This window comes from Motacilla alba, chromosome 3, assembly GCF_015832195.1.
Source record: "Motacilla alba alba isolate MOTALB_02 chromosome 3, Motacilla_alba_V1.0_pri, whole genome shotgun sequence".
NCBI classification, from domain to species: domain Eukaryota; kingdom Metazoa; phylum Chordata; class Aves; order Passeriformes; family Motacillidae; genus Motacilla; species Motacilla alba.
The window spans coordinates 2,786,741-3,363,456 of NC_052018.1; the positions used below are offsets into that span (position 1 = coordinate 2,786,741).

Consider the following 576,716-nt stretch of genomic DNA (forward strand, 5'->3'; position numbering starts at 1 on the left):
ACTCCAGCTCCATCGTGGTGCAGCCCCTGCTTCCCAGTGCTCATCAGCTTTTTTCAAACTCATTGTGTCATTACCAGCAAGTTTTAGGTGGTTTTGTCAAAATTTTGCTCTTACTTTATCTGAGTTTTCTCACTCAAGTAGCTCTTGCACTCCTTGAAGTTATTTAACTTGATAATATTATTTCGATCAAAGTCTTAAGCTTATAGGCAATAATCTTTGGTTTGGTGCAGCTTTTGGCATTGGGCAGGAATCTTTGTTGGCAGGATTTGTCTTAAAATTGTGTTACATGTCAGAGACCTTAATACATGTTCCTTACATGGGTTTTGTGTGTTTGTAGCAGCAGTCAGGGGTTGGATCCTGATCCCAGCTACTTCAGTGGAGTTCTGTGGAGTTTTCACTGTGATTCCTTGGAAGGGAAGGTTGATGGCCTGACCAAAAACATACCTTGCAGTTCCCAAGAAGAGTTACAGAGGTATTTCAACCTAAAACATTCCCCCTTGGGCTTTTGAGCAGCTGGGATATTTACTCAGGATATTGGATTAGTTGTTGGCCAAAAGGGATTTGGTACAGCCCTAAAAACTTCATTTCAGCCTCTCTTTCTGCTGTCAAATTTCTAAGGTTTAAATTGTCTGACTAAAGACGTTGCACATTCATGAAAACCAGAGGCATTCTGGAGATGGCAGCTACGAATCCAAATTTAAAATAACACTGAAATTATCTTTTTTTCCCTTTGTGAGAAATGTGTTACAACTAGAGGAGCGTGGTTGAGTGTTTTGAGGACTGTCAGTAAGGTGACAGTGATTTGATGTTGGTTTTTGTCCAACAAACAAATCAGATCAGACCAATGGAAGTTTAATCTCAGTGGCAGCAGTGAGGCAGAGGGAGAAAAATTTTAACTCTTTTACTAAAAGAGTTTGTTGCTTTCCTTGGCCTTAGGTTTTGTCACTTAAAAAATAGCCTGGAATTGTTTGTTCTATAGTTTATATCAGAGAATTGTGGAATGGGTTGAGTGGGAAGGGATTTTAAAGAGCATCCAGTCCCACCCATGCCATTGACAGGGACACCTTCCACTATCCCAGGTTGCTCCAAGCCCCAGTGTCCATCCTGGCCTTGGACACTTCCAGGGATGGAGCAGCCACAGCTGCCAAGGAGTTAGAAAAGAATTTGCCGTTTGAAACACCAGGAGAAATTCACAAAACCTTTCGAATGTCCCTTTTAATCAGGCTGATGCAGCAAAAGAACCGATGGGCTTGATGGCTGCAGTGTGGAGCTCTTTCCCATTCTTTCAGGGAGGTCTGGAGTGCTCCAGCCAAGAGCTCAAGCAGGAATGAACTGAAGCCATTGAGCTGGAGCGGGCTGGTGATGGGCCTTTGATGTTTCTGTATGTGCAGAGCATCTCTCCCTCAGCTGCCTTGGCAGAAGCCTCCCTCTGCCATTTATTCCCTCTCTGCTCAATGGCAGCGGGTGTGTTCTGCTGATCAAAACACCCGGCACACTTGTGCTGAATCCTTTCAGGCTGCAGCCAGGGTAATTGGGATGGGCAGGATAAATGCATGGGAGTATGGCAGTCACAGTGATGGCAGCTCTTTTCAATGGCTGGGTGTCCCTGACGGGTAATTAGCAGCTTTAGAACTGTGGGGATTGGCATGGCCGTGATTAAAAGGATTTCTGTCTTTTCTGTGATTGAAAACAGAAGATCTCCCGCCCCCTAATTCTCTTTTAATACCAGTGTTATTAGTGACACTTGGAACACAGCTCCTCTGTAAACTTAAATAATGACCTTAGTGAATGGTGACTTACAACAGCGGGGACTGAACCGAGCTCAGTTTTCTATGCAAAGCTGCTCCTCCTGATTCTGTGTTCCTGCTCCACGTGCGTGTCACTCCCAGTGAGTTTGGGAGACAAAGAGGACATTTGGTTGTGTGACAGCCTGGGGACAGATTGCCCAGGGCCTGCTTTAGCTCTTCTGGCTCATTTTGGATTTAAGGAGATGAAGAGATGAGCCATGAACTCCACTGGACTCATCCCGAGTTTTCACCTCTCTGCAAATGGAGGGTTCCTTGGAGCAGGGAATGTCCCTGGCTCTTGGGTGCCATTCCAAATTCCCATTCCCTCTTTGGAAGCCTTATCAGCACTTGCTGCCATGTTCTTCTGTAACTAACACAGTGTAGTGATGGGAGCTAATTCCCCTTTTTCCTTAAAAAAAAATCTCAAAATACCCCCACAGCAGAGCTGGCTGGGCACCGTCCTTTCCATTCAGCCAGGATATCTGGTGGTGACCCAAAATATCCTCATTTTCCCTTGATCTGTTGCTAGAGTCTCCAAAAGCATCTGCCATAGGGTGTTCTGTGCCTTTTAAATCTGTTTTTGTATCTGTTGCCCACTGAGCACTGCAGAGCCTGTGCTCCATTTTTGCCCTTAAATTACTTGACCAGATTTTTTCCATAGTGCTGTTCTCCACTTACCAGGCAGGTTTCCACATTTTCTTGGCATGTAAAGATGCTTAGAGGGACTCTTGAGTCAAATTTAGTAAAACTAACAGCTTCCTATCACCAAAAAACCCTCAAGAGAATTTAGGGACTTCCTTAGGCTTTTATTTAAATCTTCCAGTTACTTTTCAGTGTCTTTGCCCTGAAATCCGTGTGAATCCCAGTTCAGAGCAGACCTGTGGCCGTGGGTACTTCAGTTCTTCGAGCACAGTTCCCACCACTGCACTCACAGTACCAATGGGAACAACTTCTGTTTTAGAAAATATATTTTTAGATATTCACTTGCTGCTGTCGCTGGCCTCAATTCAGCTTCCCGTCCTCCTCTCCCTTCTCCTTAACTAATTAAAGTCTTCCATGTTATGGCAAGATGGCACATGTAGCTTAAATAACCCACCTCTTTAATTAAGAGGTTGGATTCAGCCTTCTGAGATATATTTGACATCATTTGAGATTTAAAAATACATTTTACTTACACAGTTTATCTGTCAGATCGCTCAAGGAGGGCAAAGAGATAATGAAAGTAAATTATTAATTAATATTTCTCACCCAGTATATTCCATTAAGAATATTAAGAATTTATTCCATTCCTCAAAACATGTTTGACTTTGGATAGAATTTTTTTTTTTAAATCTTCCTGCTGATGAAGTTGCTGCTGTCTCTCTTTGACAGAGCTGTTGGGACAGGGTGGAAAATACCCTTCAGGAGCTAACCAGAGCCAGGAATTCCAAATATCAACTCACTGGGACCAGGTTTCCCATTTCCTTTATGCATTGTGGACAGATCTTTTCAAGCCCAACGTGCCACAGACTGTCCCTGACACATCCAAGCTGCTTGAAAACAATTGGTAAAATTATGGAGTGAAAACAGCAGCAGGAGCATCTCCACCTCCAGGGTGTGGGATGGAGTGGGATGAATTTGGGCTTGGAATGGTGAAGGAATTGAAGACGTTGCTGGGGTATTGCACAGCATCTGGAACTGCTCCCTGTAAAGGGAAAACACCTTGGGATCTTTGTTGGTGAGAGAATTGAAGTGGTTTAGGAGCTGTCACTGGAATTTGAGCTGTTCATTTTCTCACAGAGGTAGTTCAGAGAATCCTGAAAGGATTGGGAAGGGCCATTAAATCCATCCCATCCCACCCCCTGCCATGGGCAGGGACGCCTTCCACTATCCCAGGCTGCTCCAAGCCCTGTCCAACTTGTCCTTGGTCACTTCCAGGGATCCAGGGCAGCCACAGCTTCTCTGGGAATTTCATCCCAGCCACACCCTCACAGCCAAGAATTCCTTCCCAGTATCCCACCCAGCCCTGCCCTCTGGAAGGGGGAAGCCATTCCCTGTGTCCAGTGCCTCCATCCCCTGTCCCAAGTCCCTCTCCAGCTCTCCTGGAGTCCTTTTAGGCCCTGGAAGGTGCTGGAAGGTTTCCCTGCACAGTTCCTTCTCAGTTTAACCAAACATTCCCACCCTGGCACACAGGAACAATTCAAACAGTTCAATTCAGCACTTCCTCCCTTCAGAGCTCTTTACTTACACAAATCCTTCTGTAGAGCTTTGTAAGTCTCAGTCCCTTTTATCCAGGGCCTTGGAGAAAAGAAATGCTGTTGAGATGTGGGAATGCTTATAAATCCATTGGATATATGTGATAAATTGTAAAAAGTGATGCAGAATAGAGAGACACTTTCAATTAGGGTTGGGTTTGATTTGTTTAATTTTTTTTTTTTAATAAAGTAGATGGAATAGGGAGTTTGCATCAGGATTGTGGGAGGGAGGCCACCTGACCTTCAGGGTCTCCTTGTAGGTGACACACTGGTCCCTTCTGGCCTTAATTGTAAATCTGTGACTCCAAAGAGATGTCTTTTACCTTTAGAACTTGTTCAGAATATTGAATAGTTTGTAGAGATTTGAGTTCTGGAGGGGTTCTCTGCAGCAAGAAGTTTCCATCAGAGAACACGTTGTGCCTTATGTCTCTAACCCCAGTTCCAGTTCCATACAATAAAAATCTTGTACCATCACCCCAAAAATTCAGCATAAATAGAATTTGATCAACCACCACCATTTCTTTGGGCTGCGGTGCCTCAGCAGCTGATTTTCACAAATGCCATTTTCGGAGGGCTTCGAAAAATCCCACAGCCAGCACAGGCCCTCTTGCTAAACTGAAGTCTCCTTATTTCCTCCATGGAGCCTGCATTCCTTGAAGGAATTCCTGTGGAGTCTGAGCTCAGCCCTCCTCAACTGCTCTGAGCCATTTGCTTCCCTCTGAAGTTGATTCTCAGTACGGAATTTGGCACATTGTTTTCCCTGATTTCACTGCTTCTCATAGAAATAATTTCTTTTCTCTTTCGTGCAAGTTCCTTCACACCCTGATAATCCCTGGTTTATTATTTAATTTTACCTGGTTTGCCTCTTCTGAAGTGCTCTGACCTGAAGCTGTTGTCCTGGCAGCCTCCAAGTAAGGGATTTATGTTGTTTCCATCCTGTAAAAAGCAATCCAGTGTAGGGCAGAAGCTTCCAGACTTTCTACTCTGGGGTTTCCCAGCTCTCAGACCCTTCTCCCTTCCCCCCTTGCAGTTTGGATGATTAGAAAATCACAGAAATAGCAATTTTAAAGTATAATTTTATTATTATTATTACTTGGTCTGTCTTCTATTTTTATTGGGAAGATTGTTTACTGGGAGACATTCCCCTTTCTTTTGGCCTTTTAGATGGTGCTGTATCCATTACTTACTTGAAGTATATATGAAATAAATAATAACAATTTTATCTACTTTGGCCGGTTAAAGAAAAAAAAATCAGCTCATAAATTCAGCCAGTTTACAGCAGGTTCTTCACTTACACAACCCTGTGTGAAATCAGGTGGTTGGACCATGGCAGAGGGACAAGGTGGAAATGTTTTTTTTTTTCATAGAATCATGGAATGGTTTGGGTTGGAAAGGACCTTAAAGCTCATCCAGTTCCTCCCCCTGCCGTGTGCAGGGACACCTTCCCCTGTCCCGGGTTGCTCCAAGCCCTGTCCAGCCTGGCCTTCTTTGTTCCAGTTTATTTTGCCTTGCTTGCCCTTTGTGTTGGAACCTTAATTGGAGCAATGGATTTTCCTGGTTTGGGTGCCTGCTTTTGATGTGGGTGTTTGGGACAGGATGCCTGGATTTGCACAGCTTTCCCAGGAGTCTGCTGCTTCCCTTTGACACTTCATGTATCCAGGGTTAGGGATCCCTCACTGCAGCCAGAGTAGCTTAATATTATTATTATTATTATTATTATTATTGTTATTATTCATAAGTTGGTTTAGGCTTGAAAAATCATTGGAAAATCTTGAAGTCATTTTTCCAAAGGAAAAATTACAGTGAAAACAGAGTTTGGAGTTTGAGCTTCTCATCTCCCAGTGTTATCCACTGAATTTTCTGTTCTTTTTTTTTTTGGCTTCTGTGTGAATTTGGGTGTCATCCTGAGCCTTACGCTGACCTGAAGCTGGTTTTTGGTTGCTGTGGGATCAGAGCCCTGCTTGGTCTTTCGGGAGGGACAGATTCCCCATTCTGTCACCCAGTAAAAACCCAAAAGCAGAAGCTCTTTTTCCTTGCTGTTGGCTCCTGGAATGTCTTTCTGAATCTCATCAAAGCCTCCCTGATTGTGCTGCTGGAGTTCTGGATGGTTCTGGGCAGCACCTCTCCCACCAGTGCTGCTGGCTGAGGCCGGGAGAGCCCGGTGTCCCGTTGGAAGTCAGGTCCTGTGGGATGACGCGATGTCACCGTGCCACCATGGGACAGGCTGTGCCCTTGAGGAAAACCCAGGAGCACCAGATTTAAACTCAGTTTAGTTTCACAGCAGTTCTGTCCAAGGGTGACGAGTCAAAGTTGGTTGTGGCCATGGGGAGCGCCATTTTCCTGACCATTGCCTTAGCTGTCTTCCTCTTGGTCTCCATGATCCTCCCCAAGCCTGGGAAGCGGGAGATTCGTGCAGTACTTCTTTCATTTTAGGTTTTGTTTCTTAGTGTCTATTTAAAAAGTGCCTAAGTGAGGAACAGGACTCCAGAGTGAGCTGGAGGAATAGGATTAGACCTCATTTCCCTCTTAAGAAAAGAGCCCTCCCTGCATCCCTCCACACATCCCTCCAATGAGCCCAGCAGAATCCAGCTGGGAAAACTCCCCATTCTCTCCTCGTGCTGCCCCCCTTGGTTCTCAGCCTCTTGGGGGGGATCTCATTCTTCAGCCAAACGTTTGCAATCTCTGATCTGGGGTGGATGGCAAAGAGGATGGAATTCAGTAGGAAACTGCCTCTTGGATTGCAGATGCAAAGAGCTCTGTGTGATAAACATTCCTCCCCCTGAAAACCAGGTGTGGGTGGAAAAAGCTGATGTGCTTCTTTAATCACCTCCTTTAGAATCACAGAATGGTTTGGGTTGGAAAGAACCTTTAAAATCATCCAGCCATGGGCAGGGACACCTCCCACTAGCCCAGGTTGCTCCAAGCCCCAGTGTCCAACCTGGCCTGGAGCATTTCCAGGGATGGGGCAGCCAGAAGCCCTCTGGAATCCCAAAGGCAGTTTCTTCCTATATTCTTAATTATTTCTAGGTTTATCATAGTGGCACCTGCTGAACATTTTGTCCAAATAACCCTAACTACTGGCAGGTGGTTATAATTTTGTAAAGGTGAGAATTTTATGTCGGTTTAAAGAATAAAGGTATCAGTGATAGTTTAAAATATTTCATTAAAGGAGGATTTCTTCTGACCACAGTGAGAGGAGGTAACAGAACACTATGAAGTAGTTTTAGTACCACTTAAGGGTTCAGCAAATGAAAGCAATCCATGTGTAGATGTTTTATTTTTTCATGAGCAACAAAATGTTTCACTCTGACAACATCTGAGGTGGGAAGGCCTGGGAAAGGGCTGTTGGCAAGGAAGGCTGTGAGGGCATCTCTGCAGAGGGCAGAAACTCAGCCTCTGGGGAGTGGGTGGGTGTCGATAGAAGCAGTGATCCTGTGGGAATCCATTGCTGGGGGCCTGATGGAAATCAGGACATTTCCTGATGGAAGTGCGCTGTTTGTGGAGCCTGTGGCACACGGGGACCTTGGCCCTGCTCCGAGATGCCTTTTGGAAGTGATATTTTCCCTGAGCAGTGATTGTGGCTGGCAGTGGATGTTGGTGACAGCAGATGGATGCCGCAGTTGAGCGTTGCAAGCCCTCGAGTGAGGGCACGGTGGAGCAACCTCAGAGCCACACAAAGACAGCAAAACCCCAGCGAAGGCTGGGGGGGTTCCTCACATCCACATTCTGTGTGTCTCTACTTTGTCCCACCGTCACCTCGACCCGGGGACGGCTGCCAGCCTCGCATCTCCTGTCTGGGCTGTGCCGGGATGGCTCCAGCTGCCTCCTGTCACTTCACTGTCCCCAGATACATCAGTGACACCCAAGACCAGCCGTGTCCCATCCCCGCCCTGTCCGTTCCTCCGCCGGCCTCTCCCACCCAGCTGCTGGTTTGGCCCAGCTGGGCCCTGTGTCTCATCTGCTGTAGGTGTCCTGCCTACCTCAAGAGGTAACCATGGGATCCTGGAGTGGTGTGGTCACCCTCTGGTCAGTTTTCCATGAGCACTAGCGCACACTCACACACACACACTCACTCACACACACACTGGAATGTATATTCTCCTCCCCCCCAGCCCCCAAATAACCTCTTGACCTGATCCTTGCTGTAGCCACCACCAACTCCTCTTGCAAATTGGATGCTGCTTTAAATGTGAAAACAAATGTTCAAGAAGCTATAAAACCTGAATGAAAGCTAAAGCTGAATTTATAAAGCCTTGTTGCATATGAGCCAAAAGTGCAAAAAGCTCTATATAATGAACTAACCTGCCACTCATATAAATATAAATATATATAAATATATTAAAATCAGACTGTTCTACAAAATTGTGTATTTGTATTTTTGTGTACGTACAATTTTCTGCTAAGCAGAAGGAGGATGTAGTATAGGATGATGTGAGAAGAGATTTTGTTTAATCATATTTCTTTGTTACTTATTTTTGTTAACATCCAGATGCCTGTCTTTGTCTTATGTGTATGACACTGTTCCAAAGGTGCAGTATCCCTCTCCTGCCGCGCGTCCAGCCTCCTTCCTCCACAGGGAATGAGTCAGGTGATGCCCCTCATCCTCATCATCATCATCATCATCATCATCCCCTTCAGATCCACCCTGGTCTTGATCTTAAGGGCTGCTCGTTCAGCTGAAAGACGAGATGTTTCATTTCCCGAGCTGTTTCATTTCCCGGCTCCTCGTGGTGAAGTTGAATATTCATGTTCTGGTTGACTCCTCTGCACCTAGTTGTTCCCTAAACACATTTCCATGGTCTGCTGCTGCTCCTCAGCCTGATATTTTGGGGGCAGAAGTTGGATTGGATAGGCTGGGAGGGAGGATGAGCAGATCCTCACGCTGGGAAGTTGCTTGTGGAGAAGAAAGTGCCGGGGTGGTTCCAGGGGTGAACCTCAGTCACACCCCGTGGGGGTGGAGGAAGCACCTCGTGTTCCCCACTCTGGCTGCTCGTGGGGCTGTCAGGAAGGAAGGCTGGGGAGGTGATGGCTTGTAATTCTCCCCGTGCCCCCTCAGGGACATCCACCCCAGCACCCCTGGTGGCTTCGGGGCACATTGGCTCTTGGCTTTGGGTGAGTTGGAGCAGCCTTGAGAGGGGTCCAAGGTTGGTGCCAGATGCCCTTGCAGTGAAGGGAGGCACTGAGTGTTGAGAAGAACATTCCAAACTCTTCTCCCACTCACTGCCTTTACCCGCAAGGTGCTGATGGCTCCCTGTGAGGAGAAAAGGAGCAGTGTAGGAAACCTGAGAACCTTTGGTGTGCTTGGGAATCGTGACTTACCCATCACAGAGAGCTATCCAGGGAAACAAAGGGCCAAAGGAGACTGGATAGAACAGGAGGTAATGGAGTAACTGAGGGGAAGCTTGGGGCAGGAGATGATGGAAGTTCACCTTCAGTCCCACCACAGCCCCGGGAGGAAACTGGTGCAGCCTCCATCCCAAATGCAGGTGAGGGTCAGTATCCATCACACCTCCCCCTGGCAGCAGCTGCTGTGAAAATGAACCGTCGGCCTCTCCCCTTGTGCCCTTTTGGGTTTTTTTTTTTCAGTTTAATCCCTGTCTTTGTCAGAGCTGACCCGCGGCCGGGGGAGAGCGATACTGCACCTTTCTACGTAGGGCTCATATTTATAACAATGTGTAATGACTGTAGCAAAAGTCCTTGTTTCTGTATGTGAATGGACAGAGAAACAAGTGCTCTATTGTATTGATTAAAATAGTTCAAATGAGTCCTGTATCATTGTATCTCCTATTCTGGATTAGTGCCTTTTGGACAGTAGACTGTTCTGTAATTAAAATGTAGTATAACTGCTTTTTTGTACAGTTTTGTTTTAATAAAACTTTTTTTTAATTTGTGTTTATTTTAGTATTGTACCTATTAGAAAATAAAAACGTATAACTCAACACTGACCCTTTTCTTCTGTCATCCTTTTTGTGCAGGGCTTGTCTGAGACCTAAAATGTATCCTGAGAAGAAAGCGAATGTAGAAAATTTGGATTTGTTTGGGGAAAAATTAATTATTTGTGCACTCCCCCTCTGGAAGGGATGAAGGTGGTGGGTTGGTGGATTTGGAGCACTTGGAATCACTTGGAATGTGAGCCATGGGCTGACTCCAGAAACCTTTTGGGGCTCTTTGCACTCCAAGGAGATGTCAAGGGTGGAGTTTTCCCTCCTTTGAGCGGGGTTGGGTTTGTCCCAGGTACAAGTGCTGGTCATACAAAGCTGTTGTGTCCTTGGGGATGGTGCCCGTCCCTCTGGGAGCCTCCCCCGCCAGGCCCCTGGAGCCTCAGCAAGGGCCCTGTGAGCCCCATCCCAACCATAAAGTCTCCTGCTCAAGCAGCTGAAGGTCTGGAGGGAGCAGACCTTGGGGCCACTGGGTGACAAAACCCTGTATTGTGTACAGGGGTTGAGCTGAGCAGCTTGGAGGGGTCTCAGAGAGGGTTTATGGGGTGGGTGGGTGGGGAAAAGCTTCCTCAGAGCGGGAAGAAATTCCTGCTGGTGCTGTGGAAGGTGAGCCAGGTGGCAGGGAAGACACAAAGTCACAGGAATTGATTTACTCAGTGAAATGGTGCCCAGGTCCTGCCATCCTGGTTAAAATCAGGATGTGCTGGGGGGTTTGCTCAGGATGGACACCCCAAAACGGGGAGGAAGGCAACTCTGGAGGGGTGCAGGTGATGAATAAGGGACTTCAGGGGTAGAAACACCTTTCAGGCTGCTCCTTGTGCCTCTCAGACATCAAAGAGGGGGAGAAAATTTATCTTAACCCTCCCCATCGTCAGCTGCCAGAGCTGCTGTGTTTGCAGAGGGAATTTTCTGGAGGGAGGAGGTTTGGGATCATGGAATCCCAGAATGGTTTGGGATGGAAGGGACCTCAAAGCTCATCCAAGCCCCACCCCTTGCCATGGGCAGGGACACCTTCCACTATCCCAGGCTGCTCCAAGATCCAATCTGGCCTTGGACACTTCCAGGGATGGGAAAAAAACACTTCTAGGGGTGTCTGTTGCAACACCTGGGATACTGAACCCCACTCCCCCCTTCACAGCTGAAAACCAGAAAACAGAAAAGCTCCCTTTGGAGATGTTTTAAAAAACACAGGAGAAATCCACATTGGAGGTCTGTGCTTTGCAAAGAAGCTGCACTTCCGGCCCTTTGTGCCTGCTTTGCTGGGAAACCAGACTGATCAGGGAAAAACCAATCATTTCTCACAGGTTGGCATCCAAAGGTGAGCAAAACCCCCTTGGAAATGTGCCCAGCTCGTGGCAGGGCAGCTCCTCTGTCCACTCAGGGTGAAGCCCAGGAGCTGCTGCCTCCCATGGCAAAGTGTTTGAAGCCAAGCGAGGCCAATGGAAGCGGCGTTAATTTGAAGGAAAACGGGGGGGAAAAAAGGTGTTCTTTGTTAGTTTTGGAGGGTTTTAAAAAATTATTTTCCTGCTCTTTTTGATGGGAGCCTTTTCAAGCCAGCTTTGGCTGCAGAACAGAACGTGGCAGCGTGGGGAAGGTGCCACAGCCACCTTCCGGGAAGAACGAGGTTTGAACAAAGTGATGCCGCTTCAAACAGCTCCTGTGTTTCAGCCAAAGAGGGTTTTTTTTTCCTTTCAGAAGGTAAAACATAAAAGGGAAGTGGCTTTAAAGAAAAAAAAAAGCTGTTTTCGTGTGCTGATTGCAAGACAGTGCTGATAAAAATATCCTTTGCTCGCCGAGTTTCAGTGGGGATGGGGGGGGATCAGCGCAGTGTTTGTTGCTTTAGAAAAAAGCCAAGATAAACTGAAAAGCTACACAAGATAATCCCAGTCAAACCCTGCCTGTTGTTTCCAGCATTAAAACTGCATTTGGGAGAGAAATGGTGCCAGAGAGAATGGAAATGATGTGGCCCAGGCAGGGGGTCTCAAGGACATCATGAAATGTTGAGGAGGGGCCTTGGCAAGGTTGGTTGTGGCCCTGAGGCACCGACCTCCTTACAGACCAACCTGGAGCAAGGCAGAAAAGTCCTTGGGATCCTCATCCCATTGTGAATGTTAGGAAAAAATTCTTCCCCAAAAGGGTGATGAGGCACTGCCACAGCTGCCCAGGGAATGCTGGAATCACCATCCCTGGAGGGATTTAAAAACCATGTGGATGTGGCACTTGGGGACATTGGTCAGTGGTGGCCTTGGCACTGCTGGGGAACCACTGGAATCAATTCTGGAAGCTTTTCCAGCCTAAACTATTCAGATTCCAAACATTTTGGTGCCACTAACTGGAACAACAAAGCACAGACATCCTGGCTCTAAAGAAGATGTTTATTCAGGTCCTGCAGGCGGCATCGCACGTATGATACAATATTACAGTAATTTAGTATGGTACAGAAATAATTAAAAACTTTACAGCTCATTACAAAGTCTCTTTGGATTTCAGCTCATTTAAAGTACACTGAGCCCCTGCAGAGTCTGACCCTGGCAGGGCCACACGAGCTGGGACCAGCTCCTGGGGAACCCAACGGGATCGCGGAACGGTGGAAAAGGGCAGAAACCAAAGATGGATACGGGAGATGGAGGAACAAGACACTTGATCGTGACCCCACTCGAGGTGTTGTCAAGTGTGACCAGCCCACACCGTTCCTCACCACCTCATTCCCTAAAATCCAGGCACCCTGAGGCCGCCCAGCCCTGGCCCCGGGATAAGGCACTGGGGAAACGAAACGTTGTGCAAAGAACCAGAGGAACCGGCGGTGGGACAACGGGAGCATCACCATGGACAGGGCTGGACAACACCCAGGCCCCGCTCGGGTGGGGCTCCACCACTGTGGAGAGGAACGAGGGGGTTCTGCCTTTGGAGGAGATGGTGTTGAACATTCCACCCAAACCACGGACAAACCCCTCTGTTCAAGGACCCGGGCGGTGTCACCACACAGGATTTGCTTCTGTTCCTTTTCCTCAACTCAGCAACACCGTGGAACAGCAAAGGGCCAAAACCTCGAGGTGAACGGGCTTGATTTTGGACACGGAGATCAAAACAACTCAAGAGCTGAACCTAACACAGGAAAAAGGTGTGGCTTGGCTTGAGAAAACCCCAAAAAGTCCCTCCGAGCAGCCTCCTCTTGGCTGGCTTGGTGCCACAGACGCCCCGTGGGGAGGAGGGACCCTCAGCCCTGCAAACACAGGGGGGGATGGAGCCTTTCCAACCCACCAACACCATCTTCCAAGAATCTGAGACCCACCCACAATTCAGGAACACAGCCAGCAGGACTGAACCCCCGAGAGACACCAGAGGAGATGAGACACTCGATACAAATGACACTCTCCTGCATTAAATATTCTTCTTCCCTGTATAAAGTGCATGAAAATCTTGGAAAAATCTGCATAGCTATTCACACACCAGCCTCAGTGCTGGGCGGTTCCAGTTAAGAGCACCTCCTCCTTCAGGCTGAGAGTAGAGCTTTTCTAATATTAGCAGTAAAAAATAGATATAGTCCTACCTCCATGATGATTTTTACCTCTTTTCTGGTCAGTTTGCTTAACTGGGGAGAAGGAACAGATGGCTTTGTGTAGAGGAATGTGCACTCACTGTGCCAAAAATCGGAAAAACACCTTTAGAAAAGACCTCACGTGCCCAGGAAAGCTGTGAGGGAGCAGGAGAGAGTCAGGGAATCCTCCAGGAACACCCTCATGGCCAAATTTGTTGGCTTTCTGGGGCTTGTGCTGCATCAGGGTGATTTTAGGGTGCAATCTGAGGAGAGGTTTTGTTTCCAAAGTCAGAGGAAATGGTGAAAAGCAGGAGAGCTGTGAGCAAGGTCCTCCCTGCACAAAGGCACCGCGGGCTCCTCGTGCTCTTCCCAGAATCACCCCAGCCCTACTGAACAGATTTGCTTCCAGGACCAGCTGTCCCAGAGGAGGGATATCCCACAGTTATCCCAGCAGGTGTGGGCTGCTCAAAGCACCTTCACACCCCTCTCCGTGGTTCTGCAACACAACTGAGGGTGGGAGGAGAGGGAATCCAGCCCGGATCAGCCTCTGACCATGTGTCCCAGGTGTGCAAACACCAAACCACGGCCAGGGCTGGAGCCCAAACAGGCCAGAGGAGTTTATAACCAGCAGCAGAAACAGGGAACCACCAACCCAGCCCCTTCTGCTCTTCCCCTTCTCTCCTGCAGCCTGGACACCTTTCCCTGGGGAAATCCTGGATCCCCAGACAGCAGCACAAGAAAAGAGGTTTCAAAAGGACTTGGAGGTTCCTCCCTTTGTGTGTCCCCCAAAGGGGCCACAGAGGAAACACGGAGGAGTTTTAAAGTCATCCCTAAATCCAAGAATCTGAAATGCTGAGACTAAAAACTCTGGGGAGGGGCTGCTTCACATCAGCTTTTTCCAGCAGCACACCAGAACAAAGTGCAATTAAAAACACGGTCAGGGTGGAGTTCAGGGAACCAACAAGGCAGTGTAAGAGGCATCAAATCAATTAGTGGGTGGTCTTTCATTGGCAAGACTCCTCAGACCCCAAAACGAAGAGTTTCACTGTACGGGTTGTGTTCGTAAAACCGGTTTTAATTTTAAAACCCAGGATTTCAGCATCAGAATTCTTTCCTACCAAATTCCTCCCCCACCGTGGCTTGGATGGACAGGAGCTTCGTGCAAAGGGAAAAAGAGGGAAAACTGTACACTAAAAAATATCTTTAAAAAGCTGCTCTGTACATTTTATATTAAGATTTTTGAGGAAAATTTAGGAAACACTGAAACTACTTACACCAAGCTGGAAGGATACACAACCCCTGGCAGTTCTACGCAGGCTGCATCGGAACCCAGCCCGCTTATTTCTGCTACAGATTAGTTTCTATTTTAATTTTATTCCTTCTGCATAAATGATATTAATTACAGTAAATCAGCATAATTATCTCCTTCACTAAGCATCCCTATCTCCTCTGACACCAATGGAGCTTTCCCTTGGACCTCGGAACCAGATGTTTAAGGCACTTGGATACCCACGGGCAACGACTGGAGAGATATTAAAGTTTAATCATTAATTTAGCATCCTAAATAGTCCCCACGTAGCTAAAACATCTATTGCTCAGGCTGTCCAATCCCCCCGTGATGACTAAACAAGATATAAACAGCTCAGGATAGAAAAATCTGTGGCTTTTCAGGATTTGACAGGAAAACAAGCGTTGGCCGATCCGTGCGTGGACACACGGACAGGGATGCGTCCCCTGTGCCACAGGCAGCTAAAAACCAGCCACAAATAAAATCAAGTTTTATAAAAGCCAGCCCAAACCTCCCCCTTGCCAAGAGAGAGGCTGGTTCTGGGGACGACAGAGGCCCCTCCTCCTCTTTGGATCGGCTCTCAGGATGGTGCCGGGAGAGCTCCTCTGTGCAGCGCCGGGCGGGGGATGATTGTAAAGCGCAAACATCTCATGTTTTAAAAGAATAAATAAAAATAAATAAACTGGATTGATCCTGTTACGAGGACAGAGACACCCTGCTTGGCAAAATTCCGAGCGTCTCCAAAGGCTGGGTGGGAACAGGGAAGCACTTCAGTGCTGACACCTCTGCAAAAATCCTCTGGGCAACAGGGAGGAACCAAGGAGAAGGTCCTGCCTCTCTGGGGCAAGTGAGAGAGGGGATCCTGTCATGGTGAAAGCAAACATTAAACGGATCAAAAATCAAAAGTAGGACACAGCTGGCCATGGGCTTTTCTCCTATTCCCAACAAACCAGCGGGGAGGACCACACTGCTTTCCACAGGAGAGTGGGATAATGGGGCAGTGATCCAAACTGGCACTGGTCCCAGCCATGTAACCCAAGGGCTGCTGCTTCTTTAAATAAAGGGACTTTGGGGGTTCTTTATCTCCAAACAAAGTTCTACTTTCGCTTTCCTGCCCGTCTGGAATCGTTCCCACCTCGCCCTTTCATGGCGGATTACACGATACTGACACAGCTCTTACGGAACTACAACAGAGCTGTTACTGTGGGGAGGTTCTTCAGGAGCTGCCCTGCACTTCCAGGGAAGCACTGGTGCCTGGGGACGATTTTGTGGCTGTTGGGAATCTGTGGTTTGACCAGTTTTCCTCTGAAAGGAGGAAGAGAAGGAGCTCATTACACCCACCCAGCGCCATGCGCCGGCCCTGGCTGCCGTCGGTTGCCCCCGGAGGCGTCAGGATTTGGGGACAGGAAACGAAGGATCCAGCACCACGACGAGGCAAAGAATTATCATGTCAATCACCCAGAGCAGAGAGAACAAACCCTTCATTAGTGTTTGCCACCAACTGGAAGTTGGGACGGTCGGTTCTGCTTCCCGAAGCCACCGGCTCCCCCGGCCGCGTCCCAGGGCGTTTGCTGGGCTGGGATCTCTCAGTTTGCCCAGGATTTCCTGTTCTCCGCGTTTTTCTGACTCTTCTCCAGTCTCAGCGTGGATCCTCCTTCTGCCTTGGCCAGGGCTGTGAGGGAGGCCAGGTTGGAGGCTGACCCGGAGAAGTTCCCGCTCCTCCTGTTCTCCGCGCCGGCCGCTCCCTGCAGCCTCAGGCCGGTGCTGCGGCGCCGCGCCGGGCCCGTGGCCCTCCTGACCCTGCCCGGCTTCACCAGCAATCCATAGCCCGGGTTACACCTGAAATACTGCTTCCCCCCGATGGAGCCGTCGTTCTTGCCTGGGACAAGAGAAGCAGGGAGTCACAGACTGGTTTGGGATGGGTTAAAGGCCATCCTGTTCCAACCCCGCACCTTCCGCTGTCCCAGGTTGCTCCAAGACCCGTCTAACATGGCCTTGGACACTTCCAGGGATGTGGAAGCCACAGCTTCTCTGGGCACCCTGTGCCACCCTCACAGGGAAGGATATTTTCCTACAAAAATGGGTTTTATTCTGTACAAATTGGTGCTTCTGCACCCAGAGAAGGAGGCAAGGAGAAAGTGCTGGGAGGGAGAAGAACTGGTCCCTAAAAATACACCATGGAGGTAAAACTTCCCTGCTGAACCCCAGCAAGTGACTCTGAATGGGACACTCTGCCTTGTCCTTCCTTCCCACTTGCTCTATAATTTCTCCAAAAGTAGTAAATAATCACTTCATTCCCAAAGTACCAGGAAGGAAGGAAAAACAGACATTTACAAGAGCTTTTGGCTTTCTGAGCTGGTGTTTGGAGTTGAGGATTGTCACTCCTGCCATGTCGTAAACCCTCCACAGAACAGGAAGGATAATTTCTCTATGCGGGTGCTGTTGAGATATTTCTATTTCTCATTTTAGATCATTTAAAATTCGCAGGAGAACTGTTCAGGGATTGCTCCCATCCATAAAGGGAAGGTGGAAAGATCCAACAGGTGGAAAGATCCAACAAAGATCCAACTTTAAATGACATAAAGTCAACGACTTTGGCTTTTGGGGTGTTTCCTTCCTCCTTCCACCATGAGCAGGTTGGGTCCAATGTACCCTCCTGTGGCCAGGACTTGGGATTTCCTTGTCCTTGGAGTTCTATCCCTGTTTGCAGTGCGACAAAGACACCACTCTGTGACCACCTTTCCCAGCTGAAGCCCCAGATGTGCCAGAAACTAGATATGCTCGAACAAATCGGGGTCTTACTCCTTGTGGAAACAGAAGGGGGTGAAAAAAAAATTCCGGCAACATCAGCAGCTGAGTCCTCAGCAGGCCAAAAATCTCCTGACTTTTCCATGGAAGCTGCTGCTTACTGGGATGTTACAGAATCAGCACTGGAGCAGCCTGACAGAAGGAAGATGACCTTCCAAAATTGAAATGCATCTGTAAATTTATATATATATATATTTTAAATGAGGCACAAACAGGACTGAGGAACTACTACAGCTTGCAAAAGGATCAAGAGCTCCAGTTTGGTTTCCAGGATGGAAAACTCCAGAGAGTTTTCTGAAAGCAGCTGGGATGTCACTGCCCAGTTCAGCTCTGATGAGCACATGGGGAGGCACAGAGAGATCTGGGAGCTCTGGATCCTGGACAGTGTTCTGCTGGATGAACTGCTCCAACCCCAAATGAGCAGCAGGGAGGAGTGTGGGCTCCCTGGGATGTGCTGATTCACCACCCAGCCTGGGAATGCTGCATCTGGCTGAAAGGATTGGAAAAAGGAGTTTTTCATGCCCTGGGTAACCCAAATTCTCTCACTGTCACTGCACCTCTTCCAGATTCTCCACTGGCACCCCCTGATTTTCCCCAATCCTGTCTGCTCCTGGAGAGGAAAGGGGTTGGGAAGCCTGGACTCCAGCAGGGATCAATCCCAGCCATCATTTTCCTCTCCTCTTGTGCTGGAGACACCCCATTGCCATATCAACAGCACAGCAACAGCAGCAGCCTCCCCAGGAACTGCACCCTGGTTTCCAAAAAATCCTGGAAACCCTAAATTCTGGGAGCTCCACAGGTGTACAGGTAAGAGTCAGGCAGGGATCACAAATGTGATGGTGAAAGAAACCTCAAATTATCCCCTGACCACCAGGGGATGATTATTTCCTATTGCTTTTCACATATTTAGGGGTGTGTATGAGTATATATATATATATATATATATATATATATATATATATATATATATATATATATACACACACATATATATATACAAACACACATATATATATATATATATATACACATAGAGAAATAGTCTTTTCCAGTTTTAAAGCTTGCTTTATAATAAAATCCTATTACCTCTTAATACCTATTAAGAGACTTTGCAACTCATTTAGCCTAAATGTCCCTTTGAGCTAAATCCCACGGCTCCTGTTGAGCTTCGAACACCCTTATCCTCACAGCAGAGGCCCAGAAGAGAATCCTAGGGACACAAGGCCTGCCTCCTGCAGCTACTGCTTACCAAACTGCAGGGAAAAGGAATCTTGATTCCTACCTCCAGTGTAAGAAGCCAAAGAAATGACTGAAAAGGGTCAGGGATCACAGAGTGGTTTGGGCTGCGATCTCAAAAGGGTTGGAAGTGAGAGAAAATTTGGAAAAAGATGACCTTTTACATTTCCCTTTTCAAAACGCCTCCTGCACTGAGCAATAAACCCCCCAGTGGGTAATAAACCCACCAAAAAAAGCAGCTTTAAGATGAGCTCTGCCAGCTGGGACATGCCAGCTGCTTCCCACCTGATCCAGGGGATGTTTTACCTGAAGGCAAATCCAGCTCCACACCAACCCATGTTCCTTCCTGGAAGTCTGTGGGCCCGATGTACCTAACGGTGCCCGTCTTATTGGTGCCAACTGTGACATATTCTCCCTCTTTCAGCCACTCGGGAATTTCGTTGGCATCTTCAGAGTCAGAAATCACCTCCAGTTTTTCCTCTGCTGTGTCTGACCCGTTGTGGTTCAGTCCACGGGCACTGGAGGTGCTCTTTTCTCCTTCCTGCTGCTCTTCTGTGCCCAGGGAACTCGTGGGGTCTGATCCCAGCATGCTGGTGAAGGATCTCAGCTCCGATGTTTTCACCTTCTGGATTTTGAAGGGGGAGGCTGAAGCACTGGGCTGCTCGGGGTGAGCTTTGGGAAACCCCAGTTCCGAAGCCCCAGTGGGAGTTTCCTTTTTCCTGGCTGGTCCTGCTGACTCCACTGATTGTTTGGATATTGACTCCTTTGGAGTGGAGGTAGAGAGAAGAGGTTTTGCATCAGTGGCTGCAGAGGCATCGTTCCCCTGCTCGCTGGGACAAGGAGAAGTGCAAGACTTTCCGTTCACCTCAGGGCTGTCCCTCGGCCTGGGGGGAGCACTTGGAAGGCTGAAGGTGGGGGGATTCTCCCTCTTTGTGGCCAGAGAGCTCTCAGGAGCCCTGTCCTGCACATCAGAAGGGACCTGAGCCACTGCAGGAGCAGGGGAGTCACTCCCTGCAAGCGCTGGACCTCCCGGCTGGGCCACGGCGTCGCTTCCCGCTGCCAGGGCCTCGGAGAGAGTGGCTGTGGAGACACTGTGGGAAAAATACCCACTGGAGGCTTCACTCAGGGGGCTTGGAGGTCCCTCCTGGCAGTCCTGGGTCTGGGTGTCCCCCGTGGGCTGCTGCAAAGGCACTTTGGGTGTCTTCTCCAGACTCTTGTCCGCCTCGGGTGTCTTGTCCACCACGGTTTCCAGCGGCTGCTTTGCTGCTTCCTCTTGGTTCATCTGAAACACAGGGGGAGAGGGGCTGCGTTATCCAAAATATCTGGGCTAAAAGCACAGATCCCAGACCTCTGGCAAGCACCGAGGCTTTGAGCTTATCTAAATCCCCGTGTAGCTGCCATCTCCAGAAGATGGAAGCTGATCCCGAGTCAGCCCCGGCAGCGTGGGAGGATTGTCAGCTCACTCCTCCCATTAATAAGGGAAGTGTCAACCCCAAGAAATACACTCCCCAATATTTACTGAAGAATTATTTATATTACAGGAGTGGTCATTCGCTGTTTGAACAGCAGGATTTATGTGGAATGGGAACCAGCTGTGATCCATAAGTCTCTCACAGTTATTTGGCTTAAGTCTCTGGGGGGATAAATCATCCCCCTGCACCTAAACTGTCATTTCTGTCCCCATTTCCAAATGCCATTCCCACCTCAGAGCCACCAGCACCTCGCACTTCCAGAGGATGAAATTAACTGCACCTCATGAGATTAACAGCCCATTTCAGTGATGTATTTCTTGGCTGTAAAGTTTACTAAATCTGATAGATCAATATCTTTTGCCAGCACATGTACTCTAAAAGATTAGGATGTCTCTAAATCTCTTTGGGAAGGAGGGAGGGGGGAGAGTGCTAATAGGAAGGGTGGGGTGGAAAAAGAGGTTGGAAGAGGGCAGATTTGAACAAATCCTGTCTCAGATGAACATTTTTGTTTATTGTTCACAATTTTGTGATTTCTCCTATCTAGTGGTTGAGTGTTCCAAACGACAGGATTTTCAGCTTATTCCCAAAATACCCTTTCCACTGGAAACTTAAGCAGCATTTGAAGAAAGAGGGATTTGAATGGATTACTAGAATTTCAGAACCAAAGGTTTGCTATTGCAAAGTAAAATGTAATTTTAAAAAAGAAATTTTTTTAAAAAAATATTCCAGCAGATTAAAAACACATTGTTCACTTTTCCTCTGGCAAGGGTGGTGTCCATGTGGACTCAGGAGCTTTGCTCTTTCTCTGGATTTTCCCTTTGGATTACACCGAGTTTTCCAAGACAATAAAAGCACAGTGGGAGGAAGCTGATGTGCTGCTCAGGAGACTGAAGTTCTGCTGAAAAGTGGGAGATCACAGGCTCTATTTTCTCTCCAGCTTAGCAAGAGTTTTTCCATGGTATCGTGGCAAAATGGGGAATTATGCTCCACACTTAGAACAGCCACATCCTGCTTACAGACACTATCACAGCCCAGACATTTTCCTTTTAAAGCAGCAAACCAGCTAAACTTCAGCTAATTATCTGCTAATGCTTTCAAATATCAAAGTGTAACCAGGAATAGGAGAGGAGGTTTTACCACGACCTAAAACTCCCAGCAGAATTTCACTGTCTCCCAGCGAGGCAGCAGCACAAGATCAACAGGTTTTAAGCAGCTGAGGCTTTGGCCACCTCTGGCAGGTGAAATTAAAAACTGTATCCTCACATCCTGGGATGTGGCTCACCTGTTTTATCCTTGCAGCACTGGCCTCCAGACTGGCTGACTGAACCATAATTCGTGGGACAGCCTGGGGGGGGAGGGAAATGAAGAGAATCATTCAATGAAAGGATTAAGAACTGGCAAACTGGTAAATGTTAAGGCTTGTATTTGAAATTTTGGGATCCTGAGCAAACCTTTGTCATGAAAGGATGGAAAACTAAACTTTCAGTACTTGAAATGGAGCTTGTCCAAAAAAACAGAGAGAGGCTTTTTACACAAGCAGAGGGGAATAGTTTTAAGCTAAAAAAATATTTAGGTTAGATATTAGGATAGAATTTCTTCCCTGTGAGGGTGGGGAGGTGCTGGCACAGGGTGCCCAGAGAAGATGTGGCTGCCCCTGTATCCCTGGAAGTGTTCCAAAACCACCTGGATGTGGCACTTGAGGACACGGACTGGTCCTGATCATGGGGGTGATGCTGGACTTGAAGATCTTCGAGGCCTTTTCCAATTTAAGGATCTATGGTTTGATCTCCAGAACTCTTTCTCCTTTTCCAGTCTCTACAGTCAGTTTGGCTCTGAGCATTATTGGCTTTAACACAAAAAGGAAGGCAGAATCCAGGTCTGTGCATCCCCTTTTCCAGGAGGACATTCCCACTGCCTGCTGCACGGGGCTGGACGCGCAGGCACTGACAATAAACGGCCCTCACTTGCTCCATATTCAGGTTTTTATGTTGCAGATTTGAAATAATCCCTCTCCTGAGAGCAGAGCAGCACACTGTGACACCTGATATAAATCTGAGGTTATGCTCCTGGCTTGGGCTGCCACACAGCAGGGGAAGGAGCCACCGGCTCAGTGGAGAATCTCAGGAAAGGGAAGCATGAAGAGAAGGGCAGAGGAGAAAAAGGCAGAAAAATCTCTTCAGCACTGTTAAATAATGCACTGCGAGGGCAGGTTCAGACTTTGAGGGGCAGAGCTCCTTAAGGGAGACACATTACACAATTTGGGAGCTGCCTGCTTTCATTCTTTTTTTTTTTTTCCCCCCAAGGATTACTTCTGTACAAACACACAGGCACTGCTCAGCTCCCAGACAAGTGATTCCCAGAACTCAGCCCTGAAATCTTCCAGCTGAAGAGTGAGGAATCTTCTCTTGCATCCCTTCTAAGCCAAGTAAAGCAGGAACATGACTGATCTTACCCTCACGAGGAATAAACATGGGAGAGAAGAACAGTTTTTATTTATACAGAGATTGTGCCAGGCATTAAAAACCCAGGTGCTTCAAAGTAGAAAATAAAAAGACAAAAAATGGACAAAACCCCAACAGGGTCACCAAATAATTTTTTTTAAAGACATTAAAGCTCCAGTTCAATAAAAGGAAGCAAGAGAGGAGGGGTTTTGGCTTGTTCCTAAACCTGCTAAGTGAAAATTCACCATGGGAATGGGGTTCAGAGCAAACTGGCTCTGTTTTGGGTGCACAGGTTTGTGCATTTTGAGATCCTCACTGAGATCCTGGACCTGGGGCTCCAGGAAGGAGATGGATCAGAATACACCAATGAAGAAACCATGCAAAGTTTAGGTTTTATGAAATTTGGCCAGCCTTATTATCCAGAAATAAGAACTCGGAATTGGAATAAGGAGAAGTATTTAAAGCAGTTAAATCAGTTTTCTTTGATTCCCTTTTTGCCCTTTCAAACGAATAAATAAAATGTTTGTTTGGGTTTTCTATCTCTCCAAAGCCTCCAGTCTTACAGCCTGCAAATCCACAAAAATCTAAAAATCCAGTTGGCATCACACAGCAAAAGAAAGAAAACCATTAAGCTTTAATCACTCCTCATCAAGTTCTCCTCCTGAAAGGATGACAGATCTCTAAACTACAGAAACTTTGCCAAGCAAAGTTGAGAAAAACAGGGAGAAAAAAGCAATTCTGAGGGGGGGCACTTCCCAGCTTTGGTGCTGACAAGAAGCAGCTGGGCAGGAACCCCCTCAGAGGGCACCACACCAGACCTGTGGGATGAAATTCCTTGGGGAGGGGGCACCCTGAAAACAAAGTGTTGGGTCTATCTAGGAAGACATTGCTGGATGAAAAATATTCCTGGATCCAGAGCCAAATTCTATCATTAAATGTTTGTAGGCAGTGGCTGCTAAACTTGACGTATCTATTTATCCATGACCCTTTTACAGTGATGGATTCTGGCAGAATTTCTTCAGCCAAGCTGACAAAACACGGAGTGAGGGAGAACATGAAAGCTTTTCATTTTAAAGCATCTTTGATTGTCTTCTCCTAAGAGCTGCTGCTCTGTGCAGGGAGGTGATGAGGATGTAAAAAGCTGGACATGCCCCAGGTGGGTGCACTCACATCCCAGCAATCTCCCAAGTGCTGGGATGATCCCACAGTTTGGGCAGCAGTGGGAGGGGGAGGTTCTGCCCTTCTCAGGTGAGACCCCACCTGCAGAGCTGCCCCAGCCCAACAGCAGGAGGATGTGGAGCTGCTGGAGAGAGACCAGAGGAGGCCATGGAGATGCTCCAAGGGCTGGAGCCCCTCTGCTCTGGAGCCAGGCTGGGAGAGCTGGGGGTGTTCACCTGGGGAAGAGAAGGATCCAGGGAGAGCCCAGAGCCCCTTCCAGAGTCTAAAGGGGCTCCAGGAGAGCTGGAGAGGGACTTGGGACAAGGGGAAATGGTTTCAAACTAAAAAAGTGGAGATCTGGGTGGGATTTTGTGCTCCCTGTGAGGGTGGTGAGGCCCTGGCACAGGTTGCCCCGAGAAGCTGTGGCTGCCCCTGGATCCCTGGAAGTGTCCAAGGCCAGGTTGGTGATGGGGCTTGGAGCAGCCTGGGATGGTGGAAGAAGTCCCTGCCCATGGCAGAGGGGTGGAACTGGGTGAGCTTTAGGGTCCCTTCCCATCCAAACCATTCCAGGATTCCACGGGGATTCTATCTATCTTAGATTTTTTTTACATTTTCTGCTCACTGAGAGGTCGCTCTGCACAATCTCTGAGGTGACCAAAGGAGAGCCCAACCTGCCACACTGGTGAGCTCAAAGAGCAAAAGCATTTGTGTGTCTCTTCTCACCAACATTAATCCTGAATGAACATTTTTTATCCCATAGATTCCACATCTGTATAATGGCCACCTCTTCAAAGAGCTCAGCAAAACACATTTGGTATTTCTGTGTCATTAACCACTTTGTGAAATGCCCCTGGCAGCAGTGACTGATGCCTTCAGTGCAAAGCCTTTGATTTCGTGTCACTTGGCTGAAAATCCCTCAGCATTAACACCCAATATGCAGAAAGTTCAGTGGCATTTAAGAGAACAAATCAGGCCAATGCAGCCAAGAATTGCCCTGTGAATGCCAGGAACGGCTTAGCCAAGGTTGATACAATCCTAAAGGGATTTTATCCCAAACTTCCACGCTCTTCCCTTTGCTTTCCCATCCCCAGACAGGAGTGGCTGAGCCCAAGGACTGTTATGGTCCCATCACTATTTAACAGCAGCTACTGGGAACTTCTGCAGCAGAACACAGATTTAAATTCATTAAAGAGAGATTTAAACCAGTTTGGAGCACTCAGGATAAAATATTTCCACAAGGTGTGCAAGGGAATGCAGGGAGGATTCCAAATTTCCTAGTGCATAGCCTAAAAGAAAAGATTCCATTTTTAAAAGGTACCCCCCACTGCCCCAACAATACTCCTCCTGAAAATGATTTTAAAACTGATTGCAAAGGCATTAATCACTCAAATACAGAATCTCCCACCTTCCACAAGGAGATCTGAAATCCAGTGCAAGTTAATTTGCTGTTTTGTTTTTTTTTTTTGTGTTTGCTCATTTTCTTCTCTAAACACATTCTGTATTTAAATATTAACCCAAACAACTCCCTCTTATTCCACAGCCCCTATGTGAAATGTTTCAGCCTGTAATAAGACATCAGAATTCCCCACTTCTAGTACAATTTATACAAAATTAACCTCACCATTTCCTGCGCAGCTCAATTACTTCCTTTCTAGGTCCTGGCAGATTAAAAGAGTAATTCATACCCATTTTGAAATTCATTTACAAAGAAATTCGAATGGTTTGAAACTTCCAAAGCCAGTTTTCCGCACTCATTCTCATCAAAAACTATTGGTATTTGAGGATGACAGGGAAAACTGAGCTCAGAAAGAAATCAAAACACCAACAACTGAGTCACAAGGAGACACAGCTCCTCTGCCCCACAGCTCCTCTGCTGACTGTACCATCCAAATGATTTTGCACTTGAAACTCTGAAGAAAAAAAAAAGCCTTCAAAATGTTAAAGAAGGTTCTCTGAGGCCACATTATTTACATTTGATTAAGGAATGTCACTTCTAGCAATTATACTGTGCATCAGGGCCCATCCATGAAACTGTTATTTTTTTAATGGACTGCCAGAAAAGGGTTTTGTCTATTTAGAAAGCCTTTCATTAACTGCATTTCATTCGTTTTTAAGATTAATTTCCATGTCTGCATCAGAAGGTGGAAGGGAAAGAAGGGACAGCTGCCCTCTCCATGTGGCTACACCATAAAACAAAACTGAATTAGAAGGAAATTCAAAAAGAGTATTTTTTAAAATTTTTTTACACAAATCTCTGACTCGAGATCTCTCTCTCAAGCCATGTGCTAACAAAAAGACATCTGAGCATCCAAAAAGATTCTTGGGTAGGAAGGTGACCAAAATCCACTCACCAAACTGGCCAAGGGAATTTCCTCCTGCCACAGCAATGACAAAAGCCCAGAAAGTGGAATTTAAAACGTCCATTTTTGATGTCAGCACCCAGTGATGCCCTGAAATGTGATTACACAGGCAGCTCCTGCAGAGCCACGGGGTCACAAGGGAAAAGAACAGGAATTCTGCTTGGTGCACACTGGGAAAACCTCAGCATGTGAATAAAAAAGAGGAGTTTCAATTCCTACATAACATAATTAAGCACAGACAGATGAAACTCTGCCTCTCCCTCCACCTGCATATTTTACACAAGGGTTTCAAGCTTCTCCCCATCAGCAGGGAGGGTCAGAAGGCTCCAAATCTTGCACTCTGTGGTTCTCAGCTTTTTCAAGAACAGGCTGGGAAAATAAAAAGCAATTCCAGCCATCGAGAAAGGTTTAAATTGTTGGGTTGTTTTGTTTGGTTTTTTTTTTTTATTTACAGACTACTAGCAATTAATTTAAAGGCACCAGATAAAGGAGAAAAATAGGCATTTTCTAACTTTAAAGTATATAAACAGCTTCATCAGAACCCAATCTTTTAGGGACATAAACAGCTTCATCGGAAGCCGCTCCGCGAGTTACATAAAGAATCCTATTATGCCAAATTAATTCAATCTAACTAATTAGAGAGCAGGAAGTTCTTTCAATTATTTTATGTGCTGTCTGAGAAACACACTTGAATACGAGAGCAGATTTCATTAATTGCGGTTCATTATTCTCCAGATTAGTTACTAAACTTGCAGCAGAAGGTCAAAGACAGCAATTTTGTTCACTGCCACCACCTTGACTGGGATGTCTCTGCCTTTTTTTTTCTTTTTTTCTGGTGGTTGTTTTTGGAAGCACAAGCAACCACTCTAAACAAGGGGAGATCACTTTCTAAAGGTAATTTTGTGTGGGCTCGTCCACTTTAAGGTTGATGCCGCTCCAAGCAATGGGCAGGACTGAAATAAAAAGCTGCTAAAATAATTTTAAAAGTGTATTTTTACAATTACTGATCAGAACTGATCTCCTTTTTTTACCAGCACAGGAGATTTGGTACCACACCCACTTGGAAGAGTCATGGTGAACTCAACTTCAGCTCCAAACCTGGGAAAAGGTTCAGTCCTGCTCCTTTGAAATTTGCTTTTTATGGAATCGTGGAATATCCTGAGCTGCCAGGGACCCACAAGGATCACCCAGTGCAACCCCTGACCCTGCACAGAGACCCCAACAATCCCACCCTGTGCACCCCCCTGAGAGAGTTGTCCAAACCCTCCTGGAGCTCTGGCAGCCTTGGGAATGTCACCATTCCCTGGGGAGCTGTTCCAGTGCCCAAACACCCTCTGGGGGAAGAACCATTTCCCAAAATCCAACCTGAATGTCCCCGTATCTCAGCTCCCATCCCAGGAAAGGATGATTCAGATCCTTCCATCCCCTCTGTCATTTCTATTCCTGAACTCTGCTCTCTCCAAATCAACAAAACTCCAGCAGTTCCCGTTAAGGGTCAGATTCCTTTGCAATTAAAGCCAAATAAAGTCCTTTAGGCTTTGCCTCTCCCTTACAGGTTTTTCTCCCACCTTGCATGTTCATTTATGTCCCCTGCCAGTGTGCACTGAAATTTCCTTCTCCCACAGCCCTAGAGGTGCTGTTCTGTATTCCCTGAGGCTCAGAAAGATCTCAGAAAAATTATCAAGAGATAAATTTTGGTGTCCCCTCCGTGGCACAGTTTCTCCAGCTCCACTGCCAGGAGTGGACCCCCTGAGCCCCCCATGTGCCTCAGCCACCCATCATCACCCCCAGCTCGACTCCTCTGCCCATATTTGCATCCTCAGACCATTAGAAAGAAGCAGCACTGGAGATTATGGGATGGGATATGGATGATCTTCAAAAGCCAGACTCATTGCAAAGGCACCTCTTTATTTTTGTGCTGCACAGAAGAAGCTGGAGCTGATTCTGGGGCAATTCCTTCTGTTTTTTTTTCTCTCTTCTGTGCATCTTTCCTTAGGGTGGGATTAGGAAAAGGTTTTCTCCCCAGAGGGTGCTGGGGCACTGGAAGAGCTCCCCAGGGAATGGTGACATCCCCAAGGCTGCCAAAGCTCCAGGAATGTTTGGACAACGCTCTCAGGGACAGGGTGGGATTGCTGGGATCTCTGTGCAGGGCCAGGGGTTGGATCAATGACCCCTGTGGATCTTTCCACCTCAGGATATTCCAGAATCCCCTGGGATTGCTGACAGCAGGGAAGAAGCCCCGTTTCTCTATGGATAGAACTGCAAGGAATTTGGAAAACCCCTCAAAGCAGGGAGGTTTGCATTTGCAATACAGCTGATTTGTTCCACTGCAAAACTTGAACACAGAGAATAATTCTAACATTTCATTACATTACAGAGATCCACTGGTCATGGAAACCCTGGGCTGCTCTCCAGTGCAAGCACTGAAAAATCACCTACTCCTCTTATTTAAAAAAAAAAAACAAACAACAAAGCATTAATGGCATTTCCCCGTCCATTAAAAATCACTGACATCACCACCTGGTTGACTTTCCATAGTAATCCATAACATAAACTAAAATCTCATTTTAAGAGATGTCTCTGTAGTTGAAAACTTGATTTCTAGACAAATCATCCAGGACTGATCTTGAACAGGAAAGGAGTGGGAACAGGTGGTTAGACTAGAGGCAGGAAATTAGGCCTCGTTCCTCCTCTCAGCTCTCACTGATTCACTGAGGATTCAAGAAGGTGTGAAAGGCTCTCACTGCAATTGTAAGAGCACCTATTTGCATCTTTCCATACCCAAATACCTTTAAAGAAAGTCACCACCTTCATTTTAATTCTCTACAGTTCATAGATGAGGGGGTTTGTACAATTCCAGCCTCAGCACCAAGCAAAAGCCAAGATTAAAATGTAAAATGAATCCCCAATCAAGCTAAGAATATTTTAGAACTGCCTCATTCTTATTTGTGCTACGTGTGCCAGAAGTTTCTTTTAAAAATATTTAAGTGTTAGTAGATTTATTTTTGCTCTATCTATTTAATATTTTACTGTATTTTCTAAAACAACCTCCTGCACTCCTGGGATGTTCTTGTAACAGCAAGTTTAGTTGTAGCAAACAAAAGACCTGAATTCATCCACCAAAAAAAAAAAAAAAGAGTTGTTCAGGGATTTTTAGGGTTTGTTTGGAGGAAGATATTCTTTAAAATGTTTGCCTGCATGGCAAGAGGTGAAGAAAAGCCTGAGTTAGTAAGTGATGAGCTTCCAGAACTCCAGGCAAAGGAAGAGGGTGAGAGCAGAGCCAGCATGGACAGAAGGGAATCCCAAAAACTTTCACACGAGATCTGGCTCCAGATTCATCTTCAAAACAGTTTGTTAAACCTTCAAAATTTACTCTAGAGGGAAATATTCCTTTAGAAATAAATATTCCTCACAAATAAAGCAGGTTCCATGATTTCTAATGGGATTCTCTATTTCATCTGGTGTTTTTTGAAAGCACAGAAGTGTTCTTCCAGTCAGCTGGACTGTGCCATCAACTTCTGCTCAAAGCACAGGAGCCACATGTGGAGCAGGTGGGAGCTTTGCAGCACAACATCCAGAAGGAAAAAGAGGAAACCAAATGCCTCCCTGACACGTGGAGTGGGTAAGAATGAACAAAAGCCACTGCCCCAAGTCCACGGGGAAAGATGGTAAAAGGTGACATGAGCTGGGGCGAGGGGTGGGGATATGAAATAAGGAATTAAAAATAGAATTACATTTCCCTCCTGGCAATACACAAACAACACTAAGTGCCCTTCATAAATTTTACCACTGTTGCTGCGAGTGGGAGGCCCATAAATCACCCTGCGAGTGGAGCTGGCCCTTGTAAAAAGCCAAGTGGGCTGAGTGTGTGTCAATAAGTTCCAGCAGCTCCACTATCCCTGGACAGGATGGAGGGGAAATGGATCACGAGGCTTTGCTGCGCCTAAAAGCTTGGTTTTGCTCTGCAACAACTTTTATAAAACAGCTCTCTGCCAGCAAGCCCAGCAGCACTCACCAATATTGGATTTCGTGGGTGATTTAATGCCTTACCTGCTGTGCAAGGGGAGAGCTCTGCCTGCCCTTCTTCTCATCTCTAACAGGGAACAGGGACTTCAGCAGCTTTGGCATCTGAGGCACCAAGGACTTGACAGGATTCAGGTAGGAAGCAGCCAGGCTACCAATACCTGTTGGAAAAAACAAAATATTCATACATGAAAAGAATTATTCTTTGGAGAAAAGAATTATTCTTTGGAGAAAGGGGGAAAAAAAACCCCAAAGTTGACCCAAAACCCTCTATAAAAAAATTTGAAATCTTCTTTTTAGTCTAAGATGATTTCTGTGGTCAAAGAATTAGTCAAGGGAAAGCACTCCCTGACTTTTAGTGACACTCAGGAGCTGCAGTGACTTTATCCCACATTTAGGAAGTTCCCTGAGCTGTACCTGGATACGGGGAGTTTTGTGAGCTGAGGAAGAGCCCTACCTGGATCAGGAGAGTTTTGTGAGCTGAGGAAGAGCCCTACCTGGATCCGGGGAGTTTTGTGAGCTGAAAAAGAGCCTTACCTGGATCAGGGGAGTTTTGTGAGCTGAAAAAGAGCCTTACCTGGATCAGGGGAGTTTTGTGAGCTGAGGAAGAGCCTTACCTGGATCAGGGGAGTTTTGTGAGCTGAAGAAGAGCCCTACCTGGATCAGGGGAGTTTTGTGAGCTAAAGAAGAGCCCTACCTGGATCAGGGGAGTTTTGTGAGCTAAAGAAGAGCCTTACCTGGATCAGGGGAATGGTTCTGCTGCCCAGAGCCTGGCAGGGAGGTACGAGATGGACTAATGCCTCTACTGGAGTTTGTGGCACCTTGGGACACATCTTGCTGACTCTCCCATCGACCCTAGAGGGGGGGAAAAAAAAAGGGTTTTTCCAAGTTAGCACAACAGCAGGAGCACAGCAATCCTGACCCACCCTGCACAGCCCCTCTGCAAGCTCAGAGTGCCAGAGCTGAGGAAAGACCCTTCCCCAGAGGTGCTTTTAGTTGGCAGACCCAGCCCTGCAAAGATGAGCACCCTCAGCATAAAGGCACAGAAAAGGTTTATTTCTGGACCTCACAGCTCTGGTATTTCACTCACTTGTGCTGCTGTGTTGTGGAAGCTGAGTATGTTACAACCAGGTGAAAGTAATATGGCACTGTCTGCCCAAAATTCCTGGATATTTTGTGTAACGACTCAGGAGTAGTGGAAGCAGTGGCAGGAAAAAGGGGGAGGACAGAGCTTTAAATAAGACACGAAATACAAGACCTAAAGGCTGGATGTTTGTGCTGGAGTCAGAGAAAGGAGGAGTTAAACAGATCAAGAGGAAGCAACTGTGGCACTGCAAAGTTTTCTGGGAAAGAAAGTTGAAATATCCAAACTGTGGATAGCAGGACAAAAAATATTAGGACAGGGTAGGGTTTTGAAGATCAAACAAGATTATTTTCAGCCCTACAAGAGCCTGATGCAGATGAGGACGAAACAGTGACAGAGAAAAGAGTAGCTCCTTTGCCTTCCCAAGATCCCAGGGTTCCCTGGTTGGGTTTTCCCATGGATTCCACACACCATTCTGCACACCAGGGGTGATTTCTCTTGCTTTTACAAAGGTCCACTGTGGTTTTGGAACTTTCCTCTCAAACTCACGGCCAGAAACTGGCTCAGAGACAAAGCCTCTTCGCCAACAGAGAGAAACCCCAGGCCACTGTTTCACATCAGCATGTGAGTGTCAAGAATCTGTGGGTCCAAATCCATTTCTCATTAATTCTCTCATCTTCCTAGACAAAATAATTTATAGATTTGTCTGCAATGATTACTCCAAGTGACTGGTCAGGGTGTGGCTCTGCTGGAAGTTTCATGTGGATGCAGGACAGGGCTCAGCTTTGCTTCAACAAACTTGAGTGTGCAGTGCTGGAAGGGAAACCAAAATTCCGTGGGGTTGTCCTGAAAACACCTGAGGGAGGCACACATGCAAAATCAAACTGCTAAAGCAGCTCCTTCTCATTTACCTAACTTACAGGAGACCTGAAGGCAACTCAATACCCGTTTATGAGCCTATGGGTCAAAAAAGCCCAGGCTCAGACTCTTCAAGAAGTGTCAGGGTCTTGTGGGAAAGTGCTGCCCTGTTCAGGTGGCAAAATGTTCTCAGGATGAGCTTGCGAAGCCTCACCTTTCCAAAAACAGGGGTTGCAAGGACAGGATGGTGCAGCCAAAAAACCCTGAAGTATAATTCCTGATAAAAACTGAAGTCTAATCCCATTAATTTCTTGGTAAAGGGTTTTGCTATGGTTGGTGCAAAATCTGGATTTTACTGTACACCTGAATTTTGCTTGTGTTTTGAAAGACATACCAGGAAGAGAAATACTTTCACAGTAAAAAGGTGCAGGAGTTACAAGGGATGGAAGGATCTGCTGCATCCTAGACCATAAGTTTAGTGTATTTTTTCCTGGAGGAAGAGGGGGAAATTGTGGTTTTTTAAGAACCTCCCCACCGTTGGATGGAAGGAATTAATCTGACCTTGAACATAAAAATAATGACAGGCAGCCAAACTAATCTTAACTGGAACTTGAAGTCATGAATGTTTCACAAATAATAAATAAGCCAGGATAGGAGGAATAGATTTCTCCACTGGGTTGAAGGTCAGAGGGAGCAGCCCAGGGCAAGAATCATTTCCATTTGGATCTATAAGTCAGTCCCAGGGAAGCTGCTCCTGCTTTGAATAGCAAGTAACCTCACTTGGGCAGAGCAGGACCTGTCCTCAGCCCTCCTCCTCCAGGTACAGCCAGTGCTGCAGCTGGGATGACAAATTTGGGATAACTGATGGGTGTCTGAGGTCACTGAGGCGTCCTGAGAGTGAAGCTGCTGGAGGCCAGGCTGGGAGCAGCAGGGGTTTGTTAATCTGCTGGTTTTGAGGACTTTGGTGTTTAAACCCTTCTTGGAAGCTTCCTGCTCTGCCCATGCCTCAAGCCTCCAATTCCAGCATCATCTTTGACCTGCAACTCATTTTTGTCTTACACACATCCAAGAGTCATGCCTGAGGCTGGAAAACTCCATAAAATGCTTTTTTCCTATTCCTCACCCCGAAACTCTATTTTTTTTTTGGCTTTCGTATTCCTGTTAGTGCAGATTTCTCTCAGGTTGCCTTATCATGTGCAGAGATTAATAAAAAACAGAAGACTCAAACCAAATAGCACAAGAATCATAATAATCTTGAAATACTGGTTTCCTGGCGTAGTCTGCTATAAGTCTGGTAGATGTTAGCAGTGAATTAGGAAAAAGAGCTATGGAAGAGTGAAAAAAAATCTGAAAGCTTCATTTTTGGAGAAAATTACAAAGCTTGATTAGTGACCCTTTTGGATCTTGAGACAGTGATCCACTTAAAGACAAATGGATCAAGGTGCCACATCTTGAGCCAAGCCCAAGTGCTTCCAGAGGCCACAGAAAAAGAAGAAACAGAAAGAATATTACAAATACTCAAGAGTATTTGCTAGAGCAAGGACTCAGGGCAGGTAAAGAGCAACTATATAATTTTCTGAGTCATGATCTGTTGAGTCAGAAGTGCCCTCCACTGACTGTTCCAAGAGTAAAATGGTTTCGAGCAATGTTTTGACTTTCTAGCCCTGTTTGGGGAATGCTGAACAAATGGAGTAGGTAAGGACCAGCAGAACCTTTCAGAATACTCATCCTGCACATAAAGAATGGCAGCATTTGGTGACTTTTTCTGTAGGAAAAGGCTTTTTTTGTAGGACTTTTTAGAAATTTTGCTTCAGCCTTGATACTATAGATGATCACACTTTCTAAGTAATTTTAAGTCTTTTGCCAGGAGAAATAAAATGAAGATCCTGAGAACAGGAATTAGAAAAGGATTTGTGTGGATGTTTACTTAAGGCATGTTGGGTTTTTGAATTGCATTTGCTTTGGAGATCCAGAGTGCAGAGATCAGAGTTTTAGCCTGAAGGTCAGATTTGGGAACCTCAACTCTGAGACAACAACAAACCATCAAAATTAGGTTAGTCAGGTCAATGGGTGGAGAAACACATGGAAAAGAAAATCCTGAAGACAACTGAAGAGTCAACTACTCTGCAGAGGGAAAAGGTAATTCATGAATGATTTTACTGAGCTGGATTGAAAGATAAGCCATGTCAATCTCATTAAAATAAAAATAAAAATAATTATTAACTATGTTAACTTGATGAAGTTCCCAAGTTTCCCATCTGGATGTCATCCAGCACTCTCCTGTGCTGCTTTGTGTATGCACCACTACAAGTTTTAAGTCTATTCTTATTATTATTTAAGCGCTGTGAATCTTTTCTCTCTCAAGAAGGGTGGTGAGAGAAAGAGAGGAAGCTTATAAATCATTTGCCCAGAGGAGTCATCATTTCATTAATATATTTGCTCTCTGCCAAGTGACCAAGGAGAGGTCAAGTGATTTAATTTAACAAATCCAAGTAGCCACCAGAAGAATGCACGTCCCTTGATGTGTTTTAATGCAGAGCTGTTTATAAAGTGGTTTTGTTTTTTTTTATAAAACCTTCTCCTTCTTCTCCTCTGCCTTCCCTTCTTTCACACATCCTCCATGAAAAATCCCAGGGGATTTATTTCATGCACAAAACTTTTAGGGCAGGTAGGGACGATCACTACCTAAGTCATCTGAGGCTTTACCTGACAAATCTTTCCTTGAAGTTGACAGACCATTAAAATGCAGCCACTGGGTAAGAGAAATGAATAATTCTTGTGTTTTATTATTTCAGCAGTTCAGAAAAGGCTTAGGAAAAGGTGACCATGGAGCACTGGAACACAAGCAAACAGCTGGGACACACAGCTGGGACAAAAGGCACTTGTTCTCATAAACAGCAGGATTATTCAAGTTCAATCTACACAGTATCAATTTGATGAAAAAAAAACTCTGGTTCCCAGAAAAACCTGAAGGTTGAATGGCACGATCTTGTCTTACCTGGATTTTGAGCTACAAATACTGGGCCTTTGGGAAAGGAAGGACAACAGTCCAAGACAAAATGGTTCTTCTCAGAGGTGTTTTAAGAGCAACTCGTGATATTTTTCACTGATATGTGATTTAGTCTGATCTGTAAAACATCTCAGAGGTGCCTTCCACTCATTGTGCCTCTGATTCATCCAGTTTAGTCAACTCAGTTTTTAAATTCGGCGTCCAACTAAAATAAATTAAATTAAACTTCCAACAAAAGCCCCCTTGAACATGAAAATTCACCCCCTGCATTTGATATCAAGACTAAGACACTCAATACCCCTGCATCACTTGATGTGCAAGGAGAAACTGAACTCATCTCACTCCCCCTCAACCACATCTGCAGCGACAACAGGAGTAAAAATTGCCTTTTTCTCATTTAAGCACGCAGACAGAACCTAGAGGTGAGGCCACGTGCAGTCCTGCTGACAATATGAAAGTCCACAAAACTCTTCTGAAATAAAATCAGGAATTAAAAATTCCTAGTGGTGACTTAAATATTTCCCAGGAAAATTGGGAAATGCACAGGAATGCACAGCTCAGTGTGAGTCACCCTGCTCCCTGGAATCTCTCTGTGCTCTCAGCACACTGGGATACTCTTTTAAGGCGTTTTTTTCCCCAAAATGTGCCAATCCCACACCTCTGCTCCAGTCCTGGAGAAGGACTTTTCCAGCTCTTCAGGAGGATGTGACCACCCATCCATGTTTTTACTGCCGAAGTCTGCAAAATGAATCCATGCCTTAATTCCTGAAATTCCTGAGCTGCCTGCTGTAGTTGCATTGACACCATCTTTAATTCTTATTTCAACTCATACAATATTCTTGTTTAATTTTTTTTTTTAACAGGGGAATGAGCCCTGGCTCTTCTAAATGATGGAGAATGGAGCAAATCCCAAATTTTGCCAGCATGGATGGTGCTTGACATAGAGGAATGAGACTCAGGAGCCCTTTCCACAAAGCTAAAAATCCATGGTAAAGGCAGCAGGGATGCAAGGAACAACAATCAGAGAGAGAAATAAAGAAATGGAATGAAAGTTAAGGAAAGGAATATCCTGGAATGTGCAAAGGGCTCCCATCAATATTCTGCACCCAGTTCAGGGGTTGTTAGTGTCCTGTGACTGCTTTCTCCTGTGATACATTAAATCACTTGTTTGAGACTGGCTTATTATAATAAACAAAACCCAATTCCTGGTAGTATGACAATAAAATAACAATCCATGACTGCTGGAGAAGACTTCTTTGCCACCAAATTTCTCACCAGGGGACAAAGACATCCAGCTTAACCAAAACTCTGCCTGTCAAGCTCTTCTCAGGTCCTCTATGCTAAACTGGATGGATCACAGAGCTCACTGATCTCACCAGTGAGCTCTGTGGTGTCCATGTGCTACAGGGACATTTAAGGATTTGTGAAATATTTCACTGGGATTACAAAAGCTTTTGCTCATCTTCTGGATCATTGCGTGACAGACCAGTTTGGGTTGGGAGTGTTTAAAGATCACCTAATTCCAGCTCTCTGCCCTGGGCAGGGACACTTCCACTTAAGCCAGGCTGTGCCAAGCCCTGTCCAGCATGGCCTGGAACCAGAAATCCCTTCAAAACCAGGAATTGCCAGCTGGGGAGGTCCCACCTCCATGTCCTGAGGAACAAGTGCCTTGGATTGAAGCTCACTGCAAGCAAGGGGAGCAGCTCCACCACCTCAGCTCCACATTCCTGCAGCACAGAGTTTCAGTCAGCAACTACAGCCAAGGCCAAGAGCTGCAAAAAACCTCATGCAAACCGCTGCCAAAAATTCCAGTTAACCAAAGCTTGGGAAAAGGGGTCATTCCTCTGAGAGCACTAACACAAAACTAAGGAAAAGCATGTTTTCCATTGGCCCAGTTATTATTTTAAAGCCATTTGTTCACAGAAATCAAGAGTTGCTTACACTGAACTATAAAAGCCATAAAGGCTGAGCAAGATTTGAGGGAAAGTCTCAATGTTTATCTCATCTCCAGGCTAATATTCACTGGCAGATATTTAGATATTTGCTTGCTTTCATGTCTATTTTTTTTCAGCTGAGAGGGAGTTATTTCTGAAACGACTTCACCCTGTCCAAAAAAATCTGTGAGAAATGGCACTGAAGAGCTCCAGCTCTGTAAGAACCCATCAGATGCACCCAAGGAGAAAAGTCCTCTGCTTTGTACCAGTTCACACTGCATTAATGACAGCATTTCAATGGAAAAACGCGTTTGCTCTGTGCTATGCAAATGAGGCACCACCAGCAGCATCTTCAAAGCAGGAAATAAAAGCGTGTGAGTGAGCAAAACCAACTTTATAGTGAGATAAAATTATTATCCCACTCATTAGGTGGACCTAATGCATTACCTCTGCTGGGACCTTTGGACTCTGAAACATGCAAGGAGAGAAATCATTGAGGGGAAGGGAGGAGAAAAACAGAAATCATTAAGGATCCTAATCTTTAATTTTTGCTTTAAAAACCTTACAATATTGAAACACCCCACAGTTCTCTCCAAACAGAAGTTGCCACAAACGCTTTATCACCTGCACATATTTTAGCATTCTCTCCATGGATCAGATGTAGCAGATTTAGCAACCAATGCTGGAGGAGCACTACATCAAAATTCTATTATTCTGTGCAACTGCATTATGCATTAAAATGCCTTGTCACCACCAGATTCTCCCCCTCAAAATGACTCCACGCTTGCTGGGCAGAATATCTATCAGGAGGAGATCCTTCAGTTGATCTAGGATTTGGAAAATAAGCTTAAATTTAATTTTTCACCTTTTCAAGGAATGCTTTGGGTCTCTAGTGGGGTTTTTAAGGAGTGAAATGGGCTGAATTATCACCCACCACAAGTTTAGGACCACTGGGAGGTCAGCGACTTTCTTCACAGCCTTTATTCTGTCTAGAGGTGGACTCGAACTGACATATGGACCCAAACCTCTTCCTTTCTCCCAGAATTTTTCCTTCCAGCCAGGTGAAAGCTCTGGAAGAGTTTTAAACTGGACAATGCTCCTACAGGGGCTGGAACAGGAGCTGGGAACTTCCCCAGAGAAGTCCAGAGCAGCACATCCAAACCTATTTCTGTCCCAAGGGTCCAGGAGCACATGGGGGTGGCTCATTTTTGACAGATATTTCCCTTTTATGCCCCTAATCACTGGTAGAGTGGAGTAATTTCCTTTTTTCCCCCACTTTTCCCAGGAGATCTGCAGATACTCACCCTGTTACTGCTCAGGTTATAAGGGGGGGCTAAATCCTGGCGGCTTGCAGAAAGCTGGAAGAGTTAAAAGAAGCAGAATTATTTCTTAACAAGAACTTAAAAAAATCCATAACTATGCCTCTTGACTAGTAAGGGCTGAAAAGAAACAGTTTTGTGGTTAAAGAAGAATCCAAATCCAAGAAATTAAAGGTGAAAATTTAATTCTTGACCTGGGAGGAGCCAGAATTTGACATTAGTTGGATTACCAGTTCTATCAAATGATTTCTTTCCAAATTTTGGGTAGAAGTAGTCTTATTTTTCTTATGCACAACACTGGTACAAAGCTTAATTTCAGCATATACTTGTAACTTGTTTTCAAATCTTCTAAAGAAAAAGAGAAAAAAAAACCCTTCAACTTGGAAAGGAAATGAAAAATCTCCATTGTTCAGGGGAAAAAAAAAAAAACAAACCAGCACAGAGGGGTCAAAAAGAAGGAAATTCATTGCTCTATTCCATGACTCCAGGACCTGAGAATGAAGAGTGGAGCTGCTGGAGATGCCAGCAGGGAAAACTCACCCGATTCACGTTGGGGGAGCTCAGGCTCCTGCGGTAGAGTTTTCCTTTTCCCATCAGCTGCTCCTTTACAGCAACTTCCTGGCAGTCACAGAGAGCAAAACGAAGAAAATAAGTGTGTTTGGCAAGAAATAAAGCTCTGATCATCCCAGGATAGCTTTGTCTATACAAGCAAAATGCTTCTGAGCTGTCTTGTGGCACAGGCTGCTGTCTGTAAAGTTTACACGGCTAAAATTATGAATGGATAAGTTTTAACATCTGGTATTTTGCTGATTGGCACGTGTAGGATTTTGCAGTCTTGATTCTAGGAGATGACAGAGATGCAAAGACTTTCTTTCCTAGCTGTGCTCCTATTTTAATCCTTTAAACTAATTATAAATGACAGGGAACTTGCTTTCAATATTTAAAGTGCATCACACTTCCCTGTGAATTTATAGTGGGCAGGCACAAGCTCCAGCTTGTTTTGCATAACTTTTCTCTTTGTGCTTGCATAATTTATATCCAGGAGAACCATTTTCAACAAATGTTTTTCTCTCCTGTATTTTTCCTGGTAAACAGATCAAGTTATAGTACTTAAAATTAACCCAATCAATGTCTTCTTTTATTGGCAGGATGGCTTTGGTGAATTCAAAGTAGAATGTGGGCAAAATGACAAAAATTCTACTGGCAGTTGCAGAAACTATTGGTAGAGCTTCAGAAAGCAAAAGTTAAGGCCGCACAACTCCTTTTCCTGAACCTGAATTAGGAATGGACAGCCTTAAAACCAAACCAAGCCCTCCAGAACTGTGCCCTGAGCAGGGAACTTCCAGCGCCATCCGTGCTGGAGCTGAGCCAGGACATCTCTGCTCCCCTGGATCTTTGCCCAGGCCCACTTTGGGAGGCTGAGGTGTGCACTGGGGTGTTTTTTGGGGTTGTTGGGTAGTTTGTGTGCACTCAGGAGGGTGTTTGGATGGCACACGCTGTTCTCAGCACCCCCTGCTGCAGCCAGACCTGGCGCAGCCGGTCCAGGGTGAGGATGTTCTCCACGGCCAGGACGCTCCGCAGGTACTTCTCAATGTAGGCTTCAGAGTCAGCTGAAGCTGCATCTTCCACGTTTGCTGCCATCCTGGCCAGTGCCTCCCGCTCCTCAGCCCCTTGAGCATCCTGGGGAGGCAAAAAGAGAGGGCGGCATTTTAAAATAAAACCAAAAATCTCCCACCTCACTCCCAGAGAAAATGCATTTTTAAACCACACGGCACCAGCTCAGCACTGTTTGTCCTTAAGCTCAGAGGCAGGTGAGAATCATGGAATAGTTTGGGTTAGAAGAAACCTTAAACCTCATGCCATTCCACCCCCTGCCATGGGCAGGGACACTTTCCACCATCCCAAGTTGCTCCAAGCAAAGTGCACAACCTGGCCTTTGACACTTCCATAGATGGGGAGTCCAGAACCTCTCTGGGCAATCACTGCCTCATCACCCTTGGAGAAAAGGATTTATTCCTAATATCTAGTCTAGATTTCTTCCTAATATATATTCTTAATTTCTTCCTAATACCCAATCTAAGATTCTGATCCAAAAAAACCACCTTGTGCCACGTAACCTGCACAGGTGCTCCTGCCACTGCCACAGACATCTCAAGCTGTACGTGGTTATTGTTTTGAGGCTTTTTGGGTTCTTTCTGAGAGTCTCACAGCAAGACATTGCCATTAATTAGCAAAAGGGCTGCATTCAGATATTTCATAATTAAAAAGTGCTTGAGCACATTTGGGGCGTTATCTAACCTGAGAGGAAAACAAAATTTCAAGTGAGCCGCAGGAAGAAAAAAAAAAATAGAACATTGCTTGAGAAGCATTTCAACACAGAGTGCAAAATGCAGCAGAACATGAAAGAGCCAGGCAGCAATCAGAGTTTTGGCTCTTCATGTGTTAATGCTTTCACAAGTGCCCTGATAGAGCATCTCTTTGGAAAGAAAGGATTAGCATCTAACTGGGAATATGCTCAGGAATCAAGAGCTGCATAAAGACATTACTGAGAAAAAGCCACTTTGTTATTTTTTAACACAGATTCTCGTGCTCCCCGCAGCAGGCACTTCACCTGCCCATTTTTCCTCCCTCTTTTTCCCCCCCATCTCTCTCCAAACTGCCTCTTCAAGGACCTGAGCAAATAGATGCTCACTCAACAAAATACACAGTGACACTGACGAGACAGAGGTTGCTGCTAAGTCACAGCATGTAAAAGAACAGGCCCCATCTTTTACAAAGCACAGTTTATGCTGGCAGCAGCAAGAGCCAGCATGCTCAAAACGAGGGGGGAAAGCACAAAATTAGAGGCTCTTGGCCAAGTTGAGACACTCTGGTTTCTTGCTCACCTCTGGAATGTTTGAGACTATCTCAAAAGTGACGCCACAGCCAGGGATGGAACTTCGGGGGGACATTCTTCGGAGGAAACTCTGCGCAAAACCCTGCGGGGAGGAAACACGAGGAAAACGTGGATTAACAGGTTCCGGCTGAAATAAACATGAGGAAAATGTGAATTAAGACATTCTAGTTGTGGATTAACAGATTTCAGCGGAAATAAATACAGTTCGCAACGAAAGAAGCCCAAACTACAAAGTCTAACCAATGAACATGTAAGAGCCAAAGATTTCAACTTGGGAAAAATAATTTGCCTGCTTATTATGGATACAGAGAAGGAGTCACTTCCTTCCTTGCAAGGTGACTGTTTCACCAAGCATCAGCTGCTTTTAGAGGTGCTTTTTTTTTCCTGACAGAGCCCTAGGTGACTTGTCTTGAATATTGACAAGTACAGACATTAAATTCTTGACCAAAGAGATCGTTATGAAGAATGATTTAAGGGGCATGGTCATTGTTTATGCTGACTTGGCGCCTTGCAGGGTTAAGAACTGGACTGTTGAATTAATGCAGAGATGAGTCATTCAAAGATGCTGCTGAGACAAACTCCCAGGAAAGGTTATTGACGGGGGTTTTTAGAAAAACAGGAAGAAAGCCAAAGATTCTGTGCCGGATGAAAGTAAAAAACGGCACTGACTAAATCTGTAGAAAACAGAATTGATGAAGACTTCACCCGATTGTGATTATTGGCACATTCCATTGATCTGTTCAAGACAGTCTCCCATTCCGTATGGCAAAAAATTCAACGTTCTTCCCTTGCTGAGAAAAAGCTTCTGCCTGATGGAAGCACCAAGAACTGGGGTTCTACCTCCAGCACTGGGAGTTGCCTACAGGGTTTCTGGGTGTGACCACACCTCTTCTCTTTGCTCTCGCTTCAGATTTTAACTACAGATGTGCAACCAGAATAACAATCCAGGCTTTCTGCTTTGTCATTATCACTGCCAGGGGAGGCTGGATTCTCAGACAGTGCTGAACAAACTCCTTCCTCCCCCATCGTTCTCAGGATTTATATTATTTTCAGGGCATGATGCTGCAAATGGAATGACAACTTCACTGCCTGCCATTTATCAAACACCCTGCTCTCACCTACACATTATTGTAAGAGCACCAGCTGGAAAATATAAAGGACCAAGAGCAATTAACTCTGGTGAATTAACACAAGGGATCTCTCTTCCAACTATTCCTAGCCGATTTCTGAATACCTGGAAGTGTAAATACAAATGGTTAGCAGCAATGTGTGGACTTAATACAGGGCTAGGGAAACACAGAAGTTCCTTTTGTGCAAAATACAAACTCCGAGCTCACGAGAAACTAACTCTTCTTCTTTTTCCAGGGAGAAAGCACTTAGTGGTTAAGAGAAAAATTAATTTCTCATACTTAGAGGCCCTAAAAAACAAGCTGTGTCATCATCCACAACACAAGGGATACCAGGAAAACGACTCGGCAGCTCAGAGCCTCGCTGGACGCCGCTGATCCGGCGCTTCCACCCAGGCTGAGATGGGGGCAGAGAGGAGGGAATGTGAGTCCTGGGAAGTGGGAAGAGCTGCAGGATCTGTACCTGTCTGCCATAGACGTTGACACAGATGCGCTTGCGCAGCACCAGCTGCATCTCTGCAGGGTGGCTGAGCTGGACAGTGGCTCTGACAATCAGGTAAACCCTCTCCTCCGCCGCCGTCCCCTTGCTGAGCTGGATGCAGTCGTGGACCGTGGAGTCCCACGAGGCTTCTGCTTTCACCTGCAAAAAGAGGGGGGGGAGAAAAAAATCTATCCTCTAATAAGCATAATTAGGTGTATAATTAACTGTAATTAATTAGGCATAATTAGCAAAAATACATAATACATAAATTTTGAGAGTCGGCTTCTCCGTTTCGCTCCCTGTGAAGAAAAAATCCGTGCACTTAAGAAGAGGCCATTTAAAAAATCAAGATCAGTTTGCCAAATGAAGACGTTGGGATTAAAAATGCCAACTTGCTCAAACTCTGGAACATTTCCTCTTGAAAAAACATCTTTGAATACCCAGGATCATTGCAAATAAGTTATAAAATATGCAGAAGTGCAGGACACCATTTGGCCTAATTTATTAAGATAAACCAGAGAGCAACAGAGATTGCAGTGGAAATCTTCCATCACACCACAAAAATTCTCCTCTCTGTATTTGAGAAATAACTTTGCTGAAGCCTTTCCAGCAATACAGCGAAAGCTGGAATTTGTCTTCTTGCATGTTAAAATATAAGTATTACTGAAGATTTAAATGGTTTTTTTTCAAGCCATGAGAAAAATGGCCTGGTAGCCAAATTTCCAGTCAGGACACAAAAAAAGTCCTTAACGGAACTACCAGGAATAAAGCTCCTCTAAATACCAAAAAAGTTTCAGAAGAAGAAGCCAAATTCTAAGAAATAAGTCAAAAGATTCTAAACCTAATAGTAGAAATTATAAACCAACAACTGCAAAGTTGTGAAACAACAAGTTATGTGACAAAATGGAGGATAATGAGTGTAACAATGCAGAGGTAAAAATGTTAACAATTAAGATTGATTGTTTATTCAGCTGGGGCTTTTGTACTCTAATTTGGTCAGGGGTTTTGCTTTGTTAAACACAAACTGAATCTCAAGCTTTTAGAAAGTTCAGATGAAGGAAGATCCTTGAGTTTTACTATTTTCCAAATCATGGTTATACGCCCAGTGAACAGTCCTAGGAAACAGAGAAGCTCACAGGAGAAAGAAGTGCCTTATCACTTTTATGACCTATTTGATGTGTTATTTTCACATCTGGACATACAAAAAGAACAATTAAAGGATTGAAATTCCCTGGTCTGCAGCTTCCCTTACCTCACTGTCGTGATGCTTCACAATCTGCAGCTCAAAGAATTCCTCCTCCTCCTCTGCCACCAGAGTAGCATCCCAGCCTCCTGCCTCTGGGTCATCCAGGTTATCCTGGGAGCTGAAGTCATCAGCTGCAAACAGGAGGGGATGTGGAAGGTGAGGAAACACAAAGAGATCTTTTTAAAAAACATCAGCAAGCCATGAATTCACATTTTCATCCCCAGCCCCCCACCTTGGCTACTTAGACTTCACCTACAAAATTAAAGCTGAATTGTTCCATTTTGAAAAAAGAAATCCCATTTCTATATAGAGAGCGTGCACAAAGATTTGGGGACACAGACTCCAATGTGCCTACTAAAGGGCAGGAATCTCCCCCTGTGGCAAACACCCCTTCCTTGCCCACAGGTGCCTTTTCAGCACTGAGCTCATTTGGCATTCAATATGTGGGGCTGTTAAGATAAACTGCTGGCTGAACAGGAGAAAACAAAGTACTTTTAGATCACGATTAAACAAACCCTTAATCTGGGTTTTGAGAAAGCTCAACCTGTCCTGGTTGGAGTCCCTCCCAGGAATTATTAACCAGCTCCTCTCTGAAGCCATTGGATCCATGGATGGGCTGTCCCAGGTGGACAAACCACCAATGCCAGAGGATTGCAGCCAAGGTCTCCTCCCAACAGGCTGAGTGTCACCTCCCCTTCTCACCTGCCCTTCTCATCCAAATGTTAACTCTCTTTTAAACATCCTATCAAGGATTTATTTAACTGATTGCTCCCTGGATTTTTTTGGGGCTTCTTGGTTCCAACTTCCCATCTTTGGTAGGAGCACGTGACAAATGCATCGCTCAAACTGCATCTTGCATTGGGATGCACTGAAACATGGGATTATTAAAACCCTATGGTTCCTTCCATACATGATATTGTTCATTTCGAAACATTAAGCAAGATATTTCAGGAAAAATGGACACTTCTCCAATTAATCCACCTGCCATTCCAGGCTTTTGTTAATTTTAAGAGCTTGCTTCAACGTTGAAACCTCACTGGCTGGACAAAGTTTGTTTCCAAATTTCTCTGCCATCTTAAGGACCACTTACCATTCAAGTCAAGGAATATAACAGGAATGTGAGTTTCCATACCAGCCACAGGAGTCCTAAAATACAAGACAGGGACAATGGTGGCATTTAAAGCAAAAGAGATTTACCCAGCACACGTCCCTCATGGTTCAAACCCCCAGGACATTGCATTCAGTCTGCAATTTTTAGCCAGACCATTGATAACCTTGGCAAACCTCTTTATTTTAATTTACTGCTGCAGATTCCAAGAGCCTCAAAGAAATTAGTATTTCTTTTATATCAGCTCTCTTAGAATTATTATCTTCTTTGACCTCTGCTTTCTGAATTGTTTTCTCTCTCCTAAATGCTAACAGCAAAATTAAGTTTATTTACTCTGACACACGCATTCAGGAAATGCAAACCCCTCTACTTTAGTGATGGCAGGGAAAATGAGGAATCAGAAAAGCCAGTCTCAAAGTTTTTAAACTAACACTGATGCTGCCATTCCACACAGCTATTACCCTTTCTTACAAAACACATATGGAAGAGCCAAAACTGATAAATAGTAAACAAGAGCAGGCTGGAGTCTTGTAAAATATAAAGTGCTTGAATTATACTGAACATTTCCTCTGGTGCAAACCAGATTCTTCCTGGAGCAAGCTTCCTTCACCTGCCCTGTTTTCAAACCTAATGAAACACACTGATGTGAAAGTTGTGCGTTTCCAACAAGAACTTGATATTTTTTTATGTTTTAGAAGCTCTGACAAACTTCAGCTTCAAAGTCTGTGACACTCAATTCCACCAATAAATACTGTTAGAGGTTTGCTCAGAAAAGATATTCAGGAAGTTTCAAGCAACTGAGGATGAGTTTGAGGTGAAACAACCCCAATTCCTTATCTGCAGTTGTTGCTCACAGCTGATCCAGCACAGCAGTCTCAGTATAGTGCTTTCTACTATTTTTAATGTTCAGAAAATTACATGGAACACTTGCTGACTAAACAGAGTTTGTTCTCAAACCAGAAGTGCAACAAAATGCTCCTGGAGATGCAATTTTATGATGAGAGGGCAGCCTTTTAAGTGAATGAACTAGGTAGTTAACATATTACCTAATTTTTTTAAATGGCAAGTGCAGTGGTAATAAATATTGATTCCTTTTTTCAGGAGGTTATAATTACACCCTGATCAATAACAGTATCGTTTACCAAACAGCATTTCTGGATTTCAGAGACACAACCTGATCAAATAATTTAAGCAAGAGGCCTAATTTTAACAACTTTGCTCATGCAGGGTACAGAGGCCAGATCGAGGAGAGAAAAAAAATGGCCACAACTCAAAGCTAGGAATGGTCTGTGCATCATTTTTATATCCCTCCTCTGGGAATGGATGTTCCTACCACTCTGCTGGAGCTCCAGGGATCCCACTGCCAGCAGAAGGAACCATCACAGCATTCCTTTCCTCTGTGAGGGTCAGCCTCATCTCCAACAGCTGAGCCTCCCGATCCGCGTCGTCCTCTGTTTTATCTGCAAGATGTCAGGAGGGCAGTCAGGACAGCAGAGCAGCTCTGGCACGTGGCAGGGACTTTGTACCCCCCATGACAGAATAAACCCTGCTCTGCTCACAACCCAGCACACAAAGAAACACCCCAAAACAACAAACTATTTCACAGCAGCTTCTCCAACTTTAACTTCACCCCCAAAGAAGCAAATTACTGCTGAGTTCAGAGATTCAACTCTCCATGAACATCTTTTCTAAATTTGACAACATGTTGAGATAAAAAGTGTGCGTCCATCTCTCAGCCTTTTGCCTTGAACAGCATTTTCCTTACCAGGCTTCCCCACGAGTTTCTGCAGCTGCTGATCAAGGTACTCCTGGCGCTTCGTTAAGGCACAGAGCCACTTCCGACGGAGCCTCTCCAAATCCCTGTCCTAAAAAGGGGGGAAAAAACACATTAAATATTGCCCCAGGAAAGCCAAGGGAAGGAAAGCCAAGGTTTCCTGATTGTGGTTTGCACATTTTCTACAAACCCTTCTGCTCATCCTACACCCAAGCAGAAGATGAAGACACATCCAAACGCTTCCGCTTTCCAGATCTTATTTGAAGTATTTTTGCTTGCCAACTCTTTAGCTTTTTTTCTGTACTACCCAACTGAAAAAAAGGCTTAATTTTATACAATTCTTTGCCCCCAAACTACTCCAAAACTCACTAACCACTGGAGCTGGAAACACCCGTCCTCACCACTCCTCTCAGTGTTTAGCAGCCTCATGTCAGGAATCTATCCCTACCCCACACCATCCCACTCTTATGGTATCTGCAAATGTGCCCTTAAAATTATTTTTCTCAAGCGCTCATGTCCTTTAAAAAACCCCCAAAACACCTGAACATCCCTAAGAACATTCAGTTCCTCCTCTAATATGCTTAAATCTGAAAACTTCTGCATTTGTAGGAGAGAATTTTAAATTTTTACCTGATAACTGTCCATTTCATCCTCCTCTTCCTAGGCCAAAACACAAAAAAACCACGCCATTAATTTTATTTTTTTTTGATAGCAGGAAACATAGTGAATGCAAAATGTGTAACTATTTTAAGCAATATTAACAGTCTTACATAAAAATAAAAGTCTGAGCTTAGCAATGGTCACAGAATTAAAACACACTGACATCCCAAAGATTTGCTGATATCGTCTCATCTAAACACCAACCAGAACAATCCAATAATTATAATGGAAAAATTCACAGTAATGTTAACTATCAGAAGTTTTAATAATTGAAAGAAAGTGGACTGCAAGAAAGAAACAGGAGAAACACCTTAAAACCTGGTGATCCTGGACAGCAAAGAAAAATGCTGCTTTACCTCTAAGACTCAAGTGTTTCAGCAAGTGCTGAAAAATCAAAGTCTGGTATAGAATCCCAGAACTGTTAAGGCTGAAAAAGAATTTTAAGACCCATTGTGTCCAACCACCACCATGGTCAGCACTGAACCTCAAGTGCCAAATTCACAGGTTTTTTGAACACTTCCAGGGATGGGGACTCAACAACTGCCTTGGGCAGCTGTGCCAGGGCTGGACAACCCTTTCCAGGAAAGAATTGCTCCAAATATCCAACTTGAACCTCCCCTGGCATAATTTAAGGCCGTTCCCTCTCATCCTGTCCCTGTTTTCTGAGAGAAATCCCGATCCCACCTGGCTGTCCCCTCCTGTCAGAGAGGAAAAGATCCCCCTGGAGCCTCCTTTTCTCCAGGCTGAGCCCCTTTCCCAGCTCCCTCAGCCCCTCCTGGTGCTCCAGCCCCTTCCCCAGCTCCATTCCCTTCCCTGGACATGCTCCAGCCCCTCGGTGTCTCTCCTGTCACGAGGGGCCCAGAACTGCCCCCAAAACTGAGATGTGTCCAAATAATTGGAGGCAACTTGGCTGCAAAGGAGAAGAGCTGTAAAAAAATCTACTGCAGTTATTAGGGAATTAGAACAGCAGCCACACCAGGGGTGACAATGCAGACTTTCAACCTTTTATTCCCATTATTTTCTCATGGCAGACACCACCTTAAATTCTCGACCTTCATCCCAAGCAGAGCCACTTGCAATGAGCACAACTGGCCCTCCTCACAGGGGATGGAAAAGGAATGAGGGCTCGAATCCACAAGGAGTTATTACTTATCCAGTTAAGCAATAACGAGCCACCAGAGCCTACTTTTCAACCTTTATCATGAAAGCAAAAACTTAGCTAAGCTAAAATTAAAAAGCCACAGAGAAGAGGTGTTTCCTTGGCCCAAGGTCTTTAGGAAATATTTCACATTCCAGAGATAACTGATTTACCTGAGATAAGAGAAATGATAATAAGGGGACTAAAAATCCAGGTGCTGATGTCCAAAGCCTATTGTAAGCAACAGGTCTCATAAAATCTGATTTTCAATGGCCCTTTCCCATGGGGGTTATCAGTGTCAGGCACAACTCACTGGTTTCTCTCTCTCAAGTTGAGCTGAAGTCTTTCTCCTTGATAGAATGTACTATTTTGGGGACTGCCAGCTCTGTGGGATAGATCTGGAACTGGTCAGTGCATCAGGAATTCACAGGGGAATAAATAAGGTGAGGCACACAGGATGCTCCCCTGGGACTTGGCCCTACAAAACTGAAAGGTGCACCTGTAGGTTGTGAGTCAAGGAAAACCTGCAAGAATCAATCATGCTGTCCTAGGAGAGAAATTTGCTCATTCAGGAGTTGCCTGGCTTTATAGGAAGGAAATGTGGGTATCAGGGACTGCTGTGATGGAAAAGCTGCAGGGAGAGCCAGCAGGAGCATAATGGGGAATAACAGGAACAATCTGCCCAGGATGCTGCTGGAAAGGTGAAAAAAATTCCCTTTTTTGTACCCCAGACACACAATGGGAATGCCCTGGTTAGGAGACAACAGAAATTCCAAGCACTTCAGAGCTCAAAGGAAAAGCCATCCTGATTAAGCAAAAAAAGGGGAGCAGACATAGATTGGATCATACACTGGCAATAGGGTAAATATTTTGGGACATCTCCTACTTTTCCATTTAGCTGGCCTTGTCTCAAGCAGGGCAGCAAATCAAACATCAAACAAGTTCAGAGACCTGTTCTGCTGCACCAGATTTTGGCTTTGCCAGCTCCAGGGAGTCACTGGATTCTCATTTATCTGTTGCAGGGTGGGGGGGGAAGTCAAAGTTCACCAGAAACTCACAGGAGCACTGCAAGAAGACAATCCCTAAAAAGAGAGGGATGCACATGAGGTGCAGTGTGTATGAGACTGTCCAACAACTGCCCAACACCTACTGTGGGCCACAAGTGCTTCCTGGAATTCTAACATTTGGAATTTCAAACTATTCAAATAGATGTTGCACTGGTTAATTTTAGTTTGAATTTTTAATTTGAATCCTTTAAGTTAATTTTTGTTTTGAATACTTGCTTAATATTGCTTTCCATGTCTAATATTTGAAGTAAAATCTACACAAAAAACTCCTAATGGATTTTAGGAATATTTGCATTTTCTTTTCTTCTTTGAGTGTGTTGAGGCTGTGCTGCTTTCAAAGATAGGAAAAAAATCCCAACCAAAACCAGAAGAGACACAAAACATTTTACAAGTGTTATTTGTGCCATGAGAAATGATTCCCTTGATGCTTTCCAGCTCTTGGAAATAGCTGACAGTAAATATTCAGAGTTTTACCTGATAATTTTGTGACTTGACATGTTTTATTTGAACACAGCCAACGCCAACAGATAATATGGATTCCTCCATCAGTGGCAAGGTCCCAGATTCCTGCACAGATTTCACTTCAACCTGGATTCGTCGAGATTGCCCCTGTCCAAAAAAGAACAATTTGAAATGCTTGTTTTTAAAAAAAAATGAATATAAAGTGTTGAAAGTTTAATTCCAGAGAGACCTCTACTGGCAGCCTGGCAAGGAGAATTATATTTATCAATTGGGAAGAACAAAGCGCTGCAATCCCAATGACCCAGTGTTCACGAGATCCCCCTCCTGTTGCAAGGACTGACATTTACAGGACTTATGAATTTACAGAGAGAAAAATTAAAGTTCAGCTTTCGGCAGCCCCCCACTTTATTTTTCTGGACACAGAAAATTTATTTTCTGCTTTATTTTCAAACACAGCCTTATAGGATTTTATTTTTAATACTTTTGAAGGCAGAAAATGGGATCTTCTTCCCGCCTATAAAAGAGGAGAGCAAACAGTCTAATTTAGTGAGCTACTGGAATTTCAGTGAACTTTTTCTGACTCTGCTCTCCTTGGCTGAAAATTCTGACCCACTGATGGTATCAGTGCAGCAAAGCAACTACTCTTTACTAAAACTTTAAGGGGGGAAAAAAGTAAATTAAAAAAAAAGAAAATTAAAATAAAAATCAAAAGAGTAGGTGAGGTCAGAGGAGCAGCCTGTCTCTAACTTTTACTGATTCCTCCTGTTCTTTGGGCAGCAGCTTGTCAATAGCTCATCATTTTAAAAACGTGAGCTGCTCAGTTAAGCATTAACAATTTAAAGCAGGTAGAATGCAAAGAACAAAGGAGTGCTTGGCTGGAAGGATCAAATAAAAGAGAACCCTTGGACCTCCTTAAAAAATAATGAAGTTCGGTGGAGACTGATGTCCCTTCTGCCACCTGCTGGCACAGGACAGAGCAGAAAGGTTCCAGGGAGGGCTTTGATCACCTTTAAGCTGAGTTTTGCTCTGTCTCCTGCTTGACATCTGTTTTCCACAACATCACATTTTGCACCTAAGCTTGACACTTCCTTGGACACCTTGGCCCCCCAAAGCAAAGCTCCCCAGGTGTTTTTTGCACAGCTGGAACCTTGCTTGTGCCCATCTCACCTGTCTGAGCTGGAAGATGCCTCCCGTGCTGACGTCCTTGGCAGGGGTCACCTCAACTGGGCAGTACTCCCCGTTCTCGTTCAGCTCCAGGATCTGAACCCACAGCTCCACTTTGCGGGTCACCTCACTCCACCTGCAGAACAAGTCATGTACTGGGTTGTTTCTTCTCTTTGGATGTTTTTTTTCCCCAAAGAAAAAGGAATTAAAGCATGAAAACAGTGAGCTCACAGTGCAGACTGAAGCAGCAATAGCAGCTGCAATAAATGCACCATTTGTGAGCACACAGGTACCAGCTGTGCAGAGCTTCTAAATTTTCCTGACAGCTATTTTAGTCAAACATCAGAAATAAACCTTTTCCTGATTCCAATACAAACCCCAATTTCGTATTTAAGCTCTGGTCTCAACTCCTGCCACAGAAGCCCAGTGTTGTCAGGGCAATCAGACTGAGATGGAAGACAGAAGAAAGAAATACGACAGTGTCTCACAAGCTCTCAAGACTCAGAGCACTTTCCTGACCTTCTTCATGTCACTGCCTTCTTCCAACTCTTCCCAGAGCTTAATAAGAAACAGCCATTTTTGTAGAACTTCAAAATTAAAAAGGAAAGAGGTGCTCACTACTTAGCTACCAAACATAACCCACTATTTTAGAGCATCCTTTTCCTCTCTGCCATATTTCCCTGACTTTTACTTTAAATTTCCTTATATGCAGCTTAACAATGAACATAAGCTTAAGCTGCAAGTAAAAAGAGAAGTAACTGCCAAGAAATTAAGATGCAGAGCTGCCTTCTAATTGAAGAGGCAAAACAACTCACATTTAAGAGAATGCTTCTACAAGATTACTTTGGGGACAACAATTGGTGCCAGCAAACAAAAAACACCTCCCTGCAGTCTGAATTACCATAATATTGCATATTTATCCAAACTGAAGTAAAAAAGAATAAAACTTTTCCAGTGGAAGCATTACAGGGATGGCATTTCATGGCCAGGAATGAATAGGAGTCATCCAGTGGCCTTCAGTTCAAAATCTGACTTCCTACCCCAAACCCACTTCAAAACTGGGCACCTCAGATGGTGATTCTTCCCAAATTCCAAACCAGAGATGTATTTCCCACATGTACCTGTCCCGAAGGCTGCGTGTTTTGGCTTGAATTATTCCCAAATCCCACAGGGCTGGGTTTTTTCGGTCACCACTCTGCTTGTGCCCATAAACTTCAATGGCTAAAGCACCATCATAAAGATGTTCCATGAAGTCTTCAGAAATATTCACAGAAACCTCCTGGAAAGGACAAATCAGTTGGTAACTGTGACTACACGACTCGGGCTGGGAGATTTTACTGCCTTGACTTTAATAAAAAGCATTTAGTAAAATCCCCCTGGTTCCAAAGATTCAATCCAGGGGAAAGGAAGTGTTGGCTCTATTTGTAAAATCAGGAGGCAGGTCGAAGGTATGTGATTTTCCAAAGATTAAAGTCTATAAGGAGCTGAAAAATGACCACAGGCTGTTGCAAGCCCTGAGCCATTGGCTCAGAAAAAAAAAAAATCAAAGCATATGTTGCAATGCTCAGAATCAGAAAATCAAAACTCATCAGAAGGTGTTACATCCATTTCACAAATGGGAAGAGGAATAAATTGCCCAGTGTGATGAGAAGTTATAGAACATGATGACAGCTGGGGTGATTTGGCTGAGATTCATCCAAGCTGACTTTAGATGTCTCTATAAAATTCCTCTGCTCAGCTGCTCCAAAGCCAGTGGGAAGAAAGAGTCTGTCCTAAATAGTCTGTTCTGACCTCTGACAACCCAACTTCAGCATCTACAGCAGCCCCATATCCCAGAATTGGGACATTTCTCTTCATTTCATGAGAGTTTAGAGTGATCAGCTCAGTTACTGACATCAAATATCCTCAGCTAAATATCCCTCATCCACAGTGAATTTTAGTGAGGATAAATTCCAATATTAGTTTCCTCAGATGAACTGATGTTTTCCTTTTTTAACCCACTTCACCTTCAATAGTTTTTGTACAAATGAACAGTAGAAGAATCAAACTTAAACGGACTCCGAAGACATTTCAGTTCTTTTTAAAAAAATACCACTGTATCAACATAATGAAATTAAAAATATTATTAGGGCATCATGAAATAGAATGTGAGAAAAGAGGCAGATAAAACCGCTACACAAACTTAACCTGCTTTTTTTTTTTTTTTTTTTGCCTGCCTTACAGTTTAATGAATAAAACAGAAAAAGAAATTACATTGCAGTGGTCAAAGACAACCATACACCGTGGCTCCTTGCTGATGGAAGACTGGGAAGGATCCACCTCAGGCGCAACAATAACTGGCTCCACTTGATCCCAGAATGTGTATTTGCAGAACACAAAGTTGGACAGGTGCTGTGGCAAACCTGTAGCTTGAAGTATTTTAATCTGGAAAGGAGGTGAGAAAGGAATGAAAAGCACTTATTCATCAGGCATGGAATTAAAACCATCACCTGGCAGAAGAAAGTTCCACTGCAAAGGATAAAAAAAAAAAACCAAAAAAGAACAGCAAACAAAAAACAATTTAGCAAATAAAATTTCTGCACTGATGCTCATTGGAGACAATGTTTGGAGTGCAGCAGCTGAGGACAGTCACTAGATGTCACCATGCTCATATTTCCTGGAAGGGACATTCTGCTCATTTTTAATAGTCAAATGCACCAACCCATTGCAACTGAAGAGGAATACAATAAAAATCTCATATTTCCAGTGGCTCCTTTAAGCTCAAAAAATCCTTGGTTTAAGATACTACTTGTTCTTTCTCTGTGATGCTGGAAATAACCCAAAATCAACACCAAAGAATGCAAAATCAGCCTGTCCCCTCATCAAATCATGGTCAAATAGAAACAAAATGTTGTGAATTCTCATTGTGATCTAAACAAAGCCATCATATTCACCATATATTTAATAAACTTTTATTCTCCATTTGTCAAATTAAGACCAAATGAGCTGGACTTCTGCAGTGTGATCCTCACGACTAGGCAGGAGTATTTTTTGCCAAAATGCCCCATCCTGCTTGTAAGCACTGGAACTCTATGGGACAGGATAAAAAGTGGGGGGGGGAAAAAAAGTACAATTTCTCCCAAACTGTTCAGATTGTCCAGAAGTCAGCAAGGCTGCAGACCACTCCCTCTAATTTTTTTTGCCTTTCTTTTCTTACTTGTAGCTTGTAGTTTTACCATCACAGAACTGCTAGTAAATACTTCCTACTAATTTTCTTTTTATTATAAGCAGTAATAAACACACTGTACATGTTTTATAAAATATTGAATATTTAGAGAAAGAAATACTGAGAGAAACAGAAATATTTAGAGATAATGTTTCCTAGAATGATGGGAGTTGATCAGGTTCTGGAACTCTTCTTGAATTGGATTTGCAGTGCCAATCCTAATACAAAGACCTTCCCTGCATTCCAAGAAAATTCCTGAGGTGAGCCTTTGGCATATTAATGCAGTTGATGAAAGGAACAAACCCCAGCTAATTATCTTGTGTTACTTCAGCCATTCCAGACACAAAGTAAGGTTACAAAGAGACATCCAATGTCCAGAACCAAGGATGTCTTTCTGGCTCAGGATGGGAAGATAAAAGGTTGCTCAGAGGTTGGGATACACCTGGAACTCACCCTGCAGACAAGTTTTCTCTCCTGGATGTCATTTTCATTTGAGTAGTCAGGACTGTCCTCACCTCCCACCAGCCTGTCGTCGATTTCCCCGCTCACTCGAACAACTTCCACGTGGAGACGACCTGAAACCTGGCAGGACAGGAGTCAGAATTATTTGTGTGCCAGAAAACAGTGCTAGGTTCACCCCCTCCCAGTCTGAAAGCAGCCAACACTTTATTCCTTTTTGCACTCTGCATTTGTTGCACCACGTGAAGAACGCTTTGGAACAAGAATCAAAAAGCCTTTGTTGCAAAAACCATAAAGAAATCAGACACTGGGGTCACTTGGGGAACAATCTCCCCTTCAAACCAGTCTCTGGAGGGTCTGCAAAGTGCACGCTTGATGCAGAGCACGGAGAATGTTGCCTGGTGTGCTCTGCTGCCTTTGAAGTTGTTCTTACAGAATATATTTAAGAACCTATTTTCTTGATGGCAGGCAGTGAAACCAGTGGAGCTATAGCTCATCCTAAGGACTTATTTTGGGCAATTTCCCTCAGGCAGGTGCTCAGGAAGCTTTCTCCTTTCACAATCACCTCGCTGGGATTCAGAGATGTCTGAAGACTCCAGTAAAATATTATGAGATTTACACAATTCCACACTGTTAGAGAAGAACTCGAGCACATGAAACTGGAAATTTTCTACTCCATGCTGGCAGTAAGATCCACAGGCTGCAATGAAACAGCTGAGTAAGAACAGGTTACAAAGAATGACAAACCTCTCCCTTCTGATTGATGATTGGAACGGCATATTGAAGCTTCACGTCATAGAACAGGCACTCAAGGAAAACATTGGCTACTCCAATAAGGCTGTGGTTTTCCTGCTCATCGTAGAAGGGATCAGCTCTCCTGAAATAAGCTCTCATCACCTGCAAGCAAATCCAGAGTCTGTCAGAAACCAAACCTCCCAGGAAACGCTTTTCGAAGTGCTGCACAACCAGCCCAATGAAAGAAAAAGGAACTCAACCAAGAGGCCAGATCAGATCACAAGAAGAATGGAAATGAATTTTACTTTGGGTAAGGCCTGTCCTGAGCAAGTCCTCCTTAACTCTGCCAGATTCCTGAACATTAACTGCTGCTGTGTCACCTGCAGCTTCCTATTGTGTGCTCCATCCCCCCACCAAACTATGCATGCAGGCAGGGATCAGAGTGACAAGATAAGGGTTAATGAAATGCTGAGCATCAATTCAGCACTAGGAAAAGCAAAACCTCAGGGAAACTCAGCTCTTTGCAAACTCCCTCCCCACCCCCACCCAACAATCCCCCTGGAATGTAACAGGAACGTAATTACAGGAATACTTTTTTACTTACTGGATTGTCTTCCTCACAGTCTTTCCACTCCTGGTAAAGGTCCCTCATGTCCACCAGTCGATTTTCCAGCTTTTCCAGTGACCAGATCTGTTTGCCTTTCCCTTTCCTCCTCACCTGGATTGCAGGCTCACTGAGAATTGCACCTCTCTGGGAAACAATTAAAGGGACACCAAGAAGGAATTCGTGTCACAGCAGTGAAAAAAGAGTTTAAAACTAACACAATCTTTGGGAAAAGTCTGTTGTTTTTTTATTCTGGCTTGAGCAGCCAAACCCAAGCGTGACAGGCTCTGAGTTCAGCTGTCACAGTGTATTGGTGTTCATTTTAACTGGGCAGTCTAATCACAGCTACAGGCACTGGTTTCCATGGATTTTCACCTTGCATAAGTGTTAGAAATGGGAACATTTAAGCATTTCACAAATACCCTCAAGTTACAGCAGGCCTGGAGCTCCAGCTAAAATTACTTCTGCCTGCAACTTTCAACCACTGCAGACACTAAACTCCCTTTATCATCCTGTCTCTAGATGTGTCTTCCCCAGAAGACTGTGACAAAAACTTCTAAAACAAATGACAAAAATTATAATCCTGGAATAAAATCCATCTACTGCACTAAGGACAGTCTGAATATCACTAAAATACTGATTTGGCTAAAAGAAATAACAACAGTTTCAGTTGCCAGCCTGAGACACAGAAGTCTGGGTTGAGATCCCTCCTTCCAAAATTTCTAAGAGGCCTGGGAAGAAATAATTGAAATCCACTCTGCTCCAGTTCCTCCCTCCATAATGGGAATGGTGAATTTTTGCAGCTCACTGGGATGATGCAAAGTCAAATGTCCACAAAGGGATGGTAAACACTTGCAATAGATATTACCCAACCTGCAGAGACTTTGTCACTCTGCAACAGCAGCAAGTGGGAACTTCAACACCAGGGGAAAGGTCTTGCACCCAAACATTTATCTTTTAAGGGACATTATAAGATTTTCATGGTATAAAATAAGGTAAGGATGTAGCAGATATATATTTAATGCACATTAGTGTTAAACTAACTCAACCATTATAGTCGGAGTAAAAGAAATCTGAACACTGAGGGACAAACTTACTAAACAACCATTTAATTCAGCCAGGGTGACTGTACCTTGCTGTTGGCATTAAGGCTTGAAGCTGGGATCTGGAGGGTCACTTTGTACTCTGTCCTCTTGTCCAGTTCCTCTCCGATAAAATTGGCTTCTCTCACGTACAAATTGGCTTTAACAATCTGCTCTCGCAGCTTCCTCAGGCTGTGGGTCAGCATTTCTTCTCTGCAAGAACGGGATTGGGAAGGGGAGACAGGGAAAATCATGAGGTTCATGAAAAGCAGAAGAAATGGATGAAGAGGCAACTGAGGGCTTGTGGGTGAGGAATCAAGAGGGAAGGGACAGGTGACATTATAGTGGGGCTGCTACAATTACTGGAAAGGTGAGCCCCTCCAGAAAACCCAGAAGCAACCTCATGTTCACAAGCCCTGAACTCCACCTGAACTTGTGCAGAGGTCTGGAAACTGCCCTACACAACATCCTTGGGTCCAGCTCTGGGGCTCCCAACAGAAGGAGGACATGGGGAGAGCTCAGAAGAGGCCAAGGAGCTGCTCCAGAGCTGGAGCCCCTCTGCTCTGGAGCCAGGATGAGATCTGGGGGTGTTCACCTGGAGAGGAGAAGCACCCAGGGAGAGCTCAGAGCCCCTTCCAGGACCTAAAGGGGCACCAGGAGAGCTGGAGAGGGACTTGGGACAAGGCATGGAGGGACAGGACAAGGGGGAATGACTTCCCACTGCCAGAGGGCAGGGTTAGATGGGATATTGGGAAGGAATTGTTCCCTATGATGGTGGGGAGGCCCTGGCACAGGTTTCCCAGAGAAGCTGTGGCTGCCCCTGGATCCCTGGAAGAGTCCAAGGCCAGGCTGGACAGGGCCTGGAGCAACTTAGGATACTGGAAGGTGTCCCTGCCTATGGCAAGGGGTGGAACTGGAAAGGGCTTTCAGGTCCCTTCACACCAAAATAATTTTATCATTATATTTATATAATTTATATTTTTAACAGAAAAATTCAGGAGTATGAAATTATATTTCAACTGGGAACCCCCTCCCTCCCCCCCCATCTGTATGAATTTGGCAACATGAAAATTAGGATGCTGCTGGCTTTGGAGACCTCTCCACGCATCTGCTGAACAGGCAGCTTCTGTGTGGCTCATTCCAGAGTTTTCCCACCACAGATGTGGATGTTCCATGCTACAGAGAAAGGTTCATTCAGTTATGACCCACTTGCTCACTGGCCTTCCTGGCAAGTGTGAGAGAGAGAGCGGCAACTGTGCAGCCCAGGAGTCTGGTGCCACAAAACATCCCAGGCACACAGCTAGCACCTTGTCAGGCTGCCTGAAATATTTTTTAATACCAAAGTTGCTTTTCTAGATCCATATTTTTCATGGCGATGTCTTTGCCACACTCATTTATTTAGGGTTTCATCTTCCTCCAGCTGCTCTTTTTGACAGCAATAGTGGAAAAGATTATTTAGGGGCTGAAGGAAATAACCTCAGTGCCACCACTGAGGAAGAGGCAGAGTGGACAGCGACCCCTCTGTGGTTATTAAATGTTTTTTACAATGATCTGGATTAAAAGACTTTGTATCATCCTCTTACTCCCTTTTTTTTTTTAATTTGCACTCTTCTGCTTGCCAGAACCTGCCCTGGTCAGACAGCTGGATCTGAGTCAAGAGGAAAAACAACCTTCCAGCAGCTGAGTCATGCATGACCCATGAAAGAACAAACTCACATACGAGCCTCAAAATTTCATCCAATAACTTCAACTTTAGTTAAATTTGCTGCTGATCAGGATGGAGCTTCTCCTTAACAACAAAGCAGGAACTCATTATTTCTCATATTTTCTATCATTGTAGGTCTGGTTATTCAGGCGTTCAGCCCGGCCTTGAGGTGTTCAAGGCCAGGTTGGACGGGGCTTGGAGCAAACTGGGATAGTGGAAAGTGTCCTCCCCATGGCAGGGGTGGAACTGGATGGTCTTTGATGTCCCTTCCAACCCAACCTGTTCTATCATTCTGTGATTTTTAGATAAATATTTTGGCCGTGTCCTCCCCAAGCCCCACCACGAGTCCTCACAGAAATCCACTGCAATTGCAGCACAACTAAAATCTTGCCAAAATCGCTGCAGAAACTTGATTGAATGCCCCTGATGGTCCCAGGGGGGTACCCACCTCTCCTCTGCCCACTGCCTGAGGCGCTGCTGGGCACTGGGGGAGTGGAAGGAGAACCTGTCCATGCTGCGGAAATGCTGCTTCTCGGGCGAGAGCCGCCGCCGCAGCTGCTCCAGCTCGTGCTCGTACATCAGCCTCTGCCTCTCCAGAGCTGATCTCTTCTCCTCCTCGTGCTGCTGCTCCAGGCTTTGCAGGATTGACTGCATTGGGTCTAGGCAGAGTTTGAGAATAAAGAAAGTACTGCGGGGAAATCCATGCTGAGGAGTGTCCTGGATGCGTGGTGTGAGGGCAGGTATCAGGTAAAAAGAGAGACTCTGATTTTGTTGCAGTGTTTATTTAAAAGGTGCTGCTGAATTCTGAAGCAAAACAAAATGTTTACAGGGCAGACGATTTAAGGGAATTAAGAAAAGGGAAAGCCCAAGCTGGGGGGGAAAAAAAAAAAAAAAGTCCTCCTGTTTCTCAAAATAATGTGATTCTGGCACAGCTACTTAAGACCACAAAAACTCAAAAACATGGTTTCAGAGACAGAAATCACTGCAGTTAATGCCTCAGTGAGACATAACACAAGAAAAACAAACAGCCAAGTGAAAACACTTTGATTTGAGACTGCAGTTCCACCAGCATTCCACTTTTGGCTTTCCCCTCAGCAAGAACTGCCAAACCAAACAGTCTGCCATGGTTATTTTTCCCTCCTCAAGCACAAAAAATGACTGTGATGAGTCATTCACACGAAAAGTTCTCCAAAAGGAAGTTATAAGGGAAAAAGTCTGTGGTTATCCTCATATTTTATAAACATTCCCAAATAATTTTTTGTGGCTCCTTACCGTTACTACCAAGAGCCTTCATGGTGACTTCCATCTGGGCATACTCGTAGCTGAAGTTTATCTCACTGGACACCTCACTGGAATTGTCTCCATCTATATCCAGCTGCTCCACACTGTTGCTGCACTTCATGGAGTTGTCCCGCTCCTCATCCTCATGATCTGTCTTCTTTTTCTTCTTTGGCAAATTCAGCCTTTAAATAGGAGGAAAATTTTTAGAGAACTATCAATTGCTCAGCTCTGAAACACAGGGTTGCTTTTAAATATTGTTAACATTCAGTAGAGCCTCGAAATCAGAAGATTTTTTTCCCTTTCAAATTTTATTGATCCCCTGTGGGTGTAATTTCCCTCAGGGCAAAAACAGGAGCAGAAGGTAAACTAATTAATCCATTCTACATTCTCATAATTAAGTACCTCATGCTACCAATAACACATTTAGGTAATCATGACATTTTTTAGTCATTCCACATCCAAATAATTTAGAGGCAATAATGAAGTGATATCTCACTTTTTTATGTGAGTTCTCCTTTTAAACATGAAATAAAGCAATGACATTTTAGATTATCATTCAAATCCACTGATTTTTGAGGTATTTCAGAGGGTTGCAAAGCACAGTCTTGAACAGAAAGCATCTACCAGTGATCCTGTCTGATACAGGAAGGTCACAGAGATGGCTGGGACTACAGGGGACAGAGAGCACAGTGACCTTCCAATAACATTTTGCATTAAGAACCAGTCCAACATCAGCATTGTTTTTATAATCCCCATCTTTCCTCGTACCTTAACCCAAAACAAAGTGGGTGCCAATTTACAATTCCTGTAAGAACTTCTGTTACCTGAAGAAGTGGTTGTTTCCCCACAGGATTCTGTCCCCATGGTGGAGTTGGATGGGACACACGACAGCAGAGCCGTTTACAAATGTTCTGTGAAAAGGCAAAAATCTAAAGTAAATATATTTATATGAAGCTTTATTTTTTTCCCCTCCCAGGATTACTTCCATTACTGCAGCAAGTAAAGGTAGGAGAAGAGATTTAAGGATTGTTAACAGGCAAAATATTCCCAGAAAATTCACTGATCTACCCAGTGCTGTTTCATACACGCCTCAAATTCAGCTGCTTCTCACCTCCTAAGTTCATGAAGTTCAGTACATTTAGACAGATACTACTACAGCTCTGTCTGGGGAGTAAAATTAGAGCATAAAAATGAGCAGCCTGAGATAACAAAGCCACTAGAAAAATCCACTTGCACACTGCTCTGAAATACAGACACAAACCAGAAATATTTGAATAAGGCAAGTGACACCTTTGCTACATGAACAGCTTAAAGACACTAATTAAAATAATCAGAAACTACTTTTATTTTAGAGTCAGATTAAGTTTGAAAACAGGATCGTGGGATAACTCAAATTTGAAGGGAATCTCAGGTTGTCAGCCAGTCCAATCTGCTCCAAGCAGGATCAGCCAAAAATCAGGGTAAATGTGCAAAGTTGGAATTTTGTGTATTAACAATAAGTTATTGGAGATGCTGACTCTGCACGTCATTTTGTGATCAATCTGAATATACCAGCTGCTTCTCAAGTAGAGCTGCTTAATTGAATAAAGCAACAAATGCTTCAGCAGCTCTTTGCATATCAACAGATCTCCTAGAAAATTCATTCAAATTTTGATAGGAGCTACATCTACACAGCTGCAAATCAGTGAGTATCTACTTGCTGAAAGCACATGCAATTTACTTATCCCCTCTTGAAAATTTGGGCTACAAACACCCTCCCTAATAGAAATCTCACTGGAATGGAACATGAGTTGACAGAGGAACAGGTGACCATTCAAATGTAAAAGCAGCATACAAGAAGCAGAATTTTTCCTACTACGAAGGAGATAGAGCAGTTTGTTTTCCAAGTATCTTTGTGCACTATTAATCATAAAATACTGGATAAAATGACAAGTATCAAACAGCTGTGGCTGCATTTTATTCCTTCACCTGGTATTTTTTTGAGGAGTCAGCATAACCTGGCCTTCTGGGGTGATGTCTATGATGCAGTGCTCAGGAAGAATTCCCATTCCACACAGCTGGATATCTTGAGAGTTGTCTGAGCCTATTAACGTGTGCTCCTGGGAAAAAATTAATTCAGATGTTAATGATGGATTGCAGAGGTTCACTGGGTCTAATTCACCCTTCCTCCTTCTGGATGTGTTGTGTCATCTCATCCCAAAATTTCACAGCTGTCCAATACTTCCCTTAGAGGGAAAAAGAAAAGCAAGCCAACTCTTTGTCTCACAAGAACAAGCAGGGAGCACTCAGGAAAGTTTACAGGCAATGGTTAAACATGAAAATGAAGAGGATTTTATGATTTAATGGAGGAATCCAGTGCCTCAGAATGTTGTAGAAACCAAAGGAATAAAGTATTTCAGGCAGGAGTTTAGAGAGGCTCTCAGTGGCAGATCCATGGTGATCATGGAGTTCCACCTAGATCAGCAGCAGCTCAGGAAATTCCTGGATGCTCAAGGTATGGGGGATTTGGAAGATGGAGGATCACCCCACACATAAACTTGCTGAGGTTCGAAAAAACACTTTAGGACCATCCAACCATTCCCCAGTACTGCCAAGGCCACCACTGCTCCATGTCCCCAAATGCCACCTGCACAAGGCTTTTAAATCCCTCCAGGGATGGGGACTCCACCACTACCAGGGCTGGATCCCCCTTTTGGGACAGAAATCTCTTTTTTAGGCATCTCCAAGCAATTTTTGAGGAATAGATTTAACAGTTCAGACAGGTCAGTTCAGGTTGCTCTTCAGTACTTGAAGGACCTGGTGCTCACACACCTCAGAGAGAAAGTGTGCAAATATTCTGAGAAGCAAGAGAGTTAATTCTCAGGATTTTAGGAAAACCTGCTGCAAGAAATTTTATCATAATAATTTCAAAGCACAGGGATTTTTACACCAAATTTCCCCAGGAGAAAGACAAATCTGAGTTATTAAAAAAATAACAAAGACTAATTGAAGGAGACAAAATCTATCCCAATGAGTTTTCCCTAGAAAAGGAAAAGAGCACAGAAACACCTGAGACTTTTCCTGCTGGCACAGACAGGCCAAAGGCTTTGCCTTGCTCTTGTCCTTGTTCCCAGTCACCACTGGGACAAAGTGGGATCTGTCCCAGTATCTGTCTGTGATTTAGCAGCTGAGTCACACTCTGGACTTTTAGATGCGAGTTGTCTGGGAAAGAGTCAACCTCTCCCAAAACCTCAGCTCTTTTCTCCTTTTTAATGTGTTTTTTTTTCTTTTTTTTAGCAGATACAACACAGAAAAAGTGTTTTCCCTTGTTCCTATTGATATATTGCAGAGCCACGATGGCTGATATAAAAGAGGATCACATTATTTCCTAAGACTGACTAAACTAAAAACATCTCTCAGCTGAATTGCTGATTTTGTGGCTGTTTTGAGAGTTACTACCCCACTTCAAAGAGAACAGAATGATTTAATGTGAAGCTCAAACCGCTGACGTTTGATGCGAAATTTTTAGAATTTGCACTCCAAGATGTGACTTCAAAATGGTTGTACCTTGCTTCTCCTCCTGAGTCCTCCATCTACAATTTGTAAAAGCCACAATAAACTGCCCAAATATTTCACCACAGGGTGAAAAAGTCACATCATGAGTTTGATGGTTAATATCAGAAACAGGGTCTGCACATCAGAAGTGCTGAGGCAGAACAGAACTTGTTTTTCACTTCTGGCAAGTTTGCACGAAGAGGATTAAAAATGCATTTCATAAACTCAAAACAGCAGCTAGAATTTAGACTACACATGGAGAAGCTGACTACTGATATGCCCAACCTTCATATAAAACAATTTCATGGATAAAAGCTTGTGAAAGTTTGCATAAGAAAACCCAACCAACAAAAATGCCAGAAAAGGAGACAGTTTCTCAAAAACAACACGTCTAAATTTTTAAAAAATGCCAACGAAAACCAAAACAAATAAAATTATAAAATCCCCAAAATTTTCCTGTGCATCAAAGAATTACATTTTAAATAAAAAAGGGTGGTACTCATAAAAATCTTAATATTTTTATATATACAGTTTAATAGAACTCTCCAAGTACACCTCTGCCAAATGAATTAGAGGCCCGACGTTAGAAAATTTTTATATACAAAGATATATTTTTACCTTTAAATAATACACCAGGAGTTCATTGAGAGCTGGATCTGCATTCAAATTAACCAGGAAGCACTTATTATCCCCAACCTTTATTCCAGAGGACTGCAGGGATATGCCAAGGCTTTCCAGCTGTTTCTGACGCTCCTGTAAGAGAGCAGCCATCAAAATTGAGCTGATTGATGCCCAACCCTTCGGAAATCCATTCCCATCTGCAGGAGACACCAGGCAAAAATGATAGATTGATACTTCTAGAACAGGAAATTCTTTCTTCTGCAACAGGTGAGGCACAGAAGCTTCAGTTGTACCAAGCTCTGCTCAGGGGTATCTGTGATTCCTCCTGTCCTTGTCCCTCTGGCTCCGTGCTTTGGTCCCACACATTCCCACATTCCCAGTGGGAAATGAAAGCAGCTGGGAGCAGCCTCCTGCAGCACTGCAGAGCTTCTCCATGACCTCACTGGAACAGCAAAATGCTACCACAAAGCCATCTCTAGAGCCCTTTATTCTCCCTTTCCAGCTAAAAAGCAAGAAGTTAAGTTAAATCCTTGCCAAGCCAAGCTCCATGTCTATCCTTTGTTCCAGAGCAATCAAAATGACAAAAAACTGGCAACCTGCTATTTAAGTAATGCAAAGAACACTTCCTGCTGAACAAGAATAGCAGCATTTTGGATGCTGTTTTGTTCTTGTCAAAAGACTTCATAGAAATGCCCAACAAAGCATTACTGTGCAAAAATGTCCATCTCTCAAAGGGAAGGATTTGGGTGAGACCAGAACAGTGAAAGAGGAACATTAAACATTTCTGACTTAGAAACAGAAAGGGATTCTTCTACAAAAAAAAAAAAAAAAAATCAACTGGATAGAAAAGTTGAGAACTGTTCCCAGGAGCAGAGAGAAACTGAAGTGAGACTCACTGTCCACAACAGCAAAAAAAAAAAATTAGAAATAAATATGACAGTCCTCATAGGATTACTGGGGGAAGCAGAAACAGCAGACGGTGAAATTAATAAGCAAAAAAACATACAAGAGACCTACAGTGCTTTCCCAGTGCTGCTGACTTTTAAAAAATCAAATTACACAATGTAGGAATGATCCTGGAATGTTTATCCTTACCTATCAGAGTGCTTTGCATTTAAAAACTGAGTATGTCACAATATTCAGGATCATTCTCTGCTCAGTTGTACCAGGTCTAATCAAGATTAAAACTGCAAAGAAATGGCACAACTCGCTCTTGATTTTCTGTTCCCTGTCTCCCCACACGCTTACAAACCCAACATGATGCCCTTGTAAGGAAAAGTCATGTGTGTGTGTGTGAGAGAGAGAGAAAACAAAGAACAGAGGAGAAACTGCAGCGTGATGTCAAAGATCTCTCTTCAGATCACCAGTGCCAGGCTCTGAAGTTCACAAAAATCCTTATTATCTGCAGAGATAAAGCACATGTTGCCCTAAGGAGAACTTGGCCCACAAATGTGAATCTCATAGGATTAACTGAGAGAAAAAGAGCCAGTTCCTGTTAATTTTTTCTCAAGACCTAAAGTTAATTAACTTGAACACGGAAAAAAACATTAAAAGTATGTCAAATGCTGCAATTTTTCCACTGAAATTTTTCACTGAAAATGTGAAAAATTCCGTGTTCACGTGGCTGGTGCTTAAGGCTTTGAACTCTTATAGATGCCTCTTTGACAGTCCTTGCTCTCTATTAGGAATCATCCTTTCCTCAAAGATTCACGAATACCCCTCCTTCCTACCTGTCTCCCCTGACACAATTTGACAGGCAGATGAAAAAGCAGCAAAGACAACAAGTGGAGAACAGAGCACAGCCCCCTTTCCCTATATCACTGTCCTACTTGGGGGTAGGAAGAAGAAAACCAGGAGTGAAGTTGAGCCTGGAAAAAAGGAGAAGAGGAGAGAAGGTGTTTCAAGATTTAGTTTTTATTTCTCATTACCCTACTCTGATCTGATTGGTAACAAATTAAACTCATTTTCCCCAGTCAAATCAGTTTTGCCCATGACAGTAATGGATGATTGATCTCTCCCTGTCCTTATCTGGACCCAGGAACCTTCTGTTACACCTTCTCTCCCCTGTCCAGGTGAGGAGGGGAGTGACAGAGTGGCTTCCACTGACTTCCAGACAGTCCTGAAACAGCCCGCGCTGCACAAACATTTGTCCTTATCCCTCCCTCTGGAAAAAAAATCCCTTTTTCAAGGCTCACGAAACTCCCAGCTCTCAAACATCCTACCAGGCTGGGAATTCAGAGACAGAAAGGCAGAGAGCTAAAGCAGACATCAAGGCACATTTAGTCTGAAGAGCTGAGCTCATTACTTCAGTTTTTCAACCTCCTCACACATACAAAGCCTAGAAACGATTGTGCAGGATAAGAGCAGGATTTTTTTACTATTATTATTTTTTATTTTATTTTCTTTCCACCTTTATACACAGGGAGGAATTGCACTGAAAGGCAGGAAGCCCTCATAGTCACAGGCAGCACTTCTTACAATGGATCTTTAAAACCAAAGTCAACAGAGTCTATTCTGATTGTGGCATCTACAAGAGGGCTTTGTACCAGAGGCTCCATTCTCCCCTTATTTATTACACACTATTCATCACCTCCCCACAGTCCTCCCCCTCCAAAGCTCCCCTCTGCAAATATATACACCAGCATTTGTGTGGGAAGAACCAGGAGTGTCATGCAACAACCGTGGTGACCTGAATCGTTTTTCCAAGGTAATCATCTCCAGTTATGGTCTGAGGCCCTAAATATCAGTTTAGGAGCTACTGAAACACAGAGATCCTCAATAGCTCTATTTTTCATCATTCTGAATGCCCTTTGCCTGGTGCATTGATGCACTCAGTCCATAACCTTGCACTGAATGCTCTCAATGCTCTCTCATTACAAACAATTTTACTGCCTGAAGAATAGAAAAACCCCTATAATCCTCTCATCCATGGATTATTTTATTTTTTTTTAATAACTTCTCCATTTGCATACAGTGACAATTTATTATTGTCACTGGAGTGGTAATCTGGGAGGCACCCATCTATCACAGGAATTAAGTGAAGCTTTTCAAAAGGGCAGCAAGCTTGACCTACTTACCCATAAATGTGGGGAGAGACTCAGACAACCTCTATGAACTGACAGACAAAGAAAACAAACCTATTTTTCATTAAAAAAATGGGGGCAGGGAAGGAAGAAAGAAAGAAAGCAGCAAACCTGAGCTATCTCCTCAGTTTTTCGTAATTTTTCTTCCCAGGTCACGGTCATCTCCTGAATCAACTTTTCTGATTCCTCCAATCGTTCTTTTAATTCTGGGGATTTCATAGCCTGCAGGAATAAAAGCAAATGAAACAAGAAAAGCTTGTTGTGCTCTGCGTTTTTTTTTCCCTCTGCAGCCACACACATGGGGGAAGGAATAAAGGCAGCACGACTCATTTTTCAAGGCACACTTAGCAGTAAGTAAAGTGGTCTTAAAAACACACATTGCACTAAAAGGCAGAATCCACCAAAAAGTTCTTTTAATTAGTTTCAAGTACAGATGTTAACGTGGAGTTTATGTACTTCAACACAAACCAATTACACGATACTGGCAGATCTGCACAAAGATACTCACACAGAAACTAATCTTATCTCTACATTCCAAGTGACTCATATTAAAATCAGATTTGTTTTTAAAGATTCTGCTGCTCTGGCTTCGTCCCCTCAGCTGTCAAACTCTCAAAATGACACCTCACATCTCAGTACACTGCCCTGCCACCAAAATATTTTTATTCCTCATTTTTAAATGGCCTGATGTGTGCATTTTTTTTAATATAGCAAAAATGCAGCTCTTCTGGTTATGCACTTCTGTAAATCTACATGCAGCCTACAGAGTGAATATCAAATGAAGCTTTACAATGCGCTTCTGGACACTGAAATTCCATTTTCTTGCTAATTGGCCACAGCTCTAATTTTGTCTGGTGAAATATTCAAAGGCCCATGTTCCAAACATGGACTACCTTAAGAATGAGAAGATACTCCCACACCACTCATCAGACACCCCAAAACCTGAAAGGGTATCAACATCCCCCCATGCCTGAAGTGTCCAAGGTCAGGCTGGATGGGGTTTGGAGCATCCTGGGATGGTGGAAAGTGTCCCATGGCAGGGGGTTGGTCTAGAGGAGCTTTAAAAGGTCCCTTCCAACTCAAACTATTCCATGACTTTTAAACTTCCATCTCCATACTGGCATTTCCTCCTCTACAAACCTTGCTCAAAAAGCCTGTGGACTTCCTCATGTCATTATTTCATTACTGCTAACGAGGAACATGGGTTTGGCTGGTTGGCATTTATGCAATGCCAATTAAACAATGGGAGCATCGTCCTCCAGCATCAGACATTTCCTTACCACAAACCACCCAAAACTCCTCACAGGAATCCAGATCAAAGAGTGGCCTCATTACACTGCAGTTCCTTCAAAACAAGGAGCAAGTGCCAGGATTGGAAAATCCTGTTTTAAGACAGGAGTTTCCTCTGCCTCAAGACACAACAGTCAAGGAACTGTCAGCTGATGTGTCCTGTGTGAGCTTTTTCTGCTTTAAATACCTAAATATGGGGTAGAAGGGAGAACGACTTTGGACAGGGGTCTGGAGGGACAAGGGAGAATGGCTTCCCATGGACAGAGAGCAGGATTGGATGGGATTTTGGGAAGGAATTCATGGCTGTGAGGGTGGGGAGGCCTTGGCATAGGTTGCTCAGAGAAGCTGTGGCTGCCCCTGGATCCCTGGAAGTGTCCAAGGCCAGGCGGGACAGGGCTTGGAGCAGCCTGGGATGGTGGAAGGTGTCCCTGCCCATGGCAGGGGATGGCACTGGATGAGATTTAAGGTCCTTTCCAACCCAAAACCACTCCATGATTCTGTGAATTCCACACAGGAAGGGAAGTGAAGCCAAGGCAATTTCCCAAACTAAAAATTTGTAACACCAGAAAAAAACCATGATCAGGGCAGAATGATGAAGCCCAGATACTCTCAAGGTTTAATTTGTCCATTTCTTTGGACAATTAGTGAACATTTTCACACATTTCAGCTGCACAATGACCTGGTAACTCTCCTTATTCCAAACAATTCCCAAATAAACCCTAAAGAAATGGGCCCAGCCTGACCCCATACCCACAGGCTCCTTCTCTGCTGGAAGCAGGTGAATTCCCAGCTCAGGAAGGTCAAGCTGGTGGCCTTGGTACAGACAAATTAAAACATTATGTTAATTCCAGCAAAAAAAACCACAATCAAAATGCATGGATTATTAAAGAAAATGGGAAAAGAGGATAATTCCATACTCTGTGAGGGGAAAGTCTCAAGTTCTGTTCTGGCTTTTCGGGAGAGAAAAGGACACTGACACCAAAAGGCAAATAAAACCCAAACCCCACAACTTGGCAACTTCTATATCTGGAAATGAGCTTTGAAAATGTAACCTGTCACAATGAGTCAGTGCTTTTGTTCACTTCAGGAAGTTATTTATGCACATTTCTGGAAGAACAATTAGATGGGCAACAAATGTAATGAACTGAAAGGAGCACAAGGCTGTGAATGTGGGGTTTGACCTTTACTGTGCAGCCTCTTAACAGCAAATTGCTCTGGTTTTTCCCTGCTCTTTGTCAACGCCACTGGGATGACAACTAGGGTGGGATTTTAATACTTGGGAAATGAAATATTTATTATTTCATCCTTAGGAAACACTACTTCATTACTTTGGACAGCTGCCATTATTTTGGGAGTAATACTAAAAAATTAAACAAATGGGGATTACTTGCAACTCTCAGAGTACTGTTAAGTCTGTGGCTGATATTTTAGAGGAATTTTTTAGATATTTAATATTATGATATTTAACTTGAGACACCTTAAAGAAACTGATACACACACAGAAGATGCTTAGCACATTAGGCAGCTCAAATGAGAAGAGTCCAAAATCCACAAGTCATTTGCAGTATCACAGCCAGCATTCCCTGCATACCTCATGATGCAAATGCTGTAATCATAATTTTTCTGAACTGCAAACCACAGGGATTACATCACCATTGCTTTGTCCCTTTAGGAACAGCACTCAGAATTACACTGATTCTTGGCATTCATCTAACATTTAGACCATGTTTCTCTTGAAATTTCACTGCAGAAGCAATCACGGAATAGGTTGGAAAAGACCTTGGAGATCATCCAGTCCAACCTATGACCTAACAACACCTTATTAACTAATCCATGGGACTGAGTGCCACATCCAGTCTTTTTTTAAACACTCCAGGGATGGTGACTCCACCAGCTCCCTGGGCAGCCCATTCCAATCTCAATCACTCTTTCTTGTGAAGAATTTTTTCCTAATGTCCAGAATAAAGTTCCCCTGGTGCAGCTTAAGGCTGTGTCCTCCCATCCTGTCACTGCTTGTCTGGGAGGAGACTGACACCACCTGGCTACAGCTTCCCTTCAGGGAGTTGTAGAGAGATATTGCCTAGTGCCTGTAAGAGATTCAACAGTTGGAAACAGGCAAGAAAACTTTCTTTAACTGAAGTCACGTCTCACAGGATGTGGCCACGCTGAAATCTTAAAATATACCAGCAGAGCTCTGCCTAAAAACCACCCAGTCTTAACTGGAACTATCCATGCCTTCATGTCCTCTGCATCAAAGAGTAAAACCAAGAATGCTCAAGGTGCTCCGCATCTCAATGAATGCCCGTGTTTCAAGACGGACACACAGAAAAATGTAAAAAAATTATATAAAAGGAGATGGAAGCATCACCTGGACACCCTGCAACATTCCCTCATGGAATTCTGTCTTAGGCTGCAAGATGTGGCTGGGGGTGTGTATTCTATTAACCATCTGTTAGAGGCGGGCAAGTTATCCTCTGTTAATTGGGCAGTTTTCTTTATCTCTTCCATAACCAATCCTACCTCCAGGAAATCTCTTCTGTTAATGGGCCATTAAGTGTCACTGCATGACTGATAAAATTCCATCATCCCACTGGGAGATGCTCCACCCAGAGGGAGGAGCCAAGCATTCCTACCTGGATATAATCTGAGATTTGGAACACTACAGGCAACCTTTTCCTACTGGATTCCCAGAGGAGCAGCTTTCTTCACCAGATTCCCAGAGGAAGACCAGGCCCATCTACACCACCACTGGCCCTTCAGAGGAAAACTACACCTTTCTACAGAAGAATCACATCTGTCATTCCAGCAGGACTGCAGCCACCATTTAACTGGACTACTACCAACACCCTGACCAACAGGGTGTCAGGTCGTATTCTGACTCTGTCAGTAGTTTTTTTCATTTTGAACTATTGCATTTGTATTTCTTGTTAATTTTCCTAGTAAAGAACTCTTATTCCTACTCCCACATCTTTGCCCGAGAGCCCCTTAATTTCCAAACCATAACAATTCAGAGGGAGGGGATTTCCATTCTCCACTTCAAGGGAAGCTCCTGCCTTCCTCAGCAAACACCTGTCTTTTCAAACCAAGACAAACTCATTCTGGAGAGCCGGCTGAGCCTGGAGGGGGGGTTTGCTGGATTTGCAAGGCTCCCAATTTGTACCTCAGCCTTGGTGAGCTGCTCGCGCAGCTTCTCCACCTCCTCGCGGAGCTCGCGGATGATGCGGGCGTTGGGGTCCTCGTTGACCACGGCGTGGTTGACGATGTTCTTGGCCCTGTCCGCATAGCGCAGCGTCGACAGCGTCTCGTCGTAGTTGTCGGCCGCCGGGCTCACTGTGGCCACCATGGCCGTCTTGCTGTTGCCTCCAAGGCTGTCCTGGAAGGTTGGGGGGTGGTTTAGAATCAACGTTTTTATTTTGGTTTGTTGGGTTAAGAGTTTAAGCGGTGTAAGTTAAGAAAAGGCTGTGATTTTTCAATGTTTGTTTTTGAAAGCTCGTTTAGGAAATGTCATTCTTGGATTTCGGCATTCTTGGCTTTTTTAGTTTCAACAGGAATGAAAAAAAGGCCCTGTTTTCAGCTTTACAAAGCCTGGTAAAGAATTAGAAGTTTTCTTTCTATGTTTTCTGCTTAGGTTTACAAACTAGAAATGTAAACACTTCAGTACTGAACTTCTCAGATGCCACTGAGGGAGCTCAGGAAAAATCAATATGAATTAAGATTATCTCACTTTAAAGACCAGAAGACAGATGTCTTCAAGACATAAATTACTGAAGTATCTCTTCATAAACAGTATAGCTGATTTTACTCCTATGAACATTCAGAATGGGGCCCTTCCCTTCCTCCCACTGGCACAACTCACAAATCTAAACTGAGTTGTATCAGAAATTACCCTCCTGGAATTTGCTGAGAGAGAAGGGCATGAAACAAGAAAGGAAACAAGGAAGGAAGGAAACAAGGAAGGAAAGATTCAATCTTTTTATTGACCATAAGATTATGGTTTACAATTTCAGCCAAATATAGATACACGAAGATAAAATATTCTTGTGTAAATTATGCAGCAGATTTTTTTTTTCCTGTGTGGCAGTTTGGTTTCTTCAGTTTGTCTGGAATTTTGGGGTGGGTTATTTTTTGTTTGTTTGTTTTTTACCCAATATTCCTTTCTGAGACAAACTAGGCTCTTAATTTTCATCTTCAATAACCCATGAAATGTAGGTCAGGCATTGCCATTAGAACAATCTGACTGCATTAGCTGCTTGTCAAACCATTTCAGTTCCAAAACACATGGGGAGCTTTCCCCAGCAATCATTAAAATGCCCCTTTAAGTATTTCCCCAAGCCTCTCCTTTTGGTTGCGTGATGCCTAAACCAGTTTGACAGCAGTCAGGCTGTTGGCAGCACTTGGCTGTCTCTGGTCATGCAAAAGGGCATGGAACTCATATGAAACGTAAATCTCTGTATATTTATAGTGTTCAACACAGTCAGCACAGGTAGATAAGTGTATTTAGACAGAAATCAGCAGCAAAGAACAGCTTGCTGACTGATCTTACCATGACTTTACTCATCCAAGGATTAGCCAGTGTTTACTCCAAATTAATCCACAGCTTGGGAGGGTCTCCTCTGTACTACAGAAATGTTTTTTTTTAACTGAAAACTTTAAGGCTAACAGGAGCACTAATGAATCAGTCCATGGGATTTCCAGGCCAAAAATTAGGAATGACACCCTGCAACAGCAATCCCTCTTCCACATAAAAAGCTGGAGTTTGGCAGGAAGCTGGACAGGTACTCCCCTTCCAAATCCAACCTTGACTGTTTGCACTTTGGGAATGTCCTTCATTGCACTAATTAGCTCCAAAATAGGACAAATTCATTATTTGAATTGCAGCTCTGTTGTAGAGGCAGCTGAGAACGCTGTAACTGCGATGCACCAGAACCCACAATACACCCATTATAAACTGGGCAAAGTCCCTCTTGTAGCAATTCAAGCCTAATGCCAGACAGTCTGATAAAGTTTTATGTATAAAACCCATGTGCTGATTTTACTGGTTTCTTTAATGATAAGCAAGAAAGGTGAAAAAAATAGCAAATCAGCCTCTCATTAGTGAAAAGAGTCTGTAAACCAGCCTGGCAAGGCTGGGCTTGCACGTGTTAGAGAGACAGAATGGAAATAACTAAGTTATTTCTAAGAATTAACTAGCTTTTTCTCCTCTAACAGCAAGATTACAGTGAAAACAACTCAAAATGTAGAGCTCAGAAATTATATTTTTAATAGCAGCCATCAGGCTTCTGATTACCACGGGAAAACAAGATGTTTGTGCCAATACAATTTGATTAAAACCAGAAGTTACAGAACTGACAAAGCTGTTGTGCTCCCTGCACATAACCTGATGCGACTGCTCAAGCAATTATATTTTTCACCTGGCACTTCTGTCTAAAATCCTCAACAAAATTAAGCAAAAAGTGTCTTGAGGTCTCCTGAATTGATTTCTCAGACTTGTGGAGAGACACTGTATGACAGATATTCCTGTAGTTAGAACACATTTAGTCTGCTTTGGTATCATAATTACAAGTTGAAAGCCAGGGAGAAAGCTCAGCCCACCACCTCATGGCTTCTCCAAACAAGCCCCTTTAAACAAATAAATCCCTCCTTTGATTTCTAATTTAAAAAAAAAAAAAGTTTAAATGTTCCCCTTTTCAAAACAAAGCTTCAATGAGAGCTTGTTTGTTAAAGAACCCCAAAAGCCCCCAAGCCTTTTGTTGGCACTAACGTGGCTGATGTTGGACACAAAGAGGGTTTGCCTGAAAGGAGGCAGAACAAAAGTGGGCTCCCGATCCTGCGCCGCGTCCGGCAATGCCTCAGACAGGTGCTGAACAGGAACTGGAGTCTGCTCCCTGGATTTGTTTAGAAATGGAGCAGCAGAACTAATTCCAACAAGGCTGGAAATTCTTGAGGGAGGTTTCCACACTGCTGCAGCCACATTAGGGTCCCAGAGTGCACTAGGGAGAAGTGAAGCTGCGCAGTGGCTTTGTTGCCAAATTGCAGAGACCCAAAAAAAAATCATTTGTTTCTTCTAAATGAGAGTAAAAACTCAGTGTAAATATAAAGAGGCAAAAATGTATTTAAACACTGAAAAAGCCTCAGTGGAAGAACACTGTGCTGTGAGAACTTGTTTTACTCAAGACACTGTTTGTGTTGTGCCATTTAGATTTTACATGGCTATTTGATGTCCAGATCTGTTAGGGGTAAATAATTTCACAAGTCACGCTAAAAGGTTCATTAAAAGGTAGCACTGAGAAAAATGAAGGTTTGTGTGTCAAAAGGTTACAGGAGCAGGGATTTTGTTTTACTTCAGCATTGAATTCAACTTTGTTTTCAAATCTCTGCAAGGAAAAACGTGTTGGTTTTTTTTAATCTCTACATTTCTGTACAACCTGCAAGTCACTTTGTCTTTTTCTTTCCATGCAGTTAAATCCCAGGGATGTGAAATTTAAACAACACTTAAAAACACTGCTAAGAAAGAGTGGGGAAGCCAAGACAACAAAGTCTAGCCAGAGCACCTACAAAACAGTAAAAAGACAAAGAAAGGCCGGTGATGCCACAAATCAGTTTCTTCTCAGATTATTTCTTTCTACCAATAAGTATCTCAATTGCTCCTGGATAATAACTAAACAGAGCACAAGAGAAAAAAAAAAGAAATTTGACTTACATAGATCTCATATTTAACAATTTGGGTTTCTTCATTTAGACTGTACAGATGTTCATCCAAGTGCCACCACGAAACACTCCTTTCCCCCTCCCCAAAAAAGACCAAATAAAGAGTCCTGTACAGTTCAGAAAATGATTTAACTGCTCATTTCACATGAACAGCATGTCTAAAGTCTCCTGACCTGTTCCTCAGACTGTAACTGGGATAATGCTCTGCAATTATACTCTGCTGACAAAAGTAAAATATCTTAACAATTAAATTAGACAATTAGGAAAAGGTAATTGTCTTAATCAACATCTTCAGAGCTAAGCAGACCAGGATGTAAAATCAGCTGTATGCAGAAATAACCCAAATTAAATTAGCCCCAAGGCTGCGTGTGAAGCTGTACTTACACTGACCCATAAAATATACACTGCTTTTAATTTTATTTTTGAAGTTCCTTAATCCTTAGGCCATTGCAGGTCAGCAGAAGACACATATTTAGTCTGCAGAGATACTAATGGCTTACAACCAGCTCATTTTCCAAAGACAATTATGGTTAACATCAAACCCCGAAAATGAGGCAAAAAGCACACAATTTTGATTTCATTCAATGAGACTCTTCTCCCCCTTCCCTCTCTTTTATTTCACTTTAAAAAAGAAGATTTAAAAAAACCCCTTACTTACTTTAAGTAACCAAGTGAGCACAGAATCACGATATGGAACAAATTTGTTCTTGTTCTTGCCAGCAGCCTGATCTGCCAGGGCAGAAATAACCAGCCCCAGAGTTGTGAGGGATCTGCCCAGAGAACACAAACAGTTATTAGCAAGGGTAAATATTCATAAGTCAAATGCATATTTAGACAGTGACTTTCTCTCTGAAAACATGCTCTGAGGAAAAAAATCCCAGTTTAATTTTGATCATTCTTTCTTCACAAAAGCACCACTCTTATTTTTTTCAGTATGTTTTCAGTGTTAATAATCAGGTCTTCACAATGAAATTCATGGCAGCTGCAGGAACACAAATATTTTTTAAGAAGATGGAGATCTTATTCCCATATCTAAGAATACTGCATGTCAGAAGGAGAAATAGAGAAAAGGAAAGGAGAAAGATTGACTACAGGAGCTTTGTAGAGAGAAGAAAATGAGAAAATTGACTACAGGAGCTTCATACTATTTTAAAAGTAGCTGTATTTAGCAGGAAATGGTGATGAAAAAAGGAAAAGAAATCATCTCAGAGCCTTACTTGTTAATGTTGCTTCCTTCTTTCAGCCTGTCTCCTGCAGCACCAGTTTTAGTTGCCCTTTCACTACCTGCCAAGTCCACCAGGCTGAGCTTGCCCACCTTCTCACCTGATGTCTGGGAAAGAAACCAGAGAACAGCCCCTGTTAGGTCACTTCAATCAAGTCACACTGTTTGATGTATTTTACAACAGGAATCAAACTTCATTTCTGGTGTAAACTCTTGTTCCAACCCCTTTGAGAATGGCTGGATTTGAACAGTGTCCTGTGCTAAGTCACTACCGGCTGCTTCAGAAACAACAGGGAAGTCATGGATGTTGTGAAGTCAGGCACTCTGATATCTTCAAATATCTCAGAAATCTCCAGAGTGTACACAGGGCACACTAATGAAGTGCTGAGCCATGAAAAATTCAGAGTTATGCCAAAGGAGCCACAAGCAGAGACAATCTTCTAAAATCCTCAGATTTTATACCAGAGTTTCTTCTGTTTTTCAGTGACCAGGAATGAACCTGATGAGAAGCATGTTGTAATTTACATAAATTATCACAGTTGCAAAGTCTCCTTTATCCTTAACAGCCTCCTGGAACACGATTCCAGCTGTGTGAGTATTTAAACCTGTAACGCAGATTTTGTTACACATCCTGGCATCTCATTTGACCCAAAATGACATTCTGAAACACTCCATGAACCCCCTAAATCAATTTAAAATTGAAGAGCCAACTGTCTTTGGGAACAGCTTGCTCACATCATGTTCTTCTGCAGCATCTGCACCTAGAGCACCTCAGGATCCCAATGAAAAGCGCTGCGTCCTCATAAATGAACGGGATAATTAAAATCAACAAGCTCTCAAAAATTACACCCTAAACCTATCAAAATATGATGTGATCATGGAATGTGCCATTTCCAGGACGGAAAGGACCAGCAGATGGGAGAATGGGGAAATCTGTTGCAGAAGTTCACACAGGGGTCGTCACAGGAAGGTGCAGAGAACAGGGACAGTCACAACCACTCTGCATCCAGGCTGAGCAGGACCACACAAAAACCAGGTATGAAAAGCATGCACAAGAGCCACAGCAAAACTGAATGACAAAATATGGAAAAATTAAAAAAAAAAATCAGCACAGCATGATTCCGATTTGAAGTGCAAAGGGGAAAAAAATCCAAATAAAGAATGAGGAAAATTGTGTGGATAAGAAGATTGGTGGAAACTGAGAAATTAGGAGGAAAAAAAAAAAAACCCAATTCTCATTATGCTTTCCAATACATTCAATATTTAGCTTCAGATTTGATCTGTGGACACTCAAAATTTCTCCAAGGCTTTGAAAACATTAAAGAATTGTCCAAGCATAGAATCTATCAATGAAGTTTAAAGATAGTTCTTTCAATTCCGGTTTATCACCATTTTCTGTGAGGGACTAAATAATATTGACATAATGTATTTCATGCACCCCTCCAAGGCATATTTATGTATAAGGCAATATAAATTAAAATATTTGAAGCTTTAAATGCTTTTTCAATATTTAATACATACACATAAAATAATTAATGCCATTCAATGCCAAATATTTAAAAGCAGCATTTTTTTCAATTTAGAAGATTGATAATTTGTACAAATTTGCATTAGTTTAGAAAGCTGGTAATTTCTATCAATTTGCATCAAATAACCATGAGAAGGGGATCACCAAAGGTACACTCAGGTGTATTTCTATTTTTCACCTATTTTATGTTTAGCCCGTACTACGAACTGCTGCTTCCAAAGAAGTGTTTCTTTTCCTGTGAAATACATTAAAGCAAGAGACACATCCCAGCCTGACATTTGGACCTTGCAGCTGGATTTTCTTACCCCTGATTGCACATCATAGAGGGTGTGGGTGAGGATGATCTTGAAGACTGCGTGGGACCGACTGCTCTCCTCATTCATGTTGGTGGCAGCCACTGTCCGAGATTTGTTGCCCTCAGACATCAAGGACTCGATGTCCTAAATACAATTTTCACAGCCATGAGTATATCTGCATTGACATCCTTTTCAATTAACTCCAAAAAATCATCTCATCTTGGTCAAATAACAGCATTTTCTTGCTAAGCCTCCTATTTATTTATTCAGAAAAATGTGAGGGAAAAAATTTGAAGATTTTAAGGCCCTTTAAAGCCTAGAAACTCCACAGTGTCATGACTTCACCCACTCCTCAACCTAGGTATTAGATTATCAACAAAAATAATGCACCTGGCTGCACACAGCAACACTCAAAAGCAGAGAAAGAAGTGAGGAACAGCAATTTGTGTTTGAACCCTGTCACATTTTAGCCTCAAGTTGTCATGGTCTGAGGATCTGGAATACTGAGAGAAGGCTCAGAGGTTTATAAACCATGCTGAAGAGGTCATTATAGTCCCCCAAATTTTAGGAGCTTCTTAAGTGCTTTGATCTGTTGTGATGCTTGAGAAAGGTGCAGCTCCCTTGCTTTGGAGTTTCACAGCAATTGTGTAAAATAGTTAAAACCTCGAGGTCTTGGGCTAAACTTCTATTTCTGCATCTCTAGCTGGGTGATGCTAAAACAACTCAAATAAACAGTCAAACAAAGGACCACAACAGACCACTGACTCCAGATTCTGGATTACAAAAAAGCTGCTGGGCAACATGGAAAGGCAAAGCATGAAATGTGTCCTGTCTTAGTAGAAACCACCACAGAGAGCTGGATGAACACCTGGAGGAACTGCAATTGCCCTGTTTTCATGTTTTGGTTAAGCTGACAGATTCCATCCCATATTTATCCATTTTCCCATATTTATTTATTTTCCCCAATAAATTATTGCTCCTTAAAAAACAGGGCATTTTGTGAATGCACATATAAACATTTACTGTCCTGCCAGCCAGTTTCATGTGATGCTCTCAAGTATTTGCTTAGTAAACAACCATTAGTTCATAATTCCAGCTACTGGGAAGGGAAATTACTGAGTAGAGCATGACAGGCAAAAAGTGACACAGTGGGGCACTGAGAGCCTTAATCCTGGGCCTGTAATTAATCACAGAACACTTTCTCACGACAGTTTGCACTCATCTTAGTGCTGAGAGGAAATCTGTTCCATTCAGCAGCTGAATTACTTCCAGAATTATTGAACAGCACGAGGTGAAGGGAGTTTCTGCTCTCAGCCCTGCTCTCCTCAAGGATCACATCACAACAATCTGCAGCTTTCTTGGTCTAAGATTACTGATAAGGAGCATTTTAGTGGTTCTGTCCAGCTTAAGGGACAGCACCTGGCGTTTAGGATGTGAAGAGAAGCCTTTCATAAAGTTGATCCTTACCTTGTAGCTAGCAACAGCTAGTTTGGATAGGCCATCTACGTAAGGGCCATAAACACTGTGTTCTCTAACCTTTAATGACTGACGGCTTCTGGTTGGGGGAAAAAAAAGGGATTTATAAGCACATGACTGACTTAAGACAACATTTACACAAAGTCCATTTCTCACTGACACATCTCAAACAGGATGGTCTCACAAACAGCCACTGAAGCACAGGGCAAGGGCCAGAATGCAAACACAAAAAAGCTTTATAACACATAAAAAGCTGACACAGACAGTGTTGTCACTTCACAAAAGGTACATTTACTCCAAGCTTTTAGTCTTGCTACTTTATTTTGATTTATAATGAGGAGATGCTGAGATCAGGAAGCAGCAAAAGCCATTCTAGGCAAATGCTTTAGATGGGATCCATTAAGGCAAACTGGTTATGTAAAGGAACAGTGTAGGACAAATACTACAGTGCCATTCACACACAAATTCCATACCCTTTGGGGTCAAGGAGATCTCTGACTTTCTCATTGTAAATCTCCATGTAGGATACTTCCACTTTGAAACTCTGCTCTTCATTTTCTTCTTTCTGTGCTCTTTCAAAGAGTCCACTGCAAAGTCTAGGGATTAATCCAGGCTGATCAGCAGTACCCATCATGGTGTAGGATTTTCCAGACCCTGTGTGAGGGAAACCGTGATCAGAGAACATGCAACAAAGGTTCCTGGTGTGCAGAATATTGATAACAAATAAAAGAGGTTAATTTTTTTTTTTTTTTGCATTTCAGTAGAAGGTATTTGTTCCATTTCCTGCCTTAAAGTAACCCAAACACCACTGAGCTAAAGATTATTTCAATGAAAAGGAAAAGGAAAACAAGAAATTTGGTTCAGAATGCTGGAGAACTTTTAGGTAGATACAGCCTTACTGCAGATGACAAGCCACTAATGAGAAAACTCTTCATATTACTCTTTAGATATTACATTAAAGTGACAATTCAAGATTATTTTAAGCACAGAGGCAGAAAATCTGAGCAATGCTCTGAGCTCAAGGACGATCATGGTCATGCCAAAGATTATCATATGAAGTGTGAGAAATAAGGGTAGCCAGCAGCAACAAAACCTTGCTTCTCATCCTGCCCACCTCATATCTGATGTTACAAAAGAGGAAAACATTTATTATCTACGTTAGCGGGTTATTTCTTCTCAAACAATGTCACAAGAGCCATGGAAAGAACCTCCAGCCAGAACATCACAGCTTTGGAGGGAACATTTCTCCCTTACTCTGGGACTCACCTGTTTGCCCATAGGCAAAGATACAAGCGTTGTAGCCTTCAAAGGCATTCTGAAGAATATTCTCTCCAAGGCACTTGAAAACAACATCTTGACCTAGAAAACAGAACACACAAGCCAACACTGTAACACAGCAAGACCTTTCTGAACTTTAATTTGGATTCTTTGACAATTAGGTAAAAGCTGTGAGGCTTTCCTGCTGCTGCTGCCCAAATCCCATCCAGTGTTTGCTCCCTGGAAAGGAGCAGAAGATGTGCTCCAGATTGATGCTGCTGTAAAAATTAGGGGCTGGGATTATCATGGATATACCTGGATGTGCTTAAAGCAAATATCCTATCAAGGTTCATACTCAGAAGCTTTATCAGCAGAGAATCTACGACCAACTGCAGAATTTCATCTGCTGGGCAATGACACCTCCTCAAAATACACTCAAGCTGTACATTTTAATGACAGTCAGTTGATTTTAATCCAAGGGAATCAGCAGAGCACTGGAAAAATTTACTGTGGATAATACCACAAGGAGGTTTTTGCAGAGAAGGAATCACAAGTATGTGGAAGATATGGATATTCACAGGTATTTTGCACTGGCAAAAAGTAAGGTGTAATGGAACTTGGAGCTTTTGGAATTATTTTTCCAAGCAGAGGAAGGAAGGCTTAAAATACCTGGGCAGTAACTACTTGAACAAAATTTATCTTCAGAATTAATTTTACAACCAGAAAAACTCAAGTCTGACCAAGGCATGACAGAACTTTATGGAACAAAAAGTCCTCTCAAATAATGTTCCTTTAAGCTCTTCCTTTCTCTCATTGAAGTTCCTATCATTACAGCCAAATCCATGCTAAAGTCCCCATCAAAAGCACCAAGAGCTGTGCCAGGCTCCGCTGGGGTAACACTTCCACTGTGTAACAGACCAAAATATCAGTTATATAGGCACCACCTTTAGTTTGAGAAACAAAGCATGTAATATTCCTATGTAATTTGTATGGCTGAAAGTGTCACATTTTTCTCAGCGCCTTGACAGGCTACTATTCATTAGTTATTTGTTAAAGAAATTAAAATTAAGAAGTGCGTGTGTCTTTGATTTTTCTTATGGTTTTTATGAAATAAATACTAAGTTCAACTGATCCCAAATTTTAAAGGATAACAACGATGAAATGAATAAATTACAGGAGTGATAAGTCCAAATACAGTTAATTTTTTACCATAACTATATGCCAAAATGCATAATATTAATACATAGAAAACTTTTAATTGAATACATTACACATTCTCACTAAAGCATCTGAATTCACATACACTTAAATGAAATGAGGCTTTTATTATTATTAATATTAATATTCCTTTATTAGGTTTTACTATGACATCAAATTCCCCTCAGCTCTGAAAAACATGAAATTACAGATAACAATGCTCCTCAAAAGAAATAAATGGGTTTGATGCATTTAAAATGATGGAGTTGGAGCAGTATTTTTAAATAAAGCTGTAAACAGGAGTAAAGCATCACTGTGCTGGGTTTCTCCACTCTCTGCACTGCAAAGGGGTGGCACTGCCCATTGCTATTGTCATCTTTAGGGAAAAGAAACTGGAATGATTGAAGGCTTCCCCTTTTTTGACAGCAGCCAGTCATAGAAGGGACAGCACTCTGTGCCATATGGCCTGTGCCCTGCAGCAAGGACTGTGTTTTAATCAGATCATTCCCACTTGGAGACAACCAAACCACAGTAAATATTATTACCTGCGTATTTTTCTTTGACGGATTCATCCATAGACCAAAAGCAGTGATCATATGCAAACACCTGCAGGGAAACAACCAGGACACCTCAGAACAGCTACTGCCAAATCCAACACGTTATTCACATTCTGACATTCTGAACTCAACACACATTCCCACGGAATTCCTTATTTTCTAGGAGTCTGAAGCCTAAACAAACACTTCATTTTCCTGCATGCTTTTATTTGTTCCTTGTTTCTATTTGTTCCTTTCTGTGCCAACCCTACTCCCCACTCTCCAAGTGCCAACCCAGTGGATGTCAAGGACCTCTCCATTTCTCCCTCCAAACCCATCTTTGCAATGCATTTTTCACCAGAGTTTCTCTTTTGCAAACTGACAGATGTCCTCTAGCTCTTTCTGCCTCCCATCTCCCCGTGCCTCTTGTCTGCATAAATTAAAAACAAGCCTTAGGGTAGGCAGCTCTTTCCATACAAGAGGAGTATGTATTTATTTACATTCCACGACAAACCAAAGCAGCCATCAAAGTCTAATATTTGCAAAGAATACTAGAAAGCAAATCAGTTTTATCATGAAAAGAGCAGCACCATAATGTTTTTAATAGAAAATTTTCAATTTTGCCATAAATGCATCACAAGGTCCACAGGCACCTTTCGTCCTGAAAGATGACCTGAAATAATGCAATGTATATTTTGGGACAGATGTTTGCAAAAACAGCTCCCCTGGGTATGTATCTGCAAGAAAAAATATTAATTAGGGTAATGTCTGACCTACATTCACATGGGCAAAATTTATTCTATAGGACGTAGGAAAAGGGAAGTGCAATGTGGAGCTCTCTGGCTGTGGATTTCCCATCTAAACTTAATGGAAGCTGCTCTTTCCCCTTTGGAATGTCCTGAATTGTTACACTGCTGACTACCAACATTTATGAAAATGCTTAACATAGCAAAATCCTTGAAATTTAAATAATTTATCTTCAAAAAGACATTGTTTCCCCTCCCCTTACTACACTGATGTGCCAGCATCAAGAGATAAAGTAGTTATTTTATATCCTCTAACTGAGGAAACAACAACTTGTGTATTAAAAATTAAGGTGGTCTTTTTTTTTTTTTTTACTTTGAATTCATTTTACAGCTAAACATATTATTAAAGCATCCCAAGCCTTCAGAACATTTAGTAAAACACCACTGGCTGTATGAGCACAACCATGGAGCTGAACCCTGATGTGCCAGGGCAGAGTCTTCAGGACAAGCACGAAGTCACGGGACCATAAAAACAAAATGAGTTTGCTTTAACACAAATACCAGAAAATGCTTTTAAAAAGCCCACAAAGAACAAATATCCTCCATTCAGAGTCTGCAGTGCTGAGTGTGGATGTTCTCATTTGTTCCTCTGACTCATTTCTTGGCACGGGCTGTACAGAGCATTTCTGCAGCAAGGAGATGCTTTGAGTTTCTTACTCAGCAGCTGAGCAGCAACAGAGCTCTGCAAAATGCTTTTAATGTTTGGATAACCCACAAGTGAGCAAGTGATAGGACAACTCTCACACACTGATAAAAGCCCTTACCTTTGGGTGAGTTCTGCTGTTCCCCAATGCATCAGGAGTGGACAGGATTTGGTACAAGGTCAGGGGAAGAAAAAAAAAAAAAAGAGAGAAAAGAAAAACAAGGACTGTTAGTTGTAGTGATTTCAGCTTAATTGTGCTATCATTAATCATTGGAATGCTGTATTAAAAGTTCATTTCTCTCCTCAGATCTCTCCTTGCTTACAGATTCCAAGTCATTTTATAAACCTTTTCAGGGGCAAGATTTGAGATGCTGCTCAGAGCTGATTTAAAATTCAAAGCCAATGATTTTCCTCATGCTGCATGTCTTTCTCACTCTCTCACGGGTTTATTTTTCTTGCGACACCTCTCCCTCTCTCTGGGTGTCACTACCTCTTAAAAACAAAGTACCCAAGCAACACAAAAATTTCCAAAACCACTTGAACAGGAACTTCAGGAGTGTTATTCAAGAGGAAATTTCAGAGTCCAGCCCTTGGGCTTGCCCAACCCAGCTCTCTCTCTGGTTGCTGGGACAGCAGAGCAAACATTTGCTTCCCCAAAGGAATGAGCAGAGAACAGCAATTCTTCTACTCTGTTATGTGTAGAATTTAGAAGTTTGGGGGTTTTTGTTTGTTTGTTTTTAAGCAAGCACAAAATTACTGGAGTGACCTTTAAAATACCAGCACGGCCCCAGTAGATGACTGCAGGTTATGCAGCCTCCCCACATCAGAGGCTGGAGAAAAGCAGTAAACACACAAAAAGCCACTGATATTCCCCTTGTCCTGGACCTTCCAAATGACATTAGGAAACTCTTGACATCAGCAGCGAGTAAAGTCTTGTGACAAGAAACACTGATTTCTTTTGAACAGAGCAGGAGAAAGACATGGGAGCCATACAGGATTACCCTCAGAGCTCCTGCTGCTCACAGGGCTTGAGAAGCAAGTTTAAAAATAGTAATTCCTGAGCATTGTCTCTCAAAACCAATTATTTATTACACAAATCCATCACCCCTTTTTACTCGTGCCTGGATCTGCTGTGTGTATCTGTTAGACAGAACAGGAACGACGGGCACTTGGGTGAGCAGGATGATTATTTAAGTCAAGGTCACCCCGTGTCACGGGGTCATCCAAGTCAGCAATGACAACATGACCCCTTTTCCTCTGCCATCTGGCTTAGTTGAAATAAAGGCTCTCCCGAGGTCCTTGGCAGCCAGCTTGGTGTGGACTCTCAGCTATTGCTCCTGGGTGGATTTTATTGAGGGAATCTCCTCACTGGGGCTTTGATCCAGTCACGGGAGACTCCAGAGAGCCCCTCTGGATCCCCCTCAAAGAGACAAAGGAGCATTTTCATGACTTTCTGTGCTCTGAAATGCTCATGGAGCACTTTGCTGCAGGATTTCACTGGAAACTGCCTTCAGGGGAGCTCTGCTTACAGGGCAGGTTAATTACTATTCCTACAAAAACCTTCTCCTTGTAAAACAAAGGGAGCAGCAAGCCTGGATTCAGAGTCTGAGTTTAGCACTCAGAGATGTGACAGCTCTGCTCACATTCCCCAGCCCAATTCCAAGGCAGGATTATATTGCAACAACCCAGCTGATCTGCCCAGCCCTCAATATAGGGCATATTATTGAGTATTTGGGTTAAAGCAGCCATAAGGATATAATCTGAGAAGTTCTATCACAGATACAATTTTAAGATTATGGATTACACAGGGCTATATATCATCAAGCTTTACTTAAGACCTTTAGTCTGAGCTAAGGATCTCATTTTCTGAAGAGCTGCACAAACACACAAACCCAGGTCTTGGGTCTTGCTTAATCCAAACGTGAGGGAACAGAAGCCCCACAAAACCCAGCATGCAACATTTGGGACACAGCACAGCTACACAGAGCCGCAGCTTGTGTGATGTACTTTTGACCACAAAGAGAATAAATGGGACAAATGTTTCCCCAAGGAAAGCATTAAGGGTGCAGCCTGCATCACATACATTGTGCTGTGCACACATGAGCCCATTAATGCTGCAGCTGCGTGCTGGGCCCAGAAACCCATGAAAAGATTTTTAGGCTGATGCAAAATCCCTTGGGAATTGAATCGATGGGGAAATGAAGCACCCACAGCAGCCTGGCTGGCTGCAAGGACACTCTGGGTGTTCACACCCAAGTGCTCCTGTCCATCCCAGAGGTGAGGAAAAGGTAAATACCAAGAACAGCACCACCCACGCGGCAGGGAAGGATCTCCTACAACAAAACGTGGCAGGAACATGTGCCAAGAACATGAGGGTGACTTTCCCCCTCTGCTCTTGTCAAACCCCACCTGGAAACTGCACACAGTTCTGGTGTCCCCAGCATGGGAAGGACATGGAACTGCTGGAGCAAGTCCAGAGGAGGCCATGAGGTTCATAAGAGGACTGGAGAACCTCCCCTAAGGAAACAGACTGGGGAATTTCAGGCTGTTCAGCCTGGAAAAGTTGTGTGGAGACCTCACAGCACCTTCCAGTGTTGGAAGGGGTAGAGGAAAGCTGGAGAGGGACTGCTCATCAGGAACTGGAGTGACAGGACAAGGGAGAATGAGTTCAAACTGGAAGAGGGGAAATTTAGGTTGGATATCTGGAAGGCATTGTTCCTCATGGGGAGGCCCTGGCACAGAGAAGCTTCCAGGGATGAAGCAGCCACAGCTTCTCTGGGTATCCTGTGGCAGGACCTCACCATCCTCACACCAAAAATTCCATCCCAAATTCCCATCTATCCCTGCCCTCTGGCAGTAGGAAGCCATTCCCTGTGTCCTGTCCCTCCATCCCTTGTCCCAAGTTCCCTCTCCATCCCCAAGGATGCAGCCATTCCGAGGTGCAGGCAGCTCCTCGGCCAAGAGCCAAAAATTCACATCCATCTCAGATACAGCAGAAGCATCTGAGGCAGGGAGGGAAAACTTATCTTTTAGCCACTGAAGGATGTCACTGAGATGCTTCCAGCTACTTGTTTTCACTTGTATCCAGTCTGACAGGAATTTGCCAACTCCCTTCTTTTATCTCTTCTCAGTTCAATGTCAAACAGAAGTAGAGGGAATCTAATGCATCTAATTTAATTCTAAAATTAAAAAAGGAGGAAGACTACTCCAAAACAACATCCTACATTTAATAGTATTTTATTTGCTGTGAGAAATTGCAACGAGATCATCTTTAAGGTCTTTTCCAACTCAAATAATTTGGTGATACCATGAATATATAGAGTGTTTTGAGAGTGAATGAAGACATGAAGTTTGGCTAATAATTTCTGTTTAAACTATCTCTTACACAGTGTAAACGTGTCCTGATCCAGCTTCTTTATCAGGACACACTTGCTTTTTTATGAACATTCTGGTGGTTCCACAGATCTCAAGCACAATGTAAAAATATGAATAAAATCAGAGCAAGTCCCAGCTGAGACCATCAGTGCATGTGCAATACCACTACCGCTTCAGTTTTTTAATAGAATAATTAAATTACATATCCAAACACAATAAACTGTTCAACCATAGCTAATAGTGGCATTTTAGTAACATCCAGTTTTTCCGTGTTCAAAAGGGGGAAGAAAGGTTTAGTAAGCCTAAGTGTATCAGACTGTGCACATGATGAGGGGGAAAACACCCCAGCACAGGAGCAGAGGTGAACCTTGGCTGGGGAGAGCAGAGCTCAGCCCTTATCTCCTCTGTCTGGCTGACCCCCAGCTCCAAGATAGCAGCCAGCTGGCAAATCAGCACATGCTCTAAATCAGTCACAGCACATCTCCCTTCTTGTCTAAATCAGAAACTGGCAGATGGGGCAAAGGGAGGAGAAAGGTGGGAGGTGGCAAGGCAGGAAGCAGGGGAAAGAGCTCCAGAATCTCTAGGACAGGAGCTGACATGTCAGGCATGGGTTTTCTTCTCAGTATTTTTTGAAAAAGAACATTTCCTGTGGCAACAGCAACGACATTCAAACTCTACATTTTGAGTGATACTGCTAAGTGGCACAAGGTTGTGCTGGATTTATGGAATTGAAACATAACATTTTGTCATTTTCAGAAGCTTCCTGCACTAGCAAAATATAATACAAATTTGAGGGTTAGGGAAAAAAAAAAAAAAAGAGAGAGGCAACAATTCCAACTATGAATCAAGAAAGTCTCAGCAAATCTCTCCAGAAATTCTTATTGCTTTCTACTTTTAATCTTCCATAACCATTGCAAAAACAACCATATCGGATTCCAGTGTAATTAGTGCTATTTTATACCCTGCAGCAGAAACTGTGCAGCATAAACTCTAGAAAGCAGCTAAAAATGCAACTAGAAAAAGAAACTGATGGGAAAAAAACTCCTTGGGGTTTACAAGTGAAAAGGTGTCAGTGTCTCCCAGGGATCACTCTGTAAGGCCACACCTTTATGTTCCCAGCTGGCCTAAAATAATATTATTATTAAAAATAAAATTGACATGATGTGTAACAGTAATTTACTCTTTAGATGTAATCATTCTGGAATTCTGGGATTTTAGTAATAAGTTGTTGCAGATAGAAGCTGTACAATAACTATCCTAGGTTCTGACAGGCACAACAGCATCATTTACCAATACTCCCTGAAATCAAAGAACTAAAGTTACATTGGGCAGAGTTTGTCATCCCCTCAAATCTTTCCTTCCTTTCATTCCTTGGTTAAGTATGGCTCAAAATAGCACTGGTATGAAAAACCCTGAAGCACAGTTTCTTTTGTGGCTCCTTGTCTCAGTTTGAAAAGAGAGGTGTCTGCTAAGGAAGGCAGGAGCTTCCCTTGAAGTGGAGAATGGAAACCCCCTCCCTCTGAATTATTATAATTTTGAAATTAAGAGGTTCTTAGGTAAAGATATGGGAGTAGGAATAACAGTTTTTATTTGGGAAAAAAATTAAAATAGAAGTGGAGTAATACAAAACAACACTGACAGATTCAGAATATAACCTGACACCCTGTTGGTCAGGGTGCTGGTAGTGGTCTGATTAAATGGTGGCTGCAGTCTTCCTGGAGTGATAGATGTGGATCTGTTGAAACAGTGATCCTGTAGAAGAGTGTAGTTTTCTTCTGAAGGTCTAGTGGTGGTGTAGATGAGCCTGGTCTTTTCCTGGGAATTTAGTGGAAAAGAAACTTGTTCTTCTGGGAAACTAGTGGAAAAGGATGCTGTGGTGTTCCAAACCTCAGATTATATCCAGGTAGGAATGCTTGGCTCCTCCCCCTGGGTGGAGCATCTCCCAGTGGGATGATGGAATTTTATCAGCCCTGCAGTGACACTCATTGCCCGTTAACAGAAGAGATCTCCCGGAGGAAGGATTGGTTGTGGAAGAGATATGGAAACTGCTCAATTAACAGAAGATAACTTGCCCACCTCCAACAGATGGCAACAGAATACACACCCCCAGCCACATCTTGTGACCTAAGACACTCCTGTACAGTGTTTTATGGAGTCACAGAATGATCTGGGTTGGAAAGGACCTAAAAGATCATCCCGTGGCAATCCCCTGGCAGTGATACCTTCCACTGGAAGGAAAGGTGTTTTCCCTTGTTCCTTCTCTCTCACCTGCCATGAGCTTCTCTACTCAAAACACAGCAGAGCCAGGAGCACCTCAGGGACATCAAATATCCCATTCCCAGAACCTCAGCACTGAGCTTTGCTAAGCAAATTAAGCTCTGTTTGAAAAGCAGTGGGTTAGAACATCATGGATTTCATGGACTGAAGGGTTTCTCAAGTAAACTCATCCTTCAAACAAGGCTTTTGGATCTTGAGGGTGTTTGGGCAGTGAGCAGGATCCCCAGGGAATGGGCACAGCCCTGAGCCTGCCTGAACTCCAGTAGTGTTTGGGCAATGCTCTCAGGGATGCACAGGGTGGGATTGTTGGGGTGTCTGTGCAGGGCCAGGGCTTGGATTAATAATCCTGGTGGGCCCCTTACAGCTCAGGATTTTCTATAATTTTATGGCCCCTGGCCATATCTCAGAGGGCAAATACTGGGTGTAGACAAGGTGGAATTCCAAAGGAAGTGCTCTCATTGCCTCAGCATTGGACACCTGCCTGAACAGGAGATGGGATTTAACAACCCAGAGTCTTTTATTCTGGGCTTATGATGTCCAAGCTTCCCTATCCTTCACAGCACTACAGGACCTTCCTAGAGTGGAGAAGCTGATAAGTGGTACAGGAATTACTGAAGAGCTCCATCACCAGAAAGTCTCAAGGCCTTGCAGCAGATGCAAAGGAGGCACACAAAAAATATCAGGAATATCTTGGATTTGTTTGAAGTTTGGGAGCCCAGTTACCTTTCTGAAGCAGATCCTTTAATTGGTAGCTTGTGGGGGTTTTGGTTTGTTGTTTTTTTTTTTTCTCTTGTATGAACAGAGGACTCGGAACAAAGTATTTTGAAGAGCCAGCACTGCAATGGTCAGAGTTTTATTGTTTAAATTTCAGCTGCAGAATTTCTTTCATGGCATAAAAAGGCAACAGCCAATGGTGAAATAAAATGCAGAGAATAGATTTAATGATTTTACTAACACAGACATAACCAAAAGGCAGCAGTATGATAGCAGATAACAAAAATTAGAATTCTCTGAGAAGCTGTTTCCTCTCCTTCTGCATATCAGACGAATACTTCTTGCAATCCATTTTGCTGCTGTCAGGTATATACAATGAGAGGAAAAGTCAACTAAATCAAGTCTGATCACTTCAAGCTTATCCTATGATACTCAGAAATCCATTTTCACAGAATATTTCAGATTGTAAAGCACTTAAGGTTGTTGGGTTTCACAACTTATAACAGCTTATAAATATTTTCACCCCATTTTTACATTCAGGCCAAGTGGTATCAAAATGCTCAGGCCCCCCAAACCCCAATTTTTTTTGATGTCCTGCAATTAATATTTTTCTTACAGAGTCTCATTTTTACATCCATGGCAATACCAAGTTCTTTGGGAGAAAACCACACTGCCCTATTTGAGCAAAAGATTTTTTTGCAATCAGAAACAGCCTCTTTAAAACAAAATCCCCAAATACATTAAAAAAAAAAAAAAAAAAACAACCACCAAACTGTGAAAGAGCATACACAGTTCAAAGCCTAAACTTGTGCAGCCAACAGGAACAAAGGTAATCACTGTTCCTTGGAAAATTCCTCCAGTGCTCCAAGGCATTCCAGGCGTAGTTGGCGGTTACTTAGTTTCTACTGACAAAACTAATTTTTGCCAGCTCATTCAAAATAATTTAAAAAAAAAAAAAGTCCCAAACCAAGAACTCGGGCTGAGCAGCAACTTTGTGGGTTTGGGGTATTTTGTACTTGGAGCTAAATTTTCTGTATTGTTGGTACAATAATCAGCTTAGTCCTGACCACATTCAAGCGGTGCATGGATCCCATAAAGCTGATGTTATGACAAGGGGATTACAACTTTATCCTTTTGTTTGTAAATACTCAGATGTCAGGATCCTATTGTGCTCTAGAGAATGTTTGGTGAACAGCCAGTCCCCAAACTTCCAATTACTATTGTGAATTACAGTATTTTTTAATCAAGTGGGCTATAGCTACCTTTTTATAGCCATGAGAGGGAGAGAAAATGCCTCCTTAGGATGTGGCAGCTTTTTAATTCCTCCAGGAGATCCCAAATGGAAAATGATGGCAGGTGGAGCAGCATGTACAAGAAAATATACAATATATGGTAATCTTGTTCTACAACATCAACAAATTCAGCATTCACATCCAGGATAACCTTCAGCCAAGCCACTGGCACACAGGATTAATCCCAGAATGATCTCCTGGGCACTATGGAAGGGAAAAGATTGGAACTAAAAGGAATTTGATCCTTGAAAGGGTGTTTCAAGAACTCTCTCAGGTCCACCAAGACTGGGTTTTCCACCCTTGGTAGATCACCCAGCTGTATCACCCAATCCATAAACGCATCAGAGTCTCCACCTTACAGCAGTTTGAGTTTCTGTTTTCCTTGAAAACACAAATACATCAACCAGAATCATTTGGAAAGAGTGGATTTTTCCATGGACTCCGCAATATTTACACAAGTACCTAAATATAAATGCGTGCACCCAAAATTCTTTGAAGAAAGAAGAATCCCAGAACAATTTGGGTTGGAAGGGACCTTAAAGCTCATCCAGTTCCACCCCCTGCCATGGGCAGGGACACCTTCCACTATCCCAGGTTGCTCCAAGCCCTGTCCAGCCTGGCCTTGGACACTTCCAGGGATCCAGGGGCAGCCACAGCTTCTCTGGGCACCCTGTGCCACAGCTTCACCACCCTCACAGGGAACAATTTCTCTCTAAAATCTCCTTCAGCCCCCCTCTGCTTCAAACAAAGAAGAGAAAAAGAGAAAAAAAAAAGACATTTGCAGGAGTTCAAAGGGGTCTACCACCAAGGAGGCTCCAGAGCAGCCCACAAGCTCTTCACCCTCACAATAATCAATCATTCCACATTAAGAAAATTACTGTAAGGACTCATTAACTCAGGGAAACAAATGCCTCACCAAGAGCATTCTGAAAATTTTGGTAATGTTTTCTATGTCCTTTAAATAGGCAATAACTCCCTCCAAGTACAAATGTGTAGAAGAGGTGTCTCTGAGTACCTGCTCATTCCCCATCTACTCTCGTACTGAATGACCGACACCATGAGGCAGCTCTGTACTCATAACACTTGACAGTCAACATTTTTTGACATCCCCAAAGAACTTTCAGTCATTTATCTCACAACTGTCCAGGCAATTTGTGTTAGATAATCACCAATGCAACTTGGGAAACACCTTCCAGCCCTGAGGCCTAAGTAAGAAGTTAAATTGCTTCCTTCACTTTCTTTTTTGGTTCCACCGGTCTGCCTTGTCCTCCAGTGGAGAGGAGGACTTTCCCCCTTCCTCTCTTTGGAATTGGTTCTCCAACTTCTTTACCACATCCACCAGGCATTAAGCAAGTAGGAAATGTCTGAAGTGGCAGCAGTTCAAAAGGGAACATTGCTGTGGCTACATTTTGTAAAGAAATCAATCTTAATAGTGTGGTTGGTGCATGCACAGGGCATTTACGAGATTGGGAATTTTACTGGGTACAGCAGCCTGTCACTTTCTGAATCTTGATGCAATTTCAGCACCATTGAATCACCAGCTGATGAAGAGGATGCATGCACAGTGCCACACTCTGTACCTCAGGGTCATTTTTGGTGCCTCCAGAACCAGATGCCTGCTAAGCAGAGAATTATTTTCATGTGGTAAAGTCTATTCACGGCCTGTTTTGAATCCAGCTCCAATTGAGGGATTCAAGCAGTATTTAAAATACAAACAAACTGGAAACCACAAATGATGTTTTATCTAATGGATGGTGGATGAGGAAGAGGGAGAAGATCAGAGCTGTAGGCAAGAAAGGTTGGTCATTAGCATAAAAAAGTGATTTGTCTTGGCTCCACCATTCAGTAACCCTGAAATTCCTCACTTCAGCACATCCACGTTCCATGATCACAGTGATAACCCAGAGGCTGTTACAAGATCTGGGTGCTCTCAACCCAAACCCTCCATCAGCATCCAAGGAGCCTGGGAGGTGAAAGAACAGCACAACTCATCTGAACCATTCTGCAAACGAGAATAGCAGCTTGTCAAGGCACTGGCATCCCCAAAAAAGCACTACAACAAAAGCCTGACCTGTATTAGAAGCCTCAAACATTCAGCTAGAGTAAAATTAGTGTTTATATGTTTCAAAAAAGAATGATGTCATGCTGCCTTTTGCTCTTCCCAAGAGCACAGACTCTGTACCCTCCCTGATCAAAGCTTTCAATGCTGTCTATATTCCTCCAACCCATTTAAGACAACCTGACTGACAGCTTGGAGATAAGGAATCAGGTAGCAATCAATATCCTTATCACCAGCCCTGGAGAGATCTAATAGATGCAGAGATGTGGTGCTTAGGGACACGTTTCAATGGTGGGCTTGGCAGTGCTGGGCTAATGGTAGGACTCCATGATTTTAAAGGTCTTTTCCAACCTAAACAATTCTAAAATTCCATTATTTCAATTTCTTTCCAATATCCCATCTAACTCCAGAAGTCTTACCACAGGATTACCCGGCATGAGGAAATAAATACAAACTTAGTCCCAAAGAAAGCAAGAAAGGACTGCTTTCCTGGGTAACATTTTTGAATCAAGCTCTCTTCTGGCTGACCTAGAAAAGCAATCCTTATCCTCAGTGTACCACTGCAATCAGCTGGTTTTCCTTCCCAGCACAAGGATGAGAAATAAGCTATAATTGACCTGTTTGCTGAAAAGCAAAGGCAAAATACAGCATATTATGAAAATTACAGGCAAGCCTTCACCATGACAGCTCGGCTCCCATGTCCTGTATCTGCCCTGCTAATGGCTCCAGACTGCTGAAAAAAAAAAAGTCACAGTGCTCTAGGCAGAATTAAATATTTGCTTAAACCCAGAATTGCATTGAAGTGAACAGATCTACATTGAGAACTTGTTCTGCAGACAAAAAATAACATCTTTGGAGTGAGAAGGAAAGAGAGACCCCTTCATTATTTGGTGGGAAAAGCCTAATTATTTCTTCCTAAACAGGTGTTGCTGATTCACTGTAGCATTCCTCTGCACCCTGAATTTCCCAAATGCATCTTTTGGCCACATGATGAACCTACCCATCTGCTTTGGCTATTTTTCTCCCTCCCACCTCAGCAAATGGCTGTGGTCATTTTTAAGTGTAAGAAATGTTTTGTGAACTAGTCTTGAGTCAACACACTACAGAACTATTTCAAAGCACTGCAGTTCTTTCATGCCCATTGTGTTCCAACTTCAAACTCTCATTTGGGCAATCACATGAAGAATCTAATTAGGAAGATAATTTTGAATATGCTTTTATTCCTTACTTCTCGCTCCAATGACAGTTATTCTTGTGTACAAAAAATTCTTTCACTAAACACTCGTACCAACACCCAGCACCCAAAAAACCAATGTGGCAGCTGCTGAAGGGTTTGATCATTACTGCTGTGCTGCTGATTTATTCATGCTGGGGAAATCAGGAGTCAGGAACAGGCATTAGCAGAGGAGTGTGACTGGTGGGACCAAGTGCAGGAGCTACAACATCAAGAGTGCAAAACCATCTGGCCCCAAATTAATTCAGGAGTTAGCTGGAAAAGGCACTGAAACTGGGCTTGGTGAAGCTACACATCATTTTTGGCTGACAAACATTCTTCCAGAGACTATGGCCTGCAGGGCTGTAGGGAGCAATCAGGGATTAAGTTATCATTTCATGCTCTGGCAGCAGATATTTAACAAGGTGAAACATGCACCGTGCACCATCACTTATCCCTTTCAGCCAAGTAAATTGTGTCAGACTAAATCCCACCGTGCACTTTCCTGCCAACCAATCTCCCGGGCCTGGATCCTGGCCAGAGACTCGCTGGCTTTTACCAACCCTCCTGCTGTCCCAGGACAGGCAGGGAAGTGATAGAAGGAGGATGCAACTCCCACCTTGGGGAGACTGCTCCTGGTGCTCCAGGATTAGATTAGGCTTCTAAAAAGTGCAAACACGAGTCCTCTGGTCTATCACTGACTTTTATCACATTATTTCTGCAGTGCTTGAAGTGAAGAAGGGATGCAGGGCCTTTAGCCACGGCATGAGAACTTAAACTCTGCAGGATTTTCCAAGGGAATTCAGGTAAAACCCAGGAGCTCTGGCAGCAAATCTTTCCCCAGCAGCCTCAAAGCTCCTACAAGACAAGGTCAGAGTTGCTGCTGAAAGTGCCACAGCTGTAAACCAGATTTCCTCCTGCCTCACTCTTATCCCTAATTACTTCTAAGAGCTTCCCACAAGCAACACCATGGATTCGCTTCCTGTGCTGCTCTTATTCCCAGAGCTGGTTATCTCCCCAGCATGCCTTCTTCTTTTGAAATCCTTTTCAACACCTCTCCCTCAAACAAAAAAAAGCACCCCAAAAGGAGACTTAAACCCTTCCACAACACTGTTTCTGGAGCAAAAGCTGTTTATGGTTGCAGATACTTTTTTAAAAAGTCCTTTTGAGGACATTACACATGTGCTGGGTTACATTCAGTTCAGGCCAATTAAAAGTTCATTGTATGGTCAAGTGTTCTGTGCTGCACAAATGCGGCTCTGTGGCTCTTTAGTACCTTCCCTTCACTCAGACAATATAAAGGGGCTGAAAATAGGGAAAACAGCAGACAGAACAGGGATTCACAGAGCTGGATAACAAGAAATTATGCCCCAGGGCTGTGAGTCTCATGTAGTCACTCAGAAAAGAATTTCAGGATGGTCTGGAAGGGACTTTTTAAAGGTCATCTCATTCAACTCTGCAGGGACACCTCCCACCATCTCAGGCTGCTACAAGCTCCATCCAGCCTGGCCTTGGACATTTCCAGGGATCCAGAGACAGCCACAGCTTCTCTGGGCACCCTGTGCCAGGGCCTCACCACCGCTTTTCAAAACCCTCTTAGATCTAATCTAAAATAACTTTGCTCCAACTGCAGGACAGATCTAATGTTGTAAATTCAATGGTCCAAAACATCTACAATGCCCATCCTGGATGAAGACAACAGTTGTTTGGCTTTTCTGAACGTCACCATAATAAAGTGGTTTTATAGGAAGTCCTAGTGATCAGAGCAATCCATCACTAAAACTTGGGACTCCTGTGCTGATTCCCACTGCCATGAGTGATTAATACAAAACAGATACTTGGGCATTGAGGAAAATATCAAAATATATCCATTCTCATCACTGACCATGTGCTACAGCCCTGCAAAAACACTGTCACCAGCAAATTCTGTCAAAAACAATTTAATTAAAGAGAGAAAACCCCCAATAACTGAGAAAAAAAAAATCTCATTTCCTTGTAGGAGTCTGAGGAATTTCTTGTTAGTAATTCTAAATTCTTCACTTAAATGTGGAATTGTAGAATCATAAAGGTTAGAGAAGACCTTCAAGAGCATCAAGTCCAGCTGTCAACCAGCAGTACCACCCTGGTCACCACTAAACCATGTCCCCAAGTGCCACATCCAGACTTTTTGGAACACTTCCAGGGATGGTGATTCCACCACTGTCCTGGGCAGCATGTTCCAATACTTGACAACCCTTTCCACAAAGAATTTTTTCCTAATGTCTAATCTAAACCTCTCCTGGCACAATCTGAGGCCATTTCCTCTCATCCTGTCACTTGTTACCTGGGAGGAGAGACTGACCCCCACCTCACTACAACCTCCTGTCAGGGAGTTGTGCACTCTTGCAACCTTTAATCTAATCTACCATCACTACAATACCACAATTATAGCAAATTTTGTATCATTTCTTTATGAGGGAAATACAGCCTGTGTTCCACACCAGTTCTGCTCATTTGGGGCACAACACTCAGCAGAAAGTTGAAATTCTAGACGTGTAAAAACCTAAAACAAGACCAAAAAATCAACTCCACCCAACATCTGAACTAATGTTTACCTCCTCACACTGTTCTTTCATTCCACAGTAGCCACCAGCACCAGACACTTGCTGGCAGCTGATTTCACTTAAAACTTGTCTTTTCCTTTTCCAAGGATCTATTTGGAAGACGAATTCTCGTACGTGCCATGTGGAAAAGAGTTTCATATTTTGTGGTCTCGGTGATTAAACAGTGTGATAGTTCACATACACAGTAAAGGAGCCATTAATTTCCCTGGGGGAAAAAAAAAAAGAAGAAACACCTAAAGGTGATACCAAATAAACTTGTCAGCTCCTGATGCCAAGTTTGCATTGCAAAGAAGTTATTTTTAGCCTGCAAGTGTGGGCTACACAGCAAGCTGCTGGTATTCATAAACAGGGATGGGATGTGAGGCTTTCATGTGCACTGAACAGAACCAAAGGATGTTTCCTGTTGAATTCTAACTTTGAACTCCCAGGCTGCCTGCTGCTCTTCTCTTCTGGCTGAAAAATATCTTGCTTTTAGATGCAACTTGTAGCCTGCATGACTGTACTTCATATGGGACAGCACATGCAAAAGCACTTTACGTGACACTATCATGATTTAGCACTAAGCACAGCAGTTCCCTAAAATAAGAATAAAAGCAGATGTCTACTTGTATCTTGAGAAGCTCTTTTAATTATTTTCAACACACATATCACCAAGAAATGCATCATTTTTGCTAACGCTGAATGATATTTGGAGATGAGATATGTGCTCAACAATGCCTTCTGCTCATCCTGAATTACACAGAGCAGCTATGAGTATCTATGTTGATGAACAGGCAGATAATGGAATTTTATCAGATAAACAGGACTGACTTACTCTCAATCTGAAGCAACTGCTCTTATAATCACCCATATTTTATTCTTCTAAATCCAAAAGACATCAGACCATTTTAAGAAGGTGGAAGCCAAATCCTAAATTGACCATTAAAGATTATACATCTAATGCTCAGCACACACCTTTTCATACAGAACGACAAAACAAGAATCATTAAATAAATTATTCCTCTAAAACCGTCCTGCTGGATTCCCTGGTGGCTGCATTGCTCAGAGTCACAAAGCAGCTTCCAACAATCTGCAAAAACCCAACAATCCCACTTGGAACATAACATGGAATTTGAAGGTCAGCTCCTCTCTCCCCTCCTTTCCGTTTGTACCATTACCATAAAAAAAAATGTTTTCTAACAACAGTTCCTTGTTACAATTCTTTGCCCACTTAGATCAAATAAACTCAACCATCTTCATTTCCACAGGGACGCTTCCCTTGCTGTAACTCCCCCAAACAGTTCCTTACAAAACAAAACCTACCCACACATACAAGTTGCTAAAGAAAACATTATCTTAAATGGCCAGCCTCTGTTTTAGTAGGGGCAGGGGTGGGAATGGAAAGGAGGACTCCTGTCAGAGAGGGAAGAAAGTTACTATGTGAAAACTGACCACAAGTCTGATTAAAAATAAACTACAGAGTATTTGTGGATTAGCTGTTCTACAAAGCTCACACTTTGTCCAGCACTACAAACCATCATTTAGTCATAAAAGCAGTAAGTGAGAGAAAAAATAATAACCCCCAAACTAGTAACTTCACCAAGAAGTTTGCTGTACACCAGCAGCTAGAAGAGATTTAAAGAGACAAACTGCAAGTATGCTGCACCAGGGAGGGAAAACACAGACATGTACCCAGTATTTCCTCTCTAAAGGGAGAGGGTGAAAATCAACAGCCAAAATTATCTCGGAGAGTCACCAGCCTGGTGTGCTCATCTGGAGCACAGGGCTGAGATCAGGGAGATGAGCAGGCACCAGGGTAAAATCAAATCAGTCTGAACAGCCACACACACTTTCCTTTTCCACATTCCTTCCTCTTGCTGGTTGTCTCACACAGCCCGTGGCTGGAGCCACAGTGAGACAGAAGTTTTCTGGCTGTTACACCATCTACAAATGTTTTTCAGCTTTTCCCCCTCCACTTAATAAAACCGTCACAATTTTCAAAAGAGCCTGTGAGGCCAAAACGAACAAATCTGCATTTAAAGACAGCGGACCTTCTTCTGCAGAGCCTTTAGTGACAGTGCAGGACATCCATGCCCCCCTCCCACAGCCAGCCCTAAAAACATGGGTTGGAACCCACTCCTTTAGACAGACCAGACTATCATCCTCCTCCTCCTCCTCCTCCTGCTGCTGCCAACAGAAACAAGAAAGGCAAAGTCCTTATTTTGCAGGCAGGTTGGGAGACTATCCAAGGTCAGCTGCCCTAGGATGATGCCTGTGTTGCAAAAAAATAGTTGGTTAACAGTTGTTTTCCCCAAAACATAGCCCTGAAAGTGGTGGGTAAAAGAAGTGGCTTTCCCTCAGCATTTTTTTTTTCAAAGGGAAAGGACTTTGACAAAAAGAAAAGAAACTTATCATGGCTAAAATGAGTATCAGGCTTTCAGATAAAAACCTGCGACACTGTAAGAACTAAACACGAGAACTGACACAGTACAGGAGAGGAAAAAAAAGCTAAGGGATTTTGATGTAAAGTTCAGATCACATGTTCCAGCTGAGCGAGTTCCTCAAAAATCAGCCTTCAGGACAGCCTTGCTGACCTTGGCTACTCCTTTTGGTTCTCCTTGAACACAGGCTTGGTTTTAACATATGATATCAGCTAATTTATCCACTTTTGATGTTACTAAACAGGTTGGCTTTTAGCTGGGTGCATTTTTTTTGTTTGTTTAATCACCTCTGATTATGAGCATCAAATTCTCAGCCACGTAAACACAATTATTTAGCAAAGCTCATATAAAAGACATTGGCATTCCTAAGCAGCAACATCCTAAGGAATTACCCATTTTTCTACTGCATTCTGTTCTCTGTAATATTAAACGCATGTCTACCATATTCAGTAGTGAGATACGAATTTCTACAACCATTACAGGTGACCTATTGTATAAAATTAACTTCAGAGACTGTCAAGTTATTTGACCGCATTTAAAAGAGACAAGCTCCAAGAAATAGGAAGTTTATATGGATTTCACACCACACATTTCTAGTGTTTCTGCCTCTAAATGTCATGAAGTTATTTACAGGCAGAAAGAACACTCTAAAATCAAAGTATTCAGATATATACAGCAGAAAAAATACAGGTTTTAGGAAAGACAGTCTGGTACCTTTGTCACCTTGACAGTATCCCTTTAACCTCATTATTGTTCTGCAGCCAGGATAACAAAATAGACAAGATGTCTAATTACCATAATTTGTCCACTCTGGCTTATAAAACCCTTAAATGCTCATTCATGCAGCTGATTGAATGAGTCTGTCCAAGCATAACAACAAACACAGAGAAGATGCTGGATACTCAGTTTGGTCACTTGACGCCACAGGAAAACAGGACACCGAAAATTCCTCTCTACAGGTACTGCAGGAACAGGCACTGCCCTTGTTCGAATTGCCCACGCTCTTGGAATGTGCAATCCAGGATTTCCTAACTAGCTCCCATAAAAATAAAGCCATACAGAAATTTAAGGTGCTATTTTAAGCACAGGGTGAAGACAGGATGTTGAATGATGGACTGTCACTGCAGCCTCATCACAGCCAATTTCTTTGCTTAATTAATCAGTAGCAGCTTGTAGGAGCTATCACTACTCCATGTTTAGGATGAGCAGAGGGGTTTATCCTTGGGGACAACCTGCCCTAGCCCTGGTTCAGGGCTGGACTGAGGGGTGACAGCAAAGCACTGCTGGTCACAGTGTCCAGGAAATCAATCTCCAGGGAATAAAGCACTTTGTACAAGTGGCACAATTATAAATCAAAGGGGTGGAAGAGCAACTTCTGTGCTGTTTTTTCCCTCCTCCCCCAGTACAATCCATAAATCAGTATTCATGCAAGACTGGAGCAGCACTGGGATGCAGCCTCACCTGACTGCCCAGGCACCCAAGGCCACCTGGTTTTGGGTAGAACTGAAACCAAAAGGACACAGGGTTTTGTAAACTCTCAAGAATCAGAGCTGGAATAAATTTCAACACTTGGCCCACACAGAAGAGCTTCAGAATATCTTTGTGTTAAAAGCAAATACCTGACAAAAACCCTTCCTTGCATACATCTGCTTCCTTACACCTCTGTTTTTACCCTTGAACTTCAATTTTCCCATCAGGAATTTAATGACCGAATGCTCCCAGGGGGAAGAGTTGGGTTGTGCAATTCCAAACAGGCAAGTTTCCATTTATTGTTTCACAGAATAAGAGGGAAATCCAGCCTCTCCAAGTACAACACAGCATTTCAAACATTGCATTTGCCTTCCAGAGTTGAAAGGGAATGAAATGTGCTTAAAACATGACTTGCAAAAAGAAAGGAAGAGAAAATATGTTACAGGCATAAAGCTGCATTGTAAGAGGCTGCTTGAAAGGCTGCCAGTTCTGCAATTCCCCACAGCTCCTTTGTAACCCATGCACATTACAAACATCAGGAATACCTACTATGATTTTTATTTTTAAGCTGAAGTGGGTCCTGATACCAAGAGAGTGATTTTTAAACTCTCAAGCTCTTTTGTTAGACTTTCAAAGGGTCCTGGCTTGTGTCAAGTCCAGGGCTCCTTTCAGAAATCAGGCAGAGGACTTGGCCTGCCTAAAAATCACTGAGCAAACCCAAAAGAAATTACCAGGGGGAAAAAAAAAATCATATCTCTCAATATCCTCCCCTATTTATTCTTCTCCAATGGAACTGCTTTTTTAAGTTCAACTGCTAAATGTAATTTTTTCCAATATGAAAACCTTTCAAATGACACAGCCATTAATGGGAAACAACCCTTTGTTAGAAAGAAAACCATGGACAAGTACACACATAAACATCCCTGCACTTGATGCAAATAAAATTAAACAAAATAACCCTGCTTAGTTTAACTAATGAGCCCAGAGATCTATCAATTACCAATACACAGTGAAGCAGACAGTATTTCAAGCCCAGTGAATTTATTGGCTTAATGTTCTTAAACATATCTTATCAAACTACCACAGCACGATATTTTAAAAATATCTACATTTAAATGTTATAAACCTTAGATCAGGCTGGCTTTGGGTTCTTGAATGCATCTGCCCAGTGATTCAAAAGACATTAACTCAGCTACCTGTGCCATCAACATACACTAGATGATTGAGAAACAGATGGAATCAATGTGAAGCTTTCCTTTATTGTTTTATTTTTTGAACAAAATAAAAGAATCCCAAGTCTGTTGATGCCTCCTGCATTGTTCCCACTGCATGGATATGACCAAGGAGAACACTAAGTTATCCAAGGCTGTGTTGGCAGCAGAGCCTGAGCTCAGTTTTTCTCATCCCCCGTCCCTGCTCCGTGTTTTATTGCCACTCATGCCAACCTAAGGAAGAGAATTTCATAGCACAAATCATTTGGTCCAGCACTGAAGGCCTTCAGAAAGAAGGGAAGAGGAAGGAGATGGTATTTCCTAAGGCCCAAAACCAAAGTATTGCCCTGCTTTGTCCCAGATCATTCCTCCCTTCTGCCACATTAACCGAGGTTTCACGGAGTTGCTCCTGCCAAGGCAACCAGAACCCTGCAGAACCCAAAGGGGCTCCAGGAGAGCTGGAGAGGGACTTGGGACAAGACATGGAGGGACAGGACACAGAGAATGGCTTCCCAGTGCCAGAGGGCAGGGATGGATGGGATATTGGGACAGAATTGTTCCCTGTGAAGGTGGGGAGGCCCCAGCCCAGAGCAGCTGTTGCTGCCCCTCGATCCCTGGAAATGTCCAAGGCCAGGCTGGATGGGGCTTAAATCAGCCTGGGATAGTGGAAGGTGTCCCTGCCCATGGCAGGGGGTGGGACTGGATGAGCTTTAAAGTCCCATCCAACCCACACCACAACCATGCACCACACTAAGTCTGCCCATCATATCCTCTCAATATTCAGAAATATTAAAGCTGGAAAGAGAAGTTCCACAGCCAACCTCACCTTGCAAACACCAGCTCCACAATTACATTCAGCCATCACTGCTCCCTTCTGAAACTTATCCTCTTTCCTGCCAACAAGAACTCATTGTTACCTGTCACATCCAGTTCCAGTAGTTTATAACCTTTCCATTAAGAATGGTACAGATAAATTCCCAATTTGTAGTTTTCTAGTTTTAGGCTTTCATACATTTGGTCTTGATGCCACCTTTCCCTTGTCACAACACAGGTTTCCAAGGTGATGGTGGCACTTTGTATCAAGCACTGAGGTCCTCTGGTACCTCCAGCACATGAAATACTTCACTATTTATGATCCCTCAGCCTCTAAAACCTGTGGTGTGAAGGTATACTTCAGCAAAACAAAGTAATTTCAGTAATGTGACAAATACATGCTGACAGAACGTATCTTACACACAAAATACAACATTTTATCTTCAGTCCTATCCTGAGGTGTCTTACAAACCTTTCCATGAGACCTCCTTATAAAGAATTAAGAAACAAGGGATAAGCAGCTAGAGCTATTCCATACTCCCAGCTTACAGACTATGTGGTTTATATAATGGGAATGGATCTTTTACTGAATTATTTCAATAAAATCACAGAATGAAAAATGCCACGGCAAAGAGCAGACACACAAGGCTACAGCATGGAAAATGGCCTTATTTTCACAGAACAACTACTGCAAAAAATTTTAAAAGCACCTAATTTTCAACTACCAAAGGGCAGAAATAAAAATTCTGGTTTGGTTTTTTTTTTTTTTCTTTTGCTTTAGCTAAATGGAAAACATAAATCTATCAACAGGCATTTCAGGTTTCTGTCAAGGAAAACGCTACACTAATGCTCCACCTAAAGAGGGATCCCCACATGAGAACAGCACAGATCCTCAACCAAAATCTCCATGGCATCAGAAGTCTTGAGTGCCAGGAGATGAGCAGACAGTATCAGTAAACAAGGTAGGGACAGAAGGTAGAATAGGGAATAATTAATCACGCAGATTATTAGAAAACAGCTGTCATTTCAAACAACTCAATTGGCCCCCATTTACCTGGTAGGGTTTGGAGTTAGAATGAGCAGTGTTGAACCAGCATCACTTTTGTTGCTGACACCACAAAGACTTATCAGCAGTAAATCTTTCACTGCGATAAACAGTTTCAGATGATCAACAATATTTCCATCTTCATCAGATCCTAAACCACTGCTAATTAAAAACCTGATGAAAGGGAATAGGCTATTTTGAAGCAGTGATTCATCAGATAAACATGATACTCATTGGTGGTTCCGTGTGCAAGGTCTACCTTTAACTATCAGGAATAAAAAGTTATAGCATGTAGAAACATTTTTAAAAATCAACACAAAAAAAACCCCTCATTTCAATCCACCCTGTCCAATTCCCTAAGAATATGGAATGATTAGTTTAATTTCCCACTGCACAGAAGGATCATACACACTGAAAAACTCTTGGACAAGGCAACAAACCTTGATTCCTAATAAAGGCACTTTTAAAAATAAAGACTTTGAGCCATGGAAAGTGAGTGTTTACAGGAAGGAACCTGCTCTGCCTGGATCATTGCTGTGAAACAAAGAGACTTTGAAGTTCTCTGTGGCTGCATTGTTTCAGTTGATAAATGGCAAGGTAAACCTTGCAGGGGGTTAAAACAAAACTCCAGCACTGGCAGCTCTTTTTATGGCTTCAGGGAGAATTGTGAGCCAGCAGACAAAGCTGCCACATGCTCACTTCACTGATTCCATCAAATACTCCAAGTTATTGGTGAAGTAACTCATAGCCCTGAATTAATTAAAAATTAATAAAACATTTAGAGCAGCTCTGGTCACCTAGGCAAGAACACCAGGCCAGGAAAAGCATGCCCTTTAAAAAGGGAGATTCACCCAAGAGGGCAGAAAATGCTGGGTTTTGATGCCTCCTCAGAATTGCTCAGATCTGGGGTTGGCCTTCCTGAACTTAAATACCCTGCATTAGAAGCTCAGAGGTGGAAAAGTGCTACTCAGACCCAGCACAGGACAAAACCACCCCAGTTTGGTGTTACAACTACTCTGCAGCATTTAACGGCTGACTGGAACCCCAAAAATTCATTAATCCATCTAATTCTGCTTCCTGGGCAGCAAACTGATGGACCAGACAGGAATGAGAACTGTGCTCCCCAGAATACTTCAGGAGTGGTAAAACACTTGCAGAGGTTGCCCAGCGAAGTTGTGGCTGCTCCTGGATCCATGAAGTGTTCAAAGCCAGGCTGGACGGGGCTTGGGATAGTAGAAGGTGTTGGAGTTGGAATGGGATGATTTTTAAGGTCCCTTCCCACCCAAACCATTCTATAATTTGTTATATTCCACTCAGATCAAGCCAACAGTTTGCTTATCCGTGTTTGTACATCACAAACATGATGGATGAAAGGGAAAGGAGATGACTGGGAAGGAGAAAAAGAGGCACCCCCTGAACAAGCATCACCTTGAAAGCACTGAAATCACTTCCAATGGGCCGTTCTTTATCCTTTGCGATCACTACAGGTCTCTGCACAAATCCTGTAGCAACAGATAATTCTCCCTTTGGACAAGTTTGCTTTGTCTGGGGCACTGTGCCCTTCCTGGGAAGAGGCACTGCCATGGCAACAGGGTGAGGTCACCCTACAGGGAGTTTTGGGGTCCCTTCTCTTCTGTCACTCAAAAACCTTAAATAAGGTTTGAGACACAGAGGAAACCCTCCCCAAAAGTCAGATGCACCATGGGTCTGATTTTTTTATTTTCTTTCTTTCAGCATTTAATAATAGAAAAAGGCTACAAATGAGCCTTATAGGAGAAGCCATAATTTGAATATATTCACTTGGTTTAGCAATGAAAAAGATTCCCTATAAAGCATCAGTGGCAAGAGACTCACATAAGAACAGGCTCCAGCGACTTGGAATTCAAATAATAAACTGAATATCTCCTTTTAAGGGAGAACAAGTACTCCTGCCATTATTACTCATTTTCCATACTGCCTTTGGTACTGTATTCTAAAAGAATCTGATTTATAAATAGGTTTTAAAATGTCTTCAAATGACATCCTTCAAATCATAATTAAAAATTTAGTAACTGTTTCAGCATAAGATTTTTCCCCCTTTTTGAGTTCCCATAAATAGATTTTCAAGTCTGACTAAAAACTCATTATTTTTCATTAGGTTCCCCTGCAAATGCAGATTAAAAACTTGCTCCAAAACTCCAGTCATAATTCCAAGCACAATCATTTGCAAAACAGCAAAGATTTTAAACTTAATGGCCATTTCTTCAATTTTTATAATATTTTATAAACCACTGTACACAGATGGGACAACAGCAGGAGAAACCACAATTATGCTGTAATTAGTTTCTTGTTGGCCTAAGGATGCCAGGAGAAACTAAATTGTCGAGTTACTTTCTTTTGTGATAAAAATTAACTTCATTTTTCTGCAAGGATGGATTTCAATACTTTTCCCAAAGGAATCAAGCTCTTTCTAAGCATTAATCCTGACAATAAAGGAGGTTTAATGACTTTTATAAACTTGGCAACACTTTTAGAACTTGTAAGTGCCAGTGAAGTCTTTGGAGTTGTATCTGCCAAAATTTGCAGCAAGGCACATGCATGAGCAGAACACATGAACTCCTAAACACTCATCTTTCTACCTCACCTGCAGTGTCTGAATTACTCTGTTCAAATCTTCTCCTATCCAATGTTTTTCCTTACAGCAAACTTGAAAAATACTTTACCAGCATCTGCCATTGTCACCTTCAAGGATCTAAGTAGTTAATGCTCAAAAAGTAAGGAAAAAAATGTTGTTTCAAAAGCCATGGTAACCTGGAGGGTGTCTGGCAAAATTTTGCTAAAGGTTAAAATCATTGATGTGCTGAAGAACCTCCCAGAGTTAACTCCAAAAGTCAGGCAAGATGTTCCCCAAATGAAAAATGACTGAAAGAAAAAACAATTTTTTAATCCTTGATTTTTTAGGACAAAGGACGTCCTGCAGAGGTTGTGTCCACACAAGCCAAAGCAGCCAATGACACAAGAAGCACTCAGCACTGCTTGAATTGGAATTTCTTTGGGTACCACTTCAACACAAGGTATAAACCAAGTTTTCATTTAGAAGATAACTATTCAAGATGACCATTAGATACGTGTGATTAATTTTTATCGTTTCTGGATGGATGTCCTGCTAAATAGAATTTACCAAAAGGTGCAGACTCGTGGCTTGCCAACAACCCCTCACAAATGAAGCTACAATTAACTGCTGACATCACTACTGCCTTGAAAACGAACTTGTCTCTCACTTTCAAACATATTAATTATGGACACAATTATCCAGTGACAGCTGGTATTTATACTGAGTTCTGCCAGCTTAGTTCCCACATCTCAGCAAGGCAGGTGCAATCCAAATTCCGCTCAGAATCGGGTCACTCTTCAGCAGTACACAAACAACTTATGGTTTTATTAATGCACAGAGAGCTACATCAATTATCTCTGGAGATAGTAAAGAAACATCTGGACATAATCCTGGGAAAACAGCTCCAGGAGACCCTGCTTGAGGAGGGAGGGATGGAGCAGATACCTCCAGAGGCCCCTTCCAGGCTGTGACTCCAGAGGCACATCCCAGTGTCCAAGAGTGCCATGAGTAAGCCTGCCATCACTCCAACAGCAATTGCAAAGCACTCCAGGACTCCTCTGCCTCTCACCTCTCTCACCTGGAGGCAGCCAGGTGATCTCCCTGCTCAGCAAGAGCTGTCACAGAGCACCCAGAAGCTCAGCCATGGTTTCTGGAAAGGGGTTGGTGGCATGACCTGACCTGGGAAAGTGTCACCTGAGAAACCTGAACAGGAACTAGAGGATGAAGAAAATAAAGGTATGAGGAAATGTTTGACTACAGAGTGCACAACAATCTCAGCCCAGAAAGCCAACACTACCACGGGCTCACCCACAGCGTGGGCAGCAGGGGAAGGGGGGGGGATTCTCCCTCATTGCCCTGCTCAGGTGAGACCTCACAGGGGACACTGCATCAGCTCTGGGGACCCAGCACAAGGAAGACATGGAGCTGAGTCCAGAGGAGGCCATGGAGATGCTCTGAGAGCTGCAGCCCCTCTGCTCTGGAGCCAGGCTGGGAGAGCTGGGGGTGTTCACCTGGAGAAGGCTGCAGGGAGACCTCAGAGCCTCTTCCAGAGCCTAAAGGGGCTCCAGGAGAGCTGGAAAGGGACTTGGGACAAGGGACAGAGGGACAGGACAAGGGGGAATGGCTTCGAACTGGAAAAGGGGAGATTTGAGTGGGATATTGGGAAGGAATTCCTGGCTGTGAGGGTGGTGAGGCCCTGGCACAGGCTGCCCAGAGAAGCTGTGGCTGCCCCTGGATCATTGGAAGTGTCCAAGGCCAGGCTGGATGGGGCTTGGAGCAGCAGCCTGGGGTAGTGGAAGGTGTCCTGCCCATGGCAGGGGGTGGAATGGGATGGTCTTTAAGGTCCCTTGCAGCTCAAACCATTCTTTGATTCCTAAGACTGACATCATTTCACAAAAAGCTGAACCAGCACATACATCACACACTCTCAGAGAACTCCACCAGTTTCACCTTGTGCCACATTCACAAGTAAAACAGCTCACTACTTAACCACGAGATTCTTAATTATCACCTGAAATGGGGTCATGGGGGACCCATTCCAATTCCAAACCTGTGTCCACATGCTGCAGTAATTACTTAGCACACAGAATTGAGATTACTCCGTACCACTTGCACTCCTGTGCAGTGTGAACCTGCCATGGTTCTACTAATCCCACATAATTCCTGCACTGGGAACACTGTGAAAGGCCTCCCAGGGCTCCTCCTGCAATTCAATTAAACTCTTAGCAGCACAGGAAGACACCTCAGTGGCGACAGGGAGAGATAAAACCACGTGTGCCAACTCTGCAGAGAGGATTTGCACAGGCGGGAGCAGAGCAAGGGTGGGAAGTTTCAGCAGAAGTTGCTTCACAGCCTCTTTGCCTGCTTAGGGCAGGTGTTTAAGCAAGAAAACTTGTAGAGCTGCACTAGAGATGCTGGTAAGCCGCAGCTGGTGCAAACGTGGTGTCAGCAACCAGAAAATTGCTTCCTCTCACAACCATCCTTATTTCTCTCTTCTCTGCCACAAAATCTGCATATGGTTTTCCTCTGCCTTTTGTCTTTTTTTTTTTTACTTCACACCTCTGAAGTTTCTGCGGAGCGCATTGTAATCCTCCCTCTCCACGGTGCCATGGCTGCAAACTTTGCAAAGATACTATCTTTAGGTGCATTTTCTGAGAAGGAATCAGAAATATAGGGACTGTGACATACATACATTTCAAATGGAAGTTGGCTGATGGCAAATACCATTCCAAGAGCTCAGAGGAGTAGGGAGAAGAGCCTTCAAACCAAGGAAAGGTTTAACAGAAGGATAAAACAATGGATAACGTCACTACAATAGAATTCCAGGATGGTTTGGGTGGGAAAGGACCTTAAAGATCTCCCACTTTCAAACCCCTGCCAAGAGCAGGGACATCTTCCACTGTTCCAGATTGCTCCAAGCCCTGTCCAACCTGGCCTTGGACACTTCCAGGGATCCAGGGGCAGCCACAGCTTCTCTGGGCAACCTGTGCCAGGGCCTCCTTACATGGAACAATTCTTTCCCAAGATCCCATCTAACCCTGACTTCTGGCAGTTTGATCAGAGCTAAATTTTGATGGGAGTTATTCATATTAGGTACTATTTTTTGTGTGCTTGTATTTGCTGCCAAGTATAGATAAAATTCAGATCATAAACGTATGCCAAGAAATGCTTTAAAAAACCCAGAGAGCTGGAAGTGCTCGTCACTGCAGGACTGCTCAGATAAAGCTGAGTGGATATCCTGTTCCTTCATTTCATTTATCTGATCAGCACAGTAAGGCTACAACTGCTGAGGGACAGAACAAAATGCTGGCAGGAGGCTACAAACCCCGAGGAGAAAGAAGAAAATGGTATTGTGCTTTCCAAAAGGCTGAAAATTCAAGTAAAGTGGATGAGCCTAAGAACCTCAGACAATACACATTAAGATATAGGGTTTCCTTACGTCACTACCAAAATAAAGGCCCAGAGTTCTGGCCCCACTGAATGATGTGACCCAATTAATTATATACCAGCACAGGAAGCTTCTTGCTGGGGAAAAAAAAAAAAAAAGACCAAAAAATCCCCTAACACAAAAAACCCCAAGACGACAACAATAACAAGAAGAACAAACCAAAAACCAACCTCCTCCAACAATAAAAAGCCACCCTCCCACACAGTGAAATGCTTCTTGGACTAGATAGCAACCAAAAAATGGGAAAAATGCTAGATTTATTTTAGAGGCCTGAAATGGAAGAGAGGAATCCGCAGTTCAGAGTCAGATAAGAAGCACATGGTAGAGCTGAGACAAAACTTAAATCCCCTCATGCAGCCACCACTCTTAGAGAAGTCCATCTTTCCTCTCCTGATATCCTTTATGTCCAGTCCTCTTCCTTTAGCCAAAAAAATCACCATTACCCTGACTGCTCCCCTCCTCAAAGGAGCTCCAATTGGATAATTAGATGTGTAAAGCAGTATATGCTTATCAAACCTTATGCTTATCAAGGCTGCCATGAACTTCTGAGCACTAATTAAAATGTCATTTTATTTCACACTCTCCCAGAGCAGTGAATGCAACGCTCATCCCACAGGCAGATTTATACCCCCAGAATCTGTCCTGGTCCACACAAAACAAATGGATAAAGACATAACTTATTTTAATGCAAATTACAACCAAGAAAAGATAGTTTGGTACTTCTAAAACTGCAACAACACAAAATTTAGTGCTGCTTTTAGGAGGAGGCCATAAACAGCCAGACTTCCAGAGCTTCTTTCCAGGAAGGAAGAGCATTCCCAGCAGAGGGAAGGGTGCTGCCCATGCAAGAGCAGCAGATGCTGCATTCCTGCAGACCAAGCTCATTAAAACAGAAAGCAGAGATACCTACAAGATGCTAGTTGCTGATTTCTCCTCACTGGAGGAGATGAACAAACAGGTCTGTTGTGGTTTTCCTCATCTACTGAAATTCAAATAGGTAGAAGAATGTCAAATATTGAGGCAAATCTTGAGGTGCTAAAGCAGTTCCAATTTTCTCATTTTACTGTAACAAACACACACAGAAACAAGCTCCTCTGCACTCAGTAGCTTCATTTCAGACTTTACAGAGCTGTGACAAAATCAGAATAAACTCCACAAGTGTAAGGTAGCATCAAGTGCAACACTGCCATCCTAAAAATAACACCACCATAACAAAAAAAGGACAAATTACCTCAAACTGATGCACTGAAGTAACTAAAAACTTGTTCAAATTTCCTCAGGACAATGACTGTAAGACACTAAGAGGTTTCTCCTTTTCTTCACTTTTCACACTAAACCTGTATATAATTTAGAAAACAAACCCTGATAGTTTTCCTATTCCATTTCCCAAAACACAAGGAAATGAGAAGACTATATGTGATATTATCTGCCTGTGCCTTCCAGCTGACCATACAATCACTGATAATATGATGAGGCATCATCCACCTTCTTAGAAGAGCATCAAACCCTGAACATTCAGATTATCTTATTTCAAATTAGCCTGGGGGACACATCCACACAATCAAAAAGACTGTAACAGGGAGTGGGAGAGCTTTACAGCACAAAGTTATCCTGGTTATTTCTAATCAATCATGTTGGAGGGTGGGAAATATCCTCTCTTGCATCTCTTTCTGATCTCATTATATTAATCTGAGATCAAGATTTTGGAATTTATACTCAAACATCTGCCGAACAAAATTGGTCGAACATAAAAACAGTGATATATATAGAGAAAGAGAAGGAGAAAGACTCCTCTTAAAACAAAAGAATTTGTCTATTTTGTAGATTTAACAAGTCAAGAAAACAATTAAAACTTCACAGTCTCCCTGAAGCTTCAACAACCTGTTACTGGAAGCTTCAGACACAGGTAGGCTTGAAAACCAAAACTGTCGAGATAGTTCCCTCAAAATTGCCATAAATGGTTCAATAAAAGCTACATTCCACTCAAATATTAAACACATTATTTTAATAGCTTCAACATGGCACCAAGAGGGGTTTTGGTTTTGTTTTCTGGTTGCATTGAGGTTTTTTCAAGAAGACAACCCAGCTCTGGGAAGTGGCCCCTACTGTTGGGAAGGGACCACAGGCAACCTGCTGTTTGCAGCACAAGTCAACTCCTCAGAGAAATCCCAGCCAAAACCCTTTGCCAGCTTCAGAGGAGTTTTCCTGAAGGGCTGGATGCTGAGCAATTATCACCACCAGCCTCCACATGCTGTCTGAAAGCAGATCAATAATCCCACGAGTACTTCAGAACCTGCAGGCAGATTGTCCGGCAAAACCCTTCCATTTAGTGAAGAATTAAGGCTGCAGGTACTTGACAAATGTTTTGGCTTTTAAGGAGAAAAAGCACCAGAGATTAAGAATCAATAAAGCACAAGTTGAGGGTTGTACTTCAGATCACATCATGTGAAACAAATGAATTTTTCATCTAATTTGCTCTTTCCCTCAAATGCAGCAGGTTATTACCCACTTGGTCAAGCGAGCAGCAAGATCAAAAAAGGGCCTCTGATGTTCATCCAAGGAATATGGGGAGGGGCAAGGATGATTCCAGTAGTGACATGGCCACTCAATTCTCACTTGAGCAGGTTATGGCTCATGTTAAAGCAGTTTTCACTTGCCACATGGGCACAAAGCTTTTAATCCTAATTAGCTATGACTATGTTTGCCACTAAAAAAGGTAGACATAAATAGGTGTGACCCAGCTAGTGGGAAGGGAAACCAGCTATAAAAGAAATCATTAACACAAGCCTCAACATTTATTTACTTCAGCAACACAAAATAGGTTACAGGTCTGTTTTAAGCACATTAACACACACAAGCACAGCTCAAAATTTCTGTTTACTTTTTATCCATCACAAAAATTAATGCAGGGTTTCTGTCTCGGATTTTCACTTTTACTTCAGTCAAAGCACGTGAGCCGGAGCAAACACTTCCTCAAAAGCACAGCAACCCCCTTCTCTCCTGGCAGAACTCCCACTTCTCAATTTTACACGAGATAAGGAGTTTATATGGTGAGCCTTCACCTCCTTGTGCAAATTAATTTCTCCCTTGTGCAGCCAAGGCCTCAGGAGGTGCAGTGGCAGAGCCCTGTGTGCCATTCCTGCTGTCCCCTGGACACTTTTAATTATTTCTAGCTACTGCAGAAACTCATCAGAAGTGTTTAGTCATATCATTTTTACATCAGAAGATAATTTTGAGAGAAGGAGATGACTGGCAGCTGGATGCAGTCTAGCCTTAATTAGCACACACACAAATTAAGAGAAGTCCTCTAAAACCATCAAGTCCCCAAGTGCCACATCCACACGACTTTTAAATCCTTCTGGTGATGGAGACTCCAGCACATCCCTGGGCAGCCCCTTTCCAAGGTTTGAAATCCTCTCAGTAAAGAAATTGTTCTTAATATCCAACCTAAACCTCCCCCAGCACAAGTTCACCTCCAAATTATAGGTTTAATACCACTTCCTACAAAATAAGCTTTGACAGTGGACTGAAAAAGCAATTTCATTCACTCATTTAAATGACTCTGTCAATTGCAAATCAGCCTTATTTTTCTATTCTCTTCCAACTTCTTTACGCTGTTCAGTAACCAATAAAATCCAGCAGAAATAACTATAATTTTACAGAACAAGCTCATGCTTGAAGTAAGAGTTGAGCAAGGGTGCAGAGGCCAAGCTGGCAGTACAGGAAAATCTCATGGTGCTGTTTTTGCAAACATGAACTTCCTGTGGGCTGTTCTGTGCCCAAAACCCACCAGCTTGGATGTCAGGAGGGGCAGACTTCCCTTTCTTCTGGATGTCAGCTCTTGGCCTCAGGAATACACACACACACACACACACTCCCTGCCCCCCTAACTTCCTGGAACATTGCTGCACATGAAAACACTGCACAAATCTGTTCCCTGGATGACAATGCTGAGATAACATCTAACCCAGAATTTTCATTCTCAGAATTTTATGCACCAGCGTGACACCTCAGCCACGGGAGCCATTCCTGCTTAATACAACTGTGTGTCCCTTCCACACACCCTAATCTGAATTTTCTCCATCCCCGAGTGGTTTATACTGAATTAATACAATGCCAGGAAAGATATGGAGAAGCAAAGGCACAGCAATTAGCTTTCACCCATCTTCTAAGACAATTTTTCTCCCTTTAAATTGCTTTGCTGTCAAATAGCAACCATACCACAGCATGCAAATGGTCTCAGAGAGCCCAATATTCCATTTCTGGTGGTGTCCAACAGCTGAGACTCCTCAATCGAATGCAGGGAACAGCTGGGGACACAGATGCCTGAGATGAGACAGCTCTCCAAGTTGTTCTTGCCTAACATCAGGCCGGATCCTGGGTGATTTTCAAGAAAATGTGGGCATTTTTCCATGACTCTCTACCAGTAATTGCCTGTTTTCTTGGGAGTGTGGAGTTCTGCAGATTAGTTCCATAAATAGCAATGCCTTCATACGTTTGCCTCCTTTTCTGATCAAGCATGTCCTTTCTGAGGGTGGAAGTGAAGTCTGCACCCCAACATGCTCCTGCTGCCATGAGTTATTTTCTAAAAGTCAATTTTTCCTGGTTACTCCTGCCAGTCAACTTTTTCAGTGCTCATATATCTACACATTTAAGGACATCTATATAATCCTGTCAGCATTTCCTCTCTAGGAATCTCAACTCTGTGAGTGAGGCAAATGGACGTTTGTGTGCAGAAAATGGTAAGATATAGAACAAAGGTAATTGGACCATGATGTGTTCAGTTTTTGCCAAAATTTTAAACTGGATTTTTTGCTTATTATTCCACATATATTCCTTGTATAGCTCACTGAAATACGTGATATATATGTACTTTGTCACATCACAGAGGTATTTTTTAATTTAACTGTTTTTCCACTCAATGTACATTTACCCCAACCAACACACTCCCTTATCTATAATTTTCTCACAGCAAATCAATTTACGTGCACTTTTACCACCTCATCACTCAGGCACTTCCACACTAAAATTAGCATTTCCCATCACGATCGAGGGATCTCGAGGTCTCTAACACTCCCCATAGCAAGAGCTACTAAGCCACGACTTATTTTCAGCTTTTAGCAGCTTGAAGGGGAGTTCTGGAGTCACGCTAAGGAGTCACCCACACACCCCAGGCAGGTGAAAGGCGGCTTCACCTTGCTCTGGGCAGACCCAACATTGTGTAACTGCCCAGGCTGTACCAAGCAGGAGCTTATCCCGCCTCCCCAGCACGGGATTCCTGGCTAACACAGAGCACAGGGAGCTTGTGTGGGCTTGCAAGAACACCCCATTCCAGTTTTTTGTTTGTTTTTAAATTCCAAGTCCCGTGTGTTTGTTAGCATTCCTCCACTTTGTGCCTAACCCTTCAAAAAGAGCGAATTAACATTGCTTGGTCCTTGAGACCCTAATTCTTGTTTTCTGGTAGTGTTTTCTCAATATCTACATCTTTGCCAGGATTCTGTCTGAATTGGCCCTAATCTTCATTCCTTCAAAAGGATTAAAAGCTTCTTCAGCTTTATAAGAAGAAAGAAACTTTACTCCAAAGACAAACTCAGGAAAGTTTTAACACACTGGGCTGTTCATTTTAACCCAACTCCTGCCTGAAGGCCATCATCCACCTGAAATCAGCAATTTATTACCCATCTGAATCATAGTTTGGGTTGGAAGGACCTTAAAGCTCACCCCATTCCAACCCCCTGCCATGGGCAGTGACATTTTCCACCATGACAGGTTGCTCCAAGCCCCATCTCCTCACAGCCTTCTTCAGGACTGTTATATGTTTCAGAAAGAAAACAAGAGTTGGAATGGCAGAAGAATCTTCTAAAGATATTCTTTCCTATGTAAAATATTGGGCTTCACCCAGTTCCTCATCAAAGCAGAAATCACTGAACTCAGCTGCTGCAAGGCTACAAAAATACTCAAGATTTTTTTTCTAAATTTCCAGAACTCCTTAAAAACAAGCAAATTGAGTTTAAGCACCATGACTTCATGAGCAAAAAAAAAAAAAAACCCAAAAAACAACCTGTGTGTGTGGGTATAGGAAAGTAAACTGGTTTAAATCCAGAAATAGATAACTTAAAAGCAAATCTTCATAAAGATCCTCAATTACTGAATTATCTACTACAAAGCACTAATTATAAAGACATTACAATAGCTGAAGTGGAAAAACCCAGCCTGGTTTAACACACTTGTCAGCTCCAGTTAGCTGCACTCACTCCTTGGAAGATTTTTTTACCCTGTGCCAGTCTTTGGAATCTCTCTGTTCTGCAAAACAAGGGGGAAAGCAGCTAGAAACCACAAACTGCAACAAAAGTACAGTGAAGTCAGCACTTGTTTCATTTTTAAGCATTTTCTCTTAATAAAAAGGCTCAGAGGGTTTGCTGGGCAGATTTAATGAACGCTTTGCCTTACAAATACCACGGCTGATTCACAGGGCTGTGCCAGACTGATACACCACTGATCTCTGAGCTCATATCAGTTACACATCAATTACAGTTATGTCTGCAAGACAGAATAAACCTCCTTTGTCTGATTTGTCCAAAAAAATTTCTATCTTTTTAACAGGTCTTGTATGGGAGATGTAAAATTACACCACAAGCAAATTGATGGTTTTAAAAAAAAAAGGCTAGAAAGGAACCTGGAGTAATTAAGAGTCAATTTGGAGATTTTCCAAAAAATTAATTCCCATAAACATTCCAATTGTTGCCCAGGACTTATCTATTTACTTCAACCACAATGAGTTCACACCCTCTTCCAAGCCCCAGCCACCGAGTAAGAATGCTGTGAGTAATCTTTGCAGCACGGAGTAAATCCCGAGTAGATAAAGAAACTTCAGCCTTGACCTTTGCACCAGGGAGAGCAGAGGGAGCAGACAGCTCAGGAAGGCAAACAAAAGAGGGGACAAGTCATGCTAATGATATTATCCATCCGCAGAATCCCTGGAGCTTCACACATCCTTGAGGGGAGGTTTTGATTTACAGAGGTCATTTGGGGAAATTTGTGACAGAACTCGAGGATCTGTCACAATTAATTTTGTGATGGCAGCTAAAGAAAAGGGTGAGCATTTCCACACACTATAATTTTAATTTTAACACAAGAAACCACCACCCAACCAAAGCCACCCCCTCAACAGCCCAAGGTTAATAGCAAAGCCTGCCCAGCCTGGAGGTCAGCCCACGGATTTTAAAATTGATCTTTTGTACGTGATCAAGTTACTGAAACCTGCACAACAGCATTAAGGATTGCTCAATAAAATAACTGCTGCCTCTCTCCAGCTCAGGAAAGGTCATTTCTTGGTTAAGGAATAACAGGAGAATACCACATTTTTTTCCAGCCATATGAAGAGAGACTTTTTTTAAGAGCAAGTGTTTTACATGTACTTATTAATTCTCAAGTCTCTAGATAAATGTATAAATAATATATTCCGTTTGTAGACACAAGAAGAACTGAGGTCCATCAGTTATCCAACCAGGATTTTCAAAACATTCCTTAATTTTTAATGCCAAATTTGAAACAGCTCCAGACACTTTTCTGAAGACCTAGGAATATTTCCATGGCAATTAATGGACACAATTTGCCCTATGCAACAGTCAGGTCCCACACATCTCAAGTTGGGGGATCTATTTGCTTCTCCTCGTCTCCCAGACTTGGTTTGTCCCAGAGAGGATGGAACTGGGGGAAAAAATGCTTAAATCCAAAAGTCATGGGTTGTTTTTCCAAATGTCACTCCCTGCCAGACCAAGGCTGAGTCATGACGAGTGGGGAGGTGACAGCACTGAATTCTGTCTCTAAAATTCTTTTCCTAGTTCCTAAATTGACCCTGGCATCCCAATGAGAAATGCAACAAAGCTCTGGAGGTTTCCAAACATGCCCTGCTTTGCAAGCAGCTAAACTGTGTATTTACAATATTAATTACTTCTTTTCCCTGTTTAATTAAAAGGTTTGCCAGAATTCCTTCAGCTCACTTGAGACACCAGAAAACTCCGAAATCCAAAGGAATTGATTTTGTAACAGAAGGCAAAGTAGTTGATGGTGGATTTGGAAACAGAAGCAGAACCTGAGCATAAATTAAACCCCAGACTTAGAAAACCTGCCACTACAACTAACCTTTTCCTTGAGCTGATATTTAAGATTGCTCTGATGGAGCTGTAGCAGCCAAGACAATTCAGCAGCAGCCTCCCAAGGGTGTAACCTGTTCCAAAAGAACCCTGTTCCAAACCCTCATCGCTCCAACTTGTGTTTTTGGGATCTGCTGTCTCACCATGTCCAGGCAAACCCACAGTGCAGTTAATGGGCCTCCACTTTCCCCTCTTCTATTAAATCACCCCAGATAAATTTCCTATGCTTCCTGCTTAGATTAGCAATGGCCATTTGTGAGGATGCAAATGAAGCATTCTTCTCTCACTGAGCTCACCACCATGTCTGGGACCTCAAGCCACTGCCAACTCAGCCCTCCCCTGCCAAGGGACACGATTTGCATGATGTGTGGCTGCCCCATGAACATTTTTAAACACATATTAGGGACTATAAACCAGGCATTTCATTGCCATGTTTTAGAGAAACTACGAGTAATGTTTTTAATCCAGCTGTGACTGACTTGGCTTCTGAAAATCTCAATTTCCTGCCGTTTTTAGAGGCTCAAATCGACGTAGGGTTTTGGCAGCTGAACAATGCACATGTTCCTGGAGGAGGAGGACATTGATACAAACAAAAACACACCCCCACACACAGCCTGTTTGGTTTTAAGTAACTTATTAAAGCTCCAGTCCCACTGTCTGTAATAAATCTTTCAGCTAATGACAATGGAAGGTAAGTACTGCACCTGATGATCTCTTCCCTTGTCCACTTGGGTTTGGGGAGTTGAAATTATCAGAGATCAGTTAATGAATACTGACCCCTGATACACAGCTCAACATCACAAGAAAATTTAAACAAAGCTTTTCTATGAGTTTAATTTAATACATAGAATTTTCCCCCTGTTATCCTTAAGACCTCTTCCCTTCTTCCCCCCAGAAAACAGACGACTGACTGCAGACATCCAGCAACAGGTTTTGCCTTTTCCTGCACCATTATTTTGTTTCATGCATGTATTTTTCCATTTCCTCCCCTTGCATCAAGCAATAAATTAAATAGTCACAAACTTAACTCTATCACTCACTACGTGACTTTTCAGTTTCACAGTAATTTAATAGATTAATGCCAGTTCTGACACAAACTTCTCCACGGATTTTTTGGTGCATGGAATGCCCCACTGTCAAGAAATTCCTAGAGCTACATCTCTCCAGAATGTTCCCATTCACCTTCTTACACCATGAAAACATGACACCTTCTTACACCACGACAACTGTGAAAATTTAATTTCATTCCAAAATCACAAACTATGCTCCGCTCAAATTGTTTTGCAGATTTAAATTTCTCCTGTCCCATAGCAGCACATGAGAAAAAAATGAATGTTCATGGACCCATTAACCACTAACACATTGTTGGGAGCAGGAAGAAAAGGCACAAGGTTTTAAAAGCAACTTCCCAGCAGGGTAAAAATCAGCATTATTTTATGGATGATGGCAATTACACTGCGGAAAGAATATACATAATTTTTTAACTAAAAGCCTTCTATCAAGGCCTACATTTCCTAGTTGTTAGACTCATATTTAATTTATGCAATCTGACCTTCCCAATTCAAAAATCTTACCTGGCATCTCCTTTTGAAAGGTTGGTGTTTACGGGGTGAAGAATAACCTTGTTTGCATCCACATCCACCACACATTTTGTATGCAGATCAAGCTCTATAAAGAAATGAGAGAGTGTCAAGTGCTGCTCCTAAAGCACTAGGATTATATACACCATTACTTCCTCCAGACACCAAATTTATTCATGCAGTCTGACAGCCACCCATCAGCCAGAGAATAGAAACAGGACTTTTGCCAAATTCCACTTCTAGGGATATTCTGATGGGATGGATCCTGTCCAGCTTTAAAGCAAGCACTCTTTTCAAAGCAAGAAAAAGCATTTGGGTTTCACTGAAGGACAATCAGCATATACAAGGGCAGTATGAAATTTCTTCTGGGGGGAAAAGAACCATTTAGGCTTGGTACCACTTTGACAGCTCTTCTTATTGCTCCCTCAATGCCTCGCAGGGAAAGCTGGCCCTGCCATCTGCAGCACATTTTCCCCGGCCACTGCTGTGATACGGTGCCAGCTGTCAGTCCTGGGGCACCTGCTCGCAGAAATTCAAGTCCCATCAAAAATAATTTAGGTGCAAGCACGTAGAAAAGGGCTTGTCCTTCCCCCACAGGCTCCAGGCGAGTCCAGCTCTCCCAAGTGACGCCAAGCAGTGGGATGTGGACTATGAGTAACGAGGATATTTGGAGTGTGTGAGAATTCTCAGCCATAGAGGCGGGGAAAGCAAAATAAAAGCTTCAGATAACACTGACAGCAGCCCAAGGTATCCACCCAGTGACAAATGGAGTTAGGAATGGGAGAAAGCACACAGCCTGCACCCAAAGTCACTGCTATAGGATGTGGGGCCTGGGCACAAACAAGTCCCTGAACAGTGACACTAACCCTGGAAAGGGCTCCCAAGGGGTGATTCTGATGGGTGTCAGGGCCAAAGTCACTGCTACAGACACCCAGGACATGGGGCCTGCACAGAAACAAGTCCCTGCACAGTGGCAATGGCCCTGGAAAGGGTTCACAAGTGCTGATTCCAATGGCCATGACACACTGTTCACCCCCAAAGTCACTGCTACAGACACCCAGGACGTGGAGTCTGGACACAAACATGTCCATGCACAGTGACAGTGGCCCTGGAAAGGGCTCTCAAGGGGTGATTCTGATGGGTGTCATGGCCAAAGTCACTGCTACAGACACTCAGGACGTGGGGCCTGCACACAAACATGTCCCTGCACAGTGACACTAACCCTGGAAAGGGCTCCCAAGGGGTGATTCTGATGGGTGTCATGGCCAAAGTCACTGCTACAGACACCCAGGACGTGGGGCCTGCACACAAACAAGTCCCTGCACAGTGGCAATGGCCCTGGAAAGGGTTCACAAGTGCTGATTCCAATGGCCATGACACACTGTTCACCCCCAAAGTCATAGCTACAGACACCCAGGACACGGGGCCTGCACACAGGTCTCTGAATAGTGACACTAACCCTGGAAAGGGCTCCCAGGTGCTGATTCTGGTGGCCATGACACACTGTTCACTCCCAAAGTCACTGCTACAGACACCCAGGATGTGGAGTCTGGACACAAACATGTCCATGCACAGTGACACTGGCCCTGGAAAGAGCTCCCAAGGCTCCCAGTGTCAGTGGCTATGACACTGTTCACCCCCAAAGTCACTGCTACAGACACCCAGGACGTGGGGTCTGGACACAAACATGTCCCTGCGCAGTGACACTAACCCTGGAAAGGGCTCCCAGGTGCTGATTCTGGTGGCCATGACACACTGTTCACCCCCAAAGTCACTGCTACAGACACCCAGGACGTGGAGTCTGGACACAAACATGTCCATGCACGGTGACACTGGCCCTGGAAAGAGCTCCCAAGGCTCCCAGTGTCAGTGGCTATGACACTGTTCATCCCCAAAGTCACAACTACAGACACCCAGGACACAGGACCTGCACACAAACATGTCCCTGCGCAGTGACACTGGCCCTGGAAAGGGTTCCCAAGTGCTGATTCCAATGGCCATGACACACTGTTCACCCCCAAAGTCACAGCTACAGACACCCAGGACATGGGGCCTGCACACAGGTCTCTGAACAGTGACACTAACCCTGGAAAGGGCTCCCAGGTGCTGATTCTGATGGCCATGACACACTGTTCACCCCCAAAGTCACTGCTACAGACACCCAGGACACAGGGCCTGCACACAAACATGTCCATGGACGGTGACACTGGCCCTGGAAAGGACTCCCAAGTGCTGATTCCAATGGCCATGACACACTGTTCACACCCTTCCATGCCGGGATGACGAGGGGCTACGCGGAATAACCTCCACACAGGGTTCAGCACCTCAGCTGAATCACCCAAATACGCTCATGTCTAATCATGTTAATTATAATCCTCATCCTCCTTCATCTCTGCTCTTTCCTCCTCAGTCACCTGTACTTGCTCTTTCACCTCACAGCACCTTATAAACTCAGTCTGGAAATCTCTCAGGCTGTGCTTATTGCACAGAATCTTGCAGACTTGTCTCTCCTGCTAAGTGACACAATAAGAGGGAGTTTCTTCCATGAACATTTTTGGAAAGAAATGTTACAGCCTTTTGCCACCTCACACGCAGCAAAGAAAGCCAAAGCTCAAGATCACTGGCCAAAGCAGGCAGTCACATGAAACTGCAATTCTCCTGAGCAAAATTGCTCCTCTGTTATTACACTGTAAGGAGTAAGAGCCAGACGAGTTCCAGAAGCCAGTGTTTATTTTAATTTCTCCCCACACCCTGAAAGCCAATTTACCTATCATTAATATGCAACACATGCTTGCTCAGATGAAACCGCACTCTTCGTACGTCCCATATCCGACAAGGCACTTTATCTTGGTCTGGCTGGTTAGTGATTAACACTCTGTGTTGCAGTGACCTGCTTTTCCCAGCTCCTGAGGAAGGGTTTTACCTGCCTCATGCAAAGCGTAAAGGTCTGCAAGCAGCATGCTTTCTGCCACGTTTTTTAATGCAGCTCTTGAGAGAGAACGCCCATGGCAGGCTTTGCATCCGTGACTGCCCAGTGAACTCCATCTTACCAGGGCTCATTAAACCTCTCTTTGTGAAATGCCCTTAAGAAAGCACACAGGCAGGATAAAAGACTTCCTTAAAGTCAAATGTTGCAAGAAAAAAGGTTTCAAAGCCAATTTGTCCAGTGCAACACACCTTGTTTGATTATCACTCTCACAGAGGTCATGCCAAAACCCCTCACCTTGGTGTGCAGCATGATTTTGGAAGATGTGGTGAGCCAAACTAGCAGCTATTTCCAAACAGAGAGGTTCCAGTCCTTCCCTCCTGTGCCTGTTGCTCACCTTCTGCCACTACCGTGCTCAGCAGATCCTCTGTAAGTCATCTCAAGTTACTTCAACAGCAGAAAACGACCCAACATGGAAAATGGATGTATCCAGACCCTATGGAAAGCTCCACCAGCCCACTGAAAGCTTGGCCATGAAAACAGGTGGGGAGACCTGTGCAGAGGGAAGAGAGGAGCTGGGAGAGATCTTGTCCCAGCTGAGATGAACTGCTCCACCAGTTCATGGTGTCACATGAAACAAACCCCTAAGAAACAGTTATATTGAGCCTCTAAGCTGGGTCTGGATCCAGACAGCCTTAAGGCTGCTTATCCCAGTTACCTTGGCCAAAGGCTCACATGGAAACTCTCAGCTGAAGAAACAGTTTAAATCCTGTTTGAACAGCATATCATTCACTTCCTTCAAATTCTGCCTCCATTACATTCTTTGGCAGATTTCTAAATTCTTTAATGCTTCTGGTACGCTGAGAGATGAATCTTACATTAGCCACGACTGAAATTTATATCATCATCATTTCCACCTCATTACATTTTTAATATCATTAAAGCAGGTTGGCCTTATAGTCAAATTATCTGCCTGCTCTTTTGGATATGATCACACAAGGACTCCACCCTTACTTTTACTAGTTTCAGTGTCTCCCAGGTGAGCTGGGTACTTGCTGCTCCTGAACAACAAGCAAAATTGGGATGCACCAAGATAAGATCATAAGGATTCACATCCAAACACCCCAATTAATTCCTCCTGTAGTAAGGACTCACTTATCAAAGTTTGGTATTATTTTCTTCAACTATTTAGGCGTGTTTTTTTCAGGCAGCATGAAATTCAGAAATTAAAGGTGAAATTAAAAGATGACAGAAGCAGCTCACCATCAAACTTTGAAGACTTATCTCAAATTCTGCACCTCAAACAAATAGAAAATCTCACCTATTATTATTGCTAACTTGCTTCTACCTTCAGTCATTACTGAGCAAACACAATCAACTACTCCCTTGCTTAATCAAATCAAGAAACTAATCAGCTAATTCCTCTTTGAAGAATAAAAACTCAAACTCTCAACATCAAGAATCATTTATTGCAGAGAATTAAAATCTCTTTCACAACTTCAGAATGAGAGAGCTGTGACATCCATAATAAAAGGGTAACACTTATCTGAGTCACTTCTCCACATTTACATTTCACAGCAGTAGAAGTGTTAAGCAAAGCTGGGCTGAGTGTAAGAATAATTGTTAAAGTGTTGTGTCCAAGCTGCTCACAGAGATTTCCTTGGGTGAGTTTTTATTTTACTTGTGAAACTGGAAGGTGGGTGTTGAAGGAAGTCACTCTCCTTCCTCATTCCCTTGATTTTTCAACACCTCACATGACTTTTCTAAAAAACTGGGATTCAGTGTGGATCATAGTTGAAACCACACTTGTGTAAATCCCAAATCGTTACCGTGCCTTTGATAACAGCATTGTGGGTGTTGTAAAAATAACTCACTCCCCATATACACTTTGGGCTTTTTCACTAAGAAATTCAGCGAGTTTCAAACAGGATGGAAAAGTTAGCAAGCAAGAGAGAGCTGGAAAAGCAAACCCAGGAGCAGCCTAGCACTGCAAGGAAAGGTGGATTCAGCAGGCATTGGCCCATTCCCACCACAGGTAAAAATTTCCAATCCCTCTGTAAGAGCAGTCACGTGTCTGGTAATCATAAACTCACCGCAGCAGATTTTCCACAACAGAGCTGAGAAACACTGGCAAAGGTGCCACTTGAAATTGTACTAATCAGGTTTGGGGCAGAGACAAGGAGTGTGTGTGAATCCTGGAGGAAGGGGAGAGAGGTATTTTGGAAAATGTTGCACATTTGCACCTCTGGGAAATTCCTGTCTTTGCTTATGGATCTGGCAGGGAACAGCTTCCATGGACTGGCTGCAACTACTGACAACAGAGGTTGGATAATGTTGGACCCAACTCTAGAGGCTGCCTCAGGTGGCACAACAGAAACACCTGAACTGCCATGTGGTGACATTGCCTCTTCCTCAGCCACAACCCTAAAAACCATCCCACTGCAGGTCACTGCATTTCAGACCCAAACAGATCCTAAGAGAAGGTTTTTGCACGGCAGCTTGAAATAACCTTAAGGTGAATAATGATACAGCAAATAAGGGGGTATGCAAGGTTTTAAACTCGTGGTTGGGGGGAGCATGGCATAATAAGAGCTTTTAGCACCACAGCCAGGTGGATGAAAGGTCTGTTACAAATTATTTCTCAATATCTTCCACTTTACAGTCCCTATTTTTTCTCATTGTATAAGATGGCAGCAGCTAGAAGTGCTACAAGAGAGTTGGAGAGGGACTTGGGACAAGGCATGGAGGGACAGGACACAGGGAATGGCTTCCCACTGCCAGAGGGCAGGGTTACATGGGATATTGGGAAGGAATTGTTCCCTGGGAGGGTGGGGAGGCCCTGGCACAGGGTGCCCAGAGAAGCTGTGGTTGCCCCTGGATCCCTGGAAGTGTCCAAGGCCAGGCTGGACACGGCTTGGAACCACTTGGGATAGTGGAAGGTGTCCTTGACCGTGGCAGAGGGTGGAATAGGAGGAGTTTAAGGTCCCTTGTAACCCAAACCATTCCATGACTCTATGAATTATGAGAAAGCACTTCCCAATCAATCAAGAGCTTTGGCTTCCATGTAAGTTTTGCCATTAAAACTCAATTTAAGAAATTAGTTTGCGAAGGTTGACGATTTCCCGGCCCTTTCAAATACCATTTGATCCTGAACTCCACTGAAACGGAGCCACGAACCTGGTGTTGTAAGACAGGTCAAATAAAAGTTGTCTCAGATTCCTCCTGGTCCTACTACCAGATTTAGGGCAGCTGTACCTTCAGTGACACCTCAGGACCCTTTGGAGATGGGCCTCAGGTTCTACAGAGTCACTGGGAACCAGAACAACTGGCCTTGCAGAGCTTCACAAAAGCTGGAAAAGCCAACTGAAGTATAACAAATAAAATGTGAAAGGTTTCAAGCGCCCCTCCCTAAGCTCATAAGCCAAAATTGGCCCCAAATACAAAAGCTCAAATAATCTCCTGTGAAGACAGACGATAGAAATTTTATATTTTTAAATTGCCAGTAGATTTTCAGGAGATTAACATTCCCTTGGAGGTTAGTTCTGGAATGTTGTACCCTGAGCCGTCAAGTTGCATTGGATAAGAAATCACAATTGGTTTCTCATACTTTTCTTGGTCTGGAAAAGCAAATGGCAAAAACTGAGAAATGTTTAAACAGTAACTGAAAAATATTTGTTTATCACACTAATCAACTAAAAAAAAAAAAAAAAGAGAAGCTGTTGTTTGGGGTCTTCTGTTGGTTTTTTGTTTGAAAAAGAAATGTGAAAGCCGGTTCAAAGACAACAAATCCTCAAGTTTCCCTGCCAATATTTGTTTCCTAAGAGTGACTTTTCTCTTTTCCACGTAGGAGCCAACACAAATAGAGGCAAAACTAACTGAGGAGATGAGTGAATGTGAAATAACTTCCATCTACATGATAATGCTGAGGGCTTATATGGAAAAAAGAGTGTAAAAGCACTTTTAGGGAATTGATTGCAAGACATAGTGATAAATTCTGACAAAAATACAGTAATTTCACTTGTATTTTACACCTACCAACATGAAGGCACCTTTCAAGCTTCTCTTGTTATATGAACTGCTCAAATGTAAGTCATGAAATTTTCAGTTTGCAGCAATTAAAGGTCATTAAATATGTAAGAGTGCATCTGGAAGGGCACACTGCTATTAAAGTTTGTCCATGAGGGGAAAATCAACTCAAACTCACGAGCACATGGAACAGGCAAGGTGCCCTCTCATGTTAATTCCGTGTTGTCCAAATACTTAAAAATGGGTTCGGTTCTCTGCTGCTTAGTTTTCTGCAAGGAAAGAGCTTCCCAAGCAGCTTTAGTGAAGGCACTTCATCATCTGGACATTGACCTTGCTCACAGCCAGCTCTGCTGCTGCAAACACCCCTGGGCTCGTGGGGACAGAGTAAACAAATCAGTGTGGGGACTCTGGTGAGCTCCCAGGGAAGTTCTGGAGATATTAACAGGCATGAAATGCCTGAGTTTGCTCAGCCACCAAGCACCCAAAAGCCAAGGCAGAGCTATTCCAGGTGTATCTCATCTCCAGGAGGAGCAGCCAACCTGAAACCAGAGCAGCAAGGGAACCTCCCCCTGCACTTGGAGCTGGGAAGGTGCAATTAGCACTAAAATTCCTTTATGGCATCCACGCTGGATGTCTGGGAGTCTCTTAAGGCTGTAGCACCTCAGGAGCTCTTAAAATACAATTGCCTCACAAGATGAAACATTAACTCTGCATCCTTTACCCATTTGGCACCTTATCTCAAGGTTAATCCTGCTCCTAGCCCAAACACTGTTTTATAGCTTATCAACCATCACCAGGAAATATTCCAAACTCCAGGCACTCGTGCATGACAAGGATAATGGTAAAGAAAAGCCCTGTGGTTTGCACATTGCCATCAGGATACAACAGGTGCCATTTCACACCCTTTAAGACTGTAATTAATCTCATAAATCCGCTTGCACAAACTCCAATTTATAGATAAATTGTCTCTGTTGTAATTTCCATGGGAAAACAAACAAACAAGAGCACAGGAACAACCCCCACCTCCTCACCTCAAACCCCAAAAACATTTCAAGTAGCTGGAAATGAAACCTCCTCCAAGAAGAGTAGGAGGACATAAAATTACCACCTGACACAATGATCAGAAGCTTGTACAGATACAGATGCAAATTCCTTCCTCACAAGCACTGGAAACAGAATCTTTAGCATCTAAGTATAAGAAGATCTCTGCTTCAATGCTGATAGTCTGGAAAAATACACATATCAACATAACAGATAGCTGAATGTGTATTTACAGGCAATCCAGATACTTAAACTGGAGGTTTAAACAGATCTTACACTACAGTTCTAGAACATTTTAATCCAGATATTTAAACTGGAACCGCAGGTCTTACACTACAATCCTAGAACAGTTTAATATGGCAGCATTGCCAGATTACAGGCAGTTGTTTTCCTGCCTTTCTTGTTCAAAAAATATTGACCCAAGTTAGATCAGTTTGGACTGGCTTAAGTGGCATCAGCCATATTTTTGAGCTTAAGTCATGTTCTTTTAAAATAGAGCAACTTTTATCAGCATTGATTAACACGACACTGAACTGATTCAAAAGCACAAGGAAACACAATGACTCAATATACTTATGTACTGCCTGTACCCAAACATCACCTGAAAACAAAGCATTCAGTCAGAAAAATCTTAATTAAAAAGCCTTCAGCTGTCATTTGCTTTGCTTCATGGTATGGCTTGAGATTTGCATTTACCTGAAATATGATGAATATCTGCTAAAAGAATTCAAACACGACACTTATAAAAGGAAACCCACTGCAAATCTTAACTAAAACAGCAAAAGAACTTCCTGATTGTTATCAAGCCCCTATTCGAATAACGCGGTGCACTAGGAAATACTTCAGTGAATTACAGAGCCAAGAAAATAAAAGACCAGGAGCCTTATCTAACAGAGCAGTGCTGAATTATTTAATTCATAAAAGCCTGTTAATCGAGATCCCAGTCTGCAAAGTAGGAGCGATGTAAAGAGAGCCATCTCAGCTGCCACCCAGGAGAGCCTCCAACCTCAGACGTGGCACTGCGAACGCGTGGACACAGCAGCATTTTTATAAAAGCAAAGCTTCCACACAGGCTTGGGAGGATTGAGGTCTAATTTGAAGCGAGACGCAAAATGAAGCGGCCTGGATGCAAAAAAAAACCCCTAAACCCAAGTACAATTAGAAATGCTTCCCCTCAGTAAAAATTAGTGCTATAAACTGAGTTTATGGATTACCACTCTGTATGAGAATGAAGCAAGGCTCTCAATCCAAACACCTTGAAATGGGAGTGCTATAAATAACCAATTATTTGATACACAAATCCCTTCCACATGCAGGCAAGGAACCCATTATACTTTTATGAGCTGTAAAAACTCCTAACAGTTAAGCACACCACTTTTATTAACCTAATAAACCCTTGCCTTAAGAAATTCATAACTCAAACACCAAAGACAACCACCACCACCACAAGTAAACACCGAGAATATTTCAAAGCTTAACTCTCCACAGTCTCAGCCATCTGACAGGTTTGCAATGTTAAGCCCTTCGGTGCAGAGGGAAGGAAAGAACATTACTCGTGATCCTGAAGAAAACAAATACTTGCTTCAGGTCCAAAGCCCCAGAAGTCCATACAAATACTGCTCAGAACAAAATATGTATGAAAGGGCTTCCAGGAAAGCTGCCTCTTGCCTCAAAACTTAATAAAAAAAAAAAGCAAGGCCACAGAAGTCTTACAAACGGATGACTCTTCAGAAAATCAGTTGCACAAATGCTTAAATTTAACATTAAATAGGTTAGAAAAATTGTAGCCTTGGTACCACTGTCTGTTTCTATAAATTCAAGGTGCATCAGAAATACCATAGGGAGGTATCAGTTGTTTAGACCTGACCAAAACATCTGGACTGTGACAAATAATCTGCTGGGGAAAAAAAAAAACAAACACTTCCAGGACATTTTGTTTGAGAGAGAAAACTACATGGATCTTCTAGGCTAGACTTAAATGGATTTAGGCATCACTCACAAATAACAGGATGTTTAATAGCAGCAAACTGCCAAGAGTGGGGGGGTTCAGGCCCCCCTTCTCTCTGAGGAACATCAAGGACTGATACTCAAATGTCCCTGACTCCTGACAGAAGTCATTCTAACAGGAGTCATCCTCCCCACAAGATTTTTAAGTTTATACAGAATAAAAGACAAACAGAAGTTGGACTTGTCCCTTCCAATTCAGGATATTCTATGAAAGAGAATACCAAGATACAATCTAGATTTCCTCTAGATTCCTTTACTTCCCCCACTGCTTCCCCACAGTTCCTGGCTGGAAAGGGACACGAGGACAAACTCAGGGCTGAACAGATGAAGGATATATGTGGGAGGGAGAGGTGCATTAGTCATCCCTGGAGATTCCAAACCTCACTGATCAAGACCCTGTGCAACCTCATCTCATCTGACGTCCCTTCCAACCTGAATTATTGTCTAATCCCGGGGCTGAGGAACACCAAGCAGTCAGGAGACATCTGGGGCACAGCCAAGGAAATGACCTATGTCAGGAAAGGGACATGAGCAAGAGGAAAGCCCAAACTGTCACCGACACCGGGCACCACCTTCCAGCTCCTCTCCCAGCTCCCACCAACTCCTCCACACTGCCACTCCATCTCTTCCAACCAATTCTCTCTAAGGATGGGTTCTGCTCTGTTTTGAGAGCTGGCACCTAAAGTTTACCAAAATGCAGCTTTTGGTCAAAATATTCTCAGTTTCCCTAAACCACCAGACTGTAAAGACATCGATTCCATCTCTTGTTCTGGAAGAGGGACTCAGGAGCTCTTGTGAACTCAGTGAACATTCCCCTGCTGACGTTTTACAGGCGCAGAATCACTTTATTTAATATTTTAACCCTCTTCTTTTTTAATAGAAAGGAATTTAAAAGATATTATATGTCAGATGATGTAGGCAATAAAGGGCTTCCCCTCTCCCTCCTTTTTTTGCTCCAACTACTAAACTGACTTCGCTAGATTCCCTTTCCCCAAAAGAATTATTGGCACACTGCTGTGAGAATGTGGGATCAAAAAAAAAGCCACCCTACACTTTCTTGGATTTCTGCCTTCTTCACCTTCCCATTCCTTGGCTGAAGCTGCCTTTTCATACTCGCTTCCTCATCATCCAGAGCAAGTTTTTCTAATTAAGACAAGTAATAAACATTTAAACAGCTGCCCAGACCACGGTCTGATTAACATAACCCTTAGGCAAGTTTCGTTGAGGGAAAAAAAAAAAAAGCCAACAACAACCCAAAAACAACAACAAGAAATATTTTTCTTGTCAATTCTCGCTTCCTCTTCTGTATTTTCTCGCTTGTTTTTTGTCCTTGCGTCGCTGTCATCTGGTTAACAGCGTCCCACTCAAGCAGCGAGGGCTGCACAGCAGCGAGGTGAATTAGCACGGGGCAAAATGCAGAAATAGAGGCATTTTCCCCCAAATCCGCCAAGCAGGAAGAAGGAAGAGCTGTCCCAGCAGGAACCGGCTGTAAAGCAGGTGCAAGACGAGCGGAGAAGGGCTGTTCCCCCCCGGGGGAGCGAGCAAGGCAAAATAAAAGCCATAAACCCAGATTTGGGAAAAGGGATATCGGGAGAAGGGGGTGAGAGCACAGCGCGGCTGCGGCCGCACACCCGCCTGCGCCTAGCCGGGCTGTGTTTATTCCTGATGAATAATTAAGCACACACGGACACGCACCGATTCACCCGTACTGGGGCACACCTGTCCCCGACCGACACCTGTCCCCAAGGACCGGCACCCCCGGCCCGCGCCGCTCCCCGGAAGGACAGGGGAAGGGGATGCTGAAGAAGAAGGGGGAGCCTCACCTCGCCGGTTCATGGGGCGGACACGCACCGCCACCTTCACTTTGGAGTCCCCCATCCTGCCGCTCCAGCCTTCCCGGCTCCCCCGTCCCTGCCCGGCTTCCGTCTGCCGAGGGAGAGCCGGAGAGGGGAGGAGCGCCGGGGAGGGAGGCGCCTCGCCGGGCCAATGCCGGCCGGACTACAATTCCCAGGGAGCATCGCGCAACACCACGCCCCTTCAGCTCCCGGCGAGCCGCCGCGGTGCGCGCTGGGAGATGTAGTTTTCCCTCCTGCCTGCAGCCTGGTAACGAGGCAGGCTGGCTGAATCACGGAATTAATTAACGTGGAAAAAACCTCCGCGATCATCGAGTTCAGCCTGTGACCCATCACTACCTTGTACTACACCAGAGCATGGTGTCAGGTTCCTTGGACACCTCCAGGGATGGAGACTCCCTGAGCAGCCCCTTCCAATGTCTCAGCACAGTCTCACAGAACTGGTCAATTTAAAGGTGACCACAGCTGGTCATCTGGTCCAAACCCTCTCCTCAAGCAGGGTCAACCCAGAACACAGGGCACAGAATTGCATCCAGACAGTCCTGGAACATCTCCAGTGAAGGAAACTCTGTGGAGTCAACCTGTTCCAGTGGTTGGTCACTGCACAGGCAAGAAGCTCTTTCTCATGTTCAGGTGGAACTTCTCAGGCACCAGATCTTCTGTGAAGAAATTCCTTCTAATGACCAACCTGATGACCAACCTGGCACAGCTTGAGGCTGCTCCCTCTCATCCTGTCCCTGTTCCCTGGGAGCAGAGCCTGAGCCCCCCTGGCTGTCCCCTCCTGTCAGGGAGTTGTGCAGAGCCACAAGGTCGCCCCTGAGCCTCCTTTTCTCCAGGCTGAGCCCCTTTCCCAGCTCTCTCAGCCTCTCCTGGTGCTCCAGCCCCTTCTCCAGCTCCATTCCATTCCCTGGACACGCTGCAGCCTCTCAATGTCCATACTGAAGTGAGGGAGCCAGGCATTGAATGCTCAGATGTGGAGTCCTTCAGAATAGAGGGATTCATCAGAGGGTGCAGCAAAATGGCATTTATAGAGTGGAGGGAGATCAGGGTCACCTCAGACCCTGCCACTCTACCCTTGGGGGGCTGCAAAGGAAGCCCATCACATCTCAGTCCCCTCCTTTTGGGGAAATACTGAGGTATTTCAAGTTGAGCAGGCAACAGCATTGCTACGGGAACTTACACACCTCACCTTGGGATTTCGTCTGTGTTCCATGGGGTTTCTGTCTATCAGAAATCTCTTTATAAGTCACATCACGTTAAAGATCACAGCACCACAGAATGGTTTGGGTTGGAGGGGATGTTAAAAGCTCATCTCGGTCCAACCCCTACCACTATCCCAGGTTGCTCCAAGCCCCGTCCAACCTGGCCTTGGACACTTCCAGGGATCCAGAGGCAGCCACAGCTTCTCTGGGCAACCTGTGCCAGGCCCTCACCACCCATCACAGCCAACAATTCCTTCCCAATATCCCATCTATCCCTGCCCTCTGGCAGTGGGAAGCCATCCCCTGTGTCCTGTCCCTCCATGCCTTGTCTCAAGTCCCTCTCCAGCTCTCCTGGAGCCCCTTTAGGCACTGGAAGGGGCTCTGAGGTCTCTCTGGATCCTTCTCCAGCTGAACACCCCCAGCTCTCCCAGCCTGGCTCCAGAGCAGAGGAACCCCAGCCTTTGGAGAATGTCTGCGGTCTCCTCTGGCTTTACTCCAGCAGCTCCACGTCTTTCCTGTGCTGAGGATCCCAGAGAACCATTATGAGCCACAACCCAAGGTACAGACCATGGGTCAGGTCCTGTCTGGGTCTGGTTTCACAGAAGAACCCCTGGTGGGTCTAGTGTCAGCAGAGACAGCTCAGGAAAAACCTCAGCAGGAATAATCAGACACAGCCTGAACAATATCACAATTTATCCTCACTAGACCCCTCAGCTGCTCAACCACAGCCACCTATTGCAAGGACCGAGAACGAAACTGAAATGCAAAGATGCACGAAAACCCCAAGCCTAATTTAAATGGTCATAGTTGAAAACCCTCACAGCTGCTATTTTAGCTGAAAACAAGGATTCTCTCAAGGTTGTTTTGAAAAGGCAGATTTCAGCAAGGACCCCTCCAAAATTCACAGTTTTAATCCTTTGGCTTTCCAGCACTGAACAAGGTTTTGTGACAGAAATAAATAAATAACACATGTCCAAGTGGGTTCAAGATAAGATTTTGGCAGGTGGCACTTTTTGCCTAGAAGAGCTGCACTCAGTATTTATCATTTCATGCCTGTCTGACCTGCAGAATATCTTGTCAAAGCAGAGAGAAAACGAATATTAAGTTGGCATTTAAATCACACTGGGATGAATGCCCACGTTCCTAAGAGCATCCCAAGCAAGCATGAGGGCTGGGAAGATGTCTTAAAGCTACAAAAATATATTAAATAACAGGTCAGAGCAAGCAGAGTTGTGAAAGCTTGAAGCAAAACCCAGAGGTTTTATCTGCAGCAGGGGAAAGCATCATCACTGCAGCCTTGCAGCTCCCTGGGAGAGGGGACATCCCACTCTGAGCCGGCACAGTTGGTCCTTGCACTTGTGAACTTGAGGATCCAATTACAGGATGAAACCCGGCTTTGAACTTCTTGTGGTATTTTCCAGCTGGGGCCTCGACAAAACCGCACCAAGCTTTTCTGAAAGCGAGTGCTTTGGCCGTGAAGATAAATTTAATCCTCACTTCCCAGCTGAGCACCACGAGCGGAGGGTGGGGTGCTTTCTTTACCTCGGGCTGAGTCACCTGGAATTTGATTTAGAGAAATGGGATGGAGCCCATGGCCAGATGTGCCATGGGGATGGCAGGTGCCACCCAAAGCCAGCCCTTCCTCCTGCATCTCCTCTCCTGGGTCAGTCACCACTGGTTCAGGTAAAATTAAGCAGCAAATCTTTTAGGGGAAGGATCACACCCCACTTTTTAGTTTGTTCCAAAGAGGTGCCGGCGCGTTTTAAGTGTAACCATACACTTCCTGCAAGCTTTGCTCCGGTTTTCTACTCGGAAGGAAGAATTCGTTTTAAAATCTGAAAAATCACTCTTTTAGCCTTCCTTCACTTCTAATAGCCAAGGAGAAACGATATTTACACAAAACCATTGCTATTTTCTGCGAAGTTCTTCAAAGACAGAGACACCCTTAGAGTCCAGAGACCCTTCTCAATTTCGATGCTGTTGCTCGGCGCTCTGGGAAGATGCTCGGGAGCAATAAATTCTCATTCTCTCTGCAAGTCCTGCCTCTGGACTTTCCCTTTATGCTTCCGCCTGCTCCTTGCGCTGAATTACAGCCGTGCAGCTCCTCTCGCACTGGCACAAGCTCTACCTCGGTGTAATTACCCCACTGTGAATTCCTCGACAAGCCCTTTCCCTGGCTCAGGGTTCCACAATCTGTGGGAAGCATCTCCCTGGAGGGGCACAGCTTGGAGGGAGGATATTGTTTCCATTCACAGCCCTGGAACATGCTAATTATGCTGGGAGGAAAGAAGGGGGGGGTGGCAGCTTTCACTTGGGAGGGACAGGCCGGGCAAATAGTTTGTGAAACGCCAACTTAACCCCATCTTGTAGGGAATTGTCTGCAGCTCTTTTCCCCCTTCCTAGTTACTGTAATGAGGGGGCTGACTTCCCAGATTAGCTCTGGCTATTTAAATGCTAATTTAATTAACAAAACATCCTTGGGAAGGGGGGAGGCACTACTGGTCCCTCCCATTCATTTATCGGGTTTTTGAATGCGACACTGTTTTCATCGGGTTGAGGAGCCACAGTTATTGCTGCGCCCACCTGGATTGCGGCAGGGCTTGAACGGGGATGTGGATGAGAAAAAACAGGTCCTTAATTTTTTAAAATTATTTTAAAATTATTTTTAAACAACTAAATTAGATTACTTTTTGTTTAGGAATACGCGCGTCCTGCCCGGGGCGTGCGTTATCACCAGCCTGCCGGGAAAGAAGTTTTTGCTTTTATCTTGATGAAGGTCCCGAATATTTCAGCTCTCAGATCATCTAGAAAGAATTTTGTCTCCGGGCAAGCCAGAAAACACGACAGTCCTTTGGATGTCCGTTCATCCAAACCACAACAAGCCACAAAATCGAGTGCGTTTTAAATCCACTTTTCCATGTGTTCGGCTGCGCGCCGAAAGAGAGGCATCAATTATGGATTTGCTGTAGACCTACTCTGTGCCCATAAATCATTCAGGAGATGGAAAGCCAAACCAGGGGATCTTACCAGGGTTTAGTCAAACTTTGAAGCGCTCACCACTTTTGTAAAAAGCTCAGCATCTCTGGGACAGTCCTGGGATGCATCCAGCAGCTTTTAGCACCTGCAGTGATCGGATCCTCAGCACAAAATATGTGGTGAAGCATTTAAAAAAAATAAAACCTGTTGCAATTGTATATTTTTCATAGATTTTTGTTTTGTCCAGTCCCTGGGGTGATAAGTTTTCATCTAATTTTTTCTTCTGGTTTATCTTGCTTTTCAGCCTGAAGATATGAATGTATAAAGGAAGTAGAAATTTGGAAGCACTAGCAAAAACAGAAGACATGTTATGAATTTATTTCTACTTTAATAGAGAAAGAAAGTGCCAAGGAAAACCAATATTAAGAACAGGTGAAAAAAAAATCTGGATAGAAGAGCAAACTGATTTTTCCAAATCAGTTGCATCAAAATTCTGCTTGTTTTAAAATTTTATTTATTTATTTCCAGAGAAATTGCTGAAATTTCTCATGCAACACATTGTTCAAATGTGCACCACGTTCAGGAGATTCACCCCAATTCTTGCAAAACACTTTCTGTGCTTTATTATTTTAATAGGAACTTTGTAAATTTGAAGGATTGATCGTTTCCAAGGCCATTCATAACTCTGAATTACACTGATCCTGGGATGGATTTTTAAAGGTATTTGTGTGTGACCTCCTGCCCTCACTGTGAAAAGAATCCCTAGATAAATAAACAAATCCTTGATGTCTTCTGGCAGCAAAATATAACAGAGTAAAGCCCCAAACAAACTTTTTATAGACATCTCCCCCTTTTTAAAAGTCATTCCAAAGTTTAAAGTCTTAGCCATAAATTTTATGGCATTATACAATGTAATGCTTATTCTTATGTTACCCAGAGGGAATCCCAGGCTCTGATATCTCCATAAATCCCATCCATGCCCTGTTTATGGAAGGGAAATTCCTTATAGCTGTGCTTTAATAGTGGGATTTCAACACAAATTTTACCTCTGGCAGCAACACAGGGCCAGGTAATATCAGCAATTTATGTGCTGGTAGAATGAGGCCCCTAATGAGAATTTTCTCCTCTTGTTGACTAAAAGTTTTTATTTTCCTTATCATCTGCTCAGTTTGCTGATCCAGCCTGTGCCAAAGCAACTGGTTTTACCTGTCATGTTGCATTTTATTGGAGTGGCTCCTTCCTCAGACTAAGATTCCACATTGGATTTAAATCTGTATGAAAATAAAATGGATTTTATATCCTTGGAGGAAACGGAGAATCTCCAGAGAGCTCGAAAAATACGAAATTCAGCAGGAGAGCAGGTTTAGCTGCTGCAAGACAGGTTTGTTATCCCAGAAAAGCAACCCCCACCCCAACACAAGGCAGTCATCGATGCTCTGAAGAATGCATATTTAGGGAGTTGTGTAATGTTTGCAGCCTTTATCTCCTCCTGATTCTGAAGGTACAGGATCGGTGAGACCTGAACTGCCTTGACTTCAAAGGCTGGAATGTGTTACAGCTTCATCTGCTCAATCATCTTCTTGCTGCAGAGGAGACACCTGCAAAAACCACATTTTTGGGCTTTTTCACCCATCCCCACTTTCCCTCGGACACCCGATCTAAACCCAGATCTAATTTTTCCAGCTGCGTTTACACAAATAAAAATAAAAAAGATTTAATGTGCTTTGCAAATAGCATCCCAGGCCGAAGTGCCAGCTCCAGATCTCCCCAGATCTAATGAGCTGGCGATTCGATTTTGGAACCGTGGAATTGTGATGAGTCGAGGTGATGCTGTCACCAGTGGGAGCCGCAGGATTTTATTGATGGAAAAGGATTTTATCAGCCACCAAAAAAATTCCTTTCTGACTCCACAGGCAAGAGTGACACCCGGTGGCTGTGGAGCAAAATAAAGTCAGCTCTGATTGCAATGTTCCCTTTTTCTCTCTTGTCTAGTGCTTTTTTTCCTGCCGATTTTAAAGGAAGAGCTGGCACAGGAATGTAATTCTACCCCCTGGAGAATCGACATCCATCCCCTGCTGGCACAGATTCCCTGGGACCAGCTCCTTTGGGAAGACACCAGGAGAGCAAAGGGATGCTGGCACCCCTCCTGTGGATCCCAAAATTCTGCAGCCAAGCAGGGAGGCACAGATGGGGCCCTGGCATCCTTAATTTGGGCAGAGGATTTCCACTGATCCTGCCGCAGCCCTTCCCAAGTTTTTTCCAGGCTTGTGGTCATTAGGACATGAGGTGGGATTTATTTTAAGCCTGTTTTATCAAAAATAACAAGATTAGCTCAGTTATCAGAGGGAGGTGGATACCTGGGAGGGTTTTTGTTTTTTTTTTTTTTGCTTTGTGCCTGCTAGATGTTGTTTATTACACACTAAAAATTATGGGACAAAAGGAATGAAACAACATTTTTCTACTGCTACTGTGGCTGTAACGTGAATCCCATCACTAAGTGGTTGCTGAAGTGCACTGTGAATTGCTAAATACCACAAGGAGAGTGCTAAAATATAGATAAACAATCTTTCACGAAAAATGGGCTTTGTTTGGACTTTCATTTAGAATTACTAAACATGAAAATGGAAACGTCCAGGTAATTACATCACTCACTGAGCTGTGGCTTTAATAAATGTCAAGAGTTGGCAGAGCCCTGCTGTGAGTTGGTGTCACAGGCTCCCCTGGAAATGTGCCCGTGGAGCAAAGCAATGGTTTGGTTCCTCAATCTGAGTTCCTGAGATGTTTCTGGGTGGGAGATCCATGATATTCCATATTCCCTAAGCACCCATCCCTATCTCAACGTGCAAAGAGAGGCAGCTCAGGCTGAGGTCTGAGCACTCCAGTTTGGTTTACTGGGAAGATAAAGCCCAGCTCTGGTATTTGGATCTTGACGCTGGCTCTGCTTCCAGTTCTCTGCTTCCCTGGTGCTGCTGGATTTAGGAGCTGGGTGATGCTGTTTCTGATTGAAAACATGGAGCAGGGGAGGGCTGCTGGAGAGAGAGATCTTGGTGCTCCCATCCCTCGCTCATGGCTGGCTGCAAAATTAAGAAAATGCAGAAATCTCTCAAAATGTGGGAACATCTGAGTGAAAATAATGAAGTTTTCTCTTGAATGCAGTAGAAAGGAGCATCAATTTTGTGCCGCTGAGTATTTTGTGTTTTCAAAAATGCCAAAGAACCGCATGATACATCCACATGGTCTTAAACCCCTCCAGGGATGGGGACTCCATCACTGCCCTGGGCAGCTGTGCCAGGAAGAAATTGTTCCCAATATCCAATTTAAACCTCCCCTGGCCCAGCCTGAGTCTGTTCCCTCTCATCCTGTCCCTGTTCCCTGGGAGCAGAGCAGACCCCCCCTGGCTGTCCCCTCCTGTCAGGGAGTTGTGCAGAGCCACAAGGTCCCCCCTGAGCCTCCTTTTCTCCAGGCTGAGCCCCTTTCCCAGCTCCCTCAGCCCCTCCTGGTGCTCCAGCCCCTTCCCCAGCTCCGTTCCCTTCTTTGGACATAGTCAGACATCCAAACCTCCTTCTTACATTGTCAAACAGCTTAACAGCTTCAACAGAGCTCTCAACATTCAGCAAATATTCAACAATATTTGCATTTGGATCAACAAACTGCATCTGGAGAAAGTGACTCCAAAATGAAAATGTCCTCCAGGTCCTTCTGTGCCAGGCTGCACTTTGGCTTTTCCTTCTTTTCCATTCCCTTCTCCACCTCCATCTCCCTTTTCCCTTCTCGAAGCATTGGCACTGGTGAAGATGCAGCAAAATGGGAGTTTTCAGAATCTTTAGCTCAGAAATCCACAGCCCTGAGGCCACACAGAAATCCTTGCTCAGCCTCAACACAGGACCTCAGCACTCTGACCTTCTCTGTTTCTTCCTCTCCCTCGTGAAGTGAAAACAATGAAAAGCCAAATAAAAGCATCAAAATGTGAAGCATCAGGAAGACTCAGCTCAGCTGAGTCCAAGAGCTAATCCAGATGTTGTGTTTGGGGACTCCTGTGCAAATGACGTGCTCAGGGCTTTGCCAGATGCAGCCAACCTTCACTGCCTCCAATTATCCCGGGGATCTCGTGTGGAATGCATTAAAGATTTCACTGAATGTGCTCTGTGCTGAGTCACTGCTAATCTGTGGTCAAATCATGATTTACCAGCATGAAAAAAAACGTGAGGAAAAGCTGCGTTGCTCACCAAGAGTTAGTGGGAACTTTTCCCCTTGACTTCCACAGAAGATCTTTTATTTCCAGTTTTGCACATCCCTTTCTTGGCCAGTTTTTTTTGACACCTCTGCTGCGTAGGAAGGAGCCATCCCTTACTCTTCCGGCCCAAAACTCATCTGAGTTCATGGGTGATGCTGTGCGCATCCCTCGGGGCAGCGCCTGGGTTAAAATAGGCACGCACAAGTGGAATATTCACATGAATTACCTAAACAAATCACCCTGCAGAAGGAGAACACTGATTCACAGCAGAACCAGAAATACTGGAGTGGTGGATTTGAGATTGGCCGGGGCATGCCCAGATTATCCCAAATCAGAATTTGTATTTAATGATATATCCCAGACCACTGAAGTCTCTGAGGCCTCTGCTCTGTAGAAATGATGAAATTACACTCTGATTCTTTCCCTAAATCTTCAATTCTTTCCATAACCAGAGCTGCCAGTGCTTTATCTCCACTTTGAGTCACTTTTGGTTTTAATTCCAGCCTTCAGATCATTCTGTCTTCATGTTCTAAATTGTATTTTAGATAGATGAGATTGTTTGCTTCCCACTCCATATTTTCTACAGAGATGCTCTGAAACTTGCTGAAGGCTTAGATAGGAACAGGAAAGCACCTTTCTGTCCTACTTCAGTTCCTAAAAATACAGGATCCAATCACAGAAAGGGTTGTAAAGCCCTGGAACAGGCTGCCCAGGGAAGTGCTGGAGTCACCTGGCCTGGGAGAGTTCCAAAAACGTGTGGATGTGGCACTTGAGGATGTGGTTTAGGGGTGCCCACGGTGCTGGGCCTCATTGATGATATTTTTCAGCCTCAAAAGATTCTATGGTTCATGAGATCAGTCATCTCCCCTGTCTTTGCAGAGGGGAAAGAGAAGGAAAAAAGAACCTGGAAGACAATTCTGCTTTTCTAGAATAAGTATCAAGGACGCATGGGATAAATCACCTTTTTGCTGGTGCTGATCTCTCTCTGGGGGACAGGGAGGCTTAGAGGGCCTAATTTATATTTGGTAAAGGGAAATGACTGCCACTCCAAACAACCTTTTCCCTGTTTTAGATTGCAGATCTGCAGTGATCCTCATTGTGTCTCTCCAACCACCCCAGGAATCAGTGGAGCTGCTTTTCTCCTGCCCTGCCAGCACCAGGCTGGTTATCAGGGAGGTGTGTGGCTCTGGGAACAGGTTGTTCCAGCTGCTCAGAGATGCTCAGTGCCCTGCCTGGTGCATTTTACAGGAACTTGGCGTTTCAGAAACTCATCCTGGCCCTCCTTTGTGGCTTCCCACTGCTGGAGGGCAGCGCTTGATGGGATTTTGGGAAGGAATTGTTCCCTGTGAGGTTGGTGAGGCCCTGGCACAGGGTGCCCAGAGAAGCTGTGGCTGCCCCTGGATCCCTGGAAGTGCCCAAGGCCAGGCTGGACAGGGCTTGGATCAACCTGGGATAGTGGAAGGTTTTGGGGCTGGACTGAGATGAGATTTAATGTCCCTTCCCACCCAAACCATCCCATCATCCTGATTCTTCCCAGGCACTGATGTTCTCAGGCAGAAGGGGGAGCCCACACATTATTTTTTGTGTGTGATCCTCTCAAAGGATCACACACAAGACAAACCCGTGAGAGCAGGAGGGATTTTGGAACGCTGAGCGCTCCTGCTTGGCTGGAGTTGCAGCCACACACAACCAGGGGAAGGCAGGGCCTGACTGCTCTTATCTCTTCCTTTGCCACAATGAGAAATCGAGGAAGATTTGAATTCTAAACAACTTTATCTTGTGTCATCACATCAGCTCGAATGCCAGAGAGCAGAATTTAATTAAGAACTTGTTGAACCAACAAAAATACAGAGGTAAAACAGAGCCTTTAGAAACAGAGTAAGTCATTGCTGCGTGACATTTATTTTTTGCTAATTTACTTACACACCCACTGGGAAACCAAGTAAGTCATCTGTACAGTGCTGCTGCGGTTATTTGTACAGAAGCAGTGTGTCAGATGCTTCCCAAGGATTCACTGGAATGTTAAACCATTAAACAAGCTCTGGGCTTTTGTTGGGAACTCCTCTCTGGATGAGCAGCTGAATAAAAGCACTGGGGAGGCTTTTTCATCTCTGCCCAAAGCTCCTTCAAATCTTTTCTCAGCCCAGAAGCTTCCAGGCATGTCTTTAGTCACAGATCCTTCTCCAGCCCATGAACAACATTTTGATCCATGTCTGTGCATCCAGGGAACCCCCTGAGTTCATTTGAGCTCAGAGAACCCCCACAGTTCATCCCCCTGGGATGAGTTTCTTGTTACTTGTCTCCAATAAAAGACTTGATTGCTCTTTCTGAGGAGTTTGAAAGCAAGGAGGTTCTTTTGACTTGTGGTTTTAACACCACCTCTGCTATTCTTTACGGAATTCCAGAATCATTTAGATTGTAAAAGACCTTCAAGACCATCAAGCTGTGGCTGATCCCCACCTCGTCACCTGCCCAGAGCACCGAGTGCCACATCCAGCCCTTCCTTGGACACCTCCAGGGATGGGGACTCCAAACCTCCCCGGGCAGTTCCAATGCCCGACCACCCTTTCCATGGAGAAATTGTTCCTGCAAAGAAATTCCTCCTGACAAGAAATTCTTCCTGAAAGTAGGAATTAATGGCACTACCACTGTGCTGGCTCTATGTCAGAAATTTGGTACCCCAAAAGAAATTTGAGACTGGGAAAATAATGTGCAGGTTTGGAGGGCTAGAGGAATCTGTGGCTGTAGCAGGACTTGGAGCTGAAAACCTCAGCTAAAGGCTGGTGGGAGATCCCTTAAAAGTAGAAGTGAAAATTTGGAGAATACAGAATATAATCAGCCCAAGATTAGAAATTGAATTATTTTGCTGAGGTATATATTAACTTTTACTTGAAACTGCAGTGGAAGCTTGGCCAAGAAAAACATCCCATTAAACAGGGGAAGGTTTCAGCCTACATGGAGGAGAAATCCTTCCCAGTGTGGGTGGTTTTGCACCTGATGTAAAGATAAACTCAAAAAGGTAAACTGGAAATCATCTCAGGAAATGGTGTTTCTGTTCAAAGGATGAAAATCTGTCTGTTGCACCGAGGGAGATGATGTTCAGGAAGCAGGAATTCAGAGAGATGGAAAGTACAAAAATACAAATGAAGAGCAGGCCTACATGGAATTATAGAAATAGCAAAAGGAAAGACAAAAATTTTGAAAATAAAAAATGCCCCAAATACAAATTTAGGACAGAAAATTTTTAATAGAGAGGAGCTCCACTAAACAGTCCTGAAAAAAAAAAAAAAGTATTCCTGTGGTGGTTTGATGGAAAGGAAAACAAATTTTCCCATAAGAATCAATGTTTAACAGAGCAGTTGAAATGCACAGGGACAGTATCCTGCAGCTTAAAATCATTCCCACCCAAACCCCATCCCTGAACAGAGGCACAAGGCAGTAGAGGTGGTGGGATACTTAAATCATGTAATATTTAATTACTTAAAATGGTACAGGTTTTGCAGTTGTACTCCAAACAACTGTGTCTGCATGGGGATTTTAAGGCAAATAAATGATTCTCTCGGAAATAAATTGCCACCAATTGCCAAAATAATTTGGTGGCAGGGGGGTGAGGGACAGAAAAAGTTGGATGACAGCAGTCATGAGAGCAGGGTATCAAATGATTGTCAGGGAATCTGCAGAACACTGGGAATTCCTGTGCTCTTCAAGAAAGAAATTGAGACAGAAAAACACAGAAGAGGAAAGGTTTGTGTGTAAAGCTAAATATGTTTTAAGAAATCTGTATACTGAAGGGGCATAAATTCATTTGCTTATGATGGTAATTCTGGATGAGAAACAAATTCTGGGGATTCACATAAAATTGAAATGTTTACTCTGAGGGGATTGCATGGTTTAAAGCCTTTGTAGCCTCAGAATAATGTAGATATGGTGTTAAAATAGACATAAAAAGGGCAGTACCCTTAGGGAAGTTGCCCCTCATCCAGTGAGGAATCCTTTATATCCCAAGAATAGATATCCTGGAGGAGACTGGAGTCCATCCAGCCAAGAATTCTGTCTCCAGGAGTGGGGATAGAGAACAAGGTGCATGGATCTGATCTTGCTTCCCAGCCTGGAAATGTGATTCCCATGTACAAACTCCAGTGGGTTGGGAAAGCGAGAGACACCTTCTACATGGGGGGAAAAAGGAGGAGGATTTTCAGTGCACAAGCAAAACTGGAAAAACCCAGGCTGGGGAGGCCTTGGAGGAGCAGGCAGCATCCACGTCTGAGCACTTCCCTGGGCATGGAGATATTCTTGTTTTAAACTTTTCAGGTTGTATGGAAAGTTTTCCTTGCCTGTGTCCTTGCAGGTTACAGCAGCAGAGCTCTCGAGGGATAACTTTAGGAAATTCAGATTTGTATTGGCAAAGCTGTAATCTAACCCAGCAAAGCTGTACAGACTGGGAGTGATTTTTGAAGATTCCCTCTCCAAATCAGCTCATTTATCCAGGTGCTTCTCTGCACTGGAGCTGCCAGCTGTCCTTCCCAGCCAGCAGGGTTGACTCTCCAGCAGGGGCTGCATTTCCCTGGGATGTTCCAGGACCTATTTTTGTGGCTGAGCTTGGATTGCACCCTCATGATATATGGATTCCAGAGCTGGTTCCAGAGTTTGGGACCAGTTGGCTTTGGACGACCCAACTGGGAACACCATCCCTGGAGGTGTTCCAAAGGTGTGGATGTGGCACTTGGGGATGTGGTTTAGTGGTGAGCAGGGCAGTGCTGGGGGAATAATTTCACCCAGTGATCTTGGAGGGCTTTTCCAACCTTACTCTGTGACTCCACCATCAGTGTCAGGAACCTTTTGGGAGTGAGGTCTCAGATGCTCTGGGGGAATTCCACATGTGGCCCCCAAACAGCAGCAGCAGTGGCCCTTCCATTCTCCTGCTCCTGTGCTCCCTCTCCAGTGCTGAGGAGCTGCTAAGCAGCCTCCATTCATCCATGCAGCAACCAGCAGCACCACCAGCACCAGGACACCATGGTGTGGGTACCATTTTGTCCTGCAGCAATGATTCCAGCAGGGAAAACCCCACCCTTCTCCTCCCAGCCAATAGCAACCTCAGCTTTGCAGCAAAAAAAACAGCTGGGAGATGGACACAGCTGGCCTTCCCTGGAAGAACCTCTGCTTTGGCTCACAGGGAGGCATTAGGATGGTGAGGATTTCCATTAGCAGGAGCAAAACGGGACATTTGTAGGTCCAGCCCTGGCCCCCAGGTGTGTGATCACAGAGTCATGGAATGGTTTGGGTTGGAAGGAGCCTTTAAAGCTCATCTACTTCAATCTCCTGCAGTGGACAGGGACATCTTCAAGTAGATCAGATTGCTCAAAGTCCCATCCAACCTGGCCTTGAAATGTTTATGGGGATGGAAATCTACTGCCTTTCTGGGAAACCTCTATCAGTGCCTCACCACCCTCATAATAAAAAAAATTCCTCCTTATATCTGCTCTAAATCACCTGGTTGTCATTTAAAACCATCACCCCTTGTCCCGTAGCAACCAACCCTAATAAAAAGATTGTCCCCATTTTCCTTATAAGCCATGGGAAGTGGTGGGAAAGGTCAGGCAGGGACAGGGTGGGAGCTGGACCTTGCCTGGCTCCCCAAAAACCCTCCAGGGGCAGAGAGACCTCAGGAGTGATCGAGGAGTTGGATATGTCCATCCAACATCTGTGCAGCTTTAGCATCCTAAACACGTGGCTCACCTGGCAGCTCTTTATTCCCAAGGCTTGTTTTCCCATAAAAAGTGAAAAGCTTTGGCTACAGGGATGAAGTCACGGATATTTATGGCAGCTTTTCTTTAAAACTAGCAACTTTTAGCTGTGTTTCTCCGATTGGAAAATATTTTGGAGTTTTTTTTTCCCTGTACTGCCTCCTTCCAGCCCTGCATCCCCTTGGTGCTGTTGGAAGGGCATTGCTTTCCACAAAGATTTTCAGGAATATTTAACAAGAGGATGGATCGCTCGGGGTCAGCACTTTGGGAAGCCACACAGGCGTTTTTGGGGTTTTCCTTCGTGCATCGCTCGCATCCATCCAACCCCAAGCCTCCCCAAGCAGAATTTCGAGCGGCTCCTCCTCCCCGAAGGCTGCAGGGATTTTTCCGAGTCCCTCTCCCGGTGCTGAGCTCCCCTCTAGCGGCTGCTGCTCCGGAATGTTGGAATGTCGAGGGATGCGCCGCGCCTTCAGGGATGGCCAGCGGTGCCGGAATCAGACCCTGTGCTTCCTGCGGGGTGGGGAGCAGCACCCCCAGCGCATCCCCCAGCGCATCCCCCTCTTGTGCCGTGTGGGGTTTGGCCGCTCTGATGCGATTCCTGCCGCTCCTCCATCGGGACGAGCTGTTTGCGATGCCGCATTTGCTGTCCCCGTCCGCAGGGAGGGGTGGGAATGGGGAGAGACTTGCCAGGACAAGGGCGCTTCTCCTTCCTGGCGTTTTTGCCTTGCCAACAGTTTGGATTTATCCAGACCAGACATGCCAGGGGGAAAAAGCTGGCTTTATTTGAAATCTCATTACGGCCCCTCTGCATTTCATCAGCCTGCAGACGCTCTCTGCTGCAGCATCACTCCAGCAGGAATTGCAGGGGAAGCCTCCGCGCCTGGTGGGAAGGGAAGAGTGCTGCAGGACTCCCAACATCTCCCCTTCTCCATCCCCGCAGAGCTCAGCCTGCAGGAATGACCCTGCAGCCCTTCCTGGGGTTCATCCACCACACCGGGCACCAGCAGTGGGGGTTTCTGGCCAGCTGGGGGATGTTGTGCAGGTGTTGGGAAGATGGGGGTGCAGGAGAGCATTTCCTCCTGCTTGGGGACCACCAGAGCAGCACATCTGAGCCTCCCCAGGGGAATATCCAGAGGTGTGTGCTCTGGAGAGCACACCTGAGAGCCACAGATCCAGGCCTATAGAAGCAGGAATGGCTTTGGAAACCCAGGGTGATTGTTTCGATGTAAACATCACTAAATCTGCTGTTGATGGAGTGAACAAAACTCATCCAGACCGAATGGAGCAATCAGTCTTGATATCTGTCCCCAAAACTCTTCTCCCAACAAGCAGCACATGCCAAGAATGATTTCTGACTGATGAAAACTCAGGTTGTCGTGGTCTTTTACGATCATGGATCTTCCCTGGGTTATCTTGGTTCCAATCTCAGTCTCAGAGCAGTTCCTTTGGCTAATTAAAGGACAACCATTTGTTAATTACTGACCAAAATTTTCAGTGCTCATTGAGATATTTTGCATTTTGCTCAGCTTGGCTATTAAAATAACCTGGAGCCACGAGGATTTGGAGCCCAGAAACTCCCTCTGGTCTGGGGCTGATCCCTCAGGGTGTTTGGGGTGTGATACAAAACATGAGCACAAAACATTCACATTAAATATGGAAACCTCTATTTGAACACTGAAATGTGGCAACAGCAGCACATTTGCCACCTTCCAGCTCAGTTATTTCCCTACATCACAGCCAGGGATTTATAGGAGGCAGATCTGGGCAGTAATTAGGATAATTTAAACCGGGATCTCAACTGGATTTCAACTTTAGGCTGGGATTTCCAAGCAGTGCTATAGGGGAGGAGGAGAGCCCTGTCCCGGGGGATGTGTCACTGCTCAGATGGAGCAGAAGATGCCAGCTCAAAGTGACAGTCCCAACCCCCTTGTCCCTCTTGAAGGTCACCGGGGACATAATGGGTAGAGAACAGCTCCTTTTATGCCATGTGAGATATTTATATATCTAAAGGCTGCTGGTCACTGGGAAGCTGCCCAAGACTTTATTGGTTTAATTGCTGTTTCCTGTACGTTCCCCTCTCTGTTGTTCATCACAGATGACAATTGTGGTTTCATGTCCACGGGGCTGGGCTGGGTCTCCCTGGGAATCTCATCTCCTTGTGCAATTACTGCTCCTGGATATCTCTGGGTATGTCCTTGAAGTCTCCCCCCAATTAAAATAATCCATAAAAACCTTATTTCCTAGTGGAAACTCCTACAGGATGATGCTGGTCCCTCTTTTACCCTGAGGTATAAGGGAGGGATGGAGCAGAGATCTGGACATCCTTGAAATAACCCATAAAACTACTGGGGTGAGACCAGGATGGACAGGATGCATGACAAAAACCAGGGGTGGACCAGAAAACAAGCACATTTTGGGTACTCTGGGACTGTCTGGTGGTGCCACAGAGCTGCATTAGTGCAAAACAGGGCACAATTAGATCTTCTCAGCCTTGCACATAAATACACCATTTGCTCCACCCTGATATTGATCCTGAAATAAAACCACGCTGCCCTCCACTCCCACTGCCATTATCTCCAACCCCAAACTCCCAGAAAACCCAGCAAGAAACCCCCGGATCACAAAATTGCTTCCAACTTCTTGATTGTATTTTTAGTGCTCTGTCTAATGTACTCTGGATTTGCCTTCTATTTTTTTTTTTTTTTAGCTGCTCAAGTAAACTCAGCTCATCCCTCAAAGCTTTTGGACACTGAGGTTTTTAAGAACTGAGTTTTGCCTTTGGGGCCAGGGGCTTTAGGGAAAACAACATATATATATGTGTATGTGTGTGTGTGTGTGTGTGTGTGTGGATATGTATTCCTACAGATATTAATACCTTCATAAAATGGTAAAATTACACAAGCTGGTGACAAGAATCTCTTTGAGAGGGTGACAAATCACCTACAGCCAATGCAGCGGGGACTGAGGTGAGAGGGCAAAGGTTGGCTGGGCTCATTTGAGCTGATCCCTTGTGGGTTTCACACATGAACCCCCTTTCCATGTGTGGAAACACTGGGATACTCCCTGAATTTTTGGGCTGGGCTGCAGCCAAGGACTGGATGTTTGCTTTAAATCACAGAGCTTTTCTCTGCCACGCTTTAAAAGCTGATCCTGGGCTCGAGTCGTGCCAGGATGAGTTTTATCAGTGATAGGAGGGAGAACCTGACAAAAAGGGTTATAAATCTTTCACAACATTAGAGAAAAAAAAAAAAAAAAAAAAGAAAATGAGATCTCTTCTTCCCTGGGCATTTTAACAAAGGGGATTGCCCTAGGATTGAGTCTGTGCCCCTCACATGCCTCTGGTTATTTCACCTCCTGGCACTTTCTCCTCCAAAGCTGCCACTCAGGAAATCTGCTGGAAAAAGCTGCTGGGAATTGTGTTTGTGTGTGGGGCTGGTGCCACCTCTGCCATGGGCACTGCTGACCCTGCTCCACAGGCTGCTCTTTGGGGAAAGGTCAAGGCACCAGGAGCAGGTAATCCCAGCCCTGGGAGCTGCTCCCCTGCCATGGCATCACAGGAAGGATCTAGGCCTTCATATTTAATGCATGAGGAGCAATGGGATGATCTTTTTATACCTGGTGATCTCAGACTTTATTTTATTTTAATTGTTGGGTAATAAGGGGTTCAAAATTTGGGATTGAGCCCCCAGGGTGGCAGGAGAGGTCTGTAGGATCAAAATCTGGAGTTAGAGCTTTGCTGGACCCAATTCCTTATCCTGAGGACCAGGGACCACTGGGGACCTCACGGATCATAGAATCACGGAACAGTTTGGGTTGGAAGGGACCTTTAAAGGTCACCTAGTCCAGCCCCCTGCAAGGAGTTGGGACATCTTCAGCCAGAGGATGGCTCCTGGTCTGGAATATGCTGGAGCCAGGCAGGGGATGATGATGGAATGTTGATGGAATGATGGATTCAAGCTCTTTTTTCACCTGAGTGCACCTCCAGCTTCCCCTTCCCTGAAACTAAAGAAAGTATTTTGGATTAAACTCTGATTTCGAGCTGTTGGGTTTTGTTGCAGAAGAATGGGAATTTGGAGGTCTGGAGTGTACACTCTGGTTTGCCAGTGATGTGCTGGCTGGGAAGTTTTCCCTCTGTTAAATCCATGCATAATCCTCCTTGTACCTTGCTGGATTTGGCCATCAGCTTGGAGATCTACTTGTACCATCCTTCAGGGAGTTAAAAATGGTCAATTTTCCCTCTCCAGACACTGTATTGCCCTTTCTTCTCTGCTGATTTTGGCCTTGCTAATTTTAAAGTGAAATCCTTGAATCCCATACAGTGCTCCTGAATTTTAACCCCTGGCGCATGGATGGTCGCGAGGCAGCTCTTATGATAGAGATTTTTCACACCACACAAATGAGGCAAGAAAGAAAGAGATGGGAATTGGGAGTTATTTTTAAGGGCATTTTTTTTTCCCATTGGCTGCCAGTGAAGGAAGTGGCACACGAAGAGCCTTTGGGATTTTAATCATCATTTCCAGGTTAGCTGGACTGATAGACTAATGTTAGGGTGGAAGAAGACCTTTGGATCTCAATTGGCCCAGCCCCAGCTGGTCCTTAGCTATTATTTTAAAGCAATTTAGTGGTTTTTTTTCCAAGAATGATGGGAAATACTGGGCTCTAACCCAGCCCCTTGTCCCAAAGCAGGATCAAGTGTTTTCTCCTGTCATTCCTGTCACACATCTCTCCAACTTGGTATTCAAACCTCCCAGGAGCAGGGACTCCATCCTGGCTGGAGGTAATCCATCCCACACTGAACTAATATCACACGGAGGATCTCTCCCCTGGTAGCAGGAAAAACTCCCAGTATCAACAGAATCAAACAATATTGGTTTTATTGACTCTGTCAGTCACTGCCCCTGGTTTTGTCTGGGCTGTTGGGATAGTTAACTCTGGGCTAACGAGGGCAGCGTTAAGAGGATGCTGCACTGGGGAGTGATAAGGAGAGAGGATGGAGAGGTAAATCCAGGTCCCTCCTAGGTCTAGAGTTAATCACTGCTGTAGGGCCCTTTCCCACTGTGAATCACATCCCATCACATCATCCCAAGTGAAGCAACCCCGGGCATTTCCCTTCCCCCAGGAAAATCTGACCAGAGAAATTCCTCACGCAGCAGAGTGGTGAGGGAAAGGAGAAGGAAATGCAATATAATGGGCCACAATATGGTACTACCTATAAATATTTCACCAGGAAAGGTATGCAACTGGTATTTTGAACAAATCCCCAGCCACAGTTTTAATAAAGTGCCTTTAGCTGCCACTCTGCCGTGTTTAAATCTAATTCCAGTTGTCAGTCAAATCGCTGCGTGTTATTAACCTATGGGCATAATTGCCTATTCCAAGTCTGCAGCTCTAAGAGGCTTTATGTATGATTGTAATAAATGAAATAACTTCTATGATTCCCGCTCCTCGCTGAACACACTGACATTGGAAATTACACATGCACACGCATCACTTTTGTCTCTCTCTGGATGAGAGCTCCTCGGAGCGGCTGTGGCTGCGGAGGAAGGCCTGGGTGAGCAGGGAAATGACTGAGCTTTGCATTAGCTCATCCCTACAGCTGGTGCCACACGGAAACACTTGGTCTGAAAAGGCAAAATCTCCATAAAAATAAGCGAACGTTCATAGAATTGCCACCGTGTGCATCAACAGCAGAGAAATCCTCGTGCGCCGCTGCGGCTTCAGGGATTTCTATCAGATTTTAGTCCCTAACCTCTTCCCTCTTCCCCACCACATCATGTTTTGTGCCTGTAGGAGGAATTTATGCTGGAGAAGCCATTGGCTTTTTGGTTTATTTTTCAGTGCTCACCACTGGGGCAAGGGGAACATGCAATTCAAAAGGCAGAGGCAGCATTTTCCAGCCTTTTTGTGCTGCCAAAAAAAACCACAGCAGAAGTGAAGGGTCACTGGCCACTAAAGGATGTAAGGCGCTGTGAGTAACAGGTCCCTAAAAGTATCATCTCAGCTTCTCTGGTTATGGCCGCCCAAACAGTAATTTATTGTTCAGTCTGGAGAAACGAAGGCACTGGAAAGACCTTAGAATCCCTTACAGTGGCTAAAGGGCTCCAAGAGGGGGACTTGGGACAAGGGATGGAGGGACAGGACAGAAGGAATGGCTTCTCACTGCCAGAGGGCAGGGATGGATGGGATATTGGGAAGGAATTCTTCCCTGGGAGGGTGATAAGGCCGTGGCACAGGGTGCCCAGAGAAGCTGTGGCTGCCCCAGGATCTCTGGAAGTGTCCAAGGCCAGGCTGGATGGGACTTGAAGAAACCTGGGATAGTGGAAGGTGTCCCTGCCCATGGCAGGGGTTTGGAATGAGATGCTCTTCCAGGTCTTTTCCAGCCCAAACCATCCTGTGATCGTGTGAATTTATGAATCCATCCAATCTTGTTGAGGAGCTCAGGATCTGCCCCTCCAACTGCAGCGCAGCCATCGGAATCTCTCTTCTTTCTTCATCCTCTGGAATATCGGACCTTGTGCATCAGATCAGCCCCATTCCCACCTCGGGACTCAGCCCTGGCTCCCTTTTCCCCATGTGCAGTGATTTCTTTGGCTCTGCAGAGCAAAGCAGGCAGGAATCACTGGGATACCACAGCAGCACCCCTGCCCCACAACCACAGCACCAGCAGGGACCGTGAGCACACACAGCTCTGCAAATGCCATGGGAACATTGGCCTGGCGTTCCCAGCCATGCAGGGAGAGCTGGACTCACCTTCCAGCTCCAGGGTGAGATGTGGGTCCCCCTTCTCCCAGCCTCTGCCCCGGGCAAACTCCCTGGCTTTGCTCCTTGGGGTTCTCACGGTCGCACCATGCATCTCGCGGTGCTGATCCATCGGGGCCTTTCAGCACAGCTCCCGATGGGAATTAATCTAATGGCTGCTCCACTCCGGGCATTTGGGAGAAATTTATTTTGAGGGCATGCTTTGAGATGGCTTAAGACAGGGTGGCCTCGTTGTGTGGAAGTGCTGTCCCCGCTCCTCGGGGTGCCACGTTCAGCCTCCCTGTTTGACCCCTTAATTTCCAGTAGTGATGTCACTGAAATCCCTGCTCGTGGTCGCGCTGCCGGGCTAAATTTAGAGTGTTTGAGATGATTTGTGACTCTGTTGCTGGGGGGAGGCGGGGCAGGGGGGATGTCGGGGAATGACATGTGAGTCCTGTGTCATTGAGGCTCGTTTGGGCTTTAAAGACGGTGGAGTGGAGCGCGGAGATGACAGCGCTGTCCAGGAAGAGCAGGGAGGAAAAAGGAGATGGGACTCTCGGCCCTTTTTATAGTCTAACCAATTTAATCGAGCTCGTTGCTTAGCTGAGACATTAGGAAAGGATTTTCCCCTCGAAACCTGATTAGATTTCCCAATAAAACGCCCACTTTGACTGCTGCTGCTAGGAGATGTGTTGGCTTTTGGTTCATGGAGGTACACAGCATAAAAATAAACAGAAAAAAGGAGCTGCATGCTGCAGGGAGACAAAGCAAAAGACCTTTCTACATGGAGACCATCATCCTGCTTGGGACTGGGTGAACAGTGGGGCTGGCACTCGACAGAGATCTGGGAAATGAGGGAAATAGAGGAATTTCCCGCATCTCCCATTCCACCTCCCTGCTGGAGCCAAAGCATCTCCAGCCCAACCAGCGCTGCAGTGGCGAGCGAATCGGTCAGGGGTGGGCGTGGGCAGGGAGAAATAAAACCGGCACAAAACTGCAGATGGAAGGATCTTTGCTCCCCATGAATCCTCTCCGTCCACCCCTTCCCTGTGCCCATGGGATGTGTGCCCTGGGGTCCCTGTCCCCAGCTCCTTCTAGCACATGACCTTGAGGGCCAGATGCCTGAAGGTTATTCGGGGGCATTGCTGTGTTAATCAAAGCTGCTTAATTCCCCCCCATAATCCAAGTGGGGATGGAGCCTGGCAGGTCCCTGCCGTTATGTTTACATCGGACTGCAGGTGGAGGGAGGAAGGAGGGGACAGGGAGGGAGGGGGGAGCTGACGTGCTTGGAATAAAACCGTGCCACCTCCTCCTCCATCCCTCAGCAAAAAAATCAAACGCATCTGTCCACCCCCCCAGCCTTCCCCCCCCCGCGCCAATTCCCTTCCCAGAGTGTCCACCCCGAAGAGGAGGGGCTGCGCTGCAGCTCATCTGAAGGGGGCAAAGGTCTTGGAGGAACCCCCGACCTGATTTATTCGGGGCACAGCAATATTTCTTGGGATTAGTATTAATAAGAGCCTCCAGCCCCCTCCTCTCCATCCCTCTGGGCTGAGCCTGAGGGAGGCAGCCAGGGGTACCAGGCCTTCGGATGCACGGTGATGGCGTCTCTTCATCCCGGCCATTTCACGAGACAGAAAACAGGTTATGTATTTACTTGGGGTTATTTAGGTCTTGTTTTCCCCTCCCATGCCGCAGCTTTAAAAGAAAATCTGTCCTGTTTGTGAGGGCCGGGTGCTGTGGGGCCGGCGGTGCCGCAGAGGGATGCTCTGCACGTAGTGCGGCATGGCAGGGATCTGCCTGCCGGGATGGGGGCAATTCCAGAGAGAAGGCACCCCAAATCTCTTTCCTTCCCCCCCTTTTATTCACTACACAGGAGCCCTCTGGCAGTTCAGACCCTCCTGGAGGTCCAGGATGCAGTGATGCCCACCCAGGGTTGAGCAGCCGAATCGCAAGGCTGAGGTTTTTGCTTTGGGGCAGATTTTAACATTCATCCCCCACCTGGTGCTGAGCCGCGGGTCCTTCAGGGGGGTCCTGCCTCTGCCACCGTAAAGAGATGGGCGAGAAACCTCCAGGAACAAAGGAGAGGATGCAGGAACCCGCAAGGAAAGAGCTTTATTGGCACGACCCGACGGGCTCCTTGCGGCATCCGCGCCGGCCGGGATGCGAGCCCAGGGAGGGATGGACCGAAATACCTGCAGAACCCCTCGGTGGGTGCAAAGAGGCGTCCCAGGGAGCCCGAGCTGCTGCCAGTGTTCCCAAGGGCACCATTCCCGAGGTAGAGGCTCTGTGCACGGAGCTGCAAAGAGAGATGGGACCCGCCGCGCTGTCACCAAGGGCGCCCCGAATTCGGGACAGCTCCGCAGATGCCCTGAGGGGTGGGGGACTGTCCCCTGCAGCAAGGCCTGGCCTTCCCCAGTGCCAGGCACCTGCTGGGAGCGCTGGGATGGGCCGGGATGAAGGGATGCGGGGCGGCCTCCAGCTGCAAAGAGAAGGGAGGGGAGGAGAGGGATGGGAGAAGGGAAAGGAGGTGAAGGGCTCCAGCGGGCAGCAGGGCAGAGCGGTGGGGATGGCTACAAGGGTGGAGGGGGAAAAAAAAGACCCCGAAATAATAATAAAAACGTGAAAAAGGAGGAGAAAAAGAAACCAATGGCGTGTCGGGGGGGAGTGGTGGGGGGAGCAGCCCCTGTGCTGAAGAAGGCTCTAGGGGGGCACCTGCTCCGTGTTAGGCCGCGGGGTCACAGCATCCCAGCGGGGTCACAGCATCCCTCCCTCCCGCCGCCTCCAGATTTTTGGATTTTATTTTATTTTCTGAATAATTCAGGTGCTGTTTCTGCCCCCCTTCATCCTCCCCCCCCACCTCCCCTCGGCTCCTCGCACACACACGCCTCTCGCCGGGGCTGTGTAAGGAGTATAATGAGGCAGCCGATGGGTAATTGGGATCTTTTGTAGGGAGGATGTATGGCTGGGGCAGCTGCTGGGGGGTGGGGGGGGGGCAGCTGGGGGGGGACAGCATTACCATACAAAGGGAACAAATGACATGTTTATCCCTCCGAGAGATTTACGCCCGGCCTCGCCCTGCAGACACAGCGCTCCCCCCTTGTTCTACCCGGCACTTTTGATTTAAATTATAAGGATTAAAAGGAGAGGGAGGGCGGAGGGGAAAAACACACAAACAGCCACCGGAAAAAAGAAATCATAATAAAGCTTTAAAAAATAAAGAAAAAAAGCGGCTTTGCCTCAGCATCCCCCCCCACCCCCCTCCGCCGGGGGAGCAGCGTGAGCCCCGGTGACCCCAAGACCTGCCCTTGCTTTTAGCAAGGAAAAACCCCATCGCTCTGCGGAGAAAAGGCAAAGCACAAAGCGGCGGCAGCGGAGCAGCCCCGGGGGCAGCAGCCGCGACCCCCCCCGGGGACAGCAGCCGCGTCCCCCCGGGGCCCACCCGCGGGGCACCCCCGAGTGACAGCTCCGGATTTCACACCCCGGGCGCCTGTGCTCGCAAGGACCCCCTCTCCTTCATCCCGGAGAGCCCCCCCAAAAGCTGCCGTGCGCCCTCATCCCGTCCCAGCGCGTCCCAGCGCATCCCATCCCATCCCAAGCATCCCTCTCCGCCCCCTCCCCGCGCTGCGGTGCCACCTGCGCCGGGGCGCAGCGCTGCCTGCGCGCCCCGCGGCCGAGCCCGGGGCACGGGGGGGTGATGTCAGGGGGTGCGGGGGGTTCCGCGGGTGCGGGGAGCCGCGGAGCCGCCTCCGGCCTCGATGCTGGTCAGCCTCGTTCTTGGCATTCACCGCGTGCCTTAATTGTATGGACATTTAAATCAAGGTCCGCTGTGAACACGGAGAGAGGGGCCTTTCCTCGGGAGGAAGAAAATATAGAGAAGGAGAAGGGGAAACGGGAAAAGAAAAGAAGAAAAAGGGAGGGGGAAAGGAAGGGAGGGGGGAGAGGGACCCCGCGGAGCCCAGCCTTTGTTCTCCGCGCCCCGCGGAGGCTCGGCGCGCCCTTCCCCATGGGCGGGGGGGAGGGGGGGACAAAACCAACCTGACACCCCCCCCAACCCCCCCGTCGGAAAAAAAACACCCCTCTATTAAATCAGAGAAGCCCCGGGCTGTGGGGTGGGGGGCGGCGGGGGGGCCCCGTTACCTGCCCTCCGTCTCTGCCCGACGCTGCCCGCTCTCTGCCGCCTGCCCCGAGCCCCGCCGCGCTGCTATAAGCGGGGGGGGTCTGGAGGAGCGCAATAAACCTTCCCCCGTTCGCCTGCTGCAGTCAATCCTTTCGCTCAGATCCCAAGTGGTGCAAAAAAAAGAGGAGAGGGGCCCATCTGGCTTCTCATCAGCTTTGTCAAGTCTTGCATACGCTAAAATGCTAATGACCTAGATAGCTCATGCAAAATGCAGCAGAGAGAGAGAGAGGGAGGGAGCAGCGAGGGAGGGAGGAGGGAGGAGGGAGGGAGGGGGAAAGGCAGAGGGAGGGGGAGAGCCCGGGTGCATCACCCCCCCCCCCCCGTCCCCCCCCCCGTCCCCAGCACCCCCCAGCCCTTGCTGCCCAATGCACCTTGGTAGGTACGAGCCGGGCTTTGATTTGAAAGGTCACCCGGGTACGATGAGGGGGGGGCGGGCAGAGCCCACGGATAAACCGCCCTGGCTTCATCCTTCATCCCCCCCCCGCCCCAGCCTTCCAGGGGGGAAGAAAGGGCGCGGGGGGGGGGGGGGGCGGGTGGGAGCGCAGCCCCCCCTGCATCCCCCCTCCCCCGTGGGGTGCTGAGGGGTGTCCTGTCTATCCAACCCCCCTCTCCCGGCCCGACCCCAACCCAAACCCGCCCCCCCAAGAAGAGGAGCGAAGGAAATACCCCCTGCGGCAGCCCCGCCGTGGTCCCTCCGTCCTGCAGCCGGTGCGGAGCGCGGCCAGGCGCGTAATCCCGCGGAGGATGCTCGGGGAGGCAGGGGGTGGGATGTGCCCCCCCCCCGCGCTATGCAGAGGGGGGTGAAAATTATATATATAAATAAAAAAATATATATATAGAAAAGAAAAGGGAAGGGGGAGCTGGAGCCAGGCCGGCGGCTGGAGCGGGAGCGGGCGGCCGGAGGGTGCGGAGGGAGCGCGGAGCAGCCGGGCGGGCGCTGCGCGGAGCGCGGAGCTGTCAGCGGCGCCTTCTCATTTATCATTAGCCAGCCCTAATCTTGCTCGCTGTCCTCCTTCGGTGATGTTGATTCACTTTCCCTCCCTCCTCCCCCAGCCCCCCCCCCCCCCCCCCCCCCGTTTTTTCCCGCACACCCCCTCCCCGTAAAGGATTATTCAGCCAAAAAAAAAAAAAAAAAAAAAAAAAATCCCAGCTGCTGACTCCGTGCGCCGCAAACAAGGCGGCTGCAGCCCTCGCCCCCAGCCCCGCTCCCGCAGAGATGCTCCGGGTGTTGTCCGCAGAAATGCTGCCTTTTAAAACAAGGAGCGACCCGCGGGGAAAGAGCCTCCAGCCCTGCCCAGCTCCCCCCGCAGCCCCCCGCACCCTCCACCCGCTTTGGGGGGGCTGCGGGGGGGAACCCCCTGCCCTGGCCCCCCCAAACCCCGCTGCGGAGAAAGGATGCTGCAGAGCTGGGTGCAGCTTTGCAGGGGGAGAGGAAAAAAAAAAAAAAAAGGTATTAAAAAAAAAAAAAAAGAAAGTACCAATTTTGGCCGAGGCTTTGCTTTCTCTCCCCCCCCTCCCTCACCCCCAGCACTGCTGGTTTCATGGCTACGCTACTGTAATTATGAATTCTTCTTCTTGCGACTCGCGTGTGTGCAGGGGCTGGGGGTGGCAGTGGCTGTGGCTGCGGCTGACATCACTGCAGTGGCGTGGGGCTGACAGCTCCCAGCGCTGCGCAGCCTGCAGTGGCTCCTCAGCTTTTTTTGCAGCCTCTCTGCTGACAGTTGTCAGGGAGGGGAATAATAATAATAATAATAATAATAATAATAATAATAATAATAATAATAATGATAAAACCCCCCAAACCAACCAATGAACCCACCCCATCTCACCGCGTTCAAGGTGAATTTCAAGGAGAAGAGCGCAGTTTTTTGTTTCTGGCGAGGAGTGCACGCCGTGGTTATCCACACGTCTATATCCAGGGATATCTACACATTCCCAGCATCACCAGTCCTGGCCAAGCACCCTGTTAGACCCTGTAACCTTGTCAGGGCGCCGCACAGCCTAACCCGGGCTAAAACCCCGGCTCAAGCAGGCTCTGAAGGCAGGAAATCCTTTATTACTCGCTGGGTGATTTGGTGTCAAGGGCATGTGCCCGCTCCTGGGATCGCTCTGCACAAGCCGCAGCTTCTGAGATCATTCCAGCGCCGCACCGAGTCGCAGTGCACGTCTCTTCCTTCTATCCCTTCCCATTGCACGAGCACAAACACATCCCTTCTTTTCCCTTTTCCTTTTTCCCTCCCCACTCGAGGCCTAGAAGTTGCTGAGAAAAACCCACATGGAAGCATGAATAGGTGGTTGGTGCCCTGAGTGCGAGTCTGTGCGCTCAGAGAGGGGCAGGAGCGCCCAGCTCTGAGTAAGCACAAGAACCTTGGGCACATTGGGGGTCCAAAACATGTGGCTGGAAGCCTCTGGGAGCCTCTGCCCCTTCCCCTTAGTGCTGTCTCACAGTCCTACCGTTTGTGTTCCCATTGCCTTAATGACATTTCACTTAACGCATCAGATCAGAGGAGTTTTCAAGGAAATGCTGGAAATTAGCTGTCAAAAATGGTTCGGGAGAGCCACCAGCTCAGCCACAGAAATCTTTCCGCCTGCCCTTTATACCATCACCCCCCTCAAAGCATGACACAATATTATTAGCTTAAAGAAAAAAACAACCCCAAACCCTATTTACCCTGCGAGAGCAACTCCACAGTACACCTCCCTTGAGCCGTTTGCAATTCAAATAAGGCCTCGAACGGCGCAGATTTTAAGGTCTGGCTGACAGAAGCCAACAGCCAGAGCATCCCTCTGAGACCGACACGCTTCCAACCGCAGCTGGAGCCACGGGGCCACGCGAGCATCCGTCCCTGCCCCGCAGGCAGCTGCCCAGCGGGGACCGGGATGGGGTCACGGTGCTGCCTAATTCATCCCCTCCTTGGTTCCCTGCCCCGGAGATTTATGGAGAGCTGAGGTGGTTTATTTAAAAATAAATAGATGAGTTTCGTGGCAGGTTGGAGGTGAACGGTTGCAATTTCAATACTCCCCTGAAATTACTCCTGCATGTTTTTTCATGAACATTTATTTTTTATCTCTCTGTTAGACCTTTCCGTTTGAGGAGCCGAAAGCACCTTGGGAGTCTGCATAAGCCTTGATCCCAATGGCAATTTGAAGGAAGGAAATGCAATTCTCTCTCTAAGAGGGGAAACTGAGGATCAGGGGCCTTGGGGAGGTTTTGCCACCCATCCTTCATGGAATGGAGGATGGATGGAAAAATGGAATGGACCCATGGATGGAAATTATGGGAGCAGTGGGGGGACACAGACCCAGATCAGGGCTCGCAGCCCTCAGGGCTGGGCAGAATGGCTTTGTCAAATGGACATGGGGATTTTCCGCCTGAATTTCAGCTCACACGGAGCTGGATGTCAGGTTATAAACCTGTGCTGGATTAAAGCTCAAAGGGCTCTTCCAGGGCCTTTTCCAGCTCACCCTCCTGCCCGCCGCGCGTCACGTTGGCCGAGGATATTTAAAGCCCGCTCGGAAATACATTACCCTCCCTTAAAAACATAAATCCTCGGACTTAAGCGGTGATCCATCCCCTCCCTGTGCACTATTAGCACATTAAGAAATTAAACGATAAAACTCCCAAAGATCCGATTGACTGGGATCGCGCCGCTCCATATGGCACGGCATATGTGTCCGGCCCTCGGCCGGGATCGCCGGGATGCGCTCGGCCAGGCTGGGCTGGGAAAGGGGTTTCAAGGCAAATTCAGATGGATTCAGAACCACTTCTTTTTTTTTTTTTTTTTTTTTTATTTATTTTTTTTTTTTATTTTTTATTTTTTTTTTTATTTCCCCTTTCACGACATTTCACTTCTCTGCTCCACCCCCAGCGCCAGAGGGAAAGCTGTGGAGGTGATGTATGTCCCTAAATAAGGATGCAGAGCCTGGCTTTTCTGGAGGAGGTCAGGTGAGGCTATTTAACGCTTTGCAGCCTCCTCGAAGGCTTTAGAAAAGGCTGCCAAACCCCCAAAGCCACCTCCTCACTAGCAGCTTCACGTCTGCTGGGGATGATGGCAGAGGTGATGCCAGGGGAATGGGTCCCTGCAGGTGGAGGGAAAAAGTCCCTTTCCTTCCCTACCCACTCCAGGATAAATCCCCTTGCAGCAAACAAAGGGCTCTGGGCCTCGCTGGGAGCTTTCCCCAAGAGAAAACGCAGGGTTTATAAAAGCCTTTAGAGGCTTTTTCACCACTTTGGTGGAATTTAAGCCTTTCCTTTAATTTCTTTCTGGGGCTCACTTGAATTGTTAAGCGCTGGGAGGTGTGAGGGGAGCAAAGATGGCAGCTGGATTCATCCCTGTGCCTGGCACTGCGGGATGGACGGGTGGACAGAGCCTGCACCACAAAACTTAGCTCTAAACATGACCTAAACCAGCTTAGCGGGGATATACATGGAGAAAGGGATTAACCCCCCTCGCTCCCCAGCCAGGAGCAACAAATCCCATTAACACCCCATCCCTGGGAGGGGAAACTCTGCATCCACTGGTCCCCGAAATAGGGACCTGCTGCACTGAGTTATTTATTTCAAATAAAGATCCCAGCCCATGGCAATGTCTCCTGCAGAAGCTCCGTGGTGAGAATTAGGGATTTTTGTGGGAAGCTTCGGCATCGCTGAACCAGCCCGGCTGTGTTATCCTGGAGCAACGCCTGCGCCGGCTGCTCACCTCCTAAATAGTTAATTCCTGGAGACTGTGAGAAGGTTAAATATGTATCAGGATCAGATGCAGTCACCTATAGCTCCCCTTTCTGCAGGATTTCTCAGGGTTACTCAGAGAACTGGGAGCAAAAATTGGCGAGAGGGGGATGAAAAATCTCCCTCTGCCTAAAAAACCCGTCTCTCCCCCAAGTAATTTGATTTAAAGCAGGGGAATTACTCACCGAGGTGATAGGTAGGAACCGTGCAAAATATAGTGGGGGGAAAAAGAAGCTGTTAGAGACAACAGCAGGAGAAAAACTCTGTTATCTATGGTAACAGTCTGGAGACTGATTTATCCAGCGTATAAATAGAGCGGGAGAGGCTTTCGCGCTGTAGACGCTCCGATGGGGAAGTGAGAGTTGATTTTACCCTCCCTTTCAGGTTCAGCTTGATAGGAAAACTTCCCATTGATGCAGCAGCTCCACGGAGTGAGACATGGCACCAAATTCCAGAGGAAATGGGCCCAAACTTTCTCCCCTCGCTGCCATGCCGGGCGCAGCCGTGGGATGCGATTCCAGCATCCCCCCCTTTCCCCACGTAGCCATTCCATCTTAATCAACATCCCAGCTCTCCCCAGAGTTGCCCTCTCCAAGCCTCCAAATATTATTGTTTTGTTTACTACTGGGTTTTATGGAGGATGAAAGCTGATGGACCAGATTCCTCTTCCAAGTATTTATTCCCTTCCATACTTTAAATAATGTTGTTTCACCTACTGGCTGTAGAGATAAAAAAAAAACCCAGCAAACAAAAGCCCCCAAATCTCTTGCACTCCATGATTTATTTCTGAATTTTCCTTGAGGGGGAAAAAAATCATCGAAAGGTCTCCAAGCTTCGGGTTTAAAACGTGCATCGTATTTAGGCAAATCTACTGGAGCAAGCACAGGGAAAAGAGGGAAGACGCCGTGTCAGGCTGGAGCCTTGTTCAGCATTTTGAGTAGTGTAACGCATTTTAGAGGGAAAGACGTGGGGCTGGGAGGGAGATTTCAGGACTTCTTCATCTTTAGGAGCCACAAACCCCATCATGCCATTTGTCCCCCTTGTGTTTGGTGCATCCATTATTTTAGGACAATTTGAAAAAGTGATCAAACCCTCAAAACTCCCTTTGCCTTGCTGGGATTTGCTCTTTATTTTTCAGGCTGTTCTGCTCCAGCAGCAGCGGCCTTGAAATCCCATTGCTCCCATTTTTCCAGTGACATCTCCCAGGGTGTGCATTCCCCTATTGTTCCACGGGTCAGCAGAGAGCCCCGAATCAGGTAAAAGTCCCTTTTGTGCCATATCCCACAATATCCACGCCTGCCTAGTGTGTGTTTCCTCAACGCAGATTCCACTGGCATGGAGGAGCAGATGGCTCAGGTAGCGGATTTAAAGCTGTCCCAGCCCACCCCCAGGCCTGACCTATATCCAGGATGAGCGGATGGATGCCAGGAATACCTTTGCTTTCCCCCATGTCCATCATACATCTCTGGATTTTTTTTTCCCCCTCCCCATCAGCTGTCAATAATATAAAAAAGAAGGGAAAGGGTAAACAAAAAAAAGGAAAAAAAAAAAAGCAATACCTTCCTGACTGATATTTACACAAGTAAATATTTTTTATGTATATACAGGCAGTATGAAATGATTTTTAATGAATTATCTGTGAGTGAAAACAGTTCTGTAAATCAGCAGGGCTGCAGGCAATTTTTACCATATGTCGGCTCGCATTTGTATCACGGAATTTGTTGTGGCGAGGACGAAATATCTGCTTTTCTTTCCTTGCTGATGTGCTAGAATTAGGATCTACATAACTCAGTGTGTTTAAGCAGGAATATTGTCTGGTTTTATTGGACTATTATTAATGCAAAGGAGGCCGTTCCCTATTCGGCTCTGCACACCCAGCCAGCGAGAGCTGCACGGGAGCAGGGAGAAGCCTGAATTACATCAAAAATCCCTATTTTTCCCCCATAAAGCATCCTTCAAACCTTCCTCCAGCAGGTTTCCAAGAGTAAATCAGCAACTCACACAGCAGAAAGGAGTATCTGTAAAATATAAGCTATGCTCTGCTCGGCGCATCCATCCTCCCTTCCCCCCCTGTAAAATAACATCTGAATTCCTAATGGCAATAAGGATGAATTACTTAATGTATGGAGGGGGGGCTCAGGCTAAAAACACATCCCAGGATAATGCTGGGCTTTAAGAGCACTGTATTTACCCCTAAAGCAAGGGGGTGAAACAGAAACCACAGCCCCAAAACGAGGAATTGACACCTAACACCCCGCAAAATGCAGGTGAAAACTTCTGCCTGATCCAGGGTAGGAATAAATTGAATAAATTGCTCCTTAATTCAGGTACTAAACAAAGATAAAAAGTAAGGGATGGGGGTGGGGGGGGAAAATTTAACACAAAACCAAAGCAAAATTGCTATGGATATCACATATTCCTGCGTTCTGGGGATTTTATTTCAGAGCTGTTAACACAGAGGAAATATTTGAATTATATTTTATAAAATAGTGTCGCAGGGAAGATCTCCAGCCTGACTCTCCATCGTTTATCCGGGGCTGAATGGGAAGGTGGGGGATGTCAGCCAGGATGCTGGGAGGGAGGGAAGGCCTCTGGGAAGTGTGGTCCTGGATCTGCACCCCGAACAAAGAGAGGTCACCCCTGTTTGTATCCAGGTCCTGCACATCCAGGGATTTGCTGCTGGCTTCAGCGGGAATAGGATGCTTTTCCTTTCGCCCACGGGAATATTCCTGGATGCTGCCTAAAGCAGGGGGGAAGGGAGAGAGGCTGAAATTTTAAATTTTTTTTCAGAGAGAATGAAAATCGTAAATAATAAAATTACTTTAAAAATCCCAAAGACAATTCTTGCCTTTCTGCCCCCATTTTCACCCCCTCCCCTGTCCCTCTCTGCCAGGCCAGGATGCAGCCTCGAGCCAGAGGACGGCAGCGATTCTGTAATGACGTAATGCTGAGATGGAAAATGTCATAACCATTTGTCACCAAACGCCCCGCGCACCCAGATGAAGCAAACAGTGTGAGACTGACAGGGCTGATGAAAAACAGCACTTAAGCTAATTTTTTTCTCCTGCTAAACTCCGTTGTGCACTATGCAAATCTGATTGCGAAAGTGGGACATTATCAACACTTTAACGCTAGTTAACTTTGGGAGATGATACTCAGAGCAATCAACATAAACTTAGCATACAGTAACTTAAATAACAAAAATGTTTCTGTGCTGCTGCTCCGGCGCTGGCATTTGGATCCAGGCATGTGATGGATTGTGCCGTGCCTGGGAACAAATTAAAAATACAGCGCCTCAGATCACTGGTGGCAGCAGTGGAGAGGAACGGGGTTTAAACCAGAATAACAATAATGGCAATTAGACACCAACCTGGCCTGAATCATCTCTGCCCTGCGAGCAGTTATTGATTATTAGTAGGCTCATATTTGCTTAGACCCCATCCCTCATCCCTCTGGTTCCCACGCCAGCCAGAACCGACCCGCTCCTGACAAATCCACATTCCAGCAGCTCTTAAATTTATCAAGCTCCTCAAAATTCTCTTTTTTCCCCCCCTGTTAAGGTCCAATTCCTAACGCCTGTGAGAATCGCAGCTTTCCTCTCCTTTTTCTCCTGGAAAATAAATTTCTCTTTATCCCTCAGTGAAGTGCATTGCAAACCCTAAAGGTCACCCTCCCAAAGAAAGGAAGGATAACCCGCAATTTGTTATTTTTAAAAGCTCACAGCGGTGGGAGAGGTGAACTGATGGAGAGGACAGGACGCGTCTCCCTCGTTAGCATTCCCCCCGTTCCCCCGCAGCAACGGGGAACGATAATAACACCTTAATATCTCCCAGCGGGGCTCAAAGGAGCTGGAAAAATAGGATTTAGGGTGTGAGCTGGGAAGCAAAACAAAAAAAAAAAAACCAAAACAACCCACGGCCCGTGCTGCAGCTGGAAAGTTGAAGCTGGATTTTGTGTCGTGGTGGTATTGATTGGGATGTTAACAAACCCGGAGCGCGCGGAGCAGAGGGAGGTTGGATCCCAGCCAGCTCCTGCTGCTGGCCCAGGCCTGGAATGATGCCTGCTCTGATACGGCAACAACCACTTCCCCAGCCCAGGTCTGCCCGGGGTTTCTCCTAAAAATGTTAATTAAGGCTCCCACGCTGAGTAAATTACAGGGAATTAGCTCTATTTTGCATATGCAGAATTAAGGTGTGAGGAGAAGCACCTGGATGAGGGTGGCCCAGGGAGTCCACCAAGAACTGAGCTCTGTCTTCACAGTCTGAGCCCTCCGCCAGGGTCTGAGCCTCATCTGGTCCTCTCCTGAGCTCATCATACCCAGGTCATTAATGAAACACAGGAATTCATCGTAATTATTAGAGAATCACAGAATCATGGAATATCCTGAGTGGGAAGGGACCCATGAGAATCATTGATTCTCAGCTCCTGGCCCTGCACAGACACTCCAACAATCCCACTCTGTGCCAAGACAGAGGTTAATGGGTTTGTTTTCCCAAAATGGACTCAGACTGTCCAATCTTATCAATTTCCAGAAGTTCTCCCATTTCCATGTGCAGAAGATGCAGTCAGTTCTATCCCCATGCCTGCTCTCAGCATTTTCTTCAGCTGAATTAGGTGTTTATAGGCACAACTAGGTATTCCAGGCACAATTAGAATCTGCTTTTATTTGTTCAGACTTTTCCCATTACAGCCCAAATCCCTGAGGTGCATTCTTCCTGTCACCACCCAAACTGCAAATTCCAGCTCTGTGGAGAAAATGTCCTGTCCTAAAAGGGATAAACAATTGTCCATTTATGGGGTATCCCTGGCTGAGCCTTTCAGCTGTGACCTCCATTTGTTGGGACTGGCAGAAAAAACAATGGCACCTTTTCCAAAATTCAGGAGACATGCCAATACTTACAGAGAGATAAGTAGAGCACCAGTCTACCATGGCCAAGGAAATAATTATACCCAAGGAAACATCTTCCATCTTGGGATGGCTGACTGCAGAGATGCACCAAAGTGCAGGGATTTCCTCCTTTTGGTGGTTAGGGAAGGCATTTTATGGACGAAGAAACCAAAAAGGATTCCACTGGACTGGGTTTGACACCAGCTCCATGGAGGATGAGCAAGGCTCGCTGCTGACAGCATCCCACCAGAGAGCAGAGAAAACCCTTAGAAAATTCTTCATGGCCTAATTTATTAAAAAATAGCAAAATGTGCTTCAGCTCTTTGATAGAGTGAAAGAACTTACACAACACCCAGGTCTTCCTGCTCATGGTGAGGTGGAATTCACCCCTTCAAACCTCAGGAATGTTGTTGCCCAGTGCCAAAATCTGCTCCAAGGTGTCTCTGAACCAGCAGCAACTTGGGGGCACCAAGGGAAGGTTGAGACTGCACGTGCACCCCCATGACAGCTCCCCCACCCCAAAGACAAGGCCTCATGGCCAAGGAAAGAGAATCTGGAACCGGTTTGTTTATTCCTGTAATTTAAAAACCCCTGGAAGCGTCCAAGGCCAGGTTGAACAGGGCTTGGAGCAACCTGGAATAGTGCAAGGTGTCCCTGCCTATGGCAGGGGGTTGGAACATGAGGTTTAAAGCCCCTTCCCACCCAAACCATTCCATGATTCATGGCAGGTTGGATCTGGGGCAGCAGTGCCCTGGCAGCCAGGAGGGACATCCCTGTCCTGCGGGCATCAGGACAGGGATGTCCCTCAGGATGTCCCAGGCCCAGCATCACCAGCAGGGAGAGGAAGGGGATTGTCCCGCTCTGCTCTGCTCCGCACTGGGGCAGCCTCACCTTGAACACTGTGAGCAGTTTTGGGCTCTGCAAAGTAAGAATGATCTAAAGCTGTCAGAGAGCATCCAAAATAGGCTACAGAGATGGGGAAGGACCTTGAGGAGAAGCCTTATGAGGAGCAGCTGAGGTCATTTGGTTTGTTCAGCCTGGAGAAGAGGGGACTGAGGTCAGACCTCACTGGGGGATGCAGCTCCTCCTGAGGGACAGCTCCAGTTTCTAGTTTCTGCTCCCTGTGACCAGGAAAAAGGGCCCAGGAACAGCTGGAGCTGTTTCACGGAAGGTTTAGGTTGGATATCAGGGAAAGATTCTTTCCCCAGAGAGTGGCTGAGCACTGGAGGAGCTCCCCAAGGAATGGGCACAGCCCCAAGGCTTTCAGAGCTCCAGGAGCATTTGGACAACCCTCCATGATGCACAGGGTGGGATTGTTGGGGTGTCCTGGCTGATCTTGGTGGGTCCCTTCCAACTCAGGACAGTCTGTGCTTCTGTGACCCTGGGAATTAACTGGCGACCACCTTCCTGTGGCAGGAAACCTTCTCCTGTTCCTGTGGCAGCTCAGGAGGGGAGCTGAGGTCAGGCAGCACAGAGCTCTCCTCGTTCTCACCCAGAGCAAAGGCACTCGGGCACTGAATTTCTGAAGCTGTAACAAGCCCAGTCCTGGTCCCCAGCTGCCTCTCACAGCCATCAGCAAGTCCTGGAGTGAGAGCATAAATGCACTTGTTCTGCCTCTCTAAGTGCAAGGAAACTGTCTCAACAAAGAGGATGAAATATTTCTCGTGGCTTTCCGTAAGTAAAGGCAGAGAAAGCGAGGCAGACAGCAGCTACTCGAACCACTCCACCCGGAGAGTCGTAGCCTACAAGAGCTTTGTGGGAATGCTGGGACAAGGCTTTTCTGCCGCAGATGAACCTCCTGCTGCTTTGTCATCTCTGCCCAGGTTCCCTTTTCTGCTCTCCCAGCTCTTGGTTTCATAATGAAACAGTGGTCAGGTCTGTGAGGGATGAGTGAGAACAGTCCCCCACGGCCTCTTATCCTGCTCTCCATCGTACCCCTGAAATCCATGTTGCTTCCACAGTGGATTTTTGCATTGCCAGGGGCACTGTGATGCAGGGCACCACCACCACTAACCTCAAAAATCAGGAATTATGCTGTTGGGGCTGCCTTTGACCTCATTTTAAACAGGCAGAGGTTTGGGCACGATGGGGTTGTCCTCCACCAAGTGATGCCCACCCCAAAGAACCTGTTCAAAGCCCCCTCCTGCACTTGGAATGGAGGCCAAGAAAATGTCCCCATTGCTGTCACATCACCTCAAATCACTCCTGGCTTTTTTGTCACTTTGAACAACCAGGATCTGCTTTCATCCTGTGCTTTATACATGGTCAGCAAGAGCCAATCTCTTTCATAACAGGAGCACATCCAATTAAACTGGCAAACAACATTACATTTTCCTATTACTTTGTGTAGAACATCCTTTCTGGTAAAGAGAAGCCCAGAGGTTATAGAAATTTTAGGGATTTCTTTTTCAGACTCTTACATGGCTGAATCTGTGATCTCAATTTGAATTAGCTGGGACCTACTGTTGGGCTGTTTGTTGTTCAATGTCACCAGTGATGGTGTTGCCAGAGAGGCTGGAACATAACAGACTCAAAAGAACCTGAGGTCAAGGGCAATGAAGTTTAAAATACAATCTCTTCTTGCTTGGAGATATTTTTGCACATGTATATCCTGAACAGAAAATTCAGGAGAATAATGCTTTCAAGTGCGGTCTGAATGAAGTCACAGGGAAAAAGGCAATATATTTTGTAATGAATTCATTTAAACAACTCAGTGATATTGTTGATTTGCTGCTCCCTGGATTGTAATTTATTAGAAATTGCTTCTGATGTTTACAGGATGCATAAAGAGCAGTTCGATGTAAATAAGGAGCTGCTGTATGGTTAAGTGTCCCTTCTGGTGAATTAAATAACTTGGTGAAAAGACTTCTTGTGTGTATTTATTCCACTTCCCACTTCAATGTCATCTTGGCTCAGTTAACCAGAGGAGAAAAATCAAATTGCAGGGGAGCATTTCCCCATTTTTGACAAAATCATACTTTGATATGGCTTGGAGACCTCCAAATTGCCCTGTGTGCTCTGCTGCCCTCCTCACCCCCTTAGCCTGATCACCCCAGGGACAAATTTAGGGGTAAGATGCCACCATGTGAGGCAGGAATGGTCCTTCCCCTCCTTCCACCACTGTGCCAGGGCCTGAGTGCTGAACCCAGCACACAAAAACTGCTGCCAGGGGGATGGAGCACGAAGCCTCCTCAAGACAAAGCTCAGGACACTGCTCAAGACTCACCTTTTTGGCAGAAGGATTTGCTTCATGTGGTGTTTGCTGCCCATGAAGGAATACATCTGAAAATCTGTATGCAACCATCTCCAATGCACCAGGCAAATCTTGCACAGCCAGGGCTAACTAGGAGATGGAACACATGGATTCCTTAAAGGACCTGAAAAGGAATGTCAGGATCTATCCCACAGCCACGACTTTTTCCAGAATGCCTAAAGAGGGTTATACAGACATAATTTAGCTGGATTGAACAGTCTAATCTGAGATTTGCAGCACTGGCAATGATCTCTTCCCTGCTAATCAATTCTTGTGGTGCAAGAAGGAGCATGGAAATGCTCAGCCTTGGTGTGAGGTGCATCAATCCTTCCCAACAGGTTTATTCCTCCACCAGCTGTTTGTTGATCGTGATTTCACGATCGCAGACAGCCCAGCAGAGCAGATCTGTTTGTTTAACCAATTTACAGCCAAATTTTGAATATCAGCACTTAATTCTCCCATTAAGCAGCCCTCCTCTTAATGCAGAAACATCTTGCAAGCCCCCAGCCAGGTTTTATTCCACAGCGTCCCATGTTTTCTCCCAGCTGGGCTGGCTTGCTGTATAGGGGGATCATCCTCCACTTGCCACCAAGGCTCAGTACTCTCTAAATCCCTCACAGTTTTCAACACATAGATTTTTTTGACTCATTCTCCAGTGTCACCCCAATATTCCAGAAAATCCTTTAGGGAACACAAAATGACTCCTCCTTCAGGGAAGCATATGATTATCCTTGTGCTTTGCTTTCCCTGAAGGATTTGGGCACATATGGAAGATGAATTTGCTGGGGCTGCTCTTAGAGACAGAGAATGATGGAATGGTTTGGGTTGGAAGGGATGCCAAAATTATCTCATTCCACTTTGTGCCATGGGAAGGGACAACTTTCACTATCCCATATTGCTCTGAGCCCTGTCTAACCTGGATTTGGACACTTCCAGGGATGGGGCAGCCATGGCTTCTTCTTCCCACAGCCATATCCTGTGTCTTGTGGTACTTCTGCCAGTGGGAAGAAGATGGAGCTGGGAGAAAAAAAGTGTTGGCTAAAATGGGGGTAATGATGAAAACCTAAACTAAAAGAGAGGAGATCCAGACTAGAATGAAGGAAGGCATTTTTTATGATGAGGGTGGGGAGGCTCTGGCACAGGTTTTCCAGAGAAGCTGTGGCTTTCCCTCGATCCCTGGAAGTGTCCAATGCCAGGCTGGACAGGGCTTGGAGCAACCTGGGATAGTGCAAGGTGCCCCTGCCCATGGCAGGGCATGGAATGAGATGAGAATTAAGATCCCTTTACACCCAAACCATTCTGTGATTCTATGATTCTACGAAATCAAAATATCTTCTCTTTCTTCCTCTTCCATGCTCTGTGACCATATGCTGAGTTTGGCTGTCAGAATTCAATCACCAGTGCTGGTTCCTGAAGCAGAAGAGATTCTTAACTTGTTCTTCTTCCTGTATCTAGGCAAAAAGCTGCTTGTGACACAAGCTGATTTAGAATTAACTCAATCATACTTTGATGATTTTTTTTTTTTCTGAGCAGAAGCACAATGTTCCTTAGGTTTGATCTTGCAGAATGCTGGATGCTCTGGCCCTGACCTGTGCTCCACGATCAGGATCCATGCACGGTCACTTGTGGCACGTCTGGAAGGCACTTGCAATGTGCATTTACATTCTGTAAAATATGTGCTGTGCTGTTGACATGAAGGAGTTTGTTCTACTGTCAGTGCTGGGTCACAGTTTAGAATTAGAATGGTTTGAGTTGGAAGGGACCTTGAATATCATCTCATCCCAACCCTCTGCCATGGGCAGGGACAACTTCCACTATCCCAAGTTGCCCTGGATGGGGAGATGCATTTGGACTTTTTCTCTCCAGGTGCTCATCTTCTGTCCTGCTAATGCAGCCATGCTTAATGGCAAAAGGCACTTTTTTACAGTTCAAATGCTCTTAGATTTGGCTTTCCTGGATTCTGGTGGGACAGGAGAATAAAGCAGTGAGGAAATTAGAGAGGGAGGAAGCTCATTAGTGGATGGAGTGCTCCTGCTCTCTCCTTTCTTCTGAAGCCTGATGAATGCCACAAACAGGAGCAGAAATTCAGGAGTCAGCTCTGGGAGGGCTGTGATTACCTCGGAGTTCTGCTGGGATCCTGCCATCCCGCAGCTGAGCTGTGGCCCCGTAGAGCACAGACCTGCAAATGAAGCTCCCCCCCTGCCACGCTGGGCTGGCTCAGCTGAGCTCAATGTGCCAGCAGGCAGCAGAGCCAGTTTAATATTTATAACCTGATTTGACCACTTAATATATTCAGCCTATTTTTAAGCTGCCTGGCTCTGCATGGAGGGACAGCTCACATCACATGGACGGTTCCTGGCTCCTGGAGGCACCTGGAGGAGCTTTGCAGGTGATGGTCACACTTGAAGGAGAGGGTTTCCACCCTTCCTTTGATTTTCCAGCAGTGGGAGAGAGCTGGTGTTGGGTGGATTAGGGTGCCTGGAAATAGCATTGCCTCGGCCAGGGTGGGATTTGCTGTAATTGCATCAGGAATGTTCACCCAAATTTGCTCTGGTTTATGCTGACCTGGAAAATGCTCCTGCTGGTGCTTTGGGAAGAAATCTTGGAAGCAGTTCCCAACCGCTGGTCAGTTTCTTTACACAAAGAAGGATTCAGGTAACAAGAAAACACCACTGTGAGGCAAAATAAGTATCAAACCAAACTTTTAAAGCACACAAACTCATTATAATTCAGGTCCTAGTGAGAGATCAGAAGGTAAATCTATAGCAAGAGGAGCTGCAACCAGTCTTGTTTGGATTATGTGATTAGAAGTTTGACTATTTTCAGTATCACTAATCTGAAAAAGTAAGCAATGTCAGCAGAAAATTAGGCAATGTGGGAGGAAAATTTGGTGAGTCTTTTGGGGTTTATTTCTGGAAATCAATTGTTGGCTGAAACAGGGAAATTCAAGCAGTTGATGTTTCATTTCTGTTGCACACAGAGCTGGGAGGAATCAGTGGCTTTTGGGGAGGGAATTTGCAAGGGCCACAACGCTTAAATGCTATTGTCCCCAAATGGAGATTTTTTTAAAAATGAAATTCTGGGGGTCTGAGAATTATTCATCATCAAGTGTATGAAAGAGAAGCAGCTGATGATGAGGAGCTAAACTTCATGCCTCCAAACCAGCCTCACCTAGATGAGATTTGTGCCCACACAGGTGCCTGTGAGTTATTTGAAATGTAAATAAAATATCCCCAACTGCTCTGCTCATACAGTGAATGTGAGGGTAAGCCCAGTGTGTGATGTGCCCAAATTTGAGGTTAAACTAGATGTGGGTCCAGGTCTCCTGGCTTTCTGTCTCATCATCCCATAGCAGGCAGGCAAAGGTGAGATTTGGAGGTTGCATTTCAGATGAGAACTCATCCCATTTTCCCCTCCATGATGTGACTATACTGAAGTCAGGCCCCCTCCAATTTTGGGGGAAAGCTGGTGCAATGGGAATTCGGATAATCCAAAAAAATTGAGTCTAACCCTAAAAGTACTAATAGGCCAGGATGGGTTTTGAGACCAGTGATCCTGATCGCTGTTTATCCTCAATTCTTTCCCATCTCAGTATCACTAAACCAGCCTCAAAATGACTGAATCCAAGCCTTCCCTGATCTCCCCAGAGATGCAGAGGTCTCTCAGGACAAAACCCTGTGAGTGCCTGTGCTGAGCAAGGGCTAAAGAAGAGACAGGGGGTTTAGGCTTTATTTCAGGAGTAGTATTCCAATGCATCATTCCTGAAAGAACCAGAGCGGCCAAAGGGCCGGCGACTTCCTAAGCAACCCAAGGTGAAGCTCTGGGCAGGGCTTGGAGGGTGGTTCAGCCAAACTTTTAGAACAGAAATCTCTGTAATAGGATTAAGGGGTGCCAGCCAACGGGGGAAAGGCTTGGAGAGATTAGGGAGGCATCGGAGGGAAGGATTAGCAGGAGATACAACAAAAACGGAGGCCAGGAGGGTGCACTCAGCGCTAGGGACAAGTGGTGCCACGTGCCACACACACTCAGGGTTAGCCACCCCCTCCTGGGCAGCTGGACTCACTTTGCAGTGCCAGAGGGCAGGGATAGACAGGATATTGGGCAGGAATTCTTGGCTGTGAGGGTGGTGAGGCCCTGGCACAGGTTGCCCAGAGAGGTGGTAGATGGCTCCATCCCTTGAAGTGTCCAAGGCCAGGTTGGACAGGGCTTGGAGCTTGGGATAGTGGAAAGTGTCCCTGTCCATGGCAGGGGGGTTGGTGACCTTTAAAGGTCCCTTTCAATCCAAACTCTCCTATGATTTTCCAATGCACTTTCCATGTTACTGCAGGCTCTGTATGGCTATAAAAACAGAATCATGGAAAGGTTCGGGTTGGAAGGGACCTTAAAGCCCACCTCATCCCATCCCCTGCCACAGGCAGGGACACCTTCCACTGTCCCAGGTTGCTTCAAGCTCCATCCAGCCTGGCCTTGGACACTTCCAGGGACAGAGCAGTCACAGCTTCTCTGGGCACCCTGTGCGAGGGCCTCCCCACCCTCACAGGGAACAATTCCTTCCCAAAATCCCATCTATTCCTGCCCTCTGGCAGTCGGAAGCCATTCCCCCTTGTCCTGCCTTAAACTTTAGACACATTACAAATATCAACACTGCAAACCAGAAGAGAACAGAAGTGGACAAGGTTCACATCTCTTAACGATCTTAAAAACCTTCTTAAAGGTCTGCAATGGATTTTTTTTCTGGTATAGACCTACTCCTTTGGGACCTTTTCTTGGTATAAACTTGTGCTGATACAATCTAACATCTGAAATAAATCTGCAGTTGAGGTAATCCTTTCGATCCCAATCTTATAAAACTTGGAGTACCATCTCCACCTGGAACAACTGTGTTGTTTTATTCCACCTCTGGCTGCAGCAGAGGACCTTACAGACCTTTTTTATGGGGCTGAACACTATTTCCTATCTTCCCAATGCTCCTGTTGTGAGCCTTGAAGGTGGCTCTGACACTTCACTCTTCTCTTGTGAAAAAAACAGGCTACAAGATCTTCCTGAACAGCCTCTTCATGATAAAAAATACATTTCTTCACTAAATTCCCTTGAAACATGGCAGGTAAAGTACTTTCACCTGTTTACTCAAGTGTGCATCATATTTTCTGCACCAGCATTAGCGTATCGCTCACACGAGCGGAACCTGGATCCATCCTTCTCCTGGAATGTGCAGCAACACTTCCTCCTCCAAGGGATAGAGGAGCCAAGGAGGAGAGGGCCAGACTAGACCTGTTCCCATCAAAAAGGAGGGGCTGGTGGGATGTGTGAAGCTCAAGGGCAGCCTGGGCTGCTGGGACCATGGAATGGCGGAGTTGAGACCCTTTGAGCCAGCAAGGAGGGTGCAGAGCAAGCACATTACCCTGGGCTTCAGGAGAGCAAATTTCAGTCTCTTCAGGGATCTTTTTGGTTCAGTCCCATGGGATAATGCCCAGGAGGGTAGAGGGGCCCAAGAAAGCTGGTTGATATTCCAGCATCATCTCATCCAATCTCTGTTTCCATTGTTTTCTACCTCAGGCCATTATTTACAAATCAGATACAAGACCCAAACTTCATGAAAACCCTTGAAGACCAGTGTTCATCTTACAGTAGGGTCTGTCAGAAATAGGGGATTTGATAGTGTTTTGGAGCCGAGAAATCATCAGCAGCATGACTCTGGAATGGTTTTGGCCTGGGATAAGTTTTGCCAAGCTAAGGGGCTCTGAAGATGTCCTTGCCTGTGTCAAGGGGGTTGGATTAGATGACCTTAAAGGTTCCTTCCACCCAAAACCATTCTGTGATTTGATGTATTTGTGGAAAAGTCTTCAAACCCATATTAGGGACAGATCCTGGCACTGTTCATTTCACCAGGACAACTGTCCTGGAATCCCAGCCCGTTATTGGAGGAACCATTTTCCTGTGCTATTGGATATTTGTTGCATCATGGGCTTCATCTGCATTTCCTGAAGCTGTGCAGCAAGAAAGTTGCAATTGGAGCCTTAGAATTTAATTTAGTGGCTGCCTGGTTGTTGGGCAGCTCTTCTGTATCGTGTGCCAGACATAATCATATTCCATCAGAGGCAGAATTAGCCAGTGTGTCCTTCTTTGCTAAGTGCAGCACAGGCCCACTGGCCTTCCTTGGGTTTGTTGTTTTGCTGGTTTTTTTTCCTTATTTTTTCCATGACACATGTAAATATTGGTTACTGGGACTCTTGTTTGTGGACCTTGGAGTGCTGAGTTATGCTGGTAAAAAGGGATGGCAAAAGAAACTGTGAAAATGCCAAGGTGGAATGGCCAAGCAGTGGTTTAGGTGAGACAAAATAACAGTGAGATAAAATATCAGACAAGCTCAGCCCCGTGGTTGTCATGTTGTTAATAATAAATATTGTGCCAGAACTGGGAGAGGAACTGATGTTGGAATCGAGTCTGGAGCAGAAATAAAGAGTTTTTGTGTCTGTCCACAGGCACAATGGTCACTTTGCCTGTACTCCTGAGATAAGATCACCTTTAGGTGATGTGGCAGGCTTGGCAGAAGGGGGAAAGTCACCTCCTCTGGCTGTGCTGGCTCTTCCATAGCTGGGCTCCCTGCCCAGTTCCCATCAGCTCAGGGCAAGGCTAAATCCACATCTCTCTGCACCCATTTCTGCTGAAAACCCCAGAGAAACCCCAAGCAGCACGAAGTGAAGTTATCTGGACTAAGGTCATTTTCCAAACCTGCGTGGAGAGCTTGAAGCACATGGAAAACCCCCATATTGAGGCTGCTTCTGCTCTTAAATGTGGAGCTCTAAGGACAAACAGATGAAACTGAAGGATTGAAAGGAACCTCCACAGAACCAGGTACATTCCACACAAATGCCTTTGAAAGAAGATGGCATTGGGCCAGTGTCAAATCGTGACAGAAGGTCATCTAAAATAACAATTAATTCATGGACATCCCTATGAAAGCTTAAATTTAATAATAACCACTGAAATGATGAAGTGACAACCAACAACAGCATTTAAGCATCGACTATTCATGAGCTGCTGCTAGAGAGCCCGTCTCAGGTGAGGGGCAAGAGCTGATTCCGGTTTTGGCCAAAAAATTATTATTTTGAGGATGCAAACAGCGTTATTCTGTCAGGCCACTGATGTCAGAAACACCACATGGAGATGCTCCACGCAGCTGGAGGGCTGCTGGGAAGTTTGTGGAAGATGCCCAGATCCCTTGGAGAAGCTCAGCTGCGGTCCCTCAGCAGCCGCCTGTGCCTGCCAGAGGTCCTCAGTTGACTTTATCTCCTGGCTTCACCTCCCGATGCTTTCCTGTCCTCTTTTGCTCCCTGTTGGAAGCCCTTTCCCTCTGGCAGATTGATGGTGTTCCAGGGGGTGTCCCCAGTGGCCGTGCTGCCATCTGTCTCCCTCCTGCCAGCACAATCCAGAGGCAGGGATGGGCTCCCTGAGCACTTCCAGGGGTCAGGTTTTCCCTCCTATCACTGCTGAGGGGAGCAAATATCTCATGGTGGGATGCAGGCACCTCAAAACTCTGCCCAAAAATGGGATAGACAGTGCCCTGCCCAGTGAAGACAAAATGAGGCTGCCCCTTTGCTGTAGGGTTCGCTCCAATCTGTCACAAAAATAACTTATTCCAAGGCAAGCTGGTCCCAGGAGGGAGCAGAAGTCCTGGTTGCTCTTCTGGCTTCATCTTTTATCCATCCCTGTGGCTTTTCCCTCCCCTGCCTGCTGCTAATCAGCATTCCTTGCAAAGAGCAGCTGCTAATCTGCAGCAGGAGTTGGTGCGTGCAGGGTGTGGGGAGGTGGTCGGGTGGTGAAGGGACACCCTTCCAGCAGCTCCTGCTGCAGTGGCACCCAAACACCCCTTTCCCAAAGCCACTGTGGTTAAAAAAAATCCAACCTCTTGCACCACAAAAGAAAAGCTGATTTGCAGCACTTGCATTTTATGAAGGAGAAAAAAAAATAATTGTTTGTCTTTGTGTGTGTGTTTGTGTGCGTGCTTGTGTGTGTATATAAATACATATATATATTTTCCCTTCTGAAACAACTCGCTTCCCTTTGGGAATAAAGGGGATCTTTAAAAATGCAAAAATTCCTTCCAGACAGTTTGTCATGTCTTACTAGAAACAGCCAACCCTATTAGCAATTAAAATGATGCCTCCCATTAGCATAATTTTTAATGAAGCAGAGCACGTGTTTCACATTTGTGTTTCTGATGTGGTGGGGAGGAAGCACTCGGACACTCAATGAGCATCAGGAGAAACTGGCTCTGAGAAGATCAGAGGGATGAGGCATGTGGGATTCCTGTCCAGGACTTCATTTGGGATGTTTTTCTGCAAGTGGTTTTGCCTTAAAATAATTTTCATAAAATCCCAGAATAGTTTGGAAGGGACCTTAAATCAGTGCCACCCCCTACCACGGGCAGGGACACCTTCCACTATCCCAGACTGCTCCAAGCCCCATCCAAGCTGGCCTTGGACACTTCCAGGGATTCAGGGGCAGCCACAGCTTCTCTGGGCAACCTGTTCCATCACCCACATAGTAAAGAATTTCTTCCTAATTTCTAATATCTTCCCAAAATTCTACGTATCATTCAATGGAAAACCTTCACTGACCAAAAAGGCCATAGTAATAAACAACCAATGTATCGGAATATTTTTAGGATTTAGAAAACTCTGCAAAGTGCCACTGTTGGATGTGCACAGAGAAATCTATGGTTTTCATTTATCTTCTTTTTTTTTTTATCTCAAAAAAAAAAAAAAAAGTTGGGAATAGCAGGAGTTTTCTTCCCTGCTGTCATTCATAAAATCTTGGGAAGCCTTTAATCATGATCCAGAATCTTCCTCAGGCTCTATGAGCCAGACTATGGCTCCCACCTGAAAGTCCAAAAGGTCTTAGCAAACCTGGAGTGACTGGATTTTAATAAATGCTAAATAAAATTACTTTGCCACTCCAGATGTGTTGTTGTTATTATTATTACCAATTTTTATTTGCTTACAGTACCCCTGTGGTAGAGCATGGGAAGGGTTTTCAACTCGACCAAACATCAGACAAAAAAGGATGGGGATTGATTTTCATTGCTGAAAATTTACATGGTTTCCCTAAAATGAAACAATAACTGATTTTTTTTTTCATCTTTTTCCCTGTTTTCCCCTTGTTTTTCCCACTTTTCCCTGCCTTGCATTATGCCAGGTCCTTGTGCACGAACCATTTGCAACGTTAGAAGGGAAATTGTGCGTGGGTGTGAAATCTTGTGTGCACACATGTTCCACATTTTGTTTGCTTAAAAGCCCGTGCAAAGCTTCTAGTTTGTTTTTTGGTTGTTTTTTTTTTTTTTTTCTCCCCCCTTTTCCTAATGGGAAAACACTCCCGGGAGCTGAAGTTACACAGGCAATAACACACGACACAACCCAGTAAGTGATCCTGATGGGGAGGACAGGGACACCCTTGTGCTGGGCCACCCTTTGGGACAGCAGGAGGTCACTTGGACCAACCCTTCCCTGGCATCAGCCTCCCCGCCTCGGACTGCCACGACATGGAAACATCCTCATTAGGATAATAGGCAGATTTCCAGGATCCACTTCTGATTCCCTCGCCCTGGAACGGTCCCAAATATCACAGATGTTTTGACGGCTCTCCCAGAGGGCGGCAGCAGCTCGTCCTCCTCCACTTTCGGCACGTCGAGCCCTGGCATGCGGCAAGCAGCTGATGCCCCGCTCCGTGTCAGGGATGGCAGCTCCCCCAGAGAACCCAGCACCCTCAGAGCCAGCTACCCGAGTGAGGTTGTGCCCAGCTGGGATTTTCAAAGCTGTGTGGCATTCTGAAGCTGCAGTCTTCACTCTGTGCTTGCTGCTTTTGGGGAAAAATACGGCTTTTTTAGGGCATCCTGCAAGCAAGTGGTGCTTCTGGAGAAGGACTTTGCTCTAAGAAAGTGGCAGAGGATACAAGAAGGAGGGATGAATGGTGATTATTCCTTCCCACAGGCTCGAATAGGAAGCAAAGCACTGAATCCCAGTTAGGTCAGTTTGACTATTAAGGAAAAAACAGGGAATAAACTTTCAGCATCAAGATTCTTTTCCACATCAGGGGGACCTTCCTCAGTCTTCCCCAACCCCAAGCGAACACAACTCTGATTTCCATGCTGGGTCCCATCCTGATGGCTACAGAATGGGACAGTGAGTCCAGAGAGATGAAACCATGTCTCGATTTATTGGGTAAGCTCAGGAAATTATTTCCCTTCCACCTTCCTTCCTATTCTCCCCACCTGCCTCAGGGGAGGCTGGGAACTTTACTTCACTCGGGATTTCAAAGTGCTTGGGAAAGATCAAGTGAAAGACAGCATGGAGCTGTTGCTGCTGCTGTTTTATTTTTCTCTGCCAGTCAATTAAGGGAGAAAACCTGAAAACCAGAAGTTACCCATTGCATTTTGTAATAGCCTCTTGTAATAGACCTATCTTCTTTCAGAAGGAAACAAGAGCTCCCTGTTTATGGGAAGAATGGAAATATCAGACAATAAAAGAGAAGCATCTCTGCACACATCCGACCTGGCCCATCTCCCACCTGGTGTTCTCAAACCTGGCAAAAAAAATCAAAGTTCAAGACAAAATTAACAGATAAGTGGCAGAATAACCGTCCTTGGTACCAGTAAGGCCAGGCTGGATGGTGCTATGGGCAGCCTGGGATAATGGAATGACAGGGGATGGAATAGGATGAGCTTTAGGGTCCCTTCCCACCCACAACAGTCTGTGATTCCATGATGAGTGCCACAAACCTCATACCCTTGCTGGGCCTCTGCTGAAAGGCTTTCACAAGTATTAATCAAAGGAAGTGCATTGAAGTCCCCTGTGAATAAGTTGGGGACATTAGGATCTGTAATTCTGTCTCCCAGGCCACAGGACAGTCCATCCCTAAAGCAATCACTGGAGCAACTGGTGCTCCTGGGAGGTGTCATCCATGGTTTTCAGGCTGTTCTGGCACCTACACTCTCACAATTCCCAGACCTTGAGCTGGTCCTGCATTTATGGACTGAGCAAGTGCCTCAGAAGGTGATTTGTGATCCATCATGTCAGGCACATGGTGGGACTCCCGAGGCTGTCCTCTGCAGGATGGACTTTGATGATCCTCGTGGATTCCTTCCAACACAGATGATTCCAATTCTGTGATCCTATGATTCCACGATCATGGACACAAAGATTCACTACATCAGGGCTAAAATCCAGCTCTCCCCTTGCCTTCTCCACACAGCATTTTCCTTTGGAAGAAAGCCTACGGCCCGTTGGTGGGGAGGTAGCCATGAACAGCCATGAAATGGGATCACATGCTCATGATGAAGATCCCCTTCTTGAGAGCACCAAACTCAGTTTCTCAAAGAGAAATTGCAGGGCAGACCATAATTATTCAAGTTAGAGCTTGGCAGAACACTGCAGTTAATTCTGTTCAGAACACGCATTCTGGCACTGTTAATGTCACCAGTGGTCAGAAACCAAGCTTGAGGCCTCCTTTGGAGACCATCAGCAGCACTGACCCACCCAGGGCTACTCAAGCACAGGAGTAAAAGCCACCTGCAACATTCCATGTCAGCCAGAGGCTGCAGATCCCAACTTTGTGCAGCCAGAACTTGAGGGATTGTCATAGGATAGGGATGTCCATCCAATACAGACCAACAACTCTCTTCCTTCTCAGAAGTTGTCCTGAAAGGATGTGGATCCAGCCATCATAGCATTCTCCACCCATATTCACAGATGTTAAGGAATTTAGGAAGTGTTTTCTCTCCAAAAGGGATCTTTGAAATGGAAAATATCTTTGGTATTCATAGTCCTACCTCTGTAACAGTTCCTATCAAAACCCATGAGATGAGTCTTCCTTTCCCCCCACAAGAGAGACCAAATCAAGTCAATCATAAAATTTAATTTATTTTATTGTCCTCATTTGACTTGCCAGGTGGAAGTCAAGAGGAAATATTGTATTTTCTTTTGGATTTTAATTTAAGAACATCTGAGTTATCTTAGCTGATTGAAGCTGACCCCTGTGACGCTGCTGCTGAGTGTTTCAGAGAAAGGAGCAAGGCATCTGTCAGTGGGTGAGGATGAAATTCCTTCCTTGTCAGAAATGCTTCTATAAACATTTTAATCAGGGTTGCTTTTGCAGCTGAATGATTACTTAGGTGGGAACTGCAACTATCACGAGTGGTGCAAGGATGTCAGGATTCCCTGGAACACTCCACTTCATCCAAGTTGTTCCTGCTGTCATCTGGAACACAAGCTGATGGTAATTGGCTTTTTAATAACACCAGCACATTGTCCAGCATGACCAAGTGCCAGGACTGATTTGGGCTTTATTGTCATGCAGTCTTCCAGAAAATTAATTGCTATCTCTGGTAGTCATAACCCAGAGTCTTTAACATGAGAAGCTCCTCCTGGTTTAAATAGTAAACTTATTGGAGGAGTGGTAGCCTTTTGCTTTTTTTTTTTTTTTTGTTAAACAAGATTTAATTTGCTCTGAGGAAGATGGATGTGAGTTTAACTCCAGAGGCTGAAGCTAGGGTTTTGATATGAGTGTTCTGTCCATCCATCCATCCTGTTCATCTGCAACTGACAAGTCCCGCAGTGATGGGGGGACTCCAGGGAGCAAACAGAAGGATTCATTCCAGTTCCTGCCATTTTTTGGCCAAAGCCAATTCTGTGCAATTTCAGAGGAGCTCCCACCCAGCGGGCACCTCCTGCCTGTAGGTTTCGCACTGGGCAGTTTGTTAAATGAACAGAAAATGCCTTTTCAGATGTTCCGCAGAGTAAATTTTTTTCTGTGTATTTCTCACTAGGCTAATGTTGGGAAGCAGCAGAATGGGCCATTTGCAATTGTAGCGCTGAGCAGCCAAGAACAGACCTGTGTCCAGGCCTGTGGATTGGCAGCTGCCACTTGAGGTGTGGCCCTTAAATTATTAAAATGATTGGTCTTTGGAGTTTTAAAACCTTTCCTACAGTGTGGTATTTACGGGTGCTCTGCTGGGATTAACTGGCTCGTCTTTGTGGGATCCTAAATTTTGAGCCAAGCCAAAGTGCCATGTTCATAAAGTCTTCTGAAAGAATCTTTGTAATCAAAGAATCACAGGTTTGTGTTGGAAGGGACCTTAAAGCTCATCTTGTTCCCCCTCCTGCCATGGGCAGGGATGTCTCTCACTAGATCAGGTTGCTCAGGGCCCCATCCAATAAATCCAATAAATAAACCAATTTTGTTACAAATTCCTGTTGCTCACCTCTCATGTCCAGCCACAAAGAAGGAGAGACTGGGTCAGGACCTTTCCATTGTGGATCCAGAACTTGAAACTTCAAATGTAAAGCTTCAAATTCTGACCCAAGTGGATGGGAATCAAACTTTTCACTGAGGAATTCCAATGGAACAAAATGTGAGGGGGAAAAAGAAGTTGAAGAAGCAATTTCTTCCTGATAAGTGCCCACAGCACCAGACTGCCGGGGAAAAAATGCTGTGCCAATAACCCACTTCCTGAAAGACTTTCCTAACTTTAAATGAATCCCAGCCTGGCATTTTCATGGGATACAGTGGGCTGGTTTCTCTTCTTGGATGATGCACTGACTTAGAGCTGGCAGGGATCCTTCATGGTGGTGGTGCTCCAGAACATGTTATGGCCCATTCCTTGCCACGAGGGAACCACAGGTCTTCAAGGTGGATCTACATTTACTTTTCTTGGTGATTCGGTATCATACTGCCCTTAATGCCCTTAAAAGGATCTCCCTGAATTCACTACACTTCCAACCCTTATATTTTGGAAGCTCCTCAAGATTTTTAAGAACCACAGTTACACTTTGTCTCCTTCCTTAGCAAAGGGAAGTTAATTCACTTTATTTCTCTTGTTTCACTCTGCTGTGGCCCAGGAAGAAAAATCTCACTGGTGTCTCAGAAGGTTTACAAGGGGTTGCCCTGGCAGTGGTTTGCAGAAGTGATGGGAGGACTCAGCAGCCCCATTTGAGGCTGTTCACAGAGGGGACAGTGCTCAGAATTATTGTCCTGTGCAAACTGCTTGGCAGGAGCACTGCTTCTCCCCCACAAGGATGGTGGGAGGTGCATCATCTTCCTCTCCGCAGAGTTGCCGTGAAATTAATGTGGACATATGGAAGTAGGCTGCAGATCTTGACTGTCTAACACACTCCAGTTTCCAAAATCATGCTCCTGACACAACGCACCCATAGGCTGCTCCAAGCCCAAGCCTTGTGGCAAAAAGACAATTTTGCTCCTCTGCATCAGCCAAGGTACTCTTAGGTGTGAAAGCTAAAGGTCTCGAGCAATTTATAACTGCTAATGTTCTGGCCCTGAAATAATCGTGGAAGGCATTTTATTTTCTGTTTATTCCTCCTGCCTTGAAGTGAATCAACTTCTGAGCTCACACCATGTGACGGTGGCTGTGGCGCATGAGTTTTCTGTGCCAGGAGAGAGTATCCAGGCAACTAGACCAGATATCAAAATCCTGTCAGATTTTTCCCACCCTGTATTTTGTCTGTCTTATGGCCCTTATTACCACTGAATTCAGGACCCGTTGATGTCTAACAAATTCATCTCACAGCTGCCTTTTGCAGACAGAGAAATGTCTCTGTTCTGCAGATGGAGATGGAGACATGGAGAGCCCTGTAGGAAAGTCGGGTGAAGTAGGGACTGAAATGGGATATCCCAGGTCATCAACCAGTACCAGAGCCCCTTGTTTAAAGGTGGGGACAGTTTGAGTGTGAGGGGTTCAAGATAAAAAAGGAAAATTAACAAGGTGTTGTCTCACTTAAATGTAGGAGAATTTGGGCTGGATGGGCGTTTACGAGGTCTTTGGTTCAACCTCCTTTTCCAAGAAGGGTCAGCCCCGGGTTTAGACCAGGTTGCTCATCCAGTTAGGTCTTAAAAACACTCACAATTGAGACTGCACAACTGCAACCATCCCTGCAAGTATTCAAAAGTTATTTGGATGTGGCATTTGAGGACATGGTTTAGGTGGGCTGGGCAGTGCTGGGTTAACAGCTGGACGATCTTGGAGGGCTTTTCCAACACAAATCATTCTGTGATTCTACTCTGAAGACCTCTGGAAGAAGATCCTTAGACTATCCATAACTTCTCTGAACTTGTCACCCATCCCTGGGCAGGAAAACCAGACCAATTCACCTGTCATTGTAATTCCTCCCCTGTAAGTGAGACACAAAAGCCGAATCCTACAGCATTAACTTTTAATGCTGATCCTTTTTGTTCCTCCTTTTTGTTCAGCATTTCACTGTCAAGAGGAGAAATTGAGGGAGACAGGCATCATTTCTTGTATGACCAAACAGCCACATTGGAGATAGAAATACCTGACTTTTTTCCCTTAGTAGTTAGGAATGTGGAAGTCAGTCATGGACATTGTCATGGCAGAATGGTGTCTGGATACTGAATTAGACTTTAACTAAGTGTGGAATTTCAAAACCCAACAATTATTTATTATGTTGAAGAGATTCACCACCTTTTTGGGGAAAGAAAAAGATTCTTCTATTTTAAGTTAAAAAAGTGATGGCAATGGCCCAACAATTTCAAAATTGGGGAAAATCATAAATATTTTTAATTCCTTGTCACTTTAGTTTGAGGTCTTCTGGTTTTATTTCTTCAGGAATTCCAAAGTGCATTTGTTTCAAAGCCTATGCCCTAATTAAAAAGCCCTGTGTCCTGAAATACGAGATGGCATGCATGAATGTCCTAAATAAAGCAAAAGAAATAAATAAAAGGCCTGTTAAATTTTCTCCATAATGTCCATGAATGAGGAAGCATCCCCCTTTTCCTTTTTGACCTATGGATATCATTAATATAGACTGTTCCAGCACAATGAGCTGGAAAGAATGGTAAAATTTTTAATTTCCTCTCTTGGGGAGAAATAGATGCTTTTCCACAGTAATGTTCACATGAGTGATACACTGACTTCAGGCCTTTATCTTGGATTTTGTGGGGATCTCAGAATACAGTCTCGTTATTTGGGAAAACAATATCAATGCTACAAATTCTAATGAGTTTTCCAGAGGAGGCTCATGGAGGTTCTTCCTGAGCGACCTGGGAAAACAGCTCAAAATTCCTCCAGTCAGCTTGGCCAGCCTTGGTTATAAAGTCAGTAAAATGATGATTTTGCAGGAGGTTACAGGTGTAATTCAGCTTTGCCAGTTTAGGTTGACACTTGATTTGTACTTTTTGCTGATGCAGGAATAAAGAGAAAGAGAAGGGGAGAAAAAAGGTTTGGGGATTTTTTTTGCTACAAAGCAGGAAATACAATGATGTGGCATGAGAAGAGCATGTGCAGTGTGCATGCACTTCTGGAGCAAATGCAGTTTTTCCCCAGTAAAAGGACTAATAGAAAAAGTCTTCATTTGGAGAATTAAGATTTAGGATTAGATATCAGGAAGGCAGATCCACTTCCACAGTTGAAGAAGACTTTTTCCAAGAACCTGGTAAAAAAATAATGCATCAATATGACTGTGACATCTTCAAGAAGCACTTGTGGCTTGAGAGGGGAACTTCACGGATCTGACATGACCCACCACAAGTTTCAGACAGGTCCTGGCTGTAGGGGATCACTCTCCCACATTTCTGTGTTGATCACTCTCCCATGTTTCTGTGTTGGTGCATGGCCTGGGAAGGTCCCAGAAAGCCCTCGGTGGGATGAAGGGCTGAGTCAAATATCCACTGAGCCTATTTCTTTCCACTCTGGGGCAAGAGGAATCTGACCACCATCTGGGAAAGCCTCTGGATGTCCGTCCATCCATCCATCCATCCATCCATCCATCCATCCATCCATCCATCCATCCATCCATCCCTCTGGCTCCCAGCACTTCCAGTCACTGAGGCACAAAGCTCGGGAGCTCCAACACGCGCTCGCAGGAGGGGGCCCGGCTGCAGCATAAATGATCAAAGGGCAGAGCAGGCTGATGTGCAGAGAGACGCTGTGATACAGCAGCAGAGATCCCCTCCAGCCTTCGCCGATGCTAATGCATATATTTACCTCCTGATTGACTTCATAATTAATTGACTACGCAGGGAGGATCCTTCTCTCACCTCCTTGGCTCTGAAGGAGCAGAGTGGCACGGGTGTAAAATGGGGCCACGCGAGGGATGAATGAGGCCTTTTGTCTTTATTTTCTCTGCAAGTGCATAGAAGCCATAAGGAGCCTGTAAGGATATAAATGAGGCCAAAAATGTGTTTCTTTCAATCCCCAAACTGCAGCAGAAGAGAGTCAGCATAGACGAGGGTTGAGGCAGTGGTTATAAAGTAGAAAGGTTCGTGTTTTGGCTCGAAGGTGGATATATTAAAAAAAAAAAGGTAGAAAAGTAGGGGAAATTAATACTTCCATCCCAACCCGAAGGAGAAGAAGCATTTGTTATGCAAATCTTTTCATTATTGCAAATCCCGAGTGCTGATAAGAGATAAGCGTTGTTCTAGCTTTATTTCAAGTAGCTCCTGCCCAGACGCGGGGACGTGATTCTACTGCCGCCAGAGAAAGAAACAAACACACACATTTTCCCCCTGTACATTTATTTCTGTTACTGGAACACGGATTCTGGAGCCTGCCTGAAAAGGCATTTGGTCCATTGAGGCTTGTTCATTTTACTGCTTTGTTTTCTGCTAAGGTGACATCTGCTCCTGAATGACCTTCGCATCTTTTCTCAGCGCAGCCTGGCCCGGGTGGCCGCTCCTTTATGCGCATACATTAACGTGCGGGTGAATCGCAGCTTCAGGAGGGCTGTTCTTTATCCTTTTCATTTTCCCTAATCCCGGAGTCTGCGGGGAACAAAGGGCTGGATCCTCACGGTGTAAACGGCCAGAGCCGGCTGCGGGGATTTACATCCGCTACGGCGTGACACCGGTTATCTCCCAAAGCCATTCCCCGCTTTACCACCTCCACCATCAAATTCCTTGTCCTTGGTAGAATTTATTGCTTTTTTCCCCCCGTTTTTGACTGTTGGGAGGCAGCTGTAAAATCTGTGCAGGGAGCAGCAGCAGCTCCCATCCCACGTCGGGTACAATCCCACTGCTGGGGTTTGGTGGTAGTGAAAGGTTGGTGCTACACATGTGGCACGGGATGCTGGTCCCCACCCCATCCCTGTGCCAAGATGCTCCCTATTTTTGTGGCCTCAGTGCAGGATCTGTCTACATCCACTGCTGCCTTCCATGGAAATCAATGAGGCTTCCTCAGCCCTGCATTTAGCCGAGGCTCAGTCCTCTGTCTGCCTGGCTATTAAATTACTTTTCCACGTGACAACGTAGCTTCCAAAGTTTGCAGCATAATTTCAGTCTCATATGCAGCTCTTCAAGCCATTTTCCCTTCTCTCCCATTGTTTCACTGCTCTCTCCCCCTTCAGCAGCTCGGTGTTGCAACAGGAATATTCCACTTGCCCCATCTCCCTTTGTCTGGCACCGCTGTGTTTTTGCATCACCACCAAATGAAATCAATTTTAGAACTGATTTCTCTGCCCTGGCACTGGAATGACATGCCGACAGTTTCTGCTACAAATTCTCCTTGCTGTCCATAATAAGTTACTTAACCATTCCATTATTTCATGCTGGCTCCCGGTGGGTTTGAGCTGTACAAGGCGTCTTTCTGATGAAATTGGCACCGGCTTTTAAAAAATCCAAATCAATTATATCTCCTGGGCCTTGCTCAAGACTTTAAAAGAGGTTACTTAGGCAGGATCTTCATTTTGCACATCTGGGTGGAAAATGCATAGGTATTTTTTTCCCCCTCTCATGTTGATTTTCTTTTTGTATAAAATTGTTTATCGTTGGAAGAGCTGGGAGCTCACTCTGGGAGGAAATTTGGCTGATATTTATGGCAAGGCTCCAGTGGCTTTAATGAATGAAATGCTGATCACTTGAACAACAGGATCAGCAATATGGCAGGGATGTGATAGCCCTTTTCTCCAACCCTGGATATGAAGTACCAGATAACACTGTTGCGTCAGAGGGCAGCTCCCAACAGAGGGGAACAACCACAATCTGGGTGTCAGACTTGGTTTCTTCTCCCATCTCCAACAGCAGCTGGAATTAGGTGATCTCCAAGGTCCTTTCCGACCCTAACCACTCTCTGGCCTTCTCCCCAGAAAGACTGTCCCTGGAGCTGATCCAAGTCTTTTGCTATTCAGAGGGGTATTGAAATCCAATATTACCTATCCTGGCAAGCTTTCTGGTAACAATTAGAAGCAATTAATCCTAATGAACTTTTTAATCACCAATTTCACTGGATTTCTCAATCTTCTCAAGCAAGTCTTACTTGATCTACTTTCACAATGAACACTGAAATGTTCCTTTATGGAAAGGAAAAAAATCAACTCCCTCACTTCTTCGAGGTCATATCGTTATGCAAAAAACCCACATGTGCACAACTTCCCACCTTTTTAAAAAATCAAACCTAAATCTGACTTCTCCTAAGTACCTAATGGGAGCTGCAATTTCTTGCTAATTATATAATTACTCCAGATTGTTATGTAGCACTGGCAATCAAACACTCGAAATACTTTTAGCTTGAAGAAAGTAATTACGTAATTCCAGCGAAGCTGCATTCATTGCTGCTCCCTTCTCCCTGTGGCTGCATGTCCGCAGCCAGCACAGCTCAGACAACCCTGGCACATCACTTTATAGCACCTGAAGGCCAGGCTGGGTATGAAGAAAGGGTTTAATGTGAAAAAAAAGATCTTATTTATACAAACAGAGTGAGATGGATGTGCATAGAAATATATGTATATATGTATTATATTTTAGATTTCGAAGCTCTTTTCTTTTTAGAGGCCAACAGGATCATGTTCATCCCAGCATGGCAGTCCCCCAGGAGATCTCCCTGTCACAGTGTCTGATATGGTTCCAGTCCTGGGGCTTCCCAGTGGATATTTTCATGGGAAGAGTTTGCCCAGAGCCAGTGACAGCTCAAGTGTAGCCTGATTGTTATTCACCAGCTCCTGCACACCTGGACCAAGGCCCCACAGCTTTCCATGTCTGACCAACACAGAGAGAAAAATTCCCTCGTCCCCTATCCCTCAGGGTAATGTCCCTTGACACCAAATGCTTTCAATTCAGGTGACAGCTCTGCCTCTGGGGTCTCCACATTCCCTGCTCTGTGTGACAAGACACTCAAGTGATGCTTTAGTCTTCAATCCTACAATGTAATTGCTTCCTTTTCACTGCAAGCTTCGTGGAGAATTAAGCTGTGTGCGTTTCAGTGAGATCTGTATGACATTTCAACATTTCCCTAACTTTTTGGTTCAGACTTTAAGTAGATTTTGAAAACAATTATCAGGTTTTCCATAAGGAGCAGGGGGAAAAATAAACAATAACAACAAAAATAGTTAAACAACAGGCTGAATATTTGACAGAAAGCAAAAGGACTGGGATTTGATGCTGTTCAGTTGAGAAGTTTCTCATTGATATCCACTGAATTAAACAAAAACTTCCTGCTGCATTGCTTATATTACGGTTACCATGATTCAAAGGCCAGAAGTTATAATGGATTTTATTTCTGTCTCAAATTTATGTCCCATGGTCTCAATGACTCTTCCTTCTTGCTTGGCTTTGTTCTGGTTATTTTTCATTGTTGTTGTAGTTTTGTTTTTTCTTCCCCAGGACTGAGGCCTGAGAGCAGACCATGGCATCACAGGAAGGCTGGCATTGACAGAGGTTTCTAGAGACCACTCAGTGCCACCCCCCTGCGAGAGCAGGGTCACTGGAGAAGGTCCCACAGGGCCTTACTCAGGTGGCTTTGGAATATCTCCAGAGCAGGAGACTCCACAGTCTCCCTGGGCAGAGTGTTCCAGTGCTCCCTCACCCTCAGAGTAAGAAAGTTTTCCCCCATATTCAGACAGAACTTCTGAATGTTTTGGTTTGTGTCCATTGCCCCTTGCACTGTTTTTTGGGCACCACAAAAGGAGCCCGAGCCCATCCTTTGGAGAGGTGCCCTTAAGTTATTTGTGTGCATGGATAAGATCCCCTCTCAATCCTCTCTCCTTGAGGCTGAACAGGTTCATCTCCCTCACACATTCCCTTTATGAGATGCTGCATAGAACCTCAGCATCCCAGAATGGTTTGGGTGGGAAGGGACCTTAAAGCCCACAGGCAGGGACACCTCCTACAAAACCATAGATGGGATATTGGGAAGAAGTTCTTCCCTGTGATGGTGAGGACCTGGCACAGCTTTCCCACAGAAATGGTGGCTGCCCCTGGATCCCTGGAAGTGTCCAGGTCTAGGCTAGACAGGGCTTGGAGCAATCTGGGATAGTGGTCTAGTTTAGTCCTCACTTTACTGAAAAGCGTTTTCATGTAACCCAGAGTGCAAACTGACCTGGAAAAAATACCTCTCTTGGAGATGATCGGAGATGATCTGTTTTGACTTGGCAGAAAAAGCACCCATATATTTATATAAATAACCTCTTCCATTTTCCTTGCCCCTCCTAAGCTGGGGGCAGTCCTCTGTTTAGTCATTCCTGGGGCTGAAACCAGCATGGAATGCTAAATGGATTAATTATTACTACATCACTCTAAATTTAGACAGCTTCCTTTCAGAATTAGATTTCTTCAGGTTTATGCCATTACATTTCTTAAATGTACATTCTCAATCACATTAGCAATTATGAATACATTACATTTATTTTCTTTTTGAAATATTTTACTGTTGTACCTTTAGGATATGAAAAACACAGTGTCCTACCCAGGCAGAAAGGTGAGGTCACTACCGCCCATGATTTCATTTCACATCTCACAATTTCAAGGATAATCCTGGGACCTTTTCCCAAGAACTATCTGTTATTTCCTTGCATGAGAAAACCAACTTTCATTTTTGAAGGAACTTTTTATCTCCTGCACTTGCAGAGACGTTGCAGGAGTCAGTCCCTATGGAGGGCTGGGTTGGAACTAGAAGAACTTAAAAGTCTCTTCCAACACAAACTGGTCTGGGATTCCACCAGCCTTGAAAAACACGGAGCACTTGCAAAAGCAGGAGGTGAATAAAAAAATCTGACATTCAAACTAAAACTCCTGGTGGTCCTGGCTCCCACGCCAAAGGGCTGCTTCCACTGGGGAAGAGCCTTGGGAGAGTCCCCCTCCAGGACTGGCTGCACTGCTGGCAGTCACTCAGGCCTGGGGATTTCTTGGTGACTTTTGGGGCTTGGTGGCTCTGCTGTGGGGCTCAGCGATGCTTTTGCACCTATTGAATGGCTATTTATGGGGCCCTCTGCACTCCCTTCCCATTGCATGCAGGCACAGCCAGGTTATGGATGGAATTGTTTTAGTGGAAAAGCAGAACAGCGAACAACATCTTCTACATCTGAAACTACATCTGAATCTACATCTACATCTACATCTACATCTACAGCTACAGCTACAGCTACAGCTACAGCTACAGCATCAAAAACACCCTGGCTCCATCACCAAGCAATGTGAGCCCTCAAAAGGCCTAATCCCACATTTCTGCTCCAGCTTTGCCTGTGGGAGCCTTGAGCTTGCTGTCAGCTCTGAGCAGAGGGCCCTTCTTATTCTTCCCTCACCTTTCCAGCCTGATGCCATGTGTGGACACACTGCCCTGGGGTGGTGGCACGCCTGTCCCTGCATCCTGCAGTGGCTCCTGATGTTTCCTGCCAGTGGTCCTGCCATGCTCCGTGCTCAGGATGGCTTTGGAGCTCTGTCCAGTGAGGGGCACCTTCCCAGGCAGGCAGAGCTGGGTAGCTCTGCACTGGAGCTGGTGCCACTGGTGCCTGCAGAGTCCATGGGGACATGGGGACACTTCTGGGCTCACCCAGGGCCCCCAGGGCCTGGCAGAGGAGCCCTCAAAGGTCTGCCCTGGGCAGATGTGGCCCAGGCAAGGCCAGGGGTGCTGGCTGTGCCCTGCTGAGCCCTCGGGCCACAGCTGGCAGGGGCACAGGGCTGCTGGGAGGGCTTGGCTGATCCTGTGCGAGGTCTCAGCCCAAGATGGGGGTCAGACACTGAGGGCGCTGAGGAGGAGGAGGAGGGAGAGGGGTAGGGCAGGAAGGGCTGGCAATGTCCCCACACTGCATCCCTGGGCTGCTGCATTTGGGATCAGGCCCTGCCTGTGCTGCAGGAGGCTTTGGGGGAGAGCAAGGGCTGCAGGAGCTGGGCCATGGGGGAGCTCTGGCTGCCACATCAGTGCCACAGAGCTGACAGGACCATGGTCACTCAGGGTCTCTGGCCGGTCAGCTCTGTTGACTGGACACAGATCTGGACTCTGCTTTTAGAACCTCTCCAGGGCTGCAGTGTTGGGGTTCCCATTGTTCTGTCACACAGCCAGGAATGCTGGGGGTCCCCTTGTCCTGCCTCAACCACAACAGCTCTGCCTGCTCTTGATGTGGAGAGAAATGGTGAACCACAGAGTTGGAATTACAGAATATCCTCAGATTTAAGGAGCCACCAGGATCCAACTCCTGGCTCTGCACAGACACCCCAGCAATCCCACCCTGTGCATCCCTGAGAGCATTGTCCAAATGCTCCTGGAGCTCTGGCAGCCTTGGGAATGTCACCATTCCCTGGGGAGCCTGTTCAGTGCTCAGCACTCTCTAGGGGAGGAATCTTTTCCTGGTATCCGACCTGATATCCCCAGGCACAGCTGAAAGCGCTGATGAAAGAGGTACCCTGCTGCACGGAATCTGTGGATTTTGGTAACAGGACAGGCCTGGAGAAGGTCATTTCTACAAGGCCTCAGCCCCCAGCAATGCCTTGTCTTTATTTGCGTGATTCTCTCATTGGGGTGGGGAGTGGGGAGATCTGAACGAGACTCTCAAAGGGATTTGGGTACATCTCATGGGTCTAATGGTTTAATTAGATGTGCCATTCCTAAATCCAGTTTATGAGATTTGGCACCGAACCTGTCATGGCTGATGTTTTAAGTTTCCTCCATCAATCCCACTTCAGAGGTTCTGTCTGGTGGGATTGTTTTAGTGAGTCAGGACCGGTATAGTCCAGAGAATTGGAGGATGGTTTTATTCCATTAATTCTGGGAATGGATTTCTCTGGCAGGATGCTGGATACCATGGATTTATGCCCTCCTTTCTCTGAAGAGTTTCAGCCCCCATTTCTCTGCAGAGCTTTGATCCCAGGATGGGGTGAAGGTGCATTATCTTTCTTCATTGGAAGTTTTTCAGCTTTACTTGGCATTTGAATAATAAATTAAAGGAAACACAGCCCTTTAGCCTGGAAGGGAGGCCCACGTGAGGCCTGTGGTGCTGGGCTATAAGGCTGTGAGGGCAGAGAAATGGTCAGCACGTTCTCTGGCCTAGTTTTGGTCTGTGCCAACTAACATTGACCCAAAAATTCCCTAGGCACAGCCAAGGGCCAGGGCTCATTCCCAGGGAATGGTGTGGACATGGCCAGCTTTGTTCTGGGGACAGGGAGCTCAGTACCACTTGGCCTTAGGGCAAAGAGCCGTTCCCTGGCCTTTGTTCATTCCCCTTTAGTGAGAAGGAAGGTGAGGGATTAATTGATGGAGCAAGGGCTGGGTCACAGGGCTCTCCAGCAGCTCCAGGAACATATGGCCCATTAGAGACCCGTCTCAATAGCTTCTGCACAAGAAGTTAAAAGAGTTCCCTCCCTGAGAGGAAGGAATGCGAGGGCAAACCTACTTGTCCATCCCACCAATTTACTGATTAGTGGCTGTGTTGTAACAGCACTGATTTGTTGAGTTTGAAAAGAAACCTCATTTTTTTTTTTTTTATGACAGCAAAGTCTCAAATACCTGCCTGGACTGTGAAAACTGTAAGTGGGAAGGCTCCTATAAAAGATATGGAAAAACCCTTTTGTGGCCCTTTTGATGCCACAGAAAAGCTGCAGAGGCTGATGCTGCCCATCCCAGCTCTGCCTCAGTGCAGGGGGACACTGCAGATGTCAGGAGACACAGCACACCGAGGTGCTGAGACAGCTCCTGCTCATGGCTTTGGGACATAGGTACTGGGCTATGGTACTGGGACACAGGCATAGGTACTGGGCAAGCCACCTTTGAAAATTCAGTTCTGGTCCTAGAAAATCTACTTACAGGTCAGAGTGTAAATTTACTTACAGGTGGTCAGAGAAAATTAAGGTCTGGCAAAGAAATGAGTTTAATGTGTGAGGCTCATCACATAAAGCTGTATATAAAAGTAGAGATGGGTGAAAGTACAAGTATCTATTTATACAAATATTTACACATCTTTTTATTTAACTGTATGTCAACACATCTACATGAGCTGATTTTGACACACACACACACAAAAACATTGAAACTTTCAAGTAATTTCACAAGAAAGAGTAAATAGGCAAACATGTCTCTTTCAAAGGATTCATTTTACCATAAAACTTGAGCATGCAGCAGCTTTGCTGTGGCTTCATCCAACTCATACCCACATTGTGACTAGAGGTGGAAATGGAACTCAACACCCTGCCAGAACTGTGTGTGTCACATGTTAAACACATCCACAACCCCCCATTTTTTCCAGTCTTGCACTTGCTATTTTATATCTTATATCTAGGGTCATCTTGCTGGTCAATCTTAGCCTGGGTGGAAACCTCGTTTGCCACCTGAGATTTAATTTTCTGCCTCTTTCTTCCATCAGTAAGCGAATCTTTGATGTTCTCTCTGCCTTCCCGCAGCTTTATCTTTGGCTGGATTGTACTACCTTGGGAACAGGAGTCTTGGAAGAGAACAGCACTGATGCAGAGACTGTCAGTCAGGGAGAAGTCAATCTTCTTCCTTTAATCATGTGGGCTTTCCCCTCTCCAGTTCTTGGTGACTTTCCTCCTACAGGAAATGAGTAGGATCTTCTGGCTCTGACTATTATAACATTTTACCACATGTGTTCTCTTTTGTTCCTAATTTCTCTTCAAAAGCGACTGCCTGGGTTGCTTTTCCCATGTTAAACCTGGTGAAAAAAATAGAATTTTATTTCTCCTTCAGCAGCTTGTGACAGATCTCGAAACCTGTCCTCATTGTACAGTTACCCACTGTAGTGTGTATCTTTACTATTTCAGGCAGTAATTAATTTTATTTATCCTCACAACACCCCTTGCCTTTACAAGAGGAGAAACTCTGTGTGCTTGTCCCCACTTCATGGATGCAGTGTTCTATAGAATCACAGCGTGGTTTGGGTTGGGAGGGAGCTTAAAGATCATCTCATCCCACGCCTGCCATGGGCAGGGACAACTTCCACTACCTCAGGCTGCTCCAAGCTCCATCCAGCCTGCCTTGGGACACCTCCAGGGATCCAAGGGCAGCCACGGCTTCCCTTAGGCCTGGAGAATTGGGACTCACCCAAGAGAACACTGGAGCAATGACGCCAACCCCAGACATGGCTCTGGCACCCCCTTGGGGTTTCATCCCAAGATTTTCTGCGCCCACAGGTACCTCTTTGGCATTAAATAGAAACCCACCCCAGATGAGGGCACGTGTAGGTTGGAAAAGACCTTCAAGGACCACTGAGTCCAAGCTGTGACCCATCCCTACCTTGTCACCCAAACCAATGCACTGAGTGTCATGTCCAGTCACTCCTTGGACACCTCCAGGGATGGGAACTCTAAATCTCTCTGAGCAGCCCCTTTCAATGCCTGACCACCCCCTCCATGAAGAAATTCCTCCTGATATCCAACCTGACCCTCCCCTGGCACAGCTAGAGGCCATGTCCTTGTGTCCCGTCACTCATCCGTACCGCGGCATGCAGCATTATCCGCAGTGCTTTTGCATGGTTCCATGGTTTTAGAGCTCATAATCTTCCAACTGCTGGGAAGGGCATGTGTCAGAGCCATAATCAAGGCAGAATTCTGCTTTTAATTACACCCCTTGTGACACGTTGAAATCAGCAGCGTCGCACAGCCCCATCGGAATGCTCAAACGAGGAAACTGGAGAAAGGGAAGTGAAAGGAATTTGGTAAAACTTTCCTGTTCTGCTGGACAGAAACTGAATTTGGTTTTAAGAAACTTTTGCTGAGGGGAAAATTTGGCCTTTTTGCTCTCTTTTCTTGTCTTTTCCAATTAATTTTTTATCTTTTTGTTCCACAGGACATGCCAGTTTAAAAAAAGAAAGACTGAATGTCAAAACTACTAAAAGCAAACTTTGAAAACCAAGGAATAATTCATTTAAAATCAGCATCAAACCCATGCCTCTCCCTCGTGTTCTTCCATAAACTCCTCCAAAAATTAGGTGTTTCAACAAGAGTTGTTAATTATACAGACATAATGTGGAGCAAGACATTTATAAAATCCCCCAACGGCTGATGGAATGATCAGAGCATCACAAAACATTTGCAATTAAACGGAGAAATATTCGGGATTTCTGGTTGTGCCTTGCACTGTTGGTGGTAATCTTATAGTGGCATATAATAAAACAGCTGTAAAAGGAAAGAAACCCCCCTGGAAGACCAGGTGATGAGAAAATACATTATGATCCGAGGATAATAAAAAACCTGCACTGATTCTTAATCAGGATCAGGTGAATGAACCAGTTCTCTGCTTCCCTGTTTCTCAATGAAACAACTGCATATTGTCAAACAACTGTTCAACTCAAGCAAAGATAAAAACATCCAGTAATTATTTTTATATGCAAGAAACTTAGATTAGAGTACAGGCATAAAATAAGAGTGTTGCCCCACTTGAAAAGAACTGGTATTCTGCATGCAGAAATGTGTCTTTTCCTATGAAAAACACGTGCACTGAGGAATATCTGAGAAAATATTTATGCCCCTTTCTTGTTTGTTTGGTGGAGGATCCCACATATTCTCCACGCTTGGTGTAGGAGTCCCATGTTATTGTCAACACAGATTAAAAATGTCTGAAATTTTGAAGAAAACTTCTGGGAGAAAACAGCTTTCCTTGTTCCTACAGGTTTGCAAAGAAGTTGAAAAGATTTTGCAATATCCAATGGAGACACACAATTTGTATTCAGAACCGGCTTCTGAAGTGACAGCAAGATTTTTCCATCAGAGATTTCCTCAATTAACCCCAAGACGTGCAAATTGGCATTTTTACTAATATTCTCCAAGGTCTCAGGCATGTGATGAGCAGAGTCTCTCATTAGCACACCTGTATGAGCTCGGCAGCAAGTACACACAGCTCCCGGCATCGGAATGTTTTCCAACTCCATTCCCAGATCAGCAGCTCCACTCTCACGGGATGCAGAGGACAATGCCTGGATCCCAGCAGGGCCTCGTGCTGCTCCAGAATTTGCAGAGCAACAATGCCACTGGGGTTTGGTGGCAGTCCCCTCCAAAAAGTAGGGCTGAGGAAAGACTTAGTCCCCTAAAACATGAGCAAATGCACATAAAACAGGATCAAATATAGATATAAAGGAACATAAAGTTATATAAGATGTATGATATAATATCAGGGAATCAATGAGTGGTTTGGGTTGTAAAGGACATTAAAGCTCATCTCCTTCCAACCCCTGCCACGGGCAGGGACACCTTCCACTAGACCAGGCTGCTCAGAGCCCAATTTTCAGAGTCATTACATGAAGTGTATTAAAAGCAGCATCTCCCACTCTCCAGGCAATGTCCTTTCCTTGTTGAGAGTCCAGACTCCAGCTCCCAGCTGTGAAGATGCTCTCCTGACCTTCAGCTCATCCCTCCTGGCTGTACAAGTGCCCTGATGTGAGCATAAAGGATGGTGTTTGTCTGGAAATTGGATCCTGGCCAAGGATTGTTTGTTCTGGAGTGAAGGGTATGATGACAGGTGAGAAAGACACGGTGGGAAGTGGTGAAGATCTCTTTGGGCAAGAGCCAAGAATAGGACAACAACAGAGCTACTCCTCAATGGCTTGGCCAGGGCAGTGCCACTACCTGAGGTGTCCTAGAGGAGCCCAAAGACGCTGTGGGTACACAAGATGCAATAAAAAGGAGAAACCTTTTTGTTCATGTACAATGGATAAATATAATGGATACTGAGGGTAAATGTTCAGATACCTGTGAACAAACACTCCTTGGAGATTTAGTCGTTGGAGAAAGAACTCCTTGTGCAGCCCAGGATCATTATGGTGTTATCAAAGAGAGACTCTGTAGGAGAAGAGCCATAGTGTGCTGAGCTCCAGTATAGCCATAGGAACAAGGCAGCCAAAAATATCACCAAGCACAGCGCTGGATTTAAAAAGGAGCCGTACGAAAAATGAGGCGACTCGTTCAAAGGAAATTAGTACGAGCCACGACGGGGTGAAATATTTGCAAGCAGCAGAGATATTGTTTAAAGACACCATATTAGAGGCTCAGGGAAAATACTCGGAGTGTATCAAAAAAGACTTTTAAAAAGACCAGAAGAAAGCTACTGTAATTAAAGATCAGAGCGAAGGAGGCTGTTACAAGTAAGAAGACTTCGTGTTCAAACACGGAAAAAATAGAGAGCAGGCATTCTATTAAAAGGTAGACTAAGAGATTTGAAGAACTGCTTTCTAAGAGAAGGACTGAATTATCAATCCTTTTACAAACACGAGTGGATTAGGAAGCCTGCCAGGCAGTGTGGAGGGCCAAGAAAGGAGCAGGGTGTAAAATGAGTAACTTCTGATCTGCAGGCCATAGCAGATGGATCAAAGAACACCAAAAGAACTTGAATTTGAAGTGTCTGGGCACAGAAAGTTGCTGGAATTGTAACAGAGAAGCTGTGGCTGCTATGGATCCCTGGAAGTGTCAGGCTGGATGGGGCTTGGAGCAACCTGGGATGGTGGAAGGTGTCCCTGACCATGGCAGGGGGTAGAACTGGATGAGGTTTAAGGGTCCTTCCAACCCAAACCATACCACAATCCCACAATTCTACTATTTGAGTGGAGACATCAAAATGTCCCTCCCAGCCAGGACTGCTTTGCATGTCCCTAGATCTTGATGCCCCTGCACCTTGAAAAATCTGTGCTGCTTGAGTCTCCTTTCTCCCCCCTCAAAAAGGATGTAAAGCTGGAAGCTGGAAAAGTATGAATGACAGGAATAAGGATGATGGGAGCGGTGGAACAGCACCAACGTGAGAAGAGGGGAATTTGACTAAACTGCACACTTGAGCTGAAGAAAGAGGGAGGGAGTTCCTTTGCTATAAGGAGATGAGCAGGCAACATTTATAATTTTATAGCCCAAGATCCTGAGATCATCTGAGCAAATGCCTGAGATGCAAGTTCACCAGCAGCCAGGAGCTGGGGAAGAGTCGGCCTCAATCTCTCATTTTTCTACACGTTTGTGAGTGATTTCATCAGAAAGAGAAAACTCCTCAGGGGAGCCTGTGCTGTCTTCCCAAGTCCCAATGAGCCTGCAGTGAAGCAGTAGAAGACCCATGCACAAAATACCTCTGCAAGGCTTGACCCAGCCTTTGTATAAACTGGAATAAAGGGAAAACAGTGAAATGAGTTCTTCCTCCAACCTCAAATGCTGCTGACACGTTTCTGTAGGTCAGGTCAAGATCAGTAAAAGTTTACAAGATGGAAGCTCACAGGGGATAAAGGGAAAAGCTGCTGCCAGGGCTCCTGTGCTTTGTAGCTCTGAAACATTCTCCTTTCCCCATCTGCTTTTTTAACTGGCAGAGCACTCTGTGTTTTTATCCCGAGGGTTGGGAAGGGCAGAGGGAGGAGGAGGAGGAGGAGGAGGAGGAGGAGGAGGAGAAATGGTGGGTTTGCAGCAGTGGTTATTCTCTCTAGTGACAAGCTGTATTTGTCTTTGGGGAAAGGTGACTATTGCCTGCCTTTGTGACATCAAGATTGATCCCAGAATGTTTTAAATAATAGGAAAAATGCATTTCCCATTGACTTCTTTGGGAGCAGCTTGCACAGTTCTGCAAGCAGATGGCATGATGTATATTAAATTATCACTTATGTCGGGGGGCTTATTTTAAGGATGGAAGTGTCGTCTCTTGGTATTTGTGCCAGAACTGCTCATCCCCAAATCATGATTTTTGTATCCTTCCAGCCACCCTGGAAAATATTTGAAGGAACATGCCCTTCCCAAAGAGAGGTAAAAACAGCATCATCGTGTTCTTCTTTTGCATCATCCAAGGAAAAGCAAATCAGTTTTAGAAATCTTTATGACAGAAAGGTCCAAATTGGTGTAATTGGTGTAACTGAAGACAAATGTCCCCCAGAATTCATTGAAAATCTCCTCTACTTGGGTGAAAGTTCACACTGACAAACAGTGACAAGAGGAATAAGGAGTGCAAACACGGCTGGTAAAGCCCAAGTCTAAAGCAAATGCTGAGTCATCAACAATATTTGTAATCTCCAACACTCAGAATAGAAGGTACCAAGGGACTGCAATTACTGAGATATGACAAACGTTGAATTTTTATTCACAGCAGCTGCAGGACACTTGGTTGTCCAAGCACATTGCTGTTGAAAGTCACAACCTTTCCTTAATCCATGAACATGGGTTGTAAGTTATGCTCTGTCCACTTTATCTGTGAAAATATTGCTGTTGACAGCCCCTAAAAGTTATGCCCAGTTTTGCAGCTCTCCATATCCCACTCTCCCGTGTTCTGTTCTTCTCTCTAATCTGTTTTGATAACAGTCCAGCCCTCTGTGTCACTTTCTAACCCTCTCAGGCACATTATGGTGCCTAACACCCCACAATTGTCGTGACACTCTTTGTGGATGGTCTGTACTTTAATACTTTTTATGTCCCTGTTTCCAAACCAGCCTCACAATTCTACCCCATCACAATGAAAAACAAATTCAATAAACAACATCTGCACTGCGCTCGTTATGGCCTTCACAGAATCATAGAATAGTTTGGGTTGGTAAGAGCTTTTCAAAGGTCATCCAGTCCAATCCCCTGCCATGGGCTGGGACCAGATTGCTCAGAGCCCCACTTTGGGATGTTCTGTCTTATTTGGAATGTAACTTCCTGGGGGTCAGAAGAGGTGACAAAGTCCCACTGATTTCCCTGGGACTAAAACATCTATATACCAATAGAACTTCAATACCTAAGGATCTTTTATGCTTGGAAATGTCCAAGGCCAGGCTGGACAGGGCTTGGAGCCATCTGGGATAGTGGAAGGTGTCCCTGCACATGGCAGGGGGTGGAACTGGATGATTTTTAAGGTTGCTTCCAACAAAACCATTCTGTGACTCAATGATCTGGACCTGTGTCTTCCTGTAAGCACTGCACAGCAACTTCCAGAGTAGCAATTCCAATAAAGAATGGAATCAAAAGTTGCAACATCCCACGGATGATTAAAGATAATCTAATGGGCATCAGATATATTTCACATATATATATGTTAATTTATTTTCTTCCAAACAGAATATTACCTGGCATTTAATTTCCCTCAAGGATCCAGATGCTGTCAGGAAATGTTCTGATATTTTTGTTTAAAGCCAGGAGGCATTTCAGGTGTCTCTTAATCCACTTTATTATGATTTTTTCAATGAAACCACCTCAAACACACAACCTTTCCATTTCCATCAGCACCTGAGTGCATTTTGCCAAGCAGTGACAGGCTGCGCTGCAGATCTATTCCCAGAAGAGCTTCCTGTGTTGTAATTCCATAATCACTGTTATTGCTGGATGCCACAACAAAAACAGAGTATTTGTGGTCGAAACCCTAAACATTTCTCATGCCTTTAATGAAATCCTAATGTTGCTTTATTTTTACATGTTTCCTTATGCAGGGAGATGAGGAGACAGCTCACATTCCATAAAGATCACCTTCTTGGAGACCAGTAAATGCCTCGTTTGCAGGATGTGCTGTTGCAGTGGAGGAAGGAGCCCACGAGAGGGCTCAGGGAAGCAGCCCTGGACCAGCATCCCTGGGAAGCTGCTGGGCAGGGAAAAGCAGGGCCTTGAGGGAAAGCTCATCTCTTCAATCATATTCACCTTAAAACATCTCATCTAGGGCAAGCCAATAAACAAGCAGTCCAAACAACATCAGCTTTTATTACCACGGGTAGTATCACGCATGTATTTTTAATCTTTTGCCTGTGTATTTCTTACAAACTTTATTAATCCTGGGGAATGCTGCTGCAGGGAATATACGATGGCACTTAGAGCTGATGAAGCTCCCTCTCGGTTTTATGGTGTCGGCACAGCGGGCTCCGCTCAGCACCACATGAGCACATTTATAAAAAGCTTATTACAGCACATAGCACAGGAGTTGTTGGGTTTGTTTTTTTTTTTTTCCTTTTTCTTTCTTTTTATTTATTTTTTTTAAACTGGGAAACCAGCACCATTAAATCAGATTATTTTCTTTAGCAAGGCAGCATAAACAACTCTGTCATTTGTTTTTATGAAGTCATCAGTGCCACTGAACACAAACCAGCACCCACTGAAGAGGCCAAGGCAATGCATTTAGAACCACCACCAGAGCGTGGGTGTGATCCTTAATTTTCCACCAAAAAATAGAACTGATTACATTTTTTTAAACATCATTCTTTACTATGGGAGATACAAAGGAAACCCAGTTATTCACCATCCCCTTGTATTTTCCAGCTCAATCCCACCAGTACCTCCAGCAGAGCAGTTGCCTTGGTGAAATGTTACCCCAAAGTTAACAGTTTATCTGCTTTCATGCTTATCTCTTCACTAATGATAATTTAATATCATGCTTATTTCTTCACTAATGGTAAATTAAGTAAATAGAAGTCATTAACATACTTCAGCCACTTGCTTGTCAATGGACTTTGGACTTTCAGTGATTAAAAACAAATATTTGAGCAAATAGGAATTTGGGGTTCAGAAGGAAAAAAGGTTTTACTAAGGGATGAATGAAATCTTGAGGACTATGAGATCAATATGGAAAATCATGAGTGGGGAATGTAAAATACTATTTAGGATAGAGATTGTGAAGGATATTGTGCTAAAGAGTATTTATTTTGGAATTTTTAGGCAATGTGTAACATAAGCAATATTTTTATGGGGTTAAAACTTGCTTTAAAACTTTTCAATTTTTCCTATTTAAATAAAATAAAAATTTTCATAAAGTCAGTCCTGCAAAAACAGAGCTCAGGGTGATAACACAGAAACCCCAAAGTGAACTGAATCAAAAATATTTATTGAGAAATTTCTTACCAAAGTTACAGCTTTACAAAAAAAAGCACTGTGTCATGATGGCACAAACGAGTGAAATCAAATTAAAATGTCAGCTTTTGGGCAAGGACACTGCCATCTAACCTGATGTGCACAGCACTGGCCACTCGATGTGCCCAGGAATTTGTCCTCTTCTGAAAATGACCTATGGGGTATTCTGTACCACAGTGGGAAATCATGACTTAAAAGCTGCAGGGCTGAGCCTCATCTGCTTGGAATTCAGTCCTAGGAAATCCATGCAGCTGTGAGAAGCCATGCTGTTGAATGAGATCTCTGCTAAAGCCGGGGGTACCTGGCTGCAAAGTGTGAATTCTGACCTCAGGCTGATGGGCCAGAACGCAGGTGCCTGTCACAGAACCATGGAATGGCTTGGGTTGGAAAGGGCCCTAAAGCTCATCCCATTCCACTCCTGCCATGGACAGGGACACCTTCCACCAAACCAGTTTGCTCCAAAGCACATCCAACCTGGCCTTGCACCCTTCCAGGGATGGGGCAGCCACAACCTGGGATTGTGTGGTGATAAAAGTGTACCTTGAACTCCAGTGAAGGGAAGGGAGAACCTTTGGAACCTGCAGAGAGCTTGTCCTGTATTAGCATTTTTTCCCTCATTGCTACAGTGCCATGGAAAAATAAAGAACATGTGTGAAGAGACTGTCTGTATCCTGTGTTTTCATCTTCTGCCTGGCACACATGGTAGACTGTGTTCCATGGAAATGCCCATTGTTTTTGACATCCCTCTGTAAACCCCAAATCACTGCATTATCCTGAGGTACAGTGCTGATGGCTCTTCTATGTCAGTTCCATTTTTAGGATAATTTATGTAGCTTAATCTCTATCTCAATGCTCATCTAGATCCCAAATGGAAGGTGGATGAATGACTGATTAATCTTCCCTCCTCTGTCTAGAAACCATCTCATGTCGATCCTTTACTGTGTTATCATCTTTGCTGTCCTTCTGGGGTAACAGATACAGCTGTTGATACAGGAATTTATGTTTCCAAAAAAAACAATGGCAGTTAAAGTCTCTGGGGCCCTTGACTGAAAATCATTAGAAGCAGTTTGTGGCTTTTTTGCTAAAACTGGGAAAATGACTGGTGTCTCCGGGTGAAAATTTGGGCTTTGTCAAAGATACTGTAATGTGACCAGTCGCAAACTGTGATTGCAATGAGGCACACCCATCATGGGGGTGCTGTGTTTATTGTGATAGAATATCAGCATCAATCCTCAGCTCCATTACCAACTGAGGTATAGGCTGGAGATGTGCCAGAGGTGCTTTAGGTTGGATATCAGGAAAAGGATCCTCCCCCAGAGGGTGTTGGGCGCTGAAGACGCACCCCAGGGAATGGTGACATTCCCAAGGCTGCCAGAGCTCCAGGAGCATTTGGACAATGCTCTCAGGATTGCACAGTGTGGGATTGTTGGGGTGTCTGTGCAGAGCCAGGAGTTGGATCAATAATCCTGGTGGGCCCATTAAATCTGAGGATATTCTGTAATTCCAACTCTGTGGGTCACCCTTTCTCGCCCCACCAAGACCAGGCAGAGCTGTTGTGGGTGAGGCAGGACAAGGGGACCCCCAGCATTCCTGGCTGTGTGACAAAACAATGGGAACCCCAACACTGCAGCCCTGGAGAGGATCCAAGAGCAGAGTCCAGATCTGTGTCCAGTCAACAGAGCTGACCGGCCAGAGACCCTGAGTGACCATGGTCCTGTCAGCTCCGTGGCACTGATGTGGCAGCCAGAGCTCCCCCACGACCCAGCTCCTGCAGCCCTTGCTCTCCCCCAAAGCCTCCCGCAGCACAGGCAGGGCCTGATCCCAAATGCAGCAGCCCAGGGATGCAGTGTGGGGACATTGCCAGCCCTTCCTGCCCTACCCCTCTCCCTCCTCCTCCTCCTCCTCAGTGCCCTCAGTGTCTGACCCCCAGCTTGGGCTGAGACCTCGCACGGGATCAGCCAAGCCCTCCCAGCAGCCCTGTGCCCCTGCCAGCTGTGGCCCGAGGGCTCAGCAGGGCACAGCCAGCACCCCTGGCCTTGCCTGGGCCACATCTGCCCAGGGCAGACCTTTGAGGGCTCCTCTGCCAGGCCCTGGGGGCCCTGGGTGAGCCCAGAAGTGTCCCCATGTCCCCATGGACTCTGCAGGCACCAGTGGCACCAGCTCCAGTGCAAAACCACCCAGCTCTGCCTGCCTGGGAAGGTGCCCCTCACTGGACAGAGCTCCAAAGCCATCCTGAGCACGGAGCGTGGCAGGACCACTGGCAGGAAACATCAGGAGCCACAGCAGGATGCAGGGACAGGCGTGCCACCACCCCAGGGCAGTGTGTCCACACATGGCATCAGGCTAAAAGGCAGGGAAGAAGAAGACGAAGGACTCTCTGCCCAGAGCTGGCAGCAAGCTAAGGGAGGGCTGGAGCAGAAATGTGGGATTAGGCCTTTTGAGGGCTCACATTGCTTGGTGATGGAGCCAGGGTGTTTTTGATGCTGTAGCTGTAGCTGTAATTGTAGCCCTTGATGTTGTTCGCTGTTCTGCTTTTCCACTAAAACAATTCCATCCATAACCTGGCTGTGCCTGCATGCAATGGGAAGGGAGTGCAGAGGCCCCCAGGAAATGACAGCCAAGAGGTGCAAAAGCACTGCCGAGCCCCAAAAGTCACCAAGAAATTGCCAGGCCTGAGTGACTGCCAGCAGCGTGGGCAGTTCTATAGAGGGACTGCCTTGGCCCCTTTCCCAGCGGAAACAGCCAGGAACCAGGACAGGCTGTGCTGGACCCACAGACACAGCCCCATGCCCCATGCCCAAATCAGCCTTGGGGCTTTAGGTTCTTCTCCCAGAGGGTGGTCAGGCACTGGAACAGTTCCCCAGGGAAGGGTCATGGCCCCAAGGCTGCCAGAGCTCCCAGGAGCATTTGGACAACGCTCCCAGGGATGCACAGGGTGGGATTGTTGGAGTGTCTCTGCAGGGCCAGGAGCTGGATCGATGATTGTCATTGAATCCCTTCCAACTCAGGATATTCTGTGATTCTGTGATCCACTGTTTGACAGTTTTATCAGCTATGGAAAAGAGCTAGGAAAATGATTTCTGTCAGCAGCTGAGGAGAAGCTGCAGGAGCAATAGCAACAAAGACAAAGGATTGGAACAAGCCTGGATTAGTGATTTAAATGGTGACAAGGTCTAGGCACAGAACTCAATTTTCTACATATCTACCATAATCACCTTTATATGTCTATACTTTGGCAATCAATTCCTTTGGGAGCCCTCGGGAAGTCACAGCAATGTATCTGTGAGGCTGGAAGGTCTAATACTGCTCTTGGACAGATTAAGGCACATCCAACCAGGAATCAAGAAATCAGATTATACTGGGACTTGCTTGGTCTGAGCCGCACCAGAATGGTGAATTCCTTACTCACATCTTCATCAAAGCGGGAAAAAAAATCAGGAAATACGTCACTTGAAAACCTGAACAGCGTCCAGAGATGTGCAATGACTTAAGAGAATTAGAAAACATCCTTGACAGTGATGAACTCCCAGAGTCCTGTTTATCTTTTCTTGAGGGATGACCGCAGCCTGCAGCACTAAGTCTGGATAACAAAACCTGGATAAAAGCAATCTCTTCATTCCAGGGAAGATAAGCTAAGCTGTGACGGGTGGGAGCCAAAGCCAACCTAAAAATAAGCTGCATATTTTTAACAGTAATCAAGCACTGAATAATCCAGTAAAGCCTGTAGAGGATCTTCTTTCACTGCATGTTTTCAGACAAAAAAGAGATTGCTTTTCCAGGAGATGCACACTGCAGCACAAACCTGCCTTCCCAATCCCTGTATTTCCACGGAGATGGCCACACAGGGCTTTATCAGTTTCAAGATACAGCAGATTTTGTTACACGGGAAAAAATGCATCTATTCCAAACCACAAAGACTAGGAAATTTAACTCTGATGGATTATATATAGGAAATGTCAGGTCCTGGAAAAAAAATTCTGCGTATTTTGAGCAAGTTCCTAGGACTGGATGAGTAGGAATTTGCGCAAAGCCCTGGCTGAAAGGAGAGAGGTAAGCCCACGTCCCTTTTTTTCCTGCTCTCTCTCCCTTCTCTTTTTTCCATCTTCACAGAAAATTTTTAGCATCTGCCATAAAATTGCTGTGCTGGGAATACTGTGATAATTACAAGGGAATGCAAGCACTGTGTAGGTGCTATAATCCAGGCGTTTTTTCTTGATATATTCCTTAATTCAGTGTGTTAGTACATGGAAACTCTGTGTTTAAGTGTGAAGCATAATACACCATAAATAAAAAAATAATCACATTCTACTGCTTGCTTGGAGAGGTAAAAAAATAAGTAAACTTTAAATAAAGTTAGAGTTTAATTTTCAGTCTCTTACCCAGACCTCACCCTCTGTAACAAGAGGAGGTATGGATAGCCCACACTTTCCTGAAATATAAGTGGGATTTATCTAATTTAAACAGTCTTCTGTTTCCATGGAGCCAACAAGCACTAAACCCTTGTGAAAATCAGTTTTTATTTGTTAAATGGCACGGTGGCTTATTACCATTTAATACTTGGGATTCAGTGACAAGTCAGGGACAGGGCGCGTGAAGTGCCACGCAAACAGGGAACGTCAGGCTGATTCCTGCCCCCAGGAGCTGTAATTTTCCAGCATCAGCAGTCCTGCTGTCACTGCTCTGGATCCCAATCCTCTGCTGTTTTCAGCCTCACGAACAAAGCAGCTCGACTGGGTGATGGGTGACGAAGCAATTTTTCCTGGAGGAATTAATGCAGTGGAAAGGGCACCCATGATTTAAGGAATACACAGAGTATGGACACCCGAGGACAGCACGTTCAGCCAGGATCTCTGGAGTGGAGACAGGGCTGGCTTTTCAGCAGCTGGAATTTCGGAGCGCATCAGGGCTCTGGAACACCTCAGCCACTTCACCTGTGAGGTTGAGCAGCCAAACACGAGCCTGTTTTTTGTGCCACTCACCTCTGACTGCCCTCAGTTCACACAGGAAAGATGGCAATGAAAACAAAACTGGTCACTAAGAGGCAAAAAAAAAATTCAAGCTCGCAGGTGGAGACATTCATTCTGAGGGGAAAATTCCATTGCCATCCTTGTGACACTGTGCAGTGCAATTTTAGGAACACGTTGGCAGAGGGGTGTGGTGAAAATGAAGAGATGGGCAGTGTAAAACCAGTGAATGTCGTCATCTTTAGTGGTTTCTTACAAAGAAAGAGCTGGGAATTGACACCGTGACCATAATGAGAGAGTAACTAATTAGACAAACACATTTTAAATGAAATTCACAGTTTGTTATTGAGCATTTCTGGTTCGTACTGACTTGTACTCTCTAAATATCAGAGTTATTTATCACAAACATCTCTATACTTACTTATTATTCAGTGGATTTTCTTCAGGTTATTACAAGATATTTTTTCAGGTCACCTGAGATCCTCTCCAGTCCTGACCTCAGTAATTTTACTTACCATTAATCAGAAATTTTGTTCATGTAAAAAAACTTGAAAAATTGACTGCAGTCTTGGGACTACCTGTGCTCAAAGAGCATTTAGTTCACCTTTCAAGCAGAAAACAAGGAACATAAATGCTGAGGTGGGACAATTTTGTTTCTCCTGTTTCTATTGGAATTTTTAATTTTGAAGAAAACCTGACTCCTAAAACGTGATTTTCCCACTCCTCTAGATTGTTTCAAGAGCACCTAGGAATTCTCAATATTGCTGTAAATATGCAACATCTTTATATATATGAATTAAATTCTAGGCCTCAGGAGTATCCATGCAAAACCCAGCTTGCTTATAAACTGAATGGAACTGCATTTGTCATAGACATTTTTTTGAGAGAATTATCTGACCTTCCTCTCAGACTAGACACTAGTCTGTTTTTTTATATAATCTTCTCTCTATTCAGCCAACAACTCCATTTTTTCAACCCACCCCCAGATGAATTTTGTAATCAATTAATATCCTGTTTCTTGCGTAGTCCACTGGAGGTGTCCTGCCCATGGCAAGGGAGTGGAATGAGATCAACTTTAAGGTCCCTTTCAACCCAAATCATTCTATGATTGTAGGAATTTGCACTGCATTACCCCCCAAAACACAGATGGTTTTCCACAAGCACTCACGCTCTGATCACTTTTTATGTGTTTTTATTGCAAACAGAGGTACAGGAAATTCTCCTGGGAGATTTAGGTTATCTGAAATATATTCAGTGAAAAAATACTCTGCAAAATTGCAATGGTACAGTACATTGGCTAAGCACAACACAGGGAGACTACTCTCAAAATTAATAGCCAGAAAAGCCACGGAAAAAAACCTAAAAATATATATATTATTGGAGGTTAAAACAAAATAAGCTTAAATGCCTCTTCCAACCCAAACCACTCTCGTAATCGTACAAATAAAACATATTACTGCATGAAAGGAATGTGTAGCGTGTTTTCTTAAATATGTCTGCAAAACACCCTCCAACACCGGAGCATGGACAGGCCAGAGGGTGGATGCGACACGGATGAGAACATGAGGTGGAGGCGACGTGGACTCCATGAGGGCCCCGAAACTTTGGGAACAACGCCGCGGGCAGACTTCAGAGCAAGCAGCGTTCCACTGAGGCGCATCCCAGGAACGCGGCCCAGCGGGCAGAGCCCATGGAAAGGGACATTTCGGGTTAAAGAGTCACTGAGGGCACCTGGGCCGTTCCCTTGAGGGAGGTGAGGCGAGCTGCCTCGCCGTGCCGCTCGGCAGGGGGCGCGCTCCCCGCCCCTCCCTCCCCCGGGCTCCCTCATATGCCCCCCCCACCAGCGGGCGATGTCGCCGCGCCACCGCCTCCACCTCCTGCTCTTCCTCCGCACCCTCCACGGCTCTGCCTTCGCCATGGGCGACTGGGCCTCCCGCCTGCCGCAGGCGAGCGAAGCGCTGCCCGGCAGGGCCCAGCGCATAGCGGTGCCAGGTAAGTGCCGACTCCCTTTCCCTTCCTCTCCTTTCCCCGTCCCCCGCTCCCGCCCGCCGCCTCAGCCGCGCGCCCCTTCCCCGCTCTCGGCGTGCGCATGCGCCGTGCCCTGGCGGCGGGGCGGGGCCGGCGCGGCGCGTGCGCGCTGAGGGGCGGGACGGGGGCGGGGGGAAGGAACATGGCGGCGGCGGCGGCGGGGCGTGCGTCCCGTGAGGGGGGACGGGGACGGGGACGGGGGGGGTAAATGTGCCTTGGGAAGGGGTTTGTCGTCGCGCAGTGCCGTTTCTTGTGTGCCGTAAGAATAGGGATGGACGGGTTGTTGGAGCAGCCAGCGAGCGCGGCTCTTGTTGGCCCAGAGAAGCTGTGGCTGCCCCGTCACTGGAAGTGTCCAAGGCCAAGGGGGACGGGGCTTGGAGCAACCTGGGATAGTGGAAGGTGTTCCTGCCCATGGCAGGGGGATGGAACTGGATGAGGTTTAAGATTCCTTTCCAGCCAAACCATCTTGTGGTTATTTTCCATAAGTTTTCTTGGCTATATATAAATTTTCTCTTTTATCTTTTACTGAAGCCAGCAACAGGGTTTTAAGCAGATTTCCTTAGCCCTTGCTGTTTTTGTTAAATAACAGTACTTAAAAATAAAACCATGACATGCTGTGTATCTTCTGTGAGTGTTTTAGAAAAAAATCTATCTTTGTGAGGGTGGTGAGGCCCTGGCACAGGTTTTCTAGAGAAGCTGTGGCTGCCCCTGGATCCCTGGAAGTGTCCAAGGTCATCTAGACAGGGCTTGGAGCACCCTGGGATAGTGGAAAGTGTCCCTGTTCATAGCAGGGGATGAAATGAGATGAGCTTTAATGTCTCTTCCAACCGAAATAATTTTGTGATTCTGTTTGCAAAGTGCTTTGAAATTCTTAATAATTCTCCCTATTATTTTTCCTCCTTTGAGTAGATGTGTGTTGTCAGGTAAGCAAACTAGCAGCCCAGAATTAACGAATTCGCTTTCTGACAGTCCTCCTAGGAACTGCAGGTGTTCCAAGATGACTGTTCAGGAGGAGTTTTAGTGGCACTGAGGTGCTCTAGCCCATGTATTGGATAGTTCACATATGAGGTGTTTATTGAACAAGGTGTTATTTATATGCATCTTTGCTGCAGGCTCCTATGGACCCTAAAAAGGTATGCCAACTTAGGGCTTAAATAATACTTAAATACCTTAAGTGCATAAGTGCTGGTGGAAGAATTATAAATGGATGATGGCATAAGCCCAGTGGCCAGGAGGGTAATAAAATCATGCATGTTACGGATACTTAGTAAAAAGCTGAAGGTAGTGGTGAAATGAAAGGTAGCAGGAAGAATGTTACTTCTGCTGTAGAGAAAGGACTTTGAAAGGACTGAAAGGAGGGATGCAGAGGTGGGGTTTGTGCAAATAGAGCAGTGAACTCCAGAGATGACACCAGGAGTGCCAGAGATGGCACCAGCAGTAGCACATTGCCTGGATTAAAGTGGCAGCTTCAGCTTGGTTGTTGACAAAACAGAAGACACACCAAGCTGATTTTATGCTGAGTAACTGCACAGGTAGAACAATTTTGGGCTGCTGTAGAAACAGCATCCTGGTAAGAGTAAATACAATTTTTTAAAGTGTTTTTCTGTGGCTAAATGTGGTATTACGTATTTAATAACAGCATGGCTCTCCAGAGAACTGTCAGTGTTAAGATGTAAATTGCTCTGAAAAGAATGGCAATTAAAATTTAGGCTGATGATCAACTCAAGGCTGATTGATCTTGCAGACCCTTGCCATGTTAAAAATGTCTTTTGTGAGTCAGGAACCAGAACTGGACCTGGTATTCCAGGTGAATTCTTACCGGTACAGCACAGAAGAGAGAGATTTTTCTTTTCTCCGTTGTCCAGAGTCAGAGTTAGCTTTCTCTGTGAAAATGTGCGCTGTGAGCACATTTAACCTGGCATCCAGCAGAACCACAGCTCCTTCCCAGCAGCTCTGAGATCATCCTGCTCTTGTTCCTGACCTCCCTGAGGTTTCTGTTGCCGTAGAGCTGGAATCGTTCCCAGATCTCCTCTGCTGTTTGCTGTGTCTGCTCTGGCTGTGTGTTTAACACTGCCCTCAGATGTGCTGAGCGTGTTTCCTGTCACATCACTCACTTTGCTGTTTCAGCTATCGAATGATTCTGGCCCCAGCATCAGCCCCTGGGGTCACCTGCTGCCCACCAGGCTTGAAGGTATTGATCCCTGCCTTTGGAGCCTGCTGCTCCTGCCCATTTTTGACATGCAGGCTGTTCCTCCAGCCAGGAGTTTGTCAGTTTCCACAGCAAATGCTGGGACAGAGGGTGTCAGAACCCTGCTGAAGTCAACATGTGCTACAGCCTCTGCTCTGCAGAGCCATCATTTCAGCCTAAAAGGGCAGCTCAGCTGGACAAGCGTGATTTGCCTTTGGTAAATGTGTTGGTTATTCCTGATTACTTTCTTGTTCCCTGATTGGAAATAATTTCTAAGACGGCATTTTCCATGGTATCTCCTGAGACTGAGCTGAAGCTGAGCATCCTGTACCCCCTCAGTTCTGTTTTTCCCTTTCTTAAAAGCAGTTGTTACTGTAGCCCAGTTCTCATCATGAGAGATCCCCAATCACTGTGGTTTTCATTATTTCTGATCCGTCACAGTGTTCTCATGGCCTCACCAGCAAACTTGGCCTCCCAGCTCTGGAAAAACTCCATAGGGCTCCTTGGATTTAAATACATTTACCTTCTTTAAGTAACCATAACCCATTTTTCCTCATGTTGTTTTGTGCTTTTCTTTCTGACTGTACCAGCCAGGTGAGGTTTTGGAGGAGTCGTTGTTTCTGGAGACTTGTGCAAAAGAGGTTTTGAGTATATCAGTATTTTCTGTACACACTTCTAGGCTGTCTCCTGTATGCATCAATGCACCTTGATTTTTTCTGAGCTTCTTTTTACCCCGGTAATTTTTGTGAATTAATTTCTTATTGCCATTTGTGTCCCCAGCTAGGCTGAACTCCAGCTTTGGCCTTGCTGATTTTGTGCCTAAATGCTGAGGTGGTGCTATTCTTTTCCTCCTTTGTTATTTGTTTTTGGTCTCTGTATTTTAATCCATTAGGCAGCTCTGTGTTCCTGATGAAGTTCCCACTTTTTCTACACGATCTTTTCTTCCTTAACTCTCTTAGAAAGTTTTTTTTCCAAATTCAGACCACGCTGAAGGGCCTTTTTCTCCCTCTGGCAGCCTTCCAGGGGCTTTTATCTCTCAGGGGCTGCAGCTCCAGTCTCTGCTCTCTGTGACCAAGGCCCAGGGAACAGCTGGGGCTGTGTCAGGTTTAGGTTGGATATCAGGGAAAGGTTCTTCCCCAGGAGGGGGTCAGACACTGGAACAGCTCTCCAGGGGATGGTGACATTCCCAAGGCTGTCAGAGCTCCAGGAGCATTTGGACAACGCTCTCAGGATTGTTGGAGTGTCCTGGGCAGAGCTAGGAGTTGGTTGGACTCAATAATCCTTGTGGGTCCTTTCCAGCTCAGGACACCATGATAATTCCCTATATAAGCCAGAGTTCTGCAGGTAGAAAATGCTAACTCTGTGTGCCTTTCCAGCCTTCCTTTGCATCCCCATCTCCACTGTCTTCTGGCTGCTGACAGGACTGTTCCCCTCTGGAGCCCTGTGCTCTCAAGAGCTGTGTTTCAGTAGAGTGCCGCTCCCAATCCAGTCTTTCTGTGCTAGGAAGGATTATTCCTACATCCTGCTCCAGCTGCGTGTGCTGTGCCAGGTCTCTGAAGAGGTCTGTGACCACACCTGGACATTGAGGTGAGACAAGCTCTGCCTTAGGGTGCAGACACTTGAGAAGAACAACTGCCAGAGCTTTCTGGACCTGCAGTGTCCATCCTCTTCACCTTCAGTGATGCTAGCAGCCTTTTACTTTCTTGGTGAAGAGCTCCTTGTCTCTTGGAGATTCCATTGATTCCCTGCTTCTCGTCCTGATGAGATAAAACATCTTTGGAGCTCCTTCCTTGTGCTGCAGCAACTCCATCTGCCACAGCAAAGCTCCCAAAATGGCTGCTGCCACTGCTGAGATCCCTGTGGAGGAGCACCAGGCTCTTCTCAGAGTTTATCTGGAGGGAGGTTGAAGTTCCAGAGGTGTTAGTGCACACTGAGGGTCCAAGAAAATCATGCAGTTAGACCTGGATAAAGTGCTCTGCATTAGCTGAAAGGAGTAGAGACATGAACAAACATCACTTAGTTTTTTTTTGTAAGCAAGTTGAGTTTATTAGGTCTCGTACAAATTTCATAAACTGCACAACAAACTTTAATTCCCAGATTTCTTTCCTTGCAATAGAGCATCTGCATTCATTTTTTAAATTACTTCTTTCATATCCTTGTATAACGGTGCAATAAGGTGTTGTGCTTTATAGTAAAAACACACATTATTTATTGCTCCTACCTTTCTACTACAACTCGACTTTTCAGAGTTAATTTTAGTTTGATTGCTGCTGAAACATGGCTGTGTTTTCTGAGTATGTGAGGATTTATTGCTCACACTATTTAATGAACTATTTTATTTTATGACAGTGGTAGGAGCAGTAGTCAAGGAGCCTATGAATGTAGGCATTGAGTAACATATACATGCACACAGACACACACACACACACATAGAGTTTTTTTCTGCTAGATATCCTGAGGTAGCAATGTGTAATAAATTAAAATAATGTTTTTCCTGCCATTCCCAATGAGCAATGTCAGAGAATATCTTCTTTCACATCTGTAGTGACTTGACTTTTTTGAGGCAGAGAAAGTCCAGCTCATGAGTAGAGAGCCTTAGGATTGTTTAAACCCATTAGGCCTCTTAGCTTTATAGCTAAAGATTAATAGAGCAGTAATTACAAATGTGAAGGAGGTCATGGTGAATTTTAGTCTGACCTTCTGTGTAAAAAAAAAAAAAAAAACAAAGCTCAGCATTGCCATGAATTAATTCTTGCTTGAATCAGATCATGCTCTTTAAAGAAAACATTGATTAAAAATGTCATTTTACAGAGGATCCACATGCTCTCCCTGTTAGTCTTTTTTTTACCATTCTTAAGACACTGAACAGAAATTATTGTGGTCAAACCAGTGGCCTGTGGTTTGGTTGGTACTTCTATGGTGTGGTACTTCTGCTTACCATTAAACTATGCCCTCAAAATAAGGAACAAAATGAAAAATATTCATGTTTATTTCCTTTACTGATTAAAAGAATTTGTAATAATGAGCAAATACAAAAGTTTTTCAGACAGTGATTTCAGTATCACTGTGTTTTAGGTCTATAATAAAGATTTCTGAGATCATACCTCAGCACAAAACCTCAAAATAAAGTTCATCTTAAGGTTTAGGAGGATTTGTTTCTCCAAAATTTCCACCACTTTATTTATGTGGTACAATTCTACATAATGAATAATTAGTTGTCCATTTTTATTGAGATTGTATGACATACGGGCCAAAAAATGCGAGACTTGACTTCCGTTGCAGTTCCGTGGAATGTGTTGAGTAACAATGTCATATGTGGTTTAGCACTTTGCAAATTGCAATTTACCTTTCTAACTCAGAAGAGTTAATTACTTATTTCTCCTTTCTAGGAGACAGTCTTTGCCTCAAACACACTCAAGCCATCAATTTCCATAAATTATTAAATTTCATTACAATTTTGTGGTGTATGCCAAGATTGAAAGCAGAATGCACAGCAGAGAAACACCTCACCTCAGTGATTGTTTATTATCTGAAAAGACTTCTCAAATTTGTGGTTACAACTTCTTTACACATACATTCAGGATGAATTTCCTTGGAAATCCTGCCTATCATGGCTTTTTTTAGGTCTCTAATTTTTTTTTTTTGTGTGTGTTCTGTCAGGTAATTATATTCACACACTAAACACCTAATTTTCAAGCCAACTGTACAGCTGTAAATATTGTACTCTTGTTGGAAAAACAGGAATTGCTTTTAACCCCCCCGTTGCATTTTACATTTTTGAAGGTGCTGCAAGGAGAAGCAAAGATTTAAATCAACATAAAGAGATTTTTTTTTTTTTTGCTGTTGTTTGCATGTGCTTTTTTGCTCTTGGCAGCTGGGAAACAACAACCCAGAGAAAGTTAACAGGCGCAGAGGATGCTGGAGAGATGGAAAGCATACAGGAAATATATTTACAGAGCTGCACATCCAGCTGCCAAATGCTGCTTTTGAGGTGGAATAACCTTGATGGAATCACCCTGTGCTTACTTATCACCTCTCGCCACATCCCAAGAGAAAGGGTGACATCATTCATCACGAAACCCCTCAAAAAATACAACAAAAAGTGAAAAAAAAAATAAAATCTGTTGTTCCAGTCCCTGGAGTTCCTGGAGCTCTGCTTAGCATGCGGCTCACAGCCGGGGGGTGCGGAGGAAGCGCTCCCGGGGCTTCTCCTGGCAACAGCCCGGGTTGCTGGGAGACAGCAGCGCCTAAATGGGGAGAAACTTCACCCAACTGGCAGCCTCCTGCATCCAAATGAGGCTTGGTGGAGGCTTCTCGTGCTGATGCTGTAATTCCTCTCTCCGAAATGAAAAAGGAATCCAGAGGATCTTTTCCTAGAGGGTTGTGTGTGGATGCTGCTCTGAGGGATCATTCAGAGTTGTGTAATGAAAGGGGATAATTATTCCCGGGTGAAGGTAGTTGAGGTGCACGGGGTTCAGGAGCTCCTTGTTGCTGCTGTTTTGAAAAGGGATGTAAATGTCTGAATTTGCCAGGTTTGGGGTGTTAAACCTATCAGTTATGAGAGTTAAACACAAGGTTATATTTACTCAGGTCATTTTTCCTGACTAGGGAATATTTTATCTGATTTTGTCAGAGTCCTGGGATACATTTGGCTGCTTTGGCTGATTGTGTCCATTTATCTTTAGTGTAGGAATGACATTTACTACATTTAGGTAATGTTGTACCCTGGATCCCACATGTTCCTCTATAAATAAGTGAATGAATATCCCAGGTACAGACATGGAATTAGGCTTCCCACTGCTTCTCTTTCCACAGCAGGTAGGGGAGTGTGGGGCAAACTTTACATTGCAGCAGGAACAGGGTGAGACAGAGCACTGAAGGGGCTGGATGGTGCTGCAGCAATACCCAGAGTTTGGCTGTCACAGGTAGAACAGGCACTGGTCTGTTCGGTTCATCAAATCAGGGAAATAATGTTTAAATCAGGGAAATAGTGCCCGAAATGCTGTTTCCTTCCACTGGCTGCAGGAAAGTAGGGTGACCAGTGCAGGGTCCAGTGACCAGCTCACATGGAGGTGTCTGTGTGATAACCAGCCACAGACAGAGCCCTGGCTTTGCTGTATTAATGACCTGTCCATGTAGTTGATATTCAGTATAAAGTCTTTATTTTATTTTTTTAATGTATTGTCCAGGGTCAAAAGCTGTATTTTTATTTAACTCTCTACACCAAATACCAGTTCACAGAATCAAAGTTTTTTCCTTTACTTTCTTTAATTTTCCTGGTTCACACTCGTATACAATATTGCTAACAATGAAGGAAGGAATTTCCAAAGTCAGGTTATCCATGTGAGAGTGAAGTTGTTTACACATGGAACTGCAGAGGTGCAGCATCTTTAGTTCCTTCAGAACACACAAAGAGTAAATAATAAAACTCCTCACTTTAATTGATTTGAAAAAAGATAAGTGCAGAATAGCCCTTAAGGCAGATTTAAGGTAGCTTGAATATTTCAGGTACTAATTCCTGTGTGTCAGTCCTTCTCTGTTTCTTTGATGTACAGTACTTCCGTTTTAATTTTTTCCAGCTTTGAAAGCTTCTCTAGTTTAATTAATGTCTTCCTGTCAAATTTATACCTTCAAATTACAGTGGTGTACATTGCCTTAACTTCAGGTTTATGTACTTTTTATTGAATTTATATTTACTTTGTAATCATTGAATTATTTGGCTTGTAATTTATTGTGTGATAGGCATTGCTTTATCCTTCCATGCTTATCTTTTAATTATTATGTATGGAATTTCTGTGATATGGATACATTTGATTATTGCACTTATTTTGTTGCAAATTTTTATGATACATATGAAACTTGCATTTAAATTTCCAGTACAATTAAAATAATGCTCATAAATAATCCCCTAGTACAAATCAGATAAAAACCTGTGCAGTAAAACCCATAACAATCCAGGGATGGTTATTGCAGTTTCTTATGTATTGCTTGTAGTTAATTCCTGTTGCATATAATGCAAAATTGGAATTACTGGAGATTGTTTGGGTCTTTTTTTAAAAATAAGATCTTATTTTCTATTGAGAAATGTGGCCAGGTAGATGATACCTGTATTTTTACTGTAGTTTGGGCTTGATTGCTGAGGAATTTGACTTTCTAGGAGCCGCCAGAGATGCTTTAAGGAATGCCCACATTTCAGGAATGGCTGAGAAGCAGAACTCCAGTGGAAACGAATTTTTTTAGTGTCCTCAATGTGAGACAGAAATCCCTCATCTTGAGGACATTTGTTTAGACATGAGGACTTTAAGGGTAGATATTTGGTGCTGAGCCTCTGGCTCAAAACTTTTAGGAACCCATTGAGGAATGAGAAGTGTTGTGCAAGGGACAGACAGTGGAAGCGTCCTTGGGTTTCTGACATTGCCCATTCACTGTTTACAGGCTTGGAAATGTACTTTTTGGTTCATCAAACATTCAGCTCCTGAAAATTTAATCTCAGAACTCCTGAAGTGGGAGCAGGAATCGAGGGAGTCTGGCATTGATGACTTAACAGGCCGAGGGAGGAGAGGGATGATTCCAGACAGCCCTTGGTGGGATTGGCAGGGACTGGTTGGTACCTGTGTATGGCAGAATGGGATCACAGGATGATCCAGGTTGGAAGGGGCTTCAGGAGATCATTGAGATTGGGATCAGTAGATTGGCAGCTGATCTCCTCTTGGAGAAAAAATGTTTGCAATCATCTGCTCCTCCCAAATGTTGAGTTTACATTCTAAAGAATGGCAAAATTCCCAGTCCGGGAATCAGTGGCTAATTTAGCAAACTGCAATAAGATATCATCTAAGGTCATCTGCACCAGAGATAACGTTACAATATACAGGGTCTGTGTGGACTATTTATATTGCTTCTTCCTTTTGTTTATGTTCTTCCTTAAGGATTCTCCTTCTTACCCTAAACTGGGATATGCAAACCTTCTTCTGTACTTACTGAGCTTGTCCTGTGGAGCAGCAGAGATAAAAATCTCATCTTGAAGAGGTTGCACTCAGAGAACTTCTGATAAAATAAGCTTCTCACAGAATAATAGTGCTTCATTTCAGTAGGACCTTGAGTGACAATTTTCCAAGTTACCACTCAGAAAGGGAACAGGAAAGGGAAGAAATGAGCAGGCAAAACAAATGTAGAGGGTGGATTCTTAAGCAGAATGTCCTAATATGTTCCAGTATGTTTTTATGTGAAGGAAAAAAAATACTCATAAGATGACTTAGAGATGAGTTTATAGTTGGTTCTTAAGATATTAATTTCAGAAAGTCAGAACTTAGAGAAGATAATTTTTAAAAAACAGTGTTAGGATGTTCTAACCCTCCACTTTGTTAGCATTTTTCATAAATCCAGTCATAAATGGGTATAACTGCTCTGGAGTCCAGCTGCATCCTCTGGAATGAAGGAGCCTGACCAATGGCCCATCTGTTTGCCACATTCAGTTCTGAAGTTCTGCTTCTGAAAGGTCTTCTCATGTTGTTGGCAGCTGAGCACAATTCCCGTATTAAAACCCGAGTTTTGAGCACTGAAGGGATTTGGGGTGTGACCTCACGCCTCATATCTTCCCGTTGAGTGGCTTTAATGCATTTGTTTTCTTACCAGCTGTCTACACTTCTTGCTGTTTGATGTAACCTGGTCCCTTGTGCCATTCTTAGCCATCAAATTGCTTTTCAAATGACCTGAAGGATGCTGTCTTTTACTGGAGGAGGATCCCATCCCATGCTGGAAAAACTCGATGCAGCTTAATGCTGCATTCCAGAGTGGGAATTGCAGATTGTTTCTGTGACTGTGGATGTGCCCCTGGCTGGGGACATGGAGATGATTCAGATCACCCTTAAATCCTTGGAGAGATCCTGGGTCTGCCCTTTCCCTGGTCAACCAGTACGTTCCTCTGAAATTTCTGGGTTTGGAACCGTTCCCAGTTGACAGTTGGGCACAATATCATGTTTTGGATGTTGTTGGCTGTGCCTGGGCTGGTAACACGAGTCCAGGGGATGGGATATGGAGGAGCCATCAGCGGGATTTGAGTGTCCCTACATCCAGTCCTTGGTTGTATGGAATTGAGACTCCCACCCTCACCCTTCTGCATTAACTGATTTCTCCTTAAGTCCTTGTTTAAGGAGTCATCTCTGTGTTAAACAGTCACACACCAATTAAAACCTACTCAGTGTTTGATTTAGTTTACAGTAACTAAAAGCAAACTTTTTGAATGAGAGGCAAAAAACCCACCAAATGTGTATTCTATCATTTTGGATACCTGTGCACAGACGTTCCCAGGTACTCCTGTTGTGAAAGTATTAAGTATAATGGAAGTAGAAAATAAGGAAAACCCAGCACTCTCTGGGCTGATGGCTGGATGAAGATGAGGAATTCTGAGATACTGATCTCTGTAGAACCATTTAAAATATTTAATTAGTGAAAATTCAGTTATTGAACACAAAGCACTTTGTACCTGATTTTTACAATAAATCCCTTTATTAGTGCAAAACAAAGAATATGTTCTTATTCCTCATACATGGAATGATGAGAGCCTAACCAGATCAAATTTTGGATGAATTCTCATAGTTATTTAATTTTTTTAGAGCCTCCATTTTCATAGTAATTGAAGATATTTGAGAATTTCTAGCCACAAGTCTGCTTTTACTCCACCCATGTTAACTGTAAGTGGATTTTATTAAGAATAACTATTTCCACCTTAAGTTCTGTGCATTTATTTTTCATGTAATCGAAAAATTTCTCTGCAATCGCTTTTTAAATGCCACTCAGCCCTACCTGTAACTGTTTTTCTCCTGAGAACTAAAAGGAGATAATAAACAATTAATGGTACCAACAGTACTTAAAAATCCATGTTATACTTTATATTGGAAGTGTTCTGGGTGGTACTGGATGGAGAGAATGGGAAAATATTTTAACCTAGGAATGCAAATTCTGTTTGCTATACTCTGGAAACCATCTGGTCGTAAAGGAACTGAAGAAGAGCACATTTAGTGGAGATTGACCCATGGATTTGGAATTTCAAATTGGGGCGGAATGCCAGCACATGATGAGCAGTTGAAGGATAATCCCACAGTGATTTTAGGAAGTTGTTGACAGCTTCCCATAGAGTTTGGTCTTGTCATTTATTTGCCTTGCAAAGCTGGAGGACTCCACCCCACCGTGTGACAGTGCCAGCCCTAAACCCACCGGGCTCACGGATCCGCTGCTTTGATTTTCACCTGGATTCCACTGGAACTCTCCACTCCTGGGGCTAATGTTTTCCATGGCACAGGAAAGACCACAGTCAGGCATACATGATGTTGTCAAAATGATAAATGGCAAGTGCAGGTAGTAGGGGGGCAGCTGCCAGGAGGAGACAGCCCATCCTGGACCAGGATTAACTGGGGACATGCAAAACTATGCAAAACAAGCTGCCAAAGGTGGTCACTGTATTGACTGACCTTGGGAATCTGCAGGACCCGAGCCTTTGCAGGTCTAGTCCTTCATGTTCCATTTTTTCCTGCATTTACGGGCCTTCATTCTTGTGTTCTTGTATTTTTTTTTCATTTTATTTGGTTAATTCTTGAAATGTTGACTTCAGCTCTCGCTGTCTTTCCTTGCCTCTTCTGGGTGGCTGCAATATTCCTTCTTTTTTTCCTTCTCTCAGTATTCCTTCTCATTTTATTGGTTTCTATGTAACAGCTACAGTCACTCTTATGCTCTTAGAGCTTCCCCAGTGTTTGGCCGTTTATTAATAAAACCCAGAAAAGTGGAGAGTTAATAGAAAATTCTTTGCCATCATCTCTGTATGAGCAGCCCAGGTAAAAGCAGCCTTTTTCCTGTCACATGATCCACTTTCACCCTTCAATTATAAATCAGCAAAGCATCTGGCTCCAAAATTAGACTCCTAAAAACCTCTGGCTTGTCCTCAGAGGCACTGGCTTCACTTATCTCTAATGGAAATGCCCACAAATGATAGCAGGAGTGTGATAGCAGAAAGACTGATAGAGTTAGCCCTGATATACCAGATATTCCAATGTGTTTATCTTTAAAATAAAATATTTTGGGGACCATCACAGCCAGACTGACCTCGTGTCATGTGGTCTGGATACGGTATTACACAGCTTTCATTGGTGCATGACACTGAGGTGTCCAGAAAGGTAGAAAAAAAAAGGGAAATAAAAGCTATACCTGACATTTGAAAGTAACTTTTTGGGGTTGTATTCCAAAAAGAACAGCTTAAATGAACGAGTTACTTCTTCTATTCTGAAGTTTTCCACTTGGGAGGTGGGAAATCATTCTCACTTCATAGGTGCACATGGACAGGTGTCCAGGTGTACCACTATGGGGAGACACAGAAGCATTTGGGAGAGATGGAAAAATACATGGATAAAAGGGAATATGATGACATCAGGAGGCTTTCACTGGGAGAATTTTAAATGAGCAAATTCCAGGGGCATGAAGGTAAAATGCATAAAAGATCACAGAATCATTAAGGTTGGAAAAGAGCTCTAAGATCATCAAGTCCAAGATGGGAAAAAAAAATTGAAATGAATGATGACCAAGGCACAGATCAATATTAATTTTTCTCCTAATTCTTCAAAGAAGGACCAGTGATAGCTAAGATACTGCAAAAGTATAAATTTGGGGATTTTTCTCTGAGCATGGGGATATAGATGGTGTTTAAGGACAGAGCTTCATGTGGTTCTGTAATGGTAAACATCCAAGGTGGTCAGATTTGGACTGGAGATGGATAGGAAAATACTTGGAGTGATGAGGAATTTGACTCTTTACATATTTTGTGCATTGGAAGAGAGTAACATCAAAGAAAACATCAGTAGGACAGCTGGAGAGAGGAGAATGCTCAGGAGAAACATGTGAGGGTGGAAAGCACTTTGTGGAGTCATTAATACAGAACCTGGTGTCAGGTCCCGTTATCTGGAAGCTGAGTACTGGATTACTGCAGCCTTCCAAGGAAAAATCCATAGACTGTGCAGGAAGGAAAGGAAAAAGCTGACTTCAGAACTGTGGGAGACAACATGAAGAAAAGCAAACTGGAGAAGCTGAGGGGGGAACACAGTGAAAACCAGGCAGAAATCGTGAAAAAAGGGCCCAAAACAAGGTGTGGAGAAAGTTTTATGTTTTCTTCCTCTCTGGAGGTTACTGAATGCTCAGTTCATTGGGCTGGAAACTTCTTTATGAGAAGGAGGAGAAGTGAAGGAGGAGAAATGAGTTCCATTGAGAGATATCAACACCTTGGACTGGAGGATGCATCTTGGAAGGTGTCACAGAGGGAGCTGGGAGCAATTCCAGTGGAGTGGTGCAGTTGGAGTCCTTAAGAGGAGAGAGGGAATTAGGAGAGCTGCAGTAAAATACACCTTGGACGAAAGGCTTTAAGGCAGGAAGAGTGGACTTGTTCCTGTGCATGAGATTGACCCTTGATGGTTCCACTGCCTTTGGAGCAGTATTTTGAGGGATAAAATAAGACTCTTCATCCTGTTAGCAAATTCTCTGCAGGAAAACATCTGTCTGCTCAGGAATATATTTGTTTTTACTGCCTTAAATTTCCCTAAGAGTAATGATGGAATAGTAAAATAGTTCATCTCTATTGGAATTTCATATATATTTTTAGTATTGCTGTTGTCAATACATACATTTTTGGAAGGAAAACCAATTAACAGCTGAGCATTTAATAGCGACTGCTGCAGTGGTGTAGCCTTTCAGAGTTAATTCCACTGTCAATAATTTCCATGAGATCTTTTTGTTCCCGTGTTGATGCCTGATGGTCTTTCAGTAAAGGCAAAGCGACACATTAGAGTTTGCTGTCAAGTGCACAAAGAAAAGAAATAGAAAGATTATACAAAGTTTTTTTTCCCAAGTAGGCCCTGTCATGAGGATGGAAGGTGCAAGTGGAAATGAGAGAGTGTGCAATATTTTGATGCAAAAATGTGATTTTAAAGTTAATGGTGTTTCTTCTGGAGTTGGGAGGCTACTGGGAGAAACATGGACGAGTCTGTTACAGTCACACAAGGGGAACCTTATGTGGATGTCTGAGGTCTGAAGGGCAGAGAATGAACCTGTTTTTTTAAAAAAAATCATTAGATAAGGTCACCCAATCTCCGACAGAATGGAACCTTTAGAAACAGAGAGGGATTTCCTTGGATACTGGCAGAAGGAATTGTTCCCTGTGAGGATGGGGAGACCCTGGCACAGGGTGCCCAGAGAAGTTGTGGCTGCCACTGGATCCCTGGAAGTGTCCAAGACGAGGTTGGACAAGGCTTGGATCAACCTGGGATAGTGGAAGGTGTCCCTGCCCATGGCAGGGGGTGGCAGTGGATGGTCTTGAGTGTCCCTTCCTACCCAAACCATTCTATGATCCTGTGAACTTCTGAGACTCTCTGTCAAATAAACTTGGAAAATTAAACACTTCAGGAGGGTTTTTTCCCTCAGAATATTCTATTTAGCTCATTAATGTAATGCATGTATTTTAAAAAGTTGGCATTTTGCCTTGGCAAATAGCTTGAAGATAAAAGAAAGTTTATTCCTGTAATTTTCCTCACATGAATTCTTGTCATTTAGAATATCTTGAATGAAGTTCCAAATATAATTTTCTATCCTTTAAGTCTTGCAACACATCAGAAAATTTCCCACCAGAGTTGACTGTTAATGCTGAGCCATTTCTGCTCTGAGTGCCACAAGAACTTGAGCTGTTGAATTAACAGATGACATCATTGGATCTATGGATGTGGGGAGATTTTTTGTGTATGAGCTGGGATCTGATTTCTTATTAATTTTCAGCTGATTTTTAATTATGGTGGAACTGAGAAGACTGGTTGTTTTCAAGCTGGAGTTCAGATAAAGTTAAAATGTGCGTGACTTCTGAGTGTGATCTTAATTCAAATCTATACGTCTCCTGCTCCTGGCACCTTCCCATGATTCTGGGGAGGAGAGAATGAAAACACATTATTTTAAGGAGTATTTGGTGCTTATTAAAATTACACATACGCCCGCCTTCCAAAGAGTCTTGATTTACTGCAGGTTGTTCATGTGTCGCATGCGGACATTTTTAGCTAGCAGATTTCTTATCCCTGCGAGAACAGGGAATGGCTTCCAGTGCTCCACGATGCGGGAGCACAAACGTTGCATCCATTGTAAAAGGTAGGGAACCATGAAATCTATAAAGCCGATTTGGCAGGAGCAGCGGCTGTTGGTGCCAAGATTTGGTTACTGACCCACAGTTTCCTGTTTGGAAATCTATTAATTGATTCGCAAAGAGCATCTTTTTGGAAAACAAGGATTCAGACAGGCTGGCACAGGCTGGAGCTCCGCCAAGACTGCTCGGGAAGGTTGCCATGCTGGGAGCGAGCGAGCGAGAGAGCGAGAGAGCGAGCGAGGCGAGGGAAGAAAAAAAGGCAAGACTTGGCACGGCTCAGTCAAATCAGCTTCTTTTGTCTGCTGTCTCGGCTTGAGCTTCGCGAAAGAAAACCGTCCTGGGGTACAGAAAAACTCACAACTTTTTTTTTTGGTTTTCAAACTTCCGTCGCTTTTTAAGTCTCTTGGGCTCTTGGGAAGTGGTGGTGACATTAAATGACGTCCAGTTAGCAGTGAGCAGAGAAATAAAAGCTTTTAATGAAGCCTCCACAATGTCAGTTTGTACATATGGGAAATACGATATTTGGTGATTTTTTTTTTTCCTTATGTCTGATTAAACTGTAAGGGAGCCGAGTAATTTGGAAGATTACAGAGGGAATGTGTAAATAAAAGGGAGAGTTTTCATTTTTTGCAGCAAAACAAAAACTTTTCATCGACACAAACGTGCTTTAAAACCAAACCTGACCTCCTTCGGAATACGTTCGGAACGGGAATTCCAGCGTTTCTCTCGACAGAAATGAACTTTTAATGGAACCTCCTTAAAGATTTCATCTGACCCAGCAGTGAAGTAAGAGTAAAGAGAAAGTTGTGACTTCAATAGAAAAGTGAGTATGTTCTTAAAGCCACAACGTTTGTTTTTGCTGCTTGGTGCTGTCCCTGGCTCCATGTCCCAGCCTTTAGGGACAAACCTGAAGACCCAGCAGGACATGCCGAAGACATCCATGCTGTGCCTGAAGGGCAGAATTAGGGCATGGTTATTCTGCTCCTGCTCTCAAACATTCCCTTCAGTGCATCTTCCTAGAAAGCCTCTGAAATCACTGAATTTTCTACTTTTAGAAGCAACAAGAGATGGAAAAATATCGGCTGCTGCCAAGCGAGGGATGTTTGAAGATGACACAGTTGATGGCACTGGATACGGAAACTTCAGTTTGTAGTTACAGGACCTGTTTGCTGCAACAGTGAAAAAATCTGCTCTTTTCTTGGGAATTAAAAGAAAATGGACTAAAAAAATCAGTGATGGCTGAAGCGTGGATGCTTTACAATTTCAATAAAATGAAGGACCTAGAAGTCCATTGTTTTCTCCAAAGGTGCCTGGTTTTTCAGGGAGAGAGGTACCTGCCTTCTGATTTCCTGGGAGCAAATATGATCACACTGCCTATTAGGCCTGGATGTGCTGGGATTATCCTCCTGCTCCTGTGACAATCAGCATTATTATTTCAGGGAGTAACTGTAAACCGTAGATTTTTATGGATCGGCTTCGCTTGGAGTAAGTATTACCCTATTCTTAAAAACTGGATTGTTCAGCCTGAGATGTGCAATTCCTGGCATGCTGCACAAGTACATTTCCCTCATTCTTCCCTGCTGAAGGGAAGAAACAACATTATTGGAAAGGTTTTTAATAGGAATGTGTTTGTATTTTAACTGTGGCATTTGGATTATGAGACTGCTAAAATTAACTGGTCTTTTTGATGATGTCAAAAACTTGGGTTACTTAATATTACATTAAATTGGTTTCTTAGCAAGATCTGTCTGATTTTTTACTACATCAGTGAGCCTTTCGAAAGATGCTGTCGTTAAATAGTGGTTAAGATGCTGTTGTGATTAATGTTTGACTCACTGAAACATTTTAATAGGGTTTCTTAGGGAGTTTCGAAGAAAAAATTCTATTATTCTGTCTTTCTAAATCCTTAAAAGAGATCCTCAACAGCTCAGTGTGGGAATAGGTATGCCGTGGGGGATTTTGAATGGATCCTGGGTGGAAGGGGAGTGTTTGGAGGAGTTGAGTTGTGCTCTCTGTGTGGTTCTTGTCTGTTGTTCCTGCGCAGGCATTGCCATGGGATGTGCCTGGGGACACGGGGATGTGCTGGGCTGAGTTTGCATCACAACAGTGCCCTAAGTTTGTCTGTCCATGGGGAATTCTGGAAGAAATTCCCATTATTTCTCAGAAATCCTGTGCAGTCTCAAAGCATTTGCTGTTTTCTTTAATCGTGGCATTCCAAACCAAATCTTTACTATTAAAATTCAGAAAACAACAGGAAACATTTATGGTGCTGCCTCTAAGGGAAATAGTAAAATGACCATTACATTTCTAAGTGATACATTTAAATAACCATATTTCACTCCCAAGTACCTACATAATTTCATAAATTCAGGTTTAAACATGATCAACATGTGGGTGCTTGCAGTGCATTTATAAAGAGAAATATATTTACAAATATTTAAATATCTGTGGACACTGAAGTTATTTTGAAGCAGTTCTTACAATGTTGGAAACACTGTGTATCTCTGAAATATCTAATCAGTACATTTTGGGTTCCTAAATGAGATACACACCACTGCACATTTCTTTTGGCCTACATAATAAAATATTTTTCTTCCTGCTGAACTCTTTGATTTTGAAAGTTCATCTAAGTGCTAATTTTTTGGAAAATATCTCAACTTGGCAATTTAAAAAACAAATTGGAATTGCAAGGTTTAAATGGTTGGAACCGGAACACTGGTTGGATAGCATGCAAATGGAATTTCTGGTGTAATTTGACATGGTTTATTGTATTTATGTATTTTCTTTATCATCTGGACTTTTCGGGATACTTTAATCTGATTATTCATTGCCACCATTCATCTATGATCCTTAATTATTGGATAGGTTTAATAACTTCATAAATTAACAATTTGTGTTTAATTCTTAATGAATCATTAATATCTATTTTAGATTGGATTGAACAGTTCCTTAACATGGCATATTTCAGTGTGGAGGTGAGGGTTGGTGGTTGAGGTTTAACTTCATTTTTGTTATTAAACCACAGATAATATTTCACATCAGAGCATCATGTTGGATACTGTGATGGCCCAATGTCTGATTTCACTTGTGGTGATTAATAGGACATAAACCAAGGTTTACTCTGCTGTTTTAATTAGTGTCAAAGTAGTTTGAGATCAAAATGGGCCTGGAATGGGCTTGGTTTGTGCCTTTTATATTGTTATACCAAAGCATTTTAAAAATCAGCGCTTACTCTGAACCCCTCTGGTTATTGGACAAGGAAGAGATGAGCAGTTCTCAGTATGACTGTGGATTCTCCCTAAATATGGTTGTAAATATATTAATATTTAATACAAATGTTAATAATAGTAATACAAATGTTAAAGGACAGTTTATGGGGTTTTGTGGTGTTATTTTGCATCCCTATAGCCATGGGAGATTATCTTGGGGATTCTGCATATGGTAGACTCCATGTGCTGAGGCGTCCTCAGCATCTATAACAATATTTAAAAAAAAAAAAAAATTATGTTTGATATATATATTTTTAAGGTTCCTTCCATTTATTCTTTACCATTAATCCAGAATAATTGCTTATTTTGTAGTCCACCAGTCTCTTGGCACAGTGGGATTGACTTGGGTGGAATTCCACTTCTTTATTGCATATAAGCCACAGTCTTTATCCATGCCACAAAAAATTTGAGCAAAGTCAATATTATTTTGTCCACTGTAACTCTTAAAATATCATTTAAGTGAGTTGAGTAACTCTTGTAGCCATTGTGGAGGAATAATAAATAAATAAACCTTTAGGAGGTTATTAGTGAGGTTGTCCCATCAGTCCTTTGAGCCACTCTCTTTACTGACCATAAATAATTGGAAAATAGAAGAAAAAATGGTGAGAATATAAAAATATTAATTTGTAGCATTTTGAAGTTATATTGTCATATATTTATAGATGAGGAATAGCTCACAGTTGTTTAGGATCTGACTGATTCTGATAATTTTCTTAATGAAATTGTTTTAGAAATAATAGAAGCTTGTACTGTTAATAATTATGGACATCCATGTTTTTCCTATTTTTTTTTAATAAATAAGTTATGCCCAGTGTACATCTGTTCCTCTGCGTCAATACAGCAGTTTTTCCATGTTTATTGGATGCTATGGAATTGAAAAAGTTTTTTTAGGAATAAATTATAGGTCATGGAAAAAATTCCCATTATTGTCTTTCCTTTGCATTTGTTTAATCACCTATTTTTGCTAAGTTTGCCAGGATCAAGCAGTCTTGATGTCATCTTTTCTCCTGTTTGCCACTGACCTCTTTAGCCTGTGTCAACTTCTGGTTTGCCTGAAGTTACGACCTCTGTACTATCAAATTTTGGGGTTTCAAGACAGGAAATGCACAGTGTTTGCAGCACTGTTTGCTCTGTGTGCTCTTATCTTGTTAATCAACAGATTAATAGAAGAGAAATCAGGGAATATCCAATCCTTGGTCTTGAGCAGGGACACCTTCCATGTTGCTCGAAGTCCTCTCCAGCCTGGCCTTGGACACTTCCAGGGATCCAGGGATGGGACATCCAGCACCTCCCTGGTCCATGACTGATGGTTCAGACACTTTCAGATCCACAGTTTAGGAATTAATCACATCCCAAGAAAAGCGTCTCCCTCATACGAACACAACACTTTTACTGAATGCCAGAGGAAACTGGAATGGTTTGCTTGAGTTCACTAAACTACAATGAAAAGATCTTCCATATAAATTAATATTAAAAGATTAAGAAAAGAAGCATGATAAAACATTGGGTTTTTTTCTCTGCTAAATTGCATCAAAGTGGAAAATTTCTTTGACCATCTTCTTGGATTGTCCACATAAGAGTTCCTTCTTTTTTCCTGACACATAACAAGGGTTTAGTCCTCATTCTCCAAATGCAAACTTTGGATTTCAGCACTGAGAGGTTTCCATTGCATTGATTTTTCCATGCAAACCTTTGTCCCTTTTACACCTCAGCACAACACCAAGTGTGCAGTGTAAGAGTAGACACTGAGTAAAAGTGCTTTGCTCCATGAAAGATTTCTGTGTGGTTTTGTTTTGGAAGCCCCACACCTGTGTTTTTTTTCTAGTCCTACAGATAGGAAAAGGAATAAAGTCTTGTTTCTTGTTCATCTAATGCACAGCAAGTAAAAACTAAGAACTCTCCAGACAGTACAGTGTTAATTAAGAAGATTCAAATTTCCATGATTTTGGTAATAAAGATTCCATCCCAGATTAAAGCACCTGCAGGGACTGTGGAGAGGACAGACTGCGAGAAAATGTGTAGGTTCAGGAGGAGCATACTTAGAAAAATCTCAATTTGTTTTGACCTGTATTGGTAGAAATGGTTGAACATGGTAGGTTGGGAAGTTTTGCACTGAATCACTGGTGGTATCCACTGATTAAATCTTCTCCAGGGCGTTTGTAACCTCTTTTTTTTTGGCAGTTTTTCCATTTCTAAGACCAGCCTGGTGTTTACCCATGAGTTTCCATTATAATCTGTTCCCAGGTGGAGGGAGTTGTGTTGGTCTGTCTTTGGCTGTGAATTCTTTGTTCATTGTCCATTTTCTTTCTGAAAAAGAAAGGTGGGAAGGCAGGAAGGACCTAAGGAAGGAGTGGATCTCTTCTTTACTTAGTTAAGGCTTATTGCTTTCATTGACATGATGGAATCATGGAGTGAGGAATCCTTTGGGTTAAAAGGGACCTTAAACTCATCCAATGCCACCCCCTGCCATGGGCAGGGACACTTTCCACTATCCAAGGTTGCTCCAAGCCCCATCCAGCCTGGCCTTGGACACTTCCAGGGATCCAGGGGCAGCCACAGCTTCTCTGGGCACCCTGTGCCAGGGCCTCCCCACCCTCACAGGGAAGAATTCCTTCCCTCTATTTAATCTAAATCCACTCTCTTTTGGTTTAAAGCCATTCCTCCTTGTCCTAATGGCTTTATTGCCTACCTTTTATATGGCTTTTGTTTATATCTATGGCTTTATATTTATATTTTATAAGTCTTTCCATTAGTTGCTCACAGTTGTGATGCATTTCAAGGGCTTGAGATGTTTTGTTCTGCTGCCATTACACTTCTGGCTCTACTTTTTTGGTTTTGTGCATCCAGTGTAAAAACTTCATATAAATGGGTTTTTGTAATGTCTGCTGTATTCATTTTTTTTAAAGCTATGATTAAACTGGTAAACTCATAGTGTTGGTGTAATTTTGCATTTAAGATCCATTCTGCTGTTGCAATAAACCCCATTGTCCCAGTATAATGCTTTTCCTTTCATATGGATACGTGCTGTAGAACATAATTCTTTCTCTTTGGTAGAAATTCATCTGAAAAGGAACTGTTAAAAGCCAATATATTTGTAGTGAATGAAGCAGTTTGAGCAAAGAGAACAATGTGGTTCCTGCAACACTGTCTCACTGTGTCCTCTTGAAAATTGCTCTGGTGCAGGAGACTGTTGTGGCACTTCTTTTTTATAGTTGGGAAACATTATTCTTGTTATTTAATTCAGCTGCTGACATAATGAGTGCTCGGCTGTAATGAATATTTGATGTGTTTATGCTAATGTAAAGGCCCAACTATTGCCAGTTCTCTCCAACCTTTCTAACTTTTTAGACAACAATTTTAAGAGTGATGCACTTTGCCCCACGTGTCTTGATGAAAAGGGAGAATATTTTTATGGACGCTCAATCGACAACTTGTAAATTCATTTTCTTGTGGTCTTAGCTGTTACTCTGTAGGATTTTAACTTGAAATGGTCTCTTTAGACTCTCATGAGAGAATTGGGCCAGGATCAGGATCTGCAGTGTAGATGTGTGGGACTCATTACTCCTGTTTTCCCTCAGAATCAGCAGCCAGGGATGGGCACTTTTAGGCAGATTTGGTCATAATTTAATTCCAAGCTATTGGAGCTGCAGGTGGAATAGTTCCCAGTAAAACACAGAATCTTCTAAATAATTTTCTCCTAAAAGCAGCATAAAAAGACACAGACATGTTCGAAAGGTTTGAGACAAGAGGACAAAGATGTTCCAGGGGCTGGAGCCCCTCTGCTCTGGAGCCAGGCTGGGAGAGCTGGGGGTGCTCACCTGGAGAAAAGAAGGATCCAGAGACACCTCAGAGTCCCTTGCAGAGCCCAAAGGGGCTCCAGGAGAGCTGGAGAGGGACTGGGGACAAGGGATGGAGGGACATGACAAGGGGGAACGGCTTCCCAGTGCCAGAGGGCAGGGATAGATGGGATATTGGGGAGGAATTGTTGGCTGTGAGGGTGGGGAGGCCCTGGCATAGGTTTCCCAGAGAAGCTGTGGCTGCCCCTGAATCCCTGGAAGTTTCTAAGGCCAAGTTGGATGGGCTTGGATCAGTCTGGGATAGTGGAAGGTGTCCCCGCCCATGGCAGGGGGTGGGACTTTCAGGTCTCTCCTGACCCAAACCATTCTAGGATTTTTTCAAATCCTGCACCCACCTGTGCCAACCAACAGCATCTCTGGATTTTATGACCTCGTAGTGCCACGAAGTTCACAATGCTCTGATCACTCTTTGTGAACTTCTAGGATTTTTTCTTACTCTACTTTTTTATTTTTAAAAATGGAAGTGTTTTCTGTGCTCTGTTGTCCTTTTTTTACATGAAACTTGCATGTTTCTTGCATGACAAATGTCCTCAGAATTGTCATTATCACAGACAATCTCAGTGCTCCTGACTGCAGACATCACCTTTGAGCTGTCTGTGAAATGTGGAGAATTTTGCATTTCTTCTCACCTGTTCCATTCTCTGGGATCAGGCACGATCCCACTGGCAGGAATTATGCCTTATATTACTGGAAAACATTCCTGGCTGTGTCTCATTGTGAAAGGGCACAGCCCCGTGCCCCAGAGTAGCCAGGCTTGGATTTGCTTTGTGGCTTCCTGTGCAAGGAGCTCATTGAAACAAATCTTTCGGGTATTCAGCCAAAGGCAGTTTGAAAATGAAAAAAAAAAAAAATTAACATAATGAGATAGTGAGAAAAATGCAAAAAAACGACAGAAGTAGGAGGAAGGAAACCAAGTAAAGACAGGGGGAATGAGAAAAATGCTTTAGGTGAAGTCTTGCCAAGAAGTGACTCCAGACAAGTCTTCATGGTCACTTTTCTCTTGCTATTAGGAACAGAAATCTGTTGGTTACAGAGCTCTTTTACTCTGCAGCATCGATATTCCTTGCCCTCTATGCAAATGATCAACCTCCTGTGCTGGCAGGGAAAGAGAGTTTTATCTTTGTCCTGTGTTCCTGGGGTATAAGGGAACAGAGCCAATTAAATTAATTTAATTTTGGACAACATATTAAGAGTCAGTAATCCTATTGTATTACAGCTGCATGTCAGTTAAAGCTATTTGCACCCTCTACTTGCTTGGATTTTTTAGCATATTTGGACTTTTCTTTATGTTCGAGAAATTTTTTTCCTTTGTTTTTGGGTAACTGCAATGTCATTATATGCATTTAAAAATATTCTTAGCTTACTGGAGTGTTTTATTAAACAGAATCTTTCATATAGAAGATTTTTTTTAAGATGAGAGGGGTATGTGTGCCTCTATACAATATGTATATGTATATGTATATGTATATGTATATGGTGGAAGACTTTTTGCTTATGTGCTTCTTTGAGATAATGAAACCATTTACATTTTTGCATTATAATCAAATATCATAAAGTTTGTTTAAAGATTATTTTGTTTTTCTCATAAATTTTCCAAATATTCTGGTATTCAACTCATTTTGTACACCTGCTTCAGTTTGAGTTTCTGGGGGACATTTAGATGAAAAACTCTGTAATTATTTATGAGCAAATAATTCCAATTTCATTTATAATAGTTAAAAATAAACCAAGGAAATGTGTAAAGTCCTTGTCTGCCCATCCTGTAGTGAAGCATTTCCTTAAAAGCCTGTGGTGGGAGCTGCAGTTTCTCATGTTGCCTCAAATACACTGTTTTTTTTTTACAAGTCATTTTTAGGTGTAAAAAGTTTATAGATTTAGGTAGTGAAAGCAGTTATTAGATTTAAAAAGTGCCTTTGAGCTTCAGGCTGGCTTTTCTTTAATGCTACAATGAGGGACATGCTGACCCTTCACTTGCCTTTCTGAGAGACGTGTGAAAATAAAATCTGTTATTTGTGTGTCTCAGGGTGAGTTCGGGAGGCTTGAGTGGGCCAAGAGTCAAAATACCTGGTGGAAAACTTGAAGTGCACTTCCTGTGATCCTAAAACCATTAATGAACTGAAAGGCAGCACCTCCACAGTTCTTTCTGCTGCCTTGAAGGGCACCTGCACAATTTGCTTCATTTGGGATTTCTGCTGGAACCACCTGAGTTTTCTCCTGCCATTTTCTGTCCGGATGGGGTCTTTTGTATTCCTGGATCAGACACTCACTTCTCAAAGTTCTTGTCCTTATGGATCCTCTAGAGAGGGCAGCAGCATGGAAAATTCCTTCCTGTTACTGGGAAGCTGTGAGGCTTCGCTGTGAAGCCAACTTAGATATTTTGGAGAAATTCTTCCCTGTGAGGGTGGGGAGGCCCTGGCACAGGGTGCCCACAGAAGCTGTGGCTGCCCCTGGATCCCTGGAAGTGTCCAAGGCCAGGTTGGATGGGGCTTGGATCAACCTTGGATAGTAGAAGGTGTCCCTGCCCATGGCAGGGGGTGGGACTGGATGATCTTTGAGGTCCCTTCCTACCCAAACCATTCCATGATTCCATGATACTCCATCCATGATACTCCACCCCAGAGAGAGCCCCCACAGATGCTGCAATTATAGAAGGGGGAACTGAAAACATTCAATGCAGTTGATGAAGATGTTCCCACCTTCTCCTGCAGCTTTGTGTCCAGCAAATAAACCTCACTTGCTTTATTAAAAAAAAAAAAAAAATCCCTGATCCTGGCTCCTCAAAGAGAAAAGAAATGATACAAAAAAGGATTTTTCCTCATTCCTGTGGCTGCTCAGAAAAGGACTTCAAACTTCTTGTCAGAGTTGCAGAGGAGCCAAACATACAGCTGAAAATAATGCTTTGTATTGATCACCTGTAGATCCCATATTCCAGGCTGCAATTCCTAGTTTGGGAATCACAGTTTGGGAGCAGTTAGAGGAATATCCTTCTCCAGTAACTCAGTATAATGTGCAATGGCTTTAATATTGATGGAAAGGCTCCCTTAGATTATCCTCTAAATGGTTTTATTCATAACCTATGAATACTGCTTAGCAGTTTCAAATAAAATTGGCTTTGTATAAAATTGAAGAGCCTGGAGAAAATGGTCTGTGTTAACTCTGCTTTGGCTGAGTCGAAACTTGCACCTCACTCAGGTTGTACTGAGATTGGACTGGAATGGTGGGACTTGAGTGATTTCTATCCCCACACAGCTTCTGTCTGAATTACATAAAACTTGAGCTTTTAAAATTTTGTTTTGTTTGCCAGTGAGTGAAATTAAACCCTTCTTCTCCCCTTCCAACCTGGGAAGTGTCACCTTCTTTATCTGATGATTTTTTTGGTCAAGCAGTTGCAGATTCACAAAGTCCCGGTGCCATTAAAGGGATGGTTTAAGTGGTCATAAAGATGATTACAGATATTTTGCGTAGCTCAAACATGGTGAAACCGTGCTGTCATTTTGTCATTGGTGTCAGCAGCTATTCCAAAGAGACATTCCTGAAGCGGTTGGAACCCTGTGAGTTCCATGCCTTAGGTAGCAGGAACAGGCTTCCAGGGCATCCCAGATTTAATTCCTGCACTGTGACAAAATATTTGAAGCACATATGTTGAAAGTGGCTTTCACAGCCTGCATTTGGGCTTTGATTTTATTGGGAGGTGTGTGAGACTGCTCCTTTGGAAAATCAGGCTCCTCTAATTACGTAGGTAACATATTTTAAAATGTTACAGTCTGCCTATGAATCATTTCTCTCCCATTATTAGAGGTGACATTTCCATTTAATTTCCCAGTGGGATTCCATTTAATGTTTTCAAAACAACATCAGTCGAAATCATATTTGTTTTGGTTGTTTGCCTTTACAAAGAAATTTTTATGAGAGGGATTGTGAAATTTTTCAAATGGAAGAAAGAAGAGTTTTTAGACAGGCAATATTTGTAAAACTTCCACTTGTTATTTTTTTCAAATTCAGTACCTTGAATAGGTGTCAGACTCGTGAGGCAGCTGGGACATGTCTAAGTATTCTCAGAAACCAAGGACTGGGGAGTCTGCTGAATTTTCTTGTTTTGATCCTGTTCTCATTCAGTGAATTGTGCATATTTAGTGCTGTGAATGGAGCTGGTGCTTTGCTTTTAATTCACACGTGAAGAATTTAGCCCATCCTTGGAGTATTCAGAGCATCTTACCAGGAGTATTTTTTTAAGCTGGTATATTGAATTTTTGTGACGTTACTGCTCTGATGGGACAAACACAGGCTGTTCTGGATATGCCTGTTCTAAATAAATGTGATTTTTGACCCTGAGCACACGTGGCACAGCCTGGAGTTGTCACAGGTCAAGGCAGGGTTCAGCCAAGGGGACAAGACTCTGTGTTCTCAAAAAATATCTCATTTTTTATATGGGACAAAGGCTAATTGTGGCTTGAAGTTTTATCAGCTGTCACTAATTAGATTCCAGGTGATATTTGAGTCTCTGCCTTGTTTTGGGGTTGGTGTATCAAATATAAAGTGAAACTGAAATGTTACAAAAAATTGTAAAAAAAGAAAAATGCTTCTGCTTTTGGGAGAGTGGGAGAAGGGAGGGAACAAGCAGAGAGGGGAAACAACATGTGAAGAATAAGAGAGACATAAAATCTTAGTATGCTGCTTATTAATAGGATTTATTGCTGCTATTTGTAATAACCCTGATTGAAAGCATTTCTTTCACGTCGTGTGCTTGGTATTTCCCAGGAAATTAGAAGAAAACATTAAATGTGTTGCTTTCTACCCCACATCTCCTTTCCCTTCCCCTGATCTTTTTTTACTTGGGAGGTTTTAAACATTTATGGGGGGAAAACCATTTTAAAAAGGGCATGTAGCACCAAGGTAATAATCACAGAGCTGTGCTGCTTTATGGGGCAATAATCCAGTTGCCTTGTTTGAAAAAGCTACTTGGCCTTCATTCTCCAAGGCTTTTCCTCAGGGAATGGGACTGGATTATTGCCTTGTAAAACAGTGCTGCATCCCTCTTGTTGATTAATTATAAATCTCTGCTCATGGAGTACTTTCTCTTTTACAGCATTCCTGTTCCTTTCCTTCATGGCTTTGTCCTGCTTTCTGTGAATTCACAAATAAAAGCTGAGTTTTTCTCTATTTGTGGCACTCGAACATTAATCTCCAATCTGGGAGTTCTTCTGTGAGCCTGTTACACATTCATTTTCTCCATATAAAGGGGAAGCACAGTTTACTCAACTTTCTACCACATACCCACTTTTTTTTGCAGCCACTGATATGTATAAACCTGCAATAAAGAAATCTTAGCAAGGAACTCGAGTGGTACCACCTATTTGAATTTCCTCAATCTCCTTAGGTTAGAGCTGGGAGTGTGGGCTGATACCTCATGGTGCCCCCATCAAGCTCTTGTCATTGTTAGCACTAAGATGAGTGCTGAACTCCTAAATATTGTTGATTGATCTTTCTGGGCTCTTCCATAAAATTGTTAACTCTTTTTCCACTTCCTGAGGTTTTCTGGGAGTGGGAAGGAGTAGTCCAGAAATACCTGAAATAACAAGAAGTCAGACACAGCCATGCTCAGGTGGGTGCTGGCAGGACATTTCCCAAACTCCAGGTAAGCTGGCAGGACAGTCAGGTTGGAAGTGCTGCCAAGCACGGTTCCGAATTGATAGACCCTGTCCAAATTGGAAGATTATGGGATTTGTAACATCACCTGTAATTTGTGTGCTGAAAAGGAGTGTGAATAATGTTCTGATGTCTTTTTCAAGGGGTGTTTGCTCAGTGCACAATGAGGGAATGGGTATTTTTGGATGTCACATTTATGATTTGTGCTTGGCATCACCATTCCTGATTTATTTATGTATCAGCCTCCATACAATGGGCACTATGCTTGAAAATAATTTGGAAGCTGAAGCTGTTGTGTGTGACCAGCAGCTTCCTGAGCCGTGTTTGATACGGAGGATTTATCACACCTCCAGCTCTACATCAGTGATGATTATCAATTGTTTTCTTGATGAACAGCAAAACCATGACAGGGAAAGGCGTGATTGCATTAAGGAAAATATTCTTCATAGTCAGAGTGTGAATCACCAGCCTTGGAGAATTCAAAAACTTGATTGGAGGTGACCCTGAGCAGTTGGATTGAATGTTGGATTTGTTCCACTGTGAGCAGGGCTTTGGGCTCCACACTGTCATGATAGGTAAAATAATTATAAAAAAAAGGCCTCATAAAACCAGGCCTTGCTCTGCTAGATTGTAAGCTAGTCTGACACTTCTTCTAAGTGTAGATAAGCAGCTAGCTAAGTTCCCATGTGAAAATATCTTGAGAAGGAGAACAATCTGTTCTTAAGGAGAAAAATAAGTGGCACCTGCATAGACAATAGATCTGTCCCATGAGAATCAGTGAAGAAAATCTGTAAACAATTTGAGAATAGAGAGATTTGGTGGACAAGTAAAATACCTTTTACTAACCAACACAGTAATTGGCAAGAAGGCTACTAACCAATTGGTGTTGCACACAGGGTCTGTGAAAACTGGATAAAAATGAGTTATGGGAATAAAAAATGGGCTTTTTCCTACATGAAGAAAATGGAGTCTTGCATGATTCATTCTGATGCCCTTGGTGATCCTTCCACACGGCATCCTTCAGTGACTGAAAGTAAGAGGTGCTGCCATCCAGTGAATTTCTTCCATGTGAGACAGCTTTTCCGTGTTCTCACTGCTTGTGGGAGCCATCTTCTCATTCTCCTGCTTTAGAAGTTCATGAACTGTGCAGTTTCTCCATGTGGAGAAACTTCTGGATAAGTTGGAGAATCCATCCTTGGGGTATGTGTGTGTGGGACAAGCACAAGTGATCTGCTCCCTTGGCTTTGTGGAGTCATCTCAATCCACACATCACCTATGAGGTGAGAATAGAGTAGGGAATATTTACAAACTTCAAATACTTGACAGAAAGGAGCTCAACCCATGCTTTGTTGACCCATCCCAGGATCAAACCTGGAATACATTTCTGTCTGTGATAGGCTATAATATATAATTCATAATAAATGAGTTTTCTGGTTTTGATTCAGTCAGTTTTGATTCAGTTAAACTCCTTCAGCTGACAGAGCATTACAGCAGAACTCAAAGCAGGTCCTGGGGAGGTCCCTAGTCCATACTAACACTTTTAGAGTAGAAAAATGCATAGCAGGACTCTCTTGGACCACAGAGTCATGGAATGGCCTGAACTGGAAGAGACCTTAAAGATCACCTCCTTCCAAACCCCCTCCATGGGCAGGGACACCTTCCACTAGACCAGCTTGGATCTAATGTTTAAATTTCCTTAAATTAGAATTTTTCTCCCTTTTTTTTTTTCTTCCTCAGCTTCATGATTTTTTTTGTTGGTTTGTCTCTGCTTCTGTTCTTGACAGCTTGGTGACCTCACACACTGAGATCACACTATTTTTTCGACACTCCATATGCAAGAACCTCTTGTGCTTGACTGAATTACAAGGAGGTTATTAACTCCTGGTGGGGTCACTCCTCTTTCTCACCCAATAAGGCAGAGCACAGGTTTCACAGTGACATTCTGTGCCCTGCTTTTTGTGGTTTTTACAAATACAGGCAGTAACAAATGGGTGTTATAGACACATAAATGGGAGATTACTGTGTCCTGCTATTGAATTTTGTTTGAGACCAGACACTGATGATTCACCACCTGATGGTGACAGTGGGTTTTTGGTGCCTGATCCTCAGTGTTGTTTTTGAGGGAATTCATGATACCTCTAGATATTCTTGATGTTTGGATGCTTGACAGAGTCTGCCGTTCTGTGTGTGAAATGGTAACAGGTGTGATCGCCCAAGAAATGAGAATTTTTCAGTTCTTTGATTTAAGTGATTGGTGCTGATGGCTCCTCGCCTTTACAAAGGTCTTTGATTCTTGAATATTAGAGAGTCACAAAATGGTTCAGGCTGGACAAGACCTTTAAGATCATCAACTGTTAACTCAGCACTGCCAAGCCACCACTGAACCATGCTGAACCATAGAATAAAGGTAAATATTTCTCAGTTTACCCATGTAAATCAATTTAACATTAACAATATCAAAAAGGGTATTTGTGAACAGTGTATACTGATGAATGGTGTTGTATTATTTACAATTATTTACAGTTATTTAATAGTTTGTACTGTGCATTTTTGTTTTTACTGTGTCTAAATTTTGGGTAGAATGGATAAACATATTCAATTATCAAAGAGATTATTTACTAACAAGTAGAATTAGGAGGAATGCACAGGTAGGAGGATGAGTTTTGGGAAGCAGCAGGAGAAGCTGCTGTGCACTTAAAGGGCTGAATTGCTGGTTTTGGTTGCTGCAAATCTCTGAAAAGGTTTCTAATGAAGAACCAATTTGAATTTAGAAAAGAGGAATCCTCATGAGTCATCACCTGGTTTGAGACATGCAGGTTAATAAATATTTTCCCTTTATGTATCCTCAAGAGAGACATGCCTTAAAAATGAAATACATTCCTGCACCCCCCACCCTCTAATTTCTTATTGTTTTGTGCAAATGAAGTCAGAGCAGGAGGGGGTTTTAACTTCACTTAGAGCAATAATTGGTAGGATATATGATGCAAATAAATTGGCTCAAATTTTCCCTTAATGTACCTCGGCTTCAATTCTCCTGCTGCCCTTCTGAACTGTAGTTATTGTGCTGGCACTGGAGGTACCTTTGAAGAGGCAGAGCTGCCTGTGGCAGTCGAAGCAAAATCAGAAGAAAATTTAAATGATTAATTAATGTAATCTAGTGTCTGTTTTACCAAAGGCTTTCGAGGACTTATTGAGCTCGATTAATGAGAGAAATTCCAGTGGCAGGTTTGGAGAATGGGTTTTTGAAGAGTGGAAATGACACAGCTGCTGCAGGGGAAGTGATCAGGCACCTCTTCATATTAAACCACCAGACTGAATTAGGACTCAGGAAAAATACTCTCTAAAAGCTTTTCTTTTTCAGTTAATTATTGTTTGCTGTTTGTGGAAAATCAACCTGGTACAGAATTGCTTTAAAGCTCTAAAGGACAACAGGGCATAAATCTCAGCTGTAGTTTGTGAGCTGTAAGTGTCCACATTCCTGAAAGGGACTGGGCAAACTCATGGAAGAACCACTGGGGGATATGGAATAGGGGTGGAAAATATTCTAGGAAGTTGCTCTTCTCTTTGAAGGAAAGCCAGGTTCTGAACTGACTTCTAGTTCAACTTGGTCTATTGTTCTCAGGGGTTTTAGGGTTCAGAAATACCTGCAATCAAATGAGGAAGGTAAAAGAAGTAAAAATGTTGAGATATTTACAATCTAGAAGTATTTTTATCCATTTAAAATTGTTGTTATCCTGCTTAAATTTGAAAACAGACAATGATGAACTAAAATATCATTATTTCATACTGTTACAGACAGGTTAGGGATTCTGGAAGTTTTTATACTTCAGTTCCTTGCTCTGAGCAAGGCAGCCTTCAAAGTTTGGGCCTTGCTCATTGACTTCTGAAAATCTCCAAGATTTTAATCCCATTTTTAGGCACCTTTTTTTTTCCTTGTGCTTAACTACTTCCATTGTGAAGAATATTTTCCTTTTGTGGAGTTTTTCCTTGCTGTGGCTATTTTTGTTTAAAAAACATACAGCTAATACTTGTGAAGCATTTACAGGGGTTTTTTTTTGGGTTTTCTTTTTGGTTTTTTTTGGGTTTTTTTGGTAATAATTTATTTAAAAATGAAAACTAAAAAGTGAAAGTTTGCACTGTGCTGGGTAATCATAGGGTAGTGTAGGTTGGAAGAGTCTGCAGGTCTGTGGAGGTGAAGAAGGCTCTCTATCAAAAATGTTTTTATTTGTGGAAAGTAAAAGTAGATTTTTTTTCTGAGCTGTCTCTATAGGAGAGTTTTTAGTGGCCAGAATGTCAATGACAAAATGAAAAAATGATGAAAAAATATTTTGTAGGAAAAAAATGGGTCTGCTTTAACCTGGCTGTATGGACTAAGGGCATGAATGTTAATTTAAAAGATCTGCTAATTATTATTTCTCTTGCAAGAATAGAAGCAACATTACCAAAGGTCTGGCTGACAATTAGGAGGCCAATTTGACAGTGACAGAATAAAGAATTGGAGTCAGAATTATAGAATCAGGATCATTCAGGTTGTAAAACAGCTCAAAGACCATCGAGTCCCACCTGTGACCTATCCCCACCTTGTCACTGAGTGCCACATCCAGTCATTCCTGGGGCACCTCCAGGGACGGGGACTCCAAACCTCCCTGGACAGCACCTTCCAATGCCTGAAATTCCTCCTGGTGTCCTGAGGTAAAGTGATAAAGGAGTAAGAAAGCTGGAAAAGGGGTTAAGAATGAAGCCCCAGGAAATCTGAATGGAGGAGTGAGAAGGGAAGGAAGGAGGATGACTTGCAGAACTCAGGTGAGCAGTGAGATCCTGGGGCTTTCAGGGGAGCTGTGACACAACTGGGAAAAGCAGGATGGAGATGTGGAATTTTAAAGGGACACATTTTAAGGTCGTGAGGCACAGAGGAAAGCCACCAAAAGAAGCTGAAATGTCCCCTCCTCATCACTGACCACACCATGAGCAGGCAGTTCCTCTTGCTGGGGTTCCCAGTACCCCCAGTATTCCCAGTAAGACCCTCAGATTCCTCCTGTGCTGGAAACAGATCCCCCAACAATGTGTGCATCCATGAGCAGCAAGGTTTTAGTTTATCTCTTCCATGAGTGCCTTCCCCAAATTAGGGCATGTGATGTGCCCACATTTTTAATATCAAGAGGTTTCACTGAATGTGAAAAGTATCTTTTTTAAAGCTTGCATAAAATCCTGCATTTGAATACAAAGCAGCTGCTTCCAGGAACCACAAACCAAAGCCCCAAAGCACCAAGGAGGTTCATTATTCAGCCCAGGAACATTCATGCTCCTCATGCTCACAAATTCAAGCACAAATGGCCTCCCTCTGGCTTTTGGTTTAGTGAAGGCTAACTACAGATCTATTTCTTCATTGACTCCATAAACACCTGGATTTATCCTGATTGCCAAGCCAGCCCACCTTGTTCCTTGCATTGTAAATGCATGCAAAGCCTCAATTTTGATTATGATTATTATATAGAAGTGACAGGTTAAAATGCCTTTAAGTAGCTTCACCTTATCCACAAGTACCAAAAGGTTCTTTCATCTCTTTTTTGTAGTTTCTGTTTAAAATGACTCTTGGCCTGTGTTGGGGGATACCTGTCAGGACAGCGAAGGATGAGCTGTGCTACCTAAAAGTTTTCTCTGGTTTGTATCTGTCAGTGATAATTCTGTTATTGCAGCCTCCAAGAAAGATGGAGAGACTTTGGACAAAGTCCTGGAGTGACAGAACAAGGGGTGATGGCTTCAAATTGACAGAGAACAGGATGAAATGGAATATTGGGAAGGAATTGTTCCCTGTGAGGGTGGGGAGGCCCCAGCACAGGGTGCCCCGAGAAGCTGTGGCTGCCCCTGGATCCCTGGAATTGTCCAAGGCCAGGCTGGACGAGGCTTGGATCAGCCTGGGAGAGTGGAAGATGTCCCTGCCCATGGCAGAGGGTGGAACTGGTTGAGCTTTGAGGTCCCATCCACCCAAACCATTCCATGATTGTGCATCACACATTCTTTAGTAGTTACCAAGCCTTTAAGACAGTTACTGTGTTAGAATTTTTTGAGTTAAAAGATACTTATTTCACATCATTTTAATGTTACAGGTTGTTTGATCATTCTTTAATAAAGATAAATTTAATATAATGACCATAATTATTGATGATTTGGAATTGTAGTGTCTTAGCAGCTGAAATTAATTTAAAAAAAAAGGTTGTGTATGGAGAAATCTGCTTTTCCCTACTTATGTATTCATTTCATGCTCTCAGTAATTGGGAAAACTGCAGCCATATTTTTTTTTTAAAGGTCTTCACTCCTCTTAATTTGCTCAGTACTTTTCAGTATTTTAATATTTTTTAAGTGGGATTGTTGGGGTGTCCTGTGCAAGGCCAGGGGTTGCACTTGATCCTGGTGGGTCCCTTCCAGCTCAGGGGATTCTGTGATTCACTTTGCACCAGATTAAAAGCTTCTAAATGTCCTTTTATACCAGTGGGTTATAAAGTCCCTGAATTCCTGATTTCTGCTCACTGCTGAAATGGGTCTTGAGATTAATTTGATTAACTTCATGACTTTATTAGGATTTTAGGTTTGGCTTAATCTACTTCATGTTTTCACTCTGTCTTACAGCGCAATCCCTGCATAATGAATGCTTGTGAGCATTAATATTAAATATTATATAAACCTGCATTTAAAAGCAAACTGTATTTTAAACAAAGCAGAAGCAGCACCTATGACAAACATAACCTTTGCATTTATACCTGTAGTTACTGCAAGCTTTTGGGGATGTTAAAAAGTTATTGTTGATAAACTCCAATGCTGGAAAAATCTTGATCTCTCAGCTTTGTACCATTTCACGCCGTGCTTGGCTTAAGGGACTTTTTTTTGCCCATTTTGCATATTTTTAAAAAAATAAACAAAGTCACACAAATCTATTCATCGATCCAGGGGAGAATTTTTTTTTATTAAGGGAAAGCATTTTGTACTTATTTACATTTTACGCACTGATTTTCTCTGTCCCAGTAAAAATGCCAGTTTCTAATCATGGTTTAGATGAGGGGAGCAAGAACCCTGTCAGAATGGGGACGAGCTCGCGGAGAATCTGTTCCTGCTGCAGATCTGGGGAGTTCAGAAATCGTTCTGCACTTTCCAAGACGCCGCCTTGAACCACGAGAGACATTTCAAAGAACTCTCCCCTTCTCACAGGGGTATTTGCTTAATCATCTTTGCTGGAACAACTTCCTTTGGAATGCTAATGAATCCTCAGCTCCGGGAGGTTCTTTGTACAAAGTTGCTCTACATGAGATTTAACGCTGTGAAAAGCACACACAAGGAAATTTAAACCCCCAAAACAGGGGTGAGCCCCGTTATTGCTGCTCTCTGACATGCAGGACGTGAGGAAGTGATTGACTGAAATAAATGTTGTGGGGTTGAAGAGGGACAGGCTCAGTTGTAACCTTGCTTTGCAGGGTGTAGGCAAAGCCCTGGGATGATGCCATTGTAGGTTGACATTAATTACTCAGTAATTATCCAAGGAGAGAAATAAATAATATTTTTTTTTGAGAGAAGATATTAGAAAGGATGTTGTATAGCTGTATTTTCATTGAAAAAGAATAGGATTTCCTGTAAGCTCTCCTCTTTTGCCAACTTTCACGTCTTTTAAGAATTCTCCTTTTTAATGCATCAGCTAGGGGTATCAGAGGATCATGGAATGGATTGGGTTGGATGGGACCTCAAAGCTCATCCAGTTCCACTCCCTGCCATGGGCAGGGACATCTTCCACTATCCCAGGTTGCTCCAAGCCCCGTCCAGCCTGGCCTTGGACACTTGCAGGGATCCTGGGGCAGCCACAGCTTCTCTGGGCACCCTGTGCCAGGGCCTCACCACCCTCACTGGAAGGATTTCCTCCTCAAATCTCATTTCAATCTCTCCTCTTTCAGTTTAGAGCAGTAAATAAATACTGGCCAAAAATAAGATTACCTGAAAATACGAAGAGGATTTCCAAAAATTGCAAACATCAAGTTCTGGACTGGCTTTCCAAAGGCAGTGATGAGGCAAATCATGTAAGTGCTGTATAAATTAAAGGACCAGGGTATTGCTGGGAGCATGGGATTGACTCAGTGACCCAGATGGTCCCTTCCTAATAGAATAACAATTAAACAGTAACTGAGAATATAAAATAATTTCCAATATGAGTTGTGTTTATCGGAACATCTGACTTTTTTTAAAAAAAAAATGATTTGACTCTTCAGCCTTTATGAATTGTACAACTAGGGGCTGAAGATAAAATTTTAACTCATTGAGGAAAATACGCTGCCATTCTTTGGGAGTCTTGAGATGTGCTATTATTCCATTTGATAGTTGCAGAAAAATACCTTGGTGAATAAAAGTATTTTTATTAAATTCTGCTATCATATCTCCCTTTTTACATTTGGCAGGGATTAATATTATTCCATCGTTTAGTCATAAAAGAACAGGTCCTTGTAATGAACTGTGGCAGGGGAGAGGTGAAGGAGAGCTTTGATAGACAGATCTGATATAATGACACAGAAGATAACACACAATCCATGGTCCTCATATCTTGATCTTTTATATATGTTCAGCTGCAGGAAAAATTGAGGGAAAAAAGCTTTTTATTAAAAGAAAAAAGCACTAAGACAGTTTGATTGCAGAAAACTGGCTTGAATTACTGCTGTGGAGGAGGAGAGAATGTATGTGACCACCTAACCCCCTTTTCCTCTACGTGGGGGAATGGGAACCTTCTCTCACTGGCCACTGGAGCCTAATGGAGGAATCATTTTGCTGAGATGTCTTCAAGACTGCCCATTTATCCTGCTGAAAACTGAGAAGACTTTGGAAAAGACAAAGGAGAGAAGATTTCTCCTTGGAAGTGTCCAAGGCCAGGTTGGGATGGAGCTTGGAGCAACCTGGTCTATGGGAGGTGTCCCTGCCCATGGCAAGGATTGTTACTGGATGATCTTTAACGCCCCTCCCAACCCAAACTATTCCATGATTTGGTGACATTTAATATTTGGGCCATTTTGGTTGTGTTTCTCTCTTATTTCTTCTTCATCTCCTGCCTAAGGTGTAAAAAAAACACTTCCAGCTTGTAGCTCTGTGTTAGAACCACACACAGAGTCTGTGGTTGTTCCACATGTCTGTCCCTGTTGTTCCCAGGAACTTGGGATCCTGCAGCTGAGCAGCCTCAGGGAAATTTGAGGGAAGGATGGCTTGAACTGAGGGAAAGAGAGCAGTGAGGGCTCACACTGGTGGAGGGACAGGAAAGTTCAGTTCCTTTGCTCCAGGGGCTCCAGTCACATGGATCGGGGTGTCCTGGTGGTGTCTAAGTTCAGTCTCAAACTCCATTTGCTTCTGCAGCAGGAAAAAAAAGTGTCAAATGACATTTGGAGAGGAGCTGTGATCAGTGAGAAAGCAGAGGGAACAAAATTTGCAAATAAATAGAAAACCCATCCCTGGAAGTGTTCCAGGCCAGGTTGGACAAGGTTTGGAGCAACCTGGGGTAGTGGAAGGTGTCCCTGTCCATGGCAGGGAGTGGAACAAGGTGATCCTTAAGATCCCTTATAATCAAAACTATTCTGGAATTCTGTGGCTCTCTAAGGTGTGAAGCCAAGCCAGGCTTTCCATGTAAAGGTTTTCCTATACAAGCAGTGACAATGAACTTGTCATTCAGGGCATTGTCGTTTCTTTGCCCCCTCCCTCAGCATGAGTCTCCAAAATTTTACCCTCATTCTCGCTGTAAAAAAATTGTCAAAAATCTGAAGGTGGAAGTTCAAGTCCTCTCCACCTGCCCAATCCAATATAGTACTTCCAGAGAAATATTTTCTGTTTGAATGTTGTCTCCTAGCTCAGCTGTTACGTTTTAATTTGAAGTATCACCCTGGAGCCAAAGAACTGCCTGGTTTTGAAGAGACCCAGCTTCTATTTGCTTGTGACTTTAATCTCCCTAAAACTACCAAAAAGGATGATTTTAACTCAGTACCCTTTGTTTCTTTTGTTTAAAGATGTGTTTAATTCCTCTTCAAAAACTTTTTTTCAATAAGATATTATCATTAAAATGACTGTATTAAACTCAGCATCATGAATAATTCATAATGCGATTTTGAAAAAATGGCCATGCAAAACTCCAATAATTAGTTTTATGTGATAGGAAAAGCATTATTTTCATATTTAGACAGGAAGCGAATATTTATTTAGATACAACGTTCATGGTGTACTAAATTATGGCAGAAACTACTCTTTGTAATTTAAAAAAATGACAAGTTAATTTGAAAGCCAGGTCTAAGATACAGACTCATACCTTGCAAGCTACCTGATAAAAATGATTACTTTGTGTATTTATGCATTTGCTGTTAAATGGGTGGTTTTCAAATGTGATTGCACACTGAAAATGAGACTCGAGCCCATGATGGTGCCTTTTATGATTTTTTTTGGCATTTATTTGTGAGATTTGCAGTAGTGGTGTCTGCAATTTTCTGAGGACACAATGACAATTGTCATCAATTCTCTCCAGCCTTGTAGACAGCATTAAGGAAGTTGTGGGATGGTTGGCAGGAGTCATGGCACACCTCTCAATATGTGAATTTTCTGGATCTGGGATTGGAAGGTGCCAAATTCCCGTTGTTCAGTACTGTCCTTGGTCCTCCCTAAGGAGTCTGTATGGAAGTTTTGAGTCTAAATCTCTTTTTTTCTCTAATTGACATTTAAAAAACCTTCTCCCTTTCTCAGAGTAAGTTTCTGTGTGCTGAGTGCCCCGAACTCCACATTTCACAGATTCCTGAATTTCTGTGAAATCAAAATGAGTGGCATTTTTTTTTCCAGTTTAATTGATCACCACATACAAAGCAAATAAGAAACAATCAGTTTGCTTTCTTAAAGTTGTGACTGGCAAGGCTTCCAGGCTTGTGCAGAAAGAAGGGCATGGATATTTTCCCTGTTGTCCTCAGTCCTTGTGCTTCTGGGTGTTCTTCCAGGTCCTGGTAAGATAAAATGCTTGAATTTCAGCTTCTGTGCATTTTCCACATGATCCAATTAAATCGTGGAGCCCAACTTTGCCTCCTGTGCTCTAAAAAGCTTTGGCAACTTCCTTTGATCTTGGCAGTCCGTGGGAACATGTTCATAAAACAGCTTGAATAATAAATAGAATACAGTTATTTATTGATTTATCACAAATACAGAGGTTTTAATGAAGCAGCTGGAATAACTTTCTGCTTTTTGTACATTAAATTATGAAAGCTGAATTGTGCTGGGTGGATAAAGGTGGCTCTAGTGAGCTGTAAAACCTGGAGGGTTGGGAGATGAACTGGGACCTGCAGCACTGGCTGAGCAATTCCATGGCAGTCATCAGTTGTAGCTGCAAAGAGTTTGCACAGACTATGAGATACAGGCAGGTGCTGGGTTAAAATGAAGCACAGAATAAGTTCTTGGTCACAAAACAGGGCTGAGATCCTGTCAGAAAGTTGGAATGACAAAATGGAGTTGGTATCACGATGGGGACACCCAGCGGGATTGCTGGGATGGATACGGACAGGAATAATCCTGGCATTTCCAAACTTCTGAGCACCTGATTTTGGGGTTTTAACGTGACTTGAATAAGTTATTTGAATAGAGCAATGCTGTGACAAAGGGCTTCTTGACATGCTGATGGTGACTCAGCGCAGCCAACAGAATTTTTATTCATATCAGAAAATCATGGAATCAGTTAGTTTGGAAAAGCCCTTTCAGACCATTGAGTCCAAGTGTTCCCTCAGCACTGCCAAGGCCACCACTGACCCATGTCCCCAAGTGTCACATCCACATAGCTTTTAAATCCCTCCTGGGATGGGGACTCCAGCACTGCCCTGGGCAGCTGTGGCAGGGCTGGACAGCCCTGTGTTTATTCTGAGAAGGATCCAGGGAGACCTCAGAGCCCCTTCCAGGGCCTAAAGGGGCTCCAGGAGAGCTGGAGAGGGACTGGGGACAAGGGATGGAGGGACAGGACACAGGGAATGGCTTCCCACTGCCAGAGAGCAGGGATGGATGGGGTATTGGGAAGGAATTCTTGGCCGTGAGGGTGTTGAGGCCCTGGCACAAGGTGCCCAGAGAAGCTGTGGCTGCCCCTGGATCCCTGGAATTGTCCAAGGCCAGGTTGGACAGGGCTTGGAGCAACCTGGGATAGTGGAAGTGTCCCTGCCTGTGGCAGGGGGTGGAACTGGATGAGCTTTGAGGTCCCATCCCGCCCAAACCATTCCATGATTTGAGTAATTTGAATATCAGGGGTTTCTGACTCTTAGAGCACGTGGTGAGCGTTGCACTCAGTGTTTTTAATATGAGCACTTTAGTTCTTGTGCTTCTGTATTAAAATACAACGGTGTGGCTGTAATTTACCTCAAAACTTTTTAGAGGCTTTCAGTTAAGTGATGAATTCAGCACAGCTCTGCACCTTTAGAATTCTTTCTCTGAATTTAAGATCCTTTTCTAGTGGAAGTGCTTGAAATGATTTAGCTGAGTCTTAATTACTCTGTTAATATCTTGGGCTCTACCTGGCTGTTTGGCTTGGGAAGTAAGGCAGAGGTGTTGTAGATTATTGCTGTGGGAGTGCTGCAAACAGTGCTGGGATATCTCAGTCATCCCTTAGTATTTTTTTTTGCCTTTTTTTTTATTTCCATGATGAATTTAGGACCATTCATCAGTGACTGTTACCTGCCTTAAACACTTGGAAATATTTTATTTAGTCACCTGGGAAGACCTACTCTGGTTCTTTGTACTGTGGCATTTCCTCCACCACGAGGAGGCTATAAAATGTTAGCAAATAATTTTTTTTTCTCAGTTCCATGAAAGGCACCATCAGAAGAGTCTGCACAGCGGGTTTGACACCCTTTGTAACTCCATCTCCTGCTCGGAGTAGGGCCTGCTCACTTCATCAAAGCTGCTCTATGCAAACTTTTGTTGTGCTAATGCAAACTCCCTCAGGGTTCTCTCAGGCACCAGCACTAATTTTAACATTTTGGCTTCTGCACTGCTGGATTTTGTGTATGTCACCTAAAAAGCAGTGAGGATTTTGTTTCTTGGTGGTTTTTTTTGGGTTTTTTTTTCCGTTATTGCTGGTTCTTTATTCCTTCAAAGGCTTTTCAAGGCATTTTCCTCTATTTTTGTGGAGGCGTTGATTTCTTTCCGGGATTTAAAGTGAGGAGAAGATTTTCTCTGTTACTTTTTGAACCGACAGGTTCTGTCTGAGCTTTCAAAGGCACTGCAAGATCCAGGGTTGTGTTGTTATCAACACTGTCAGATTCTTTCTGCAGTAACAAAAGAGCCATCCAAAGATCCTCTATAACAAGATGAGAATTTATTCTGGATAAGCAGAAGCCCTGCCTGAGGTTTCTTCTCTCAGCTCCTGGAGTCTCAAGTCTCATCACGACCATATCATTGTTATAAATAGAATATAAAAGCCATCTTGTCTGTGCAGAGCAGACTGCTGTGTCCTGGTGTGGCTGTGCTGGCCCAGGGAAGGACAGAGTGGTGGAAAAATAGTTTTATTTTTTGTAGGCAAGACTTCTGCCACATGCTGGGGGAGGTTTGATCAGGCGTCCCCTGAACCTTTTCTGATGTTGGTGTTTCCATGGATGGTGTGTTCCCTAAAGCTGAAGGCATGTGGCAGTAAAGAATGAATTAGGGTAGGATTGTAGGATTTTTTTAGGTTGGAAAGGACCTCTAATCCATCATCAAATCCAACTGTTAACCCACCACTGCCCCATGTCCCCAGTTGCCCATCCACCTATCTTTTAAATCCTTTGAGGGACGGGGACTCCAGCACTGCCCTGGCCAGTGCCTGAACACATTTTCAATGAAGAAATTTTTCCTAATATCTAACCTGAACCTCCCTTGAGGTCATTTCCTCTTGTCCTGTCATTTGTCCTGTCAGGGAGTTGTGCAGAGCCAGAAGGTCCCCCCTGAGCCTCCTTTTCTCCAGGCTGAGCCCCTTTCCAGCTCCCTCAGCCCCTCCTGGTGCTCCAGCCCTTTCCCCAGCTCTGTTCCCTTCCCTGGACACGCTCCAGCCCCTCAGGGTCTCTCTTTTCTGGAGGGGTTCCTTTGTGGTTGGAATTCCTACAGGAGGGAGAAAGGAAGCATTGGATCAGTAAGGAGTTAATATCAAAAACAGAAAAAGAATAAAGGGTTTGCAACACAGTTAAAAAGAATCAATAAAAATTAAATCCTTCCCCCCTAATTAGATGGGAAAAGGGAAAGGCCACAATATTTTGAAATAACAAAGTACTTGTTTTCTCTCTAATTCTCTAGTTTCTGTAATAAAAACTGTAAATGTGCCCCCTTGGGAGTGACACTGAGATATTGAGGGGTGAACCATCTGAACTTCAATAACTGCTGCCATAAAAAGGGAATTTCCAGATAATGGCAATGTTTAGAAGGTGGCAAGCCCAGTGTGACATCAAATAATGTGGGTTTAGCTCATGAAAAGGTCTGTGTCTCTTTGACATGACATCATAAATAATCCTGTCTTCAAGTTATGACTTAAAAACAAATTCTGAGTGTAAATGCCAGGACCAAGGATCTGATTTGACTCTTGGTTTTATCAGTTGTGGATTTCTGGCTGCCTCAATGCTGAGGTTAAATGTCCCAGCAAGATGTTGTCTCAGATTCCAAGAGTCAGTGTTAATAGAATGAAGATTAACTCATCCCTTCTGCTAAAAAAAACCCTTGATATTTGCAGTTCAGCTTCTTAAAACCACATCTTTCTATGGAAGAAGCTTTTATGGTAAATCTCTGGGTTACTGAGTACATCAGCCTCTTAATTTGAGCCAGTGGAATTACGGAGAAATGCTGTATTTCATGGAGAAATACGATGTATATTAATTTTCTGTTTCACTGGCATATTCTGTTTACTTTGCTTAGGTAACTCCTGAGAGCAAAATGATTACATTTTAAACATGTGAAAAACCTTGTTGTTTCATATGGGTGGTAAATATTCACTCGGCTCCATTTACAAGATTATTTTTATGTTCTCTATGTAAAACTTTTTCTAAAAGGGGTTGTCTTTTTTCATAGTATTTGAAGTTTTTTCCAAAGTGCTGCGTTGTGCATATAAATGTTTATTTTTCTGGAAAATGTTTTAACATTGAATCTCACTTCAACAAAGTCATTCCACAAATTTGATCTTAATTCTAATTAGAATTGGACCAGTGGATCTTAGAGACCTTTCAATATGGTGATTGACATTTTAAACCAGTTGGGGGCTTAAAAATATACAATTTTGAGGACTGAAATTGAGTTAATTGCAATAGGTAAGTAGCTGAATGCATGATTTATTAATTTTATTAATTTTACACAACGAGCACCTGTAAAGTCATGCTGAGGGGATCTTTCAGCAAACAGACTTGAAGTTCTTTCCCAGGCAGGAAGAGCAGATGGAAATGTGCTGATGTTATTCTTGCAAGACTGAACGAACAACTCGGAAATAGATTCCAGGTAATGACGGAGGAATTATTTTGGCCACTTCCATGCTCATATTTATCTGAGTTCCCAAGTTCACACTGCTCACTCCAGTTATGGCATTGGGAGGAATGAATAGAAGATATTTTGCTGCTGCATTCAGGCTGTATAAACTCTGTTGATCAAATTCTTGGTAAAATATTCTACTTCTTTAAATAGCCCCACTGAATAAAGTGACCTGAATGTGTACATATAAATATATCTATCTCTCTCTCTCTCTCTCTCTCTATATATATATATAGATATATATATATATACTTATTTTCTGTCATTCTGTATGAATAGTTCTCCTGCCCAGAGACATAAAGAGCATTTCTAGCTCAGTTCATGATGCTGCTTTTCAGAGCATGATACAACAAACATCTCCTTCCCAAGCTTTTGTCTTTCTTTTCTTCATACCTACTCAGCTCTAATAATAGCTGGACAAAGTAAATTTTGAAGACTTAAGAAGCAGAAAATTGTTTGATTGCCATTCAGGCTTATTTATTTGGTGCCAGCTCATCGTTAAAGCTCTTTAAAACTGCTATTTTTGCTCCTTCCTGGCATTCTTTTCTGCTGAATTCTTTGATTCTTGTCATACCTGCATGGTTCTGCGTGAGATCCTTTTTTAGGTCTTAAAGCTTCTGGGATTTTCAGCATTCAGGATATTTGGGAAGTCAATAATAAACTGATTTTCTACTTCCATTCTGCCTCCAAGTAGCTGCTGCTTTGAAGGGAGAAATACAAGGTTCTACAGGGTTGGGTAACTTCAGAACTACAACTTTATCACCTGTATTTTTAATTAGTTTGTAAATGCTAAAACATTATATTTTAGTGTGTTATAGAAAAACTTTTCTGGTTTCCCTCCTAATTTTCAGGGTAATAATCTGCATCATGTGCTCCTGTCCATGGCAGGGGAATTGGAACTAGGTGGCCTTAAAGGTCCTTCCCAACCTAAATATTTTGTGATTCTGTGATTTAAACTAAGGCAGGAATCCCTTCTGGAGGGCACTGCCCATTATGGGGGAGCAGCTCTGCTCTTCACCTCCCCCTTTGAAGAGCTGAGGCCTGGTGATTTCACTCTTCTGTTATTTGAATTCTCTCATGTAAACTCTCCATCGTGGAGAGCTCCTGTCAGGCTGGGGCTGGAGGGTGGTGCTGCAGGAACTTGGGATGGATTGAGGGGACAGAAAGTGTTTGTATGGCTCGAAAGGTACAGAAATCCAAACGGAAGCAGGGATTTCTGGCAACTCTTTCATGCCACTGAGGGTAGATGAGGTATCCAGGGCTCTCCTCCTAGAAATCAGGAATAAAAGGATTTTATAAGCCACTGGTATAAAAGGGCATTTCGATGCTTTCTTTTAAACAAGTACAAAGTGAATCATGGAATATCCTGGGCTGGAAAGGACCCACCAGGATCACCCAGTCCAACTCTTGACCCTGCACAGAAACCTCAACAATTCCCTGTGGATCCCAGAGAGAGCTGTCCAAATGCTCCTGGGGCTCTGGCAGCCTTGGGGCTGTGCCCATGCCCTGGGAGCCTCTTCAGTGCCCAACACATTCTAGGGGAAGAACCTTTCCTGATTTCCAGCCTGACCCTCCCCAGCCACAGCTCCAGTCGTTCCCTGGGTCCTGTCCCTGGTTATGATACTGAAGCAGCTCCTGGCTTGGTGTTTTGGTTTCTGACTGTGTGAACCTCATGAGGCTTCCTGGTGTTTTATGGGTGACTAATTTCTCCAGCTCTTTTAAAAAAAATTACTGTGTTGGAGTGAGGGCTCACTAAAATTTGAAAGTTGAATGCTGTCTCCGGCCCAGGGGAAACAGGACCACATTGGATGGAAGGGATTTCTGATCACTCAGGGCTTTGACTGTCACAGAACCAAGGGGGGGGGGGGGGGGGTCTCTGTCTTTCCAAACCCTTCATTGACCAGGTTTGTGGTAAATTTATTACTCTTTCTTGTTCTGAGTTGCCATCTCCGCTGTTTCAGCTCCTCCTTGTTGTCTCTTGTCCGTGTAGTTTACACCTGCAAGAAGAGTTTGGTTTCATTTTCCTGCATCCTCCAGCTGGACAGAGAGCAACAAGGGACTTTGGAAAAGGGCCTGGAGGGGACAGGGAATGGCAGAGGACAGGGATGGATGGGGTATTGGGAAGGAGCTGTTGTCTGTGAGGGTGGTGAGACCTTGGCGCAGGTTGCCCAGAGAAGCTGTGGCTGGATCCCTGGAAGTGTCCAAGGGCAGGTTGGATGTGGCTACATGAGCTACACAGCTGGAAATACACATTTTTTAACACAAGGGGCCATTCTTATTGAAAGATGATTTCTAAGTGTTTTAAGTGATCAATATCTAATCTCTAATTCCATCTCTAAGTTCTGTTTTCTTCCTTGGTTCCATGTTTGCTCCCTCAGCAATGCCTGCAAAGCAGGTGGCTGCAGTAGTTTGTTTTACAAATGCAAAATATCTAAAATTGCTATTTGCTTTTGGAAGCTGAAGTTATGGAAATACCATAAAATAAACATAGAGTGGATGAAAAGAGGAAAATTTATAATATATATAGGAATGTGTATTTAAAAAAACCTGTCAGGCTCTGCCATGAGCTTTCAGATGTTAAATGCCATATTGTCTTCTTATTACTTTTATTTTATTCTTTTACATTGGCTATTAGAAGAACAAATGATGATGGAATTTAGAGGATGAGCAGCAAGGATCAGGAGATTGAAAGTAGTATTTGCAAGTCCTTAAAGATGAAGGCAGCAGAAAGGCATATGACTTCCAAAAAGGGCCATTTCATGGGGTAATTTATCCGATGTGGCTTTGCCATTTGTTGTATCATTCCACTCTTGTTGCTATGGGAACCAATTTTACTGTTGCAGTGATTGTTAATCAGGATTTGTAGTTATACCATTTTTACCACAAGGCCTTATATCCTTCCAGATTAAATCACAGCTCTCGTTGACAGTGGTGTTCATCAAACATTATCACCAGAAATAAAACCTGACCAACCTTCCTGGCATTTTCCTCTCCATTACCAGAATCAGAGAGCAGAAGCTTTGAGTAAACTTTTACAGGAACTCCAGGATTCTGCTTCCGTTCCATCTGTCAAGCTTGTACATTTCCAGGAAAAAAAAACCCCAAACCAAGCCTTGCAGTCTGCCTAGCAGTATAATAATTTTATTTTTCATTTAAGTGGAACTAAACTGAGTATTCTGGAAATCCATTGTCTACATACCCCTCCTTTGAGCATCTCTTAAGGAAGAATTAAAGCTTAAGGTCAGCTAAGCATAAGAAATTTGAAAACAGAGAGATTTATTTTTATGAAGCATTCAACACTCCATGTTTGGGAGTGTTCCCTAAAATATTCCCTATCCTTTCAATCTTTCCTCAGTTTTTGCTGCTACAAGGAGGTGTTGGCAGGAATAGGGACAAACAGGTGTAGGTTTTATGATCCTTGTTCAGGTAAAAGGAGAATCAAAGGGTTAGAATGTGATTTCCCTGGTCCTGATATGTTCTCTGTAGGGGGAATAGAAATGCGTAGAATTCTTTCCATCTAAATTTACTCACATGGTGACCTGGGTTGAAATATTCCTCTGGACACTGAGAGCTTAAAGATACACAATTCTGCTTGATTCCTTCAATATATCCTACTATTTTCTTTGCTGCCAAAAATATAAAATATAATTTAACTTCAGAAAAAAGGGAAAACATAAGCTGCTGGTAAATTGTAAATTGATGAAACATTGCAGTCAAAACTCGCAGAAAAACATATGAGAAGAGTTAAAGTCCCTGTTCCTCTCAGCAGGGGTTTTATGCTGAAGTGATGACCAATATCGCTCAGCGTTGGTCCGAGATGAATTTAATGGAATCATTAAACAAAACACTTCTCTCTGAGCTCAGACCTCTGATGGACGAGCTCCTGTTCTTCACTCCCTCAGGGCAGCTCCTTTCACTCACACAACCCAAAGTTGTCATCACAAAATTCATGGTGGATTTTGAGCTGAAATTGGGAGGATCACGTTGTTTGAGCACAGCCTGAGCTGGGGGTTGTTTTCCTGCCTGCTCTGTTATTTGAGTGGCGTTTTGGCAGAGTTTCTCAAGTTCTGCCCCAGAAGGATGTGAAATTGCAAGTGTTGTTCCCAGATTTATGTTCATCATGGAATCACAGAATGATTTGAGTTGGAAAGAACCTTAAAGCTCGTCTTGTTCCACCCCTTGCCATGGGCAGGGACACCTTCTGCTATCCCAGGTTCATCCAAGTCCTGTCCAGCCTAACCTTCATCTGACAATACATTATCAGGATGATCCAGCCAGGTACCATTTAATGTGATATTTGACAACCCCCCCCCCCCCAGACTGATGCTTTTTTTCCCCCAATGAACCAAATTCTCAGCATCTCTCATTTCCAACCAGACCCGTAGAGCCAGGCCCATCTATGTCACAGTTTTGTTTCCACTTCACTGTATCCCAAGTACACTGAGGGATGCACAATCAAAACATTAGCAAGGTGTTAGTCACATTGTTTTGATCCCACTCCTGATTTTCTTTCTCCTTTTCCTCTCCTTTTTCCCGTTCTCTGCTGCCAATGCCCAGCCCCCACTATAATTCTGATTGGCTAAATTAATTCTGCAGCATCCTGCTGTGAATAATTATGTTCATCCAGTGTGGAGCTGGATGCCTTTCTCTTCCCCCCCTCCTCCTCCTCCTCGCTTAAATTATAATGTGACAATTGAAGCTCACAGCTGGCTCATCAGAGGTGGCCAGTTTGGGAATTGGCACATCTGAATGTGCCTCTCCGTTAACTCTGGGCCTTGATTGCTTAAGACAAGACATATGTAAACCCCCTGATTATTCTCATTTTGTGTGGTTCACAAAGATCCTGCTTCAAACTGCAAAGCTGTTGTGTTGTTTGGGGGGAGGGGAAATTACAGGAATTTTTCTCTTCCCCTCCCCACAGTTCGCTCCAACAATAAATAGCTGTCAGACTTATGTCAAGAATGAAATTATAGGAGCACACGAGGCCTTGATTACATTGTTTTGGATAGATTGCTATTAGCATACTGAAATGAAGTCTAATTTTTCAGTGCTTTAGCTCAGTCAAGAATCAAGTGGCACTGGAGGGGGAAGGGATGTCACCCACGGGAACTGAGTGATGTAATTCTGTGCAGTTCTGGAGTGGCATCGTTCCAGTTACGAGAAACACAGAAACAAATACATGCATTCTTCTGGAATGTTTGGTGAGTTGGGAGCTAAGACAGAGTTGGTGTTGCTGAACAAACTGTTCACAGGTTGATTGAGGCTGGAAAAGAGCTCTGAGACCATCGAGAGCAGCCTGTGACCAATCCTGCCTTGTCACCAGCCCAAAGCACTGAGTGCCATGTTCAGACATGAAAACCCCCAGGGATGGGGACTCCAAACCTCCCTGGGCAGCCCCTCCCAATTCCTGACCACCCTTTCCATGAAGAAATTCTTCTGGTGTCCAACCTGACCCTCCCCTGGCACAACTTGAGGCTCTTTCCTCTCATCCTGTCCCTGTTCCCTGGGAGCAGAGCCTGACCCCCCCCTAGCTGTCCCCTCCTGTCAGGGAGTTGTGCAGAGCCAGAAGGTCCCCCCTGAGCCTCCTTTTCTCCAGGCTGAGCCCCTTTCCCAGCTCCATCAACCCCTCCTGGTGCTCCAGCCCTTTCCCCAGCTCTGTTCCCTTCCCTGGACATGCTCCAGCCCCTCAATGTCCTTGTCAGGAGGGTCCCAGAAGTGTCCCCAGCACTGGAGGTGCCCCAGCAGTGCCAGCACAGGGGACAGGCATTGCCCTGGTCCTGCTGCCACCCCAGAGCTGGGACAGCCCTGGTGCCTTTGGCCTCTTGCCCCCTGGGGCACACAGATAAAGTCTCAGCTGGTTCAGGTTAGGTGCCATTCTTTGTGAAATTTTAAAGACATCTCAAAAGGAAATTGGTGTCTATTTAATCCATCCTTATGCAGCTTCTACTACACCCAAGATGTTTGTATTTTTGAAATTGAAAATAGACCAATTTCTTATGAGTTCTTCGCATAATTCAAAGCACGGTACCTGTTTGGGCTCCTCTGATTATCCATCTGTATTATCATCCATTTTGTAGGGCAAGTATCTTTGTGTTTTTGTTGTTTACAATTTTCCACATTGTTCCTTTAGTTTGAAAATCTTTCATTTTGCATTCTCTGAGCAACCTAACCTTTAAATGTTTTCCTAAGATGGGAGTTTTATTAGTCACAGGCACATTGCTGTAACTGTCTCTGTTTTGTGGGTGGAAGGAAATAAAAACTGTTTTCTCTGATTCTTTAAACAATTGACCTGGAGTTTGCAGAGGGTCAATATCCATTTGGGTTCACTGGGACAACTGAGAGCGGCAAGAAGAGAGCACAAGCTGTGCATGGTGAGACATAAAAATTCTATTTTTATGGAAAATGTGAATTGGAAAAGGAATGTGAATTGGCCGTGTTCTTTCTGAGTGGCCAAGTCTTTAGTGAGAAGTACAAGACATCCAAATCAAGCACTTAGCAAGGATTTGTACCACAACAAATCATGAGTTTGCTGGATGACACATTCCGTGCAGAAAGTTCTTATTGGAGTGTTTTTATCTTGCTAATTTGAAAGGCTGAGCACTTGGACATGACTTTAATAGAACTGCATCAGCCGCAGAGGAACAGGGTAATTACAGCTAATTCCATCTAAAACACCCCTAAATTGAAACCAAATTCCTTGGTTATTCTTTAAAAGGGAGTTAGGACAGCTGCTGTTTTGGAGGTCTCTTCATACTCCAAGAAAACACTGTTTACATTATTGGAAGGTTGGGAATCTCTTGGTTCAGTGGCTCACACAGCCTATGGAGCTCACTGGCAAAGGCTGAGGGGAATTCCAGGAGTTAGAAATATTCAGAGAAGAAAAATCAATGAAAAGCTGTTAAAGAGTAGCTGCAACTTCCAGGGGATGCCTTTAGTGCAGCTGTGAATGAGAGGTCTGTGGGGGATTTCCACAACGTCCTTGTGCTGTTGCATTGCACTGGGAAACATCTAAAGCACCATCAAAGAAAGAAACCCAGATATGGTTTTGGCCAGATCCAGCATAAATGTTCTCAGATGTGTATGGAATACTGAGATGAGAACCTTGATGGGAGTCTCCTGATGACCTGGAATGAACCAAGCCCACTTCAGCCCTTGCCTTGCTGTGTGACTCCCAAAACCTCCTTGATAGCCAGATGAAATGATACAACCCACTGGTGGTCTCCCACTGGAAACGTTTCCAACATTGGGGAATATTTATTTTGCAATTTCTAAACTGTCTTGGCCTATGTTATGACTGGGAGGCCAAAGCATTTAACTCAGTGCCTGAAAATGTACTGTGGTGGTTTAAGGAACATTTAAAATGTTCCTTGGTTGTAAGTCAGAACTTGGGAATCACTTCTGGACTGTCTGGTATGGGAGTCAAGGGAAAAATGAAAATAACTCACCAAGGTTTGTTTCTCTGCTATGCCTCAGGCCTGCAAAGTAAGTTTGGGAGTTCTGGATCAGACATTTTACAGCCGTTGTAGGGACTTATTGCTGGGATTTTGGTGCAACCTCAAAGGCTCATTGTATTATCACTGTATTTGTTTACTAAGAAATGTGAGAGAGAAGGCTCAGGGATGACCTTATTGTGGCCTTCCAGTGGCCACAGGGGCTCCAGGAGAGCTGGAGAGGGACTTGGGACAAGGCATGGAGGGACAGGACACAGGGAATGGCTTCCCACTGCCAGAGGGCAGGGATGGATGGGATATTGGGAAGGAATTCTCAGCTGTGAGGGTGGGCAGGTCCTGGCACAGGGTGCTCAGAGAAGCTGTGGCTGCCCCTGGATCCCTGAAAGTGTCCAAGGCCAGGTTGGACAGGGCTTGGAACAACCTTGGATGCTGGAAGGTGTTAGGTTGGAACAGGATGAGCTTTGAGGTCCCTTCCAACCCAAAACCATTCCATGACTGTATGATTTTATGGTCTCTCTCACAATTGGCTGAGGAACACTTTGAAATAGTTGTATAAGAATGTCTTGGAAGTGACATAGATCTCAAAAAATTGAAGTTAATGTAAAGCAAGATTTCAGTTCCATTGAAATCAGAGAGAAAAACAAAATAAATGGAAGAGGGTAAATTCACAGAGGAAATCAATTTTCAATTGGGAATTGCAGAAGGAACTCAGAGTAGAAGGAGAGAGATAGGTATTAAAGAGATGCATTTTTAAATATGTCTGTGTCATTTTTAGAGTCATAATCTAATGAAGAATCCTGAAAACCCTACATAACCTTTCAAAACAAAACAGAATTTGTGATTAGAGGGCTGTCAGTTTTCCAGTCTGTGCTGAGTGAACTTTTCATTTCACTGCAGTGAAGGTGTGCTAAATATTTCCTCTGAGCACGGGAGTTACAAGTTTACAAGAAATTAATGACAGGAGTTGAGCTGTTAGACATTTCAAGTGCTTCACAAAAAAAGGGGACAGAATGCAAACTCATCTTAGAATCCACAGCACTTAATAAAAGCAGCAAATGAAGTGCTAACACAGCCAGAGGGAAAATTGTTACATCATTTGTTTCCTGAGAAATGGGAGTTTCAGCAACAATTAAGGCAGCCCTCCCACACTTGTGACAATGCTATTGATGAGCCAATCAATGGTAACTAACTACAACCTCTAAATTACAGACTTTAAACCACATTACATTTTATCAATGGAAACAAACCAATTAAAGTCCTCTAAATGAGTACAACTAATGAGGAATTTATTACATGCTAATTGTGACCAAACGTCCAATTAATGTGTGGATACATTACATCATATCCAAGAATGTGAAAAATGTGAAGTAATCATGTTCCTCATGATGTTACCGAATGAACTCTGGAACCTACCATCAAGAAATAATGGTGATTTTCTGTCATTTGTCAACTTGTACTTGTTAGAGAGATGGACTTTATCTCTTTATGTGTGTGAATATGGATTTATATGTGCCTAGAGGCTGACCCTGGATCCCTAGAAGTGTCTCAGTCCTAGGGTGGCCTCAAGGTGATACTGCCAAATCTCCCTATTTTAAATTTTTTTTTAATATAATGCTGTTTCTATCATCTCATTTTTAAGACATGATTGAATATTTTAATATTCTTTAGGAAAACAGAAGTGCTGGAGAGAATTAGGCAGCAACTGGCAAACAGCTGACAACAGGATAAATGTGTTTGTGTAGGACTTGTTCTCTGTGCAAAGTAAGATTTGTGTGCTGAGTTATTATTTGAGGAGTGCCAGCAAATCATAATTTCCTCTTGGGAAAATGATTGGATAATAATAAGAAACTGTATCAGGATCCCTCTTATTTTTACCTGTAAACTATGGTGAATGTCTCTAAGAAGGCAAAAAGGGAGTTAAGTATGGAGCTCTCAAGAATAAATGGAAATTGGACACTTTACAAACCTCTTTCTGAAGTGATTAGTGTAAAAATGAGCAGCCACAGCGTAATATCAACTTGATCCCCACAGGAGTAGGTGGGAAATTGGTGGGGGAAGAATTGCCAAAAATCTGAACAGCTGCTGAGATAAAACTGCACCTTTAGGGCTTGGACTCAGCTCAGGCTTAACACACCTGAATTTAGGGGTGTTTAAGTGCAGTCCTTTCCAAGCTCCCATTGCAGTCACTGTTGGTGGCTCTTGGCCCTGCAGTGACATGTGGGGAGTGTCCCTATCCTGCTCCTGGGCTAGGAATGCTTTCCCTGCTGGGATTGCTGGGGGTACAAACAAGGAGGTGGAAACAGATCTGTGCGACCAATCAGCTCTTCTATCTCATTAACAAATCTGAAGAAATTATGGATGGGACTCGGAGCAATCTGGTCCAGTGGAATGTGTCCCTGCCCATGGCAGGGATGGAACTGGATCAGCTTCAAGGTCCCTTCCAGCCCAAAATTTCCTGTGACTCTGTTACATAATCCAGAGTTTTCCTGTTGGACAAATGAAACTGGGTAAAACAAGTCCTTTGGTTTAAACCCAACTATATCTATTTGGGACACCTACAGGAAAACATGAAGCAAGAAGAAGCTGAACTTTACCCATGAGTTTTGGGACAGGGATGCTCTCAGCAGATGTGAGAAATCCAGTTTGCTGCTGCCTCACAGGATTGTAAATGATCTTCCTCTGCTTTCTAAGGGATTCCCTTGATCACCAAGCAGTGAAGAAAAATCATTTTTTGGGTAATCCCTTTGACCTTTACTTGTTCAACTTGATGATCTCAGAGGTTTTTTTTCCAATTTAAATTATTCCATGACCTTTTTTCACTTAATAAATTAACATTCACTGTACCAGGGAAGTGAACCCAAACATTCAGTTTCCAGAGGACACTCCAGGTGTCCTAAACTGGGACTTTGAGTTGTTCTTAATCCAAACTGCAACTACGGTTTGATGGTAGAAGAGCTTATCACTGCATGATCTAAAATACAATTTTCAGTGACTGCGCTCATGAGAATTTGCTGATAAATTTTAGGAACCTTGAAGCAAGCAGGAAAAAAGGGGTTGAGGTGTTAAAGCTATGCAGAGTGGTGAAATGACAGCTGAAGTGCAAATAAACTGCGTGAAGTGTATAGAAAATACATAAAGTGCTCAAAATTGTCTTAGAAAATTGGATTTTGCAGGTTTGGAATTCATGATTGCAGGAGCTGAGGAATTTCAGAGAGTAAGCAATGTGATCCTGTTAAAAATGTCGAACACCTCCAATAAGGTCATTATTCTGCCCTACTTGCCTGGTTTGAGTGCTGTGTTCTATTTTGGACACTCCTTTAAAATAGCACAAACAAATTGGGTTGTCTCTGTGTGTAATCATCCAATATACTGAATTTTGCAGAATAAAATTTCAGTAGAGAATTCAATAGGATTCAAAGTGTTTCCCCTCAATAAATAAGCTGAGGGAAGCTGAGGGTCTACAATCAGCAAAGAAGGGAAATTTTCCACTCATCTAACAACAGAGCAGTAGATTCAGCAGTTCACATTTCTGCTGGAAATCCTGAACAGTGTTAAGGATCATTTGGGGATATAAAGTTCAATTTCATGTGTCAGGTTTCTTTCACAAGAAGCTGGAGCTGAGCAAAGCAAGCCAGAAATTGAACAAATTCTGGTGGAATGGAAATACAGTTTTCTTCTTGCATTTTAAAGACTACCAAGGTGAGGAAATGTTCTTTACAAAACTGAAGGTAATAAATCAGGATTAAAAAGAATGAGCTTCCTGTGCCTAAAAGGGCTCCAGGAGATCTGGAGAGGGACTTGGGACAAGGCATGGAGGGACAGGACACAGGGAATGGCTTTCCACTGCCAGAGGGCAGGGATGGATGGGATATTGGGAAGGAATTCTCAGCTGTGAGGGTGCTGAGGCCCTGGCAGAGGTTGCCCAGAGAAGTTGTGGCTGCCCCTGGATCCCTGGAAGTGTCCAAGGCCAGGTTGGACAGGGCTTGGAACAGCCTGGGATGGTGGAAGGTGTCCCTGTCCAAGGCAGGGGGTGGGACTGGATGAGCTTTAAGGTCCCTTCCACCCAAACCATTCTATTTCCATGATTTTGCTTCCCCTCGAGAAAGACATTTATAGAGAAAGTTTATTAACAGTACAATTTTGAATCAGGACAGTTTCTGTAGCAGGATCACCTTACAGGACTTTTGCACCCATTGCAGTTTTTCAAGGGAAAAAGAGCAGCTTTTGACCCTTAGGGGAGGACAGTGGTGACTTTGGACAGCCAACTCAGCAATCAGTGTCCTGTAGCAATAAATACTGGAGCATGAAACTTGAGGTAATGATTTTTCTGGTGTGTAAAGTTCCAGGAAAGTGTAATATTTAAAAAAAAAAAAAAAAAAAAGAATACTGAAGGAAGGGAAGTAAATAAACCAGTGGATATTCAGATGGCAGAAAAAGAGATTGAAGACAACAGTGAGGGTATCTTTGCAGAACTACAATTATGTTGTCCCTTCCAGCTAAGTGATGAGGTTAAATGCACATTTACAAGGTTATGCAGAATCCAAGAAGAAAAGGCAGGGGTTTCTTCCTTGTTTATGGAAATACAACTCTAAAGTCTCCTGTGTGAGGGAGAAGCTCTGGAGGAATTCACCTCTGTTTCTTTTAGCATCACCCATGGGTCACACAGCCACTGCCAGGTAAAACCTTTGGTTTCTACCCTGGAGCCTGAAGAACCTGTTGGAATAGTTGGAAACTTTGGTCAAATCTGAGAACTGTGGAGAAACCACTGAAGCATTGAAATAAATGTCCTTCCTTTTCCACCCAAGAGTCAATTAGAGTAGCTTTTGTTATACAAATGCCTTTTTATTCCTTATAAATAGAGTTACATGGTCTTAGGTCGTGGAAAGAGACGATCCAGGGAGGTTATGCAGGGAATTCCCATTTCTTGGAGTGAGCAGCAAACAACTCAAGTCATCCATGTTAGGAATGTCAGAATTCCTTCTGTGCTACCTAGAAGGTGTCTGAGATCCATGGCAAATAATCATTACTGTATTTTAAATTTCTGCCCGGGAGAGCAGCAGCGTTTCCCATGGTAACAGAACCCAATGGAAAATAAAACATCCACGTGAGCTGAACAATTTAAGGATCTGAGTCAGACACAGATTTCTGCTCTGCACGATTTAACACTCCCTTAAGCAGTGGTGTCTATTTTGTACCTCAGCAGAGATCTCTAAACAAATGCACAAAATAGCCCAGATGGTTTGAGGACACGCTCTGGTCAATTCATGTGTCAGGATGCTTTTGATCAGCTGGTAGTTTTCATGTATTGATGATCATACTGATTGAACTCCATGGTATGAGAGGCCTTTTCCAGGGGTTCTGTGCTTTTATGATTCCATATAAAAATAATCCAATTTGGAGAAGACTGCAAAATTTTTATACAGAAAGCAGCATCCTTTTATTTGAGTCTTTTACTTTTTCCTTTGAGTTTTTTAGATTTACTAATTTTTGAGCAAAGGTGCCATTCCATGTAAAATGATAAAAAATGACAGGAGTGCCCAACTAGGAATGAGATCTCTGAAAAGTGACAGGTGATCTGTTACATTTTCTTATGGAATTAAAAACAAAATTAGAAAAAAAAGTAAATATAGGACTGTAGGCAGAACTGGAAGTATCATTGGATAAATAGAGTTCCTCTGGAAAAGGTAAAGAGAACTGAAATATTGGGAACAATAAAAAGGTTCAAGGGTTCAAGGCCAGGTTGGACAGGGTTTGGAGCAACGTGGGACAGTGGAAGGTGTCCCTGCCTGTGGCAGGGGGTTGAAATTGGATGAGCTTTAAGGTCCCTTCCAATCCAAACCATTCCATGATTTTGATGACTTTTCCAAAATCGTGAATGTCTAATACCACCATCAGAACCAAATCCTAAATAATTCTTGAAGTAAATAGAAATCAGTCAGCTCGTTTAAGTATCTGGCGTTACAGGAAAATACTTTTGACTTGGTTTGCTTTTCATCTGGAGAAAATAAAGTGAAATTCTGAACAGTGAGTTATTCTCTTGGTGCTGCAGGAGCATTTCCAGAAAGACAGCATTGCTCTGATAGAGGGTGATGGCTACAAAATGTGTTATGTTGCGTGCAAGTCATGCAGTAGATCCTGAAGTTTGACATCACAGATTCCCAGTGGGAATTAGACAGATGGACACCTCTGGTTTTATTTGGTTTCAAGTCAAGGTTTCTGACTGTGAATTCTGCAAAGGCACAGAGGTTATCACATCAATGTGATCTTTCCCAAGATCAGAAAAACGTCTTAAAAGAACCAGAAAAATGAACTGGCCATGTACACAATCCCTGCCTGAGTAGATCCCAAACTTCCAAGGTCTTTTTTGCCTGGTATGAACAATGCATTCAGGTTTTTAATGGAGCATTACAGCTTGTTTCTTAGAAAATAATGTTAAAGCAGGGGTCAAACCATCACATTAATTACCTGGAGGTCATTTGGAGAAAATTACTATCAAATGTGTTGAAAAAGGTTTTATATTCTCCCCGAAATTATGATCAGCTGTTTCTATGGAAACTGCAACAGGAGTTCATAAAAGCTCTTTAATGGAGGTTTTCAAAAGCTTGAATGTCCTGAAGTCTCCCAACATTCACGGAAAAAGCACACGGGGAGTGTTTCAGCCCTGCTGTAACTCTGATTTCAGCCAGAGCTCCACCAGCCATGGCTTGAGTCCCCAGCAATTACAGTTTTATAGGATACAGGGATAAATAGGATAAGATAATATTTGAATTGTAATCCTCCATCCTTCTCCTCTGTCAGACACCGTCAACCTGAGGAAACGGAGCAGATCTTGGAGAAATAGAGCTATTTAAAAACGAGCATTATTTCAATCTGTAGAACATCCTGGCCTAGGATTTGATTCTCCCATTTCCATATTCCATTAACTGCACTGTTCTGGGGTGCTCAGGCTGGAGCGAGGCTGAACATTCTGTTTTACACAGGCTTAACTTCGAGCGTGTGAATGGCGATATCGTCTTCAGTGCAGCAGGATAAGAAAATCCTTAAGTGCTTTGCTGGCTTGGAGCCAGATTGCTCAGCTCCCAGCTAGAGAGAGGGCCCAAATCAGTGATTAATAATAATGAAAGCAAGAATTTGCATTTTTTTAGATAGTTTATTGATAACTTTCCCGAGACGAACGTTCCTTTTATCTCCCATGTGCACACACAGTCTGTTTCTTCACTGTAAAACATGTTCAAGAGGCGTTCACTCTCCTTTAGTTGAGGACTAATCAACATGAATCTTGCAAAAAGAGGGATAATGGGATGTTTTAGTTCAAAGTACAGCTGTGGTTTATTAGAGTGATTTGGAGAAGATTCAGACTATCAGTGCTTTGCTGACAAACCTGTCAGCTAAATCTTCAAAGCTCAATAACAGTCCAGGAAAAAAAATTGTTGGTGGAATTGTGGTGAAGAAGAGACCATTATATAATTTAATGGAAGTGATAGAAACACCCTGATAGATATTGCAGATATATAGATATTAGTTCTGTATGATTTTTCTGCGCAGACTTTTTAACAACTCTCATTTGTTGAGGGTAATGAAATCCTGTATGGAATTGAACCACAGGCTGTTTGCAGATTATGGAATCCTTTATGTTTGTCTGGGTTTGTGTTTGCTAATGAACATGTAAGGGATGAAAGTAATAATCAAAGTTTGCTCATCAGCATAAAAAGTGAATTTTCGTCCTTTGCTAAATGGATATGGGATGAAAGGTGAGAAAAAATGGAGAGACAAAACCGGGAGACGTCACATGATGTGTGTATTAAAAAGTGTGAGTAAACCTGACAAATTTTAGAGAATTCCCTGCAATTGCACTGAAGGTTTCACTTTTTTGGCTGCCAAAATGGGCACAAGTGACTCTAGAACTAGTCAGCTTTTACTGGTGGTTGATGGTGTTTGGGGTCTGGAAGGGATTTGAGATCCCAAATGGGACAGGTCAAAAATCAGTAGAGATTGCATCATGTTCTTACTTTTAGACTAAAGTAGGATTAAGTTGAAGTCCGTGATTAAATCTCACTTTCCTCTAGGACAATCATCCATTTTAGTGATCCACTGAAACATCATTCCCTCTCCATCTCACTAACTAAAATAAAACCATAGCAAAACCCTCCCAGTAAATATAAACACACTTCATATGAACAAAGGATACCAAGTATTTTGTTTTGTTATGAAGACCCTGATTCTGTTGCAGCTTTTTCCTGTTGAGGGTCCAAGACTGAAATAGATACTGGGACCAACAGAATTTCAATTTCATGGAATCCTGGAATGGTTTGGGTTGGGAGAGACCTCAGAGGTGATCCAGTTCCAACCCCTTCTATTGCATAGGTTCAGCTGGAGGAGCCTTTGCTGGGGCTGTGTCTCAGCCTCACTCCGGTGAAATGAATCTTCTCTCTCATCTCCATCCCAGCCCAGGTTCTTTGTCAGGGTTAAATTGCTGTGCTATTCCTAAAACACTTCAAAGGACACCTATTCCTCAAAGCCCTCCTTCATCTGTCATCCAAATAAGGAATTCTTAAAATTCTCAAACCTATTCTCAGTGTATCATTTGAGATTCCATTAGTAATAGAGTAATTAACCTGATGAATTATTTTCATGGAAGGAATGAAAGTGCTTTCAATAAGTATCAATGTGGTGTTAACAAAAACAGGTTTTTTTTTTTTATTTTCAGGGAAGCAGTTAAACATCAGCAGAGAACCTGTGCTATTATTGTGCTTTTTTTTTTTTTGTTTAAATTCTAGGAACTCTTCATTTGCTCTGTAAGTAAGAAGAAACTCAATGTAGTTTAAATCTCAGTAACCTGCTTCAAAATTTGGCCATCCGACACCCCTATAATGCCATTCCTTGGAGCAGTGCCGAGTTTATTTATTTAATTAAATATCATCTGCTTCCTCATTAATATGTGGTTCTTCTTGGCTGTTTTGTTGTTTCCTTTGTGCAGAAATCAGCCAATAAATTTGAATCAGCCCTGATGTATTTTCTTCATTAGATGCTTGGGCTGATGAGTCCCCAGGCAGGCCTTAATTTGATTTACAGTGTACAAAGAATTGAACCTTTTTACAAATTAAAACCAAAACGAAACAAGCCATAAGATAACAACCTTCACCAAAGCTCTGGGAAGTGCTACTGTTTGTTCTTTTTTCTTTGGAAAAATTATGGTGAGAAACTCCAATGATGTCATAGCAAATTATTACCATAAAATTAATTAGAATCATAGAATGGCTTAATTCTTTAAGATATGTGTTTGTACTTAATTAATAGTCCTCACTAAGGCAAGAATTTTCATCAGCTTAAAGCTGAAGCTTGTTTTTTATTTATTGTTATGAATTTTTTTTTTGTTTAAAATCTTCCAAATTAGGTTGTTGAGCTGGGAATTTCTGGGATTTAATGTGGGAGACTCGCACATGTGAGGGAATAAATGCAAATTATGTGTGTCAGTGGTAATTAATAACAAAGTCCAGCACATCTTCTCCAGGCTGGACACCCCCAGCTCTCCCAGCCTGTCTCCAGAGCAGACGATTTTGACAGTTTTTAGATTGATTGAAGAGAGCAGTGAGCTTTGAGGCTTCTGCTTTGAATTCCAGACTGAGAAATCCAAATGAATACTTAACACTGAGTAAGCCAAGATTTACAGCCAAATTCCTGCTTTAAAACAGGGGGGCAATTTGAACTCTCAAATATTTGTAAAGATTTTTATTCTGAATATGGGTAAATATACCTTTATTTTCTTAAAATATGTTCTGAGAGGAAGCTGAAATAAAGTTATGTAGAATTTATAGAGATTGAATAGATGAAGATGTTGAAATGGGAAAATTTTCTATAAAAATTGGATAGAGACAATGGAACACAAAATTTTTCTTTGAGCAATGGAAGTTTTATAGGAAATCCGAAATAAATCCACTGTGAGCAGTGGTCAAGCTCAATTATCAGTGTATAGACTCTGCAGCTACCACTGAGCTCCTGACGGAAAATCCCTGGATTTTGTTTCCATATTTTCCTCACAATGAATGATTATGGTTTCTAGGAGTGATTTCTAATATTTTGCTACTTGAGATTGAAGTTTGGTCAGCAAATATCGACCTTTTGCAAAGTATTCCTCCTATGTTGCTCCTTTTCCTGGTGGATGCTACACCTGACTAAGACCTTCCCGTGTGATTGATTGGTTAAATCCCAGTTCCTGACCTCATTCCCACACAGCAAATGCTGCTTAAGCAGAAATAGAGCAGATTTCAGTGTTTTCATCCTGCAGGAATCTCAGCCCTGCTTTCACAGGAATGTTCTGGGATCAGCTCTAGTGCAGGATGCCCATATCCAAAGCAGCACTAACAAGGGTGACTGTGACCCCCAGGAGCCCCTTTGTTCTTCTTGTCCTTCACCCAGGGAGAGCTGAGGCATTAATGTGTCACACACTATAAAATAATGCAGAGTGGTACCTGTGGTGAGCTTTTTTCTCCATCACTAATTACTGTCTGGAGATTTGTAATGGTGTAAGTGGGTTTAGCTGGAGTTTGTTTTGTGCATCAATTATATGGAGGCAGGCTGGGAGAGCTGGGGCTGTTCCCCTGGGGAAGAGAAGGCTCCAGGGAGACCTGAGAGTGACTAAAGGGGCTCCAGGACAGCTGGAGAGGGACCTGGGACAAGGGATGGCGGGACAGGGCAAGGGGGAATGACTTCAAACTGGAAAAAGAATATTTCAGTGGTATATTGGGAAGGAATTCTTGGCTGTGAGGGTGTTGAGGCCCTGACACAGGGTGCCCCGAGAAGCTGTGGCTGCCCCTGGATTCCTGGAAGTGTCCAAGGCCAGGTTGGACAGGGCTTGGAGCAGCCTGGGATAGTGGAAGTTGTCCCTGCCCATGGGGTCCCTTCCACCCCAAACCATTCCATGACACGATTTTACGTGTCCTATAACAGAGTTCAGTTGGACTGGAGCAGTGATTTGGTTCAGTTTCACAGGGTCAGGCCTTGGGTTTGCAGCTTGTAGATTTCCATTTTTGTGTTGGGCTTCTTTTGCAAGTCTCGCCCTCTGCTTTTCACCAGCTACAAATCTTTAACTGGAGTGATTTGTCCTGTCTCAGTTCAGAAAGCTTGTGAGACACTCGAGGGCAGAATCCCAATCTTACAAGTCTGACTTCAGCATCTTTAGAGTTCCCACACTTTTATGTCCTCCATTGTAACAACTGTGACTTCTTTACTTGAGTCACTTCATTTCCCTGTAATAAATTTGTTTCCTTGTCAAGATCTAGCACTAATTCAAATTATATCTCTTTCCGTTGCTGATTAAGTCGTTAACATTTAGGACTGATTTGAACATCAAAACCACTAATCAAGCAGAAATATTAATGGCTCTGGTTTGGAGCTTTCCCCCTGACCTGGGCTGCGGTGGATCTGTTACGGATCACGAGGGCACAAACAATTTCTGGTGCAGCATTTTTCCTGTAGTGTGAGGAGAGGTTGGAGGGATTTCTTTCCCTATCTCCTTCTGTTCCCCTTGGCTGGTGATAATGGGATTTTTTTGTGATAATTGGAGCCCTGTCCATTCCCAGTACATTCATTTAATCCACGATCTGTCCATCCTGTTCCCTCCTTGTTCATCAGTCCTAACTCTCTACCTGTGGACTTTTCCTTGGCAAGGATGATGGATTCCATTTGATGGCTGTGATAAATATTCTGCTGGGTTTAATAGAGGAAAAACTTTGTTAATAAATGTATGTAATGCAATGGTCTGCTAACTAATCAGTCTGGATGACCCCATGTTCCATTTTATCATCTTCACGAATCTTTCCTTTCTAAACAGGACTTATTGTTCACGGTCATCTTCTTTAAACTAAAAGAGGGGAAATTTTAATTGGATTTTGGGAAGGAATTGTTCCCTGGGAGGGTGGGGAGGCCCTGGCACAGGGTGCCAGAGGAACTGTGCTGTCCCTGGATCCCTGGAAGTGTCCAAGGCCAGGCTGGATGGATTTGGAGCAGCCTGGGATCGTGGAAGGTGTCCCTGCCCACAGCAGGGGGTGGAACTGGATGATTCCAACCCAAACCATTTTGGGATTCTGGAATTCTTGAGTTTGAATATGACTGAAGTGGTGTTTTTAATAGTGTCTCTTTGTGCCACGTTCCTGCAATAAGCCTTCCCTCTTTCTAGTGGCTTTTTCTTCTTTTCCTGGGAATGTAGAATTCCACATGCGTTCTATGAACTGTAATAACCACAACATCACTGTAAATCTCTCACACTTGTTCATTTTTGTGCAGGTATCTCAGAGACCTCAGGCCTATAAAAAACATCAGGTGTATTTAAGTGCCTGAATATTTCCAATGCACAGGGTAACTCAGTAACTTCCTTGCTTTTTTTCTTTATTATTTTTCTTCTTTTCCTACATTAAATATACATTTATAAATATAGGTACCAACAGTGTGAGCCTCTTGCCTCCTTTGAGTTATTCCCTCAGCAGGGTGGGATTTTTGCTGATGCTCATTTTGGCCCAGAGCCACTGAGCAGCGCTCCCAAATTCTGAATTAACACTGGAGAACAATGCAGCAAATAATTGAACTCTGTGTTTCTGGCCACTTGCTGTTTTCCATCTGGCAGCGTGTCTTTCCAAAGGTTTTGTGCCTCTTCCTGGTCTCTTGGAGAGGAGAAGGATGAGTAAGTGTTTTCCAGTTGTTCTCCCTTTTTCTCCTGCATGAGGAGAGCACTCACTGAATGTGCTTGAGGTGATAAGCAAACAATCAATCAAGTTTTTTTTTTTTTTTTTTAAAAACCCCTAAGCAGAAGCAAATTCAAAACACTTGGAGGCTTCTGAGAATGCCATGAGTTGCTGTTGAGCCACTCTTTTGGCTGAAAGCTGAAGTGATGGCCCTAAAAAACTCCTTACAACCCTTGTATGCCTGGGGTGGTGGTGAGGCAGGATTAGTGAAAAGGAAAAGGAGGGAGAGAGATTAAAGGAGGAGGAATTTTGGAGAGCAGTTCCCAAACTAAATATTGCTTGTCGTGTTCTATAACTTATCAACAAGCTGACAGCCTATTTCAGGTTTGGAAATCTCCCAGAATTTGATAATAAATCAAGTCCCTTTCTTCCAGTTCAAGGAGTGCTTTGCCCCTTATCTTGCTCTGCTGTTTGTGGAAGGGTGGAAGGGGAAGGTGGCCTAATCAAGCTCTAAATTAAATGACTTGGCATTTTTCCAGTCCCTACTTTTTCCTGCTACGGTGAACTGTGTCAAATCTTTTTTCCTCTCGGTTGGCTGTAATCAAAGTGTCATTTTGTCATTATTGATCCTTATTAGTGCCTGGAAGTGCTGTGGTTTAAAGTGCTGCTTCCTTAGCCCAAATTTACAGTCAATAAATAAAATTTTCCTCATCCTCACTTCTTAATGAGAATCTTCTCTTACACTTCCGTTATCTTTTCATGTATTTCTTTTTGTGAAATTCATATAAAACATCTGGACTGGATGAAGAGGGAGGAGGGAAGAAGATGGGACTCCTGTAACCTCTCTCCAGGCTCATCCTTTTTGTTTTATTCCTTTTTCACTCCCCAGTAAGTTGTTGTTGAACTGTGGCATCTTGGAATCTGTCAGTGCCATTTCCAACCCCCCTTTTTTAGGAAACTGGGATAACTTTTCACTTCTGCCTTTTAAATGCTCCCTTTTCTCTTTGCTGTCCCTCCCTGCAGTGTTGAAATCAACGATCTCTTTGTGTCCTGGTAATTTATTTTTGTGCCTTCACATCTCCCCTTCCAGAGTTCATTTACTATTGGTGAGCTCCAGTCCAGAACCTTCCATCAGAGATGCTGGAATGGTTTTCCCAGGGAAGCTGTGGCTGCCCCTGGATCCCTGGAAGTGTCCAAGGCCAGGTTGGATGGGGCTTGAAGCACCCTGGGATAGTGGAAGGTGTCCCTGCCCATGGCAAGGGGTGGAACACTATGAGCTTTGAGGTCTCTTCCACCCCAAACTATTCTGTGATTCTGTGACTGGATAAATGTCATAGTTTAAATTTACAGATCTTCTTTTCCTGCGTTGTGTTGATCTGGATTTATTTTTTGAGGAAACCAACAAAGCAGTCCCTTGTCTTTGTGTGAACATTCCCTCTATGTAACTGAACCAAGATTCAGTCCCAATCTTTGACACATAAGATAATAGTTTAGTGATTTGCTGGAGTTCCAAAACGTCAGATATGAAAGACTTTATCCACCACTTTCTTCATGAAATACAACAAGGAAAGCAATTTAATTGCATTTTGATTCGGAGTTCACTGTCCAAGAATTTTATATAATTGTTTATTAGAGATTATTGTAATCTCTACTACAATAATTAAAAGATGAAAAGCAATAAAAGGAAATAATCCTGTTGCAAAACAACGGGGCTGCCTGACTCTGTGTGTTTTCTTTTGCAGTTATTAACCAACAGAGATATTTTTCTAGTGAAAATCGTGTTTCAAAAATTGCATTACCAGCTAAACAATTTCAAAAGCTTCATTTAATAATATTGTAAAATAAAACTGTTTCCTATGGTTGACTGAATAATGCAGCTTCCTTGAATAGTACAACCCTTCGCTAATTAACTGGGTGCTTTCATATCAGTAGCTGATTATTGCTTCTGGAAACAATCATTTAGCCACTGAGAGAGGAACAACACATCTTAATAAAGACATTTTTCCTTACAGATCAGCTCATTAAAAATTTTCTAGTGCGTGTCATCTGCGAGGCTGCAAAGTGGCTGTGACTGATCCTGTAAAATTCTGTGGGTTTCTCTCTGTAAAATTGGGATATAACAGAGGTGGCCAAATGGTCAGAGGATTGTTTTGATGAAAGGAATCTGTTAGAAATATTGATATTAAAAATACCCTGTCTTTAACTGCTGTTGTGAACTTGAGATTGAATTGGAATGTTCCAGAAAAATACAATTACAGCGAAAGCATTTTTGCTCTAACTCTGATTTTGATTTGATGAGACAGAGTTCAATAAAATGAATGTTGAGCATTCGTTTTACTTAAACTAACGAGCCATCCTGAGTAGAGAAATCAAATGTAAAATTATCTGTATAATGACAAACAGCCTTCACACAAACCAGGCCATATTTTTTCCTGCATTTGGGAACTCTACATTTTTATTTCAATATTTGCACGTACCTTTAATTGTGGGCACTTATCTAGAAGTGGTTTTTTGTGCTGTTACCCTGGTCACCAGAACCATTTTAATCCTCTCTAAAGGTTTTGTTGACAGTTATGTAATTTTAATTCATTTGTATAAACACCAGTGAGGAACAAATCCGTGAGTCGCAAGCCCTGGACAGGCTATGTCAGGCAATCTTTAATTTAAGAGCTGAGACTGAAAACTCGGTGTGAAGTTCATTACCAAGTGGTTTTATTTGGCTACTTGATATTGCCTATAAATCTGTTTGTCCTGACAGTGGTGGCCCCTCAATCATCTCCTGAAATTTCTCTTTTCAGAAGGACAAATCATTTGGTAGGGACACGATTGACTCAGGCTGGAGGGACCTCAGGAGGTCTCAGGTCAAAGCAGGGTCAGACAATCTCTCTGTACAAAGTGTTCCAGAGTTTCATCCTCAAATCCTCCATCCTCAAGTCCTCCCTACATCCGCTTGGAACCTTCCCTCTCAATTTGTGGCAAGAGGAAACAGCCTCAGGTTTGTCACGGGAGGTTTAAGTTGGATATTGGCAACAATTTCTTCGTGGAAAGCGTTCAGCTGCCCAGGGCAGTGGCGGAGTCCCCATCCCTGGGAGGATTTAAGAGTTGTGTGGGTGTGGCTCTTGGGGATGTGGATTTAAACCCAAGTGGATCAATTTGTGACATAAAGCAAGAAAAAGCTGAATTTTACTCAAGAGGTTGGGGACACGGATGCTCCAGTGGAGAAATCCAGCTTCCTGCTCCTTCCTTTGCCTAACAGGATTTTAAGTGATCATCCTCTGCTTTCAGAGATATTTCCTTGATCAACAAGTAGTGAAGAAGCAGCAATTTTTTGGGTAATGCCTTTGACTTTTAATGGTTTGGAGTTGATAATCTCAGAGGCCTTATTCAACAAGATGATTCTGTACTTGTGTGATTCTGTGGGCTTGGTGATGGCCTTGGCAGTGCTGGGATAGTGATTGGACTCAATGATCTCAACAATTCTGTGATTCTGTGGTTGCTCCAAGCCCTATCCAGCCTGGCCCTGGACACTTCCAGGGATGAGGCAGCCACAGTGCCAGGGCCTCACCACCCTTACAGAGAGGAATTCCGTTCTCAATATCCCATCTAACCACAGTCTCTTTCAATTTCAAGCCATTCCCCCTTGTCCTGTCACTCAGGCTCTTGGAAAAATTCCCTCTCCATCGATTTTTGTTGGCTCCCTTCAGGTGCTGGAAGGCCACAGTGATTGGTCTGGGTGAGAAAAGGATCAGATTTAATTTAACTTCCAAATCTCTTTGACTCCATGGAATAACTCCTGGTTTTCAGGTGGGGAGCACAGCCTGTGCTGTGTGGAGATGAATCGGTGCCATTTGCTTCCAGTAGTGTCTTTTAGGCAGGAATAAATTCCTAATGCTTAGATCAGGAATAAATTCCTGCCCTCACATCCCTCATCAGGGAGGACAGCTTTTATATTTATCTGCACAACGCCTTACAAATTCGATCTGCCTTTGATCATATCAATTTTATGTTATTTTATTTGAGTGTTTCTCAGTAAACCCAGCCATGGGGAGGAGTTCCAGCTGCAGCATTTCCTCTCCTTATTTTCTGTGCCTTTGTCAGCCCCCGTGCTCCTCATTTTGTGCCTCCACTGAGTCATCAGCACTGGTCTAATGGACTGGAACAGCCCAAGGTGGATGGTACTTACTTATTGAGTTGCTGATAGCCCAGATGAGAATAGGACTTATTAGATCAGGAATAATGAAAAGCTGTGTTTAATGCAGAAAACTTAAGAGTCTGAAAGACAAGTGTCTCAATTTATATATCTATTTTTTTGTATGAAAGAAATTAAAATAGTGGTATAGGAAGGTTTAAAATTAATTACATGAATGATGTTGTTTCAGATTGTTAGAGAATTCCAGGTGTTTTGGGCTGAGATATTTTAAAATCTTTTTACCTGTCATTGTTGGGAGGTTTAAGGGAACAAAACCTGTATAAACTGACCACTGGTATTTTAAATTTTCTTTTTTTTTTTCTTCAGATAAATATCATCTTCTGCTTTTTCTTCCAGTCTTTAAACTTTCAAGTATCATTTCAGGTGTAGACCTGGCTTCCTTTATTATCCCCCAAAGTAATTTTCTCGTTCATCATCATGAGAAGTCCTTTATTAAAAGTTCTGCTGCTGCATTGTTAAATAAAATAACAATAATAATAATAATTATTTGATTTAATTGACACATCAAGTTGGGAATGTGGTGCTCCACTCTGCAGGATAATGTAGAACATTAATGGAGACATGACCCTGAGCTCAGAAAGAATCTTGAGATTGCAAGGATTTAGAAAAATCGGGAAGATTAGAAGGAAGCTTTGTGTTTTGCTGTAGAGCTCGGTTTGGAGACTCTTTCTGTGGTCTTTTCCAGAAATATGAAATATGTTTTTGAACATCAGTGTCACAAAAAACTCAGCCTGATTATTTCAGAAACAAAGAGCTTGTCTCTCTCCTCAAGTTCCCATTTTTATGATGCGATCCTAACCCTTCACAATAAAGGCTTCCAGAATCCCACAGCTGCAGTAAATAAAATTTGAAGTGGTTTTCCTGAGAGAGAATTGAATACTTTTTCATTTGGAAGAGCAACTTTGCCTGCAAGTAAGCAAAGAGTTGGAGGGGCTTGGATCAACCTGGGATAGGGGAAGGTGTCCCTGACCATGGCAAGGATGGAACGGGATGAGCTTTAGGATCCCTTGTAATTTCTGACTCAAAATTTTTTTTAACTTAAATTACCCTACCTGATAAATCATCATCCCTCTCTCTGTATATTTATATTGAATGCACAATTTTGGTTGCCAATTTTCAAATACCAGGGAAAGTTCAGCAGTAACTTAATAAAGACAGTAATTATATTTTCATTATTCCCTCACTGCTTGTTAAATTGGGTTTGGAGTGTTTTATGAATCTAGAGCAATAAACATTATCTTACTTTGAGAGGTATTATAAAGTGTTGAGAAAAACATAATTATTGTTATTGGAAATGTTTTAATGTGAGAAGGTCAGAGAAACTTAATTATAGGGTTTTTTTCACCAATTAACTGGATATTTTTGAGCTCTGGTAATGTCATTTAGAGCCTTTCTTCTGTGGGCATCACCCCTGAATCTTTGATAGTCAGGAGCAGGCAGAACTTGCTGTCTGAATTTTGGCAGCAGCTCAACCCTATTCCATCTCCATTTGTACAAAGATAAAGATTCCTCCTCTTACCAAAATAAGTTCAAATTCAAAAATTGCACAAATTCAGAACCACGGCTTGCAGGCTCAGGTCTTTCTGTGAATTGCTTGCCATAAAATTTGGCACGTGGATAATTTGTGAGAAGTTGTAGCTTAGAAAGAAACTTGAACCTTGAGGAAGGCTCTCATGGTTATGTGATTAAATGTGCACCAACCCTGTTAAAATCCAATTATTTTCCTTAAATACCAGTTGAAATAATACCCAGGAGCCAGTTTTTGGAAAGATCCTACAATATTAAGTGGCCAGCTCTCAGGAAAAGCTGCCATCAGTTCAATGGGAGCTGTTGAATCATTGTGGAAAAGCGTCCTTGATTCTGTGACACCAGAAGCTGCAGCTGAGGCAAGAAAAATCAGTGCAAAATTGGAGTCACATTTGTGTCACTGTTTCAGCAACAGAAGGGTAAAAATGTTGTAGAACTGTTGTGGTTTTCTGCTAAATAGGCTTTAAAAACTCAGAGCTCTTTGTTATATTTATTTCTGTAAATCAAGACGCATTAAAAGACTACAACCATCATTAGTTTTGTCATTTTAGGAAGGAAAAAATTGTTTAAAACCCCTGCATCTCTTTTGTGTCCCAAAAATCTGCTTTGGCTGTCATGAAACCACAAGCATTAGCTCAGTTTGTCAGTAATTTCAGTGTATGACAGATCTGAAGATTTAAATTCTGTTATTATGATTGTTCAGAGCAAAAGAAGACTGGGAAGAACGTGAAACTTCTAAACAAGGCACTTTATTAATTAGACCTTTATTTGTTAATAAAAGGAGGAAACTTTTAGGAAAAAAATGAATGGGCTGTGGATTTGGGTACAAGTACTTTATATTTCTTGATTGAGGGAAAGGCTGGATTTCTGTTATATAAGGAAAGTAGATTCACTGTTACTTATGGAATTTTGTCTACTAAATAATAGATTTTGGGGTTCAACTAACACGTAATTACACAGTCAGCCCTTACTGGGCTTGATGGGGTTGTTTTATTCCTCAGAGGAGTGAAATTCATTGGAAATACAGGGTTCCCTGGAAAATTGAAATGGAATTAGGTGCTGCATTGGAGATGACAAATCACTTCTTTACAAATAATAAAAAATGTTGGATTCATTTGGCCAATCTCACCCCAGGCCAGTCACCTCTGGCTGCATCACATCACAGCAGGATAAATATCCTCAAGGAACGATTGGAATATTTTAGCTGATGGCTTTAGAATGAGTTGAATCATGTTTAGAATTTCCAGCCTGCAACACTCCATGCCTTATTTGTTTATCTCTCTTGCCATAACAGGTTGAAATGTTAATTTTGATCGTTTTCAGAATAAATTCTCATTTTCAGCTGAAATCCGCTGCGATTTGTGGGGCTATTCATAGAAATGAGCATAAATAAGCTAATTTTAGCATGAGGGAGCTAAAATCTCCCATGTTTCTTGTTCCACAGCCAATGGAGATGCAGAGAGTGGGAGAAAACCTTGTTCAGAAGGAAGTTCAAAGCTGAAACCTGATTTTAGATTGTCTGAATTGCTCTCTGCTCACAGCTTCAAGGCTGAGAGAGCTCAAGGAGTGTTGGAGCAACACTCCCAGGCACAGGGTGGGATTGTTGGGGTGTCCTGGAGCTGGAATTTATGATTCTGGTGGGTCCTTTCCCACTCAGGATATTCTGTGGATCCAACTCCGTGATTCTGTGGTTCAGTGCCAAGCCCTGGCTCCCTCTGAGAACTTAACTTGTGTCACTTACTGAGGTTTGCTGAGCAGCCAAACTCATCCTCCTGCATTTCGAACCCTCTTTTGCATCCCACCCTAAATCACTCATAGATTTGGGAGGGTGCAAAATGGGAACTGGGAGTTTATCCCAGTGAGCCATCCCTTCAGGATGGATCCTGTAGATGCAGGTTTGTAGTGGTCAGTTGCTGGTTTGGTTTTTGATGGTCACAACTTCAGTAAAGAAACGGAGTTTGACCCTTAAATTTTGGAGTGATTTATCTGGCTTAAGGTAAAAGTGAAAAATTCGTTGGTTATGATATATTTTATTTTGGAATTATCGTCACTGAGAAATAGAATATCAGCCTTAAACTCTGTCAGCTGCTCATGATGAAGTCATCACAATTTTTTAGAACTGGGGTAATTACTTCCCATTTCACTTCAGAAATGTTTTTTATTAGAATCCCTTCCCCATCCACTCCATATCATAACATAGTCAGCCCTTACTGGGCTTGATGTTTTCTTCCTCAGAGGAGTGAAATTCATTGGCTACTGAATTCCCTGTAAAATTAAAATGAAATTAGGTGCTACATTGGCGATAATGAATGAAACTTGAACAAATGTTGTGTTCATTTGGCCAATTCTCCCCCAGGCCAGGCACCACTGGCCCTGTACATACATTGGCTCTGCTGGACATGGGGAAAGGCTCTGCATGAAATAGTGGAATTATAGAATGGTTTGGGTTGGAAGGGACCTTAAAGATCATCTGTGAGACCAAAGCTGGCCACGCAAACCCAAACCAGTGCTTGGTAACACCATTCTCACCTTCATTTTGCCATCAGCTTCTGAGCTGCTTCAGGTGGTAAAATCGTAATTCCCTTTTTCTCAACAAAGTCTAACTTCGTGGAATTATAGAATGGTTTGGGTTGGAAGGGACCTTAAAGATCATCTGTGAGACCAAACCTGGCCACGCAAACCCAAACCAGTGCTTGGTAACACCGTTCTCACCTTCATTTTGCCATCAGCTTCTGAGCTGCTTCAGGTGGTAAAATCGCAATTCCCTTTTTCTCAACAAAGCCCAGCTTGGCTCTCCCGGTTTCCCTTTGCTGTGCCGAGGGGAGGAATCACCAGGAAAAAGGCTGGAGCAGATTGGGAGGCTCAGCTGAGCGTTGGGGCTGGTCATTTATCACTGTCAGCGGGGCCAGGGGGGACGAGGCACTGGAGCGTTCGCGCTCATCCATGGAGTGACAGCTGACGGGAGCCTGGCGCAACCTCCGGGCAGATAATCTGCCATGGAGTGGGAATGTGTGCGAGGGAGATACTCTATCACCAGGCACACGCTGCTCCCGACGGCTCCACGAGGCAAAAGGGAACAGCGGCAGGGCTTTAAGGGACGGTGGGAATTGGGATGTGTCGCTAAAACGGGGCTGGGCGTCGCTGCCGTGGATTTGTGGATTCTTAAATCCAGGTGGATGTGTGGGGAGGGAGTGATAATGGGATGGCAGCGTTCTGATGGGTGTTTCACATCTCAGTTTAATTCTGTTATGAAGTCTATGTAAAAATGGCAAAACCCAGCCTGGCAAATACAGGCCTCAGTGAATCTAAGTATTTTACAGAACAAGAAAAATGTCTTGTGAAAAACATTTCTTGTCTTCAGAAAACTGAAATAGTAGCAGGAAAAATCTGATAAGGGAAGGTTAATGCATATTTTCTGCAATGTTCATTATAAAAAAGGTTGAGGGAATTGGGATTGTTCAAGTTGGAAAAGAGAAGTTTCAGAGTGACCTAATTGTGGCCCCTTCCAGTACCTGGAGGGAGCCTAAAAGAAAAGTGGAGATGGAATGTTTACAAGAGCATGGAGAAGAGCTTCCCACTTCCAGAGGACAGGGATAGATGGGATGTTGGGAAGGAATTGTTCCCTGTGAGGGTGATGAGGCCCTGGCACAGGTTGCCCAGAGAAGCTGTGGCTGCCCCTGGATCCCTGGAAGTGACCAAGGCCAGGCTGGATGGATTTGGAGCAGCCTGGGATCATGGAAGATGTCCCTACCAATGCAGGAGGTGGAAAAGGATGAACTTTAGGGTCCCTTCAAATCCAAACCATTCCACAATTCCATTAAATATTTCCTGTAGGTGCTAATTTAGAGCAAGGCTCCTAAGCCAGTGTGAGAATCTCCCGATTCCAAAAATTATTGTTCTGCTACCTCATAAAAAGTTTTGAGTCTTGAATTTGGTCAATCTGCAACTCACAACTTACTGTTTTTATTTTGCTGTTATTTTTATTAACTGTATCCCATTTTGCTTTTCATGACAAATCATATGCATTGCCTTAACTGGGGAACATTTTAATTGAGCACTGCTGGAGATTTTCCAATAAATTAACATTACATGTTTTTAACAGATGTCTGAAGTTGACATTGTTATTAGACATTGTAATTAATAGAAGTATTACCCAAATTAAAATCTCAGGGCCTCAGAAAAATTAAATTGTAGGTGACTGAGTGATATTAACTCATTAATAGAAAGTGACTCTTGAATTCCCTCCACTGGGTTTTCCGAGTAGCTGGAGAGGGAGTTGGACAAACCCTTTGGAATAAGGGCCTTATGAATCAAGACATGTTTTACCAATGATGTTTTGAGGTTCTTAAACCTGTCATTGTCTTACTGGTATAATGTGCCCAAAAGTACCTTTCTGGGATGTTGCAAAGTTCTAATATCATAGCACTGTAGAATCCTAGAATGGTTTGGTTTGGAAAGGACTTTGAAGATGGCCCAGTTCCAATCTCCATATATGTAATTAAAGATTTGAAACAACACAGCTCTGCACTTTGTCTACAAATTCACAGCCAGCCATGGATTTCAAAGGGCTTTTCCCACTTTGAATATGAGTGTGAGCAAAAGTTATCTTGAGTCTCATTTTGAGAAGCCATGGACATAAAAATCAATACCAACTCATCGGTGTTGCGTGCCACGAGGCTTAACTGCTCTCAGGGTGAGCCCTCAAAAAGGGAGCAGTCTAAATCCAAAGTCACACTTAGGTAAATATTAACCTGTAAAAGGCAATTGTTAATAAACAATATGATTAAAAGCAGTTGGGAGGGGATTTTTTGGGTCTGCACTGTTTTGCATTGCAGAGGTTTCCCTAGAATTTGGCATTTCTGGTGCTGATTCCCAAGTGAGGAAATGTTGAACTGAGCAGTGCCAGGAATTCGCTGACCAGCAGAGTTTATTTCTCCCATGAATCTTCAGGCCTTCCCTCAGGTGGTTCCTGCCCTCTGTAGACAGCTTTTTCCTCAAGAATTATGGGATGCAAACTCATATTCCGCAACAGCAGAACAGAGTGTTCCTGGAGCTGCTTTGCTTCTCTCCATGCTCCTTTCTGGAATTCCTGACCAGGGCTTTGTGCTGCCTCCCATTTTTCACAGTGCACACACCATGTTCCAGATGAGCATGCAGGGCATGTTTTATTCATGTGCTTTTCACCCCTTAGTTGGGATCATTAATAAAGCTGCTAAATAAACCCAGGCTTAACAACCCTGCTCGCCACACCCCACTGGACATCTCCTCCCGCTCCCTTACGCTCTGTTTATCACCATCCTTTGTTTGGATCTCTTGGTTTTCCAGTCTGATGCCATTCTTACCCAAGCTGGTTAATATAAGGGTTTCAAGTGTGCTTTTGAGAGGTGTTGTCTGTAATTATGAAGTAAATCCAGTTGTATTTTACCATCTTCATTCAGTTCCTGTGCTAATAAGAGGCTCCATGAAAAGCAGGAATGGCAGAGATGGCCTGGATAGTCTGTGGTAGGTGGATAACTCAATGCCAGGCTCTGCTTCAGCTTTAAGGCACTTCTATTTTCTTTTCGGTTTTATGTTTTAGGAAGTTGTAGACTTCCCATCCCTGAAAAATATCCAAGGCCAGGCTGGACAGGGCTTGGAGCAACCTGGGATAGTGGAAGGTGTCTGTTTTTTTTATTATTTTCTTTTGTGTTATCCCATCCATCCTGGCCTTGGACACTTCCAGGAATGGGGCAGCCACAGCTTCTCTGGAAGATTTAAAAGAATAAGTTTTAAAAATGAGAACTGCTCATTTTGTTATGACAGAGCTCCATGAACTAGGCTTTTGGGAAATGAAATGATGTCACAGTCTCAAAAATACCACAAGAGTTGATTACTTTCTGTATCTCATATATCTGTCTATGTTATCTTTCTGATCCGGCAGCCCTTCTAGACAGGATTCTTACACAATCTTAGATTCCTTTTGGTTGGTGTCATTATTTTCCTCTGCCATTGTTTCCTTTGCTATTTTGATCATGTATTTTACTGTTAACGTTTGTTCTGGTTCATAACACATAATCTCCATCGGTGTTGAGGTAATACTTTTATAAATATTTGTGTACACACAGGTACATCTTATTCTTCCCCTGAACAGATCCTGAATCTCTGTGATATTACTGCAGGGTTATAGGTGGAATTCATCCAAGTTTGTCGGTACTTTTCTTATAAACAGTGCTCGGAAAGTGACATTTTTAAGTATGAATGGTTTTATCCTGAAGAAAACAGTATGCCAAATGAATCACCACACAAATGTTACATTCTTTCCAGAATACAGGAGGATTCAAGGCTGAATATTCAGATGTAGATATCCAGTGTGGAAGATGAAAGCCAAGTGCAAGGGTCCAAATTTAAGAATATTTAATCTAGCCTTAATTTTTGTGCTCCAAACCTCCAAAGTTCAACACCTACAGAGTGAATGAACAGATCAAGCAGAATGTGTGGTCACAATCAGGCTGTGATGGGTCACCTTTATCTGGGCCTCATGGACTCTGTGTGAAAGTCTCATTATCTCACAATCCCAGAATTGTCTGGGTTGGAAAAGCCCTCAGAGATTACTGAGTCCAACCATTCTTGACTGCCAAGGCCACCACTGCCCCATGTTCCCAAGTGTCACATCCACAGGGCTTTTAAATCCCTCCAGGGATGGGGAGTCCACCCCTGTCCTGGGCAGCGTTGCCAGGGCTGCACAGCCCTTTTCCAGGAAGGAATTGTTCCCAATCTCCAACCTAAACCTCTCCTGGTGCAACTTGAGGCCATTTCCTCTTGTCCCTGTTCCCTGGGAGCAGAGCCTGACCCTCCTGGCTGTCCCCTCCTGTCAGAGAGTTGTGCAGAGCCAGAAGGTCCCCCCTGAGCCTGCTTTTCTCCAGGCTGAGCCCCTTTCCCAGCTCCCTCAGCCACTTCATAGTTTGTGACCTTGTCTCCTCAATAGCAGGAAGTGTTACTGTACTTTCCAGGACACTTTTCTTTATTCATACCCAAAATATATCCCTGATCCTCATATTTTACTCCCACATCCCACTCCTGTCCCAGCTGCCATGAATCCACTCCCCCAGTCCCCAGTACCTCTACCCCAGGGGATTGGGAATTTCGCAATCACTACTTCTCCTCCTCTGCACCTCCACCACCCTCCTTAAGAAATTTATTTGTTTTCAATCCAAAACCTCATTTTTCTGTCGCTCCTGGTCCATTTCCTGGCAGGAGCTGCAGAACAAACCCAGTGTGTGATCTCTGGCCTTTGTTCATTAAGCAGCACCTCTGTTTTTTGAGGAGCCCGTGTGTTTGGAGGCTGAGCTGACACTCTGTGCTAGGACACATCACATTCTGTGCCATCAGTCAGTTCCTGTGTCCCAATCTGTTTGATGGCCTGGATGCAGAGAGCACAGCATGTCACATTGTGGGACATCATCTCCAGAATACATTTCCAAACTGGTTTCAGCTGCCACTCTTCCTTTCCTGAGCTGTTTTGATAAATTAACTTACATATTTTTCAACAACATTTGTGAAAATGTTCCATTGAGTGATATCAGGGTTTTTAAAATAATAGCTAGGATCCCTCATGTGAGGACAGCGCCACAATACTACAAAGAGTTGTGAGTCCAAAAATTCAAATAAATCAAAATTCAATTAGTTGAATTGCTGTGACATAGCCGCCTCTCCTTTTAATTGGTCATGAGCTGACAGCTGATCTCTCCTGATGGAGGATGGAACTGGAGAAGTGAGAAGTGAAAGAAACCCAGCAGATCCTCTTCACCATCTCTCTGCCAATGCTGAGGGTCCAAAAGACTCGTCAGAGGTGGAGACATAAATGACCAGGATTGGGGATCGATGTCTCTGTGCTGAAAATATCCTTTGGGAGACAAAGGGATTTGAACTGTGACACTTGAGAGTTCATCTGAGATGACAGGAGGTTTTCTTATTGCGCAGGAGCTTTTAGAACTGACAGTTCTGCTCGTTGAACTAGACCTGAAAAGAAAGAAGAGCTTCTGTTTCATCACCAGCTAGGAAGGATTTATGGATGAAATTCTGCCATAAATTAAGAATCTCATCCCACTCAAGAAGAGCAGCCTTCTTCCTTGTGTGCCTCTCTTTAGTCCTCCAAGAACCCCAGTGAATCTCTGATTTCCTGGTTTTTTTTTTTTCCTCATTTTTTGTAGTTTTTGAAATCCTAGAATTTGAAATATGAATTCCACCTTCATGAACAAGGAAAAATGGGGGAGGGGGGGTGTGTCTTAGTTTAGGTTGGAAAGGGGGCATTTAGCAGGTAATTCCTGTTCCTTCAGAAGCACTTTCTACAATCTTTAACAGCCAAACTTTCTCTCTGTCCTCTGCAGACCATCCCAAAAGCATTTTCTGGTGTCCAGGAGAAGTTGGGAGAAGGGATGGATATAAGTAAAGTGAATGATTTCCCTCTCTGTTTGTATTAGTGAGGATTTGGAACAATCCCATCCTTGCACAATTTACCAAATCCTCATTTTTTGCATAACTTGGTACGTGAGACGTGTGTGACTTCTCTTGGTACATGCACCAGGAACCTTTTTAGAGAACTAAACCCTTCCTTTATGGAAATATCTCTTGGGTTAGGAAACAGTGAAAAAAAAAATAAATAAACATCCTAAGGTTTAAAAAATCAGGCTTGAAGGTATTTAGGCCTATAAATGACCTGTTTAATGGAAGTACTAGCCAGTTGTGGCTTTCCCAAGTGAAAAGTGAACAGAAATTCTGGAGCCCAGAAGTTTCTAGAATCTGTTAATTTACTCAGGCACAAGCACAAACCAAGGTCAGATCTCTTTTTTTCTAAAGCAAGTGAGTGAAATATAATTAAGTTATGCCATATATTCCACTTTTGGAAATAATAACCCGTGAGATCCTTTTATAACTGCTTAAGAAAATTCTTATATTCCCTGATCTGTTTTTTCTCCCAGATTCCCAACCCCTCAGTAGCCCAAATCCTCCACCATGGCGGTGTGATGGGAAATGTAGGAAAAATGTCAGCAAAAGCAAAAAAGAAAAGGGAAAGAAGTCCTTCAAGTAGCAGCTGATTTCTTTGGGATGTTCCCATCCCTGCTTTTCCCTTTCCCTCCTCCTCTCCCCCATTCCCATCGTGACTGTGCTTTAGGAGGTGGAGGAGGCTCCTGGTAATTGGTTAATCAGTTATTTTCAATTCAATTCCTGGCTGTACTTACCATGGAAAATTAACAGTCCTTGCGTATAAATATGACCCCTACTCCTGGATTAATTTGATTATGCGAGAATCTCAGTTTTCATTTAAAAATAATAACTTTCTGGCTGCTCTGATGAAACAAGTTTGGGTATGTAATCTAAATATTCCCTAATGGTTTAAAAAAAAGTCAAAAGACAAATATGAATAACATATGAATCTCTTGTTAATAGAATTTAGATGTTCTCAAATCTTTGCTGTGATTGCTAGAGATTGAATATTTTGAGACCAGAAAATTCCTGATTTTCATTCACTGCTGGATAAGCATTCTCTGAAAGCCAAACCTTTTTTAAGCATCTTCATTGGGTCCACAAAAAGACAAGTGATGTTCATTAAATGACTGGGGGTATCTTAACTCCAAATACTTTAAATTTCCCTGGGCTTGTAAATCTGTTTGGAATCTAAGTTAGGCTAGTTTGAAAAGAAATATTTTTTACAGAACTTTCCCATTTGAACATATTTCATTGTTAAATTTATCTGTCATGAGTGTGGTTCCATCAACCCATGGAACAGGGAGGATAAATAAAATGTATCCTAACAAATTAAAATGTGCCAGAGAACAGGTCTGGGCATTGGATCTCGATTGTCCACGCTGATAAATTGCTGGGGTAGGATCAAGCATGATTTCAGCTGGGCTAATTAACTCTAGGATAGTTTGTAGATAAGAACTTGTCTGTTTGAGTGGTTTAGTGGTACAGACTCATGGTGAGGGCAGCAGGGAGGGAGATGGTTCTACTTGGCCTCGTGAGACCCCACCTGCAGAGCTGCCTCCAGCCCTGGGATCCAACAGCAGAAGGATGTGGAGCTGCTGGAGGGAGTCCAGAGGATGCCACAGAGATGCTCTAAGGGCTGGAGCCCCTCTGCTCTGGAGCCAGGCTGGGAGAGCTGGGCGTGTTCTGGAGAAAAGGAGGATCCAGGGAGAGCTCAGAGCCTCTTCCAGGGCCTAAAGGGACTCCAGGAGAGCTGGAGAGGGACTTGGGACAAAGGATGGAGGGACAGGACACAGGGAATGGCTTCCCAGTGCCAGAGGGCAGGGATAGATGGGATATGGGAAGGAATTGCTGGCTGTGAGGGTGGTGAAGTCCTGGCACAGGTTGCCCAGAGAAGCTGTGGCTGCCTCTGGATCCCTGGAAGTGTCCAAGGCCAGGCTGGACAGGGCTTGGAGCAACCTGGGATAGAGGAAGGTGTCTCTGCCCATGACAAGGGGTTGGATTTTTTAGATGGTTAGATGGTCTTTAAGGTTTCTTCCCAAACCTTTCCATGACTCTGTGATAATCCATGTGTGTACAGAACTTCACCTGCAGTCATTGACTCTTTAGCCAAGGGCTGTTGTGGGACCACGTTAGAAACTACCCAGTGAGAGGTGCAAAAACTGAGTAATGCCTAAGAAATATTTAGGATCTGTTTAGGAACTTTTGATTATCTTTCCATGTATTTTTGATCTGTGAAGGATTATTTCTGTTAAAATCAAGAGGATCTAAGGAGCACAGGGCAGACCCTGCACCTGTCTGAAGCAGACTTTGCCTGAAGCTGAAATTGAATGCCAAGTCCTCCAGGATCTGTGTGGCTTTCAGCTCCTACTGGTTCTTTTTAGCAGGTAGCACAGTGTGTCGCAGGAATCTCTCAGGCTTAGTTTGGAAAATTTAGACTTTTGGCAGTTGACCGTGGAGCAGCATTTGGATGTTTTGAGAGGTTGTAGTTCATAAATTTATGTTCATAAAAACATGAATATCAATGAAATAAAAGTAAGAATCTCTTCCTTAACTTTACTTGGGAACCCTGAGGATCAAGGAGATTAAAAAAAAAGTGATATACAGACATCTCTGAAAGTGTTCCAGGCCAGCTTGGATAGGGCTTGGAGCAGCCTGGGCTAGTGGAAGGTGTCCCTGCACATGGCAGGAGGTGGGACTGGCTGAACTTTAAGGTCCTTTCCGACCAAACCATTCTGGGATTTGATGATCCATGTCCTTCTAATTCAGCTTTTCTGTGCCCATTAATGGATTAACTCCATAAATTGACATTGTTTGGGTGGAATGTGCTGTTTTCAGTCCCAGGAAGATGCAGTTAACTTGCAGCCAGTCCAGTGCTCATTGGAAATCTCTCCATGGCTCTGTAGCACCAGGTTTTATCCTACTTACTGCAATCCCTTGTCTCTGGAATGACAATGAGCTTGGAAAAGTAATTTATTCTTTCTGTTGGCAAGTTACAGGGATAGTCCCTTTTTTTTTTTTTTTTTTTTTTTTTTCCCAATTCCATGGGGCCAAACTATTCCTGATTTTTTGGAGTTAGTCAATCCAATTTGTAGGTGAGAATTAAAATATTTTCACATGGAAAACTGTTCAGTAAAAAGCCCCAAACTGGGACATTCTTTAGTTCTCTTTGGGGAGAGTTGTTGTTACTTATACATTGCTATTTAGGTGTTGTTACTTTCTTTCTAAGGTTGAATGTATTTTGTTAAGGTCCTTTTAAATTTGGGGTTTTTTCGGTTTATTTTTTACTATTTAATGCATCTGTGCAGGAAATACTGGAAAAAATAGTGAGCCAAAGTATGAATGACAAGAAAATGAATCATTTTATCTGGCTGAGATCTTAGAAATTAAAGTATGAAGACATTGGGAGACAACTTGGGAACTCTGAAAATATTACTTTCATTCAAGCCCGTCTCACCTCTGAAAGTTTAATTTTAATTTTAATATATTGAAAGCCTGGCCATTTGAAATGATAACTGGTTCATACATCATGGATGTCACTCACTCTGTAAATGAAGGCAGCTATCAGGGCGAGGGCAGGGTTAGTTTATTTGATCTTACAAGATGTTCTGTAATTTTTCTGACTGTTCACTCCTCTCCCGTGGCTGTAGATCATGTTGGGAATACCAGCTACAGCTAACGAGGTTGAAACCTTGGTCATGTTACTCCCACTCTGGAGCTTCCCAACAATTTTCTTCCCAAAGCTTCTCTCTTGAGGCGCAGGACAATCAATTTTCCTAAATGCCACCAATTGACTCGTGGCACCTCTTGCTCCACTTGCAGATAACCCTGATTTTCCCTTCTCGCTGACTGTTGGTAAATGTTGGATGCCAGCTGGGATTAGGAATGTGCCTCCCTGCTAATGAGAAATATTGTTTCCAGAGAATTCACAAGTGAGCCCACATTCCTTATCTGACCTGGTTTATTCCTCACCTGCATCAGGACTAAAGGAATTAAAATAATGCATGCACTGAGAAAACATCTTGATTCTCTCCCTGGGAAATATCCTGTGAACAGAAAGTTGTGTTTTGAATTCAGGCAGTTTCAATTCTTGCCGCCGTTGCTTAAAATGTGCCTTAGCAGCAAAAAATGAACGTGGGGATGGCAGTGAAAAGGTTGTGAACTACAAGAGGGCAGGGTTAGATGGGATATTGGGAAGGAATTGTTCCCTGTGAGGGTGGGAGGCCCTGGCACAGGTTTCCTAGAGAAGCTGTGGCTGCCCCTGGATCCCTGGAAGTGTCCAAGGCCAAGTTGGAGGGGCTTGGATCAACCTGGGATAGTGGAAGGTGTCCCTGGCCATAGGATTTGTTCAGGTTTCAATGGATCTGTGAGAAATAAACAATTGATTTTATGCAAAGCAAATACTCGATCACATTTTAACTTTTTTTTTTTTTTTTTTTTTTTTTTTTTTTCCCTTCTAGATAAACATCATGTCAATGGGAACAGAATGGTTGAACCTTTCCCAGAGGGAACACAGATGGCTCTGTTTGGTAAGGCATCAATTTGAAAATAAAAGCTCAAAAGTCTGTGGTGTTGCTGCATTCCAAATTTCTTAATTTTAGCCTGATTCCTTTGAGTTTCAGAACCTGGGCTGCTCCTGCCATTTTCCAGTCACTGACACCAGCTAAAGCCACTGGGCATTTTGAAGATTTCATTTATATGTCATTTTCATATAAAGAAATACACTAAAAATGTTTTTTCTTAGTTATACAATCAGAAAATGTAAATCGTGAATTTTGTTCCCTAAAAAAATCCACAATAATAGCTTTTCCATGCATGATAATTTGTCTAAGAGCATTCATTAGTTTCAACTAAATTCTGAAGATGATCCATGATTCTCCACACTTTAAACCAAGCAAGGAACTCCAGCTGTTTGGGATCTCCTGGACTTGGAGGGTTGTTCCCATTTACATGCCCCAAACCAAACCTGCTGGTTTCTGCCTGACCCTGTGAATAGTCCTGTGGAATTCCCGTCAGGAGCCATCAGAGCTGGAGAAGGGGCCAGCTGGAAAAGAGAAGAAGTTGAATTTCTCTTTATCTGTCTCTTTTCTATGAAAATGTCATTCTTTGGGCCCTTTTTGAAGACCTGAAAAGGTGTTTCTCCAGAGAAATTAATTACTACTGCAAGTAATAAACATCCTAAAATGGATCAAAATCACCCTTTTCCAACCAATATCTGGACTTTACCCAAACCTAGGAATTGTCAGAGCTCTCCTTTTGGGATGTGCTGATGTTAGTCCTTAAGGCAAGCCTTTGGGATTTACTGGGAAGATAAAAGTGGATTTCTATGGCAATTATTAATAAAATTATTTGCTACAGAGAATGAAAATTTTCCTAATGCTGTTTTGATACAACTGAATTGTTTACAAAGGACATATTTTTCTACTAACGTGTGCAGGATGGTCCAAAGTGCCTTAGGAAATGTATTATATTCTATTAAATGTTTCTCTGTCTGTGATGCTGAAGTAAATATTAAATCACTCCTTGATACACATTAATTTAATACTCCAAAAATGATCTTTTAAATTGATGATGGCAAAAAATCGTGGTGAGTGTCATCTTTCCTGTGGAATTAATGTTGGTGCAGTTTCATGGACGAGGAGGAGAAATGGTTTGTGGGTGTCACCTTTCAGTTTCCATCATGATTTATTCAACTTCTCTTCAGAGTTCCTCCAATCCAGTGCTGCCTTTCTGTCAGTGTCTCCTTCTCTGTGGATTTTGGGAACATAAACAAATTATTGGAGTGGTGGAATGAGTGATTGTTTCATAATTTTCTTTTGGAGCAAACAGAAAATGATTTTAACCTTTTAAGCTCCAAGGCTGAGATGGATTTAGAGATTCTTCTTTGAATTTCTTATGGCAGGGATGGTCAGAGGGTTCTGGTACAGTCTGATATTGATACAGTATGTGCTGTTTAGATTTTTTTTTTTTTAAATAAGCTCCTTTTGAGTTTTTAAAAATTTTCTGTGTCATGATCAGATCAGACTTCCAGTGTTTGTGATGGGTATTGGTTCTATCATTGTACACAATTTGTAAAGAATCACAGAAAGAAACAGAATTTAATTGGAAAAATGCAAAATCTTATTAAACAGCACACTTTGAAGCATTCCTGAGGAACTCTGTAACATTCTTATCAAGCCTGGGAACTTCCATTGTTTTTCAGTTGCCCTAGATTTTCCACTAGGCTGTGATTGCAAGTGTTGGGCTTAAGTGGTGAAAGCTCAGGCTGGTGCCATCTGTGCTGTGAAGGAACAGAAAACCTCCACATCCTGATTTTTGCTATTAGACCTGCACTGGAATAGTGCACAGACACAACTCTGGTGATAATCCCTGGCATTTGTTGGCGTTGGCATCCCAGTCTGGGGCGTGGGATGGGAAAAGGGAGGTGCAGTTCATTTTCCTCCCTCCAGCCCATGTGAATGGGAATGAAAGGCCAGGTTGGATGAGGCTTGGAGCAACCTGGAGTAGTGGAAGGTGTCCCTGCCCATGGAGATGGATGAGCTTTAAGGTTCCTTCCAAACGAAACCATTCCGTGATTCTCTGATTCTAAAACAAGCACTAGAAGAAGAAAACGATCAGTTAGGAATTCCTCTCCTGGGATTATTACTCATCCCATCCATGTGTGATCCTGTTAACAGCAAGTTCTTTGTATTTTGGGACTCTGTAAGCTCTGAGCCAGTCGAGTTTCTGACTCCACCTCACCAAGAGAGGATTTTCACACCCCTCTTCCAGAAAGATCCTTTAATCCTTGGGATTCACAGGGAAGAGCAGTAGTTAGAAGAGATCCTTCTTGCTGCCTAGAGAGAGTGTGGATTGTCCCTCACTGGGGTTATTCCAGTCTCCCTCACTGGGGTTATTCCAGACCCATCTGGACACAATCCTCTGGACACAATCCTCTGCCCTGTGCTCTGGGATGACTCTGCTGGAGCAGGGAGTTGGACCAGATGGCCCCACTGTGCTCTCTTCCAACCTGACCCATCCTGTGATTGCTTGAAAAGATCTTCAAAGCCCAAAATTTGGTTGTGTAGAGACAGCCAATTTGCAGTGAATTTTCCTCTTGCTTGGATAGTTTTAGATGCACCAATTAACCACCAGAATAAAATATAGTGCAGGGTAAACACTGAGCCTTCCACCTGCTGCAAAACGCAGTTGGATTTCATTCCAGAGCTCCCTCTCCTGCAAAAACCTCCTCAAGATGCTCTTCCTGATGGTGCGTTATTCATTTGATGGTGTGGATCAAGGGACAGGATGAACGTACTCAGGGCCTTGTTCCTGCAGCTTTCCCATCTCTAGCAGAACCTCACAGATTTCAGAGGATTATTTAAATTATCTTGAGACTCTCCTGTTGTATGTTCAGCATCACCCAGCTGCTGGAGGTGCACCTAGTGTTCATTAGCGTAAAGAAATGTGTCCTTGTTTCTACAGTGGGGAAAAAAAGCCACATTTCAAGGGTGAGGGTGATTCTTTCATGGAAATCTTTTAGTGCTCCCCATCCTGTGACCTTGTAATCCCGCTCCCAGCTAAGATTAAAGAAATAAGGGAACATGATGTGCACAGGCACAGCCTCACTGGAATGCTGTGTCAAAAATTCCCCATTCCCAAATTCCTTGATTGCTGCCCAGAGAAGTTGTGGACTCCCCATCCCTGGAGGTGTTCAAGACCAGACTGGCTGGGGCTTGGAGCTACCTGGGACAGTGGCAGGAATCGGAACTGGGTGGTTTCCTTCCAACCCAAACCATTCTTGAGTTCTGTATTTCCACGAACCAGGTGAAACTTGATGTTACATGTTTGTGTTATGAATGATAAAGCAGAAGCACTTCAATGAATGCCTGTCCAGAAAGTTTTCTTGGAAGTTTTATGGCCATAGATATATTCAGTTAAAAGTACTTTGTCTTAAGAGACTGATTTTGACCCCAAACCTAATCAAAACTCAAAATCCAAAAATATATAAGGGTGGGGGGGGTGGGGGGTGGTGTGATAATATTTTGAAAAGAAGCAGTTTAAGGTTTAAATTCTACTTATCTACCAGGGGTAAAAAACCCCAAATGCCTGAAAGCTCCAGAGCATTCATGACTTCAGGAAATTAGTCTTTTCCTCAGCACCATTGTAACTCTTGCATATTTTAAACACATTTAAATGCGCTTCTGCATTATCATAACATCATGGAATGGTTTGGGCTGGAAGGGACCTTAAAGATCCCATTGCAACCCCCTGCCATGGGCAGGCAATTTATGCTCAGAGATGTTTCTGATCAGGTTCCTGTTGAATTTTAAGCACTCCTTTTACTTATCAGCTGCTGCTGCAAGACTCCAGTTTATCTCAGAACACCTCTGTACTCCCTAAGATTTCTATGCCACCTGATTTCTCCAAGAGGAAGCATCGTGCATATGGTGTGTGCAGAGAAGGGCTCTTATTTACCTCCAGTGAAATCTGGCAATAGCTCAGGTTTGTAATTACAACACTTCTAAAATGTAGGAGCACGTTGAGCTGTATTTGCTTGACATAGACTGGCTTGTAATGGGATAATTGGTTTCTTGATGTAAACAAAGTGCAGGCAGAAATAGGATGTTAAGGAACTGATAAGGTCTAATTATGGATATTTTGGAGCTGGCAGACGGATCCAGGCCTGGTCACCTTCTGCTCTGCACTTATTAGACAGCAGCACATTCCAGTAATTCCATGGAGCTGTGTTACTGCTGTGTTTTGCCTGAGTTGTTGTGTTCTGTCACAATTGCATTCCCACTGCTTCCAAAGGTTATTTAAAAATTCAACCAGGGTTCTCCAGGATTGTCCAGCAAGGTCTCAGCCTGTTCCTTGGGGCTCTTGGAAAACTGAGCTCCTCCAACACACCCTGCTCCTGGGGGCTTCAACTCCTTCCATAAAGGTTAGACGGGGCTTGGAGCAACCTGGGATAGTGGAATTTATCCCTGCCCATGACAGGGAGTGGAACAGGATGAGCTTTAATGCCCTTCCAACCCAAACCATTCTGTTTCTGTGCATAAAGGCCTCATTAGGGCAACTTCTCAACTAAAAGGAAATGATTTCCCTTGGATGTGGGATGATGGATTTAAGAACAGATAAATCCATACAGGGTTTCTTTTTGTCCCCCCTGGAACAGCTGCTGGTGGCTGTGTCAGAAGAGGACCAGCATTTTGGTCCAGCTGAGTTTTCAATGACTATTTTTCACCAGAAAAAGAAAATCACAGGGAACAAAGTTTGGCCCCCAAGAGAAACACTTCCCCCCCCCCCTTTTTTTTTTTTTTAGACAGTAAAAATAGAACAAGCAATTTTTCTCAAAGAAAAAGAAGAAAACTTAAAACAATGCTCCACATCAGAAGATGTTTTATCTCTATCTGAAGAAAATGTAAGACTTGATGATGTTGAAAGAGACGTGTTTGCTCTGACCCAAATGGAGGAGAAACATCCACAGCAATATCATCACATGGTGCAAGGATCACGTTGTGGAAGAATTGAGAGCCAGAGGGAATGTATTGCAGAAGGAGTTCATGTCCTTCATGTTAATTCTCTTTCAGCATGTGGAAAAGAGAAGGAAGTGTATTAATTGGCTGGCTTTGCAGAGTTCTGAGGCATTAATGATGTCCTGTTTTCAGGAATTGATGTTGTCCTGCTTTTTCCCTGTTTTATAGTGATGGAAAAATGGACACAGCATTTCTGCACCTCTGGAATGAGAGAAAAAGCCTGGGAAGTCAGGGCATAACAAAAGGGAATGGTCTAAAGAGAGGATGCTCTGTCCCTAAACCAAACTGTGGACCTATTCTTACCTTTGCAGTGTGTTTTTTAAAGAAGTCTACCCTTGGTTCCCATTTTCCTTTTTCCTCTCTTCCAGACACTGATTTTGTCTTTTGGTTGCCTCTTTGAGAGGTCTGAAGCTCAGCCCAGTTCCCAACCCCTGCTGGGTGGTCCTGGTTCATCATTGCAGCCACTGCCTAAAAATGGAATGGTTTGGGTGGGAAGGGACCTTAAAGCTCATCCAGTTTCATGGGCAGAGACACCTTCCACTATCCCAGGTTGCTCCAAGCCCTGTCCAACCTGGTTTTGGACACTTTCAGGGATCCAGGGGCAGCCACAGCTCCTCTGGGAAACCTGTGCCAGTGCCTCAGCACCCTCACAGCCAACAATTCCTTCCCAATATCCCATCTATCCCTGCCCTCTGGCACTGGGAAGCCATTCCCTGTGTCCTGTCCCTCCATGCCTTGTCCCAGGTCCCTCTCCAGCTCTCCTGGAGCCCTTTTAGGCCCTGGAAGGGGCTCTGAGGTCTCCCTGGATCCTTCTCTTGTCGAGGTCCTTCCCAGCTTCCTTCCCAGCTCTCCCAGCCTGGCTCCAGAGCAGAGGGTCTCCAGCCCTTGGATCATCTCTGTGGTCTCCTCTGGACTCTCTCCAGCAGTTCCACATCCTCTTGATATTGGATCCCAGGGCTTTCCCCACCTGCAGCTCTGCAGACGGGGTCTCACCTGAGAGGGGCAGAGTCCCCCTCTCCCCTGCTGCCCACACTGGGGGATCAGCCCAGGACATGGGGGGTTCTGGGCTCCAAGTACTCATGGGCAAAGTGTGTCCAGATTTTATTTCACCCCCATCCCCAAATCCTTCTCCTCAGATTATTTTCTTCCTCACAACCTTGCCTGAAGTGAGATGCTCTGGCTGGCTGGTCAAACCTCTAGAGTTTTTTTTTTAAGGTCATTGCCAGGGAATGTTCTCTCTTTAGATTTTAAAGCCTAAGCAGAAAAGCCCTGAACTGAAAATTTACCCCTAAACCTGATTAAAATAAGGTGATAAACACAGAAAAAAACCTTAACTCTGGGACCTTTTGAAATAAAAATCTCAATGCTCAGTTTCTCTGGTCGTGTGGAGCATCCTGGGCATTGTGCTTTAAATGCGGCTGCTGTGATTTGATGGAATTGTGCATCAGCTTTGTGGGAATGTAAATGGGCAAAGCACTGGGCAGGGAGACCCTGATAAAAACAAAATGCTACAGCTCTGCTTAGTCCTCACCAAAGACATTTCCTGACATTTATAAACACTAATAAGGGACAATAAAATATCCCTAACACAAAGTGAAAGATGTCCTTGATGAACATAACCCTTCAAAACATCCTTTGCTTTCAAAGGAGCCACATCTCTTTTTCCTTCAGAAAACTAAAGTAATGTGGCCTTCAAACACAATCTCTGTGCTCCTCCATCAGGGAGTTTTTTTATGTTAATTTAGGTTTCTTGAGGTAATGAAGAATTCAGCTTTTTGTGGATTTCTGCTTGGAGTGGCTATTGCACATTAGGGAAGATCTGGGGGTTTTTAAAAGTCAGACTGCAGCTTTTTAATCAGCACCATTCACCTTAAAACAACCTTTTAATTCTGGGGTATTGCCACAGAAAAGGGCAGAAGAGACACAGTTAATTTCCATGACTTCTGGGAAGTCTTCTTTCTTGAAGAAGATCATTATTTTCTTATTTATCCAAATATTAATTTTTAAAATTTAGTAATATTTTATTTATTTGGGCTTTTAATTTTTTAAATAATTAATTTATTGCTTTATTTCCCATTCAAAAAAGGCAGCACGAGCACCTTGAGCAATTGCAAAAGCCTTGCAGAGAAGTAATTCCTTGCCTGTGATAAATAGGAGTATATCAATGAGCAGGAGGAACATATGCTTGGCATCATTCTGAGTTGGTTTAAGTTGGAAACAGAAGTAAATTATCCTGTTAATGACTGGAGGCTGCCCTGATCAGGCTGATGCTGCTTTGCAGGAGATATATTTGTGTGTGTGTTTGTTTATGTGCTGGGATGGGCACATTTACCATCGGATTTATCCTTGGATTCCTGCTAATAAAGCACAGAGAGTGGTGACATGGAATAAAAAACACGGAGTGCTGATGATTTATTCTGTTCAGCCACGAAAAAAATATATAAGAGAGTTTTTGGAGGGGGAAAATGGTGCTGTTTTAATAATTTTAGATATATTGTGACATCCACCAAGTGTTGTCAGCAGATCCTAATGGATTTATCTTCACAAGGCTGCTGGCACAGCCTGGAAATTTTAGATCTGGGCACGTGAGACTGAGCAGAGAGGGTTCTCTATTAAAAAATATGGATTACTAACGCTTGGGTTATTGAGTTTGGGAGAATTTAGAGTGATTTTCCTGATTTTCTGGAGTTTTTCTCACCTGATGAAGTTATTGAAAAAATATATCATTAGATAGATCAAAGAAACAAAAACTTTCACCAAGTTTTAAAATACTGGCTCAGAAATACTCTTGAAATGTGGCAGGCTCAATTGGAATAGAATTCCAGAATAGTTTGGGTTGGAAGGGACCTTAAAGGTCATCTCATTCCATTGGAACTGGACCTCCAGTGACTGTCATGGGAACTCCTTTTGTCACATGTGAACACAAATAGTGGAGATTTCAGTGCAGTTGTTCCAAGTTTGCGTGAGGCTGGATGGGAAGCATTGCTCCTAGAATTGCTCAGAGAATCCTTTCTGTCCCAGTACATATTTATGTAACAATATTTAAATTAATAAACATTTATATACAATGCGTATTTATGTATTAATGATACATTATTTATTCTTTTATTTTGGGTAGTGCTCAAATTAGATCATTTTCAATGGCAGTTAATGCTGGCTGGTACAGGCTCTGCTTTTCCTGGGTGACACAAGTCTTTTGTCTTTAGGAAAGAGTAAAAACTCCGTCCTTTAAGAGGCTTAAACAGCCCCTTATTCCAGATTTTTATTCTGGAACACCTGACTTTGTTCCCTGTGCAGGACACACTTGGGAAATGAAGGGAAAACCATACTTCAGCCTCTGAAAGAAGGAAACAACATGATCAGTTTTTCAAGCAAGATAAGAGCTAACTACAAAAAAAAAAATAATTCTGATTTAAGTTGAATGCGAGTAATTCTGAGACAGGCGTAGTTATTTGTTTGTGAGCCAGGGAAAACAGCATGAGGTATGTCAGGCTTGGAGATAAAATTTATTGGTGTGTCATTGGCTTAAATCCAACATTATGCTCATAAATAATCTAATCCTGGTGTGACATATTCTGCTTGAACCTTGACTGAAAATTATTGAGAGCCATGTAATGAATTATGCAGAAGCAGACACGTGCTTGAGTCGAGGGGATGGAGCTGGAGTGGAATGCTGGAATGTGTTTGGAATTAGGGATGGCATCTACAGACAGGGACAGAGAGAGGGCAGGGTGTCCTGCCGGTGTCCAAAGGGGTGGCACGGAGCCTCGTTTGTATATTGGTCATCCAGCTTTTTTGACTCTTCTAGGATGGAAAGTGTGGCAAGGAATGTTGTTGTCACTGTGTCTGTCCCTCATGCACCCTCAGTCTCTGAATTTACACCAGCTGAGGCCATCCCAAGGCTCCAGACAATCCCTGACTTCAATATCCAGTTGCACAGCAGGATGGGATTCACTCGGGTGACTCTGTGGAATTTTCATGTCAAGCCAAGAGAGGACAAGTGCAGGGGTTTAAGTGTTAGGATGGTGACACTCAGACTGACCCAATGGGATGGGGTTTATCCCTGGAGTGGATAAAGAGATTTTAATTTGCTTTGCTTTCTGGAGACCAATAAACCCAAGATTATTTTACTGCATTAAAGATCTGGGCATGTTTTTTAGATGTAGAAGGATTTTTGGTCACTCACAGGGTCCCTCTTCACACCATTGTGTAGTTTGGTGGAGACCTCTGTGTGAATGTGGGAGTAATTCATCCTGGGTATCCTGGATAACTTGGGCAGCCTGGAAAAAAAAGGCTTGAGGGAGACCTCAGAGCCCCTTGCAGTGCTGAAAGGGGATCCAGGAGAGCTGGAGAGGGACTTGGGACAAGGGATGGAGGGACAGGACATGGGGGAATTGCTTTCCACTGCTAGTGTGTAGATTTAGATGGGATTTTGGGAGGCAATTCCTGGCTGTGAGTGTGGGGAGGCCCTGGCACAGGTTTCCCAGAGAAGCTGTGGCTGCCCCTGGATCCCTGCAAGTGTCCAAGGCCAGGTTGAACAGGGCTTGGATCAACCTGGGACAGTGGAAGGTGTCCCTGCCTGTGGCAAGGGGTGGGACTGGATGAGCTTTGAGGTCCCTTCCAACCCAAACCCATCCTTTCATTCCGTGATTAGTCACGAGAAATAATGATTTCAAGATATTTGTGAATCTTTTTCTGCTGGACAAATTTTACAAACTTGATAAAACATTCCAGTAATCTTCTCTGACCTGCCTTTGAAGCTGTATGCCCATAAAAACCCCCAAAATTCCAAAGGAGATGAAGTGACTGATTGCACAGTGATGCTGTACATGAGACAACAACTCCTTGTGCATGTGTCTGTGGCTTGGCGTGGACATGGGAGATGTGCTGGGGCTCAGGTGGGCTGGATGCAGAGCATGGAATGACCTCTCACTGCTCCCACCCTGGGGCACCACAGCTCTTTCCCCATGACTGTGGAGTTAACCCAGCCTGGTTGGATAGCTGCTGTTATCCAGAAACATTCCCACAAGGATCTGTGGCAGATGCTCCCCAAAATCCAGCTCAGGGTTAGAGGGGCTGTTTATTGCAGCAGGACTGTGCTACCACAGCCCTTCAGCTCAGTCTCCTGCTGACCACAGCTGGAGGGCACAGGGTGGTTTTTTTGAGATGTCTAAGGAAACCATGGATCTGGAGAGCTGCAGGTCATGGACTTTGCTGTGAGTGATGACAATTCCTTTGCTGAGCCATTGGTGCCACTCTGCCTCAGAGTTTTTAATAGTTCCTTTATTTCCAATGCTGCCAGTCCAGGTTTCTTGGGAATGATTGTGCTGCACACATGGGCAAATGACTAACCACATTAATATTTGGCCTCTGTCTGCCCCTCTGGATATAAATTAGTTTTTCTCTAACAATCTACTCTGGTATTTTCTTGAGTAATTATCTTTTGGGTTTTTATTTTTTTTTTTTTTGGAGATGGGTAGGAAGAGTTATTCTCTTTTGCAAGTAAGAACTCGCCATCATTGCATTGCCTTGTAACAGATGAGAAAATAACTCTTGGAACTTCCATATTTCCATTAAGGACAGCAATGGTTCAAAATAGATCCATTTGAATGATCTAGGTGCTCTTGGAAGGCATTTATTGGTTTGGAAAAGGGTTAAGGGGAAAGGAGGACGAAAGGGCTGCTTGTTGAATTGCTTGTTATATGAATGTAATTATTTTTTTGCTCCTGAGCAATTATAGATTGTAGGTTTAAATAATTGTGAGGTTGCCTACAGCTTTCTGTTGTTGCTTGAAATCTAAGGCTACGAATATAATAAGGAATATGAGATTACTTTTGCTGAATGTGGCTATGGCAGTTCATTTAACTCAGCAACAGTCATCAGAAAAAAAAGGAAAGAAAAGTCAATTTTTCTATCCCTTGCAGTAAACAAACCTTGTAAACAAGTTATTATTTTCTGCAGCAAGGCCCTAGAAGTGATTCCTATTTTGCTGGCAACAAAACGTGGCTCTTTGCTTTTATAAGAGTAGAATATATTTTGTTTTGCTTCTCTCTATCTCAAGCTCCCCGAGGTGGCTTGGGAGATTAGAGAGATTTTCACAAGACAAGGGTAAGGCTTCGGTGTTATTGCAGAGATGGATTTATATGAAATGGATTACACAGCCCTGATGACATCTCTTATTTTCTGTGTATATCAAGTTCTACTTGAGTAGTGGAGCACTAAAGTGTGGCAAATGACCGGGGATGATCTAAAATGAATCTCTGCCAAGCGCTGGAATGCTCGGAGTGAAGGAAGATCACAAAATGATTTGAAAGCCTCAAATCAATGGCTGAACTAAAGATGTGATGCTTTGCAATGAAGCAAATAATCAGCTTGATGATAGGACCGTGTAGCTCTATCTCAATCTCTTCACCACATTATTGTAGCAGAGGTTCTTTTTATCCCTAACAGACTTTGGAAACATAATATATTAAGAAACTGCTCTCTTCTTGAGAGAGCAGAGGAGGGTGGCCAGGTTGAGGCATGATTAGTGACTGAATCTGTGAGCTTTCTGCTGTGCTCATTCAGATTAAGGTGCTGCACCTTGGTTGGGGCAGCCCCTGGGATCAATCAGGCTGGAGATGAAGGGATGGAACAGGCCTGGGAAAAGGACTTGGAGGACCTGGATGAGAGCTGGACATGACCCAGCTCAGAAACCTCAGTGGGCAGCAGGGGAGGAGGGGATTCTGCTCCTCTGCCCCCATCACCTGAGACCCCACCTGCAGAGCTTCCTCCAGCCCTGGGCTCCAACCTCAGAGGGACCTGGAGCTGCTGGAGTGAGTCCAGAGGAGGCACCAGGATGATCAGAGGGATGGAGGAGCTCTGCTGTGGGAAAGGCTGAGGGAATTTGGATTGTTCAGCCTGGAGAAGAGAAGCTTTGGGGTGACCTATTTGCCTCTTCCACTACCTGAAGAGAACTTGAAAGAGACATGAAGAGGGACTTTGGAATAAGACCTGGAGGGAATGGCTCAAACTGACAGGGAACAGATTTAAATTGGATATTAGCAAAGAATCCTTCCCTGTGAGGGTGAGGAGGCCCTAGTACATTCTGCCCAGAGAAGCTGTGGCTGCCCCAGGGTTCCTGGAAGTGTCCAAGGCCAGGCTTGATGGGGCTTGGAGCACCCTGGGACAGTGGAAGGTGTTCCTGCCCATGGCAGGGGGTGGCACTGGATGATCTTTAAGGTCCCTTCCAACCCAAACCATTCCATGATAAGTTTTGATTCCATTTTTGGACAACTCAGGGCTATGCTAAGAACTTCTGATGCTTTTATGCATCACATTTTCATTGCTCAAATAATTTATTTGGTAAGAGAAATTAGAAGGAGTAAACAAATAGTTCAAGGAATCAGATTTTTGACCATAAACTTTGACTTTTTTTTTGTTGTGTCCTTGGGACACTTCAGGCATCATATTTGTGGGCAAGAAACATCAGGTGTCTACAGGACTCCTCAAGATGACTCTTTAATGTATTAGACATGAAACAGAAGCAGTTTAATCCAAACACTTTGCACTTAGGGACTGATTGTCCCTGCTTTGTGAATAGCTCTTCTTTCCTGCAGGTCAGATCCATTTGTGGTGCAATATTGCTTTGGATGTCAGTCACTTGTTCATGGAAAATGCTGCCTGTTGATCCCAGCCACAAACATTCAATCAGCCGCATTCCCAAATCCCCAAACATGAAAGGAAACAGGTGTTTATTGGTTTCCCCTTCCTGAATTTTACAGTTTGTGACAGTTCTCTTTGATGTTTGTGGAACATAGGAATATGAATGACCCTGTAAATAGAAAAAGTCAACTTTTGGGATGTTGCTCTTTTGTTCTGTGTTTGTACCCAGAACGCAGCACACAGGAATTCAAATCTGTGGGAAAGGCTTTATGTGCTGTGGGTTTGAAAATAGCAACACCACTCATGATGGAAATCAGCTTCAGAGAGAAAACCTTTTAGAGTCTGAGTTCAGCCTTGAATTCCCAAAGCCTCCTGCTCATCTCGTTTTTCCCAGTGCTCCACCTGTCTAAATATAATTGGATTGATGATTTATACAAAGTCAAGTAGACAGATTTTAGTTAATTTTCATGAATGAAACTTGATCTAATCTATGGACTACACTGGACCTCGAACTGGTCTAGTGGAAGGGGGGTGGAATGAGATCAGCTTTAAGGTCCTTTCCAACCCAAACCATTCTGGGGTCCGTGATGTTTCCATGATCAAAGACCAAATACATTTTTTAGGATGGAAACCTTCAGGAGTAAGACACGGAACTGTTTTTTGGATGAATTCTCTATTTATTGTTAGGCATTTCTGATTCCTATTCTCTCATGCCTGGTCTTCAGAGAACCATGAAATATCCTGAGTTGGAATAGGCCCACCAGGATCATTGACTGAACTCTTGACCTGGCACAGGACACCCCAACAATCCCACCCTGTGCCTGAGAGCATTGTCCAAACACTCCTGGAGCTCTGGCAGCCTTGGGGCAGTGACCATTCCCTTGACTCATCCCAAATTTTACTGAAGAATATAAAGCAAGCAAAATATGGGAAGGGAAAAGTTTGAAAATGCAGAGTTTTATCAAGTGGTGTTTGTCTTACTCAACAGGCACAAAATCAGAGAATCAATAAGGTTGGGAAAGATCTCTCAGATCATCGAGTCCATCCCTTGAAAGTCACAGGCGAGGCATGAAAAAGAGATTTTTAACAAAGATCTGTAATTGGGATTCTTTGGTATTTTTCCAAAAAGGATTCTTTGTTTTGCTTTGGTACCACTCATACCTCAGTTGTGGAGTATTTAAATAATATTTAATATATTATAATTTATATGAGGCTTGATTATTTGCAGTGATTAGAAATGAAGTCTGTATCCCAAGATTAAGGAAAAAGAGAGGGAAGAACTGACAAGGCTCTTGGCTTTCTTCACTCTCACAAGTTTTTCTCTTCCTGAGAAGTGGATTACTGAGATTCTGATTATTCAGATCCACAATGAACTTCTGGAAGGTCCAGGTGCTGCTCATGGGTGGAAGTTGAGGTGTACTGTTGCTCTCCTGGCTCTGCCAGGTCTGGGAAAGTGTCATGGGCACAGGAACAATCTGGGCCAGCTCTCAAAGGTCACAAAGTTTGGCCTCTGCTGCTTTTCCATAGTCTCCTTCCAGTGTGTGGTGAGAACCTTTCAGGTCACCAGCAATGATTTTTTGGCTGGGCTTTCCCTTCCAGTTTCTGGGAATTAGATGCAAGTTTTCCAACAGAGAACTTTGGTGATGGAATTTTATTGTGTGAAGTCACCAGAAAGCAGCTCTCTAGGTTTTCAGGACAAAAATGGTTTAAATATTCCTGCTTTTTGGGTGGGAAAGGATATGGAGGCAGTGAATAAGGCCACCCTGGGAAGTGCTGGGATTCACTGACTTGGGTCTGTCCCTGCTCTCTGCTGGTTAAGCTCAAAATTGCATTGAAATAGGAATATATGAAACCTCTTGTGTTCTGCCTGGGAAGTTCAGAGCAACTGTGCTTTGTGCCTTATTAACATTCTGGATATTGGCTTCAGCTTTGTTTGAATCCTGTTGAGTTTGTATTATTTATAACTTGTAACATGCTTTAGGATGGGTTTGATAAACACATTTTGAAGTCGTTTTCTATATCTCCCCATTGCTTTTCCCAGTTTGAGTGCTGTTGTCTTCAAGGGTTTTTTTCCAAAGTCATCCTTCTGACACATTTCCCATGCTGAAAACATGGCAGTTTTTCTCTTGACAGTAAAATATTCCTTCCCTCTGATGATAATCTGCTTTTCCTTTTGCAATAATCTGTTGTGCAGCTTTTATCCAAACACCCATCCGTACACAAACACGTGCCCACGCCCGCGTCCAACGTCAGCAGCCACAGGCAGGAACCAATTTCCTGGGCATTTGTTAATTTGAATGAACATGAGGCTTCTGCTTCTCCTATGGAAAAAAAAAAAAAGAAGCAAACCCAACAGTTTCCTTGGGAATTCATGCAGTGTGAACAGAACACATCTTGGCAAAACGGTGAGCCAAGAAATTCCTCTTTAGTTGCTCTGTTAGGCAAACTGCATTTTAAATTTCTTGCCCAGGGCTTTGTTTGACTTGCCCCAGGCAAGCTGTTCAACATATTTATCAACCCTGTTGGAGTATTAGAGCTGACGCTCATCGAGGAAGATCATCCTCTTAATGCCATCTGTCATCAGCAGTTTTATTTCTTTCAGCTCAACTTGTTCTATTTCACCGTTTTTTCCCCCTTATTCCTCCCAACCATTTCTTAGCTGATTGTTTCCCAGTGATCTCAAATATTCTGCGATTGCTCAGATATTCAGGGGCTGTTGGATGTTAAACCCCTGAGGGTATCAGTGGTACAGTTTTGTTTTAAATCCTGATTGATAACATTAATCCTGTATGGATCCAGATGGCTTCCAAAGCACCCTACGTGTCTCAGTGCTGTGCAGAAGATGAGAGTGCATTTCAATCTGACTCTGGAATTTTTTCCAGATCCTTGACAGGAACTTAAAGAAATTCAGAACAAAGGCTCTGGGGTAGTTTCATGCTGTATTTTTATCTTGAGAACATGGCTTTGATCGTTTTACATTTCCAAGCCCTTAATAAGAGTTGTGTAAGTGCACAGACAGTATCAAAGTGTTCCACAAAGCTATATGAGGGATACTGCACAACAAAGCTGTATTCCTTCCCAAGGGATTTGAGATCCAGTTTGATATTGGATTTTTGTCCACAATCAGAGTGGAGCCAAAGGGACAGACAAGAGTATTTCCCTCTAGAGAACAAAAGTGAATCTTTTGGGAACCTGGTGCTATGGTGTTATTGGTGCTGTGGAGTTACATAAAGTCAAGAAAAATTATTGTAGCCAGGTGAACATCCACTGTGTCTCAGCTGGGTATGCTGGATGTTCTCCTGGGTTCCCAGGACATTTTTATCTGATTTTCCAAACAGGGAGATCATGGACTCACAAAATGGTTTGGGTGGGAGGAGACCTTAGAGCTCATCCAGTTCCACCCCTGACATGGGTAGGGACACCTTCTACTGTCCCAGGCTGCTCCAGGCCCTGTCCAACCTTGGACACTTCCAGGGATCCAGGGGCAGCCACAGCTTCTCTGGGAAACCTGTGCCCATGCCAAGAATGCCTTCCCAATATCCCATCCATCCCTGCCCTCTGGCACTGGGAAGCCATTCCCTGTGTCCTGTCCCTCCATGCCTTGTCCCAAGTCCCTCTCCAGCTCTCCTGAAGCCCCTTTAGGCCCTGGAAGGCACTCTGAGGTCTCCCTGGATCCTTCTGTTCTCCAGGTGAACCCCCCAGCTCTCCCAACCTGGTTCCAGAGCAGAGGGGCTCCAGCCCTCAGAGCATCTCCATGGATTCCTGTGGACTCTCCCCAACAGATCCTCCAGAGATCTGCAGGTTCCCATCACAGCTTCCTTGCCACCTACTTGCCCATGTTTTTTGGGGAGGGAACACAGTGGTGCTCACCAAGGTCTCGTCCTGACCTTCCTCGGTGAAGCCAAGGTCCCTTCTTCAGCCTGAGGAGTTCTAAGAATTAATGGTTGCCACAATTTTAGAGCACAGAGCATCAATATCCCTTTGGCTCCAGGCTCAGAAATATCAGTACTTGGACTATCTTCAATCAATCAGCTGTACCAACTGCTCTCCACAGTTTTTTAAGGAGGAAAATGCCAATCACACTCGGCATTTGGCTGAAATGTATGGAATGAGCATTATTCTATAGGGATGGAACTTGCCAAGGCTCAATTTATTCCTTCCAGCTGGGGAGGGACGGGGAGGGGGGAAACAAACAAACAACAAAAAAATCACTTCAGGTCGAAGCAGCTGAGCATTTCCTTGTCCAGATTTTATAGAGGGAACAAAACCAATCGTATTTAAAATCTGGGCCAAGTCCTGTGCTGGCCAAGGGAAGCAGGATCCTGGCAGCTGTGCCTCCAGCTCCCGGAGATGCTGGCTCGGGCAGGAAGCTCTGAGGTAGCTGGTGGGATGTGCTCTTGGCTGTCCTTTGCTGCCTCAATGTATGGGAGCAGCCTGTGGCTGGATCCTGTGGCATTGGAGCAGCTGGCACGGCCACTGCTCCCAGGGACTCCGAGCAGAGCCTGGCACGAGAGGCTCCTCTGTCTGGAAAGATCCTGTCCCGCTCCTTCCTCTCCTCTGGCCATTGGGAAGAGGTTTCCAGGACTCTGCTCTTTGTTCTCCCAGCACGTTTTATTATATTTAAAGCTGACATTTCCCCCCCCCCCCACCTCCCACCCCACACACCCCTCCCAGCTGGTGGAATATATCCCAAAATCCTGCTAACAGAAGGAGGAGCAGGATCCGTGTCCTTTGCAGTTCATCTTCCTCAGCGAAGCATTGCTGGCATGGGAACAGCTCCTTAATCTGCTGCATGGAAAAGTGCCTTGGAGTGTGGGTGTAGGGATGGCAGGCGGCGGGCCAGGAGAGGCTTGGCATGCCAAGGAAATAATGCATTCATTCTTCAAAATATGACAAAAAAAAAGGAGTCTTCTGGATGTCCTGTTGGACTGCTGGGAAGGCAGGGAGAGGGAAGGCTTGGAAATATAGCTGGCAGGAGGGAAAGGTCAGTGGGAAGTCAGGTGTGTCTGCACCTGATGCCGTCAGAGAAGGATATTCCACAAAGATAAAGGGACAAAAGGCATGAAAAAATATTGCACGAATGAAAACATTATATGTGTGTACATTATAAGAAATGAAAATTGGCCAGTATAAAACACAATGCACCCCTGTGAGCTTCTTTAAATAAATAGAATAAATGGGAGGCTGAGAGTCCCCTGAGCTCTGGAGTCAATGGATGTTAATTAGCACAGGATGGGTGCAGCTTGTGAGGCTGGAGTTTGCATCAGGAACACCCTTCTGATGCAAATTTACTGCCCATGCTCATTTGCAGAAGGGAATCATAAATAGGAATTTACATCAGGGAATCTTCGTGGAGACCAAGGATCATTCAGATATGATAGGAGCAGGCATTGGAGGAGAGATCAGAACAAAGGTGAGGTAAGGTTTCTTTTGGAGATCATGGAGTTCCTTGTGGGACTGTGGGAAAATGTCTGGAATGCTGAGTAATTTTCAAATAAGTTTTCCAATTGGTTTTTTGGTGCTCTTTGATGGCTTCTGTACACAGTACACCAAAAAAAAAGAATTAACAATATTACAAGCTGTGAACATTATTATGAGAATAGATAACTTTGCAATCGGTAATTTTGTCTGGGATTCATCTCTACAGCACAGAGTCCTACTGAGCTTGTCAGGTTGGTCATTTTTTATGGATGTGGAAGAGAAATGGGCAACTCTCAGACACAAATCACTGTATTTTGGGAGATTTGATTCAACTTGAGACTCTCAGGGTTTTGTAATGTCTGTGGCAGGGACTGGTTTCTCCTGCCTTAAAATATGTTAATGGGACACTCTGGTGTGACCCACCTGGAGCTATGGGATCCCCAGTATCAGGAAGATTTGGAGCTGCTGGAGAGAGTCCAGAGGAGGCCACAGGGCTGCTCCAAGGGCTGGAGCCCCTCTGCTCTGGGGCCAGGCTGGGAGAGCTGGGGGGGTTCACCTGGAGAACAGAAGGATTCAGGGAGAGCTCAGAGCCCTTTCCAGGGCCTAAAGGGGCTCCAGGAGAGCTGGAGAGGGACTTGGGACAAGGCATGGAGGGACAGGACACAGGGAATGGCCTCCCAGTGCCAGAGGGCAGGGATAGATGGGATATTGGGAAGGAATTCTTGTCTGTAAGGGTGGTGATGCCTCAAGTTTCCCAGAGCATCTGTGGCTGCCCCTGGATCCCTGGAAGTGTCCAAGGCCAGGCTGGAAGGGGCTTGGAGCAGCTTGGGATAGTGGGAGGTGTCCCTGTCCATGGCAGGGGGTGGAAATGGATGACCTTTGAGATGCCTTCCCACCCAAACCATTCCATGATTCCATGAGTTCCATTTGCCATGTCCAGGAGTGTTTTCCCTGCCCTTTCATGTATCTCTCCCAAATTCTGTGTCATTTATGTCAGCCTTGTGCACACAGATGTCCTGGATATCCTCAGGCACCTCAAATGATCCCAAATGTCTGCATGTAGGGAAATAAATGAATCCCTGGATGTTGAAGCTCCTGTGCAGCCAATGGAGACCTGGTCAATGTGGTTAATCCATTCATCCCTGATAACACCTGAGGTTCCATTCTGCTCTGTTTGTCCTGGAATATTTCAGAATTCTTTTATCTCTAAGAATGGGGTGCTTATCTCTCTTATCAGAGTAGCACTTTGCTTTCATTATTTTAGAAGAATATTTCAGCTTATGCTGACTATTTATTAAGAATATGCAAATTACAGGGTTGCCTATGGAAACACAGGGTCCTTGGTGACAAAAAGCCTTGTTCAGAGGATCTATAGGAGTATGGATCCATAAAGAGAATAGCTGGAGAAAATGGATGTGAATGCTGGAAAGGAATATAGATTCTATAATTTAACCCCAATTGTTTGATTAATATTTTTTCATAGGGATGCTTGAACATTTAAAGATTCCTGTCTGAATCTGATTGGGTTTGAAGTTCAAAACCAGAAAAAAAAATTAAAACACCTTTTGAAATTTCAATTAAGAGTCAGTCAAAACCCATCACTATTCTTGTTTTTGTTTTGCAAATTAGCAATTAAAAAGTGACAAATGTCTTCAGTGCTTAAACACTCCTCTTCAATACCCATTATGTTCAAATAAGACTTTTTTTTTTTTTTCCTAGAATCATGAGTGTTTCCCTGTATTTCCTTTTTTTTCTTCCTCTTAGGAATGCCTCCGGAAGCTCCCTCTGTAACTCCAAAGCTGCACTCACATCCCCACTACTGGGGATTATGCACATCACTTCATGAATAGTTTAAAATCACATTCATGTTTTCCAGTTTTAAATTATAATATGGGTGGCTTATTTTGCCTTTATGGTTCTTAACCTCCTTTTTTTTTTTTTTTTTTTTTGTTTTTTACTTATTTGTTTCCCACTCTGAGTTTTTATTTAATTATTTAAATTTATGATTTAAATTATTTATTTCTTCAGCTTCCTTACTAAAGTAGTAATAATTAAGGGAAGTAAACTTTTTTTTTTTGTACTACAAGACCATGTGAAATCTTGAACTGAAATTATTTCCCTGTTTTGGTAATAATTGTCCACATTGACCATGGTTAGATGCAGCCAGTGCTCTGGAAAACAGGCACTCCATGAGCTCATGTGTCTAATTCCAGAATATTATGGGGGATTTTATTGTTAATATTTCTCTCCTTATGACAATTTCTCCGTCGAACGTGGCACCACTTTAGCAGAATAACAAACATCAGCTGAATGGATTAATGCTGGGGAAAGCAATTTAGTGCTGGATTGTTGTAAATGATGTCTCTTTACCAGCAGGTTGTTTTATTATGACAAAGATTTCAATTTTATCTGTTCTCGGGGATGGGAGGATTTATTGTTTGTGTGAGGTGGCAGCATACTTGAGAAAATGATGAGAGCAGTTCTTCAGGAGAATAAAATCCCTCTCTCTCCGGTAAAGGGCGGCACAATGAACTCAGGGATCAGCTGGAAGAGGGAAAAATGGAGGAGTCCATGATGGGGACACAGGTCATTGGTGAAATACACAGAGTCACAAAATAGTTCAGGTTGGAAAAGCCCTCCAAGATCAAGTCCAACCATCCCCTAGCACTGTCAAGGCCACCACTGACCCATGTCCCCAAGTGCTACATCCCCAGGGCTTTTAAATCCCACCAGGGATGAGGACTACACCACTGCCGTGGAAAGATGGGTCAGAGATGATTACAGTGAGAGAATCCCAAATAATAGTTATTGATCAGGTCATTGGCCACAGCCCTGATGATCAGGGGTTTCAACAGCAACCTTAGGGATTTATTGAGCATTAAAATCCCTGAAATAAAACACTAAGAATGAGCATTTCTGCTTTGTATTTCAAGTTGGGCCTGTATCTGAGCTCAAACCTGAGTTTGGGTTGTCTTCTAAATCTTGGGTTGCTCATTCACACTCAGGTGCTAGCCTAGGAATATGATGTGGAAGAAAATGTGGATCTGTCCCATTCCTTGGCAGGGATGAGGTTGCTCCTTGGCCTCCCCTCAGCGTGTTTGCCCAGTCAGTGGTAGTTTGATAAATTGCCTCCTGTGAGAGCCCCAGCCTCACCTGCTGCAGGCACAGCTGGGATTTTAGGCAGCTGGACCTCAAACTTCCCTTGGAAAATTAAGGATGCAAAGCACTGAAGTATTAGAGTTGGGCAGCAATTTATTTTCCATGTGTCTCATGGAGATCCAGACTTGGGATCTAAGGAAGAACCCCCAAAACAAGTTAAATCACCCTTGAAAGCAGTTTCATCCAGCCTTGGTGTGCCCAATTCCGTGGGAGTTCCAATGGCCCCTCGGCTCTGGAGCCAGGCTGGGAGAGCTGGGCGTGCTCTCCTGGAAAAGAGAAGGATCCCGGAAGAACTTGGAGCCCCTTCCAGGGCCTAAAGGGGCTCCAGGAGAGCTGGAGAGGGACTTGGGACAAGGCATGGAGGGACAGTACACAGGGAATGGCTTCCCGCTGCCAGAGGGCAGGGATAGATGGGATATTGGGAAGGAACTGTTGGCTGTGAGGGTGGTGAGGCCCTGGCACAGGTTTCCCAGAGAAGCTGTGGCTGCCCCTGGATCCCTGGAAGTGTCCGAGGCTAGGCTGGACAGGGCTTGGAGACACCAGCCTGGTTTAGGTGAGGAACCCGAGCCCAAGAGCTGTGGTGGTTATCTCTGTAATCAAGGGACAATAACTGCAATTTTACAATCAGTTTATATCTTCTGCAGGAATTGTCCTCAGGAGGTTCCTGCCTCTTTCCAGGATCTCCAGGAGCAGCCTTGGGTCTTAATTGCTGCAGCTTGCTTAAGCATCGTAATTAGAAGTAGAAATCCCAGTTCTGTACTTTTTGGTGCATTAAAACTTAAGTTGGAAGTTAATCTCTAAAGATTCAAAGAAAGAACATTGTGAGCCATCAAGACTGAAGAAGGGGCTGCTCTGCTCTTCTGATTGTGCTTTGAAAGATAATTTCTGTCATTTTTTGCCCTGTCATATCTGCAGGTTTATCTGGAGAAAGCTCTCGTGGATCACTGATTTCTGTGTATATAGAAATAGTGTATTTAATGTTTAGTTCAGTTTTACTGCCTTTATTTCTACTGATTTAGAAAGGGAATAATAACAGGATGTTACCCTTGGAAATGTCCACATTGCTCCAGCTTGACAATACTGGAATCTCCATGACACTCTAAAGAAATAATTTAATAAATACTCCCTTAAACATTTATTTAACTAAGCCATCAGACAATTGTCAGTGTTAGTGGTGTTTGTTCCTTAATTCCTTTAACCAGAAGAGGTTTTAATTTCCCCCCTCAACAGTCTGATGTCCTTTGATAATTGGCCATGGGGGCGAATGACTACAAAAATCTTATCTGAACATCAGATATCTCTGTGCATAAATTATTGAGCTGACACATTTTTCTGTTTTTATAACATATAATATAATATAATCCATTATTGCTTCCACCTCTGCCTGAAGCAGAAAATTAAATAACTGCTTGCCATTAATACAAATTATTGTATTTTGACAGCATCCTAATCAGTTCAGGTAAAAATGGTGCTGCACAAACAGCACAATTGCCTTATAAGAAACTCTTTTTTGGTGTGTGCATGAGATTTCTCCTTGTTTGGGCCTTCAAATCCTTTCAGAGTTTGCCCTCTGTGATAAATTGATATTCAGAAGCATAAATCAAGCTGTGCTTGAGTCGTGCTCTGATGCAGAATGGATTTCTCTTTATAGTTACCCTATAAATAAACTTGGACAACACTTGACCAGCAGGTGCTGCCTATAGATGTTCCTTCCACTACGCCCTGTATCAATTAATATGCAAATAAGTGATTGAGTATTGCCAGATTTTGACCTCTCAATGTGTATTTTGTGCCCTCTTCAGGTATGGGCTGTTTCTGGGGAGCTGAGAGGAAGTTCTGGAGGCAGAAAGGAGTCTATTCCACTCAAGTGGGTTATGCAGGAGGACATACCCCAAACCCTACCTACAAGGAGGTGTGCTCAGGTGAGTCTTTCCTCTTTGGCTTTTAAGGATCAGGAGTGGACTCCTGAATTATGGATGGCAATGAAGAGTGAAATGAGTGACTGCAGGGATTGAGGAGATTTGGGCTTGGCTTTACATCCTAAACTGGACTGAAATCTATGGATGCCCATCCCATTGCTGTCTCCTAATAATTAATGAGTCAGCGTACGAACAAATATTCTATTCTGATTAATAATCTGTTAATTCTTCACACAGTTCAGTGCACAGCATCCTGTCATTTCCAGGCCAAACCCTTGCATTTATTTTTCACTCTACACTACAAAACTCCAACGCAGGTTCTTTCTGTGATCTGAACCACAGAACCCCTGGCAGCCAGCTAATGCTCCTGGTGGAGAAAACCCTGGCTTTCCTGGACACACTTAGAAGTTTTCCTTTGGTTTATTTTCTTGTTAACATTTTTTTTTGCCAAATGCTGACATTGAGGCTTGTTCTTAGTGACAAACTCTCACATGGGCTTCATGGAAAGGGTGTGAAAAGTGACACCAACAAATAAAGGGCACTCGAAGCCCTGTGCAGAGGTGCTGCAAGGCTGACAAAAAGGCAGAAACTTGCTGGGAATTGTGAAAAGTGGGAAAAGGGATGATTTGAGGGGGAATGGAATGGAATGGAAATAGAAATAAAAATGGAAAAGGGAAGGGAAGAGGAAAAGGAAAGGGAAAAAGGAAAGGGAAGGGGAAAGGGGAAAGGGAAAAGGAAAGGAAAGGGAATTAAATTGGAATGGAATGGAATGGAAAATTATTTTTCCACTTTATGGGAGAAGGGAAGGGAAATTAAATTTGATTAGAATGGAATGGAAAATTCTTTTTCCATTTTCTGGTGACAGCCATACAGAGGAGAATCTGAAAAAGCCTTCTGGAGGGTGTGCAGGATTTGCAGCTATTTTCAGTGTGTTCTTCTAATACATAAATACACCATTTTTGGCCAGCATTAGACAGCCCAGGATGTTCATTCAGCACCAAACATCTTTTCATATTTTGCTTACAGATGTTCAGAACAATTCTGTTGCTCTGTATATTCATAAGCTTTTAGAAATCTGCATAGCTCAAGTGGCACTGAAATCAGAAGGGAAGAACTCTGCTGTTGTTATTCATAAACTGGGGATGTACAATTACCATATAAAATACGCAGCTAACGATGATTTCCTTAAAAACAGGGTCGTTTATAGGCTTGTGGTTCAGGCTGTTCACATGTGAGCAGGTCATTTGGGTTTGCTTTCAGTTGTTTTCTTTGTTTATCTTCAGTGACTGGAATGTAAAGAAAAATAAAATATGTCTGGTTATTATATGATATTAGTTAGAAGGCTGAGATTCGGTGAATTAAACCAATTTATAATCTTGTCAATTCTCATCTTTCTGAGGCATTTTCTCTCATGCAGAAATCACAATTTCTAATAGTTAACAATTCAATATAAGAATGTGCCACACAGACTTTGTTTCTGCTCTGAGTTACATAAAATATTTGGCTGTGAAGTTGTTTCACATCTTCTAAGCAGAAAATCCATGTTTTTCTGAGAAATACTACTGCCTCTTGCATAAGAATTATTCTTTTGACTGATTCTTCCATATTGGATTTCCAGTTCTCCTTAAAATGTCTTGGCTTCCAAAGGTCACCTGAAAGCTTCTAAATAGCTGATGGAAGAGAATGGAGAAAGGGAAAATTAATTTCTTGCTCTGTTACCTCCTGTTCCTGTGGTCAGCTGGTGATTTCCCAAGTTAATTCCATAAGCCCAGAGCAGGGTGGTGGTTGGGATGCTGTTATTTGAGAGTGGGAAGGTGTGGGGAGGGTTTGGCTGGGTAATGTGGGGTTAATTTTACATATTTGTGCATTAACCATTGATATTAAAGGCAACAATGGAAATCTGATGGGAATTTTTCAGGAGTGGCTGAGAGCAATAGAGAAAAAAATGTAATATAGGAAAGTTCTTGGCTCCTCGGATTTGATTGAGAAGGAAGTCCTGTGACAAACTGAAAATAGAGAAGGAAGTCCTGTGACAAACTATCAGCATGTTCACGGAATCCTGGAATCCTGGAATGATTTTGGGTGGAAAGGGATCTTAAAGCTCATCCATTTCCACCAACTGCCATGGGCAGGGACACCTTCCACTATCCCAGGTTGATCCAACTTTGGAACACAAGCCGTATGAAGAACGACTGAGGGAGCTGGGGTTGTTTAGCCTGGAGAAAAGGAGACTCAGAGGTGACCTTATCACTCTCTTCAGCTTCCTGAAGGGTGGCTGTGCTGAGCTGGGGTCGGTCTCTTTCTCCGGGCAACAACAGACAGAACAAGAGGACACGGTCTCAAGCTGCGCCAAGGGAGATCCAGGCTGGAATTAAGGAGGAAGTTTTTCACAGAAAGAGTGGTCAAATACTGGAATCATCTGCCCAGGGAGGTGGTGGAATCACCATCCCTGGATGTGTTTAAAAAAAGACTGGATGTGGCACTTGGTGCCATGATCTAGTTGAGGTGTTAGAACATGGGTTGGACTCGATGATCTTAAAGGTCTCTTCCAACCTAGAAATTCTGTGTTTCTGTGATTCTGTGATCCAAGCCCCATCCAGCCTGGCCTGGACACTTCCAGGGATCCTGGGGCAGCCACAGCTTCTCTGGGAATTTTATTCAAGGTCCACAGCCCAGAATTCTTTCCCAATATCCCATCCATCCCTGCCCTCTGGCAGTGGGAAGCCATTCCCAGTGTCCTGTCCCTCCATGCCTTGTCCCATGTCCCTCTCCAGCTCTTCTGGAGCCCCTTTAGGCCCTGGAAGGGGCTCTGAGTTCTTCCTGGATCCTTCTCTTCTCCAGGGGAACTCCCTCAGCTCTCCCAGCCTGGCTCCAGAGCAGCAGGGCTGTGATGAATTTGTGGCTCTCCTGATGTTCAAGCACGGCCTGGTATTCCTTGGAGAACCCTTCAGCTGGACACTACAGCACTCTTCCAAAGTGGCTCTGGTTCTCCAAAGTGTTTAAATGTATAATTAAACTACAAATATTCCCTTACCTTTCTGTAGCTTGTAAAAGGGATCTGAAGGTATCCACGGACAGGAACTAAGTCCTCAAGATTAAAGTTTCCAAGCAGTAATGAGAGTGGCTCAGAACATTTTCTTTTGTCATTAAATGGCTGTCAAGAGAATAGATTCCTGTTGTGCCTTTGTATGGTCTTTTTTTTTTTTTTTTTTAATCCTTATAAGAACAGGATATAGGAATTTTAATGACTGTGAAGAATCTCAGTGTTCACCATGCCCTTGATCTGTGCCTTGATAGGACTGGCCAATTGCTCCACCTCCCCCCTTTTTTTCCCCCCCCAGTTCACCTGTGAGAAAGGAAGGAAAGGTCAGCCAAAGTACAAAATACTGCATCAATCAAAGTTAATGTCATGAAATGTGGGAGTTACTGTTTTGTGTATTGTTTGTAGCAATTGAAGAACAGGATTTTGTAGAAAATCTGTAATTTTTGTTAACCAGAACAGTTGGAACAAGTTGTGTCTCTGCAATCATGAGATTATCATCCTAGGATACTCCTGGATGTGCATCTCAACCTTGATATGACCCCAGAAACTATAATTTGTCCTCCATTGAATTGCTAAGTCATGAAATAAAATGAATGTAGCAATTTCACTTAAAAAATAATTTGGAAAGGTGACGGCAGATGCTGCTGTAACGATAAAACCTTGGCAACAAGAACCCAACAGATGCACTGAATTTCACTTGCCTCCTCCTCTGCAGCTCTACCTCCAAATTTTCAAAGTTGACACTACTGACATGTTTTTTTTTTCCAGCAGAGAAGTTGACCAAGAAAACTTTATTACACCTTAAAATCCAGGAATGGAGTCTGTAGATTTGTCATTTAAAAATGAAAGGCAGATGAAATTATATATTTTCAATGGTAAATAAATGGTAAGAAAATTTGCCATTGCCTGAAAAACAAAAAGCTCCTTGTCCACAAGGGATGGCAGCAGCTCTGCTGAGGGAGCTCTGCTCCATCTGTAATCAAGGCTGAGTTCACTTTTCCATCTCAGAATTTGACTTCTCAGGGTTAATGTCTTGTCTGGTTCAGGCTTGAAGAAACCTAAGTGATATTTATTATTTAGATACCTGATTGTGCCTCGTGGCAATTTAAAAATCCTAATAGCCTTACTGCTGTCCTCTGCTCCTTTCATCTATTTGTCCCAGCTTTGCCCACAATCACAGGCTTGGGTTGTAGCGGCAATATAAATACCAAATATATTATTTATTATTAACAACTTTATTTGAATTGTATTCTCCTGAGATGTGTTGTTTCCATCTTTGCTGTCTCCTGCTTTATTAAAGATATATATAAGATGAAAATGTGGGAGCCCCAGAGGTTGAAAGAGCCATTACAGAGCAAGTCAAAGACAAAATCTTCTGACCTGGAGCCTACAGGAAGCTCCCAAAGGAGCTTCATTTCCACAGGAGACTCCATGCAGGATTGGGTTGTGATGTTCCCCGTGTCACTGGGCCTGAAAACAGAAGATGCAGCACAGAGCTGCTTCTTTTTAACTATCAGAACACGTTGTGTTTGTGAAAATGGTGTTATCAAAAAGCTCAGTGCTGTTGTTGTGGCCGGTGGGGGGGGTTTCCTGCTTTTTGTTCTTTTTGGTTTTTTTGCTGTGGAGACCTTGTGAAGAAAAAATAAGCTACAAAGGCAGTAAGTCTGTGCTCAAACTGTGCTCCCAGAACTGGTGGTTACTACAGGTGGTAGATATTGGGAATAAATCCTTCCCTGCGAGGGTGGGGAGGCCCAGGAACAGGTAGCCCAGAGCAGCTGTGGCTGCCCCTGGATCCCTGGAAGTGTCCAAGTCCAGGATGGATGGGACTTGGAGCAACCTGGGATAGTTTCCATGGCAGAGAGGGTGGAAAGGGATGGATTTTAAGGTCTCTTCCAGCCCGAACCACTGTCTATGAAACCAGGGAGAAGCTGCAGCTCTTGGGAGACCATGAATCTGGAATTAAAGCAGGTGATGGAACATGTTGGTATTTTCCCTGCATTTCTTGTTTATTGTGGTTGTGTTCCTGTTCTTTTGCTGCTCCTGCTGCTCATTCTCCCAGGTGAAATCTTCCTTCCTTTCAGGCACAGGACTGAAATGCTGTGGTGTCAGTGTGGATATGTGTGACAATGTTTTTTTCCTGAAATTGGGAGAGCGCTGCAATTACTCTGTGCAAACATCACCCCCTCTGACTTGCTTGTTTTATGGAACATCTTCCTGTGCTGGCATAGAAAAGTTTGGAAATTGACTCTTGTCTCACTGAGGTGATTAAGATTTTGAATAATTCTGCAAGTGACCTGCACAGTTTCTAGGAGTTGGATGAATAATGAAAGTATCAAACCACAGGAGTTTAACTTCTATTTGCTCAGCTGTGCCCAAGCTGTTGTAGTTCAGCTTTTAATAAGTAAATTTTGATAAGTGAAGTTGTCTCACCTTTGCGGACACTCACACTTTTACCTGAGCTTCCTCCAGGTGAGGAGAATTTGGTCCATGAGGAAGACAAGAACCCCATCCAGTGAAAGGAAAGGCAAAACCTTTGGATTCTCATGGCTGTCATGCACTGCAGCAACAGCAATCTGAAAGATATTCAGAGAAGGATTTTGGGGAAAGCCAGAGCTCAGGGGTGTTCCTGGATTTCCTCATGGATTTGTTGTGGGCTGAGATTTGAGCACATCCATTGTAGGTGAATTCTTTGCAGAGAGACAAAAGAGACAAAAGCCTTTCGGAAGGTTTGGTGCACTAAAAAAGGGCAGATTGCGGAGCTGGGATTAGAGAAGGTGTAGGATGGCGCCTGCAAACTTCTGGATGAAACATCAAAACCTATTGCAAAGTAGAATCCATCCCTTTGTGTCTTCCAGGTTGGAAGCCCTGGGTGTAAGCAGTGGAAAAGACTAATCCAATTTTTATTTGAACACCCAGAACGATAGAAATCCCACCATTTCCATCTGTGGGCAACTTCCCCACAATATTGAGGTTGCACCCCCCTCTTAAGTGATTTTTAGGACTTGGTTAATTCTTTTTAGCCCTGCAGCAGAGATCTTTGCTTGCAGAGCTCCAAGGATAACCCACAAAGCACCCAAAATTCTTCTGACAGAAGATAATTGAGGTACAGCTGAGGTTCCTGCTGGTTTTGGCTCATTGACTTCAGAACCCTTTCCAAAAATTGTGTCTTCCTGTCTGGGACCTGGCTGCTCCTACAACAGGGGCAGGAGGGAGGGTGGATCACTCTTCTCCTGACCCCAGGATGTTTAATCGAATACCTTGGCCATTGCTGGGATAACTGGGTCACTCAAAGGTTTATTTTGCCCTTCACTTGGGAACCAAATCCCCTTTTTATTTAAGCTACTTTTCAAGGAAATTCCTTGGATATGGAATCTCAGAAAAGGAATAGAAGAAAGGGAGGATACTGGACTGTTTGGAGTGTGTCTGCTGTGCTGATTCACACCAAGGATGCAGCTGATCTAAGAATCTACTGCAGCAGAAATCAGCAAGACTTGGGCTGGATGGGGCTTGGAACAGCCTGGGCTAGGGAGCAGCATCCAGCCTATGGCAGGGCTTGGACCTGGATTAACTTTAGGGCCCCTTCCCACCCAAACCAGAACAAGTTCTGTCTTCATCTCCCAGCTTCCAGGTATTAATGATTTAGTCTTTAATCATCACTGATGACCTTTTCTGTATTAATTTGTTTATCCACCTCTTTAATATGATTTTATTCCTGGCATTCACAAATAGGAGGGGAAATTGGGGGTTCATTAACTCCAGTGCCGAACCCATGCAGGAAGTTTCAAAGAGAACTTGTTAAAGGATATTTTGCTAAAGGTTAATTCTTGGCAGCTACAAATCAACATGTCTGGAAATTAAGTATTTATTCTGAGGAGGAAGGAAAAATTTCCTTTACTGATAGTCTTCCCTTATTTATGAGTATTCCTTGGTGATGTGCTGCACCTTTGTACCATCAGTAGGGCTCAGAACAATAGGTGAGCTGGGAAGTGATGAAAAAACAAGGTAATGGGGGGAAAAAAAGACAGATCTGCTATAGGAGGTCTGAAAATACCACTTATGCACAAGGCTGCTGTCAGGACGTGTTGTTTCTTACCTGTGGGGTTTCCAGCCCCGGATTGGGGTGACCCCGAAAGATGGAAAAGTCTCTCCTCCAACCCATGCCTTTAAAGAAAGACTCAGTAGTCTTCTGTTGTCTGTTCTTAAGGTTGTTTATTGTTGGTTATCTAAAAGATTCTTCTCCTGAACTGCTGTGGCCCGTTCAGCAGCTCAGACAAAGGCATACTGCCCTCCCAGGGGGCTGGTGCCATCTTTTATATCATATATTACGTACTACACGTTTATACTTTTCCCCCAATGTCTATTATCTATATTGAATGGTGACTTTCTACTCTAAACCAATCTGTGAGTGCCAACATCACCAAAGACATGGAGGTCAGGAACGAGAAAGAAGGAGGACATCCCTCCATCTTAGAACCCCTGACCCCCACGTACAAAACCTGGAGCCCTGTGTACAAGGCTTAAACCCCCCCTGTACAGCACTCAAAAATCCTTCCTTTCACTTCGTGACTACTTCTACTACAATACCTAAACTTGTGTGTGTGGCTTGTAATTCTTCATACGGAGTTGGTAATTTGCTCCACGGGCTAAGATCAAAACCCCACGTGTGTCTTTGGCTGCATGCCAGGGTCTCAGAGCCCCCTGCCAGCGGCTCTGGCCATCCAGGGCACCCAGAGGGATGTTCTGGATTCCGACACTTACCCAGTAGTTCAAATAGTTGCTGTTATTCATCTACTCAGGATTAACATTGTGATGTGAGCTGTGGCCACCAGCACTAGAACAGTTTGGTGAGTTGGTGAAAATGATGTTAGCAACAAGCTCACTGTTGTTATGGCAGCCAGTGGGGTCCCTTACTTTTTGTATTTCTTGTACTTCTTGTACTTGAAGTACTTTTTGGTTTTGCTCTGAGACACTTGTAAAGTAAAAATAAGCTACAAAGCCACTTACTGAGTCTACCAAACTGTGATCCTGGAATTAGGGAGGGACCTTAAGCTGAGCTGGTTCCTGCCGCACTCAGAGCAAACCTGATTTCTGTGTGGATGAGGTCACCTCAGGCTGGTCACTTTGTCCATGTCTCCAGGCTGACCTTAAATTTGTCCTTCCGAAGGAGGAGAAGCTCTCTGCCTTGGATAGAGCCATCTTGGAGCTCTTAAAAATAAGCTAAAGGATTGTCCTGTTTGTCTTAACTTCTTCTTGTTAAAAGCAAAAAGAATACACAAAAGTATCTGAGGGGAGCCTACAAGAAAGATGGAGAGGGAATTTTTACAAGAGCCTGGAGGGACAGGACGAGGGGCAATGGGTTTACAGTAACAGAGTAGGTTTAGATGGGATACTGGGAAGAAATTCTTCCCTGTGAGAGTGCTCAGCAGCTGGGATGGAATTCCCAGAGAAGCTGTGGCTGTCCCTGGATCCTTGGCAGCATCCAAGGCCAGGCTGGATAGGGCTTGGAACAGCCTGGGATGGGGAAGGGTGTTCCTAGCCATGGCAGGGGGTGGGACTTTTAAGGTCTCTTGCAACCCAAACTATTCTAATTCCATGATTCTACATAGCCAGGACTCCTCCTAGACTTGTACTCAGCAGGGAATATTTTGCTCTGAGGAGCTCAGTGCACTCTTTGCACTGCCCTGCTCTTGTTTTCAATCCTTCTGAGGTGTATTGTCTGTACTGACATTCCCAACCACCCCTTTTAAATCTGTGGATCCTAGGAATGCTCTGTCTGGGAAGAATCAAGAAGGAATCATGAGGTTTCTCTGCCTGGAGACATTTCTGTGCCTGTTACTGAGCCCAGAAAATCTTTGTGGCAGTGTCTGTGTTCCCACACGTGCCCACAGTGTATCCACACACATGAAGTGTTCCTGGGAAAACAAACCCAAATCCCAGCATTTGTCCAACTGCATTTTTTTGTCGACTCCTTCCCCTCTCAGTTTAATCCAGTGTTTACTCAGTCAAGCGATTCAATTAGAAGCTGTTTTTATTTTCTTTCTGAGGAGTGAAGAATGTTAATTGTAGCTGAAATGCCTTCGAGTGATTCTCTCCTAATGTCACATTTCCATAAAATCTAGGAAAGCTTTGCTTTCTGCAAAGAGAGTGCAGCAGCAGAACAAAAATGCTAAAAAAGTGGGTTTAATGTTCTGAATGCTGGACTTGGCATGGACTGGGACCTTGCTGGGGAAAGCAGAGGAAAAAAAGAAGGTCCTTTACTCCTGAAGTGTTGTGTTAGGCTGAGAGAAAAGACAGCAGATTGTGCAGACAATTGGAGAAATCAAGGCTTAGGAGAATTATGATTAATATGAAAAGCCATGATCTCAGTGTGTACAGAAATGTCACTGCCTGGGTTGGAGTAGAGAGGAAGGGAATGGAAAACAGCTTTAATTCTGCTGTCCTTGGGTTCCCAGGCTGTTACTGGGGTTTGACTGGAGCATGATATGGGTGGGGTTGGTCCTTCCTCTCAGGGATCTTGTAAGCCATGAAGATTAGAGCTACATTCCTGTTGCTGGTACTTCGTGGCCTCCATTCATGGAATCAGTACAGTTGGAAAAGCTGGAAAATCTGGAAAAAAAATCTGATTATTGTCGAGTCCAACCATTAACCAGCACCACCAGCAAACTGTGTCCCCCAGTGCCACATCCACATGTTGTTTGGACACTTCCCGGGATGGTCACTCCACCCCTGCCCTGGGCAGCCTGAGCCAGTATGTGATAACCCTTTCCATAAAGAAGTTGTTGCTAATATCCAACCTAAACCTCCCTGAGGCAGCTGGAGGCTGTTTTGTCTCATCCAGAAGAGTCTGACACCACCTCCCTGCATCCTCCTGTCAGCATGTTCTAGAAAGTGAAAAGGTGATCCATGACCTGGGATTAAGGAGATCCTGATTTATCCTGGCCACAAATTTTCTTTATTCATCCTGAGAGGTGACAGGTACCATGGGCTAAACTGAAAGTTTGAATTATCATTGACTGTAATAATTACACATCGTTTACTTATTTTTTCCTTTTTTTTTTTTTTTTTTGTGTGTGTGTGTGTGTGTGTGTGTGTGTGTTATAACAGCTCAGATTTTTATTTGGAAAGGACTCAAGGCTTAATCATGTCATTCCCTCTCTGAATGCTGTGAAAATTCTTTGTTCCAAGTCAAATGGAACACCATTATAGCACACTTATCATCTGCTAAAAAAGTAACAAATTGGGTCAAACTGATCCTAGACATAATTCTGCTGATGTTAATGGTGTTACATCAGGAAGAAATTTCTCTCGGCCTGTTAACAAGATGATAAGATAAAAATGTGGCTACCGAGGAGCAAACAGACCTTGGAAAAAGAAGTTCCACTCTCACTGATCCTGCCCTGTTTCTGCTATGTTTTGAAGCTACAAAGCATTGCAAGAGTGCTAAATATTGACATTTTTGCTATTATTATTATCTGAATGGGCTGGCGATGGTGGGGGAGGTGGTCAGGATTCTATTCCATCCTTGTCCTTTGAATTTTTGGCTCCAGCAGAGCTGACCCTGAACCAGTGGTAGGTGCAGATGGGACCATTATTTTTCACCGCTTCATTTATTTTGTTTTAACAAATGGTTTCATTTTCTCTGCTGCCTCGTTGCTCTGTGCTCAGGGCCGGTTCAACCCTTCTGCAGGTGTTCAGAGGTGTTCAAAGACAGGAGCAATGTGTAATGAGCTCTCCCCTCATGTCCCAGCTGCCTTTGTGAGAGCTGGTCAGAAGTCTTTAGGTGAAGCTAAAATTAAATGGAAAAGTATAGGCTGAGATCTGGTGTCTTTAGTCTGAGCTGAACTTAGGCTGGAAAGCAAAAGGAAAGTAGGATCCATTTTGCATTAAGTAGGTCACATTTTGGGTGGAGAGAAGACCTTCTTCCTTCTCCTGAATGTGCAGCAACCCGTAATCCAAAGGGGAAAATGGAATCCATATCCAAATAATCCAAAATGTGGAAATGGAAGCAAACAAGCTGAAATTCTTGCACAGGGAAAAGCAGAGATTTGGCTTCCCACAGTGTACCTGGCATGAAGCTGCTGCCAGGTGCATCAGCCCAGATGTTAACTCTGGGAATGAATTCCAGGACCTTTTCTTTCTGTCTCTTCTTCTTCTCCCTGCCCAGATTGCCTCAAGCAGTAGAAGAAAACAAGCTTCTCACCTGGCTCCTGGTGTCCAGGGAAGGGAATGGAGCTGGGGAAGGGGCTGGAGCACCAGGAGAGGCTGAGGGAGCTGGGAAAAGGGCTCTGCCTGGAGAAAAGGAGGCTCAGGAGGGACCTTGTGGCTCTGCACAACTCCCTGACAGGAGGGGACAGCCTGGGGGGAATAGGGACAGGAGGAGAGGGAATGGCTTCAAGCTGTGCCAGCGAAAGGTTCAGGATGATTATTAAGAAAAATTCTTCACGGAAAGGGTGGTCAAACATTGAAAGGGGCTGCCAAGGGCAGGGGTGGGGTCCCCATCCCTGGAGGGATTTAAAAGCCGTGTGGACATGGCACTTGAGGACACAGATGTGTGATGGCCTTGGCAGTGCTGGGGAACAGTTGGACTTGATGATCTCAGAGGCGCTTTTCTGACCCTGATGATTTTATAATTTTATAATCTCACCCTTGTGTCTCAGCAGTGGCCTGGCTTTACCAGGACATGTAAGGAGTGTGCTTCCTGAGCATTTGCCCTAAACCTGGAGTTAGGAGACTTCCAACAGAATTGTCTCTTATTTTGAGAGTCCTTTGGGATCCAGACTCCAAATGCCCTGGGCAGGTGTTTGAACCAAGGGCTGTCACACCAAAATTTGGCAATATTTTGCTACCAGCTCCCACAGTTCCAGATCTAATTAACTAGGAAGAGCAAAATACTTTTCCTGGTCTTTCCCAAAAAATTTACAGACTCCAACCCAAAGTCTCCAAAGATTAGGAGTATCTTTCATAGACAGCAGTTGAGATTTATAGAACTTTGCATAATAAAGAGAATAATTTCTATGGCCTGCTTGAGGGATGACTATTTCAGGCAGCTCTGGAAAACAAAATAATGAATTAAAAATGGCACAGCTTTGCAGCAGAACTGCAGTTGTTGCTCCTGTTTTCCTGCCAGGCAGTTTTGATCCACCGAAGTGCAGGAATAATCAGTGTCACAGCAGATATGGAAGGCAAATCCTGCAGACCAACTGAGTGGAAAGCCAAGTGTCTCCCTGCATATTCATCTATTTATCGCCTCTGATTCTCCTCTAATTCCTTTACTTTCGATATGATAATAGACTTTTCTCCATGCACACCCATTGTTCCCATGAAACAGGATTTGTCTGCACATGAGATGTTCATATAACTTGTGAGGGCAGAATGCATCAAAACAATTGAGCTGCGAGCAGGGATCTCACTGAGTTGCTTTTTGCCTCCTTTATTCCCATCTTTTCTGCATTTGAATTGTTAAACAGGAGCTCTGCTGCAGTGTCAAAGAGTGCCTTACAAAAGCTGTTGCCATAGAATTACACCTAGAAATGAGTTCTTTATAAATCAGCGGCACGACAAGTGGTTATTTATTTGTACTCAGGTCTATTTAACAGCTCTTCATTACAAGAATGGCCCAGAGTCTGAGGAACAACTTATCCATTACAGCTCCTGCTCCCCTTGTATTCCATAGAGAGAAGATACAACTTTTCACGCATTTTCAAAGAGTTCTCAGAAAATAACTCCCTCTTTTCTCACCTCTTCCAGGAATCCCTGAACTGCCCCTGTGCTTGTCACACAAGCAACACAACCTCTTTGGGATCCCAGAATGGTTTGGATGAGAAGTGACCTTAAAGCTCATCCAGTTCCACCCCCTGCCATGGGCAGGGACAACTTCCACTGTCCCAGGGTGCTCCAATCCCCATCCAGCCTGGGACTGGACACTTGCAGGGATCCAGGGACAGCCACAGCTTCTCTTGGCACCCTGTGCCAGGGCCTCCCCATCCTCACAGGGAACAATTCCTTCCCAATATCCCATCCATCCCAGCCCTCTGGCACTGGGAAGCCATTCCCCCTTGTCTTGTCCCTCCATCCCTTGTCCCAAGTCCCAAGTCCCTCTCCAGCTCTCCTGGAGCCCCTTTAGGCCCTGGAAGGGGCTCTGAGGTCTCCCTGGAAGGGGCTCTGAGGTCTTCTCTTCTCCAGGAGAGCACCCCCAGCTCTCCCAGCCTGGTTCCAGAGCAGAGGGGCTCCAGCCCTTGGAGCATCTCTGTGGCCTCCTCTGGACTCTCTCCAGCAGCTCCACATCCTCCTGCTGTTGGCCCCAGGGCTGGAGGCAGCTTTGCAGGTGGGGGTCTCACCTGAGAGGGGCAGAGAGGCAGAATCCCCCTCTCCCCTGCTGGTCATAAAACCCCTTTTGAAACCCTTCCTGGGAATGGAGCTGCTCCCTGGCTGCAGCCAAAGCCGTTCCCATTCCATCCCGAGGGGCAGCAGAGGTGTCTCAGGGGAAGTGCTGGGATCTGTTTTCCTCCCCTTTGCTGCTCCTGCCTCTCTCGTGTCCCTCAGCAGTGGTTCCCTGTTGGAATTTGCCTGGCAGCCCTTTGGAGCAGGATGGGAGGAGGAGCAGGGGCAGCTGGGGCTGCAGATTCAGCTCCTTCCCTTTCATTCCTGGCTCCAAGGCTGACTTGGGTGACCTTCAGCTCTTCCTGCCTTTTGTCCTCACTCATGAAAAAAAGGGAGATAGTTTATCTTATCTTCTAAGGGGCTTTAAAATTCATGGATATATGGATTTTTCTGGGACTGAGTGTTGGAGGAAAGCACAGGCAGCAAGGGGAACTCAGAAGTTGTGCTTTATCTGCTGGAGTCATAGAGAATTTTAGCTGATATATTTTGGTGTTTATACATCTAAATTATTTTATTCAGCTGAAGAGGAACTATAGATCTGATTAGTTTGCTTAATTTTAATCTCTATTTTAAAGTTCTGATTCCTCTCAAGTTCTGTAAGATGAAGTAGATGCTCCAGTGTGTAATATAAAATCTTCTTTGGGCACCTTATAATTGTCCACATTTTGCAATATTTAATATTACAAACTACATTCAATTTCTGCCCCCCAAACTGCTCTGTATATTTAACTCAAACTTTATTTTAATTGAATTTAAAGGTTTCAGACTGATCTTTACAGCTCTGCAGAATGTGACTTTCTGGCTTCATTCATTCCTTACATATGGAGGGAAAATTCACTAAGTTCATGGGATTTACTTTTAATTTCTAATCAAGTTACTGACAAAATATCTGCCCCTGAAGCTTTTGTAATTTTAATATTAAATATAATAAAAATGTAACAGCAAAGGTAATGTTAGTTTTAATATTAAAATGTAGATGGACTGTACCATGTTGTCTCCTTCACTGACAACTTTCTATGAAGATTGGGTTTTAAAACTCATTCTCCTACAGAAATATTCTGAAAAAATTTTAAACCAGTTCTCCAATGAAGGTTTTTATTCCCCCTAGAAGTATTTCAAATACTTTTTAAAAAAATCTGAGTTGAATGCAGCAGCATTTCAGTGCTACAAGCCAAGGCAAATCTAATTTCATTGCAAAATTCCTCCATTTACAGAACCAAAATAATAATAATAATAAAAAAAAGAAATACACTCGGCAGGGGGAAAAAAAAAAATCCCAAAGCCAGAAATTTCAGCTTTTGCAAGGAGAGTGTTGGTGGTGCCATTCCCTTTGAAATAATTCCTCCCTAATTGGTATCCCAATGTAATGGGTAAGTGAACATATTTCACAGCAGCAGCTGTTGGATGTTCAATGACTGGAAAATACGGCGCTGGTGAAGTGTGTGGAGTGCTCATCCCATCAGGAGGAGTAAGTTAATCATACACAATTCACTGAGCACTGGAGCTGCATTTGCAGAGCTGGGGCTGCCTTTTAATTGTCGCGGGCCCTTTTTCAATATCTTGCAGGATCTTTTGTCTCAGCCGTAGCAGTTTTGGTTGCATCCCTAAAACTGTCAGTCTTCCTTAATTTTGCAAGGGCCTAACAATTCCTCCTTCACAATGCAGCTTAAATTGGACCAGATGCTGCATCAATAGAGCAGTCTGCCCATCTCAGAGGCATTAAGCCCAAAATTATTTAGAAAATTGAAGCCTTTAACATACTCTGGATTAATGTGATTAAGTAGAGCTTGCTTTGATTCATAGCCATCTATTCCTTTATTAATAGCCATTTCATCAACAGGAGCAGCACATATGGGGACAAGATGACTGAAAGTTAAATTGATTGCTGGAAGCCTGGAAGAAAAGCATTTAATGTTTCAATAATAACTGATGTAAGACTTCACTGCGGGGCATTTTGGATAGATTTAGACCAGCTTATAAGCACAGTATTTATTAGTATCTTTTAATTTTTATTATAAGCTTGCTAAATGCAAGTTGGTGGGGTTTCTTTTGTATTATTTTTATTTTTAATCCCATCTTTGAGTCTGAAGATTTGTAAAGGAGAGTCTCTCATGTGACTCATAACAGCTGGGCCAGGCCATAGTGGAGTTGGGACTTCTGGAAGGCTTAGGAAGAGATAAAATATGAGAGAGGATCATTTGTTATGACTATTTGCACACATCCGTTTCTGATCCTAGAATCATTCCAGGTGCTGAAGGAGCATGTGAGAGCTCTTGTATGACCCATAATACAGGGGGCTCATCCCTCACACACTTAAACCCCATTTATGTGGAGGGTTCATGTTTGTCCTGCCTTATTTCCCAACTCAGGAATTACATCCATGCAAATTTATATGTGGAATCATGAAAACAAAAAAATCATTGAATAGAACGACAGAATCCCAGAATCCCACAATTGTTTGGGAGGGAATGGACCTTGAAGTTGATGCCATTCCACCCCCTTCCATGGACAGGGACACCTCCCACTATCCCAGACTGCTCCAAGCTCTGTCCAGCCTGTCCTTGGACACTGTGTGTGTAGGGAAAGAGGTATTTACAGGATGATCCAATACCATGGAGTGGCCATTCCAGCAACTGACAACTGAAGAGATCTAATCCCAGTGCCTGGGAGAGCTCCCAGTACTGTGTATTTGCAAGTAAAATCACTCCTAAATTCTGCTAAAGGTAATTAAGATGCCGGAGTTTCTTGGTATGTTCAGACGGGTCTGATTCACCTAAAATTAATCTCTGATTTAAAATGGAGAACGATGAGAATGAGCTATGATTTGTGGCCATAATTAGAGTCAAGGAGTAGGATCCTGGAGATTGGGGTTGGAGATCTTTACTCCAAGTTCCCATGGGAAGCAGGACTATCTCCAACACTCATCAGGCCATCGAGCCAATTCAGGAACAGCTCCAGGGTGGAGGTTACAGAAGGGATGCACTGCAGGATGGTACTTCTGGTGACGGAGGTTCTCCAAAAATCCTGTTTTAGCCTTCCACCTTGTGGGATATGGCCGTTGTCATTTGCTGGGCTCTCTATCCCTGCTGAAAAAAGAAAATGGAATGAATCCAGAGGAGGCCATGGAGATGCTCCAAGGGCTGGAGCCTCTCTGCTCTGGAGCCAGGCTGGGAGAGCTGGGGGTGCTCACCTGGAGAAGAAAAGGATCCAGGGAGACCTCAGAGCCCCTTCCAAAGCCTAAAGGAGCTCCAGGAGTGCTGGAAAGGGACTGGGTACAAGGGATGGAGGGACAAGACAAGGGGGAATGGCTTCCCAGTGCCAGAGGGCAGGGATGGATGGGACATTGGGAAGGAATTGTTCCCTGTAAGGGTGGAGAGGCCCTGGCACAGTTTTTGCAGAGAAGCTGTGGCTGTCCCTGGTTCCCTGGAAGTGTCCAAGGCCAGGTTGGATGGGCTTGGATCAGTCTGGGATAGTGGAAGTTGTCCCTGCCCATGGCAGAGGGTTGGAATTAAATAATCTTTATTCTCCCGTCCAACCCAAACCCTTCTGTGATTGCATGATATCCTAAGAAGATAAATAATGTCAAGCATTTCTCCCTCCGTGTTACAAAATTGCATTTTATTTCAGGTTGGATTTATGTAACCTCAGCTTTTGGCCACTGGATCTTCCAGTGCAGCAAAACCAGAGCTCATTTCAATATGAGAAAAAAAAAATCTCCAAGGAATGGTAGCTCTGAGAAAGGAAATTTGTGCCCCTCCTTTTGCCAGAGTTGTTCCTAAATTCCAAGGAATTCTCCAAGTATTAGGGATGTACAAATCCATAAATGAGAACACAGTGATCCACATTATTTCCATATATTAATTCCCTGAGTTTTGGGTTTTTAAATAAATTAACAATTGAGGTTTTTTTCTCATTGTCTTCTAAATACTCTTGGGGCATCCAGATTGGTTATTCCTTTTTGGATGAGTTAATATCATGGAATACTGGTTTCACTTGAATTAAAAATCCTTGCTTTGCTTTGCTGAAATGATCCCCTTTAAATGGGAATTTAAAAAGGATACAAGTGATCTGTAGTTGAAAACTCTTGATTTGGGGCTGGTTGAACAGTAATAATGGAAAATCAAATACAGTGAATGTTCATTAGGCTTAAACTGGAGGGAAATGGTTTCACTGGTCTAATGTGAATGATGATATTTACATTTTAGCAAAAGAAAAAAAAGCAAAAATACTTTCTGTTTTGTGTGAGCACTGCACTGTTTACTGGAACTAATTTTAATTAATTGTATTAGTGCCTGAAATAAAGGCTGCTCTTATTGGCTTATCCCAGCATAATTAATCATGGTAATAATTCATTTTACATGACTTCTTGAGGTTAAGCTTTGCAGAGCCATTCATTAAAATTGAGAATTAATAATGCCTAAAAAGTTGGCCACAAAAAAAAAAAAAAAAAAAAAAAAAAAAAAAAAAAAAAAAAAAAAGAGAAATATCTGTAAAGATTTTTTTAAAGGTCAGTGATTGATCTAGTCCTCTTTGTTTTTTAAACCTGATCTCAGACCTGGGTCGTGCAGCTGTAGAAGAAGTCTCTCAGCTGGTGTTTGATCTGGTTCTGTGGTTAATGGGCTTTGTGGAGTGTATTTCTCACAAGTCCTTAAGAAAATTCTTCTCATCACTAAGTGGGTTTGTGCTCAGATTCCAGGAATAAGGAATTCCTTTCTCCATCATCAGAAATGGGATACTCTGGAATAGAGCCTCCAATGATGCCGAGCATGGAGCAAAATTCCTCTCCCTGCAGGGAGCTTTGTGAGGGTGGTTGGGAAAAATAAACTTACAGTCAAGGAGCTGAAGCAAAAATGAATTCCCAGAATGATTCTCTGCCTCCAAACTCTTTTGATTAACATAGTTTTCAGGGGTTTAAATACCTTTTTGTCCACCAGAGAACCCATTTTGTAACTTTTTGTGATTTGAACTCTCCTTTTTTGCTCTTTGCAGACATTTGTACCACACACCCCAGACTGCAAATTCCAGATTTCCCAGTTTCTGACCTTACTTCAATTTTTAATATCTCTACTACAATTTTTAATGTCTTTACTGGGCAAATTTTTAGCCCCCTCATTCAATCACCTTGCAGGAATATCACTTGAAGAGGGGCAATGGCTGTAATTTATAATGAAAAGAATTTCTAAAGCTCTTTGAGGGAAAGTACTGTAAATGAAGTGATTAAATATAGTTTTAATTAACTGTGTGTCTTATAGCTCTTCTAGATATATAAATTGTCAAAATTTTATCTTTTGATTCTCTTTAATAGTTTCTGCTAAAGACTTTTTCAGCAAATAGTTGCCTGGGCTTTTTTAGAACTTTCTAGAATTCAGAATTAATTTTGATGGACTTAGAAGTATTTGTCTAGTGCAAATTAATTCTGAGTTTTCATCCCAGCTCCCTTTTTGCCCTCTGAGCATCTGTTTGCCATCACAAACTTTGCTCTGTTGCCTTCTCTTTGCACTTTGATGGTCTCTGGTGAAACCAGGTTGCCTCTACTGCTTTTTTGCAGATTTGTTTTGGGGAAATCAGGAGGGAAACAATGATCCCAGTCTTATTTATGTTTATAATAGAACTGTCAGACTACTTTAATAAAAACCATCCATGAAGGAGAAGCTTTCAGAGTAAATACAAAAATTTATCTTTTTTTTTTTTTTTTTGCATTCTGTCTACAGTTCTCAGGTATTAAGATCTGTACAATTTTTTTCTAGGCTCTTTGGTGGTTTCCAGCTTCAGAAAGAGTCAGAATTGTCACATTTCAGAAACCAAACCTTTTAATCAGAGATCTCCTCCAAGAAGGAATCTCTCACTGGGTTCACTCTGGAGAGACACCACAATTTTTGTAGTTTTAATAGAAAATATTAAATATTAGACTATCTTACTCTCGTTTTTTGCTTTTTAAATTCCAGATTAGTTATTATTTTCCAACTCTCCAGATTGCTATTAACAGATGTTCCCAGATATTATATTTACCTCCATTTATCACCTTTCAAAGCTCTTCTCAGTGCATGACATATTCCTCACATTCCTATTATTCTTTGCTTTCTGTTACACCCATTTATTTAAGGAAATTCTTTGTGTTGCATAACAGTGGCACAGAGGATTGGCAGCTAAAAGCTGTAAAGTTTTCAGGGAAAAAAATCAAGCATGTTTTCTGTTATATTGACATGAAAACAATTCCCTTTATAGATTGAAGCTGGCTTACTAAATCCCAGTATGTTGTTTATATATTTATTATTGACTTTTAAATCTAAGCCTTTTCTGTACAAGAGCAGACCCTCAGTGTTGCTTTGGCTGGGGACATTACACCCTTTTTTGGCAATAAATCATGTTATAAAGTTATTTTGTGAAGATCTGGGTCTTCTGCTCCTGCTGTGTCCTGGGATATCACTCTCTTTCCAGCCAAAAGGGAATTCTTGTTTTCCTTTGGCCTTCTTCAGAAGGAGTCACAGTTGAAGCAAACGGGTAGGACTCAATATTTTGGCTATTGAGGAAGGGATATTGATGGGATATTGGGAAGGAATTGCTCCCTATGAGGGTGGGGAGGCCCTGGCACAGGGTGCCCAGAGAAGCTGTGGCTGCCCTTGGATCCCTGGAAGTGTCCAAGGCCAGGCTGGATGAGGCTTTGGGCACCCTGGGATAGTGGAAGGTGTCCCTGCCCATGGGAGAGGGTGGAACTGGATGAACTTATGGTCCCTTCCCAAACCATTCCATGATTCCATGATTTCCCTTGAGAAAATAATTCATTCAGCCCAAAAGACCTAACAGGAAGCTAAACTGAGCAATTCAAGACTGAATTTTGCCCAAACACAGAATCTGAAATTGTCGGTCACTAAATCTTCCAGTAATGTGATAATTTTAAGCATAAAATCACAAAATGTTATGGCTTTGAAGGGACCATAAAGCTCATCCAGTTCCACCCCCTGCCATGGGCAGGGACACCTTCCACTATCCCAGGTTGCTCCAAGCCCTGTCCAACCTGGCCTTGGACACTTCCAGGGATCCAGGGGCAGCCACAGCTTCTCTGGGCTCCAAGCCCCATCCAACTTCCAGGAAGTACCTTTGCATCACCCATTTGCCAGGAAATGCAGTTTATTGGAATTAAAGGCCCCATCCATTGGATGTGTCAATTAAGGGTTAAATTTGGGCTTTAAATGAGAACTTGTTTGATGTGAGAATATGGATTTTTTTTTTCTATTCCCATCTCTATAGCTAAGAGATTTCAACTCCACTATATAAAAATGATATAGAACTTCTAGTTGGGTCAGAGTCTTCCTCATCAACCATGATGAAAAGAAGATAACTGAAAAGTCACAATTCTTTGCACAGATGAGTTTGGCATAGAAAAGCTTCGTTAAAGCCAAATGAGCAAAGGAAAAAGGGAAAATTCACTCCTATATTCCCAGCCTTTAAGGCTGGTAAGGGCTCCCTGCATTATTTAGTTTGACATTTTTATATTATAGATCATTATGTTTCATCGTGTTACTGTTTTATCAGGACCTATCACTTTTTCCTTTAAGTTTAGCTGATATTTGACTGAAGTGTCTCTCCCAGAAGGAAATCTGATCTGATTTGAAAATGTCAGGAAATGGAGAGGGGCTTTATAGGACATGGGTTTAGAGGAGCAACCCAAGATCCAGTGGTGCAACTGAGCAGGGACCATTTTCCATGTCCATATCTAAAAGCTGATTTCCATCTGGAATTCCCTGGTTTCCATCCCTACCAGTGACTCTTGGTCTGCCTTTCTATTGCTTTCTCAAAGGCCCCTTTTGCATCCCCTTCCCCTTCCATGCTCATCTCCTTGAGTTAAAAACCTCCAGGGGTTTCTTTTGGAAAGGCTAAACTCATCTTGCACTTGGTGGCTGTCACTGAAACGACTTTTCAGGATTTCTTAGTGCCAGGGTTGATCTCACCAGAGCTGCTCCCACAACTTCTTTTCTCTTTGACATCCCAATTCAGGCCCTATTTCCATTTATTGTAGCATGGCAATGAAATTCCATGTTTATTTCCACCCTTGCCTTTACCTCAAAGTTTGTTCCCCATTTGCAGGTACCAGCTGTGTCGCCTTTTCCCTTCAGCAGAGATTCTACCTCTGACTTCTTTAGTACATCTTTGATTGAGTGGCCCCAGCACAGCAAGAAATGGCTTTGTAAGACCATCCCATCAGCTCCTCATCTGAGTTATCCACAGAATTTATAAATTGAGACTTTAAATTTCTTTAGAATTCCTGATGAAGGGCTTTAAGAGCAACAGGCTCTGTAGCAGTTGCTGCAGAGGACAGATAAAGATGCTGCCATTCAAGCCTTGTTCCCTTTGGACAATTTTTTTTTTTTAGATATGTCATTTAGACGATTCTTAATCCACTTAACATGTGCACTATCGATATGGGGGAGTGTTAATTTTTTAATCAGTCATGAAGTAATAAGTCAAATGCACTAATAAAGCCTAAGTCCCATCCATGCTATTGCATCCCACATTTATTACAGCCAGACTTGTAATTTCATGGGAGGATGAAATGGAGTTTGGCTGACAAGACCTTGTATTCCATAGGACCATGGTGTTAATTATAAGCCCATCTTCGACAGTTTTGCTTCACTTGGCTGAAATTAAACCAGAATATCTTTTCAAGGAGCACATTCCAAATGGGAGCAGCATCTGGTCCACAGGACCAGGCCAGGGGGAGTCTAAAATAATCCCCTTTTAAGGGCTTGTAGTGTGGAAATTCAGCCTATAAAAACATAACCTATAATAAGTACGGTGAACAAGGAAAGTTTTGCCATCTCCTTTTTTTTTTCCTACAGGTTTATATAATTTATTTTCCCCCTTTTATTGGCTGTTCATTGTACAGTCATTTTACAAAAAAAAAAAAAAAAAAAAAAAAAAGGGTTTATAGCAGTGGTCTCTCTTCCAGATATTCTGTTCAGCAAAACCAATCAATACTCTTTTTATCAAACCCATTTTGCTGCTAAAGAACAGACAGGATTTTAACAAACAACATCGAAAATTTTTACAGCTCTGCCACAGAAATTTTAAATACTTGCAAATAAGAAACAGGTTCATTTAGTACTTTTGTTCGGCAGATTTTAAAAAAAAAATCAGTAGTTTTTTTGTGAAAACTGTCAATCTTTTAAAATTTGATTCAAGTAGTTTACTGAAAAATATGAGCATTTCTGTGAAAAAAGTAACAATAACAGCATGTTCAAACCAATTTTTTACTGGCAATTTTTTTCTCTTGGTTTTGTTTCTAAGGGGTAAAAAAATGAAGTGATTCTAGAAGGCACCAGAAAGAGCAGTTCATTGTTTTATCAGCAAATTTTCTTATCTTTATGAATTTTCACTTACTGGCTGACTCACCAGTCCTCTAATAAACCAAATAAACAAAATTTAATAGCATTTTCTCTGCAGACGCACCACACCATAGCTAGCTGCTGTATGAGGTGCTTTCTGTAGGTATTAAAAAATACTTGATTTTCCTGGCAGAAGTTTCAGGAAGTTTCTAGAATTTATGGACAATTTATTTTGATTTAGAACTGCAGGACTGGCCAGCCCATAGTGATAAATTGGCTTCTTGCTGGAGAGGATTGACATGTTTTGATAAAACTGGATAAAAAAAGAGTGTGGATCACACTGAGAAGTTAAAGAATGATATTTTCTAAAGCAGAAATTCACAGTGGTTAATAAACCAAGCATTATCTCCTAGTTCAGTGCTGGTAAAGTCATTAAAGTGGTTTAAAATATAAAGAAGGAGGTAAAATAAATTAGCCACATGTTAGTGCCAGTGTAGAAGTACAAAATAAGGGTCTGTTCCATTAAATTCTTCCAGTGTTGGGCAGGAATTCAAATAAAAATATTTTAATGGACTCTTATTAAAAGTCTGTGAATCTGGGATTATTTCCAGTCTTTTTAAACTCATTAGTTTGAAGGTAAAAATGTAAAGGGAAGGGGACACACAAGATTTCTCAGTATTTTAGTGCTGAATCTTTGGTTCATTTATTTAACCAATAGGAAGATGTTAGAAATTTTGGAAGCAATAACCATGACTTAATAAAAATTCCCAGGCTGGTTTGGAGAAAAGTGATGCTCAAATGACCTTGCCATGACTGGTTTTTTGGTAGTATTTTGCATTTTCACTTGGGCTGTGATTTTGGATGACAGAGTTTGGTTTAACTCCCAAATCAGTGAGTGCTGAAGTTTGGTTGTGTTTCTTTACATGCAACATTGGTGTCGGAATCCAGGACATCCCTCTGGGTGCCCTGGATGGCCCGAGCCACTGGCAGGGGGCTCTGAGACCCTGGCATGCAGCCAAAGACACACGTGGGGTTTTGATCTTAACCCATGGAGCAAATTACCAACTCTGTATGAAGAATTACAAGTCACAAAAGTTTAGGTATTATAGGAGAAGTAGTCACAAAGTGAAGGGAAGGGTTTTTGAGTGCTGTACAGGGGGGTTTTGGGCCTTGTACAGCGAGGTCTGAATTTTGTACATGGGAGTCAGAAATTCGAAGGTGAATGAATTTGGGCATGCCCTGTCCTCTTTCTTTCTCCTTCCTAACCTCCATGTTCACGGTGATGTTGGCACTCACAGATTAGTTTAGAATAAAAGATCACCATTCAATATAAGTAATAAGCATTAGAGAAAATCCATAAACATTTAATACGTAATGTATGATATAAAAGATAGCACCAGCCTCGTGGGCGGAGAGTTTGCCTCTGGCTGGCCTGCTGAGCAGACCACAGCAGCTCAGGGAGAAAATCTTTTAGATAACATACAGTAAACAACCTTGAGACCGGACGACTGAAGACTATTGAGTCTTTCTTTGAAGGCATGAGTTGGAGCAGAGACTTTTCCAGGTCGGGGTCACCCTGACCTGGGGGCAGACTCCGACACATTGGCATCATGGCCCTGGCACAGGGTGCCCAGAGAAGCTGTGGCTGTCCCTGGTTCCCTGGAAGTGTCCAATCCCAGGCTGGATGGGGATTGGAGCACCCTGGGACAGTGGAAGTTGTCCCTGCCCATGGCAGGGGGTGGAACTGGATGAGCTTTAACGTCACTTCCCATCCAAACCATTCTGGGATCCCAAAGAGGTTGTGTTGCTTGTGTGACAAGCACAGGGGCAGTTCAGGGATTCCCGGAAGAGGTGAGAAAAGAGGGAGTTATTTTCTGAGAACTCTTTGAAAATGTGTGAGAAGTCATTATGTGCTCTTTATGGAATACAAGGGGAGCAGGAGCTGTAATGGATAAGTTGTTCCTCAGACTCTGGGCCATTCTTGTAATGAAGAGCTGTTAAATAGACCTGAGTACAAATAAATGGAAAAAAACGATCTTTGTGCTCCCTTCCAACCCAAACCATTGTGGGATTCTGTGATTTACTGGAGTCAGGGCCTTATATCTCAAAAGAGCCAGGTCCTTTTTTTATTGCAGAATCAAGGCAGGAGGGTCTGGTTTTGGAATTTTTGCGCTGTAGAATTTAATTCACCTGAGGCAGGGCCAGGGGGAGGTGAAACCCACGTGGCTGCTGGGACACTCCCAGATGAGAAGCTCTCCAGCCAGCCCTAGCAAGCTGCTCCACTTTGCCGGAGATAATTAAACGCTCCCTGGATCCAGCCACTTAAAAAGAATGAGTTCTCTTCCCTAATCCCTTGGCTTGGGCACTCACCTGGGACATGATTAAGAAGGTGAGAGTCTAAATGCTCTTAGGAAGAAAAGGAATTGAAAAGGTGTCACTCAGATGTCTTTTTCTCCAGCTCTTTGCCGGGGGACGTTTTTGCAAGGGTTGGAATCCCCACTGAACGAGCTCGCTGGAGTTAATCCTCCGGGAGCGGCCATGTTTTCTAAGTGGGAAATGGATCCAGGATAAACAGACAATCTGCTCTTGGCACTCAGCCCTCTCTGCCTCGGTGTAATAAAGTCTTCCCTTCTGCAGGGAGGTTCTTCAACGGTTAAAGCCCTTCCAGAGCTGAAGGAACCGAGCGCCAGCACTGGAAATCTGAGAATGGCTCTGATAAAGAAGGAGTTTCTATTTGCACAGTGAGCAGCACATGGAATTATATTTATAATTCCATAAATTATTTTTAAAATGTGATCCAGACATTGAGGGTTCTAGAAATGTTCATACTCCTTCAAACTTCTGCTGTGGGATATTAAAGATCTGCTAATTAAAAGAAGTGGGTGAACTGAGGACACTGTGACTCTCTGACAATATAAGTGGACATTTCAGGAGGAATTCTGAAGGAGGCACTAAGGTGAAGAGCTGGATGTCACTGAGAGAATCACATCTCCCACTCACATCATTTGAAATCCTTGCAGCTCCTCAGTGTCAGGCTATTGAATGTTAAAGACACATGGGTTTTTGGAGAACAAGTGGGCTTATTGTTTCTCTTTGATTGCTGCCTCTCCATATTAAGAACTCTTACAAAAATGGTTTGATTAGAAATATTTCAATTGTTTTTTTCACCATACAGAGGAGTAGTGAGCTGGGTTGGTGCTGCGTTCTTTTGGCATGGGATTTACCAAGTGTATGAGACACAAACAAAATGGGTTTATTCTGTTTTCATAGTCAGACTCAAGCCTAATGCAAAAAGTCCCCAATGCCAAGATTGTTATTAGGAATAGCCACAGCAGAAAGAAAATGCACTGTATTGTGGAAAGGCTTTGAGGAAAATGAGAGGTGAATCTGGTAGGACCAGAAGCATTACTTCCTTTCTTTTCCCCTGAGGGTGAATATTGATTTTAAATCTGTTCTAACAGTCTCTTAGCTGCACATCTGAGGATATTTTTCATGAGGTCAGGCTATAGTTCTCAGAGGAGCACCATTACTTCCTTATTCTGGGAAAAAAAGGAGGCTGATCCTTTGAACTTCTGGATTAGCAGGAACAGGCAGTGTTGGCAAGGTGTAATTGCTGTTTCAGTCGGGCGGAAAGGTAAAGCCTCTGTTGTTTTTAAGTTCTTTAGGAAACTTTCCTGTGGTCTAAACCTGTCCATCTTAGACAAGTAAGGTGCCTAAGATTTGCTCCTTAGTGGTAAAAACCTTTCATAGGTTTAATACTGGCTTACAAAAAATAAAAATACTGAAGTCAGAAGCCACTCTTTAATCTCATTTTAGTTGTACAATCACACACAGAATCACTAGGTTGGAAGAGACCTTCAAGATCATTGAGTCAATCCATGCCCTAACACCTCAAGCAAACCATGGCACCGAGTGTCATATCCAGTCTTTTTTTAAACACATCCAGGGATGGGGACTCCACCACTGCTTGGTTACTGATTTCACTCCTAACTCAGGTTTACCACCCTTGGGCCTGCTTCCAGACAGCCCAGCTGCATCCCCTTCCCCCTTCAAACCTAGTTTAAAGCCCACTCAACGAGTTCTGCCAGTTCTTGAGCTGAAATCTTTCTGCCCTTAAGAGAGAGATGGACCCTATCCAGTTCCAGCAGGTCAGGTGCCAAAAAGTTTCCCCATGATCAAAGAATCCCAAATTCTGATGATGACACCAACCCTTGAGCCACTTTTTGATAATGTGGGCTCTGCTATTCCTTTCATCATTTTTCTCTGCCACCAAAGGGACTGAGCAGAACGCTACCTGTGCTCCTGCCCTATCAGCCACTTGACCTAGTGCCCTGAAGTCCTTTTGATTGCCCTGATGCTCCTCTTTTCAGTCTTATCACTGCCAGTCTGCAGTATCATCAGTGGGTAATAATCAGAGGGCTGAATCAGCCCAGGAAGTCCCTCAGTGATATTCGGTACCTGGGCCCCAGGGAGGCAGCAGACCTCCCTGTGGGATGGGTCTGGTTGACATATGGAGCCCTCTGTTCCCCTCAGAAAGGAGCTACCCTCTATGACTACCCTTCTTTTCTTTTTGGTGTCAGAAGTGGTGATCCATGTGACAGACAAATCCTAATTGGGAGGCTCACTGGGCAGATGATTTTCTTCTACATGCTCTGGCTGACCCTCATCCAGGGCCTCATGCCTATTCTGAAGCGGCTCCTGGATAGGTGATGGGAGTTGGGAGGAATTTTTGTTACCTCCTCGAGTAGGGACCCATTTCCACTCGCCTTCATCTACCAGGTGTGTCCTCCTGTTGACGGTGGGAGGCATGGGAGTCCTCTGACTCCTGGTGGGCTTCCCTCAAGGATGGAAGCGCGGAACCCCACCAATCTATTTCCCTTTCACTTTCTCTAATACTCCTTAGCCTTTCTACTTCCTCCCTAAGCTCAGCCACCAGCAAAAGGAGATTTTTCTCCTGTTCACACCACGGGCAGGCATCTTCTGGAACGCCCCCTGGTACCACTAATAAACTCAAACACTCTGCACAGGAAGGGGTCTGGACAGACACATCCTTTCTGGAGGATTCTATTGGGTTACATACACTTTCACTAACTGAGGCTTTTGGTCATGCAAAACTACCAAAACTACCAGGTTTTTGATCATATAATTACTACCAAAAAAACCCCCCAAAAACGACCCAACAAAACCCAAGACCAACCAACCAACAAAAACCCAACAAACAACAAAATTAAAACTCCACTAGCAGGAGGAAACCTACAACCCTGCCTGTGCAAATAGCTGCGCAAATTGCTGTGCCACACCCACAGAGAAGTGCCACACCCCTGTTTACCGCTCAAATTGCTGTGCCATGCCCACAGAGATGTGCCACACCCCTGTTTACCACTCAAATTGCTGTGCCACGCCCACAGAGAAGTGCCACACCCCTGTTTACCACTCAAATTGCTGTGCCACACCCACAGAGAAGTGCCACACCCCTGTTTACCGCTCAAATTGCTGTGCCACGCCCACAGAGATGTGCCACGCCCCTGTTTACTGCTCAAATTGCTGTGCCACGCCCACAGAGAAGTGCCACACCCCTGTTTACCACTCAAATTGCTGTGCCACACCCACAGAGAAGTGCCACACCCCTGTTTACCGCTCAAATTGCTGTGCCACGCCCACAGAGATGTGCCACGCCCCTGTTTACTGCTCAAATTGCTGTGCCATGCCCAGAGATGTGCCACACCCCTGTTTACCGCTCAAATTGCTGTGCCACGCCCACAGAGAAGTGCCACACCCCTGTTTACCTCTCAAATTGCTGTGCCACGCCCACAGAGAAGTGCCACACCCCTGTTTACCTCTCAAATTGCTGTGCCACGCCCACAGAAAAGTGCCACACCCCTGTTTACTGCTCAAATTGCTGTGCCATGCCCAGAGATGTGCCACACCCCTGTTTACTGCTCAAATTGCTGTGCCACGCCCACAGAGAAGTGCCACACCCCTGTTTACCTCTCAAATTGCTGTGCCATGCCCACAGAGAAGTGCCACACCCCTGTTTACCTCTCAAATTGCTGTGCCACACCCACAGAGAAGTGCCACACCCCTGTTTACCTCTCAAATTGCTGTGCCACGCCCACAGAGATGTGCCACACCCCTGTTTACTGCTCAAATTGCTGTGCCACGCCCACAGAAAAGTGCCACACCCCTGTTTACCGCTCAAATTGCTGTGCCACGCTCACTGAGACGTGCCACACCTGTCCTGCACCTGTGTGACTAACAAGAACGAGCTGGACACACCACTAGTCATGGTCTCTCCTTTTTTCCCCTCAAGCTACAGCAAAAGTCCCAATTTGGGCACCGCCAAATTTATTATTTTTGCTCACCAATGACATTAAACCATGAAATCTGAAATAAATTCTATCCCTGACCTAAACTGGCCATCAGTTCTTGTTGAAGACCATTTCACTTCATTGTTAAGCCAATTATCTCTGACTTGTATTTTTATTCTGCTGAATGGGTGATCCTTCCTGCTTCCCACCATCCGAATTTGGCTTCAGGTAATGAGGCGCTTCCCTGGACTGTAAAAGGCAGAGAGGAATTGGGTCACAGCTGGGGACATCCTGCAGGACAGGGGGACCTGGCTTCACTCCAGCTCCCAGGAAACCTGGATATTCTCTTTTCATCTCACTGAGCAGGTCTTTGCTACGTTGAAATAGGGAGTAATTTGATTTTATCAGATCTAGACTACAGGTATCTCAGATGTGTCCTCCTTTACTCCTCTGCATTCCAGACTAAATTTAATCCCAGTCTTTCAAATCCCTTTTATCAGCTGGCTCAGGCCTCTGTGCCTCATTTAGGTTTTGTTTCAGGTGCCCCATTAACTGATAAAATGCTGTCACACTTTGCTCCATCATGGCTCTTTACTATTTCCCAGCATCCTTTTTGTTTCTCTCTATTTTTTTTTTTAATTCCTCATGCCTCTACTGAACCCTCCTCAGTAACTCACAGAATCTGATTTTTCTTGTTTGGTGACAGCTCATTCAGGAGCCAGCACTGGGCCAGATTCACCCTGTGTGGAATTCCTTGATTCTGTTGAAATCAGTGCAATAAATCTGGAGTGTGTGCTGATGTAAATTAAATAAAAACCTCCCTAATGTGATCAAGGAGATTAATATGTCCCCACCAAAAGGCAGATACAGTTTATTCTTTTGATATTTACTTCTTATGATTTAATTGAAGGATGGGATTTTTTCCCCCATTCATGAATGTCTAATTTTCAAATTATAAAATATAAAACATATATAAAATGTAAAATGCACTTTGTGCAGTGGACTCTCACCTGAGAAGTCTCAGCACTCATCAATATCACTATTAATTAAAATTTAAATGAATTATGTGGCCAGATCCTTCAGAAGTTAAATTTTTCAATAATATTGTGAGTCATACACAAGTCAGAAATGAAAAAAAAAATTATCCAAAGTGTAACTGAAAAATAGGAATAATGTTTTTTTAAGTGCTGTGACATCTGCTAATCTTCCTTGTATTTCTCCTGTCATAAATTTTGAAGTTCAGCCAGGCTTTCTTTGACACTTTTGAGCCTGTTGGATGTCATGAAACAGTTTGGAATTATTTGTATGATCATGTGTAAACACACCCTTGACATTTGTTTTAATCATCATCAATATTATTGATATTTTATAGTAATGATAATTATTTAATAATCAATTATATTATCCATATCTCCACAGAAACGAAACCCAGTCAAGACAGCTTAGACATAGAAGTTTTCATATTTTAATATTATGTTTAGAATATTCAAAATATTTTTCTGGTTTTCAGTTATATATTTGTTATAATTATTAATTTTTTCTCCTTTAAGCTAACAAACTGCTGTAATAACATCACTGTTTTCTCTTTTTTTTCTGCACAGTTTATTTCATGATGGCCCTGTCCAAAAAACCAGATTTAGTAGAGTTGACATTATATAAAAATATATAATATTGTGCAAAATGATCAGGTATAAATGGTGCTAAATCAGAGTATTTTTAGGAAAACATGAAACAAAACCAAAGGACTGTGCTTAGAATTGCAGAGACAAAACCCTGAGTGTGCCCTGGCTAATTGTCACTGCTAAAATCTGATTTTATTTTGAATTTGCAGGCAGAACTGGGCACACTGAGGCCGTCCGGGTGGTGTTTGAGCCACAAAACATCAGCTTTGAGCAACTGCTCAAGGTCTTCTGGGAGAATCATGACCCGACACAAGGTAGAGTGATGAGCGAGCCAGTATTTAATTATCTTACTAATTACAGCTGGGATAATTAGTGTTTGAGCTGCATGGAAGAGATGAACCTTGAAATCACACTGGAGCTCAGGAATATGATTGCAGACATTTATTGACAGAGAAAGAGAGGGAGAGGGAGAATGGGAGCACAGAAGCTCCGAGTGCCCCTCCTCCCTTACAGCTGCCTGGGCTGGGAAAATTCCCACAGAGTGGCACGGGAGACAATGGAAAATTCTCTTCAACTTTGATTATGACAATTTATTCTGTAATTTCTTTTGTCTCTTCAACTGGAGTGTATTTCTTTGCATCTTCAAAATTTTTATTATTCTATTCTATTCTATTTTACGTTACCTTATTTTTAAAATTTTATTTTATTTTGCCTTATTTTGTTTTTTTTTAAATTTAATTTAATTTTATTTTGCCTTATTTTATTTTTACATTTTATTAAAATGTTCTTTTTTAATTTTAGTCTGCTTTATTTTATTTTAAAATTTTATTTTATTTTATTTTATTTCATTCCTACCCAGGCCCTTTATCCTTCATCACAACTTGGAATTTTACATTTCTCTACAGTACTGAGTATATTTTGTGATTAGAAAAAGGGAGCAAAAAAGGGTTAGAGATGTTGTGCAGAGGCACCAGTGGATCATTCTACCTATCTGCCTTATCCAAACCTTGAGATTTAATTTATCCTTCTTGGCAGAGGTTTTGTGCTGACACGACCCACATCTGTGCAAACAGAAATGGGAAACTGTGTGCAGAAAACATTTTGCATGTTTATAGAGTTCCAATAAACCTCATCCCTTCTCCCATTTCCCAGAAACGCTGCACACAAGTAACTCATTTCAATATTTGAACAGCCATCGTAATTATGCCACTTGTTACCGCATCTGGGAACAAAAAATTTGCAGATGATACCTCCAAAATGTGATGCCATCCCGGGAAAGAGAAACTCAAAGAGGGATCCAGGGACTATTGTGGATAAGTGTCTTCCACTGAGCCCAAAGTGGTTATTGCAACTTCTGCCTGTATGGAAAGGGCTTGAGTCAGGACTTTTCTGTCTGCAGGGCCAGGAAATCAGAACATTCTGTGCAGTTCCTCTGTTGCCATCCCAGGGATCTATGGAAAGATTGCTGGGGATTTGAAGAGGGACAAAAAAAGGATATAGAGCCCAGAAAACTGCCCAGTGCTGGGAATAGACACACGAAAGAGGGAGAGCACCATGGCGTGGAGGGTTGGATATCAGGAAAATGTTCTTCTTTTAGAGGGTGGTTGGGCACTGCAACATCTCCCCAGGGAGTGGTCATGGCCCTGGGGCTGCCACAGCTCCAGGAGCATTTGGACAGCGTTCTCAGGGACAGGGTGGGATTGTTGGGGTGTCCTGGGAGACCCCAAGGAATTGGATCAATGATCCTGGTGGGTCGCTTCCAACTCAGGATATTCTGTGATTGCATGATCAAGTCATACTTGCAGGTACCTTGTGACAGGTTGAGCGCCTGGCCCTGATAAACCAGAACAAGCTGCAGTAACTGGGAGCTGAAGTTTGGAAAGCTCCACTGTAGAATGAAGGAGCTTCACATCCCTCAGTGTAATTAAACATTGAAGTCTTCTTCCATCACCATCCTTTTGAGCCTTTCAGATGGGATAATCCATCATTTTAAAAGAGGGGCTTGATTCCAGGCAGGAGAAGGAATCCTGTGAATCTGTCGAATGCAGTGGCCCATGCCCATGATTTATGAGCCTCCCTTTCCAACCCCCTCCTTTAGAGCTGTGTTCAGGATAATTCATCTGCACAATTCCTGAAAAACTTGGAGCTCTGCATTGAGAAGGACCCCTTCCTATGGCAGGGGGCTGGAACGGGGTGGTCTTTAAGGTCTCTTTGAAACCACTCCAGGATTGTGTGATTCTAAGACAATCTCCCCTCTCAAATCACACTGCTGGGCCTTCCTGGTTTTCTTGTAGAGTTTATGAAAGAGTTTTTCTTCCTGTCCTACCAGTTTTTGGATTTAGATAATTTTCTTGCTCCTTTTTTCTTCAGATGATCAGAAATTTGCCATCACCAGACAGTGGCTTCTTTCTTTCAGCCTGGAGAAGAGAATCTTCAGGGCCAAATCATTGTGGCTTTCCAGCACCTACAGGGAGCCTACAGGAAAGATGGAGAGGAATATTTACAAGGGCCTGGAGTGACAAGAAAAGAGTGGCTTCAAACTGAAAGGGAGTAGGTTTAGATGGGATATTGGCAAGGAATTGTTCCCTGTGAGGGTGCTGAGGCCCTGGCACAGGTTGCCCAGAGAAGCTGTGGCTGCCCCTGGATCCTTGGGAGTGTCCAAGGCCAGGTTGGACAGGGCTTGGAGCAACCTGGGATGGTGGAAGGTGTCCTTGCCCTAGGCGGGGGGTGGAGCGAGATGGTTTTTAAGATCCCTTCTAACCCAAACCATTCTGGGTTTTCATGACTCTTTTGGGCTGGTTGTTTTGATACACAGGACAATTGGTTCATGTTTGGATTTATCCTGATTGCCAGAGCTGGGAACTGATGGTCAGGAATTTATGATTCTTCATCTTCCAGGTATGAGAAATAGATTTCTGCTGAAATAATTTGGACGACATCCACCTAGTCAATCTTTTGCCTTGTCTGTAGTCTTGACTTTGGCAGTGGTTGGGCTCAGCCTGTGGCCTGCTGAGAGCAGGGAAGTGCCTGAGGGACTTCAGGGCTTTAGGATGACTGAAGTTCATTATCTGGGCACATTGATATGTGGATGAAGTGTAGTAGTTGTGATAACAGGTCAGATAAACTCATCAGCTCAATTTATGATTCTTTCTGGCTCTTAACCAAAGTAAAATAATGACATTATGTCTTTATATCCTCATACAACTGAGGTTCAGCACCGTTCCAGTCTGTGCTCTCAGAAGGCTGGATGTGGCAGATGTGTGATTCACTCTTGGATTTCTGGCAGCTGGGAAGCATCACCTAATTAGCCCAGGCAGGAGGCCATGCTAATGTGGCTGAATTCCTTCTGGGAATGAGCTCCTGTCTCCATGTGACACCAAGCCTGGAGACCCCCGAGTCCTTCACAACTGTCTCAGGCATCTGTGTGGCACAACAGTGCTTGGTGGAAACACTCCAAAACCTTCATCTAAGCTTGGATCAACAGAATTTCCATGTGGTTCTTCCCTAATAATTTGCCAAAAGTGAGAGCATCACTTTACCCCTGGAAAAGATGGAATTATTCTCAGAAGACTTTGCACGCCCCAGCCTTGCATGGGTTGCTTTACCTGGGTATTTTTATGGTTCCTTAATGCTGCACTAGGGGAGGTTGGACACCAGGAGGAATTTCTTCATGGAAGGGGCTGTCAAACTTTGGAAGGGGCTGCCCCTTCCTGTTGGAGTCCCCATCCCTGGAAGTGCCCATGGAACATTGGAACTGGACAAGGCACTCAGTGCTCTGGGCTGGTGACAAGGTGGAGATTGGACTTAATCTTGGAAGTCTTGGAGGTCTTTTTCAACCTAAATGATTCTATGATTCTGTGATATTGCTGTTCTAATCTCAGTTGAAAAATTTTCCAAAGCTCTTCACACCCTATTCATATTTCTTGATTTGAGAAAAACCTGAACCACAAGGTCGCAATGTCAAATTTCTGTTTTGTAAGGTAGAGATTGTAGAGGGTCTCTAAATTGGGATTATATCTTTGCCTCAATTTGTACCTATTCCCTGCTTTTAGCTGGCTGTGGGAAATATGATTTTATAGAAAGACACTGGATATGAGAGTTTACTTTTCTGACCTGCAATGTTCTTCTCCTTTGTGGTTGAGCTGCGTGAACACAGTGAGTTTTATTCAGGCAGCCTTGTGGGAATGCAGGACTCAGTCTTCCAATGAGAAGATTTTGAAGAAGGTAAATGAGAAGATTTCTTATTCATAAAATTCAGCACAATCTTTGTGTGAATCTGGTGTCTCATAGAGCAAGTACTGAACTTCTTGAGTACAGCTCTCATTCAAAAATACAGAAGCTCAGTGTGTTTTATCTTTTTCCAGAATTTGGGGTAACACCTTTTCACCTCTTCTACCCCCAGCAGAGATAATGGACTTGTCTCATTGTTCCGATGTCATTAAACATCAAATGTGTACATTCTGTGGCAGATTAAGACCTTTCAGTATTGGTTTGGTTGGTACCAAGCTGTTGAAGAGTATAGACTGCCAGTCCCATCATTCATCCTTGTATGAGTGTATTAATATTGAAAAACTCCTGCTTTCCAAGCACTTGTCCTTTAGAAGAGACTGACACCTCACTGGGATTCAAATTGTCCCTGGGAAGGAGCCTGGCTCTTGTTTAGGGAAGCTCTGGAGTGCGCAGAAGTCAATTGAAAAGCAGGAACCTTTGATCAAATCAAACAGTTGAAAGAGATCCTCCCCAATGAGCATCTCCAAAGTGTGGGGCCCTGACAAAGTCCTCCTGACTGTTAATTTAGGCTCTGTTTTATAATTCATTAGAATTGGGAGACTGAAAAAGCAACAAACAACCCCCTGACTTCTGCCAAGTGGCATATGGCTGTCATCTCTGCTCAGCCTCCAGTGCCCTGCTCAGCATTCCTGCTCTCCCAGGGATGATCTGATCTGTAAGAGGATTGCTCAGGATGGCTCTGTAAGGGCTCGAGATGTTGTTTCTTTGTCATTGATACAGAAAAGGGGGATGATCGGGTTTGCCAAAAATACTGCAAAAAAATCTTTGTATATAATTTCATTTTTTAATGTTTGCAGAGGTGTAGGGCAAAGCCTGCATTGCCTGGTTGTTTAATGGGGCCATCCTCAGAGCTTTCCAGATTTTTTTAGACTGTAAGCCTGACTGTCTCCCTAAAGTTGCCCCCTGACCATGGTCCTGCTGGCACCTGCTTGCTGTCTATGCAGAGGGACTTGGAGTTCCAGCCCATCAGTTTTGTGCCTCTTCTGTAGTGTCACAATTTCTGTAAAGTAATATTTGACTTCCCCGTTAGGGAAAAGGGTGATTTTCTCCTCTCTCCCCGACCTTTCAGCCAGATACAAGCTCTTTGTTTGTGTTGACTCTGGCAATCACAAAGTTCTCTGCTCAGGCTGAAAATTAACCCTGCATGAATGGAAGTGAAACGTGGTTTCCAGCCAGGATTTAAATTGCCAGGAGCAGGGATGCTGGTGGGTTCACCCTTCTGGCATCAGCACTGACCTGCAGTGCCTGAGCCAATTCCAAACCCCGCTGTGCTCCTGGCTGGGGAGGAATGTGTCATGTTGGATCAGATCAGGAAGTTTGGCTGCTCTTTGTGGGGTGTCAGAAACTATTTCTCCAGACCTTTGGAAAAATCAATCTGATACCAGACAAGAGCGTTTGGCATGGTGCAAATGTGAGTCCTGTAAAGGGCTTTAATCTTGAAATTCTCCTGACCTGTGTGCAGGTGAAGCCCTTAATCTATCAGGGATTTCAGCCAGTTCAAGGTGACTTTAAAGAAAGGCTCCTTCTTGCTTTCATGGTCTGTACAAAAGTCAAGCAGGCAACAAAATGAATTTCTTTTAAGAACAGCCTGGTCTAGTGGAAAGTGTCCCTAGCCATGGCAGGAGATGGAACTAAATAATCTTTAAGGTCCTGTTGAACCCAAACCATTCTGTGATTCTGTGAAAACATATTTGGGACAAATAAAAAATCCACTTGCCTCCTTCAGCTCTGTTCTTTCCTGAGCACAGGCCAAACCAGATGCTTGTTTGGGTAGTTCTGCTCCCCACATTCCTCAGAAGTACCCAATAATTCCCAGTCCACAGGAAACAACTTGGGTACAGCTACAGTTCCTTGTGGTGAGTGCCTGTTGTCCACAAATCCCATCATTTTTCATTCCTTCTGCCTTTCTGTTTGGATTTTTGAATCAGTGGCAGAGAGGAAGCCAGCCCTCCACAGTTTTGATCACTCTGATCACAGGGTGAAGGACAAACCTGTGGCCATGGCTGCCCAGGGCTGCTGGAATTTCCTCTGCAGCTTTGTTGATCCATTGTGAATACCCAGAGAACCAAAGTCATTGTAGGGCATCTCATTCCCCCTTTCCTGTCAGGGACAAGTCCTTATCTTGCTTGTGTTTGTGCAGGAAATGTAAGCAGGGCTGATGTTTTTCCAGCAGTTGAGGACCATCTGTCCTACAGCAAACTCATCACCTGCCAGACTTGTTCAGAACATCTCTCAGTCCATATGTCTTGTGTATCCATGATAAAGAAGAAATGTAAGAGCCATTTCTCCTCCCTGTGACCTTCCAAACACGCTGGCTTTTAGCCTTGGTGCTGATACAGGAGTTCTCCAGATTAATATCTGCTTTTTGTTGTGCTGACCCAGTTTGCTTGCAGAGGGGATATTTATTTCTCCCCAGCTTTGAAGGCCTGTACTTTTTTTAGCCATTGCATAAGGAATCTATCATCTGCAAGTAATTAAAATTAGACACTAGAAATGACATTGTGTTGCTAATGAGCAGATGTGTCTACTTATACCAGTGGAATAACAGCTGTACACATAAAAAACACTGCAGCCACCCTAAACCAACATTTGGTATTCTGCTACAGGCCTAGAACACCATTTGGAGATTAAAGGGAAAAAAAAAAAAGAATATCTCCCTGTAAAATGAAACAATTTTTATGTTTTGCCTTTACATTTTTGTAACTCGCTTCCCTTTATAATTTGAGTGAGATTTGTGAGTCTCAGATTAAAGCACCTTTGTCGTGTGTTTCAAACGTTACTAAGAGCCTTGATGGTCTCAGCATTATTACAAGGTGTAACAAAAACCAGTAGAAATACAAAATCTATTGTCACCAGGCATATTAAATATATTCAAAATAGAATTACCAGCCCCTCAGGGAGCCATTCTTGGTCCAATACTCCTCAATATTTTCATTAATGACTCGGAGGATACAGTGAAGAGGATGCTAATTAAATCAGTGGTACAGACATTGCTGGGAGGCTCTTGAAGGAAGCGAATAAAGCACAGCCCTGTGTTGATAAATTAACAAAAGCTATGGAAATCGATGTGCCAGGACACAATAAAGATAAATGTGAGGTGGTTCCTGCAGGGCTGGACACTCAAGAGTAGAACTGGGTTGTCTGATAGGAGTCTTTCTGTTGTCTTCTTCTAATTCCTGCTCTTTCCAATAAAACCCCAGTGGTCGGACAGTTGATTGATGCTGATTCATCCCACCAGCAACAAATTTAGTCCCCTGCCCAAAACCACCTCCAAAATACCTGTGGTCTGTGTTTTTTTTTTAAAGTAGCAAAGTCTTTGCCAGAGTTGTACTTTGGGAATGCAGCTTCATCTCTTTCCTGAACTGAAATCTTGTTTTGTTGCTCCCACTCTTTGTGTTTCTCCAGGAGTAAACAGGCATTAAAAATAAATTGGTGTTATTAGGCTGCTTTGCATCCCCAGGAATTTCAGCTGCCGTGCCCTAATTTGCACGTTAGACTCTTCTTATCCATATAAATTAGAATAGACTTTTCCTGACCTATATTTGCAGTTTAGGAGATGATGTTTTCCCAGCATCTTTCTTAATGAAGGGGATTATTAACCAGAGCAGTGGTTTGCTGAGGTGGGCTGAACACTTTGCATTTTGACATGAGTGCTGCTGAATCAATTCTGGCTCAAGGGCAAAAGTCCTTCTGGGCTCTGAATTCCTCGTTCAACTGCTTTTAGGTTCTTTATTTTACACCTGACAAGGATGTGTGGACCATTTCCCCAGAACTACTGAAAATTAAAACTCTGACACTGTGGGAAACATGAATCCACCTGAGGGAGGTGAGGTTTATACTGAATATAAGGAAGACTGAGATTATTTTTATATATATATAGATATAAAATAAAATAAAATATCATGTGGGTCCCTTCCAACTCAGAATATTCTGTGACTCTGTGATATAAGAATTAGGTGATCTTTAAAGGTCCTTTCCAACCCAAACCATTCCACGATGCCGTGGTTCTATCCATGAGGCCAACGGGAATGTGGTGGGAATAAAAGCATCTGAATTTTCATGTGTTTGTAGAATTAGGAGAGGGCAACCTTAGAAAGTCTTTTTCTGCAGAATTTTTTGATGGATTGTTCCTAATCCTTAGGCAAGGAAAACAATAGATGAAGTCAAAACAAAGGGATACCAAACATTGTTTTCTTCTTCATATAATAGTGAATTTACTGTACTTGGGTCTGGAAATGTGAGGCACTGAAGCGTGGCATCATTAATCATAGTTTATGGTGATTATTAGTAGGCTTTTAATCTTTGTTTTCGTGTATAATTAGGTACAAGAGGTCAAAGCTGACTCTCTTCTGAACAACAATATTTTCAATGAATGACTGTTTTTCTCTGCCTGCAATTTCCTTGTGCATATTTATAAGAGCACACTTGTCTGTGTTTTGAGAGAGCAGTGTCCCATGAGCTTATCTGCTGATAAAAGCAAATGACAACACTATTATTTTTATTATCACTAATTATTTTTATTACTATTGCAACAGCACCTGGTGGATCAGAGTGGGTTTGGATTCATAGTGCTGGCAAATGCCTAAATTGAGGCAAGTCACTAATGAACAGCAGATAAATGAAGAGAAAGGAGAAGGCACATGAAGAAAACAACAGCAAATCTGTCTGATTCCATAGCTGAGCCCGTGTGGTAAATGGTCTGAATCCCTGCATTTCTTAATTATATTTTTCCTCGTCATCAGTTGTTGTCCAGCTTTTGGTAACATCACAGCAAAGTTAAACCCTGAAGAAAATCAGCAATGAGGGCCCAATTCTGGTGCCCAAACAGAAGTGCCTTTGCCATATCAGATGCTTTTGGGTATCATTCCTGTTTTCCAGCAGTTAGAAAATGTGGAGGTCATTTCTGCCCTTTGTCATGTCCTCCAGTCTCTTCCACACATCCCTGCTGCATGCATTTTATTTGGGATTGCAGGCTCTCAGGATCTCCAGGCAGGCTTGTCTCCTCAGCACAGCCTGGAGGGATAAAGGCTGAGCTAAATCCACTTAAATTTAGATGTTTCCATAGACATGGAGGGGCTCAGCTCCCACAGGTGTGGGAAGAGCTGGTCAACACAGTTGACTCAAATGAGGCATCAATGTTTGGTCAGTTTTGGTTGCCTAAACCAAACCTCAGTTCCAGCTTCACCAATAAATATGGACACAAATTTAATTCCCTTCCCTTATTCATAGAATCATGGAATTATCTTGAGTTGGAAGGGACTTTAAAAACTAACTCATCCCACCCCTTGCCATGGGCAAGGACACCTTCCACTGTCCCAGGTTGCTCCAAGCCCTGTCCAGCCTGATCTTGGACACTTCCAGGGATGCAGGGGCAGCCACAGCTTCTCTGAGAAACCTGTGCCAGGGCCTCCTCATCCTCACAGCCAGGAATTCCTTCCAATATCCCACCTAACTCTGCCCTCTGGCACTGGGAAGCCATTCTCTGTGTCTTGTCTCTCCATGCCTTGTCCCAGGTCCCTCTCCAGCTCTCCTGGAGCCCCTTTAGGCCCTGGAAGGGGCTCTGAGCTCTCCCTGGATCCTTCTCTCCTCTCCAGGCTGGACATTCCCAGCTCTCCCAGCCTGGATCCAGAGGGGCTCCAGCCTCTGGAGCATCTTTGTGGCTTCCTCTGGAGTTTCACTAGCAGGTTGAGGTTCATCCAGCTCCCAGACAGATTTTTAAGAGAAAGCACCTCTGAAAAAGCCTAATTCCTATTTGTGGCAGAAAATGTCTGAAGTCCTGCCTAAACCAAATCATTTAACTTTTGATTAAAGTGAAGTCAAGTTTGATTAAAGCAAAAGTCCCCTACAATAAGTTTAGTGTCATTAAGAATGATTTATGTGCATAATTCACTGTTCTGTTCATCTGTTCTGTGCACTACTGGTAAATATGAATTTTCAATTAATAATTAGAAATGGAATCAAACTTTTGCCTGCCAGTGATACTTGAGTTAACACTTGAGCTTTGTTGCACTCATCCAAAACAAACCTATGAGGGGTTTTTTTCTGGGTTCAAGTTGATGATGTGCTTCCTTCAAAGGTCAAAGAGCATTCAAAAATGCATTTATGTATTGTTATAGCTGAGGGGATTAATAAATAATGAATATACAGGGAACTTTTCTTCTAAACCAAGTCTTCCTGGAGAATTTCTAGTATTTAAAAATATGTATAAAATATTTGAAGTGTTAGAGGAGCAGTATGGCTACTTGTATGTGGATCATGAAATGGTTTGGGTTGGAAAAGACCTCAAAGATCTACTAGTGCCAAAAGAGGACCAAAACCAGTGTTTCCTCCTTGACACAAAAAACCTGTGTATATTGAAAACTTTCTAAACCTTGTTGACAGTGTAGAACTTTTCTTTATTATGTACAAGCTCATTAATTCTTTTAAACCTCCTGAAGAAACTATTTTCTATTTAATTTATACTTCCTGCACCACGGCACCTTGAAAATCATCCAGAACTCTCAATGCACAGCACTGTAACGAAATTCTTTCCTATTAACATTTTTCTCCTTTAATCATGTGCCATAAAGAGTTTTACTTTCCCCTGGCAACTTTTAAGCTGTATGGATGTAATCATTAGAGTGAGTGATGACATCAAGCCAGGCTGACATGGTGCCATTGATTTTTACTAAATAATGATATGATGAGCTGGAAGAAGGAGTTTTATTAGTCTTAACTCAGCAAGGATTGATTGGGGAGAAGAAAATGACCAATCCGTATCTCAGGTTGCTGCAGGTATAAGAAAATAAGTGACAGCTGCAGAAAAGTCTATAAATCACAGGAAAAATTATGATAAAAATAAGAGCTATGAACTGCCCTTTAAAATTTCACTGGATGGCAGAGAAGAGTCGAAGAGACCTCAGCCATTTATCTCCATTATGCCTGAGATCCTCCGAGAATAGCAAAGTTGACGGATGATGCCATTACCTTTTTTTTATTATTTTTAAATGGAGGGAAGATAAGGAGTGGTGTATAAGTGTTACTTTCAAGTCATTAGAGGGTTGAGTCTTTGAAAGAATTCCTTGATTTAGCCAATAAAATAAAGTGTCTTTTGCTTTAGCTTTCTGTAGGTAATGTATTAAACATCGGCTTTTTGGAAACAAATCTGCTTGTTTGCAGTTTCTGAAGAAAAAGAAATAGTATTGGGAACTATTTTTTTTATTAATCAGAGAATCACAGAATGGTTTGGGTTGGAGGGGAACTTCAAGATCATCTCATTCCACCCCTTTCCCTTGAGCAGAGACACCTTCCACTATCCCTGGTTGCTCCAAGTCTTGTCCCACCTGGCCTTGGGCACTTCCAGGGATGGGGATTCCATATTCCAGTCCATATGCCTGTCATTCAAACCAAAGGAGAGCCAGCATTCATTGCTTTGATGCCAAAGAATGCGAAGAATACCAAAACGAAGTCATTCCTACTCAGGGGATCAGAAGGTACCAAAGTGTTGATAAGAAAGGGATTTTTAGAGCCATTCCTTTGCCTGTTATCTACACTTGGGCAAATATCAGCTTTCCCAGTAGCAACATGTTTATATTCCATGGCAGTCTCAACCTGGGAATTGTTCCTTTGACAGGATCTGGGAGCTCATCACAGCCCCCTCTTCTGTCCAGCCACCATCCTCTCACCACAACTTTCCATTTCATGTACATCAGAGGACATTTTATGTTCTCCAGAGTGGTCAGGGCTGAGCTCTGCTGACATATTTTGGTCAGCCAGAGGGGAATTCCTGAATATGATCCATGCCCAACATCTGAACACATTTGGAGCTCCAGATGCCCTCATCTACTCTGGTTCTTCAGAGACAAGAGCTTACAATGACAGCCCAGTGCTCACACAGGATCTCGGCTGTTGGATTTTGGACTTTTTCATACTTTGGCACCACACAACCATATCCAAACCCCACATATTTTTGTCTTTTGCCAGAGAGGTGCAAATTCTCTGCTTTTCTCTCTGTTCTAAAATCAGCCTCTCTATCAAAGCATCTCTTTGACAAGAGGATTTCTGGCTGTTCTCAGCACATCAGCCAATTTTCTTTGTTTCAGTCCTCACCAGTGAGTGCCGGGCTGTTAGCTCGGATGTCTATTTGTTCCTGTTCCTGCTGGATGTGTTCCAGATCATCTGGTCAGGGACACAGGATTTGCCTTTTACAGTCTCTCTCTTGCCCCACTGATATTACTAAAGTAGATCTGGATGAGAACAATTCCTTCATGGAAAGAATTGTCCAGCCCTGGCACAGCTGCCCAGGGCAAGGCTGGAGTCCCCATCCCTGGAGGGATTTAAAATCCATGTGGATGTGGCACTTGGGGACATGGGTCAGTGGTGGCCTTGGCAGTGCTGGGGGATGGTTGGACTCAGTGATCTCTGAGGCCTTTTCCACCCTCAGTGATTCTCTGATTCCTCTGGGTTAATAAATTTTCTTACCAACTTTAAGAAGGAACCTGTTTTTCATCTCAGCCCTGAACGAAAAGGAGGTTCAGGTCCTACTGAGAGATTTCCCTATTATCCCTGAGGAAAAGATTGATCTCCTGGAGCTACCCTAAAAACTATCCCTGAACTGGCAGGTTCTGCACATGGCAGGGGATGGGACTCAGTGATCTTTAGGGTCCCTTCCAACCCAAACTGCTTTATGATTCTGTGAAAATGTATTTCCTTGAAGTGAAGCCCTCAGAAATGGAATGTGGCTTTAGGTGCATTGTTCAAGAGATAAATGCTCTTTGTTGCTTGGATGTTGTCTTATTTCCCACCTGGATTTTGGATACTTTGGCTTTCAATTGCCCTTCCAAGTTAAACAACTTTAGCAAGGCTGAAGAGCCTCATTTCTTTTTTTTTGTGGGTTTTTTTTCCCCCTCTGGAAATGTATTTTTAGTTTAGAATCAGTTCTCCTCTTAACCTTCTCTTCAATAAATTAATTAAGCTGACTGGCTCCTTGATACTATGTCATGGGGCACATGCGGATATTAAATAATCTGATTTTTTCACTCAGAGCACTGTGCACATGAGCTCATACCAAACCTACACTCCTAAATTCATGTTGGAAACCAGCACCCTCTGTAGTGATCCTCCATTTAGAGAGATTTTTGTAATCTCCTCCCTAGTTGGTTGTTAAACAGTTTGTTAAGCAATAAATAGATTTGCAGAATGTTAATGCTTAAGCTCAAGCATCAATCAGCATTAACATATTCTGGCAAAATTAAAGCTTTCCTGGCCTGTCCTAATTTTATCCCAAACTGGCTTCACCAATGCTCCCTGCCACCCTGGATGAACTTCCAAAGGAAAGAGCAAAATATCATCTGGTGGCACTTGCCACTATTAAATATTGATGAAGAACATTGTTATTGTTTTTATTGTAATAATACATTTTAACAGCTAAAAAATAACCCAAATTATCAGAAAACTGCAGAAGATGTTTTGGAATTAGATTCTTTCATGTTGGTCATTGAATGGAATTTTCGTCCTTATACATAATTTAAAATATTTTTGTGTTCTGTTGTCCATAAATATTTCAGGCAGTTTTTGTTCATTTATTGTATTTCCCTTTAAATAATTTTTTTTGTTGTTGTTGCCCTGGGGAGTCCAAGAGGGATAAATCCATGATTTAATGAGGAGTAGTGAGCTGATGGCATCTTTTCCCTCCAGTACCACAGGCTCTTACTCCACCCTCTGTCCTTTGCCAGGGGGGTATCAGGACATCCATTTCCTTTTCCATTTCATCTCCATAATCCTGACAGTTGATGGGAATCCTCAGAGGGGCTTCTGCAGCCTGGTGGCAATCCTAACACCAATCCTGATGATTTCCAATTTGTCTTGGATTGCAGCTTTTTGGGACGACTCTGCTGGTGTGGGTGAACTTGGGGGGAGTGAAAAAGTTGGAGTTTCTTAAGCAAAGTCAAAATTAACACTTTTTAAGTTGTTAAGTTGGAGTTTCTTAAGCAAAGTCAAAATTAACATTTTATTCCAGCAAAGTGTAAAGTTGAGTTCTTGAACACAAAATTGGGAAGAAGGGAGGAAAGGCAGTGATAACAAAGCTGCCAATGCAGCTGCAGAAGTGCATGTCCAGAGAATTCTTGATGCTAAAGCTGCTCTGAGGCTGTTGTTTGACTTTGGGGGAATGATCCGCAGCAAAGCTGGCTGGAGAGAATGGGAATGGGAATGGGAATCAGCAGTGCCTTCCCAGGACTGCTGTGCCAAACCAGATCTGGGCTGGTCACCTGAGGGGACAGTTGTCACCTCTCTGCTTTGGCCCAGTATTTTGTAGCTTTGCAGGGAGAATCCATCCCATATTTTGCAGATTTGTACATGAACGACTTCATACATACAGTCTTTTGAAGGGGTTACACATATCAGCAGAAATATCAAAAAATCCTGGTGCCAAAATTGCCCATCCAGCCTGGTCTTGAACTCTTTCAGGGATGGGAGTCCACAAGCTCTCTGGGCAACCTGTTCCAAAAATACCTATTTTTCTCCAAAAGTATTTTGTACCTTTCTCCCATTAAGTTGTATTCCCACAGCACCAGAAAGATTTTAAGCACTTGATAAAATCAGCTTTTTTTGGTGACCATTTGCTTGGTTCAAAATCAGGTTTTTTAAAGAATGCCATGATTACAGTGACTGCAGGTTAATTATTTAAGGTTTGACATCTGTATTTGACTATTGTGTGATGGAACAAAACTGTGAAATGCTCTTATTTCATTTTCATAACATTTAAAAGGTGATATCAGCATTGAATCCTTTTAGGGCTCTTTAACCAAAGACTTGGACTCCCTGAAACTCCCTGCTGAGTGTGCATGTCAGAAACTGTGCTAATCCAGCTGTTTGTATCATCCTGAATTTAGTGAGAAGTGTCCCATGGCAGGGGGTGGGAATGAGATGAACGTTAAGGTCTCTCCCAACCCATCCCATGCTGGGATTCTGTGGAATGGGGAGGTTTTGGACTTCTCCCAGCCCCCCAGGGAGGAAGGGAAGCTGATCCCCCTGCGTTGTGTCCCCCCAGGGATGCGGCAGGGGAACGACGTCGGCACTCAGTATCGCTCGGCCATCTACACCTTTTCCCAGGAACAGATGGAAGCTGCCCTGAGATCCAAGGAAGAATATCAGAAGGTAACACTGGGCAGGGGGTGGAATGGCTTCACCTGTGAGCACAAGGTCACAGATGTCACCAGTTAACACAAAATCACTCCCTGTGCATTGCACTCTCCGTGCTGCTGTTGCAGCTCCTCAGTCCAGTGCCCAACTTGCATCATAGTTGCTTTAAATTCCAACTTTTAGGGATTTTTTTTCTCTGTGTGAGTCATTTTATAATCATGCAGAGAGAAAAATAGTTCCTTGTGCAGAGATATATTGAGTCTCTTCTAGAGATTTATTTAATGTGGGTTCACCAGAACAGAAATCTGTGATCTTAAAGCTATTCAAGCTTCTCTGGACCCCAAACTCTGAAAGGTGAACCCAAAATCCCAGATCCAAGAGTTCCTGAACATTGCTGATCGATAACTGAGCTGGGTAACTCAGGATCACCCACCTGATGCTTATGACATGCTCCTATCAAGCCTTTCCATAAATGCCTTGGCTGAGGTGTGACAGCCTGTGACTTACTGAGAGTATTTGTTGTGACACAAGGATTTGTGTGAGAGAACATCGACCAATTCCCTTTCTTACACAGAATTTTTCCATGTTTTCTGGGGAAGATGGATTCTGTCTCTTCCCTGCCACGTTGTTATTTAAGTAAAGGCAGAGGGATTAGAATCTTGCAGGGTTGTTGCACTGTGGTGCTGCCCAGTGCTCTGCAAAATCCAGATTCTGCAGCAGAAAAATATTAAATTATTCAAATTTATATGAGAAAAACCCCACTCATCTAGGACATCAGGGCAGTAAACTTAAGTAGTACCAAAAGACAATCAGTGTTCATTATGTTTAATTATACAGTCACCTCACTGGTATTATGTTAAAGAACCAGGAGTTTTGGTGTGTATTTGATGTGAAAAATAAAAAGCTCCTTTTACATCAGCCAGAAGGTCTCAAAAGGCAGCAGGTTGTTTTTTTACCAGTGTGGGTATGACTGGGTGAGCTCCAAGGACTGGTTCCTACTTACAATTGGAATTATTTTGAGTGCAAAGAGGTGCTCAGGACTGCAGGTAAGTGATTTCCAGATTTGATAACTGTGTGTAAATGAAGTGCTCTATGACTTATGTTTGTTTCTGATGGAGGTAAGTCACTCTTGCAGATGTTTATCTGGTGGTTTTGGAAGACATTCATCATTCAAAACTTCTTTTTACTCATTATTTACCTCAGATCCACTGCTTTTCCAAATTACTTTTAAACCTTTCTTTTAGCATCTGCTGACCAACATCACCCTGCAAATCTTACAGCTTTAATTTGCTTTCCCAACTCTATTATCCTCTGCTGTTATTTGTCATTAAATAAATACTGACATGAGAGCAAAATTGCCGTGTGTGAGATTGCAATATGATATTACAGAAATTTCCATCATCAAATAGATTTCCTTAATGGCACCATTTAAAATTTACCTACTTTGAAAAGTGTGTGTAATTAGTACATTTATATAATTAGGCACAACTGTAAGTGAGCACATGTAGAGTTTGTTTTTGCACTGAAGTGGGGAAGGAAGGATCGGTGTTGCCAGCTAAGGAAACCCAGCAAATATGCACTGAAATTCCTCAGGGATGTGTGTTTCCCATGTATTATTAACAACAATATCTCCAATATTATCTACTGGGGTATTGCAGGAGCAGTGGAATGGTTGTGTGGGAAACACACTGAGCAAACAATTTGTTCAGGAATCCCTTTTCATATTAAATGCTGTGCGTTCCATTATTTTAATGTAAATGTAATACAGCCACTTTCCTTATTATTGCAGCAATTTAAAATAAATATCAAGCTTTTTCTGGCAGTGACACATGCCAGATAATCATGGATAAAAATGTGGGAATGGCACAATTTTTTCCGTGATAAGCAGTATTGCCTACAGCTAGGGAGGAAGGACTAACAAATATTAAAATGACTGCAGTGTGCATGGGTGACTCCAGCGTTTTTTGGCACTGCAGAGGAAGAAATATAAAATCAAAATGTCATTTATTTTTTTGTTCACTGAATAATTGTGCATGTGCTCTTAGATGTGGTTTGAGCTGAGGGCCTGAAAGAGCCCTAAAAATGAACTTCAACCAGAAAATGATGGGTTTGCTAGATGAGGTTTGGGTTTTTTTCCTAACTGGCTCCTGGTGTCCAGGGAAGGGAACAGAGCTGGGGAAGGGGCTGGAGCATCAGGAGCAGCTGAAGGAGCTGGGAAAGAGGCTCAGCCTGGAGAAAAGGAGGCTCAGGAAGGACCTTCTGGCTCTGCACAGCTCCCTGACAGGAGGGGACAGCCACAGGTGTCGGGCTCTGCTCCCAGGGAACAGGGACAGGACAAGGGGAAATGGCCTCAGGCTGTGCCAAGTAGGGGTCTAGACTGGATATTAGGGAAAAATTATTGACAGAAAGGGTGATCAAGCATTGGAATGAGTTTCCCAGGTCAGTGGTTGGTTCTGCATCCCTGGAGGGATTTAAAAACCCTGTGGATGTGGCGGGTGGGGACATGGATCAGTGGTGGCCTTGGAAGTGCTGAGGGATGCTTGGAATCAATGATCTTAGAGGAATTTTCCAATCTCAGTGATGCTGCGATTCAATTTTAAGTGGCAATAATCAGATTTATTACCAGGCTGTGAGTGAGACCCTCGGTGTACCCTGAGCCCAGGTATCCTGCAAGGTCACATCTGTTTTGAGTTGTGGAACTTGTTGCTGAATTCTGCAGCTGCTTTGAGAGCTGAGAAGTGGCAGTAGAGCACAGAATTCACATCGAGCCGTGGGGCTGGAGCTGCTGAGGGAGCTGAGTGCAGGAGTCAGAGTCAGCTCCTGGTGACAGACTGTAATACAATAGTGCTGCTGCTAAACAGTGACACAATGGAACTGTAATCAGAAAAACATCAAATGAGAGCCAGGCCTTGGTGAAATCGCAGTGAATGAGCAGCTTTGCCTGAAGCTGAGGTTTTTTAATACAGGTGAACCTGAGGTTACTCAATTTTCAAGACAGTTGCTCAGCTGGGTTTAGTTTTCAAATGAATTATCAAGGCAATTGTAATCCAGAGAATGAAATCAGGGTGGGAAGAAGTTTATATTCATTATTTTTGTTTCAGGATCAGACCTTGCAGTTATTTTGTCAAGCACTAGCACTGGGTTGTAAGGCTTCAAGAATACAGAGTGCTTCCCCTTCATGGAATCACAGAATGGTTTGGGTGGGAGGGGACCTTAAAGATCATCCATGAGCCATAAGCAGGGACAACTTCCACTGTTCCAGGTTACTCCAAGCCCTGTCCAACCTGGCCTTGGACACTTCCAGGGATAGAGGGGCAGTCACAGCTTCTCTGGGCAACCTGTGCCAAGGTCTCCCCATCCTGACAGGGAACAATTCCTTCCCAATATCCCACCTAACCCTGCCCTCTGGCCCTGGGAAGCCATTCCCTGTGTCCTGTCCCTCCATGCCTTGTCCCAAGTCCCTCTCCAGCTCTCCTGGAGACCCCTTTAGGGAAGGGGCTCTGAGATCTCCCTGGATCCCTCTCTCCTCTCCAGGTGAGCACCCCCAGCTCTCCCAGCCTGGCTCCAGAGCAGAGGTTTTGGGTGGATGCATTCCATGGAATAAGGAACACAATGAATTAGCAGAAGATGCAGCAATCCCTGCAGCACAGCACTTCAGCAGACACTGGGAAGCTCCCATCAGCTTTCTGTGATATGATGTGGGAACAAACCAGCAAAACCCTCAGGTGCAAAAATAAGACCTTTACATTCGGTATTAAGGAAAGAGATTGAAAAGCTGGAGTTTCCTAAAGCATTCCAAAAGCAATGAGCTTTGGAGCACCAACCCTGCAAGGATGTGAAGTGGTCAGGATTGTACTTGTCAAAGCTGGAGGCAGGGCTGTTTACAGACTCTAGGATCTGCAGTTCTGAGTGGGTAATTCCATGAAGGAATGCCTGGCAGTGGGAATTCACAACCTTCATCTGTGTTTTATCTGACATGCTGTGTGAATTCAGAACAGGCTTTGCCTGGGAGATGGTTTTTCATGTGATTTTTGGCTGGGAGAAGTTAAATAGCTCTTTTAAAATGAGATTGTTTTTATTAAAGCAATACAATAGTCAATAAAAAAAATAACACCTGCTTACTCCTCTTCAAATTATGTCTAATTCAGAGCTTTATGTGTCAAATTATCTCTGCTTCACTCTGCTGTGAATGGCAACGACTTGATTCCTGATTGATGGTGGTGGCTCTTGTGGAGACAAGCAAAGCTGATCTGATAAGCCGAGCCATTCTTTGGGTTGTAATCACTTTTCTGTGCTGCAGAGATACCTTTTGTATGTTCATCCCTCTTGGAGAAAGCTGCATTTGGCTAGGGATGAGGAGGTTTTGTGTGAGCACTTGTGAACTCTTTTCATGTTACTGTAACTGCAGAAAATTTGACTTTGCCACTCTGATAAAATTCAGGCACCTCACATTGGGGAAATCTCTCAAAATGAATCCTAATCCATTTCTTGAAGACAGTGGCAGCAAGATAAAAGCATAATGGCATGAACTTAGGATGAACTTGTGAATGTATCTACCTGGACTTCAGCAAAGCCTTTGACAGCATCTCCCATGGCTTATTCCTGGAAAATCCAGCAGCTCATAGCCTGGGCACGTTCCCTCTGGGCTGGGTTAAGAACTGGTGATGGCTGGGCTCAGGGAGTGCTGGGGAATGATGCTGCACTTGGGGACAACAGCCTCCTGCAGCTCCAGGCTGGGGCAGAGGGGCTGGAAAGGGCCCTGGGGGTGCTGCTGACATGAGCCAGGCGTGCCCAGGTGGGCAAGAGGCCAAAGGCACCTGGGCTGTGCCAGCTCTGGGGTGGCAGCAGGACCAGGGCAGTGCCCATCCCCTGTGCTGGCACTGCTGGGGCACCTCCAGTGCTGGGGACACTTCTGGGACAAGAAGGACATTGAGGGCTGGAGCATCTCCAGAGAAGGAAACAGAGCTGGGGAAAGAGCTGGAGCACCAGGAGGGGCTGAGGGAGCTGGGAAAGGGGCTCAGCCTGGGGAAAAGGAGGCTCAGGGGGGACCTTCTGGCTCTGCACAACTCCCTGACAGGAGGGGACAGCCAGGGGGGTTTGGGCTCTGCTCCCAGGGAACAGAGACAGGATGAGAGGGAACAGCCTCAAGCTGTGCCAGGGGAGGTTTAGTTTGGACATCAGGAGGAATTTCTTCATGGAAAAGGTGATTAGATGTTGGAAGGGGCTTCCCAGGGAGGTGTTGGATTCCTTAAAGCCCATTTCATTCCATCCCCTGCCATGGGCAGGGACACCTCCCACAATCCTAGGTTGCTCCAAGCCCTGTCCAGCCTGGCCTTGGACACTTCCAGGGATGGGCATTCCCTGAGGCAGAGAAGTGCCACCATCCCATGCTGAGTGCATCTTGCTACTATTCCTGTTCCCCAGGAATGCAGCACATGGTGCTTGTCTTTATTAATGCTGAGAAAGGCAAGATTTTTATTTTTTTTTATTATTTATTGCTTTCAATTTTGCATTTATTGTCTTCACTTGATAAAGGCCAGGCATTTCGTTTGGCCCTTTGACTGTTGCAAATACATCTGATCTTGTATTTGGATTTAGAACCAGGAAGAGCAGGATGGAACCAGACTTTGTATTTTGCAATCATTTTTTCATGGGAGGTCATGGGGGTCACTGAAGGAGCCGTTTGCTTTATTGCACTGGGAATGTGAAGTTTATATTGGACATTTAAACTAATGCTAGAAATTGCCCTGTAATAAACTAATGTAAATATCAAATGGATTTGACTTCAAGAGTGGGTTGTAAATAAAACATTTCCTGCTTTGTGTGGCTCACCCTGTTCAGCCTGCCATTAATGTAAAAATATGCTGGATTTGTGTAGACATCCTATTTTCATGTCCTTAGGCAGATAAATTCTCAGTCTCCAGGGCAGATCCTCATGTTGCTTCAGAAAATGAAGATTTTAAAGGGCTGAACTGTTGTTTGAGGGGTCCTACCCTGTGTGACCTGGCCTCCAGCTGGGCAAAACTCTCTTGTGTCATCCCAGTGCCAAGGAGAAGTAGTGGAATGGGCACTGATGCCAACACAGAGGTTAAATCCCTTCCCACCAGCCTGGAAACGTGCTCTAACATAGTTCAGTGGTTTCTGGGATCCTTCTGAAGAGCTTCTAGTCCAGGCTTTTGAATTTCTTGATTCAAAGCATTCTCAAAGTGTCATGTGCACATTAAATGTCAGGTGCATAAATGTGATGATGACCTTAATAATGGTGGTTTAAGTGAACACGGGATTTACAGGGAACAGGGTGGAATTCCTTCTCTTCAGGAAGCTCTCAAGGAGTTTAGTTTAACTGAGAGATTAGTTAGGGGGAGCACAGGATAAAATAGAAAAAGGTCAAAGTAAAAGGAACACGATGGTTATTAGCTGGTGCTGTTCTTGTTCTCTTTGGGTTAAACATAGCCCTTAAAACTGACCAAAGGAAAAAATTTCCAGGAAATAAACCTGAGGAATCATCTACAGATGTGTTCAGTCTCATCAGGTGTGAAAATGTTGTGTCTTAATTCTGCTCTGCCCTTTGGATCCATCCATGTCCAGGTGAGGATAAGATTTGAAGTGGGGATCTCTGCATGGACTGAGAGGGGGGGAGAGATTGGCCTGGTTTGAGGTTCCCATACATATGAAAAAATTCATGCAAAAGCCTTTTTAAAAGTGACATTTCTAATGAGCATGGGAGCATTACTTCTGCTCTCCAAACAGTTTGTTTATCCCTAGTGCTGAGCTGTGGGATCCAAGAACACTCCTCAAACCTCATTTTCTCAGGGGCACAAGTGTGCCTGAGCCAGGATTCAAATGAATGCTCATAGAACACTTTCCCACTGTTTACCCAACTCTGAAATACAGAGCAAAAATGTATCTGAGCATGATGACACTTCAGGAAGTTCTGAGTTCCACAAAGCTCTCATGTGGAAATGGCAGATACTCAACATTTATAAAATATCCTGCTCAGGCCTCTGGATATGGACAGAGGAGGGTCCACTTAAACACTCAGGTCCCCATGATTTGATAACCAGATGGTTGATAGCCAATTGTGTTGACAGTTCATGTCTGCTGAAGTTGTTTTCCAGCTGATGTTACGGTTTGCTTAAATAAGTCTCAGGATTCCCTCAGAGGACCCAGTGCAGATCATCTATAAGCTGCAAATCCAGAGCAGCACCATTAGAATCCATGGAATTACTTTGGATTTCCAGTAATGCAATTGAGATAAAAATATGGCCCCGGAGCTTTGTTCCTCTCAGTATTTCTGTTGCCCAAAGAACTGTCATAGGATTGTGTGTTTTATTTTCTGTATGAAGCGTACATCAAAGAGAACTTTCACCTTTGTGGAAAATACTTCCTGGAAGGAGAAATCAGAGGATGCTTTAGCCAGCAACATTGTCATGTCTGCTTTGATTTCGATCTTTTTCCATCAAGTGTTTTTTCTCCTTTATTAACTTCCACAGATCCCTTGTAGACTGATCTTTCCTTTTGTTTTATCATGGAATCACAGAATCCCAGAACATTTTGGGTTGGAAGGGATCTTAAGGCTCATCCAGTTCCACCCCCTGCCATGGGCAGGGACACCTTCCACTATCCCAGGCTGCTCCAAGCCCTGTCCAGCCTGACCTTGGACACTTCCAGGGATCCAGGGGCAGCCACAGCCTCTCTGGGCACCCTGTGCCAGGGCCCCACCACCCTCACAGGGGAGAATCATCTGTCATTAGATGTTGTCCCTCATCCTTTTCTTCCACATTTTCCCCAGTCCCCAGATTTTCCACTTTTTTCCCCTCAGGACTGTTTTTCTTAAAAAAAACTTCCCTCTTTTTTATCCTTACAGCCAAAGACAAACTTGTATTTTTTCCAGCTGACACTTATTAGGTGCCATTTACTCACTGGGCCTGAAAATGAATCCAACTACCCAACATAAAATGGACAAAATATATTTCGTCTTCCTGCTGCCTGGAGCATCCCAAGATACCTTCTAGGGCAGGGCCATGGAGTTATGTGCAGGAAGAGTCATCAAAGACTGAGAAATCACTTTCAGTGAATCCCTGCTTCAAGCCCCAGCATTAAATCCAGTTTTTAATCCTGACCTTTCCCTGAGCGAGCAGCCTCCTATGGATTTTTGGGGTTAATGTATTTCCATTGTGGCTTCTCCTTTCTCCTGTGCTTTGGTTATTTTTAGTTGGCTCGGTTAAACCAGGTCTCTTTCAAGTTTTAAAGGAGTTGTATTTAAGGTGTTCACAGAAGAAAAAACTCTTTTACACATCAAGACCCTTTGTGAGGTGGTGGAGAAGGGCAGGAGGAAGAGCTGTATCCAGACAGTGGGTGACGGTGGAATTTTGGATTTTTTCAGGGAAGCCATGGAGGCAATTTGAGATTTAACTCCATTCCAATGATCTCAGTGGTCCAGGGCAGTGACTCTGACCTTCACGTGATCTCCCAGTTGTACCAGCACTAATTTTAAAATTAATTTTCTAAGTCTTGATCACTGCACTTCACAACAATCCTGGTGAAAATCCATCTTAATCCAGTTATCGTTCCCTATATCAATACCTTTTTTGCACTTCTTTTTTTAATGAAAATAAGTTTATCATACTTAATCAAACACAAAATGTTCACTGCATTGGATCTGCAAATTTTCCTGTGTCAGCTGAACTTGTAATAGCATCAAAGACAGATGTTTGGTTTATATTTGACCTGTTTTCTACAAAAACATTGATTTGCACTAATTATATTCCCTATCATTTGAATGTTATTTCTTTTGGGGGGGGGTGTGTTTTTTTTGGTTTGTTTGGTTGGTTTTGTTTGGTTTTGGTTTTTTTGTTTTTAGCCATGTACAAATTGGCCCAGTGTTGTTTGTGTTTCTTATTTTCCCTTTTGAGGTGCTCAGGGAACTGGTGCTCATTCCCTCTTCTAAAATTTTCAATATTAATAATCTACTGACAATGTGAAACCCACATTTTCCTTAAAAAGCTAAAAATTAGACAAATTTGGCTTTATTGGCCAGTGCTTCACACTGAAGGACACCCAAACGTAAAGGTTTATGCACTCCTTAAAGATATTTTCTAGATAATCTAGATTTTGTTAATATGGAAAACATAATAATTAAATTTGTATATTTATTTATTAAATATTTAATATATACGGTTGTATTTATCACAAATGGTTGAGTGGCTGTCCTAGAAATTTAGAAAAATCAGTTTTCTCCAGCAATGACAACTTTCAGCCCAAACCGTGACGTTTTGTGGAGATTAAAACACCCAGAGAAAAATTATGGAAAAAAAAAAAAAAAGAACTGGAAAACTGCAGTGAGGGATTGTAGCATCGCTCCCCCTTCTCCACGCACACTTACACAAATGTGCACTTTTAACATCATCATAGTTTTATTTTCTGTAATATTTTTTATTTTTATCTCAATCAGCTAATTATATCCTGGGTGCTGATTTTTCATCCAGCTCTTCTTGCCGTTATATGTATGTGGCTGCTACTTTATGTGCCAGCAATCCTAGGAAATATATTTCCCCATTATCCCGTGATCTATTATCATTGGAAAAACCTTCAGTGCGAAATTAGGGGGTTTTCCGGGGCTGGAGAAATCCTGATTTCCTTCATTGCCCTCTAGTGGGCTCGAGCTCCTCTGCAAGGGCAGGGAACGAGGAGCTTTCCCCTTCTCTTTGTGCCACACAAACCATCAGGTTTTCTGTAATTTCAGTTATTTGTCCATATTTGTGTGATTCCTGGGGCGTCATTTCATGGGTCAGATACAGCAGAATTATCCTGCTGGGGTTTGTAAGTTATGACCAAAAGAGGATTCTGTGCTTCGCGTGTTTTGCTGTGGGAAGCAGGAGATGGGCATTTCCTGAATGAACATTCCCCAAGTGAGTTTTGGGAAGGACAGCCATAGATGTTGGGCAGACATTGAAAAATTTACAATCTGGAGAGGTAGATATCAGGTTTTTATAATTTTCTGCTGCTGTAGCTGTGTCGAATTGTGAATTCATCCCCCACTCCAGCTGAAGGAGGGCTTGGCAATTGTTCCATCCCATTTATTTGTGTTTTATCATAGAATCCTGGAATGGTTTGGGTTGGAAGGGACCTTAAGGATCATGAGCAGGGACACCTCCCAGGTGTTCCAAGTTGCCCCAAGCCCTGTCCACCCTGGTCTTGGACTTCCAGGGATCCAGGGGCAGCCACAGCTTCTCTGGGCACCCTCTGCCAGGGCCTCCCCACCCTCACAGCCAGGAATTCCTTCCCTGTATCCCACCCAGCCCTGCCCTCTGGCAGTGGAAAGCCATTCCCCTTGTCCTGTCCCTCCATCCCTTGAGGCAAAGAGATTAATTTTGAACAGCAAGATCAAAGGAAATCAAGCACAACTCCAGACTGGTTGTTATTATTTTTTGAGTTAGCAAACAATGTACGAATGTATAGTATATCATAATGTATTATGGCTTGCTGCTCTTATAAAGTGACTTTTTGATGTAAAATCCCTGTTTAATATATATTGGCTCCATACAAAGTTGTATTTCTGCACTGTCCTGAAAAGAGAGGAAGGGAAAAAGCTCTAAAGGGCATTTTGGAAATGACAGCATAATTCTGTCTCAGATACGTGGGATAGGTCAGGCATTCGTTTACATCCTGAGGAAATCATGGTGTTCAGTAGAGAGCAGAGCACAAGGGACTCAAGCACCGGTGCACGAGGCAAAAGCAGGGTTGTTTAGAATCATGAAATCATGGGATTGTTTAGGTTGGAAAAGCCCTCAGAGATCATCAAGTCCAACCATCTCAGCACCGTCAAGGCCACCACTGACCTGTGTCCCCAAGTGCCACATCCACATGGATTTTAAATCCCTCCAGGAATGGGGACTCTCACCACTGCCCTAGGCAGCTGTGCCAGGGCTGGGCAACCTTTTTGGGAAAGAAATTATTCCTAATATCCAATCTAACCCCCCCTGGTGCATCTTGAAGCCATTTCCTGTTGTCCTGTGTGATGCATTCAGCATCCACAAACGATGGCTCTGTGTCCACTGATGTGATGGGAATCACAGTTGCTGCCTTCCAGTGGATTGGAATCTCCCTGGTTTTCCAGAAAGCTGGGAAATGATGGAATGTGGCTCAGGGAGTGTTTCTGGCAGCTCCCTCAGCGTCTTTGGGTGGATCCCATCCCACCCCATGGGCTTGTCTTAGGGGTGTAGCAGGTTGATGACAGCCTTGGATTATGGGGTTCATTCTGCTCCCTGTTTCTCTCTGGAGAACAACTGATCTGACTGTTAAAGACAGAGGCAAAGAAGGCATTAAGTACCCCCACCTGCTCCTCATCCTTTGCTGCTCCATTCCCCCTGCATCCAGCAAAAGGTGGAGATTTGTACGTCCGTGTTTGCAGATGTGCATTGAGAGCGGCCAGGAAAAAAAATCCTGCAGCTTTGCACTTTAGTTCAGGAATGACTCACTCCCTCTGGTGGGAACATTTCATTCTGAATGTGTGATGCTGCTTTCCCTCCTTCTCCTCCTCCTTTACCTCCTCCTCCTGCATCCACCCCCCTCCCCACATTCCCATTCCTGCTGCTCCTGCAGAGCAGCACTTTGGTTTCTATGGTAGCTGCTGAAGCCACTGGACCCATGGACTGGGAGGGAGAGGAGGAAAAAAAAGCTCAAAGTGGCCAAATTCAAGTGCAGGATGACCATTGTCCCTTGGTCAGAGGGCTGGGATGTTTTGGGAGAGGGGCTCCCATGGGTGCCAGCTGCCAGGACATTCCAGGGTAATTTCCTTCCTTCTCCTGGGAAAAGAACCTGCAGGCCAGCAGTGAAGTGAAGGGTGTGAAGAGCAGCAGATTTTGGGTTTGTTTGAACTTCATGTTTCCTATTGTCTTGTTCAGGTCTCCAGTTTGCAGCGAACCCTCCTTGGCTTCTGCCTTTCAGATGATGAAAATGCAGATGCCAGACCTAAGATATGGTAATTAAGTGTCTATTTATAACAAAGTTTGTCATTAGAATTACCATGTCATTTTTTAAACAAGGGAGAATAATGCCAGTTCACAATCCACACCTGTAGCTGTGGTGGTTTTGGGTTTTTTTTTATAATTAATTATTTTAAATGCAGTTCTTCTTTGATTTGTTCTGGTTCTGAATTCATTAGGAAGCCGGAATTAGCGTCCTGCCACATTGTCTGGGGCTTCTTCACTCCTCCATCCCCTCAGGTACAAACACCAGGATTCTGAGCCAGGATTCTCAACTCCAGCTAAAAGGGAGTTAACTAAAATACGGAGCCCACTTCTTAATTTTTAAACATTCTTTGTAGACTGGAATCAGAATAAGGATTTTAGCAACAATTCCTTCATGGGAAGTGTTGTCCAGCCCTGGCACAGCTGCCCAGGGCAGTGGTGGGAGTTCCCATTCTCACAGGGATTTAAAAGCCTTGTGAATGTGGCACTTGGGGACATGGATCAGTGGTGGCCTTGGCAGTGCTGGGAATGGTTGGACTCAGTGATCTCCAAGGGCTTTTCCAACCTTAATGATTCTCTGATTCCATAATGTCATTATGCCACACCACTGCAAAGATAAATCTATTTTAGAGCAGTTTTTTCATGGGAGACAAAGCCAGCAGGAGCTGAGATCCACAAATTAATATGAACTTGGTAAATCATGAAATCATGGAGTGGTTTGGGTTGGAAGAGACCCTAAAGGTCATCTTGTTCCAACACCTGGGAGAGGACAGGTTGTCAGGGATGAAGGTTGTGCCTCCTGTGCCTCCTGTGGTGTGTGGGCACATGAATGATCCTGAGCTCTGACATATCTCCAGACAGACAGGTCCTGCTTGGGTGAGGGGAATTTGGTGCTGGATGTACTTTAGAGAACTCTGAAGAGCTCTCTTTGTGGCAGATGAACAAGTCCTTTTCAGGTCCATGCTTCTTTTATTTGTTTTCATTGAAAAGCAGTTTTTATTCCATTTCCTGTAATCCTTGGAATTCCAGGATTCTAAAGCCAAACGTTTCATCTTCTGTGAAGAATATTTTACATCTTCGGCATTCCTGATGTACTTTGTATGATTTTAATACCCACCTGTGTTTGCACCTTGCATATTTTTTTTCATTCCATTTTGTCACTTACTCCCATTTAATCCCATATAATCTTTTCTAGAGTATTTATCAGCAAGCCAGACCTCAGATCCCCTCAGCCTCAGTAGTTGTCAATGACATGATAAATCCTCTAAAATCAATTGGAGTCTGGTGTCTGTGGAGCTCTGCTGCAGTTCTAAAACAGCCAAAATGTGAGGTTTTTTGGAAAACTAAGGCAAACTGGATTTTTTATGGAAGACTACAGCACAAGAAGAGCCTATGCCACAATCCCTAGTATTTATGGTTGTTTCCCAGCTTGAAGGTGCTGCTTGTTTTCCTGTTTTACCCTCAGTTTTGCTCATGTTCCCATGTGTTTTATGGACCCTCTTCCATTTGCATGGAAATCCCAGCCATCCCTAAGGAAATTCCATTTCCATTTGTCGTTAGCAGTCCTCGTAAACACATTTTTTCCCCCATTTTGCCTGTGAGCAGAAAGGCTTCATAGCTTCTAGACTGGCTCAGCTCTGACTTGAATCCCTCGAGGTGTCACTTCAGGTAAATCACACGCAGAATCACGGAATCATTTAGGTCAGAAAAAACCTCCAGTGTCACCAATTCCAATCTTTAAATCGTGCCCTTGCCTTCTAAACATAGCCAAAAAATAAAGTTAGAGCTCCTTAAAAGATGATAAAATTGTCTGGGTCCTCCCCCTCACAGAATCATTGAGGGTGGAAAAGACCTTCAAGGCCATTGAGTCCAAGCTGTGACTGATCCCCAGTTTGTCACCCAGCCCAGAGCACTGAGTGCCACATCCAGACCTTCCCTGGACACCTCCAGGCTGGCTCCTTGGGCAACCCCTTCCAGTGTTTAACAACCCTTTTTGTGATGAAATTCCTCCTGACAGCCAACCTGACCCCCTCATGGAGGGCACTGTAGATTCCACCTGGATTCCATTATCCCATAATGGTGAGTAATTGCCATAACCTCAACTGAAAATTGTTTGGGTTTTTTTTTTTTTGGAACTAAGACAATCCCACATTTTCTGTTATTTGGCCCTTTTGCAACAATTGTTTGTTTTTCTTACTTGAGCTTAGTTTATGACTTGTGTGTCTATGTGTGGATCAATGTTAGAAGATAATATTAAAAAAGGGATTAGCACGTAGCAATGATCTATTAAATAGTGTAATTCATCATTGTGCAGAGGCCATCATTAATTTAATTTGTTTAATTAAAATAGCCCATTAAAATTGATTTAGTTACTGACACCAAACCACTGCTGGCTTCCTTTTTGTTACTGGGACATTTTATTATACGAAATCTCACCAAATTCAACATTTTGCTAATTGAGTCAGTGGTTCAATTAGAAATTAGTGTTTCTGGGAAAGAGAAACAAATCAAATAGAGACCCTCGTTAGCATTTAGGACTTAAAACAGGGGGTTTCCTTATTTCCCTTTTAGTGGCTGTGAGCAGGAGGTCAGGTTGTTCTGTGAACATTAAAAAATGTCATCTCCTGACCTGTTTGCCTGACAATGTCTCGTGTTTATCCTGACAGGAAGAAGCAAACAAAACAAAATGAAAAGGTAATGAGGTAGAGCACAGAGGGGATGGGAAATCTTCCCCTCAGAAAGCTCTGCAATGTTTATTAATGCTGCTGGGTCAATGGAAAAATGCAGCCTGCAAAAAAAAAAAAAAAAATGCCATGGAGTGTTTTTCCATTTCATCTTGTCCTTTTGGAATTTGCCCATGCTAGAAAAGACAAAAATGAAATAATTCAATCTCTGAGCAAAAAAGCACAAAGTATATCTTGGTCAGCAGGTTTTATTTCTAGTGTGGTTTTGTAACCCTGCACGGAGTGGAAAAAGTCCAGTCTTACCCCTTTAGTGAAGTCTTAATTTTTGCTAATTATCTTAGGATCATGAAATGGTTTAGATTGGAAGGAACATTAAAGCCCATCCCCTTCCACCCCCTGCCATGGGCAGGAGCACCATCCACTATCCCAGGTTGCTCCAAGCCCTGTCCAGCCTGACCTTGGACACTTCCAGGGATCCAGGGACAGCCACAGCTGCTCTGGGCAACCTGTGCCGGGGCCTCACCACACTCACAGGCAGGAATTCCTTCCCAATATCCCATCTAACCCTGCCCTCTGGCAGTGGGAGGCAATTCCCCCATGTCCTGACCCTCCATCCCTTGTCCCAAGTCCCTCTCCAGCTCTCCTGGAGCCCCTTTAGGCCCTGGAAGGGGCTTTGAGCTCTCCCTGGATCCTTCTGCTCTCCAGGGGAACACCCCCAGCTCTCCCAGCCTGTCTCCAGAGCAGAGGGGCTCCATCCCTTGGAGCAGCTCCATGGCCTCCTCTGGAGTTTCTCCAGCAGTTCCATCATGGCCCTCACCTTCCTGCTGGCTTTTTTTTCTTTCTCCATGGCTGTTCACATTCTTCTTTCGCCTGTCATCTTCCCTCTTTGGGTTGGATTAGTGGGGCCTTGAGGTAGAACTCCCAAACCCTTTTCCTCTACAAGAGCTCAGTATGTGCCTGTGCTCCGACTTGGATGATCCACCCTGGATGAGCTACTCCAGTTTCTAAAACTTGAACACAAATGTCTGATGGTTTGGGAATTCTGTAGGGGATGGTAGAGGAGAAATTGCACGTGGTGCAATGCGTGACTCTTCAGGCTATCTGTGCCATTCGTGTGGGGCTGTGGAGGGTGAAAGGATCTGGAGAAGTCCTGGGAGCTTCTGGGCCAGCGGATGGACATCATGCCCAAAGTGAATTTGGGCAACTGAATCCAATCTCCAGTTTCCCAGCAGATCTCTCTGCTGAGGAGTTTTCCAGAACTGGGTCACGGAGTGAGCTACAGTTATTGGACCCCAGTTTGGGCTGTTTTATTCTCTGTTACGGGTCCAGGTGGAAACCAGGCTGACCATGGTGTGCCAAGCCTGGCCTGGCCTGGGCCCAGGTGCTGCCCTGCCCTGAGCACACTCCTCAGCTGTTGGAGTGGTCACTGACATGGTTTTAGCCTTAGGAGCTCCAAAGCCCTGGAGAGGTCTGAGGGTACCAAGGGGATATTTCCCAAGAGGCAGTTCCAGCAGGCCCAGACCCTTGGGAGCAGCAGGGTCTGGCTGCTTGGACGTGAGCCCAGCTGCTCTTCTGGACCACAGGGACTGATGGATGACTCAGCACTCTCAATTTTCCAGGATGAATGAAGTCATTCCACGGAATTACTTCTGGGAATGAGAAGGACTTACACTGGTTCCTTGAATTGCGATGAAATCAAGGAATACTCCTACAATACCCATCTCATGAGGATGGATGTCATCATTCCTGCTGAGAAAATTGATGGAATATTTGGCAAAAACCCCATAAATTTCTCTCTGGTGTTTGGAGATTCTCAATTCTCCAAGGAGACAAGGACCATTGGATGGTCCAGTGGAAGGTGCCCTTCTCATGGCAGGGGATTTGGACCAGATGAGCTTTTAAGGTCCATTCCACCTCGAACCATTCTGTGATTCTGTGACTTGGGGACACTTGTGGGTGACAGTGTGAAGCACTGGGTGACACTGGGTAAATCTGGGATCTGTTGGCCAAAATATTTTCTCTAGAACTGAGGAATGAGGTGATCAGGGAACATGGAATTACTGAGCACAAAAAAGACTGTGATTTGTTACCTAGCAAACAAGCTGAGCAAGGAAAGAGGTTTTTTGTTTTGCTTTGTTTTTTCTTTAAAAATAGTAAAAATAAATTTCAGGAAGAGGGGAAAAAGCTGTTCAGGGTGAAGAATGATGGTAGCACAAATCCAGGTGTGTATAAATTGCCCATCTTTATGATTAGGATTGGAAATGAGTTGTTTTATAATCATCAGAGCAGCTGGGCTCAGGAACAGCTGCCCAAACAGAATAGAAGAGGTGAGAAATCTGACAATTTATACAACAGGCTAAGCAAAGTTCATGAAAGGATGGATGTGAGCTTCCAGTGGCAGGAAACTCAACTGGATAACACGGGAGGAGGTTTTCCAGACCTGTGGCCCCATCACTACAGAGTGCTACTATTTTATGAACTCATTTCTCCTCAATTTTTCCGCATATAAAAAAAGCTGTGACTACATTAAACCATTGTACTGCATCCTGTGCCCGGCCATTATGAATTTATAGGTCAATTGGGGGAGCCAGTTGATCAATATTCAGTTTCCTGTGCCCTATGTTTTGTGTGCCCCCACTATTCCCAGCTGTTTGTGCAATGTCACAAGTTGCAGAGTCAGATGGACTGAAAAGTTTTGATGGACAGAAAATCAGCAAATTCTGTGGCCAGGGAGAACTCCAAGGACTCTCTGGAGCCTTCCCTTCTCCAGGCTGGATATTCCCAGCTCTCCCAGCCTGTCTTCAGATCAGAGGGGCTCCAGCCCTTGGAGCATCTCCACGGCCTCCTCTGGACTCACTCTAGCAGGTCACATTTGATACAAACTCACACACATCCTATTTATTTTTAAAATTAATTTTACTGTTTACAGATTAAAAATGTAATTGGAAATTATAAATATTAACATAAACAGGAAGTCCAACCAGTTTACCCACAAATGATAGAGGTAGAATTTATTAACACCACTGAATTCAGAGGGAATATAGATCGCAGGCAGCTAAAAGACTGAAATTAGCCTTTTCAGGTATTGAATAAATAGAATAAAAAGAGCTGTGATTCATGGAGTAAAATGATGGATAGTTTGTGTATGGACGCAAAAGTGGATTTGGGTCTTTTGAACAGATCCTATTTTCAAATTTCAGGCTCCATTTTTCCAAAAGATATCAAGTAAATCCTAGATGTTGGTGGTCCATGGTGTCTACTGCAGGAGTAGAGCTTTCCTGTCAGGAACCATATTTAATTCAGGTTATCAGAGTATTTTAAAACACTGCTGAATATCCCACCATATCCCTGATGTGGAGAACTGGATTGCAAATGCACTTTGATTTTTTTAACCTATGAGGTTAATTATTGCCTTGATTATAGAGCTGGAATTGCCATCTGTCACAAGCTCTGTGGGATGACCAAGCTTCTTTTGGCATCGTGTTTTCCTACATATAATATTTATTATTCCCAAAATAATACAATGTGGGACAGATACTATCATCCTGGGACTGCCTGCCATGTGATGGCTTTCTCATCCTCACACTGCACTGATAATTCAGTTCCTAATGCAGTTCCATTTCCATGTGCCACCATTAGGCTGTGAGGGACATGATATTATTTTATGCACAGCTTACAGAGAGGAAAAAATGCTGCATCCCACTGATAGATCTGTTTAATTAATGTTATTTCCATGGAGAAGTTTGCCAGGAGCTTTCTGGAAAGTTGAGAAAAGAGGGTATCACTGTCAGATGAAAATGTCCTCATTTTCTTGAGATCCTCCTCAAATCTGTCACAAAGCAACCCTTTTCTCCTGGGCATTGGGAAGCTGAAAGATCAAATCTCCTGGTGCAGACAAAGGTGGGGAAGCACTGGAATGTTTTCCCAGAGAAGCTGTGGCTGCCTCTGGATCCCTGGAAGTGTCCAAGGCCAGGTTGGACAGGGCTTGGAGCAGCCTGGGCTAGTGGAAGTTGTCCCTGCCCATGGCAGGGGGTGCAAGGGGGTAATCCTCAGGGTGCTTTCCATCCCAAACCATTCCATGATTCCATGATTCTATTGCCAGGGTAAACAGAAACACATCCAGTTTTGTCTGAGGCTTTGCAGATAAAGGGAATATTTAACTACCATCCCAAACTGGAAACACTTCCAGGTGAGAAAGCAAAACATGTGGAATTGTCACTAAATGAACAGGCGGCTGTGTCATCCTTTAGGTCAGGTCTGAACTGAGCTTGGCTTCCAATTCTGGTAGAACACATTCCCATTGTGAGCCTTGCTGTGGCAAGGACTGCAACTAGTGGGAGAAGTTTGGGAAAAAAACTCACATTCCAGGCCAGAACTAAATTAAAAGCTCATTTCACACACTGGCAAGTTCATGCAGTTACACCACCAAAGCCTTGTGCAGGTATTTTTCTCTAAAAAACAAGGAGAGGAAATCTGTGGGATGTGTCACTCTTTCCTGTTGGCTGTTAGAAAGATCCCTCCATGTGGCATGCCACCCTGTCACTCCTTCCTTCTCCAGGCTTTTCCTTGGCATTTTTTGATCTAGAAACAATAAAGGATATTTGAACCCATGATGGGTTTGTGGAACAACTTCCAGAAGTGTTGGATTTTGTTTGCCCCAATGTTTCACATTAAGCAAATCAACCCTAAAGGAGAGGGCTGGAGTGTTACCTCCTTTTTCAGTTTATTGAAGTGTTGCTGATGTAAATCCTTCTGACCATTCCCAATTACATAAAAAGGAGGAAAATAAAAAGATGAAAAATTAATTGTCAGCAACTTTCATGATGAGCTGTACTCACAAAATGTGGTGTCTCTCTACAGGCAGTGAGTAAAGCGCTTGGGATTTCAAACTCCAGGAGATGGGAGATAAGAAAAAAAAAAAATCCTTGGGTGCTTGGGGTTTTTTAACCCCTTTTTCCCTCATTTTTCCTGTGGAACACACTGCAGACAAATTTCAAACCCCCATTTACAGCGCTTTGCAATTAAATTCCCATCAAAACCACAAATGGAAAAATCAATATGCTTCATCCAGCGGGTCTAAAGTTCCTCGAATTCGACCTGAAAAAGGACAGGTTGAGAGTGGCTTTTTCCCTTCCCTTGGTTAAAAAAGCCCAGATATTTTAGAGTTTCACCTCTGAAGCTTGAAATAAGCTTAGAACTCTTTTCCTCCCCCTTCACGCCTTCTCTAGTGGGAGGTGTCCCTGCCCATGGCAGAGGGTTAGAACCAGATGATCTTTGCAATCCCTTTCAACCCCAAACCATCCTGTGATTTCGCGATTAGATGTGACTTCTTGGAACCTGCCTGGCTGTGACTCTGGCTGTGTGTTTTTCCCAGCTGTTCTGCCAGCACGACACCGATAAAAGCCAATTCCTCCTTGAGCAGCGCAGCCGAGGCTCTGTCGGTCCCTGCGTGCTCCGGGCCCCCTCCAGCCATGCCCGAGGCAGCGCTTGCAAATCCTGAGCTCTTTCCGAGGGGGAACCTCAGAGGATGCTCAAGGAGCTTTGCAGTTTAAGATGAGGTGGCGGGATCGGGTCCCCGGAGCATCGGGGACGTTTTTGCTGACCCGTCTTTGCCGGCAGCAGAGGCGGAGCGTGAGCCCGGCTGCCGCGTCAGCATCATTTTAATTAAATATATATTGCTTTACTTCGCTGTGCGGATGGCACCGCTCCTATTGCTGCTTCCAACAGAGGACTGGAATGCAAATGGAGACAATTTAAGTGCAGGGAGAAAAAGATGGTGTTAGATTAGGAGAAAACATCCAAATGAGACGCGGGGAGAAGAGTCGGGGCTGGGGGGATGTTGCTGTGATGGCAAACTCGACCGAAATGTGCATTCACCCATCATCTCAACTCCCCCTGTGCACGCAGATCGCATTCCCAGCTCGTCCCGAGCCTGCAGAGTGCGAGCACAGGCTCGGGGTGTTCGGGCAGCGTTATGAAAGCAGCATTAGTATGCAGGGAGATGCTCCTCCACCCTGCCGGAGCGGGGCTGCGAGCGCTCCCTCCTTTTGTTATGACAGCGCTGCTCCTCACGCTTTGAGGCAGGGCTAATGAGACTTAAAAGCAGAGCTAAATCAGGGAGATGGGGAAGTGAAGGCAGGGGTAGAGACTGGCTGGGCTGATGGAAAAGCGTGGGCTGGTGGGAAAGGCAGAGAAGAAGGGGAATGGAGACGGGGAGAGGCCCACGGGAGTTGGGCTGTGTGAACGGGGCACGAGAGCCCGAAGCTTGTTCTGGGTCTGGCATAATGAAGGTGGCTGAAGGGTCAGCATTAAAGACTGACAATTTTAATAGAAATCCAACCCGAAATCTGCAAAACAATGAAACCCAGGGAAATGATGCTGTCAGGCACATGGCGGGATCCTTGGGGGTTTTCTATGCAATCCCAGGATTTGGACTCGATGATCCTTGTGGATCATCCCCTTCCAACTCAGGAGATTCTCTGACACATAAGAAATAGGGTGAGGAATAAGGAGGATATAACACACAAAGAGAGATAAATGGCTGGAAAACTGGAATATGTCTGCTAGAAGGAAAGAACATTCAAGCCATCTCTTTTTTCCTACAGACTTTAGACCATGAGTGCTCATAACCAAACAGACACCGCAGTCCTGGTCCTATATGGTATTTTTTAACACTTGCCAAATGGTGTCTGCTAGCTTGTAACAGATGTAAAGGATTATTTCCCAAATCTGCAAGAATTGTCACTTTGCACTTGCAAAGTGAAGACGTCTTGACTGGAAATACAGGAAGAATGAATTATGCATGGGAAGTGCTGCATGCCTATTTTTAATGGTGCATGGGCATAGGCTAAAATATCATTTTTTGCCTCAGCTTGTGTTTAAAAGTGGGGTGAGTAAGGAAAGAATGAGAAGGTGAAGGGGGAAATCTGCCTTAGAGACATGTGCTAAGTTTTACTGATGGCAGACACCCCAGCCCAGCATTGCAGAGCAATCCTGCTCTTCAAGGAGCTGAAATCAGTGTGTAGGACATGTTGGTGACTTTATACAATCATGGAATTATTTGGGTTGAAAAGGGACCAAATCATTCCACCTGTTCCTGCCATGGGCAGGAACACCTCCAACTATCCCAGGTTGTTCCAAGCCCTGTCCAGCCTGACCTTGGACACTTGCAGGGATCCAGGGGCAGCCACAGCTTCTCTGGGCAGCCTGTGCCAGGGCCTCACCACCTTCACAGGGAAGGATTCCTTCCCAATATCCCATCTAAATCTCTTCTCTTTTAGTTTGAAACCATTCCCCCTTGTCCTATTACTCTGTCCTGTCACAGGTGAGAGATGGTCCTTGCTCCCTTAAGGACCTTTTGGGTTCCATATCCATTCCACTCCATCCCATTGTAAAGGATGGGGAGAGTGAACAACTTGTACTTCAGAAAGTTTGTATTGGAGGAGAGATAAATGAGATAAAGAAGTACTTCCTAGAGCCATTTGAGTCTTTAGAGGAGTCTGAATGGAAGAATTCCAAACAGAGAATGTGCCCAGGTTGTAGCTTCACTGTATCACAGCACGTATCAACAGGAATTATTGGAGTGGTGAAGTCACAATATTCCATTCTAAATTGAATTTTGACTCCCTTGGTTGATTAAAGCAGATTTATTTCCAATATTTCTGTTATACTTTGTAGACATTGTGTGGGGCAAGTCAAAAAACAAATTCTGTTTCTTATAAAATATCAAGGCTATCAAGGTTTCCATGCTTGCTTTTGCTTCACATTAAAGCAAGTTTTAGAGTTATTTGATTTGTGTGTGTGTGAGAGAGAAAACAGAGATCCTGAGAGAAGCAGGGTTTGTGCATCCTGCCCAGTTTGTGATGGCTGTGGGATTGCTCCCCAGCACTGATTCCTGGATGATCCTGGTGAGATGGGATCTCCTGCCCTGGCATGGTGCAATCCCCTGATGGGAGCTGATCCCTTCATGGTAAGCAGCAAATATTCCTTGCATTTTAGTGGGGAACTGTAGAAGGAAAGAAGATTGACTGAGGCAGCACAAAGAGCAGGAAGCAAAGCTTGGTTTGGGATTTCCTCCAGCACCTAGTGATGAATGGGACCTTGATGGGTGTTTCCCTTGGATAATTCTTCCATGTCTTAGGAGACAACAGTAGCCTCTCAGCATCCTTTGGTTTTCCTCTCTTTTTTATCAGCTCAACCATTGGGAATACCCTGCTTGACACTGGTTTTAGATTGGTACTTTGCTCTTTAATAACTCATAATTTATCTCCAGTGTCCAACTGAGATGGGATTAGAGGGGAAATTTTGTAGTTAGAGAGGCAAAATGCCATCAAGACAATCCAATGCTCTGTGGGAATACTCCTGTGGAGCTGGAATTGCACACCTGAAGGGTTTCTATACTGCTGCTGAAATATTTACATCAACATGCAGAGCCTCTGACAAGTTTCCAGAGTTTTCCATATGGGTTTTTTTAGGAATTTTGTCTTATGTTGGTGTGGGAACACAAGTCTGGTGAGGAGCAGCTGAGGGAGCTGGGGGCACAGCCCAGAGAAAAGGAGGCTCAGTGGGACTTCCTCACTTTCTTCTCCCAGGGAAAAAGGGACAGGATGAGAAGAAATGGCCTCAGGTTGTGCTGGGGGAGGTTTTGGTTGGATATTGGGAACAATTTATTCACCAAAATTTGCCCAGCCCTGGCACAGCTACCCAGGACAGTGTTGGAGTCCCCATCATTGAAGGGATTGAAATCCATGTGGATGTGGCACTTGGGGACATGGTCAGTGGTGGCCTTGGTAGTGCTGGAGGATGGTTGGACTCAGTCATCTCTGAGGGCTTTTCCAGACCAAACAATTCTATGTAAAATCAAATGCTTGAGAGTAGTCAGGAAATCATATTCCATATTACACAATTCCATTAAACTGTTGGCATACCAAACAGCTTTTTGAGTAAGAGTGAAACCAGTATTCCTTTAAATTCTGGGAATGTCACTCACGTGTTTGCCATCCTGACTTTGTGCCCGCTGACTCCAAGGGAAATAATTAATCTGTTTTTGGATTGTAGACTGAGGAATTTGTGTTCCGTCCTTTAACAAACATCTCTTGGTTCCTTGGAGAAAAATCTTTCGGATATCATGGCAGTGTGATGCTGGGGTTTGCATGTGTTTTATGTTCTCATGGGGTTGTGTCTTGTGCACAACTGTGGAAATCTGGGATAGTGGGAGGTGCCCTGCCCATGGCAAGGAGCTGGAATGGGATGAGCTTTGAGGTCCTTTCCAACCCACACCATTCCAGGATTCCATGATCACAGTGACCTCGAGCAGACAGTTCATTAACCAGCGTAAAAAAATCACAGTTCTGGGATTTTCCAGGCATTCCTTTTATGCTGAGGTTATGACCCATATCCTTTCCAGCCTGCTGTGGTAACAAACTCAGATCCCAGTCCTGCTTTCAGCAAACTCAGGAGACATTCTGCAAATGGTGCCTGAAGGAGGCCCAGGTCTTACAGCTTTCCTTCGGTGCTGCTCCCAGTTTGAAGGTTTGGGAATATGTTAGCTGGGATGAGAAGGGCGAAAGGCAGCAGTGCTGCTCTTCGTCTGTGCAAGTCCATTTGTTGGGTAGGCTGTGTTCTTTTACTGCTTTCCTCAAATGCCATTTTGTAACAGTAAAATGCTCACTAAAAATACTCAAATATTTTTAGTTGTCGAGTACAAGTCAGATTGAGCTGCACATTTCCCTCGTGAGTAAAAGTGATGAGTTTGTGTTCATTAACTCGGGGCCATCTGGTGCAGACATGCTGCAGTCTGTGAATCAAACATGCATCAAACTCCAGGGATCAGAACAACCGCCAGACCTGGGGTTTGGGGGGCTTGGGGTGGAGGGAGGAGGAAGAGGGTGGTGGACATAGATTTTACTCTTTTAAAAAATTAACTCTGCTCTTAATGTTGCTCTGTTGTAAAACTCTGTTCCAAGCTCATCAGTGACCATTCCAGCAGCCTTCAGGGTGCTCGTGTGCCATTAAAGTAACAATACCCACCATCCCAACTATTTTGTGTGCAAAATAATTAAGCAGAACCGTTTCCCTGCATTTTTAAATAATGCATCTGGAGGGTGCAGCTAAACAGATGCAACTCAGAAATAAATCTGAGCTCAGTTTTTCTGGGCCTGCACTGGTGGAAGACAGTGATGTTTCCACTCAGTAACAGGATCAGATTTTTTTAGAGTTTCATAGAAAACTTTGGACAAGTAGGTTGTAGTTAAAAGCTCTGATTCCATCTTAAAGATGTTTTCCAGCCTGAATAATTCTTCTTCTTCTTCCCTGTGAGGGTGGTGAGACCCTGGCACAGATTGGCCAGAGAAGCTGTGGCTGCCCCTGGATCCCTGGAAATGTCCAAGACCAAGTTGGACAGGGCTTGGAGCAGCCTGGGGAAGTGGGAGGTGTCCCTGCCACTGTTGTTTGTTTGTTTTTGTTTTTTGTTTTTGTGGCCTCTGCCTTCTTCTCTCCCAGTCTCATGCCTGTCTGGGGTTGCAGTGATGGCTGGCTGGGCCCAAAATGTGGAGATGAGCCTGTTCTAAACCTACACATATTAAGAGATGATCTAAAGTCACCAGACTTCACTCACAAACCTGTATAACTTTGTGAGTTCACCACAGAATAGCTCAAGTTGGAAAAGCCTTCCAGGATCATCAAGACCAGTCATTCTCCCAGCACCTCCAAGGCCACCACTGAGCCATGTCCCCAAGGGCCACATCTGCAAGTCTTCCTATAAATGCCCAAGTGCAAAGTTTGTGGAGGAGGATCCCATTTCATTTATTTTATTAGGTGTCCTGAGGTGAGAGTTGTATTCTTCACATCTGTCATGTGTTCACTGACCCTTAGACTAAAAAAGTTGTGTCCATCCATGAAAATGATGGGGTGCTGTGTTTCCTTCCTGAACCAGACCAGTTTTTCCTGTGGATTGTGGCTGTGCCCGTGGGCCAGTGCTGCAGTCAGGCTGTAAATGAGAAACAAACCAGCTGAAATCCAGGATGAAATCCATACAGGAGACAGGAGAAGATTTGGGCCCACAGTCTGTCACTGATTTAATAAAAGAAAAAAGTTTTTAAAAAAATCTATTATTAAGATATGAAGGGCAAGCAGGAGTTAGTGATCACTTCTGAACAAAGCTCATGTTTCCATGACAATACCCCTGTCACTGGATAATCCATACAGCATAAGCTTGTCTGTCCTGCTGGGATGTATTTGGGTGTATTTGGAAAGAGAAATTTGGAAACTCAGAGTTATGCCTTTGAAAGAGTTGTGTTTTATTTAAAGATTCCCATTCTTTTCATCACTCTCTTAAATGACTCGTATTAATGGGACCCAGTCAAAGGAGATAACAGCCCTGCACATCCCCTTGTTTCGTTTTTCTGTTCTCTTTGTGTCTCCTCATCAAAATGACCGTTCCTGCTCCGTTTCTTAATTTCCTGCCTGGATTCAGTCACTCTGCTCTCCCATTAAGAGCAGTTTTGTGAATGACATCTTTGAAAGCTTTCATTTGCCTGCGAGGGAAATGACTGCTTACTCATCCCCTTTGGGAGAGCGAGTTTACCTTCCAAAGAAACCTCTTTCTTCAGTACTTTATGCCAGAGTCTTTGGAATTTTCTCCATGCACTTGTTGGCTGCTCCTTTGGGCCACCTCCAGGAAGACAAACACACGTTCATGCTCATTTAAGCAAAATAATGGGTGACTTTCAGGCTCCAATGGCTCATTCTTCACGTAACTTTTTCCATAGAACAAGGTGATTCTCTGTCAGCTTCTACTGAAAGTTGTTTCAAAGTTGCACCAATTTCTTTCTCTGTCGAGTTGCTTGTCCCCCTTCAGTCTCGTGATGTTTCGATTCAAGTCTTTTGATTTTGGATGCTAATAAAATTCTGGATTCTGATTCTTTTTGTATTGCCTGCCTTTACTTGAGCTCTTTGAGACCAAGGGAATGGCATGAGGCTGAGTAAGGGCAGGGTTAGGCTGGATTTTAGGAAGAGTTTCTTTCCCCAGAGGGTGCTGGGGTATCTAACAGGCTCCCCAGGGAATTGTCACAGCCCCAGGGCTGCCAGAGCTCCAGGAGCATTTGGACAATGCTCTCAGGGGCAGGGTGGGATAGTTGGGGTGTCTGTGCAGGGCCAGGAGTTGGACTTGATGATCCTTGTGAGTCCCTTCAGGATGTTCTGTGATTCTGTGATTCCATGAGCTTTTTATCCTCACTTTATGGTCACTTCTCAGAGCAACTGCAGCAAGTGCACAGCAAGGCTTAGCAAATATGAAGATGAGGTTCACAGATTTTATCAAAAGAGAATTGAGTGTTCATCACAGCTCTTGACCTTGCTTTTCCTTGAGCAGATATAAGCAGAGTCCTTAAAGCTGGAAAAGACCTCCAAGATGACCAAGTCCAACTATTAACCCAGCACCACTGTGTTCACCACTAAACCATATCCCCAAGTGTCACAAATATATATAAAAATTCCCAAGCCCACCAAAATCTGACCCAGCAGAACTCCCAGCTTCCAGGCACATTGTGCCTCATTCGCCAGGACCGCTGGTTCCTGCAATTTGCTCTCCACACTTTTCCTCACTGCGACTCACCAGGCAGTTATTTTCCATTTCATGGAAATTACATGGTTTGGTGCAACACTCAATCAGACAGAAATACCTCAGCAAAGTGGTTTTCAATTTGTTTTTCACTGAGATGCTTACTTTTGCTTTCCTAAGGAGACTTTGGAACTGCTGATCTCTGGGAGCAGAGATCCCAAGGGCTGGAAGGGATACAGCAAGGTTATTTTCAGGGCTCTGCACTTGCCTTGTTTCTGGTCTCTGGTAACTGCATCTTGTGTCAGAGATTAAAAAGAAGGAATTTTATTCAGTCTCTTGTCCTTGTTATTAGTCCAATTCCATCTCTTTTCTCACCTTTTGGAGTAGGAAGTGGCCTTTCCTAGAGACTGAATAGGCTCAGCCCCAAAAAACTCAGCAAAGTTCAGGCTCCTGAGTCACTCGGGGGAATTTCAGACAAGTTCCTCTGGAATCTAACGGGGACAATGACTGGCACTTGCTGTGCCAGCACCATGGAGTGATGCCAGTGCTATGTCATGGAGCCGTGGCACGATATTAAGTGACAGGGTAGAGCCAGCCTGTCCTCCTTTATAGCCATGGCTGGGGTACAGCTGTGCTCCTACACAGGGCTATGTGGGAACAGCATTCATTTGAATGCTTTAATTCCATCTGGGTCGTCTTGGCTCTATTCAGTGGCCCCACAAGAGCTCTTGTTTGAGGCAGCGTAGCTGAACAACCCCATTTAATGCACTAAACAATCCATTGCTATGTGTTGGTCAGAAAAGAAGGATGAAGAAGTCCTAATTAATCAGATCTCTTCCTAATTTGCTGTGGCAAAGAGATTTCTCAGCGTGCCAAGTGCACACAGTGGCCTGAGTGGTTGGCTTTGCCTAAATGAGAGGGAGGCTGTTCCTGCAACTGCTGTCCTGAATTTGTTTGGATTTGCTTTGAGGAGTCGGCAGCAGAGTGTCAGGTGGATTAATCCTGGCTTCTGTACATCCTGTCTCAGAGTGTCATCCCTGTGCGTCCCACCCACTTTGCCCAGCAGTTCGACTGCAGCTTTTTTAGCCGTGAATTTGGAATTGTTCTGATGAGGATCCTGTGAAATAAATAGCATTTGACTGTCAGCTCTAGAGCCAGGGATGTTCCACTGGGTGAGTGAGGGGAATTAAATTGTTGGCTGTGTGTCATTAAAGAAAGGAGAGAGGAATTTATAGTCTTGGCCAGTAGTTTTAAAATTTTTTGTTCAGAAAACCTTTTAAACACCTTGATTGGACAATACAAAAAGTGCATCTTCGCAGCATTTCCAAGCATTAAAATGTGATGTTGACCATTTCTGTTGGTTACTTGTCTGATCTTGGTAGTTTTGGATCACGTGTCTGGCCTAGATCTGCTCCCTTGGTGGGGAAATGTCCAAACCAGAGCTGCTGGGCAGGAATCCCTTGTCTGCTGTGTCCAGGCTGGATGGAGAACTCTGGGTGCTGTGAATGTCACTGACAGAAAGCTCTGACCCACTGGCCCTCGAAGCTTCTGAATTTTCAGTACCTATAGAGTCTCCAAGAGAGCTGGAGAGGGATTTGGGACAAGGAATGGAGAGACAGGACACAGGGAATGGCTTCCCAGGGCCAGAGGGCAGAGTTGGATTGGATATTGGGAAGGAATTGTTCCCTGTGAGGGTGGAGAGGCCCTGGCACAGGGTGCCCAGAGAAGCTGTGGCTGTCCCTGGATCCCTGGAAGTGTCCAAGGCCAGGCTGGATGAGGCTTGGAGCAATTTGGGACAGTGGAAGGTGTCCCTGCCTGTGGCCAGGGGTGGAACTGGATGATCTTTAATGTCCCTTCCCACCCAAACCATTCCATGATTCTGCGATTTGAGCAATCCCCCAGGAAACACTTTGAGTTATGCCCAGACATTTGAAAGGAGCCTGTGCTGCCCTTCAGCCCCGCCAGGAGCCCATTTGTGCCAAGCAGCTCCCATGGAGAAGCCAGGGAGGAGGAGCTGGTCTGTCCCAGCCCATCCCAGGAGAAACCTCCCCACAGAGCTTTAGGTTTGCAGTGAGTCCTCATTTTCTCCATCTCGCATATAAAAACCAGCAGCTTTTCCCACACCAGCAGCAGGACAAAAGATGAGATGGGTACAAGTGAGGAGATGAGATAACACCGGGGTAAGAATGGCTGCAATCAGCTTACAATGAGATCATATCAAATGTGTTGTGAAAGTTCTAATAATTAATTGTTTCTTAAACTGTGCAGCCTGTTTGTTTGATCTCCCCCTCTGCATTTCTAAAGCAGTGTATCATATTTTTTCCTTCATCTCCTTTTTTTCCTTGTGCACCATATTTCTATACTTCAGACTTGATTCAGTAACCATAGCAATGAAATAAATGCATTGTCTTCATTTACAATGGTGTCTAAATAGGTGCTCAGCTCCCTGTAAGTCGTTTAACAAGGGATGGTTCCCTGCCACCACAATGAGAAGGCTTTGGGTGATGTTATTGAAATAATTTTCACTTTGATTTCATGACATTGAGTCCAAAAGTCTCTGAAAATGCATTTGTGTCTACTTCATTTCTCAAGAGTATATACATAGAAATATAAAACCCCAGAACTTTGCAGGGGGGTTCTTTGTGGAGAGAGGGAACATGGTTGGCTTTATGTCTTTCCAGATACAAAGAGATGCATTAATACCTTTTATTTGCCTACACTGTCCTCACATTATCAATAACCCAGAAGTTTCTACAGACAAAGTACAAAAAGAATGCAGACTGACTTCTTGTCTGAGAAGGAGTGAGTACTCCTGTGCCTGGGCAGTCCTTACAGGAGTAGATGGAAACTGTTTTCATTCCTAGGGTTAAAAATAAAAGCTGCAAACGGGAAGAAAAAAAGGAAGAAAAAAACTCTCTCTTTTTGTGTTCTTAACAGATTGTTTTTGCAACTCAGTGGCAGATAAGTGACTTCATTCACCTTATGTGTATTAATTCTGTTTGTCAGTCTTATGCAAACATAATTCAGGCATTTTCTAGAACAGTGACAGAGATTCCTTTCTATTTATGCTGCAGCCAGGCTGGTGCCCCACAGCTCTTGGAGGAATTTGACTTCACATCTGGGCAGCTCTTTGCAGCTGTTTTATTTTGTTGGGATCATGTGGCACAATCAGAGAATCATGGAATGTTTTGAGTGGGAGGGGACCTTAAAATCATCTCATTCCACCCCTGCCATGGGCAGGGACACCTTGCACTATCCCAGGTTACTCGAAGCCCTGTCCAGCTTGGCCCTGGGCACTTCCAGGGATCCAGGGGCAGCCACAGCTTCTCTGGGCACCCTGTGCCAGGGCCTCCCCACCCTCACAGCCAGGAATTCCCACATCCATTCCCTTCCCAATATCCCATCTAACCCTGCCCTCTGGCAGTGGGAAGCCATTCCCTGTGTCCTGTCTCCCCATCCCTTGTCCCAAGTTCCTCTCCAGCTTTCCTGGAGACCTTTTAGGCCCTGGAAGGGGCTCTGAGCTCTCCCTGGGTCCTTCCCTTCTCCCTTCCTCTCAATCAGAGAGTTCTGGTGTGGATTCACGCTGGAATTGCAGCGTTTCCTCTCTGCATCCCCTTCTTTCCCTTTGCCATAGCAAAATGCTGGGTTGGTGTCTGCTCTGAATCCTACTCAGATAAATGCCAGCTGAGTGTTGCTACATCCACCACAAGCCCCTCTCGGATGGAGCAGTGTTACAGCTCCTGAGATTTAATTTTAAAACTCTCAGCTCCAGGCATATTCCTTAAAAGAAAAGCCTTATTATCTGTTTTATATCTGAAGCTTGGATTTCAAGGGAAAAAAAGAGACTAGAAGGGATTTCAACCATCAGCAAATTGGAGCCCTAAATTAGACTTCCCTGAAAATTTTGCACAGAAATATTTTTTGACCAAAAATGTGGGGTTTTAACTAAGGCAAATTGTCTCATTAGGATGATTTTTAAAAAATCTTTGGATACTGAAGCCTCTCAAAAATCCATTTTAGACTGTTGATTGTGTATATGTGGGTTGACATATGGGTGTGTGTATGTGCTGTATAAACAGCCATTATCTGAATTTTTGGTTTTTTCATGACAGTTAGAAAAATCAGTGGGGTAAGAATAGATTAAAATGTGATTTTTCTATTTCATTTTATTTGAGTTCTTCAGGGGAATGGAAAGAATTTTCCTACCATCTCTACTTTTATCAGTAATTCGTAGCTTCTGGCCATTGCCTGTGTGTTATAAATGCCCAATTGCAAGGGCCAGGTGCTGACTCTGGACTTTTAAACTCTGTATATCTCTAATAGACTAAATCAAGGAAAAAAAAATCTCTTGCAAGTGCATGGCATGGGTAGCAGCAGGAGAGGCAATTTATCCATTCCCTGGGGTTTGCAGGGAGTCTGGAAATTGAAATTGAAGCTTAGCCCTGTGTCCTGGGGACATCACTTCTGTGTCACTTGCCCATGTGGTACTGAACCAGCTCTCACCTGTGGCACCAGTGGGGTTTGAGCCTTCACTGGGGGCTGCAGCAGAGGGAACTCTGCATTTTGGGCACTCACAGGGGACTGTGGACACACAGGGGGTTGTGCTGAGTCTTTCCGAAGGAGAGCTTTGTGTTGTCCTTGACTCAGGAGAAAAATCCTTTTATTTTCTGAAAACCTTCTCAAGGGCAATTTCTTTTTACTTCCCTTAGTGCTGGTTCAGATGTCAGGGCAAAAGGATGAGTTTGGGGGGTGATATTTTTTAGGGGAAGGTGTTAAAGGCAGAGGCTGATTACAATAAAATGGGTAAGCCTCTTAGCCAGCTCCTAAAGTAGAAGTGAAGATGGACAGACCCCTGAACCCTGAGTAATGATGACAGAAATAATGAGATTTTGGTGATGATCAGCCCTTTCTTTTGTGTATATCTCAAAGAAAAAGGGAATAGAATTGTTATAGGAAAACAAGGTGTTCATCCTCTGCCACCAGAAAATTCATGGGATTTGGAGCAACCTGGCATAGTGGAAGGTGTCCCTGCCCATGGGGGAAGAACTTTAAGGTCCCTTCCAACTGTGGGACCATTCTGGGATTCTATTATTCCTTTCCCAATAAAAAAAAAAATAAATTCTCTTAATCCTTTTTAGGTAAGCCCCACTCCAGCCTTATTTTTTTATCCTCTCGCTCACTTCTTTGCCCCTTGGGAAACAACTCCCAATGTCACAGGATGTCATCCTGTCATTGCAGTTGCACTCTTCAAAGGCTGTGTTTTGTTGGTTCTCATAATTGGGTGGGGGAAATCCAGTCTTCTGTGTTTTCTTGTCTTCACTTTTGAGTGCTAACATCTTAAAAAAAAAAGTAAGAAGGGAACCTAATGGATGTGTTTTCTACGCTAAAGGTGACAGCATGAAAAGGGGGAACCTGATTTCTGACAAACGATTTTAATTTAGATTTTTTTAAAGACAGATTTGTGCAGGTCCCAGAAAGATAAGCAAATGCTCTTTTTCTTGCAAACCATTTTCTTTCTCACCTAATGCAACCCAAAATAGGCAGATGTTCATGACAAACCCCAGTGTTTTCTTAGCATATTCAGGTTCCCCATATTTCTGAGTTAATTATTGTAGCAATGGGCTGATTAAAAATACAGTTACTATAAAATGTGTTTTGCAAGTTCACTTCCAGGGGTGGGGCAGCCACAGCTTCTCCGGGCAACCTTTGCCAGGGCCTCCCCACCCTCACAGGGGATAATTCCTTCCCAATATCCCATCTAACCCTGCCCTCTGGCAGTGGGAAGCTATCCACAATCCTCCCCTCCCCTTCTGGGCTGGGTCATGTCCAGCTCTCACCCCCCAGCACCCCCAAATCCTTCTCCCAGGGCTTCTCCATCTGCTCATGCCCAGCCTTGATTGACCGTGGGGGCTGCCCTGACCCAGGTGCAGCAGCGCCACTTGGTCTTATTAAATCCATGATATTCCCACTGCTCCAGCTTGTCCAGGCCGCTCTGGATGGCATCTGGCTGACACTGGATGTTGATGTGTGGTAACTGATCCCAGTCCGTGTGGATACTTGAGCTCAGGGCTCTGAGCCTGATCCTGGGTGTCACTCAGGTTATTTAGGAATGCATTCTGTGATCTGTCATTCCAGGGCATCAGGGAATTCAGTCCATGAGTCCCAAGCATATGTCAGTGTAGTGGATGGCAGCATTCCCTGGTTTCCTTGGGACATTTAAGGAATTCATTTCCGAGGCAGTTTCTTTTGATCACCGCAACTGGATCCTAATCATCTTTGTACACGTAACATTAAGTTTTTCATTTGCCTCATTAACTGCTGCTCTCAAATTTTGATGGTCAAATACTGATGAAGTACCAGGCTCTGGGACTGATCATTCACCAAATCTAACAGGGTTTGGGATTTTTTAATCTTAGAAAATTTTATTAATTCCCCTGAGTGCACAGTTCAGTCACTTTTCCTTTTGCCAGAGGAAAATTTATGACAGCTGAAGTGTCCAGGGCCAGGCTGAAAAGGGCTTGGAGTGACCTGGGATAGTGGAAATTGTCCCTTCCCATGGCAGACAGGGAATGAGATGAACTTTAAGGCCCCCTCCAACCCAAACCATTCTGTGATTTGATAATAATTTGTATTTCCTGCACATACAGAATTTGAAGTCACCTGGAAACCAAAGACAGGCTCTCCAGTCCTGCCATTCCTACTGTAGACCTTTCTCACAGCATCCCCAGTTTTTCAAGGTCCTTTAAAAATGTGGTTGGCAGGAGTGGATTTAATATTCCAGCATTAGTCTTGATGCTGCCGTAAATGAAAATCAAGTCACTCTTTCCTCCCACTCCTCCTCTGCTGTGCATATGTCCGTGAATTGCATTAGTGCTTTTCATCACAGCATCCTAATGGATCCTAGTGCTAAGCTTTTTGGCTACTGTGACCCCTAAATTACTTTCAGATGCTATTTTCCATTATGTAATCCTTTGTTCTTTCCATTCCTGCTTTCCTGCTCTCCTAGCTGAACACACACATATATTAAAATATGGGCTTGCTGATTGAGCCTAATGTACTAAGGAATCCAAGCTGATTTTATGGCCACCTCACACTCCTTAATACTTATTATGATGTCAAACTTTGTGTCATTCACAAATGTTATCAGCAATGGTTTTGTGTTTATTTCCAGCTCCCATAAAGTAAATTTAATAGCGTTAGACCTAAGGCAAGGCCTTTAAAAGGTGATGCAACACTTGGGAAATGGCTGGAGTGGTTTATTTTATAGCAAGTGGGAAGCAGGGGGTGTGTAAAAATAATTCTCTGGTTCTCAGTGGTGCAGATGAATGGGGAGTAGTGATGCTTGTGATGTTTATTACTGGTCAATATTGTCCAATAAATCCCTTTGAAAAAAAGGGAAAAAAGGAGGCAAACATGGGCAGGTAACTCAGCCAGCTGGGTTGTCCTTGTCCCTGCTGGAGTTAATGGAGTGAGTAGATCTGGGACTTGGACACCGGAACTGCCTCCTCTCTCTGCAGCCTGTTGAAGGATGTCAGCATTCTCTCCTGCCTGAACCTGGGCCCTGTGAATTATTCCTTCTCCCCAGCATTTGAACAATGATCTTCCCTTCTTCTGGCTCTCTAATTTGGGGTGCCAAGCCCCTGTGAAATTCCCTCAATAAATAACGTCAAGAACTTGCATCAACCTCTGAATATTCAGAAGTCATTTCAGGCTCACGTTTCCCAAGCAGCCTTAATGCTTCCCTTGCCTGCTTTTGGTTTACAAGGATCTTTAATTTACTGATTGCAGACAGGTTTCCAAGTAATCCACTGCTCTCTACACACATTTTCTACAATTTATAAAAAAAGTCCAGCATGATATGAGCAAAGTAATACAGTACTCCTATATAATCTTCTACATGTAAATGTTGTAGAATACCAATGTACAGCTGAGGAAATATCCAGCTCTGCTGAGTTTTTTCATATAAATTAACTCTGTATCTAATTACCTCATCTGCCAGTCTGCAATTTGTGTGTGTTCACAGGTATATTGCTTTTGTGCTTAACTGCTTAATTTCCATGAATTGTTGGCAGAAAGGGGTTGTAGAGCTTTGTGTAGCACGACTGCTGCTTGCTGAAACATTGAAATCCACACCTTAGAGGGAGGAAAGATCATTCAAAGCTGATTAAGGTGTTGCCATACTGAGTAAGTATCCATGAAGGTATGCTGCCTACCCTTATAAACACACCAGCACTAGAGGGAGGTCCAAGAAATTATAGACAGCAGAAAGCAGCAGAATCACCTTAAAAAACAAACTTTCCTCCTACAAATAATATCATTTATTTCAGGGGAGTTGGATCAGAACAAATCTGGGAGAGATTGTAGAATTCCAGAATGGTTTGGGTTGAAAGGAGCTTTAAAGACCATCAAGTTCCAGTTCCCTGCCATGGGCAGGGGCACCTTCTACCAGATCAGGTTGCTCCAAGCCCTTTCCAAGATGAAAGGAAGCATGTGTGCTGTCTGGGGGCCAGGGGGAAGTGTGCAGGTGGCATTTCCTGATTTTGTTGATTGCTTAATTGCAAAAAAACTTGGCTCAGAGTGGAATTTCTTTAACTGAACACCACTCAGAGCTCGTTAGCACCCAGCAATACACAGCAGGCAACATGGGCATGGTTCAAAAATACCTGGAGGAAGCATCCAGGCTGGAAATGATCACATAGGAGAGCTTGAACGTGGATCCAGAGTTTTGGAGCATGTGATCAGGTAATTAATGTGCTCCCTTGTAATGAGCTGTTCTTCCCTAATGCTGCCTCTTTATTGCAAGGTGCTAAGAGTTGAGGATGTGTCCAAAACCACTTTGTGTTACTGGGTTGTCGGAAGGTTGATGTGAGGTCAAGACTAAAGGTTGACAGCAGGTTGATCCCACAGTTGTTTTCACAGGAGAGCTTCAGCCTGTGTTACAGCTGGATTATCTGCCCTCTGGGTAGAAATGGGATGAAACAACCTCCAGTGGCATTGTGGGAGGTTTAAACTGGATATGAGGAACAATTTCTTCACTGAAAGCCTGGTCAGCCACTGGAACAGGCTGCCCAGGACAGTGGTGGAGTCACAATCATCTTGGAGGTCTTCTCCAGCCTTAATTGTTGAATCATAGAATGGTCTGGGTTAGAAGGAACCTTAAAGATCATCCCATTCCACCCCCTGCTGTGTCCAGGGACACTTTCCACTCTCCCAGGTTGCTCCAAGCTCTGGCCAACCCAGCCTTAAACACTTCCAGGGATGTTTTTTCTGCCTTTTCCGGGCACAGTTTTGGCCCTGGTGAACTTTCCAGACCCTTCCCAAGCACTCTTTGGGAGATGGCACCTTCCAGAGACCATTCCCAAAAGGCAGTTTGGATGCTGCTACCCAGTTCTGGAGCACAGAAGATCATGGGCACATCCAGCCCGTGCCAGCTGGCCCTTGGCACTGGGTCAGCTGAGCTGTGGAGGTGCAAAATTTCACTCCTCAGTTGGAGTGAAGTTCTGATGTAGAGCTCCCACCCTTTGCGTCGGGATCCAGCAGAGCTACTTTTAGCTACCGCGAAGTGAGATGGCTCCTCTGAGCTCCCAAATCGGCAGGAGTGCAGAAAGCTGAGCTCTCCAATGGGCGGCTCATCCCACTTAGTTACCAATTTGGGAAAGACAGGCAGCGGGTGCCGAGCCTCGTGGCAGAGCGGGTGCTGATGGTGAGGGGAGGCCAGACTCCCTCTGTGGGAAGCGATGGGAGCAGAGATCATGGAGTCCTAGGGAGGGGATTCTGCCCCTCTTCCCCACTCAGGTGAAACCCCACTTGCAGAGTTGTCTCCAGCTCCAGGAGCCCAGCACAGGAAAGATGTGGAGATGCCGGAGAGAGTCCTGAGCAGGCACCAGGATGATCAGAGGGATGGAGCAGCTCTGCTGTGAGGAAAGGCTGAGGGAATGGGGATTGTTCATCCTGGAGAAGACAATGCTTTGGGGTGATCTCCCTGTGCCTGAATGGAGCCCACAAGAAAGATGGAGCAAGTTTATTTACAAGGTTCTGGCATGACAGGACAAGGGGTCATGGTTTTAAACTGCAAGTAGGTTTAGACAGGATATTAGGAAGGAATTGTTCGAGGCCCTGGCACAGGTTGCCCAGAGAAGCTGTGGCTGCCCCTGGATCCCTGGAAATGTTCAGGGCCAGGTTGGATGGGACTTGGAACAAGCTGGGTTAGTGGAAGGTATCCCTGCCCATGGCAGGGGGTGGAATTGGGTGAGCTTTAAATCCCTTCCAGCCTAAACTATTCTGTGATTGTACAATTCAATGATTAAGGTTGGAAAAACCTCAAGGAACATCGAGTCCAACCTCATGCTTGGTCCATCCAGATGGAAACACCAGAGGCCTGCACCAGGGAGCAAGCACCTGGCCAGCTTGGACAGCAGGGATGACATTCATCCCTCTGGAAAGAGCAGTTTTGTACAAGGCTGGTACAACTCACAGCCCTCATGTGGGATGTGAGTGGTGCAGAGCTTTAAAGCCATCAAGGCACAGCACAGAAAGGAGCCCTCAGCGAGGGAGCGCCACGTTTGTGTGAATTGCGACAACGCTCGCTCTCATCTCTGCTAACTCCCATCCAAAAAGTGCTGATTGGGAGAAGAAAACTTTCAGCTAATTACTGTCATTTTTTTTTTCTTTAATTTTTTTTTTTCCCCTGTGAGCTCTGACTACTGTTCTTAATTTCCTGACCAGCTTGTGCCCTTCCCCCGCGCCTCTCTGAGCATCTGTGGTCGTTTCAAATTGAGCTGTACTACCTGCTGCTCCGACTTTCCAACATACCCCACCAGTTGGTTTGCCAAACAGTGAACTGCCAGCCATCTGCCATCCGAGGCAGAATTTACATTGTTTCATCTTAAAATAACGCCTTCAGAATATCAAGTAACTCTCGGCATCAGGTTTTGCGCACTGAAAATCGGCCAGGATTCAAAACAAATACCAAATGTGCCTTGGAAAGGAGCGGGGAGGGGAGTCAGGGGGGAAAGTTGGAGAGGTAAAGTTTTGAATTTGCTGGTTACCTGGTTGGGAGTGAGATGGCAAGGCTGAGAATTTTAATATTGAAAAGGCAAACTCCTTGATAATCATGGAATCTGAGAATGGTTTGGGTTGGAAATCACCCCCTGCCACAGGCAGGGACACCTTCCACTATCCCAGGTTGCTCCAAGCCCTGTCCAACCTGGCCTGGAACACTTCCAGGGATGGGGCAGCCACAGCTTCTCTGGGCAACTGGCTCCTTTTTTCAGACAGAGGCAGTTTCGTAGGAGCTGGTGGATTGGAGCAGCAGGATCCAGGACTGGTTTCTGTGCATAGCCTGGTACCCTCTGACAATTTTTTGAATCAAACACTCCTTGTGCCTCAGTTTCTCTGTCTTCAAATACTTACAATTAAATATTCACAAGTTCCTGGCCTTCAGTGTGCAACGTGTGTACAGTTTTCATGGCTGCATGAGTAGCTGTGAATTAATGAGGCAGTTCATGGAATCACAGAATATCCTGAGTTGGAAGGCACCCACAAGGATCATTGAGTCCAGCTCCTGGCTCTGCCCAGGACACCCCAACCATCCCACCCTGTGCATTCCTGAGAGCATTGTCCAAATGCTGCTAGAGCTCTGGCAGCCTCGGGAATGTCACCATTCCCTGGGGAGCTTTTCTAGTGCCTGACACCCTCTAGGGGAAGAACCTTTTCCTGATATCCAACCTAAACCTCCTTGGCACATTTCCAGATATTTCCCAGGTCCTGTCCCTGGTCCCCAGAAGAACTGAGTGCCTGCCATTGTAGCAGAGTATTAACTTTGTGGAGATCTAAATTACCGGAATTCCTAATCTCAGTCATTATGAGGAAAAATAATAAAATTACTAAAAATGAAAAGCATATTCTGCTGGTTTTTTTTTTTAAATAAATCATGAGGCTTCAGCACATATCCCTGCCCACAGGGGGCAGATTGGGACCAGGTGATCTTTAAGGCTCCTTCCAAGCCAATGGTACCATTTTCTACCTTCGTGACAGGGCCTTGAGAAGTCTTTTGAACTCAAACAACACCCACACTCTGTACCTGCAGTGAAAGTCTCCTCAGGTTATGTTTGCTTGTAAAACTTCTTAAATAAAAGATCTGATGACTGCCCATGGTTTCTTTGATCAGTCATGGTTCCTGGGATCTAAACCATAATTTCAGCCAATGTTTCTGCTTGGAATAGTTCATCAGCACATCCAACCTCTGGCCTGTTATGAAAGGCAATGAAAAAAGGTTAAAGATATCACCAAGAGCCTCTCACTTGTCTCTCTTTCCTTTTCCAAATGTTCTACAGGGTTCTAAAATTTCTTGAGCCCCAAAAAGTTGCTTTAATGTGGTGGTTTCTTCAGGCAATGTGCTGGAAATATCCTCATTGGCGAAGGAATCATGGATAGTGACAAGTCCAATTAAATCAGTTGCTTTCAGTAATGGGAGGTGCAGGAACACAGACATAGGAATGTGTGGAAATGTCAGCCCACAAGATGCGTTCCCGATGTATTTAGTTCTTGTAAAGGGGGAAAATAAGTGCATATTCCAGCACAGGGGATAATAGCAGGCTATTGTCATCTCCCAGAACTGTGGGAAAGGTGCATTTGGAGCAATATCCATTTGTTAATAGCAAATTAATCCTTTCAAATGGAATCATCACAGAATGCACAGGTCTCTACCTCGTCCTGGGGCACCCTGTGAGAGTCAGATGGCTTTTCTCTGGTGCCTAATACATGCTAAACACTCAGCAACATTCCAGCAGCATCTCCTCTGGGATCTGTAAACCTGGATGGAACCTGTGTTTTGGGCCAAAGAACAGGAGCACATCAATTTGATTACTTAAGCACTCAGAGGGGGACTGATCTTACTTGGCTTTAGCTGTTTAAGAGTAATGGCCTTAACCTACACATTCCATTATCCATGGAAAGACAGCAGCTTCTCCTGGGAACAATCCAACATATCCCAGGATCGGTCTGGAGTCAGTCTAAATCAATGGCAATTTCCCCCCACCTTTCTGCTGAACCTAAAAATATAACTAGAACTACCTGCCTGCAATCCCCATGTCCCTGGAGATGTCCAAGACCAAGTTGGACAAGTCTTGGAGCAACCTGAGGTAGTATCCCTGACCATGACAGGAGTTAAAACCAGATGAATTTTAAGGTCCCTTCCAACCAATCCATTTTGGAATTCCATGATCCTGTGACTATATTTTAAATGAATCCTGCTGAAATAGATGCTGCCTCCCTTTTTTTTTTTTTTTTGTTCCATAAATGACACACTGGGTCTTTTTCCTGCCAGGATCCAACAGATGCATTTGAAATTTATTTTTTCACTGATTTTCAAAAGGCTGAGCTCTTTTCAGTCGAACATTTGGCCTCAGGAGACCACTTTATATTCCAAGTCAGGGCTGGATGTCTGTGGTGGCAATGCTTCATTCAGATGTTTAAGCTTCAAATCAAGTGGATTGACCCATCTTCAAGTTTAGAACTCTGAATTACTCTTCAGAAGTGCCTGGGGCCAAGTTAGTATTGTTCTGTTGAAGAGCCAAGCAGAGTTTTGGGTACTTGGAAAGTCATTCTCCACACTATTAAAATTATATCAGGGTTCCTGGTACAATCAGACAGATTTGGACCTGGACAGTGACCAGGCATGCTTAGAAAACAGACAAGGACCTATTCCCAGTTGGCTCTTTGGATGCAACCAGCAGGTTTGGGAAGGAAAAAAAGTTTAGCCATGCCCCGTTTTTTGGGCCTCGGGCAGCAAATAGGAGCTGGCCCATGTTTTTTTGCCAGTCTAGGTGGTAGCTAGAGTCTCTTGATTGAAGTGTGCTTAATTGAAGTGGTCTTGAATTCATGCCAGGCACCTGCATTTTAGTTGTTATAAAATCTAAACAGGGACCTGGAGCAGCCCAAGGTTTGCTTGGTTTCCTCAGAACTGGGGCAAGACTGCTTTTTGAACTTCCTGCATTTTTATATTCTCATATTTCAGCAGTCACTACAAGCCCCAAACCCACTTAGGCCAAGTGTTTGCTGCCACACAGCACAAGATTGTCCTGTCTCTAAAACCACTTATTTTTCCTGTATAAGATGAGAGGTAGGAAGTATTTTCAAGGAACAGATGGTGGCAATGCAGGGCAACCAAGAGTTCCATTAGTGAAGGTATTCAATGACTTTCCTCCAGTGTCTCCTCTCCCAAAGGTCTCACAAAAAGGTGGTTTAGGCTAAAACTACTCCTAAAACTCAAGAAAATAACTTCAGTTAGGGCTTGAGGGTGGTGAGGATCAAGCTGGGAGATGTGACTTTATTGCAGCTCCAGAAAAACTAGTGGAGAATATTGATATCCAAATTGCTTCCAAAATGGTTCTGAACAGGGAAAATTACCCATGTTGAGTTTCAGGCTGGCACATTCAACCTACTCGCAGGCAAAGTAGGTGTTTTAAAGCCATCAACACAAACCCTGAGTTCTTCTGGTTGCTGATGTGTCACGTCTCTCCTCATTCATACTGAGAAGCTCAGCCTCTGCTAATCCTTTCACCTGCCAGCTGTGTTTGAGGATTAGCAAAAAATCTGTTTCCCCTTGTCCAAGGTCTCAGAGACACTTTATCAGAATTTAATTCCAGCTATCCAGTACTCTTAAACCTCACAGACACACTTGAAAACAGTTCTCCTTTTAGAAAAGCAAGGATGAAGGATTAGATCATGTTCTGTGATTTGCATTTATCAGTAAATGCATTTATGGGCAAATCTTGTGGTTTCTTCTTTGTGCCTAAGCTGAAGGTCATCTACCGAAAATGCTCAGCAGCTGTCAGGGAGAAAAAGAAAAAGGGACTACAAGAAATAGCATCTGACAAAAATTGCTCCTATTTTGGGAGAAGTTCTGGACTTTTTAGGTGGGCACAGGCCATGTGAATCCAACTCCTTCAGGTTTCTGGAATATAAATCTGTGTTTGACTGTTAATCTCTTTGATGTCTCTGTTAAATAACTTTGTATAGGGAAAAAAAAAGTGAAAGTCAATGTATTTTCACAGTATTGTTGCCATCAGTAATGGAATTATCCACAGAAGATCAAACATCATATTTTTCTTCCAGTTCTGTAAATAACTTCAACCTTTTAAAGCCCAAACAAATGTATCAATGAAAATATTGGAGATATAAATATAAGTGTCCATAACCCCTGTACTTTTATTTATAAGAAACCAAGGAAGCACAGGAATGGTAGGTGGATTAATTGAAAAACAAACTTTTTAAAGAAAAAGGCACAATGAGCAACCCTTTGCTTGGTGAGGTGCTCAAGTCGATGCATGGAGGACTCTCAGACTGTTGTCATCTGAATTATGTCATTTTGAAAGGAAGTGCTGCAAAGGATGTAATTGGTAGGAAGGAAGTTCCTGTCCATCCTGATATAAATGGACTCGTCCATTTTGTGAAACAGAAAAAAAAGAAAAGCCTGTCAGAATTAATTCTAGCTCTGTATATAGGCCATTTATAAGACCAAAATAGATAAAACTTGGGCAAAGGAAGCTGCTGAGGTCAGATTTAGCCATGGGAGTGATGTCACTGAGAAGCACTTGGTAGAAATGTTCATAAAAATGATGGCGAGAGGATCATTGAAGGACAAAAGCTGGAGAGAACTTTTCCCATGTACATTTTCATTCCTCAGTGCAACCTCTCTCAGCCTGGGCAGCGTCTCTGCTGTGTGGAGGAAGGAATGTTTTTAGTCTGAGAAAAGCCATTCATTTGTTTCCCTCTGAGACACTCATCCTGCATAAGATGCTGTCTGTGGGAGGGTGGATTTCAGGAAATGTTCAACTCCAGTGCTGAGAACGAGGGCCGTGGACTGAATTCCACCTCAAAAGCTCTGTGCTCTTTGTACCTGACAGGGCTTGACCCTCTCCACAAAAATGGATTGATGCCATGTAGAGTTTGCTAAGACAAAGACTGTACAGGTGTTCAGCCATGGAGAAGATGAGTTGTGGAGTCAATATCCTGGAAAAATAGCCAGAATCCAATAAAAAATTATTTAGTCAGTGAGCTGCTGCCTTATGTCTGATCCAAAGGTAACAGACATAGAATGAGTGGGGGTATTGAGGAGAAGCAGGTAAAGGATCTTGGAATTTCTTGGGATTTTGAGACAGTCATTGATACCCTTTGTTCAGTTCTGGATCCATTTGGAAATGAAAGTCATGGAAATGAGATTGAATAGAATATTAGAGGGTAGGTTTAGATTAACTCTGAGGAAAAAATTTTTCCCTGTGAGGGTGGCACAGGTTGCTCAGAGAAGCTGTGGCTGTCCCTGGATCCCTGGAAGTGTTCAAGGCCAGGCTGGACAGGTCTTGGAGCAACCTGGGATAGTAAAATTGAAGATAATTGAATATTAGGATTGTAGAAACTCAGATAATTTAGACTGGAAGAACCTCTGGAGGTCTCTGGTCCAAGCCTGTGCTTAAAGCAGGTCCAGTATACCTCAGGTTGCTCATGGCTACGTCCAGGTGAATTTTTAATGAGTGAAATGCTTTTCCCTGTTACAGCTCATGCTTCTCAAGCAGTGGGATCTCTATCAGCATTCCCTTTGTTGGAGGAACCGAATTCTCAGCCCCTCCTTTGTTTGATGTGTCCCAAACCCCCAACAATGTCAGTGACCTTCCAAGCAGGGACAAAAAGATGCATTTGTTTCAAGTTCTTACCAGGACAGCAGATACCTTTCTCAAGAACCTGTGTCTGAATTCCTGAATTCCTGTTTCTGTGATAATTTAGCAATACTATGGACTGTCCAGGAAGGTTGTGCACCATGCCTGAGTCTTACAGCACAGAGAAGTTGTTGATGGGGACATGCAAGAAACCAGATCAAAAGACTCCTCATGCTGTGGAAAAAAATAATTAAAAAAAAGCTTTTCTTGTTTTTTTGGGGTTTTTTTTTGCTGATTTTCATTTTAGCTTGAATCAATTCCTTGGTGTGGTTCATCAAAGAGTGGTTGAGCCATTCTTCCTGGAGGTGTTTTCAGTTTTTCCTTAAAAAACTGAAACACCTGTTGCTTGTCACACCTTCCTAGATGCAGAAACATTCTTGAAGTGAAATAAATTCATCAATTTAGCGAGAGAAAGGGGAAATTCACAGCCAGGAACCTGGAGCAGGTCGTGCATGTGTGTATTCTGTATATCCAATGTATTCTCTAATACAGCTCTTTCCAATCTGTGAGTTCTTAGTTGAGCTATTTTGGGGAGGAAGGTGGAAAGGAGGGGGCAAGTTATTGAGATGTTGGCATTTTGAAGTTACACTTTTCCAGGAATGAAATTTCTTTCCATTGTGAGACCATTTTGAGGAAATCACATTTTGCTGTGTCTTTACCTTGTTGTTATCCCCATTTTGACCTGTAATATAATGAAAGATGTAGTTCTTCACTACATTTTCATTATTTCTTGACCATCTTTTATTTCCTTGTTATTATTTTTGATGGTAAGGGAGAGAAAAAGACAGGGATAAAAAGCATGACAAAGGTGAACATAATTGCAATGCACAGAGAAGACCAGAAGAACCCTAATTCAGAGTTCAAAAATGGTCATTTCTTAGGAAAATGAGAATATTTCATAAAAATGCAGCTTTGCCACGGAAGTTTTCATTTCCAGGCAAAATTCATTTTTTTCAGAAGAAAATTAATGGCTTCCACATTTCTGTTCAGTGATGCTGTTGCTCTAAAAGCCCTTTGTTGATGGTTGCTATAGAAGAACCTTTAGAAAACCTTTAGAAGAACAGGTGGGTATATGTAGGAAGCTTTTAGCCAAGAGCTTTCTCCAAATTATTTTCCTTTTACATTAACGCCTGATCTTGACAAAATAGATTTACAGATGGCCATGTCCTAAATCTCCCTTTAATTAGGGCAACTCAGAAGCACTTCCTGAGCGTCCCTGGGAGTTTGCTTGTCTGGAAGTGGGCAAATCTCTCTGCTGCGTATTTATTTTATGGTTTTATTTCCCATGGGCTCTGCAATTATTTATTTATATTTGACTTAAACATCTCCCCCCTGAAGGTGACACAAAGCCCAGTTTTAAATGCTTTTCTTCAGCAGTCCAGCTCGTGCCCCAAGCATGGTTTGGCTCACTGAGCACAAGATCCTTTCACATCCCTCCAGCAAAATCTTCCATCAGGAAGTTGTGAGCCCTGAGAGAACTTTGAGAGAACTTGTTACATTATTAATAAACTGGCTGATTAAAGGACACAGTTCCCTCTGGCTTTTCCTTAACTGGTTTTGTTCATGGTATTTTAATCCGGGCACATTTTGTAGTTAAGACATTTTGATTCCATATCCATTAACAGTGATAGGGATCCAAAATCATAACAAAAAGTTGAAATAAAAGCGGAGAAAGGCCTGAGGACAGAAGCCTCAGAGTGAGCCCAGTGTCCTGCAGTCGAGTGCTATATTCTATAGAGAATAGAATTCAGGTTAGAAAACACCTCCAAGATGGTCAAGCCCGACCTGTGACCAGGTGGCAAGGCCACCACTGAGCCATGTCCCCGACTGCCGTATCCACACTGTTTTTAAATCCCTTCAGGGGATTTAATTTTTAAATCCAGCACAGCCCTGGGCAGCTGTGCCAGGGCCTGACCACAGTGTAAAGGTCCAAAGGAAAGAAATCAAATGTGGGAGATGCACATGTTCACAGGAATTCTCTGAGCCATTTCTTTACACATTTCCCTGTGTTACGCAGAGATTTGACCGGATTCTGCCTTATTAGACAAAGACAAAAGGTTCAATTGAAGAAAGAGGCTTTAATTATGTTCAGCATATGCAGTGGGTGCTGGCTATGCCCCTTGGATGAAAAAAAATCCCACAGGAGCTGAGCTGACACCAGGCAGGGTTGCTGACTTCCAGTTGCACTGAGCTGAGCGGGCTTGTGAGCCAAGCCCAGCAGAGCTGGATCCCACAAACCCCCACCACTTTAGTATGCTCCAACTGGAGCCTAATAAATACATCTCTATTAGGAACCTACATGCAGCCAGGACATGGGCTCAGATGTTGGCCCAGGGATTTTAGTAAAGCCTCTGACACAATTTTGGCCAGATTAATGGGGCCTTTCCCAGATGGGGGCTGAGGCAGCACATGCCAGGTACCAAACTGGCATTTGGATGTGGCCTCTTGTTTTGAAGAATTTGTTTTGCGTGTCCTTAAACACAACCAGGACAGCTGTCCCATTGTTGGTAGTGTCCAAGGCCAGGTTGGACAGGGCTTGGAGCAGTCTGGGATGGTGGAAGGTGTCCCTGCCCTTGGCAGGGGGTGAGAACAAGGTGAGATTTGGGTGTATCTTCCCACCCAAACCATTCTGTGATTCTGTGATTCTGTGATTCTGTGATTCTGTGATTCTGTGCTGTTTCTGCTTTAATTGACATCTGATCATGTGATATGCAGAAGAATTTGTTCTACAGACCTTAAGGAAGAACTGTTAAGTTTATCCTTCTTGCTATTTGTCACCTGCACTGTGGCAAATCAGGGCAGGCCAACTTGGACCTACGGGAGATGCTGCTGGTCACAGATTAGACATTTCTGTGCCTGTTTCTCCTTTTTGAGGGGCTGTATTGACTCCAGTGCCGATGTGAAATTTGTATTATGAAATGAACGATGAAGAACTCTCAAGTGGGTCATAGCAGTGGCTCAGAACTTCATGTAACTCCATTGAGGGCTGAAGCTGAATTCAGGTGTCACCTTGTCCCTGACACAGGGATAACTTCACCTTCAAGCATCGTGGCTTTCAGGTGGATGGTGAAGCATCTTTCAGGTAGAACGTGAGGGTTTTGTTTCATTCTGACTCACCACTGGCTCAAGAAAAGATTTATTTTTCTCTCCCTGATGTTTAGTGCAATAAGCACCAAAAGAAGCCTCTGCTTTGTAGGTCACCTGCCTGTTATTCTGCTTTACAGGTTATAAAGTGCTTTTTTACTCGTAGCTCTGTGATTTTCCAGCCTTTCATAAAAGATGGGCTCTAGGTCTCCATGAGGGTCATCAGAAATGAGCGCTGTGAGCTGGTCTGATTGAACAGCTGGAGCTGGAGCTGGCTTTCACACCCCAAATAAATAAACCAACCCACAGAGATGTGAGCTCAAACCCACCCTGCTGCCCTCCAGACTTCTGGAATTTGAAGGACACTTCCAGAATCCTTGTGTTGCACCTGGATATTTTGGAGCCCTTCCCAGGCAGATGTGTAAAAAAAGAAGGAAAACATTATAATTTAACATTTCAGATCTATTTATTTGGTATCTCTAATATTGCTGTAAAATGATGTCATGAGCATGTGCCATCCCAAAGCAAGCTCAGAGGAGAAGAATATTCCAAAGCAGAGACAATTCTGAGGAGAAAAGAAATATTTTATTTCCTAGGCCCCCTCCTCAAGCCCCTGGAATTTGTAGTATCAGCTCTTTCTGTATCACCAAGGAGTTCCTATTCCTTTGCAATATGGCAAGCTATTTCTTCCCTCTTAAATTCTGTTTCATCAGCAGTTGTGGCTCAGTGTGGGGCTTTTCAGAATTCCACTGATGTTTTTGCAGGTGATTACTTACCACAGGACTTGGGTATTGCTGTGGACTCTGTCACAAACATCTGTTGGGACTGACACAGGTACAACCCAACCTCCCTCCAGGGAAGGCTGGGTTAGAGGTCCTTCCCATCCTACTTTTACACTTTTTTTGTTTATTCAGTTGCCTGGTTTTCTCTCTTTTTTGTCTGTCTTCAGCACTGGTTGTCATTATCTGCCCCAATCTTCTTCTATTTTGTTTTGTGATGCCCTAATAATGAGCTTTTGTCATGTACAATGACTACATCTTGTTTTCCCCCCCCCCTCCTTCATATCATAATATCATCTGCTTGGGATGTTTTGAGAAAAAATGCAACAAGCTATGATAAATCACCCTGTCAAGTTCCCCAGCATTTCAAGCTGTTGCTGAAGTTACAGATAAAACCCAGCGAGAGGCTTTGTGGGGAAGAAAGGTGGGGGAAGGAATTCGGTTCCTCAGCGCCTGCATCTCTCTGGTGCCTGTAATGAATCCACGGGTGGGATGAAACGTGGGGGATGTGTCAACCTTGCTGTTGTTCCTAATGAATCAAGGAGCTATTTTGAAGAGTTTCTCTGTCTCTCAGGAGCTGTTTCCATGTTTGCAATGTGGAATTTTTTGTGCCTTTTGAGAAGCTCTGCCTTTCCAGCCTGCACCTGCAGTGCAGTAAAAATGTGTTTAACTTTGTACAGGGCAGGTTAGCAGGTCCAAGGGTTGGGTGGAGCTGGCTGAGAACTTTCTGGAGCCCTTTGCAAAGAGTCTGAGGTTTTGCAGCAGGAAGTCGAGGCAAGCCCTGATGGTTTCATACGTGTTGTCTCTGTTTATTGTCAGGGATATTGAGGTGAAAAAGCTTTTTCCTTTTCTCCTAAAAACACTTGGGGGCACAAGTGCTCACAAGACATTCCGACCGGTTAGTCTGTGAATAACAGAAGTTTTGGAATTTCCCTTTGTGGTCCCTTCAGCCAAAAAGTGAGTTCTGGCAGAGCAGGAACAGCCTCCTTTCATAGCTGCTGCACCTGCTCACAAATAAAGAGCAGCAGCATCCCTGGAGAGTGAAGGACTTTGGTTTCAGATGAAAGCAAAAGGACACAGGAAGTCCAAATCCAAGGGTAGGACACAGGATATGTTTCTTTTCTCTGAGAGCAGCCATCTTAAACTGAAATAATTCCCTGAATTGCAGCTCCTTGTGGCAGATGGAGAAGGAAACTGCCTGGATACTGAGCTGTACATAGCAATGAAAAGCAGAAGAGATCCATGATTACAGAGAGAAGGAAGAGCAAAGTTTTAAAATAGTTCTACTCCCCGTTGCCTCTCTCCCCCAGTGTAGCAATGCTTCAATAGTTTAACACATTAGTGGAAAAAATAGCACCCAGGAAAGGCATCATCCGGAGGAACTGAGATACCATCACTTATCTAGAAATGCTCTGTGCATCAGGAGTGGGAAATAAGCCCAGTGTAAATCATGGAATGACAGAATGATTTGGGCTGGAAGGGACTTTAAAGCTCATCCAGTTCCAACCCCCTGCCATGGACAGGAAAAACTTCCACAATCCCAGGTTACTCCAAGCTGGCCTTGGACACTTCCAGGGATGGCGCAGCCACAGCTTCTCTGTGCCAGGGCCTCCCTAATTCCACAGGGAAGGGTTCCTTCCCAAAATCCCACCTAACCTTGCCCTCTGGCAGTGGAAATTAATGCATAAAGCACAGCCTGGCTTGTCCATTAAATTGTGCTGTGGAGATGCCCCTTGGCCCATCCACACCGGTCCCTTTTGGGCACGTCCTTGGCACAGTGGGGCTGGCTCTGGCACTATCCCAGGCAATTCCTGGCTGTGGTGGACAAGCCAACACAGGCCAAGGAGCATTCCCAGTGTGGAATCTGCATGTGGAAACTCACCTTGAGGGCCTGAGAGAGGTTAATGGATGGCTGTGAGCTGGGCTGCAACATTTAAGCCTCTGGGCCACGGTGAGGCCTCAGGTGCATTTTGTGAGAGACAGGAATCAACGAGTGATTTCCCCGACAAAAAGAAGGTTTCTTGTAAACATCCTCTGCAAGAAAAGATATTATTAGATTACCTTTACACACATATTAGCAAGAATAGTGTTTGGTTGGCGTTAGGCTGGGAATAGACATCTTTGAGCAGAAATGCTCCTACTGAAACACAATTACCAGCCCCAGCTTTGCACAGCTGCTCGTGTGGGGCCTCTGTTGTGTGATGCCAGATGCGAAAATGTCCCTTTGTTCAACAGTTCCACACAGTTTGTTCAACAGACGGTGACAATTTCGTGTTGGGTTCATTCAGCTGAGCTTATCTATAAATTATGGAAATGGCCTGGGATTTCCCTGCCTGGGAGATAACCTGGTTATCTGTGCCACATGCCTGGAGCACAGGCCAGGGATGCAATGCACTCCCAGTGCTTTTGGAATCTCCAACCAAACTCTGCTCTCAGGGGATTAAACAATCCTGCAACTCAGCTGATTATGTGAGAGAAAAATGTCATGGAGAAGCATTATTTAGAAGAAGAGATTTTTTTTCCCCCCTATTCTTTTTCCTGGTAAAAGATAAGAAATCACATGTATGTAGTGGGGGTTCATCTGGCTGAGCTTTGAAATCATTGCAGAAAATACCTGTGGTCTGTTTTCCACCCTCCCAACTGCAGGGAGTGGATGTGCTCCAGTCCTTGGGATGTCAAATTCAATTTTAAAGTTCCTTAGGACAGAGACCCATCATTCCTTATTATCCCAACAAAGGCCATACACATCTCGCTGATACATACATACATATATATATATATATATATATATATATATATATATATATATATATACACACACACACACACATATATGTATGTATGTTTAAATAAATATATATATGTATAAAATCATCTTGCCTATAAGCCCAAGGTTGTCATGGTGATTTGAAAGCTGCTGTAATGCAGTTAAGCTCATGCACAGATCCACTCTTATTTAAAATCAACCATATGACCACTTACCTTATCTGTAACAGCATCCAACCTGCCCCTGGGGGAGCAAAAACTCCCCATAAGGTTGTGCATCTGCTTTTTGGGGGGCAGTGGGAGCATCCCCATGCTTTGGACCTCACCTGCCTGCCAGAGGCTGTCAGCTCTTCCTGCAGCCCTGAGACTATCCCTGATTATTTATAATTTACCCAATACAAACCTGGGCTTTTTGTTGGGGTTTGGGGCTCTCCTGCAGGAAGAGCCAGTTTGTAATCCTTAGTGACATCTCAAAAGTCCATCCTGGAGGTGAGAAGATGCTGTTTTGTCTGTGTGCTCTATTCCTTAAATATTCAATGAGGAGACAACCAGAGGTGAGGGAAAAAAAAGAAAAGAGGGGTTAATTTTGCCAGCCCTGCAGAGATGCTCTGCAGGGAGCAGTTCAGCTCCAATGGAGGTCAGTGGGATGGGATCAGGTCTTGGGAATACAGTGTGAAACTAAAAGGAGGTGAAATATTAATATTGAATTTTCAAGGATGGGAAATTTTGTGCCTTTCCTGAAGAGAGGCCTCTCTGTACCCAGCATTATTCTGTGTGGCCCTTCCAACTCAGGGTACTCGGATTCCATCAACACATGCAAAATTTGCAATTTTTTCCCCCTTCTGTATGGAAAATTAGTCTGTAGATAAAGACAAGATGCTCTTATATGTAAGATAGATATCTCTATATTATATATCTATACATTGTATATGATATTGCAAGTATGAAGGACATTTCAGTATAAAATGGAATTATTACTTCCTCAAATGTTTTTCAGCACTGGGAAGGACCAGTTTCAGCATGTTACTGTTTAGTACAGGGGGGAACAATGAGGGGACTTCTACTCTGACCAGGACAGGACCCAGGGAGTGGCTGAAGCTGTGTCAGGGGAGGTTTGGGTTGGATATCAGGAAAAGGTTCTTCCCCCAGAAGGTGCTGGGACACTGGAACAGCTCCCCAGGGAATGGGCACAGCCCCAAGGCTGCCAGAGCTCCAGGAGTGTTTGGACAACGCTCTCAGGGATGCACAGGGTGGGATTGTTGGGGTGTCTGAGCAGGGCCAGGAGCTGGACTGAATGATCCTGGTGGGTCCCTCCCAACTCAGGACATCCCACGATGCTGACTCCATGGTTACACTTTGCAGCCCTGGGATGAACAACAGTGAAAACCAGGAGGGATTTTAACCTTTTAAGTTGCACATTTTACCTCTGGGAAGCCAAGGAAGTCCGAGGCAGAAAGGAAATGTGAATCCTTCAGTGTGTCCTCTGCTCATTATGAATCCCTGTGGTTTCCACCAGAGCCATCCAGGGCTGCTCTGGAATGTATGGATGTGGGAAAGGTTGCGGAAAAAGATTATTTAAGAAACAGTATGCAATGATCTGATAAAAGATGACAACATAATTAATATCCTCGAGGAGGCAGAGTTAAAGCTCTATGAGCCTTGCATTTCTCATTTCCTGACTTTTGAGTGCTTAACTGTGCATATTTAATGTTATATTAAAATAAAGGAGAGGCGCATGTTATAGGCAAAGAGCCCCTTTCCTGCTACTTGAAGATACTGAATTATTTCACGGAAGATGCATTGTTTTGATGGGATCTGCATGATGTGAATTGAAGTGACATCAGCTGCAAGCCACATTTATAATTCTAATTTATAATATATTCGTAAATTGGGCTGTGCATGATTCTCTCCAGTATCAGAGGACGTGCTGCTTTCTGACAGACATCAGCTGAATGTGGAATCACAGAATCCCAGAATGGTTTTGGTGGGAAGGGACCTTAAAGCTCATCTCATTCCATGGGCAGGGATACTTTCCACTATCCCAGACTGCTCCAACCTGGCCTTGGACACTTCCAGGGATGGGACAGCTACAGCTTCTCTGGGCAACCTTTAGACATTGGCAATTCCACAGGAGCTGGTGGGTTGGAGCTGAAATTCCTGAAAATGTTTTGTCCTGGTGGAAACAAGAAGAGGCTGAGGCTGTTTTGCTTCTCTGCACGTGCTGCTCCTTAGAGCAACTGGTTTGAACTGGGGAGGAAAGCCTGAAGTGACCTAGAATGTATTCATAGTTTTGCTGCAGGGGATGGTGGAAGCTCCCTTATTGTAAGATTGAGCTGAAATGAGGTAAAGCCGCTTAGAAACAGATTTCCAAGCATAAGGGTAGGTAGTGACTTCTTAAGAAGCAGAGGGGAAGGGGCTCAGTGGGGATTATTCCCAGAGATGTCACCGAGACACACTACAAATGTTTCCTCTTGTAACTTCTTAGGAGAAAAACCTGAATTCTCAGCAGGCAGTGTCACTGCTCTGCACTTTAATGTGCCTGCCTGGCTGTGCTGCCACCTCCCAGCTCTGGTGTCAAAGTCACAAATCTGCACAGCCCTGCAGATGGAAGATCATGTTAAATAATAAATTCCCAAATTAATGCACAGCACTTGGATGTGGAGAGGAGGTGGAGTATTGAGGTGATGCTGGGGGAATGGTAGCATCTTGGTGTTCATACCCTGGGCTTGCCATCAGACTTGTGTGGCTGGAGTGGTGTCAGGGGAAGTTCAGGTTGGAAATCAGGAAAAGGTTCTTCCCCCAGAGGGTATTTGGGCACTGGAACATCTCCCCAGGGAATGGGCACAGCCCCAAGGCTGCCAGAGCTGCAGGAGCATTTGGACCACGCTCTCAGTGACAGTTTGGGATTGTTGGGGTGTCTGGGCAGGGCCAGGAACTGGGCTGGATGATGTTGTGGGTCCATTTCAGCTCAGGACATTCTGTGATTCCATGAAATCCTGCTCTCAGAGAACCAGGGCTTTTTTTTCTTCCCATCTGAACCTTCCCTGTGTTCCAAACACCCAGGAAGGCTCTATCCAGGGTTGGTAACACCAACCCTGTGTTACCCAGCAGGACTGGCCTAGAGGCAGAAGTGCCTTGGCCTAGACAAAATGTAAATTAGGTAATTTTTTCAGGAACTTCAGGAGTTATAAGGCTATTGCATTTATTGTTTTGAAAGTTGGACAAACCCTTGTAAAAAATATTTACATCTGTCTCCCAAGGGCACTCCCCACAATAAATATTCTTATCAGATCAATAAAATGTCTGGATAGGTATGGAGGAGAGTCTGGAATGTGCACAAATGGGGTTTAATGGACATTTCAGCCATTTTTGCAGTCCCTGGCACTACTGATGCAAACCTGGAATAATTTTTCTTTGGATGTGGACCCAAATCTACCAGGAATCAGATTAAGACTCAGGTCTATTCTGTAGGCAGGGAATTGCAAGCAGCTTTCTGCCATCACGAGGCAAATTTTCCTTCACCCAATCTGTGATTCTGGAAGGCTGAAAATTGTGCAAACTGCATAAAAACACAGGACCAGGTGTGCTGGGGCTGAGCAAAGGTCCACCCAGCCCCTTGCTCCCATGGCAGCCACCTGGGCTGGGCCTTAATCCCTGCCTAAATAAGATGAGGTGTGGGAAAAGCATAGCTCAAGACCTCCTTTTTCAGACAAAACCAGTCAGGTTTGGAGATAAGGTGACTGGAGTAGGAGGTGAGACCTCGAGATTAGAACAATTCCTTCTTTTTCAGGAGGTATTAGGAGGAAAAGGACAAGCTCTGGGTACTGGAAGATTGTGATGTCATTCCTTATTATCTTCAAAGAATAAAGATGCAGAGGGGAGGTGTTGTCTTGGAGATTTAGAGCAGACTTGAGAAGGAATTTGAGATCTTCTTTGTGGATGCCTTTGATCCAGCACTTTTCAGACTGTGGAACAGATTTGATGACCCACCTGGTTGACCAGGCTGGGATGGAGAGCTTTTGCTGCTCTGGCCAGATTCCCAAAACCATCTGCTCCAGTGCCCACTGGCAAATCCCAGCCTTTGGGGGTCTTACTGTATGTTTTGGGACATGCACAGCTCAGAGCTTGTGCTGAAGAGCAGAAAATTCCATAATATGAGGATCTGGAGCCATTCCTCAGTAGGATTTGCAAGACCTTGTGGCATGGAACAAGGAGAGATTTGGATGCCACAGGGAAGCTTAGCCAGACTGGGGGAAGAATATCCTGAGCCTTGCTTGGATGTGGTTGTGGAAAAAGGACAGTTTTTCTGATTATTTTGCTGCTACAAACCTATAAAAGTTGGTTGAGAGGCTAAACTCTGATAATGTGGAAAAAACCCCAACAGTGAGAACAAAATAAAACATTCCCTGTCAGCAACATCCTTTCATTGGGATAAATAGGAACAAAATAATCCTGCCTTTTATAAAGCCACAATTAATTTCTGATCACTGGTAGCATCCTGGATGTTGTCTTCTGCTGTATTTGGACTCCTGACAGAGAGAGGAGCTGCAAACACTGACTGCCAGGTACCCAGATAATAAAAATAATAAAAAGCTGCCAGGTGATGTAAACTTTGGAGAAGGAATTTCCGTGAAGGGGACGTGAGTCAGGACTCTCTGTGCCATCACTGCCAGCAGGCTGCTATGTAGGACACCATGGCTTGTGTTCCCTTCACACCCAGTTTGCACCAAAATAGCTCCTCTGGCATCAAAGTCTGAGCTGCAGGAGAAGGAGGAGGAGGAGGAAGAGGAGGAGGAGGAGGTAGAGGGTCAGATCCAGGTGCAGTTGCACGGCTGGGAAAAGAGGAGATCCTGGCTTCTCCTCTCTCCTGCTGCCCCCTTCCACCATTCCTTTCCACATGGATTCGTGTGCTGAGCCACTTCAGAGATCTAAACTGCCACAAAATATTGTGGGTTAGTTTTCCCCTGATACAATTCCCATGGCAGGCTTTCCAGAAGGCAGCAAGAGCTCCAGCACTCGCCTGGGGAGACTGGGAGAACTCGGAGCAAGTCCCTGGCAGCAGCACTTGTGCCTTTGGCCTGGGGACACCAGCACTTCAGCTTGTTGTACAGGTATATTGATTTTTTAATGTAACTCAGTGAATTGTTGGACTCAGCAACCTTAGAGGCCACAGAGTCATGAAATGTTTTGGGTTGTAAGAGACCTTAAAGCTCATCTTACTCCACTCCTTGCCAGTGGGAACCTCCCACAGTCCCAGGTTGATCCAAGCCCTGACCAGCCTGGCCTGGGACACTTCCAGGGATCCAGGGGCAGCCACAGCTTCTCTGGGAAACCTGTGCCAGGGCCTCTCGACACTCACAGCCAGGAATTGCCTCCCAATATCCCATCTAGCCCTGCCCTCTGGCCCTGGGAAGCCTTTCCCTGTGTCCTGTCCCTCCATCCCTTGTCCCAAGTCTCTCTCCAGCTCTCCTGGAGCCCCTTTAGGCTCTGGAAGGGGCTCTGAGGTCTCCCTGGATTCTTCTCCTCTCCAGAGGAACCCCCCCCCAGCTTGTTGAACTTGGCCACTGGGCCAATCCTCATGAGTCTTCTTTCCTACCCGAATCAGATGGAAATTTGCCTCAGACCCATTAAGTTAATTCTTTGTGACATTGCTTTCAGTGACACCTTTGAATGGGGAAGATTTAAGTCTGAATTCAAGCAGGGCATCCTGGAAGTTATTCCAGGTGAGTGGCCCAATGTCCTGGTACAAATATCACTCAATTAAGATGTTTTCCATCACATTCTCTCTTACAAATGTGGATGTTTTATTGATGCAGAGCTAAATCAAGTATCTGCCATCACTACACTCTCTTCCTCCACTCCCAGCTGGCATTTCATGCAGCACATATTGCAGTCTTCTTTTTGAACAGAAGCCTTTTCATCTACTGGAAAGCAGAAAAATGCCATAGGTGACATAGTTTAGCAGCATTAATCACATTAAATCTGTCTGAACTGCTGCAGATGGGGGAAAAAAAAAAGTCCTGTTTGCATGTCAGGGCTCCAGAAAAACTGATTTTGCTTTCAGAGATGAGAACTGCATTTTCCTTTCATTTAGTTTAAAGAGAACAGAAACTTGGGTCGGGAAAGGATTCCCTGGATCAGCTTATGTGGTTCCTTGTTATTCTGGGCAACCATCTCATGGAATCCTTCCCATAAAAATGGATCAAGTACCATTTAACATCTAGTGAGGTTTTTTTTTTCCCCAGATATTCCTGTTGTGAGGGGAATAACCTCATTTATCCGAGAGTAAAAGATTTTGGTTGTAATATTTTTTTATTTAATTTGCACATGTCTTCATGGCCAATTGAGCCACAGCTGTGGTTCAGATTCTCTCTCCAACCCTGTCCACATCTGCTGGTAGCTCGTGGGCCTTGGACAGGGGACAGAAATATTTTGGAGGGCCGGGATAACGTGGAATGGCAATTCTGCTTTGCCAGATGGTGCCATTTTTTAGGAGAAAGCTGTCAGGCATTGCCTGTTGGACCTATTCCTTGTGCCAACCACTACAACAAAGCTGATAATGGATGATTTGGGAGGTTGAAACCATGGTGGATTTAGGGATTTTCTTGCATTGGAGCTTGAGTGAGCTTTTCTTCAGTGCAGGAGTTGATGCTGTGGATTCCTTACACAGCACAAATATGGAGATGGAGCAATGAACAGGCACCAGGATGGGGTGAATTGTCCTGAAGTTTAATCATGGAATCATTGCAAAAGACCTCTAAGATCATCCAGTCATAATGCTCAGCCACCAAAGGAGCAGGGGGAGAGGATCGGTGGCAGAATCCTGGGAGATCCTTGGATAGGTCCGTTGGCTTGCCAAAAAAAGCTTATTTTGACAGCCAGTTTGATCCCAAAATCTTGGAAAGGCAGCATCCTGCCACTCTGAGGTAGGCTGATGCAGGTTCTGGTTCAGCAGCACAGTGGAGATCAGCTCCTAAGGCTTAGCGATATCATGGAGGTAGAAATCACCTAATTCTGAAAGATTTATCTGCAAATTTCATCCAGTGGGAGAAGATGGATGGAAATGCCAGAAACAAAGTGCCATCCAAATGACAAATGACTGAAGACTGCTCACCCCAGCTCATGTCATCAGCAGATAAATTAGTGGAATAATGTTTTCAGCTGCTTGATAATGTACAGGTGGAAGAAAAAAAAAAGCAGCACAACAGCACTAATTAATATGAAACAGAATAAGAGATGCCCCAAACATCCTCAGAAATTGTGCAGTGTAAAAGTTCTGTAATGTGAATAAACCGTGTAGGAAATGCTCTGGACAGTCCCAGCCTGCCAGCCTGCTGTGGTTAATGTCCTTGTCTCTATCCAGAGATTTCTTGGACGATTCTGTCCCTGGATTCCACTTGCCTCATTAAGAGGTGCTTCATGGGTGAATGTTGAAGGGCAGAGCCTGGTTTCATCCATGGTATTAATTACTACACATACTCTTAATCTACTTTTGGAAACAGGTTGGACATGTGCAAACAGCCCTGGGGAATGATCCCTGGCCCCCCATCTTTGAAGCTGTGCTGGGAAAGGATGGGAAAGGGAATTAGTGGGATAAAAACACACCATGGACTGCTCTAAACCCTTTCAGTTCTGATGATACAGTTCTTCTGCCTGCGCCCATCACTGAGGTTGGAAAAGCCCTCCAAGACCTTTGAGTCCAACCACTCTCCAGTGCTGCCAAGGCCACCACTAGTCCATGTCCCCAAGTGCCACATCCACATGGCTTTTAAATCCCTCTGAGGATGGGGACTCCCCCACTGTCCTGGGCAGCACAACCCTTTCAGGGTCCTTTATAGCCTTTTTTTTTTTTAAATAGTTGAAGATTTTGCTTTTCATGCCTGGATTTAAATCTTCCTTCTTCATCCTTTTCTGAGTGCTTGACTCTTGATGATCAGTTGGTTGTTTTCCCATGGTTTTCCAATTCTCTTCATATTGATCTTGGAGCTGTTGGCACTTCCAAGTGGGTGGAACTTGCAGGAGACGGGTGAGGTAGTGGGGGCCTGGAATAAGGAATATTTGGCACCTGACTTAATGGGAAAGGAGGACCTGGAAGTGTAGACATCAGCCACACTGATTCCTTGAAATATGCTGGCACAAATAATCAAAGCCTTCACAAAATTCTTGTAAGCAAGAAAAGACCACCAGGTCTGCATGGAACTGCTGGAAAGTCAGCAGGGAATTTGCTGGAAGTCTGAAGTCAGAGAATTTAACAAGAGTTTTGGTATTTGTTCTGTGTCAAGAGAGAAAGTTGCGTTGAATGGAGCTCACAGGGCTCTGGTTTTGGCAAAAGAATTTAACTCTTGTATTTGGAGTGGAAAACAGAAAGGCTGGAAGACATGGGAAAAGATTGGGAAAATATCCATTGGGAAAGCTGGAAATGGAGCTGCTTCTGCTGTGGGATAGTAGGATGACTGAAAGAGCTGGAGGTGTCCAGCCTGGAAAATAAAAGGCTCCAAGGAGACCTCAGAGCTCTTCCAGTGCCTGAAGGGGCTCCAAGAGGGTGATTGGACAATATTAAGTGCAGAACACAGTTTACACATGTAATAGAATGGATTATTTTGGAAAAATCTGATGAAATAAGTGTTAATTACCATGGTGGGGGAGTTGGAACTAAATGATCCTTAAGTCCCTTCCCACCAGAACCACTCCATGATTCTATTTCCAGCACCTCACCTCTGCGAACACTTCAGAGTTTCAACCTACAGAATCTATTTATTCTATGTTTGGTTCAACTTCTTCAGGAAAATCACAGTCCTTTGTGGGAACTTGATTATCTCGTTTCTAGAAGTCAGCCCCAGATCCAAGTGAGAGCAATTTCTGATTCTTGTCTTATTTTACGGCTCTGGAGGTACAGAAGGGGTTAAATCTCTCTCCCCACCCTGCACACACACGGAGCCCAACACAACACTTTGTTCCATGTGCCTGCTTGGCAACTTGGGAGAGTTTTGCTGGCATGTGGTAGAGACCTGCAGGAGTCAAGTGCAGCATTAATGTGAGCTCCCAGTGGCTTCGGGGGAAGCTCATTACTGACCTGGCTTCGGCGTCTTCATTTACAGTAACGCTTTAAATATTTAATCCACCTCTCCTTCTTTCCTGTCATGGGCCATTTTCCCTCAATTGATTCCTTGTTTGGGGTGGGAGGCAGGGATGGCTGGAATGCATTTATGTTAGTGGAATTCTATAAATTATCCTCATTAAGAGGCCTGGTAGCAACAGGCCAGTGTGGGATTCGTCGAAGTTTTGCATTGCACTTTTTGCCCTCAAGTTCCCAAAGCACTTCAGAGGCACTCGCTGGGTAAAGATGAGGAGCAAAGCTTTGCTGAAAGTTTAAAAACGAGAGGGAAGAGAAGTGGAAGGCTGGCATGAGAATCATGGAGGGGTTTGGGTTGGAAGGGACCTGAAAGACCATCTTGTTCCCACCCACCCACCATGGGCAGGGATACCTTCTACTATCCCACGTGGCTCCAGCCTGGTCTCGGACACTTCCAGGGATCCAGGGGCAGCCACAGCTTTTCTGGGCAAGCTGTGCCAGTTCCTTATCAGTTTTCCCACCAAAAAAGTGCATGGCCTTCATGGCTGCATCTCCTGGAACTCCTCACCAGGTCAGGCAATGCCATGGCTCCCACGTGGTCAAGCAGTGCCCCTATATCACGCAATTCAGCTCTGCTGCAAGTACAGATGTTGCAACATCTGCTTTACAAGCAGGCACATAGAGGGACAGCCAGGGAAGGGACCAGCCCCAGCCTCTCATTCTGCAGCCTCATAAATCTTGAGCTGACTTTACAGGATCACAAATCAGTTTTCCCCCAAAGACAATTTTTTTTTTGGTGATATTTTTAGTGAGATCTCTAAGCCTCGCTTTGTAATCCCGTGAAATCAGCAGCAGGTAGGATGTGAAGACAGTCAGGAAAATAATGAAAAATCAATATCACACCTCTGGGGCTGTAAAGGGGTCTTGGAGTGCAGTTTGGCCTCATTCTTGATGGCCACAGGATCTCTTTATGAACCCTATAAAGAAAGGGATGGGGGGGGGGAATTTGCCTTTCACCAAGCCAGGCTCAGAGAAGAGAATAAAACATCAGTAGCTGGGGGCAAATGCTTTTAATGGGCAGGAAAAAAGGGGTTTCAGCAAATGTACTTTGAAAGAGAATCACATAATGTTTTGTGTTGGGAGGGATGTTAAGGATCATCAGTTCCAGCCCCTGCCATGACTCTACTAGACCATGTTGCTCAAAGCCCCATCCAGCCTGGAGAGGACAACAGAAATGTTAAAATAAATCGAATCCCTTGCACATTTAATCCTCACTGTTACTGATTTTTATTTATCAATCAGCCAAGAAGTGCTCAGGTGTGTCAGATATGCAGCATCTGTGTTTGCACTGCCAGTCTTAAATCTGGTGTCCTCAGTTAGCTGGAACAACAAATTAAAAGAAAACACCCCCAAGCCTGACCTGTTCCTTGATAGCTCAGCATGAAGTGCTATCCCACAAGTGGCATGAGAGTTTTTCTGCAAATACCACTGATCCAGCAGAGAAGAAAGAGAAAGCTGGGTTCATGCTCCATGGAAAGAGGGTATTTTCATTTCAAGGAACATTTATTTTCATCACAATACCTGGTAATACCACCCATTATTACACAGCTAAAATGTTCAGCCTTTGAACCCGGAAAATGGTGTAGGACTCGAGGACCAGGCTCTGTCCAACTCCATTTGTGCTGCCACAATTTAAGCAAGGATTTGAGGAGTGGGCTCTGAATACCCACAAATTGCAGCACAAACACTGCTGCTGTCATTATTGATGGTTTGTGTCCTTGATACAAGTGCTGCATCTCAAGGAGAGGAGTATTCATGGATGGTCCAGTGCTGACTTTCTTGGAACCCTTCATTTCAGTTTTGTTTGGTGAGTGCTGCAGGCTTTGAATGAAGATGCAACATTTCATTTACTCCCCTCTTTTCTTCCCTGGAAGCTGTCAAAGGATGAGAGCTGTGATTGTGATTGAAAACATCCCAACAAAGCCTCAAAATTATTATAACTGAAATTAAAAAATGTTATTCTTTAACTACTGTTAGGCTTCACCTTGAAAAACCATGCCTGACCTTCAAAGAGGAATTTCATGGCTAATAGCAAGAAGAATTTGATAATTTAGCAGATGTTGACCATTCCTTTTCCTGAATGGTCACAAAGAAACCTCAGCCTTCTAATTGAAAATGTGATTTGCTTTGACCTGGAATCACAGTGAGGAATTCTGGCACCTCAGTCTTGCCACTGGAGCTGGATGCTCCCCACTTTAGGGATGTCTGACGGTTCCTCTCAGAAGTTGAACAGAGTCTGACAGTTCCTCTTCCCTCAGTTGATTGATACTTCAGCAAACATTAATTTGGGGTGGGGGGGGGTGACATTTTCTGTGCCAGTTTTCTGCCTCCTCAGACTGATATTTTTAAAGTTCCAGCCAAAATTGTTGGGAGCAGGAAACTGGAGAAAAACATGTTGTTTTCAATTCTAAAATATTTCTCCCAGCCTGTCTACGAGGAGCTTTGGTACCTCCCCACTGCAGAGCAGGGATCTGAATTTCAGGAAGGAGGTGTTTTTTGCGCATATCCTGCTTTTTTCTTTTTTTTTTTTTTTTTTTTTTTTTTTTTTTTGTCTCCCAGTGGAAATTTCCCTGGTTTTTCTTAATTTACAGACATTAAAAAAAACTAAAAAAAACCCCAAAAAACCCAGACACATTTGGGAGAGATGTCATAGCATTTAAAAGCTGAAGCCCTCAAGAGATGCTGCAGAGGGATGTGTTGTGCTGCTCTGGCTGTGCCTGCTCCAGCACCATGGTGAATGATCCTTCCTTTCCTGGCTGATCTCTAAAAATTTGGGAGCCAGGGTCTCCTGGGGGTTTAAAGTGATTTTAAAGTGATGAGGGACAAGCTGCCCTGCTAGAAGGCAAAAAAAAAAAAAAAAAAAAAAAAAAAATCAAATTTTAAGGGAGAAAGAAAGAGAATGTTGGGAGAGAGAAAAAAGAGAGGGGAACAAGAGAGGAAATGGAGGAGAAATGTTTTAGGGCTGCTCAGAGACTTTGGAGGGCGAGGTGGGGCCAGGGGAGCCAGACCCTTGTGATGAAAAGGAAAAATAATTCCCATTTCTTGGCCCAAGTGGCCCAAGGACTGTTTATCACACCACAAGCCAGCAGGGTGACAATTTAAATAATGGAATCATTGCATCCCAGCATGGCTTGGGTTGGAAGGGACCTCAAAGACCACCAGTTCCAACCCCTGCCACGGGCAGGGACAACTTCCATTATACACAGCTGCATCCCTTCTCCTTTTCCCCTGTTTTTAGAATCCCATACACAGCACATCATCCTGCAGCTCCTCATTTCCCAGGGAACACATCTTGGAGCACAAGAGCCGTGTCAAACTCCCCAGAACAAAGTGCTTGGTGGTGGATTCCATCATCCCAGCAATCCCAGGGAACATCCCCTTCTGCAGCGTCAGGTCTTAGAGAAGGAGCAAGACACGCTCGGAGAGGGGGAAAAAGAAAGGAAATCAAGCTGCTTTCATGTACTCTTTGTAATTATTTTTCCCCTGTTGTTCAAAATTCTAGTAAAAAAAAAAAAAAAGGAAAGGAAAAATTAAAAAAAAAAAAAAAAAAGAAAAAAAAAAAAAAGGGAAGGAAAAGAGAGCTCTAACATTTACTGGCAGTAATCATTGCACCATCTGCTCCGGGAGCTGCTTCCAGAACACACGTTCTCAGCTGCTGAGCAGTCAGCTCCCCATCCCTTCCTCTCAGAGACAGGGATGCCAGCAGTTCCTAAACTGTAACAGCATGAAAAAGCCTTTTTCTTTTCTTGTTTTTTTTTTCCTCCTCTTTTTCCCTTTCAGTATCTGGATTTTTTTTCAAAGGCAGGACAGTTTGGATTTTTCACCAGATTGTTTTTAAGACTGAGCTCTTCCGGTTTGAGGTTCTTCATCTGAGCACGTGCTGCTGGTAAAATTTTGGAGAATTATAATATTTTAATATTTCAGAGTGCCCCAAGGGGGGTTGCTTTGTAGCAGAGCTTCACTGGCAGCTGGGCTGCTCTCAAGGATGGCTTTATACCATGTTGCTTCTGGGGGGAAGCTTTCCTGGTGGGATCCCCTCCCACATGGGCATGAACACCTCTGATTTCTGCTCTCATGATCCATAACTGAGCTCAACTCTGGCTTCTTCCCCTTCTCTTTTACATGCAAAGTCAGCACTGAGCTGTTCAATATCCTTGCCTTCCTTAGACATCCCAAATCCATCAGGGAATCACAGGATATGAACCAGGAGGAGATTCCTCACCACCAAACAGGCTGAAACTTGCCCTCTCAGTGCTCCTGCATTGCTGCCCTTTGGCTGGTGGGGAGCAGAAGCTCTTAAGGAAATATATGACCAGTTTGGAGGGCAGGGGTGACATTAATTAGTTAGCCCATCCTGTCCTTGGATGCTTCTGTGTCACTGACTCCCCAGTCTGTAGCTCTTGAGCCCTTTGTTTTTGTTTCTCTTGGCAATAACAACCCACGGTCTCTGTACATTTAAATTCAGGATGAAAAAGCATCCCCCAGTGCAAGCCCCTCTTCAGCCCTCCCACTGCAGAGCCAATGCTTCCCAAAGAAATGAGGCAGAGTGGATGCAGAGCCCATTAGGCCTGTCCCAGGAGGCAGGGATCTATAGCTTACAGATGTGCTCGCAGAGAGAAATCTGCATTAGGAAAAAGAATTCCTGCTTGACTAGAGGATCTGTGCTGAACCACACGACTGGAAGTGCAGCTTTGCAGGGAGGAGGGACTCTGTGGGATGGCTTTGTGTGATTTTATCTGGGTTTCACAGATTTACTCCTTTACAAGCAGGAGAAATGGGATTTCTCCCTCAGCCTCGTGCACTCGCTCTCAAGCTGGATGGGTGTTTTCCCGTCCAGAAATCAGGGTTGGGGTTTTTTTTTTGGATCAGCATTTGATCCAGCTGAACAGTTGTTTTCACACCTGGAAATCAGGGTTGAGTGTTTTGGGGATCAGCATTTGATCCAGCTGACCTGTAAAGCACATCGCAGAGCTTGGAGCCTCAAAAGCACTTTGGGAATCTCCCTTGTTCCTCAAGGCACTGCCTGTGTGCATGAGCCTCTGGATTTTCACAGGCTGTGATAGTCCCACCAATCCTCTGCTGCCATTTCAGAAAACACAAATTTCTGGGGTCGAATGGGTTGGACAGACAATTTATAAAAAATATTTATCCTCCTCATAACAGGGGATTGTGACACAGGGTAGATCAGAAGATGGACCCAGTTGGGAAGACAAGACATGGAAGATAAAAGGAGGAGGCAGGGAAACAAAAAAAAAGGGAAGATGTTTGGAGGTGAAAGGGCTCCCAAAGATTGGTGCCCATTTCAAATATTCCCTCTGCAAGGCAAGCCCATCCAATGACCTCCTGTTGCTGGTAATGGAGACAGGAGCTCCTCATAGTCCTGTTGCTCCTCCCCAAATGATTCTTAGATGGAGGGCTGTGTGGTAAGGGGGAAGATTATTTGCAGGATGGTTGATTTTTAAGACCAAAAGCCCTTTCACACCCAGGGATGGGCAGATGCTGGTGCTGTCACTGGGTGAGTGGCTGTGTCACACAGGCTGTGCAGGACAAGGCAGCCATGGGATGCAAAGCATTGCTTGCTGAAGAGAATGAGGAACAGTCCATGCTTGGGAGGTTGGGAAAGGACAAACTGAATGACCTCATTCCTTCCATGGATGCACAGATGCCATAAGTGGGGATTAGGAGCAGCAGATTTGAGGCCATCCGTGGTGTCAGGCATGGTGGGAGGGTCCATGCTGACTTGTGAACTTGGATCTGTCGCATGGACGAGGGTGGGAAATCCTTTCATGTGTTTTTTCTGCCCACTCCAAGTTCTCTGGGTGGTGGCAATCCCATTGCTCCCCCTGGAGAAGGGACAGCATGGCAGGGCTGGCAGCTGCTGGTGCCTTGATCACAGCGAGCGCCTGGACCGAGTGCCCTCGTTCCTTCCAAAATCCCTCCAAAATCCCTCCCAGGACCCCCACAGAGATGGACACAAGGAGGCAGCCAAAGGGAAGCAGTTGTTCTCCGAAGGAAGGAGTCAAGGGGTGTTGTTAATGCTGGGATTCCTCAGAGCAACATGTCCTGGGGCAGCAGCCGTGCCAGGAGAGGCGCCGAGCCACGCGCGGCTCCTCCAAATGCTCCGTTGGCTTCAAGGAAAGAAAAAGGCAGGGGACAGGGCAGAGACCCCAGTGGAGGCAGGGAGGTGTTTTTGGGGGCCCCATCACTTCTTTTACTTGCTGTAACAGCCCATAAATGAACAATTTGGAGGTTTCATAATGCTCTTAATTAGGACAAACTTAAAAAAGACCACTTGGCATCCTCGGTGGTGGAAGCCATGTGCTACCTGCAGCAGGCCAAGTCCAAAATGAAACTGATTTTTCTCTCTTACCTATATTCTGCATTCAGGCAGCTGCTCCTAACAGGTGCTCGCTCTCTTCCTAGCAGATGGTGACAAAAAATGGGTTTGTTGGCAGGTTCTGCCACGGAGCAGCCTTCTTATCACACATATTGATGTGTATACAAACACACACGTGTTATCAGGTGTTGGGTTTCGAAAGGAATTCTCCTTCTGAGGGAAGGTCACTCACGTGGGGGGGGGTTAGCCAGGATGGTCTGTGCCTGTCTCTTTTGTTCCCTGGGTCTAAAGGCATTTGGGGACTTTGCTGCCATGTCAAAACCCCACAGATATTTGGCCATTAGTTCAGATCTCCTGGTGTATCTGAAGGTGTTTTAGGAGGAACATGTGGTGTTAGGCTGTGTCCCTTCATATCTATCATAAATCCTTGATTGCCTAATTAGCAATTAACTCCAAAAGAGGTAGGTTTTAGGTGGGGAATACTCTGATGTTTTTCTCCTTGCTCTTGGTTGTGGTAATATAAGAGAAGTGCAGAAATCAGAGTAGGATGTGTTGGAAGGGATCTTAAAGATCAGCTCATTTCAAGGATCTCTCTCTTTAAATAAAACAATAAGTTAAGAAGGTGCAGTGGAATAGAGACCCAGCAATGCCTTTAAACAAAGAAATCCAAGTGCAGGGTTTTATCCTGGGAAATGCACCAGGGCTCTGAGTGCTGAAGTGTTTGAAGCTGCAGGGGAGGCTCCGGGAGAGGATTTGTGCTGTATCCATCACCCAGAGAGAGGCAGCTGTCAAACAAATCCCTTTGGTTCTTGACTCTGCTTCCACCTCCCAGATTCTGCCTGGTGAGGGCTGTGAATTTGTCAAAATGGTGCTGAGCAATGCCAGGTTTGGGGAAATGGGGAACTTTTCCTCCTTCTATTCCTTGTGCAGGGAGCACCAGGCAGAGCCATCCTCGCCCTGCTTTGCTGCTCATTTCAAAGGAGCAGCCTGAGCCAAGAGAACCAGATGAGGGTGACATCTGGCCGTGGAGCCTCTGCCAAGTCACTGCTGTTCTGTAGCTGGCAGGAAGATGATGTGCTGCAAATGCCAGGTTCTCTCTGAAATGTAAAGTGCATTCCCTGCATTTTCTTTGCTTCCTCTCCAGCCTCAATCAGCTCAGTATTTTGTTTTACTAATGGCCAAATTCAAACCCCTTTTCCAGACACATACATCCATTCCAGTGGCAGTGGGTGATTTATACAATGAGTGGAATTTGACCCTGAAGTCCAGAAGGGTCTTGTATTTTCTAAGCTTCCTGACAAATTGACTTGTTGACTGGAAGTCTTATTCAAATCTCAGCCCCTGTGGGATGTGTTTGTGCTGAGGGTCACTAATAAAATATATCAGAATTGTTTGTACCTAAGCTCTTCCAGAAGGGAGCAGGCAGAGCTTGGGGCAGGTGGAAAAGCTAAAGAAACTCTGGAGGTTTCCTTCACTGATACTTTTCTGGAAGTCTAAGGTGCACCCCTTTAATAAAAACATCACTAGAGCTAATCAAGAAACTTGAGAAAGAAATCTGCTGCTCATAAAAGGTAGGGACAGTTAAAAGAAAGTTTTAGGGTTGTAACTAGATGTGCTTTAAGATGCTTTCTAGCCCAAATGATTCTGTGATTCTGTGATTGTAGTTGCCTTGTACACAGTTACTCCCTATTGTGCTCAGAAGGAGTAGGGATGGTGTGGGAAGGAGCTGAAGCTGTAGGATTTACCCTGTTTCCTTATGAAGCATTTTTGTTTTCACCCTTGTTGCTGAACTCCCAGCACTTTTGGCAGCTGTGAAACAGTGCTGGGTTTGCAGCTGCTGTTCCACCCAAGTGCATCTTCTCCTCCTCTGGTGAAATGGTTTTGCTACACCAATTTTCACAATTGTATAAGAAAGGGAATTGTATTAAATCATTGACAGGCTGGGAGAGCTGGGAGTGCCTCAGAGAAGGATCCAGGGAGAGCTCAGAGCCCCTTCCAGAGCCTAAAGGGGCTCCAGGAGAGCTGGAGAGGGACTTGGGATAAGGGCCTGGAGGGACAGGACAAAGGGGAAATCATTACAATTTTATTTTTAGCTTTGTCAAAAGTTACCCTCTGTCATCATAGGAATAGCTGAAAATGTGTTGAATCAAAATCAAGTTTTATCAGATTTGTCAAATAAAGGGGGACTTTTGCATTGAAAGATATATACAGGTACCATATACCTGAACCCACCCAATTGATCAGAGGGGAGGAGCATCTCTCCTGTGAGGAAAGGCTAGGAGAATTGGGATTGCTCTGCCTGGAAAAGAGAAGCTTTGAGGTGACCTAATTGTGGCTTCCGAGTACTAGAAGGGAGGCTGGTAGATGGAGAGGGACGTTGTACAAGGGCCTGGAGGGACAGGACATGGGGAATGGCATCCCAGTGCCAGAGGGCAGGGATAGATGGGATATTGGGAAGGAATTCTTGGCTGTGAAAGTGGTAAGACCCTGGCAGAGGTTGCCCAGAGAAGCTGTGGCTGCCCCTGGATCCCTGCAAGTGTCCAAGGCCAGGCTGGACAGAGCTTGGATCAACCTGGGATAGTGGAAGGTGTCCATGCCCATGGCAGGGGTTGGAATTGGATGGATTTAAGGGTCCCTTTCAACTCCAAACCATTCCATGATTCCATGATCCTATGGATCAAGTTCAATGCTATGTAACTACTCAACAGGAAATATAGTAAATCTCAAACTGAATCTGGGCATCTTTAGATTCCGTCTTTACCAATTATCCTATGCACCCTCCTGGCAAACAATCAGTTAACTCATGAAACTATCAAGGCAGTATTCTTTATTGTCTGCCAGAAAAGAAATCGCTTGATATTATCCCACTTCTTGAGAACAAAACTTATTTTCCCTGGAAAGATAAGGAACAGCTAATTCAGGTTTTGCAGAGCATGTGCACCGTTATCGTTAGGAAGGAGCTTAACCAACCTGAAAGCAAATGCTAAATGATCCAGATCTTGGTCTTATTAAGCTTGTGTGTGTTTTTCCTACCACTTAAAAGCCTGAGGATCCGGGTAAATGAGATTTTCTGGAAGGCAAAGCTTTCAAGTTTACCTCCCTCCCTGTTTAAAGCACGGAGGCGATGCCTCTGTTTACGCGGAGCTCCAACGGAGCGAGCGCATCCCTGCTGCAGCGTTTCATGGAACATCCTTTGTTTATTCACACTGTGCCACTTTTAAACTTCAGATGTAAACAACAAAGACTTCTTTGTATTTCACACTATCTCATACTCACTACCTTCTGAAGTCCAAAGCCAAAACACTGTGGAATTTTACCCTCCTCACACTTTCTCCTGCTTGTTGGATGGGTTCTTCCAGCCTTTTCTATTTATAGTGGCTGGAAAACTACTTATCTTCTGATTAAAACATGCTCTGTTCATTTTCTCTTGACTTTTCAGCCCTTGGAATGGGCTAAAAATTGTATTGCCTGGTAGCCATTTCAAATATAATTTTAGTAGTAATTATGCATATATTCGATAACAGAAACAATTTGTCATCCTGAAGGATCCAAATTGCTTTAAAGTATTCAGCCTCTCTCTGATCTGCTACATGGATTAAAAATCCAGGAAATATTCCACTGAAATCAGCTGGACAGAAAGGTCAGAAAGAACTAGGCTGGAAATGCAGCAGTTGCCTGAGAACACACATTGGGCGGGGGGGCAGAAGAATTTGGGTTCTGTTTTAAACCAGAGTGGGATTTTTGGTTGGAAGTTTCACAGAGCTGTAGCTGTGCTGATCCTTGAGATCCAGCACTGGTATGTGCCCCCTGTTTTATACCCTTGGGGGAAAAGACCTTGATTTTCTGTTTCATTTGATGTGCAGTGTTGTGGTGCTTAGATCAGCCTCATGCCGGACCCATCTCCTCTCTGTTTGATGATGTTTGGAGAGGGCAGCCATGGAGGAATTTAAAATATTTGGAGAAGGTGTCTCCGTGGGGGTAAAAAAAGGACAATATCCAAACCAACAGAAAAACATGGTGTTGATTTTTCCCTTTTTTCCCCCTTTCCCAGGACCATCCTTTATCATCCCTTCCCCTTAGACTCCATTAGAGCACAAGCAATATCTGATGGGCCATATAGTAGTGGTGTTCCTGGTGGTGCTGAGGATGGCTGGACTTTATGGTTTTAAGAGGGCTTTTCCAGCCAAAAAGATTCTGTGATTTTTATTATTCTGTTTTGCTGGAACGTTCAATGTGTAACATAAATAGTTTTGCTGTAAATTGTTGGGAATGTTAGACCCATGCTGGATCCTTCTGAGATATTTCCTTATATGAGAAACCACCAATACAGACTGAAAATAAAGGTGACAGTATAGAGTTTAGCAGGCAAGGCTCATGGTGGGTGTTCAGGGTGAGTTGTTCACCTCTCCAGAGAGTGGTCACCAAAATACAAACCACGTCCCAGCTTTTTGGGGGATGAAATGGTTTAGGGTTTTAAACCCTAATGGGTAATGGGAGGCTGAAGAGAAAATCCCATTTTATTATTAGAGGTAAAATAAGTAGCACAGGTGACAGGTTTCCCAATAATTTCCAGTGCAAGGATATTTAAAGTATTCCAATATGGCAATTTTCTTTTATTTTAGTGGTAAATATTTGTGCATGGTCTCTTGTCTGGAAGTTTTTCCCTCCAATCATGACAGAAATAATTTGTGTGGTTTTTTTAGGATGAGTTTAGGTAAATATAAATTGTTTCTCTGGAAAACCCATATGTGTTCCTGAGAAACTGTCATGCTTATATATCATGGAAAAAATACTTGATGGAAATCCAGTGAGGAAAATAAAATGATGGCAGTGTAACAGCAGAGCTGACCTGAGCCCTCTGGGTTTGATATGGCAAATGAATGCTTTTACTTCTTCATTGCTGCTCCCCTGAATAAAAAATAATTGCAGAGCCTTACATTCAGTGCCAAGGGCTCACACCCAAGGGAGCACCACAAGCTGCTCTGCACTTGGAGCAAAATGTGATCCAGAGATAACTGAGCTAATGGAGGTGGGAAAGTCTTGTCAACACAGCATTTACATGTGGAGGGTTTTATTCTGTCTGCAGGCATCTGGGGCTGCCTGATCTTAGAGTATTTTTGGACCTGAGCTGGCTTCTCAGAGTCATCCAGGGCCAAACCACTCGTGGTTTCCAGCGTGGAAGGTTCTGCTCTGAGCTTTGTTGCTCTGTGTGTGGTTCATTTCCCCCATCCCAGCTGGGCCCTGGCCATTGTTATTTCAGGAGTATGAGAGTAATGGATGAGTGATTAGGGGAGGAGACTCTGCTGTCTCCAGCCACGGAGGAGATTTGAGCTTTAGATCACTGGAAGTCACGATGGGGCAGGAGTTTTCTTAGGCATCATCAATTATCCATGCAGGATGTGCAGTAAGAGGCTGTTTGGCTGCCTTCAAATTGGCCAGACAAACAGAATTTCCATCTCTCTCAATGGCTCCTTCAACACCTAATTAGCTCCCAGATGCTACTGGAGCAAGATGTCTTTTATCTTTGCTAATGTTATCTCCCTCTACCTCCTAAATGCCCGCCCGTGCCATTCCCCACTTTCATCTCTCTTCCCTCAGGAGAAAACAGGATGGGTGTTCAGGAAGCTCCATGCTGAAGGTCAAGCTTGTAAAGACTCTGGGTCAAGCTGATCCTGTTAAACCAGGCAGTATCTGGAGTGAAAAAGCTTTGAATCCAGAATTAGATGGATATGATGGAGAGCAGGATACAACTTCCTTCCTATGCACGTTCACAGGATCAGCATCCAACAGGAAAAAATAGAATTGCAGATTTTATTTCGCTGTCAGTTGCATTTAAGATGATTTAGGACAAATTCAAAGTTCCTCTTTTCCTGTTGTGGGAGAAGGTATCACGAAATCTGGCTGGATAAATGTGATATTTCAGCTGGCAGAGCTCATTGTTGTGGGCAACACTCAGGTTTTACACTCAGAGGTAAAATAGGAGGAAATATCAGGCTAACTGCACTCCTGGTCCTCCCTAGACCCTCTGAGCACAACTACTTGGCGCTGTGTTAAAACCAGGCTATCATCCAGCTGTGGTTTACCTTGGCAGGACTGATGGATATCCAAGCCCAGCAATTCCTTCCCCTCTGGCAGGAAGGAGTGACCAAACAACCTGCCCCAAGCTAAGTGGTTAAGAGGGAAACATTTCAGAGAGAGCAGATCTTCAAAACACACTTTATACACACACCCAGCTTTCCCTAAGGTTCCTGGAGATGTGTCTCCAGCCAGGATCAGTTTCTCCATTTCAGCGATGTATTCTGTTGTGTGGGAGATTTGTCAACAGGGAAAAGCTTGGACAAAGTCAGTGTTGCAGTTTTATGGATGAAAATCAGGATTCTCCAGCTTCGATTTTGTACCATCTTATTTTTCAATCCTATTTCCCTCTTACCTGCATTTTCTCTGTGCTGCACTGGAAGGATACATGCCTAGGAAAAATTCCTGCAGGTTCCTGCAGCAGCACTGCTCCTCTTTGGCCAGGGAATGGGTGATCCCTATAGGATGTATCCCGGGCTGCATCTAAAGCTGTGTGACCAGGTCAAGGGAGCTGATTCCACTCTGGTGAACCCCACCTGGAGCTCTGCGTCCAGCTCTGGGGATCCCAACACAAAAGGGATGGGAAGCTCCTGGAGAGAGTCCAGAGGAGGCCACAGAGATGCTCCAAGGGCTGGAGCCCCTCTGCTCTGGAGCCAGGCTGGGAGAGCTGGGGGTGTTCACCTGGAGAAGAGAAGGATCCAGGGAGAGCTCATAGCCCCTTCCAGGGCCTAAAGGGGCTCCAGGAGAGCTGGAGAGGGACAAGGCATGGAGGGACAGGACACAGTGGGCATGTCTTCCCACGGCCAGAGGGCAGGGATAGATGGGATATTGGGAAGGAATTCCTGGCTGTGAGTGTGGTGAGTGTGGGGAGGCCCTGGCACAGGTTTCCCAGAGAAGCTGTGGCTGCCCCTGGATCCCTGGAAGTGTCCAAGGCCAGGCTGGACAGGGCTTGGATCAACCTGGGATAGTGGAAGGTGTCCCTGCCCATGGTCTGGATTGTGTTTAAGGTCTCTCCCAACCCCAGCCATTCCATGATTCTATGACATTTTTCTTCAGATTTAGTCCCACAGCAGCTGCTTTTTTTCTCCAGCGTAGAGTCTGTGGGTTTCACCATTTCTGCCCTTAGATCCATGTGCCCATTCTGTGAAAGATGAGGAATTTATACCCCCATGATTCCACCATTCCCAGTCTTGGTCTTGCCTGATTTGCCAGAGGCACTCTGCAAAGGGAATTCTGAGACCAGACAGCTTCCCTGCAAAAATATTAATAATACTCAGGAATTACACAGCTCTCCAAACCCTGTGTGAGCATTAGCTAATTATGCAGCACTTCACAGCCCTGTGAAAAGCATTTGCTAATCAATCCCAGCACCACCTATCACATGCATCAATACCATGGAATCCACTGGGCAGAGGCAGCTGGAAACAGGGGAATGTGGATATCTGGTCCCGGTCCATGTGGTAGCTGGGGCTGGACTTCAGCCCTAACCAGCCACTGTTCCCACATTTCCCTTGGCAGGGTCCTTCTTCCTGTCATAAACACATGATTTCCAGAAGCAGGTCACCTACAGGCTGGGAATGCAGATTTTACCAGATAATCAGGATTTCAGCCCATTCTAGTGCTTGTAGAGGTTGCTGGCATCAACTAATTTGGAAAAGCCAGCATCAGTAAGTGACATAGAGGAGACTGGACCCAGTGTGACAAACTGAGCTGTTCCAGCCAACTGAAAGCAGCACAAAGGAAACAATTTCAGATCATATATCATTGATGACACAGTAGAGTGGGTTGAACTGCCAGAAAGGAGAGGGAAGGGAAGGAGAAAATAAATGAAGGAGAAAATAAAACATTGGTAATTGCTCATTCCTCTGGACCAAAGTTTGTTCCTCTGGATCAAGCGAGGCTGTAGGGTTGCATTTCTGCTCCCAAACCTGCCAGCAACTAATCCACAAACCTGGCAAACTCAGTTAAGTTGTTTTCCAGTTAAAAATATCACAGGGATCAAGTGTCTAGGATTCCCACAACCTCCCATCCTAAAGAGATCACAGGACTAATTCCTGCAGTTCTTCGCCATATAGTGCAGCTCCTTTAATTCTTAGAACTTTTGGGAAAAGATCTGAAATTCAGCATTGCTGCTGCTGCTGTAGTGAAATTTTGAGTAGACACTGCAATGAAGGGAGAGCCCAGCAGATTTTATTTGGTGAGGTTGTTGTTGGAGTTTGACATCAGGAGCAATGGTACAGAAGCTGTCACACATGTCAGGATGCTCTGTGGTGTTTCCAACATCAGTGATTTTTCAAGGAGGTTTTAGAAATGCAGCAGCTTCGTGCAACTCACTGGGACATGAGACGAAGTGGATGGATGTTGGTATAAGCTGATTTATAAAGTGTCTATTGAATCAAACACAGGATGATGCCATTTTTATTAAAAGCCACAAAATGCTTGAAGCCAATTAATACTCCCCTGCTTTACTAATGCCTCTGCTCGTAAAATTAAATGGTTTCATTTAACAAAACCAATTTTAAAGCCTTTTTGTCAAATTTATAATGACTTTAGCATGAGGAGACTCACGTCTTGTGCACATAATACAGGGGTTTTTTTGAGGAGAGAGGGTGCATAACAAGGTGCCTCATGTGAAATAAGAGGAATTTTGCTTTTCTGAGTGAAGAACTGGTTACAAATAGGAAATAAAAGATACAAATAACTGAGCAATTTCTGCAGTGAAGAGAGATTAACCTGTCTTGGGAAGCTGTGCAGTTCAATATCCTCACAAAAGGGCAGAAAAAAGGCGATGGTGACGCACCAAAACCCTCTGAGGGTTTGGAGTTATTCCAGGTGAGCCAAAGTAGACACGGCTGCAAAAAAGTTGCAGAAGAATCTGACAATACCACAGAAAATAGCTGCTGAAATTCCATGTCAATAAAAGTCAAGTGCAGGCACAATGAGAGGGTTTAAATTAGCCCGGGAAAGAGGTTCTGGCGTCATTGCAGATGGTGCTTTGGAAACATCTGCTCCGTGCTCAGCAGAGGTCAGGAAGGCAAGTGGAATGCAAAGAATTGCTGGGAAAGGGATGGGGAATGAAAGAGGAAATGTAAGTGCAGGGCTGAATAAATCCATGGGGCTCTTGAGCACAGTGGAATTCCAGTCACCCTGGTGACTGCAGTGGGGAAGGAGAGCTGGAGAGATGCAGGAAAGGGTAAGAAGGCTGCCCTGGGTTATGGATTGGGAATGAAAGACTCTGGGTCTGGCTGAAGACATGAATGGGCAGGATTAAAGTGTAAAATTCAGGTTTCTGTGGGGAGAGGGGAGAAGGAATTGTATTAGGAGGCACCGGGATGATCAGAGGGATGGAGCATCTCTGCTGTGAGCAAGGGCTGAGAGAATTGGGGTTGCTCACCCCAATAGGGAAGAGAAGGATTTGGGGTGACTTTTGGACTTTCCAGTGCCTGAAGGAGCCTACAGGAAATGTAGAGAGGGACTATTCACCACAGCCTGGAGTGGCAGGACATGGGGGAATGGCTTCAAGCTGAAAGAAAGTAGGTTTGGGTTGGATGTTAGGAAGAAATTCTTCCCTGTGAGGGTGGTGAAGCCCTGGCACAGGTTGCCCAGAGAAGCTGTGGCTGCCCCTGGATCTGTGGAAGTGTCCAAGGTCAGGTTGGACAGGGCTTGGATCAAGTTGGGATAGTGGAAGGTATCCCTGCAAATGGCAGGGGTGGAATGGGATGAGCTTTAAGGTCCCTTCCAACCCAAACTGTTTGGGATTCTGAGATCCAGTGTTTAGTGGCAGAGGATGTGATGACAACTCTGGTCATCAATGGTCAGGCAGAGGTTTAAAGCAAACAACAGAAAATAAACTTTCACCATCTCTAAAGAATTAGGAAAATCATCAAACACATATTTTACATGCTGAAAGTACAGGCTGGCTGATAAACTTGTGGTGCTGAAGTTCCCAGTGCTGACTTTGACATCTCCATGATCCTGGAGGTCTTTTCCAACCTTAATGATTCTGTGATTCCTTGTTCCTGTTCCAGTGTCCCCTCTGTAGCTGGGTGAGATTTGGGTTCTGGTTTGGTTTGGCCCCTCCCTGGTGGAATCTGACAGGATTTTTGGGCTGCATTATAAGCAGTTAAAGGGTCTCTTGTGATGCTGCAGTGACTTGGCAGTGCTGGGTTAACAATTGGAATCATGATCTTTCAGGGCTTTGATCTCTCCTATGACAAAAACCACAGAAATCCTCTGAAGGAATAAATTCTCTTTGAATTGCAGTGGAATATTGGTGGGGAAAATGATCCAATGGTTCCTTAAAAATTTCCTGCACTGAGTTAAAAATCCCAAGGGTTAATTGCAGCATGAGTAATGAGAGGTCTCATTGGATGGCTCAGGAATTTTGAGACAGAGAGGACTAAAAATTCTTCTATAACAAGATTACCATCAAATTATATCAGCCTCAGTGGCAGGAAATCAATCCAGAGTGGGCTTATTTACACTTGCCAGAGCCAGCACATCCTGAACTTCCCCATGTCTCCCAATGATGTTTTTATCTTCACATCAACACTGTCAGTGCAAGGAAAATAATTTTTCCTTTAAAATCCAAACATCCAAGGTGGGATTTGGCAGAGTGTCAGAGCCTGGGGTTCCCACTGACAACAGCACCGAAGTGCAATATAAGGACTCATCTTGGGTTCTGCTTTATTCAGGTTTTAATGGGCTGCGAAGGGATAAATGATGTTTATGCCCTCTTGTGGTGCCACATCGAACAGAATGGATTCCCTAACTGACAAAATGAAGCCAATGTGGAAAAGTCCCAGGTTAAAAATCTGTATCAAACACTGCTTTGCACAGTGGAAAAAACTCTTCCCCCTCCACCAGCATCCTCATGACTCAGGGAAGGGGGAGAGGCCAACTTTGACTGCATCTGCAGCAGCAGGTAAATGAGTAATGCCCACGATGGCAGAGTTTGTGCCATCTTTCAGCAGTGAAGATCATTCCAAAGTGTTTTCTCTGTGCTGGGGAGGTTAGAAAGTGAAACAGTGCTTTGTAAAAGGGGCTGTGTTGACATTTCTTTGTGTTTGGTGCTGTTGACATGTTGTAGTGCAAACCTTCACATGTTTTATCTTCCTTACTCACATGTCTGACAGGTGAATAAAATGATTCCCTTGGGACAAAGCCAGTCCCAAAGATGGGAAAAAGCTGGTTGGTGTTTTCACATGGGGAAATAAGGCCAGGTTCCTGTGAAATGGAGCTTGTGATCCCAATTGCTTGTGTGGGAACACAAGGAATTAATGAGTCAACACCTTCCTAAGCTGTGCTGATAAATCTGGTGCAGGGTGGGGAACTCAGGGCTCTCCAGACTGGTCAATCATGGATTTTGTATCCATCTTATCACTTCATTCCTGACTGAAGACTGAACACAGCAGAATGTGTCCTTTAAACAGTGAAACTATGGGAATAAATCAGAGTAGTGCTCTCCAAAGCCCAGCAGCTGCTGTCAGGCTGTGGGCAGGGCTTGGCTGTGCTGGGGCAGGATCTGGGAAACCCCGATGGGGGAAATTTGGAAACTTTTTGTCCCAAATAGTCACCTGTTGTTTAAGTGAAGTATTTCCATTGCATGTCATGCTTGCCTCTCCCCAGCCATGTAGGAGATGAAAGAGGAAGGGGATTTCCTTTCCACTTCCAGGATGAGTAAACCCACAATACTAGGTTTAAATGAAAGTACTGGGTTTAACTGGGCTAGGCTTAGGAGGGACTCTCTAATAGGATGGAAAATATTGGAATGAAGATCTTCATCTCCAAAGATATTCCATAACCAATGTTTTTTGGGATCAAGGCTGCTGCCATTCACTCTCTCATGATGAAAGAGGATGGGCTTGATGACTGATGGCAGAGTCACAATTTTGTGATTCCATGTAAGGATTTCCCTTTATTTATATTTTATATGTTTAGCAGTATGATAAAGTAACAAATATTTTTCTAGGAATCTTAAATGCTGACCATTCAATCAATTCCATCTACATCCAGTATTTATAACTACAGTTTGCAACAGGATTCTGACATTAATTAAAGTGCTTATTAGGTTTTAGCGCAGACTTCAGAGCACAAGTTATGTCTACACTGAGAAGAGAATTGGCTCCAAAATGCTGGTGTTTACCAGTTTCCTTAGGAAAGGACAATGTAATGGGGAAAATGTCACGGCAATTCATCTTAAAAAGAAATTCCCTCTGTCAGAAACCTCTCAGGAGTTTCAAATTCAGCTAGGGGATATCAGAAGGCAATTAAAGTCTAATTTAAAATCCCCACCCACATTCAGTCTTCTCTTCCTGCCAAGTGGTTATTGCTCCTGGTCCACGTATTGGCAAATCTTTCCAAAATGAGCCATAATTTGCCTTAAAACTTAAAACTTTCTGGTCAAGTTGGAACTTTTCTCTTTGAAGAATGAGTTTGCAGTGACTCTGTGGGAAAAAAAAAAAAAAAAAGCCCAAATGCTCTGATTTCCCAAGGACGTCCTTGGGGTTGAAATTTCACCCAGAAATTCTTCTTGGACAAGGACTTTGGAGGTGGATTTTGAAGTTGAGGCACTTTCCAAGGGAGGTTCCTGGACACTGCAGCTTCCTGGGGTGGACCCCAGTGTGTTCTCCCTTTGTTTTCCACTTTCATTGATGGCTCCACATCACTGCCTGGGTTAATAAAGAGAATAAAAGTGTGGCCGTGACAGATTAAACAAATGAGCCATTAAAAGGGGATGGCTCCCTCCCTCTGTCTGTGCCCACAATGCCTCCGAGCAAAACACCACAAGAGCAGGGATGGAAAGCTTTCAGGGATGAACTGGGAATGTGAGCACTGAGAGACGCCTGTGGCTCCTTCAGGAAGGAATCCTAACGTCATCCACAGCAAACCACTAATGGCTTCCCATGGTCTTTCCTGACAGGTGTTGACCAAGGAAGGCTTTGGCCCCATCACCACGGAGATCCGGGAGGCTCCTGAGTTTTACTACGCAGAGGAATATCACCAGCAGTACCTCAGCAAGAACCCCGGCGGGTACTGCGGCCTGGGAGGGACGGGGGTTTCCTGCCCCATGGGCATCAGGAAATAGCCTGTGCTTGCTCCACCAACTCCTCTTCACTGTAGGGAGCTTGGGAAAAAAAAAAGACCAGGAACCCTGGTGGATGTTCCTGCAGCATCCATGGATAAAGATTTGGGAATCTGCTGGGGAGGCTTTCCATAATCATAAGTTTTCAAAAGCCAAAGTAGAGGCAGGAATTGCTCCCATCAAGCTTCTTGCTCTGTGCATCTCCTGGGGTTTCCTTGTAATCTAGAGAAGTGGAAAGAGATCCAAGCTTCTGAAGTTTGGCTTGAAATGCTGTGAAAAGGGTGAATTAGGAGGTGGTTGCACACGTAGCTGCTTTGCATTTCCAATGCCTTTGGACTTTTTGATTTTCTTGGGTTAATTAATTTCCTGGTGTTCCCAGAGCTTTGACTTCTGGAGATGTGGTTGGGTTCCTTAGCTGTCACAACCCTGGAATTTGATGCTTTCGGGAATGATGAATTGACCAGATCAGTGATTCTCCTACCACAGCTCCACTTTCACAGCATTTAGTACCACCTGTAGTGCCTATTTTCTGTAATTATTTTAGCCATAAAAAATAAAATTGTAATGTGATGCTTCTTTTTGACAGTTCCAAGAAGTGAATAAACACAAAAAGAAATCAGTTTTGTTTCCTGCTCTGCAATAAATGATAGAAAAAGAAAAGAACAATGTTCTCTGTGATGTGTTCCAAATGGATATCTGGGTAGATCTAAGAAAAATTATTAAATATTATAAAATGCTGCAGTTTCCTAATTAAACACCAGGGTGTTTAAAGCTGTATCATCAGGCATGACAGTACAGAGGAGTGGAATTATCCCTATGATTATTTGTACTTTAATAACTTGGGGAGCCACCACCAAGAGCAGACTCATGGCAAACATAACTTGGGGCTGTCTCCAGTGAGTGTGCAGTCAAAATTGCAGGCCAGTCAGAAAGGGGAAAAAAAAAAAAATTTTGGGTTTATTCACGGGGTTCTCAGAGTGCAGACTCAAAGCTGCACTCAAAGGATGCAGGGATGCACAGTTTATCCCATATGGAAATGGCATCCCGTGGGTCCAGAGCTCAAGGAGTGAGCATGTTTTGGTGGACAGCACCTCCTTCTCCATGGCACTGCCCTCCATAGCTTGGGTTGATGTTTGCTGCTCACCAGCTCAGCTTAAAAGCTCAAGAAGGCCCAAACCAGCTCCCTGAACATCTCCTGTACCTCCACAGCAGAGCAGATCGTGCTCCAAGCTTGGAGAGACTGAAAATATTCCCCACAAAGTCAGTGTTTGGGGTTGTAAATCCAGTGCTGCAGCCCTGCCTGCTGTTTCCAAACACGGGCACAAAGTCTGTGCCAGAAAAATCAGCTCCCCATCTTCCCTCATGATCCTCAGCTGACGCTGAGCTCATCTCAGTCTCAAAATCCAGGGGAAATCTGTCCTCTTGGCAGATTGCATCTGGGTCAGGCTTACAGGATCTGCCTCAGGCAGGATTGCCCCATTAGGCTCTTTCTGGAGATGCCCCAAAATGTGCTCACAGCGCACTCAGAATTTTGGTTTCTGTGGTAACTGATCGTATCCTGTCCCTAACCTGTCTTGCCAAGGAGTTTTTTCAGTGCTCACAGCCAAGTAAACCAGCACTTGTGTCTTGTTTCCTTGGCATGAAGTGACAGAGAAGTAAAAAAGAGAGTGAAATAAAGTCTTACCCTTATCCTATGCATTGTCAACATCTGTGAAATCCAGGCTCCAGTGGGATAATTCCTGATGTGCTCCAAGGCAAAGTATTTTGGGTGCTGAATCATCTGGGGGCTCATAAAATGTCTCCTGGTTCCCTTCCTTTCCTCTCTCTTCCCTCCCACTCCATGCTGTCGTTATTGTTTTGAAACAAGCTGGAAAGTCTTTGGGAAAAACTCTTATTATAGATATCCTCAAGTTTGAGCCTGGCTGAGGTTTTTTTTTTAAGTCCTGTCCTGATGGAAATGATGTCTTGGTCTTAAAATCAGCATAGTGGCTCCATAGATACTACAATTGGCCCACACCAAAATATTTTGGTACTACAGAATTATTTACTGACATCTTTGATTTGATTTTGATTTGAGAGTTTTGATTGGGCACTCTTTGAAAATTGTCCTTTGACAGAGCTGCCGCTTTTTCCTACAAACACAGAATCCCAGGATGGTTTGGGATGGAAGGGACCTTAAAGATCATCCAGTCCCACCTCCTGCCATGGGCAGGAACACCTTCCACTATCCCAGTTTGCTCCCAGCCCCATCCAGCCTGGCCTGGAACATTTCCAGGGATGGAGCAACTCCCCTGTTTTAGTAAATTCAAGTCAATACCCCAGGCATGGTCTAACTGGAGAGAAAATTACCAGGAAATGAGAAAATTAATGTGATGATGGGCTTTGGAGATAAAGTTGAAAGCTGATACAGCTCCTGAGGTCTTCCAAGATGGTTCAAGATGCAGCAAGGGCTGCAGCACCCAGCTCATGAAATCCTCCGTTGCTACATCCTGTGAGGTTAGCCCGGGGTACAGGGAGGAATTTCACTTTTCCCTGTCCCTGTTAGAGCCAGAGGAAATCACAAACCTTTTGGAAATCCCTGAGCTTTCCCTCAGTGACCCTTTTGCCTTGGGAAGGAGCATCCAGGTGCTGCACCCACAGGAAGGAGCGGGTGCTGTGATGTCACCTGGGTTGTGTTGACATGGAATGCAGGTGATGTCCTGAGGCATCGCTGCTGTGGGAGAGTGTTGGACCAGGCTGGATTGAGATGCTGCTCCTTACCCTCTCCTGTTTAGCTTCCCTGACTGGCACTGTCCAGGCAGATTTTGTTTCTAGGCATTCTCAGCACAGAAGAGCTGCAGAATATTCACATGTGGGTAAGTGAAACGGGTCTGGGCTCATTCCTTCTGCTGAGGGAATAAAGGTGTGGCCTGTGCTGCAGCCCGATGAACCTTCCACTCCCTAAACAAGGATTTTATCCCACCTTCCCATGGGATATGGTCAATGGTCCCTCACACCCCAAATTCCCAGGCAGTGCTTGGCAGAGTTTAGGTTTGGAGAGGTGACAGGGATGTCACTTTTGGAGGGATCAAATCCAGGGAGGGCATTCTCACACTTTACTCAGGTGAGACCCCACCTGCAGAGCTGCCTCCAGCCCTGGGCTCCAACAGCAGAAGGATGTGGAGCTGCTGGAGGGAGTCCAGAGGAGGCCACAGAAATGCTCCAAGGACTGGAGCCCCTCTGCTCTGGGGCTAGACTGGGTGTGTTCACCTAGAGAAGGCTCCAGGGAGAGTTCAGAGTCTCTTCCAGGGCCTAAAGGAGCTCCAGGAGAGCTGGATAGGGTTTTGGGACAAGGGATGGAGGGACAGGACACAGGGAATGGCTTCCCACTGCCAGAGGGCAGGGATAGATGGGATACTGGGATGGGATATTGGGCTGTGAGGGTGATGAGGCCCTGGCACAGGTTTCCCAGAGAAGCTGTGGCTGTCCCTGGATCCCTGGAAGTGTCAAAGACCAGGTTGGATGGGGCTTGGAGCAACCTGGTCTGGTGGAAGTTGGAGTTGGAAAAATTGTTTTTAAATCCCTTCCAACCCCAACCATTCTGTGATTCCCTGTTTCTCTGATTCCATGGATGTTTCTATTTCAGTACTCAGGGATCTCCTGCCCCTGTCCAGCACAGGCTGTGACACTGCTGAATGTGTCCAAAATGTCCCTTTTTGTACCCAGGATGTGGCCTTCGACCATTCTACGAGTCCTTCCAGAACACTGGCAAGATGATTGGTACAGGGACAGACGTCAGTCCTGGGGAATTCCCGTGGCTCGTGAGCATCCAGAGCCATGGGAAGCACATCTGTGGAGGCGCCATCATCAGTGCACTGTGGATTTTAACTGCAGCCCACTGCTTTGCAGATGAGCTGTGAGTGCTCCGGGGGTGGGAGGGCAGCCCAAGCACAGGTTGGGGGGGATGACATTCCTCCTGGTGGGTGCAGCATGTGCATCTCCTCCTGTGCCCTGAGAACAGGGATTGTCTCTTTTGGGGGAGACAAGCCCATTTTTGAACACAGGAATGTGCAGAAATCTGAATAACCAGGAGAAGCAGAAGGGGAATACTTTGAGGGATGTGGTTGGGTTCATGCAGGAGGGGAATATTTTGAGGGATGTCCTGAGCAGCCTTGGATAAATGCCCCTAATGCTATTCTGATGGCCCCCAAGCATTTCTTGTGCATCCACATCTGTTCCAGCACCTTGTAAAAGGTGATGTATTCCATTCTAGCTCATTGTATCCCCCAAATTACCTTTGCTTTCACACACCAAACACCTTCACCTCATGGAGACTCAGAATTTAAAATACCAAGTTCTGGATAAATCAACTCCATGCAGTGTCCAGGGCAGAGTCCAGCCCTCTGTGAGTCCCCTCCAACATGTGGCAGCCAAGACTGCTCTGTGACAAATGACCTGTGGCAGCACAGCCTGGAGCAGCTGGCTGGGGACAGCAGGGTCTGAGCAGCCAGCCCAGGGCACAGAGATCCAAAAGATCCAGACTATTCCATCTGCTTGGTAGTGACTGGGTTATTTATAACCTGCATTCACACTCTACCTCTGCACCTCTCTGCCCTGGAAATCATCCTTTCCTAGGAGTGAGGGTAAATTCCTTGGATATTTATAGCTGAACTGCCTAAGCCACCATCATGCCCTGCTCTGGGGAGGAGGCACCAACCTTCATAACCCAAATCCTTCATGTTTTCCATGTCCTGTTTTGTTCTTAAGGCCACCAGATCTGACGGTGGCAGTGGGGGGAGTTGACCTCAGCTTCCCTCTGGAGGAGTGCAACCCGGACAGCCTGATCCTGCACGAGGAGTTCAACAGAACCAGCCTGCAAAATGACATTGCCCTGATCCTGCTCAGCAATCCCATCGAGTTCAGCATGGTGAAAATTCCCATCTGCCTGCCCTTTGTGTGTGACACAGACACGTGGCAGCACTGCTGGGCTGCTGGCTGGGAGAACACAAGTGCAGGTGAGGTGCTGGGGGAGATGCATTTGCTGATGGAAGATGGGTTTTATCTATTTAAAGTGGGTATCCTCTCCTATCAGGGGTTTCCCAGACAAAGTTTCACTTTCCACCTTCCTGGTTTATACATCCAGACCCCCTCAGCCTCTGCACATCCACCAGTTCCCTGTTCAGGGCAAGAACAAGTCACCAACAGACCCTCAGAGCAAAATCTGGGATCTATTTTGGCACCACATCCAAACTTTGGACCTCATTTTGGCAGCCAGATTAAGACAAGCTCCACCCTGGTGGGTAAATTAGCACAGACTCATGGAATTATTAGGGTTGGAAGAGACCTTAAAGCTCATCTCATTCCGACCCCCTGCCAGGGGCAGGGACACCTTCCACTATCCCAGGTTGCTCAGAGCCCCATCCAGCCTTGTCTTGAACACTTGTCACCTTGTGGGATCCTTGTGGGTAACTTCAGCTTGGGATATTCTATGAATCATCCAGTTAGGCTGGGTCTAAAATGGTCTGGACTAAAGGAAATTGAGATCTGGGGCTGTCTTTGGCTTAATGCCTCTATGAGCTGGATTGATTCATTGGTTCTGGCCACTCCTTCCCTCACTCATTTAGGACTGCAGATTGCTGTTGCTAATTGATCTCATTTAAGCCCTAATGAAAGCAGTTCCAGCACTGATTGTGACCCAAAATGTCTGTCCTGAACAAATGTCACTAATTAGCCAATGAGCTGTTTCATTATTGGAAAGAATTAATCAGGACTGGGAGGGCAGGGGGTGCATTGGAGCATGAGTGGTCCTTTCCAGGATGCAGTAAGTGGATATCCCATGGAATCCTTGCTATTCTGCTCCAAGTCCTGGGTTTTTTTCTTCATGAAACTCTGCATTTGCCTTCTTAGGCTTCGTTTTCCTCCCTCAACAGTAACACACAGCACTCTCACAGTTGTGAAGCTCTCCCACTTCACCAAGGTAATGTGCTCCTAGAACAGAGGGGCTGCTGCAGAGTCCCTCTGGGGGATTTCCCTTGAGCTCCTCCGTGCAAAATCCATGGAGCAGCTCTGGGGATCACCCTTGTGCTGCTGTTTGGGCTCAGCTGACACGGATTGTACTTCCAAAAATCGGTGTCAGTGTCTTAGCCCTGGCACCCCCCACCCTCTGTCTGGTAGAGGCTCCAGAAGAAATCCAGCAGCAGCTGAGTGTGGTGAGAGGGGGTGTGAGGGTGTGACATGGGCAAAGCCAAAAGGTACAGGATCAGGGAATGGTTTGGATTGGAGGGACCTTAAAACTCATCCCGTCCCACCCCTTGCCATGGGCAGGGACAACTTCCACCATCCCAGGGTGCTCCAAGCCCTATCCAATCTGGCCTTGGACACTTCCAGAGATCCAGGGGCAGCCACAGCTTCACTGGGAAACATGTGCCAGGGCCTCATCACCCTCACAGCCAAGAATTCCTTCCCAATATCCCATCTATCCCTGCCCTCTGGCAGTGGGAAGCCATTCCTTGTGTTCTGTCCCTCCATCTCATGTCCCAAAACCCTATCCAGCTCTCCTGGGCCTCCTTTAGGCTCTGGAAGAGGCTCTAAAGTCTTCCCAGAGCTTTCTCTTCTCCAGGCGAACACCCCCAGCTTCTCTCCATAACAGGAGGGCTTCACCTTCCTGGAGATTCCTTCACCAAAGCCTTTTCATCTTTGGGCACTTCCATCTTAGCTGGAAAAGGGATGTGACAACTTTCCAGCTTTTAGATCTTCTCATTGAGTCACAGTTTCCTGAAGGTTCTGGGAGGATTTAGCACAGTGAAATATGAAACAAGGAGTGAGTTTCAAATATTCTGAAGGTCTCAGGTTTATCCTTTAGACTCAGGTTCACTTTAGAGAGAAATGTGGGTGAAATAATTGGGGTTTCCAAGTAGCCCAGCACATTTTTCAGTCTTTTTGTCACTTGCAGGTGCCAGCTGTGATTTCTGTATTCCCAGCCCAAGGGAAGAATAAAGCAGATATTTCCTTTGTGTCACTTTGTGAGGATACAGCTGGTCCCCTGGGTGAGGTGCGGCCTTGCAGCCCTCTCCGGGGAGAACAATGTTTAGATTGGATATAAGAAAAAAAATTCTTCCCTGGAAGAGTTGTTGGGCATTGGAACAGCTGCCCTGGGCAGTGGTGGAGTCCCCACCCCTGCAGGAATTTAAAAGCCATGTAGATGTGGCATCTGGGGACAAGGATCAGAGGTGGCCTTGGCAGTGCTGGGGGAATGGTTGGACTGGATGATCTCAAAGGTTGCTTGCAATGTAAATTATTCCATGATTCTATAATTCTAACAATAGGAATCTGGGGAAAGCTCAGTGGACTTTGATCTGCAGGGGCTTGCACAGGATCCCACAAAAAGCCCCTCAGACTGAGTTCCCGAAAAACCACGAGTGAGAAACTCCAGGTGTACAGGGCAGCTCATCTCAGGTGATCACTGAGACCACCAGCAGGAAAATCCATCCCTTTGGGGGTTTCTCAGTCATCTGGCATCCCTGACAGTGTCCAAAGCCACGTTGGACAGGGCTTGGAGCAAGCTGGGATAGTGGAAGGTGTCCCTGCACACGGCAGGGGTGGCACTAGATGAGCTTTAAAGTCCCTTTCCACCCAAACCATTCTGGGATTCTGTGATAAACTCAGGAGCACAAACTCATCATTGCCAACACTTGGGGATCCCCCTGTATGCCCCCGTGACCCCAAAACCCTATGGTTCTACCCAGAGACCCCATTGCCCTGAGATGCTTTAGAAATCCAGCTGAGATTCTTCCCAAGGGAAGTCTCCAGCTGTTGATCCCTCTCTTTTCATTTGCTGCAGCATCCCGTGTGCTGCAGAAAACAAGGATGAAGCTGATCAGCAGGGAGAAATGCCTGAAGCACATCCCACACCTTGTGGGGGGCGTGATGTGTGCTGAGACAGAGCAAGGAGAAGGAGAAGGAGGAGGAGGAGGAGGCTGCCAGGTAAAGGAACCATCTTGGTCTGCTTCATGGCCAGGTTACACCCCAAAAGGAGACAGGAATGGTTGTCCAGGAGTTTCAACGCAAAAGAATTGGGAGCGAAGTTTAATTCGGGGGTGTTTAATTTAAATATTAGAAACATTTCTCAGGTGAGGTCTTGGCTCTGACCCAAAGGTGCTTGGCTGGTCTGTGGGTGCCAGAATGAGTCACAACTTGTGGCAGTGTGTTGGTGACAGATAATGAGGGACTTTTCAAGCTAAATTACAGTCTCAGCAGTAGTTCGTATCAGGGAGCTGACACAAACACCCAAATGAGGCAAAACTCACTCACAACTTGTGCCCCACAACACATTCCAACCCCAGGATTGCTGTCCTGGTGTCAAATCAAGTCTGGAAGCCAAAAAATTCACCTTGTCTTTCATAGCATCCAAATTCCAACCCCTCTCCTGACACGGACTGGGCTCTCCTGCAGTCTCTGGTTCCAGACTGAGATTTCCCTCCTCCACTAGGCAATGTTTTTTCTAGGAATCACAGAGTGGTTTGGGTAGGACAGGGCCTTAAATCTCACCCAGTTCCAACCCCCTGCCATGGGCAGGGACATTTTCCACTATCCCAGTTTTCTCCAAGACCCATCCAGCTGTATTTCACACATGTCCACGTGTTTGGAGGGGTCTGGATGAGGAGACACATGGATGAACAACTCCATCCTGTAGGAATTACTCATTGGAGGAACTAAACCAGCACCCAGGGCAGAGAGAGATCCTCTGACCTTTAGGCAAAGGCAGGGGGCACCAGGACCATGGGATGCCGAGGGAAAGTTTGCTTTGCAAAAATTATTTTGTGATTAGCCAGAGAGCGTCTGCCTCTGAAACCATCCAAGGAGTGACTTTCTCCTCCATTACATTAAATCAAAAAATCTTAAAAAGAAACCTGCAAAGGATAACATTAACATGATTAAAGAATACACTGCCCAGCCCAGCCTAGCCTGAAGTTCTGTGGGTGAATGATGCTGGTGAAATAGCAGGAGCACTTGTTCCCAGCAAAATCAATCTCCTGGGCTCAGAAAACTGATGAAGCAGCTCTTTAGAGCCACAATAATGTCAGAGTTGTCTGAGGAATGAAGTAAGAATGTGAGATTTCCAAGCAGTGGAAGCACACATCCTTTCCATGGGTGATAAAACTCAGAATTCAGCATCTCTCTGATTTTAGTGGGATCTTGACCAGGCAGGAATGCTTTGTAAACTGGAATAAAGGGAACAGGACAAAGCCAGAGCTGAGGATAGAAGTTATACTTTTCAGGGATGAAACAGTGACAGGACTTGCCACCAGATTTTGCTGATTTGCTGGAGGGGAAGTGTTTTGCTGCTGGATGGTTTCCTGGATTTCTGAGAAGTGCTGATCAAAGCCATGGGGGACACATTTTGGCCTCACCAGGCTGGGTCAGCAACCTTGTGGCTTGTCCTGGTCATGGTCTGGGACAGGACAGGGCTGAATCTGATGCTTCTTCTGCAGCAGGGACCACTGGGCAGAATCTCAGAATTATTTAGGTTGGAAAAGCCCTCCAAGATCACTGAGTCCATCCTGTGACCAATCCCCACCTTGTCCCCAGCCCAGAGCACTGAGTGCCACATCCAGTCCTTCCTTGGACACATCCAGAGATGGGGACTCCACCACCTCCCTGGGCAGCCCCTCCAATGCCTGACCACCCTTGCAGGGAAGAAATTTTTTCCAACATCCAATCTAAACCTCCCCTGGCACAGCTTGCAGCTGGTTTCCCTTAAATTGTCTCGGAGCAAAGCCCAACTCCCCCAGCTGTCCCCTCCTGCCAGGGAATTGTGCAGAGCCACAAGGTCCCCCCTGAGCCTCCTTTTCTCCAGGCTGAGCCCCTTCCCCAGCTCCCTCAGCCTCTCCTGGTGCTCCAGCCCCTTCCCCAGCTCTGTCTCCTTCCCTGGACACGCTCCAGCCCCTCAATGTCCCTCTTGGAGTGAGGGACAGAACTGGGCAATCCATCTGCTCTGTGGGCAGTGCAGCCTCCCGAGCTGTGATTGCCTGTAAGGACTGCAGGGTTTGTGTCAGATGAGAGTGAGGCCAGATTTCAAAATGCCCAAATCCTTCACATCCTCATCTCTGTCATGGAAACAGAGCAGCCCTGGGCATGGCATTGGTCTGCTCCATCCAGCTGTCTCCTGGGGGACTTCCAGGCTCTGGCTCTTGCCTGGATCAGGAGCCACCCACGAGTCCCTGGGGAGAAGCCAGGAAGGATTAGAAGCTCGGGCAAGGCAGAGATTCCTGGCCAGGGAACAAACCCTGGTGATGCCGAGTTTGCTCCAGTAGCTGTAGCCCAAGGAAGTCTGGACACAGAGGAGACAAAAGCTTAATACTAACCTTTCCTGGGATTTGCTGAGGATCAGGATCCATGCTTTCATGTCCAGAGCCAGGCTAAGGCAGGAAAGTTGCTGGCCTCGAGGTTGTAAGTCCACATGATCTACATCAGGATGCAAATCTGTGAACTGTGATGGAGGGAACAACTTTTCACACAGGGAGACAGTGACAGGACAAAGGAGAATGGTTTTAAACCAGAGAAAGAGATATTTAGATGGGATATTGGGAAGTAATTCTTCCCTGTGAGGGTGGTGAGGCCCTGGCACAGGTGAAGCTGTGGCTGATCCATCCCTGGTATTGTCCAAGGCCAGGGTGGACAGGGTTTGGAGCAACCTGGGATAGTGGCAGAAATTCCTCCTGATGTCCAACCTGAACCTCCCCTGGTGCAGCTTGAGGCCATCCCATGAATGGAAAGCCAAGAATAAAAAGGCTCAGACACTTCACCAGCTGCCCTCATACCAGACCAGCCTAATTTGTGGATAACTGACCATGTTCCTCCAATAACTCAAGGAGATTGAATAGCAGAGCTCCCAAGTATTTGTACCTAAAAAAAAAAAAAAAAATCCATTCCCTTAAAAAGAAAAATCTATTCTATCCCAATTCCCTGGCAGTTCTGCAGACAAATATATGGATTGGCTGGGAATTAACACTACCAGGAGCTGTAATTGACTTATAGTTCTATTTAGTCATAAACATTAACATTAATGGATGTTCAGGGGGTACAAGTGCTAAAGAACAGACACTGGAGATGGCCTATGTATTATTTTTCTGTGTGCTACATTTCTTCCATGACCCCATGAACCACAATTGATGTCTCATTCCTTGCTTTCTTAAGCATCTTTTGTTAGGCTCTGATGCAATGGTAACTTGAACAATAATTAGAGTATAAGGGGCTCACAAAGCAAATGCCTCCTTCAGTGCCTTCCCTGCCCAGGCAAAATTCAGTAAATGGCCCAATTATAGTTCAGAGGGGCTGTGGGGGGAGCTCTGATGTGGTGATTAGGACAAAGTGTGTTCAGCTGGACTCACAGGTCACCTACAGTTCAGCAGCACATGAAGGGGGGGCAGGCCCTGCTCTGATTCCAGGGGAAGGGATTGCTGTGTGACCCCCAGGAGCAGTGGGGTGGTTCCAGCTCAGGTGAGTCCTGCGCTGCAGGTATCCACCCCCTCCTACAGCCTGCAGCAGGGGGGATTTTGGCCATAAATCACACAGTGGCTGGGGTTTAAAGGGGCCTTAAAAATCATCTGGTTCCAACCTCCCACTAGCCCAGGTTGGTCCAAGCCCTGTCCAGCCTGGCCTTGGACACTTCCAGGGATCCAGGGGCAGCCACAGCTTCTCTGGGCACCCTGTGCCAGGGCCTTACCACCCTCCCAGGGAAGAATTCCTTCCCAGTATCCCATCTATCCCTGCTTTCTTTCACTTTAAAGCCATTCTCCCTTGTCCCATGTCTGAAAATGCCCTTACAGCCTCTAGGATGCTCAAGGCTCTCACTCCACAGAGCTGGAAGCAAAAGCAGCAGTTCTTGTGCAAACCTGGATGGGGATTTCCAGCCATTTCACAAATGTTTATTTTATAACCATCAGCATCTACAGAAACATCTTTCCATCAACAGGGAGGAAAAAAAGCCCTGGTGATGGGAGTCACTGAGGTTGATTCAAGCATCTGTGTTAAAATGACATCAAGCCCTTTGTGTGTGTTTATTGCTCCCCATGAACTGAAATCCAGCCGAAGGGGTTTAGCTCACAGAGGAGCACTTGTCTCCAAGGCAGGAGAGTTGTTTACATTTAATTCTCTATTAGATATCCCAGGATATGCCCTGGTATCCCACTGCTCCCACGTCAATCTATGCCCCAGTGACTGCAATGGGAGCCTGACACTTGCCCTGGAAAAGCTCTGGCATCCTTTCACAAGGTATTGCCTCCTTTTGCTGCTTCAAACATGGCCCCAAGACTGCCAAGAAAGACTTGTGAAATAGAATTTTCTGAAGGCAAGAATCCTGCAAATGAACACTGTGTTTTTATAGGCAGTTGTCATGGATTCATGGAGAAGAGCACAAACCAGGATAGTGTGGTCAGTCCCTGAAGCTGCTCAAAACACCTGAGATGGTTAAATTATGGTCTGGCTGCAGTCTGTAGGGATGGGGAGCATCCACAGGAGCCCTGAGGTCCTTCTGCCTATCAGCCAAATGTTCCCTGGGACCAGGAGTCAAAACTATCCACATTTCAGTCCAAAGTTATTACAAACTGCAGAAAAGTGCTTTATTATTGTATCTTACCTTAAAAATAGAACCACAGAATCACTGAGGTTGGAAAAGCCCTCTGAGATCATCGAGTCCAACCATTCCCCCAGCACTGCCAAGGCCACCACTGACCCATGTCCCCAGGTGCCACATCCACCTGTTTTCTGAACATTTCCAGGGTTGGTGACTCTGCCACTGCCCTGGGCAGATGTACCAGGGCTGGACAACCCTTTCACTGCAGGCATTTTCCCTAATACTCAATGTAAACCTCCTGTGGTGCAGTTTGAGGCTGTTTTCTTTCTTCCTGTTGAAGAGAGTAATGGATTTCCCATCACCGAACTATTGCTACCACCATGAGGTCTTTCTTTTCCCTGAGGGACAGATTGCTTTAAGCAGGAAGGTGTCCTGGGAAGCCCCAGAACAAAGCAGTGGAGAGGTGTTTCTGCATTTGCAGCCCCTTCAATTTTCTTCTGAAGGGCCCTTTGATGTTCAGCTCACAAGAATCAGAACATTTTTCCGTGAGTTTTTAGGGCTTCTATCACTTTATCATTTTATGGTGTGGGCAGACAAGTGAGCTTGTGCAGGGTCTGATGGCTTCATTCTTTAATCTGTGAGAAATTAATTGCCAGTGCGAGACCCTGGGATGATGATGAGGATGATCTTGGGTGTCTCTTCTTCTTTCTTCCTCTGGGTCGTAGATTTTACTCACTCAGACTGAAGCTGTTTGGGAGTCCAGCTTGGCTTTGTGAGCCTGGTGGGGAGCAGAACACCTCTGGATCCAGCTGAACACAAAATCCCAGCTTGCCCTGGGAGTGGGGAATGGCTGTGATGACTCAGAGGAGCCATTTCTCATTTGGTGACAGCTCTGAGGGGAAGCTGTGACTCACAGGCACATCCAAATTTTTTAAAGGAGTTGCCAACCCTGTGGAAGAGGGTGGTTCAACCACCTGACATGTTCTGAGAGTCCCAAAACTCTTGCAAGGAGATTCCTCACCGAGGGTTCATGGAGAAACTGGGCTGTCATGAAGTAGAAGGGATTTGAACAGAGAAAGAACTTACAGGGATAGTTTCATTGGCATCATCCATGCAAGGAATTTCGATGTTCCAGGAGGGCAAATGCCAAGATGACCAAGTTGGCCAATGCCACGGTGTTATTCAAAAGGGTCAAAGTGAAAGGTGGCTGTGCAGAGGTGCAGCAGGTCCCATTATTCTGAGTGACTGCGGGTTAAAACAGCAGCTGCAGCTCATTATTGATAAAGAAAAAGTAATGGATATATGGAGAAGCAATTCCAGCTGTACACTGGCCATAATAGGCTCTAATTTAGCTATTAGCATGTCAGAAGAACTGTAGGTAGTCCTTCAAAAACATCAGCTTGAGGCTCTGGGGAGGTCAAAAGGGCAATGAGAGCATTAGGAATTATTAGGACAGGAAAAAGTGGCAAAGCAAATGTGTTGTGCCAGGGCACTACTCCTGGGAGCCTCCCTGTGTGTGATTCCTTTCCATTCCATCTGAGAAAGGAGTGGTAATTTCAGAAAAGGAGGGAAGTGGAACCGGAAGGATGGACAGGGACATGGAAGAGCTCCTGGCAGCACAGGGAACAGCAGAGCAAGACTCTGAGGCTTGCAGGAGAGATGTCTGATGGGGACGTGACACATTTCCAGCCTCGTGGGCAGCATGGAGAGGAGTCAAGAGCTGTCCTCGTGTCACTGCTGCTCCAAGCACATGAAGGAGGGGTGTCAGATGGCCTTATCAGGCAGCAGACCTAAAACAAAGAGAAGGAAGTGTTTTTTCTTCCATCAGATAATTAAACTATGGGAGTCGCTGACCAGGATGTTGTGGGTATTTATCCTAAGGGATAAATGGATTCAAAAAGCAATTAGGCAATTTCCTGGATGAAGATCTCTCTGAGGCCATTAACCACTGGGATGTAAATACAACTCTGTAAATACTTGTCCCATTCCTCCTTCTCCTCCCCTGAGCGCTTGCTGCAGATGACAGCCAGAGACAGGAGTCTGGGCCACAGGGCTTTGGCCAGAGGCATCTGCACTCTCTGTGCCACTGCAGTCACTAATGGCCCTGCTGACATCACAGCGGGTGAATTTGGGTCATCTTCTCCCATTTTCCAGCCAGGGGATGGAGTGACACAGAAGCTGAAGCTTCTCAAAGGGTTTGTGTGAGAGGAGTCCAGCTGCCCTGTATTACCTGGTGCCTTTCTGATACCTGCACATTCTCGTGGCCACAACCTCCTTCCTCCCAAATTTAAAGACATCTGGAAACAGCTGGGCAAATGATGTTTGCCAAAGCCTCTGCCTCCGGCAGCCAGGGCAGCTCTGATGGGCACTGTTGTTGTTCCCAGTGCTGTTATTCCCGTGCTGATTGTCTCCAATTTGCACAGAGCTCACCAATATGAAAATGAAACCAGCAATGACTTGCAGGGATTGTGCATCCACCTAATGAGGATCAGATGAGTTGTTCTCCCACCCCCAGAGCTTCTCCCACCTCGGAAGATTTATGTGGCTGAGCATGTTTGTTCTGATCAATGACTGTGCTGCAGACACGAATACAAATGTAAAAGAGAGATTACACTTTTGATCCAAAGCCCACTAAAGGCAGCAGAAAGGCTCCTGATGCTCACAAAAAAAAAAAAAAAATTGTTTTGACTGCAGTGAAGATGAAATTTTTGGTCAGCTTCAGTGAACAAAGCACCTTGTTAGGCAGTGACAGATTTTATACAACCCACAGCTATTTATCAGTGGATGTATCATTGCTTTCACCTCTCCTAATGGGAGGATTAACATGTTTAAGGCAGGAATTCGGCACCAGATCTGATTTGTTGCGTTTGCTTTTCGCTCATCTTCGAGATGACAAGAAACATGAAACAGAAGCAAAGCTGCTGTTTTTAGTTTGGTTTTTCCCATCCAGAAACTTGGCACTTAGAGGGAGAAGCAGGAGCAGGTATCTGGTGTGTGCTGCTGACCAGGATTGTTTCAGCACCAGGATACAGGAGCCTGAAAAAGCAGCCTTTAATAATTCTTCTATCCTCAGAGTCATTAACCTGAACGTTCATTAAATTAGCGTTACTGGAAGCATCACAGAGCTGAGATAATTGTCCCAGCACTCAAAAACTCGCTCCTCCCACACCCTCTCCTACACAAGGATGGAAAACCTTGGGCCAGCGTTCCTGAAGGCTTAAGGTGGATACAGGGATATTCAGAAGCGTCCGAGGACTGAGTTCATTTTCTCCATCTTTAGTCCTATAAAAACCAGGCTCCTGATTCATGCGGGCTGCTGCTGTAATTATGTGAGATTCTCACACAGAGAGGATGATTTGGCCAATTTTGTGATAAAAGTCTCGTGTTAAACAGCCGAAGTTAAAAGAAATGGCATGTGAGAAGTAGTACCCAGGAAGAAGAGCAGCTCAACCCGTGTGGAAAGAGATCAGGATTTGGGTCCCAGGGCTTGTGGATTAGGGAAATGGATTTGCAGCTGCTGCCTGGGCTGCTCAGAGCATTCCTGAACTCCCTCTCTGCCCCAAGTTTTAAATCACTGATCCCCCAAACATCCCCATTTCCCCGCCAACCGGGCAGGGAACCAAACGGACGTGGATAAAGAGGAAAAGAGAGGAAGAGCAGATCTGATCTGAGAGGGAAGCAGGGTTTAAATGGGGATCTCTGTCTCTGCCGCCGCCTCGGGCGAGTCCCATCCCTGCCCTGCCGCGGCTTTCCCAGCCCTGACCGCGATGCGACAATTCCCGAGGGGACAGTCACAGGGCATCACTGCTGCTCCCAAGCCCCGGGAAGGAAGATCCTTTTTGAGTGTGAGCAGCCTCCAAACTGGAGGCTGAAGCTGATCCGTGCAGGGGCTCTGCCGGTGCTGAAAAACTCCTTTGGTTTTTTTTTGCTGCTGGGAAAAGGTGGAGCGGAGCATCCCGAGCTCTCGCTCTCCAGACTCCGCTGGTTATCCATGTGTGGAAGGCTCCCAGCGCCTTCCCTCTCACAGCCAGGATAATACCCTCGCCTGTTCCTGCCCCGAGAGGACCCGCAGTGAAATTCCCGGGAATGGAATCATGTGTGGATGATCATTCATCCCAACGGGATGCCACCGCCAAGGACGCCCGCAACGCGCGGCTCCAAGGTCACCTCTGTGGTTTTCACGGGAATTCTTGGCTGAAAAAGGGTCGGGAAAACTCTTTTAGATGCTGAGTCTGAAGAGGGTCCAGCAGCACTGCTTGAGGTGCAAGGACGTGGCTACAACAACAACAAACAGAGTTGATTTTATGTTTGGACTCAATAATCTGAAAGGTCTTTTCCAGCCTAAATCTCTGGTCTTTGTTGGTCCCTTCCAGCTCAGGATAGTCTGTGATTCTACAAACATTTCCTCTGCATTTATCTTAATTTTTATCTCCTGAATGAATACTGAACTGAAAAAAAAGAAAAAAAAGGGAAAACAAAAAGATAAGAATATTAATGACCAGAGCCCTCCAGCTACTGGAGTGGGAATTCAGCCATAAACTTCAGCGAGTGCTGATGAGCTGCACAGGGAACTTCAGCCTCTTCCTTGCTCGTTAATTAATGTGTGTTAGCTCAGGGTAGCTGCTGGCAGAAGGGGTTTCATCCATTAATGACAAAGATGTTTCCCAAAGTAGTGTGCAAACAGGGAAGGACAACATTTCCCAGTAAAGTTTGCTGTCTTGGGAAATGGATTTGTATTGAATTTGTTTACCGCAAGTGCTGGTTAGAAAAGGTGGAAAAAAGATTCAAGCCCACTGTGGAAGGAAATTTCTTTATTGCAGGGATGAAGCACAGCACTGAAGATGTCCTGGAATCCCAAACTGGTTTGGCTTGGAAGGATCTTAAAAATCCTCTAGCACCTTCCACTATCCCAGGCTGATTCAAGTCCCATCCAGCCTGGCCTTGGACACTTCCAGGGATCCAGGGTCAGCCACAGCTTCCCTGGGAAACCTGTGCCAGGGCCTCACCACCCTCACAGTCAACAATTCCTTCCCAATATCCCATCTAACCCTGCCCTCTGGCAGTGGGAAGCCATTCCCTTTGTCCTGTCCCTCCATCCCTTGTCCCAAGTCCCTCTCCAGCTGTCCTGGAGCCCCTTTAGGTCCTGGAAGAGGCTCTGAACTCTCCCTGGATCCTTCTCTCCTCTCCAGGTGAACACACCCAGCTCTCACACAGCCTTTCCTCAGAAAAGCGTTGCACCTGCCTTGGGTGGATCTTGTGCTGCTTTCTCTTCTCCCTGGGTTTGTGTCCAAAGATTCTGGAGCTGGATGTGCTCTTGGTGCTCCAGCTACAGCAGCCACCAGGAGAATATTCCTCTTTTTAAGGTGCCTGCAACCTGCATTTGAAGCCTTGCCCACACTGGATGAGTGGTGGCTGTCCTTGCAGCAGCAGGGAAGTGTTCAGGGAAGTGACTGTGGCTTCAAGAAGGATTTGTCAGGATTATTGTTCATCTGCTGCCCAGTTTCTGGCTGCCAGCCCCCAAAATTCACAGTGGCAGGTACCCAGCACCTCCAGCAGCAGCTTTGCAGAGGAGACAAGGACTGAGTGAGCAGTCACAGCAAATGTTTCTTTTCTCTCTAGGATGGTGTCTCTTGCTGACAGGTCTCAGGTATCCTCCTGGGGCCACAGGAGCATGTGGAAAAGGCTGGGAATGACAGGGACTCAGTGCACTGAGCCAGAGCTTGGGACTGATCTCCTTCTCTTGCCTCCTGTATCTATTTATTCTGCAGGATCTCAGGGCTGAGCTGTGACATTTCCGAATCCAAATTCCCTTTTTTTCCCCATTTCCCAAATCCTCACAAACCCGAGACAGAGACTGATTTTCCCACTCAGGCTGCTCTGAGGGCCCTGAAGTTGGATCCAGCAGTAACATTCCTGCTTCTGCCACAGGTGGACAGCGGGGGACCTCTGGTCTGCAGCTACTGGAACACCATGAAGTGGTTCCAGGTGGGCATCATCAGTGGAGGAAACCCAAACCACAGGATTTTAACGCCTGTTTACAGCTACCATGACTGGATTGAGAAGGAAACAGCCATAAGGGGAAAACCTTTCTTCACTGAAGGTGTGGACCGTGGAGCACATCTCAAGGTTCCTCGTTCCAGGGCTGGAACACAGGTGGTGTTTTTGGAGTATTGTCTCCTTTTATTAATCTTTTTTATAGCAATTAAATTACCCTGAGAGTAGATTTTTGAAAATAAAAGTCAGAACTGCCACTTCACTCTTTTTTTTCTGAGGCCAACCTGCTCAATGTCACTGACAAGGACACAGGGACCAACAGGAGATGTCACAATGAGACAGGGAGGGAGGCTGAGGTGGAGAAATGAAATGAAGGAGGCATTTGGACATTCTTTCCCAAATGAATGGGCAAGAAGGGCCATAATCCTCTGGAAAACACAGATATTCCACACTGCTGGGTCACATTGGTCTCAGTTGTTTGCTAAGTGAAGATGCCAAGTGAAAATGTGGCATCTGAAGGTGCTGATCCCCTTGGGAAGTTGAAACCCAGAGGAAGAGATTCACTCACTCATTATCATTAGTTGCTGTAGGATAGCTCTGGGCTTTTGAATCTTACAGATTAGCTGGACTAATTTGTTTTAGTCTAATTTTAACTAATTTTTTTTTTTTTTTTTTTTTTTTTTTTTTACTAAGAGCACCCACAGAGAGCTCAGCCCCTGCTCAGGTGCTGTCAAACTTCTGGGACAGAACCACTGAGGCACTGGAGGAGGCTGCCCAGAGAAGCTGTGGGTGCCCCTGGATCCCTGGAAGTGTCCAAGGTCAGTTGGACAGGGCTTGGAGCAGCCTGGGATAGTGGAAGGTGTCCCTGCCCACGGCAGGGGGTGGGATGGGATTTAAGGTTCATTCCAACCCAAACAATTTTATGATTTTGTGATGAGAGAAGTATTTGGGGGCTATCCAGAAAATGCTGTCTACAAAAACCCTTCAGTCTTATAAATAATCAAAATCAATCCCTTGCAAGTCAATGGCAAAGCAAAAGGAAAAAATATATTTTTCCACACTATTAGAAGTGTTTTCTCCTGAATTGCTGAGACCTCCACATCCCAGCCTGAGCTGGTCCTTCACATCTTTCCATCCTACAATGGTCATTTATGGATCTCCAGCATTCCAAACATGTTCTGCTGTTCACAAGGAGCTTTCAGCTTTTCTTGGAAGTGATGGGGAAGGAGAGAGGCAACAAAGTCCCCTTCATGTCCCACCTTTGCATAGAAGCACCTGCAATTTGCAGCAATGATAAAACCCAGTGAATGTGCAATGGGACAGAACCTCACAAATTGGTTTTAATTACCTTGATATTTTCTGGCTAGCTGGCAGAAAAGCCTTGTAAATGAGAATTAATTCATTTACCTTAAGCTAATGCAAACCCATCTTGGCATAAAAGTCAGGCTTTATTTTCTGTGTTATCTGAGCAGAAAATAATGCTTAATTATTATTAGTTCTGAGTAATGCTTATGAAAATTGCTCCACATTAATTTCACATGGCTGACTGGCTAATGGATGCATAAGGGTCTTGTAACCCTTTGCAAAAAGACTAATAAGAGCTAAAAACAAGGGGAATATATTACTTTAACAGCTATTAGTAGCAGACAGTGTCTGCTGGCATTAATACCTATATTTATTTTCCTTTCTATTAATAATATATCAACAGATTCTGGAAGCCATGGACGTCAGGAAATATTTCCTAATGTTGCAATCTCTTCAGCTGCGGAATTGTTTCCCCCAGAGGAAATGGGAGAAGTCCTCCTGCTTAAATTATTTTAATGTAGGGATTGTATAAAGCACTTTTGTCTCCAGCACATGGCAGGGAAAAAGCCTGGGCTTACAGGGGCCTGCAAAATGACCCAGTAGGTCTTTTCCATCAGGAGCATTTGCAAATTGATCATGGTCTGTGCTAAATGAAGGCAGGGCACTGATGCTCTGGGCTTTGATTCATCTTGCTCTTTATTTATTCAATGGATTTGGGGATAAGTTTGTGCTTGGTGCCTCAATTTCCCTGCTTGTAAATTGAGAGCATGAATGAGGCTCGCTCTCCTGTGTGGAGCATCACTTCTGCAAGTCCAGACCAGCAAAGAAGTAAGCAGGGAAAACCTTTCCCTCCTTATTTAAAACATCATAAAACTCAGTAAAGTGAATTCATCTCTGTTACTTCTTCCACTGTTCAATAATTAGTGTGAGGAAAGACATGTCTGTTTAACTTTCCAGGCTGCAGTTAGGTCTGATGAAAACATCTTGATGCTGTGCTCTTTTCTGAGGGTATTTGGATTTTCAAGGAGCATTCTGATTGTGGACTTGACAGGAATATTTTGGAGTCACTCAAAATCAAAATGTTCAATGGGACGCATTAATTTTTTTTTAGCTTTCCAGCATTGGTGTAAATGTTCATTATGTTATAGTATTCTGAATTTGTAGAATCCCAAAATGGTTTGGGTTGGAAGGGACCTTAAAGATCACCTCATTCCATCCCCTGCCATGGGCAGGGACAACTTCCACTAGCCCAGGCTGCTCCAAGCCCCATCCAACCTGGCCTTGGACACTTCCAGGGATCCAGGGGCAGCCACAGCTTCCCTGGACACCTTGTGCCAGGGCCTCCCCACACTCACAGCCAACAATTCCTTCCTGATATCCCATCCATCCCTGCCCTCTGACACTGGGAAGCTATTCCCTGTATCCTGTCCCTCCATGCCTTGTCCCAAGTCCCTCTCCAGCTCTCCTGGACCTCTTTTAGGCCCTGGAAGGGACTCAAGTCTCTCTGGATCCTTCTCTTCTCCAGGTGAACACCCCCAGCTCTCTGAGTGTTTTCAGCCTGACACCAGAAATATTCACCAGTTTTTTTCAACAAATAAAGGAGTTCAGTGTTGTCAGTGGTGTTTTCTGTCCCAGAGCAACCTTCAATTAACATCAGTCATTAATCACTCGCACCATTGGTGCATCCCAAGGGACATCCCTGCTCTTTAATTATTCCCATGCTTACAGAAGGATAGACGGAGCCCTCACTCTGAAAAATGGCATGAAAGCCATAAGGGAAAGTGCTGGGAATTGTGGGAATAGGCTCTGATCCTGTGCAGCCTCCAGTCTCCACCTCAAATACTACATTATTATCAATAAAAATCACGTTTCACTCCATGTAGTGCACAAGGAGTGACAAATGGATGGCAGTGGTCACAGTCAGGGCCATGTGTGCCCTCTGCCTTCTCCTCAGAGGGACCAAGGAGTGCTGAGGGGAGCAGGAGAAGACAAACCTGGGGGTTTTTTTTGTGTTTTACCCCTGTGAAGAAATCCAGTCTGGGAAAGGAGAAAATGGGAAATCTCTGTCCCCTACAAGGACAGCTGCTTTGTCTTCAGATCCCCCAGGTGACAAGTACTGAGAGGGAGCTGGGTGACAGGTATGGGATCATCCCCTTGCATCACAGAGTCATGGAATATTTGGTGTTGGAAGGGACCCTAAGGCTCATCCCATGGGCAGGATGGGATGGGTGGATCCTTTCCACCAGGATGATGAGTAAAGGTTGGGTTTCTCCAGCAGCAGCTACCTGTAACTGGTCTTCCTTCTTTTCCCACCTTCCTTCTCTGAGGTGGAGCCACACAAATGTGCTTGGAGCCCTCCCCACCCTTCACCTCCACCAGCTCTTGCTGCCAAATTTGCACAAACATCATCATCTTCACCTCTCCCAGCTCCCTGCTCCAGCTGGCGTGCGATTGCCAGCTGGGATTGGGCAGACAGGGAAACACGTGGATGCACAAAGCCCTCAATCTCTGCAGAACTAAGCCAAAATTACTTTGATGTATTGGCTTTTAAATTGCTGCCTTCAGTGCTCACGGGAGCTTTTCTTCTTATCTCCTCAGCAAAACGTGCAAGCAGCTCCTGACCACCTCTTTTCTCTGCTTGAGTACTCATATCCTCCTATTTTTTTTCCCCTGAATCCTCTTACAGATGTTTTCCCAGGTCTCTAAGCATTTCCATATCCTGTTTATTTGCTGCTAAAGGTGGAGTGCTGCAAACAAAATGTGCCTCTGGAAAGAAGGGAGGGGCAATAAGAAATGAGCTGTAAATTAGGACAAAAAGTGAACTTTGCCAGCTACAGACTGAAGCATAAATGCTGAGGTCCTTCAGCCTGGAAATGCTTCACTTTGATGTTCCATCCCCAAACGAGAAGCTTTGGCTGTGGCCAAAGAAGAAGAAGCCCTGTGCCTTGGAAAATAAAGTGGGGAAAGGATGATTTAGGCACCGAGTGCAGACACAGGAGTGCAGCTCTGCAGCAACACTTTGAGATCCTAGAAAAAAATCTGGGAGCCGCCTTGGTCTGAACAGAATCATGGGAAAGGCCAAGGGAAAAATAGGAAGTGATCTGTTAACTGTGAGCATGAGTTTACAAACCTCCCCTGAAATCCAGAAATGCTGGGCCAGTGCTCCACATATTCCCCCATTCCAAGCCACACTCATAATTTGTCCCGTTGTGCAACTTTTTGGCCAGAGACTCAAGGTGAAAGGGATGCTCTACAGAGCAGAGGGCATTGTTAGGATGGGAGGGGACCCAAGAGTGGGAACAGCTCCCCAGGGAATGGTGACATTCCCAAGGCTGCCAGAGCTCCAGGAGTGTTTGGACAATGTTCTCAGGGATGCACAGGGTGGGATTCTGGGGATTGTCTTTTGCAGGGTCAGAATTTGGACTTGATGATCCTTGTGGATCCCTTCCAGTGTAAGATATTCTGATTCTAGGAGTGGTGAAGGAGCTTAAGGGACAATTTGGGAAACTCCAGTTGTCTGAGTGCCACTGTGCCTGCTCAGCTCTGCTCACGGAGGAGGAGCAGGAGTGGGAAGCTGGAGCTGGATGTGTAGGGGAGCCTGTAGATTCCCAGAGTGTTTATTCAGGGTGGGTCAAGTTGATGATGCCTTGTGACAAGGGAGTTGTTTTGTGGATGGCTGAGTTTGCATGGCTGGAATATCGGGATGAAGACTCTGGTGCTGAAGGATCTCCCAGCACATCCTGGTTATCCCTTCCAAGGGGCCAGGGCGGTGGGCTCAGGGTGTGCTGCCTCTTGCAGATCTCTCCAGTGCCCCACATTTGAACTCGTTTCCCAGAGGATCCTGGCACTCCCCATCCCTCAGGGGAATTTAATTCTCTCCAGAATGCTCCATGTGCTGGGAGATCTCTGGGTGTGACCTTGTCCTGTCCTTTTTTGGCTGTTCCTCTTCTGTCAGGAGAAGTCAGATCTTGGCCAGGACCTTCCTGCCCTGTGCACTGGCTCTGCTGGGATGGAATTCACATTCTTTATGCCAGCACACTTGGTGCTCTGCCTTAGACTTGTCCCCAAATCTGTCAGTGATTTTGCTGTTCCTGGGCTCACACAGCATCAAAACTTTCCCTGTTTCCCACCCCACCCCACCAGTGAGGAGGCTGGGAGGGCAAAAGGAGCTGGGAGAGGACACAGGTGACCCCAGATGACCACAGGGATATTCCATACCACAGAGTGTCATGCTCAGCAGTAAAATCTTGGAGAAAGAAGGAGAAAAGGGGTCTGTTTCAGCCTTTCCATGAGGTTTTAAAATAAAAGAGGAGATATTTAGATGGAATACTGGGAAGGAATTCTTGGTTGTGAGGGTGGGGAGGCCCTGGCACAGGTTGGCCAGAGAAGCTGTGGCTGTCCCTGGATCCCTGGAAGTGTCCAAGGTGAGGTTGGATGGGTCTTGGACGAATCTGGGATGGTGGAAGTTGTCCCTGCTCATGGCAGGGATTGAGATGGGCTAAATTTTCAGGTCCCTTCCAATGCAATCCATTATGTAATTCCATGATTCTTGTGCCTCTTTGCTTGCACACAGCTTTGCTTCACTTATTAAACTGCCTTTAGCTTACCCTGTAGGATTTTTGCCTTTACACTGGACCCTGCACTTCCATTTTCCTGGTATTTTAAATCCCAAGCTCACGCACCTCCAAAGACTCATTGAAAAACCACCTCTGCAGGCTGGTCCTTACAGAAGCTTGTGGTGACTCTATTTTATTTTCCTTGCTACCAGCACACAGATGTTGATATTTCACATCTCCCATAACCTAAATGGTACCAAAACCTCTTTTCCACCCCAAGAACCAGCCAGTCCTGTCCTGCCTGACCCATTCTCTGTATTAGGGTGGCTGATCCAAACTGCCTCATGGCAAAGAGCCCTGGCCTGTGTTTGGGTTGGTGTTTGGGTTGGTTTCAGCCATCTCTGCTCTGTGTTAGAAAAATCTTGTACCCACTCCTCCCTATTTGATTTTACAGCACAGAGCTCCCTCCTCCAGACTCTGCTTCTTTCCCAGCTCTTCTGCCAATGATTCCTGCTCTGCAGCCATCCCAAACATCCTCCTACAGCCTGGCAGGCTCGCTGGAGTCATGAAGCCATTATTGAAATCCTCCAACGGCTTTAAAAGATGCATTTTGGTGTTCTGTTCCCCCCCACTGTGTTTGGGGGCACCCTGAGTCACTGCTGAAAAGGGTTTGGGCCAACCTGCTGCCAGTTGATTCGGGAAGGGGCTGCATCCCAAACTTCTCAATGCCACCCACGCCCCTGCTCAGCTGCCAGGGTTTCAAAGCAATCCACGGCACAATTACAGGCTAACAATACAGAAAAGGGAAGGGAATGGTGCCATCCCACTGTGATCTCATGGAGAAAGGCAGAACTGTTCTGTAATAAAGGTAAATCGGTTTCTGCTTCGCTGCATAATGAGCCTCAGATGATTTCAGCAGGAGAAATCCCAATTAGACACGGGCAGAAAAGGAGCATCCCATCTCAGGAGCATGTTGGGGAGGATGAGGATTTTTCCTGTTGTGCTTTGTGGTTAAACTGAAGCTTTTGCACTTTGAGAAAAGCATCCTGAAATGTCCAGGCATGATGCTGTGAAGCAGAATCCCAGCCTTCTTACCCCTTCCTGTCGCCTGCTGCAGTCTGGTGGGAGGAACATCCCCTTCCACCCCAGGTATGATCCAGGGCACAAGTCCATGGGTTGTTGGTGGGAGTCACTGTAGGAGCTGCTCTGCATCTTGTAAATGAGTATTTGCAAGGATAAAAGGGTAAGAGACAAAAAATCACAGAATAATTTAGATTGGAAAAGACTTCCAAGACCATTGAGTCCATCCTGTGACTGATTCCCACCTTGTCACCAGCCCGGAGCCCTCAGTGCTGCATTCAATCATTCCTTGGACATATCCAGGGAGGGGGACTCCACCACCTCCCTGGGAAGCCCCTTCCAATGCCTGACCACCCTTTCCATGAAGAAATTCCTTCTGATATCCAATCTAAACCTCCTCTGGCACAGTTTGAGGCCGTTCCCTCTCCTCCTGTCCCTGTTCCCTGGGAGCAGAGCCCAAACCCCCCCGGCTGTCCCCTCCTGCCAGGGAGTTGTGCGGAGCCACAAGGTCCCCCCTGAGCCTCCTTTTCTCCAGGCCGAGCCCCTTTCCCATCTCCCTCAGCTGCTTCTGGTACTCCAGCCCCTTCCCCAGCTCCATTCCCTTCTCTGGACACACTCCAACCCCTCAGTGTCCTTCTGGGGAGTCCTCCTCCCTCTGTCCTGGCAGTGAGGGGCTGTAAAACTGTAAAACAATTTTTGAAGAATTCTGCAAAGTCCCAAAGTAAATGCAGGAGTGCAGGGGAAGCAAAGGCACCTCCCGGTCCAGCCTGATGCAGAGCCCAGACAGGGCTGGAGGAATCCCAGATGTGCCACTTGTAGGTGCATTATGTCAATAAACAACAGCACCCACAATGGTGGCAACCCCACAAAGCCATGTGACCCAGCCTGGCCATCTCCAGGCTTTTAAAAACTCTCCTTCCCCATATGGGTGCCCTCAATCCAGCTGCCTCTTGGAAAATCCTGGATTGGTGGATAGTGTGGTGTCCTACAATGCTAAACCCAAGGATTTCATCAGCTGAGTCTGACTCCCAGCTAGGGATGCTCCAATGGCTCAGCTACCAGGAAAATATTATTTTATCCTTATCATCTCAAAATTTTTCCCCTGGGCATTGTCCACTTACCAAGTTGGGAGACATAAACTGGGCCAAACAGCTGTGGTTTGGATCTGACTCAGGGCACTCCTTCCTTCAGCTGCTGCTTTGAGGGAGAAATGAAATGATATGAAAACAAGACAATTTTTTTTTTTTCACGTGCTTTCTAAATTTTGGGTCTTTATCAGCCAGGTAAGATGGCAAAGTGTGAGCAACATGAGATGGAAATAGGGAAACTGTGACCAGTCATAAACTGAGCATGTTGGATTATCATGGAATTGTGGAATACCAGAATGGCCCAGGTTGAAAGGGACATTAAAGCCCATCCAGTGCCACCCCCTGCCATGGGCAGGGACACCTTCCATTACCCCAGGGTGCTCCAAGCCCTGTCCAACTGGACATGGACACTTCCAGGGATCCAGGGGCAGCCACAGCTTCTCTGGCCAACCTGTGCCAGGGCCTCACCACCCTCACAACCAAGAATTCCTTCCCAACATCCCATCTATTCCTCTGGCAATAAGAAGCCATTCCTCCTTGTCCTGGCACTCCGGGCCATCGTCAAAAAAGGAAACTCATCACATAATTTTGCCATCTGTGTGGCACAGAAATGAAATATTAAATATTAAAATATTATTCTCTTATTAGCTCATTAAGATTTCAAATCCTTCAGCAAATTGCCCAAGCAGTGAAGAGTGGGGCACACTTTAAATATCAAATCACTTTTTTTGCTTTTTTAAGCATGAGTTTAATTCTTTTATAGGCTGAGCTTAGCTGTGGGTGTTAAGCATAAAAATATGTGATGCTAATGATGCTTCTGGATATCTTACAAAAATGAGGTTTTAAAGCAGAAAAAAAAAAGATCTCTTGCTTTTCTCCCTCCTCTTTTGTGAATTTTTCTAAAATCTTTCCTCTCAGTTGAGAAATGGAAAATAAACTGTGTTTTCTCATGTGCTTTATCCAGCACATTTCTAACACGATCAGTGCTGAGATGTTGTAGTAGAACATTAAATGGGGAAAGTAGAAATTAAATGGGGTTTTATTTTGCAAATTCACAGTATTTCACTCGTAGAAAAGCGAGTTTCTCAACTTCTTCCCTTTTAAAACTTATTTTTGGAAAAACTGCATATTCATTTTCTAATTTACTGACATATTTACCTGCATAGACTCGAGGTGAAATTACACTTTTCCTTTTTCAGTCCTGATTGTAATTGAAAAACACAACCCCTAGATGGCAGAAAGTCCCTCTTTTGGGGCGTTTTGGTTTGTTTTAATCCCTGCATAGGATAATCTCAAGTGTCAGTATTTATGACACTCAGCTTTATCCAAGATCTCATTCCATGATGTGACACCAGTGGATTTTAAACCTCACCAAGACTACTTTTGCTGATCAAACTGCAAATCTTATGCCACAATGCATCTCCCTGTCTTCTTATCTGACAGATCCCAGGGCTTTTTGGTGTCCAGTCCTTCAGTGTAAATCTGAATGAGCTTGGGGCCCAAATATTGGATTATTTGGATGCACTGGTGCAGGGATGGAGAGGAGACGGGGCATTACAGGATTGTTGGCACAGTCCAGTTGATACAATTATCAGGTTAGAGAGTAAAAATTGGTTCCTAAAAGTTCAGAGTTCAGGCTGAGGAGGTCTCATGGTTGTTTTTTGCTATCCATGGAGTGAGACAAGTGATTGATTCCCCCTACTTGGGACACCCACTTCGTTCAAGGACCACTGCTGCTGCACTCCTGTAGCCTCATGCCTTCCTTTGCTGCAATTTATGGATTCCCATCCCCAGCTGGGGCTGCACAGGGAGTGATGGCATGGATGGCAAACAGGGGGTTCACATGTTACTGAAAAAAGGGTTGGGCCACTGAGAGGGGACAAAGGGCTTTTGTTTATCCACCTGCCTGTGGTGTCACAGCCAAAATACAACTTGTCCATCTTCTCTTCTGGCTCTGGGTAACAGACAGGGCTTTTCTTTGCTCCTTTCTACCTCTTCATGTTTTTAATTCTCTTTTCCCACTTCTGTTCTCAGCCAAGGGTTTCTTGACCTTGGCCCAAAATGTGCTCTTCTAATGCTGATGTAAATTTTCAAGATTTATCCTGTGCCCCCTGGCAGCTTGTCGTACACCCACAGGTTGCATTAAATTCATTAAATCCACCTGCCTCCAGCTATGGGGAAATCTGAAGGATGTAAGGCAAAAAAAAAGGAGTCTGACAGTAAAATGGAGCACATGAATGAAGGAAGACAAGGACCAAAACCTTGCTTATGGCTTGTCACTGACCAAAGAACCTAGGCTAATCCTTGATATTAATTAGTGAGAAGTCTGTGATCAAGCAAGGATTGGAGAAGTGAATAAACAATGGGAAAAGATCATAAGGCAGAATATAAAGCAAGAACACCATGACTGAATGACTTCAGTGATGAGTCCATCCAGTCTCTTCCAGTGGTGAGTGTGGTCAGGCTGCCTTTGTAAAGGCTGGATTATTTATTATTCTTTGAAATAACAATAAATCCATAGCTTTGATGGCCAGAAAGGACCTAAAATCATGTGTCTGGGTTCCTCTGTGGGTCCAGGACTGGGGTTTCATGCCCATCTCTCTCCTTTTCTGTAAGCCAGCCTGGGGAAACAGGATCAGGCTCACTTCAGCACAACCCCAGCTCCAGCACTGGGGCAAGAATCCCCTGGATTCTGTCATGGGAAGGTGCATTTCCCAAGGTGGATGCCCTGGATGCCACAAATCATCTCACCTGCCTCTAAGTGTTTATGGCTTATCAGCTCAGGTCTTTAGCCTTTTACACTGCCTATGGATCTCTGGCAAATATTCCCAGGCAGTGATTCACCTCCCCATAAATCAGAGACCCCCCCATGGTCTGCTGAGTCACTTCATTGACTGTCTGGCTGGGTTTCTGTGGGATAAACACCCTCCTGGGATGTGGATGTCTGTGCCACGGGTGTGTGTGATTCAGCTGCCCACACAGGATGTGGGCACTCGGTGACATTTGAGCTGCCCTGAAGTACCTGAGACACCTGTATCCCCTGAAAAATCAGGTTTCCAGTGCTGAATTCCCAGAAGATTGGTTATACAAGCTACTTAGGATGCTTTCCTTGTTGCACTGATGTTTCTCAGCCAGGAAAGCTCCATCACCATCTGCAGGTTGCTGGGAGAGAGGGGAAGAAGCCAGGATGAGGTTTTTGGGATGAGGTTTCAACTTGTCCCCAGTAAGAATCTCTGACATTGCGCTAATAAAACCCAGAAGTCATTCAGAAATTAAAATATGATCCTGAAGGAATCAAAATGCCTTAAGCTGAAGGGAAAGGGAAGTGAGGTGAAGGGACAGAGGGAATCACCCATGAATATGGCAAATCCCACTGCAGGAGCTGACTTCCATACCCCAAGGGATGCCTCTGGAGGGGCCAGACTCTGAGAAGTATTTCACTCTTTCTCTTCATCCTACAGATGTAAAAATCTTTATAAATTTTGACAAGGAGGGAAAACTGTCATTTCAAACCCAACATAATCCTCTGCCCTTCTCCCTGAGGGTTTTTGTGATGCTCAAACCAATAAGGACCATTTAATGCCCTCAGCAATCTTGTTAATCCTCAAACCTGGATCTTCATAGCTCTGCAAAGTCAAATACCCCAAAAAACTGCTGAGTTCTTGGCTGGAGAGTTATCAAGCAGCAGTGGGGATCACCAGGGGTCAATTAAAAGGTAAAATAAACCATAATCAGGACTTGCACCAAAATATCTCCCTGCAGCTGGCACCAAGAGCAGGTGGTTTGCTGCAAAGTTGGGTCCTTCAAGGAGGGCTTCAGTTCAGCTCCCAAAAACTGCAGGGGTGTAAGCAACCCTTCCTGGATGTTGCTATTCCATGGGAATAATGTCCCTGCATGTGGGAGCAGCGGCCACGCTGATGCATCTACCCAGGGGCAAAACGGGATCCATCCAGCGGTGGTGGCAAAAGGTTTGTTGTGTCCTCTTGTCCCCCCGGGAAGGGACACAGTGAGCCCTGTCAGAACAGGTGTCACTCCATGGGAAAGGATTTTGGGAAGGAATGAGGTCAGGAGCAGCAGGATCAGGCCCTGCATCTCATCCATAGCTCCGTGGTTTGGCACTTTCATCCCAACAGGCTCCTGCCTGGGGATTTGGAGAATACTGCGGAGATGGGGAAAGGAAGGAATAGAGTTTCACCTTTTATTCTTTTATCACAGCAACAATGTGTGGTGGGGAAAAAAAATAAATTAAAAAAGAAGAAGTAGTAAATGGCAGAATTAACAATAATACAACCCCCCCCCCCCCGTCCCCTTCCCTCCCCCCTCTCCCTGTGCCGTCCATTCAGGAGACCGACAATAAACAAGGTCATTTGATTCATTCAGCTCGGGGTGTAAACAAAGCCTTACAATAAACCCCCCCCCCCACTCAGGGCCCCCCTTTTTCTCCAAGAATAGATGTCCCCCCCTCCAGGCCGGGGCCCCCCCGCTTGGCTTCTCCTCTCCCATCATCCCTGGACCAGCCCTGCTGCCACATCCGCAGTCCCCATCCCGGCTCCGTGAGGCCCCGCTTCCTACTCGCTGTGGGAACCTCGGCTTCCCCGGGCAACATCTGCACGGACAGCCCCCACTTTCTCATGCTGGCCTCATCCTGGGATCCTGATCCAGGGAGACAGAGAGAAAAGAGGGGAAAAAAATATTCATAACAAACCAAACCCGACGCAACACTAAAGGGATTCACATCCCCTTCCCAGGCCCACAGGGAGCAGATCCCAAAAGCTGATGGGCAGCTTCCTTTTTTCATAGGCTTTGCTGGGATCTCTGTGGCCCCTGGAAAAAGAGGTCTGTGTGTGTGTGTGCACAAGCAATGGGGAGAGGATGGGTTGTGCAAGATGTCCTATGGTAGGATAAAACCTGGGATGGGGTCCAGGGGGGTGACATGAGGCTCTACAGCCAGAGGGAATGTGATCGGAGAATCATGGAATGGTCTGGGTGGGAAGGGACATTTAAAGGTCATCCAGTCCCACCCCCTGCCATGGGCAGGGATGTCACCCACCAGATCTGGTTGCTCAAAGCCTTCCTTATCCAAGCTGCCCTTGAATGCTTCCAGAGATGGGACAATCACCCTCACTCCAGGCTTGGGAAGTTCTGAAACTTCTTCCACCTAATTGCTTAAAATAATTCCTTATGGAGCATTCAGTGGGTGGCAATGACCCACCCACCTGGGGTTTCATCCCACCTGGAATGTCCACCCTGCCACCTGTACAAGATGGGATGACGCTTGTGGGTCCTGCCTGAGGGTTGCTGTCCAAAAATGGAGATATTTTATATCATAGGATTCACCAGAACCTTCCCTAAACTTTGGGATTCCTTCCAGGGCCCTGCAATGGCTCTGGGGTCTGGTGGGATGCAGGAAGGAAGATCTCAGTGTGCCCACATCACAGAGGGGACCCTACCCGGGCTGGATGGGGCTTGGAGCCACCTGGGGTAGTGAAAGGTGTCCCTGCCCATGGCAAGGGTTGGGATGAGCTTTAAGGTCCCTTCCAACCCAAACCATTCCCTGATTCCAAACATTTTCATGCTTTGGTTGAGACAAATGGACCTGAGCAATAATTCCCCAAAAAGTTTTGCTCCCTGTGTTCCAGCAAACATGGATTCACTGCTGGATTTAAGCACTGGGAAATCTGGCTCAGATTTCACCTCTTGAGTTCACCATAAACTTTCTCTGTGTGACCTCAAACAGCTCAAATCCTCAATCTCTTCAGTTTCCTGCTCAAAAGCACTGAGAGAACCCTGGGGGCAAAGCACCTTCCTGTGCCTCAGTTTCCTCCTTGTTTTTCCCCAGTGCTCAGTTATTTAAATTGCAAATTTGCAGCATCAGGGGTTGTCTCACGATGTTTCCACATCACTTAATACAAGAGAAAACTGCTCATCTTTGATAACTGATCAGATACCACGGCGCTTTCACAACGGTGTCTTGAGCACTGTAATAATAATAAAAATAATAAAAAGGAGATGAGTTATTCCTTCTCAGGGGAGAAGGTTTGTTTTCAGAGATGCTCAAGAGATGGATAATAACAAACAATTCTAATACAAAGCCTGTTTCTTTGCAAGTTAATATTTGCAAAATTATAAATCTGGCTGTATTTGTACTTTTTGCTTTGTCTACTGGATCCCTTCCACAATTACTTGCAGGGATAAGAAGTTTATTTTCCTGTACTTCTGGGGAGACAATTCTTCAAAATAAGAAACAGTGAGAGACTGAGCTGCAAGAGAGGAAAATCATGGCTAACCTATCATTTGGTACAACAAGGAAACCCAACCAAAGGTAATGAACTTTTCTCCTTCAATTTTCCCCTGCAGAACATAGATGTGTCTTCCTGGCAAAGAAAATGCCTCTGTTCCTCCCCCTCCCACACCCCTGCTGAAAGACACTGTAAAAATGTCTCATTTCATCTGCATCCTGCATTGCTCTGTCCCCTCTTTCCAGGAGCAGATCCAGGACTGGGTGTTCATTTCTGGTAAAATGGGGGTGGCTTGGCTGGCAGGGAAGTGGTGGATCCCCATCCCTGGAGATGTTAAGTTATGGATGTGGCGCTTGGGGACATGGGTCAGAGGTGGCCTCGGCAGAGCTGGAGGAATGGTTCAACTCGATGATCTTGGTGGGATTTTCCAGCCTTAGTGATTCCAGGATTCTGAGTATGTGCTACACAACATTCAAGCATATTTAATCTTCAGAAATCACCATTTTTTGAAGTCTGACACGGTAGAGTTTCATCCTGTCAGACATCAGGAGACTCATGGATTAGCAGACTCTTAGATTAGTATCCCTGTACAGACACCAGGGTTCACCTGCAGAAAAGCCATGGGATAGATGTGGGGTGTGTCGCTGGGATTTTCCCGGTCCAAAAAAAACCCAACCAAACCTTTGAGCTGGGAAATGACAAAAAGGACAAAAATTGGAATCCTCTAGATCATAAAAGTCCTTTAAGAGCATTGAGTCCAACCATTCTCAAGCACAGCCAAGGGCACCTCTCATCCATGTCCCCAAGTGCCACATCCACAGGATTTAAATCCCTCCATGTATGGGGATTCCAACACTTCCCTGGATTATTCCTAATACCCAGTCTAAGCCTCCCCTGGTGCAACTCGAGGCTGTTTTTTCTTGTCCTATCACTTGTTCCTTGGGACAAGACACCAACCCTCTCCTGGCTCCACCTTCCTGTCAGGGAGTTGTGGAGAACCTGCTGTATTTTTCCTCCAGTGGGTTTCTCTGAATTGGATTAGGATCATGGTGGCTCTGATTTTTGGATTTTCATCCCAGTTTTTCCCTGGGCTTGGCACCTGCCCTTGGGGAATAATGTGGCTCCTCAGGAGGGCAATGAAAAGGGAGGGAAATTCTCATTTTGAAGCTGTTTGAGAGGATGCATTGGAAGGGTGAAGGAAAACTTCAGCTCAGTCCCTGGGAATTCTTCTCCTGCCAAGAAATCTGCATTGTTGGAAAGAGTCTCCCAGAGGAAGTGATTGAAATATCATTGTGTGAATCATATCTGTAACAAGGCTGGGCTGCAAGAAGCTTTGCTGAACCCTGGGAATAGGTTAAATGACCTAAAAAGACTTTGTTTTTCATGCAGGAACAGCCTCTAGCAGCCCATGTTAAGGGAAGGCTCCTGTTTTTGGAGGTCCACCAAGGCTGGGATGTCCCCCAGCATCACCTGTCCCCAGCTGAGCTGCACAAGGTGCTTGAGTACAGCTCTGGGATGGATTTTCTGCTGTTTAAGGAGGGCTGAGACACCTCAAATGATAACTCTTGTGTGATAAATTCTGCCTGGAGTGTGTTCAGGTGGTGTTTGCTGGGACTCAGGGCAGTTGTGGTCAGACTGGCACCACTGGGGCAATGATGGGGATGTGGGGATGAGGGGACATGGGAGGGTGAGGTTGGCTGGTGAGTCTGGGGTCCTGCTCTGGGGATAGTGGCTGGTGCAGAGATGGGAAATGTTTTTTGGAAGGAGACATAAGATCTGGGGGAGGTGAGTTTTGTGCTGGGATGAAGAGGCTGGATTGAGCCACAGAAACAGAATCATCATCCAGTTCCACCCCCTGCCATGGGCAGGGACATCTTCCACTCTCCCAGGGTGCTCCAAGCCCTGTCCAGCCTGGCCTGGGACACTTCCAGGGATCCAGGGGCAGCCACAGCTTCCCTGGACACGCTGTGCCAGGGCCTCCCTACACTCACAGCCAACAATTCCTTCCCAATATCCCATCCATCCCTGCCCTGTGACACTGGGAAGCCATTCCCTGTATCCTGTCCCTCCATGCCTTGTCCCAAGTCCTTCTCCAGCTCTTCTGGACCTCCTTTAGGCCTGGAAGGGGCTCTGAGGTCTCCCTGGACCCTGCTCTTCTCCAGGTGAACACCCCAGCTCTCCCAGCCTGGCTCCAGAGCAGAGGGGCTCCCGCCCTTGGGGCATCTCTGTGGCCTCCTCTGAACTCTTTCCACCAGCTCCACATGCTCCCCATCCCCATCCCTACACACTTTTCCAGGACAGAGCTGCACATTGTTTCAGTCCCTCTGGTCAGCAGCTCTCAGCTCCTGTAATCCCTTGTTATTCCAACCTTGGCCATGCCCTCCACACATCCCTCATCCTTCTGCTCAGATCTTTCTCAGAAGATCTGTCTGTCATCCCCTGCTTGAAGTTCAAATTCATCATCCTTTGCCTTCGGAGCCCTGCACGACACTGCCCCTTTCCTGCTCATTCTTCCTCTTCCTTCCTTCCATACAAGTGGAAAATGCCCTCTCTGAGCTCAGAGCTGCTGACAACATCTTTTCTGAGGGAAAGAGGCCTCAAGTCTAGGAAACAACCACCAGCCTCTGCAGGCCCCTCATGTACAATTTGGACAGTGGTGTTGGCTTGAGTGAGAGCTGAGCAAAAAAAAAAATTAAAAAAAGTTTATTTGTCCCATTGTTCACAGGAATTATTAAACACACACAGCATGGAACAGAGTGAATCCCTGGGCAAATGCAGTCACTGACAGGTGTTGCTTGCCATTGTTACCAGGGCTGGTACAAATCTGTGCCAGGTTTGGAATGTTAAATATAGGGAATGGGATGAGCTGTTTGTGTTTTCCTCAGTAGGAGTGAGCTGGAGCAGGCAATGAGGATGTCTGGCAAGACAAAGGAACTACAGAAAACAATATGTATTCATTAAAGGCACCTAAAAACCAGCAGTTCTGACAGTTTGAGCAGAATGGTTTGGGTTGGAAGGGACCCTAAAAATCCTCTTGTTCCAATCCCTCCTTCCTTTAGGCAGACAAGAAGGTTTGTAATGTATTGTGATATAGTGTAATACATTCAGTATTTTCCTTACGGAAGTGCCAACTGTTTCAGTAGTTTCAGGAAAGGTGAATTCAGATTTTCAGCTCCTTGGAGCAAACTGCCTTTTTCTGTCTGTGTACATCGCAAGATGAGCTGTAAGGTCCCTTCCCAACCCAAACCACTCTAGGATTCCATGAATGGAGGAGTTTCTGGTGCTGTCTCTGGTTGGGAGAAGGGCTTGGGAGGGAAGCCAGGCTGTGTTTGACAGGGAGAAGTTGGGTTTTTCTGGTGTTGTCCGGGGGGATGTTGAAAGCTAAAAGGTCTGGATAATGTTGGCTATGCAATTTAATCTTCTGGTTAAAGGGTTTATAGACATCAATCAGTGCTCAATATCTCTGGTTTTTTTCCCCAGAAATGAGCCTTGGCAGGCTGAGGAGCTGCATTCCCCTGCTGGTGTCCTGCTGTGGATGGGCAAGTGTGGATGTCTCACCAGGAATGATGGGATGGTCTATTTAAAATGGAAATCTGGCGCCTTCCAGCCTTGGATTCTTGAGGAAACCTCCTGACCCGAGGTAGCACCTTTCTGGTGCTACCTGTCAGGTCTGGGAGGGGACCCACCCCAAAAGCTTGGAGAAGCTTTGCCACTGACCTTGTGAGCCCATGAGCTTGACAGTGGCCAAGAAGACAAATTCACCTTCATTCAGATCAACTGAGTGCTGTGTTTACAAAAAGTTAAAAAAAAAAAATTGGCAGGCTGTGTCTGCCCAAAGTTTGAATGAATAGAAACTCCAAAGGAAGCACCTGCTGCTAAAGGAAATCCAGGACAAGTTTTATTATCCTTTTTCACAGGTCTATTCAGGACTACATTAGGGGTTTCCTCTTTCCTTTTCTGGTACTTCACACTCATTCACAACAAAAAAACATATTGTGCTTATGAATTATATTCCAGAGAATATGGCTGGAGCTTATAAAGGCCCTGGCCAAAGAACTTTATTTTTAACCTTGCTCCCTTGCGGATTAATTTCTCAAATGAAAGCTTTGCAATTGTTTGGGGTTATTTTTCTCTCTTTTTCTTGGACGGGGCACAAGGGCAAATCCTGCCTGCTCTGTGCTAACAAAAAATGCCTCTCAAGGAACGAGGAGCAAAGGAGGTGAGTGAGGCTCTCCATGGAGCTCAACTATGAAGAAAAAAGATGTAAAAAATTGCTGTAATCCCTCCTAAACCTGTGTTAACCACCTATAAATGATGCAGTGGCCACTTTGGTGCACACGGAAGCTGAGGGAAGTTTTTTCCATTTCTAATGGAAAGGGAGAGGGAAAGTCCCTTTGGTTGGTGGAAGAGCAACTTTTGGGGTTGATCCTGAGACCATCTGAGGCAGTGATGAGGGACCTGGAGGCCCTGGGGAGTTCGCTGGTCAAACACAGCTGCTCAGCTCAACATCCCCCAGGTACAGAGCACGTAAAAGCTGAAGGGTTTGCAAACAACCCAAGTGCAACACATGAGCCACTCGTGAACCAGAATGTTTGCTTTAGGGTCATTTTGCACCTGTGAAATAAGGATATGACCCAATCCCTGAGTGGCCTGGGAAGGTTTTGCACCCTCCTGCCCCAGGGTGGGTGCCTGGGAGGCAGCACTGGGTGTTCTCTAACAAATGCACTGTGCCCTGTGAGAGCAAGGACTTTCCTGTGCATGCACACAGGATTCTCCTTCTGATCTGTCCTTGAAAGTCTCATTTTTGGCTATAAAGGCCCTTTCCCACCCCCTCAGGAGATCACAGGGTGGTTATCACTGCAACCACCTTCCCCTGCCCCTGTGGGTGCTGGTTCTCCTTCTCACGGGTTATGTTTTGATTTGCAGACCCTTTTAAGAGCAGAAATGGCCTGCTCTGCTTTTGAGCAGCACCCAGCACAAGCATTTCTTCCCCAGCCTGAGGCTCCTTGCTGTTCCTGCAGCGGAAATAGTGAATGATGGCAATTAACAGTGGCATAAATCAGATGCTGTGACCAAACGAGGTCACGGAGGGCTCGAGGGCTGCATCACACCAGTAAATTACCCCAGACAGGAATTCCTTCATCTGCTCCACTGGATTGTTTGAGTATTCCTTGACATGAGTTTGGCCCACCCCAGTGACAGAGAGGCCAGGAACGGCTCAGGCATCAGCACGGAACAGTGACCAGCTGGGAATCTTGTGTGTGACACCTGTCCCATGGGTTAGAGGGTAAATTCCACAGGGACACTGCTAGGACCAAGTCCTGGCACTGGTTGGTAGAGATACAGCCCATTTTTAATGAGCATGAGCCCATTTAACAAGTGTTTGCATGGCAGTGACATTTCCCCACGAGGAAAACGTGCTCTGGTTCCCAGATCCCTAGTGCAGCTCTCACTGCCCTTGATGCTCTTCACATTTCTTCCCCTGCAAGGTTTTAGCCAAGGCTGCTTTCGAGTGCTGCCCCAGGGTCAAGATGTTGGTCCTTGTGATTTCCAAGTGGTGCCAGACGCGGCGTCACCATGACCTGAGGTAGCACAGCTCCTTCCTTTGCAGTCTCAGCCACACAAGAAGACTTTGCTGCACGGCAGGGGCTTCTCTGAGCAGATGGGATTGATTTTTCTCTTTGTATCCTTGGCTTTTAGGATGGTTTTTCTGAGTGTTCTTGACTGATCTTGATAGGTGACACAAATACTTCCAGATGTCACCTAATGCTTTGTAATGTGGGTTGAATTCACAGCTAGTTTCTAGACTGGACTAGACTACAATATCCTGACTTGCAAGAAACCCAACAGGATCATCAAATCCGACTCCTGACCCTGCACAGGACACCCCAACGATCCCACTCTGTGCTTGAGAGCGTTGTTCAAACACTCCTGGATCTCTGTCAGCCTTGGGAATGTGACCATTCCCTGAGGATCCTCTTCTGTGCCTGACCACCCTCTGGGGGAAGAATCTTTTCCTGATACCCCATCACAAACATCCCCAGTATTGGTGGTTTGACCACCACATGTCCTTTTTTTCATGGATAGGGTGGTGCAGAAAGGAATTAGGGCCATGTGATCGAGGGAAGAACTGGTGCCTGTTCACTGAGTGAGACCTGAGCCAGCAGTCAGATATGTCAGAGTGGCAGAAGGATAACCCAGGAGAGTTCTGCCTACAAAGAATTATGCCCTGACCTCAGGGCCCACCTCTTCAGGCACTGGCCTCGTGGTGAAGTGACAAAGGTGCTTCAGCATCCTCATGGAAACAACAACCTGCTGAACAAATGCCTCCTCCAGCTGTGCTTTCGAAGGGAGCCACGGTCCTTGTTTCCCTTGGGAGGCAGAGACAGGTTCCAGAGCTCAAGGGAGGTGAAGATTGAGTATCTCCATCTCAGAGGCATTCCTCAGATGTCTGGGAGCAGTAGGACAAGCTCTTGGCTCTATGTTGCTGATGGCCTTGTCCCCAAGTCACCAGCTCAAGGGAAGTGAAGGTTGTGCATCTCCATCTCAGAGGTATTCCTCAGATGTCTGGGAGCACCAGGACAAGCTCTTGGCCTTGTCCCCAAGTCACCAGCAAGACCAGCCTGAGATAGCTTCTTGTAACAAAGCACGGCAGAAAGAACTCAAATACCTTTAAAAGCAATAAATTATGTACTAAATCATAAATGCTACCTCTGGCCAGCTACTGCATGTGGGGTACAATCTTCCTGTGCCCAGTTTGCATGGGATGATGCCCAGTCTCATTCCCATCTCCTGCTGGAGCTGTGCTGCCTGGATGGGAATGCTGGCTTCAAAGGAAGCTTCAAAGGAAGATTCTTTGTGAGCAAGCAGCGGAATTGGGGGCCAGTGGGACTGATTTGTGCCTCCAAGGAGTGCTTCAAATTTTTCCCTTGTTACAGATCATATCCTCCCTTCCACAAAGGCTCCTGCCAACCAGGCAGAGATTGTCCTTTCTGTGAGAGCAAAAGATGAGGATTAGGCAGTGTCCCTCCTGTTTCTGCTGCCTGGGAGGTACCCAAAGGCTCTTAGTACACAGCAGCTGAGTCTTTGTTATTTTCCTATAGGATGTAGAAAAGGAATTGCAGTCTATGGGAGAGAGCTGGGAGATGCTCCACTAAACCTCACTGGAGTTTGTGGAGGGGCAGGAAAATGGCCAAAAACCTTTTAAAATAAATATAGGAATCACAGAATTCCAGAATGCTTTGGGTTGGAAAGGATCTGAAAGCTCATTCAGTTCCCACCCCCTGCCAAGGGCAAGGACACTTTCCACTATCCCAGGTTTCTTCAAGCCCTGTCCAACTTGGCCTTGAACACTTCCAGGGATGGGGCACACAAAGCTTCTCTGGGCAGCCTAGGAGCTGAGTAGCAGTGAAGGAGATCCTCTTCTTTTATTTTGCAGTCACTTTCAGATGAGGGAAAAGTTCATCCAACATTTCCTTGGTGGGAAATTAATATTATCTGATATTTCTTCTGCAGCCTTAGCAGAGAAACTCAGAGCATCACTGTGGTGAAGCCATAGGGAACCAGGGAGGAAAAAAAGGCACCTCCAGCATCCATTGCCAGGGTCACTGAAGGGGGAAGAGGTTCCCACTATTTTTGTTTTGCTTCTGGGATTTAATTCAGATCGAGGAGGTGACTCTGGGGACAAGCTAGAGGACTCCAGCAGCTGTGGCATTGAAATGCAGGGATCATGAATTGCAGGAGGAAGGGAAACCCAGTAAACAGTTTTCAGATCTCAACCCATTGCCTCTGAACTACAAAGACCTGCGAGAAAGTGGTGTCAAACACCCAGCTCCCACTTTGACCCCTGCCTGAGGGGAAATGAATCAATGTTGGGAAAATACAGAAAGCAGGATGAGATTATCTACTGTATAAAAGGAGCTGGAAGAGATGGCTTGGGATATTTGTGTATTGAGGCTCTGTCCACGTCCTATTCCTTTATGGGGGGTGCTATTGTACCTATTGTGGCAGATCGTTATCAGCCCTGTTTATCACGTTGGGTGCGGGGAATGTCAGATTGCTGAATGTCAGGTTGTTGACTGTTTTCATAACAGGAAGCTGCCTGCTGTCTTGCTGTGTTAAGGAACTCCCCTATGCACAATATTTTCCAAAAAAAAAAAAAAAAAAAATCCAAACACTCTGCTGTGGTTGGGCAACCACACGGATTTGAGTTTCCATTGTTCCTTGTAAGGCAAAATCCTGTGTAGATAAATCCACTCGATACACATTTGCCTGTTATTTCTTTTGTGTACAGATACAGGAAATATGGCTGTTGTTTTGTCAAGATGAAATATTTCCCAATGCCAGAAGTAAATCTCCACACTTTCATCAGTGCTTGGGAGCCTGGAGTGCTGCCATGTCTGGGTGCAGGTGGGATGAGGGAGAGAGAGGGACAGGAGTGGGTTTGGCACCACCACAGAACATCACAGGACACAGCTTGGAAGTGCCTTCATCCCTGGGAGATGAAGGAGGCATCCAGCTACCTCTGGGAGTGAGGGGCTCATTCAGATTCCTTACTGGAAAACTCTGTCTGCTCCTCTCACTGGGAAAAAAACTCCAGTGATTCAAATTACCCTGAAAATCAAACCCACAAGGGAGGGGTCTGGGAGCTGTAAGTCACCTGTGAGCTGGCTAGGGGTGTAAAACAGAGGACACCCTTTGGAGGGGGGACGCATCTGGGCATGGTGGGCACAAGGTATCAAAATTTGAGTGAGAAGATGTCCTGAACAGAATTTGAGTGGGAAAAGGTCCTAAGCAGGTGAGGATCCTGAATAAAATCCTACTCTTTATAGGTACCTTGATTATTTGCTGGAGCAAGCCACTGACAAAGCTCCTACACAGCCAAAAGACAGGAGTTCCTAAAGGCCCAAAGGGTGAGCAAATGTCATTTGTGGAGTAAAGGACCCCTGATCACAGCCTGGCTCATCCTAAGGTCCATTAGACCTTGATGCAATTAACATGTGTTGGTCTGAAGTGCCCCTAGGATGAGGAATTTGAACCTAAGCCTTCCCTAATCCTTCTGGCTGCTTTTATCAACAGACAGGTAAGAATGAAGCTTTTCTACAACACTAAAATGATTCAGAGTGGGTATCTAAACTTTGGACACTGGGTCTTTGATTTCCGAAGGGTTTTTCTTGGACACCAAGGTGTTGAAAGAGGGTTAGTGTGCCTTCAAAAATCAGCCAGAGCACAGCCTGGATGCTGTTTCTGACTCCAGGACTCCAGAAACCAGTCCACAAGGTGTATGTTCCCATGAGACCCCAAAAAGGCACTTTCTTTCAGACATGTGCTCCCTCAGGTTGCTCCCTGGGCTGCAGGATCACAGCACATTTGGAGATAAAGAGGGATTGAATTGACAAAGGGATTTCTTAAAAGTTCCAATTAAAAAATCTTGATACCAGTAGAAAATGCAGGGTGCTTTCTGTCTGCATAATTCACCAAACGTATTTCAGTCTGGATAAAATCCCTGTGGCACAGCCACAATTATTAAAGCAGGTAATTCTAAGCCTTTGCCCAAAGCAAAATACACCTTTTAAAGAGCATCTTCTCCCTCTCCAGTGATCAGGTAAGCTCAGGAGGCTGCCAGCCCAATGTGGAGGTCTTGCCAGAAAAGGTGGGCAAGTCAATGAAACTGGAAAGGTTTTGGAAGAAGATTCAACCTGTAAGGTCAGGTCTGTGTCTACAACTTTGGCTGTGCCATCCAGAGATGGAGAAAGTCATGACCCTGGGAGACAAAGCTGACCCAGGCTTTCCAGAATTTCAGAAATTCTGTGAGCTATTGCGGTGATCATTGTGGGGACCTCAGTCATAGAATGGTTTGGATTAGAAAGGACCTTAAGACTCACCCCATTCCATTCCCCTGCCATGGGCAGGGACACTTTCCACTGTCCTAGGTTGCTCCAAGCCCCATCCAACCCGGCCGTGGACACTTCCAGGACTGGGGCAGCCACAGCTTTCCTGGTCAAAAAGAAATTTTGGATGAGCTGCTGAGGAATTCAGAGCCAATGGCTGCATTTGTACTGCTGGGATGCAGCTCTGGAGGTCAACTGGCTGTGCTGTTAAACTGGTGGAGGAGCAGAATAGAGCAGGGAAAAAGTACCATTCAAAAGAAGGTTTAAGAAGACGATGGGAAAAGCTGCAACAATCAGAATTCAAACAAAAATTATTTTGTTTTGGGGGTAGGGCATGGCCTACAGGGCCCTTCCATTCCATATTGTTATTATTTTATGTTCATGTAAAAATAGAGCTGTCCATGGCAGGGGTTTGGAATGAGATGATTTTTAAGGTCCCTTTCAACCCAAACCATTCTGTCATTCTGTTATTCCATGATTCCATGACTCTGTGACTCTATGGTTTTATGATTCTATTATATCACGGTTCTATGACTGCATGATTCTTTGATTCTGTGGTTTCATAATTCCATGATTCTACAATTCCATGATTTCATGATATCATGGTTTTATGATTCTATGATGTCATGGCTATGTTTCTATGATTCCGTGATTCTGTGATTCCATGGTTCTAAGATTCTGTTATTCTGTGATTCCATGGTTCTAAGATTCCCTGATTCTGTGATGTCATGGCTCTATGATTTTATGATTTTATGATTCCATGAGTCCATGAGTCCATGATATCATGGTTCTATGATTCCATGATGTCATGGCTCTGTGATTCTATGACATCATGGCTCTGATTCTATGATTCCATAGTTCTGTGATTCCATGGTTCTATGATTCCATGATTCTGTGATGTCATGGCTCTATGATTTTATGATTTCATGAGTCCATGATATCATGTTTCTATGATTCTATGATGTCATGGCTCTACAATTCCCTGGTTCTGTGATTCCATGATTCTGTGGTGTCATTGCTCTATGGTTCCATGCTTCCATGATTCTATGATGTCATGGCTCTATGATTGTATGACATCATGGCTCTGATTCTATGATTCCATGATTCTGTGATGTCATGGCTCTATGATTTTATGATTTTATGATTTTATGATTCCATGACATCATGGTCCTATGATTCCATGATGTCATGGCTCTGTGATTCCATGATGACATGACTCTATGATTTCATGATTCCATGATGCCATGATTCCATAACATCATGGTTCTATGATTCCATGATATCATGGTCTATGATTCTATGATGTCATGGCTCTACGATTCTATGACATCATGGCTCTGATTCTATGATTCCATGATTCTGTGATTCCATGGTTCTAAGATTCCATGATTCTGTGATGTCATGGCTCTATGAGTTTATGATTTTATGGTTCCATGATTTTATGATTCCATGATATGATGATTCCATGAGTTCATGATATCATGTTTCTATGATTCTATGACATCATAGCTCTATGATTTTATGATTCCATGAGTCCATGATATCATGGTTCTATGATTCTATGATGTCATGGCTCTAATTCTATGACATCGTGGCTCTGATTCTAAGATTCCATTATTCTGTGATGGCCTGGCCCTATGATTCCATGGTTCCATTATTCTGTGATGGCCTGGCCCTATGATTCCATGATTCCATGGTCTTTCTATGATTCTGCTGTTCTATGACTCCACGATCCCATGGTTCTGTGATTCGATGATCCCACATTTCTATGACTCTGCGATTCCGTGACCCTGGGTCTGGCCTGGAACTCCATCCCTGGAGAGAAACGCGATAAACTCACACTTATCGGCAGCAGAGGGCGTCCAACGCACGCGTGTCCCTAAATCCCGAGCTCCAACAGCAAATCCGACCGCGGCCAAAATTACTCGGAGCGCGGCCGATGCTTCCCCGCCAATTGTGCCGCTGCCCCAGGTTTCCTTCCCCGCTCCGTGCTCGGTGCCATACGGGAGCTGCAGACCCGATTGTTCGCCCTGTGGCCCCCGCAGACAGGATGTGAGCCCAGTGCCAGGTGTGGAATTATTTTCCTGCGTGGTGCTATAGCATGGGAATTGTTGATAAGGCTAACAATGCGGCAAAGGAAAAGTGGGAGAGGAGCAGGACAATTCAGCAGCTTTTGAAAGCCCTGGGGACGTGGAAAAAACCCTCCCCCTATTCATGCGTCTCCAAATGCAAGTTCTTAAGGATGGAAACGCGGGTGTTTTTGCTGGGTGAATCCCTCTTACAGCCTGGAACTCCTCAGTGAGCCTTGTGCTGTGGGATCAGTCACCCCCCTGGCTTAGTGGAGATAACTCTGATTTATCCCAGGAGCCTGTCAGGATAGATCAATTTCCCACGGAACAGCTCCCTATCCCTGCTGTGTTCTGCTGGTGCTGGGGGCTGAGTCAGGGCTGGGGGCACAGCCTGCTCTCGGTGAAAAGCAGGTGGGGGACAGTGGCTGCAACAAAGTGGTGGGGTCTGTGGTGCGGGAGGAGTTTTGTGGGAAAACAGGATCAGGCCCTGGATCCAGACTCCCTTTGGGATGTTGAGAAAGGCACTAATTCTTGTCACTCCTGAATGACTGTAGAAATAATCAGATTTTTAGGGTTGAAACCATATACAGTGATGCAGCACCATATGGCACCAAAGAATGTTTCCCCATGGCAGCATCCTGTGGGTTTTCCAAGAGAGGATGAAGGGCTGACTTGCAGAAAAAGGGGCTGATGCCTTTTCTTCTGAGCTCCTGAGCTCCCCAGGACTCAGAGTGAGATTTCAGCTGGGTTTCCATGTTTGCAGAGCTCTTGCCAAGCTGGTGCCACCAACCTTTGTCATAACACCGAGCTCTTGCAGCAGCCAAGAGGCCACTCTGTCCCAGCCAGCTGAGACCCCTTGGGCTCACTGCCACAATGACACCTCCCTGTTGTCCTGCTCACAAATCCCAGCACTTCTGATTAGGAACTGTTTTGTCAGCATTTGGCACGGTCCCAGCAAAAGTGACACCAATTATTTGTGTCAGCTCCCCTCTGAAAGCAGGAGATGTATGAAATCTCACCCCAGGACAATCCATCACGGCTTGCAGTGGGATTTGGGACCTGTCATTCTGAGGGGGTATTGACTGAACGTGGCTTCTTCCAGGCCACAGAGGTTATGGGAGGCTTTAGATCATCCCCAGCAAGACTGAAACAGAAAAATGAGCCTCAGAGTCTCTCAGCTTAGGTAAATGGTTCAACCAAAAGTTAATTCAGGCTGCTATTCATTTATGTAATTAATTTTAATAACTGAAGCCTGTTTTAATGGCAAATGTTTGCTTTAAATTAATCAGGGACCATGTCTTATTTCTGTTTTAGTATCAGTTTAGGTTAAAGTCTTACCACCAGGGTATGTGGAGACCTCTTGCTATGCTCAAGGACCACTGGATTTTTCAGATTGTCCTTTCTTAATTATTTTTTCCTGACTGGCAGCAGCTGGATTTTCGGGCTGAATAGAGGCTCTGCTTGCAGATAGGATGGGAAATGCTGGGAATGCAGCTTGGAAGACAAGAATTGGTTTGTGCCTGGAGTGGTTTTGGGAAAGTCACATCACATCCATGAGCCCTTAATGCCTTCTTGCAATTTAATGAAAATAATAATGAACATCTTGAATTATTGGAGGCTCTGCTCATCCCACAGCTCATGTCAGCTCTGTCTTGAGCTGTTTGTATCTCACTTTCTTGCTAAAAGATCACTGTGGATGAGTCTGGGACACCTGGACCATCTCTTTTCCTCTTTATAGCCTCATCCTGGGACAGTCCAGTGTGAGGATTTGCAGGTCATATCCCACTGGTGCAGGAGTGATGAGAACAAACCATGTCCTGAGGACTAAATCTACAAAATCACACAAGGAACACTGGTCTTCCATGCCTGAAAGTGTCCAAGGCCAGGCTGGAGCAACCTGGCATAGTGGAAGGTGTCCCTGCCCATGGTGGGTGGAATGAGATGACCTTTGAGGTCCTTTCCAACCCAAACCATTCCAGGATTTCTTTGAGTAGAAAATATATCTGTTAGAAACTTGCTATCACCACCCTGAGACAAACACAGATCAGTCACCTCCTGACCTCCCCAACACCCAACTCCCACCCACCCAAATCCCAGGCAGGTGGAATTAAGGAGCCCCTGGGCAGTAAAATGCCCATTGCAAGTGCTCTTGGTATTTATTGAATGAACACCCCCATCCTCAGCCCCATGTTGAAACTCTCAACCAACAAAAGCACTCAGCAAGGCATTGAGGAGGGGAAGAATCAGGCTAGGAGCAGGATAAAAGTACCTTTTCCCCTCTATTCAGAATAGTTATTCTGATTGTTTTATTATTTTTCTTCTTCAAACCACCAGGAATAGGTGCTCTGCTCATGGAGGAGAACAGGAATGTAATAAAACAGCCTCTTATGTCTCCTTCTCCTCAGTGCCATGGCTGCACTCCACCTGCAAATTTGGAGCCTTCTCCTGCCCAAAGGGCAAGTTCAGCCTGGTGCAGTGCTTATAGGATCCCTGAGTGTGTGGAGAAGCCAAGGGAGCCAGAAAATCTGTTTTTCTTAATCACAAAGCTTCAAAATTCATGCCAGAATTCACCTCAGATCTCAGTGCCAGGCAGAGCTGGAGTGATCCAGGCACTCTCCATCCTGTAGCTTTGGGAGGAGCACTTCACATCCACCTCCTCTGCACTGACCTTCACCCTTGGGTGTGCCTGCACTAAGCTGCTCTTCTCTGACAGTTCACTCACCCCATTTCTTGCCACCCATCCCCTTTTCTCTCTTCCCTTGTAATTTGGGGCTGACTCACTGCCAGGTTATGTCATGCCCAGTACAATCCCTTTGGATCCTCAGAGAGGATGCCCACAGTCTGCAGTGTGACCTTCGAGGACAGGAGACAGGGGCCAAGAGGGATTTAGGCTTCTGAAAGGCCATTGTCACCCATCTGGGACCAGCTCAGGGCTGGAGGAGAGGAGAGGAGAGGAGAGGAGAGGAGAGGAGAGGAGAGGAGAGGAGAGGAGAGGAGAGGAGAGGAGAGGAGAAGGATTTCCAGGGGAAAACACTAAGATGGTGCTGAGGACACAGGAAACTGTGGGTTATCTGCAGTTCTGTCTGTGCATGGCAAGTGAGGATGCTGGCTGAGTTGGATATGCAGCTGCTGCCTTTCCCCAGCCTCAAATGATGATTCTGGACACAAATCACAGGCATTTTCTCCCAAATGCAGAATACCTGCTGCAGAGATTCCCACTCAGAATGCAGCTAATGCCCACTGCTTTCCTGGCTAACTTCACTGAAGGAAGGGCTTTAGCAATATTTCTAGTCCAGTTGGGTTTCCTTGGTTTATTAATTATTTTCAGAGGAAAATAAATCCTTTGATCTGTGAAAATGCTGTGATGACTTTCAGCAGAGCTGTTCATTCATGGTCAAATGGGATATTTTAAGCAAGGGGAGAAGTGTTTTTCTTTAAGGACACCACAAACTCTTCCTCTGTGCCAGGAATGCAGAATTAAATCCTAATTAAAGGCTGCAAAAATGCAGTGAATCTGAGAGGCCAGGAACAGGTACATATTATGGCCCCTTTCATAGATCATATAAGCTCTGTAGTGACATAATAAATAATCCCCCCCACGTTTTTAAAGGTAAAACCCAGCAAATCATTAATAATGTCTCTGGCACCATACATCAAACTGAAGCCTTCCTCTTACAGCTGATCCCCATCTATTCCCAGCTGCCTTTTTGCATCACTGCTTCCTCCCTTTGCGCTGCTTGTTCTTCCCATCTTTCCTGCTGCAGTGCTCCTGTGCTTTGTCCACCTGTGTTTATTTCTGCAGTTTACTGAAGAACTGCAGCTATGGATAAGGCAAAAAACCACACATCACACTCCTTAAACCCAACCTCAGGAGGTTTTGAAACTTGCCTGGACAAGAAGAGACAGGCATAAACAATTTTTCAGGGTAGAGAGAGGAACTGGATGATGATGTGGTAGTTTCACATATTTCTGGCACACCTGATCTATTTACACTGCTGTCTGTAGTGGTGGAGCACTTCCCTCGGTGTCAATTCTGCTGTCTTGTCAGCCTCTCTTTTTTGATCTTTTTACATTTCTCTATAACCCATTTTTCTATTTTTCTTTGACTTAACCCATTTCCCTGTCTCACTCTGTCTCTCTGTGATTCCATTTCTGAAGGGTTGGGATACAATCTGTCATTACTTGTTCACACGTAGTGTACTCAGTTCTGTGACCTTCCAAAATCACACAATCATGGATTGGTTTGGTTTGAAAGAACCTTCAAGACCATCCAGTTCCTACCCCCTACCATGGGCAGGGACACCTTCCACTATCCCAGGTTGCTCCAAGCCCTGCCCAACCCAGCTTTGGACACTTCCAGGGATCCAGGAGCAGCCACAGCTTCTCTGGGCATCCTGTGCCAGGGCGTCCCCACCCTCACAGGGAAGAATTCCTTCCCAATATCCCATCTAACCCTGCCCTCTGTCAGCTTAAAATCATTCTCCCTTGTCCTGTCACTGCATGATCTTGTAAAAAGTCCCACTCCAACATTCTTAAATTGCTGGGCTTCTTGGGATTGTCATCATTAATATATCTCCATGTAACCATTATATATAATCACAGGGATTATTCCAGTGGTGTCTCAGTCCAGTTGCCAATCAGGAACTGGAATCAGGAATTTTTCCTCTGTCCCATGATGTGGAGTTTTATCTTTCCTCTCTTCAGGCATTGAGGGAAGACTCCACAGAGATCTCACAGAGGAGGAAGGGACAGCAAACATGGAGGCAGGGTGGTCTTTTGCTAGATTCCCCCACCTGGAAGATGCAGATCCAAATGCAACACCTTTTTTCTGGAAAAAGTAAAAGCAGCAGGGAACTCACTCCAGTGGCCAAACTTCATATTTTATGCTTGGATTATATTTTTTTTTCCCCAGGTTTGGGAGTTACTGCTGCTGTAATACCATTCATGAAAAAACACAACTCTCTGCCAGTTGGGATGAACTACTGGGATGCACTAATGGGATGCACTACTCAGTAAAGGGGAAATTTCTCCCTCAGTGAATCTCTGAATCACTTTGTGAGTACCTGCTCAGAGAAACTGTGGCTGCCCCATCCCTGGAAGAGTCCAAAGCCAGGATGGATGAAATTTGGAGCAACCTGGGGTAGTGGAAGATGTCCTTGCCCATGGTAGTGGGTGGAACTGGATAATCTTTAAGGTCTCTTCCCACCCAAACCATTAAAGGATTTTATTACTTTATCCTTTCTCTCCTTGATGCTCAGGGCAGGCTTCACCTCACTTTACAGACAGCTCCATTTTACGGGCATGGGAAGCCAGGGCACCTGCAGGTGTCCCCAGGTGAACTTGCTGTTAAACACCAATTGCAGGGAGCAGGGGTGACTCACCTGTCCTTACACAGGTAGCGAGTGCCACTTGAGGTGCTCTCTGGTTCCTGAGCTGCCACATGCAGAGGGCAAACCCCTCCTGTCAGTGGAGTTTGGGCAAATATTCAGGAGAGTCTGCTGTGCATGACAAAACAGCTGCCACTTGTACACGTGGCACCAATTTAATATTACCAAATTCATTCATGCCTGCTAAATTGAATTGCGGCTTTTGGTGCTGAAGGGAGCCCAGAATGGAAGGGAGGTGGGAGGGCTGCATGTATTTCTGGATGCGAGGAAGTGATGGAATGTTGGCACAGGTGTCCAAGGGCTGCAGGGATTTGTGTAGACCTGAGGCTACACATGCCCTTACATCTGGTAAGGATGAGGATTGCTTTGCTCTTTCCCACCTGTGATTGGGTGACTCCAGCAGGGTGACAATGTCTCCAGGAAGGTATGGTGAAGCTTCAGTTCATCACCCGTCAACATTCGCCCAGCATTTGCCAAACTGGAAGACAATTCCTTAGTCTTTAGATGAGTCTTCCATTGTCTTTGTGGTGGCCTTCTTCCCCTCCTCTTCATTGCCACAGGAAATTGCAGAATCAAAGAATATCCTGACCTGGAAGGGACCCACAAGGATCATCCAGTCCAAATCCTGGCCCTGCACAGACACCCCAACAATCCCACCCTGTGGGACCCTGAGAATGTTATCCAAACGCTCCTGGAGTTCTGGCAGCCTTGGGGCTGTGTCCATTCCCTGGGGAGCCTGGGCACTGTCCAAACACCCTCTGGGGGAAGAACCTTTCCTTGATCTCCACCCTAACCCTTCCTGACACAACTCCAGGCATTCCCTGTGTCCTGTCCCTGGTCACCAAAGAGCAGAGGACAACGTCCAGCTCTGCTGAGTGAATTACTTCTGCTTCATCAGGGATGAAGAAAATTAGTGAGCCTGACTCTTCAAAAAATTGGTGTTCTGGGTTCCCTGAAGTTAACAAAGGCCCTGTGCTATTCACCTCTCCTGGGATTTCAGTGCTGCAGAACTTTAGAGTAGTTGATTTCCAAAAGGAATAGTTTGCCACCACCTACTCCTAGATGCACCGGTGGCTCTTTATTCCCATCAGCCCGGTCCTCACCACATACAAATTTCTCCATTTCAGGACATGTTTGGAGCTGCCTGATTCTCAGCAGTGATGATCAGTGAGGAGCTTACTCACCCCTAAACCCCGCTGGGATTCACCAGCTGAGCGTGTCCCTACCTGCTTAGCTTTGGGGATTGATCCAGAGGGGGCACGCAGAAGGTGCCAGCTTGTTCCTTGCACAAATTTGTGCAGCAGGAGGAAGGAACCTCTTGCCTTTTGAGCAGTCTCTCCTCACTGCCAGGATGCCCTTGTTAAAATAGCTCCATATGGAGCTTGAACCTGTATTTTCTGTGTTATAGCAAAGGGCACTAATCCATAGGTACTCTGCACTGGTTCTCTGTCATCAAATTATCCAGTGGCGCATGGCAAGGATTGGATATTCCAGCAGTTAGGGCATTGCCATGGAAGATCACGTTCTTCTCATGGATAAGTTATGCCAAGAAAAACACCTTCCAGATGGGACATCTTGAGGCCACTCAAGAGCTCAGTTCCCTGCTTATACCCCTGACTGAAAGACACTGGTGGGACTTGAGAAAACATTTCTGTGTCTGTTTTTGCTGGCTGTGCATGGCATAGCCTGCTCTGAAAACACGGACTTGATCTTTAGAGGGGATATTGGGAAAAAAAAATCTTCCCTCTGAGGGCCAATGATAATCTTGGGGTGCCCAGAGAAGCTGTGGCTGATCCCTCCCTGGAAATGTCCAAGGTCAGATTGGACACATGAGAAACCTGGGATAGGGGAAGGTATCCCTTCTTATGGAACAAGATGAGCTTTAAGGTTCCTTCACACCCAAACCATTCCATGATTCTGTGATGATCAAGGCCTATGAATATGTTAACTGGAGAAATACCAGCCTGTAGGTGTTCCTGATAACATGTAGGCAGTAGTGTTGTTTCAAATTCCTCTCCATGTTTGTATATCCATGCCAGAGCAAAATGGATCTTCTTGTCTCTGTGGATCATCCTCACAAATCAATAAGACTCTTTTATGACACCCAGCTCATGGAGCTGTCTCTTGAGATCCTGAGGATCAGGAAATGGTAAAAGTCTTCCCGTCTTAGCACCAACTGCAGATGTAATTAGCATAGATCTGAATTCCAATTCATGTTTATTAATGAAACTAATACAAATCCACCCTTTCATTCTCCATGAGCTGGTCTGCTCCAAAAACTGTGGCAAAAACCAAGAGCAGGATTGTTCAAGCCACTCCTGATTTGGAAAAGTGACTCAGACTCCTGTGCTTGGTCATGTTTCCAGAACCCTCTTTGAGGAGGGATGCTCTGCTCCTCTCATTTCCTTCCATGACTGTGGGTTGTGGGCTCTCCCAGCTCCCCTTGCTGCCTTCCCTGCCTGCCTGGCAGGGAGCAGCCCCGAGCCCAGGAGGGACGTTGGATTCCTGTCATATTACTGGGAAAAGGTCAGTGTCTGCCAGGATCACCAGACAGGAAGAGATAGGGAGGAGCAACAGGAAAGTGAGAGAAGGGAGGGGGCAGGGGGCTCATTTTTTCCCCCATCTTCTGTCCTTCCTCTCCAACAGAGCCCTCCCACACACGATGTGAATCCAGGGTGTGGCCAGAGATGCACAATCCTCTTTCGTTGCTCAGAGATGTCACAGGAAGGTGAAACCTGATGAGATTAGATGTGGTCCCTTGCTGGGACTGGCTGACAGCTCCAAAAGACATCTGATGTAACCAAATCCTTGCAGCGTGGGCAGTGGTGAGATAAGAAGCATCTCTCACATGTGAGAGGTGCAATTTGCTCCTCAGTTCTTCCCTCCCAGCGCACGTTGCTGTGGGGGGCTGATATTGCCAGAGCCCTCACTAGCTTGGTCTCATTCTTTAAATTTTCTTACTTGTGAAGTGCATCCCCAGGGCTGAAAACTAAGTCACTACACTGTTGCTCAGAAAACTAAATCGCTACACTAGTAACTTCCAAAATTTTACTCTTGATGTGAATTTGTGTTCTTGGGATGGAATTTTCAGCTCTGCAATATGGTGCCAGGTCTAATGAAACATTTCTTACCTCTGGGTAAAGCATTATGTTTCTCTCCTCAGGTTACTCCTTAGTGTCCTTCTGTTCCCTGCCCATGGCAGGGGGTCAGAACTGGATGATCTTTAACATCCCTTCCAACCATTCTATGATCCTCTGGTTCTATTTTTACTCTCCAGGTTTCTTGGGAAGCCAAGTGAAATAAAGCATGTTAGGACTGATGGGTGTTTGTCTTCAAGGTTAGGTTTGGGACAAGGTGGGAGACTGGGAAGAGATCAAGGCTTCTGTCATAAAATATAAATCGCATTATCAGAAACACAGGGATATTTTTATTAACAGCAAACCCTCCATTCTTCAAATCATTGCAGGTTTTAATGTGAAATCTCTGTTCCCTTTCTGCTCCACTGTGTGACTGGGTTTAGCAGCCCAAACCAACGAACATGTCTGATGTCACCATAAAGATCAAGGCAAGATTAAAACTCCCCAAATACACCTTAGCTGGTGCATGGGGTCAGCGAGGTGCATGTGCAGCCCACAAGGTGAGAGAGCAGAAGGACTGTGTCCTTCCTCAAGGACAACTTGATGTATTATCTGCCCAGAACAGAGCTTTATCCTGCCCCATCCCTGGAATTGTCCAAGGCCAGGTTGAATGGGACTTGGAGCAACCTGGGATAGAGGAGAGTGTTCCTGCCCATGGCAGAGGGTGGCACTGGATGAGCTTTAAGGTTCCTCCCAACACAAAGCATTCTGTGACTCTGTGAATTCCTGCAGGGATTGCAGCACTGGGCTGTTCCTGCCCTCCCTGAGGTTTGATGAATCAGGTGTCTGATGCAAGGAGGGACAGCCAGGGAGGGCCTGCAGCCCAGGACAGACAGAGGGAGAGCCAAACCTGGCTGCATTCCTTGCCTGCTCCTGACTCCTTAAGGAGGGTGAGTCCTGCTGCTCAAGAGCAAGAGTTGTTTCCTTATACTTCAGTAGAGCTGCTGCTCTGGATAACGTGGGAAGAAACTGATACTTGAAAAAGAAATAGAGAAATTTGAGTATTTAGCAACCCACAAATCATTCTTCAAACGTTTTAGTGCACAACAAAGAGTTTTTTGCAGACCTGTGCCACTCATGGAACTTAACACAGAATTAGCCTTGAGTGGCTGAAGTTGCTGTGATGGGGAAGATGCTTAGGGATAGTGGGAAGGATGGTGTTTGTTGGATGAGCCTGAGTCCCACAGCCTTCTCTGCAAGGGGATCAGGAGAACCAGAGCAGGAGCTAAAGTATCCACTGCCCCAAGGCTGGACTGCCCCTGGGACCAGGTCGGACCCCCAGGTCGGGCCCGGTGCAGGGGGAGGATTTCTGTGCTGGAATAGACTAATGAGGCACCACAGGGAAGCATTTCCATCCGCTTAGGAGGCACTGTCCTGACCTTGCTCCTACGCCCACTCCCTGTCACAGGTCTGAAAGAGCCTGGCTCAGCTCTTTTAGAACTGGAAAATGAGGCCCAGCGCCGTCCTTTATGCAAGAGCTGAAAGGTTAATACATGTCACGTCTGTCGGCCAGGACTCTGCCATAGGCAGAGCCCTTTTTACTGAGGGAAAAAAAAACCCACCAGCCTGTCACAGCCTGACCTTTCCACCCTAACACTCCAGCCCCACTTTCACACCACAGTGTTGAGAATAAACACATCCTTTTCCAAGCAGGGCTGGATCCTCTCAGCTGCAGCAAAATGGGATTCCTTGCAAATGGTGCAGGTGGCTCTTAGGTAGAGGTTTTCCTGTGGATTGCAGGGATAAGCAAGCATCAAGCTCCTGGAATTAGAAAGGTCAGCTGGGATGTTTCCTGTTGGAGCTGCACAAACCCTGGTGCTTGGATCAGAGGGCAGGGAGTTAAAATTAGAAGTGGCCGTGGGGTTACGGAGGTCGCTCCTTGAGCCTGACAAGGTCAGGGGTCTGTGGCTGAGTGGCATGAGAAAATAAACATCTCTAGGCTTCATATTTTCTAGAGGATCACAGAAAATACCTCTTCTTTTGCCTTTAGCATGAAGTCTGGAATATCAGGAATTGCTCCCTAAATAATCCCTCTCTTTCCCTGGCATGTAGACAATGTGTACACACCTAGCTGACCACAGTAAAAAGGCAAGGACTGGAATAATTAGGGAATCCCCAGTTGAGTCACCTCCTAGAAAGCTGTGTTGGATGGACACAGCTCAGGAGACGTCTTGGCATTTTTCTAGGATATAAAGACTGGGTCATTCACCATTCAGAAGTGCAGAATGAGCCCCTCTCTCTGCTGAGTTTATCCTGCAACTCTGGGAAAATTTTTCACCAAAAGCAGGGCAGCTCCAACAGAAGAGATGGTGAGAGATCCCACAGCTCCAAGCAGCCTCTGTTTATTTCAAGCCTTCTTTAGACACCCTTTCCCAGCTGTTTGGCTCTAAGTATCCCAGCTGGAGCAGGGCAAAGTGCAGGGACTGAGTGTGGCCAAGGATGTAATGCACAGTCAGAGTTTATACCAGTTTTGTGTATTTTTTCATCCCATCTCCTAATCACTTCTCCTGCATCCTTAAGGAAGTGCCTCTCTAGAGGAGCAGTGGGACTGATGGATTTACCCCCCAGGAAAGGAGTGTCACACTTTTGGAGCAAAACACTGCACCTCCCACCTTTTGGAGCTTGATGTGTGCACAGATTTGAGTGCTCCCATCCCATCCAATCCAGGAGGAGCACTGATTCCTGTGCTTTGCCAAGGAGCCATCAAGCCCTGCAGTGCAAGTTCTCCACCTTCCAATTAAAAAAGGAGCTTGCAGGGCACATCCACAACTAGCTTGGAAGCTATCCCTGCCCTCCAGAGCAAAACCTACTGGAGGAGCCTGAGGTCCAGAAATAATCACAAACCACCCTTTCCTGTCAGGCAGCTGGGAATTCAAGTGGTTGGAGCTAAATATGGCACTATGTCAACAAGGAGCCACCAGGAAAGGGGGATTATTGCTCTCCATTAGTGAGAGGAGTCTGCTCACACACGTCTGCAAAGACCTCAGCTTTGGAAAGCACATTTCCTTCATTTCCGTGGTTTGCACTTGAATTTTCACCATGCTCATCCTCATCTTTCACTGGATATTTCCCGTTTCAAAACCAAGCAGGCAAACAAAAACTGAGGCACATCAAGAAGCAATTTGTCTGGCTGGTAAAGAAACAAAAACCACCACCCCAAAGCCAGGCAGAGGATCACAGGAAAACACGAAGTACAGCCGTGCAAGTCTCACGTCACCTCTGCTCCCTCCTCCTCCTCAGCCCTGCTGAAAGACAGCAGCTGTAATCCCTTCCAGGTGGTGACAGGAGTGATCTTCCCAGCCCCTCTGAACGTGACAGCCCTGGAGCTGGCTGGGAACACGTGTTCCCGTGCTGTCAGAGGGAGAGGGGAAGCTGCAAGACCCAACAGGCGCCTGAGTCACAGCAGCCAAAGGGAAATGCAAACGTTGGAAGCCGTGCAAGCACGAGGCATGCGACTGCGAGGGATCCTTTTCAGCTGGTTGCTTCCTTCACAGATGCTCTGGGCCATCCTGGGTGAGACTAGTGGAGGAAGGAGACACCTCCTTCAGCACCATCTGTCTCTGGATCCCCACTGGCTGCTCCCCAGCCCCTCTGAGTGGGGATTTTGGTGAGCAGAGCTCACTCTGCCCTGACTGTGACTGGCGTATGTGTGAGTCACTGCCCAGACATGGTGACAAACACAGGTATGAGTGGGACAGGTCTCCTGGGCAGGAACTTCGGTGATTTCAGTTTTCATGGTTTGACAACTGCATTTTTGCGTTCATTTTAGTTTCTTTCTCCTTGCCTGTGCTGCAGGTGAGGAACTGACTGATTCAACATGAGTCGGGCGTGGCATTGACTGTGTAAGCAGCTTTAAAGTGATCAAAGTCAGCAGCTGCAGGAGAAATCCTGGGAAATGCTTGCCCTTTCCCTAACCTGTTAAGTTCCAACAGTGGCTTTTAGCAATAGCACAGAAAGGCAATCAGAGAATCCCAGAGTGGTTTGCATTGGAAGGGATGTTAAAGATCACCCAGTTCCACTCCCTGCCATGGGCAGGGGCACCTTCCACTATCCCAGGTTGCTCCAAACCCATCCAGCCTGGTCTTTGACACATCCAGGGATCCAGGGCCAGCCACAGCTTCCCTGGACACCTTGTGCCAGGGCCTCTCCACCCTCATAGGAAGTTTTTCCTAATATCCTACCTAAGCTCTTTCAGTTTGAAGCCATACCCTTTGTGATCTTGGAGCAAAAAAAAAAAAAAAAGCTTTTAAAACTTCCATGGGATGACTGGCTTCAGCTGTTGCCTGACAGCCTGAAAGTCATGAAGATAAGATGCTTTAGAGTAGCTACAGTGAGATCAGCTCTTCCCATATGAGACATTTTGGAAGGGGCTGCCCAGGGAGGGGGTGGGGTCCCCACTCCTGGAGATGTCCAAGGAATGACTGGACATGGAACTCAATGGTCTGGTCTGGATGACAAGGTAGAGGTCAGTCACAGGTTGGACTTGATTGTCTTGGAGGTCTTTTGCAAACTAATAATTCTGTGACTGAGTGATTTTCATCTGAGGAAGTTATCTAGGCTCCCCGTGCACTCTGCAGGTAGAAATGTGCCTGTAGCAGGGTAGCCCCTCTCCTCCTAAGGGAGCTGCAGATGAACCACAGTGTTTGCCCCTCTTTCCCTGCTGGTTATGATGGGAGTCTGGAGGGTGGCTTGGGGGGAGACATTTCACCAGGAATGTTTAGAATTCACTCAACATGGACCACTTCCAGTCTATGCTTCATGTCAGGATCAGAGCTGTGGCTACCAGGCTCAGTTCTCTTTGGAATCCTGCATGGACTGATGTGTCACAAAGCAGATTATGAAACCAAAAGGGTTTTGTACAAGATGTAGAACTGGGGACATGGTTTAGTGGTGAGTTTGGCAGTGCTGGGTTAACGGTTGGACTTGGTGTTCTTTATGTGTAAAAATTGAAAGAGAGGAGATTTAGGTTAGATGTTGGGAAGCAATCCTTCTCTTTGAGGGTGGTGAGCCCCTGGCACAGGTTGCCCAGAGAAGCTGTGGCTACTCCTTCTCTGGAGGTGTCCAATGTTGGACAGGGCTTGGAGAAATCTGGGATAGTGGAAGGTGTCCCTGTCCACATCAGGGGGCTGGAACTGGATGATGTTCAAGGTCCTTCCAAGCCAAACCATTCTGTGATTCCATGAGGCTCACAGATAGGGTTGTCCTTCTTTTGAGGAAGGTTATTTTAACTTCTCCATCTAGAGGATGGGGGTGTTGTTCCTAAATGATCTCCCTGGAGGCCCTGTCAGCCTTTGTGGGAATAGCTCAGCTGAGATCCAGCTCTCCACTGACTTCTCCCAAACTCCCCTATTCCTCAGAGACCCAAAATGAGGTGTTTGCCTCTGGAACTGAACCCAGTTCTTCATTTGAGTGAAATGAATCTTATCTCTGGCTGTAAGTTTAAGAAAGGGATTCTAGAAATGAAAACCACAGGAATTATTTAATTTGGAATACTGATTATTTAAGCATGTTTGCATACATCTTCACAAACCCAACACAACACTACACACATACTTTTTCTCCATACAATTTAAGGCATTTTGTTTTCAACCCCTCTCTTTTATTCTCCCTGCAAATTTTTGATAAAATGAACTGTGTCCCAAGAGCTTTACACAAGTATGCAGCTGAGGTATGGTCAAACTTCTCCTGGCATTAGTTGGGCATTTATTCAGAAATGTTTATATTTCCCCAGAGGAAGGGGGAAAAAAAAAGTTACAATCTGGTAAAAAACATTTGCTAAATGAAGCTTGCAGTTCTATTGTGGTTTGTAAAGTCCAAGCTCTCCAATAAATGCCTCAGCCTCTTCCAGCTGTTTGCTGCAGCACAAATGCCCAAAGCTTTTCCATGTTAAAGAGAAAATTAGTTTAAATTTTGTGTGCAAGGATGGGGCACTGAGACATTGCAAATCCCGTTAGCTCCAGAACAGGGCCTTGTGCAAAATTGTCTGAGGGATCCCAGCTGGTTGTAAAGTGCTTCAATACCATCATTGGCATAGTAAAGGACATCACAAGGGATTGGATCTATCCTTATTTTGGTCAATATTGAGTTTGACCACTTCTCAGAAACTTGACAGGGTGAATGAACTCATCTTTTTTATCTACCACTACAGTGATGAGCACAGTACAAAGAGATGGGGTCTGCAAGAGGATCTACTTGAAAGACCTTTCTCCATGTTGAGGCTTCCAGTGAAATGAGCAATGAGCTCAACTTCTACTAAAGGGGAAAAAAAAAGACAAAATGGGGAAAATCTTTGATGTCTCAGACCCTTTTTTCTGGGCACAGAGGAGGTGGGGTAGGTGAGGGCAAGATAAATATACAGGGTATAGGGAAGGTAGGGTAGGGAGGAAGACGAATGTACATCAATTTACATCTCTGTGGGCTCTGACCAGACTTTGGCAATGAATCCTGATTTTGTCATGTTTCTGTGGATTGGCAATCTCTCCAGGAATGCAGCATGCAGCATGGGTGAAAGGCATCCCAAAGTCACACAGAGACAATGCCCAGCAGAGCCACAGATCACTCCAGCAGCAAACAGCATGGCTTAAAGGGTGGGAGCTAGAAGGTATCCCAAACAAAACAGCCTTCCCTTTCCCATAACCACTTATCTATTGAGACCACAGGATATTAATGAGCTACTAGCCCTCTAGAAATGAGGGCAGGTAATTGCAACATTACTCACAGGATTCAAGATTGAGTTTACCACATTTAGCTCAGAAGAAAAGCCAATTACAAGGGCTCAACTCACCGGAGATACTGAAATATGTAATGAAAATATACTTTTAAAAAAGAAAGAAAGGAAGAAAGAAAGAAAAAGTCAGTTTTTAGTCAGCAGTTCTAGAAGTCCAGGTCATCCTGGTCAATCTCATCAGAGTTTTCTTTCTTTTTAGCAGCCTGAACTTCCTCAGTGTTTTCAGCCTCCTTTGGATCTGCACCTTCAGCGTCTGGCTGCTCCTCATCTCCCACAGGATCAGAACCTGAAGATTCTTTGTCCTCTTCTTCTTCCTCACTGTCAGGATACATCTGAGAGGGTTTGGAGCTCTCATCACTTCGAACTTCTCCATTTGGGTGGTCGCTAGTGGGGTTATCATCACCTTTGCATTCCTCTTCAACTGCTTCCTCTTCAACTATTCCTTCCTCTTCGACTGCTCCTTCCATTTCATTTACTCTTTCCTCTTCATCATCAGACCCCTTCTGGGATTGCTGTGAGAAGTTTCCGACAGAAGAGTAACAAGAAAAGGCTGTGGATTTTTTCAGAGTCTCTAACCTTTTGTGAGTTCTCTTGCCTTTGGTCCTTGAGGCTTTTTCAGAAACTTTGTTGTTGCCTTGGTCTTCATGTTTTTCATGTGCATTGTCAGGATCATCACCAGTGGGTTCCTCAACATTCTCATCAGGATTCTCACCTCTTTCACTGCTTTTCTCCTCTGCCTCATCTCCTGACTCTGGTTTTGCGTCTTCTTCTGCCTCAGCTTCATCTTGCTCAGCTTCTTCATTTCCTTCCACAGCATCTCCTTCAGGATTGTTGTCAGTTCCACAGCCCTCAGCATCTCCTCTGCATTCTGACGTCTCTGCCTCATCATCAGCCACAACTTCCTCATCCTCTGGTTCCTCTGTTTCTTCAGCTTCATTTTCACCTTCATCTTCACCTTCAGACTCCTCTTCAGCTTTTTGCTCTTCATTTTGATCTGCTTCTTCTTCTTGTTCTTTCTCTTTTTCTTCCTCCTCCTCCTTTGTTTCTTCCTCCTCTTTTTCTCCCTCTTCTTCCTCTTTTGCTTCTTCTTCCTCCACCACCTCTTCTTGATTTTCTTCCTCTTCCGTTTCCTGCTCCTCTTTTGTTTGACCCTCATCTTCCTTTGTTCCTTCTTCCTCTTCCTCCTTCCCTTCCTCCTCTTTTGTTTCTTCCTCCTCTTTTGGCTCTTCTTCCTCTTCTGCTTCCTCCTCTTTTACATCTTCCTCCTCTTTGGCTTCTTCCTCTTCTTCCTTTCCTTCCTCCTCTTCTTCTTTTGCTTCTTCCTCCTCTCCCTTCCCTTCTTCTTCCTCCTCCTCTTTGGCTTCTTCCTCTTCCTCCTTTCCTTCCTCTTCCTCCTCTTTGGCTTCTTCCTCTTTCTCCTTTCCTTCTTCCTCCTCTTCTTTTGCTTCTTCCTCCTCCTCCTCCTTCCCTTCTTCTTCCTCCTCTTCTTTGGCTTCTTCCTCTTCCTCCTTCCCTTCCTCCTCCTCTTTGGCTTCTTCTTCTTCCTCCTTTCCTTCCTCCTCCTCTTCTTTGGCTTCTTCCTCCTCCTCCTTCCCTTCTTCTTCCTCCTCTTCTTTTGCTTCTTCCTCCTCCTCCTCCTCCTTCCCTTCTTCCTCCTCCTTCTCTTTGGCTTCTTCCTCTTCCTCTTTTGCTTCTTCTTCCTCCTCTTCTTCTTCCTCTTCTTTAGCTTCTTCCTCCTCTTCTTTGGCTTCTTCCTCTTCCTCCTTCCCTTCCTCCTCCTCCTCCTCCTCTTCCTCTTTAGCTTCTTCCTCTTCCTCTTTGGCTTCTTCCTCTTCTTTTGCTTCTTCGTCTCCCTCCTCTACTTCTTCTTCCTCCTCCCCTTCCTCTTCCTCCTCTTTTGCTTCCTCCTCCTCCTCTTCCTCTTTTGCTTCCTCCTCCTCCTCTTCCTCTTTTGCTTCTTCCCTCTCCTCTTCTGCTTCTTCCTCTTCCTCCTTCCTTTCCTCCTCCTCCTCTTTTGCTTCTTCTTCTTTCCCTTTTGCTTCCTCCTCTTCCTCCTTCCCTTCTTCCTCCTCCTCCTCTTCTTTGGCTTCCTCCTCTTCTTCTTTTCCTTCCTCCTCCTCCTCTTTGGCCTCCTCCTCCTCCTCTTTGGTTTCTTCTTCCTCCTCTTTGGTTTCTTCCTCCTCCTCCTTGGCTTCCTCCTCTTCTTTTGCTTCTTCCTCTCCTTCCTTCCCTTCCTCTTCCTCTTTCCCTTCTTCATCTTCCTTTCCTTCTTCCTCTCCTTCCTCTTCCTCCTTCCCTTCCTCCTCCTTTGTTTCTTCCTCCTCCTTCACTCCCTCTACTTCTGCTTCCTTCTCTTCCTTCTCTTTTATTTCCTCCTCCTCTTCAGCCTTAGTCATTTCTTCTTCCTCTTTCTCTTCCTCCTCCTCTTTTGCTTCCTCTTCTTCTCCTTCTTTTGTTTCTTCCCCTCCTTCTTCTGCTTCTTCTTCTTTGGTTTCTTCAGTTTTGGCCTCATCCTCCATCTCAGTGTTTTGACTCTCTGCTACTTCAGATTCTTCTCCATCTCCATTCAACGTTGCACCATCATCTTCATTTAATTCTGGCTCTTTTCCTTCTTCTTCGGCTTCTGTTTCACCTGCTTGAGGTTTTTCCTCGTCCTTCTCCTCGTTTTCTGCCCCTTCTTCCACAGAACCATTGGGAAGTGTTTTCGTATCCTGGGCTGCTTCTGCAACAATGGCTTCCTCGTTGCCATCTTTCTTCAGCCTCAGGATTTTCTGCAAATCAAAGGCTTTCATGACTGGGGCATTGGTGGCCACCACAGGGGCTCTGGCAGGCCTGGAAGCCAGTTTTTTCCTCACACAGGAGTCACATGGACAGTATTCCTCCTCACTGGATTGTTTGCTAATGCTGTCCTCCAAAGCTTCACTAAGGTTAAAGTCATTATCTATGTCGAATGATAAGTCTGACGTCTCCTCCAGCCTCATCTGGGCACCATTCTTGTCCCCAAAGAGGGACTTCTTATGCATAGTTTGCAGTCGCCATCTCCTCTGCTCGGTTTGGAGTTTGGACTCGCGTGTAGGTGGCTCCTCTGGAGGTCTCGGCATCCTCCTTCCAGCCCTGCTTTTGATCTTCCTCAGCTCCTTCTCTATGCTCTTTTGTATCCTTTTACTCACTTCCTCCTTCAGCTCCAGTATCATTGCATCCATCTGCTGGTTGTCCTGCAGGTTCCACCTGACTTTAAACTCGTTCATTGCATTGACATAATGAGCCATGAACTCCTTCTCGATTTTCTTGAGTAGTCTCAGGACCCAGGTTGGGTCTGGATCCACAGAATTTTGCTGGACAAGGGATGTGCCCACACTGGTGGATGTATCAATTTTGGGCTCGGTGTCATTTGGTGACTCTTCTTGGGGCTGCTCTTGCAACTCCTCTTTCAGCTCTGTCCCAACATCAGCATCACCGACATTGGCATCACCAGTGGTCTCTGGCTGGTCAGCTTCTTCCTCAGGGTTTTCTTGTGGGACTTCATCATTCACAGCTTCAGCTTCTTCTTGTTCTCCAGCTTCAGCTAATTTGCTTTCTTCTTCATTTTCATTTTCTCTCCCTTCCTCCTGACCATGCTCACAGTTACTGCCCTGATCCTCCTTATTCTCTTCTTCCTCCTGGGTTACAGACTCCTCTCTAGCAGATTCTGCCTTTTCCTCACCTTTTGCCTCTGAGCAGGCTGTGGAAGGGCGGGATAGCTGCTCTTCCTCTTTACTTTGCTCCTCAACCTCAGTCACTTCTGTGCCAGTCTCTGCATTTTCCATTTGCTCAGCTGATTTGCATTCCATGGTTTTCTGTGCCACCAATGTGGCACCAGCTGTGCACTCTTCTCCTGAGCCACCAGAGCAACTGCAAACATCAACCCCAGAGGAGGACATGGGAGTGAAGGCGTGATCCATGGATTTTGGGACTTTAGACCCAGACACTGGCTTTGCCACTTTGCTTGCCTCTTGGCCTGAGCTTGGGCCGCTCCTTTCAGCGGTACATCCAAACCACAGGGCCTGAAAAATATTCAGCAGCTCTGTGTACCTTGACTTATTCAAATGTTTTGAGTTTTCTGATGGATCCTCTGACTCTTCATCAAGGAGCTGGAGGCTGGCAAGACAAGTAATCAAAATGTTGGCAGAGTTACTCAGTTTTCTCCCCATTGTGGGGGATACTTCAGGCAAACTGTTTGATCGATCAAATTTGGTCTCGTGCTTTGAACTGAGCAAGGCCTTCATGATCTGGACAGAAGTTTGGACAGAGGTTGGAAGGTCTCTCTTGTTATTTTGGCTGGATGTAACTGACTTGTTGCATTCTGCCTGCTCAGCCTCAGCAGCTTCACGTGCAACCTCAGAGATTTCTTCCTGGTTGATGCATTCTTCAGTCTCTTCAATTATGGCTGTGTCTTCTGCTTTCTCTTCTTCCACTTCATCCTTTGCTTCATCCTTTGCTTCTTCCTTTGCTTCATCATTTTCAGCCTCCTCCTCCTCCTCCTCATTCTTTTCCTCAGCTTTTTCCTCCTCCTCATTCTTTTCCTCAGCTTTTTCCTCCTCCGGGGCTTCCTCGGCATTTGTACAGTGTGATACCTCAGTGATCAACTCTGCGTGTTCCTCTTCTCCATCATCCTCCATTTCATATTTCATAAGCAATGTTTCCGAAGGGATTTTCCTGAGCCACTCTTGCACAACTTCTTCTGGAGATGTATTTGGTAGGGCTGATGGCACTAAATCACCTCCTTCCTCCTGAACACCTGCGTCTTCTATCTCTTCCTCTGCTTTTTTGTTGCAAGAATCATCAATCTCTTTATTATTCTGACAATTTCCTTCGGTTGCAGCGGATTTAGAGCCATAAGAAGTTGCTTTGGAGGAATCCACAATTTCTTTCTGCTCTCTTCCTGCGGTCAGCACGGACTCGGTGCCGATGCTGCTGATGGAGGAATTCTTCAACATGGTCGAACGCATATTTTTTCTCTTTGGCTTCCCTTTTGGTGGGGCAGGGCATTGCAGACTGCACATTGACATAGTCTCTGACACCGATGCCCGGCTGGAGTTTGACACCTTCACACGAAGATTTTTCGTGTTTGTCTGTCGTGATTTTGAAGACAGAGACATGTTTGATTGTGAACACCTATCATCAGTTTCCTGGGATATCTGGGTCAACACGCATTTATCTTTTATTTCTGACCTTGAAGAGACTCTTGAGGAGCTACTTGTGGGTTTTCCATTCCTAATCCCATCCTCACTTGGGTGGTCAACTTTTGAACACACACTCCCACTCATGCTTCCCTGTTTTGAAGAAGAGTGTTCAGAACTAATCTTGGCATGACCCTTTCCAGATTTTCCATTAGGACTTGAAACACTTGAGCAGAGGGATGATGGTTTGCTGTTTTCTTCTTTATGGCTTCTCTTCTTTGAGCTTTTTGAACATTCACTGTAGCCATTGGCAATACTTTTTGAGCTCTCCTCCTCAGCAGGACCTGCAGTTGCCTCTGGTTCACTGGTAGATGAAATGTTTGAGTGAAGAGATCTTGACTTATGAGACATGGTGTCTCCAGCAGATTTTTTCTTGATTTCACATGAGCTTTTGGAGTAGATTGATGCCCTGCTGCCTGATCTCGCATCATCTGCATGTAGGGAATTCTTTTTTTTCTGAGTGGATTCAAGTGAAGACACAGATATTTCAGACTGTGCGTCCAAATGAACGTGGCTGCGTTTGCTCTTTTTGGACCCTCTGGAAGAGCAAGAGACACTGCATGGAATGTTCTCATCGCTGCCACTTTTCTTGCTGTTCCTGTCACTAGCCTTGGAACGGTGGGTTCCTTGCGTGGAGCATCGTTCCCCTTCACTGCTCTCACCCCTGAATGATTGGCTTGGCTTTGTTTTTGCTGACACTGAGCTGACTTCATTGGCTTCACTTTCTTCCTGCTCTGCTTCCACCTCTTCAGCCTCTTTCTTGGGGCAGGACTCACTGGAGAAAGAGGACACCACTGGGTTGTCGTCAGAGGTGTCACCCTGCTCAGCCTTTTCTTTTGGTGTGGTGCGGTTACTGGACTTGCTGTGCACACTGTTGGCAGGGGTGGAGCACTGGCTGTTGTCTCCCTGATTTGCCTTCTGAAGGCTTGAGGAGGACATGCTCCTGCCCACGCTGCTCACTTCCTCACACACGTTCTTCTTGCTCTGCCTGGACTGCAGGGATGACCTGGACATGACACTCCCAACTCTGCTGCTTTCAACCTCTTCTGGGTCATCCTTCAAGCACTTCAGAGACGAAGCTTCAAAACAATTTGCATCCTCATTTTGTGAAATTATTTTAGTGATCTCCTGGTCTTCAGGGCTGTCTTGAGTATCCAGGTTGTTTTCACAGCTTGAATGTGACATCAAGCCCAAGGATGAAGGCCTCTGGCTGTTTCCTGTGCTTGTCCGAGTGCATTCCTGCTGTTCTTCTCCATTGGAAGCACCAGTAGATAAATCACTTCGGCACGCACACTTTTTAACGGATCGATACGCCACTCTGTTCTTTATAGTCTCTGAGTAGGATGAGGACTCTCGCACAATGTGCTCAGAGAATTCCTCACTGGATGTGGTGTGGATGCTATCCACAGATGTCATTTTTTTGTGGACTACTCTCCTCCGGGAAGATGTGCTGGAGCACGATGACCGCGTGTGCCAGGTGCTTCGCACGGTGGGCTCTTCCCTCTGGGACATGTGCATGGGATTCTTCCAGATGTCATAGTCCTGGTGTTTCTTTCCACAGCTGTGACAGTGGGCCTCGTCACATTCCGATTCCTCAAGTTTGGACATGTAGGAATCGATATCACAGGGATATAAGGAATCATCTGCCTCCGAGCTGGCTTCTGGGTTCATTTTCTGTAGGAGCTCTCCTCCACTGTCCTCCTCCACTCCTGACTCTTCACAAGGCAGCCGGTTCATCAGGTTGGACTTTTTGATCTGGGTGGACCACTGCAAAGTCTCATCATTGAGCAAACGGAAGCGAACCTTCATCTCCACGGACAAGCTCCCATCCTTGTTCACATGGACCCGCTTCTCGATGTCATCGTTGACTAAGGACTGGACCAGGTCCCCAGCTTTTGGGTGAGAGCAGCCATTGGAGAAGGGTCCCCCGTTGTCTGGAGAGGCTGCGAGGCCATTGGGGTATGACTTTTCTGATGACAAGGAAAATCTCATCGACCTGTTGCTGGATGCTGACCGTGGATGGATAACGCTTTTTTTGGCTTTCAGTCCAAAGTTCACTGGAGTGAAGAAAAGAAAGATGGAGAAAGATGTTAACTCACATGAAGATGACAGAAAATATGCAGGCCAAACCCTCAAACTAGTGAATTCTGATGTTATTCCATTAAAGCCAAGCCTATGCCAATTTACATAGTTTGAAAATTTGTCTTTGATTAAGCGATGTCCATTAATCATAGAATAGTTAAGGTTGCAGGGGACCTCTGGAGATAATATAGTCCAACTTCCTTGTTAAATGTTAAGTTTTGAATTAATAATCTGCAATAAAATCTTCTACACCTTAATTTTATTTTAAAAAATAAATTGAAACACAAACACTTAGTTTTATTAAGTGCATGCATATATACAAATGGAGCAATTTAGTCTCTGAGTTTGGGCATTTTTTCATGTTGCAAATATTACTTTATTGAACTGTGAAAGTTTTCATTCTTCTTATTTAACCAGGGAAAAATACGTGGAGAAGTAACCCTCTTCTATAGCTGGTCACACATTTATTGTGTAACATCCCCTTCTCCACTCATATTCCAGGAAATGTGTGGACATGTACACCAGAGCCACACTGAGTCCCTGCAGGGATGTGCCACTAAGAGTAATTATAATTTTTATTTAAACATAAAGAACAATTAGAAAAGGAATTACAAGCTGGTGATAATTACAAAGAGAAATGGTGGGAGTTGTGAAAGAAATCAGCGAGAATAAGGGAATTTGGGAACTGCAATTGGAGGAACATCTTTATGGCCCGTGCAGTGATCTGCATAGATTTGTTTATGTCCCTTCATTTCAAGCAGAATATGTTGCTATTGGGCTGTCTTGCAAGACATTCATCTGTCTTATTTCAAATATGTGTTTGTGCAAAATTTCCTTGTACATTAATCCAGACAATCCTGTGCCTCCACGGGCATATGGATATGCAGCTGATTGGAGGGCATTTTAGGAAGGAAACGCTGAATAGGAGCACATCCAAATCACATTAAATAGCTCTTCCCTGACCATCCTAATGATTCAGTCTCTTGATGAGCAAAGCTCCAGATTATTCCCATGTTTCCCTCCAATTTTTTATGTCTTGGATAGTGAGCATAGGATGTCTCTGTCCTTGAGTTTCTACAACTTGTTGGCAACACACAAATGAATCTTTCCAAACTCCTGGTATTGACAATGGAGAGAAATAAACACAACTCCGGGGCACACTTAATTTCACCCTACAATAAATCCTTAATACAGGTGAGATTAATTGCCCTTTGGAATTGGGAAGTTTCTTTTCCCAGGCTATGGAGGATGGCTGGTTTAATTACCTGTGACCTTAGATAACTTATGATGGGATGCCAAAAAAATATAATCCTGAATAATCCATAACATACTCCTTCCTGAATATAATCTTTCTGTAAAAACACACTTTGTTTCCAAAAGGCCAGATGCAACCTGCAGGAGAAACTGAGTCTCCTGCTGGCAGAACCTGGGCATCCTCTGTCCCTGGTGCAGGAAAATGCAGGAGGGAAGGCATGATGGGACAGACAACGAGGGGATAGAGGATTCGTGGGAAATCTCCAGGGTCTGGGTGGACAGACACAGGAAAGGAGGGAGTTCTGGAAGGAAAAGGAGACCCAGAGATATGAAAGAGGAAGGGAAGTCAGCCAGACATGGGGAGCATGTAAAAGAAAGTCTAGGGGGTGTAGGGAGGAAATCCTAGAAGGAAACCAGAGAAAAAGAAGGGGAGGATGGAAAGGCCTGGGAGGCAGGGAGAGGGAAGTGCATTTTCCACATGAAATCTGTGCGTTGGAGCAGCACAATAGCGACCTGCAATCCCCACGCTGTGGGACACGGCCCTGGGTACGACCGCGCGACACGGCCCCGAGGTTTTCTTACTTTCATTGTTCTCGTTGACATTGTTGCCATTGTTGGAGCGGGGAGGCAGGTTGGGCAGCTTCTCCACTGAGTGTTTCCTCAAATTCTCCATGGATACAGGTTTGAAGGGCTCCCGGCCGACGCACACCAGCACGTTGGGGCAGTGGAGCAGGGCCTGCATGCTGTCGATCTGCAAAGGGAGCAGCAAGGGGAGCACCATGAGCCCAGACAGAAGAACTTGGTTCTTCCAGGTCTGCAGTCAACTGACAATGAGCTGTCACCTAAATAAAAGATTATTTGGATAATGGTCTCGGGCAAGCAATGTTGTTTTCAGGACTTTCCTGTGCAGGGCCAGGAGATGGACTTGATGGCCCTTGTAGGTCCTTTCCAGCTCAGGACATTCTGTGATTAAATGAAAATAAAAGTGGTTCTGGAGAACTTTGGGGTCTACCAGAGCCTGCTGGAGAATTCCTCCATTGAAAGAGAAGCTCTGCTATGTTCAGATCAGATTTCCTAAGACAGGGAAGGTCTGGGAGAGATTGCCTAAGGGAGAATATATCTCATTTATTATGTATTATACAAGATTTCATGTATTCTAGAAAAAATGTGGGCATATTCCATGTGGCAGTGAGGAAGAGGGTGAAACTGGAGGTGTTTAAGTTTGCCTTACAGAGAATTGTAACCTTTGAATTCTTCTAATTCTTGTACGGGGCAGCTTTTATTACCTGAAAAATGCTACATCTCATTTTTTCCCTTAGTTGATCCTTTTCAGGATGAGGGACAAGAATTGTGACTTCCCTTAATATTCCCTCAAATACTGCTTCAGTTATAACCCCAAGTATTGCCTCAGAGCTGGACAACGAGGGACATTGTCTCCAAAGTGGGAAGTGCCTGTGAAGGAATCTTTGTTCCTCCATGAGAACTCAGGTTTGCACCCTTGGTCCTCACCATATGACCTGTTCCTGGATCACACACCGAGTCCTTCATGAGTCACTTCTCATGGAACTGTGTAATCCTAGCATAGTTTGAGTTGGGAGGGACTTTTTAAGTGCCATCCAGTCCAAGCCCCTACAATAAGCAGGGACATCTTCAGCTGAATCAAGTCTCTCTGATCCCCCTCCAGCTTTTACACAAATACATTTGTCTCTCTCAAAGAGCAGGAATCAGTCCTGTGGGAAGCACTGGGCAGATCCTGGACCCATCTTCCATCTTGTTTCTGCAACCTCTCATTTGAAAGATGGGAGTTGAGCTCTCAGGTAAAACACTTGATGTCTTTCAAAAGAAGAAGTCTCTTTTACAGTCTGAGAGGACTTTAGAATGGCCAATTTCTGGCAGCTTTGTGCATCTCCCCAGCGTGGGATGTCCCTTCCTCCTCAGCCTCCTATGTCAGAAGAACATCTCTAGAGCATAGGGAAGACTTCAAGAGAAGACCCCACCATGGGTTACCAAGCCAGCACTGGTGTTGGGCTTATCAAGATGCACCCTGACCTCACCCTGTCACTTAACCATCATCCCCTTAACGAGAACCAAGATAAGGAATCTCAGGGGAGCAGCGATGACAGCTCTGCAGTTGTCACACGTGCCTGAAATAACAGCGAGTAAAGGAAAGAGCTCGGCCTCTAAGTATTGTTACAGCCAAGGAATGAAGAACCAGGGCCCCTTTGGAGCCCAAGCCCTCAGTTTGTGAAATGCTCCTGGGGTTTTCCAAAACGTCCCACCAGGACTGTGGGAGGCACTAAGGGATTGGTGTTGGATCTGGTGCAAATAAGAGGATAAATGTGTGGAGAGTGGAAGAGCAAGACAGAGATAAATGGAAGAATATTCTAGAGCCAGTTAATCACTCCTGAAAACATTTCTTACAATAAAACATATGGCATCAACTTTTTAGTGGAAATACAATAAAAACCCCTTTATCTTTCCATTCTTTTTTATTTTCTGCTTGTGTTATGACAATGCTTTTGTGTTAGGCCCATCCAGTTTGCTATGAAACCCAAAATAAGAGAACTTTTCTCACTGAAGCTTTCCTTAAATTCTGCAAAGCAACAAAACTGCCAAATTCATGTGATGGGTATCATGACACAGAAAAGTAGCTCACAAATCTCATTTTGCCTCTGTTCACTCCACTTATGGTCCATCTATTACTAAAAAAAAATCTTTATATAGTCCTAATGAAAATAGCTTTCTAGCTCACTTTAAAAGTTTATAGAAAGCCTAGAACTTAATAAATCAAATATTTTAAGTATGTTTTTGCCACCTGTATATTTAATTTCCTTCTTTACTTTTCTGTTCTCTTTCCCCCTGATCTTATACAAGTAGAAAAAAAAGTGAGGATAAAAAAGAAGAAAGAGAAAAGGAAAAAGAGGGAGAGAAAAAAAAGGAAAAATAGACACAAAATATGTTCTGTCCATAAAGTAAAAGAATCTGTCTTTCAAGCCCCACTAAGTTTATGAACTGTTCTATTTGAAACGGACATTTTTTTCAGTGAAAGCTATTTTTTGCCCACATTTTCTCACGTGGTTCTGTGTCTGGGTGTAGATATTTCAATCACACTCATCACTGCTGTGTTGTGTGTGCAGAAAATAGATGGTGCCAATGACAGAGAGTCAGGGATCCATGGAGCTCAGCTGGCTGAGCTCGGGAAATTATACATTCTTTTATATGGAATAGATTTATGTCACTTCAAATAGTCTATATTTGTAGTATGGGGTGTTTCTCACATCAGCAGCACTTTAGCTGTGTTTGCGTCTATAATGTAAATTTTCTTCCTAATGTCTTGCAAGATTAATTTCTTTGAATTAACAATTCCAGAGATTCATCTTTGTCATGCTTCATTGCTAAAAGAATATTGGTAGTTTGAAATACAACTGAGTGTTTTCTGAGGGTTAAATAAATCCCATTTCTCACATTGATTTAATGCAGCATCCACTGTTTCAGGGCAGTGCGGGGTTGGGATAACAGTTCGTTCCCTCTGCTCCATACAGAGCCTTCCCACGCTGCTGCAAGAATTCCATCCTCTCAACACACTGCCTGGGATTTCCAGAGAACATCTGTTTTCAGGGCCATCCATATGACATCTTTTACTAGAGCTGAATTATCACTGAACAGCACATCCCCTCTTGCGTGTTTAACGACTTGCAGCTCACTCGGTGTGTCCTGGGTGAGGCCCATGCAATTCTATGATTTTAAAGTAATAGTAAAAGCTCAGATTCCTCTGGTAAACAGATTCCTCACCTCCCTCAGGCTGCCACAGCAAGATTCCTGAGCAGCCATGCTAGAATATTCAGAAAAAACAGTATTAAATCCCACCACAATTTAGCTAAAATACACCAAAAGGCAATGGATTGTAAATCCTTAAAATCTGGTGATCACCTGAAGGAGATGTGATGGAGAAGAGAATGACCTGCTCTCATATTTCTCCATTAATTCATCACACAGGATTGTAACTCCTCATCTACAATCAAGGCTTCTTGGCGGAGAACAGCCAATATTTTTGGGATACAGGTAAGTTCACCTGATGCAGGTCAATATCCCCCCTTGGACATGCCTGATTCTCACTGATGACATAGTCAGTCATCTCAGTTGTCTAAATGTAGATTCACAGAACAATTTGAGATGTTCTAGAGTATCCAATGTCTGCCTGAGGATGGCTGACAGGATAAAAGATACATATGAGACCAGAATGCTCAGCAGGAAATATCAATCACATTCATAAAGTTAGAAAATGAGGTATCTTCATTTGCAAGCTGAGTCCCAAAATATGGAAGCTTCAAGAATATTTTAATCCATAAGTGAACAAATAGGAATAAAATGGAAAAGAAATAATGGTAAATGTGATAAATGTGATAAATGATGATAAATGTGTTATGATGAATGATAAATGTGTTTGGTGGGTTAGCAAAGAGTTCCTTTGGATCACTCAGGATCCATTCAAGCCTCTCTGGAGTTCCTTCAATGTAACTCAGTCACAGTTAAGGCTGTGGATTATCAGAGACAAAAATCCACCAAAATTCATGGGATCAGTCTCTATGAGTTGGCACTTGGTGGGTTGGAATAGATTCCCATAATATTTTATTGCGTGATACCTGAAAATTAAATCGAGTTTCTCAATCTTACTGTAAAACCCGATCCAAGCCCCACTGTAACAGATGGAGAGAAACTTGGTGACCTCCACAGACTCTGGATCAGGATCCAAGAGGATTATGGTTGCTGTGAGTGAAGGTCTGGACAAGAGCCCAGGTTGGATGAGTCTTAGAGCAGCCTGGTCTAGTGGAAGGTGTCCTTGCCCATGGCAAGGGTTAGGAACAGATAATCTTTAAGGTGCCGTCCAACTCAAATCATTCTATGATTTATGATTCATTATCCCCCACCAGAGGAACTCCCTGCCCCATTGGAACATGGCATTTATAGATTGTTTAAAATAGCTTGATGTTCTTTCCAATGAACATCATTTACATGATTTACAGACATTTAACTCCACTGGGTAGGTCACCACAAGTGAAGTGTAATGAAAACACATCCTCTCTTCTGAAATACCCCTTTTTTTCCCAGTGTGGCTGCTATCCATTGAGGATGGATTGTCTCCATGAATTTTTCTGTGCAGGACCCACCAACTGCTGTGGTCTCAGCAAGGACCTCTAGGTGCTACTGCAACACAGTTAATAATAAAATGCCATCAATCCCTATACAGAGGCAAGGCAAACATAAGACCTCTAAAATACGGAAGCAGCTGGTTGTTGTGGAGAACATGCTGTCCTCCGACTCTTCCCAGAGAAAGAGGAGCCACTCAGCCTTGCTCACCTCAGAAGCTGAACACAGATATCAGTTTCTGATGAAGGCAGAGTGAAGGAGACACACCCCTGCTCTGCCTCTGCTGGCTGCAAGCCAGCCAAAGACATCCGAGACTTAGACAAAATGTGGAAATTATGCAAGACATGGTTCAGAGGACAAGTCTATAAACTAATCCACCTTCCAAAGGAGCGCAGAGATGCATGGGAGAAACTGGAAAAGCTGGAAACAGAGGAACAGGCTAATGGTCTGAGTCCATGGCCTGTGCTGTCTCACTGCCTCCTTTCCTAGAGCTCTTCCACCTGCTCCATTTTGTCTCCCATTCCCATTTCCACCTCCTTGGGGTGTGAACAGCCCAGTTGTTTTGTGGTTGTGCCACATCCAATCCGGAGGCATCCAGGCTCTGAACTGATGTATTGTGCTTTAATGATAATGAATTTTGCACTTTATTCATGCAAAGAACCCATGTGCCCTTCCCTTCCCCAAACTTTGCACTGGAGGAATTAGAGAGTGGTTCTTCTGGGGAGTGGCTGGGTGATCTGTGGTCAGAAGGTGAATCACGGGGTGTTGCCACTCCATGCCCACATACAAATTAGTAAAGTAGTGGAAGAAAAGGAGGAGGAAGAGATCAGGAAGTGCATGACTTGTTCTCCCTTTCTCTTACTTTAGCAGGGGTCAGAACGCTCTTCCCTGTCATCAGGAGGAACAGAGAACAAGAGGCAATACTGAACTTGGAGCGAGGAAATACTGCATGGAAATGGATCTAATCCTCTGGAAATGGTAGCATCCAAATTATTAGTCCAGAAGAGAGCACACAGCAACCCTTGCATCTCCCGGATCAAATCTCACATGGTTTCTTAAACTTAATTAAATATCAGATGCCCAGATCTACACAGAATCATGGAATGGTTTGTGTGGGAAGAGGCTTCACAGATCTTTCAGTTCTACCCATGCCATGGGCAGGGACACCTTCCACCATCCCAGGTTGCTCCAAGCCCCAGCCAAACTGGCCTTGGACACTTCCAAAGATCCAGGGGCAGGATAGCCTCTCTGGGCAACCTGTGCCAGGGCCTCTCCACCCTCACAGATGACAATTCCTTCCCAATATCCCACCCATCCCTGCCCTCTGGAAGTCTGAAGCCATTCCCCCTTGTCCTGTCACTCCATGTCCTTGTCCAAAGTCTCTCTCCATCTTTCTTGCAGGCTCCCTTCAGGTACTGGAAAATTCATCCCAAAACCTTCTTTTACCAAGGAAAGATGCATAAATCAGGACAGATTCCAGTGTCAAAGGCTCTTGTAATTACAAGCTGCCACCTTTATTTGATGATTATTTAATGAGAATATGGGGAAGCCCAGTGCTCCATATGCTGAAATGCATCAATGTAAGCTAATCTGCCATTCCAACATTTCTCCAAACATCAGCATCTTCTAGATTTTTACAGACATGACCTGTTCAGGTTTCAGGTTTGCCCACAGTGTAAAGATGCATGAAAAAATGAGAGTTTTGGAAGGCCATGAAGCACTTAAAGTCCCAAGTAAAACATGCAAAAGAGACAGGAAAAGTGCAATAATTCCCTGCTCTGCTTTTTCAGTCAAGTACAGGCAAAGATCATGTGTAGCTATTGCTCTGCTGGCAGCTTTTCCTGGAGTACTCATGGATGCATTTTCCCTGTGTGTGACACTTTGCACACTTATAAAATAAACATTCTGGGTTTTGCCCTGAAAATACTTTGGATGAGCAACTCTTTCATCATTCCAAGAGAAAATCAGAAAATCAGGGGCTGGTGGAAATCACGTGGGTAACAGCAGAAGAAAAACACCTCATGGGAAAAGGGAAAAGGGGAAGGGAAGAGGATTGATGGGGGAATTAAAGGCATGGAGAAAGCATGTTTTTAAGAAACGGGTGAAGAGGATATAAATGGAAAGAAAAGTGATTTCTAGCCTGGTTCAGTTTGGAAGTTTTGATTGTGTCAGGGGTACCACCAGTCCTGCCCCTGTCCACATTGCACCGGCCTTATATGCAAGTTTTGATGGCCTTTTCTGTCTCCACCCATCCTGTCAGCTCAAAATTAGGTCTGACAGTGTTCAAGCTGTGAAGCAGCCAGAGAAAGAGCAAACTGCTGTTAAAAGTGCAAATTTCAACTGAGAAGAGAGGACAGCCTTTCTAGAAAAGTTTCGCTGCTGGTATTTTTCACCTTCTGACTGAAATCAGAGTCCCCCACCTGCCCCTTTGGCATTGGGTTCATTAAATCTGGTCCATCCAACATCAGCCTTTGAAAATGATGAGTCAGAGTAGCATCCACTCCACCCCAAGAGCCTGCCCTGATCCTCTCCTGGGGCAGGATTAGCTTAAAAACTGACGTGCCTTGAAAAATGTGAAACATTTGGTTCTTGTGCTCAGCCTTGTGGTGGCTGAGTCAGTGGGAAGGCTCCAATTTGGGAGTTCAAGCTTTTCCCCATGACCAGAACTTGTCAAAACTAACTCCTTGCATATGGAGAGTATTTACATCGTGGATGAGCAGGTATCCCAGTTGAAAATTGTGGGGGAAGGAGGGAAGGACAACATAGTTGTGCTCCAGTTATCTCTAGGAGCTGAGATTGATGACATAAACCCTCCTGGATCAAGCTCACAGATCCATGGGGAGTTGATACATGGTCTTGCCATCTTGGATGTCTCTTAGCACACAGTAAAATCTGTGGGCTGCAGAAGCTTTGGGCACAAAGAGAGACACATTCAGCTGAAAATTTTTGTTTAATTGAGTATTTTTTTGTTATCGAGTCCAGGTTTCACTCTCATTTTGCAAAGTCCATGGTATGAATGGGAAAAGTGGGAAGATTTTTACTTCTGCTTCCAGACCTTGCTAAGAGTTGCAGCAGAATCCTTTGAATTCCATGTTCAAGGCCCAAAAGAAAGAAGAAAATTGATGCAAATGTAAAAATCCTATCTTTTTCTCTCATTTTACTGGCTAAAGACTACCAAGTCTGCATTTGTAAAACCTAATTTCCCTATGAAAAAAACCCACAGTCTTTCCTGTGAAAATTCTTTGAAGAAACAGTGATTTCTACTGAAAGTACTTACAGAAAATTCACAGTTTTTCCAGGAGAGGGTGGAATTCTGCTATTTTTTGTACTCTCAGCAAACGAATAAATAGAGAGATCATGATGACAAATCTTAACTCTCCTGAAGTCTACTTTTATTTAGTGCTCCTTTTCTGGACTATAAAGAGAGCCATCAACAGGAAAAGCTTCACATTTCTCATAAAACAGTTTTTAACGCAACTTTTCCTAATGAACCCTGATTTTGTTCTGGCAATTTACCTGTTACTGACATAGAGCTGTTTTTATTGGCTCAATACATTTTTTCATAAATAAAACCCCTATACAGGATTTTTATGTCAAGTTTAAATTACTTTTATGCACTTTTGTGCCCTTTGTTGCATTGACAAATCTGCATTTTATAAGTCTGGGGTGTTTTGTTTCTTCATTAACTGTCTGTAATCTTTCCAGAGCTCCAGGCCTCTATACATTGGTAACCATAGAAGTAATTTTCCTCTAAGTGCTTTCTAAAATTTGTTTAAGATGGAAAAAACCTAAATGTGACAAAATTGTACCTACAAAAAAATTTTAATTTTTTTTTTAATCACTTGCATTTAAAAATGAAATCATTTGTTCTGGAGAAAACCCAGAAATGCCAAAAATAGTGGTAGGAGGTACCCATAGGATGGCCGAAACTTTTGGCTGTATAATTGAGGTCCATAAGGGCCAGTTACATGAGTGGTAGAATTTCCTAAATTGCTATTAGGAAAGATCAGGAAATATTAGTGGTCATATCACCAAGGGTGCCAGGGCTCCAGAAGGGTTTGGACAACACTCTCAGGCACACTGTGGGATTTTTGGGATGTCCTGTGCAGGGCCAGGAGTTGGACTGCAGGATCCTTGGAGTCCCTTCCAGCTCAGGATATTCCATGATTCCATGAGTATTGCACATACTCAATAACATTATTTGAAATGTATTTGCCCTGGATTAAATTCAAAAGGATTAGAAAGCAATTACACTTTACTCCATTATTACTGAAAGAACAAAACCTCCTCAGGCTAAAGGAATCATCTGCATTTGGTGTATGGTAGATAAGAAAGTATCAGATTTGTTGCATGTTAGATAAGAAAGTCGCTAAACACGGGGTCCCTTTAACTCCACCTCGTAAGGCACCTGGCCAGATGATCTCAGGGCATCTCAAAGGTTCACAGAACACACCTGGATATGAATCTTCTTGTGGATGAGGTTCATGGAAAGTTTTGCTGAGGTTTACAGATCGCTTGTGTAAATCTCATTGGAGTCATTGTGGTTTTGGCATGGAATCAGAGAATATCCAACCTGAAACCTGTGGTTTGTTTTTAGACCGTGAGTCACACACGTGGTGGGTGGAAAAGTGGCACAGCTCGCTTGATAACAACGGTTTGCTCCAGATCAGGGGCTGGAATTCATTGCAATCCTTCATACCTGAGCACAAAAACTGAGTGTCACAGTGAATACGTCAACGTGCAACCAGAAAATTAACGATCCCACAGAGGCAAATTATCACCTCTCTTCTCCCACTGTTTATATACACACCACATTTTAAACCAGCTTATCTGCCTCCATGTATCCCGTTTTCCTCCTGCACTTCCATCAGCGTCTTGGTGACACCTGTCATTAAGACAGATGATCTTGGTAGAAAGCCACATGAGTGGCCGAGAGGATGCCTGTGGGCAGCCTACAGATGTCCTAGGAATGGCTCTATGGATGTGTAAATCTGAGTCAGGAAATATGTCAGACAAGCCTGTTTCCTGGCCTTGCACCCCTAGGTCACTGTAAATACAGTCATTATCAAGAACTACTTGGTAATAATAGTTAGGCCACCAGCTTGGCTAGTAACGTCTAAAAATAAAAGTTCTGTCTTTACTGCTAAATTAAATCAGTTCTGGATCCAGGGGACTGCAACAGAGTTGCCTCTACCACACTCCTTAGAGTGGTCTTTAGAGCATTTAAAGCCTGGATCAACTGGCACTCTCCCAAGAAATTCCCGGGCAGATCTGGGAGTTAACACACGCTAGGGAGCTTTTCTAAGAAGTGGCTTGAATGTGGCCAGCCCTGTGGGAATTAGACCCTATTTTGTGTGCTAAAAAGTATTATTTGGAGCCAGAGTCTGTGCTCTGGTACTCTCCTGGCTACTGGAATAGCTGTGAGGGCTCATTGTGCGGCTTTGGGCTGAAGATCTTATCCTACAGGTCGCTGGAGACTGGAAAGATACACCAGGTAAGGAGTCACTTCCTTTGGGCCGTTCTGTCTTTCTCCAGCACTGGGACGTGGTCAAAGATATCTTGATTTGCCCCAGAATGCTTGGTCTTGCCTAAGTGCAGCCCATGCCAAATTTCACCAAAACACAAGAGAAAACTGAGGGTTCTTACCCCAAGGAGTTTCTAATAACCAATTTTTTACAGTCCCAGTTCGTGGTGCCTGAGGAAACATTCCTTAACTTGCGATTGCTCCCCTGATTAACCCGCACAGCAATTCTCTGATCCCTCAAGGAAATTCGGTGGCACACGGTGCTCCTTCTGCGACATTCTCACTTGCAGATTCTGAGGCAAAATCGAGTCTTTCTGGTCTCCCACTCGACCTTTCCACACAACAAAACCGGATCAGATTCACTCATTAAATGTAACAACTTACGGTCAGCCTTGAGTGCGCCCAAACAAAAAACATCTCAGCCTTGGCCTCACTCCAACAAACATAAAACTGGCCACATCCCCTGAAAAACTCTTCTGAGGGCTGATAAATCCCATTTGAGCTGCTCTTGGTAATTGCCACCAGCAGCCATAAACTATGTAGAGTATTTGCCATCCCACAGTGTGGTTTCAAACGCCATGTGAGGAGCAACTTTGGATTTAGAGGAAGAGATTGGTTTGGTTTTTTGTTTTTAATTTAGGACAGCCAGCAAAAGGAAGGCCTAGTGATTCAGGAATCAGCACATCTGTGCCTGGACACAGTCATGGTGCTGGGTTCCTGTGACTTAACAGAGTCTTAATGACTGTTCAGCTGGTGGGCCCTGGATAATTGCCATTTGTAAGGGAAATCCTCTGTCGCTGCCTCATTATCCTACACGTCATTTCTTACAGCCTGGGAGGATTTCTGCCCTTTCTGTGATCTCTGTCTCTTTGCCCCCAGAGACATCCTTCCCTCTCCAGAGGCGGGTGGTGGGGATCTGAAGAGAGGTGCATTCCTGTGGTTTAGACCATGAAGAAGAAAACCCACTATGTGGCACAAAAACTTCCCAGAATGGAGTCAAAAGGTCGTTTGATGGAGAAGATAGCATACAATTATTCTTTTTAGTGAGATATCTGCGCACCTGGTTCTTATTTTAGTGTAGAACTGATGTTCTCAGTAAAAATTAGGAAATATGTGATTTCCAACCATCTCATTAGTTAATGGATGTAAAGTCCCATACTTGTGTTTGCCAATATGTAAATATCTGTAGTACTTTGCAACTAGTATATGAAAACTTAGGCCTAGCCTAATTTACTAGCCTCAGTCAGTCTTCCTTTGTTCTGTAATTAATAAAGAGGATCCAAAAGGCAAAATGTTCCCCCCAACCCAAATGCCTCATAAAATAATCAGATTTAGAGGAATTAATTAATTACATCGAGGATTGTCTATATTTTATGGGAAAATGTGCACAGAGTTTTACTGGACAGTTGATTGCGTGTCAATGTTAACCTAAATAACAAATTTCTCTATTTGGGCAGTTAATCCAATTATTTCTAGTTAATCACCTGGAAAACACCAAAGAGTGGCTTGACCTGAAAAAAAACTTTATGATTACTACTTCTTTTATTGCTGAAAATTTAACTGATTTTGCCTACCTAAAACTGAACTAAATTTTTCTCCAGTCCCATGGTCGTCACATTTCTAAGCAAGAAAAATCTTGGTTAATTTGGAAAAATGGGCTATTTGCCCTCCTGAAATGAGTGTTCAAACACTTCATACCTACTTTCTTCAGTGGGACTAGGATTTCCTAGTAGGAAATCTGCTTGATGTTTAGGAATTCGAAACACTGCTTTCCCCTCACTCAAGCCTTCAGGAGTTAGAATGAAAATACAAATATGCAAATACCAATAGAACCAAACTGGATGAACTTCTGTGGGAATCAGGGCTTTAAAATGCTCCAATTCTATGATTTAACTTTGAGTTATGATTGAAATAAACTTAGAGGTGTACTAGAAAAATTTGTGGACTACAAAGGGAAGAAATCCCTTTTCTCTGCTTTCTCAAATCAATTCTCCATGAAAGGAACATAAAACAAGCCTGTGCCATGTGTGTCAAAGTTTATACCCACATAAAGATTTATAACTTCAAAGTGTCCTGAATTTACTCAACAAAGTGGTAAGAATATTAAAACGGAACAGATCAAAACAGAGCCACTGGGACAGAGGTGATTTAACTCATTTTAGGATTTAAGTTCAGATCTGGAATTACAGTAGTAGAAGAAACAAAAGAAGATTGAAGAGAAAACACTCTGAGGTGTATGAACACCTCTTCCACTGATGGATGATTCAGTAACACGTAGGACAGGAAATTTCCCCCCTTTTTTTGTGTTTGGTTTTCAAGAATTTAAGGGAAAACTGGTTGATAAAGAGACATTGTGAACCTGCTACTAAATGCTGTCAATTTTGTTATTCTGAGCCAGTTAAATACGAAGTCAATCCATCAGTAGCCCAGATGCATTGCTTAGGAATTATTCTGCTAATCTGTCAAAATATGGGAATAAATATGAAAAGTTACTGTTCCACTCAATCCCAGCCCTCTTTCCCAGAAATATCTCTGTGCTAAGTCATGGGGGGGAAAAATTACATAGATAATTGGGATAAAAGAAGTTTACAAAATTATTTAAAGAGAATTTGATTTATTATTCAAAGAGAATAATGCAAGAAAAAGGGAAGTACCCAAGAAATATGAAACATCCAGATACCTTTGAATGATCATGGAAGAATGATTTCCATTGTCTTTAACAGAAAATGCAAATTTAAGTATAAAGACAAGATGTGCAGCTAAAATTGAACTCCAGCACCACTGGAAGGAGGTTATATCAGGAAAGCTCAAAACTATGAGTTGAATTCACAATTTTCACTCCTCAGTGAGACAGTTATATCTGGTGAAAACTCAGACACAACCAAATGTGTACCAGAAACAGAGGTTTTGAAGCTGAGCTGTGACAAAAAAAAAACTTAGAAGAAGAACAGAGAATCCATGTGGAAGTAAAAAGATTGGAAAGTCCAAGACAAAGGGATTTTTTTTGTGGTTTAAATGCTTTGCACCCAAGTCTAGAGTAGCAGGAAGCCCTAACAGAAATGGTTGTTAAATGAACAGTAGTGAACAGTTTGAAAGTAGGAGGTAAATTTTTAAAATTAATAATGGCCAAAAAACTCACTGTAAAAGATTCCTGGGAAAGGTATTAATAATCACACATCTCCTAATTATGTGGAAGATGATGATGTTGCTGAGGTTGGACCCTTTGTCACCTATCACTGTGATATTCTGCACAGGAATCAAAGGAGTGAAAATAGAATTATTAAGGTATAAAAATCAACTCCTTATTGACAAAACAGTAATGAAAATTTTCATATTAAAAAATAGAATCCGAAGGGTCCTTGGAGAGATTAAGTGATGGTGTTTGACCACACCCACATTTCTGCTGATGGAAAACATAGGAAGGATGGAAAAGACCTCCAAGATCATTGAGCTGAAGATACTGTGTTTAGAGAGTGCATATTTAACACATATCTCACCTAAAATATTGCTGTTTATAATAACTAGAAGGAAAATTGTGGGCAATTCATTTAGGAAATCATTTAGGAGCATTAAGACTGCTCTAAAAAGCAGAAGGCAAAACTTTTCTTTAGAGAAACCAGTGAAAATTTCAAAAATTGAAGAAGAGGAATTTTCTATCAGTTCTCAAGACTATTATGTCCATCTGGACTGAGCTGGAGTCCAAGTCTTTAAAACTGGACAAATCAGTGGCAAAATAAGTTAGTTTTCCATAGATAATAAAATATCTTGTCAGTAGGATTGGGTTTGGTTGGAAGCTCTTTCCAGACTGGTGAGAATAACAGAAAGGTCTGTGATAAGACACAGGGCTTCGACCAGGAAGCATGGCTTAAATTATCCCCTCCCTCTCTCCTTCCTACTGCACATCCCTTTCCCTGTGCCAAGTAAAAATGAATTTATTGCAAAATTTTCCTGCATTTTTTCCCCTCCTGGATAACTGGCCATTTGAACCCAGGTCATTTCAGTCACCTGGCTCAGAAAGTGACACCACAAGTGGTTGTGTTTTTACCACTGAGGAGTTGGCATTCAGCCCTGTAAAGATGGGAAAAGTGGCAAAGGAGCTGGGAATCTCCATTCACTGAAGGGACAGGGACAAGCCAGGATAACTCATGAGATCCCTCCCAAAAAATGGAGGTAATGTTTAGTTAGCTAAAAAGAGATGGCGAAGAAGTCAAGAGAATCTCAGATTTGTCCAGAAATTCCTTTGGGAACAGAAGAATGAAGGGATTGCCATGCCTTGAATTTATCAGAAGAATTTCCCCCACAGCAGATTCACTAATTCATCAATAGAAAAGTGTCTCTTGATCCCACTCAAAACTTAATTTTTTATGCATTAGTTGGTTATCTTATCATCTGTCATAGTTATGTTCTGTCTGGTTTTGAACCAAAACCACCGCATCATCTTATTTTATCTTATCATCATTGGTTATCTTATCTTGTCTCTGTTGAGGATCCCACAACACGAGCAGGATCCTCTTCTGTGGGGAACTGTGTGACCACAAGGTGTTACCTAAGGGCCACCTTATTCTGTTGAATTCCCAGTGGTCAGGCATGGAAAAGTTGAACCTGTGTTGGGACATACCTCCCAAAAAAAGGTGAGAAACACTATAACTAGAAGGGGCTTTATATCTGACTGCAAAATATTAAACCCTCTATTGACCCCAAACAATATTTGGCATGAAGTTCTTGAGTGGCTGAACAAGATTTTTCTACATCAAACTATTGTGTAATTAATGGGCAAGCGATTAATGCGACAAAGCCTGAAGGATTAAGGTAAGGTGGATAAACTTTTGGACCCATGAGCTGAAGGATTTACATCACAAGGAACCTTATGACTCCTGTTTGAGCAATTGACCAGCACCAGAGATATTTACCTTCTTCCCATCAATAGTGTAGAGCTTCTTCACCGGGAACTGCAGGATCTCCGTGATCTCATCCAAGAGCGTTTTGAAACTCCGGGCATTTCTGCGGTTCAGGATGATGGAGCGCCGAAATCCACTTTCCCCATTTTTAATCAGAGTGATTTTCTTGGGTATTCTGGGGCCATGGTGAGTGAAAGGTGTGGAATAATCTTCCAGCTTGCCCTCCTGAGCCGCTCTCCTCATGGTGCTGGAGGGGCGACTGTTCCGTGGCGGGGCCGGCCTGTGTCCCCCAGAGGTGATGCTGATGGGCTTCACGTACTTCTTGTCGGAGCACAGGTAGCACCCTCCATCCTCCAGCTGGTCCAGCTCACTGATGCAGTGTATTCCTCGTGGGGTGGTGATGGTCCGGACCCCGAAGGGCAGCGGGACCCGATGGGAGAGGTCATCCATGAGCGCGTTGAAGCTCTTGAAGCTCCGCTGGTTGATGGCCATCTTGACTCCTGCAAACTGAGGGTCTCCACTCTTGAAGAAGGTTATTTTTTTGGCTGGAGGGACCTTGGTGAGGGTGCTGGCCCGAGCCACGGAGGGGAGGGGTGGCTCATAGTTGTAGGAGCTGGTGGTTGACAGGTAGTCAGCAGGCACCTGAGTCATCCCTCTTGCTTAAAGGTAACTACAAAGAGAAGGAAAAACAGAGTGGGGTTTGTTTGAGTTAGGAAGCATCAGAGCCTGATTGCTGTGGGAGCAAGGTTTGTGCTCCTCACAGCAGCTCCATCATGAGCAGATTCTTCCAATGACTCTTAGGAATTCATGGATCAGGCAAATACAGGGAAGTACAGCAGGAAGAGCATCCATAACCCTGCTCCTCACAGTCAAACCCTCCTGGTCCTGCAGATTCCAGTGGGAATCCAGTCAGTGTCAGTCACCCCCGAGGCACAAAAAAGCATGAGTCAGACCCCAAGCAAAACCCACAAAAAGTGCATTGTCGTCCTTTGGAGTTTTGCGTCTTCCTTGCTTATATTTTTGAGGTTTTCTCTGAAATTATCAGAGCCAGTGATTACTTCAAATTTATTTTTACAAGCACAGCGCTGAGATTCTCATGTAACCCTTTAACCCCGTGGACTGGAGCATAACAAAAACCAAAACAAAGCTGAATTTCTTCATGTTGTGATTATACTTTGTAGCACACAATCAGTCCTGAGCTCACTGAGGGGCAGAGCAGTCTGGTTTTATAACAGGCCATGCCATAACGTGCTGCGTTCTGGATGAAAAATTTCTGGCAGTTATGCAAGCAAGTAACAAATAGCACAAGGCATCAAATAGAACTACAAACCTTGGTTCTGCTAAAGAGTAGGAAAATTGGAGATTGGTTGGGATCATCTGCCTGATTTTTGTTGGTGTCCTTCACTTTAAAAGACAAACTGATTTTGGTGTTTCAGTCTGGTGGTTACATGCCTCATTTTGAACACAAGTGGTTTTAATGTCACTGTCCTGATGAAGACAACACTCCTTATTACTTGTCCTTATAAAATCCATTGTCATGGAAGCCAGTTGCTAAAAAATTCACACCTCACAAGGACTGAAATTATTATGCCCAAAAAAGAAGACACCTTGATTTTGACACGAAAAAAAAAAAAAAAAGAATTAACACTATTTTTACAACCGCTAAAATATTGGCTGCAAAGAGCAGCCAATATATTTATTTCATGAAATGAGCAGTGATTCTCCAGTTTACTCTGAGTTAATTACTCAGACTTCAATGGAGACTCTAAAAATGGCACTTAGATATGTCATCTTCAGGTCATTTATCTGCTCACAGACAGGAAATAATTTGAATTGTTAGTAAGGAATCGGTAGAATTGCAACTTGCAGAAGGGGGTTCTGGCCACAAACACCTACATTAAATTTATTTTCCAAATTCTGTTCTTAGTTGGTATCAGTTTTCTATGGTAACTTTCAAAAAATATCTTACAAGAAAGGAAAATTTTTTAGTGCTCACAAATGAATTAGAAAACAGTAAATGCATTTCTAATTGAATGGTTCCTTCAGTTTGCTCTTGGTTACCTCTCCTGCAGCAGCTGAATGAAGTTCTAGTTTGAATAATTGTGATAATCACAATTTATCCTTTGGAGAATCAATTTGGTGCCCACTGCCATTAATAGGATTTTTTTCACTGTTGGAGCATTCAAAAAGCTGTAAATGCTGAATTTCTTCGCATTTTAGAACAAAACCATTCTATTCTTACCACAGTACCCTCAAGTAAAATATTTGTGCGTGTTGTACAACAGCAAATGCTGCAATAAATGGAAGATTGAGCTCAGCAAGGTGAGAAAAGACATTAAACATAATTTGAAAAACCATTATTGTGACAAATCTCTGGGTTTTTTTTACATCCAGGCACACCCCAAAGATTTCAGTATGATTTATTCTTTCCATGTACACATTTCACCAAGCAATTATTCACTTATTTATTTCCCAGTTAAAGGTCAATCCATTACTCCAACTCATCATTTCCAGGGAAAAAAATATCTCATTTCTCTATTTTCCAACAACTTCCAGAAAGGTGGGTTCGAATTTTCTCCACAAGCCCCACACTGGAGCTTTCAAACAGTGACAGCATCATTTCCAAACAAACCCATTATCCAAACTGTAGTCACTGGACAAATGGTGATCCACAATATGCTGACTGCATTCCCAGAAATCTACACTGTTTCCCAAGGATTTATTGTACATTTTTCGAGTTTTAAATCATATTGTAAGAATGTAAAGAATATTGTGAGAAGAACAGAAAAAAAATTAAATACGGGACAAACCAAAACACGCTTTCCCAATACTATTTTTATTGGGGAATAATTTCATAGGATTGTTATGGGATGACTAAAGGAATATTAAAGGAATTTAAAGGAATATTATTCCTTGATTTTTGGGTGATAGAGCTGATTACCAACCCCAGCCTAGAGGGTCTGTCAGATCTGCTCTTACAAAGCCACATATCCACAAAAAAAAAGGAAATATAAACAGTTCCCATACAGAGAGGTTTAATATTATCCATTTGAAGGGTCAGAGTTGGAAGGGAATGCTACTATTAATCTGCAAAGGAAAATGCTCATCTTGCCCAAATATACCTTTTCAGAGAAATAAGAGAAGTCTCAATGCATATTTTTGTACTTACATTGAAATACTTCATCCCTCTGGCTCAAGATGACTTTTTCTTACAGAATATCCAAGGGATTAAAAATATAATCAACCAAATAATAATAATAATTTAGAAAAGCAACACATCCAACCATCCACCTGCAGGATCAGACACACTGGAAAAGGCAGGGAAAAATGTTAACAGGTTACCTGCTGTCAATCAAACTGGCCTCAAAATGACTGACCACAGCTTGGAGGGTTAAGCAGGGCTGTGTTGCTAAGGATAGAAAGAAAAGCTACCTAAGCTGCTGGAGAAGGCTCTCAAATCCACTGGGGCTTTAGCCACAATTTGTCCAATCCCTCTTTTCCTTGTGGCCATGTAACTCCAGCATAAATCTGACTCTGTTGTAAAACCACACCAGTACAACTGGAAATGCAATTCCTCTCTTAAATAAAGGCCTGTCGAGACCTGGAAAACTTTCCTGATCCAACCCACTCATTAAAATGCTTTAGAATCTTATTTCTCTTTTGGACTCCAGGGAAATCAGTGGGACTGGAGTTAGGATGAGCCACTTTGTGGCTCTGAAGGATTTGTGTGGATCTATCACTTCTCACCTGGTTGATAGTCCTTTACTCAGGATAGAGATGGGTGAGATTCATAACACCCTTTTCAGGGGAATATTAACAGGAAAGTCTGCAGAGCCCTAACCCCAAAATTTTCAAGTTCATGGCAGATGGAAAAGTCACAGTCTCAGAATGATGCCCAAGAGCTGGATCACTAAGATTTGAGCATGAAATACAGACAGACAAGCACGTGAACGACAAATAATGGGAAATTACTTGTTCTGTCATAATTCACCTGTACAAGCCTTCCGGATTTGTCTCTCAGTTCCTACTTGCAAAAAAAGACACACATGAAAACAACAGCAACATAAAAATCAGTTTGATTTAGGTGCAAAATCAGTGAGAAATCTCACTCCTGCATGGAGTGGAATTCTTGAAGATTGGACCTGATGATCTTGGAGGTCTTTTCCAACCTTCGTGACTGTGATTCTGTGATTCCACTACTTACACAGCCCATGCACCTCTCTCCCTCCCAGCACTAAGCACATTCTTTTGTAGAAACAAGTTACATGCAGAAAGATCAGGGTCATAAAGGGCTTCTATTACGAGGGCAGGGACTTGGGGATCCTGCAAGAATAGATCCAGCAAGGTTTACATCTCAGATCCTTAACAGGAATCTTCCAAATGTAATGCCAGTGTAGGATGTGTTGCAGTCCTCTTTGTACAGCACTGCTTTTCCAGCTGTGGACACATCTTAGAGGGTCCAGAGGCCATTCCTGTGGGATCCTTCACCCACAGGAACAAGGTCACCTCTTTGTAGGCTTGCATTGGGTATAAGAGGTCACAGCTCTACAGGAAAATTTGTAGCAGTCCATCCATGGGAAAGACTGAACCCCTCACGAAGGCCTTTCTGCACACTCAGCTGTGCCAGGGAGCTGGTCCCTGTTTTTCAATTCCCCATCACAGTTCGAAATGAAATCTCAAGAAGACTAAAGTATAACAGGCAGGGAAGTCCTGGGCCTCTCAACATTATCAACCCTCCGTTGTTGGAATTCACACAGAGGAAGCTGTGAGACCCCTTAGCCAAAACCTAATGGAATGGTTTGGGTTGAAAGGGGCATTAAAGATCCTCTCATTCCACCCCCTGCCATGGACAGAGACACCTTCCACTATCCCAGCTTGCTCCAAACTAGCGCTGGACACTTCCAGGGATCCAGGGGCAGCCACAGCTTCTCTGGGAAAGCTGTGCCAGGGCCTCACCACCTTCACAGTCAAAAATTCCTTTCCAATATCCCATCTATCCCTGCCCTCTGACAGTGGCAAGCCACTCCCTGTGTCCTGTCCCTCCTGTTCCTTGTCCAAAGTCCCTCTCCAGCTCTCCTGGAGGGCCCCTTCACTTGCAGCATTAAAATCTGTTCACATCAGCCTTCACCTTCTGTCCCTTGCACTGCTCTTATCTTGGGAAGTTTTTGTTCCTCCTTCTCTCTGTTGAGGGTGTAGAAGAAGCAGAGGAATCCAGGTGTCACCCAGAAGGTGACCCTTGGCCAGAGCCAAGGCAGGAGAGCTGTCAGGGAATGTGACTCCATGAACTGAGCACCACTGTTCAGGACCTTTATGAGGAGCTTCCAGACTCGACTTAAATACTTTAAATTATCAAGAATCCACTCCATCCAGCAGTGACAGCTCAGTAATCTCACTCAATACTAAAATCTGTGTCTTTCTTCTCACCTGAACAGTCCTAGTGTCAATTTTTTATTCCTTTTTTTGATTTATCATGGTGCAGAATTTTGCTGGAAATTTCTATTCCCATACAAGTAACTGCAGCTTCTACTTCTGCAAAGTCATTTCTTTCAGACAAAAGAAAAATTTACAGACCACCAAAACACTTGGAATGCAGCTGTTGAAAACTCCAGGTTTGTCTTCTAGGGAAATCATAAATAAAATTATTTCATGTGGAATTTTTCCCAGAGCAGGTGAGAGTTTCTAGCTAGGAAGATGAAGATTCAGGAAGATTTAACCATGTTTTTTGCTAAAAAAAGCTCATTTCAATTTGCTCAGTGTTCTTTTTGATGAAGAAAAATATTTTTTATATATCAAAGTGATCTTAATTAACAAGGAGTATTTATGGTCTGACCAAGACAAAGTAATTTATGGAAAATTACAAACTTTGAGAAACTTGATTCATAAAATGATAAAAGCATTGAATTGGAAAGCAGATTACCCATTTCCCTATGAATATTTAATAACTATCTGAAAAAGGAGACTAAAATGGAAAGAATGTATGTTTTCTCCTCAAATAATTTGTTACTTGAATTACTTGGAAAGGGTTATCAAAAGGGCCTTAAGTTTTTCATTGTTTAGGAAGGAGATTTCTGATAGCTAACGTGTCATTCTATTCCATGGATGAATGAGCATAAACTATTCCTCACTTTTCCTCACCCAGGCCCTTTTCAGAGCTGGTCTTAAACCCATGGAAAACCACCTCCAGGTAGGAACAGTGTTGGAGTTTTCAGGGATTGACACCATTGCTTGAACCTCACTGCTGGATCAGAAAGGAAGCTGGAGATCCAAACTCCAAAAAATCTTCTCAATTTGACAGCACCTACAGCTTAGAACATGCTCATCAACTGTTTCCTAGGAGGGTTTGGATTCAACGCATCTAAAATCATTCATTTCTTTGTCTTCTCTTCTGGGATTTCGTTAGGAATTTGCAGGGTAGATGGATGGGTAAAGGCTCTTTCTCTGGAAACATTCATGGACAGGTTGAAAGGAGTTCTGAGCAACCTGGTCTAGTGGAAGGTTCCCTGCCCATGGCAGAGGAGTGGAATTTAAGGTCCCATCTATGATTCTAGGAGTGGATGATGTGGATAGAGTTGATAAGAGCACTGGAATTGTTGAACCTGGAGAAGGACTTGGAAACATCCACATCCTTATCTATAACTGCCCAGGGAATGATGTAGGTATGGGATAGAGACTCTTCCCAGAAGAGCAAAGCATTAAGACATGGCAGACACAAGCGGCAGCAGGAAAAAGGTTATTTTGATAGCAGAAAGAAATAATTTGTGATGATGATTAGAGACTGGGGCCTCAGAGGTAGAGCCAAGTCTGAGGATTCTCAAAGCTCATCTGATCTACTGAGACTGTGAGTGTAGAACCTCTGAAATCTCTTCCAGCCTTATTTATCCTGTGATTTAGCAAAGGAAGGTAGCTTCTACAAAGGTTGCCTGCACTGGGTCAGGGTCTTGTGGTAGCTGGGATCCACCTACATGCCAGTTTAATGTGATCCATCCTTTACTGCCACCTGAAATGTTCTGTGATATGATGGAATATTCCACCTCAAATTTCTTTAGCTCTTATTTGCTCCTCCTTTTTGTGATCACTGGATTTCCTTCTAAAAATTCAAATATTCATTTACACATGTGACTTTTTTGTTGTTTTGGGTTTTGGTGACAGAGGGTGGGCATTGGTGGGATTTTTTAGCAGGGTAGGTAGGGTTTTTTATAAGTTTGGGTTTTTTTTAAAAGACTGTACTTATTTTTCTTTACTTGGGTCCATATAATTTTGAAACAAGTCAAACCTCAAAGCACAGCAACCCATGTTGCATTTCCAAGTAAAACCTCCAATGCAAAGGATTACAGTGAACTTAACCCAGGTAATAAAGAAGCCCAGCCTTCTGGAGGATAAGAATTAGTCTCAGGGATCAGATTCATCTACACAAAATCTCCCTGCTATTCTAGATGTATTATCTAATTCATTTTCCAGCCTTCAGCCACAGGAGCAAAGAAAGAAAATCTACTGGAATTGCTGAAAAATCAGGGGTTTTTTCTCCCAATGTTCCTTACTTTTAAAGAATTTATTCTCTTACAAGGTCTCTACAGTTGATACATAATTTTCCATGGGTTTAAATCATGAAACTGAGTGCCTTCAACATGCAATAAAGTACATGAGTTGAGAAACTTTGGAGGTTGGGTTTTGGAACTAGCTGTTGCTTCAGGTCCCTTCCAACCCAAACCATTCTGTGGTTACTCCTTTGGCAAGAGGATCCTTCACTATGCAAATAAGAGGTGCATTCATGAAGCTGAAGACCAAACTCCTGGTATCAGTTCAGAGAGTAGGGACTGAGCCCTAAAGGTCTGGTTCCCAGATCAGGACCTCAGACAGGACAGACCTTACTAAGACTGGCTCTAAACCAAGATTGGTTCAAACTCCTCAGTGGTGAGTTGTGCTTTCTGCTTAGGCTGCCTGTGGAGATAATGGAGTAACCATTTCTCAAAATGTTCAGGAGACACAAAGATGTGTGGGGCCATGGGTTAGTGACAGTGCTGGGTTAAGGGTTGGACTCAGTGGTCTTTATAGGGCTTTTCCAACCTCAATGACTCTGTGATTTTTGGTGAGCAGGAAGAGGGACACTGTGATTCCTGTTTGTTACCCCTTCCCTACAATCCTGTTGTCCCCATCTCAGAGTCCCTCTATTCAATCACGCTGTGACATCTCCCCCAGGATGCTGATAAGCACAGTCCACTGTGAGATTAAAACACTCTCCCACCAAACAAGACCTAATGGAGAGAACTGTTTTCTTTTCCTAAAGAAATGTAGGATTTGTCTTTCCTAAAATGAAAATGAGGATTTAATAAACTAGAGGCAGAGAGGCCAGTTCTGCCACTTACTGTTCAACACCCACCTGTGGTCTATTGAAACAACAACCCTCAATCATAGAATGGTTGAATTGGAAAAGACCTCCAAGAGCATCAAGCCCAACTTGTGACTGATCCTCACCTTTTCACCCAGCCCAGAGCACTGAATGCCACATCCAGTCATTCCTTGGACACCTCCAGGAGCTGTAACTCCAACAGCTCCCTGGGCAGCCCACTTGCTGGGACACAGCCCCAGTGACAGGATCCAACAGCAACAGCCAAATCTGGGTGTTTCAGAGTCTGCATTGTTTAACTCCAGCAACAGGGCAGAAATACCTCTAGGATCCAGGACAAAGCTTTTGTTTCAGAGGTATTTCTAGTGCTGATCCAGGCATTTCCCAGTAATATTGTTATAGGTAATCAGCACTGCCCTTTACTCACATTTCTGGCAACATTGGGGAAAATAACTCTGTATTTCCTTCTGAGGTGAAGTCTGATGTCCAACTTGCTCTGCATGTTTGTATCAGGAAATTGATAAACAGAGATGCTATTTGTCTTCTCTAATAACTCGGGATAGGATCCGAGGGAATGGTTGGAGCTGTGTCAGGAAGAGGTTTAGGTTGGATATCAGGAAAAGGTTCTTCCCTTTTCAAGAGAGTGGTTAAGCACTGGAAGAGTCCCAAGGCTGCCAGAGCTCCAGGAGCATTTGGACAGCGCTCTCAGACACAGGATGGCATTATTGAGGTGTCCTGGGCAGGGCCAGGAGTTGGATTAATGATCTTTATGGGTCCCTTCCATCTCAGGAGATTCTCTGATTCCTGATTCTATGCATCACATCAGACAGAGGAGAGAGCATGGCAAAACTGGAGCAACTCGCCCAACTCAAAACTAAAATTGTACAATTAATTACATGAAAGGAACACGATCCCAAAAACACACATGGATCACAAGGATCAGGAATGGGCTGAGCAGATGTTAGCAGACCTTTTGCCTCTCCATGGAGACTGTCTGCTAGGGATGTCCCTTAATTACAGCCACACAAGGTGGCTTCTGTGCCTCCCACCTCTCATCTCAGGGCTGTTTCCAGCTCAGAGGAGGAAGCTCAGGCACACAAGGAGTTTATAGAGAAGCAACTGAGATTCCTAAGCTGGTGAGCTCCTCTGTAACAGGGAATTCCTCTCTGTAACAGGGAATGATGGAAGAGGCTGAGAAAATTCAGCATCCAGGGAAACAAACCAGATGATTGGAGTGAGAAGCTGAAGAACCAGAAATATGCACAAATCCCAGGACCTGAGGAAAGCCATGCCTAAAAATTGCCACCCAGAAGCTGATTGCTGATGAACAAAGAGAGTCTTCACAAGCTTTGGAGAGGTTCCAATCTGCAGCTGGATCTGGCCTGGCAGCTCAAGACTGTACGTCAGGAGAAGGAACTCACCACAGGTTCCAGAAACTGCAGGGGTTGGAAGGTTTTTTTCCCCCAGTTTCCACAAAAACCACTCCAGTCCTTCCTCAGGACAACAGGCAACCTTTGAAATACACAGACACTTTATTGCCCAGACCTCTGGAGTTCAGCATGTGGTTCTCCATACATCCAACAACCATTTGCATCCCAGTGTTTCCATCTCCATAAGGCACAAGTCAATTTCCTCTACACCACCATCATTTCCCTATTTTCCATTTCCAATAAGACATTTACCTGAGATGATTAAACCTTTGAATGAAACACTGGCCTTTTTTCCCCTCAGTACAGATCTCATTTTTCTGACCATTGTTAACATTTCCAGGCCCTTTTATATGATTTCTCTTTCCTTTTTTATACCCTCAGCTCCTTCCACATGATTATCAATTTTGATTTTTATTACGGTGTCTTTTATATTCTTACAAAAAGTTATTTTAAAATATATTAAATCAAATCAGCTCCCTCCACAATCCAACACATATATCCTTTCTCTCTCACTTTTTCAATGTGCATTATTGAATCCATGGACAGCATTTATTCACCCAACAATATCTCTTTCTAAAATATGCTTTTAAATAATTTTCCAAGCCAAATCCAGCACTGTGTAAAATCTGATAGACAGTAGAAAGAATCAAATTTCTCTAGAATCATGTGTTTATCTGGCCTTTTGTCTGAAATTATTCTGCCATACAGCTATATTCTTGTTTGGGCCTCAACATTTGCTCCATTGCATTAGAAGACACAATTTCTCACCTGGAGGGACTCCTTTTGGCTTTAAGTAATACAAAGAAAATATTATCAGGCATATGATCCCAGTTTTTTCTCCTTTATTCATCCCAGTTCACGTCAGCTGCCTTTGGGAAGTGACAGAGTTGGTTTCTCAGTTCATTCTCTAACATCCAACTTGTCAAGATCAGCAAAGCTGATCTGTGTTCTTTCCCTTTTGTTTTCAAGGATTCCTCCATTTGTTCTTTACCAATTGCATTTTTTATAGTGACTTCCTTCCTCACTTCAAATCCTGTCCAAATCACTTCTCTTATAGTTTTCTTCTTCAGGAGATTTGTTTTTAAGGTGTTCAATAACTCAGCCAATTCTGAATTATTGTCCTCCCTATTAATTTATTATTAGTTCTGCTTTTTCTGCTACTTTTCCTTAACCCCCAAGATTTATATCCTTGTAGTTCTTACTTACCCTTGATTTTAGTTCAAGTCAGCAAAGCTCTGACCTCTCATGCAAAGTAGCATTGCTAATACTGGCGCCCTGGCCAAAGTCTAAATTTGGTGTTTTCTGTGATTTTTGCTTGCCTACACTTTTAGCACAATTAAACTGTTCTTAATTTCCCCCATCTATTGAATCCCAGTGCCAGACTCTCCGATCGGATGAGCCAGCGAGAGCTCACGGGATCCCTTGGGATTGAACACCTGCTCTGGTTGGGCACTGTGCAGGGGCAGAAGGGACAATGTGTCCCCTCCACTGCCAGCTGTGGGACAATGGGGGGTATTTCTGACACACACACTCCTTCCCAGATGTTTGGGAAAGAACAAAGTGTCCTGGTGGGGTTGTACAGTCAGGTGGTCCCACAATTGCTCAACCCTAAACAGGGTCAGGGAGATTGAGTGCAGCCAGGGAGCTGGGACAAGGATCAGCCAGTGCCTGGATAATGTGAGGCAAATAAACCCCACTGGGCAAGGTACTGGAGGCTGGGTGTGGATGTCTGTAACGACTCCAGCTGAGAATGTCACTCCAGCTCTCCTTCAGAGCCACCAGAAAGACAGGATGTCCTTCAGGCTGTGTTCAACCCATGGAATGGTTTGAGTTGGAAGGGATCTTGAAGATCATCCAGTCCCACTCCCTGCCATTTGCAGGGACAACTTCCACTAGCCCAGGTTGCTCCAAGCCCTGTCCAGCCTGGCCTTGGACACTTCCAGGGATCCAGGGGCAGCCACAGCTTCTCTGGGCAACCTGTGCCAGGGCCTCACCACCCTCACAGTCAACAATTCCTTCCCAATATCCCATCTATCCGTGCCCTCTAGTAGTGGGAAGCCATTCCCTGTGTCCTGTCCTTCCATGCCTTGTCCCAAGTCCCTCTCCAGCTCTCCTGGACCTCCTTTAGGCCCTGGAAGGGGCTCTGAGGTCTCCCTGGAGCTTTCTCTTCTCCAGGTGAACACTCCCAGCTCTCCCAGCCTAGCTCCACCCCCTGGAGCTTCTCCGTGGGCTCATCTGGACTCATTCCAGCAGCTCCGCATCCTTGATCCTTAACTGGAAATCTCAAATAAACTCTATCTTAGAACTGTTGTTTCTTTCTACTGTCTGGAAAAGAAGCTCAAGGTGATGAACACAGAAGGTTATAATAAAGTTGTTTCATTCATTGTGTCTCATTCCCTGTGTCCTGGCTCTAAATTATGAGAAATGAGTGCTTGAATGGTTCCTTGCTAACCCACCAAAGAACATGTTTAAAATATTTTTTTAATTGAATTGGACTACTGAGAATGAACACCTGAAGTACTGAGAAGGAAGGGGAAAAAAACTCCCAGAGAGCACTGCATTTTATCCTGAGCTGACCCTTCAAATAGCATTCCTTTGATATTCTTGAGGGATGAGAAATTAAAAAAAAAAACAACAAACAAATTAAATGTTTTTCTTCACCTTAATTACTCTTTCAAAGCGTTTGAAAGAATGCTTGAAATAGAATAGAAATGTCATATTGAGACATGGTTTGGGATCTTTAAAAGATTCCACATTTGAACTTGTGATTTAAAATCAAAACAGCTATAAAAGTCACCTCCTGCTCCTCCTCCATGTTAGCTGCCGTTGAGATCCAGTTCTCCTCCATAGCAATGGACACCATGTTTTTTACACTTGGTCTGCTCTGCTGCCTTCAGCCCGGGGTCAGATCTGAATGTCCTGGTGCTTCTTCCTCCTCCTCATTCCCTCTCTGCTGACATCGTGATCCCTGTGATGCCAGCTGGTGACCACAGTCTCAATACTCACGGTGTCAGGTGCAGCCCTCCACTGCTGGGTCTCTCCTTTCCTTCCTGAGCTTCCCCAGAGGTGGCTCTGTCAACACTTCTCACAGAATCATGGAATAATCTGGGTTGGAGGGGACCTCTGGAGATGCTCCAGTCCAACCACACCACCAGGGCAGGGTCACCTGGAGCAGGTGGCACAGGAACACATCCAGGTGGGTTTGGAATGCCTCCAGAGAGGGAGACTCCATGAAATCCCTGGCAATCCTTTTATCACAGCTAAAAGAACACCTCCTTATCTCCCACCACAGCTCCTCCCTCCCAGCTGGAATAACCCTCACTCACACAACACCCAAGCTCACAACCTCCATGTCATGTTCAACACCTTCATCTCCTTCACACCAAACACTCCCATCTGGAATGTTGCCAAATCTTACAGATTCCTTGCTGAAATTGCTCCCAAACCTCCTGCCATCTCTTCTTGTAAAACATCTGTTTCTGAGTGACTTTATCTCAGCCTACACAAACTTCTTATCGGTTTTCATGACATACAAGATCCATTCAAAATCCTGCCTATAAAATTCTTCATTTCTGCAGTCACAGAATCACAGAATCATTTAGGTTGGAAAAGACCTCTCCAAGATCAGAAAGTGCAACCTGTCACCAAACACCATCTCATCAAGGAGACCACAGCTCTGAGTGTCACACCCAGTGGTTTATTGAACATTATCAAGGTTGGGGACTTCATCACCTTCCGGGGCATCCCCTTCCAGTGCTTAACCTCTGTGGTTGTGATATTTTGTGAAAATCCCTTTGCTAGGATTTTCTTCTCAGGAGAAGCTGAGAAGGCCTCAGCTTCAAGTGTAAACAATTTGTTATTTGCTACTGTGGAATGCAGCAGGTGCTTTCTCGATTGGTCAGTGTGGGATGTTTCTACTTGGTGGCCAATCGAGGAGGCAGCAGCTCTCAGACTCTCTAGGAGTCACAGAACCTTGTTATTCATTCCTTTCTATTCCTGTTTCGCCTTCTGATGATTCTTTTCTCTCTGTTCTTTGCAGTATAGTTATAGTGTGGTCTTTTTTAATGTAATATATATCATAATATAATAAACCAGCCTTCTGAAATGGAGTCAAGATCTCCCCTTCGCTTCACCAAGTCCAGACTGCCAGAAGACCCACGGCAATAAATGGTGACCCCAGACGTGGCAATAAACCTCCTGTTTTTTTTCTATGTTTTTACATTTGCCCTTACCATGCTCAGCTGATCTGAAGATGTGTCTTGCTCCTGCCTGTCCTGAGGACTGCAAGGTTTGGCCAATCCAGCTCACACCTCTCAATCCATGGAGCAGGAATTGTTTTTACATATGGGAATGGGCAGCAAGTGAAGGTTTAGGGAGACATATAGTCCTTGCTGCCATTCACCTCCTTTCCCTGGCCCCATACTCATCCTAAAACCACAGATCTTCTAAAACATGTTGGAGTTAAAGCAAAGCTTATATAACACTGCAGTGGTCGCTCAGCTCCTCAACTCCACCATTTCCCAGCTTATATCTGATCCTGACCTGGATTCAGATGGGAACACTGCTCCATTCGTGCTGCCTCTCACTCAAAAGCAGATGTGATAAGGAATAGCAAGATTCTTTATTAAGAGGTTTTGCATGCCTTTGAGGAAGCTTGAAAGTGATAGTGTGTTGAAATGGTTGAGTGAATTGCCAGCAGTATGGGAATAGGTCTGGAAAAGTACTGCAAAAAATACCTGGGATTATCTGTGCCGATTTTTTTTTTCCATGGGTTGGCCAAGGGCCACGTTTTTCTGACTTCAGTGCTCACTTTGCCTGAACTTTAAATGGCAAGGGCACCTGCCAAATGTGCTCGTGGGCTCACTGAGGTGTTCGTGGAGGGCAAGTCAGAACTCCCTCCCTGCCAGGCCTCGTGGCCACATCTCAGTGACACAAGATTGGCTTGTGCAGTCAAGAATCGAAGATGACACCTGGTGAATAAGTCTGGTCCTCTAATGCAGAAAGAATGTGAAATGCAAGAGAAACTTGGGAGCAGTTGGTATGGGACAACTTTAAACAGACTTTGATGCAGCTGGGAATGTTCCCAGAAGTAGGACAAAAAGTTCTACCAGACTGTTGTAACTTATTGAAGCAGCTGTAGTGGCCTCATTATTCTTAGGTGCAGTTTTAGTACCAAAAGTTGCTGCAAATGTGTTTCTTCCTAGTAACTCTTGATCAAATATTCTACATTTAGGTCACAGAATCGTTTAGGTTGGAAAAAGCCCTCAAATATCATCCAGTCCAACCATTCCTCCAGCACTGCCAAGGCCACCACTGACCCATGTCCCCAAGTGCCACAGCCACACAGCTTTTAAGTCCCTGCAGGGATGGGGACTCCAGCACTGCCCTGGGCAGCTGTGCTAGGGTTGGACAACCCTGTGGGGATCGAAACCTCTCCTGGCACAGCTTGAGGCCGCTCCCTCTCATCCTGTCCCTTGTTGCCTGGGAGCAGAACCTGAACCACAGCTGGCTACAATCCATTTTCAGGGAGTTGTGCAGAGCCAGAAGGTCCCCCTGAGCCTCCTTTTCTCCAGATTTAGCCTTTCCCAGCTCCTTCAGCCACTCCTCGTGCTCCAGCCCCTTCCCCAGTTTATAACTTTGCAGGTTATTTTTATTATCTGCCAGAGCCCCACTGCTCTCTGGGCTCTGAGGAAGGGTCTCCTCTGCTGTCAGTCCCAGAATCACCCGGTTCAACCCAGCACAGAAACTGGAGGTTAACTGGAATCTGTACACATGATTCCATCAAGTAGCAATGAGTCCTTTTCTAATTCTGACAGCTTTACTGGCTGCACCTGGGTAAAAAAAAAATTAAAAAAATCATGTTTGTTTAAAGAGAAGAACTGGCACAATGTGGCTCTGGGATGAGCATTATGTCTGTTGAGCAAGCAGGTATAATTTCTACATAATTTATTGGTCGGTTGGATTCCAGCAGCGCTCCAAGGCTGGATGGGGAATGCACACACTGGGACATGGACACAGGCAGGCAGCACAGGCCCAGGCCGGCTGGCAGGAACAGACTTGCTCTGATCAGGCGTGAGCACACAGAGTCACCTCTGCTCTCCGGGTGCCACAACGTGAGCCAGCCTCCCTCTGCTGGCTAACAGCCAGGTCATGCTGCATTGCCATCACTGGATCATGGAATCATAGAATCACCAGGGCTGGAAGACCTTCAAGGTCATCCAGCCAACTATCAGCCCAGCGCTGCCACTGTAACACCTAAACCACATCAGTGCCAGGTCCAGAGGCCTCTTAAACACCTCCAGTGATGGTGACTCCTCAAACACCTCCCTGGACAGCCCCTTTCAATGCCTCACAAGCCAAACAGTGAAAATATTTTTTTTTTTTCTGATCTCTAATCTGAATGGTTTGGGTTGCAAGAAACCTTAAAGATCATCCTGTTCCACCTCCTGCCATGCGTGGGGACACCTTCCACTATCCCAGGGTGCTCCAAGCCCCATCCAACCTGGCCTTGAACACTTCCAGGGATCCAGAGGCAGCCACAGCTTCTCTGGGCAACATGAGCCAATTCTTGATCATCACAGCCAAAAGTTTCTTCCTAACATCTAGTCTAAATCTATCTTCCTTCAACTGTCCTTCCAGGCCCTTGTCCCAAGTCCCTCTCCAGCCCTCCTGGAGCCCCTTTAGAAACTGGAAGAGGCTCTAAGAGCTCCAAGGAGCTCTCCAAGTTGCCATTCTCCCTTGTATCCATGCATGGATACTTCAAAGCACATTGTGGATGCTGAGACCCAGCTGAAATCCAGCCCATGCCACAGAAAGCTTGGGGAGCCTGAAGGGCTTACGGTCTCCCCATCTCAGAGCTGTGAAGACAGAAACCTAAGTGATAGTCATAAAATCCTGGAATGGGTTGGGTTGGAAGGGACCTCAAAGCTCATCCCATCCCACTCCCTGCCATGGCAGGGACACCTTTCACTATCCCATGTTGATCCAAACCCGGTTAAACTAGGCCTTGGACACTTCCAGGATTGTCACTACAGCATTTTTATAAAAATCCTTTTGCTAGGCTTTTCTTCTCCTGAGAAGCTGAGAGGGCCTCAGGAACAAATGAAAACAATTATTATCTGCTACTGTAGAATGCAGCAGGTGCTTCCTTGACTGGTTGATCTGAAATGTTTCTACTTGGTGACCAATCAAGGAAGCAGCAGCTCTCAGACTCTCTGAGAGTCACAAGCCTTTGTTATACATTCCTTTCTATTCCTGTCTCACCTTCTGATGCATCTTCCTCTCTGTTCTTTTAATGTAGTTTTTAGTGTGGTCTTTTTAATATAATATATATCATAATATAATAAACCAGCCTGCTGAAACATGGAGTCAAGATTTCTCTGTCTCTTCACCAAGTCCTGGCTGCCCTGAAGACCACATCACCAGGATTGGGTATCCACAATTTCTCAGAGCATGAGACAGAAGACACAGGCAGGTTGAAGGGAAACTTGAGGTTCTGGTGGATCAAGTGATGTGCCCAGCACCAGTTGCTTGGCCATTGGGACAGCAATAGGAGCACGACCTTTGTCCCCTTGGCCCTGATATTTTGATTTATATTTCTGCATTAAAGCAAAGAGAGAGACACAAAACCAATATCTGGCACAATTCCACTGTTTCCAGGTGAGCTGCTTGGAAACAGCCATGGGAAGATTAGCTCTCCCTTCTCCATAGCCCACCTCTCCCTCTGAGCCCTTAAGCACACACAGGATCCTTCTCACACCATCCAGGGCACCAACATCAGTGAAAACACTGGAAAAAGTCAGGCAACAAACTCAATTTCTATGCCCTGCAGGAGGAGGAAGACTGAGGGTAGCACTGGACAACCACAAGCCTGCAGGATGCCGCCAATTTTGGGAGGTTTTGGAGAAAACCAGCAGAGTGATTGAGGGGTTGGTGAGATGAAGGAGGGAGAAAACAAAATGTTGAAAGAACTAAATATACACTGCATGGCCAGCTAATGCCCAAGGGAAAATTCAAGAGCTGGCAGGCAGGAGGGAGCCAAGAGCCAAGGAAGAAGTAGGATCTCCATTGTTGAGAGCTCACAGCCCTTGGAAGTGAACAATGAGGAATGACTGGGAGCCAGGAGATAAGTTAGAATGAGGGGAAACTGAGGAGTGGAGGCACTGCACAGAGAGGTGAAATCAAGTCCTTTCTGGAGCAACAGTTCTGGCAGCAGCCAGGCACCTGGGTCTTGATTTTCTCCTGTAATTTTTATTCTCTAAGTGGTCAAAAATGTTCAGGCTCTAATTCTTCCCAGGCGTGCAGAGGAACAGCTTAATGTAGAGCAAGAGGGTAAAAATAGATGGGATGGGATAAAACTGAGAAAAGGGCAAGTGAGGCCATCTAGATTGGAATAATCTTCAAATGAAGGAGAGGAAGCCCCTTCCCACAGGTTATTTAAAACTAGACTGAGTGGGGAAAAAGAGATTGTTTTGTTTTCTGGTGGGGGAAAGAATCATACTGTGAAGGGAAGAGATTAAAAAATGCCTTGTTTATCTCTCAAAAATTATTTTAAATATATTTAAACTGCCTAAGCCTTATAAATGTCATTTTATACTTAAATGTGCAGTTTGTCCCTCTTCTACATTAATGGGCACAAATTACTTGTAACAAGTGACAGCAATAAAACTCACCTCTTGGCTAAATGTTTGTGTTTCTTCAAAGCAAAATAAGAAGACAGCCATCATTATAGGGAAATAAATCAAAAGAGAGGAGAAAAAGACCTATTGAAGTTCCAAAGGAGAGCCAAAGGAGATCCAATGAAGCAGGGGGGAGAAACCCAAAATCAAAAAAGCAGCAAGAGATGGAAATGCTGTCTTGTGCCCTCAGTTGCTGTAAGGAGCAATTTGGGGGAGTAGAAGATGTGGAAGATAAAGAGAAATCAATCACCAGCACAACCAATAGTTCATAGTGATTGCAGCCAGGCCAAGAACCTGCTGGAGTTTCAGATGTTCAAAAGCAAATACAAATCTTGATCCAAACCCTAGGAGAGTCACAGAGGTGCAGAAATTCCCAGATGAGGGGTACGGCCACCAGAAAGCATCCTCCCATAACAGGCAGGTGGAACCAGCTGGGTTTTCAGCAGAGGAAACCATGGATTGCCAGGTTCTTCTCTTCAAAGGCTCAGTGGGACGCTGACCTGTGGCCTCCTGGTGAATTTATATCAGTCCTCGCCTTCTCTTCTGTATTAATTCAGTTTATGTGCTCCTGCCATGAGCTTCTCAACACAGATCAGAAAGATCTGGAGCTACAGGATGAAATTCAACGCCATTTTCTATTTAAATAGTCATATTTGATGACCTAAATGACCCTTATGTCACCAACAGTATAAATCTCTCTGCAGCCCAAGAAATCAATTAATTTTTAATAGTAATTCATTAAAGAACTGTCAAGGGTTAATGACCTGAGACTCACGTTAGCCAGAAAAACACAAGCCCCCCCTTTTAGTTTGTGCTTAGAGAGACTGAGGGGCTGCCAAGAAAAGAAAAACAGAAGGGGTAAAAAAGGCCTTGTGGTTATTCAGTTCTTACAGAGAAAATCAGAGCAAAAATTCTGGTTTAGACTCCAGCTGGGGTTGTGGTGACAGTGACATCTCTCCCATCAGGGCCTGGGGCAATCCTGGCTCCCTGCCTGGGCAGAACTGCTTAAAATGGACAGGAGTCCCCTCTTTGTGCACAGGAGCATGGATCTTCTTATGGGGTTGATCCACTCAATCTCCTGCTGTCCCTAAATAGCAGCAGAGGCTTTAAGTGGCCGCAGCAAGTTACAGCAGGAAAACCAGAATCCAGCTCTGGTCAGAAAGGAGACCTGTTTGCCTGGGAAATGCCTCAAAAAGGATGGACCCAGAGTCCTGCAAAGCCTCCCAGGAAAACACAAACACAGCCCTTGGAGGCCTTCCAGGGATAACATCTGCATTGCTCAACAGAGTGAAGTACAGCCACCAGCTATGGCTTGTTCCCATCAGAACCTTTCCCTGTAAGCAGAATTCCTGTTTATCACTGGCACCTATGTCTCCCACGTAACCAGCAACACCTCAATTTCCTAGTAAGAAACAAATTTAAAAGGATGACAGAGCTGCTGAAAAAAGACGATCAGTACTAACATCAGTCCTCCAGTACCTCCCTCGTCACTCCTTTTCCCAGTGTTGGTTTAAAAGCTCATAGAGGCACAGAGAGAGGCAGGTTCCACTCACCACAGTGAAGGTAATCCAGGTACATAGCTTTGCTCAGGTCAATAATCCATCCCAGGCCGGGCCTTCCTCGAGCACTGAGAGTGGAGATCAAAAACCAAGCAGAGAATTCCTCTGGCTGCTGCTCCTCAGCCCCGCGAGTGAAGGGTGGGATGCTTCTGCTCAGTCCCTGCCTGCACAGGGAGATGGGCCCCCACCTCCCTTCCTAAATCTTTACATCTCTCCCCTTCCTGCAGCTCTCCCCACTGCCAGGTGCTCCCATGCTCGGCCACTTCTGCAGAGAACAAAGCCAACAGACTCCTCTGCCAAGGGGAGCTGCTTGGAATGGGATTAGGATGAGCAGAAAGGAGCTTAGAGCTGGGCACCATCTGTGGTGACGATGATTAACTAATGAGGTTTTAAAGTTGTGGGGTTTTTTTTTGTCTTGTTCCCCACGTAGGTTTGGTGATGGAGAATTTTGCATCACTGTGAGCAGCAGCCTGACCCAGTGCCTCCTCCTCCTCCTCCTCCTCTGTCCACGTGAATTCCAGCCAGGAGCTGGAGCACAGGAAAAGCTGGCTCCTGGTGGCAAAGGCTTTCTTGCCTTCTCTGATCACCAAGCCCATGTTTTAAGTCTCCAGCCTCTGATATGCAATAATTAAATCAGATTAAGTGAATGCAAAAACCTCTCCCAACCTGAAAAACTCTCATGGATGGCAAAAAGAAAAATTCAGTACCCAGGACAAAGTTTCAAATATTTCATCAGGGACTCTTAAATTGTACTATAAGTTATAAGGAATGACAAAAAAAAAAAAACCCAGAGAGGTGAGGGTGAGTGTTTTTCTTCCTTCACTGGTTTCATGCTTTCAGTGGAGAAGAGGCATCTTCAGATTTAGGTATTTTCCCCACAGTAAGGCCAAGTGCAGACCCCAATGTCCTAATGCCAAGCTCAACACCCTCACCCCAGATGATGCCTCCATGCCAAAACTCGTGTGTTTTCTTAGGCTTCAATTCCACTTGGGCACTGACCTGGCTTCCCAGGGAATGGGCACAGCCCAGAAGCTGTCAGAGCTCCAGGAACCTTCGGACAACTCTCTCAGGGATGCACAGGGTGGGATTGTTGGGGTGTCTGTGCAGGTCAGGTGTTGGATCTATGATCCTTGTGGGTCCTGTCCAGCTCAGGATATTCTGTGATTCCGTGATTCACCCTCAAGAATGACTTCATCACTTCAGGGAATAAGTGAAATTTGAGATTTTTTAGCTCAGATACTGACCTCTGGAATGGACAGCTGGAATTACATGGGATGGATGCATCCTCTCATCGTGCCCCGTCATTTAGGAGGATAAGCACTTTCCAAAATCTTTCTGCATCCTAGAATGAAAACTGACTGTAGCACAGAACAGCCATCACAGAATCCTAGAAGAGTTTGAATTGGGAGGGACCTTAAAGCTTATCTCATTCTACCCTCTGCTATGGTCAGGGACATCTTCCACTATTCCAAGTTGCTCCAAGCCATGGAATAAGTAAGTGGTACTATTCTTTCCAGGGCAGGACAGCCAGCCCTGGAATCCTTGCTTTAGAAGGAGCTGAACCATTTCCCAGGCCCTGTTGACCACATCTCATCCAGGAGGAACATCATCATATGCAAAACACATGCAGTAGAAGCATAAACAGTTCAACGTTTGAGTTTATTCAGTGAATCCTATAATCCTAAATGAGGTGTAGCTGTAAATAAAAAGTCCCAGAAATTCTTACCTACATTCAAGTGCTCCTGTTTCTACTCAGGGGAAACAGGGAAAGCTCTGCCAGCTCTAAATTACCCCTGCAAGTGACTCCTGTCCCTCTAATGACAGACCAGAGGCCGCTTGCAATTATTCAATGATTGTAACCACAGAAAAATCTAAAATTCTGCATGACTGGCCCAAAATAACAGCCCAAAAGACAAGGCCACAGGAACTGTGGTGTAAAAAGATTCTCCCTTGGTGCGTTGAACTCCCACCTCCTTCCTCACCCCATCCCTTCTGAGACTCAAAAAAAGGAGCTGATTTCAGCCATGTGTGAGGATTCTACACATTGCAGGCTGTAACTGCAGGCAGGTGTCATGTTAAATCTCCCAAGGGATTGGTGGCTGTTTATCATCAGAACAGGGGGAATCTCTCCAGCTTTACCCCGTGCAATGTCTTCATCACCTAAAGCTGCACATGATCAGCTTGACCTCACACTGCTGTGGTTGACTGGGTTTTTTTTCCAAAAGGAGATTACACAGAGTTGCTCAGAGTGGGATTTCCAGCACTTTTCTCCTCCGAGACTGTCTCAATAATTAATTGTTTATTATAATTAATTACGTTTTGGCAGCCTCCCTGGACTATTTTACCTCTAAATCTCCATGTAACTTCAAGGCATTAATGAAAATAGACTCACCCACGAAGGTGGCTGAGGAGCTTTTATGAAGTGTTAAGGGAGACTGCAAGGGGGAAAAGGCATTTTGGAAAACATGTTAGGCTTGAAAAAACTCCTGCTGGGACCACTGCTCAGATTCAAGGCTGAACCCCAGTAAAGTCTGCAGGAGAGAGAAACCACCAGAGTGGATAGCTGCTAACACAGATTCCAGCCTTTTTAATAAATTAAAGCTGTAGGTCCCAGCTCCTCGCCACAGTGGCTGTTCAAACCCAATTTCCTCCCCAGATAAGGAGTTCTGTAGGGTCTTGAGCTCAAACACCCAGTGAACATGACACAGCAGCAGGTCTTGCCACAAACCCAGGGAATCCTCTTTTCTAATCCCCTCCTCCCCTACTAAACACCTCCTCGCCCTCAAGGAGAAATTTAGCAGAAGACAGGAGAAATTTGCTGAGTGATATACAGGGAGAACCTAATCCCTTTGACTCCCATAAACTCCTCCTTATGTTTGGATATGATTAGCACCTGTTTCTAATCCATTATTGAAAGGTTTTACACTTAACAGTGAAATTGCCAAGGCTGTTGGGTCTCACTTAGAAAAACAAAGCGTGGTACAACAGGGAGTATTTTGAGGAAATCGTTTAGTCCCTGTTCCCATAGGAATATGAGCCAGCACCTCATTTCCAGGTGATGTTTAACCTCCTCCAGTATTTTCCTCTTCTGAAAGGGCCTCACTTTCTCCCTATGGAATTATTTTCCATGTAGTGAAAGGACCTCAGTCCCAGCCTCCCAGAGGTGCTCATCAAGAGGTGACTGTGCTGCCCAGGAAAAGAGAATGAGCCTAGACCTCCCTGTGTCAGTTATCAGTTTCTGCTCTCTACCAAAATAATTTCCAGAGAAAATTAAGTTCTCGCTGTATGCATGGTGACACATCAGAATTGTACAATTTTAGGCAGACTGCACTTAAGGACTGCTTTGCTCAGATGATCCCAATGGTGTGGGACCAGCTTCTAGGAGGTCTAAAAGCCTGGGTGTTACCAAGACTGTCCTGATCTAGTTGAAAAAGTGCCTGTTTGTTGCAGGAGGTTGGACTTTTTGAACCTTAAAGGTCCCTTCCAACCCAAACCATTCCATGGTTCTATTCTATAGGACTGCATGAGGAGAGTCAAGAAACTTGAGAAATGCAGCTGCAGGCAGACTCCTCTTTGCCATTGAGACTGAAGTTATTTCTTTGCCAAATCTCTCCTCTTTGCTCACCAAACACACATCCTGCTTCAGCCTTGCAGGGTCACTTGAGAAAGCTCTTCATTTGCTCTGGAATTTTACAAAAATAGAAACACCTGAAAACCAAACAAGCCTGAAAACTGTGTTTTGTCCTGAAATGCAGCTGTATTAATGCATTAAGCTATGAAAAAAGGGGGGTTGGGCACTGAACAGGCCCCCCAGGGAATGGCCAGGGCCCCAAGGCTGCCAGAGCTCCAGGAGGGTTTGGACAATGCTCTGGGGCACAGAGTGGGTCAGAAGTAAGAGGCCAAAAGCCTCTTGTCTCAAAACACCAATTGTGTGGAGGTTTGACAGGCAGGATAGTGACATTGCCTTGCTTTGGTCCATCCTAGATGTAAGAGACAACTGTGGAATGCTCAAGCATCTTCCAGACCTCACCTCCTGCCTGGGCCCCTCTTTAAAACCAATCCCAGGCTCCCCACAGTGGTTCGAGCAGAACCTTATCAGCAAAAGCTCTTCTGGGTGAGCCTGAAGGAGAGCTGGAGCTTTGCCAGCCTTGGCTGCGCTCATCTCACCTGGAGAGCAGCATCTGCCATCTCCTCAGGGCTCCATCTCTTGGTGCTGGGACAGGAGCAGCAGATGCACAGGGTGACATCCCTGCCCTGACCGTGCTCTCAGTGTGGTGGGCTCTGAGATCAGGGTCTCACCTTGCTGTTGGGAGCCAGCTGAGCCTTGCTGGGCTGAGGATAAATCTCTGGCCTTGCCACAGTTGCACCTGCAATGGGCAATGCAGTTCAGGACTGCAGTTTTTCACCTTCCAAGGCGCAGGAGATGCAAGGGTGCGCTGCACGACACAAGCAGAGGAGAGGAGAGACCTTCTGTCCTAATCCCCTTGGGCCCAAAATTGGTCTAAGAGAGAAGTAACTGCTTTATATGCTGAGGCATTAATGGATTAGCACTAAGAGCATTAGGGACTTGATTAATGATGCAACCTCCACGCCCCCGCCCGCCACGTCGCTGGCCTTTAAAGGGCTCCATCCTTGCCTGGTCCTTGTGCCTTCCAGTACTCATTTCTCATCTTATAGAGTCTCAGGATCATGAAATGGTTTGGGTTGGAAGGGATCTTCAAGTTCATCTCTTTCCAAACCCCTGCCATGGGCAGGGACACCTTCCACTATTCCAGGTTGCTCCAAGCCCCGTCCAATCTGGCCTTGGACACTTCTAGGGATCCAGGAGCAGCCACAGATTTTCTGGGCACCCTTTGCCAGGGCCTTCCCACCCTCACAGGGAGGAATTATTCCCAATACCACATCTTTTCCTGCCCTCCGGCAGTTTGAAGCCATTTTTCCTTGCCCTGTCACTCCATGCGTTTGTAAAAATTCCCTCTCCACCTTTCCTGTGGGTTCCCTTCAGGTACTGGAAGGCCTCAATTAGATCATCCCTAATCTGCAGCTGCACTCAAATACAGCTCTGTGCCAGCCTGGTATTTCCCATTCTCCTCAGGTGATACAATTTCCCAGCAGGAATCAACTTCTTTGGCTGGTTGCTGTAGCCATAACCCAACATTTCCACTCTGAGGCCTTGCCTTCAGTCCAGAGGGAATTTCTGCAAAGCAGAGCTTTTCATGGCTCATTTTCCTTTTCCACAATTTCAACTGCATAGCCTGAATTCATCCAGCCAAGCTGTAGGTATTTACAGAGTAGATGGAGATCTTCCTTAGGGAAGATATTTGCTGGGAAAAACTCAGGATGTGCAGGGCAGGTGGAGGTGGGAGAAGTGTGGAAATCTCTGTATTCTGAGGAATGATGCAACTTCCTTAAATCTGAAACCGAAGATCTGGCCTGTCATGTCAACACATAACTTTCCCACTCATCCAGGAGCTGCTTGTTTGAACACTTTAATATCCGAAATACAATGATGGAAATGATGAGTAGGAAGTTTAAAGCTCTGGTGCTCTCCTGGCTGTGCCACAGGCTGGGAATGCTTTAGCAAATCCTCTAAACCTGAGACACAAGCTCTTATTTCATCTCACCTGATCAGCAGCCATGGTTAACCAGAGGATAGCAGTGGAAGACACCTTTGGGAATGCTGGAGCATGTCTTGTGTTCTCTGGGATTGTCCCACAAATGACCACAGGAGGCTGGAAAAGGTGAGGTGGGTAATAATCTCAGAATTTTTGTAATAATTGTAATAATGGTAATAATCTCAGATAAAACCACAACAGAATTTTTGGTTTAGAGATGATGGGTGATGACAACCAAGATTTGCTCACTCCAGCATTTTCATACTTCAGTTTTTAGGAGGAGATGATGATACAGGACAGGAAGGTGACATCTCTACCAGGAAACCAATCAGAGCTTGGGGAAATTTTCTGGTCCTGACGACAATTGTCAGGGCTGGCAATGCCCACAGTGTTAAACTTCCTCCAAAATGAAGTGGATGCTTCCTGCCTGGGATCAGGGATGGGCTTTGGTACCAGTTTGGGCCAGACCTGGGATTGTGGTCAAACAGCTTTTACAGACCAGTTCACCCAGTGCTTGTCCCTGACTGTTCTTCTCAGCATCATCATTTTGCTGGATTCAGAGAGCAGAAAAAGCTGGAGGTTAAAGGAAAGCCAGGAACATGATGGAGAGGGTGGAGAACCTTGAGGAAAAGGAAATCTGGCTCTGGTCAGGCCCTCAAGTGCTGGAGGGGATGTGAATCAGGGTAGAAACGCTTCCCCAAGGAAATGACACTGTGTGCAAAGTGGAGGTTCCTTCCCTACCCACCACCCAACTCTGGTCCTCTTGGAAAAACTTTCAGGGGATGAGATTTAGATTTAATCACAACTGTGGGAGGTGACAACTCCAGGGAAAGTGGCTTGCATTTCTCCTGGCTTTGCTGAAAAGAGAAATGTCTTAAAACTCCCTAACATGACAAAGTTACAGGATGCACCGTGTGTCCTTTTGGGATTCAAAATCCACTCTCCCAGCTACTTCACTCTGCTCTTCCCAGGCATTCTCTCAATTTTTTTCCCCTCCCTTTCACTTTTCTTTCACCTTCAGGAATGAATTTGTTTTCTTTTTCCCTGGAAGTAGCCAAGAGAGGGAGTCTATAATTTTCTAATGGGGCTCCAGATCTTTGCTCTGTCTTCCCAAAAGCCTCTTGCAGAGCCTGAAGACCCCTCCCAAGCACAAATGGTGGCACTATAACCAATTTGGGGATCTTCAGTGCTGTCCTCTACAACAGCAGTAAGGAAGATATAAAGCTCCTTGAGGATATGGAGGACTGATCTTGTGTGGTTCAGCATGAGCTGTTTGCCCATTGTGTCTCCCAAAGTGAGGGGAAGTGGGGAGAGCAGACAGGAAAGATGCCTCCAGAGAGGCTTTACATAAAAGTGTGGGGTGTTCAGCCCCAAAATCCAGGCCATAGCAGGTAGAGGGGGTTTGGAATGAGATGGTCTCTAAGGCTCCTTCCAACCCAGAATTAACTAGGCTGGAAAACACCTTTGAGATCATCGAGTTCCTCCTGTGACCAAACACTACCTTGTCAACCGGATCATGGCACAGAGTGCCACATCCAGTCTTTTCTTAAACACCTCCAGGGACAGTCACTCCACCACCTCCCAGGGCAGCCCATTCCAATGCCCAATCACCATTTCCATGAAGAAATTCCTAACGTCCAACCTAAACCTCCCCTGGTGCAGCTTCAGTCTGTGTCCTCTTGTCCTAAACCCAAACCATTCAGTGTTGTTTCAGAGAGGAAGTGTAAACACAGGCAGAAAAGTTCCATGGCAGGCTGAGAGTGGCCCCAGGCTGGGATAAGCCCAGGAGGGAAGGGTTTGTTGGAGCTGTGGTTGCTGGGGACACCAGGAGCAGTCATGCTCTGGGTGAAGTGTCTGGGAGCACAGCCCGGCAGAACGAGTCTGGTGGGGTTGCTGGTGTGCTCACACTGGTATGAAATCCTGCCCTCACCCTACCTCCCAGTGAGCTGTGAAGAGCTTCCCTGTGTTGTAATAGGGATGACAACATCCATCTGTGCCCTGCCAAGCAGGGATCTGAGAGAGGCAGGGAAAACATCCCCGTGGTGCTGAGCTGGAGGGGTCCTGCCCACGGCCCCTGCACACCTCTGGGTACCTGTGGTTTGTGCAGGAAGGAGCTCTACTCAACACACACACACACACCTCCCATACAGAGCTCTGTGACGATTTGCTCCTGGGTAAACTGACTCCTTAACTCCAGCCTTGTGCTCAGGTCTTGGGTTTTATCCAGCTCCTTTCCTTGTCCCAGCCTTTTCAGACTACATTCATACCACGTCAGAACTGACAAATTAAATAAAAGCCCTGAGACTTCAGCCCGCTGTATGGCAGTAAAAAATATTGCTACTGATTTTACTTGTATCTTGTATTGCTTTGGACTTACAGATATTCTTGGGCATCAGGTCTGGATACAGATTCTCCATCACAGTAGCATTGATCTCATCAGATTGAAGATGAAGGTACTACTGTGGCTTTATGTCATAAAAATAAATCCAGAATTCAACCTCTCACATAGTGCTGATTATTACATTCATGTTGGGCATTACAGTCAGTCCAGAGGACAGAAATTGGCTCTGCTGAGTGGAGTTGGCAGAAGCCTGGCCATGCCATTGCTGCAAATCCCAGTGCAGATGGATTCTTCCCAGAGAACGAGGCTTGCATTTGCATTTTTTTCCCAGAAAGCAAGGCTTGCCTTTGGACTTTTTCTCTTCCAAGCCCCATGTCTTGATCTGCTGGGCCTCCACCCTTGGTGCTGTACAAATGTCACCACCTTGCCCAGCTCTGACTCTCCACTGAAGTGGTCCCAACTCTTTAATGAGAGGTGGGATGATTTTTGATGGAGCATTTTCTACTCTCTTCCAGTAGTGATCCCCAAGGATCATCAGGAATGCACTGGCAATTTTAAGGAATGAATTAACCCTAGAGTGTGTCCGTGCCTGTGCATGGATAACCTGACTGCTGACTTGAGTCACTGGGAACTTTGGCTACCTCTAAACCCAGTGCCAAATCCCTGGCAGGGTTTCGGCATGACCTTGCACCACTCTCAGGAACAAATCCCAGGTGTGGATCAGGAGTCAGCACAGGTCCACCCTGTTTTGAAGGCTGAACTTGACAGGATGGACATGTCCAAACCATGTCAGTTGCGTGAAGTCCCAGAGAATGGAAGAGGCACTGTTTGATTTACAGATATTGCAATAGAGGTTTTTTATGTTGCCTCTGTTGGTTTGTGGGTTGTTGAATAAGAATATCTTAGGCACAGACAGATAAGAGTATCCTGAGGGCTTCCCCTGCAAGAGCCTCAGTTTTCATGTGTTAATGGCTTCAGGCTGAACCCACTCAGTCCTTCACTGCTTTGAAGTACCTGCATTGTTGGGCCATTTAAAACCATCGTCAGTTTGATTCTTTGTCTCCTGCACTCTCTGCCAAGAAATAATCCTAAATTAACACTTCCCTTGTTTGCCTGTGAGATAACAGAGCAACTTGACAGCATGGGTGTGCCCTGTGCGCCCCAGCTTGGCTCTCTGTGCTCATGGGGACATCACCTCTGGCCGTGGAGCCTGGTGGGAGCTTCCTTAGAGCTTCCCTCACCTGGGGACATCACCTCTGGCCGTGGAGCCTGGTGGGAGCTTCCTTAGAGCTTCCCTCACCTCCAGGGCTGGCCAGAACAGCTGCAGCTGGAGCCATGTCCAGGCTCCTCACAGACAGGAGGGTCTGATCCAAAACCCAGTTCCAAGTTAGATGCAAGTTCAAAGTTACCCTTGCTCAGGGTCTTGCTCAGCAATATTTTATCTCCATGGATGCAGACCCCCTGCAGCATCTCTGGGTCATCCCTCCCATTTTTTATTATTTTCACAGTGGATTTCCTCCCCCTTCAATCCCCTAATGTCTAACTGGGATTTCTGTTCTTGCTATTAAAGTGAATTGTCTCTTCTCCTTTCACTCTGGACATCCAAGGAAAATCTGATTCTACAATCTCCATACCCTCCCATGGCTGAACAAACCCAGATCCCTCAGCCTCTGCCTCTAAGTCCTGCTCTTTCTCTCCCTAAAAATGTCATTATAAATATATATTTATATATATATATAAATTTATTTATTTATTTATTTATATTTTTATATATAAATACCGTGACCTTCTGCCTGACTCTCTTCAGTTTGTCAATCCCCTCCTTGTGGAAAAGCTCCAAACTGGGAAGCCTCCAACCAGGCACAATATTCTGGATGTGTCCCACATGTACCAAAGCCTCCCATAAAAAGGAGAAAATTCCATTCTAACATGCTGATGTTGTTCTCTTGCACCCCATTGCACTCCAGAAGGTGTAATAAGGATTGTCCCCCTCTTGGACTCTCTCATATCCATCTTCTTGGTATTTTGAATTGTTTTCTTATTTGAATTGAAGCATGTAAGGCAGGAATCAGATCCAAGCTAAGAGAAAAATGAGGATGATCCCTTTTCCCTTCGTGCCTCCGTGGAGAATGAGAAGAGAGCAAGTGATGAGAGGAACCAGTGAGGGTCCATCAATCAATTCAAAAGACTTCCACACAACAGTTGGGTGAGAAAACATCCCCTGCGTTGAATGCAGAGAAAAGAGGGACTTGTGCTACAGTACCATGGAATTTTGCACAATATTCTGGTTTTCTTCCCACCTCACCCACGTTTGGGAGGTGGTCCATGTCCGTGGCATGGCTAAAGAGGGATAACAGGGGGTTGTGCTGATGCTGGGTGAAACCTTTGCCTGCTGGGCTTTTAGGGCTCCTCCAAAATAAAATTAAGGTGCCACTAATTTATAACTTGACACAGAATTGGGTCCTCTCCCTAAAAAATGTGCTGGGACCTTCTAAGCCCTAAGGATCACGCTGGAGGTGCAGAGCAGAGCTGAAGGGAAGATCCTGTCCTGGATCAGACCCTGCTCAGGGAAGCCAGGTGAGATATTTTGATGCTTACAAAGCTGTTTAATCATAAGATAACATACACAGCCTGTTCACACAAATTAGGGTGGGTCCCGTTTGCATAATGTTGATTCCAGAGACAAATTAATCCCACAGACAACTTGTTGCTGCTGTAGATTTTATCCATTCAGCACATTCGATACGGGGATCAGCTCTCAGGCTGAGGAAATTGTCACAGGCTGAATTTTGAGAGGGAGGAAAGAGGAAAAGGGAAAAGCAGCTGGATTTCAGTGTGGTAATTGCTCCTGCATTGCTGGGTTTAGGTGGAATTTATCCCAGGCTTTGTAACTTGGAGGGGATCTCTGCTTCTTGGTGATGTTCCTAATCAGAAGATGCTTAATAATCATTCATCCCTTATTTATTTTGCAAATAACACAAATTCAGTCATGGATCAAACATCCCACCCCCAACCCTCCTCCAGGTGCTTCTGGCCCCACTGAACTCCCAATCCTTTTAAAGAAGTGTGCATTCAGTACTTTCCCAGCACTACACAGGATCAGGGAACCAATTCTCAAGCATTCCCTTTGAAATAGAAATCTATTCAGGACATCCACTGCTTCTTCACAAATTAATTAAATTTTAATTAAACGTCACTAAGAAATCACATCTCCCTCTGCAGCCAGCTGGGTCAGGAAGGGCCATGGGGCATTCTGACAGAGCTGCAGCTTTTCTCAGCTTTCCAAGGGGAGGGATCTATGCTGATTCATTCATAATCAGCTCACTGAATAATGCATGAGATGCTAATTACAATCCAAGGTCCTGCAGAGGAGCCAGGATGTACTTCCACAACTCCTTTCTTTTTGAGAGGAGGTGGGGAGATGGCAATTAAAAAAAAAAATTCAGTTTAAGAAACAAGGATGGAAAGCACAGCCTTGAGGACATTGTGAGTTCCTGATGAATTTCTGGAGGTGCATTTTTTGGGGGTAATTTCAGAAACTGTCTTCTGGGCTCTCACGCAGGTCCTGCACTTTCTCTCCTGTAACAGAAGAATTAATACTCAAAAATAAATCCTGAGGCAGCTCTTGTTCTCACACATCCCCACAAACACAGGGACCAGTGGAGGGGGCAATGGGGGAGTGAGAGAAGCTCTGGGGTGTCAGGAGTAATGAAAATCAGGAGTTGGAGGGCTCTGACAGGACTTGCTTGGATATTCCCTCTGCAAGCCTTGAAATTGTCCCTGTCTAGAAGGGTTTTTTAACAGAAATCCTGAGGTTAATGGCTGCAACCACAGTGTATGGCTTTGATTACATGGGAATTTTAAGCCACCCTAAATTATTTCGTATTTAGAGAGCACAAAGGCTCTTCCTGCTTTGCTCCAGTGAGAGGCTGGAAGAGCAAAGTCAGCTGGAGCACAAGAAGCTCAAAGCTTTCCGCAGCCAACGTTCAGATGAACTTGGATGGAAAAGGAAATGAGTGAGAAGTAGAAACACAACATTTCTGGTTCATTTCCTGACCTGTGATATCTTCCTGCAAGGAAAAGGCAGGATGGTCAGTCTCTGGGATGAGGCTCATTAAACTGTGTCCAGTTCTGGGGTCCTCAGTACAGGAGAGATGTGGAGCAGCTGGAGAGAGTCCAGAGGAGGCCATGGATCTGCTCCAAGGGCATCCAGAGGCTGGAGCCCCTCTGCTCTGCAGCCAGGCTGGGAGAGCAGGGGGTTCTCCCTGGAGAAGAGAAGGATCCAGGGAGAGCTCAGAACCCCTTCCAGAGCCTAAAGGGGCTCCAGGAGAGCTGGAGAGGGACTTGGGACAAGGGATGGAGGGACAGACAAAGGGAATGAGCTCCCACTGCCAGAGGGCAGGGATAGATGGGATATTGGGAAGAAAGGAGGTTTAGATTGGATATTGGGAAAAGTGTGTTCCCTGAGAGGGTTGTTAAGCCCTGGCACAGGCTGCCAGGCTCTTTATTTGTTGTTGGGATTGACTGAACTGCAGGAAACACCCTGGAGCTGGAGAAATCCAAGCTCTTGCTTCCCTTTACACCTTCTGGAGGATAAAATTGAAGAATGGAGTAAGAACAAAGGTTGCTTTTCGAAAGGACAAGTTGTCTTATTTTAAAATAGCTGCATAAAATACCCTCACCATGTCTGGAGGTTGTCAGTCCTCCTCTTGGACTAGAGGCAAATTAAATTAGCTGAGACCCAGATTTTTTGCTTAATCATCTTCCTGCAAACCAGGAAGTCCCAAGGCACCAGTGCTGGAGCACTGCTGTCCCATCTGATAGTCAGCAAAGGCACTGAAATGGTTTTTTTTCTTGGAAAACCAGCACGGACCCAGTGTATTCCTGTGCAGATTTTGGGAGTTTGCATTTCCTAGGGTGATTCCCAACAGGCAAAATAGGTGTACCATCCTAAAATCTTGAATATTAACGTTATTTGGGCAGGAAATAATAATAATAATAAAAAAATAATAGAATTATAAAAGGGTTTGGGTTGGAAGAAACTATAAAGACCACAGGCAGGGACACCTTTCCCTAGAATATTTAGACAACTAATGGAGATAAAGCTCTGAGTTTCCATAATTTCGGTGGGATAAACAGCACCCTACCTTTTATTCTGTGAATAATATAATAATATAATATTCTGTATTCACAGAATCCATAGAGTCCTTAAGGTTGGAAAAGACCTCCAAGATAATGCTCAAAAGAGAGATGTTGAGGTTTATCCTGCCATTTTCACTACAGGGGAATTCAGCAATGCTGTGCACAAATCAGGAGCAGGGGGTGGCTCTCTGTCCTTCAGTTCCCCAGGAATAATATTGCTCCTTGTCTGCTGGGACATGTGTTCAAAGCTGCGGGATTTGGGGACTTCAATCCTGCAAGTTTTTTCCTGTATCAAGGCACAAAGGATGCAGACTCCACTTTTACTCTTTTACACACTTTTACTGAACCTATAATTGCAAAAGGTTGGAGAGTGGTAGCCAGGCACTTTGCACAACAATAACCTGTTCCTCTTCATCCCACAGGATCCCTGAAAGATTTTTCATGCCTAGGCAGGACGAGGCGTACCCAGTCAATTCCTGGTCTCACCCCCTAACCCCATTCCCGGGACATGACTCATTTTTGGACATCCAGCCCAAAGAAAGTCCAGGAATGAGCCTCCAAGTGAGATCAGTGGGCATCAGGCTCCTCCAGCCTCCTGTAATTAAGCTGTCTCAGATATTCCCCACCAAAAATGCATCGAGGGAATGCTGGGCTTAATCACCACATCAGTTTATCCAGCACTTCCCCAGTGGGCTGGGCTGGGCTTTTGCCAGGTTTTGCCATGGATCTTCCTTCCCAGACAAATGTTTCCATGATAACAGCCTCATCTCCCAGGGCTCAGCCTCTTCCTACAGACATCTCTCCCTCCAGACACCGAGCTCTCTTCAACTCGTTCGTGTCACCTTGGAGGAAAGCAACAACAGCCTGTGCTCACTTTAGGATCTTGCAGGGAATAATAGATGTTCCCAGGTCCCTTAAGAGAGGCATTGTCATCCCAGTACTGCTCACAGGTTAGACAGAGCTCACTGGGATTAAGAAACGTGGCAGAGAGTGTGGAATGATTTGCTGGCAGGAGCAAAATCATGTAAATGCAGAGATCTGGTTCCATTACTAATTATTCTCTTCCACTAACATAATGCAGGCTGCGGAGTTAGGAAGCAGATCTCTGTTTCCCTTCAGCTTCCAAACATATTTTTTATGAATATTCCCTATTTCTAGAAAATAGGGAGTATTCATAAAAATATTTTATCCTGTTTGACTGAAGGGACAGGCAAAATCAACAACAAACCACTGGAAAACCCCAGTTGTTTTCCCAGTTGAGGTTTTCATCTTTATTTCCTCAATAAAGGAAAAATGCCTTTTGGAAAAAAAATTCTTAATAAAATCTACTTTTTTTTTTTTTAGAGGGAAAATCATCCTCTCTATTTCAGTTTTGTCTTTGTTTAATTGAGAAAAGTAATCTATCAATTTTTATTGAAAAATCTCCTATTTTTACTCACAGTTGAATATAGTCAATATTAAAGTAAAAAAGGGTTTAAACTACAGAATCACTGGGCTGCAAGGCATCTTCAAAGATCATCTATTCTGACCCCTAAAACTAAATAGGTCTTCAAACTGGTAGAATCTGGTGATGAGGATGAAGCTTAACTTGACCGGGAAACTGTTAAGTACAGCTAACGGAAAGGAAAAAGCACGGAACATGAAAAAAAAAAAAAAGTCTGTTTTCTATGGATGTTTTGGGGGAGTTTGGATATTTCTATGAGAAACTAAAAAAATATACATTTTGTCATTTTAAAAAATCAAACAATCACACTCTGACTGGTCCCTCATCACTTTTATTTTCCTTTTCTAGGAGAAAAACCTGAAAAGTTGCATTAAATGCGCTTTCTTTTTAAGTGTGCTTAAGGGAAACAAAGCTAAACTCTAAGTTTTCTTTAAGTTACTGGGCTTTTTTTTTTTTTTTTCCTTAGAAGGATGTTTTCTGCAAGGAAATCATCAATGGAAAATGTTTGACCAGCTGTACCCTTATCTGCAGATCTGGAAGCGCAGGCAATACATGGAAATCCCCACCTCACTCGAAGTTTCAAGGGGGTGACTGGGTTTTGTGCTCGTGCCTCTTTCGATGTGAATAAGTGCTCCAGTATTTGCTTTTGTTTGCTATCCATCCACTCCAGCGCAAGGAAAAACACAGGGAAATTTCACCTTGAGCAGGATCCCGGCGCAGGGACCCGCGGAGTCGGTGCCGGCTCAGTTTTGTGCAGTCCCCTGAACATGGCCTCGGGTTTGGCTCCTTCTGGAGTCTTCAGGGAATTTGAATCTGGAGATCAACTTGCAGCTTGCAGGAAATGACAGAGACACCCTGGATATGTCTCGATGCGGCCTGGACGTCGCTCGTTTGCGCTCCTGGCTTGGGTTTGAGTCTGCTGGAGGGAGCCCAGATGATCCCAGCCGTGGCCCAGGAGACAGCACGGCCCAAGGGCCATTCCTGGGGGTTGTTCAGGTGCAGCCACATCGCTCTGGAGAGAGTTTTGATCGGACCAAGCCAACTGGTCATGAAGGCAGAGGATGGGCAAAGGTTCATGTGAGAAGCTGTGGCTGCCCCTGGATCCCTGGAAGTGTCCAAGGCCACGTTGAACAGAGCCTGGAACAGCCTGGTCCAGAGGGAGGTATCCCTGCCCATGGCAGGGGGTAGAACTGGATGGCCTTTAAGGTCCCTTCTAACCCTCACCCCCCTGATCCTAAGACTTGACATTGATAGAAAGAGATCTATGTTTGTTTTCCATACACTACAAATTTGGAATTCCTTTGTCCCTCTGTTTTTGTTTTTTTGCCAAGCTTTCATTGTGGGAACTGATTTGAGGGCGAATTCTAATTCCTGACCATTCTAACTCCTGTCCATATCCTACAAAGGGACTGTGGTGCAAAATCTTCCTGATCTTCCAGGAGAAGAGCAAGGAAAGTTTAAATTGTTCAGCCTGGAGAAGAGAAGGCCCTGGATACTCTTGTTCCAGGAGAACAGCCCTCAGCAGGAGTGGCAGGAGCAGTATGTCTGCTCAGTTTGACTCTTCTTCCTAGTCTGACCTGGATTTCCACCTCTGATCTGCATTTCCACCTCTGGCTTTATTTCATACCCCAGCCATGAAATGTTGATAACGCTTTGGGGAAGAAAAAGACCAAAAAGACCCCAAAAGCCCAGACAGACACACACACACACACACACGTGTACACACACACACAGACTTGCTTGGGCTTGCATTGCAGGTTCTTTCTCCGCCCAGGAGCAAATCACTTGGGAAATTTAATTAAAGTTTAATGAGGCACTTTGATTGCTGGGCCGTACGCCTGCTGGAATTAATGTACAATGAAGGGGTGTCTCGTCACGCTGCTGGCAAGAGCTGGCAATTGCTGGTAAGTTCATGTAGAGCAGAGCATGTCATCCTAAATCACCTTTTGAACCCAGGAAGGCAGCAGGGAAGAGCAACCAGGAAGGTCTGATGGGTCATTTAGTACAGCAGGTCCTTTACAGGGGGGCCCCACGCCTTGGAGAAATTCCCTTGGAGTGGCTTTTGGGGCTTTTCAGGAGGTTGAGGATGGAAGGCAGGCAGGGTGGTGTGGAGGATCTGGACTGTGGGTTTCCTTCTCTTCTTTTCCTTGAGTAAAAGAAGGGAAGAGGAGCATGGATTGGAAGGAGCTCTGACATGGGAGATCCCAGGAGAGTTGGGACCTCCAAGGATCCTCTATGGGATCGTGGCGCCGAGACACCCAACCCGTTTGTCGCTAGTGGAGATGTGGGCTCTATTTCAAATGAAGGGCCTCCAGGCCCCCAGGAAAAGGCATTTTGGAATGCCATGCTGGTTTGGAGAGGGACAGCCAACCCCAGGAGAGTCCTGCCTCCTTCTGTCTCCAAGCCAGGCCCCTACCTAGGAAAAGATTGTCACAGATCCCATATGGAATCTCCAGAGGTCCCTTAGAACTTCAGCATTTCTGTGAAAATCACAGAATCACAGAGTATTCTGAGTTGAAAGAGACTCACAAGGATCATCAAGTCCGACTTTTAAGTGAATTCCCCACAGAGGGATCACACCCACAACCATGGCATTATTGTTCCAACCAGCTGAGATGAAAACTGCACCAGCATGGATTTGACCTCCAAATCAGAGTGAAGACAACCGGGCACACCTGGGAGTTAAATCCCACCTTTAATCACTGATCAGGCTTGCCCAGTGCAGTCACTGAGAAGGGACCTGGCAGGCCTTGTTAAAACTTAAATGTTGAGTGGATGTACCCAAATCTGAGCTGAGAGTGGTCCAAGGGGGGAGAAAAGTTCATTGTGATCCTGCAACCACAAGATCCACCAGTGCCTTCCAATGCACTGTCACATCCTGGGAACTCCAGCTGTCCTGCAAGGCCTGGCACCTGGAAGGAGCAGGGAGGTTGCGCAAAGGCCTTTCCTAATCCTGGAGCACAAGGTTCTGCAACTGCAACACACCTTGCATCTTTCTGGGCATGAGGGAGAGAGGTAGGAATGTTTTCTAAGGTGGTAAAAGCCCAGCAGACAAATCCACACTCCAGAAGAGCTCATTAAGGAATAGGAACAGGGTCAGAGGCTTCACAATGACCTTCCCATTGTTGGGGGTGATTTTGGCCCAGATCAAGTGGCAGGGATGCATCCACCACCTGGGTAAGGTTCAAGGTGAGCAAAGGCCAGGGATCACTCCCAGGACACTGTTTGGCTGCTGTTGTCCTCTTTTGGAAGGCTGAGAGTATGGACCAGTGGGGTTCAGAGCTGATCCCTTCATTTTCCTGCATAGGTGCCTCCATGAGGGGCATTGGAGCCTCTGGAACCACCAGGCCATCGAGGCACAGCCAGAGGCTGTCACCTCTCCCAGGCCAGCGCTGAAGAGGGTGAGAATCACGGAATCCTGGAATGATAAAAGATCCCGATTTGGAAGGGACACACAAGGATCATCACGTTGAACTCCTGGTCCTGCACAGACACCCCAACAATCCCACCCTGTGAGCATTGTCCAAATGCACCTGGAGCTCTGGCAGCTATGGGGCCGTGACCATTCCCTGGGGAGCCCCTTCAGTGCCCAAACACCCTCTGGAGGAGAACCTTTCCCTGATATCCACCCTGAAAGGCTATGTGAGACATGGACTCTGCTGAATGTTCCACCAGACTGTGCTGAGAGCCGTGGCAAAGGAGACCAAGGGATGCTGCTGTCTGTAAGCCATGTGTCCTATGTCCTCTGTGTGAATGCACACAAAAATGTATAAAATCATAAAATCATGGAATACAAGAATGGCTTGGGTTGGAAGAGACTTTAAAACTCATCTCATTCCACCACCTGCCATGGGCAGGGACACCTTCCACTAGACCAGGTTTCTTTCTGACATGAAATCTAAATCTACCCTCTCTTAGTTTCAAACAATTACAATTAAAACAGTTACACTTTATCCTGTCATGGCTAGCCTTACTAAAATGCTTGAACTCTTTTTTTCATACATATATATATATACAAGGATCCCTTATATGTATATATACGTACATGTATGTGTCATACCTCCTGTATGTATATATATATATATATACAGGGATATTAAAAAATATATATTTTATATATATATATATATATATGTTTGTATATTTGGTATCTCCAGTAAATGAGAGGAGTAGAGTCAGGAGTACCCATCCTTCTTTATATATATATATTTTATATATATATATATATATATATATATATATATATGTATTTGTGTGTGTATGTATTTTTTATTATTTTTTTAATTTTTTTATCTACAGCAAATGTGAGGGGGAGAGTTGGAAATGTCTGAGTAGTGTCAATCACAACCATGTGAAGCTCTTGACAAGAAGTTTGGCCCTGAGAGGAGAAAATTAAGTAGCTGGTCCCAGGTCAGGGGTGCTGAGGAGCCTCTTTTAAACTCAGGTTTTTGGCAGCCTCCCTGAATTTTGGCTGGGGCCCAAATGGGCAGTGTGGAGACTTTTCCCTCAACAGGGAAGCAAACCCAGCCTTTCCCACTCCAACTTAACAGAAAAAAGCACCCACAAGCCATGCTTTGTTTATAAAAACAAATAAAACGAGGTGGTGGTGCTGGTGGTGTAGGAGGATTTTAGGTGCCCCAGCCTGCCAGGGGTCGGTGGGACCTGGCATCCCTTGATACCCGATCCCGCTCCCTGGGATGCCGGGAGGAGCAGCGGGATCGTGACTCAGCCCCACATGAGCTGGTTTCCTTCCTGCACCGCCAAGCCTGGGCTTCTGATGTTTTGTTTGCCGTGGAGCTCTGGGGGCCAAGTGGGAGCTCCTGGAAATCAAAGGGAAAGGAACAACATCTCGGGCTGGCTGAGGCGGGGTGCGGTGTCCTGGCTGGATGGGACTCGGGGGAATTCCTGGGGCTCAGGAAAGAGGGGTGGGAGGCATTGGAGGAGGGCACAGGTCAGGGCTCCAGCACCAGGCTTCTTGTCCCAAAATTCTCCCTGAACGCAGCAGCGCTCCCTGGATGCCCTTCATCTGTCAGGGGGCTCCTCAAGCTTGGAGGAGGAAGAACAGAGCTTTTGCCTCTCTACTTTCTTCTCACTCTGTCCTCCAGTCCTCTCTTGGGCCCACTGGGTGGGGAATGGGACCTCCAGCAGTCCCTCTTGGATTGAGATGGGAGTGGGAGGCAGCTCAGCTCTCGTTAATCACCCTGGACAGGAGATTGCCAGATTTTGTCTAATTTCAGATTTCTCTCTATTGATGCCGAAGACAAAACTCTCCATGAAAAGCTGTTCAGCGTCAGGACCCATCCAAATCAGGTGATCACATCCAAACCCTCAGCAGGAATGTCCTCACAGCCCCTGTCCTGGGCCTGTGGCAGGATTTGTGGCCTGGGCATGGCTGTGCTGGGATTTGGCATAATTTCAGTGGGAATGGTAACACTTGGGGGCTGGGGGTCTTCCCTGTCCTAATTTTTTCACCAGTCTAAGTCTAGTACAGGAGTCTCCATATTCCTTCCATCATCCAGAGGTGGCCTTGGACATCTACCTTGGACATCTACCAGCTCTCAGGCAGTGCACAGGCTCTGGCTTGAGCCTTGGGGATGTTCCCAGAAGGGTGTTAGGATAGCACAGCTACAAGTCAAAGAGGAGGTTCTGGCCAGCACTGGATTCTACTCATTCACTGCAAAAAATATGGAGAAAATCTATGTTTTCCTCATTCCCTCCATACCCACTGCACGACTTCCACCTCGTCCCCAGGCAGATCCAACTCTGCCCCTGTCCTCCCTCTGCCAGCATCTCTGATTCCCTGGATGACAGAGGTGGGCAGGATAACCCTGATCTCCAGCTGTGGGGGCTGCCTTGGCTCTGGCCTTGAAGGGGCTCACCTAAAGGATGAGGAGAAATCCTAACTGGGCCTGGATCTGCTCCAGATGGGCACCAGGGGTGACACGCTGGGTTTGGCCATGGTGACCCTGGATTGATGATGAGCCTGATCCCACAGTGCTGAGCATGCACTGTCCATCCTCAGGCTCTTCTCCCCACATCCATGCTATCTTTGCCTTGGCACATTCCCAAGCAGGGAGCAACCCCCGCCTGCCCACAGCCCTCCTTGCTCCCCATCACCCTCCTCGCCCGTTTTCCTATTCCCAGCATTTACCCTGCCGCACGTAGCCCTGGGGGAGCCAGAGGATTGTACACAGAGGGAGAAGTTATTTTTCCTTGACATAAACATCCAAGCCTTTCCTCGGCCCCTTCTCTTGAAACGTGGAGGTAGGACCTGGACTCATAACATCCGGCAGGAGGGGTTGGCCTTATCTGCCAGGAAACACTCAGCTCCGGATACATCCTCCCCTGCTCCCGGCACCCCAAGCAGCTCCCATTGGCAGCGCTGGGCAGGAAACCACTCAGCAGCTTGTCTCATTCCCTCCTCTGGAGAGACGGGAGGGAGGGTCTGATCCTCCCCTCCCTGCCGTGGGGTACAGCAGGGTTCGGAGTCAGTGTGGGGTGGGGGGGAAAAGAAGGGATGGGGGGGGAAGGTGAGAAAAAAGGGGGCAAAAGGGGATTTAGGATGTGGGGATTTGGGGGAGTTGGCTGTGTTGAGGGTCTCTCTAGGCTCTGCTGCTGATTTGAAGGGTGAGCTCAGTCCAGTCACCTCACCCCCTTCTCTGCCTCTACTTCCCTCACGTGGTTCTGCTTTGAAAAATCAGGGAAAATTGTTGTCTCCCAGATGATTTCGTAGCGGGATCCAGATACCTCAAATGGAGCAGGGACCCCTCGTGCTAAAGGCAGCACAAGCACTTGGACCTGTTCAAATTCTGAGGAAGAGACAGGTCATGTCCCAGCACTGGTTGGAAAAAGGGTGGGAGGGAAGGAAGAATTATCTCTGTTTTACAGACAGGGAAACTGAGGCATGGAACATCCACATGGCTGTTTGTCACCACGGCCCACCCCTGTCCAGTGGCCCTGGGACAAGCAGAGAGAAGACAGAGGAGTCACCACCTGCTCAAGGGATGCAAGGGAAATTGCCCAGGGCATGACACACATGGCAGGCAGCTCCTGGCCAGCCCAAATTCCCGCTATCCAGGAAGGTGACCTCATCCCTGCTCCCCATGCCCGGCACCACGACCTGCACAGCCACTGTGGGGGCCAAGGACTGGCCAAGGCCACTGGACACCAGGGGCAGAGGGCTCACACGCTGCTCACCTCCTGGCAAGGAGATTCCCCTGTCCTGGCCCAAGCTGACACCTCTGAGCAGGAGCCCAAATGTGGTGTGAGGCTGTTTTATCCCTTCCTGCAGCCCTGATTTGATTTTCCTGCTGGTTCCCAGGCTGGGGACAGCAGGCCACAAACCACAACACTCCTCAGCATACACAGAGACAGCCATGGGCTCCTGGATTTGGGATGGGGAGGGAGGAGAAACATGCCTAGGACTGATGCAGAACAAGTCCTGCATGGGGTCTAGACCCCCTCCAACATGCATAAACCATGACGGCCAGCAGTCTTTCGTATGGATGCCCACTTTCCAAGAAAAACCACTCCTTCCCACCTCTGCCAGCCACTTATATTCCATCTGTTCCCTGCAGCAACGCCCTGCATCCCAAAAAATTGCTGTGGGTAGAGGGGATTGACCCATAGCATCTCATTTTCCATCTCCCCAGAGAAGGGGTGGTGCTCCTGAATCTCATCTCAGCTGCAGTGTCCTGGAGGTGGGAGCCAGCTGCTCCGGGCGCTGGGCGTGTGCCCGGATCCGGCCGTGGCTCCCAGGGAGCCGCACCTCGCCTTGGCTGCGGCTCCCAACGCCCTCGGGGGGCCCCAGCTCCCGGTTGGGGCCTGTAGCTGTTCCTGGCGTGCAGAGAGCACAGGGACAAGCTCCCACCTCTCCTCACGTGGCTCCGGGTTGAGCAAGTGGGGACAGGCTTGGCTGGCGGGGCTCTCCGTTCATCCGGGCACGACGGGCTCCTTGGGGATGGGGTGCGTGGAGAAACCCCTTTTCCTGGGGAAATCAGACCCTGGGAGCTGCTGGGAGCTCTTGGAGAGGGGTTTGTTTCCAGCAGCCCTGCATGGGATGAAAGCAAGGAGGGAAAGGGCTTATAGGGTGGTGCAGTTGATCCCATTGTTGCTCAGGGCATGGGAAAAAGGAGAAGGACCAGAAGGAGCAGCCAATGTCCTGGAGAAAGGGTCCTATAGGGTAAGAATGTGACATCCCAGATCAGGCTGGTGGCAATACCCAGAGCTGAATTTCTCTGGGGGGCTGGGACAGCTGAGCTTCCTCCCCAGGGTGGTTTCACTATTCTCTGCTGTCTCTCAGGCCTGGGGCCCCACAGGGATTGCAAGGAGAGATGGAGAAGGGGAAAGCAGCCCCACTCCTGCTCCTGGCATGGTCCCATGTGAGTCAACGCTGCTGGGCAGAGAGGCCCAGGATCCTGGGATTAAACAGGATCCTGGCACCTCCCTCCCTCCAGCTCTAAAATCCTCCTGGAAGAGACACATTTGGGCTGAGCCACCCCAGTCAGGAAGCCACTACAGTGACCTGAGGCTGGCAGGACACCCAAAAGTATCCTTTGCTTTCCCCCTAAAAGGAAAGGCCAAGGGTGAGTTTGGATGCCTGAGAGATGGAAGAAGGAAGAGGCAGGATGGGAGAGCTGAATCCAGGGGATACAAGTGGGGAATAAAGGATAACGGGACAGGGTCATGTTGGTGCCTCCCCAAATACTCACACAGCCTCCCCCTTCTGGGACCATGGGCTTCATGGATCAGTGATGTCATTTATGGGAGACAAGGGACAGGATTAGGTTGGGTTGGGTGACCTCTGAAGACCCCTCCCAGCCACTATGCAGAGGTAGCATCACAAAGTGCACTAAGAAACGTGCTCTTCCACTTTTTGGGGCTAAGCAGGAGGACCCAGCCTGGGAAGACACCGCTTTGGGAGATGTTTACTCTGCCTTGGATCTCCAGAGGTCCCTTCCAGCCCTAACAACTCTGGGATTCTCTGTGCCTGGCTAAAACTCAAGGACAGCAGGGACACAGCCCGATTTAATGTCTGGCAAGAGCAGGCTGTGATGCTTTTCCACAACAACGTGGATTAAGCTTTTCTCTTTTCTGGCCAGGCCTGAAGACCATCACTCAACATCACCTTCACGTGCCTCCCCAAATTTGACCCCCACATATTTCTGAGGCCTCATTGCCTTGATCTGCACCTGAAATGAGGACCCTTTTCAAGGTTCCCCCACTGTGGAGCACCTTAAAAGGTGAATTACCCAAACTGTGAAAGAAAAGACAACCTTAAATGCAATGAAAACCCATGTTCTAGGCACTGGCACTCGCTCCATAAATTGGCAACATCATCTGTGCTCACCAAGACACCAAAGGCAAAGCTCTTGACTTCACTGTAATATGGAAACAGGATTACAAAGACCACATCTGAGAGATGGCAAAAGCAGGATCAAGGCTAGCACAGTGACCTCAGCCCCGAGACACTCCATGAAAAGTGAGGGTAGGCACTCATCATGCCCCGAGTCTGTTAGAAAGCAATCCACAATTTGTAAAGATAACCACAGATCTTTGTTTTATTTATAAAAAATGGTAGTAGAAAAATTTGGCTGAAAATACCAACAACAACGATGACAACAAAAATATAAAAAAATAGCACTTGCACGGGAAATGTTTCTGTTTTGAAAACTGTTGTCAATAGCGACAGCAATTTAAATCATCGAACGATCATCATATAAAAACATATTTATTTAAATTAAATATTTTATGCAAACTCGTATCTACACTCATTCAAAATGCATAGAGTCACACAAAAGAGATGGAATGTGTTAGCTTAAAAACCGGCGAACTTTTGGGTTTTTTTTTAAAGTTTTCTCTGCAATTATTATTAATACATTCTGGGGACTGAAACCAGGAAATCATAACCACATTACTAACTAATCATTACCAAGTGCCATACAGTAAACACTAAGATTAATCATGTCATATAACTGATTTAAAAAAAAAGCTTCATTTTTATGGAAAGGAAGAGAACTCGAGCAATACAAAATCCGAGGTGGGGGGCAGGAGGAATAATGGAAGGAATAAATCAATGTACAGCTTTATTACAAGCAATAAAACGCCAGAGTTAGGAGAGGCATTGGGCACTGTGGCTCCAAACATGGAGCCTTCCCCTTCAAAGGATGTTTGACAAAAAAAGTGTCTGCTACATCATCACCTCTTGGCCAAAATGTTCATCCCAGGACCTGCTCCCAGGGGTGAATGCTGGCCAGATCCTGCCTTTCCAAGCCCTGATCTTGCCCCACTCCAGAACAGGCTCAGCACTCCCAGGGCTGGCTACCCCTCTCCTGGCTGGTATCCCATCCCCTCTGGGGTTTCCCAAGGGATGAAGCCCCCAGTCCATGCTCTGGGGCAGGGGACGGGGGCTTTAATCCCCATTGGAGTGGTCAGGCAGGTCAGGGTGGTCAGGCAGCAACGCCGCCACCAGAACCCAAAACCAGCTCATGGACCTTCACCAAAATCTTCCCTTCTCCCATCCCTGCCTTTCCCCCTTCCAGGGGGAATTCAGACCTGACGTTTGCAGGGCGCTGCCGCACTCCTGACTCCAAAGCAGAGCTGGGGATGCCCCAAAATGAGGGGCAGCCTTCCTGTGCTCCCAGGAGCATCCCTGCTTTGGAAGAGGGACTTGGCCAAAGGGCTTTGGCGTTGGGAAGTGCTCCCTGGCCACGGTCGGAGCAGAGCACTCCAGGCTTTGCACGGTGGTGACCCAACAACCCAAATCCTTTACCTACAGCACCGAGGAGACTCCAGGGCCCTGTGGTTCGGGCTCGGTCACCCTGAGGGGCCGCAGGCGATGTCCCCAGGGAGCAACGCCTCGGAACAGTGTCGGGTCCTTCCTTGGCCGGTCCAGGCGGCCCCGGCTGGGCTCCTAAGAGACGCTGTAGTTATTGTAGTAGGTGGCCGTGGCATCGGCCAGGACGGAGATGAGGCTGTTCTCGGAGCTGTGGGAGCTGCCGGACACCGGGACGTGCCCGCTGGCCAAGGCCCCGCCGTGGTGGTCACCGTGGCTGGGGTTGTTGAGATACTGGTCAAACTCATTGCGGTCCATCTCCCCCAGCAGCTCCGCTTGGCTCAGCTGGTCCAAGGTGTCGAAGCCTTGGTGGTCAGGCGGTGGGGAGAGCTGGCCCAGGTGGGCATGGAGGCTGGGAGGGGGCAGGGAGGGGAAGGCGGGTGTGTAGTAGTTGGGAGGAGGAGGAGGAGGAGGAGGAAGGGAAGGGCAGCTGGAGGCCGGGGGGATCATGCAGGTGGCCGGCTGCGGCATGGGGCTGAGGGGGTGGTGGCCGCACGGCAGGGAGCCGCCCGCGTACTCCGGCGAGAAGGTGGCACCGGCGAGGTGGGAGCGGTGATGCTCCTCGGGGCAGGGCGAGGAGAAGAAGCTCTGCTCGGGGTCTATGGCATCCAGAGGGGACATCTCCGGCGGGGTGGGCAGCCCGTAGGGGTAGGTGTCCACGCTGGCGCTGCTGCCGCTGCCTGGAGCCTCCCGGTACGCCCGCACTGCCGGCAGCCCCGGGCGGGGCGGGTACTCACCCGGGCCCTCTTTGTCCCCCCCGGCCCGGCTGCAGGTCCGCTTTTCCGGCACAGAGTTCTGGTCCCGTGTCAGGCTGCCCAGCAGAAAGCCGGGATCCACCCGCTTCCCGATGCGCTTGACCTGCTTCTTCCGACGGGGCCGGTACTTGTAGTTGGGATAATCTTGCATGTGCTTCACCCGCAGCCGCTCGGCCTCCTCCACGTAGGGACGCTTCTGCGACAGGCTCAGCGCCTTCCAGGACTTCCCTGAAACGGAGGACACGCTCTCTTAGCGCCCGCAGCCTCCCAAGTGTGCCCAGTGTCTCACCTGGCACATGCAAAAGAGAGCACATCCCAAAAACCCCGCGGGGGGACGTGGCAGCAGCGGGTGGGAGAAGAAGGGGGGAATTGAGGCTGCTCTAGGGTCTCTGACTCCCTTCATCCCAAGTCCTCACACAAGGTGGGTTTGGGGTTAGTAGTAAATCCAGGCAGATGAACTCTCCCAGCTCCATGGACTGTGGAGCAGGGACAGGCAAGGCCGTGCCTGGCTGAGCAGAGGGTCAGGACGTGCTGTCCTTTAGGGTGCCCCAGCTTGTGCCCTGCCAGGGCTTGCACCAGGGCACGAGGAGACCTGGACACGGTGACAGCTGGTCTGGATGGTGGAAGGTGTCCCTGCCCATGGCAGGGGCACGGATTAGATGGTTTTTAGGGTCCCTTCCAACCCAAACCATTCCATGATTCTGTAATCCTATGACCTCGTGCCTCTCTGAGGTAAAATGTCCCCAAGGCACAGCACAGAGAAGTAGGATTGGGCAGGGGGGTTTTATCCCACAGTGAAGCTGTCCCAGGCTGCTCCTCAGGGTAAGGGGGAGAATTGAGGATACACATCAAAGCCTTTGATGCCTTCCCATGGCCTGAGACAGCAGAAATAACACTAATAAGCTGAGATGCTGCATGGCAAAGCAGCAAGGAGAAAACTCAAACCACCAAAGAAAACACCACAGAACTGTCCAGGGAAACAGAAACTTTGGATAAGAGGTTGGGCAGCAAAGCTGTGTTGCAATTTGGGCAGCTCATTCTCAGGCGGTCTGGGCTGATAATTTCGGTTTGACCTCTTGGTTTCACATCAAAATGGGGATTGGGAGGAAGGGAGAAAGAGTGGATGGGGAGCGGGAAACAAATATGTGCTCAAAATGGGTTGTGATCCCCCAAAAGTAACAGCAGAAATACACACAGAGCCCCCAGCCATGTACTACTGGCACAAAGTGACACAGCAAGGACAGGCCAGGAAAATTTGGGTTCTCTCCTTGCACAGCAGGGCAGCACCCTCAGGGTTTGCAGCAGGGGATCGGGCAGGGTGCCTGTCCCCTGGGATGCAGGACACCATCAGGCTTTGCACCCTGAGGAGTGGCTGCACACCTGGAGTGTGGGACAGTTCAGTGGGTGACAGGGAGGGTGCACGGTGCTGCTCCCGGGGTGCAGAACACCATCAGGGCTGGCTTTGCACCCTAAAACCAGCCAGGTAGGTGTAGGGGTGCCCTCCTGCTGCATGCCAGACCGGGTCCCCGGCTGGGCAGGTTTGGCACTCCCAGGGATGGCCAGTGGTGCTGGCATTCCCAATCCGGGGCGCTGGATCCAAATGGGATTTGCACCCTGAGATGACCGTGTGGGTGCATGGTGCCCAACCCGGGGCACTGCATCCGAACGGGATTTGCCCCCCAGGAATGGCCGGAGAGTGCCTGGATCCCTACCCCAATGCACTGAATCCGGACGGGGTTTGCACTCCCGGGACCGCAGGTGGGTGCCTAGGGGCCAAGCCCGGAGCGCTGGATCCGAGCAGGGTGTGCATCCCGTGCCCGGGTGGGTGCGTGGGTGCCTCCCTCGGGCCACCGATCCGGGCAGGATTTGCACTCCCGGGAATTCCCTGGTGGACTCGTGGGTACCGAATCCGGACAAGGTTTGCACCCGCAGGGATCTCCGGTGAGTGCCCCTGGGCACTGAATCCCGACAGGATTTGCACCTGGATGGCTGGGTGGGTGCCCGGGTGCTCCCCCCTGGGCACCGGATCCGGGCAGGGTTTGCACCCCCGGGGATGCCCGGGTGGGTCCCCGATCTCCCTCCGCGCGTCGCCCCCCAAACCCGCGCCCCCCGCGCTCCTCACCGAGCATCTTGCTGAGCTCCGCGTTGTGCAGGTCGGGGTTCTGCACCGCCAGCCGCTTCCTCTCGTCCTTCGCCCACACCATGAACGCGTTCATGGGCCGGCGGATGCGGCTCTCGGAGCCCTTCTCGCCCTGCGACGCTCGGGGGGGTGGCCCTGGGGACAGCCCCTCGCCCGCGTCCCCCTCCAGCCGCTCCGGCCAGGGGAATGTGCTGAGCAGCGCAGCCATGGCCCCCCGGCCCCCCCCCGCCCCGCCGCGCTGCCCTCGGGGTCCCCGCGCAGTCCCAGCCTCCTGCCCGGCCTCTCCCGTATTTATGAGCTCCTTGGAAAAAGCCTCCTCCAATGACACCGAAGGGACTCGCTGCTCCTCCTTGTTTGCAAACTCCTCAGCCCCGGCCGGGATGGTGCTGCGAGAAAACTTCTCCCCACCCCTCTGCCCGGCACCCCCCCGGGGAAGCAGCACCCCCAACACCCCCCTTTCTCCTTCCCGCTGCCCCCTCCCCCTCTTTTATTATTATTTTTCCTTATTTTGCTCGCTGAAAGGGAGCGAGGAGAGAGCTGGAGATGTCCCGCCCCCAAACAGCCCCGCTGCCCTCCTTCACCTCAGAGACCTTCAAACTTTAAAGGCTGGGGGGTAACACAGAGAGGAGATAAAGGCACCGAAAACTGGGGTAAAAAAGGAAAATGGCACCGAAAGGAAGATCCTACTGGGGTGCAAAAGTCCCCTCCCCAGGCTTTGACAAGCTGCAGGAACTCTCTTTGCCAAGGGAAATCGAGGCACAGATCCCACAGGCAGGGACAGCTTTTCCCTACTTCTCCTGCTTTAATCACCAGCCCAGGCTGTGCTTTGCCCACCCCATGTGGGTTTTCACCCCAAATTTCCAGATCCCTTTATATGGGATGGAAACTGGGACACAATGAACCTGCTGGCGGGTGCTTGTCCAGCCTGGTCAGAATCCTAAGGGAGCTTTTAGGGGAAAACAAGGCAGGGATGGGGCTGGACACAGCTCACAGAGGATGAAACATCTTCAGTCGGTCCCCGCTGCCCATCCCTGGACACTGGGACACAAAGGATCTTTTCCTTGCTGCTGCTTTTTATGGAGTGCTGCCCCAACCCAAAAAGGCTGGATGGGATGGAAGTCCCAAAGCCACACAATGGTGTTCCCCACTAACCCCAGCTGGGTGTTCCCAAGGGTGGGAAAGTCATCCAAGCAGCATTCCTCTCACTAGGACAAAGGATCTCCAGGAAGGTGGTGGCACCGAAAAGCCCCAGCCGGCTGCCCTTTCCCGGCGCATCCCTACAGCCTGCCCTGGGGAATGTATTTGGTGGCTGGATTCCTGAATGATTTTGACCCGAGGAGTTGGGGCTGCGGGGCTGCAGCGGCTCCGCTGTGACGGACCGTGGGTTTCCTCTCCGTGCTGCCAGAGGAGCAGCGGGACGGGGCGCGGGATGGGCGGGCGCGTTCCCTGGGGCTGGCCAAGGC

At 44.7% G+C, this 576,716-nt stretch overlaps 5 protein-coding genes and 1 long non-coding RNA gene across 9 annotated transcripts; 2 read left to right on the forward strand and 4 right to left on the reverse strand.

The window, feature by feature from the left end:
* Window positions 1-12,314: 12,314 nt before the first annotated feature.
* On the reverse strand, window positions 12,315-133,096 carry KIF13B (kinesin family member 13B). 3 transcript variants are annotated; one of them, XM_038130311.1, is made up of 41 exons: window positions 132,973-133,096; window positions 121,144-121,237; window positions 85,002-85,014; window positions 83,441-83,501; window positions 81,708-81,800; window positions 80,915-81,095; window positions 80,433-80,520; window positions 78,975-79,109; window positions 77,137-77,249; window positions 76,578-76,689; window positions 72,372-72,584; window positions 68,033-68,143; window positions 64,836-64,970; window positions 62,652-62,782; window positions 61,508-61,594; window positions 60,675-60,865; window positions 59,851-60,061; window positions 57,748-57,910; window positions 56,616-56,762; window positions 56,024-56,173; window positions 55,271-55,399; window positions 53,866-54,036; window positions 52,734-52,891; window positions 51,616-51,748; window positions 50,461-50,595; window positions 47,752-47,781; window positions 47,113-47,212; window positions 46,681-46,807; window positions 45,330-45,385; window positions 44,246-44,370; window positions 42,976-43,152; window positions 41,375-41,467; window positions 40,017-40,169; window positions 39,030-39,107; window positions 38,475-38,528; window positions 37,618-37,638; window positions 31,022-31,139; window positions 30,312-30,445; window positions 21,585-21,647; window positions 19,137-20,112; window positions 12,315-16,665 (listed from the first exon to the last, which is right to left on the reverse strand). In XM_038130311.1, the coding sequence occupies exons 1-41, from the start codon at window positions 133,025-133,027 to the stop codon at window positions 16,373-16,375; spliced, it is 5,808 nt and encodes a 1,935-aa protein (XP_037986239.1). In that variant the 5' UTR covers window positions 133,028-133,096; the 3' UTR covers window positions 12,315-16,372. The 3 variants fall into 3 exon arrangements, with proteins under 3 accessions (XP_037986239.1, XP_037986238.1, XP_037986240.1); XM_038130310.1 differs by having other exon boundaries at window positions 85,002-85,017; XM_038130312.1 differs by lacking the exon at window positions 37,618-37,638 and having other exon boundaries at window positions 85,002-85,017.
* A 22,887-nt stretch (window positions 133,097-155,983) lies between these two features.
* On the reverse strand, window positions 155,984-159,119 carry LOC119699874. Its single transcript, XR_005256573.1, has 2 exons — window positions 158,740-159,119; window positions 155,984-156,192 (listed from the first exon to the last, which is right to left on the reverse strand). It is a non-coding gene; the product is annotated as an uncharacterized LOC119699874 (long non-coding RNA).
* A 52,608-nt stretch (window positions 159,120-211,727) lies between these two features.
* On the forward strand, window positions 211,728-443,484 carry MSRA (methionine sulfoxide reductase A). 2 transcript variants are annotated; one of them, XM_038130774.1, is made up of 6 exons: window positions 211,728-211,898; window positions 294,346-294,414; window positions 317,430-317,549; window positions 348,432-348,536; window positions 363,542-363,648; window positions 442,660-443,484. In XM_038130774.1, exons 1-6 carry the CDS (start codon window positions 211,757-211,759, stop codon window positions 442,822-442,824), a joined length of 708 nt encoding a protein of 235 aa, XP_037986702.1. In that variant the 5' UTR covers window positions 211,728-211,756; the 3' UTR covers window positions 442,825-443,484. The 2 variants fall into 2 exon arrangements, with proteins under 2 accessions (XP_037986702.1, XP_037986703.1); XM_038130775.1 differs by lacking the exon at window positions 211,728-211,898 and adding an exon at window positions 227,334-228,766.
* Window positions 443,485-445,567: 2,083 nt separating this feature from the next.
* PRSS55 (serine protease 55) lies at window positions 445,568-461,618 on the forward strand. Its single transcript, XM_038134066.1, has 5 exons — window positions 445,568-445,623; window positions 446,528-446,716; window positions 447,568-447,820; window positions 450,610-450,783; window positions 461,303-461,618. The coding sequence occupies exons 1-5, from the start codon at window positions 445,568-445,570 to the stop codon at window positions 461,588-461,590; spliced, it is 960 nt and encodes a 319-aa protein (XP_037989994.1). The 3' UTR covers window positions 461,591-461,618.
* Window positions 461,619-501,594: 39,976 nt separating this feature from the next.
* RP1L1 (RP1 like 1) lies at window positions 501,595-547,262 on the reverse strand. Its single transcript, XM_038130532.1, has 5 exons — window positions 546,977-547,262; window positions 526,984-527,641; window positions 511,984-512,152; window positions 505,216-510,122; window positions 501,595-504,123 (listed from the first exon to the last, which is right to left on the reverse strand). Exons 2-5 carry the CDS (start codon window positions 527,620-527,622, stop codon window positions 502,993-502,995), a joined length of 6,846 nt encoding a protein of 2,281 aa, XP_037986460.1. The 5' UTR covers window positions 527,623-527,641; window positions 546,977-547,262; the 3' UTR covers window positions 501,595-502,992.
* A 23,780-nt stretch (window positions 547,263-571,042) lies between these two features.
* On the reverse strand, window positions 571,043-575,529 carry SOX7 (SRY-box transcription factor 7). Its single transcript, XM_038133779.1, has 2 exons — window positions 575,236-575,529; window positions 571,043-573,341 (listed from the first exon to the last, which is right to left on the reverse strand). The coding sequence occupies exons 1-2, from the start codon at window positions 575,459-575,461 to the stop codon at window positions 572,437-572,439; spliced, it is 1,131 nt and encodes a 376-aa protein (XP_037989707.1). The 5' UTR covers window positions 575,462-575,529; the 3' UTR covers window positions 571,043-572,436.
* Between the last annotated feature and the right edge of the window lie 1,187 nt (window positions 575,530-576,716).

Excerpts from the sequence above, each read along its gene's own strand:
- RP1L1 (XM_038130532.1), bottom strand. The coding sequence starts at position 527,622 with ATGACTCAGGTGCCTGCTGACTACCTGTCAACCACCAGCTCCTACAAC. Across the intron at positions 512,153-526,983 it reads ACACTATTGATGGGAAGAAG|ATCGACAGCATGCAGGCCCT; the intron begins GTAAATATCTCT and ends CTCCCTTTGCAG. Across the intron at positions 504,124-505,215 it reads AGGCTGAAGAGGAGGAGGAA|GAAGCCAAAGAGGAGGAAGA; the intron begins ATAAAAGAGAAG and ends GAAGAAGAGGAA.
- MSRA (XM_038130774.1), top strand. The coding sequence starts at position 211,757 with ATGTCGCCGCGCCACCGCCTCCACCTCCTGCTCTTCCTCCGCACCCTC. Across the intron at positions 211,899-294,345 it reads CCAGCGCATAGCGGTGCCAG|ATAAACATCATGTCAATGGG; the intron begins GTAAGTGCCGAC and ends TTTCCCTTCTAG. Across the intron at positions 317,550-348,431 it reads CTACAAGGAGGTGTGCTCAG|GCAGAACTGGGCACACTGAG; the intron begins GTGAGTCTTTCC and ends TTGAATTTGCAG.
- KIF13B (XM_038130310.1), bottom strand. The coding sequence starts at position 133,027 with ATGGGGGACTCCAAAGTGAAGGTGGCGGTGCGTGTCCGCCCCATGAAC. Across the intron at positions 76,690-77,136 it reads GAAGGAAGCAACATTAACAA|ATCCCTCACAACTCTGGGGC; the intron begins GTAAGGCTCTGA and ends TTCTCTGGGCAG. Across the intron at positions 40,170-41,374 it reads TAGTCTCAAACATTCCAGAG|GATGCTCAAGGGGCTGAGGA; the intron begins GTGAGCAAGAAA and ends TTGCCTCCCCAG.
- SOX7 (XM_038133779.1), bottom strand. The coding sequence starts at position 575,461 with ATGGCTGCGCTGCTCAGCACATTCCCCTGGCCGGAGCGGCTGGAGGGG. Across the intron at positions 573,342-575,235 it reads GGAGCTCAGCAAGATGCTCG|GGAAGTCCTGGAAGGCGCTG; the intron begins GTGAGGAGCGCG and ends CCTCCGTTTCAG.
- PRSS55 (XM_038134066.1), top strand. The coding sequence starts at position 445,568 with ATGCTGCTCCTTACCCTCTCCTGTTTAGCTTCCCTGACTGGCACTGTC. Across the intron at positions 446,717-447,567 it reads CACTGCTTTGCAGATGAGCT|GCCACCAGATCTGACGGTGG; the intron begins GTGAGTGCTCCG and ends TTTGTTCTTAAG. Across the intron at positions 447,821-450,609 it reads AGAACACAAGTGCAGGTGAG|CTGTTGATCCCTCTCTTTTC; the intron begins GTGCTGGGGGAG and ends GGAAGTCTCCAG.